General features: G+C 41.8%; 12 protein-coding genes, 1 long non-coding RNA gene and 1 other non-coding gene across 40 annotated transcripts in view; 7 read left to right on the forward strand and 7 right to left on the reverse strand.

Moving 5' to 3' along the window:
• Nucleotides 1-6,285: 6,285 nt before the first annotated feature.
• Nucleotides 6,286-32,817, reverse strand: LOC133482841 (uncharacterized). Its single transcript, XR_009789985.1, has 4 exons — nt 32,297-32,817; nt 25,607-25,684; nt 7,266-7,347; nt 6,286-7,126 (listed from the first exon to the last, which is right to left on the reverse strand). It is a non-coding gene; the product is annotated as an uncharacterized LOC133482841 (long non-coding RNA).
• Nucleotides 32,818-32,945: 128 nt separating this feature from the next.
• prdm16 (PR domain containing 16) lies at nt 32,946-273,417 on the forward strand. Of its 5 annotated transcripts, none has more exons than XM_061783389.1 (17): nt 32,946-33,245; nt 109,750-110,189; nt 160,633-160,680; nt 241,077-241,217; nt 249,517-249,619; nt 253,100-253,301; nt 253,392-253,539; nt 253,736-253,889; nt 254,286-255,927; nt 256,061-256,145; nt 258,259-258,431; nt 258,555-258,632; nt 260,622-260,791; nt 261,603-261,741; nt 265,718-265,969; nt 267,447-267,627; nt 270,561-273,417. In XM_061783389.1, exons 1-17 carry the CDS (start codon nt 33,209-33,211, stop codon nt 270,693-270,695), a joined length of 4,128 nt encoding a protein of 1,375 aa, XP_061639373.1. In that variant the 5' UTR covers nt 32,946-33,208; the 3' UTR covers nt 270,696-273,417. The 5 variants fall into 5 exon arrangements, with proteins under 5 accessions (XP_061639373.1, XP_061639352.1, XP_061639363.1 ...); XM_061783368.1 differs by having other exon boundaries at nt 32,947-33,245; nt 253,392-253,557; nt 256,058-256,145; nt 261,570-261,741; XM_061783379.1 differs by having other exon boundaries at nt 32,947-33,245; nt 256,058-256,145; nt 261,570-261,741.
• A 1,267-nt stretch (nt 273,418-274,684) lies between these two features.
• Nucleotides 274,685-285,969, forward strand: tprg1l (tumor protein p63 regulated 1-like). Of its 3 annotated transcripts, XM_061783399.1 has the most exons (7): nt 274,687-275,132; nt 276,031-276,122; nt 278,069-278,119; nt 281,070-281,195; nt 281,975-282,128; nt 284,116-284,246; nt 284,555-284,727. In XM_061783399.1, exons 1-7 carry the CDS (start codon nt 274,905-274,907, stop codon nt 284,589-284,591), a joined length of 819 nt encoding a protein of 272 aa, XP_061639383.1. In that variant the 5' UTR covers nt 274,687-274,904; the 3' UTR covers nt 284,592-284,727. The 3 variants fall into 3 exon arrangements, with proteins under 3 accessions (XP_061639380.1, XP_061639383.1, XP_061639382.1); XM_061783396.1 differs by lacking the exon at nt 284,555-284,727 and having other exon boundaries at nt 274,685-275,132; nt 284,116-284,398; XM_061783398.1 differs by lacking the exon at nt 284,116-284,246 and having other exon boundaries at nt 274,718-275,132; nt 284,555-285,969.
• Nucleotides 285,970-286,374: 405 nt separating this feature from the next.
• On the reverse strand, nt 286,375-300,414 carry wrap73 (WD repeat containing, antisense to TP73). 2 transcript variants are annotated; one of them, XM_061783394.1, is made up of 14 exons: nt 300,214-300,414; nt 299,622-299,702; nt 299,360-299,512; nt 298,156-298,272; nt 292,038-292,110; nt 291,432-291,535; nt 291,128-291,214; nt 290,295-290,384; nt 288,279-288,413; nt 288,116-288,193; nt 287,932-288,034; nt 287,677-287,802; nt 287,369-287,560; nt 286,375-286,674 (listed from the first exon to the last, which is right to left on the reverse strand). In XM_061783394.1, the coding sequence occupies exons 2-14, from the start codon at nt 299,688-299,690 to the stop codon at nt 286,562-286,564; spliced, it is 1,440 nt and encodes a 479-aa protein (XP_061639378.1). In that variant the 5' UTR covers nt 299,691-299,702; nt 300,214-300,414; the 3' UTR covers nt 286,375-286,561. The 2 variants fall into 2 exon arrangements, with proteins under 2 accessions (XP_061639378.1, XP_061639379.1); XM_061783395.1 differs by lacking the exon at nt 290,295-290,384 and having other exon boundaries at nt 300,214-300,412.
• Nucleotides 300,415-307,921: 7,507 nt separating this feature from the next.
• On the forward strand, nt 307,922-334,319 carry tp73 (tumor protein p73). Of its 2 annotated transcripts, XM_061783393.1 has the most exons (12): nt 307,922-308,174; nt 309,397-309,642; nt 317,709-317,895; nt 318,065-318,180; nt 326,465-326,574; nt 326,766-326,908; nt 327,008-327,096; nt 328,187-328,314; nt 328,450-328,598; nt 330,709-330,841; nt 331,733-331,826; nt 332,981-334,319. In XM_061783393.1, exons 1-12 carry the CDS (start codon nt 308,154-308,156, stop codon nt 333,380-333,382), a joined length of 1,818 nt encoding a protein of 605 aa, XP_061639377.1. In that variant the 5' UTR covers nt 307,922-308,153; the 3' UTR covers nt 333,383-334,319. The 2 variants fall into 2 exon arrangements, 1 of the variants encoding a protein (XP_061639377.1); XR_009789986.1 differs by lacking the exon at nt 330,709-330,841 and having other exon boundaries at nt 307,923-308,174; nt 332,981-333,007.
• Nucleotides 334,320-334,487: 168 nt separating this feature from the next.
• On the forward strand, nt 334,488-352,688 carry rer1 (retention in endoplasmic reticulum sorting receptor 1). Of its 3 annotated transcripts, XM_061783402.1 has the most exons (8): nt 334,488-334,609; nt 335,915-335,996; nt 337,640-337,744; nt 344,656-344,752; nt 344,990-345,068; nt 347,417-347,552; nt 351,145-351,199; nt 352,454-352,688. In XM_061783402.1, the coding sequence occupies exons 2-8, from the start codon at nt 335,916-335,918 to the stop codon at nt 352,462-352,464; spliced, it is 564 nt and encodes a 187-aa protein (XP_061639386.1). In that variant the 5' UTR covers nt 334,488-334,609; nt 335,915; the 3' UTR covers nt 352,465-352,688. The 3 variants fall into 3 exon arrangements, with proteins under 3 accessions (XP_061639386.1, XP_061639384.1, XP_061639385.1); XM_061783400.1 differs by having other exon boundaries at nt 351,145-352,688; XM_061783401.1 differs by lacking the exon at nt 334,488-334,609 and adding an exon at nt 334,866-335,094 and having other exon boundaries at nt 351,145-352,688.
• A 149-nt stretch (nt 352,689-352,837) lies between these two features.
• On the forward strand, nt 352,838-368,734 carry LOC133482852 (taste receptor type 1 member 1-like). 2 transcript variants are annotated; one of them, XM_061783392.1, is made up of 6 exons: nt 352,838-354,651; nt 354,781-355,087; nt 358,822-359,547; nt 359,867-360,073; nt 360,251-360,371; nt 368,034-368,734. In XM_061783392.1, exons 1-6 carry the CDS (start codon nt 354,482-354,484, stop codon nt 368,099-368,101), a joined length of 1,599 nt encoding a protein of 532 aa, XP_061639376.1. In that variant the 5' UTR covers nt 352,838-354,481; the 3' UTR covers nt 368,102-368,734. The 2 variants fall into 2 exon arrangements, with proteins under 2 accessions (XP_061639376.1, XP_061639375.1); XM_061783391.1 differs by lacking the exon at nt 368,034-368,734 and adding an exon at nt 361,266-362,792.
• A 299-nt stretch (nt 368,735-369,033) lies between these two features.
• On the forward strand, nt 369,034-373,200 carry her3 (hairy-related 3). Its single transcript, XM_061761998.1, has 4 exons — nt 369,034-371,721; nt 371,813-371,908; nt 372,493-372,574; nt 372,669-373,200. The coding sequence occupies exons 1-4, from the start codon at nt 371,668-371,670 to the stop codon at nt 373,106-373,108; spliced, it is 672 nt and encodes a 223-aa protein (XP_061617982.1). The 5' UTR covers nt 369,034-371,667; the 3' UTR covers nt 373,109-373,200.
• Nucleotides 373,201-374,225: 1,025 nt separating this feature from the next.
• trnam-cau (transfer RNA methionine (anticodon CAU)) lies at nt 374,226-374,297 on the reverse strand. The gene has a single exon. It is a non-coding gene; the product is annotated as a tRNA-Met (tRNA).
• A 6,961-nt stretch (nt 374,298-381,258) lies between these two features.
• LOC133482994 (probable G-protein coupled receptor 153) lies at nt 381,259-450,977 on the reverse strand. Of its 4 annotated transcripts, none has more exons than XM_061783418.1 (7): nt 450,897-450,977; nt 450,541-450,731; nt 430,235-430,851; nt 407,958-408,387; nt 395,291-395,480; nt 393,042-393,226; nt 381,259-386,403 (listed from the first exon to the last, which is right to left on the reverse strand). In XM_061783418.1, exons 3-7 carry the CDS (start codon nt 430,606-430,608, stop codon nt 385,636-385,638), a joined length of 1,947 nt encoding a protein of 648 aa, XP_061639402.1. In that variant the 5' UTR covers nt 430,609-430,851; nt 450,541-450,731; nt 450,897-450,977; the 3' UTR covers nt 381,259-385,635. The 4 variants fall into 4 exon arrangements, with proteins under 4 accessions (XP_061639402.1, XP_061639412.1, XP_061639420.1 ...); XM_061783428.1 differs by having other exon boundaries at nt 450,541-450,626; nt 450,702-450,959; XM_061783436.1 differs by having other exon boundaries at nt 407,958-408,152; nt 408,225-408,387; nt 450,541-450,959.
• An 8,991-nt stretch (nt 450,978-459,968) lies between these two features.
• On the reverse strand, nt 459,969-528,809 carry acot7 (acyl-CoA thioesterase 7). Of its 8 annotated transcripts, none has more exons than XM_061783505.1 (11): nt 528,656-528,809; nt 528,471-528,544; nt 522,508-522,625; nt 520,747-520,903; nt 506,184-506,275; nt 505,383-505,494; nt 505,274-505,288; nt 505,076-505,162; nt 485,601-485,717; nt 482,973-483,157; nt 459,969-460,340 (listed from the first exon to the last, which is right to left on the reverse strand). In XM_061783505.1, exons 2-11 carry the CDS (start codon nt 528,518-528,520, stop codon nt 460,242-460,244), a joined length of 1,032 nt encoding a protein of 343 aa, XP_061639489.1. In that variant the 5' UTR covers nt 528,521-528,544; nt 528,656-528,809; the 3' UTR covers nt 459,969-460,241. The 8 variants fall into 8 exon arrangements, with proteins under 8 accessions (XP_061639489.1, XP_061639462.1, XP_061639480.1 ...); XM_061783469.1 differs by lacking the exon at nt 459,969-460,340 and adding an exon at nt 471,865-472,020; XM_061783478.1 differs by lacking the exons at nt 528,471-528,544; nt 528,656-528,809 and adding an exon at nt 523,452-523,611.
• A 773-nt stretch (nt 528,810-529,582) lies between these two features.
• Nucleotides 529,583-530,781, reverse strand: LOC133483030 (transcription factor HES-2-like). Its single transcript, XM_061783530.1, has 4 exons — nt 530,653-530,781; nt 530,458-530,553; nt 530,252-530,339; nt 529,583-530,163 (listed from the first exon to the last, which is right to left on the reverse strand). Exons 1-4 carry the CDS (start codon nt 530,740-530,742, stop codon nt 529,850-529,852), a joined length of 588 nt encoding a protein of 195 aa, XP_061639514.1. The 5' UTR covers nt 530,743-530,781; the 3' UTR covers nt 529,583-529,849.
• An 8,694-nt stretch (nt 530,782-539,475) lies between these two features.
• On the reverse strand, nt 539,476-540,691 carry hes2.1 (hes family bHLH transcription factor 2, tandem duplicate 1). The gene is made up of 3 exons (XM_061763182.1): nt 540,558-540,691; nt 540,262-540,445; nt 539,476-540,152 (listed from the first exon to the last, which is right to left on the reverse strand). Exons 1-3 carry the CDS (start codon nt 540,645-540,647, stop codon nt 539,821-539,823), a joined length of 606 nt encoding a protein of 201 aa, XP_061619166.1. The 5' UTR covers nt 540,648-540,691; the 3' UTR covers nt 539,476-539,820.
• A 17,470-nt stretch (nt 540,692-558,161) lies between these two features.
• espn (espin) overlaps nt 558,162-576,716 on the forward strand; it is a 53,543-nt gene continuing 34,988 nt past the window's right edge. For all 6 annotated transcript variants that reach the window (XM_061783544.1, XM_061783563.1, XM_061783571.1 and 3 more), the window contains exons 1-5: nt 558,162-558,834; nt 559,661-559,854; nt 570,829-571,015; nt 574,679-574,861; nt 575,501-575,632. In XM_061783544.1, the coding sequence (XP_061639528.1) occupies nt 558,535-558,834; nt 559,661-559,854; nt 570,829-571,015; nt 574,679-574,861; nt 575,501-575,632 (996 nt within the window). In that variant the 5' untranslated portion in view covers nt 558,162-558,534. The remainder of the gene's footprint in view (nt 558,835-559,660; nt 559,855-570,828; nt 571,016-574,678; nt 574,862-575,500; nt 575,633-576,716) is intronic.

A 576,716-nucleotide genomic window follows, 5' to 3' on the forward strand; every position in this document is an offset into this window, starting at 1 on the left:
TGCGCACGCTGTAACTATTTCGTGCGCACGAAGTAGTTTGTGCATACAAATTAGTAGTTTGTGCGCACAAATTAGTAGTTCGTGCGCACAAACTAGTAGTTTTCTTTTTTTTACGTGTCATGTCTGGGGCTCCGTTGACCTTTGATGTATTGTGCTGGGAATTCGGTTTGATGGCACAGTTATTTTCCCGCAACATCAATATCATTTCACCTGGCAAAGCTTTGTGTCCACCCTCCAACTTAAATCATGCACTATTTTTTTCCTTGTAAAACACAATTGAAAAATAAGTCCCTTAATTTCTCATTTTGAGAACGATGATATTTTTATGTATGCCATTTATGCACTCATTTATTTCTTCACTTATGTAGCACTGATGCATTTGGAAAGTTGCTTTCATCAAATGTTTTGAAACCATGATTAATAAGCAGTCCTTTTTGGCTTCACTAAAGATGACTGTGCCTCGAGGGTTATATCCAAACTTATGATAAATGTTGCAAAGTGATGACACAACATAGCCGACCTAATCAGAGGTTAATATGTTGGTTTACATCAAGTTAATGATCTGTGGGCAACATAAAAATAAAGTGCTTCCTAATTAGTATGTTTATGAGCGCACTTTCATTTTGATAGACGACCTAGTGCCGCTAGCTATCACGGCAAGCCTCATGTAAACATCTCAGCGTCCAACGCTCACACCGACTGAACATCTTGTAAAAACATTTACAGGATTAAGAGACTGGTGCGAAGTGTGAACGCTTGTGAATATATGAGTGTGTTAATCATGCTCATGAAAACTAATGCTCTAAATATTAAAAAGCAGACATGTTTGTATTGTTTTTTTTTAGACAAGCTACAGAATTGACCTTTAATGTGCATAATTTTACCAGTCTATAAAGTTCTGCAATGGAATATCCAATTAAAAGATGTACATAGTAAAAGTCCCCAAAATGTATGAAATTAAAATATTTCACGACTTTTAGATTTTAATGCTCATTATGTATAATTTAAAGAATGAAGACCTTGACGTTCAGTAATGTTTTTAACCTGGTGCCCCTAATTAGTGTAACATTAGTAACTGCAATCAAACATGGCCTGTTTTGGAGTGTCATGAAGCCTAATATTTAGTTTGTGTAGCCCCGTTTGCACCATTAAAGCAGCTAAGAGCTAATAATTATACCCCGCTAGTTGATATTACAAAAGCATTTAAAAGCTTTGAGGCTGTTTCCCTACAAAGTTAGCTTGTGGTGTCATTTGGGCCCAATTCTACAATGGTGGCTTGAGATACGAGTGATCCGTCTTATGAGTTATTTGACATACTCATGTTCGGCTGATTGTTTTACTGTGACTTGCAAGCAAACATTCGTGATGCGAGCCCTGTATGGTGGCGGAGCTCAACTTAACACACATCACAAAAAGCAGCGGTTTGGCAGATAAAGAAAGTGAACAATTCTTCAGAAGGAGGCTTCAAGCTGTTTAATGCCACTCAAAGTTGAAGTCTGCTGTCAAATTAACATCAAACAAAGAGAATTCCACATGTATTTAACCAAACTACTTACAGGGTGAGGAAAAAGTATGTGAACCTTATGGAAAATGTCGTCTGATATTTAGCTAAATCACAAGAATAAACTGTCTGCTTAAACTAATAGCACACCAAAAACATTTCTTGTTTTTTTTTTCATAGAAAATAACGTAAACATTCACAGGACAGGAAGGAAAAATTAAGTGAACCTCTCGGCTACGGATCCTCCAAGAGCTACTCAGTCAGGTGTGTGCCAACCTGGAGTCCAATCAATGAGGCAAGGTTGGAGGTGTGGCTTAAAGTTGCTCTGGCCAGTAGAAAACACACACCAGGTTAGAATTGTCTCGTGTCAGGAAGAATTGCCTGATGTGTACCATATCTTGCTCAAAAGACCTCTCAGATCTACGATTAAGATTTGTTGTCAGCTAGAAAAGGTTGCAAAAGTGTCTCTAAAAGTCTTGATGTTCATCAGTCAACGGTCAGACAAATTGTCGATAAATGGAGAAAATTCAGCTTCTCTTCCAAGGCGTTGCCATCCTGTAAATATGACTGCAAGAGCACAGCGCAGAATGGTAAAAAAAACAAAGAACCCTCGAGTGTCAGATGAAGATTTACTAGAATAACTGGCCCATGCCAACATCTCTGTTGACAAATCTACCATAAGTAAAACATTACACGGTTCATGGGAGAACTGTAGTAAAAAAAAAACCCATTGCTGCGTGTTTGAAATTTTGGTAAAGAGCACTTGGGAATTCCACAGCCCTACTGGCAAAATATTCTGTGGCAAGATTAAACCAAAGTTCAAGTGTTTATGAGGAACACACAACGCCATGTGTGGAGGAAAAACAGCACAAAACACCAACATCAAAACCTTATTCCATCTGTGACGCATGGTGGAGAAAGCATTATGGTATGGGCGTGCTTTTCTACCTCAGGTATTGGACACCTTGCTATCATCAGTGGATAAATGAATTTACAAGTTTATCAAGGTATTTTGAGGAAGAACTTGAGGCCATCTGTACAACTATTGAAGGTCAAAATTGAATTAGTGTTGCGACAGGATAATGATTCGAAACACAGAAGCAAATCAACAACAGAATAGCTTCAGAAAAAGAAAATGTCTTCTGGAGTCACCCAGTCAAAGTCCTGAATTCAAACCGACTGAGATGCTACGGCATGACCTCAAGAGAGCTAATCATACCAGCTATTCCAGGAATCTTGAAGTGCACCATTTTTGTGAAGAGGAATGATCCAAAATTCAACCTGATCATTGTGCACGTCTGATCTGCAACTACAGGAAATGATTGGTTGAAGTTATTGCTGCTAAAGGAGGGTCAACCAGTTAATAAATCCAAGGGTGCACTTACTTTTTCCTCCATCTCCTGTGAATGTTTACAAATATAATTGTTTGTGAGGTATTTGTTTAAGCAGACAGTTTATTCTTGTGATTTAGCTAAATATCAGACCACATTTTCCATAAGGTTCACATACTTTTTCCTCCCCCTGTAAGTAGTTTGGTTAAATACATGTGGAATTATCTTTGTTTGATGTTAATTTGACAGCAGACTTCAACTTTGAGTGAAGACTACAGACTCTGTTTATTCTTGTGATTTACTGTAGCTGAAGATGAGACTACATTTTATGACAAATGTATGTATTTAATAAATTTCAAAGGGTTCACATACTTTTTCCTTCAACAGTAAATTTGTCTCATAAAAGTCAGCATGAATTAAAGTGGAGTTTGCAGTTTTCAAACAAATAGCATCGGTGTGGAACAACACATGTAGATAGACAATAAAACAATACTCACAGGCATATATTCTTTATACTCTGCGAAAAAACAACTAATAATTCCTGCACCTGACTGTTGAGTTGTAACCATCTCCAGTGTATCTATATTACACTGCCCGCTGGTGGCCAAGTCGCACACACCAGAAGGATCCACAATGACGTAATCATGATACACAAACTGTTTAGTCCTTGAAATTATATGTAATTATGTTATTACTATGTTTACGGTTACAGATCAAAATTTTTCTTTTTTTCTTTTTGTAGATTTTTTTAGGGGGGTGCGAGACTGAAACGGATTACTGGCATTTCCGTCCATTTCAATGGGGGAGGATTGTTTGAGAAACAAGTGTTTTGAGTTACGAGCATGGTCCCACAACAAATGTAACTAATCTCAAGGCACTGATGTATAAGATAAATATAAGGCTTGCATAGGAACTACAATATAATGGTCAGGTGCTGAATTCATCGAATTTTAACCTAGCTAAGAATATGATGTGTAAGATTCCTGCGACACAAGTTTTCCTTCTAGCATCATCCAATCGTACATTTCACACCTACTGAAACCTCGGCCAGCTTTGCCTGCTAAATGCTGCTTAGCATCACACCCCCTCGGCTGTTTTTATGACTGGCATTTTTTATGAGACCACAGTGGTCCTCGCAGCCCCGAGAGGTCAGACGGCCTGACAGGCAGCGGCCAGAATGAATAGCTCATTTCCGAGCTGTGGCGTGATGGAGAGGATACAGTGGCTCTAGCCTTTCCTCCAGGCTGTGAGTGACGGGGCCAAACAGACAGAGCAAATCAATAGTGTGTCGAATCACTGTCTGCCAGCACTGCTTCATGTACGCCACACCACTTGGGTCATTATGAGCTGCTTGGAGCGACTATCTAAGTCAAAGCTCCTTTAAATGGCTTTGTTCATTTGTAGGTGGAAGAGGTGGCTCGCATTCAGCCGCCCTCTGAAGATGTGGTTGATTTTATTTTATATGGAGTGAAACAATGTGTCCGGCTCCTGCTGAGCTCTGAGTCAAAATGGCAGCCATCCCATCTGGAGATGACTGAGTGGGATTTGTACAAGCCAGCCCTGGATATGCTCTCTGTGCTATGCTGAGTTGTTCATAAGGACAAAGAAGCAAAAGGTGGCTTGAGTGGCTCTGTAAAGCAGAGGAATTCTGCCTCTTAGCCGCGATGCATTTTATGAGAATTTGGAGTCGAGTCAAAGCTGGCCCCCGCGGCAACAACATCTCTCTGGTTTTCATCAGGATGAGACACTAGACACGCATGCACAACTATAAAGGAAAGGACAATTATTCACACGTGCCATCAAATGTTTGCAAACACACAAACAGGCTTCTGTGTTTTAAGCCTTAAGCAGGGCAGATATTCACACACACAAGCGCGCGCACGCACACACACACACACACACACACACACACACATCTATTGGTCTTCTCTGCATGTTAATCACTGTCAAATGAAACACACAACCCTTTCTCTCACACTGCAGTGTGGGTCTGTGAGCAATCAGAGCCGCACTACATAGCCCGTCTGAACCCTGTTTTCCTGTGCGTCTGCACCCATGCAGCAGTGATTTCTCCCCAGTGTGCTAATAAAACCTCACTAATGATGCCTCCCCTCACCCACAATCTGGCTCAGGCACTCGGCCTCGAGGTACACAAACCAAGGGGTGTTTTTTTTTTTTTTTTTTTTTATGAGGAAAACTGCCATTCTTCGCTGTGATGTCATACGCAGCGCCCGCTTTAATCCCGCCAATCCTCCTAAAAGCTGCCAAAGGAACACAGCTGCTATTTCTACCTCATTTCTCACCTCCATTCATTCCTTCTTTTCATGTGTTTGTTTGTTTTACTTTTCAGGCTGTAAATTTAAATTATGAGCGCCCCCCCACACGAGGAATCTGTGGGTGGATATTTTTTATAAAGGGCTTTCCCCAAAATATACTGCTTGTCCAATTACTGACACATTAACTGCCTCTCATCTGGCGCACCAAGCAACTAGTGGACATTAACTCAGTGTTTGCAGAATAACACCATTCCGGCCCAATCAAGGGATTATGCATTTCCTTCTGCAGAGCTTTCTGTGTCCAACTGGGAAGTAGGCTGACATGCACTTGATAAACCTCCTGCTTGTAAACTATCTCAGCCATCAGCAAATATTTCTTACTTCAGCTTTTCTTTGCCTTGTCACAATGTCAACATTTATATTTTTAACTGCAATGTCTTTCTTTATGAAGAAGTGTAAGGGCCACTGAAATAAAAGTGACAACAAAATATAAAATTAAACATCACAATCTCTGAACCAAACTGTCCAATATTTGTAATCCGGATTACTTTGTTTGCACTGTCCAATACCTCTGGAACCTGCAACACCTGAATAGTCCAATGTCTGCATCTTTGCACATTTTATATATATATATATATATATATATATATAATTATTTTGAATTGTTTAATTTAAAAAATATATATTATTTGGATAGGTGGAATAAGACTAGCAAAGTAAGAATTACATTGCTCAGTGCTACCATGAGGGGCTTGTCCACCAACCAGCTCAGGAACTTTGAGTTCCTGGTAGCAAAAGGTTCCTGTGACCCATGTGGTTTAAGTTTCCATTGCACTTATTAGTCCAGGGTTGCTTGAGCAAATGAGGCTGATGTTGCTCAATACTGACACCTACAGGATCGACAAAATGCTGGTATTTCAAGCTTTCAAATTAATATCTTAATCTAAAATTCAAATATTTCGATACCTTTCAAACCTAACTCTTTATCTAGGTGAGGCAATTGAGAACTGATTCTCATTTGCAATGCCAACCTGGCTGCAGACCGGCTTTGAGGTAGGGAGTTTTATTGTATACAGGTACATTTCAATAAATTTGAATATATTTATTGTATTTTATTGAGATGACATACATAAATTGTGCAACAGAAGCTTACAAATTACTAGAGATGTGATTTATCAGCTGGAAAATGCAATAGGGACTTGAGCCTGAAGCCTTACACAGTTCCACTACGAATTTCTATCCATCCATTTTCTTCCGCTTATCTGAGGTTGGATCGTAGGCGCACTAGCTTTAGCAGGGAAGCCCAGACTTCCCTCTCCCCAGGCACTTCCTCCGGCTCTTCCGAGGGGATCCCCAGGCGTTCCCAGGCAAGCCGAGAGACGTAGTCTCTCCAGCGTGTCCTGGGTCGTAACCGGGGTCTCCTCCCCATGTGACATGCCCGGAACACCTCACCAGGAAGGCGTACAGGAGGCATCCTAAAGAGATGCCCGAGCCACCTCATCCGGCTCCTCTCAATGCGGCGGAGCAGCGGCTCTACTCTGAGCCCCTCCCGGATGACCGAGCTTCTCACCCTATCTCTAAGGGAGAGCCCGGACACCCTGCGGAGGAAACTCATTTCATCCGCTTGTATCCGGGATCTTGTTCTTTCGGTCACGACCCACAGCTCGTGACGGTAGGAACGTAGATTGGCTGGTAAATAGAGAGCTTCGCCTTTCGGCAGAGCTCCTTCTTCACCAGAACGGACCGATACAAAGTCCACATCACGGCAGACGCTGCACCGATCCGGCTGTCGATCTCCCGTTCCATTCTTCCCTCACTCATGAACAAGACCCCAAGATATTTGAACTCTTCCACTTGGGGCAGGATCTCATCCCTGACTTGGACCCTTTTCCGACTGAGGACCATGGTCTCAGATTTGGAGGTGCTGATTCTCATCCCAGCCGCTTCACACTCAGCTGCGAACTGCTCCAGTGAGAGTTGGAGATCATGGCTTGATGAAGCCAACAGGACCACATCATCTGCAAAAAGCAAAGATGCATTACTGAGGAAACCAAACCGGACCCCCTCTACGTCTCGGCTGCGCCTAGAAATTCTGTCCATATAAGTTATGAACAGAATCTGTGACAAAGGGCAGCCTTGGCAGAGTCCAACCCTCACCAGAAACGAAACCCATGTCCATTTATTTTGTTCGTTATAGGGTTTTTTTGAGCTGTGCTTTGTCTGGTCCCTCACCTAGGACCTGTTTTGAAGAAGAAGAAGAAGAATCACCTTATTTGTCATGAACATGCATGCATGCACATGAAATTTGTTCTCTGCATTTTACCCATCACAGTGAACACATACACATGTTAGTGGAACACACTGGAGCAGGGGGCAGCTGAAGTGCCCGGGGAGCATTTCGGGCTATCAGTGTCTTGCTCAAGGACACCAGAGCCGTGAGTCTGGGGGATGTTGGCGGATGGTCCAGATCGAGGTCTTGAACCTAGGTCCACCATGGTGGAAGGCGATGATCTTAACCATTGGGCCACGGCTGCCCATTGCCATGGGTGACCCTACCAGAGGCGTGAAGCCCCAGACAACCTGACTCCAACATACATTAAGATGAGTGTTGAGTATCTTGTCCTCAACACTATGGGCTCTATTTTCATAGCTGGTGCATCTGCAGTGGAGCGCAAAAACTGGTGACTCTTGATTTATGAGCAAGCGTGAGGCCCGCTGCATGTATTTGCCAATTTGTCAGACTGGTCTGCGACAAGCTGAGCATACACTTGACATTTGCCCAGTAAAGTGAGAATTTGGTGGCAGAAAGTCGGTCTAAACTTATGCCTGCTGGGACCATGTCTAAATCCAGCTGAGTACTGTAGGTAGCCCGCTAGTAAAACACAATTTTGGTGAATTTGATCGGAGCACAGACAGACAGACATTTTGAGCTCTGTGGACGTGTGGTGGATGTCAGATGTAATCCATTCATAAATATGTGAACAGTGGGCATCAAACCCTCTAAATCATTGTAGGAATGGATTAATTAGTTTTTATTAGTATTTTTTTAATTTTCATCAGTTTCTTCCTCATGTCAAAGACTGCCAAAGCTCTTCTAGTGCGCCACATTCAAAGGGAATGAAAAGCGCAGCTTTGATTGGACAGGATTGAAGTCTGCTGTGACCACGCCTCAGCTGCGCAGATGTCCCTCTTTTAGATGCGCGAGGGTGCATTGGTCCACGAAATTAACACTGCCCCTGCGACCCGACCTTGGATAAGCAATAGAAAATGGATGGAAGTTATTTTATACGGATGAGAATCAGAATCCTCTTTATTTGCCAAGTATGTCCAAAACACACAAGGAATTTGTCTCCGGTAGTTGGAGCCGCTCTAGTACAACAGACAGTCAATTTACAGAACACTTTGGAGACAAAGACATTGACAAAAAAAAAATATATATATATGTATATATATATATGTCAATTTTCTAGGAACTTGCATTAAAATAACGTCCAACTTTATTCTCATGTCATTCTGAATATATTGTCATAACTTTATAGCTTTTTCTTATAGTTTTGTTTTTCATTGTGGCTCTTACACTGTATGTTTAATTGTGATCAAATCTAAAAAATAAAAACACATTCAAGTCCCAGCTGTTCATCCAAGACATTAGGATTTCATTCAGAAAGTCATTGTAAAACTGGCATTTGCGTTCCTTTGTTTTATTTAAAAATGAATGACTAATTAATTATCATTACTAACCAGGGGCTTCAGATATTAACAGCAAAAGATAGAATTTCAATTAAAAACTAGTTTTTTCAACAACCATCGAAACAACTATTACAATCCAAGTTATTTATCACACTTTTGGTGGAAAAAGGTTCTCTGCAGACATCCCCCTAAGTTGCTACTAATGTGGACATATGCATTTTTAAGGCATTTTTGTTTTGTTTTTTCTAAACATGTAAGCGCGTAACAAATGAGGAAGAAGCTGTCATTTCTCATCGCGCGTACACACACACAAACACGCATGCACTCACACAAACTAATTAAGAGGGGAAATTACCCTTTGCTCATTTGAAAGGTATCCAGACAAGCTCTTCCAACACCTCCTCAATTAGCTGCCATTTGTCTCCGGAAATGAATGACCTGTTCTTCATACAAACATTCCTTTTTTAGCAATTCAACTGGATCACAATGACAATCTTCATTTCCTAAATATGTGTATAAAGACCTAAATATTTATCTGTACATAAATGGAAATATACTGTGGATGGGGCAATGCACGATATACAGTATCTTTGTGGTTTTATTTGCTGCTCGTATCTAGCTCTTGGTACATTAAATTGTGAGACATTTGCTCGGCTGCACCAGTCTTGTTAAGTTGTTTGAAAATGATGGTTCATTGCCATGGTCTCCATGGTTCTTGACTTTGCGAGTTACATTGACAGCTGCTTTTTTGAGTGCGTGAGTGAGTGAGTCTTTAACGGCCCTAATTTTTACCTCTTAAATCACAAACCAAGAAAGAAAAAAAAAAAAACTCAACTAAAGAATCCAATAGTTGAATAGAGACCCAGAAAAAAGGAGGAGAGGAAATAATCCCCAGAGTAGCACACAATACCATAGCTGGGGTTAAGTGCTACGATTTCAGTCTGGGGGATTTGGGGTCCCTGCATCTTTAGACCTCTGTCCCTAAAACTGACCCTTCATCCACATCTCTTCGTCTTCTGCCAGCTCCGCCCTCTCCTTCCCTACAGGTTCCAGTCATCTGCTATAATAACAACGATGATGTACGGGCCCCATTAAAAGAGAGGGGCTGCTGACATGTGGGACAATAGCCCCTCACAGCAGGTCCAGGAAGCCTGCCCATCCAGGTGCACTCTCCCTTACAGACCAAGCCACTCTCTCTCCGACTCCTTGTCTGCCTTTCTCACCCTCTCTTCCCTGTGTGAGCCCATTTACAGGCAAGGTAGGGGGGAGGAGATAGGAAAAGGAGAGGAGCAAATGGGGAAGTGGAGGAGTTATTCAGCTTGGTAAAGGTGGATTTGCAACATGCATATTTAAGAGAGAAGTGTGGGGTAAGGGGAAAGGTCAGGTGCGTTGAAAAGAGTGGACATTTGAGCAGTGGGTGATGTGGAGGTAGTGAGCGCCAAAAAGTCTCCACTTTCATCCCTTTTGTGCCTCCCTTTCTCTCTTGGTTGCGCACCGTCTCTCCTCACCTGACCTACCGCAGCGCATCACGGCACACAAGAAGAGAGAGGGGAGCTAATGGGACATGACTGATGATGACAAGTACTAGGGAGTACATCACTGGTTGATCAGCAAGTCATTCATGCATGTAATTTAGACCAGTACTCGCGCTCATCTCATTATTTAATGAATGTTTATGTGCATGCGACACCGCTCCACAAGTGTCATATTTGTGATACAGTATGTGTCTTTATGTAATGCAGCATGGTGGCGTAGTGGTTAGCATGTTCTTCCTGTTGTTCGGTTAATGAATACTCGTCAGGTGTTCTAAAAAAAATTTGGGATTCAGGGACCCCTTGAAGGGGGCACATTTTTCCAAGGACCACTCATAATCTTAACACCAATTAAACAATTACCAGATACACCCATGTACATGCTATGGGAATTTTATTGTTAATGTTTTTACCTAAATATTCATAACATATTTAACAGAAAAGGACTGAAGCAAAGTCATTTGAATTAAAGTCAATATTACAATAGCTGTTGTGCACTGCTTTTACTAACAGCATGGTTGCGAACAGAGAGGCGCTATTATATAAAATTTGAATTCTACACTATATTCAGCGACTTTTCCAACCACTTTGTCGACTTTTTATTTTCATTCATTCATTCATTTTGCGTACTGCTTATCCTAGAAAAAAAAGGAGTGTCAGCGAGCTAGAAATGCCGTACGCATGCAGGGACGTAAGATTTTTGTGATACGTCACAATCATATCAGAGCTTTTAATTTGCCTAAAGCTAAGGTAGTGAGCAGTAACTGGTTTAGTATGTTTGTTTTATTGGCATGATGGTCTCCATATGTAGGTATGTACTTTTTTTAAAATCACACGACATGGACCCCTGAGCATACAGGAACCCCATTTTGAGAGCCACTGATCCACGTGTCAATAACTTCCATACACTGATAGAAATTGCCCAGAAGTAAGAATGTGAGTGTGAATTGATTAGTGATCAGTAGGATTGACATCGTTTGAATTTGAGTGATTCCGGTCCCGTTTCCAGTTCGTCATTTCGATTCTGTTTCCAAACGTTTCTCGATTCTGATTCTTTTTGGGGTTTAATTTTGAATTACATTTTATCATTAACAGTGGTTAGTCTTTTACTTAAGAATCAAGAGTGTTAAAAGAAATCAGATATATGAATTGTATCTGTGGCGGAAAGGTGGGCGCCTGGTTAGCACATATGCCTCACAGTTCTGAGGACCCGGGTTCAAATCCGGCCTCACCTGTGTGGATTTTGCTTGTTCTGCGTGGGTTTCCTCCCAGATTCCCAAAACAATGCATGGTAGGTTGATTGAAGACTAAATTCTCTGTTGGTGTGAATGTGAGTGCAAATGGTGGTTTGTTTATATGTGCCCTGTGATTGGGGGGTGTACCCCGCTTCTCACCCAGAGTCAGGTGGGATAGGCTCCAGCATGCCCACGACCCTAGTGAAGAGGTATGGAAAGTGAATGGATGGATGGATGGATGAGTTGCCTCTGCGAACCAACTCTCACATCACGTTTTGTTTTTAGTTACAGTGGTTAATTCTTTTTTTTTTTTTTTAAACATGTTAGCAGAGGAACATATTTTACAATCTCATGGTACATCACATTTTGGTAAAAAAAAAAAAAAAATGTCACAAAAGTGACAATTATGAAATAATGATCTCGTCTCAATATAGTCACAATCTCGTCTCAAGTTTGTCACAAATTTACTTGTGAAATCTGGGTCTGTTCAGTTGGACACAAAAGCTTTTATTATGTTGTTGTAAACATTACTGTGTTGCATATTTTTAATGCTCACGCAAGGTGACTTATTTTTTATTTTGTTGCCAAAGTTTTGTATAGATGAAAGGAACATACTGTATTTTAATTTTTCATTAGGATCCATCCATCCATTTTCCGTACCACATTATCCTCACAAGGGTCGCGGACGTGCTGGAGCCTATCCCAGCCATCTTCAGGCGAGAGCAGCGGGGTACACCCTGAACTGGTCGCCAGCCAATCGCAGGGCATTTTCATTAGGATATCCCAAATATTCTTTTTAAGATTTAGATCTGGTGGTCAATCCATTTGTAAAAATAATTACATAATTACTTTTGACTACTTGAGTCCCATTAATTCTGATATATGCATGCACCACCAGGAAAGAACAAATCAATTATTGGGAAAAAGCTGCTTCATCATTCTATTCAAGTAGTCAGGTGACCCTCAGACCCTAACCGACCACAATGCCCCCCCAGGCTTGCATGCTTGTTGCTCTAGAAGAGGATGACTCAGGATTCTTCAGACCATGTTAGCTTTTTTATTTCCAAGTATACTGAAGCCTTTTAAGTCTCTCGGTGAATAGTTTTCTTGAAGCCACAGAGCTGTTCCAGTCTATTAAGTTCTTTTTACATTGCGGGTGTGGAAATGATCTTGGCGTCTTTCTGAAACATAGTAGCTGTAAGCATTGCTCGTGATGTTTTACTCTTTAGTTACACCAGACGTTTAAAGTGATCCCTGATCAGAATGACTAAATTTTATTATAACCACATTGCTTCCTGGAAGCTGATGGTTCACCACTATCCTTCCAGGTTTTTATGATGTTGGATAGTTTTTAACCCAATACCAATAATAATCCCCTTTAATTTTTTGTTGTTGTTGTCGTTTGGCTTCATCCATCCATCCATCCATTTTCTGTACCACTTATCCTAACAAGGGTTGTGGGCGTGCTGGAGCCTATCTCAGTTATCTTCGGGTGAGAGGCGGAGTACACCCTGAACTGGTCGCCAGCCAATCGCAGGGCACATAGAAACAAACAACCATTCGCACTCACATTCACGCCTACGGGGAATTTTAGGGTCTTCAATCAACCTACCACGCATGTTTTGGGGATGTGGGAGGAACCCGAAATACCCAGAGAAAACCCACGCAGGCACGGGAGAAAAAGCAAACTCCACACAGGCGAGGCCCGGATTTGAACACCGGTCACTGAGTCACGTGTTTTCCATTACACGGAATAGGTGTTCCACCTTTTTTAAAGATTGTAATGCCTCTCAGTGGACTGCAGTTCAGATTAAAAAACTTTATGCCAGTGGAATTAATCATTAAAGTAATTATGCACTGGGGATGCTCTTAACTATTTGCTTCGTTAAAGCCAGGTGGTATCTTTTGCTTCCCCAACACAACGCTGACATTGGGTTATGATTAAATAGTACTGAAAAGCCTTTCAAAGTTGAGGCAGGCCTGCATACTGTAAATTTCGCTCTGCTTCAGTGAACCGAGGAGGCATGTGGTTCCTCCCTTTTCCATTGCTGTCACCCACGCTGAGGGCCACTACCAGATGCCACTGCACAAATCTCCTCTTCCTGTCATCCAGTGCACGCTGACTGGTGCGCTGTGTGGTCTAAATCCAGCATGCTAGACTAAAAGCGATCGCGTCTTGTCTTTATGATGACAAGAGGTGCAATTCACATGCCACTTATTTTTGGCTGAAAACAAAATGATTGATAATGATTTTTTTCCCCCCCTTTTTGCTGTCTTTTACTAATTTTATAACCACTTGACACTCATCAAAGAAGTATGCACAAATTGCCAAAACAGAAATGCAAACAAACAGTTTATACTTTTTTTAAAAAATGTTTGGTTTATACTATCATTTATATAATTCTGTATATATATTTTATGTACTATATATTGTATTATTTTATGTATTCTATTTTGATGGATTAGAGGTTCAGTCATGTCAAGTTAAAAGTTTTGCTTTGGTTTCTTTGGTCCCCTCCAACAAAATATTTTCAACCTCCTCTTGTAAGAATTTAGTACAATCATTTTATACGAAAATTACTGCACCTTCGTCACAAAGCATTATGGGGCCTTCACCATTCTTTAAAAAAAATGTTTTTTTTACTTATAGTTATGAAATTTTGCAATTTAGTCAAACCAAATTAAAATATGGTTTTAATTCAAAATATAGTAATCGCCGAGAAACTCAAGCTACAATGTCTGATTTAAAAAATTTTTTTTTTTAAATGAGTATCACCATACGCGATTGTGTGATAATCAATATCTTATTGTGTTTTCAGGCATATTAAAAAATCAAGAAATTCTAATAAAATAATTGAACACACAATACAGGTACTATATGTCTATTAAACCTTTTTTTACGAGTACCATAATTAAAATAAAATTAAAAACATGACAAATGACTGGTATTGTACCAAAAAATGTAAATCAAAATAATTTCAGAGTAATTATTGTGTGCGTTACATGTACTAATGTATTTTTTTTCTTTTCGAATTTTAAACGGACACGGCATAATAAATGTTGTCATTGTCCGATACGCAGTGTTTACAGCACATGTAGGACAATAAAAAGAATAGCACATATTGGTTTTCAGCGGGCAGTGACAATGCTGATAGGTTTCCAGTATACTGTCCTGTGAAAAATGACAATATGATACATCGCTATAGCAATATTTTGTCCCACCCCTATTTGCAATGAAGCATTTATGCAACATGTCCACCATTTTTGTGCAGTGTATCGAATCAAAACTCACACTTTTCTAAACCACCATACTGCTGAAAAATAGTTGTGCTTAACTTTTATTTTTCAGATTTCCTGCAAAATTCCCATGAGTACACCATTGATCTGTTTATTGCCGCTGTTTTGGATTCAATGCTTACATTCAGCTTAGAGCACACAAACAAATTCATATCCACACATACAGTGACACACATGCATATGCACTCGCAGAGTGAGATGGAATCAAGCCGACAGGCCGTCGAACCCTTTTTGGCCGACATTACCCGTAGCCAGTCTTGCAGAGAGCATTTGTCACGACCAATCAGAAGAGCCAGTGGAGTTTGTTATTGGAGCTCCGATTTTGGGTGCGGGGGTGGCAGTACGCTCAGCGGTAGGTCAGGTTGACAAAGTCCTGGCTTGTGTGTGCATCGTCGAGCAAGTGTGTGGCAAACTATTCATATTGGACCTCCATCCCTCATTCTCTTGAAAGAGAACAGATCCTCTGGATAAGCTCACACAGCAGTGGAGAATCATGCCCCGCCCCCTGAGTTATATACATACGCACATGCGCATTTATCACTATCCTCTCACTACTGCTTCCATCCCACCATTTCTCCTGTCTTGATCTAAAGTAGATTTCAATGCATAGTGCAAGAAAAGCAAGTTTTTTTTCCCCTCATGATTGCACCATTTCTTTCCACCACAAATGAATATCCTGTGTTTTTACTACCTGCTCTTGAAGCTGGAAGGAGGCATATTAATCTCATTAGTAATTGCACCAAAGAAATGGAACAGAGTAAGTATTTTTTATTAGTCTTGTGGACAGTAGTAGCAAACAACAATATCAAAATAATACAATTTTAATAATACGATATGTGGAAGTGAATGGACAACTGTACATAAAGAAATGGATACTATACAGTATATAGAGAACTGAATGTGAAGAGCAGCGGCAAGAGTCAGCAGCATTAATAAAACAAATAAATGTGTATCAATAGTCTCATATCGTTGATATATTGAAAGTATGTTGTTGAAAATGTAGAGTGTTAATGATCTCAAGTGGAGTGTCATATAGTCATAATCAACATAGAAATAATTTATACTATACTGTGCATACTATATACTTACATGAATATGTGGGAAAAACAGCAAGAATAGGCAGAGGCAATGTGGTGACCAGACATGGATCAACAATACCATACGTTGTTTTTTTTGTTTTTTTACAAACCTGAGAAACATACTTGGAGTAATTACTTTATATTACCTGTGCAATGGCATTAACTGGCAATTGGCATGACAATCAATTCTTCTTCTTCAATGAGCAATCATATCAATTTGGCGTGCATCAAAATTTGAGAGGCCTTTGCGTCTGAAACTATGAATATATTCTTGCACCCTTCAGATATTTTATTTATCCAGAGTTCTCACACTGCCTGAAATGTGTAAACAACTCCCTTCCCCAACCTGTCCCTTGATCACAAACATATTGCTACCACATATAAAAAAATCTGGTACCCTTATATGTTGTTGTGCTAAGTCTTTTTATTGAATAAAAATCAAAAGCCTTTTTTTCAAATAAACCCTAAAGGATGTCTGTTTTCTATTGGTTAGAATGTATTGCTTGTTTTTGGATGAAATCCTCCAACAATTCCTCTACGCTCTTATTGGTCTGACTAGGCTTCGAAAAGTGGTGAGGTACCACCATGACCCGAAGTTTACAGTTGCCCCTAAGCCCATTCTTCTACGACCTGAAGGTTTGGCAGCTGACTGGCTATAAGTGCCAGAGAATAAAGGAGAGCGTGTGGATATTTTGAGTCTGTCTCGTCCCGTTCACTTGACTGTACCTGGTGCGCTTTGTACATTGCTCGAGTGCATTTTGGTAAAAGCTTTGCTATTTCATCCATAGTTACACATGAAATGATACAAATAAATTAATTATTTTTGTAAAACACAATATGTGAACGGTTTATACTGTATTTGTATGGCTTGGCGGCAGACTGCTGGGTCTCGCTTGCTTAAAACCCAGAAATGATTAGTATTTTTTTTTTTTTTTTGCATGTGTGCATTTTGATTGGCTGTTATCTGCGACGTTGCTACACCATATAACAGCGTTTCAAATCAACCAGTGGCTGACATTTAGCCACTCATGAATACTTGTTGCCGACCCCCGCACACCGTGCGATAGTTCAGTGGCCACATCGCTCAGTGTGAGGTTGGTTTTACATACGTGTCTTGGGAATGTGGGAAAAATCTGGACTACCTGGAGAAAACCCACGAAAACAACACCGACAACATGCAAGCTCCACTTACTGAGGGAAAATAGAGTGCACTACCCACCTGCAACCAGCAGAGATGCTATTGATTTAGTCACAACAAGGGTCCAATCTGAATAACATAAGGATGTGACCTGTGCTTTAATGTTAAACTGTGAAAGCAATTATTGGGGAAATTATTAAAATTAAAATAGATGAGAAAAAGTTACGTTCCGCTGTACAGTATTTTACTTATAACAACTGATGAATTTAATCATTTTCTCCAGTGATGATCAAGAAAATTTAGTCAAATGCAATGGCAAATGCTTCTTTTTACACTAAAGACCTAATCTTACGAAAACCCATTTAGTCAAACCATACTGTGCAGCACAGTCCCCTACAACAGGCAGCAATCAGCAATAGTGTGATGGAATTCCTCATGCATCCTACAGAGTGACCCACTCCTTACATTTGCTCTCTTCCTCATCCGGACAAACATTGCTTCAAATCATCAGGTGCCTAGACACACCATGTTTTGACACATGGCTTTATTTTGGTTGTTTTTCCCTTGTGTGTTACATGCAGAAAGGAGGGCCAAGTGATAACAATTTAAACTCAATGAAGACTCCTTTGCGCTCAACTCCTTTCAGAACCAGAAGCCAAAATTGACTTCTTCCCCTCACACAAAGCCAGGTTAATCTGATTTTGGAGCCTCTACTTTCTCAGCTATTATCCATGCTGCTGGAGACAATCTTTGTATATCACATACAGATTATCAAGACCTCTGGCATCTTGCTGGTTGCAGGCATCCCATCATAGAAAAGAGGCCTTCTAAGGGAGGGAGGGAGGAAGGAAGGAAGAAGGGAAGGGAAGGGAAGGGAGGAAGGAAGGAAGGAAGGAGGGAGGGAAGGGAAGGGAAGGCTGAGTGTAAGCTTATTGTGCAACGTGTTTAGAGTATGTGTCGGACACAGGAGGGCAGTCTTTCAACGCTTGCCTCTGCCTGTGGAGCAGATCTCTGGTTAGGTGTACTGCTGCTGGAAGACCTTGTACAATGGCTAAGAGTATCAATTTATATATACTTCACAATTGCAAGAAAAGGTATGTGAACCATTTGGAATGACGTGGGATTCTGCATAAATTGGTTATAAAACGTGATCATATTGAACACAACATTTAAACATTTCCAGTGCAGGATGTAAAAAAATATTTGATCCTTTGGATTCAATCCTTTGGCAGCATTAGTGTCTCACAAAACTGAGTACACCCTGCACATTTTTGTAAATATTTTATTACTGTATATCTTTTAATGGGACAATACTGAAGAAATTTCACAATGCAACAATGCAAAGTAGTCAGTGTACAGCTTGAATAACACAGTAAATTTGCTGTCCTCCCAAAATACCTTAACACACAGCTATTAATGTCTAAACCGCTGGCAAAAAAACCGAGGACACCTCTTAATGTAAATGTCCAAACTGTGCCTATCAGCAGTTTGTGTGGTCACCTTTATTTTGTAGCACTGCCTTAACTTTTTGGGACATGCAGTTAAGCAGAGCTTCACAGGTTGCCACTCAATGAACTGTAGGAACCTGACCTGTTAAACTGCTCTACGGCCACTGTGCTGCTGTCATTCTTCTTGTTGCTGAGGCCATCTTTGTGTAAAGCAACAATTCTTTGTTTCAGATCCTCAGACAGTTCTTTGCTATGAGGTGCCATACTGAACTTCCAGTGACCAGTATACGTGTGAGACAGATGACACCAAATTTAGCACACCTGAGACTTTGTACTGTAACGCTAATGAGTCATGTGACACTGAGGAGGGACAATGGCCCAATTTAGACATTTTCACTGAGTGGTGTACTCACTCTTGTTGGCAGCGGTTTAGACATTAATGCTTCTGTGTTGAGTTATTATGAGGAAACGGCGCATTTACACCATTATACAAGTTTTATACTGACTGCTTTAGATTTGATAATTTCTTCTGTGTTGTCCTATAAAAAGATTTAATATATTCACAAAAATGTGAGGGGCGCACTCACTTTAGTGAGATACTGTAACCTCAGTCTGTCATGGGTGTGTGTTCCGGTTGTTGTTTTCCCCCTGTCTCGTACACACCTACTCCTGAGAGCATCTTCACCACCTGTGCCTCGTTCAACCTAATTACCCCTTGCATTTAACGTCGTGCCTCATTCTTTCTAGTCGCCAGTTCGTTGTACCTTGTCGTCGCGTTCCAGCATTCCTTGTTTCCACGTCACAGACTCACAGTAAGACTTGACCCTGTTCCGATATTCGACCTCGCCTTTTTGCTTCAGGTTTTTGGATACGGTTGCCTTTTTTGGATTGCCTGTCTGTGTACCGACCTCTACCCGTATATTAAACCTCTCTTTTTAAAACTGTCCATTTGTTTTGGAGTTGTGCATTTTTGGGTCCTATCCTCCGTTCATGACAGAATGAACTGGCCATAACATGGACCCAGCAGACTCAGACCCGGTCCGCAAAGCCCTTCAAGCGCAGGGTCAACACCTCTCGAAGCAGGATGATCAGCTTGCTGCCATCCACCTTCATCTAGAGGGACTGTCAGAGCATCAGGACAAAATGATGAGACAGGTGGCCTCACAGTTTGAAGTTCTTAAAAAAAGGATTCAGAAGAAGGAACCAGTTGGCACAACACACGTTTTCATGTGAAGCAGTTACCATGCAACCAACTGCCACCTCCGCTTCTGTCTGCCCACAGCTCTCTCAATCGGAGAGGTTCTCTGGAGATACTGGGAATATTAAGCCGTTCATCACTCAGTGCGAACTCCACTTTGAGCTGCAGGGAGCTGCCTTTCCCACCAAGCGGGCAAAAATCGCTTTCGTCATTTCCCACCTGACTGGTCCTGCGGAGGCGTGGGCTACTGTTGAATGGAGCCGCAATTCCACCGCGTGTCATTCGTGGGCTTTTTTCGTAAAGACTATGGAGCAAGGGCACGGGAGCGGTGAGTCTAAATTTCATTAAGGAAGATCCTACCCAGGTTCTTCCTAAAGTGACACTATGCTCTCCTGATCAAGAAATTCATACACCTGTATTAATTGACTCTGGTTCTGACGCAAACTTACTCAACTCCCTCCTCGTTAGACGGATGCACCTTAGAACCTTTCAAATAAAACACCACCGCAACACCTATGCTGCAGACGGCAGTTTTATGGGCAAGATCACTCACCGCAACCAAACACTCACATTGACATTTCCTGATTCCCACTCGGCATGCATTAGTTTTCATGTTTTTGACGCCATAAATCATGACCTTATTTTAGGGAACCCATGGTTGAAATTACATAACCCCCTAATTGACTGGTCCTCTGGGCAGGTTATGTCATGGGGCAGCAATTGCGCCCAGAACTGTTTCAAGCCTCCATGAGATGTTCAGGGCTATGTTTCAAATGACAATCCACAGACCCCATCTGGGGATCCTGACCTATCTCATGTGCCCATCTGTTACCAGGACATTAAAGATGTTTTTTCCAAGTCCAAGGCCAAATCCCTTACACCCCACAGACCTCATGACTGTGCAGTTGACTTGCTGCCTGCAACCACACCCCCACGAGGGAGGTTATTCTCTCTTTCAGGGCTGGAACTCAAGGCTATGAAGGAGTATGTGGATGAATCATTGGCAGCCAGGATTATTCGGCCATCTTCATCCCCTGCGGGAGCCGGATTTTTCTTTGTGGACAAGAAGGACAAGACTCTGCCACCCTGTATTGATTACCGGGGTCTCAACGACATAACTGTGAAAAACAGGTACCCTCTTCCTCTCATCTCCACCGCCTTTGAGTTCCTGGAGGGAGCCAAGGTTTTCACCAAACTAGACTTAAGAAATGCATATCGTCTAGTCAGGATAAGGGAAGGGGATGAATGGAAAACCGCATTCAACACACCGAGACATTACGAGTATTTGGTGATGCCTTTTGGACTAAACAGCTGTGTTCCAGAACTTTGTCAATGATGTAACATGTTGAATGTGTAGGTTTTTTTATATTTGGTTATATTATATTTGATGTGAGTCTCCCCGGATGAGGAGACTCACATCATTCATGTCTGCTCTGTGTTGCAGCAGTTATTGCAGAATGAACTATATGTCAAGGCTGAGAAATGTGAGTTCCACAAGGCGTCCGTTTCTTTTCTGGGGTTCGTGCTGGCTCCAGTTCAAATCAAAATGGACCCTTAGCAAAGTTGATGCCGTGACGAATTGGCCCACTCCCACGTCACGCAAAGATGTACAAAGGTTCTTAGGGTTTGCTAATTTCTACAGTAGGTTCATTAGAAATTCCAGTTCTGTAGCCTCGCCTTTGCATGATCTTACCTCACAACACAGACCTTTCGTATGGAACCCGCTTTGTCAGGCATCTTTTCAGAAACTTAAATCGAGCTTTACCTCCGCTCCCATCCTCACTTTGCCAGATCTCAAACAGCAGTTTGTGGTAGAAGTTGATGCGTCTGATGCCAGTATAGGAGCAGTGCTCTCCCAGAAATGTCACAAGCATGGTAAGTTACATCCTTGTGCTTATCTCTCCAAAAAACTGACCCCAGTCGAGAGAAATTATGACATTGGTGACCGTGAACTGCTGGCAGTCGAGGTGGCTTTGGTTTAGTGGAGGCACTGGCTAGAAGGGGGCACATACTCTGTTTTTAGTATGGACAGATCACAAGAACCTGGAATATCTTAAGTCTGCTAAGAGATTAAATGCGAGGCAGGCTAGATGGGCTCTGCTCTTCACTAGATTCAATTTCACGTTATCCTACCAACCTGGTTCTAAAAATGGTAAGCCAGATGCTTTATCGCGCATATTCTGCGCAGATAATTCTTTGTCTGACCCTAAAACCATTTTGCCCAAGTCATGTTTCATTTCTGCCTTTGTTTGGGACATTGAGACTGCGGTAAAGGAGGCTCTGAAGAACACTCTTAGCCCTGAAAATTGCCCTGAAAACAGGCTTTATGTGGTTATGACCTTAAGGGGAAGAGTCATCCTCTGGGCTCACACTAACCGGACTGTATGTCACCCAGGCTTTGCCAAGACTCAATCTGTGGTCGAACAGCGCTTTTGGTGGCCCAATGTTAGAAGGGATGTTAGCAATTCTGTCAATGCTTGCCAGGTATGTGCTGCTAACAAGTCCTCTCGTAAACGTCCTTCTGAGGAGTTGCGACCCCTGCCAATACCACAACGTCCTTGGTCAGACATCTCCGTAGACTTTGTGACGGGATTACCGGCCTCGAAAGGAAATACCACCATTCTCACAGTCGTGGACAGGTTCTCTAAGATGGCACACTTCATTCCACTCCCGAAACTCCCCTCAGCTGAAGACACTGCCGAGTTAATGATACACCAGGTATTCAAGTTCCATGGTTTCCCCAACAATGTGGTATCTGATAGGGGTCCCCAATTCATTTCATTTCACAATTTTGGAAGGAGCTTTGCAATCTCATAGGTGCTACCGTCGGTCTGTCATCTGGGTTTCACCATGAAACCAACGGACAAACCGAGAGGCTGAACCAGGACCTGGAGACTGGGCTCCGATGTCTCGCTTCACAGGAGCCACGATCCTGGTCTCAGAAACTGGTTTGGTTCGAATTCTCTCACAATTCCCTCCCCTCTGCATCCATTGGTCTATCGCCTTTTCACATTGTGCACGGTTACCAACCATCTCTATTTCCTGCCATAGCCCCAGAGTCCACAGTTCCAGTGGCATTGACCTTGGTGAGATGCTGCAGGAGGACCTGGGAGCGAGCCCGCCAGATGCTGCTGCGCCAGGGACGGTCCTACAAAACCGCTGCTGACCATCGGAGGACACCAGCCCAGAACTACAACATGGGTCAGCGAGTTTGGCTCTCTTCCAAACATATTCCACTCCGGGTCCCGCCTTCCAGGGTTAGGGTTGTTGTTTCCCCCCTGTCTCGTACACACCAGCTCCTGAGAGCATCTTCACCACCTGTACCTCGTTCACCCTAATTACCCCTTCCATTTAACCTTGCGTCTCATTCCTTCTAGTCGCCAGTTCGTTGTACCTTGTCGTCGCGTTACAGCATTCCTTGTTTCCACGTCACAGACTCACAGTAAGACTAGACCCTGTTCCGATATTCGACCTCGCCTTTTTGCGTCACGTTTTTGGATACTGTTGCCTTTTTGGATTGCCTGCCTGTGTACCGACCTCTGCCCGTATATTAAACCTCTCTTTTTGAAAGTGTCCATTTGTTTTGGAGTCGTGCATTTTTGGGTCCTATCCTCTGTTCCGTTCATGACACAATCAAACGTTCCCTTTAGTCACAGATCAGAGCTGAGGAATTTTGGGACCTGTCCTTTTTAGGAAACTGTTTCAGTTCAGCAATATTCTTGATGTTTGGTGTGAATCGCTCTCTTGAAGTCATGCCACAGCATCTCAATCAGGTTGTGTTCAGCACTCTAACAGGACCACTTAGAAGTTGTAGTTGCTCATTTACTTCAATGCTTTGGGTCACGTCCTGCTGCATCACCCATCCTCTGTGAGCTCCAGTTGGCAGGCAGGTGGTCACAAGTTCTCCTATAAAATGTCAAATGAACTTGGGAATTCATTTTTCTCGTCTCCACCACCATATTTCAAGGTTGGGATGAAGTTTTGATGGTGGTGTGCTGTTCATTGTTTCACCATACAATCACACACAGCATTTTGTGTTTCTTCCAAACAACTAAATTTTGGTTTCATCTTGTCAATAAAATGCCAATAGTGCTGTGGAATATCCAGGTGCTCTTTTGGAAATTTCAAAACTGCAGCAATGTTTTTATTTTTGTTTTGGACAGCAATAACTTCCTTCATCGTGGTGTCATGAACTTCGTTCTGGTTTAATGGTTTCCTTATTCTAGATTTGTCAACAGATGTTAGCATGTGTCAGAGAGTTTTTAGCTATATGATTATCCTCACTGAGCATTCTGCACTGGGGTCTTGTAGCCATCTTTACAAGATTGGGAGCATAGCAGGAGTGCTGAACTTTCTCCATTTACAGACAATCTGTCTTAGCTCCATTAAAGCTTTTGTGACCCTTTCGAGCTTCATTAAAATTACTAGACTGAATCTTTACATGGTGTGTCCAGGAAAAGAATGTGAAAACAACAATTGTTTGTGTGCTGTTAACAACAATTGTTTGTGTGGTGTTAGTTTAAGACTTTGTTTCTTGATTGTAACAAATTTTAGGACCAATTTATGCAGAAGAAGAAGAATTCTAAAGGGTTCACACACTCTTTCTTTGCACCTGTACATTGCACATCGCTCTGCCTCACCATTGTACCAAGTCTACTCCTTAAAAAACAACAACCTCAAAATTAGTGAAAACTGGTGCTGGGTCAATATTGAAGCAGGCTGTGCTATTTCAGCATTTACTGTGACATTCGTATGAGGCACACACGTTCCTTCCACCTTTCCTTTCATGCCCTGTGGAAGCAGCAAGGACACTACTTGTCTACGCAGATGGATGGATGGCAAACCCCTGGTAGCACTGCTGTTGTTGTTCAGTACCCCTCACCTCCACCCACCATCTCCATCAGAATCCCCACCCACACCTGGCTGGAGCTCCTATTAATCATCCTGTCAGTCCGGCAACAAACTCCGCAGACATGCCACCAGCTCAGCTATACACGGCGCAACAAAACGAATAAATAATGTAGCCACTCACTGACAGGCAACAGGAGCAGAAAAGGAGAAAATGAAAACGTAAAGCAGGGAAAGTGGCATTGTTTGTTTGTTTTCTACTTGCCTTAAGTGTTATGATACAGTACTTTATTTGTGTGTGTGTGTGTTTTGATGTTTCCAGTTTTACTTTGTTACCACCATAACTCAAAATGTTGTGAACAAATGAGTTCAGGGTGAATGGGATGATGGATTGAATTTATCATTATCCGGATTCAAAATTGTGGATAATCAACTCCATAGCTCCACCCTGGATCACCTGCATGTCTGGAGTCCGATAAATCATGCGCTCGAACTTATCGGTCATGTCGCGCACCTCAGTAACGACACTCCGGCCATGCAGGTGATCCAGGCAGCCTCCTAACCACCTCCTCCCGGCCTGCGACGTCCCTGGGGGCGTCGCAGGCTGAGTTGGAAAATTATGTTTTATATATACCAAATATTACTTCTATTAGTTTTATACAACCTTCACATGCTTTATTGTTACATTGTGACTAATAGCTGTTTTTCCAGCCATGCTGTGTGTACTACTTGTTCCTAGCTATGTTGTGACTACTAGCTGTTTTTCGATAAAGATTAAGTTGTGTGTAGCTGGACATAGATAATTGTTTGCTTTCCTTCTCTGTCTCTCTCACTTCGATATAACGAAGGGTTTTTTTGGTCTGGGGTTCAGTAAGGGGTGACAACTCATAAGGCTTGTACTGTTTCCTCTCTTTGCAAAGACTTTTCTTTTTTGTAATAAAAACCCACAAAGACAAGGTTGCTTCCTGACTTATTCTGTCAGAAAAAGATTTGCCAAAACAATATACATATATAAATATTATGTGTTACTTACCAACATATAAATGTACATCCATCCATCCATCCATTTTTTACAGCAATTGTCCTCATTAGGGTCATTGCAGAGCACATACTGTAGACATAGACAAACAGCCATTCACAATCACATTCACATCTATTGACAATTTTGACAGTAGCTCCTCTGTTTCTGTAATCCTGTAACAGCGCGAACATCAGGTCTCTTCCCACAGTGGGAGAAAAATATGTATGTAAACCCTTTGGAATTTATCAAATTTCGTCATGAATTGGTCATATAATGCAGTCTTATTTGCATCTAAATCACAAGAATAGACAAACAATAGTCTCCATAAAAAAATACCACACAAACAATTGTATTTTTTTCTTTTTTTTCTGGAGGGAGGAAAAGTAAGTGAACCCTTGGATTTAATAACTGGTCGAACCTCCTTTGGCAACAATAACGTCAATGAAACCTTTCCTGTAGTTGCAGATCAGATCTACAACGATCAGGATGAATTTTCGCCAATTTCTCTTTATAAAATGGTTGCAGTTCAGCAAGATTCCTGGGTTATGTGCTGTGATTAGCTCTCTTGAGGTCATGGCACAGCATCGAAATCGGGTTGAGGTCAGGACTTTGACTTGGCTACCGAAGAGTTCACATACTTTTTCCTCCCACTGTAAATGGCTATCGTCCCATTTCACGTCACAACAACTAAGTCCGAACTTCAGCCATCTTAGGTGATTATCAAATACCTAAAGATGTTAAATCGGATAAATATCGAACATGTTTAACAATTTTGATTGTCAGTCCCAACCATTTTCCGAGGAGATCGGGGAGAAAAATATCTTGCACACCCCACACCAAAGGATAATCGCTCAGAATAATCTTTAGAGACAGCCGATATCTGACTGCTGATTTGCTGACTTTGATCGATAATGGGGAATCGGGCTCCAAATTGGCCAAATTATATTTACTGGGCTTTATATTCATCTTGCTAACTAATCCAATTCAATATTAAGCATTGTAGTTTTTAACATTTTGCATTTTCAAGTGTTGAGAGTATTACTAAAAAGTAAGTAGCCATTCTCAGATTTCCCTGGTTGAGGTTAGTTTTTCTTGTTCTTGGAAGTCAATATGCAGATGATGGGGAAAAGAGTGACAAAAACATGCCATATCATTCAGTAGCGCAGTACTTTACTGGGTGTAACCATGCTGCCTGTATGAGGTTAAGTTGTAGTCATTTGTTGTGATTTGCAGAAATCCCTTTTTGGATTGAGCTTGTGCATACCTTTGCTGTGTAAGCACCAAGAATGGTCCCTTTAGGCTTGAGACTATTTAGGTTTAAGCTCATACCGCTTCTGCATCAACCAGCCCTCTGAATTGGAATAATATCAGAAATTGTCTTTAAAAGCAGTATTTGAGACGATCCTTACCATTCCTTTTGCTGAGTATTGTCATTGTTTCGTGTGTGTGTGTGGTGAGGGCGCGGGGGGGTGGAGGTCCTGTAGCTACACTTGCGTCACTCCCCCAACATGCGGTACAACGATCATGCCTGTTTCTGTTGACTGTGGGATCTTGAGCTCTTACACAATCTTCCTATGTTCAAGAAACACACTTCTTTTAAACCTTATAATATTTGAAGTGCCCTGATGTTTTATTTTATATTCAAAAAACAGAACTTCTGTTTATTTATTTATTTATTTATTTTTGTATAGGTAATGGATTATCTTTGCATTGTGCATTGGTGGCCCAGTAGCAGTGTGAATTTAGTCTCTGTAGGTGCAGAACCAAATCCCAGTTCTGATCTTTACAAGAGGTGAGAACACAAATCTCGTGTTGGACATTCAGGTGGGGGGAGAACCAGGAGATGGTGCATTGAAAAGCTGCTGCCCTCTCCAGTCTCTACCCGCTGCCATGCCAGGTGAAATGGATGCTTGTGAACTTGGCCCGTTCTACTGGATCTGTCCCCAGTTGTTAATGATAACACAGGTCAATAACCTGCGTCGCCACTCCATGCTGCCCACACGAGCCTCTTGTGGAGCCTGCCAAATTGTATGTGTGTGCACAAGTGTATACATCATCTTGGTGCTGAAACTCCTTATTGTGCATGTACAGGACGTAGTCTGCATGATGGCTCTCATTTGAGTCTCATTTCTAATTGTGTGATAATCACAGATTAGTCTTATTAAGTATGGTCATGGATGGCATTTTAACAAACTGGCTGAATAAAATGTATCTACAGTATTATTTTAACGCAACCATTTTAATTAGCTATATGATACTTGGATCTTCCCCAAAGAGGTTATGTTTTCATTGCTTTTTCAAAGATTTAATAATTATTATTGTAATGGTAGTTATGACATTATTATAATATACTAATACATTATATAAAATTAAAAATATCGTGTTAAATATTTTCTGTTATGATTATTATTAGTTACAGCAATTACTTTTAGATTTTAGAGCTTAAATGTCAGTAAAAGTCAGTATTCACCTAGAAAATTGAAGGTGGCCATTTTAATGCTGATCTAAATTATGAATATTCATATTTTTACCTGACTGTGTAATACCCTAATTCATTTATTCTTAATTGTGAGGTATTTAGCCAACTCATGAGGGGGGAAATATGATTCACAAAACTTTGGATTTGTATAGTTATATATTTTGTATATTAGAATGTATTAACGTAATGTCATTACGAACACAAAATTAACTTTTGGAGTGAATCTTTACTTTGCCTGATAAGTATTTAGTCTGAATGGTTGTTTTTATTTTATTTTTTTTAATCCTCCCCCCCCCCAAAAAAAAGGCCTTAGGCCATGTTGGCCTGTACAATTTCTGTATGCATTTGATCGAAATAATAATGTGACAGCGATTTTAAGCGTGCCGTGTGCACGCGTGTGTATTTGTACACGTTTTTGTGTGTACGTTTTGGCTGACTTGTAAAATATGACAGGCCATTTTCAAACTCAAAGATTAACATTATGATTCCCAGTGTCCCAGTAGACAGCGTGATTGATTACATCATATTATATTAAGGTCGTTTCGACATCAGGGTAATTTTCAACTGGAGCCTCGGGGCCATATTTTAATGTGCATTTGTTTGGCGCTGCTGCTGCTCGCTCGCTCGTCTGATCAACTGAGAAATAGATGGCGACATTAACGAGCAATTAATTAAAAACAACAACATTAATGATGATAGCACTGGCTGCTTTGCTTTTTGAAAAATAATATACGTGTTTCCCACTCGGAATTTACATTTAGGAACTTGGATTATCAATTGCGTTCATCATCATCATCATTATTGTTATTGTTGTTGTTGTTGTTGTCGTTATGTTAAATACCATATTGTGCACTCCACGAAATGCTCGTAAATTGTGTCAGTGGAATAATTTAAGTTACACCTTGACAATTTTGACTTTATTACGGTCTTTGTATTTTCCTTTATGCGGAGGTAATGCTATATTTAATTATCTACAGTATGTTTTACCATGTTTTGTAAATGCCCCTGTTGCAAGAGCGTGGGATTTTTCAACTTGCCAAAAACAACACACAATTAAATGAATAAGATAAAAAAAAAAATACAGGAAAACATTGTTCGATAAAATGTAAATTATTGGACAAAGAGAGATGAGATGCTTTAGATTGAAGTTTGAGCAGCAAATAATATAACACAATAACAGTGGTCAGAAACGAGTCGTTTATTTATCGTTTTTGCCTTTTATTGAGGTTAAAACAAGTGCAACTGGATGGATACAAAAAAAGAAACCGTACTGACTTGTTTTCGTCCGTTTTGTCATGCAGTGGAACTACAAGGCCCTGAACACAATGCAAGACTATAATAATTACTCAAAAGGCAACGACAAATGTGTGTGTGTGTGTGTGTGTTTGTGTGTGCCCGCGCGCGCGCGTTCCTGCGTGTGTTTACGCGCATGCGTGGGTGCATGCATTATGTTCCCTACAGTCTCCATATTTATAAATATGGAAACTAGGGAACATAATGTGAGGCGTGCGCACATACACGTGAGCTCGGCTCCAATGAGAGGCGCGCATTCTGACGCCGCTCGTGCGCGCGCCTCATGTGCACTCGGTCGTCTCACATGTCCAGTGTGCGCCGATGTTATCTGCGCTCAGTCTAATCCAGAAACCCGCAGCCTTTTCCACCGCGGATCAAGCTTTGGTTTCCCTGTGTGTGTGCGTGTGTGCGCGTGTGCGTGCGTGCGTTTGCGTGCGTGCGTTTGCGTGCGTGTCTTCAGCCACCACAGTCTTGACCACACCAATTCGCAGTGAAAATATTTTCTCCCCCGCCACTCCCTCCTCCTTCACCAACACGCACACGCTCGTTGATGTGTTGCTTATAATGATACTGCTATAACGCAGCGTTCTAATTTGGGCCCCAGCATTGATGGAGGTGCGAGGGCCCCTTGAAAGGTTTTCAATGCATTTTTGTTTTATTGTGACTACCAAAACGTTGCTAAACTTTGGAAACACGTACTTGCGAAAATGTATATATTTGACGTTCACCGCCCTCCCACCCCCAAAAAAAACCCAAACAAACAAACAAACAAACAAACAAACAAAAACGTGGAGTGTTAGAAAATACTTGCACCGCAGTATAATTCTGTAACCAATATGCCCATTAAGGAAAGAGGGGCCTGAGAAATTTTCGTTTTTAATTTACAGGATTGACGTGGAGTGGCTCAAAGGGAGATTTTTTTTTGTGTCCCCTATCAGCCTCCATTGTCTGTGAAACGCAGGTAGTCGGCCATTTTGTTTTGAAAGGTGCTATTTTGGGAGAATTTGGGACAATTTCTAAGGGTAACCAAACAAATAATAATGATCATAATGATAATTGTGATAATGAATACAATCATAGTCGTCCGCAGTCATTTATTATTATTATTATCATTAGACAAATATAATAAAATAATACAATATAAAATTTGATATTTTGTAGGGGCTTTATTTATTTATTTATTTATTTATTTATTTTTATTCGGTTGATCAGTTTTAGTCTCACCTCGGTACAATACCTGAGAGGAGAGTTTGGTTGGAGAAATACAATACAATACACTTGAAGAGGAGTGGGCAGTTCGTTTATATCTTGCAGTTAACATCGTAAAACTATAAAAAGCTTCCACAATAAGATGAGACACCCAAAACAAGACAAAATGTAACGTGTACATAATAATATTGACCTTGTGCAAGTGTTTTGACTTTTTATGAGACTCTAATGTGTCCCCTCTTCAGGCAAATTAGCGGGATGAAGAAGAGCAACAATGACTGACCACGACTCCTGTTTTCCGGGGACGAAGCCAGCTGACTCCTGCCTGCCTTCCTTCCTTTTTTCCAGCCAAAATAAAAGGACAGAGCAGCACTCGGTCCAGGCGAGTGTCGCAGTGGAGTGCGACCATTTTCTTGCCAGGGTAATTAACCGTTAATTAATCGTCATTTGTCCAAACTAATGCAATAGAAATATTATTTTGTTTTCACGGGCCTAGCCTGTAAATGTAATAACCATACACACACACACGTGCACACACACACACACACACATACACGCACACACTCTCTCTCTCGCTTCCTCTCTCTCTCTCTCTCTCTCTCTGTCTCTCTCTCACTCACTCACTTACTCACACACACTCTCTCTCTCTCTCTCTCACACACACACACACGAGTAAGTTCGTTTCTGCGGTTTTCTTCAATATTTGTCTGTGAGGCCGAGCTAATTGATCTTGAGCCAGTCGATCAAGACAATGACTAATTAACACTCCCACGCGATTTCCTCGCTCAAACAAAACCTTTGCACACCTTATCAATGAGTATTTGAGCTGAACGCTTTCTTTAGTTTTGCATTGTTCTTTATGTTGTGAACGCCCACACAGTACATATTGCCAAATGTGTAAAAAATATTTAAAAAAAAGCTGATGATTCAAATTGTTTAAATACATTTCTCATCGTCGTGTTAGTCAAAACTGAGTATCATCCTATTGACAGTAATTAATTTTAGATGTATGTGTATGTGTACCTAATATTGTGATCATATTTCTTGTGTGGACGTATACTTAAATTTTACAAAACAACAAGAACAAATAATCCCCCCACCAAGATTCCAAGACAAGCTCGCTATTGTATCCAGATAATACATGCTAATTGCTACTGATTATTATTATTGATTAATGATTACTGTCTGCATTTCACGTCCAGTCTTGAGGAAACATCCCAGGGCAATTTGTGTCCAATGTGCTTGAGACGTGTCTGCATGATGAGTTTGGGAGTGTGTTTAAAATCAATGAGTAATGTCAAGTTGTATTTTATATATATATATATATATATATTATTTGACCCTTCCTATACTACTACTAATAATAATAATTATTAGTATTCTTATAATTGCATATGCATTGGTTGCGTTGTGAATGGATGTGTGCGCCTTCCAGCAGAATGCAGTCGCTCCATCATCGCAGATCTTTAATAGGCTCCAACACAGAGCCGCCTTTATTTAGCCAAAACCAGACGGAAACCATTCCCATATGACATGTAGGCTACAGGCCCAGGAACCATGTAGAGCCCGGCCCACCACTCGGGTTCAAATGCACGCGGACACACTTATCTCAAATTATGCTACATGGAAAAAAAAAATATATATATAATAATAATAATTGCATTTGGGAAAAATTTGCATTATGCTCTACATATTTTCAGATTTGAAGTTATAAACATTACCTGCACTTGGGGAGCGAGTTGAGGCAATGCACCCAGGTTTCTTCATTCCTGTCTGCAGCACACAAACAGTAAACAAACAGACAGGTGCATGCTTACACAGCCTGCAGTCCATTTCAATTGCGTACATTTCTTTTTTTCTTCCTATTTTAACGTTGGATTATTTTATTATTATTATTATTATTAATAACTACGCCAAACGAACTTCTGTGAAGCCAACAGAATGTTTGGTTTGGAGGAGGGCGGGGGGGGGGGGGGGGGGGGCATGCATGCGTCAAACATCTGCTTGCTGCTGCATTGCTACGCACGCACACGAAATACCCCGTGAACCGTGCAATTAGCGGAGATCCATCCTATAACAAACTTTTTTTTCCTGCCTTGCTTGTCAACCAATCTGCAAAATAATGGAGACAAGCTCGTGTTAAAAAAAACCTATACATTACACAATAATAATAATAATAACAATAATAATTATAATAATAATAACAGACGTCTTACCTGGCCGCGTGCACCGGGCGGCTGCAGAGTAGCAGGTCGCCGCCTTGAGTTAAATGCAAGTGGGTGCTGGCAGGAGCGGAGCTGGGTGGGCTGGGAGCTGGGGCCGGAGGGGGGTGGGGGAGGGAGGGAGAGAAGGTGCGAGTGTGAGGAGAGAGCAGCATGTGGAGGAGGAGGTAGAGGAGGAGGAGGAGGAGGAGGGGAAGAGATAAGTGATCTAAAGGGGAGACGATAGGACAAAAAAAAGTGATGATGATGAATACATTGGAAAGTTTTTTGGCCCCGGCGAGGGTGTCAGATTGAATGGGCTGTGCGCATGTGCGAAGGTGTCCAAACTGACAATGCTGGTGAGATGAAGATAGTGTTGTTGCTGCTTCTGGGCTCACGGTGGACGACGAGAGGAATCTACAAGGCGACAAGATGAGATCCAAGGCGAGGGCGAGAAAACTGGCCAAAAGTAGGTCCCACATTTTTGGGTCTCTTCCTTCCCGGTTTGCAAAAAAAATAAAATAAAAAATAGCGCTTCTTGCGCGTCCCTGTCCGGACTCATGTAGCGCAGAGAAAGGGGACGACACTCTTTGGACGCACAGATCAACTTTTTTTGGGGGGCGCTACATTGCGGCTGCTCGGGCTAGTTTGTGTGCACTTTGCGGTGTTTACTTCCCTGCGCGAAACTTTGACACCGGTGCTTCATGCGCTCATGTGTGACTGCAGCGTTCGGATTCGCTTTTTCCTCTCGCTTGAGGTTTTGGTTTACTGGTTCCTGGAAGTTACGCGAAACTTGCCGAAATGCATGCGATTGTTGTTCTTCTCGTAAATTGAGCCGTTCCAAGTCTTGTGAAATCTGCAATATTCCCTTCTCGTGTAATAGTGGGCGCTGTGGTACTGTCCCACAACATTTTCCTCCCCGAGGCGTACATTTAATTTAATTTATGGGGGGTGGGGTGGGGGGGGCTCTAGGCGAAGAAAGAATAAATATTTTGTGCCTCGTTTGTTTTTCGACACACTCCATTTGCATGCATGCACATATACCCCCCCCCCCCCCAGGGAGTGTCAATCAATAAGTGCAGAGAGACTCAAACAATTCCAAATTCATGTTTTGATATTTGGGTTGCAGCTTGCCTTGCTTATTTGATTATTGTCAATGCTTTCTCGTGGCTTTGATATTTTATCCGCTTGTTTATCCCCGCACCTTTCGTGATCATTTGTTTATTCATTCGACACATAAAGAAGGTGATGACCTAATGATGATGATGATGATGATGATGATAATAAGTGGCCTAATTGTGTATAGGCCTGCTGGTCACCTTTCTGTATGTTTGTAAAATTCTATATTTCAAGGCACGCACAGCGAGCTTTCATGCACACGTCCCAAATTGAGCAAACATATTATTATGCAGCCTCGTATTTATTTCATTTTGGGTCAGTTATTTAAAGTGTTGCATTTGTTAATGATTCAAATTTTTGCAGGCCTTGAGAAGCTTTTATAACTTTTGCCAGACTGTTAACGACATTGAATTACCCCCGCCCCCGATGGTTTAATATTGCGGTACATTTTACACTTCATTTATTACTGTCAAATAATACCACAAATATGGACGTATTGTTAATTTATTAATTAATTTATTGTTTATTCTAACGGTTCACTCATAGACAGTGATAAAACATTATCCTTATTTTCGTAAGGCCACATTCTGCTGCCTTGTTCTATTATCAAGCCCATGTTCGCGTGGAGCCACTTTTTTTTAAAGTTTTAAGGCAAAAAGAAAAGGGAAACGTCTAATTGGGCTGCTTAGTATAATTGCTTAAACGTGTGGAGCAGACCTCTCCTTGCGAGCTTTGTGCACTTGGTCCTGATCTGCAAACAGCCCGAGTTGATAGTCTGTTGATCCTGGTGCTAATGAACACAAATACCTGGCTTTGAAGAGACCTCCTCGAACATACCCCAGATCACCGAGAGTGGACAGCGGGCACGGAACATAAAAAAGGCCATTTTCCTAAAACAAGGCGCGCAACTTTTGAATGGGACGTGTTGCGTAGTCAGTTGCAATGCGACCTCGTGTGCGTGTGTGTGAGTTCCGACATCGTTTTATTTTGCGGCAAGTTATTTTCTTTGAACCAACTCCATATACATCCTCGCCCAAAATAAAGGCCGTGTTCCCCCGGAAACCTGTGCCTCCACACAGCATATTTGCGCGCATGTGTGCGCGCGCGTTTGTGTGCGTGCGTGCGTGCGTGCATGCACGCGCGCGTGTTAATGGAGGCACGCACACTGATCCGCGTGCAGAGCCTTGTTTTTTTTTTTTTTTTTAACAATGCTTTCGTGTCCCGTGTGGATGACGAACTACAACTCTAAAAATATTTCCTTATTTCACTCCATTAAATTATAAATTGATTTCATTTATATATATATATATATATATATATATATATATATATATATATATATATATATATATATATATATATATATGGTGACATTTAAGAAATATACATGATATATATTTTTAATCCTCCATTCTGCTCTTTCATTATAAAAGAACTGAAATTATACACTGATGATATTCAAATGTTCTTATGTTATATTGTGGTGTTTTGTTTGAATATATGAAGACTTCCGGTTTCCAGTGTTGTCATTGTACACACTTAAAATAATATGAAGTACGCATGCGCGCGCGCACGCACGGACGCACGCACGCACACACACGTGCACACCCCAAAGTAAACATACAGGAAGGTGTTAGTTGTGGCCACAATTTAACATTAGTGATCAGCAATGTATGTTTTTGTTGCCGATCAAATTTTTTTGGGGATGACTTGTGTTGCCCCGCGCTTGGCTGGCGACCAATCCAGGGTGTAGCCTACTCCACCTCTCGCTTAAAGTCACCTGGGATCGGCTCCAGCACGCGCTTTAGAAAATGGATGTTTTCTGTGTGTGTGTGTGTGTGTGCGCGTGCGCGCAGGCTGAATGTGCACAAAACTACCCCATGCCCCTCATAATTTCTGACACGTTTTGCATGCGATGACCAGATTGTTTTACGTACAGTGGCGCTTATTAGTTGAACCTGCAGTCCTGAACTTGGCTTATTTGACGATTGTTTTGAGAGAAGTAAAAAAGGCATACCACTTTAAAATCCACTTTTGAACCCCTGGTTGAAGGCACCCATCTCTCACTTGTTCATGTGCGTCACTTCAAGTGACACACACACACACACACACACACGCACACACTCACCCGCGCGCACACGCAAACGCACACAGGTTTCACACGTTGTCAAGTTGAGGGATATTTGGCGTTTTGTGCCAGTAATGTTACAACTCACTTCTATTTGGACATGATATGATTTGATTTGATCAGCTTGTGGTCATCGTCATTATAGTGTTGGATTTCACTGGTTATAATGTCAAAATGAAAACCAAGAGTAATAAAATATGTTGCTGCATTCATGCTTGATGGCATGGTGTGTATACACTTTGTAAACATCAGAGTCATTGAGTTAGAAAAGGAGCAGCGTTTCCCAACCTTTATTGACCCAAGGCACTCGTTTTATATTAGAAAAATGTCACGCAACACTACCCCAAAAAAAAGTCTCAAAAAGTATGAATAGTAAAAATAATGAGGAGCTCACTCACAAATAAACTTAATATGAAATCTGTGCCTGTTTAGTTGAACACAAAGCTAATATACTCGCACAAAGTTATGACGGTGAAGTTAAACAGGTGGATACACAGCTTTATTGTACCTTCTTCCATCTAAATGATTTCATTGAATTCTTCTGCCTGTCACTATACATTGCCGGCATAGATAGATGAACAAAATTAATGATGAACAAAGATTTATTTTGCAATCAATAAATAATTAATCTACCAAGCAAACAGGTTTTCTGCAAAAGCAAGCATGTTCTTTCCATTTTTCCCTACAAGTGTGGCTTATCTTTGCATCAGTACTTGCTTGAGCTGTACTGCACTAAATATTTTATTTATTTATTTATTCATTCACTCAGAGGTGGTGCAGATTGTTCATTCTGTCACATCTGCTCATGTTATTTTGTGTTGAATGTGGATTTTGGGGCCTGAAGTCTACTTCCCAAATGTGTTTCCAAAGGATTTTTTTTGGGGGGGGGGAATTTGTCTTCGTGTGAAATCTCTTCTACCGCATGCTAAATTGTTTTATTCTGATCTGTGGGATCATTTTAAACCTCACAATGATTTTGCCACTTTGTAACTTGTCAAAGGGTAACTTTTTTTTTTCTTTTCTAAAATTTGAGTTAGGTTTTTTGTCACAGTTCCAATAAATCCAAAGTCAATCCGGTGTCTGGGTCTGTAGCATATGGTCTTCATTTGATACACATAAAATGATACAAATACAGATGAATTGCTTTATGTAACCATAACTTTAGATGGATTGAAAGAGCAGATTCTTCCCACTAAAATAAATGTGCAGGTCTCATTTATACTTACTCGTCTGTAAGCTTTTGTGGTCTCCTTCAATTTTGGCTAAATTACTACAGTGAACAAATATGAGAGAATGATGACTCACCTGCTCTCAATTCTGGCTATGCATTTATTAGAATATTATATTTTTAGTTGCTTTTACAACTGCTCTACTCTTACTCATACCCTAATTTTGTTTGTCTCCAGGAAAATACTTCCATGGTGATTCAGTCACTCTTCTCCTAATGGTGCTGCTGCTGCTTCGCCCATGACACATTTGTCACACATGTGCAATTAAATGTAATAAAAGCACTCGAGACAATTGAGTAATGTCTGAATGAGGTGCACATCTCCAAAATTTCAAGGGGCGAGATCCAATACCAAAATGCAGACATTAATTTAACAATACAGTTTTCTTATTGCTATGGTTAAAGTTTGCAGTGGTATAAGACTGCACTGCATCATTTTGAGGGCTGTTTCTAATACAGTGATGCCTTGAGATGTGAGTGACACAACTTGCAATTTTATTTAATTTAATTAATTTGTTGTCTTTTGGCTGTTTTTCTTTGCTTTGACTAGTTGTGAGCAAATATTTGAGAAATGAGGTAGTGTATGGTGGCAGTGAACTCAACTTATCTCGCTTCACAACAAGCAGCAGTTTGACAAATAGTGAACAATTCTTTAAAACGATGTTTTAAGCTTTTTAATCCCACTCCCAGTTGAGGTGTACTGTCAAACTAAACATAAAACAAAGGGAATGGCATGTGTTTTGAAAAAAAAACAAATAGCTTTGCCTTATAGGAAAGTCCACTCAGTTTAATGCTCATAATCAATGCAAAATGCCAAAGATGGGTTAATAAATAGCATCTATGTGGCAGTCTTCTAGCTGTGATTCTGATAAAATTACTCACAAGCAGAAAATCTTCATCCTAGGTGAAAAATGGCGAATATTACTGCAGCTTACTGAGTCACAGTGTTGAGTGAAACTCTTCTTTGGTTGTGTCTGCATGACTATTATACTGCTCCGCAGTGGCCAAGTCAAGCACACCTGAAGGCGGAGCAATGAATTAATCTTGAAGCACAAATTGTTTAAGTCTTTAGATTCTATTTAATTATGTTATCACTCTTTTTTATGAGTACAGTATTAAATAGTGGTATTTTCCTTATTAACACGATGCAAAATATTTTGTCGGGATTTTTGGGGAGGAAGGAATAGATTAATGGTTTTTGCTTTCATTTCAATTGGGGAAAGATGGTTTGAGATACGAGTGTTTGAAGTTACAAGCATGGTCATGGAGCTCGTATCTCATTTTGACTTTTCATTTAGTATTGGTAGTGTCTCTATGTTAGTTAAAGTATTGTTCACTGCTCATGTATTAGATACAGTATGTGCAGGTGTACCAAATGTTTTGGCATGGGTGTTTGTTAAATGCTTTTTATAAATTGTTCCTTGTCATGTATCATTAAGTGATTGGGATTCCAAAGTTTACTTTTTATCACCTGTGACTTACTGATGGTTTGAAAACATTCAGCGAACTCGTTCGCGGTGAGGTTTAATTGCACTTTTGACGTAATGTACCAAGTGAACGCACACACACAAACGCACACACACACACACACACACACACACAATTTAGAGGTGACAGATTTAGAGTCAATGATAGGATTTAACCTCAATCAATCACAAACGGGAAAGGTTGAGTGTAAATGCCATCCAAACAGCAGGAGTTGGCAATGTTGCTGGCTAAGTGTGTGTGTGTGTGTGTGTGTGTGTGTGTGTGTACAGTTGGTGGTGGTCCTGTCACTGCCCCGGCTGTTGTTGAGTGTGGCACAACGATGGGTGGGCACCTACTACGCATACACACGCTTCCTTGTGCAGGCTAAGTTGCATATTGAGTTGACATGCAAATACCATGAACCATTTAAGCTTTTGCACATGGCTCCAAATCCCATTCATTCCACTGATACGCTGACCTCACATTATCCAGTTGGCAAATATTCCTACTCCCCGCCTTGCTCCATGACCTCATCTGCCGTGTTTGTGAAAACATCATTTGGCAGTTTCAGATATATCCCTGATGTTTTCTTTTTTACTGCCCCCCTCCTCTTATTCCTCCTCCCCCCTTTAACCTTCAGTTTGGCAAATAGGGCAGAGTCTTTGTTAAAAATAGCGGAGGCGCATTGAGATAACACGACATGGTTATTCAAGAGAATGACAAGCAAATTCTCATGCATTTTCACTTGCGGCTGCCTGGCAGGTTACTGTCCACTATCTGGTATCTTTAGCCTAAGAATATACCACTTCTGTGGGTGTCATAACATTCCACACAAAATAGCTCATCTTCACTTCCAGGGCATGCTGTTGTTATCTCTCTCTCTCTCTCTCTCTCTCTCTCTCTCTCTGTCTCTCTCTCTCTCTCTCTCTCTCTCTCTCTCTCTCTCTCTCTCTCACCCTGTAAGTGTCTGGCATGGGTTTTGCACCACCCACTGTGAAGTGGTGCGCGCTGTTTGCCAGACGAGGGGCAAATGTGTGGAGTCCTAATGAGCTTGTTGTAGCAGCTCTCATGATTTCCTCCACGTCGCGGTGTCCTGGGGATTGCTCAGCATTGTGACTAGTCTTATCTGGGTCTAATCCCGATTTGTTTGGTCTTAGCCAGGTCACTTTCACCCTCTTTCTCCCACTTTCCTTTTTATTTCTTCATTTGTCTTGGCTCGGCTCTTTTCATTTGATCCTCAACCACGCTCTTTCTGTCTTAGAAATGTTTGTCTAGGTTGACAATGTAGAGACTTGTTTTTCCCTTGACAACTATGAAAAATGTAGCCTTTAATTAATTGATCATGCATGTTTTTGGAATGTCTTAGGATGCCGGAGTACCTAGAAAAACACACTCTAGCATGAGGAGAACATGCTCTTTACACACAGCTGAGATTCAAACCTCAAACATCTGAACTGTGGGGCTAACATGCTAACCACTCACAACGGTGCTGTCTTCCCACAAAATAGTTGAATAAATATTGATGTGGTTCTGGATAGTGGCTGTATGAATATTTATTATTTGTCACTGTGTATCAGAAGTTGTCAACTACTTTGAAATGCCCATTATCGCCACCTTCAGGACTAAAGTGGAGCGGCCACAATTTATGACTATTTTAATTTAAATCTGGGCCCAAGCCTGTCAATATGCTTTTGAGCAATATGATAAGTTTCCAATTGATAGAAGCATTTTGTCAGTATGCATCCCCCTCAAAACCTGCCCCCTTCTCCACTCTACAGTACTAACTCAGCTAAGCATGGCTTCACTTACAATTGATGCTTTTCCCTTTGGAAAACCTTATACGATTAGGTTGTATCTTGTGTAGTACCAGGGTTCCAGGCGAGCCAATGCGATACTATTTAAGTGATGTAAACCGATGGTTGCTCATCGTTTGAGGTGATTTGCCGTCGTTGCTTCTTTGTAATATTTCTAGTATTCGAGGAATTTTGTCAATACTCAGTATATCCAGGACATAAAGAAGAATCGAAATGCTCTTTCTCTTTCTCGAGTAGACAGAGAACAGACAAATATCCATCCATTCATTCTCTGTACTGCTTATCTTCATTAGGCTCGGGGTTATAATAGACTAATAAATATGAATAAAAAATATATACTGTATACAATTACAGAAATGAAAGAATAAATAAAAAAAAATAATTCAGTATTGTACTGTATAGCTTGTTGGGTGGAGTGCAATATATTTGCAGCATGCTTACAGTTAAACACAGCCAGATATGCAAATTGTATGAGCGTAAATTTAGATAGTGGTTGATGTCAAATATTGTGAATGTTCGGTGTCTTAAAGTCCTGTCGAAAACATTGCTAAAAATAGCTTCTGCTTTTGCCACTATACGCCACCGTATCCTCTTTTTATGCAGTTGCTAGTTTGTTTGCCACCCTCAGTCTACTGACAAATAAAAATTGTCTGTCTCCCTGAAGCCCGTTCCACAACGAGCGATGCTGCCGAATCTGTGCCATCGCAAAAAAAATGACAGCTTCGCCGCACACCAACCGATTGAGAACCATACATCATCTGGTGCGCTCCTCCTGAAAAACGGTGACGCTGTATCCAGTTTTGAGCCTTCAAATATAATATACTGTCCTCTGTTATTTTTTATTGAACCACAAAAACATGGTGTGATTGTCAAGGAAGAGGAGGATGGCCTCAAAGAGAGGAAACTGAGATAATGTTAATATTTTGGCAATGAGGGATTGGCCCATTCTTTGACTGCACCCATGAATTTCAGCAACAGAGAGTCTTCATGCATTTGCTTTCTAGCCAAAGGTACATATGAAAGTATAAATATAGTTTAGTGCGGTAGTTTTGTAAAACACAATCCAACAAACCAGCTGGGTCTTGTTTACATTTAAAACCAACACACCTATTTTTGTTTTCTGAAAACTCGTGCATTTTTGATTGGCTGTTACATCTGCGACTCTGTGATGCCGTTCACCGACGGTTCACATTTTGAACAGAGCCGGCGGTGGCTTATGGTCGGCCACTCATTAAAACTAAAGGCAGTACCCTGCACACAGCACAGCCGATCAGTCTGTTTAGGCCGCGTCGTTTGGTGTGCGGCGGGCGTGAGAAGTAAACACTCGGCATCATCGTTCTACTGCATTGTTTTTGTTTGTTAGCGTGTCTTGTTCAGACTTATACATTCAATGCACTTTCCTGTGGGACTGTTTTGAAGTGGAAAATCGAGGCGGATCGAGCTTGTAATTTGCAATATGCATTTATCTCCACTCGCTTCGTGGATGTTAGGATTCTGGCGATTGTATGTGTAACATGTTCAGTACCGCAATGTGTTAATTGAATTTGAATTTATTTTTATGCAGAGCTTTGTGTTGTTGTTGTCGTGGATGAAGATTTTCTCAAACTCCGCAGTCGGGAAAATGTGTTTTTCAAAATACCCATGTATGTGTGGACATGTCCTCAGTCACAGCCTGGCACTGATGATGATGCTCATCCTGTCCAGATATGATAAGCAGACAAACTGCTCTCCCCTGGGCTGTATGTCTGTCTGCCCCTTAAATAGCCCACAGTATGTGAAGGCAGCGTGACTCTCAACTCCCTCAGCCTCCATCCCCTTTCATCGAGCCGCCAGTTCAAAGCCTTGGCTCCATCTTCACTTCCATCTCTTCTGCTTTTCTTTTCCTCCCTCCTCGCTATCATTCTCACTGGGTTTTCCTCAAAGATGGGCTCGCTGTGTCTCATTAGAGCGGATTAGAGACATCTCCACGTCTCACAAGGGCCGAGCGGGACGTTTCTGTTCTCTGGTCACCCCCCCACCCCTCACAGATCAGGTTCTTTGGTTTGGTCAGATAAAGACCTCTTTCATGTCGGTGTGGACGGTTAGCGATTACACTGTCAGGCTCGTCGTTTTGGTGGATTTGACAAATTTACCGCTCAGGGTGGGTGGGGGATGGGGGGGTTTGTACCAGCCAGCCGGCAGACAAGAAGATTCACAGTAATTGAGCTGTCATTATCCAGTGACCCTGCCAGGCGCTAGAGCGGAGGCCTCAGCAGACCTCTTATTTGTTTAATACTTGGGATAACTTTCTTTGTGACTATGATGGACAGCAGAGAAAGGGGGGAGGGAGGGCTGGGGGAGGTTACGGAAGTGGGGTGTCAGCCCGCAGATGAATGCCTCTGCTTATTTGGGCACCTCTCTTCAGTGCCGCTCTCCACGAAAATTGCCTCTGCTTCATCACTGATGTAAGTTTCTTTTCTTAGCTCCTCCACGCTGCAGCATAATTAAGTCCATATAACTGGCTGCTATTTATTTATAAAAGAAAGCTTTTGGCATGTTGATTACAGAACTCCCCCAGAGAAAAGTTCCTTGACTAGTGTTTTTCAATTCAATTAGGTAGAATGTGACACACAGGATAAATGGACAGTATTAAGTATGCTATCTTAGTACTCACTACTTCTTCCATTAGTAGCATTAGAACAAATCTCCTGATAAGGTGAAAGGATGTCCACGGAATCATTTTCCAAAATGAAGGCCTTAACTATCCTTAAAGAAAAAGAAAATTATTCTGTAAATCTGTAATTCAAAGGTTTTGTAAATGCCATGGACAAAGAAAATAAATAAAATAAAAATGTCAAAATCTTTGTAAGAAATTGTACAAAATTATAACTAGTGTTTTTTTGCATAAGAGAGATGGATATGAGAGGAACCATTTTTGTTTTCAACGAACTTTACTGATTCAGTCTATTTTCATTTTAGTATAGTAGCAGTTTGCTTTAATAAATACTGCTACCTGCAGGTTGTATAAAGTAGTCTACCTGTATATACAAATATTGTGATACAGTTCTGAGACAATATTGGCTATTTAAATTGAATGATAGCTCTTAAATTTCATGGAAAGGGTCTTACAAATTCTAAACTTTGAATTCCTTAAACCTACAGATACTTTGGATGACACTCATACTTAAATGTTGTAAACTGTTAAAACTACCAAAAATGCATTTGTTTTTGTGCTCCTATGGCTCTCCCTGCAGGTGGGAAGTGCATACTAAAAGTAAACATTCATTAAACAACAACAACAACAAAAAACCCTAATGAACACATGGTCAGAAACTAGAAAATTACTCTTTTAGTGTCTAAGTATCCAATAGTTTAAAAAATGAGTTGTCTCAATTTTGATGTATAAATTAATGAAATGCTAAATGGATAGCCACAAATATACAATGGATATAAAAATTCTACCCACCACTGTTCAAATGCCAGTCTTTTTTCCACAAAAAGGAGAACTGATTGAGATTGAGCAAGAATGAGATTAATCATTTTAAAACATGTTTTCCCACCATAACTGTCATCGATAACTTGTACAACTCAACTGAAAATAAAAACAAAATCTTTTCAAGAGGGGAACAACTGAGATGATGTGGTTGCACTTGAAATGGGAGTTGGCACACACCTTGCCACTGTTAAAAGTGCTTCTGATGAATAAAGTTCATATGTTCTGGTTGTCTTTTCCTTGCATTTTATTTGCTTTCTAGCAGAAGCCTGAAGATTTTGTGCTCACACTAACTACTATTTCAAACTGTTCATAATTCCCTCCTTAACTAAGGCTCAAGTTCCAGCTCAAGGAAAAACAGCCTCAAAGCATGATGCTGCCACAACCATGCTCTCTTGGTGATAAGCAGTGTTGTGTTTGTGGCAAACATACCTTTTGGAATTTTAACCAACATTTTCAACCTTGGTTTAATGGAACCACAACAAATTTTCCAGCCATGTTTGGGACATTTCAAGTGTCCTTTGGCAAAATGTAGTCAGGCTTGAATGTTTGTCTTTGGCAGATAAGGCTTCTGTCCTGCACCGTGCCCCACAGCCCAGCCATACTGTATACTGAAGAGAAAGATTGTTGCCACATGTGCCTAAACAGCCAGTACTTGCCAGAAATCGCTGCAGCTCCCTCAGTGTTGCTGTTAGCCTCTTGGCCTCACTGACCAGTTTCCTTGTAGTCTTTTCATCAAGTTTGGAGGGACATCCAGTTCTTAATGTCACTGTTGTGCCATAAGTGCTCTCCACTGTGTTCTATGGTATTTTTAATTTTTTGTACCTCCTGATTGATACCTTTAAAAAAACGAGACCACTCTGATGCTGTGGAATCTCGCTGCGGACCATGGCTTGCGCTGTAATATATGAGCACACTAAATGTCAGGAAAAGCCGACTAGAACATCTGAACTTTACGAGGGGTCAATCAGAGGCACTTTAAATGATGGCAGGTGTGAGCTGACTCCCATTTGACATGAGTTTGAATGTGATTGGTTAATTCCTAGCATAGCCATTTACCACTTACAAGAAGGTATGCACACTTATGTTGTTTATTTTTTCATATTGCTTTTTTCAATTGAGTAATTGTACTTTAACAACAGCAATGTAGTCTGCCATTGTTTTTTTTTTACTTAATAAGAACGCCTGCAATTTTCACAGACATTTGTTTTCAAACTTCGTTTCGTGTGTTCAGGCTCCAAACCTCCTTTGAGGTGTAAAGAGACCCTGAAAGATGCTCCACAATCTGAGCGATGGTGATAGAGGAAAGCCTCTGTTCGGATAGAATGACAGTACTGGCCTAAAGGTTGTGATGGATGAAATAAGAGCCCGCCTCCCCTCATTAAGCCAAAGTCAGATTGGTTTTGAAGCGATGAGTTGGGTGGAATGTGTGTGATCATGAGTGTGCGCGCACTTGTTTGTGTGTGTAAATGTTGGAGGGGTCTCGACTAAAACATTTCAAGATGGCCCATTAGCTGCCGCAGACTTTTCCCCTTTTCCGACACTAGGATTCCTCTGTGCTGACCCTCTCCACCTCCCTTCTCCACCTCTCAGCCCCTCTGTCCCAGAGGCCCCCAGCCTCATCCTGCCAAGTGTACGGTTCCAAAGTAACGACGAAGCAGCCTGCGTGTGAAAATATTGAATTGCAAAAACATCCCTGGGTGAGAGGGTGTGTGAATGGAGCTTTCAGCACCGAGTCGGGCCCAGGCCCTGCGCTACTGACTGACGGACAACAAATGGCATTTTGTGTCCAGAGAGTGGGGATGGAGCAAAGAAAGGAAGAGGAGATGGAGGAGCTGGAGAGAAGCGGGAAGGGGGGTTGATCTTGAGGTTCTTCAAGCCTCGTCAGGAAGAGGCCCTAAATGTAGGTCTGAAATGCCTTATCACATGACCCGTCTGACCCTTGGCCTCCACTCAGCGCAGGCTGTCAGACTCCTCTCCAACTGGGGGCACAAAGCCCTGCAGCCTCAAAGGGCACCATTCAACCTTCCGTGCAGCCGTCTTCCCAAGGTAAATAGGTAAAAGTAATGTCACTGACCTCCACTTTCCCTCACTCGACACGAGGGCAAATCTCTTGAGATGCCCTGATTGTCAAAAGTGGAGGGTGGCCCTTATCAGCTTCTCATTTACCATTTTATCAATCAAACTTTTGTCACATTGTAATGCCTTGCAAACTGACTAACTGATGACAGATGACTGATTGAAATGCAGAAAGTAGGCACATGTTTGCTGCACTGGGAATGAAGTTGAGCAACTTTGTCTGTCCTGTCTGTGTGTGCAGGGTGAGTGGGGGCCTGGGGGGTGGACATGAGTGGATTTCTGATGCCTCGGAGGACTGACTGGGTCACAGCGTGACTGTAACCTCCCGTCTTGCTCCGCAACCCACACACTGGCACTCTCTCGCTCCTGATCAGTCCAAGGATTCTTTCTTCCCCTCTGTTTTTCTCCTCCTCTGAAACAGTGGAACTTCTCTCTCTCTCCGGCCTCCTTTGAAAAGATGCGGCGTCTTTGTCCGGCCTGATAAAGGATGCCATAGTTCCCCTTTTCCCCTTCTTTGTGTCTCAAGGCTGGCGGCTCCTGTAGAAGTGCAAATGGTATCCTCTCGGAGGGGCTATCCCTGCGGGCCCCAGAGGACCCTCTCTCTCTCACTCTCCCCTTCAGGCTTGGCTAATTACCATCCCGCTTCCCCCCCTACCCGCAGCCCCCACCAGCGCCCTGGTCTCTGCAACCATGGACGACATTCCCACAAACAGCACCTGGCCTTCTTTTCTCCTGGCCCGCTTTGATGGCTGACACCCCAGCTTGGCCCTCCCTCCTCTTCCTCATCTTCTTCTTCTCCCATTCCCTCTTCTCTTTCTTTCTCTCCATCCCTTCTCACTCCTCCCTTGCTTTGACTCTCATTAATAGAGGTTTTAAATTGCTTTCTGACCCCAACAAACTGCTCGTTAAAAACAGAGATGCTGACGAGGGAATGGAGCAGATGTGAGCAAGGAGCTGAAGTATCAAGCTGTATAGCATGCACAACATATGTCTGTAAATATTGAGGTAAACCTTTTAATCTATCTAACAATGAATTAATCATCCAGGGGGTTGTTTCTCCTAAATCATTCATCCAAGACATTTTGGACAACTGCGTAGTTGTAAGTTACTGTAGCTTTAATAACCATTTGTCATTACTGTTGATATCACCTCTAACTGTCATTTTTTGTCAGATGGTTCCTGAGCAGGAGGTATGGCCCTAACAGGATGTTAAAGATGCTTATATTAATTTCATATACAGAATTATGTTCTCCACATCTTGCAGAAAATGAGAAATTTATAAATGTGATGTGAATTTGACCACAGCCCCGAATGCAGATTGACTTAGTGTTGCTGCAGTGTTAATCCACTCACCCGTCGAAAGACAAATATCTAATTAATTGCATATTTGCTTTCTACCGCCTGCAGGCCAAATCAATAGGCTGCCCCAGAGGATTTGGCCAATTCATAGCTGGCCTTTGTGCCGTCTGGTGATCCCAGCGAGGGCGCTCGGACAGCTTTCAGAGGAAAACAAATAGCTCTATTACACTCTTGCATCTGCGTGAGCGAACGTTTCTCCTCTGGGACTCTGTGCATCAGTTATTAATCGGACCTTCTCTCCACATGCTGAACAGATTGTTTTTCAACGTAGGTTCACCTGACAAGGCCTAGTGTTCTGCAGATAGGCAAAGCTTCACTGAGAATTGCTTGTGACTATGAAGTATAGCAACATGCAAGTATTACTTTGATAAAAGAGATTTAAACCAAATATTATATCAAGTAGCTCTTTCACACTGTTGCCTTTGAACCCAGCGGCGTCAAACCCAAGAACCGTCAGCTCACTTTATGTTACGTGGAAAAGCTTGGAAATAATGGGAAGCAAGCCATATGCGCCATGGGCATGCTATGCATTTAAATACAAACGCAAGATAATGTAGCTTATCTCGAATTTACACGTTTTGGCAGATGTTAACATGGTCAATTAAAAAAAAATGCATAACAGAAACAAACAAGATATCTCTATCAGTTCATCAAAAGCAGGGACCTTTGTGTCGTTATATAAAGAAAAGTGCAGAAGTGGGTAGTAACATGCTACATTTTGTTCGTCGAGTAATTTTTTTTAGATGAATTGGACTTGTCAGAGTAGTTTTAATGTAAGAAGAAACGGTACTTTTATTGCTTTACAGTGAGCCACATTGCGCTCGCTACTTTTATTTTTACTACTACTACTGCTACTTTTTACCTTTACTTGAGCCATATTATTCTAACGTAACAATACTCTTACTTGAGTACAATTTTTGGCTACTCTACCCATTTCTGTATATATATATATATATATATATAGATTCACAGTTAAAATTGTCCCTCTGAGGGAAGTCAAAGAAACGTTGCAGCCTGTGATGAAAACAAGTTTGACACCCCTACCTTGACCCCACGAGTATTCCTCTCCAAAGTATAAATATGCTTGCCATATTTTATACCAGCAAAGACTTCACTTGGAATCGGATGAAATAATACAGAACTTATGAACAGTGTTTGGAAAGGTTGCCATCTTAAAACTGCTTACACCCTGTTACGAGTTCCCTTACTTGCTTGCATGTGCGGGAACATGTTGTATCACAAATGTATACAGCAGTGTGAAGAGAAAACTTCCCCTTGGTGATTCAAAATAGTCGTACAGAACAGAGAGTTATGTACCAATGAATGTGTTTGTCAGCGAGCGGGCCATTCTCATGCATTTCGAGTGACAGAATGAATGCTCAGCAAAGATGTGCCCGCTTGGTCTATGCTGACTGCAGCACAATGCAGGCCGCATTGGATGGTACATGCGCTGCACACACCTAGACCTGTTACACGCGTCTGGCAGATTTTGACTCAAAATGGGATTACCATGGTTAGTCGCAAGGTGAAATGGAAGACATTTGCTTTGTAAGTGGGTATATTTATAGGAACATAAAAAAAAAAACAGGCTGGTGTCAAGCTAAATGGTTAATGATGCCACCATTTCTCCGCAAGCATTGCTTGTTATGCAGCCCAGACATTGTTAGTATCTCTCTACTTGCTGCTTTTCCCCCCAGCTGCAGCTGCCCTGCCCCGTACATTTCACACATCATCACCTCCAGGACATATGATGATGTCATGAACTGGGCTGCTTGATTCCTCAGCCATTTCAGCTATAATGAGCATCAAACTAAATGTCATGCAGCGAGTCACACACAGAAAGATTTTAGTGGTTTTCCAGGAGACTTCATTTCTGCACTTTACATGTATTTTAATCAAAACTGGTGATGTGTTTGGTACGTTCAGCCATTCTAGCTATTATTATCGGGACAGTCAGAAGAGGTGTGTGTGTCTGTGTATGTCGCTCTTTACATCTCCCCTCATTCAAGTTTTGCCACATCTTCTCCTCCTCTCAAAAAACATGCAGGGTGAGCCACGTTGTAAATCGTGTTAAAAACAATCCACTTCTGCGGTTGGTCTGTCGCCAATGATGGTTTGATTTTTTTTTTTATCACTTAAAATGGTACTCCACCATCCGTGTGCGCTCTGGCACTTAAGAGGTCTTGCCTTTCAATGCTGTATCCTCACTTTACCATTATTTTTGGCTTCTTTGAGTACAGTCCTGGCAAATGTGTTTCTCTTCATTTTCCGGATGAGCACACACGTGTACTCACAGAGGCATTTTGTTTTTCACCAGCACTGAGAAGAGCAGTAAGTGCTTAAGAATGGCAAAGAAATAACAAAGCACACAAAAGAGGCAAATGGGTGAGATTTGTGAATTTTTTTTTCTTTTGCCCACTAATGTCCTGTTTTCCATTGATCAATTTCTGTAACACTCGAGTAATGTGAGATATGATCTACAGTAACTTAATGTGACAATCCAAGTGTAACTTTTGCTTTCAGTTCATCCCTCTGTCCCCTTTTAATGAAAACGTTTAGATTTATAATTGTTACTTTTGCCACCTCACAATATCTCAGGGCAGGACCTCCAGAAGAGAAGGGCACTTTTTTTTCATTTTCACAAAACAGCAGAGAACTTTGATTTGGAGTTCTTCTGCAGCACGAGGCGAGGGCCCGACCCAGCACATCTGAGAGTACTTTGGCGCAATAACAGCAAATGTTTGTCTTGTATTGTATGGCACGCTGCTGGAGGAGCGCTAAAGCCCCTTCTTCCACTGCCTAAAGCGCCTCTTAATAAAATAGTCAAGAATAACTCCCCAACCTTAATCTTCCCCTCAGATTACCGCACTCAGGGCGGGAAATTAGCAGCAGACCCACACGCTTCCCACTTTGCTTGTCTTTTTCCATTGACACAGTTATGGCTTTATTTACTCTCGCCGCTTCTTTTTCATGTGTATCACCGTATCATTTGCATCTTAATCGCTCTATCCTCCATCTGTGCGGGAGGCTGCATGAACTCTAGCGGGCAGGGAGAGGGTGGGTGTTGTTTTATTAAATCAGGATTAAAGGCAAAATGTTGGTGATAGGTGGCTGCATTTTTTTATGATCTGGCCTTCATCAGTGGAGAGGAGCAGTCTACACAATTAAACGTGGCTGCCGACAATTGAAATGAGGCCTTTTAAAGTGCCCCCAAACAGACCCCAATAAAATCTCTCGTAAATTTGACACATCACAGAAAAGAGTCTTGATAACAAGCCAAACAATAAATGAATGGATAAAAAATAAAATAAAATTGCAAAGTATGTGAAATCAGGCTTCAAAATGGTCAATAATTGAGACATTTTTCTCAGCTTCCAGACGTGGGCATGTCGCTAAATGCTATCAAAAATCCCCCTTCACCGGAACGTTCAGCTGTCAATCAAATACATGCCTCCTCTTCTCACGCCTCCTAAGCGGGGAGAGGAGAATTCCAAGCAACCCACATTGCACTGGCTCTCAGAGAAGTAACCTCTGAGCCAGCATAATGACCGTAAGTCACTCCGCCAGGACAATTTTCCCTCCTTTGAAATTCAGCGGGACAACGCGCTTCTGTGGCCGCCGAAGGGTGCGCCATGAGTGGCCACAGCTGCGTGACGCGCACCGGCAACTGTGAGGCTAACGGCCCTAACGCTGTAGTGCTGGACCTCTGGTGGCTTCTCTAACCGCTGTCGGGCTGGCAAGGGGGCGCAGAGCGGCGAATCCTGTCCGGTTCACCGCTGCCTCGCCACGCAACGCACGTGGTGCCAAACGGCAAGACACTGTAGCCCAAATAACAAGAAACACATTACATTTCAGGGAAGATGTATTTTTTCCGAGTTGTGGGCATAGTTTGATGGCCAGTTGCATGCTATACCGGTAGTAATGGGCTTGGTTTAAAGGACAGAGGAAGTGCTAATTCCGCTGAATGACCACTGCATGGAATAAGAGCCCTTGGTGTTTATATAGTGGGGAAGGGCTCTTGCTAGAAAGTATACGCCATACTACTTTCTAGCCCCACCCAAAAAATCTGGCCAAAACAGAAGAAGGAAAAGAGTCTTAAGCTACTATATATCTCGACAATTCAGTACTATATTTTTCTCGGTCTTTGCACGTTTCAGCACTTATCTTAAAACATATTTAATGTATTTAGAAACAAATCAAGGATATACATTTTAAGGGACTTTAAGTAGATTTGCTTAGAGGAAGGAGAGATTGATATAGTGTGTTAAAACCGTGTGTGTTTCCATGTTAATTAGGATGCTAACTGTAGCACCCACACCGGCACGGCATCCTTTGGTGTCATGTATATACGCCTTTACTGTATGTGTGTGTGTGTGTGTGTGTGCGCCCATGCGTGTCTGTGTGTGTGTGTGTGTCAGTAGTGTAACCCACACCTTGAGTACGGTCGAGGCGGTCGCTTTGACTGCAGTTCATCCCACCGTCTGACCCCCGAAACCAGAACTCTCCCTTAACGCTTCCTGTCCGCTTGACCCACCTTCCTGCTTGCCCGCCTGCCATCTGTGTCTGCCAAGGGACACATGCACACACACGCACACACACACACGCACACACTTGTACACTGGAAAAAAAGTACCTCATTTTCAGTTGCACATGATTAGAATGTGGTAAACTGACGTAATTTCCTGCTCTTTTCCTAAAAAAATAAAATTAAATAATCATCAAATGATACGTTAGTTTAACACATTTTAATCATGGGCAACCAATGTACATGTTAGAATTAAGTAAATTAAAAGGACTTAGTTTGGCTCATACAGTTTCTTGTGTCTTTGCTTGACTTCGATACAAAGATCACACGAAGAAGTTGAGATGGACTAGCCCATTCTCACAAGAACAAAAAATAATGCATTCTTTTTAGTCTTCAGATTTCTTACTATTACTACAATACTTCATCCATCCATGACCTTTCAATAGCGCTCGTCTTAATTAGGATCCTGGGGGAGCTGCAGCCTATCCCAGCTGACTTTAGGCAAGAGGCACAGTAAATCTTGGACTGGACGTCAGTCAACCCGCTATATGCGGAACGTCACGTGACCAAACTTGGAAAAGAGGTTCGCTGACTTTGCATGTCTACTGATGACACAATTGTTGGAAACCAAACCTGGTGAAAAAAAAAATAAAAAAATTCTTTATGGCTGGTGTCTCCGGACAAAAGTATATTCTTTATTTTTACAAATATGATATCATATACGTAACTAAAAACAAAGCCTACACATCAAATATTGTTATCTGTGATGGCTCTGTGGTGACGGACTTTGTTTTTCCATTCCGCCATTTACCCGTGCCGGGAGGAAGCGCTTTCACCTGTTTTGTCGAATGCAGACGTAGGTTGCAGCGCAGAAACTAGTTATACAAACATTCACACTCACACCTATTGACAATTTAGTCTTCAATGAACCTAACATGGGTGCTTTTGGAATGTGGGAGAAAGCTACGCGCATTAAGATTATGCAAGCCTTCACACACGTTCCAACGAAGATTTGGATGTGGATCTCCTGACTGTGAGGCAGATGTGCCAACCACTCACCCACTCCGCTGCCAACATTATTTAACATGTAATCATCATTATGAATACAGTATGTTAATCACTCAGTAAAAAAAATTAAAAAGTTTATATTTGGATATTAACAAATAAATATATTATTAAGTAAAGCAATACTACTTATGTTGCATTAGTACCAGTATGTTAATATTAATAATATTATAAATGCTGTTGTATACTGTGTAGCAGAGTATTGTAGTGGCCTTATTTTACAATCAATCTGGAATTACTCCAGAATATAGTTCATGCTTTGTTGTCTGTAATTATCATGTGAATTTAGCAGAATTCGAAGTTGTGCCCACAACTATATACAACGTAAATAAATGTTATTATTTTTATTTTACTATTATGTTTTAAAAAGGGGAAGAAATGGTGAATTGGTGTGTTATCCCGGTCAAACCTGATTAAGAGATTTGTGTATCTGCGGTAACGCATGATGAAATTGGATAAGCACAATTGTTTTCACAGGTTGCTCATGAGTAAATGAGGGTAGAAGTATAGTGAAATGAGGTTAAAAAAAAAAAACGCATCGTATTTATTTTGAGTGCTGCAGGTGCTCTCGCACAGCTTATTGGCTCTTTGGATGACTCTTTTACTCTAAAGAGGGCAATTTGTGTTCCTCACCCGTCCGTCTTTCTCCAGAGGCCTGAGCTGAAGTGGTCCACTTATTTGAGCAGGGTCTTGTGGTCATGACTTGTGGTGACATATTAATTGAGCGGTTCCTCCAAAGAAAAGAAAAGACCAATGTCACCAATGGTCCAAGTGTGTTTGTAGAGCCTGGGAAATTGGTTTTGTTTGGCTGGAAAGCTCTTCGGTGTTTATTTACACATTGGGCAGTGTCAAATAGCAGCTGCCTCTCAATTTCTGTCTGTATGTGTGTTTCCTGTCCTGTCCTGACCGCATGTTCCGTGCATACGTGTTTTCGCACTTGCAAACATGCCTATAGGGGAAAAGATATCCAGATGAGACGAAGAGAGGAGCACGGTTTCTCCTGCGTCTTGTGTTTTTCCACGTAGCATTTTGCTATCTTCTGCATCTATTATTGACCACGTTCATTCATGGCAGCCTGTTCAAATTCATTGCAAATCTGCCAAAAAGTCCCTTGGCCGCTGAGCTAAATGACATCCTTCCTGTTTTATTCTTGTAAGGAACAAGAACACCCTGAGAGAGTGCGGGCCGCTGCCATTGCTCAAATATTTGATATACTGACACCCATCTATCGTTTGTTACCTTTTGTTGGATTTATCTTACCCAACATTATAAAAAATAGACACAAAAGGAATGAAGACGCTGGTTTCTTTTTCTCATGAGGAGGGCGTATGGGAGATTGTTCAGATCACAGCCTCTCAACACGCTCTAAACAATCCCCCCCCTCGCTCCTGCATTTATTTGAAATAGGAGGGATTTACCAATCATAATGTTCTAAGCAATAAGACACAACACAAAATATTTGATAATAAGAGGGTTTTTCCCAGACATAGTATTCTAAACAATAAGACACGACACATAATATTTGATAATAAGAGGGTTTTTCCCAGACATAGTATTCTAAGCAATAAGACACAACACAAAATATTGGACCAACACTTGTCCCGACCCGACCACATCCGATCACGTCCTTGGTCCAGGCACCCTTCCATCGGATGATGCTGAGTCATCTTTTCGAAGGCGAGACATCTAAAATCGTCCATAATACTAATGCAAGCTAAGCAAATAAATGATAACTTCTAGAATATATTTAACATTTCCCTCCTGTTTATCATGTATTTGCACAAATTCTCATATCATCTTACAGTCACTTCATTTCGATTTTTAATTGTAGAATCATTTTTATGAAACAAATACATTTACACTCAGAGTAAACTTGTCATACATGAATGTTGTAGTTTAAACATCGTAATCACCTGGATCAGGAAACAAATCAGGTAAAACAACATCATCATCATCATCATTATTATTATCAACCTCCAATAAAGGATAAATCTGCTCCATACGGTTCCATGTGGGTTATGGCTGTGGTGATTAATTTACTGATTAATGCCCGAATGCATGGGATACAACAACATCCACACAATGTCAGAATGGCTGCAAAAACAGCAATTGATATCAATATTGGTGAAATTAGGGTTTTATATTTACCAAAAACGTCCATTCAGCTGTTTCACAAGGAGTGTTGATTGAGGGTCCGTAGACCATCGATGGCTCTGGTCAAGCTGCCATCTGAAGCAGTATTGTTTGTTCTCCAAACATACCGCAAACACCTCCCTCTCTTGCGAGGAGCATGTCGACAGCTATGCGGTCTTTGGAACGTCCTTGAGCTGCTCGTGCACAGCTTCCAACCCACTCTGAGTCCAATTTCCTAATCTCTGTACATTGAAGTGGATATAGTTTATCCCATCAACATTTTTATTAATCGTACACCAACAGCATATGAAGTATTCAAATCCTCCTGCAACTTGGTCAGCTAATTTGTATTGATTAGGAACCCCACAAGGAACACCATGTATGTTTTATGTTGGATAATTTTGCCTCTGCCAGGATAAATCTCTTTTTTGTCAAGTATGTCCAAAACACACAAGGAATTTGTCTCCGGTAGTTGGAGCCGCTCTAGTACAACAGACAGTCAATTTACAGAACACTTTGGAGAGATAAAGACATTGACAAAAAATAATTGTGCAAAAAGATGCAGTCCTCTAGCAGCAGTTTGAATGACTAATATCGCAATAGTCCGGTGCAAAGATCATTGTGCAAAGGGCGCTGAGACTTCAAGGAGTGTATGCGGTTTAAAGTGACGAGTAGTGCGATAATCTGGGACAATGGTTGTGCAAATGTTGCAGATGCTCCTCAATCAGTGTGCAAATGGAATAATACAATCTTGTGATAATTATGCCGGAACTATGCGCAACAAAGGCCTGGGACCCATGCAAACAACACAATCTTTTCTCGCTACATTTGCTGCTTGTTCCATCAATAGTAACCAATTGTTATTTTGTCCTGAAACTCCTGTGACAACTAGGAACCAATCATCAGTAGTTATGTTGTTAACCATTAAAATTTGTCTACCTTTCTTTGAAGTTTTCAATGGCATTTTTGGTTTAACACGGTTCCTATAACACAATACTACTTGGAAGTGGGGATCTTTTCCACCAGAATAGGCCCACAAGCTCACTATCAAACACATTGGGTGACTTGTATTTCAATATTAAACTATGGGCCGTTTTGCTTATGTTAAACTTCTTTCTTTGTTCTTTTGCTGTTCTTTTTGACCAACTGGACCAATCATAACCTGTTTCACCAATAAGGTGTTTCCATTCAAAACCTATAGTTGCATACCAGTCATATCTAAATCCCCAATTCTGCCCATTCTCTTGAGCATCATTGGTGAGAGCCGCATATGGAATTATGATTAAAGCAGCTTGATTTTGGGGGCACAAAATATTAAACCGTTTTGCTGCGTTTGGAGGCCATGCCCACAATTTTGATCATCAGCTGTACTCCTTTTGATACGAGTTAATGATTCAAAAAATTTTTTTTATTATTATTATTGGGTTTGTCATATTGGTCCAGTTGGTAGGTGATTTTCTATCTAAAAAATGGGTTTTATCATTGAGGGTGGGACGTCCCATGTACCACAAAAACAAAACCAACATCATAGTAGCCAAAGTTGCTACGTAACAACTTATCGAATCTCATAACCAACGTGGGTGTGCCTTTCTGCTGAGTTCTCACTAAAAGGGTTGGTGTCTTTTTTCTTCACTGACCAGCAAGCGTTATCAGACTTTTGCTCACCTTCCCTGTTTGAGTACTCAGCTGAAATGACTCTTACAGTGTGTTAAATGAACCCACGTATTTCTTTCTGCTATTTTTTAGGGCTGTAAAGTGTCAATCTATCTGTGCCACCATCCCTCCGGTTGAGACGTGACACAGCATGTCTCAATATAGCAGCCCATTTGAATAGTTTTTTTTTTTGTGTTTTTTTTTTCCTGTGCTAATGTAAATTTCATTTTGTAGTTTTGCACTTTGTTTTTCCCAATAATTGCGTTCTTGTTGTGGAATACTCATATTGGCTATCAGTATAGATTGTACCATCTTTATTTATCATTAGTTTGCATGCCTCGATTAATGCTACTAATTCAGCAGCTTGTTCAGCCAATTCCTGTCAATCATGCTGCGTGCCTTCATCATTAAGGGTGTTAGTGTGGCTGGATTTAAGGTTGTGCATCGCTCAACAGTCAAATGTGGTTCTGATAGCAAGATGGCAATGCAAGATAAATGTCTTGCAGGTGATTTGCAATAGGAGAGCAGACACTGTATGTGGGACCTTTAGGTCGTCCATAATACTAATGCAAGCTAAGCAAATAAATGATAACTTCTAGAATATATTTAACACCTTTTAACGCAGAAACCTGGCCTAATTTTAGTTTTTAGGATCCTAACTGCAGTCTGCAAAACAAAGTGCCCGCTCAAATGCAGTTTGAAATTCCACATTCCTGTTCAAAATGGTAGGAGATCTCACTGAGATTAATTGAAGTCCGCATTAAAGCACTTTATGATGCTGGATTATCTCTGAGAAAAAAAGTCTCAATGATGTACAGTAATAAAAGATTTTTTTAGCACTTAACATTTTAAATGACAAAAGAATAATTATTTCTGAGTCCAAGTGTATAGTATGTTATAAACTGTAGGAAACAAATGTGCACAACTACTGTAAAACCCACAGTGATATTTTTGTTTCTATCCTCTCATTTTATATACCACTTATCCTGTTCAAGGTCACGGGTGAGCTGGAGCCTGTCCCAGGTTACTTGGATGACAGGTGGACTATACCCTAGAATGGTCGCCAGTCAATCTCAGAGCACATGCAGTAGAGTAGAGATAGATCAGAATCGGTTTTCATTGCGATTGTCAATGAAAGGTACATTCATGGCGTGGAATTTTTCTTCGGTCCAGTAGTGCAACATGAGACAGATGGTAATAATAAAAAAAATTCATATTCACATTGCCACAGTCACTGATTGAGAAGTGAACCCACGGTGCCTGCACTGAAGTCAGGTGAGTGTACCACTACACTTTCAGTGACTCATGTCATGTGGGCATCGATGTATACCCTCCTTACTTGTAAATGCACATTTCCAGCTGTCCAATGTTTCAGTACTTTTTGCACAACTTCCTGTTTTCAAGAAGTAGCTGAATGACAATCAACAATTGTTTGATACATGAATCAACGATTAGAATTGGTATTTCAACAGTCCTCATCATCATGCTGTTCACATTCGACATCTTGAGACCGAGATGACGCCTAATAACCGATCAACAGTAGCTCGCCCTATGTGATTCAAACAAAATGCCTCTGAGCATAGAATGTCATCAGCAGCTTTCAACAGAGACACAGAGAGACTGGAAGAATCCCATAAAGGCATAGAAGTAGACTTTGTTTAAAATACACTGTATTGATCAATTCATGACTCAAACACCTGTTGAAAGTCTTGAACTGATAAATTTAGACCACAGACCACTAAAATATATGGATGATCTGGGATAAAAATGGCAGAGAAGCTGGACTCTCTATTGATAGGAAGTACAGTGGAACCTCGATAAAACGGACTAATAGGGGGCGGGGGGGTCATCTGTTATTGCCGATTGTCCAGTACATTGAAGCACTTTTTTTATTTGTATTTTTTTTGGGGGCCCATATGCGCCACTATTACTGTACAGTACAAAAATGAATCTTTTGTCCTTTTTGTGTGGCCTAAAACGCCCAGTATAGTGCAAAGTTTTTGTAAATAAATGTAAAAAAAAGCTTGAAAATGTTTGAAAAGTTTCAGAATTTATCCAAATTTACCACTGGTGTGCTTTATGTAGACAATGTTGACGTACTCGTCTTAGATAAGTCGCTTTCATGAGCCGCGAAGAATAAGTGCTCCCTATTTCCAAATCCTTTGCTATAGATTAACAGCCTGACAAAAAAAAAAAAAAAAAAAAAATATATATATATATATATATATATATATATATATATATAAATAAATGTTATTGTACCAAAAATAGCATGTTCCAGACTCCAGAGACTTGTGTTTCGTATTCCTCTTTGCGTTAACACCGCAGCCAGCCATCTGCGGCGCTACAATAATGGATAAAGTCCTGCCATCATGACAGCCATGTGGAAATGTTGCTACATGGCCACCACATAGGCACGTCTGTTCTTTGGATCTAGTCATTTTGGATACCTATGACCCAGAAACACGTGTCTCCCAGTCTGTGCCTATATTGCGTCACAGCGCCAGTAAATAACAGCGGCCAGTTCTGGAACTAACAGACTTTGTCAACGTCTGTTTAAGTGAAAAATGGAAACTATTTTCGGACACATTGTTTGTTCTCGACAGTCCTTTTTAATCTGATATCCGTTGTATCGCGATCGAGGTTCCACTGTGTATGCAACAATTATATGAAACCACAGGAAGTGCACATTATTCTCGCTCATGGCCCAGATTGCCATTATATACAATACATGAACGGTCATCTGACTGATTAGCTGTAAGTGGTCTCTGTTTTACAGTCGGGACGTTTTATGCAGGTTAGCTCATTGCATGCACCTCGTAACGCATGACTGTGAATTTGTAGTGGAGTGCCCAAAACTGGCAGCCAGCGAGTGACGGAATATAAGTGCTTCTCCATCCATTAGAGCACGGTTACCAAGACAGAGATTGTTTTAGCTGGCATCCTTGTGAAGAGAAACAATAAAATAACAACATGACGCCGCAGATAATTAGCCCCTTGGAAAGCTACAGAATGACACATTTGTTCTGTATTTGTTCTGGAGAGAGTACTTTGTCTTGGGAAGAAACAGATATGCATTTGCACCTTTTTGTTTTCCATATTTGGTACTGGAATTTTTAACAGGCTTCATGGGAGACATTTGATGGCGCAAACAGTGATGTTCTTTGTCTTTAGCCCCATTTCCACCTAACGTTCCAGGACCTTGTAGTTCTTGATACTTCCTGTAGACCATTGCGTTTACCGAAGTCCACGGAACATTTCCTGTATGTAAATCCAGCTCATCGCCTGCAATGTTGTATAAGGCGGTAGAAAGAAGACCAAGAAGCTCTCCAAAATAACCACAAAAAAAATAGTCAAAGCAGTTATAGAAGATACTGTACTATAAAAGTTGTGTGTGTGCAAACAGCTATTGACGCCAAATGTTATGCATTAAATACAAAAGCAAGTAGTTGTCCAATCAGATATGTTCAGCACTGCTGATCCCACCCTGAACAGAGAGAACTACCTCCCGAGCAGTCTCTTTTTTCGACCCCAATAAATAACCCCATAACTAAATTTAGGCCATCTAGCCCACAGGCCAAACCTGCAATGGCCCCACAAAAATGTCCTCGTTCTGGTGTAAAGTTCCTGCGGTCTCAATAATCAATTTCTTTTTTGGCTGTACTAAAGTATCAATAATAAGATATATCTGCCCCACTGCCCCCAAGAGCCTTGATTCGATTATTTCTCACTCTTCCTCTGACTCCTCCACGGTGGATCCGTTTCCAATTTAAGGCAGGTCATGCTTTGTGTTTCTCATTGTCATGACAAGGTTCCCCTCCGATGCGGCTTAATCAGATCTGGAGAGCAAGGAGGGTGAAAGGCAGTAGGGAATAAGTGAGGAGTGGAGTGGGGTGGGGGTTAAACAGGTAAAAGTGGGGTCAAAAGTAGTTTACCATCAACTCCTCATTGTCTGCATTTCCCTCTTTATAGGAAAATTAGATCTGCCTGCTCCTCATAACGTGTGTTTTTCATGTCCAATATGAAACCTTTGAAGTTCGTATAGTCCCTCATCCCCTAAACCACACGCACACAAGCACACGCACGCATGCACGCACACACAGGCAATCTCCCACCAATAGCCCTCTCTTATCTGGCCCCCACCACTTACTTCCAGACATTGCTCATTACCTGAGGCTGCATTGGAAGAAAGAGTGGTGGTTAATCAAATTGGCTCTGCAGGTTTTCTGCCATCAGAGGAAGCCCTGGCCGTTGAGAGGTCATCGGTTCAATTTTAGGCTTCAGGAAACCATCACCAAGTGAAAATGTTAGTTTATGCATGTTATGAATGGCTTTCAGGCAACATGTCATGTATATAGCTGGAAGTGGAGGAGGAACACATGGCACTGGTCAGTGTGGGCCAACAGATACATTTCAAGACCAAGATGTATGAAGAAAGCTGGAGTGGAATTTTGTATTATAGCGTGGTAAGATTCATTTGTCACGTTTCCAAAATGAAACAAAGCTGGCTTGCTTTGGGTTTGCAAAACCATACTGTAGTTTCCACAATGACACCACTTTTGCATGATATTTTCTCCCCATAAATTCCCAGTTAAAAATATAATCTGATCTTTTGACCCAAATATGAGGCATTCGATTAGATATAGTAAATACTGTAAACTCAAAGACAGACAACCAAATGGAGCAGAAGTGTTTCACTTATGCAAAAAAATTACAACGTGATCTCTGCATTGGGGACATATTGAAGTGATGTCAAAGGAGGAGTGAATGAAGGCTTTCTTCTGTTCAATGTACAATGGTCAAACATAATACAGTATGTTGTCAAATGTAAGGGCGCATATGTGCAAACAACCACCTAGCTTTACATTATTCTCGATTGCACATAAGAAAAGCAATCAAAGGTTTTAACGTGCAACTGTTTATAATTGTATGTTTACAGGGTTGGTTCATCGGAATTACGATGGCCTGTGTTGCCACGGGAGGAACATTGCGGCTCATTCACATAAAGATGACACAGAATTTGGGGGTTTGCTACCTTGCGCTCGTATCATTTGAGCATACTTTTGAGTCTGCAGTAGGTCTTAAACCTGTGATCCTTTGGTCCCAGAGCCAAGTCCTTTAGACCATTGGTTCTCAACTCTTGTCACCCTGGAACACACATTAGTGGAACACACTATTTATGCAAAGTCATGACCCACTTTTACAGAACGTTCTAACATAGCCTTGGAACACATGAAGATCATATTTTTAAACATAACCACTCATGCTTACATGTTTTAAGTGCCTTTCAAAGCACCTTTTTAAGAAACGGAGGATGAACATAGCTGCATTTCTAAAAATGAATGTCTTGTCACGGATTTCTTCATTTTAAGAAAGTGCAAGATCAATAGTTTTTCTTCTGTTTAGGACATGAAGGCTGCAGACCAAAGCAACTGTAACAGTTTTAACAGTCTGAATTATTATGCTATACATTTTTTACTACCTGTCCGCGACCCACCCCAAATGGCTGCATAGCCCACTTTAGAGTCATGACCCACCAGTGGAGAATCACTGCTTTATAGAATGAGCTCTTCTGCCCTGATATGTAGTTTTACATACACACCTCTGTCATATTGACACAATTTAACACACTGGTGGCCACTGTTGGATTTTTTTCCACCCACAATAATACAGCCTCTGTAAGGGATGTACATGATCCCCATAAATGTCATGATAGAGTCTTTGTGTGACAGCCATTAACAGTCTGATGTACAATCGCGTACACACATATGCATAACTGCTGGCATATTTATGACCGGTGTCATGACAACTGTAAAGTCGCCAATTGTTCCGTTCCATAGCCCAATCAGATACACTAAATGTTGTAGACCACCACTAGCTCAGTATATCTAACATTTTCACTGTTTTCTATGCACACAAAGCACACATCAGCCTGATGTTAGTTGCTCACAGTTGGCAGGGAGTCTTGAATGGGTAGAGGAGGGGCGAGCATAGCGAGTAGAGGCGAGTGGAGAGATACTGTCTAAGACCCCACTCCAATTCCGAAATTACTACTTCTATTATTCCTATTACAATGGTTTTTTTTGGGGGGGGGGGGATCTTTGCGTGCCCAAAATTGTTGAGACCTTGCTTGCTCTTCCATTCTAAGTAACTGTTTTACTTCAGTAGTTTTTGCCTAAACGTGCTGTCTAATTGCAGTAGCAAACAGAGATGAAGTCTCATGGTAGTAAATAGATTTATATGCTGTATATATTTTTACATTCCAGATCAATTTTGGCAGTTTTGGCTCCTCCAATCAGGTCCTCGCTACAGAAAGTCACTGGCATGATTGGTTTGGTGCAGTTTCAGTGTGATACCCTCCCTGACGCAACCCTCTCGTTTATCATGGGAGCGGCACTGGAGAGGTCCAGTGGCAGGGTGTTAGGGCACTGGCCTGGAGTCAAGCCCGCACTGTCTGCATAAAGGACAGCAGCGTGTACCACTACACCAACAGTGCAATTGTAGTGACTATAAGCATAGCAATTTTTATGGTCAAGGTCCTCAATAGACATTGCCATGTTTTAGATTAGCATAGAGCATCAGCAACAGATGTCAACTCACATTGGCACCCTTGCTCGCTGCGCTTTGACCTCTCACCCAAATGAAAGCTCTGCAGTTCCATCCTTCTTCCCGTCTCCTGCCTCGGCCTCCCTCGGCTGCCCGCTGCCAGCCACTTTTGTTTTCACATGGCCAGCTTCTCAGGGAACACGCTCATATTTGTGGCTTTTTGGGTTGGCGGCCGAGTGTGCTGCGCTCGTCAAATTTTTTTTCACTCTGACTTACCGAGCACACGAATTGAACTGTTTAGTCATTTCCTCCTTAACCATCTCTCGCTCCCATTTTGCAAATAATGTCAAATTTCATTGTCGGCCTTGGCAACGCATTGTCTGTTGTTTCCTTTGCGTTTTCAAGAGAGACTCGTGATATTGGAAAAAAAGGCTTTTAATTTTTTTAAAAATTGAAAGCCTCTTTAGATAAGATCCTAAAAAGCATCTCATGGTGCCTCCCAGCAAACTTGGGGCTCCAGAAAACCTTGTTTATTTCTAGACCCTACAAAGCAAATGCAAACATTTTGGTCACTTTGAGTGCCCACAAAAGTGTTAGCATGAGTGCATCTTCCACAAATAGGCAGGGCTCATCACTGGCCTGTCCCCGAATGAGAGAGGGGAAGAAGAGACATGTACACTGAAAAGAAATAGCAATGTGCAAGATGGTTATCTGAAGTGAGGTCAGAAATGAAACATGTCATAGCAAATTAGAACCATGTTGTTTGAATTACTCAGGCCTGCTCCTTAAAAAGAAGAGCTTGCCCATGGAAAAAAGGGAAATGGGGAGGGATCATCTATTGAGTACAAAAAGTGAGAGGCACAAAATGACAAGAAGAAAGCTCTGAGATGCTTTTTGCAGCCGGACCAAAAGAGGCATTGACACAACGATAAGAAAAGTAAGAATAACAGAGCGAGAGTCCGAGACGGGAGGCTTGACAGACAAGAAAATGTTTTCTCTGGAACAAATAATGTCACCCGGGCTGAGTCATGGGCCTACTGAGGAATGATGATGATGATGATGATGATGACGATGATGATAATGATGATGATGAGAAGAAAACTTGGACTCATTCCTACTCCAAGATTAGTTTGGGGCATCATTGACAGAACTACCAGAAAGGGGCCTCTGAATATGTGTGTGCGCAATAATAACCACATTCTCTCAGCATCTTCGGCCACCAGAGCCTGTTTTTATAGCTGGGAACAGGGATGGGCCCGCACTCATTATAAAGACTATTTTGGAAAATGGCAGGGAAAAGCTAAAAAAAAATGGATGACTTGAGGGGACAAAGATGACCAGAAGGAGGACAAAAAGCCTGCGGGCATGTTGAACGAGGGATGATCTAACAGTCTTACATTCTTAGGCTCTGGAGACGGACCAATCAAGATTTCATAACTCTCAGTTAAAACAAGTGCATGGAGCAGGTCATCACCGAGACGTTAAAAAAATATTTATTATTTTCTCTTGTCAGATATTCCCAATAATAGGTCTTTACCCATTTAGAATAGTATGCGCAGGGCTCAGAACAGGCCATTTGTCCCACCCTGATGTGACCCCAACATAATGACCTATATCACGTAATAGTGCCTATACTGTATTTGTCAACCGATATGTTACAAATAATGTTTTTCTTTTGTTCTTCTTTCTTGAGTTGTGGGCACTACAACGTATCATTCACTGTCTTGAGTAAATATATAACATCAAATTAGTTGAGTATGCCAACCTGACCACTTGCTGCTCCTTGTACATAGTCCAGTCAAAATGACGTAAGCATCGCACCCCTGTTTGCCCGCAGAGTCTTTGCACATTTTGTGTCAGAATCCAGAGATCTTAAAAAGATCAGTGCCTGACTGATTGACACTCAGGGCAAGAACGAGGACAGGCATTACATTTAACGCCTTCCTGCCTCCCTCATCCGGTGTGTTATGGTGTGATTCTAATGACCACAAAAGCTTGGTGTTAATTTGTATTTGTATTCCGTTTCCCATAACAAAGACCCTCAAACAATTGCTGATGATTCTCTCCCCCCCCCACACACACACACACACACACACACTCTATGCGCACTGGCAACTGATTATAACCATTCTGAGACTGCTAAAGCAAGTAAGCTTCAAAGCAAGTAATAAAATGCTTTGACCAGACCAGTCCCAGTAATTGCATTTATGGGATATATTTTTCTGGAGTTCAGACTATGACAGAGGTGTTGTCTCTGTGTTCAAACTTGAATATTTTTTTTTCAAATCCTTTGTACAAAAAGTAATTCTCTGTAATTAATTATTAGAATATTGACTTGAATTGAATACTTTACTTTGTATTTTGGAAAAATACAAAACTTACAGGCCATCATGTCTGCCTCAAGGTCTTTAGCATCATCTTAGGGCTTGTAGAGGGTAGCTGGAAAAGAAGTTCAGTTTCAACATGGCGTGTTAGAATGTTGTACATTTTCTTGTTAAATTTGTGTGGCAGCAGGACAGGATATCATATGAAGGCTTTATACATTCAGGGTTAAACAGGTAGCAAGTATGATTAAGGTTGTAGGTCATGGTAATCTTCTGCAGGAGAAAGCTCGTACCGACACAGACTAGAATCAATGGAGGCTAAACACATGCTCACACACAGTACTTTGAGAAATAGTACAAAACAAGTAGGGTTAAGCTGAGCTAGTAATCTTTTCTTCAACAAAGGAATGCATTTATGGGACGTGTTTGTCAGTCTTTGTGTGTCTCAGTCTCAGTTCATGTCATTTTGATTTGTATAACAGTCCCTGGTAGTACCAGTCATGGCCCCATAAACAGAAATCACACAACATTTTGAATAACAGCAATGTTTGTGTTGGTAGACAACATGCAGCAAATCCATCATACTCCCACTGACAGACCCAGGAAATATTTACTTCCTTAAATCATATCCAGAGATGCTCTTCTGTATTTGGTCTCTTTTCCTTTCATCCTCCTCTATCTTAAAATTTCCGCCCTTCTTCTTGGTCCAGCCCTTATCTGTCCTTCTCTAGTCTTTACCGATACATTGAAGTATGGAGTCTTCTCATTCTCTCCATCATGATCAATCGCCAAACACACAACAGAGCTCATGTAGACGTGGAATGCAGGTCATGTTTCTGAAAGACATACAAACACACGCACACTGTCAGACTAAGATATTCATCTGGGGTTTGTCATGTCAGACATGGCCAATGTCTCTCTCTTCTGTAATTATGGCAGTATTTATTTTTTCAGATTGTACCACTGAGTTAGGAGCACCCCGTGGTGTGGTTTGGACATGGAAACATGCTCTGCTCAAAACTTACAGCCGATCAGAAAAAAAAAGGGAGCACACTACATTGAACATAATTTGGTCATCCGTATTTCAGATGGTTAATGCAACGTGAGTGTAGCCCGTGTTTTGTTTGTTGTTTCCTTTATGGTGTGTGCAGAATTAAATCCAAGTCGGGTGGGTCGAGAATGAGACTTTTTGCAGTAGAGTAAACACACAACAGAATATCTCCATCTCATGTTTAGACAAAACTAGACTGTCTTGGGTACATTTTGAAGCATAAGGAACACAGAAAGCATGGGAACTGTATGATTGGTGTGATTGAGGTCTTTTAAATGTGTTCCTACATTAAAAAAATAAAAATTTAATTTTAAAAAGTTACAATTAATATAGTACTACACACTTTTGGGAATCAGGGAGTTTATTTTTTGTGGCATCATTTTTAGCATAGCATGTCCACATAGCTCAGTTTACAGTAGCTCAAGCAGACACAGTGACACTCACGTTCCTGGAAATAGTACAATTAAAACATAATATAATAATAAAAATTATAATAATAATAATAATAATATAATGCTTACCACAGGTTCGTGTGCTTATGTATGTTTGTAATTCATTTTGATTTGTCTGTGAAAAATTATTATTTATTTTTCCAAGCATTTACATTTTTTATACATTTTATCCTGCCAAGGCAATCCATTGGCTCAGTCTGATAATTTTTAACCACAGATAATAGTCTATAAAAATCTATCCATCCAGTTTCTACATTGCTTCCATCCATCCATCCATTTTCTACCGCTTATCCGAGGTCAGGTCGCGGGGGCAATAGCTTTAGCAGGGACGCCCAGACTTTCCTCTCCCCAGCCACTTCATCCAGCCCTTCCGGGGGGGTCCCGAGGCGTTCCCAGGCCAGCCGAAGGACGTAGTCTCTCCAGCGTGTCCTGGGTCGTCCCGGGGGGTGGGACGTGCACGGAACACCTTACCAGGGAGGCGTCCGGGAGGCATCCGAATCAGATGCCCCAGCCACCTCATCTGGCTCCTCTCGATGTGGACGAGCAGCGGCTCTACTCTGAGACCCTCCCGGATGACCGAGCTTCTCACCCTATCTCTAAGGGTGAGCCCGGACACCCTGCGGAGGAATCTCATTTCGGCCGCTTGTATCCGGGATCTTGTTCTTTCGGTCATGAGCTGTGGGTCGTCACTGAAAGAACAAGATCCCGGGTGAGGGTAGTAACGTAGATCGAACGGTAAATCGAGAGCTTCGCCTTTCGGCTTAGCTCCTTCTTTACCACAACGGATCGATACAAAGTCCGCATCACTGCAGACGCTGCACCGATCCAACTGTCGATATCTCGATCCATTCTTCCCTCACTCGTGAACAAGACCCCAAGATACTTGAACTCCTCCACTTGGGGCAGGATCTCATCCCCGACCTGGAGAGGGCACGCCACCCTTTTCCGAATGAGGACCATAGTCTCAGATTTGGAAGTGCTGATTCTCATCCCAGCTGCTTCACACTCGGCTGCGAACTGCTCCAGTGAGAGTTAGAGATCACGGCTTGATGAAGCCAACAGAACCACATCATCTGCAAAAAGCAGCGATGCAATACTGAGGCCACCAAACCGGACCCCCTCTACGCCTCGGCTGCGCCTTGAAATTCTGTCCATAAAAGTTCTGAACAGAATCGGTGACAACGGGCAGCCTTGGCGGACTCCAACCCTCACCGGAAACGAGTCCGACTTACTGCCGGATATGCGGACCAAACTCTGACTCCGTCGTACAGGGACCGAACAGCCCGTTTCTACTTTGCTTATAAGAGATTTTTTTTTTTATCTTATAAGAGATTTTTTTTATCCCAAAGTGCAATGTTATCCATGGTTTAGGACAGGTCTTTCTTTGAGTCACAATTCTGTTGAAACGATTTTAATGTTATTCTCATTGCACACATTTACTTGTTTACTTAGTCCTGACTAAGGAATCTGGAAATACTCTGAATCACAGACATTACTTGTCCTTAGGATAACTCTGGCCTGAGGGGCACAGCTCAACGTATTGCCGGTGTGTGTATGTCTGTCTCAACGAGATGACTCACTCCCTGTCTCTGGCACACTCAGTGAACTTGGCCTACCTATCTTCTTCTCCTTCTTCTTTTGCCTTGCAAAACTATTAGCCTATTGTTGTCATTTGAGCTCTTTCCTCCAAACGCTGTCAGCTTCTATGGAATTTAAATAACTGATAACACCCCATTCAAAAGAATCCCAACAATATAAAGATAATGGCTGATGTCCAATCAGCCTATAGTGCTAACAACTATCGTGGGAAAAGTGCACAAGGATGGAGGCAGTGGCGTTGGTAGAGTTGGTGGTAAGAGGAAAACCAGGCCAATTGTCCTGTGAAGATTAAAGTTCCCGAAAAGGCGGCATTGTCCATCGAAGGGGATAAATCTTCCTCCTCCCGTCACTCAGGGCCTGAATTCAATTCTCCTCAACCCGTCTTAAAAGAGAGGCTTATCTTCCACTCAATAGCTTGTTGCGCTACAAGCCAAGAAGGAATGCACTGGGTTGTATCCCTGACACCCGCTCACTGAGTTAAAAAGGAATTAGGGAAGAGAAAGCGAGATTTGGAGAAAGTGAGCGTCTGAATTGTGCTCTCTATTTTGCCAGAAGATGTGCACTGCGAGGCAGATTGAAGTGCTGATAGAAGGTGACACAAGGGGAGGGGATGGGAGAGTGGGATTGATTGACTGCTGCCTGGGGACTGAGGCCAGCGGAGAAGAATAGAGACCTGCCCGGGCTGTGAGCTGCATGCATGCCCAGTTGGAGGACAGACAGAGAAGCCACAGCGGAAGAAACTCGGGAACCCCTGGCATGCTGTCTGGATGCCACCACATAAATCCAACCCCTCTTTTCTTTTGTGCCCTTACCATCACTCCCTTTTGCTCAAGCAGCATCTCTCCAGTTCCAGTCCAGGGGGCATCGCCAGTTGCTAAGACGCGCTGCTTTACAACACGCACCCTCCACACTGATCCAATTCAAACACCCCAAGTCCCACAAGAAAGCAAAAGACACAGATGGGGAAAGGGTGGTTGGACTCAGGCCTTAGTCTGTTTGTCACAAGCCCTAAGTGCCCCTTTTTTTTTTTTTTTTTAACCTCTTTCTTCCTTTCTCTTTCAGTCTACTGCCATTGGCATGATCTCCATGCAGAGGCTCATAAAGAGCGTAGAGAGTTCAACAGAAATTGATCGTGAAAGAGATAGCGATGTAACATTCACTGGGTACCACGTCACTCAACTCCCTAAGGAATAAGTGAAAAGAATAAGTTCCCATTTCATCTTTTGGATGCCATTTCCCATGCATCTCTCATTCCTTTGTAAGAAAAACAGGATTTTTCCGCTTTGACACCTATTCCCCCATTTGTTGTTTATGCCCAGTCTTTCCCTGCTTTCACAATGTGCCCCTCTTCACTTCACCCCCATTTACTGTGACTTGGCTTCACTTAATGACAGAGCTTACACCTGCTTACAGGATTAAATTAATTAGTGTGAAACGGGGTTTTGGGGGAAGGGGGTGGGGTGGCTGGCAGTGGTGGCAAAGGGAGGAGAACAACAGGGGTCAGCAGAAGAGGGCACAATGAAGAATGGGCTCTATGGCTGGACTTGGGTTGATTGCTGGCGGGGTAGCCATTGTGAGAGGGGGGAGATGGTGTTTTTTCAGGGTAGGAAACAGAGTTGTCCAAGGTATCGGAAGACTTGGATGGTTGCTTGGTGTGTTTTGGGGACAAATGATCTCGAGAACAATGTTTGGGTATGTGGGGTCAGAGGTGATTGCCACTATTTTGGGGACAATCTACCCCACTTGGTGGTCTAATCCGTGGTCATTGTCGGTAGCTCCGTTTAACTGTCAAATTTAACCAGTTTTCCTACCAGGTTTGTAACAACATCAGTTTTGGATCAGAAAGAGTAGCCCAAAATGTCCAGTACAGCCAGAATTATATTACGAAATTACAAAATTGGGTCAGAAAAAATGAATGTCATTGTTTTCTGAATATCATTAGCCTAACAGCATCATTGCACAAGTCATTTTTAACTTACTTTCACAATATCAATTAAAAATACTATTTGTGTTTGCTAAAAATAGTGTGTTTTCTGTCAATATAGGTTCTCAGTCATTAAGGTCATGGTAATCCGCAAAGGTTGTATCAGGGCAACTGGACTCTTCTTGTTTGTTAAAATTCATTTGTTGTGTTTCTTTCTTGTTGTCCCAAAATGTTCAAAAATTACTTAGGCAATTATGCTATTAGGCTAATGTTATGTTAGACGATGCTTTTGACATAAGAATTTAAAAGCCTTGGCGATAAAAAAAATATTTTTCAAGTTATCTGGAGCTTGTGCAGGCACAGTGATGCTCCTGTCCCTGGAAAACAGTCCAAACTGAATATGATATATTTTGGTGAACTTTTCATACAGTTCCCTATTGATTCATCATTTATTAGCTCACATCTGTTTCAAACAATCATTCCCATTCCATAATCTCATGCACTTTGCATTTTGTCATGTGATTAGAGTAGGTTTTGTGTGTGTGTGTGGGGGGGGGGGGGGGGGGGGATTTCTAATACGTACGCACCTCAGTGTTTCCTGGTCTTCCGTCTATGGCCTTTCCTCTGTCATCTGTCTCTCTTCTCATGGTCTCAGTCTTGTCTCTGTCCTCTGTCCCTCCCCAGCCGCGCAATGTGTGGTTAGAGGGCTGTATTCCTCACGATAAGCATTAACAGATGGGCCTCTGCTTGCGCTGTTTGCTTGCCGCACTTGACCTGTTTCACTTCAAAAGTTTGGATTCTCTCAAAAGATGGGCTGAGCGCAGTTGCCCCTACCCTGAACCACTATCTGTGTAACCCCAATTTAAAGTTTGTCTTACATGTCACACACTGCAATATAATGATTGCATCATGGTAGGCCATTGCCCCAAAGTGAGTGTGCAAGATTTATCTCCACCACAACAAGGAGGACCTCATGGAACACAAACTGTGTATTATTTTTTAGAACAAGGCATATTCTAATCAAGCCTATCAATAGCAGACACACACACACACGCACGCATGCACGCATACACACAGACACACACACGCACGCACGCACACACACACACACACAGACAAAGGGATTTAGTTGGTGACAGATGTGTTGTGGTACAGCCCATTGCATGCCAATGGTCACCTCAATCCCTTCCATATGACAGTGATTAGGCAAGACACATAATGCTTGTAGATCCCTCATAGAATGCTCTGACATCTAACTCACACACGAGAAAACACAAACACTCACATAGACACAACGCTTGCACACACAAACACTTCCGACCTTCCAGCCTCTGGCTTAGCACATTCCGTACCTGTATTAGCCAACTGCTGTACTAATTGCTTTGCATTATTGGCACACAACAGAACAATTTCTTTGTGATATTTCTAGCAATCATTGCTGTATGAGGGGACAAGTCACAAACATACCATGTTTTTATTTAGTATTTGTTTATATTAGTGCAGTTTCTTGTGTTGGATTAACGGTTGTAAATGGGCTGTTTTAGGGTTGCGGAGCTGACAAGTATGTTATTCTGTGATCGTGTGAGAGTTCACAGCTGTGACAGCCTGTGACCTTGCCAATGAGGGCCTCATGCTGATAAGACACTGACAAGATACTGGCAGGCCGTGCTGGTGAATTGACATGACAGTTTATTGCATCAACAGGTAGAAACAACTACCAAAACCAGCTGCAAAGCTAAAATACATTTTTTAACTAACATTCTTTGTTATGGTGACCCGTATTGAAAATAATTAAACTCTTTGTTAGTTGCAGATATAGGTGATTGTTAAGACATTCAGTTGGTGAACACCAACATGCTTCATACACAAATATTCCAAACACAGGGTGTTTGCGGATCTTTATTAAGTCCAAAATTAAAGCCTTAATCATTAAATCTGTCAAAAATACACAATCAAGCAACCATACTAATTTTTGACTTTTTTTAACCGTACCAATTTTTTACTAACCGTAATTTTTTTGTGTTTTAGCATTACTGAAATCAGAATGAGCGGAGCTGCCAACTATCATTGGGACAGGGTGCTGATTGGTGTATCAAAAATATTGAATAAAGAATATTGCAGAATTTCTAGAAAAGGTTTTAAAAAGTCCAAAATCTGTCCTCGTAAAACCAGATACCAATCAAACATGCACATCTTATAGATCTTATACACAATGCCTTGTTCAAGGGCATCGCTTGGGATGCCGAGACTTCCATGTCTCTGGCTACTTTTTCTAGTTCCACCGGAGGGAAGGCGTTCCCAGGCTAGTTGTGAGACAAAGTCCCTCCAGCGTGTGCTAGCAGAGGTGGGAAGTAACAAAATACTTGACCTCGTTACTGTACATAAATAGATTTTTCAGGTTTCAGTACTTTACTTGAGTATTTTTTTTTCTGGAAACCTTTTACTTTTACTCCTTACTTTTTAAACACAAGTATCAGTACTTTCTACTCACATTTTAAAAATTAGCTCATTGCTTTTTAAAACCTTCAAAAATGAGCAGCGACGCGACATAAAAAGCAGAACGCAAAGAAACAAAAACTAAAACAAAGCAGAAGTCAGCGAGTCAAGCGCATTGATCTTAGACATCGTAGCTACGACAATCGTCTTTGTGCGGCGTGCCTATGGTGACGCTAAGCTCGTGGGGGCAAAGTGTTGGCACATAGCATGTTTGTGGACTGTACAGTCAGAAGCCAAAATAAGGACGCCTGCACATTGTGCTGCGTACGGTTACACACACGTTGTAGAATCACAACAAGGGAACTCCGAACAGGGAATAACCATTCATAGGTAAGAATATTTTTGGCTCTTTTTTCAAAAGTGCCTGCAATGAATGAACCGTGTTAGTTTTCCAGAAAGCTATCTTGTTTCACTCTGGCTCGCTGGCAGTAAATGATGTCACGTTTGAGCATTAACATATAATATTTCCAACATTTATTTGCCCACTGCCAAAATAGCCATAGTTTGCTTATTTTCGATTAGTTTTGCTGACATTGCACCGATTCATCTGGTGACCTTACAAACCATTCTTCATCCTTGACTGATAAGCTCTCAGTCATAGGATTGATACATGCTCACCATTCTCTCTCACGTTCACACTTTTTTCACAGTTAAGAGTTTTCAATCAACCGAGCTGGACTACCTGGCGAGAACCCACACATGGACAGGAGTATGTGAAAATGACACACAGAAAGGTCCAAGCTGAGGTTCAAACCGTATTGATGTGAGGCAGCAGCGCTAAACACTAGCTCGACTAGATGGCTTATTGCTTTTTTATTCTTGAACCCTCGGAAAATGCAATCAGCAAACACTACTTTCAGATTTTCTGCCTGTCTTTCCTCTGATTATATTCCAACTATCCTTTCTCTTGGACAATGGCCCCGCAACGATAAATGTCATCCTTAAAAATGGACTTCATCTTTACGCCTCTGCCCGTTTTCCTTTTGTACCACATCTTTCTAGACAATAAAAGTAAAAGTGTCTGTCTCCAGACATGCCACTTGCCCCAGCACCAACACAGGGGGCAAAACAGACAAAAGCCTGTGAGGGCCCAATGGCATCAAAGCGATTATTGCCCCAACCCCTTCCCCCAATGCTCTCCTCTTATCAGGCTAATTGAAGACAAGCTCTCGGGATGGATGCACAATAGGGGCAACACTATAGTGGCATTTGAGACTCGGCGGGTGGACCGCAGCAAGGGAGATGGCGAGTATTCTATAAGCCAAAACCCCCACCAACACCCCCTTCTCTAAATCCCTTATTCTGTCTTGCTTTTATCCCATGGCGTCTCATTCAGCTCGCTACTTGACATAGCTCGACCTCTGAGCCCAGAGTTTATGAACTGAAGCAACAGCTATTTATTTGCTGTGGGACAAATGTGCGGTAGTGCTATTGTACACAGATTTGGAACCATGTTAGCATTGTGTTTGACTTTGAGTCTGTATGCTTGGATAAGCTGGTGGTCAGTGGCGCTAAAACCACTTTCGAGGTGGCTGACAATTGAACTTGATGGAATTGTTGTCTGTTAGAAAACTCCTAAAATTTAAATGAAAAATTACAGGTCCAAATTATTTGACTAGAAAAGACACCAAAATTGGTATTTTCTTATCCCTATATCCTTTGAATTAAATGCAGAAACAAGTCTTGGTGTTGTATTTTTAGAGAAATGTCAGCGAGAAAAACACCTGCCTTTCCAAGAAAGCTTTGGACCATATTGTCTCGTTAAGGAAACGCGCACCTCCACCCACTGAGTAAACAACGGTAATCTTCAGAAAAAGATCAGTCGTCATTATTCATTGGTCAAAGGTGAGATTGTCAAGTTTTTCTCTGAACTAGTTGTCAAATAATCCCTTGCTGACAACACAAAATATGGACGCCTTTGTAACCAAAAATTAAGAAAACGATTGTAATGCATTTTCACACCCATTTTTGATTAACCCTTTGTAATTTCGTCAAACTCAGACTTTGTACCTTTTAAACATATCATTACGTAGTGTTGTTACGTTATAGATAAACAGGCCATTGCTTGCCATTGTGTTAGCAGTTTGTGTGTGCCCGCGTTTGTACGTGTGTGTGTGTGTTCAAGCCAGGTATAGGTTGGGTTTTGAAGCAGTTGTGTTGCATGGCGGTCTCTGTGGAGGACATGCAGTACCGAGCAAACACACATCTCTGCTTAAACAAACAAGGGAGGACAGCAGAGCAAGACTAATGATGGGATCTACACATCCTGAGCCCACGTGTATACACACACAAAAAACGATGCACGTACACACTCTTTAAAATTAACTCGAACAAAGACGAAAGGAATTTATCCCCGGAAGAGGAGTGGTTTGAAGATAAAAAGGAGAAAAAAGTAAGTAATGTAATGTAAACCTAACGTACTGGTCTTCCAATACATTCAAATGCAGAATCATAACAGTGAGGCCTTCAGCATATATTTCAAAATGGCCCGATTTGATTGGCATTTGACATAATTTCCTTGACAGACTGTGAAAATATATCACTCCATTAAGCAATTTTTGTTATTTTTCTAATTACTATTTTTCATTTATTCACTGCCAGGCGTTTTTAAAAGCAGAGTTCCCCAAATTGCCAACCACTTTAGAGCATTTTGACTGATCTTTCAAGACCCTCAGAATATTGTGTTCTATCACAATATAAGCACGGAACCGATGTCTAGCAGAACAATGACTTTGACATTAATATGTTTTTGCTTTTGTGACACCTCAAACTATAAAATAACAAAAGCAAGACTGAGAAAGGGCTTTTGGTGGCAAAATAAGAATTCATTTAAAACTATACAACTATGAAACGCGCCGTGAGTGACTGGCTCACTGCATGGCTGGAGTTGAAGGTCAGTGGCTTTTTTCATTGACGTTCCTCATTCACTCCAGGAACTGTCATTTTTTTCTGACGATCGTGACACACGCTTTCTATACACTATCACAACACACTCTGTTAATACTATACATTTACATGCACTGTTCGAGTTTGAGGTTCCTAAACTTGTTCAACTTCCAACGTGTTGGCATTTCCTTCCCTCATTATCGACGTGACTATCTGATGTTCACCCTCTAATCTTTACCATCTACTCAAAAACTGCAGATCTTAAATCCGAAGTGATGCAACACCGCCTACTACAGGGATTTGTTAGTCATTACAGTGGTTTACAAACCTGTTATTCCACAAACAAGCTTCAATGCCTACCCACTGAAAAACGTACTTGACTAATACACAGTGTATGGCCACTAATATATGTGGCAGTAAACTATTGGATTGAGGAATATAAACATCAGTGGCAGTGAATGAGTTAATGTAATGTGGGATGGTCTCTCTGGATGTTTAAAAGTTTGTTTGTTTTAAAGTATTCTCTTCAGCGGAACAATAGTGTCCAGAGAAGTAGTGCAATGGTGGATGTTGTATGGATGTCGCGCAATGATTTTGTTCTTGTTCAGCCCTAAACTAGTTGAGAGCAGGCAAACGCATTGGCTTGCTGGTTGCAGCCAATCAGTGCAACCAGTTTTGCCTCAAAAGCTTCGACACTATCGATCATCAATCAACAGCAAGCTATTGACAGAATATTTTGGGATCAATTAGCGTTTTATCGATTGTTATGCCCAACCCTACTTCCTCGCCCCAAGAAGAGCAATTTATACAGGAGGTGCAAGTCTACGAAACTCTATAGTCTGGTGCTGATCCAAATTAGGACCGTTGAGCCTTGGTGTAGCTCTGTGCTCTACTGAGTGCCATTCTAGTCAGTACTGCGATGTGATGCCATGTGGTTAGTAGTAGTCTGCGTGTGCATGCGTGTGCGCTTGTGCACGTGTCCACGGCTGTGTGAGTGCCGTGATGGCATTGTTCAGAGTCCTTGACAGAAGTGAATTAATCAGACCCCACTGGCCCATTTGTCTCTATTTGGAGGGGAGGGGGGGCTAATTGGAAAAGAAGCAGGTGTTAATAGAGAAGGGAGCGAGTCAAAGTGAGTAAGTGTGCGCTTGTGGATGTGTGTGTGAGTGTGTATGTAGGAGCACATGCGTGAAATAGAAGTCTCTGAGCTAAGTTAAGCAAACTTAATTAGGCTTGTTCAGGCTGCAGCCAACCTTGCATGTCTCTCTCTCTCCTCATCTGAGGTGAGTTAGACAAGGAGGGAGGAATAAAGGCTTGCCATCATGGGTCTATTGTTTTGGTTTTTTGCACGCCTGAAAACAAACATAAAACATGGAAAGGAAAAGCATGTACTCGCACGGATGTCAGCAGTAAACCCACTCAAGCGCGACCCAATGGGAGCTGTGATTGGAAAATGCTGCGAATGTGTGTGGCAGGCCTGTGTCATGTCCTGCAGGTAGCTCGCAATAAAGTTTGAACCTGTTTGGAAGCTTGTTAGTGCCCTGCATATTTAGTTGTCTCAATGATGTCAGCAAGTTTTAATGGATGGCACCTTTTGTCAATTACACAGGAGGAAGGCGAGTAAACTGTACCCAGTGCTGTGAGTGATTTTTTGATGTGGTATTTAGGCAGTTGAAAGCTGTCTTCTGTGTGGTCTCACCACAGGGTTTACTCCCTCCCAACCCGCCTCCTCCTGCCAGCCAGATCATACACACAAACACACACATGCTCACCTGATGCACTGTATATTTGCGTGTGCTCGTCCTCATGGAGACGAGTTGTGGTCACGCTTGACACGTCACCTGTTGTCACAAAATCCTCCCTAGCCATGTCCGGCGCACACGGGATCAAAGACACGGCTAGGCATACAGTTTCACGGCATAAACATACAAAAAAATCTTCCAAAATATTTAGACTAAACCCTGCACACACACACACACACACAGCAGACATGCACAAGGACATATTGTTCCTCTTTTCACGTAATGTCATAAATATTTTATTATACAAATGGTTTTTTTTATTTTTATTTGTTAATTCTATTAAGCCACAAAACTTGTAAAGATTGATCCATTCTTCAATCCATTTTCTATTGCACTTTTCCTCATTTGGGTAACAGCTGACCAGAGTTGTATCTGAACAAAAAAAATAAAAATATGAACTCATTCATATTTTGGACGAACATGAACTGAACGTCATGTATTTCTGCCTGATTATTCTGAACGCGCTGGCGTCTTTGAATGGTTTTTGAACGGCAGTTCTATTTTGTTTAATAGAGTGCCAGGTTTCCTGAGGCCTGGTTCACACATACAGATTTTTTCCACTCTTAAAATATATTTTTTATCTCCTACAGACCCCACACAAAGTAAAAAAATCAGACATTTAACAGTTTTGGTCATCATGTGTGTGGTGTGCTCCGAGAAGCTCAACATAGCACACCACACACATAAATATACTGTTCCATCGCCGATCTAGAAATGTCGCATGATCAAAAATGATCTAAAAAAAACCGAAGAATAAGAAAGAATGAACACACAACCCGAAGGTTGCCGGAGCCGAAAGCCTTGTAAAATTGCGATGTTCTCCAAAAAAAAAAAAAAAAAAAAAAAACTTGCTTTGGAAAATACTTCTTGCCATCTGTCGCCTACAAAAAAATGACATCGGGTGAGACGTGTTTGTTTTCATGTACGTTCCTTTCCGTGTTCGTCAGTCTTGGGTGCTTCTTTGATTGGCTACATCAGAATCAGAATCATCTTTATTTGCCAAGTATGTCCAAAAAACCCACAAGGAATTTGTTTCCAGTAGTTGGAGCTGCTCCAGTACGACAACAGACAGTTAATTGGCAGAGAGCACTTTTGAGACAAAGACATTGAGAAAAACAGAAAAACAACAGTCCTCTAGCACTTAGAGCAGTTTGAATGACTAATATTGCAATAGTCCGGTGCAATGACCATTATGCAAAGGGCGCCGAGACTTCAAGGAGTGTATGCAGTTTAAAGTGACTAGTAGCGCGATAATCTGGGACAATGTCGATTGTGAAAATGTTGCAGATACTCCTCAGTCAGTGTGCAAGTGGTGCAGATGCTACTCTGGCATGAGTGGCCAGTATTGGTCAACAACAGATATGCAAACGTTGTTACGTTGAACATTCTGTTCACAATTCTCGGCGTCAAGACTCGGTTGACGTGCTTGGTTGGGAAGGGACAAAATCGGCAAAAATCAGGCCGATTGTCTTTATGTATGTACCGGGCTTTAGACACTTGCAGGAGAAAACCCGGATAAACACACTGTAAACGAGTCTTCATATGTAGGGAGATACTGTAAACGCCTTATTTGCCAACCCCAGCCACCAACTGTCGTACGGTTGAATGTGTCATCGGAACATGATACATGCCTGCTTCACTGCTTCACCAGTTCTGGAACATTTCTGAAACATATCGTACAGTATAAACAAACAAGCATTCACAATTATGGACACTGTTTTTGTAATGTTTGAGGAAGCGGGAGTATCTGGACAAATCCCACTCATGCTGAGTCCATCCATCTATCCATTTTCCGTACCGCTTATCTTATCCTCAGTAGGGTCGCGGGCGTGCTGGAGCCTATCCCAGCTATCTTCGGGCGAGAGGCGGGGTACACCCTGAACTGGTCGCCAGCCTTATTAATTAGTATGTAAAAGCAGTGTGTAATTCTGCAGTTCTACTTGTTCATTTGATTATACTATAGAGGAGAAAGTGATAACATTCCTGAATAAATTCTAACTATAATGTGAAAAGGTTTATATTCTGAACATAAAGAAAGGGGCTGTAATATCTTGAGAATAGTTGTAACTTTGACATTGTAACGGGGGCTGTGGCATAGAGGCACGAATGCAAACACACAGGCGAGGTTGCTGTAGAAAATATCCAACAATTTTTTTCTATTTGAAAAGGAAACAAAAATCTGCATGCACTGATTAATGGGAAGAGCAAAGAAATACTTAATCCTTGCCCTTTTTATCTCCTTTTTTGGGTGCTTGAATCCCTTAATCAAATTCACCCCTGTTCAAAATTATCAAATATTCAATCATTTTCACTGTTTCATTTGATCCCTTTAAATGCCAAGGTAATTGTTTGAATTATTTTATATTGTAACAAAGAAAACAAAAAACACCAAAATAAAAAATAACTTCAGGCCGTATAATAAATAATAAATAGATGGGGCTTTGGTGGTGATTAGAGATTCGGATATGTCAAGATTAGCAACACTATTGATTTGATTTCATTATATCCATTATATAAGTGGCAAACCTACAATAATTTCTCGAGTCAGCCTTCTATGGGAATATAGTCAAATCTAATGGAAAACACTCAAAACTACTTTCTTCCAAATGAAATGCTGACAGAATGTTTTTTTATACTGTAATGGTAGAGAGATTCAATACTGTCAGTTTTATTCAGCTTTTGGTCACAGACATGTCCAGCGGGACTATTGAGAACTACATTAAAAAAAACACCAATGCAGTCAAATAATTTTGTTGCTAATCTTCAACATATTTATGACTCTGATCACCCCCAAAGCGCCATCACCTTACTATTTAATAAATGAACAATAATCCCCCACCCCCACCTTTATTTGTTTTGTTTTAATTAAAACTCAATTCGAAATGAGACTGGCATTTATGGAGTTAAAATTCTAAGAATGTTTAAATGTTTGGTAGTTTTGAGCAATTATGTTGTTGATTAAGTGATTTTAATAATAATTTAAAAAACCTGACGATTTAACGGCCGTGTTTTGTGCAAGTACATTTTTGCCCATAAAGATGTCCTGATGGTTTAAAATGTGTCACAGGAGCATAAAAGACATGTTTGACACTGGCTTTGAAAACATTCTGAACAATTCCTGCAAAACATCCATGCCACAAGCTGTAACACAGCCAAAATGATCTGCAACTCTAAAAACAAACAAACAAAAAGAGAGTAACACATACAAAAATGTCCAAGGAAAGCAGCACGGGAATAAAATGCAACCAACAATGAACCAAGGAAGACTTAACTCAAACACTAACGACTAACAACAGACAGGTGAGCTGGACAAGAGGCGGGAAAGAGCTGATTGGTTGACACGGGGAGGGAATGAGCTGATTGGCTTACACAGGAAGAGAAGACCTGACGAGATCAGGTGGAGACATTGACACAACGACTCAGGAAAACCAAACATTAAAACAATACAAGTTTTCTGATATTTTGAATTTATTCTTCAAGATTTTATCTTGCGGTGTCAAGCCTTTATTCTTTTAAGTTGTACTTTTTCTTTTTTCTTGGACTATTGGGACTCGTAATACTATTACTTTAGGTTGGTACTCATAGTACTACAATCATATTTTTCTTTTGTCTGGATACTTCTTTGTCCCAGGAGTCCATCATTGACTGAAAAAGAAATTAATAAAACACATTATGATTATTAATGCTCAGCTGTGTTCAGGATGAAGAAAGTTAGTTTAGATCAGAACTAAATGGCACATCTTCCTTCATTCAGTATAGATTGACAACGCCTAAATTAGCAGACTCATACTGTATATATTATTCATTGAGAAACTAAGGAAACTAAACGTAAGCGTGGAAAAGAAAATGCAGCTCACCACCTTTATCCTGATCTGAACCTAAATATGTTCTTACTTGGCCAAGCACTCCACAAAGGTTTGTGAAAACGGCTTCAGTTATTATTCGTGTACTTCCACTAACTAAATAACAAACAAACCAACAATTCCTTGGAGATGTAAATATCTGATGAAGGATCAAATGTTCAAAGCGTGCGCAGTGTGTGTTTGTGTGTGTTGGTGTGTTAATGTGCTGAAAATATGCATCTATGTGAACATTCTGCCCTCCTGAACCTGGGATGCCCCCTGACAAACACGCACACACACACACACACAAATACGCACGCCCACACACAAACGCACGCACGTGCACACACACGTGCACACACGCACACACACACACAGTCAGAGGTGGGATCGCCGCAGGCGAGGAGGCAGGTCGGCAGCGATTAGAGGGCCTGTGTGTGTAATGGTTGCCATGTGCGGACCCATCTCATCCACCATTACACATTCATACACACAAACGGCGCCCACCTCCCGAATCCCTCCAAGATACCGTACACTTTTAAAAACATTAGCCCCTAATGCTTTAATGCCCTCCCGTCAATGTGGGGTTTGACTGCAGCTAAAATGGCAGACAGCGGAATGCTACCTTGTGTTTGCTCAGTACACGAGGAAGGGCTCTACGTTGTGTATGATTTTAAAAAATAAATAAATAAATAGTGGCACCTCAGCCTTGCCATGTAACAGATCCCAATAAAACATTCATTTAACACTTTGCTACTGAATCTTTTCATCTTTTAATTCTCAAGCTATGTAACACTGACTGATTTGTTAGTCAGTGGTGACTTGCTAATGGAGAGCCAATGGTCAATCTCGGAAATAGTAAGTGTCACTGTTCATCGTGATATGCATCCGCAATGTCTGAAAACTTCAGCTGGACAGACAACATGTCTAGTGACATCACTTCAGAGCACATGAGATCCCAAAGAAAAACCCAAGCGAACAAACACTTTGGCCACAGATGCGGTGTAGAGCAGCATTCAGAAAACCGTACCGTGTCCAAGCATGAGTGAGCATGAGCAAAAGTCGAGATTGTTCGACTAATGTGAGCCCTCCATGCCATGTTCAAGCACGGTACACTTCTGTGACCCAAGCATGGGGCCCAATTATCTGTCCTTGGTCATCAAAGTGCCTTTGGTGCCCTCATCGGAATCACCCATTCAACATGCATCCATCCATCCATGCATTTCTAACAACATAACATCTACTTAATACATTTAATATGAAGTTCAATAGATAATCACAACTTTCTTGGGTGAAATTGTGACATCTCAGACACCTTATGGCAATAATGACTCGCTTGCTCATGCATGGATACATGCATAAGTACAAAATTCTTTTTACTATTCAATAATGATAACCGCCAGTGATGACAACCATATTGTTGACATACGTGATTACATTAAAACCTCCCTCTGCCTTGACTTCTCCTCTCATCTACACTGTACGCACATTTAGAAGTGTTGGCACTGGATACTGGATACGTCCTTGTCTATAAGATTCTTGAATGTAAATGCCACCGGAGAGGACTCGAAAACAAGCATGTTATTGCAAGGGAATCATTGTGTCAACATCTGAGCAACTAAGGTCCATAGTGGGAACAGTCTAGACTATTTACTGACAAAGCAAGCCGGATAAGAGCCTGTTATTTAATGTACACTTAACCTTTGCGTGCACCTTGTTAACCAAACATTTTTATCACGGAACAGATTTCTTACAGTGATGATACTGTGTCCAAGTATCACCTTCACAGGACAGGCATGAAAAAGTCATTGTTCACCCAAAGAGTTTATAGGGCAGGAAACTGACGTAGGAGACGGAGTCTTAATGCTGGCCCCTCTGAATATTGGCATTGATGTGTTAAAGCTTTCCAGGTGTCACCGACTCCAGCTGGTACACTGTCGGCCTGTCAGAAAGCAGCATGCCTTAGAACCTGAGGCTAACGTGCACTGTGACACACACACACACACACACACAATTTATTAATAAGTCTGGTTAGAAAATAGCTTCTTTATTCAGTCATTTTAGTGGATAGAGCAAATAATGTTTCTGTAAGGCCCTATTCATGTGTTTTGTTTTTTCTTCACTTAAAATCTGAAATGGTGGCAGGTGTGTGTGGACTCCCATCGAACATGTGTTTGAATGTGATCTGTTCCTTCTGAACACAGCCACACGCAAGTTATGAGGGAGTGCATCCTTGTGCAACCAGATTTATTTTTATTTATCTCTTTTGCAATGGTGACCTGGCCAAGAAGGCAACAAGTTAAACGTCAAGTCCAAGTCAATCACATTCAAGTTTATTTCAGTTGTTTATTTTTACCTCCCCTCTCAAAAAGATATATAAATAAATCAGTTGAGTTGTACAAATTCTAGGTCACATTTATGGTGGAAAAACTTTTAAAAGGATTTATCTTGGTCAAAAACACAAAAACCTGGCATTTGAACAGGGGTGGTAGACCTTTTATATCCACCACAGCCTTGTTCCTGTTTTTGTAATCTGGCTGGTGAGCCTACAATATCGTGCTGTTTAAGTAGAAACAATAACGTAAAAGACCATTTCTTGGAGCTGAATTTTCCTTAATTTGTTATTTGAAAAAGATTTTATTTCATACAATTATATTTAATGTTTTACATTAAGTGATATTGTTCGGCCATATCTGAATTTGCACATTCAAATTTTATGTAGTTATTTTTATTTTATTTGACATTGATGCTGATTTAAAAATTAGATGAGAAGTTACTCACTAGTGACTCAGTACTTGAGAGGTTTTTTCACTGAGTAGTTTCTTACTCTTACTCAAGTAATTATTTGGAGGACTACTTTTTACTTTTACTTGAGTCATATTCTTTAAAAGTAACAGTACTCTTACTTGAGTACAATATTTGGCTACTCTACCCACCTCTGGGATGAAGACGTTATGGCAATGTTACTTATAAGCAGATGGTGGGTAACTGAATGTGAATGATGAGGTGTACAATGACCCAAAGAAGGACCTTAATCTGTTACAGTATGTGCCATTCTAGTTTGTTCTTTGGCAGGATTATGCAACAACTAACCAGATTTTCACAAAACCTTGTGGAGGGATGAGGCATGGCTCAAGGAAGAACAAATAAATATTTGTGAAAATAAAGATGCAGGTGATTTGGATTGTTAAAAAAATTACAGCTTCTGGCAGCGAAAGGAAAAGGGTAGCTACCTAAACTAAACATATTGTTTGGCTTTGTTTTCAGGCTATGCAAATTCTCCAATCCAATCATCCAATTAGCTATCTATCTATTGAGCTATTCCATTTTTAATCAACTTCCAAGGTTTTATAGATAATGGATACTGTTAAAATACAACAGTGTGTCTAGCTAATAAAAGTCTATGGCAAGAGGCTGAGGCTATGCCACATCTATATTAACCTCCAGAAGGTTAATTTTTCACTCAAATGCCAAGTTGCCGACAGTCCCATTAACACAGTCTCCCCCTAATCACCAATCAAGAATCAAGAAGCAATTTATTCTCTCAGTTTGTGACAGTGAAAACATGCACTGCTGTTGGTCTTTGCCCACTTCTTACTCATTCTGCGTGTGTGTGTGGGGGGGAGTGCGTGTGTGTGTGAGTGAGAGAGAGAGCGCGCAGAGAGAGCGAGAGCGAGAGAGAAAAAAACATACCCCAAAATATGCATGTTTAACAGTTACCATATGCACAGCCAAAACAGCAACAAAAACATCTGCAAAATACCAAAAGGTGTTTTCTCAAGTTAGAAGTGGGATGAAATATGCACATTTTGACAGTGACAAAACTACGCTGCATGTTGTTTTTCGTAGTCCGTGATGGAAACACGAGTCGCGCGCGACTGTCACGACTAACTTTGATTGGCCTGCAAAGCCCATTAAAAGACTTTGTGTGCGGACATATGACTTTCTTGTGTCGTTTGATTGGTGCACTTGAACCAAACATCACTGTGGTAATTATGGTGGATTGAAGCAACGGTGCCCGACGCGGAAGTCGAAAGGAAAGTCTATAAATAGATCGTGTACGCAATTATTAACAAATGAAAGTAGTGAGCGGCATGTAAATTATTATAACAGAGTACAAGTACCGTATTTTCACGACCATAAGGCGCACCGCATTAAAAGGTGCAGTTTCAGTTATGGGGTCTATTTCTGTATTTAACACATACACAAGGTGCACCGTATTATTGGGCGCAGCCATGGTAAAACATACGCTAGCTTAAAACATGCGGTAGATATGCATGCACACTAAAACAATGTTTTTAAAAAGGCAGCAGGAGCAAAACTGAGTTCGGTTGTACTTTATTGAAGTATTTAACAATGCACTCACGTTATTTTTTGATCAATCCTCATCCACAAATCCATCAAAGTCCTCATCTTCTGTATCCGAAATGAACTGACGGCTTTTACGAAAGCTCGAACAACAGTGCAAGCAGACACGTTAGCCCAAGCATCCACAATCCATTCACAAATTGTGGCGTAACTCGCCCGGTGCTGCCTCCTCGTCTTAGTAAAGCTGTGTTCGCCATCTGTCATCCATCGCTCCCACACCGCTCGCAACTTCACTTTGAACGCCCTGTTTACACCGATGTCCAGCGGTTGGAGTTCCTTCGTCAAGCCTCCCGGAATGATGGCAAGCTCCGAGTTATTGCACTCAGTCGAATGGTGACTGTAGAGACGCTTCTCCCGGCTGTTTGCTCATTAATCCATTGCTCGAGTTGGTCTTCTAACTCGGGCTACCTCGCCTTGTTTCAGCGGAAACTCAGCTTCGTCTTCTTGACTTGGCGAAGCTCGTTTTCCTGCTTCCTCCACTTGCGAACCATGGATTAGTTGATCTTAAATTCTCTCGCGGCTGCTCGATTCCCATGTTCCTCCGCGTAACTAATAGCTTGCAGTTTAAACTGTGCTTCGTAAGCGTGTCTCTTCGTAGGTGCAATTTTCGGGGGTCCTTAGCCAAACCGATGTGTTTTTGCACAATGCACACCCCGGCACTATATACCTACTGGGGGCGTGAATTTAGCGTCCTCTGTCACGCGCACCCTTCCCCCTTTAACGTCCGCATGCTGTCCTCAGTCACGTCCGCCTTTCCTCTATATAAGCAGGGTGTCGGCAGGAAATGCTCCCAGTCAGCCAAGCGGAGTGTTCATCAAAGTCACACAACAACATTTACAGATTTTGGAACTCTGTGCGCGGCACGGTGGTTGACTGGTTAGAGCGTCAGCCTCACAGTTCTGAGGACCCGGGTTCAATCCCCGGCCCCGCCTGTGTGGAGTTTGCATGTTCTCCCCGTGCCTGCGTGGGTTTTCTCCGGGCACTCCGGTTTCCTCCCACATCCCCAAAACATGCATGAATTGGAGACTCTAAATTGCCCGTAGGCATGACTGTGAGTGTGAATGGTTGTTTGTTCCTATGTGCCCTGCGATTGGCTGGCAACCAGTTCAAGGTGTACCCCGCCTCCTGCCCGATGACAGCTGGGATAGGCTCCAGCACTCCCGCGACCCTAGTGAGGAGAAGCGGCTCAGAAAATGGATGGGTGGATGGAACTCGGTGCACACATAAGGCGCGCTGCATTATAAGGCGCCCCATCCATTTTGGAGAAAATTTAAGACTTTTAAGTGCGGCTTATGGTCATGAAAATACTGTACCAAGTACAAGTACCATTTCTTCCAAACATAAATACTTGAGTAATAGTTAAATAAATGCTTCATTAAAACTACTCTGATAAGTCCAATTCATCCGAAATGTAATGGCATAAATTAGTTAGTACCCACCTCTGTTCATCACTTTATCGAAAGTGTTCTTTTTCACCTGGGCAACCCGAGATGAAGAAAATTCTCAAAAGAGTCTTGGATTGTTGACAAAGAAAGATTTTTAATGGGATAGGTAAAAAATTTGGGCCCAGTTTTCTGCAAATGTGTTTTTGCGTAATCCTGCACACTCACAAACGTATGGTTGCAAAAGCAAAACAGTAGTTCGTCGTTGGAGATTGTCAGATGTTAGTAGTTTTGTTGAGAAGTTCTCACCTAGTCCTGCGTACCAACTACAATAGAATTCAGCCGAGCGTTGACTTCTGCAAGGCTATTCTAACCTAATTCGGATCAACACCACATTGTGCAACTTTAAACCTTCTGTATCATGTCTAGATTCTGTCATCAGGATTCATGACTGTTTTTTTTTTTTTTTTGTCAACGTCTTTATGTCTCAAAAGTGTTCTCTGTCATTTGACTGTCTGTTGTCGTACCAGAGCGGCTCCAACTACCGGAGACAAATTCCTTGTGTGTTTTTTGGACATACTTGGCAAATAAAGATGATTCTAATTCTGATTCTGATGTAACTATTTACTGAGAAATTAATACGCTGTATGTAATGGGTTCTCCCTTGGCCTGTGTCTCCATCCATCCATCCATTTTCTGAACCGCTTATCCTCACAAGGGTCGCGGGAGTGCTGGAGTCTATCCCAGCTATCATCGGGCAGGAGGCGGGGTACACCCTGAACTGGTTGCCAGCCAATCGTAGGGCACATACAAACAAACAAACATCCGCACTCACATTCACACTTACGGGCAATTTAGAGTCTCCAATTCATGCATGTTTTTGGGATGTGGGAGGAAACCGGAGTGCCCGGAGAAAACCCACGCAGGCACGGGGAGAACATGCAAACTCCACACAGGCGGGGCCGGGGATTGGACCCCGGTCCTCAGAATTGTGAGGCAGATGCTCTAACCAGTCGACCACTGTGCCGCCAGCCTGTGTCTCATCTGTTCACAAAGTTATGTGGAGACGTGTTAATGTAAAGTATATTTTAACAAAGAATGCATAAACGTAGTGGAAGTTTTCTCCAATTCTGGCTGTCAGAGGTCAGTAAAATAACTTTTAATAGACTAAGGGAATGAGCGTCCCACCTTGCCTTTGATCCCTGCTTTGGCTATCAACGTCCAACTTTTGCCTTTAAATATTGACCACATGGATCAATGTAGAAGCAGCCCTCGACTTCAGTCTCTCTCCTCAGTCCTTCTCCTTCACACTTGACTTGTCCCCTAGGTGCAGCTGATTAATAATGCTGGCTTATTTACCACTAAGTGGAATCCAGAAGGAGACTTGTATAGGGGTCCTTAATGAACTGGGCCGGTGTTGGCTTCAACACCTATTAACAAAGCTTTTAATTATGGCTGTAATCAGAGCTGTTGATGGCGAGAAGCCCCCTGCTATCCTCAATACGTAAGGGTCCCGCTGAGACATGCAGATGCACACAAACACACGACAAGGGCTCAATGAGAGAGGATGGAAGAACCCATTCTTCTCCGCTCTGCTTTCTTCATCTTTAGACCTGTGCGACCAACTAAGGATGGTTGACAACATATTTGGGCCCAAAATAGCCCAAACACTTTATTTGGAACCCGTACCAGTCCAAAGTACAAGCTCCCACCATCCAAAAACATGAAGCAAGAGGAAGAGAATGTCTGCTGCTGTGTTATGCCAACTTCTCAAGCTGGGGGAAACTTTTGCTTTTCTTTCTTCTTTCTTTTTTTTTCTTTTTTTTTAATGGGGAAAGGTGTTTAGCTAAAGACAAAAGAACCTCTCTGTTGAGATAGAAAAAGCAAACAAGTGGAAGTTTACTGATGTACAGTGTATAGGTTTCAAAATTGGAGAGATTCTTCTTCTAAACTATGTTATAGTTTGTCTGCAGCTGTTTCAGAAGCAGAACAGCTGCCACATACACACAACACAATAGCATTAGACCTAAAACATAGGAGAATATTTGCTGCTCTGGAATCAGTTTGACGTTCTGACTCAAACTTTCAGCAAGACTTGGACGAGTTTCGTTAACCGCACCGCCTTCAAATTATGTCAGTTTTGGCAAAGATAAGACAGAGTTGTAAGAGGCGCAAGTATGCATGTACTGTAACACCTTATCACACTGCACTTATAACTTGCTGCTATTTATAAAGACAACAAATATTTTTCTGTATTAAATTGTGTCATTTGAGGTCTCTGTTCAAAAGCTCTTGTACAACTTGCTGGAGAAAATATTAGTCTATCGAGCCTTTTTGCAGCAGAATTGAATGGGGTTTCATTTAGCAAGTGCAGGACCATTGATAGAGGAATTGTTCACATAGCTGACTTTTGTACAGCCGGTGTGGGATTAATTTCTGCTCAGTGCCCCATTGGCAGCAATTGACTAGTGATCGATCCAGCTTTCAGTGCATTTGCAGGGCCATTGGCAATATAATGGTTTACCTCGCTGGTATTTGTGCCGCTGGTGTGGGATTCATTTCTGCTAAATGCCCCATTCACTCTGATTGTAAAACAAAAAATGCCCTTAACTACTTTGAAATGATGGTATGCATATTTTTGTGGTAAAATGTTTTCAGGGCAGTGAGAAGTGGGCTGTTGCAGTACTCGCCAGCCTTTTGCACTGTGTCTCTGTGGGGCTATTGCAGGGACAGTTTTGCTCTCGTAGGAAAATAGTTATGGATTGGATGTGCAAAATGTTGCATGCATCTTGTGCACACACAAGAATGAAAACGGTCAAGTTCGACAGACAAAAACACAGATATTAAAATACAATACACAACACAGATTGAAGTCCACAACGTGATCTCCTTTAATAACAGACTCACAAACTTGTGAACACTTGGAGCTGGTATGGCGAACTCTCAGGAAACAGTCGTCTGTCTCTCTGCTCAAAAGGAACACTGTCATCTTCTTTTTCTGTCCTGCTTCCTTCTTTCCGATTCTCTTTGTCACTCTCCAACTTGTTTGCACTTCCTGTAACCCTGGTAGCCTTCTTTCCTTTGACTGGGAGAATTTGTTGTGGCAATGCAGTGCCCAGTGTTTTGTCACACTGAACTGGCTTCTTGTTTTCTTCAGCTACTTGAAATGCACCCTTTGCATTTGTCAATACTCTGTGTGTGTGTGTGTGTGTGTGTGTGTGTGTGTGTGCGTGCGCGCGCTTCTGTGTATTAAATGTTGATGCCGTAACATTGTTTACTGTACATCACACTCTCTGTCCTGGGATTTTGCTGCTTTTCAGTAGTATATAAACACTTTTGACTTTCATGTAGCTAATCGAGGAAACAAAAATATTAGGACAGCTCTCATTATGATGCAATAAAGTTTTACCCAATTGCACACTGTGACCACAACAATGTAGATCATCATTATTCAAGTCTTGTAATTTCATACTCAACTAAGTTAGCTGCTGTGATGAAGAGAATATATCTCAACAGATTTTTGTTGTTGTTTTGGTTCATTAATAGTGATATTTTAGTGGTCCTGATCTTCTCAACACCTGCTTTACTTTGTTATATCAACTTGAATGTCCACACACACAAACCTAACCTAATTAAAATGGTCAGGTTAAGCACCATGCGTCGCAGCCTAGCAGGGGTTAGTGTCAGGCATGTGGAGAAAGGAGGGGTGGTGGGTTTTGTCATGGGTGAGGGTGCAAATCTCATCTCACATAAACTGCAAAGAGATTAGAGAACTTTTGCAAGATATTAGCTGTTAAAAAATGAGAAAAATGTCTTAAGCCTCTTGTACAAGTGTTGGACCTGGTCAGACAATGCTGTCTTTTGTGTCACAGATAGAGAGAGGCATGGAGCATAGAGTCAAGGGGTGTGTGTGTGTGTGTGCGTGTGTGTGTCCGTGTGTGTGTGTGTGCGTGCGTGTGTGTGTGTGTGCGCGCGTGCGTGTGCGTGCGTGTGTCTGAGATGCTGGGGAATAGCCAGGCTGCAGCACTACTCGAGTTTTTGTAAGTCAGGTTAAAAAACTGAACTGAAAAACAAATTTAGAAAAAACTAGATCATTGTCATGTTAAATAGTAGCAGCAAATATAACATTGGCTACATTAAAAAGGTTGAAGTTCAGATAAGCACTGGGCATTTGATATTAAACAACCACGTAAACTCATCCTATGTTCCTTGGTTAAAGTTTGTTTTGTATAAGAATATAGTACTTGCAGTCTGGCAGTCACGTCTGAGTTTAGTCTGACAAGGCCTTCAGGGCAAAGATTCATAGGACTGTATTCACGATAACATTTAAAGATGGAGAACAGATGATCAACAATGTAGGATTTCTAAACAAAAAGATCTTCATTGAGTGATCTACCGTTAAACAAGTGCTGATTTTGATGATCTGTTTATTACATTGGAGAGCAAAATGTTCTGACGCAAGTGTCAGTGAACAATGTCAAATGGAGGATAAAGGTTTCATGCTGAGGTTCAGCAATATAGTCAGAAGACATACTAGTGATACATATTGTATCTTCATGCACAATCCAATAAAATGTAGTTTACACCAGTTAAAACCAACCACAATGCTGAACATATTGTTAAGTAAATACCTCTTCCATTGTAATCGGATATGTCTTCTAAAGAGAATGTTTTGTTAACAGAACATTGGTCACAGTTTATTTGGATCATGTTCAAATTTTGCATGTAAAACTACTTGACATCTCAATATCAAACTCAAGACGTCTTCTCGCAATGATCAGTTGAATTTGACATAGTTCACCATTTTCCTTTGCTTTTTGCTTTTGAATGTGGGAACACTTTTGCTCCTTAATATACAGTAGTTGTCCCCAATCGTCAGGCCATGTGGTGGTTCCCCATTCTTGTCTGCGTTAGCTTCCACCTTTGTCTTGTATGCTTTCATTTTGCCTAGCTGGATATAATGTAACCTTCAAAGGCACACTACAGTTGTATCAGAATTTGTTTGATTGAAGGGAGGAACAATGGCATGTAATGGTGTCCATTGCTGTGTTCTAAGCGTCACACTGTTGTGGCTAATATGCTTCCACTGCTCATCTAAACACACATTCTCATTGCTCCTGCAGTCTGACAGACAGTCAAAAAGAGAGAGTCCAGGCCATGTGAGTGTGTCATATGGAAGAGATTTAGTGCTAATGACACCCCCCCACCCACACACACATACACCAAAACACCCTTCTTCCCCACCACTTTCTACCCAGCCTCTGCCATTTATTCCTCAAGCCTCCACCCACATCATTCCATGGCTAGTATCATCACCTCGTAATCTTCTCACAATTCAGAGGATACTAAGAAGACACATCGTTTGTACCCCTGTGATGCACGTCAATGTATACTCCATCTACATTGTAATTTAAATTCCCATTACACACACACACGCTCAACTTTATGAGCGCGCTCAGTTCTCAGAGCAGCTGAGAGGTCAGAGCCTTGCTCAATGGCACCTCGTTTGTTCTCGGGAAGCAAATCAACCTTGGCACTTCTTGCAAACCTTGATTGTTTTTGTTCCGTGTTGTCCGTAGCCAGTATTGAAACCTCCCAAATTAAGTCCATGTTCTTGTTTAGGGTCACAGGGAAGCTGCAGTCTATCGAAGCCTATGAAAGGTGGCATACACCCTGGCCTGGTCACCTGCCAATCGCAGGAATGACACATGGAGATCAACAACTTTTCTCACCTCTGGCCAATTTAGCGTGTCCGTGAACCTGATATACTAGTGGGAGGAAGTCCGAACGTAGCCTCAGGATTCAGATTCAGACAGCGCCAATCATTAGTCCGCTGTGTGCTGGACTGAAGTATATTGAGTCAATGCTTTGGGTGTGTATGATGACACGCTGGAAAACTGGATCCCTGCACCTTACGCTTTTTGCCTCAGAGTTGCAAACTGCCTTGTACCTTTGTTGCACCGGCAAACCGCATGGTTGATAAGCAAAGGTATTTAGCTTCATGATGATGAGTGAAGACATTTGCAGCAAAATCAATGGCAGGAATCTACTGTATGTCTTAGTTGCCTAACATCAACATTAACATTCAAGCGAGTTTGATTGCTGTTTGATAGTTTAGGATTGATTTTAATAACACGTATGGAAGGGTGTCACATATGTCAAAGAAGAATCCAGTAAATTTCTGTATATATCTGAAAGAAATATGTTTAATGAGGAATTAATTTACGTTCCCCAACACTCCAAGAATACAAATAACAGAAACACAACTTTCATCATTCTTTATGCACCAAATAGTTGTCTACTAACTCCGGATGGACAGACAACTGAGTTTAATTCCAGTTGAGGCTCGTCAGAAAAAAATTATTTGCTTAACCTTGCTCACCTTTTCCATAATTTTAGTGACTATTAGTGTCCATGCTATCTGTTGACGACAAATGTAAAGGCTCTCATCACCCTCCAAATGTGTGGAACCATGTGTGTGTCCACTACTTTGGGACTCGACCTAAAAATTGACCTTAACCCGGCCTCTCGAGCTCCTCACACTTCTCCTATCTCTGTCACACTGACGCTGGCATTCTTTCACGTTAGCGCATCGCAGCGCTACAGATAGGCCTGCCAGACACCCCCTGTGCTTCATGGGTATCTCTAACACACCCACACGCGCACAGTTAATTGGTAACTAGAGTTTATGGGTAGCCTGGAACTCACAGTTGGACGATAGTGAGAAGTCGGCTTTTGGTGAGTTCTGATCCTGTGTATCGAGCATTGCGCTAAGTGAGATTATGTGCGTAACTTGTGCTGTTTTATCTTTTCGGTGCTGTTTTATCTTTTCGGTGTTCATGTTGTGACGTTTCTTTTTTTTGGGGGGGGGGGGGGGGGCAGATGGAGTTTGCTGAGCAGGTTAACCATCTTGCTTTTAATTGTTTAAAATTTTGAGAGCACAACATTTGCGTCCATCTTGTGACCTCACTTCGCCTAACACGGAAGTTGCGGTTTCGCTTTGTTCGTCGACATTTAAAACAATCACTTTTTTTTTTCGACTCTCCGGAGCGTAATCCATGTTTATTGCACAATAATTCAACATGTTTGCAAGAAGGGGAATTATTTTGTCCCTTTTGACTCGCCAATCAATATCAATAAAGCGGTCTAGTTATCTATTTGAACCTCCTCCAACAACCTCGAGATCAATACTCATCCGTCATGGCTTCACCTGCTGAATGTTATCGCTTTTGCTGGGATTAGTTTGCCTCGCATGCTATCCTGACATTTTCTCCTATCCTGAGATATGTAGGTTAGACAGAGAGGTGTCCCTGGGCCCACTTCACGCAATATTTGAAATCATTTTCATACGGAGAGCATTTGTTCTAACTCATTTCAGAAATGTTGAAAACTGTAAAAACATTGCTTTGATTTGTTTGGTATATTTTTGGAGGACAATTTTGCTTACACGTTGGCTCCCTCGTTACCTATGTTTCAGAGTTCTGCTGGTCTTTCCTCCCCTGCACCTCCAACTGTACAGAATTATTATTACACAATATATGTTTCCTTGTCACACTGGTGTGCAGGCTCATCCATATCCCACATTGTCCCAGTACCTAAGCAGGGTTATCCTTCAAGTGCTGACCACTCTCCTCCATCTGTCTGTCAGGCCAGGACTTGACCTCTCACCTCTACATGCCCGCCCACCTTGTTACCACTAACCCTCAGTTGATTGTGTTGCTTGAGTAGCTTTGAACACACAGCTCACAGAATATGCTAGAAAGCCCGCTGTCCTCCATCACAAGCCGTTCCCACACCTGCTTGTTTGTGGAGTAGTCATCCAAGTAGGTTATGCACATGAAACGTCATGGAGGGGAACATTCCCATATGGGAGTGCCACTAACACAAGTCCATTTGATATTATATAATGTCTGTTTTTTTCTTCTTTAAACTCTCTCTATCTCACTACGTATCTCTGTCATTCATTACTTGTCCTTGCACCTTCCTTTCCTACTTAATGCTCAAATTGATGAGCCACATTTGAACTGATTGTGCAATAGGCCCGCTTGATTAATGACTGGGTGAGCTTTGTTGCGTCCTTTTTCACACAATAGCTTTGTAATTGATGATGCAATTCTTACCATTTGCAAACCAAATGTGCACCTCTCTTTCCTTTTTTTAAACTTACCTACTTTCTGTCTTCTTCTCTTTCTTTCCACACCCACCTTTTCATTAGGCGACTGTCAACATGATATGAAGGCCAGGGCAGCCTTGTGACACGTTCACAAGGCAGTATAAATATTTGATTCGTCTTAATGGAAATCATCGGCACTTGCTAATTGCACGCACATATTATCTAAAGTGGGCTATCAAAAGCAGACATCAACTTTGATCCTCCCTCCACCGCCGCCTCTCCTCTTTTTTTAGTCCACCTCAGCCTCTCTCACTCTGTCTTGTTTATGCAGTTTATTTTGGGCCTTATGACTTTATCTTACCAGCCCCCCTCCTACCAACCCTTCGGCTTCCTGCCTTTTCTTTTTCAGTAGTGTTGTTGGTACACTGCATATGTGTGTTTTATGACCAATATATTGTGTTTTAGATCCTGTGGTGCACCACTTGCAAAATATTATTGTATATTTTTCATTTTTTTGAATCGTTATCCTCTAGCTGGAAATGACACAAGAACATTTCAAGAAGCTGTGTGTAACTTAACCTGATTTATTTATTGTTTTTTAATGATTTTATTTCAATCTTGTTTATTTTGTTGTTTCTTTTTGGGATGTCATGACATGTCTGAAGCTCTTCAAATTTGTGTTAGAGACTATGGAAGATATTGCATAAGGCATTTTGAAAATGATTAAAGGGGACATATTTTTTCAAACCAACTTTTTCTGGTATTTGGGAACTAATATTGTCTCTATAGTGCCTCAGTAAACATGTGAAACATAAATTAAAATCGTTCCCCCATTCCTGAGCCAAAAATGTTTTTCTACCGAGAGGCCTGAAATCAGGTCATTTGAATTTCTCGAGCTTATCTACGTCACTAGCGAAGATCTCCGCTTACCTCTCTGCTCCCAAGCCAGCGCTGTCAACATAACAAACAAACGTGTGCTCTCACAAGTGGGTCTTCTACACTGAGGCAACCAATCAGAGGAAAGGGGGGTTCTTAGCGTGCTTGCGAGGGTTTTCTCTAGGTAATCCATCTTCCTCCCACACTCCAAAATATGCATGTTAGGTTCATTGGAGACTCTAGATTATTCCTAAGTGTGAATGGCTGTTTGTCTATATGTGCCCTGCGATTGGCGGGCAACCATTCTGGAGTGTACACGGCCTCTCGCCTGAAGTCAGCTGCGATAGGCTCCAACACAACCGCAACCCAATAAGTAGTATAGAAGATGAATGGCTGGATATACCTGTATTGAGAAAGTATAATTTTGATTTGATTAACAATTTTTATATACAATTTCCCATTGTTTACTATTAATTTAACTTGGTCTTTAAAAAAAAAATATATATATTTGTTTTACTTTTCATTACACCATTGTTCCTTCTTTAAATGATCATTTCAATGTGTGCACAATCAGATTTGATCTCCACGAGGAACGTTCCACATGCGCTTCCTTAATCGTCATCCTGTTTTCTATTTGCTTGTTGTTATTTACGGAGCGTCTCTCTCCTATAGAGATCCGTGGCATTGTTTTGTGTCGCTTCTCTTTTCCTGCTCCCTCACCCTTTCTGGACATTCCCATTTAACCAAAGACAAAACAAGTTAATGAGATCGGAAGTGCAGGCCTATCAAAGGGGAATCAGTATTCAAATCAAGACCTTGTTGTTGGACACAAACAGCAGGAAGCCAAGCAAGAGGCTACTACTGCTGAATAGGAGGTCGGGATGGAGGAGGGAGAGGGATGGGGAGAGAGAGAGAGAGTGTTCAATATGGGATTCCTAATGGTCATTGTAAGGTGTTGGTAAATACGTTTTATGCATGATTTGTAACTTTTACGTTTGTTTAGTTTAAGTTTTTTCATTCTTAAAAGTTGCCTTTATGTATTGTGCTTCTCATTAGCCTTGTCCATTGTAAACTACAGGATATAGTACCCCTTCCAATGAACAATCCCATGACAAAATGCATTATAAAATGCAATTTGATTTCTGCTTTCCTCACCCTAGCCCAGCGGCCTCAGTCTGGTCACAAGCAAAATGAGCACAACATAGTCAAAATGTCTGAAACACTCAACCACTGTCTCCTTTCAGATTACCCTCAACTTGACAATGTGTACTTAAATGGCTCAATGCATTAACATGTTCCCAACACAACATGTCAAATAACAAGCTGAAGCAATAATGTTTCACTCCTGATATATTGATGTCACCAAATGATTAAAATGTCTTAAGGATAAAAGTACTTTGAATGAGGCATCCTAGAATGCCTTGAAATGGGGGAAAAAAAAAAAAACCTTAAAATTTTTTGGGGAAGTGTCATGTGGATTTTGTGTTACTGCATTGTTTCTTGATAAACTAAATGTGATCATTGTCCGACAAAAATCTGTCTTTCTACTTTATGATGTTTTGACATTTTTAGATGTACTGTCAGTCCTCCTAAACATTAGGAAAACAGAGACAGTAGTGAAAATAGATCATCTTAATAGATGTCGGATGCAAAAAGCACAATAAAATGAATGAGATAAAAATGTAATTACTCTCTAATTTCAATTACATAAATAGAGGTGATAAATATTTTGAGTAATAAAGTGTAGCGATAACGTTTAAGGTTCAAGTTTCTTTGCTACAGTGCATCATTTTGATACCTGGAAGGCCATTGCATCTGTTCTCTAGCATTTCTTCTGTTTTACTCTTTTGCTGCATACCTATTAGTCATCAATTGTTCCACCTTTGTTATCTGTAAAAAAATGTCATTAGGGTTAATATTTATGGCATGAAACTAGAATACACTCTATGGAGGCTGAAGAAAGGTAAGAGAGGGAGCACGGCAGATGAGCGATGCGGAAGGCAGGGGGGGGGGGATGTCGGTTGGGCATAAAGGTCCCATTATCTCGTGTAGAGGGCCACCTGAGCTAAAGACAGCCATTTGTTCCCAAATAGACCTGTCGACCCCCACCTAATTACCAGCCAATTATTTCCAAATGTCTTGCGTTCACCACACAGCCTGAACACTTAAGGGAGAAACAAAATCGCCTTCCTGCCCATCTTATTTGTTCTTCACGCTCCACTGCTAGTTTGTCTTTCTTTGGAGAATTATTTTATTTATTTAAAGAAAAACATATAAAAACAGTGGACCCCCTGTCACAAAAACAAGAAGACACAATCCAGCATCATGAAGCGCTTTACCGCAAACCCAATTATTTACTGTCATTTGGAATTTCAAAGTGAATTCACCATTTTATAGTTTCTTTTAAAGTTTTACTGTGAAAATGTTGGATTTTCAACAATAATGTTATTCTAGGCGAATGGTGGCCGACTGGTTAGAGCGTCTACCTCACAGTTCTGAGGAGCGGTTAGGGTCAATCCCCGGCCCCGCCTGTGTGGAGTTTGCATGTTCTCCCCGTGCCTGCGTGGGTTTTCTCCGGGCACTCCGCTTTCCTCCCACATCCCAAAAACATGCATGGTAGGTTTATTGACCACTCTAAATTGCCCGTAGGTGTGAATGTGAGTGCGAATGGTTGTTTGTTTGTATATGCCCTGCGATTGGCTCGCAACCAGTTCAGGGTGTACCTCGCCTCCTGCCCGATGATAGCTGGGATAGGCTCCGGCACTGCCGCGACCCTTGTGAGGATAAGTGGCTCAGAAAATGGATGGATTCTATCTTTATATTTATTCTAGCAACTATCATTTTTAGTTTGATAGGTTTTGACATACTGTTTTATGAACTATTGCAGAAACTTGAAAAATACATTTGGAAATTACTCAATGCTGTTATGTAGGGGAGTTGTGGGGGGAAAAATATTGGGTAGGGGTCTAAACATTTGTTAAGCACTGTATATATGAACATACTTATGCATAATACAAACTTCCTGATTGGTACAGCCTTCATATCCATTCCCAGATGATTGTGTAGTTATTTGCTTGATTATGAGTGGAAAACTGATCATACCTTACATTGAATATTTGTGTGCATGTGCATGCATGCATGCATGCGTGCGTGAAACGAGAGATTAAGAGCGCAATGGTGCCTCACATGCTGACATGTAGGCTGATGTACTGTAGCACAACAGGTGATGATGGTGTGTGTGCGTGTGTGTGTGTGTGTGTGTGTGTGTGTGTGATGTTCCAGCCCCCTTATAGCAACTTCATCTCTCGCTCTTTCTCTCTCTGGCACCGGTCTGTCTCAGCAGTCCGATGTGTATCGAGCCGACCCAAAGGAGAAGAAGGCTGTGCCCCTGTTCCCAGAATTCTTTGTGGCTGGCCTCTATTGTTCGCCGCCACTTGTATACAGTATTGTCTGGCTGATTGTGAGCCTCCGCTCTCTCTGGCCGCACGGCCGGCCACAGAGAGCGAGCAGGGCAGCGGTGGCCGAGAGGAGGAGGATGAGGAGGAGGGAAGAAGTCAGCATTGTGTCGCTCGCTCGCCATTGTCCTGCTTTCCCATCTGTTTCCTTCTCTTCCTTCCTTTTTCTGTGGGATAGCAAGCTGATTAGTAAGAACTTGGCTGCAGCTCCTAATAGGGGAAGTCATGGCTGGGAAATAAGATGGATCCGTCTGAGATATCATCTGGCTGAGTGGCGCAATAGTTTTGAACTCTGACACCTTGTTGCTAGCTGGAAGCTTTGATCAGGAGCAAGCAGGAATATACCATTTCAATGCATTTCCTTCACTTAACTCTACACTTGCCGTCATTCTTTTATTTGGTTTTAAAAATGTTATTTGAATCTACAATATTTTCCTTGATGACTGGAGGAGGAGGCTTTTTCCATGCAGTTTTTTAGCACCATTATGCAGTAGAAACTTATCTGAACCAATTAAGGAGTATATGTCTTTCTGTCTCTCTATCGCTCTATCTTTATGTCTATCTATCTGTTCATTTTTGTCTCCGTCTGTCTGTTATGCACCTCAATGAAAAATACAGGCCTTGTAACGGACGTTATAATATTGTACCTGACGATGTTTCATGTGAGCATGCATCCGACTAAATCCACAAGGGTCCGCTAATCCCTTTCTGTTCAGATAATATACACTGTATACTTTCATATTCTGTAAAATTCAGCGTTTGCTCGCTTTTGTGTCGAGCCTCAGTCCATGCAGCCGTGCGTGCGTGTGTGTGTGTGTGTGTCTGTGTGTGTGTGTTTCTCTCATTGTGGACCGAGCCAGGGACGCTTACCAGACTCCTGGCTGAGCTTGAAGCTAAGTGGATTAGCATATCTCCCATGTCAGTTGCATTTGCAGTGACAGCCTGATGACATGCGACTGCATGATGGCCGTGACCCACCTGGCTGGATGGGCTCAGGCCTCCTTGCAGGTGGTCTCCTTGTCAGGTAGGGAGGTGGAACTTTGATGACTGTGGATGAGTAAGAGTTAAGCTTATGGAGGCCAAACATCTTTTCTCTCCACTTCAAGATAATACAGTATGCAGTACATCTTACATTTAAATGTCTTTCTTTGCCTAGAGTTGTGTCATATCATAGTTGTAGGTACCATGTTGTGTCATGTATCATGTTACGTTGTATCATGTAGTTTTCAGTACTGAGTTGAGAATTGTGGCACTTAATAAGTCAATATTCTCATGAGATATAACAAGCATAGCATAAGCACATTTTATTATTTGTAGTAAATATACATCCTAAATAAATGGCATTACCAAAATGTATACATAATGTTATGTTCCACCTCTTCATAATGTGACCATAACGGGCATTTTGTGCATAAACCTGCAATGTTTGTTTTTTCATGAATAGGTTCTGTCCTTGAGTGCCCAGAAAGGAACCTACATTGTTTATCGTTCGTATTTTAAATTTGCCATGGAAATGCTATCTCTTGCGATGAAAATGATAAATGGTACAGTGACTACAAAGTGGTTTGGACATATTCTCAAAACAAGCATCAACATTTTTTGAATAAGGGCGATCAATACTACACCTACTACACTACAATGAATAATTGTTCTTATAGTGGATTCTTCTTGTGGTTTCTTGCACCACCTACAGTTTATGCCATCTTTGTGTTTCACTCCACTTCACTCTGCTGCAAGTCATTTTTTCTTCCACTTCTTTGCGACAGCGTGACTCACATGCTAACCAACAAACGCTCACTTTGGCCCATCCTGCACTCCCCTCCTCCTCCGTCTGCGTGCCGGCCTTGCGAGGCGATGCAAACACTTTTGTCAGGGTGATTAATAGCACGCTGGATTGCTGTTAATTCACTGGCTAATGACTGGAGGGGGAGGGGGCGAGGGGAAGAGAAGAGCAGAGCGGAGCGAGACTTGCGAGTAATAGACTGATGTATGGGTGGGGGCCGCTTGCAGTGGCAGAGGTGACTATGATCACCTCCAGAGCACCCTCCATCAACACCTGCCCTGCACGTGAGCCAACCTCACTGATGCAATCATGCAGCTTTAACACTCATGTGCAAAGGTGAGCATGAGAAGGCCACACGCTTACCTCTCTATTACCCAATTATGATAATATGCAACCATTTCTGATTAAATTAATTGGACAATATTGATAGACTATAATTAAACATGGTCTTTTGCGCTCTCATCACAACATTGTAGACTATGGTAGCGCAACTTTGCAATATTTTGATAATCTGTCTGTCATTACCAGTAGGCCTCATTAGGGTCTCAGTTTAGCTGAATGCTACCCCAGCTGATTTGAAGTGAGGTGTGCGGTATACACCCCAGGCTGGTCGTCAGCCAATCACAAGGCACATTTAAACAAACAACAATTTACACTCACATTCACACATACAAACAATTTAGAGTATTAAACCAAGGTTTTTGGAATATGAGGGCAAACTCCGCCGTGCTGCCCCACATGAAATATGAATTACATGAATTAATTTAATGTAAAAACTAACTTAATTGAAAGTCTCGTGTTTAATTATGTATTTTGAGCAAGAAAAAAAGATTCAGGAGAATCTTACGTAAAAACTCAACTTATTTGACATTATTATCTCAGTCATCACCGTATGCTGTTTGTTTTTTAAAATGTTTAAAATTAATGCGCTCAGGGAACGTACTCATTTTTATTTTGCTTAGCTTTTGATAATAGCAACATAAAATTAACTTATGATGTTACAACATTGATATATTGCCTTTATATTTGATTTTGATTGTTTATTATGGCAATTTTGGTTTGCGTGCATCAATCACTCTGTGACTCGGGTCAGTCAACATATAAGTTTATTGTCAATCATCTGTTCAAAGCATATGATTCATTTTCTAAAGTTGTCCACACTTGTTTTATTAACAAAGATAGTACATAGAGAAGAGCATCGGGTTTCACATCACAGTAAAAAGTCAAAGTGATCAGCACGGCACATGTTGGATGTCGGCCAACAAGAGTACACCTGATGTTTCCGTATCGATACTGTACCATGAGAGATTGTGATCAAATATATCAGTATATCGTCCCGTCCCTATTGTATAAACGGTGCAATTGTTGCCGTCTTATATGAAAGAAGTCCAATTATGGGAAAATCAAGTCATCCTAACTCAAAAACGGTGGGAGTACATCTCCCAGTGAGACAGAGCCAAACACGGGTTCTGTTAGGTTTGTTGCCTGTTGCTTTTAAAATGCGCAAGAAGAAAACCAAATGATCCATTTTCACGTTATCACGGATAACGGATCACATATAGAAGAGAAAAATGATAAGACTTTATTAGCTCAAGACAAACTGAAACAAAATACCTTGGTAGAGTAATCACGACACTTAGCCCCATTTAATAGCAATGGATGAGTTTGTTGTGTGCGCTGTCTATCTCTGTGCTCACTTTGCGGGCTCCCCAGTGCTAAATAAAGCTGCACCAGAAGTGGTTAGAACAATGCACACACGCACACAAGGTCTGTTGTGTTACAACTATTCATCTTAATATTGGAGGACATTTCTTATTTTATAGAGCCATCCTTGTAAATATGCCTCCCACCTTTGACGTGACAAGTTAAGATGTTGTCAAAATAAAATGATGCTGTTTTATTGATTGGCTTCTCTGACTAGCCACGCGATCCTCTTCCTCTGTCCCACAGTCCATGTGTTCATAAATCAGATTTTTCCACTTTAGTGAGCTGCTTTGCACTCTGTTAGAGAGGACTGGAACTATATATGTTTGATTTATGAAAGATTTTGCATGTCCATCGGTGCCGGTGCTCAGTACTTGCTGGACTGACTGAACTTTTTCTTTTCGCTCTCGTTTACTTTTATATGATTCACTGTTTCAGCTGTCAACGTTCACTCGCTGGCCGCAATTTTAGGTACACCTGCGCACCTGGACCAAGAGTTGTATTTACATTCTGCCTTTACAATTGTAACTAGCTGTCTAGATTATGTTAAGTGAAGACTTCTATGATGGTCGTCATTCCATTTTTGTATCTCAATTGGTTGCGCAAGTGTAACTAATGAATTGACCAGTGAGTGTAATTTGCCCTTCTCATCTTTTAACTTTACAGGCCCTTCCCCCAGAGTGATGTTTGCAACTCAATTTGGCAAATGTAACTCAATATTGATTATTATTAATATTTATAATGCCCGTGAACATGTTTTGCTCCAGTGCTATTAATCTCCCCGTTAATAAATGTCTGTGGCAATGTCCGGGGGCCCTCTTGGGATCGCAGAGCCACCATGCACAGCAGGGGGCTGCGTGCTGTCTTCAATTCGCCTGGAGGCTATCACGCCTTTTAGCGTAAAGACGCGCGCACACACACACACACTGCCGGATGCAATGCCTTGAGGACTTTTCAGCACAAATAACACGCCAATACATCAGCTGTGTTGTTTCTGTGCTGCACACAAACACAAACATGCAAGCTGGCGGTAAAAGCACACAAATGTTCCACTCGGCTTTCTTTCTTTCCATTTTTGCTGTATTTCATGTGTAAATATATATAACCCTTCTACTAAATGTAATACAGTATATACACACACGTGTTGTGTTGAAATAGTTATAGGCAGACTTTGTTTGGGCAGGGAACCGTATTTGCTTCGATAAGATACAAAAATTGACTATGTGGGAAATTGAGAATCAGTGTCGTAGCAATGAAATAGAAATTGTGACTAGCTTACTGTTCTCTAATTTATTCTGTACCCCATAAAAGGTTTGTCCTTGTTTGTGTATACCACTCTACAAAGGTCCACACTCCAATGACCATTGATAATTATTTCTCAGTCGCTTTATTAGATAAAACGCAATAACAGAAAATAAATTAGGATGGCTCAAGGGTCATGTATTTAGTGTGAGCTCCTCTTCACTACACTTTTATTTGTCACATGCACAGTTGTATAGCAGGCAGTGAACCAGTCCTAAAACTGTGCATGACAATCATTATTTAAAAAATTCATACACGTAATAACACAATTATGTCAAAGTATTTGCTGTGAAAAAAGAAAACTACTGGTGGCCTAATACTTTTGCACAGTACAGTGCTGTACATTTATAGGCAGCAGGCATATGCACCTCTGTAATGGAATCCATACAGACCTTTGGCGGCTGCGTTTTCTCACTCATCTCCTCCATTTGCGTCCTCCATATGCTCTCTTCATGCACTCATTCACTGTGAGGAAGACCAGTTTGAGCTGTGCATGTTGCTTGGAAATATTCCCTGGTGCTTTTACAAGGGGAAACAGTGTGGTGTTTTCATTCAGAGTGGCTTGCTGCTTTTGTAGCTGACTGTGCCCCCGTTGCACTCTCACTACTTCCATGTAAACACACACAAAACACACACCTTACCCAGAACCAGCCGTCTCCTTTTTAGTTATTTCTTTTTTTATGGACTGCCTGCTAACATGCTTCCATTTATACGTCATCTTGAATAAATGGCACCCCTCGGTGGAAAAATATGCCATACGGGTTTTCGGCTTTCAATCATGCACGCTTATAATTTGAATTTGTTGATTTCATTTTTACAGCTCCGTCTCTGCAGCTTGCAGAGTACCTGGTAGCAATATCACCTCATGGCCAAGTTCTGTAGTGCATTAATTCCAAACCAAAACTATACAATTTCACTTAAATAGACCGAAAATGAGTATTTATTTTATACAAATGATGTATATTTGTTCATCCGTCTATGCCAGTGACATATCGTGGCAGACAATGAAATGCTCTTCTATTAGATGGCAGAAGATATATAATTAACCTACACTTTTTCCTGACATTTTTATTTGCTGATTTGCCATGGTATTTTCCCAACGTAAATTAGGTGCCTTGGCTCAATAAAGATTGGGAAACATTTCTGTTTACTATTTCCAGTACCAGTTCCAGGCATGCCAGCTGATACCATATGCAAACAATACTGATTGTCACTCATTGGTCGAGCAGATTTGCCATTGCTGTGCCGTTACTAAGGAAATCATGTAAGAACATTACCAAAATGCAAGAACTCCCATGCTAATGCTATCTTAACTTGCTTTAAGTCTGAACGCTTCAGTATTATACTCCACAATCTCAAATTTGCTGCTGCCCTCAGTCTCTTCTTGAATATTTCTCTCTTCCACTGTTGCTGCGTGCTATCATGTCTCAATGCAATGTGAGGTGAATTTAGCAGTTTTTAAGCCGGAAAACAATTGGTATGGTGCGGTGGAAAATCAACATAAAGTGTGGGTTTGGCCGGTAGTTTGGGTGCTCCTCACTCTTTTGGGGGCACGTGTGCTCTTCAAAGTTTTTTGGTCAGGTATTGCTGAGTTCATTTTTCATGTCTGTCATAATCCACACTTTCTTGCCATTTCTCCCCATTTCACGAGCTGCTCCATATTTGGAGCCATGTGACGTTTTCTGCAGAGTTTGGACTTTTGCCTTGATACTGTCCTTTCACCAGTGGCTGCCGTTTGCATTTGAATTGAACCAGATCAGTTTACGGGCAGAGAAAGATACCGTGTGTGTGTGTGTGTGTGTGTGTGTGCGTGCGTGCGTGCGTGCTTGCGTGTGTGTGTATTGGACAGGGAAATAGAACGTGTGGACTTTATGATGGCCGTCACTGGCGCACACGTCTTATTACCAGCTCTGTTTTATTGTTATCAGAGCCACAACCATGCTGTATCAAAACATGTACCTGACTCTGAATGCTAAAACTATTGTTGACTTCCACTGAAGCTTGTGATCTGGAGAACTTTTTAATGTTTGTATGCCTGCCTGCCTGCCTGCCTGCCTGCAATTAGAAATGTTTATTTGATTACAATTTTCGTGAGATTCATTGGTATTTTTTTCCCCTCTGAACGAGTGCTTTGGGTCTCATTTAGAGATTTCTTATCAGATTTTAATCCGAGCAGTGAATTTTGTTCCTCATCCTGGGTTAACAGGACAACTTATTCTGCAGGCTACAAAGCACGTGTTTGTGTACGTCCAGGCAGACAGCAGAAAATGACGGCAGATCTGTATCTCTCTGCGTTTAAGTCTAGAGTGCTCTGATTAAACACAGCCACAAAACACTTTACCCGTTGTAAGACCCTATGATTAAACCGCAGATTTTCAGCTCCGTGTCAAGTTATTTTGCCATGGCAACACTGATTACGTTATCAGGATTGCAGACATTTTGCCTCTTTCCTTTGCATGTAACTATTTATTCATTGTGACGTATATTTATTCCATTTTCTGAATGCCGTTGTACAGCAGTTACATGATATCATCTTTACTTACAACACCATTTGATCTCACGTGTTTGAGAGAAGTAACAGCACCTTCAGATGCAAACAGATGTTTGTGTGGTCGCTTGCATCCATGCCCATACCTGCCCCTAAAATCTTTGTTTCAGCAAGCTAAGGGCTTTGTTTATGGTGTGCATTTTTAATTTATCAATTCAAATGGGATGCCTTCATGTGGCTTGCGCCTGGCTCTCAGGCAGAGCTTTCCGCTGGAATAACAGCCGCTGAACACAAGCAGGCCATTGTAGCCACAGCCAGCACTCAGACCCCCAAGGTGCGAATTAATGATTGACCCCTGATGTAATCAGGATAAATAGCTGCCCGTAAAAGAGAAGGAGATGGCGAGAGGAGCAGAGACAGAAAGAACAACATCGGGAGCCAGGGAGAGGAAGGCACTATCTGGCCGTGCTGTTTTTTAGAGGTCCTTTGGGAGGCGAAGCTAACATCTCTCCTTTGGCTGTCTGAGACCCAGAGCTAACATAGAGAAGTTTAAAATCAGCCCAGTCGTCACTTTTCTTCACCGCCTCCTCTTCCTTCTCTCTCTTTTAACTGCTGTTTTTTACAGTCTAGAACAGGGACTCTCAAGTGTTATATTAAAAGTGTAATAGTCGTCTGGTATAATAATTGACCATTTCATATCCCCCCCCCAAAGTATTATCTTTGCAAATTTTAGGGTTAAATATGAACATTTCCACTTTTTTTTTTTTAAACCTCCACTAGATCATATTTTTGTATTATTAAACACTGGCTATAAATGTTGTGTCCTTTTTGGAGGAGGAAGGTATGCGCTAACTTTTTTGGGATACTGCTGAAGGTGGTTTGTGGCTGAAAATGTTTGGGAAATCTTGTCTAGAACTCTCTTTCGCAAATGTTTGAGACACACACCCCAATTTGGTGCACCCCCCAAAAATGAAAAACAATCCAGGGTCATGTTTAGTCCAACTAACTTGAAAATTAGACAAATACACCATATCAAAGTTTATATCAGACTGCCATTAAACTTTTAATCTCTATGGCTTTGGGAATTGTTAATATATGATCAGTTTGTCCCGCTGTATAAAGCCTTCCCCTAGTGACATGTAATCCTCACTTGGCCAATTTCGGTTTTACTTTCATGCTTCAGGTGTGACAACAAAATATTTCATTATATTGAAATACATTTGAAAGCCTAAAATATGAATTTGTATTATGTGCAAAATACAATGTTGTTATTTTTTATTTTTGTGCAATTTAATGCAGTGCAGGGTGTACTTCAGTCAAATCATCGGTGCATTTTTATGTGCACAGAGGCTCTTAAAGCCAAATTTAATAGATTTTCCTAGGCTGTCTCTCTGCTTGTCAAAATTGCTCTCAGTGGATCAAGAGCTAGTGAGAGTAGAAAAGTGAAGGGATAGCGAAGGGAAAAAGTGTTTAACAACCTGAAAACACTTTTGATTGTACAGTGGGAGCTGTGCGCCTGAGCCGAACCCCTATGAAATGGTGATCATTAAAAAAAAAAAAAGTATTTTCCCGTCAGACTCGCAGGATGACGCAAAATTGGTCATAAAAGGCAAAATTTTACTGCTGTAACTTTATGAGATATGTCTCCTGGAGCTGCATGGATCGGCTTCAGCTTTGCCAAGCGTTGGACAGCCGCAGTCCCGTGCTTTCCTAGTTTTACGTTTCATATTAAAAACTTACATCTCAGTTAATTTAACAGCGTTCACAGGCCACATCAGTCACCGGGCAGGAGGCCAAATATTTAGCAAAGAACAAAAAGGGATGATCTCTGCTGTGAATGAGCTTCCATAATTCCTCAAGTGTTTGATTAGCTCATTCAATCCATCTCCAAGCACTTCCCGTACAACCTCATTACAATGACAGCAATGAAACATAACCTACGTACTGCACGTATGATTGATGCATTTCAAACATCACATGCTATTAAACTAAATAAATAGAAGTATAATAATAACTTGTTGGTGCTAACGACAACCTGGGAAGAGCTTGCAAAAGCTTGGAATGCTCCACTACATGCAGGGAGGGGAGTTGATTAAAAACACTGCTGATGTCATTTTGGGCCTAGTTAGCCAGATGTTTGCCAGTACACGTTCACAGAGGACCTTTTTAAAAAACAAAAAACAAAACAAAAACAAAAAATACTAGTACTACTACTACTAATAATTATAATAATACTTTTTTCATCATAGTTTTCTTAGTTTATATCAAGGTGCCAGATAAAGCTCAAGGACTGTCACATAATTCAATGTTACTCATGCATTAAAAACTGTCAAAGAATTTAGTTTAGTTGAATATAATTATTTTTTTAATGCCACGTAGCAAAGTTTACCTTGACCAGACACTTTTTGTAGAAACCTTCACCTTCAACCTTTACATTTTCCACAAAGGTCGAGGAAAGGGTGGTCCAAATGTTAGGAGATTTGACTTTCTGAAGAAGCTCTACATCGTTTTAACAGTCACGTGTCTTTTGTGTGTCAGATGACAGTGAGCCAGCGGACAGCATGTACGACACAGAGGCCGACCTCCCAGGCTTGGCGGCAGACGGCATTTGCGCTGACAGTCCTGAAGACGACGGAGACGACGGCGTCATCAACATGTCTCCCCTGCCCTCGCCGACTCCATCCCATCCAAACAACAACCACCACCTGCTGCTGCACCCACACATGTATAACACCCACCATCACCTCCACAATAACAACAGCAGCAGCAATGACCAGGACTTCACCACGCCCAAGGAAGGCTCGCCCTACGAGGCGCCCGTCTACATTCCCGACGACATTCCGATTCCCGGCGATCTGGAGCTGCGCGAGTCTTCGGTGCCAGGTGCCGGCTTGGGCGTTTGGGCCAAGACTCGCATCGGAGCTGGCGAGAGGTTCGGTCTGCACAGCACGGGCAAAAGCAGCTCCTTCGGATGGGAGGTAGGAACCAGCCCGGTTTCTTTGTGCTTTGTTTCTATGCTCTTCTTCATCTTCATAGTAACTGTCTATCGCCTTTGACCTCCTCAGTGTGATGGCACAAACAGGAATACAGTAAGTGCATATAATATTAACGGAAAGAGTAGTGACACAAAGGAGGGGCAAGTAATGCTGTGAGGAGGCTGATTGATGAATGAGTCACTCTGCATTCACGTTCACATTTCCAGCAATCACAGTTCATTCACAGGCATCTAGCTCATCATCATAGCAGGAGCCAGCTCCATTTGCATCCCCATCTCATGATTGGACCTCATCTTTGACTGCACAAGCATACACACGCACCCACACACACACGCACGCACACACGCTAAACACTCGTCTACATATCTAGTGGCACAGCAATGTCAGATGGAAAAATCTTGCTGATTAGTATCAGCTTTTCTGGGCGTCGGCCTTAGCGGGCAGGCTCATTTGGTCACGCCACCTGATATGGAAATGGAAGAAGCATGACCGAATGCCATGGCAGGATATTGCACTATTAATTTTCATTTTGACATGACATTAGGCGCTATTGAAGTTGCTACAGTAAGCTCATTAAGAAAAGAAAGTCAACTGGTCTCTGTCTGTTCCTTTCTCTCTCGTATGGCCAATCAGACATGAAATATTCTGGCCCGCTTCTCATTTCACTGATTCCATGTCAGACTGCTTATTCACTGCCGTGACGTGATTGTTACAGTGTAGTTAAATCTTGGGGCTGCTTAGTTGAGCACAGACCACCTATAGGCCCATCAATTTATTTTGCACAGTAAATAAACAATTTCTTAGATCCTTTCTGCATAAGCCTGAATTGTATCATTAGGATTTGTGCATTGTTTGCGCTGATACAGTATGAAAGGAAAAATATACAGCTTAGCCTACTTTTATTTGACACTGTCTCAAATATGAATGTGTTTCTTCCTGGCCCATGCCACACACCTTCATTAACTTACATGGAAATGAAAAATTAAAAAGTCTGGTGAAACCTCTGAGGTGGAACACAATCTTAAACCTATAGCTTTGTCCCTGGGAAATAATAGAAAGAGGAATAATCAGCTCCAGGGCCAAACTGTTATCATATAACCTTAATTAATTGCAAAGGCAATGTTTTAGGTCAGTGGTCCCCAGACTTTATTCCACCACGCAACCCCTCACTCCCCTGGTGGGAGTGCAGACAGGGACGATGGGTGACGTTGGCGACGGAGATTCCCAATCTGAAGCTAATCATAAGCGGGCAGGGGTGTGGGCTTCCTTGTCTCCTGCTTTGATAATAAATAAAACTTTTTTATTTTGTTTTTTTTCCAGTCTATCAATGTGGCCCAGTACCAAATGGCTGCTTGGGAACCACTGTTAGGTAACATATCAAAAATAATAATAATAATTACAAAAATATATATATTTTGAAACTGTGAGTGTGAAAAGTGACATTATTTGGAATAAAAACTGCACAACCCCACCCACAAAAACAAAAAGTTAATCCTTTGATGCTCACTGAAATGAGCTCTGGTGAGGTAGGCTGAGGTCTTGCGTGACCTCGGTGTCGCTTCCTAACACGTCCTTCATTCCATTAGAAGCAATTGTAGAATGTGTTGGTGATTAAAGCACACCGGTGCATACATGCTGTGCGGCAGTGCACATTTTCCTTTTTTAACATTCATATTATGCGTCCCCATTCAAGGTGCAAAGGGCACATCTCCAAAATTGACAAGCACTAAGTATTTTCTTTCTTTTCTCCCTCAACATCCAACAACTACATATTCATTGGCTAACGTTTAGCCAAAAGCTTAATTTCTAACAGACATCCACATATAGTACATTCAGCTGGGAAAAAAATAGCATATCCACGTTATGTAAAGAACCCACATTATGTAGTTCCGACTTTCAGTTTGACACATGTGGTGTCATTAATGTATTGTTATGTTACAAAGTAATCAACATTAGTGAGGATAAGTGGTTAAAAAAAAAGATGGATAGAGATTGTTCCCGCCAAGGTCCCTTCTGTTTCCGTTGAAGCTAAAACACGTGGTGTTTGCTCCCCAACCACAGATGACCGATTGATCCATCTCGGCTCCTCCTCCTCGACGCTCGTTGGAGGAATGACTGTGTCTCAGGACGTATTATTGCTTCACATATCCTGTCTACTTTGGCGCTGGAACCCTTCAGGGGCTATCCTCACCCAGACCCTTATCACAGGCAGTCAAAACAGTTGGCCTGTTGATAATCACCGACAGACTCCCTGAGGAGAGCTGCGCGCCCCTTTTCACCATCTACTCATCTAATGCCTCTGCTCTTAGACAAATAGATCGGCAGACCAGAGCGAGAAGTGCGGAAAAGTATGTGAGAAACGATGGTAGAAGACAGTCGAGGCTTGTTCTATTAGACATAAGAGAGAAAAGGCCCAATTGAAATTAAACGTAATGTGTGACCATCATCAGAGTGATCATTTACAGGCAAAATAATTGTAACTTAAAATTTTAAATATGTATATTTAATATAAAAATAATGGCATGGCTCACACTGGGCAATGTTAATTTGCTTCACAAGCCATTCACACTCACATTCATATCTATGGCCAATTTAGAGAGCTCTATTAACCTAACATGCATGTTTTTGTAATTTTAGAATGATATCAGTAGAGTAAAAAGTAAGTTAACAATACAACATGTCACCAATAGTGTAGTGGTTCACTTACCTGACTTCCCTCCAAGCAGCAATGGTTCAGTTGCCAATCAGTAATGATGTGAGTGTGAATGGTTCTCTTTATGTCTTCTCAGCGGTGCCTTGAGATGCACATTTCATTTGTTCTTGGACCACGCTCGTAACCTAAAACACTTTTTATCTCACACGTGCTATAATATAATACTTCCAGTAATAATAAAATATATTTAAAAGGTGTTGCACAGTTTTTATCACACTATTCAATTCAATGCACATTGTGCTGCTCATCGTTCTGCTGGGGGACTTCAATGCTCACGTGGGCAATGACAGTGAGACCTGGAAGGGCGTGATTGGGGACCGGAGGGTGTGTTCCAACTACAGGGGGATCACACTCCTCAGCCTCCCTGGTAAGGTCTATTCAGGGGTGCTGGAGAGGAGGGTCTGTCAGGAAGTCGAATCTCAGATTCAGGAGGATCAGCGTGGTTTTCGTCCTCGCCGTGGAACAGTGGACCAGCTCTGTGTGGTGTGTTTTGTGGACTTGGAGAAGGCGTTCGACCGTGTCCCTCGGGGGGGCCTGTGGGGGGTGCTTCGTGAGTATGGGGTACCGAACCCCCTGATACAGGCTGTTCGGTTCCTGTACGACCGGAGTCAGAGTTTGGTCCGCATATCCGGCAGTAAGTCGGACTCGTTTCCAGTGAGGGTTGGACTCCGCCAAGGCTGCCCTTTGTCACCGATTCTGTTCATAACTTTTATGGACAGAATTTCAAGGCGCAGCTGAGGCGCAGGGGGGGGGGGGGGGGGGGGGGGTTTGGTGGCCTGACATGTGTTGCTGTTTGTTTTGAAGATCCGTTGCTTGAAATGTTATAACACAGTCACCATGCTAACCATTGCCTATGTTAGAATTAGCCTTAATCTACCAGAGTAAACGTAAACATACAGTATGTGGTTGTTTACAAAACAACCTACAAAAAGTGTAGTTCTCTTTGGTTGATGTTTAGTTAGACAATAAATTTAAACTGAGAGTGGCAATAACAGCATGAAGCCTCTTTCTTTGAGGAATGTTTATTAATTCTATCTGACACTGCCAAAATAAAGCACTTGTACTTCAAGTTTGCGCTCGCAAGTCAAAGTAAAAAAATAAAATTGGCCAAACGATAGCTTGTATCTCGAAAAATTTGTAAGTCGGGTCACTTGTATCTCAAGGCACCACTGTATATGACTGGTGACCAGCCCATGGTGTACCCCAGCTCTCGCCCCAAGTCAGCTTTTATCTGCTGTCCTGGCAACCATCAACAGGTTGCATACAATACAATAAAATACATAGTAATCATCGTCGTCATCTAAATATGTACTATTGTTTTTCCTCTCATTTTGTTAATAAAAGTACATCCATTAAGATGACCTAAAATAAATCTCAAAGAAACTTAACTGATAGGAAATATGAAGTTTGAAAATGTGAAATGTGTTGCATATACGGTGTAATCTTCTGGATGTGTGAGTGTGAGTTCAGCATGTTGAAGAAGAGTGAATGGTATGAAAGAAGAGGAAGGCAGAGAGGAAGGACGCTATTGTCTGTCTTGGGGGATTGGGGGACCAGAAGAGGTGTTAATTCAGACTCGTTTTAGCGAGACGGACAGCTCAATCTAAGAGCTGCTTTGCTGCAGGCCATGGCCATTCTCTTCTGTCTCACACTGCCTCTTTGGGCCAGCACGGAGTCATCCATTTAAAAACCATTATGCTTTCCCTTTAGCGCAACATGATAGAACACCGGGCCCCAAGTCTACAGTATGTGAGTGTGCACGTGTGTGTAGGGACCGCCATCCCCTCAGGATAGAAAGGCTTGAGCAAGCAGAGGTAGCCGAAGCCCTCAGAGAGTTCCAGTGCAGGGATCTGCTGTCAGAGCGACTGCTGCTATTATCTGGCGTCTAAATTGGCCTGACTTGCCCTATTGATAGATATGTCATGATACAATGGCTGCAGCTATTGTGCTCTCTACTGAATTGACTCACCGATCTAACACCGTCTGTTCAGATGGAAGGGAAAAGACAACACGAGGATGTGTTTGGCAATGGCAGGGCACGACACTTGGGTACAAAAAAATTTACTGTTTTATAACCCTGAGAAGAAAGATGAAATTAATTACACTCACGCTTGTATATGGGATTTTTATCAGACTAGGGCTCAGAGATGGGAGACACAAGTCAAGTCATTGTTTTATGTTTTATGACTCGTGACTTGCTTGCCAAATATTTGACTTGACTTGACTTTAGACTTGGTGTCCAAGAGACTTTTTTTTTTTTTAAACCTGTCTTCTTCAGCTGCATGGCCATGCAAAATGGTGGAGCTATATGCCTTTTGTGCTGAAACAGTTTTGCTGTGCAACAGGGATGTTTGAAATACTCCCACTGCTTTTTTTTTATTTTAATTTTTTTAATTATTCTGATGTTTATTGAAAATGCAGCCGAACAGAAAAGTGTTTTAGGGGACAGACAGCGGGACAGAACGGACAAGGGGAATAGGGGGGCGAACCACAGCAGAACAATAGTTACAGAGTCTAGATATTTGACCACGTCCCCCCCACCACCACCACCGGGGGGGGGGCACCAATTGAGGAATTGCAACAACTAACCAATAGGATAAGATGAGAGAGGATAGAGAAGGGCAGAGCAGGACAGGATGTGGGAAATGAGCAAGGCAGTGCTACTGAAGAGTGGTGTAGTGGGATGCTTTGATAGTGTTTATATCTTAATATAACCTTATTGTTAGTGGTCCCAGCACAAGCAATTAAAACCTATGGTGTGTCTATGGAACTTATTAGTGACACATGCATGTCAGTCAACTGGTGTACAGAGTTGCTGAGCCGGCACATTGAGGAAGTGTGGGCCCAGCCCCCTCCATTTGCAAGTGGGGGCCAAGCCAGCGAGCCCATCCCGCGGGTGACCCAGCCATGGAGACGCCACCCAGTCCCCAGGAGCCAGGGCGGTCCCCCAGCCCAACCGAAACGCCACGAGCAGTCCCCAAGGGAGGGGCACAGGTACTGGACTACCACCCCTACGCCCAATCCCCCCCACTCCCCACCCGCTGCCACCACCCCCGGAAGTCATGGGGGGCCCCAACCACCAACAGGGCCCAATGCAGGAGCCAGCTGCCACCTGAAAATAGGTCACCACAGTCCACCAAATGCGAGCCCATGTTAAGCGCCTGCCGTGAGCAATGACGGGCGAGCGCACCAGGAGAGGGGAGAGGAAGACGGGAACCCAAAGGAGAACCAAGGGGGGCGGGGCGTGAGGGGACCCCCATCTGCCCGCGGCTGGACAAACAAAGGGGGAGGGGGGGCGGCGCAGGCCCCAGGAGTGAAGCCAAGAGAAATGTGAAGACCCACCACCCACCTTATTTCTATGGTTACCAGGTCCGACTGGCAACCATTATCCGTGTACCGTGATCGTGTGTGGTGGGGTGTCGTGCATTAAAATTGGGGAGACTGGTGGGGGTGGGGCGAGATGATCACAGGGCAATGATCCATGGGGCAATGGTGGCCAAGAGACTTGATTTGACTTTGACTTGAACTACATGACTTTGCAAGTCATCACGTTTCAAGTTGGAAATCTTTTAATGAAGGCAGTTTGTGAAAGAAAGAAAGAAAGAAAGAAAGACATTCTGGGGGGGGGGGGTCATTTGTGCCAACCCGGCAACATAGTCTGCAGTGTTGCACATTTGCCAGTGTGAAGTAGCCACCTGCATGAACTACGATGGAAGGAGCTCCAAAGATAATACAATTTGGGTTCAAGGATGATGTTGTCGATGAAGTTTGCAAATAGAGGATGGCAACCTGCAAGGTCGCGACCCTAGTGAGGAGAAGCGGCTCAGAAAATGGATGGATGGATGGAACCTGCAAGGTTTGTAACTAAGACACAACAACAATGACGTCAAACTTAATCCGTCACTACAAAACTCACAAAGACACGTAAACTAATTTAACAGTTTAGCTGGCTGGTCAAACATTGTTTCATAGATTGGTTTAGGACGATTAAAAATAAAAACGATGTGATTATGATCATTTTAGAACAGCTAAGTTATGTAACTCTGGTTAGGATGGTTTATGGTAATTGCTTGAAATTTAGTGGCGACTCGACCTGACTTGCATGATTTTTTTTTTTCTCCCCCCCACAGTTACTTGGGACTTGCATGAGACTTGAAGGTTATGACTTGAGACTTGCTTTTGACTTGCACATATGTGACTTACTTCCACATCTGCTAAGGCCTCTCAGCAGTGCTTAAATTGCTCTTTAGCTTTTATGTCACAGTGACCACTGCCTGTGTCCATGCAGCTCTCGATTGCCAAATCTCATTCCATTTTTGCGGTTCTTTTTAAGGTCAGTGCCCTTACGCATCGGTTTGCTTCAAATTGGCACTTCCCACAGTTTATTTTCACCTAAATTCCATACCACTTCAACTGAAAATTCTCCACTGGCATTCATCTGACAGTGAATTATTCATTAGCCACATCAAGTGTACACAAAACATCACCAGAAATTAGATAATGATGAATTCAGTATATATACAGTACCTTTACTGTGTATATACTGAATTCATCATTATCTAATTTCAATTTAATCACTCCGTGTGACCTCTGTGCCTGTTGCATGAATGGCAAGAGGTGGATGCACAGGTTCATTATACCTTCTGCCATCTAGTGGACAGACATTTAATTGTTTTGCCTGTCACTATATGTCGCTGGTATAGATAAATGAACAAAGACATGACATTTGTAGTGAATGTATAAAATTTTCGGTCCAATTAAGTGAAAATGGATCATTTCAGATGGCACACCTAATAATTACAGTAATTGTAAATTATTAATATAATCAAATCTAATGGGATTAAACGCATCTTCATGTATTTTCAGTACAGTATAAGCAGATGCCTTTAAAAAGATTCCTAAGACTACAGCAGTATCCATGTCACCATTACGGCTATATTTGTCTTTTGCCAGTGGGATGACTTTGTTGGAAAAGCAAACGGCTTTCTGCCCTTCTAACATTCTTTTTCTGTTTACCTTTTGTGGGGTGATTTTCCATATCAGTGCCATTCATCCAGTGATGTGTGGAAAGAGGGGGAAATATGCTAGCTCTTCTGTTTACCCTATTGTTGACATAGTGATAGGCCAAGATGTCTGGTGGGTATTCTTATATAAAGCCAAATTCCTACGTGACGTGTCGATCCAATAATGGCATTGTGCATCCACCTTACCCAGTAAATCTATTTTATTTTTTCCTTGACAGCTGACTTTTCTCACCTCTTGCTCACCTCTTTGTTTTTGTCTGTTTGAGACTGAGCTAAGCTAATGTTCATGTCTCTTTAGGGAGAAGTAGTCCTGGCGCACCCTAACTCTTATGTCTTGACCCACCTCTCGCCTCTCTTACTGTTTGCTTGCCTTTTGTGTTTTGCCTGTGGAGGGCGGATGACCGAGTTCTTATAATTCAAGGTGTCCCTGCAGGGCATTCAAGATGCAGCTTGAAACTTGTCTTGATTGTTTGCTTGCTACAAAATCCTGCTGTTTATATGACTTAAACTGCTAAAAGTGTTGGTACGCTGAATGGAAGAAAATGTGGAGTTGTTGCCCAGCAACAAAAGTGCCCTCTTAGTCAATTTTAGAAGATTTTGGCAGGTGTCTGTGGGACGTTTTTTTTCCCCATTAATTCAGAAGAACACGTGATCATCTCAAAATAAACTCACAATCTCAGCTGTTATTCCCCCCAAAGGTGTTCTTCCATGCCAAACTCATCCAAGCAATGTTTTAAAGGACCTTTCTTTGTGCACTTGGGCAGAGTAATGCTGGAACAGAAAATTGCATCTAACAAACTCTCCCCACAAAGTTGGAAGTATACAATGGTCCAACATTTTTATTTTTTAATCAGATGCAGAATTAAGTTAAAGGGAAACTAATAGGTCTAACCTCTGATTGATTTAGTGATTCTGTGTTTCTCGATGCTTTCGTCCATACAGTATATGCTTCCATTTGTAACAGGTGAAAAAGGACACAGATTTAGGCTTATCAATAATGAGAGGCTGGTAAATGCCATATATACAGTCAAAGCTGGCCTTACCCAATGTGGTGTCCAAAGCGAGATTTTATAATCCAACAATACACAATCACTCGTCTTGATTCAACCTTTGCGCATCATCTTGCTATATGTTAGCATAACAACTGTTAGCATATTAGCATTTGATCTAATCTCCTTAGTAAATAGTAAATAAAAGTTACTAGCCTCAACATGTTTACTATGGTAACACCATAGTAAAATGGTTCCCTACCAGAGGGCACAATGTAAAACTGTTATCAATCTTCCTTCATGCTTTCTGTAGTCAGACTGACATATTACTGTATGTTAGCATTGCAACCACGAGCTTGTGTAGCGTATATTGGTTGAATAAAAATGGAATTAATTTAGGAGAAAAGAATAAGCCGGAAGCGACGCCTGCGTTACTTCCGGTTTAGCGTAATTTTAAGTTTAATCGTTAAACTCAAACTAATCTGTCTCGTAAGGGGCACCACGTCACTTTTTATGTGGATAAAATTTAGGGAACGTGATGAGAAACCTTTTTATCAGTCTCGTAATCTGAAGGTTGCTACACTTTAAGTTTTGAATTCTAGATGAGAGAGCCTTACTTAAACTCAGAACACACACAAAATACAACCAAGAGTGGAATTTTAGAGAATATTTAATTACATCTACCAGGGATCTAGCGGGAAACACACAAAGGGGTCAAACTAAAGAAAGAAAATAACACTAATAATGGTAAAAAAAAAAGAAAATAGGCGTACGAAAAAGGAAATAGAACATTGTGTGTTGGACTAAAGTGGAAAACGTGAGCGTTTAACGGGTCCATTCCGGACATGAGAGTAACTGAAAGAGAGCGAGAACAAAGTTGAGATTTTATCTGAAGCTAGTAATTTCCCCGAAATTATGAGGCACTAATATTGTACAGTCTGGCAATCACTGCCGTGTCTACTCACGAGCGTAAATGAACTGGACTCTGGGAGTGGTCTCTCTCTGGGCGCGTCTCAGAAGCACGGACACAGGGTTGGTTGCAGAAAAAAAAGATACACAAAAATGAAACAAACAAAAGAGGCGGAAGAAGAAAAATTGTTGTACGTCACGCCTTGTTGGGAAAGTATGACCACCTCTCTCCCCGCCTTGGGCCCGGGGTCCGCTAGCACTTTCGGAAAACTCACGTTTGGCTGGGAGCGTATCTGGGTAGCTCAGCAGCCACTGTTCCAGAGGCTTAGCAGCAGCGGTCCACAAAGGCTAAGGAGCCGGGTCTCCATCCCCAAGGCCCATGGTTACCGAGCCGTGTGCCCGAACAAAGAAAGTACAGTGGGGGTAGGGGTGGCCGAGGCCAGCCCGTTGCCGGCTAGATGCCACCAAGCCAAGAAGCCAAAGGAGAGAAAAAGAGAGAGAGCAAAAACACGAGAGAGTCAGGGTTGAGTACCCCAGGGGCATGTCGAAGAGGGACGGCGAAGACCACACCCATCAGCTTGAATCTTGTCTACAAATTTGATAAAATGGGTTTAAAATCATATATTAATATAAAATAACCTCAACTTGGTACTCTCTTTACTCAGAGGTCAAGCATCTCAGACTGATTGTTTATACTTTTAGTTTTGGCCAATCAACTGCTCATCAAATGAGAGTCCCACTGGTTCGACTTTGCAGTTCCTCTCGACACCAGCGGGTGTCGCCTTGTCCTAGCAATAGTTCCTATTCACAGATAGGCGGTCCGGTGGCAACATCTGGGGGCCTTTGATGCTTGGGTGTTCAGACTTAAGAGTAGATGTTAATTAGTTTGGGGTCCACGAGGCGTCTCCTTGGGGCAGTCTCACAGCAGGGCCGCTTAGAAGAATGCAGTTCTCGCAACTGGGTCAGAGTCACTACACTTGTATTTGATCTAACAGTCCAAATTTCTCAAAATTAAGATATTTTTTCAAATCATTCAATCTTCAAATGGATCAACTCTTTCCAGCAATCTTCCCATTCCCAAAATTTTAAAATGACGCTTTCACAAATGCACCTTTCAGACTTGCAAGAGTCTTTAGGCCCATTCAAAATTTCCCATCATTTTCTAGATATTATTATTATTATTCATTTATTCATTCATTTTCCATACCGCTTATCCTCACTAGGGTCGGGGACATGCTGGAGCCTATCCCAGCTATCTTTGGGCGAGAGGGGGGTAACACCCTGAACTGGTCGCCAGCCAATTGCAGGGCACATATAAACAAACAACCATTCACACTCATATTCACACTTACGGTCAATTTAGAGTCTTCAGTTAACCTACCACGCATGTTTTTGGGATGTGGGAGGAAACCGGAGTACCTGGAGAAAATCCACGCAGGCACGAGGAGAAGATGCAAACTCCACACAGGCGAGGACGGATTTGAATCCGGGTCCTCAGAACTGTGAGGCAGATGCGTGAACCTGTCATCCACCATAACGCCACTATTATTATTATTATTATTGTTATTATTATTATTATTATTATAAGCATGTACTTTATCACTGATGTAAGGTTTGAAACAATTAACACACTGACTTGAGGTGGTTTAATCGCTACAAATGATCCATAAGCTTTAAGACCCCTCCTTGGCACCTACCTACAGAAATATAAAACTAGGTATCTACTGGTGCCCTGTGACTGGCGATTATTTCAGGGTGTAGTCCGCATTTCGCCCGAAGTCAGCTGGGAGAGGCTCCAGTGTCCCGTGACCCTAACCAGGATAAGCGGTGTTGACGATGGATTGATTATCTACTGATTAGCATAACATGTTGAGGGTAGTAACTTTTATTTATTTTGTTACTGTATCTTATTATTACTTAATTGTATTACTTATTGTTTTATTTGTTTTTGTCATTTGTATCAATATTAATTAGGCATTCTATTACATTCAAATTTATGTGAACTTTTCAATTTTAAGAGCTAATAGTAAGAACTATTTTTTATGTAATTGCAGTATATTGAAGGCAAAAAAATAAATAAAAACCAAATAAAAATCCCGATTTTACAGCACCTCCTGCAGGCATCAGCTTATATTGTCTAATGGGCAAGCTGGCTCTGCATATGGTATAAGTAAGCTTAAAAGGTCGCCCATTAGGCAGTTCACTGCATCCCTCAGGTAAATGCTACAGAAATCAATGTTCAGCACATCTTTGCCCGCATATAGTCTTAACATCATTCTATTTAACTTGAACCCCGTACTGTGCTCACGATTGTGTAGCAAGAGTGAAGCTCTCCACATAAATAGGGTCATTATCATGTCTTTTATTTATCAAATCAGAGCCATGCCCTGATGAACATGGCCTAAAGCTGAGAGCACTTCTCGTTTAAAGTCACTTAACAGTGAAAAAAACTACACCATCTCGGTCTCGTCTATGTACGGAGATTTAGTCTCATTGGATAGTGTATTTGGATATTAAAAGGTTACACTTATGTGTGTGTATGTTTGTATCTCTGTTTCCCTGTCCCTCTGTATGCATTTGCAGTATGTATAATTTATTTTTTAAATAACAGTATTATTGACCAACAGTTTGTGGTTTTCAGTTATCATTATTGGACTTTGACAAAAACCTCAAGTTTACACATGGTGCAAAATCACCACAGGGAGAATAAGCCCAAAAGTCCCCAGCTTGCGTACTGTAATATCTTCCACTCACGTTCATTTTATGTAGGTTTTAAACATGCCATTAGCCAATTTAATCCAATTTTCTCAGCTTTCAGAGCACTCCAGTGGAACAGATTCCATCTAATATTAAACATATGGTCACTGTTACCCCGAGAATCACTGCAGCAGCATTAGGCCTTTTTTTTTTTTTTTTTTTAAATATTTTTTTTTTTTACTTTAAGGAGCTGTTAAAGACAAGTTTCCTGTGGGTAAGCACGAACGGTTGTCAATTATTCTCAATGAACATGGTAGTAGATAATGAGGAAGTGGGTCAGCAAATTAATTGTCAGGTTTGATTAGAAGCCTGATGCCTTATCATTTGTTCATAACTCGTTACCACATCTGTTAATTAGTTCGTAAATGAATCAGATGAAAGTGGGGCGGGGTTCTGAGTAAATGCACGCAGCAAAGTCATCTATCTTTAGAGTGGAAATTGACAAATGTTGTCCCTAGGATTTAGGCTGTTATTACTAGGTCATTGATTTCAGACCACAACTCCAGCCAAGCATTTTCAATGGAACCTCTTGTTTGCTCGAGTAACACACACACACACACACACACACACACACACACACACACACACACACAGTCCCCTCACGCATGTCCCCCACAATGCTATCCTTTATTGCGCAAGGTTTCACTTTGCACATTGCTTTGAACATCCATTAAAACTCGCACATCGGCCCAGGTAACGGCTGTCCGACGGCTCCACCCCCTCCTCTTTATCTATATGTAGCTAGATAAAGTCCCATCGTTCATCACCGCCCTGATGAATAGGCCCATCAGTTGGAGAGCCTCAGGGCAGGAGCAGACAATGACAGCAGTCTTCACATTTATCAAATGCTGTTTATGTTTTTGATTACATTTATTTGCTCAAGTTACCCTTTTCCTCCCTCACAACTGTGATAGTATACAATATATTACTTTATTTTCTAAGTTGTCATTAAAGGTGACTCCACTCCAAATACACCAGCACTAACCACTTCTTTATGTCTACCTGCACAATCTAAAGAAATCTCCACTACAAGAAGAGTATTAAAATTCTGCCCTTAAAAGATAATAGTGCTCACTGAGATGTGAATAATGATCTTGATGGTAAGACTGTTTTTTCATTTGTATGCTAACTGAAAGTAACCTTTTAGGGCAAAATCTCTGTCCACGACACATGGGGGTTTTCTCCCCTTTTGTTTTGTGTTTTTTTTTTCCAGTTTTCCGCTCCTTTGTGAAATTGCAATACTGTTTGCAGCTTCACATTTCAGCATGAGGTGGTGACCATAATCATGTTCCCATTGCTATTGTGCTTAACATTCTCTTTAATCACATACACAACACAGCGGTGAGTGTTTCTATTCATTAAGTACTTACTGGTTTAGCTATTCATCAATGCATAGCACCATTTTCCAAACATACAAAGCTGTACTACTTTTTGTTGGATATGAAAACAGACTTTTTAGTGTAGCATGTGTAGGTGTCCTAATCAGTTACACAATCATTGTAGCAGAAACTATAAAGAGCCATCATTGGTACCCGTATAGTAATTTTGTTGAAAAGATCTAGACATGCAATATACACATAGTACATACGGGAACACTTGCAGGCATGTAACCTGTAAATCAGCAAACGCATGCATTCAGAACATATATAGCATTGCAAGATAACTTCAGATCTCAAAGGTATTGTTTGTTTCTAACACAGCAAAACAGCTTTACCCTGAGAAGTCTTCTCATTTTAGGTCATAGCTTCACACAAAGGCCCACTCTGTACACTTGTGTCTATTAATCGTTTTAGAGACTGAGCCGTGCTGCGCATAATCCCAAATCTGTCAGATTTCCTCTGCTAAATCAAGTTCTCACTGGAAGTTTGCCATAATAGCTTAATTTTATTTGAGTCAGCATTCCGATTAACAGATTAAACTAATCGATGTTGTTGCTTCTTTTCAACTCTACTTGTACAACATTTGATGATCAATGATGTTGGTCAGGAATGTGGTTATTTCCGTTTGAAGTTTACAATAAAACAACTCTTGGGTTTTATGTGCAAGGTAGTTGTATCCCCAACACAATTTGAAAGCTCCAAAGAGCGCAGACCTTTTTCAAGACCAAACAATCCTAAACGTTTTTCACTGTAAAACAGAGGACACTATCAAACAATGTGCTATCACACAGTGTTGGCACCAGTTCAAAAAGACATCCTTGGTCAAATCCTTTATCATGATTCAGACCAAAATTGAAGTGAATTTTCATTGGCCTATGCAACGCATCTTTACCAGGTTTTATGGAAATTGGTTCAATAGTTTTGTGTTACCCTAACTAACTGCTAAAACAGATTCGCCAAAGTAATATATCTGTATTAAAGCCAGAAATATCTTGCTTTTGAATAGTATGGCTGTGAATATTCTCATGTATCAAGGTTATTGTATTCTCGGGGCATTGAAGTGATCACAACTGGACTGTTGTAGTAGCCGCATCAGAGCAGGCCTTATCAGTTCATGCACAAAGGCTACAGTGGGAAGAAAAAGTATATCAACCCTTTGGAATTTCTGCATGAAACGGTCGTAAAATGCGTCCTGACCTTCATTAAAATCATAAGAATATACAAAAATGTCTGCTTAAACGAATACCACACGAACAATTATGTTTTCAGATTTTTATTGAAAATAACGTAAACAATCACATGACAGGGAAGAAAAACTATGTTAACCTCTAGGCTATGGATTATCCAAGGGTTAATCAGATTCAGGTGTGAGCTAACACGGAGTCCAATCAATGAGGCAAGATTGAAGGTGGTGTTTAAAGCTGCTCTGCCCACTAGAAAAGACACAACAGTTTAGAATTGTCTCTTTTCAAGAAGAATTACTTGATGTTTACCATGCCTCGCTAAAAAGAGCTCTCCGAAAAATGACAATTAAGAATTGTTGACTTGTATAAAGCTGGAAAAGGTTACAAAAGTATCTTTAAAGTGTTGATGTTCATCAGTCCACGATTAGACAGATTGTCTCTAAATGGAGAAAGTTTAGCACTGTTGCTTCTCTTCCAAATCAGTGGCCATCCTGTCAGGATGACTGCAAGAGCACAGCACAGAATGCTCAATGAGGTAAAAAAAAGAACCCTGAGTGTCACTGGCACATGCCAACATCTCTGTTGACAATCTACCATACGTCCAACATTAAACAAGTATGGGGTTCATGGGAGAACACAGAGGAGCAAGCCGTTGCTGTTTTTTTAAAAAAAAAAAGACATTGTTGCACATTTGAAGTTTGCTACAGAGCACTTGGATGTTCCACAGCACTACTGGCAAAATATTCTGTGGACAAATGAAACCAAAGTTGAATGTGTGGAGGAAAGATTCCACAGCACACCAATATCAAAACCTTATCCCAAAGTTTGCTACCTGGAGAGCTTGCAATCATTCACAAGTTTATCAATATATTTTGCAGGAGCGCCTGGAGCCATCTGTCTAGCAGTTGAAGCTCAAAAGAGAGTGGGCATTGCAACAGGGCAATAATCCAAAACACAGAAGCAAATCAACAACAGAATGGCTTCAGAAGAAGCAAATGCATTTTCTGGAATTCAAAGTCTTGACCTCAACCCGATTGATGGCTTTACCTCAAGAGAGCTATTCACATCAGACATCACAGCAATCGTTGATGATTGATCCAAAATTCATCCTGATCGTCGTGCACATCTGATCTGCGATGAGAGGAAATGTTTGGTTGAGGATATTGCTGCCAAAGGAGGGTCAACCAGTTATTAAATTAAGGGTTCACTTACTTTTTCATCCCTGTCCTGTGAATGTTTACATGTTATGCTAGAATATCAAAACATATAATTGTTCGTGTGGTATTAGAAAAAGCAGACTTTTTTTTTTTTTTTATTCTTGGGATTTAGATGATGATTAGTCTATATTTTATGACAAATTTGCAGAAATTTAAGAAATTCCAAAGGGTTCACATACTTTTTTCTCCCACTGTAGATAGGACAGCGTTGGTGTAGAAACCCAAGAAGGCTATTTAGCCTCTACTGTAAATTAAAGGCATGCCTCAACCAAGAATGAAATATAATGGAATAGATCTGGAAGTATAGTTTCTCTAATCCCAGATGGACAAACAATTGAGTAAAGCACGCTTGGTTTGTAAAAAAAAATCCAAATTTTGATCAGCACTAGATTGTCCACCCTCACAGATGCTCTAGTCCCACATATGCCTGAATTCATGCACTCCTTGAGCAATTGCACATACACAGTATTTTTCAAAAATGATTGCCATTTTAGCAAAACAAAGATTGTGCTTTGTGCCATTCTTCCTTTGGAGGGGGTGCAGTGGTGATGGTGAAGCTGTTACGCAGCGTGCCACCCGGTACCAATGCAAGAAAACCTTCTAAATACCACGCTGAGACTCTTAGGTCTAAACCATGTGATCATGTGATAAGCAAAGCTATGCCAAACAGCAGAAGAACAACACGTCCATATTGAGTGTGACCTGGGATAAGCAAAGATGACTACCATTACCTGAAAATATGATGTGCACATTAATATGTAAAAGTGTTGTTAAAGTTTATGTTATTTTGCATATTAGTCATCTCCTGGCTAAGATTTCCCAAGTTACTGACTTGTCTTAGGACAACTGTAGGGAAAAAAATTTCAAGCTCACTCGTACTTGAGATGAGCTCCACCCAACTAGTCATGTCACCCAACCGGTGAGGTCTCTTGCAACTCATCCCCCCCCCCCCCCCTTCATATTCCTCTTCTTTTTGTAGAACACAACACTTACCTTTTCACCACTTATACATGTTCACACGCTGTTCCAAAAGAATTCATGTGCACCGCAAATCGCCATCTCTTGATGATAGATGAACTCACGTTTTTATTGGTTTACCCCAACACATTCTGTTCCAGATCAGAGTGATCTTGTGGAAATGAAGCAGGATGTTATGAAAATCGCAATTCCATTCCACCAATCACTACTAAATTAAGGGGGAGAAAAATATTTTTGTGGCCTGAGATTATTTTCAACACAGTCAGTTTGTTAAATCTATTGTTATTGTACTGTTGTTTAGGTATAACAACTTAATGTCCAACAAACTTTGTGGAGGGAAGGGGCATGTTTTGTTTTTTTTCCACTGATGACTATAAAAGGAGCAGATCGGGGCACTTTTGTTAATACAATGTGTCAGAATTAAGGTCTTTATTAGCCTTTAAAATTCCTTAAACCCACCTATCAAACATTTTGCCACAATGTCCCATCCATCCATCCATCCATTTTCTTTACCGCTTATCCTCACTAGGGTTGCGGGCTGCTGGAGCCTATCCCAGCTATCTTCGGGCGGGAGGGGTGGTACACCCTGAACCGGTCACCAGCCAATCGCAGGGCACATAGAAACAAACAACCATTCACACTCACATTCACACCTACAGGTAATTTAAAGTCTTCAATCAACCTACCACGCATGTTTTTGGGATGTGGGAGGAAACCGCAGTGCCCGGAGAAAACCCACCCAGGCACGGGGAGAACATGCAAACTCCACACAGGCGGGGCCGGGATTTGAACCCCGGTCCCCAGAACTGTGAGGCAGATGTGCTAACCAGTCCCGCACCGTGCCGGCCCACAATGTCCCAAAAAATAAAAAAACAAAACAGAAATAATAAACAAACAAACCAATCCATTCATCCATCCATCCATCCATCCATCCATCAATGTTTCATTTTGTTTGGCAGATTTAGTTTGTTTGCATGACAAAAATACAATCTTAGTAAAAAAAAATAACATACATTTAGAAAATCTGACATAATATTGAGCCAATATCGCCCATTCTTTGTGGTCACATTAAATGAAGAAAAAGTCTTAAATTTTATCAAAGTATTCTTTAAAAAAAAAAGTCTTAAATTCATAAGATACTGCTTAGCTTTACTTTTTTGGATGATTTCCTACTATTTTGTTTTTGTTGTGTTAAGAGCTGGCAATTGTTCTATGCTGCTACAAGATGCATGACATGCTTTAAGTAGCTCCATATCACAACTCGGATTTTTAAATTTTTAACATATTGATCGTTCACTTCCCATTCTCAATCTTATGATGTCCCTCTCTTCTTTTTTACCCTGTCCTCCTCTTTTCCTGGCCTCCGGGGTCCTGGTGCTTCTAATTCAGTCTTATCAGTCAAGTGATTTAGCTGCCGCAGCTTGGGTTTCTGTTGCGCGGCGAGGGGCCTCATTGTCCTGCCCCGCTGTCGCCAAGATAAAACCTCAGATTGAACAAAGTCTGTGCTGACCTTTACAAACTTCTGAATCTTTCTCCGTACGCACCTCTGACAGAGAATCTGTATCCCTCGAGCTCTTTTCTCAAGAGGAGAGAGGTTCAGGCCTCATCGGGTGGGAGGGAGCAGGCGGATGAGTGCATGTGTGTGCGCGTGCATATGTGAAAGAGTGACAGTGTGTGGGGGGTCAGGATGAGATGGACAGGGATGAAGGATTAAGATGGCTGACTGAGCCTGTCTATATTTCCAATGGCACTTTGCTCTAAGTGGGAGGCCAAGGAAAGGGAAAAATGCAGCGCAAGCAAAGAATTGAAGTGTGTAGCTCTCTGTTTTCTTCTGACTACCAGGGAACCATTTGTGAGAGAAAATAATAAGAATGACATGAAGATCTCTGACAAAGACAGAGTTTGCGTCTTCATTCTGTATCAGCGCTGTGTAAAGTTGTTCATTCAGAGAGTCCTGACCAAAATAAGCCCAAGTTTTGCCTCTATCGAAGTCTGTCCATTCTTATCGAGGTTGATGCATTGACGAGCATAGTTAAATGACTCAGAAAGAAGGGGCTAGAGACGTTTGGGATACAATGCAACAGGAGAGCCCTCTCCAGTGTGAACGACTGTCTTCCTTTAGAAGGCCCTCCTTGCCACAAATCCACTCTACTCTTTATTCCGGCCTTCTGTCGGCCAGGCAGGGGAGCTAGTCAAAAGGCCTTGTTGTTGAGGATCGGGACAGAGTTGCTGCAGGGTGGCACGATGGTGGACGATGCGCCAAGGGAGAAAGACAGGGGCCCAAGTTTATAAATGGGGCCTTCAAAGTTAAGGGTGAGGAATTTCAGACTATCTGCACCACTCTATCCCTTGATCAGGGGGGCCTTGTGTTCATCCCACCCTCCATCCCTTCCTACAGCCCTCTGCCCCCACCTCCCTCAACCTCATCAGCCCACCGCCACCTGCCTGCAAGCCACCACAGTGTTCCCAGGGAGATGAGCGCAACGGAGAAGAAGGCCCACAAGGGATTAACTTTTCACATGGCTGGGAGTCCTCGTCTCAAAAGACCTGACAACCCCAGACGGCTTGATTAAAAAAGAAAAGAAGAGAAGAGGAAAGCAGGGAGGGTACGAGTGGAGGAGAAGAGGGGGAATTCTTCACATGATGGCCCTGAGAGAGGGATTTTGGATATTGGGTGTCTTTCTTCCCCCCTTCATCCAAAGTCCCCATGTCTTAGTTGAGAATGAGTAAATATTTCCTCTTGTTCTCTCTGTGGAACTGATGGCTTTTGATTCCATTTTCCAATATTCTGGAAGAACTGCAAACTTCTGACGTCAGTTATAAGGATCTGTTTGTGTCATTTGTGTATTCCTACTGACAAAAAGTGTGTTGCTGTGGATGTCAGCATTACATTACAGTCCAGGAAGACATGGGAGAGAATCGCCGAACCGTTGCCGGCTTAAAGTTCTAGTGTTCAAATGGCAAGGCGCCCTATTTCCCTTTACTCTATCCCCAGATAAACCCGGCCTCTCAGGTTTGTCGGTGAGAAAGAGAAGACCAAAATCACAACAAACTCCTCCACTGAAGTGAAGACGGGGTTTGCCTTTCCACTAAAGCTAGTAGATCAGCAACTCAACCTGGCAGGACAGTGGGCCACTTAATACCTCCCATCTTGTCTGTGTAACGGAGTGGCCCGACAGGCGGGTCAGCGAAGGTAGCAGAGTGTCATCTTACCATCACCTCTCGCTCTCTGACTTCCTCCACATGGCTCACTTACTCTTTTCTCATCTCCGCTGCAGGACTACTCTCACGTCTCTCTTCCTGCTCTCTTCTTGAGAAGTTTGATACTTTCTTTTTTTTTTTTTTTTTTAAACCAGAGCTCAAGTAGGTCTTCAGCAACGTTTGTTTAATTTTTTGCGGGGTTGCGCATTCACTTAAATAATTACCAATTAGTCCACTGGACAAGGATGATCACATTAATTTAAGTTGTGGATGCAAGTCAAATGCAACTGACAATACAATGTCAGTTGTATCCATACAATTGTATGTATACATACAATGGATTTAAGATTAGTGAATTTTTACTGTATACAACTGCTCTTAGTTCACTCAAATGATGATCAAAAGATGTGGTATGAGTCATCTCCTTTTCTTATGAAGTCCAGAATAGTACAATGGTCGAGCTGGTTAATGATTTGACATGCAAAGAAGATGAAACAACCATAAAGGAAACTATTGGCAGACACATACAGTCGCATCGATGACATGTGATTGACTGTCGACATGTTCAGGGTACCCCTCCTCTTACCCAAAGTCAGCTGGGATTGATTCCAGCTTCCTCATGACCCTCAACATGAAAAGCTGTATAAAATTGATGGATCTACTATATTAAGAACACATTTCTAAGTAATAAATTCCGATGTTGTTTAGTATTAACTACATGTGTATTACAGTAGTTTTATAATTTAGGCCTTCCCCTGAGACAATTATGAGAAGACCAACATTTCCTGAAGGGTATATGATGTATGCATTTATTTTGAAGGAGGATGTCATGTGAGAAACACAAATTTGTTCACAATATATATCACAATACAAGTGAGAAAGCAAATATGAAAGCATTATAAGGGCAAAGTCTGTCCGGTAACTTGTGCTGTCACATCCACGGGGTGACTAACACAGTCAATTAGCCCTAATATCAGCCTGGGTCTCTCATTAATCATAGTGCTTACCAGCCATATGGCCTCCGACTCCAAGGAGGCGCTGAACTACCGGTATATGCTGAGTACTTGACCTTGCTGCTGGACTCAGGGGGATACAACAGTGGAGCTCCAGTTATTCTATCGGCCTTTCGACACCTTACCTACCTTAAAAGGACAAGTCAATAGACAGATGATCAGCCTCATCGATAGATGATTTTTTAATCGTAAAATGACACCCAGGTGGTCTAACTAAGCAGTGAACGCTGTATCAGGTATCGCTGATACAATTAATAGCAATTTGTAGTTTTTGCTGTTCAATTGATTGTAATACGTAAAATTACTTCTGCATATACTTTGAAGTTAATTTTACCTAAATAATTATAAAACATACTTTTATAAACTGATGGCCTTTAACAGACAACCATGCAAAAACAACATGCACATGATAATAATCTGATGTACCTTTTCAGGAAATATATAGCCTTGGTTTGAAAGTCCCTATGCTTTGCTGTACTTTGCTGTAGCCCACTTCTATACTATGTATTGTGGTCAAATATGATTGATGGTTTTTGATTTTAAAATCCCAGAAATTATTTTTTTCTGTGCCAAACAGTGGTCATCGTCTGGGGATTAAAAGGTTAAAGTGCTTTAAAACTAGCTTTACTGAGATTGTAATTATTTCAGTAATATCTTAGATTGCTTTGCTATAGCAAAACGTGATAACTAATGCAATCATTTTATTCAAGTGTTACTCCCAATACTGTTGGCTGCAGAGCTAGATCAGGAAACAAAGTCATCATACCACCCAGCAGAAATCTTACTGCATATGATTTCCTGTACAATGTATTCAAAACATTCATTTAGTTTCTATGTTGCAGAAACCCTGGCTTGTGGTCCTGGACCAGCTAGGACACCGCTCGCTGAATCAGCACTGGTGCTAACAGTGCTGTGCAGGGTTGGACTTTTCTGCACCCTCAAATGCTAATACAATGTTCATTTCAAGACCCAGTGATATTACAAACTGTCCTTGGGACGCATACAGTATATCGCCATTGACCCCAACCTACGTCATTTTAACACATCAACCACACATTATTTACTGCAGTTGATTCACCCTGGTGGACTAAAAATACATTGACAACTGTAGGGGAAGCACAATAGCTAGAATATCTCTGAATCATTCATTGCCCTTTTAGCTCATACATTCTATGAGATATTGAGTGGGATCAATAGTGAATGTAGTTGTAAGAAACCTACATGATTTTTTTTTTGGGTCACGTATAAAGGTGGAGGTTTGCAGTTTGAAAATGCCAGGCTAAAGATGTGATCAAAAATGTAAAAGTGTAGTTTCACACGGACAGTGCATTGCAGCATGTGTTAATGTGACAACAAGTATGTAAAGTATGCGACCTCTAATGGTATCCACTCAGCACTTGGATCCCTGCTATTCCTGAAGTGACAAAAATGACAGAAGTGATACGATACACTGGCTCATTACTTGTGACCCTGACACCAAATTACTATCCAATCAGTATTTCTTTGTCTGAGCACTCCTTCCCTGCAGCACGGCTATCATTAAATGACTAATTTAAGCCGTCACAGGTAGGCCCACGTCACAAGCTTGCTGGTGGCTTTTGAATGGGGAGGGGAGCAGCATTCTTTCAACTGTAATGCATGCTGACGTAGCCAGGGCTAATGTGACCCCTATAGTTCTGGCACTGCATTAGTGCCAGAAGACTCAGCGGTGAGTCTTTAACCTGGGAGCGACAGGACCGTGATTATCTTCACCACAGTGTCGGCCTGAGGACGCACATGGGGCACAAAAAGGTAGATTTGTCTGACAGGGCACTATCGGAGTCATTTTATGTTGGAGTACTGAGAGTTGTTGCTGTTTTGCTTGTCTCACATGATTTACAGTCATGTGCTGTATCTAGACTAATGAATCCCCCCAGTTGACAAGTTTTTCCAGTTACGAGTCATTACTTGGTTGATTGTTTTGTTTTTGACAAATTTTTAGTGTAAAAAAAAAAAAAAAAAGAAAGAAAAGGAGAGCAACAGTCGCCGATGCACTTTCAGCCTTTAATTGAGCTGGACAAATAGAGAAATCCAAAATGAACACTGGCAGCATGGCAAACATATTCACATTGAACTAACGCCGTTGTAAATGACCAACCGGAGCTGGAGCCTCAGCTCCTGACGTCACTCTGTAGGCCACGTACTTTAAAGGCACACGCGAATACTACACGGTACACTGGGTGTGTGACTTTCAGTTTAAGTGCACTTCATAAAACTAGTTTATTTCTTTACATTCTCTTTAATATTGTTTTAGAATGTTTTATAATTAAATTGTAGAATTCAATGCTATTTTGTACTTTAAAAATGTAGAAAAAACGTGTGGTGTTTTTTGTGGGATGGAAGGCAGAACGGGCATTTCGAATGGGAAAACTGATTTTATATACAAGAAAATTGAGTTAGGAGCTTGGTCACATAATAGAAACTCATAAGTCAATGTATTAGGGGCCTTCAAGTTTGATTTCACAGCTAATAAAAAATATTCAAATACGATCTGCTGATTGTTTCCATTCTTCCAACATTATTTTGGTGGAAGCTCTGCACATCATGACGGCATTCAGAAAAAAATTATATACTGTTAGGGTTGGGCATCGTTTGAATTTGAGCCGATTCCGATTCCAAACGATACTCGCTTCCGATTCTTTCAGGGGGCTGGGTCAAAAAAGTTTGCATGGTTTAAATAAAGGGTGTCCAAATTATGAACATCCATTTTCTTAGCAGTCCGCAGCTACTGTCTCGACTCGACTCGAGGTTCTTTATAACCAGTATCAATATCAAACCTATGAACTAAAAGGCAAAGTGTGTGGAACTAACCCAATTGGCTTAATATTCATTAAGTAATCTTTCAGCTAAAAGTTAAATATAGCTACATAGCTGCCCCTGTATTCTGTTTCATCGTGTCAAATGGTTTATATGTGCAAGTTTTAACTTGACTCCTTGTTTTAAGCTTGCAGCCTTTTATTTTGAAAGGTATGCACTGAAACTCAGCATTTTGGCATGAATTACTTTTCACACGGCACCGGTGATTGTTTTTTATGTTTTTTTTTTTTTTTTGTAATTGCATGCTATAAAACGCTGATTGATTCCTTTCGCTGTCCACCGATGAGGCACACGGTTAGTGTTTGTGATACTGTGAGATAACGTTTATGGGAATTTTGTCCCAATTCATTGTAATGTAAAGTTGCTACGGTGAAGTTTTAGCCCAATGTTACGTTTTTGTTTTTTGTTCTTTTATTGTCATCGGGGCTTATGTTGGTTTGCAGACTAAAATAAATGCTAAAAACCATCGGTGCAAAAGTGCAAGCAACCGTTTACCTTGTTAGCGTTCTCAATGTTGGTATAGATGTATTTTATTGTTTCACTCACCCAGATGACTGAAGCTCTGCGCGGTGTACACTGAGGCTGGTTTGTTGGTTTACGCCGCTTCTTCGTTGCTTTTCGACACTTCTTCTTCACGGCTGGAGGACTAAGCATCAAAACTGGGGAGAAAAAAAGAACAAAGAAACTGGGAACCGGAATTTTAAATTTGAACGTTTCCGGGAGAACCGGAACGTTAGTCTTGGTTCCAATCGGTTCTCGATTCTCGATGCCCAACCCTATATACTGTCCCGTTACAGTGGAAGCCACTACGACACAGTACACACATACACATGCATAGAGATCCATACACACTAGATGGCACACCGTTGCATGTGGTCCCATCATTCAATTCCTCATTATGGGTTTTTTTGTTTTAACTATTTTCATTGAACCCATGGTCAGGTGAAATGACTTGATACTCCTCTCTTTTGTTTACAATGAAGAAGTTGGCAGCTTTCTTTTTCACCTTACACGCGTTGCGGATTGTAAGCGTAAAGTTGTGTTCGTTCCCCCATCCCTCTCTCTATTTGTCATTTCCTCTAGCTTTCATCTTCTTTCCCTTTGCATTATTCAAATCAGAATCCCCATGTGAGCACCTTGCTCTTGACCTAAGAAAGCTCCTGATTGCTTTAATAGCGGTCCTTGGACCTGCAAGGTAGGCAGTCGTCTTTAAAGGAACTTGCAGATGAGAGGGGTGTTCTTGCGTGAGTACAACCAAAGGGTGGTTGATTAGAAGTGACCTCAAGCAAAAGTGCAAATATGCATTGGGGAGGTGTGTGTGCTTGCATAATTGGAGCATCTTGGAGTGCAGCGAGGTTAAGTAGAATGAATGGTCAGCGGAGCGAAGTAAAAGTCTAAATAAAAATACACTAGCACTCTCCCTAACTATGGATTTTATTCAGGTGTACTTTGAGCTCGGAGCTATGAATGAAGCTGTGATTGGGAAACATTGCAGATTCTCCCAAAGGCTGAAAGGCGTGTTGAGTGAAAGTGAGTTTTTATGGTTTGTCAGTTACCTTTTTAGCAAAAAGATTATAAATACCAGTTGCAAACTCAGAAGGCATTGCTTGGTGCACTAAGTGTAATCAGGTTGCAATTTCCCTTTTGGACAACATCAGATGTGATGTTTTTCAAGAAAAAGTTGAAATACCATCCATCCATCCATTTTCTGAGCCGCTTATCCTCACAAGGGTCGCGGGCGTGCTGGAGCCTATCCCAGCGATCTTCAGGCAGGTGGCGGGGTACACCCTGAACTGGTTGCCAACCAATCGCACTCACATTCACACTTAAGGGCAATTTAGAGTCTTCAATTAACCTACCATGCATGATTTTGGGATGTGGGAGGAAACCGCAGTGCCCGGAGAAAACCCACGCAGGCACGAAGAGAACATGCAAAGTCCACACAGGTGGGGCCGGAATTTGAACCCCGGTCCTCAGAACTGCGAGGCACACGCTCTAACCACTCATTCACCGTGACGCCAAGTTGAAATACCAGCTAATGTAATTATACCATATTTCTCGAGAAATGAGGTTCATAGACTCAATGCTGCCTCTATATTGTGTTGGAAGTGCTGTATGCACATATGTGGCTATTTAAGGCTCCACATGGGCTGGAATTAAAAGTAATGAAACATTTCCCCACTGTGGGATTTAAAAAACATTCCACATTAAAATACATATACAGGCTGTCAAGTGCATGCCAAAGTAACAGGTGGTACAATAACCTCTAATCGTAAGGTCATTTTAGTCAATCAGAGGAGTGATGAAAGTCGCGTTCGATCGCTCATTAACAAATGGCTAATTGAAGAAAAGGGGAATTTAAAAAATGGATTTATGGTTACGTGGAGTGACTCTTGATATCACACTTGGTTATACTGGGCCCCATTGAGATGCTGTGTAAATGAGACAAATGAATGAAAAAAATACTGTTAATTGCATCTACACACACACATTTTGGAAAATCATGGTCAATTTTTCGGTAAAAGTTCAGTTTTCTTATTGACAGAAGGCCAAAACATGCAATGCATTTAAAAAAAAAAAAAACGTCTAAACATGGGCTCAGTGGATCTTTGTTTGCCAGATACAAGCTTGTGCACTGGGATCGTCCTTCTTAAAGTCAGGAGCCTCTAAGCTGGGTTGAGGCCTGGCATATTCAAAGATTGAGTCTGAATTTAGGCCTGCCATTCAAAACTGTTGAAAAGAGTTTCTGAGCCTCCTATTCTTTCCCAGCAAATTGGGAGGAAATCTGGCTATTGTACTGAGTTTTGAGGAGGCTGGTGGTGGGAAGGGGGCTGCCCACTGTGCTTACCTATAGATGCGAGTGGAGACAAAAGGGTTCAGGGACATCCAGGAAAGGCTTTGAAATCCCACTTGGCTGGAGACGGAGGTTGTTGGGAGCAGGTCCTCGAGTATAAGGTCAAAAGCAGCGACGCCGTAACACATGGGCATGAACAAGACACTGAATGGAGGAGACTGGCTTAAGAGTGCAGCCTGGACAATAAGAAATAGCAAATAGATCTGCTAGTTGCACAAAAATATTTCTACTTAAAAGGGAACACACAATCATAAAGCCTTTAAAGCAGGGGTGTCACACTTGTTATCGTGGGACACATCGCAGATACACGATGGTTGCCTTCGGAGAGCTGGTAATGACTGTGAAAGCATACACTAAAAATGTAGAATCACTTCATGATATTATTACATACAAACAGTTGCGGCGGCACGGTGACCGACTGGTTAGAGCGTCAGCCTCTCAGTTCTGAGGATCCGGGTTCAATCCCCGGCCCCGCCTGTGTGGAGTTTGCATGTTCTCCCCGTGCCTGCGTGGGTTTCCTCCCACATCCCAAAAACATGCATTAATTGGAGACTCTAAATTTGCCGTAGGTGTGAATGTGAGTGCGGATGGTTGTTTGTTTCTATGAGCCCTGCGATTGGCTGGCAACCAGTTCAGGGTGTACCCCGCCTCCTGCCCGATGACAGCTGGGATAGGCTCCAGCACGCCCGCGACCCTAGTGAGGAGAAGCGGCTCAGAAAATGGATGGATGGATACAAACAGTTGCCCCTGCATTTCACTATTACCCTTTTTTTAATCAACAAATATAAGGTTATGTTTTGAAATTAGATGTCAAGAAAAATAGTGGCAAGCAGAGATTCAGGTTTACAACTGTCATACTATTTAAACTAAAATGACAAACACAATAAAATAAAACACTGGTTATCTAGCATGAAATGATACTGAGGTAAAAGTGAAAAAAAAAATGGTAGTAACATTATAAGATAAAAGGCATCTAGCAAGAAAATGAACTTTCTTGTAGTGTTATTGACACACATTACTCTCGTGGACCAGATCGGAGTTCAACTCCCTTGCCTGAAGGGCCGTTTTAAAAAGTGTCTTTTGCTAACCATTTACATAGCAATAGAATTTTAGAGACCAATAACATTATTTTTTGGGTGGGGGGGTTAAAGACAGTGAATTTTACGGGTGACACAGCAGTAGTGGGACGCATCACCAACAACGATGAGTCCGAGTACAAAGAAGAGGTAGAACATCTGCTGGACTAGTGCTAAGGTAATCTTTTCATCAATGTTAAGAAGACCAAGGAGATGGTGGTGGACTTTAGGAGGGACAGAACAGCGGTGGAAGTGGTCTCCAGGTACAAGTACCTTGGAGTCCACCTTTACGAGGACCTCACCTGGAGCCAAAATACTTCCTGTCTGCTCACGAAGGGAGACCAACGTCTCTACTTCTCCCAGAAGCTGCGATGTGCTGACTAGGGAGCGGTGTTTTGAGGCGCTTCTACAGATGTGTGGTGGAGAGCGTCTTCAGCACCAGCATCACAGTGTGGCACAACGGCTGCTCGGATGCAGAGGAAGGCACTACAAAGGACAATAAAGGCTACTCAGAAGATTGTGGGGGGGCAGCCTCCCCAACATGACAGATACAGTATCTTCACCAGCTTGTGCAGAAAGAGTGCTCTCTGCATCATCAAAGACGCAACCCACATCACACACCCTCTCTCCCATCCGATCCCCTTGGGCAGGAGGCTACGAAGAATCCGTTGCAGGACCACAAGCCTGAGGCGCATTTTCTTTCCAGAAGCTGTTAAACTATTAAACTCGAGCAGAGCTCTGTAGCCCTGACATCAGACCCCCCCATGCCTATTCATCCCTGCGCAATGAACATTTTATTCTTTTCAAGTACAAAGGGACATGGAAATATTATGTAAATGTTACTGTGTGTGCAATTCTGGCATTTTGTATTTTTGCAGAATTCACAACTACAAATATTTTTTTTAATCTTGTCTTATTTTATTATATTTTCTATTTCTATTTTTATTTCACAAATTTCATTTCTATTTTTATTTCACAAATCTTGAGACTTATTGTGCTAATCTGGGTTCTTGGGTGTAAAACGTTCATGCCATATTATGTGTAAAAATGTGTGTTGTATAACAAATTCCTCGAGTCCTTGAATGCACAACGTGCACATTGAAACCAACAATGTTGAAAGACAGGGTTTATGTGTGCTGCTCAAGATAATGAGCTTGATAATATGTCACCAACAAAGTTTATACGGTATATAATGCGACCAGTGTCAGTAGTCTCATAAAACAAAATTATCAACTCGAAAATACGGAGAGTAAAGTAATAAAATTACACTTTTGGAAAAGAAGGATAAACAGTTGAAGTACTTCTTTGAGTTTTGAATTGAGAACAAGGATAATTTTGACAGTTTTATCATATTTTTCTTAAAAATTTAAAAAATGAAAAAAATATATTTTTTACTTAACCATTCTCATTCAAAGGTACCCTGAGTACACATTTTACCTAGATTTAGGTCATTTAAAAAAAAAAATGGTTTGTTAGTACGCTGGACTGCAGAAAAACTACATGAACAATTTAAAACTTTTTTAAGGCGAGTACATGGGCAAAAGATAATTTAGAAAGCCTTACTGTCCATCCAGGATTGTTTTGGATTTTGATAACATTCCTAAGGTTACATTTTCTTTCTCAGTTTCTCAGTGTATAATTCTTGAATATCTGCGCCATCTATGAAAATGTCCAAAAGTTTGGTGTGATAACTGGCAAATATTGCCAGTGTGTCCATCTGCTTAAAATAGTTCAATTTACCATTACCAATATGGAACATTCTGTCCTTGCTCTCCAATCCCAATATCAAAGAGTTGATCATGCTGACGTCTCATCTGCTCATCTCTTATTATAGCAGCAAGTATTCACAGCAAGTCAGTGCATGTCATACAGTACATGGTGACAGACTATTTAAAAGCACATTTAGTGCTCTGCTGACTTCTGCTGCCACCAAGCAGCTGAGCTTCTTAAGTGTGTGTAAAGAAGTGCCAAAAAAGCAACTCCTCACGATGACGATGATGATGATGACGGTGGCAGCTTTTAAAGGGCACTTTGATGGATGAGGATGGATGTGGCTCACGTTGAATTGTGCATCTTCATGGGCAGACAGTCCTTCAGGCCAAATCATCAGGGAAAAGTCACCATACGTGTGGACGGGCCGTACACCACCACAGCAAATATCTTCTTCTTCATCGTCAGTGCAGCCTAAGGCTCTTCCCGAGTCTCTCACCCTTAAGGAAGTCCAACTCCCCCCACCCCCTTGTCTAACATACCGAACCAGTGCCACCCCTCTCTCTTATTTTCTCCTCTCTCTATCTCATTAATCAATGTCAAGCTGTCCAACAACAAGGCCAGCATTCTTTCCTCGGATATGTCATTGTGCATAGACCCCACCCCGCCCCCCTCCACCAACTCAGTGGCCATCACCATCTTTTCTCATGGCCACAGAGCAAAATCCAGGCCCACGGCACCAACATGAAAGCTCATTCGGACGCAACACAAGGAACAGAAAAAAAGTTAGGAGGAGGCGTTTGCTCACTTTGCTTCATCCCTTTTCCTGTCTTCTTCCAGCCTGGGAAGAAGGGGAAGCTTTTGCCATTTACATAATTCATGGGAGTGAGAAGAAAACAGGCCTTTGACTCATAAAAAAAAAAAAAAAAAAAAAAAATGGGGATGGCGCGGGTTGAGGCATCTGTATGCCAGTCTTTGTGACCCCCGGACCCATCTTCCCACGTCCCTAATACTCGGGCATTGTCCCATGTTTGACTGTCCTGCTCCTATCGGGACCTATATTCATAGGATATACAGCATATTAAAAGGTTATAAATTGAACTTTACAAAATGACGGCCTTTCTTCAAGAATGACACATAGTCCTTAAAGCTGGCATTCAAAACTCTTAAAGATGGCTGTCACAATAAACAACGTTGTTATATTTTTTGTTGAAAACATTTGAAAGAATGTGATGAAATTTTAATTACTCTGAAATCACTATAGAGTACCATAGAAATGTGTGTATTTAGTATAAAAATATCAAATATGTCAAACTTGCAGTGTATATACTCAACATTTCCCAAAATATTGTGGTCATACCACTGAGCCCATGTCAACTCCTCTGTGGTCAGATTCAGTGAATGAGAGCTCTTAAATTCAATGGAAGTGGCCTTATAAAGAGCTTTAAAGTCTTCAATTTGGCTTCCTTAAACCTGCAAATACCTTTGTCCTAACATATGAAGGAAATTGACTATTTTTGCTTTTGCACATATTGTGATTGCAAAAGTCATTAAACTGAATATATTGTATGTAGTCATCAACATTTTCTTTTCTTTTTTCCTTCTTTTTTTTTGGATTAAATTAAAATAGATAATTGAGAGGCGATGCTGACATTTGCCATCAGGACAATATCTCAAACGTTCTCACACACACAAGACATGTAAATCAGCACATCCAGCATTTCTCTAGGTCCCGCTGGCATGTCGGTTTCTCATTACTCATTGATGTTTGCTTCAATGTTGCATGCTATTTACTCTCCTTTTTCCATACTGTATTGCAACTAGGAAGGAAAACCGCAGAGCGCTAATGTCCCCTTAAAATACTTAATTGTCCACGTTTACATTGAATAATGAGAACCCTTCTCGCATGAGCTACTCAGAATTGTGTTTGTTTACAAAGAAGCAGATTGACTCCAAATCATCAGTGATGTTTAACTGGAGAGGCTATGCTTCGAAATCCTCTCTCCCCTTCTTCCTGGAGCATCTGTATGTATTTGTTGTACTAATGAATGGAACAAAAGTTTCCGGGGGCCCTTTGGAAGGAAGCTGGTGAAGGAGAGAGCTGAAGTGGACTTTAGTAAGTGGTCAGTCGCCACGATGATGATGACAGCCCGAGATGAACAGACAGCAAGGGTGGGGCAGACTTAACCTCTGCAATCTATTTTCTGCTTTAATTTGACTTTTCCTCGAGCTCCTCCTTAGTCCTTCTCGCCAAATGATAGATGACCCTCCCTTTTACTCATGTCAAAAGCCCCCCACCTCCTGAGACACCCGCCGTTTGTCTGCACATGCACGTGCACCATGCATTCACACCATTTTGCAGCCATCTTGTTGATCTCCTCGTCAAATGCGAGACAATGTCCTTTTTATATGTGCCAGTGGTGAGCAGGACTCCAGCCTTTGAACGTGACGTGCACACCACATCTCACACACACACACACATTCAACATCACCTCCATGTAGCAGGTAGGCAGCATAAGGAGTTGGAAGCCAGTGAATGGATGGATAGATGAAGTAGTAGAAGGCCAAGGGAGTAAGGAAGAGAATGGACCCTGGGCAGTAAATTACTTTACCAATCAATCTTTCCCTTGGGCACTCTTGATGAAAGCTGTCAAAATTCCCCCCACTACTACTTTAAGTAAGCCCTCCTGCAGTTTGTCAGTGGAGGGCCGTGTTATAAGGTGGGAAAACAAGTTCCAAGATTAAATGTTGCTGGGAGGAGGGCAAACAGGAGCGTAAAAGGAAATAAGAGAGACACAGAGCAGACACTGTCTAAACAAGGCCTAATACTGGTTTGTTAAATTATATGAAAGTAGTACCTAACAGGTATGACAAGAAACTATTTCTAGTACCTGGTCAGCCATTACCAGGGGCGATTCTAGGATCAGAGGTTTAGGGGTGCTGGGATTCATTTTCGAAATGCCTATTCCAGTTAGTAAGCTATTCAGTAGCACCTTGGCTTTCGTTTCATCAGATGTATGAGAGTACACTGGTACTGTCTGACTACCTGAGTCGTTTCCTATAGCTAGAAAGAAAGGTCTGCTGACTAATACCTAACAACGTGAACAGTGATGTACAACTAAATGCAGTAAAAATGAGGACTGGTATTATGTGTAGTGTGTTGGTATTGAATGGTTGAAGTAAAGCGATATGGTTCAAGCCAGGCATTTACGCCATATCACTGAAAGACAGCATATTGCTCTGTGTAGGTAGAGCATGCAGAGCCCAGTTGGGTGGAGCAAACACTTTTGGAGGTGGGTGGGGGTGAGTGTGTGTTGTTGGTTGTTTGTTGTTAAAGTATTACAATACAACCAGGCACTGTGGTAATATCCTAGGAGTGGTGGGATTCATTTCAGGGGTGCAAAATGGGCTAGAAACAAATAAACACAAATGCTAATGTTAGTCGATCCTGTTGCTGTGCCTTATCAGCAGCAGCAGAGACTGCAGTATTACACCCCACAGTCTCCACTTTTCTGCAGTCGTCCATATTGTTTGCTGCCTTCAGTCTCCAATCAAATAAATAGCCTGTGAAATAAATACAGGAGACCCTTTTTCTCCTCTATTGCTGCTCTTTGTTTGCATCTCATTCCAAATTACGTTTTTTTGTTTAGTTTTTTTTCCCCCAGTTTTCTGAGGACACATTTTGAAGTGGAAAAGTAGAGCTGACACAGTACCTTGCAGTGGAAAAGCTGCAATATAGGCCCAGATACGATACACACACATTTTTGATCGTCTCTCATGAATGCTTGTTTTCTGGCCACTCTCAGAATGTTTATATCTACAGTAATTGCAATGTTCATTTGGTAATTTGTTGTTCAGTCAAAGAAGGGGAGGTTTTTGTACCGAGGGGCCGGTCAGGGAGATATTGTAATGGATAATGTTGGGGGACATGGGGCAGCTCAGTGATGCTGATGACTCCCGACCAAGTTATTTTTCTACGAGAGAATTGGGCTGAAATACCATGACAGTCGGAGAGCAAGAGGCACCCCATGCCCATAGAAGGAATTAAGATGTCCTATACATGACTGCCCTCCCCTCTTGCTTGTTCCCCATGTATCTCACTCTCACTCAGTCTCTCTCTTCCCTAATTCTGGGATGGTGGCCAAGTGCCACCAAGGACTCTAGGCTAATAAATCATCCTCGTTTCAGCATCTGCCCCGTCCCATAGGGCTGCCGTCCACTGTTACCCCAACCCATGTGAAGATGGTCCTTGGCTTTATTCCTCTTTCCATACTCACCCATTGACACCTCCACCCTGACTGACAAAACATCTATTGTCCCATGCCCAAGTGAAGAAGAGACCCTCTTTCTCTCTCTCTGACAAAAGCCGTCTGAAGCCAAGATGGGGTCTGCCAGCCGAGATGCCTGGGCCTCGGCAGGGGTGCCCCTCTCCCCCCTCGACTTTTTTTTACCGCCTTCTGGTTTGTCCATTTCTTGCTTTCGCTCTTCTTCTTTAATACTCCCCTCCTGCGGAGGTCTCTCACTTAGTTCACCCCCCTTTCCTTTTCATGGCAGTGAACTCTCAGGCCTGTATAAAGACATCAAGTGACAGCAGTGAGAGAAAACAGCCAGATTTGGCAGAAAGAGATATTCGACATGGCTGTCATCGGCCATTTTGCATGCCTTTTGTTCCCTTGGGTGTAGTTGAAATAGATAAATAAACAGTCATAGGCTGAAAAGCCGGGATCAGAAGCTTGTCACATGTATTTATATGGAGCAGAGAATGAAAAAGAGAGGCATAAACCTGCTGTCGCCAATTAAGAAGAATGAGACAAAACTCGGTTCACACTGCTCGGATTTGTTTTCACAGCTGAGGCAAAAAGTCATTGAGTGACTTTCTGCGGCTCGCTCTAAAGATGGCAGTAGGTCTATAGCATTGTGGGGTTCTCAGTGTGGCAGAGAAGATTTGGGAAGTTGTCTCGGGCATCATCAGTTAAGAAGCACGCTCTCCACGGTTACTCACAAGAGCTCATTTACGGTGAATGCGCCACACATTTTCCCAGCACCTCCAACTCGCCCCCGACAACGGGGAGCACCGCCCATAACTGTGCGCCCGCCAGACACTTTCTGCACTTTGTGCACATTCACAGTCTGTCGACTCTTCATAAAAAATAGTCACACTTTGACAAGATCTTTTCCAAGAGACATCAACTATTGCATTGATGTGCTTTGTTTACTACATCAACGGTGATGACGTCAAGCACTGATTGACGTCTATTAATCCTCCACTTGAGCCGAGATTCTTAAATGATTGTAATTGCATCAGCATTTTTCAGCAAATTCTACCTCAGTTGACTGTCAAATTTTGCAGCTTGATCTGCAGGTTTTTTTCCTCTGCTCAAAATATATGTAATTTTTTGTTGCCCATTTTCCTTAAGGCAATCTTGTAATCCAAAATGCCATGACATTGCTGGAAGATCATAGCTCTTATCACATGACTTGAGAATGTCCCCGATGCTATTCAGAGAAATGCATTTTATCAGCATTATAGTCTTCATTTTGTCTAGAGTGGAAGCTCAGTTCACGAAATACATTTGTCCCAGAACTGTATTCGTAAACTGTTTACGAAATGAAGCAATTTTACACGTTGGGCGCATGTGGGTGGGTCAGTCACACTTTTCACTTTCTTGGGAGCCATATTGAGGGCTAATTAAGAGCAAAGATGCATATCTGTTTGTGAAATATGTGATGCATGGTGCAAACAATATTCTCGCTACGTGAGAGAAAGCACAACAACATGCATGGACGATGTGACTGTTCGCAACTGAAGCATAGGTTGTGAACTGATGCAAAATTTATCCCCCAAAATTGTTCATAAATCAATTTGTTTGTGATTAGAGGCCTTCGTGAACCAAGGTTCCACTGTTTTTTGGGGGTATTGCAGCAGTTTTAAGAATAAATTTGTTGAAAAGGATGGAAGAATCTTCAGCTTCTCTTTCGATGCCTGTGTTGTATCAACCAGAATACTCATACTTTAAGGAGTTATCGTAGTGTGATTGTTCCGAAGCTCCTCATAGCTCATCATGTTGTTCTTCCTCAGACCAGTGACCAGACCAGATCGCTCCGAAAAAATATAAGAGTACCGGTAGATATATTTTTTTCCGTCTATCTGTGCGGCCAGGTATCAATATGGTGGTGGCTGTGGACCACTGCTTTAGACTGCAAATGAGTTGTGCCTGATTTAACCGCACCTCTGCTGGTTGCAACAATGTAGTGCACGCCATTGCTTGGAGACATGAATAATCAATCAATGTGACAAAATGTCCATAATTCTTAATTGATTGCTATGCTTATTCCATCTCCAAGCTGAAATGTGGGCACTTTTTTCAACAACTTTGCGATAAGATGAGATCAATTTAAACACTTATGTACCAGGCCGTACATTTGCAAGCTATAGCTCTATTACTGCAATATGTTTTGATTCGGCCTCAAAGTTTGCGTAGGGGTTTTCATTCCTTTAAAACTACTCAAGTGAGGAGGAACATTTACCAGCAAGGACCCATGATGAATGAGTCAATTAGTGTTGTTGGCATTTATTCCTTTCATATTTTAAAGGGGAATTATGTAGATCAAGGCACTTTAATGAATAGAATATGCAGGTGTGTAGGGCTACAAAGGTATTAACACTGTTTACTGCATTCCAGGATTCAGTCATTACGTTTTATTCTTTGCATTCTGCCTCTATGTAGTGACGATCAGACAAACCTGGAGAATGAATATCAGTAAGCAAACAAAATCTATAATCTAATTTTCTACTCCCAGCAAGACTGCGCTCCTTTGTCGCGCTTCTCTTGCTGTGCAAAACATTTAGATTTCAAATTAGCCCCTGTGTACAATGGCTAATTTACCACAGTGAGCAGGCGCCTGATGTCTCAATCTGCTGTGTGTCAGAGCTGAAAAGAGCTTCTTTCAAGTAGTCACACACACATTCACGCAAGCCCACTAAGAAAAAAAGTCTATTAAGCTACAGGGTGAGAACATATCATATCCCGGGCAGAAAGCAGAAGAAAAAGTCCTGACTTTAGAAAGAAAACATCATGAAAGACAAATAAAGAAGAACACTTGAAAAAATATATGACGGAGGGTTTTATTGAGCGGCAGGACAGGCAGCCGCTCAGCAGTGGCCCCGCATTGACTGTGCAGCCTGCAAGGGGACACCCAGCCAACTCATCCACACAACACCCACATTGTCCGCTGTTCCAACGAACCAGAGCAGCGTTCCACTCCTGTGGGGAGGCGAGTGGGGGGAGGAGGTTGCCTGAGATGAACACATTATAGATACATGTTAGCCTTGGCCGGACCTCCTTTACACTCTGTTGCGCTCTCAGCGAAAGGGACATATACTGTCGGAAAGAGTGAGAAAGATGAGAAATTAAACACACAAGCAGACAGGATGAGCTTCCCCAACAGCTTAACAATGCCAAAACAGACGAAAAGATTTGTATAAAGACATAATTGCCATGGCACTCTGTGTTGTTTCTAGGCAGGGGTGAGAAATATAACGCAATTGTATATTACCACATCTGCCTCACAGTTCTGGGGACCGGGGTTCAAATCCCGGCCCCGCCTGTGTGCAGTTTGCATTTTCTCCCCGTGGCCGCGTGGGTTTTCTCCCGGCACTCCGGTTTCCTCCCACATCCCAAAAACATGCATGATAGGTTGACTGAGGACTCCAAATTGCCCTTAGATGTGAATGTTTGCGCGAATGGTTGTTTGTTTATATGTGCCCTGCAATTGGTTGGCGACCAGTTCAGGGTGTACCCGCCTCTCGCCCGAAGTTAGCTGGGATAGGCTTCAGCACGCCCGCGACCCTTGTGAGGATAAAGCGATACAGAAGATGGATGTATATTAGGGAAATACTGAGAGAGGACCAGACGGGGGGTTAAAAGAAAACAAACAAAAAAACAGCCCAGGGCTTTTTCATGATTTACTGAACCTATTATTGCACCATTGTAACATATACAAAAACATCAACCCTTATTTCTTAAATTGAGTTGACTTATAGCTATAGATATGTTATAAATACAGACCATCCATTTTTGACCGCTTATACTGCTCATGGGTCATGGGTCATGTGTTAGCTGGAGCCTCTCCCAGCTGACTTTCGGTGAGAGGCAGGGTACACCTTAGACTGGTTGCCAGCCAATCACATGACGCATATAGACGTCTATGGAAAATGTACTATCTTCACTTAACGTAACATTCATGTGTTTTTGGAATGTTTGAGGAAGCCAGAGTACCTGGAGAAGGTCCAGGCAAGCGCAAGGACAACAAACACACTTCAGCACAGCTCGCTGCTGCAGCGGGCTAGCTCTCGTCATCTGCCACGTTCTAGTGGATCCGATCCTGCTCAACTTTCTCCCATCCATTCCGTCGTGGTTTCCATCCACCTTCAGCACTGGTTCCTTTCCGGCTTCTGCTGTGGTGCTACCATGAACATCTGTCCGGCTTCTCGGGTTTGGCTAATGGAAGCATCCGTCCGCGGAAATCATCGTCTCGGTGGAGAGCTCTGGATTTCATCGCCGTCCCCACTGCGTCCAGCGTTCAAGACTTAGTGTTTTTCTTATTAATCCTCCACTTGAGTCGAGATTCTAACCCAAAACCTTTGAATTGCGAGTCATATATGCAAGCCACATGTCCCCCTCCGTGCCACCTAGCGACACCTCAACATCTTGTAGAAAGCCTTCTCAGAGTTCAGTTCAGTTTATTTTTGAAAGGGGACAATGCAATTTCATAAAACACATGAAGTACACATGGTTAAAAAAGCCAGAATTAGCCAGAAGGCTAGTGGAGGCTGTTATAGCAAAGTAATTCTGTCAATATAGTTTTGAATTTTGTCTTACCAGCTACCTGTCAGTACAATATTACTAAATCTTTCTTTGCGCCTCACGAGGTCCTTGGCTTGTCATGGTGCAAACCTCAAGCCTGCGGCACTATCATGCTGTGTAATAGTCCCTCACATGTGGCCCGTGCCGCCCTTTGGACCCAGATATGGAGTGAACGATTCCTGTCTGGCCCCCAAAACCCAAACAGTGTGAGAGGTGCTGTCCTTTTTCTGCTGTTAAACACACATAGTTGTCTCCATAACACTGTTGTTTCAGCCTCTCTATCTCCACCGTCACTAAGCAGAGGCAGGTTGACCGACACCACCCCCTCTGTGCATGTGTCTGCAGCCAGCCTCTCAATCACAGAAGGCCCATCGGCGGCAACAGCCTTTATCTGGCCCAGAGCAGCCCTGTGATAACACTGTTAACAACACTAATGTGTGGCGTTTGGGAGCCACTGGAGCTGCCAGTGTCAGAGTGAATACATCAGGTCAACAGTTTTTAGCATCTTTTGATTCCATGCCAAATCATCTACTGCCATTCAACCTCCATGTTGTTAATTGTATTTCTACCACCCCTTCTGGTTTGCAACGCTGTTGCCGGAAAGGACTGAACGGGCCCCTCTTTCACGGTGTGCCTTTGGCAAAACACTGGTGTTATTTTAGAAATCACACTGTTAAAGATTAATGTGGACCTGCAGGAGTGTGTCATCGTTCCTTAACGACAGGTCTGAGACTCGGAATAAAGGCAGCACTGTGCTCTGTCCTTTCGCCCAAGGACAGATACGTTTCCTCTCAGCAAGCTCAGCACTCAAACCCCCTTTGTCCAATAACTTTCTCCCTAAGTCATCTATTCCTACTGCAGTGGTGAAAATGAGGAAAAAAAGAATAATAATTTCTTTCCTTTCAGACTGTTTGGTCTTGTCTAATGTTAGTGTTTATCTATCAAAACTGATAGAGGTGTGTGTGTGTGTGTGTGTGTGTGTGTGTGTGTATGCAAAGATTACCACATCTTTATCATTGCCGTTAAAATAACGTCAAAAAGGGTCAAGAGTGTTCGCAAACATTTTCCATTGTGATTGCTCCATTCGGATGACTAATGGAAAGTCCCAGCTTCAAATTGTGACCATTCAACTCCCCCCAATAAAGTCATCTGTCATCATCATACACCCGCCAGACAGACAGACAGCAATAACCCAGGGTTCAGAGACCACAACCAGAGCATCCTATTGCTTCATGGACACCTCCGTTATTCAACTGGCCAGGAGGATGCCAACATAAAAAAATAAATCCACTATCACTGACAGCTTTGAGGTGAACTATGATAAGAGCTTGAAACAGATGCAGATGGTGAGTCTGAAGAAGATTTGATATGTGCAAACAGGACTTATGGACAAATGTATTCTTACTGAAGGCTTTTGCTGATAATGAAAGGGTTTGTTTGATAAGCCGGGGAACATCAATCTTAGTGACAGAGATAGTCTCTCCTTCACATTAATAGGGTTGTAAAGGGCGTTCAGCTTATATGGCCCAGCTAATAAAGTCATTTGTGATGAGCCCGAAGGTCAACTGAATGGATATTTCATGTTCACCTGTGTTTTGTCTTTGATGATTAGTGTGCTGGTTTATGTGGGTGGTACCATTGGTTTTTGGTTCATAGTAGGACCTACTGAATCTGCCACTGAGCAACCTACGACAAAGTCCACTATTGGTGTCGTACCGTCCGTCACTGTTACAAATGTTACCTCGCCATCTTTGAGCGGATCAAAATTAGAGACTCCTGAATTTAGCTTGAGTTTTGTTTGCAAAAACGTCAGACAAAGGCCTTTATGCGAGGGAGTGGGACGGCTACATTATCTGCACTCACTTATATGTTCTTTTAAGCCCTCAAGGCCACACTGTTACTGATGACATTATCAAGCCACAGTTGACAGGTTGTCTCTCACCCAGTTTTTTTTCTACTCAACATCCTTAGAGAATATTATACACATCTTTGAGCCCGGGTTAGAAATGCAATGTGCGACACACCGTAGCCAACCTAATCAATTTCATTAGCTGCATAAATCATGACAGCTTGACATTTATTGTTGAGGCGATGGGTTGATCCTGTGGACTTGGAGACAGCTCCCATGGTGATAAATGTAGCTATCACTTTCGAGCAAGGATACAAGAAGTGCATGTACAGACAGAGAGAAGGGGGAGAGGCTGATGGGGCGAGGGCGCACTGTAAAAATAAATAAATACAATACAATACAATAAAACCTGCCGGCACGGTGGACGACTGTTTAGCACATCTGCCTCACAGTTCTGGGGACCGGGGTTCAAATCCCGTCCCCGCCTGTATGGAGTCTGCATGTTCTCCCTATGCCTGCGTGGGTTTTCTCCGGGCACTCTGGTTTCCTCCCACATCACAAAAACACGCGTGGTAGGTTGATTGAAGACTCTAAATTGCCCGTTGTTGTGAATGTGAGTGTGAATGGTTGTTTGTTTCTATGTGCCCTGCGATTGGCTGGCGACCGGTTCAGAGTGTATCCCGCCTCCCGCCCGAAGGTAGCTGGGTTAGGCTCCAGCAGCCCGTGACGCTAATGAGGGCAAGCGGTGAAGAAAATGGATGGATGGACAATAAAACCTATCAGTCATATAAGAGAACATGTCTGATTAAATAAAAGGGACATCTTTTCAACGACTGAGGGATTTTGTATCATACTTAGCTGTTGCCATTGTAGTAATTATTTTGTTCTTCCATTTCTTATGTATAGGATATGAATGTGTCAGACAAGAATGTATCATAATTTAAGTTATTTGCGTTTTTGCAATCATTTGTCCTCCTATCTTCGAACTACTTAAGCTGAGCTCCTCAATGGCCACCACAGTGAAAGACACCGTTTCTAGCCAACATCTTTTGGTGTGTGTGCGTGTGTGCGTGTGTGTGTGCGTGCAGTGAGAATACTTGCGTGAGTGTCTTTTAACCACTCACAAAATCAGATTGTACACCTAAAAAAATCACAAGGATAAAAAGTGCACTAGTTACAGTCCATTTGCAATGGACAAATCCTTTTTTGTGTTTATCTCCATATCGTTCTCCAAATTATACTCATTTTAATAGCAGCTATTACACCTATTAGGGTGCTCCTATTACTGCTGGTATGTGCGCACGTCATGTAGGCGCTTCTATCATTAGTAATAGGCCGTGAATTAAACCATTTTATAGATATATTTAGATTGAGACCTTTTAACATAAGCGGACGACAAGCATATACTCGCTGCAGTTGCAGGAAGGACAGTGTCATGTCTGTCAGATGCAATATTTAGTGTCTCGCTCATGTGAGTGAGTTGTTTGTCACACTTAATGAAACATATGAAGCAGAGTGTGTGTCCAAGTGTATTGGCGCAATAAACTAAGCAACTTAAAATCACAGACTAGCAGTCGAACAAAGACTGTCTTATGAACACACGGCGCTGTTTACCTTTTCCCCGGCACACACTATACCATTCAACTCTGTCCTGCTGATGACCTAACATCTAAGCTCGACGTCTTCCTTGTAAACACACAAGGGCGCACTTGTACAAAAAACCAATTGAGAGAATGAAGAAAGGCCAATGAACTAAGTGGATACTTAAGCGTATATAGAGGGGAGGACAGGCAAGTTGATATCCATAACTGTTGCAACTGTACTTCAATTTTCATGTCAATCTTTTGTTGTTCTTGACATGTCAGATTAATCTCGCTCAAAATAAACAAACACAAACTAGTCCACAGGTTGGCCCCTGTGGGTTTGGTCTTCTTAGGCATCATCCTCGTCAACATCTTGAGCAGCCCTTGAACTTTGTGTAAACCCCTAGGGCCGCAAAGAAAGGCTTGTCTATTTTGCATTGACCCACACACATGTACTTGTCATTAAACACTTTTTCCACTATATTTTCAGCACAAGATGTGTGTAAATGGCAGTGTGTGTGTGATCTAAAAAAAAAATACTGCTACCAGACAATGATCACATGACAATCTTTCCGTTTCAGTAACACTTAATATATTTATTTATTTAATGGATTATATTTATAATGCTCCCTTAAGGGAAATTTCAACTAACACAGTTTTGTACTTTCCGTGTTATTGTCACACCAAATTGTAATGAGCAGCCATGATACAGAAAGTTGACCACTTTTCAGCGCTCTGCCCCATCATTTTTCAGAATTTAGAATTTTATCATAATGGAACACGTACCTCTAGGGGAAATTCTACTCCAACTCTGATGTATACTTTTGTGTTGCACACCATACATTGAACCAGATCACACACATGCAGGCATGCAAGGAGAGATTCAAAGCGAAAGAAGTGTGTGTGCAACGAGTGCTACAACACTTGAGCTGGGGTGGTAGGAATGATGCTTTGCTCAAGAGCACTTTGACAGTAGCCAACAGGCAGAGTAACATTTCTCCAGCAACTAGCTGCCATTTTTATTTTTTTGTCTGTATTGGGACTCGCCCCGCACGGTGGTCCAGTGGTTATAGCGTCAGCCTCACAGTTCTGAGGACCCAGGTTCAATCCCTGGCCCCGCCTGTGTGGAGTTTGCATGTTCTCCCCGTGCCTGCGTGGGTTTTCTCCGGGCACTCCGGTTTCCTCCCACATCCCAAAAACATGCATTAATTGAAGACTCTAAATTGCCCATAGGTGTGACTGTGCGTGCGAATGGTTGTTAGTTTGTATGTGCCTTGCGATTGGCTGGCAACCAGTTCAGGGTGTACCCCGCCTCCTGCCCGATGATAGCTGGGATAGGCTCCAGCACGCCCGCGACCCTAGTGAGGAGAAGCGGCTCAGAAAATGGATGGATGGATGGGACTCGCCCCCGTCTCCCCCTTACTCCAAGCCCTTACAGGCTGATAGACTGCCGCTCCAATGTTTCATGTTTGAAGTTCCAGTTCTATAGTCATCAACACACTTTTCCTCTGTTTTCTCATTTGCTCAATAATGGTGTAATGGTAATGGTGGAGTACTTGAATATCATGTATACAGCGTGGGTTGAGTTCCCTCTCAATGACGGTGTGAATGTGAGCGGGAATGGTTGTCTGACCGTATAGTGCACCTTTTGCCTGAAGTCAGCTGGCAAAGGCTCCGGCCACACAATACACTGGCATCTCACTTGGTGACAGTTCAACCTTTGTGTTTTTGTACGACCTTACAGGCATATTTTTTATCCAAATTCTGGAGGATTTCCAACTTAAACTAACTTAAGGGAATTCACATTTTGACATTACATTGTTCATATCAAAAAGGCATTCTTAAAAATTAATTAAGACTGAACAAAATGAAATAACCTGAACTATGCATGCATCCATTTTTATCAGTGTTCTTACTTGCATACATTTAATCTACAAGAAGCCAGTTGTGATATGAGACTGCTGGGCTGAAAACACCAAACACGAAAACACGACATAGTGCATAGGTGTAAACAGTCGTACATGGCTTCACTGGCAGTCGCAGGATATGAAATGTAGTGCCATGACCTTTGATTTGATCTATATGTCCCCAAGTCAAGACCCTAAATCTTATTCCCATAAACCCTGCTTGCTACGAGGCAATATGTGTCATCGGAAGAATAGGAGATCGTTAGATTCAAGCCTATATTATTTTTCATCTTCCTTCTATGTATCGTTGAAGTGCAACCTTTATCAAAGTGAAGAAGGAGAATGTGATATATCATTATCTGAAAGTCAAGTCACAGCCTTTCTTGATGCTTTGCAGCCAATCCTCTTAGGGCAAAAGGCAGGTTATATATTGGTCCTTAACCCTTTAGCTGTCACTGTGTTTCCCAGCACAAGCTCTATCGGTGCACACTTATTCACTTATGATTATTACTGATCATCTGCCCAAATGACTTATCAATAAAGTGGAGGCCAAGCAGATAATTTATCTGTACAGCTCTGTCAATATCTAGTACAGTGGCGAAGGCCTTAAAAGGATGAAGGGCTTTGGACATCAGGTGATGGATGATCGTACATGGGCTCCTTGAAAATATGACCCTTTTAATATATTTGCTTCTTTCCACTGCCTTCATCTTCCTTGGAAAGCTTGCTTGATTCCCAAAGTTTGTCATCCCGTTCATGGCGGCAACATCATGTTTCAGAAAAACTGCTTTAAGCACTTCAACTGTCAGATGTGCAAACACAAATATTTGATTCATACCAAGTCTTCATGTCAATGCAAGATCTGTGAATCATACAAGACTTTGAAATTATGAGCAAAAAGCCTGTCCGAGGTCAATGAAAACCCTGGCAGCGTATTTCACTTTGGGATTTCTTTATAAATGAGACAAAGGCTCATGGGGCCATGCGGGGTCATTGCTCATTCTGTAAATACCAACCGTTTGTATTAGACAAGTGGCCGTGACTTTCCAGAGTCACACAATGCTTTGGAGTGTTTACCTTCCAAATCTAACCTTTGTGCACTAAGCTGTATCTCACCACTGTTCCGTCACAGGCCGCACCCTGCATAGCCCCATCTAGATGTTGGGTTGGGCGACTGTTAGCTTTAGCCTGATGCGATTAGTGTCAAGCTAATCGGATCCCTCCCGGTCTTTTAAACAGTGGCAACTAGGGTACTATTGCTTTTGGTAATGTTCTGTATATAATTGTCTCACATTTACCGTCACGGCAAGGTGGACGTGATGATCATGAATCAAACAGTGATTACTTGGAATCGCATTCTCAATCAACCAAGACGGACAAACGGGGAGCTGGAGAAGGAATGTTTCGTATCAGCACTCTCCTGTGTTTGCCTTGGCCAGCGCACCTCTGGTTCTCCACTTATTAAAGTCGTCATAAATATTTTCTATCTGATGGACGCCCAGCTTCCTCCTATTTAGCAGTGACCATTTTGGCCTTGTTTCCTACTCCCCTGCCTCACCACTTTAACTCTGTGGGCAACCTCATTGTTGAGGCATTTTCTTAAGAGGTCATAGCTCTGGTCTTGTTTTGGGTCATCTGTCAAGGCCCCTGTCTGTGGGAAGTCCCAAAATAGTCCAATTTTATACTGTTTCATAGGAGCAAATCCAGCGAAAGGATCTGAGACAGACTGTTGTTAAAAAGCAGACAGCATTCATGGTGTATCCTTATTCAAACAGGCATGAACTGATTCTTGCAGGAAAGTGTAAATGTTTTGTTATCTGGAGTGTTCAAATGATAGCAATGACCCTGTGAGAAAATACTACTCAAGACTTCATATTCCTAGTTTTCTTCCTTTTTGGGGTAGTTGGGTTCCTTTATTGATGTTAAACTTTCCAGTAAATTGGTAAAGGTGTATCAATAAAGCTGATTACTCTTTTTTTGTTTTGGCTCATTTAGTGGCATGGCAGAACCGTTCCCCTTTTCAGTACCCTTTTGATGGGTTGCCAGTCACAGTGGTACACTATGCTTGTGTAGAGCGGAGCTAGACACACTGCCGTCTGATGGATGGTTAACAAAGAGAAACGTCACTTTCATGTAATGGTGGAATTCTCTGAAAGGAATGGAAAGAAAGGAGAATGTCTTTTTTTAACGTTTGGGTCACTTTTGTCCTTTTTTTGTTATGTTCCTACAAATATGTCACACTACCACTTATAATCCTACACCGTCATTCAGCATGGCTTTTGACAAGATAATTAGCTAAAATATGCAGTGAGAGACTTGACCCTCGTTTCTTTTCCCATCGCTCCATCCTGAAGATCAATAATCTATCCACCAAAATAAGGTCCAATCTGCATGCCAAGAAGCTGCAAAAGATCCCAATAAATGTGAGCAAAACTTTCAATTTGTGGCTTTTTTGCTGTGGCTGTGTCCGACAGGGCCCTGGTTAAAAAAAAAAAAAAAAAAAAAAAACCCTGAGGTTTGTTTGCTGATGGTTCTTTTTGGAAACTTGCGGTTTTTGTGACATTCGTAGCCATCTATTGGGCCGTGCTGCCGTATTGCTTCTTATTATTCAGAGTTGAAGAGAATTGTTCTTGGCAACACAGAGCTAACATTTTCCTACAGCGCAAACCTCCAGTAGTCCTCTGAGGAGGATGATGAGCAAGCACACGTCAAACTCCTCCTGCTGTTGCTAAGGCCGTTAACATAGCCTTTGCATCTGTGACTTGTATAAATAGATTATTGTGTGTTATTCTGTTCTCGCAAGTCTTTTTTTTTTTTTTTTTTTTTTTTCGGCAGGTGGGTACAAACAACCATATGTGCATTGTGGGCCTTATACAAAAAACTAATAATCCCCTTGGGGCATTTCTGCTGGCTTTTCACATTAATTTAGTTCTGGAAATGAACGGTGCAGGATTTAACGCCGTCAAGTGTTTTAGACTATGACACGTCTTGTAAAAACAAAGGCTCTCAGTCACTTCGCACTTCTCTCTCCATGCTGTATTTTCTTTTCGTGTGCTTGGTCATCATGGCATGTCAATACGAATGGTGCTAAAGTGGCGTTGAAAGACTCCTGACTCTGTCCAATAACAAAAGCTGTGCATTGAAACTTTAATAATGGGAAGGAGTCGACCTCTCTCCCGCCTGAAGTGAAAGCAGCCAACGTGGACATGGTGAGATACATAAACACACATTGATGCATACTGCTAATGAGTGGAATGGTTGTGCAGGTGGCTGCACTTTCATCAAGCCATAACTGGATTTGTTTTTGGTTGAGGTCATACGGGCCAGGGTGAGAGCTACACACATACACATACTTTCTAATTACTCTCGTTGCAGTGTTTTCTCTTCTCCGTGAGACATATTGACATGTCAGCGCTCAGCAGGCTAGATACACAATAAATGGGCATTTTAGTTCTGTCTATGTAGTGTAAAATCTTTCCTTCTCAACATAAGCTAGCCTCTATTTGGACTTGTCTCACCAAGCCAGAGCAAAAGTCACTTTGAAATGACATGTGCAATAAATCAAAGCTGCGCCAGTCAGTGGCCAATCACATTTTCCCTCTTTAATTAAAATTGTATTTATTTGCATGGTTGGGTTCTGTTGGTGTTTCTGTCTGTCTGCATCTACATGTGTTTGGTTTGTATACAGTATGTGTCACTTTTTATGCATATTAAGTATTCGTGTGCATACTGTATGTCACTGTTGAAAGGGAATCTCTACTGCATTTTTCCTATCGCAATGAAGTTAAAATGTATGATTTTCACCATTTGTTAGTTTGAATTAAACAAACTGTCATCGTAGTTTTTTAACATATACTGTAGATATCGACTTTGTAATGTATTGCATTGTAATCTTGGTATACTATCACTGTCCAAGATATGTGCTGTTGTGACAAGTTCGAATGACATGAAATATCGACGTCACTATCATCAAATTGTTTATCACAGTACAGTATCGATACAACGGCATGCAATCACTTTTCAATGATTTCTTTATGTATACCTTTTGTTCAATCATACACTGCAGATATCGTGATGTAAACTAGGCTACTGTATAGCTGGGTTTTTCTCCACTCTGAATATCAATTATTGCATAATTGCTGAAAGAATGGATATACAGTATTATCGTAGTAGTATTAGTAACCATTTTTTTCAGACAACAAAAGTGAATTCAATTAAACAAGTCCATATGCAGTAGCTCTATATTTACAATTTCTTGATTGCCTTTTTGCTCAACCTCCCGCCCACCCACAACTAAAAGACAAAGCTTTCATGTCTACATGTGCTTTGAAAGCAAGGTGATGGCTACTATACTATATTTCTTTTTAAAAATCACCTATATTTACATTACCTTTTCTATTGAACGCCTGGTAGCATTTATGGACGAACTAATCAAGCTGCTGGTTTTGTAAACACCTGTAGCTGGTACATTACAAGAAAGGGGAAGTCCCCCATCACACACACAATGATTTCCCCTCATCTCCATTTATAACAATGAAGAATCTGAAGAAATGTTAACATTCCAAGTGGGGGAAAAAAAAAACAACTTGTTTTTTATCATATGTTTCATGTGGGAGCAATTTCATCGATGGTGAAAATCAAATGCAATTTGTTCCAGGATGCTCGTCAACTTCCAATTTGCTTGAGTTTTGAATATTTTTATCCATTGGAAGCAATAGAAATAAAAACGTTTAAACTAAAACCAAAAGACAAAAGCATGGATGCAGTATGACGAACATATGGAGGGACATTGGTGCATGTATCTGGGAGCTGAGTCATTTTACACTAACTGTAATTCACTTTCCACTGCACATTCTGTTCTTTTTATTTATTTATTTGTCATTTTGTCAATATTGTACTGAGCAGCCTGAACAGATTACATGTGTACCATGAAGTTCTATGATTTTTATTCATATTTCCTCTGCCTTCGCCTTCTGTGGCAGATTCTTGTGGAGTTATGTCATTTTTTGTGTAACATTCATTCCTTTTCTGTACCGCTTATCCTCACCAGGGTCGCGGGCGTGCTGGAGCCTATCCCAACTATCTTCGGGCGAGAGGTGGGGTACACCCTGAACTGGTCGCCAGCCAACTGCAGGGCACATATAAATAAACAGGCATTCTAGGGGCGATTTAGAGTCTTCAATTAACTTAGGATGCATGTTTTTGGGACGTGGGAGCAAACCGGAGTACCCGGAGAAAACCCACGCAGGCACAGGGAGAACATGCGAACTCCACACAGGCGAGGCCGGATTTAAACCCGGGTGTTTGTGTAACAATGTTTTTTAACACAAAATGTATGTGACTGTACCACTTTTGGGATGTATCAATTTTCTACTTTAGGAAAACAAGTTTATCAATGGAAATCAACTGAACAACTTGCAAGCCATGGTTTTAGCTCAAAGCTTGTTTCTTTATCAAAAGAAATAATTAGAGCACCTTTATGGGCGATTCGTGTGACTGGGCACATTTACATCATCCGTTATTTGCTGTACAATTTAGGACATGGTTGCCGAAAAGTGCATGAAAGAAGCAGCTGTATGGCAAAGAGTAACATCACAGATTCTGCATCAGATAAATGTCTCTTGCTCATTCCTAATGGACCGCAAACTTTTCCTGTCTACTCTACTGTGAGTAGCCAAACAGCAAAGCAGCTGTTAAAAAGGCAAATGGAAGCACGAAAACGGAGGCTACCTTGCCATGTGTCTGCACTTGAAGATGTTTTACAATAAATTCCCCCCAAAAAGTCACGCCATCTAAAACTACTCTGGAACCAGTCGGCACCTCCTTTTTGATCATCACTTGCCTTCGATGGGAGTCAGAGAGGGAGAGGAAGAGGACATCAAACGAGGCTCTGGTTTAGCATTTAATGTGAAGTACCTCTTATTGCAGCAGAGTAGCCTCATCACTTCATCATTCCCTCATTTCCTGTGCCAGACACTGGGGGCATTCTACTACCTATCTGCCCCCAGTAAATATTGCTTGAAGGCTTAATTATACACACACGCGTAGACACAGTCTCAGCTAAATTTCCTGCAACGCTGAAGCGGAGAATTAACGTCAAATCTGTGGGGTGTTCATTCATCAGGAGGGGCGTGCGCAGCGTTATATTTGCTTCTGTGTGTTTGTGTATGTTTTGGTGACCTCTCAGTCCATTATTATATCCCTCTGGTCACATTTGTTGCCCAAAGGGTATGTGGGATGTACTGTGAACACCCCGTGCTCATGTCACAACCCCTGCCACAACAGGGATCAATATTCTATTTCTATGCTTAAATTATTTCAATTGAGGTTCTCATAATCATAATTCTTTTTCTTCTCAGATGATGAATGACCAAGAAGAATCCTCTCCTGACAGCTGCGTCAAAAAGGTAGGACCTGTTCATACAAGTCTAGTCAGCTTTGTGTTGGTTTTGTGTCAAATGAGTCACCTGTGCACACGTGCTGTAAAGGTGATTGTCAATGCAACAATATGTCCGATTGTGTGGAAAGAGCAACAGGACGATGTCATAATGTACCCTAACATTAGCAGACCCAAGTTTTCTGTAAGTGTTGTCATTCAATAGCAGGAACCTGGCCTGTACAATACGTTACATTCTCCCACAAGATTTTAGGAGTGCTTGAAAATTCCCAATTTCAAATCGATTTCCAACGGCCTTCTTCTTTTGTGTGTGATTTCCTATTAAACACATATTCATATTTCATATTTGGAATGTACAGTATTGCTGACCAGTAAGACATCTCAGACTCTGAAACACCACTCTTCAAAAAAAGAAAACCTGCACTTTAGGAAACCTTCCAGCAAAAAAATACACTGACACTGGCACACAAGAGCGATACATCCCATTAGCCAGTCGATGACCACTTTATGAGGTGATGAATTTATTCAAGAGACTTGGCAGCTCGCCTTAACAGCTAGTGTCGCCAGGTCAGGACAGGCCAGTCCTGGGGTTCATGTCCATCTAATGGTCCATGAAAGAACAATGGCCCTAACCAAGTGGACACTCTCTGCGAGAGTCTCCATGAAGCCATGAAGGCATGGCGGCAGCTGAGGTCACTGGCAATGGGGGTCGCGGAGTGACATCAAAATGAGCGATGAGCAATAAATTATGTGAGGGTTTTAGGTTGACTAATGATGTTGGATTTTAGATGTTTGAGAAATCTGCTATTATAAACTATAATACAGTAAGTACAGTACCATAACTACCTGTGCAAAATACAAAGCACAGAGGTTTGAAATGGAAAAAAAGGAAGTGTAAAAAAGCAAGTGTAATACCATGTTGTGTCACAACATGCCGGGGAGCACTAAAGTCTACTGAAAGAGATGGCCCAAAATGAGGAAGAAGAAGACGACGACGACACCACTTCAGTGTGACACAGTACCACATTTTACTGTTTTAATATGCGTTGTTTCCACTGGACAAAGAGAATATACGCCTGTGAGCAGTGTTGGGAAAGTTCATTTCCCAAAATGAACTACTTCAGTTCATGATTCCAATTTTTGAACTAAATTCACTGTTGCAACTAGTTCATAGTTCTGTTTATGTTGCTCACAGGCTATTCCCCTCAAAATACTGACATTTCATTTTCCCATTGTTGCCACCCATTCAGTCCACACGAGTAGCCAGCTGCAGCTTTCACCCTACAAGCTCAAAAACCTGAGGAAAAACTTGTTGCTTGATTGGTTGATTTTTTTTAATGAGGAATTCAAACAAAAACAGGACTTTTGTCCCTAATGTGCCTACACAAAACACACAATACAGTATGACAGGAACGATGATGAAAGAACAATGATAACTTTGCATTCCTAGCAGCTCTGGCTGATTATATTAACAAAATATTTTATCTTATCTAATATTACAAAACAAAATAAATTCCATATTATGACAGCGTGATCATACCGAGCTTTAACTAAAGCATTGTGGTACAAATAATACTTTTCTTAGTTATCAATTTTTACAATTGTGTACCAAAGAATATACTCGCTCCCGTTTACACGGTGTCCCCGAACGCATTTCACTCGCACAGTTGCGATGTAAACTTGTTCAGGTACAACACTGCCTGTGAGTGCTGTTTTATGCTCTGTTTGTAGGACTTGTTGGAAGTTTTATAATCACATAACATATATGCTAATATATGCTAATATATGCTAATATATGCTTTATGTTAGTATTAAGATGGGAGACTTTCATTAGATACAGTTCCATGGTTTGGTTAAACATTTAGATGTTTAAATGGCCAATGTTCACTTCTATTTTGTTTTATGTGTTGGTTGTACAGTAAACTTCAACTGGGAGTGACAAAAAAAAAACAAAAAAAAAAACACACGCTTTGCTTCTTATTTGGGGAACTTTCCGAATCTTTTTTTTTTTTCGCTTCCTTGTAGTGATGCCATTTCTCCCTGTCTCCTATTTCTTGAGAGTGAGAAGAGGTACTACGGAATACTTTAAAATGTGTATTTTAATAAGCTTAAGTGTGTTTTAAGTGGGTGGGTGTGATAAATCTGGGTATTTTTTTTTTATTATTGAAATTATTAATTAATTTATTTATTTGGGACAGATAGAAAAAACATAGAGCTGAAAACAGGCATCTGATGCAAGTATCATAGTGTATATAGCGAATGTAAAGTAAAATAAAGGTACATATAACAGTGACAATGTTACAGATAATCAAACATGAGAGCAGCTCCGTTGCTGAAATACCCCGGATTTGGTAGTTTGCTTAGAAATAGTGACGTTTGTGATACAGTACATTTCCAATGGACAGGAATATTATTCCCGAATTTCGCCCCTTTTACAGAGAAGGCTGTCTGAGCAAATGATGTTTTGCAAAACAAAATGACACAGCTTCTGTTTGAGGCTACTCTAGTGGATCTGCCACATCTTGCAGTCCCGTCATATGTGTACAGAATGATGGCGTAGCTAGCTGCTAGCGCATTTATGGATATAAAAAAAAAACAGACTTTATATTGTGGAATTTAGCAGAATTACAAAAACTTAAGCTCCTGTATTTGTTTAAGACATGGTCATGATGGTGTATATTTATTATTATTTATTTTTTTCAAACAAGTATTTTATGTGGTCTCTCTATATCACAGATTTTCGCTTTTCCTGGGTGGGTTCGCGATGAACTCCCGTGATGAACGAGGGTTCACTGCATTAGATTTCTCAGCTTTCCAGTGTTCCCCCTTTTCCCAAGCAAATGCGTCTACATTATTTAAAATGTGAAATAATTGAAGATCCCTAATGCAACGTTTCCTAAACCCATCAATCATTATTCAAACAATATATTGATTTATTAATTTCAATTTAAAGTCAAAGGTTTTTTGCAGGCATGCAAGACACTGACTACTACATTTATTGTAATCCTGTTGTATTCCCAGAGATTATTTAAAAAATTGATCACAAGATGTTTAAACTGCTGCCCTTTTCCTACATTAGTACAATGTGGAGAAATTGTTTTCTAGAACCCCAACACACATGCGCGGAAACACACATCATATTAAATGCTGCAAAACCGTACAATTACCGGCAGAATATTAAATAAAAAACACACTGGCTCCTCACAGGTCATTATGCAGAGTGTGAGTCGCGGCAGGCCCTCACCGGGTGGCAGCAGGCCACATGCCTGTTATGAATATGAATGAAATTATGCATGAGCCATTTCTTATGACATGAGTCGTTCATCCACATGATACACACACACACATGCACACGCTCGTAAACAATGACTTCTCCTGCCTTCACCATCGTTATGCTTGATTAAGGCAAGGCTTGTTAATTGAGTTATAGCTTTGGAACACATTAAATAATTGTTATTGCATGCCTCTGTTCTTTACCAGTTTGTCATGTGGCATTTGCTAAAAGAGCTACAATGAGTGTGTGTAACTTTGTTGCTAATTACCGCTAAATTATGTAATCACTGCATATTCTAGTTGACCATTTAAAAAATACAAAGCACAAACTATACACAGTATACAGTATAAACTACACTGTGTATCTGTTTGTGTGAAAGAGGAGGTTTAAAGGTCTTGTCTTTTCAAGTCTTGTTGCTGTATCCTCAGTTTCCGAAAACGCGGATCGAGCCGTATTGAGAGCACACGTGAGAAAATGTGCATCCTCCCGTCTGCACGCAGACGGAAAATAAATAGATCTGCTATCTGAATCCCCTCTCTACTTACTACATTCATCCTCTGCTCATTCCTTGGCACTCTGGCTTGCTCCGTAGACAGGACGATGTTGTTCAAGCTATAGATGGCTATCAGAGGCCATTGGGGAAAGTATCAGGGATTGTTTGATTTGGTCTGGTCCGACCACACAAAACCTGACTATCCGTCTGTTTAGCTGTCTAGGCCCTGCTTACATGTATTCTCCCTTGCACACACCCAAGTCAGTGGAAGTTAATAGGGTGTCAGAAGGGCTGTTTCTTTTGTAGAGTCCATGGATTTAAAGGTGATATAAAGATGGGGGGTGGTGCTGAAGACAGTCTATGCTTTGTGTGTGTCTCTGTGCTAATCCTCATCTTCAGAAGCGCGCTGCTGTCCACCCTGATGTGTGTAAACACTCGCGCAGATCAGATGGCAGATAATGACTTCCAGATAGACACCCTTTCAGGCAGCAGAGAAAATCAATGAGCACTGATTGCTTTTTTCCCAAGACGATCATCTCACCCCAAAGGCTACTATCTTTCGCTCGATTCCTTTCTTGATTTCTCTTCCTGCGCTCTGTTCACTCAGCCTTCAGATTAAATCAGTTCATGTTGCTTTTCACGGGAGGTTAACTGCTAAAGTGAAAAAATGTCATTGAGATTTCTGTTACTCTGTCACACTTGGCCACTTATTTGGGTGCATGCTTGTCTTCAAAACTCCATGATGCTCTCCGCACAGTAATTAATGGATTGTCTGACAGATAAGCTCTCGCAGTAATTATTACTAGTCATTTCCAGATCAAAAGTATGTGTTAAATGTGTTTTGAATGGGTCGTGGGTCCTAAATGGGAGTATGACAGGGGTTGAGATGAACTGTAACCTTAGAGAAGATTTTCCCCACTCTGTGTTGAAAGACATTACAGCCAAATGGGATTCAGCTGCAGCTGTGGGCGTGCATGTGCATACACTCGAGTATGAATCTCATTTTTATTTTTTTTTGTTCTCCATATTATAAGCTAGAGAAAGGAGTTTCTAAATAGGATCGCTAAATGACCCGAAATGTATGAGGGCTATTATGTGGACAGAGGGAGGCTCATGGGTCACAAAAGTGATCTATGGCTTCAGGCCATAGTTTACCTCCTGCCAACTCCACCTCAATCCCCTATTCCTCCCTCTGAAATAGGCTCATGATTGATTGATAATTATGATAATTTGTTTGAAATGATTATCTGGATATTATAATCACTGCCACCCTGGTGTGCGACGGGACCAAGTCATTTTTCATAGTGCTGAACGTCACATATGCCCCACGGTAACAGGGATATGTAGCTGTGTGTGCCTGTGTGTGTGTGTGTTTGTGTGTGTGTGTGTGTGTGTGTGTATCTGTGTGTTGGGTGTGAATGCTCTGGGCTTGCTGCTTGGATCCCTTGGGCCGAAACTTGAAATGAAGACTGTGGAGGTATGATCCAAAGAAAAGAGAAGGGTCCAAACACTGGCAAAAAATAAAAAAAAACATATTGCACTAAAACGTTTTTGTTTTGTTAAGTTTTGACCGAGTTGTAGTAATTAATGCAGAAAATAATCCGCAAAACTGTACATACCAGTCTTGCCATAGAAAAGAAAACAAGTATTTTGCCTAAAGCTTCTTCCATTGGAGTTTTCCCATTTATTTATACTGTAAATGTGATTTTTGCATGGTTTTGAAACTTTGTAACATACTGTATGGTCAAATAAACAGAAGGCAGTACTTTTGGGGATGGATGGTTCGAGTATCAGAGGAGCATATAGTGGAAGGATAAATGGAGGTTGGTGAGGTAGAGGTGAAATCCAATTAATCCGCTCAGAGTCTGGAATGTAAATAGCCAAAAATATTAATTAATAGCTGTATTTTACATTCATAAAGCAGTTTGAAATGAATATCAATGACTGTTGAAGTAGACAAATGAACATTTAAAATACACTTTTACTTTTATTGAAGAATTGATGACAGATGGAAGACGATAAAGGGAGATGAAGGAGCCATTTTTCATACATTGTTACGAGTTATTTCTTCAATTCTATTGTGTTTCTCGCTTTCCTTTGCAAATATGTGGCATTTGGAACTTTCTGTCAAATTGTGTGATAAAGGGTTCACGAGACAGCAAAGCGTATGCCACAGTTCAATTGTTTACTAACAAGTCAAGCCAATAAAACCTCCAGATTTGTCTGCACCAAGTTGGGGTGCAGTCAGGCCTTTAAAATAAAAGCATACCAGTATAACAAAAGTTTTGCCACACTTCCTTTGGCCCCATGGCTGTCTTATTTAGCAGTCATACTCAAACTATTTTGTGATTGTTTATCTTGGGTTATTATATAGCTTGCTTTTATCTTGAAGGTCTGACTTTTTATCGGCTGGTGTTACGCCGATGGTGCTGAGCAGACGTGGGAGGGTTATTGCCTTGAATTGTTAATAAAGTACACCTTGCCGTCTGTTCAACCCTTTTTTACAACTTATGACATGCTTCTGATGAATGTGCATAGGTTGAGGGAATTGAACAGCAGAGTCACATTTTTTGTACAAAAAAAACGCATAGATGCACGAAAACTGGGACAAAACTGACGAAAAAGAAACAAATCGTAATAAAACTAGGGCATACAAAAACCAAGGTTCCACTGTACAGATGAATGGATTTTGGTAGATACAATAGGTAGATAAAATGGCAGGCCGGCAGGTATGTATGTTTGTTAGGTTTGGACTGTAAATAGCTGGAATAGATGGGTGTGCGTATTGATGAAGAACTGCATATAAGTGGTAGGTAGTGATGGATACATATAGTAGAGTGATGGATGTAGAGACATATAGGTGGAACACACAAAGATAATCCAGTCATGAATATATTGAATATGCTGTTGTCATTCTCCAACAGTAAGCAACTAAATCAAACGAAGGGGAGGAGTGTTATGTATTTCACGTTTGATTTGCGTGTGCGTGTATGTGTGTGGAAAGGGTGCAGGAATATTTGTGGTTTTCACTTTGCCCCAAGATGACTTAATGATGATATGGTTCTCTTTCTTCTGCTGGGCAGGGTTACGTTTTAATAGGGCCTGATTCACGTGTTTTTATATGGCTGCATAAGATGCAACCCCAAAAACACACACACACACAAATATTCCGAGATTGTGCTCACATGTTAAAAATCCTGCGTGTTGAAGAATGTTTGCTTCGTGGCACAGGATAATCTTTCAAATCATACGCTTGCCTCCTGACACTGTCTTGATCATACACAAATGAAGTTGAACGCATCTTAACTCAAGGAATGCTCACTTGTATATGCTATGTCATTTTCTGTATATATATGTATAGTCAAAAATAATATATGTTAATTAAAATGGTTGTGATGATAACCATCCAGGGCGGGAAAAATGTGTTACACATCTGTATCTAACCTCTCTGTATATTCCACTCTCAAAATCCAAAATATTGCCTTTGTGTTTCAACACTTGTCAGAAGTGTCTATCAAGTTTGCAATAATCACATCCGAGTATAGTATTTCTTTGATGGCTCTGTAGGCACCCTTGAGGACTGCCGTCCAATATTCTTGATTTTCAGAAGATCTAGTCAAAGTCAAAAGAGTATTTGAAAGGCATTTTGGAAATGGAAGACGGGTAAAGAAGGAATGAGAATTCGAACGGCCGTCGTGTCTGGCTTGTCTGTGGGAACTTTTACAGCAGTGGCTACTGCAGTATACTGTCATTATGCCTCAAAGGTCAGTGTGTGTGTGTGTGTGTGTGTGTGTGTGTGCGTGTGTGAGAGAGACAGAGCGAGAGAGTGTGTGTGTGTTTGTTTACTGAGAACCACTTTTAGCTTCCAATGGCCATTGTCTGTATGCGACTGACTGCACATCTCTGGTATTATTGCTGACACTGCTCTCCTCTTAGTCTCATTTATTCCATTTTTTAATTCATTTAAATTAGTTTTTCCTTCTCATGATTTTTTTTTCTTCCAATAATGTCTCTCCCTTTAGATGTCACACAGCAAAAAGAAGACACACTCACACACACACGCACACTCAAATAGGAATACTGTACATACAAGTTAAAGGTGGAGTATAGTGTGTGTTTTTACATGTATAAGCATTTTGTGTTGCTGTCAATAGTAGTTTAAGTCGATGGTCAATTAATGTAGAACTATCTGTGGTAAAATATTTTAGTACATTTTTGTCATTTCCCTTTAGTAGAATCTTCACACTCAATGATTGGCAGTATTCTTATTGTGAATGTTTTGCATATTTCTGCAATCGGCTGACGATCACTTCAGTGGTTACCCTGCCTCTCACCCAAAGTCAGCTGGGATAGGCTGAAGGTCAACCACCACCCTAATGAGGACAAGCAGTATAGAAATGGATGGATGGATGTTTTGCATACTGGAGGAAATATGAAAGCCAAAATGCGTCACTTACTCTGCAGCATGCCCTCTCTACTGTAGCGTGTGTGTTTGCACTTGTGCAGAGAGCTTCCACAGACACGGTGACTTGTTGCTGGAAACAAGTCCAATTTAAACATTATAAAGTGCAAAACTATTTCCTTCTAAATTCTCATCCGAACAAATTTCACTGAAGCTTACTGAATATTGTATAAGATGTTCTTGAAATACAGCACTCCTGGACTTTTTTAATGTAGGTGGATAATTAGTTTTTCTAATAATTTCCCAAAGTACTGACACTGCATGCGTGCACGCACACACACGCACACACACACACGCACGCACGCGCGCTGTCTTGTCTATCAAGGCAGCGGCAAGTCCATTAAAGCAGACAGAGTGAATGCAGAAGGCAGGCCTCGGTCAAGCCTTGGTGGTATAACTCGATGACCCACGAGGCGTTGCCACGGAGACCAGGCGGCCGCGTGAAGGCGGAGAACAGAGTTGTGTGGTCCTGCTTGTCAAAAATATTTCCACGTCAGACAAGAAAGATAAAAGGTTCATCTTAGTGTGAGAATGTCTGGGTGCATTTAAAAGCCCACTTCTACAAGGGGGCAGTACCGTTTTTGTGTGTTTTCTCTGTAACACTGCTTCACTGACTTACATTTTATAATTTGCTTGGGGTAGCTTATTCAATGTCATATTTAATATCCATCCATCTGTGCATTTTCCGTACCGCTTATCCTCACCAGGTTCGCAGGGGTGCTGAAGCCAATCCCAGCTATCTTCGGGGGAGAGGCGGTGTACACCATGATCTTGTCGCCGGCCAATCCCAGGGCACATAAACAAACAACCATTCGCCCTCAAATTCACACCTACGGGCAATTTAGAGTCTTCGATTAACCTACCATGCATGTTTTTGGGATGTGGGAGGAAACCGGAGTGCCTGGAGAAAACCCACGCAGGCACGGGGAGAACATGCAAACTCCACACAGGCAAGGCTGGATTGTAACCTGGGTCGTCTGAACTGTGAGGCAGATGTGCTAACCGGTCGCCCACTGTGCTGCCATATTAAATATGTGCTATGATTTTAAAGTTATGGGAATGGATGGCTTTGTCACTTCAAGACAAAAAGTACAAGGGCCATAGAGATGTCATCAGAGTTAGCTGCATGTTGGTAGAAAAATACCTATACCCACCCACCTAACAATCCATCTGAATCCATCCAATATGATGCGTCCATGTTTTAGCTGCCAGAAGTATGTAACATTTGCACCTGCATAAAAAAATAACCTTTAAAAGAAAAGCAGATTGATAGAAGTGAAGGATGAGACGGGAATGGGGAATGAGGTTAGTTCTCCTCGGGGAGTCGGGATAAAATTATAATTATAATTACAATTAAAATCAGAGGCATTATATGGGGACAAAGAGGAATGATTATTCAAAAGGTCATTTTAATAATATTCTGCTGTCAGGTCATAGAGACAGTTTCATTTTCGTTTTTTTTTTTTTTTAAGTTTTTAGTTTTTCAGACAAAGAAAGTGAGTGAGGAATGGAAACCTGCAGAGGACAAGAGGCAGCCGGAGACTGGAGACTGGAAGTGGGGGGAATTTGATGGGGAGGAATGCCAGAATGCCCAAGAGAGGCAAGACCTGGCAGCCAAGTTACAGACACGGTCTGTCTGGGGTGAGAGACAGCCAGGGTGGCCCCGCCAACACAAGGTCATGTAAAAAAAAAATAATAATAATAAAAAAAAAATCACCCTTTCTCTACCCACCCACCTAAACGTCCATCAAAATCTTTCCAATATGAAGCTTCCATGTTTTAGCTGCCAGAAGTATGTAACATTTGCACTGACATAAGAAAAAAAAATAAAAAATAAGAAAAGTAGATTGATGGAAGTGAAGGATGAGACGCAGTGGGTCTGGGCCGAACAACTCTTCGGGGAGCTTTCAGCCACAGAGTGCTAAGTGAAGCATAGCGTGTGTGTTGAGGCTGCTGTTCTCTGAGCACACAAGTGGTCTCCACAGCGACACAGGTGGGCACAAAATATAAAATGTGTGGGCAATGGAGATTGCATATAATTACTGAAAGATATATTGAAAAACACTTGTAAGTACATCACAGCGCATCATAACAAGCTCCACATATGAAGCAGATGCGCCCCCTAGAGGCTGTGAGCAGAATAAGAGCAATCTGATTGGACACTCAGTAAGTTTGTGAATACTGTGACATTACTGGTCTTCTTGTATAATAATTCCAATATTTTAGTGTTGGTTAATTTAAAGTTTTCAAAATGCTAGCATGTTATGTATCGAGCCACATTTCAGTCCCCGGTTAAATAATAAATAATAGTTAAATAATCCGGCCAATAAACTAATATTGTTTCCTTTTGTGCGAGGCTGCTGTGTCCCCCGTGAGGCTCGTGATGATGTGCACGAGCACATGATTGACAGCGCCTCTGTCTCGCCTCCTGTCTCTGCACCCACTGATTGGTTAGTTCTCCTCACACCGAGTCAGTCTAAAAGGATAATAATAATTCAAATGAAATTAGAGGCATTAGATCGGGCCATACAGGAAAGAGTTTTCGAAAGATAATTTGAATAAAATGATGCTGTCAGGTCATAGAGACAGTTTTAACCTATATGACAAAAAGTGTTTGTTCTTTTAAAACTGCAAACTTCAGCTTTAAGATGAGGATTCGTTGAAAAACGGTGCTGCTGCTAAGCAAGAAAAAATGCGGGGAACATTACAAACAATGATGAGGAAATCCATGTTTGAACTCCTAATTCTGAAGGTATTGCGGATTTATGTTTATACTCACGCCATGGTTTATCATTTGAATCCTTTATAGTGTAAAAACAGTGTCCCTGCCTCTGCCCTTGCTTTCTCTTCACTTACCTCTCCCTGCTCCACCTTCCACCCCCTCCCATCTATCCCTCCAATCGCCGCTGAACACTACACTCTTTGACTAAGTCTTAATCTTCATTACAGGGCATTAGTCCACTGGGGAGGCTCTGTCTCGTCTCCCCGCAGCGCAGCCTGGCACTATCCTGCAAAGGGACGTCCCGCCACGGCATAGCACAGACCTCCTGCCGGCTCCCCCCGCACCCCCCACCCCCACCCCCAACCCCACCACCGGCCCTCCACAACTCCCCTCCCACCACCTTCACCTTGCTCGGCCCTTTGCTCAAATGAACTGTTAAATAAACGGCTGGCCCTAATCCACATCAAGGAGGCGTAGGGGGGTTTAGGTGGCGGCGCTCGAAGGGAGAAACAATAGCAGCGGCCCTGGACGCCTCCATTTTAAAGCAACCATCAATCTTGCTCACCATGAGATGTCACTTTCTTTCTTTTTATAGCATAGACGTGATCATTAATGACTACATCTGCGGGAAATGAGACCAATAGTAATCTGAAGCATGTGGCCCGGCACCCAGCATTCATAGAAGGGAATGTTGGCATGTTTTGTTCTTACATAAAAAGACTCTTCATATAGAACCAATGTATATTTGCTCCCATTATAGGACTAATTCAAAATAAATATTTGAAGCCAAAGACAATATGTTAAGTCCAATATGTTACATTAATTTGTAGTTATTCAAACTTTTAGGGTGGGAAACAGTTTTAATCCCTCATGGTGCAGAGGTCCATTTTTTAACACAAAATTTGCTTTCCAAAAGTACACTAAGACTTGTCATCTCCCTCACCAATAATAGTAAACAAAAACACCACGCACACACACAGGGAATCATCTTTCCCTGAGCTAACAAGGACAGTTGACTGGCTTCCAATGGGGTAATTAAAAAAAAGGATGGCTAATTGAGTAAACATGTATCAAGGCCGTCACCCCTAATTAAGCCATTAGAGGAAGAGCACCCTCAGCCCGCTCGGTACTAATTAACACATACACGACAGCACGTAGAGACACCGACGAGGACATGGAGATTATCTGTTGGAGAAACAATGATTAGGCCGAGTGGGGGATCCCAGGAGAGGTGGGAGAATGACAGAGACTCGCACACACGCGCACTCACTGAGTGTGTGTCCAAGTACTAATTCATGGTGGATAATCCTTTTATTCACTTAGTTACATTGCAAGTGATGGTAACAGTTGACTGCGGTTCCCGGAGAGCGAGCCGTGTTGTGTTCATTCAAGCCTTCATAGACAGAAGCCGACATGGGCCGGCTCACTTTATACAATGCAACTCTGCTTTTTGTTCCTCCGTGCAGCTTATTGACTCAGGTAATAGACTCTCACAGAGAAAATTCAATAGGCAAATGTAATGATCCAGTCAAATCTTTATATACATTTACATATTTTGTTTGTGCTTCTTCACTCTGCTACATTAACGCCAAAAGCCATTTCGCTTTCCATATGCCATGGGAATAAACTTTATACAGGAACCGAAGAGTAATCTCAGCTGTGACATTTCAGATGGAGAAGCTCATATTTTCACAAAGAATACTTCCCTGGGGAGTATTATCCACAACATTAACCAGGAAGTCTACGTGATTAACCCCCCCCCCCACACACACACACACTTTTGGGAATATATTTGCGAGTATACGACGTGATTTATTCTAATACAAACCCATATCTAGTCAAATATTTAGTTGGATATTAATGGCTTTGCTCAATGAAAAGAAATTTTGCCATTAAAAAGGTCAGTCAGCAATTTACACTGGGAAACAAAATTGAATGCCGCTCAGTAGAGCCTGAATTTTAACATATGCATTACTCACTGAGAAATCTAGGAAATGTGTAAATAATGCAGTCTTGCAATAAAATGGGAGAATAATTTGAGAACATGGAGAAAATATATTTTTATTCTTCAAAATATTGAACTTGAAAAAAAAATCACACACTTATCTGGATCCGCACCAAAATTAGTCCATGGCCCACTCCTCTAAAAAAAAAAAAAATCCTGTCATCATTGAGTCAAGGTCATGAAAATTACTTCAAATGTTACATTTGATTTTACAGAAAATAAAAAAATCACATATTTTTAGACACAATCAGTTCCTCCCTATAAATAAAGCGGGTGGGCTTTATTTTTCCTGTGTGTACTGGATTTTCACAGCTGAGCACAAAAGCAGATTAGCCAGTCTTAAAGTAAAAAAAAAAAAAAAAAAGAAACGCATTAATTAAGTACCACTCCGGGGGGATTAAAATCTAATTATTTTCTGGAGCAGAAAGAAATATTTTTCCTTGTTAGGTCAGGATAACTGCGTGGTGTTATCTGTACCCAACCTTTCTTGTACCCCCTCCTCATGCACCATTGTGTGGCTGATTTAAGATCCCAAGCTAATGGGCATACCTGCCTGACAAACAGGCCTTCTTAACAGGTGACTGCTGTCAAGTATGTCTAAAATAACAGGTAAATAAATTAGCAATAAACTGGATTTAGGGGTAACAGGTAGGGGTGCCAAATTATTGCCGCTCCTAATCACTAAAGAGGTGCCATTCACTTGCCTTAAGAAGCCAGCATTTTTCACCACTTGCTGGCCACCGACCCCCTCAGCGCCACAACAAACTTGTAATGGAAGGCTCTCTGCTTGAGTTCCGAGCCTTTCTTTCACTCTCTTTCTCACCCCAAGCCTTTTCTCTCCCGTAAGATTATCAGTTTTGATTACCGCCGGCAACAGGCTTTTAGCAGCGGTCGGAAGCGGCGTCTCATAGACCTGAAAGGCCCACAGCAGGTCGCAAGAAGCTTTTGAAATTATGGGGCTTGGCTCAGAGAGAAAGTGCTCCGCGCGCCGCTTTAGGGGACATTTAATCAACTGCTGACTTTTGATAGTCAAATAACGGCTAATTACAGTAACAGCTGCTATGGGGTCAAAGGGTGGAACTGACTTAATGGCGCTATCAGAGGCAGAGACAAGAAAATTATTTTTTGGGGATGATCTTTATGTCTTACGGATTGGATAGAATAAATCTGTCGGGCTGTTCATAAGTGCTCCGAACACTGAGCATAATAAAATGTTTTCACATCCAATGTGTGACTGACAAGGATGGTGGGGTGCATGACACAAAACTGACTTTGATTAATGCTTTTGTAGTTAGACAGTATACCTGTATATACTCTTTTTTATTATTATTGTTATTATTATTATTATTATAGCACCCTCCTGTTCGCCGCAACATTGCTTTTACAATGACAGATTTTCTAGATCAGTTGTTTTCAAACTGGGGTCCGCCGACACCCAGGGGGACCAGGAGCCATAGCTTGGGGGTTTGTTTATTATGTGGCAGCATTTAAAAAAGTGAATACCTTTCTGTGGGGACTGGCAAGCCAGTAAAAGAAATATAATAAACAAGGACTCCTTTCGACCTTAGCTTCAGGCAAATTTACAGTTCTGATATGATTTTGACTGGTCATCACATAAATCTGACATCCCTGCATGGTCTTTTTTTCAAGAACAAAAGGTATATATATATTTTTTTTTTTTTTTTTTGGGGTCCTATATTTTAGAGAGTGAAATAATATTTTTCAGAATAAAAGATGTAACATTACGAGGATAAAGTTCTGAGTTTATGTTTGAAAAATATGATTTTTGATCCCAACAATACTTTGTTCTTGTAAAAGTAAATATCTCAAAAATATGAATTCATCCTAACATTATGACTTTTTGATGACAAATTTCTGAAACAATTTTTTAATTCCTATGGCATTTACACATAGTAGTCATGTTTAATTGATGTTAGGTTTATGGGTCCTTGGGAAAAAAAAATCTCCCCCATAAATGGTCCCTTAACTCAAAAATGAGAACCCCTCGAGACCACCTTTCCCCAACCTTATTAAGCTACACACCACTGCTACCTTGGACTGACCCTTAAAATATATATTTTTTTAAATATTAAAAAGGTGATCTAAACAAATGGCAATGCCCCAATGCTTAATCATTCTAATCAAATCAAAACACAGGATAAAATAAACACTCGATCTTTGATGCTATATTCAATTGGAAGAGCATTTTTCTGCCATTACTCTTGGTGCACCCCCTGGAGGGGCACTCCTGCAACCACAGTTTGGAAATCCCTGCTCTAGACATTTAAATATGATTTACTTACCTACTTGGCCAGAAATTGAGTTGAACAGCCACAAACAACAATGTGGTGGCACACACTTGAACCCAACTGTCACATTGTCACACACTGGCCATTTGAGGCGATTTGGAAGATGAGTAAAAGGTTAGTCAAAGTGATTAAGTTTCCGTCCTAGGTTGCACACACAGTTAACACACTTTCATCAAAGCATATTAAAAGCGACTTATACGTGTCAGTGTGTTGATCTCAGAGCAGGTGGTACCACTCTTGTGCTGCTACAAGCCCCCCTTCAACACCCCCCACGAGTGACAACTTAGTCCCCGCGTTCCATTGTTCAGGGACAAAGACTACGTAAAGATTCGTCAGCGATTACAAAGCTGCAATGCAGCGGCTCAATTACTCAAACGTCGTGTACCACTTTAAGATATATTTGTTTGTTCTCCCATGTGTGTGTGTGTGTGTGTGTGTGTGTGTGTGTGTGTATGTGTGTGTGTGTGTGGCCCCTGTGAGATATTAACAGGTTTGTGGCTGTGTCAGCACCGCTGCGCTACATTTTTAGTCTTTCATGTTCCATTTATTTGACCCCTGCCCCTCAAACATACGGCAGCTTCACTTTATACACAACTTGGCACCTTCACACACCCGCTCACATACACACATGCGCTTGGTTGCGTACACACACACACACACACACACACAAACACATCCGCGGCACTACAAACAAACCCACGCACCTCAACAGAGCAATCAATTCCTTTCTGTGACCCTCTCCCTCTTTGTGCTATCACAAACCATATTTGCCCCATCCAATCAGTTTGATTAATCATGCACCAGACTGCAGCTTTGCAATCAGATGACCAGAGCATCCCACCCACTTCCCCCACTTCTACAAACATACAAACACACACACACACACATACATACACACACATACACACACACGCACACACACCAGTGTTTGTGGCTATTTCCCCATAGACATCACGTGTGACAGCACCATAAACTGCCCATTTATCAAAGTGTCCCTCGTCTAAACACACGCGCGCACGCACACACACACAGACACACACACACACACACATGGATATTCCAAAATAATTGTCTTGGTGATAAAAACTAATCCACAGAATAATATATTTATTGCTTATGAACCATTGCAAATAAAGTTTATCAATAATATTTGTTATCGATATTCGGCGTGAATTTACTTGACTCAAACAAAAAATAAAATAATGTTCTAAGTGTAAATTATGTGTGCAGAGTTTTGGTTCAAAACAAGCATTCCGCATTTGATTCCTTTTACTGATTGGTGCAAATACGTCATAGATCTGTGGAAGTTTATTTTAATCAAGAGAGCAGTCAGATACAACAAACATAAACGCATATGTAACGTATATGTGTTAAGATGAAGTGTTGAAGATTTTGTCAAGGTACACTTTTAGTTTCACAAAATTTATTAAACAATGAAATATAGAATGCTTTGACACATCAGCAATGTTTTCAGTATGAGCAGTTCAGTGTGATTGTGTAAATGTTTGTGTCTATTCCTGAGAAGAAGCAAAAACACTGACTGTGTTTGTTCGATCATCAAGCAGAAGTGTTTTCAACAAATATTTAATATTACCAGATGAATATATGTCAGTTTGCCACAATGAGATGTACTTGTTAATGTTTCTGTAGGAAATTTGATATTTAATCATTAATCATTAGGAGAGGTTTTTTTTTTTTGTAATTGTATTTTCTTTTCGATGTGGCACTATTGCTTCTACATAAATATTGAACGTTTGCTCTCCTCGCAGCGAAAGCTTTGTTTGTTTGTGAGTTCACAAGCCGGTTGCCCTTCAGGAGTAGCTGCATAATTCGGGGAGGGCTTCATGCAGAGCTCATTCTTTATGGCCCAGGAGTCAATAGTAATAATGGAAGACATATTCATAGACGTGTGATGGCGGGGGTGGTCGGGGCTTGTTCTCAACCTGAAGTATCAGTTAAAGATTTACAATCCCTTTTTTGTTTTGTTTGTTTTACCCTTTCACGTGATTCAATTGTTTTTTGCGTGTCTCTCTCACATTTTCTTTTGTACATCTTACCTCCCCTTTCTCACCATCAATCTTTCAGACTGGAGCTTACAAACACATCTATGCTTTCCTGGCTGTGAAACAATCGCGACTAGTTGTTATTTGTATGTGAATGATTTAGTGGCATAATTGAAGATTTGAGCAAATAGTTCTATATGGCGTAAAATAAGTCAATATCTATGAAGCATCATACAAAGATTGTGCATACAGCAAAATGTGCCAACTGCCTGCACACAGCTCAAGTCTTTCTTCATGTGGTAACAGCTTCTGTCTGGAGCAGCCAGAAGCTCATTGAAGCCATTTTTATTGCTGGCCTATGTTCCAGAGGGCACACAGTGTCAGTAATCAGGATATGGGGGTTATCCTGGCTGACCCAGGTATTGAGCCTGCTAGTGAGGCCCTTTTTCTCCAAGTTAAAAGCATCGACTTTTACTGAGAAGGCAGCCAACGTGGATTTTACATTGTGTAACATTTCTCACAACCAATCCAAGCAGTTGGATTTTAAAAGAGATTTTCGTTCATCACAAAAGTCTTTCCCATTGGCAATGGATACTCAAAAATAGGCCCTTGACAGGAACGAAATAATGATCACTGAACATTTCTACCACCCTGAATTTTTATGACGTTAAATGCTTAAGAAAACACGATATTCCTCATTAAAATCGTTATTCCAGGTAGAAATGGTTAAAAATTCTCAAAATCAAACTATTCAACAGATTAAGATCTGTTAAGTGATATATACTGATCGTCATATTCAAAACAGCTTTTTCAACCAAATAAAATAACTCTACTTATCTTTGTTGAAAAATGTAAGCATGGAATCATGTAAAACCTCCTAAGAGGAATAATCAGTTGAGAATACTTGCTATGAAGCTACCAAAATTGTGTGCTAACTTAGCCAAACCTGGGAACCTCACTCCATTCACTTCCCACCAGTTTTGTAGGTACTGTTTATACAATATTGCAGTAACATTTCCGAGTTCCAAATGTCGCTCTGTTTTTATTTCACATTAGCATTAGAAGTTGGTGGAACCACAACAGAGCATGCACTATGTGTTATTCAGCAGCCTCTTTAGGCACCAACATTACAACAACTTGCGCCTTCTACCGGTTGCTGCCAAGTCGTAGTGAAATACAGTACATTATGCCTCCATTGAATGAAGCGAGAGCAAATTGCCAACTAAAATACACAAAAATCCTGCCCACCCCGTCCCTCTTAAAAACTGTATAACAAACAAATGACTCCTGCCTGAAAAGAGCTGGACAAGAACAAACGTGAAACAAGCAGTTCTGTCATATTCCAGTATTAAGTTTTTCTAAATGTCCATCAAGCAAAAAAAGGTCTTAACAGCTGCCAAGGGAGACTGCTGATTGTTTTTGCAAAGGAATTAGGTTGACCTGACCCTCTTGTGCCGAGCCATCTTTTGAATGGCTGATACTTTATTTGTTTTGTCCCTACAACAACAGAACTCTCGGGTGTGCCGTAAGCGCACGCTCAGCCCGGCATTGTCACAAACATCTAGACTCACTTTTCCTCTCCTTGTCTCTATGGCGTGGAAAAAAAAAAGAGCTCTATGGTTTCTACACAATCACAGGAGGCAACAGCGAGGTATGTGCGAGGCTGTGATAACACACAACGATGGGAGACAGATATGGGAAGGGGAGCAGTGGTCACGCATTCAAACACACACACTCATAGATCTCAGCACTTTGGCACTTTAAGGGCACAAAGCAGAGACAGGAAACTTCATGCTGAGGTTATTAGTGCTGAAACAGATGACTCAACTGCGATATTTTGGTGTCATTGTTTAAATATGAGCAATGGTAACACATTGTAAGATAGACATTGGACTCCTACGCAACTTTCTCTTTGCTCTGTGTGCTTGTGTGTTGACTGAGGGGCTTTAGCTGAGAGTCCAGCAGTGTTGCAGGCACCCCCTATGGCTTGTCACGTTTCACTTTTTCCCAGCATGGCAAGTGTGGGTAAAAATACACATGCAAACCAAGAGGGTCATAATTACATGTTGAAGCAATGTTGCATAAATCTGGTTTTACGCTGATCATGCGTGGATTCTAAAGGTAAACTGAATCCCGACTTTATACTGATAGAGACCCAAAGGTATTTGGCTGTCGGGCTCTACAGCTCCCACCCTTGTTCTCTAGCACACACACACGTACACACGCACACACGTGCATGCGCACGCGTACACTTCTCAGCCATCAATCCCACAGTGACCCTGTTTCAAATTCATTAACAAGACTGAAAAACTTGCAGACACAGCAATTGCCTCAAGCAAAATAAATCCCAGCGCCGGAGGAAAGATCAAGCCTGCACGTGCATGTGTGTGTGAGTGTGTGCGTGCATGTAAATTATAGCAGTGTAGTGTCGTCAACTGCAGAGCGGAGGGAGGAATCTGTTTGGACAACTGCTGAATGTTTTGGTTCTCCCACAGCGCCTTGGAAAGCCACGCAGCCACTGTATCTTTTACAAATTAGCCTGTGTCGTCTACCAAGCACTTTGTCTTAACCCTGGCCTAAGCTCTGTCTGCCCACTGGAAGGACAATCTTGGGTTGGTGCAATTAGGGTAGGTGGGGATTATAAAAAGAGAAGAGCCATCGTGGATCGTTGTGCCCACACTGGAGGTTTGAGAACAACAAATGTTAGTGGTTGACATTGACTGCTCACTTCTTACGTCTATTGCGTTAAATGTGTTTGTAGTTGGAAACCCTTACAACGTTATTAATGGATTCTTATTCTAAATGAGAAATACATTTGCAGTGGAACCTAAGAGTGGAGTCTGTGTTCGTTAAAGGAAGCAAGTTTTCCCATTGAAATGAATGGAAATAGAATTAATCTGTTCCAGGCCCCAGAACAAGTCGCCGGAACACCCGCATCACAGCTCCGGCAGCGGGCCACGGCTTCCCCAGCAGATGGACGTGCCCGGCCTCAGCAGCTCATCAGCTCATGAGACACCGCTGAAACCGCAACACTTTCCAGAGCTTCACTTGCACTTTTCACTTTCTTGGGAGCAATTCTGAGAGCACATTTAGAGCGAAAAACAAAAGGATATGTACTATATGTGAAATATGCGATGCATTGAGCGAACAACATTCCCAATGTGTGAGAGAAAGCACGAGTGAATGTTCTGTGTGGATGTTGTGACTCTTTGCGAACTGAAGTACAGTTCATAAACTCATTTACTCATCTATATTGAATACAGCGGGAAGTGCAGCAGACCACAGCTCACAATAGTAGAATACATAACTTGTATGATATGATGACGCCATGTATGATGATGGTTCAAACTCCAAAGTAAAGTTAATTTAACTCTCATGAAATGTGTGTTTTGTGAGGGAAAACACTGCTACAAATAAGATCTGAAACGGGAAGACTATTCATGTATGAATGAAAAGTCAACATTGTACGGAACATGTGGCATGGACGCTTGATACTGCACGTTGTGTGAAGTTTTCCATCTACTGTTGGCTGTAAATGTCCATCTGTGTCTGGTTAGCGTAACTGCTACAGTAGGCCAGTAGTGGAAGAAGGTCAAAGCGAGTCAGTGACAGCGAGAGCTTTATAGGCAAAGATAGTTTGACTGCATGAATGTCAAGGCATCCGCACAAGACAAAGATCGTGTTTTGATGGCATGATGACGATAAAGTGAGTTTTCCAATCGGTGGGTGATTGGCAACTTCTAATTTTGTGAGCCCATATAAAACAACATGGCATGCGCCTCACTTTCTCTTTTCCTCTTTTTTTATGTCTCCTATTTTTGAGATGTAAAATGTCATAGAATATTAGGTGTTCTAGCCTTGAGGAGGAAATCCTTTGGGCTGACTTGAGTCGCAGCTTAACAGTAAAGCCATTGTTCACAGTCTCAGACACCAACACCACTTTCCCCAAAGAATCTGAAAAGAAAAGTGGCCACCCTTCATTTCATGCCACAGTGGGAGTAAGTGAAGATACAGGAAGATGAACTGAACAGGAAACACCTCTGTCATCATGAATACATTTAGTAATGATACATTGTTGCAGTGCAGCACTGCTGACGTCCTTCCCAGCCCACACTTGGCTGTTCCTCACTTTTCAGGGGAGGGCAACATCCTGACAAATCCAATTACACAGCAGGGGATTGATTGTCTTCATTCTTTAAATAATATCGTCAGCACTTTTTGTATAATAAGCAAGTGTGAGTATTTATCTCACGCAAAAGGAGGTGGCGTACTTTCAAACATGACAGTTATATATGATGTCATCTTTGGCGATAAATGCCTCCACATCGCTCCCTGAACTAGAATGGCACCTGCAGACCTCGGCCGAAGTCAATCGATGCTATTGGATCAACAATACTCTTTCTTAGCACTTCCTTTCAATGTTAATAAAAGTGGAAAAGAAGTTCCTGGATCCTTACTTTTTATCTGGATCTGTAACAAAATGTTAGTGGTTCTTCCAGCGGCAGTGTGTGGGTTTCCAATGCCATGGCCCAACCAAATATTTGCGCCTGCTAATGTGTGGACCAGTTTTCCCAAATTTGCCTCAAATATCTGTAATGTACACCAGTTGAATCATTGGCAGACCATGCATACATTATTTGTGCAGTTGTCCTTTTCCGCAGATCTTTAGATAAGTGCTAAAGGCACGCGACAAATTGAGACACTGTTTATCTGTAGATGGTGGTTCAAATTCAGCTGGTGTCACTCATTTATTTCTATTTTTACACACGCTCATATTACATATTAAATAATGCTGGCATGACGTCATCCTAGTTTAGTCAATATTTTAAACAACTGTTGACTTTAATGTGCTATGGTGGTTTGTGGTGCTTTTTGTTGTTTAGCTTTTAATTTAAAAACTACATTCACAGCCCAGTTGTTTTCTTCAACACGTAACCGCTGGAATTTACCAGTTGGAGGGTAGTGTCTGAAATCATTCTTATTCGCTATTCAACATGACATTCGTTAGGCTCATCACTCTTCTGTGTGTCCTTTCCTGTGTACAGTATATTGTACGCATAATGTCAATCTCATTCTGCGTGGCAAATATTTGCGTGGTTGCGAAGTTTCTGGGACCCCAGGGTTACACCCCAATAAACAGGGACTCCAAAACAGGTGGGGGAGGGGGAGTGAGGCAAGCGACGTCAACGCACCAGTTACAACCATAAATTACTATTTTAAAGATGATGACCAACCACGATGGCCATTTTTCCCTAAATTGTCTTAAATTTTGATTGTACTCTTAGTCTGTGTTAAATGTTTCTTCAATGCTTGTAGTCATAGATATATGCTTGTGAGCTTTCCAATAATTGTAAGCAGCAGTTACAAGAAAACAACATAAAGCAGAAGGGAAGTCTGGTCGGTCGAGATTCATCCACTTCATTTTAAAGGGTCCTGATGAGTGGTTGTCAGGTCTTTGCCAACAACACACAGGCCATGTGTTGCCGGTTGTTATCAAAGGCACTGAGAGAATATTTGTGGGTACTGCTAAAATTTACCCGTAACTGTTATTAAATCTTGAGAAGCATAAACTCAGATGTGTGGGGTTTTTTTCCAACCATAGTAGAATATTGCCTCCATAAACAAAGTATTTTCTGTCATAATTTTACAAAGTAAAACCACTGAATACACCCACTTCTGAAGAACCACATTGCCCCGATTAATCAGGGCAGAGGGAAAAAGTAACAGGCTCATTTAAAGGAGCGAAATGTTGGAAAAAGCTGAAAAAAATTTTAAGTAAAGGTTAGTGGGTCATAGAGTGACCAGCCGACATGGCACTTTTCAAACATTTTGTACACTACAAATGCGCACATACAGGATGCACACCCGAGGGGCAATGTTCTCTCACAGTGGTGCTAGTAATTGAATCAAGCCAGAATCGAACACGGCACCCCCTTCTCTTTCCTATCCTCCATTTGCCTGCCCACTCGCTCGCCCCCGCCCTTGCCTCTGCTTTAAAAAGGTAAGCTTTGTGGTTAATGGGATGCAGATGTGAAGTGAGGCCTGCACGGTAAAGGTGCAGAGTCAGAGCCCCCACATGCACCCCTGGCCACGAATATATCTTCATTGCCCAGAATGCGGGTGTCCTTTTACATCTGCTCCAGCGCGTCAAATCACACTCATCTGTGTGTGTATTGTGTGTGTGCGCAAAGGTGTGCAACAAGGTGGACACTAATGTGTGTGTATGTGCATGTGTGTGTGTGTGTGTGTCTGCCTGTTGTGGAGCCCTGGGATGTGACTGACACGCATCCCTATCACCAGGTCCTGACAGCTCCACACGTCTGGCTCCAATATCCCCCCACTGTTTTTTCGGAAACACCATCCCATACAACCATTCGCCTTGTAATGACACTCGTTAGCTTGTGTGTATGTTGGGGTGTGTGGGTCTGTGCGCGTGTTTCAGCAAAAAGATTGAGTTACAACATGAAGCTCTGACTCCATGACATTACTGGATGTTTAAATATATGTCCTGCCTATGTTTAATTTTCCTTATTGCAATTTATTATTTATGATGAAACTCAATAAAAGTTGTTGTAAACCTTTTTTTTATGAGCTCACTGAGGTAAATATCCACATTAAACATGAAATGTCATACTCAAGCCCAATAATATTCTTCCCCAAAACTTTTACTAAAAATTAATTAGAAACTAATATCATGTGTAAAAATAAACCTTCAAATATTGATTTTTATTAAATGATAAAAATCCCCCTGCTTTGTACCACAAACTCTATCCAATTCGGGCTCTGTCCCCAGCAGCACTTTGTCCTAATTATGCTTTTTTACCAGGCCTTTTCTATTTCAGTCCATTATACTGCACACATGTAATTATGGTCTAAAGCACTATATGTTAGCCCTAAATCTGGCTTGTCACTTGAAAACCTCAGGATCGCTTTCCAAAACTTGACATAGCTGTAATGCTGTCCAGCTGTTGTTCAAAACATATGGAAGCAGGACACCATTTGATGCCAACATTATAGAGATACTCTATACATCCTGTATGATCACACAATAATCTTGTGCATGCAATTATTGGACATTATTTGTTTCACTTTTCATTAGCCAGGGTTATAATAGATTTGGATTTTTCATTAGTTACTTTTTTATTTCGTTTTCACTTTTGTTTTTCAAATTCAGTTGGCTTTAATTGTTTTTTTTAGAGCGGGTGTGTTAGTTTTTATTAGATGTAAAGGCACTTCCCGATGACGTCGCTTCTCGGCGACACACAGTAGGTGAACAACAATTCCCAAACGACTGTTCGGCCTTCCATGCTCCGTACAGCTGTCGTAAAAACCGGCCAAGCCGAAATAAATACATTAAAATAAACCCAGAGAGCTCATGGATGAAATTAATTGACAAAGACAAAAAAGTATAGTAAAATGCAATAAGTATAGTAAAATGTAGTTTAGGTTAGTTATTGTTTTTTTTTTAAATAATTTAAATTTTATTTCTTTACGAAAATGCTTCTTAAATGTTTGTATTCGTTGTGTCTTAATTTTTGTCATTGTGAATTGATTTAAAATGGATGCATTAGTACACATCAACATGCAAATAATGTTTCAAAAGGGTATGGTTTGGTCAGAAAGATTTATGTAGACAAATAAATAGTTACAATTTCAAGTACTCTATCCAAAATAAATAAGTTATAATATTGTAGAAATCTTCATTTATTTCAGTAGTTTAATTCAAAAATTGACATGCATATGGATTGACTTGACATAGTCTAATATGTCATGAGTTTATATCCATCCATCCATTTTCTGAGCCGCTTCTCCTCACTAGGGTCGCGGGCGTGCTGGAGCCTATCCCAGCTGTTATCGGGCAGGAGGCGCGGTACACCCTGAACTGGTTGCCAGCCAAAAGGAGGGCACATACAAACAAACAAACAACCATTCACACTCACATTCACACCTACGGGCAATTTAGAGTCTCCAATTCATGTATGTTTTTAGGATGTGGGAGGAAACCGGAGTGCCCGGAGAAAACCCACCACAGGCACGGGGAGAACATGCAAACTCCATACAGGCGGGACCGGGGATTGAACCCCGCTCCTCAGAACTGTGAGGCTGGCGCTCTAACCAGTCGGCCACCGTGCCGCATGAGTTTATATATTTTTTTAAAATAATTTTGATGATTATAGCTTAGATGTGACAAAACTAATTCACTGTCTCAACAAGTGTAAATATCACATAAGAAACAATCAAATGCCTTCTAAAATGCATTTTGCTTAATGAGTCTATGTAATGAGTTTCACTTTTTAAATTGAACTACTGAAAAAATGTACTTTTCTAATGTATTTGCTGAGCTGCAGCTGTAATGTGTAATTATCATACTCCGTTACTGACCCATTCAGACAGGCAGAATTGTTGGCATAAAAATATCTGTCTGCCCCGCATTTGCTGTCCAACCAGCCTTTGTCTCGTCCCATCCAGGGTTAGACACAACATGAATGATGCAAGTACCCTGTCCTTCATCACTCTCATCATGCTGCTTTACCTCAGAGGATTTGGCAGCCGCCACAAGCGAAAGGAATGAAAAATGTGTAATATTGTCATTTGTACAGTAAAGTGAAGTTTTGATGCGATCCCAAAGGAATTATCAAACCTATGAATGACAGCACAAATATTGTGTATTCTGCATATTTTGATAACGCCCTTAAGTTGATGTGCTCGCTCATATGCTAACTCTATTCTGTTTGCCCTGTCCCAGCAAGTTCTAAACATCATTTAAGTAATGGGACTGGTTTCCATTTTTATGTCTCATCTCAAATCTTTTAAAAGTGGAATTTTCAAAAGACACAAGCACATCCTTTAGTGATCACAAAAAAAGCATATGAAGAAAAATGTGAAATACAACCAGTGGAGAAAGCAAACATTAAGACTTTTCCATTAGGCCGTCAGGAGGAAGACAGGGAAAAAGAAAAGACACGCTTAGCCAAATGAGTGCAATGAATGTAAGGCAGCATCAAGGAAGGAAGCAGACAAGGATATGCAGAGGCAGCGCAAGAGGAGACATCCCTAGAGAGACGAGGGCCGTGTGAGTTAGCGAGTGAGCGGCCTATTGACACACACACCGAACCACAGATGAGTGAGGAAATCCCTTCTGTGCGCACCCTCCACAAAAAAAACCAGCTGCAGGCTGTTTGTGTGCTTGTGTGTATGATGAGTGAATTGAGGGGTGTATTTAGTTCATATCGTGTATTCTACCCTTATGACCCTCCGTCTGTATTGAGTCATTCAAAAGACCTTTACAAACATTTTGCAACACACACACACACACACACACACTAATATTAATTTGGCCCGTTCCTCTGCAGATGGCTGCTGACTGCTCTGTTAGTTTGCAAGTCTATTTGAAAATCTGGTGCAGTTCTTCACTGTAAAGTTCAATGTCACACACCCACACACAAACAAAACACATAATGCTATGACCCATGGATTACTGCTCTTCAGTTCAGGGGTTAACTTTGACTATTGTTTTGCACATCCGCTCGTGCAGTTTTCGAACTGAACTGGTTGGACAAGATGTTGGAATGTGAATAGTTTAAGTTTTGGAAAAAGTTTGTAAACTTACGTGTTGAGTCACCTGCATGCACACAAAACAGAAAACAAAAAGTACATCACTAAAATGTGTTTGTACAATGTCTTGTACTCTTTTTGTACCCCTTGATACTTAACTGCAGGGAACATACAGTAAATGTACCTTGCTGGCCTGAAAAAAAAGGAACAGAACAGAAACAGTTACTTGAGAGGCCTGTAACAGCTCTAAATTAACTCCTTCTATTGCCTTATTTCTAAGTGTAAGCACCTTTGGCCTATTGAATATCAAAAAATGCTCAGCTTATTTAATGTGGCGACAAGAGGCTCCTGCATCTCGCAATACATGACAGCTACTGTATGTTTCACAAATGGATGCACTAAATCTTATTGCAAGGGGGCCTTGAATGAGAAAAATATTCATATTGAAGTCTCTGTAAAGCGAAAATAAATGTCTTCTGAGTTTGAAACATGACAGAGTGTTGTTAACAACACGGACAAATTTGAATGATTAAAAAAAAAAAAAAAGTTTATAAAATGAGGCTTCAAAATCATGAAAAATCAGTCCCGTCTCCACTCTTAAACGCTGTGGGCGTGTCCGCTTAATGCACTAAAACCACACCCCACACAAGTGTCAACTGTCCATCAAACACCACCACTACGTCATCTGGCATCTTTCTTATGCGTAGACATAACTACATGCTTGAGCCCTGATATTCCCTTAAAGCAGTGGTGCCAAACTCAAATTCACGGTGGGCCAAAATTAAAAATTGGGACAACGTCGTGGGCCAAACTCAATATTTAATGAAAAATCACTGCAATGTGCATGTTTCCCTTCCAGAAATGTAGCACTAAAGTTCATCATATGACAACAAACTTAAATTTTGCTTAAACACTGAATCTGGAATAAACACACTTTAATATTATAAACACGAGAAATCAAATTTGCGATAAAAGACATCAGTGGTATTTGTTTGTTGTTTTGTATTTAAATAGATAACATAAATTCTTCTGTCTCTCCATCTTCTATGTATCTATCTCCAACTACCTTTCTTTTTTATGTAAATCTTTTTTCAAAGGCCAACAACAAAACAGCCCAAAAAAATAAGAATGTCCTTCAATAAAAAGCCAAACTTCAAACTAGTAACAGTCCCTGCCTAGGAGTTGATAAAGGGCATTAAAAAAAACATAAATTCAATTATGTCATATTTCTTGTTACAGCCACGTTGCTCCGCACACGACAAACTTTACTTTAGTGAACAGATAATCCGCCTCCCACCTGTCTTGGAAGTTAACCGTTTTCCATCTTTCGTTTGGCCATTTTTCGGGAAGGGGAAGTTTAAATTTGCTCGAGGAGACTGGTAGCATAATTGCTAACGACTGCAACAGAAAGCGAATGGGCGCTCGGCGGTCTAGACTGATGGGACAACACACTCGCAAAGCATTCTGGGATTTGTAATATTAGTGGCGCATGTGCTATAAACTGTGGGGCCAGCTCTAATACACATTTGATATGGTCTTGTGGGCCAAATTTGGCCCCCGGGCCTGAGTTTGACATGTATGCCTTAAAGCCTCTGGTTGCAGGGATACATTCCACTGGGTCATCTTCAGTGTTGCCACATTTACCTTGAAAATGTAACTTAGTTACTTTACTGATTACTTGAACTTAAAGGTAACTTAGTTACTTTACTGATTACTTGATTTAAAAAGTAACTAAGTCAGAAAAAAGTAACTTTTTAGTTACTTTCAGCAAATGTCAAGTGCCCGGAATATCACTTATCCACAGTCCAAAAAAAGCATTAACTTAACCGTACCCATTACTTGGTATGCCACACAAGTTACAAAAGATGTCATCAACGTGAAGCAACAACTTCAATATTAGTGTAGTTGAAGCCACATTAAATGAGCAACTTAGTGCAGACTTGACATGCCGACACAATACAATACGCGATGTCAGCCGTACTACTTCTTCCACGACCAACGATTTGGCCGTACGACGCCAAAATGAAAGGTCAAGCATGTTTGATTTTTTGGGATATCTTCCGTTTAGTGTGACATATCAAGGACAACTCTCCGACAGCGCACCTCCACGTCGACCAAAAGGATTGCATATTGCTTCGCCCCCCTTGCTCGCCGTTGTCAACATTTATTCATGCACACGAACCAATGTTTACCGAAGCTTTAGAGCCACCACATTTTCCTCTTTTTGTTCTTTTTTCCTTTTGCCCAACACAATACAATACATTGGTTCGATCCATTGTTATCGTCGCCATGGTAACGGGTGTATTCGGTCACGTTGACCGGTGACACGTTTTCTGGTTCCGCCTCTCCAACAGTGTTTGATTTGACAAGATAAAGCCCAGTGATCGTAATAGACGGGATACGGTGGTATCGGAATACATGTTGTGTAGTGTTGCCACTGTCTAACCGAGATACGGCAAGATTTTATGGCAGTAGTCTGACATTTGTGCAAGACCAAATTTGTCATGTGATCCAGGCATTAAGCGCCATATCAGCCCGAAGACCCTGTCTCCACGCTGGCTGTCAAGTCTGGCTTTTTTTTTTTTTTTTTTTTTTTTTTTTTTTTTTTTTTTAAACTCCCCCCTTCTCGGTTTTCTACCAGAGTGTGCGTGACGTATGCACACTCAAGGCCAACTACGAGGCACTCTAAAGCAGCGGACTATCCGAGGGGAAGATGCATTTTCGGGGTGTAGGCATAGCTAGGTAGGTAACTGCACATCACCATTGTGTCAGATAACCACAGATGCAAACTAAGTTCTTGTACGGTGGGGAAGGGCGACTCATGCCCTGTTTTAGCCACGCCCCCAAAAGGTCAGGAAAGCTGAAAATGTGAAAGACAATTTAACGCTATAGTGCCACAATTTCGTGCTGCATAGTTGTCAGTCTTTGCTGTTTTCAGCACTTATCTTCAAACATGTATAATGTATTTAGAAACAAATCTCTGAATCACTTTACAGAGTCTTTAATGTAACATGTCAGAATGTTGCCTTATAATAGCCTTCAAAATAATGTCTCATTTGAAGTAGAATAATGCCTCTGTCATTGCCTCAGTGATTTTGGATCACCTACTGTAGGTTCCTGTAATATTGCGGGACCAGCCAGGACAACTCAAGTATTGTTTGAGCTAGCATAGTTCCCAACTTTACTGTTTAGAGGTATGTTCTTTTAAATTTTGTGATCCGGAAATTATCAGACAATGTTTATTTAAACACATGATGATGTCCTAACACAGAGTTATTGCCTTTTTGTTTATTACTCCTGCCAAACAAGTGATCAAGAGGACAATGAGACATCGTAATACTGCCTTTATTTAACACAGCAAAAGAATAGGTAGAATGTTTTTGTTGTTTTTGTTGTGACCCACCTCAACCCCGCCAGCCCTATGTGGCCTCCCCTGAAGATAATACAGTACACCACTTAATTCTCCCTAATTACATTCTTTACTGACAGAAAGTTGGCCCCCACCTCTCCTGCCAAGGTGCCAAAACTTGCCATAGCAGGATATCAGAATGGAGGATCCATCCACGGTATGAGTGAAGAAGGCAGGGAGATAACTGTTGATGACATATTAATGAATGTGTGTGGATGACACACACATGCACGCACACACACATATTGGTGAGTGTCGCTACTGTGCACAGAGTGGAGTGAGCTCATGTGGATATGGCAGCCAGTGATGGATGGTGTTTAGTGTAAGTGGGGAAATGTAGGGGAAACCTGTCGCTCTGTCACCAGCATCTGCAGCATGTGTAAAAGCCTTCTTGAAGGCAATCGAGTCAGCATTACTCCACTGGCCTACGTCGTCGGTTCTTTTCATTATTTATTGATCGATACATGTGTATCATATTTAGACCATATTTGATGGCTGATGCTTTTGGTGTAGTGTAGATTCAAATCATTTGTGTTGTTTGGGAAGAATGCAGATACAGTACGTCTCTGATTGATGTAATTCGAAAACATCGGGCTCACATTGGTGGGGCATAGCTAATCTGTTTGTTTAAGCTACAGTTTCACTGTCAGATGTCCGATATGAGATTTTTATCCACATTTGTAAGAGGCCTGATTCCTATCTGATGAAATCCAATTTCACGCTTTTTTTTCCTTCTATGCTACCATGACGCAGATCCAAATTGCGCCACTTGGGAGCAAAAAAAATGGAATTGCGTCACTTGAATCTAGTGCTGTATGTTCAGCCTTAAGCACTGTATAATGAAAAGCATGCTTTTCCAGTTTTCTGTTTTGCATTTTTATTATTTAAAAAAAAAAAAGTCTGTGTTTTAAATGTTTTTCAAATTCTAAAAAAAATCACCATATTTGGAGATACATACTTTCCATTGGACATTGAAACTATTTGTATGTAAAATCATAAAAGTTTTTTTTTGTCAGGCCAGTTTGACTGAGCTGTATGAGTTTAGGTTACAGAAGTTAGCGTGCATTTGTCTTTACAATGTAATTATGGGATTTTGGGGGGCCTACAGCCTCTCAATGACAAAGTCCTCTTGCTTGGAGGAGTCCACGCTTGATGGGAAATCTATTAGAAAATCAATTTCAGAAAGCTAATACATGATGTTGGTACCTCACATGTTGAGCTTTTTGTTTTGCTGATGCACGAAGACCATTTCCACCAAGTGTGGAAGTCAGTTTTATTCAGTTTGGTATAATTTTATGTATTATGATTTTGTTACTTTTTTAAAAAGATTTAAGTGATTTAAATAACTGATCATTATTACACCCCTTGGCACCTCATCCCCGAATAAAAATATTGAGATTGCTGTATTATATCTAGATAGATTTTGCAGTCATTCCCCCCCCCCCCCCCCCCCCCCCCCCCCCCCCCCCCAAGATGGATGCAATCTGAATGTAATACAATTCAGGCTTAAATAGATGTGTCCTCAAGGTCCAAAACACAATGACAATTATGAAGACTACAGCTCTGTCTGTCTGTGGCTCCCTGTAGATTTCTGCGTCACCCGCATATTTCTGATGCTGTCGTTTCCACAGCAAGCAGTACAGAGCGCAACAAATCTATCTGATAATTTACAAAATACAGCACCCTCAGTTGAGCTTCAGGATCTGACAGGTTACAGCCATACCACATTGCTATGATGTCATACTATTTAGGTTGATGTCATAATTTGGGCACCACACCTCGGGTGTGTTAAATGGTTACAAACTGTACTTTGGAAAACCTGACTATACTGCTTGGTGGAACAATGGAACTTAGTGTACCCAAATTCATCTCAAAGTATTTAAGTCCCAGTTTCACCTCTGAAGAGGTAGTAGAACATCTGTGCATCCCAATGGTTATTACTGAGCCTCTGCTTAATACAGCAGTGTGGGACTTCATTTCATATTCCATAAACATAATGGTTTCATGTGACTGTGTGCAGATAAATATCACAGACCTAGCCTGGGGGAGAGAAACGGGGAAGAGGGGGATGATCCATTTTTTTTATATCACATAATACAGCTTTTGTGTTCCCACATAGTACAAGAGGGCTTTTTCTCTGCCCCCTCCGCTAAATCCCTCAGCTATCTTTCAAACTGCGATAGTTACGGAAATTAGCGGTGCAGAAATCCATAAGCGTCAATCATCAGGGGGCTTATTAGTGTCTTTGTGAGGTTACGAAGGGGCACCACCTTTACATAACACACACAGACATCAAGGACACAAAATCAGTCATATGCATCACAAATATTCAAAGATGGGGCTGGTTCTATCTGTATATACAGTATATCAAGAAGGTAAGACTTACAGAAGCATCTGTGTTGTGCTTCTTGTGATCCAAATTGTTCACCGTGAAACAAGTAACCATAACAATCTTTAAAAGTGAGAAGCCGTATTGATGTTGGTGCAGTTGTGCAGTTAAGCCACAAGGCCAGCAGAATTCTCATGCAATAGACCTTCCCAATAGTCTCTCTCCAGCTTGCATGTTGGTGTTCGTTGGGAGGGTGGTGGTGGTGGTGTGCGGGATAATAAATGGCGGCAGACATGGACATCGATTTCGGTAATAACACAGAGAACAGAACAGAGGCAGTGGCAGACGTCAGCCCGAGGTCCATCCATCTATGAAGCAGGACATGCCAGTAATAGGAAAACACCACACACCGTTATGGCCAGAGGCAAAGCACACAAGCAACTTATCACAGCACTGAACTTTGATGCTTCGCCGCATACTGGGGAGGGGGTGTATATATAATTCCATTATTTCTTCACAGATGATGAGACACAGCCTATTTGTTTGTATGTGACTGTGTAGTATATTGTGAAATGTTTGACCTTTGTGAACTTAAAGGTATCTTGTGCGAATGAACACTTTTTGCTGACTTTGTTGTTTGCAATCATGTTATTTATTGTACTATTATAATGCTACACATCTGTAATAAATATGTAGTTTAGTTTGTATGGCTACCTAAATGCATTTTTGAGGCCTCTTAAATGAATCACATTTGATCCAAAATACTAAGTTCACACCTGACATATATCTTACATACCCACCTACTTGATTAGTGGCTCTTTACAATCCGGTTTGGGCTGTTAGGATCCTAGCTTTCATAAATTGATCAAGAACCCACAAATTATTTTGGTTCGGATGACAGGTCAGTACACTATTACACCACCAGTTACTGCTGTAGAAGTGACAGCAAGCAAGTGGCATCATCAGTGCCACCCTTTTAAGAGTTCCTCATATACAGTGGGTACGGAAGGTATTCAGACCGCCTTAACTTTTTCACTCTTTGTTATATTGCAGCCATCTGCTAAAATAATTTAAGTTCATTTTTTTCCCTCATTAATTTACACAAAGCACCCATATTGACAGAAAAAAAAAAGAATTGTTGAAGTTTTTGCAGATTTATTAAAAAATAAAAACTGAAATATCACACAGCCATAAGTATTCCGACCCTTTGCTCAGTATTTAGTAGAAGCACCCTTTTGCGCTAATACAGCTAAGAGTCTTTTTGGGAATGATGCAACAAGTTTTTCACACCTGGATTTGGGGATCGTCTGCCATTCCTCCTTGCAGATCCATTCCAGTTCTGGCAGTTTGGATGTGAACGTTGGTGGGCAGCCATTTTCAGGTCTCTCCAGAGTTGCTCAATTGGGTTTAAGTCAGGGCTCTTTTTGGGCCATTCAAAAACAGTCACGGAGTTTTTCATTATTTTAGCTGTGTGCTTAGGATCATTGTCTTGTTGGAAGGTGAACCTTCGGCCCAGTCTGAGGTCCTGAGCACTCTGCAGAAGGTTTTCGTCCAGGATAGCCCTGTACTTGGCCGCATTCATCTCTCCTCCGATTGCAATCAGTCATCCTGTCCCTGCAGCTGAAAAACACCCCCACAGCATGATACTGCCACCACCAGGCTTCACTGTTGGGACTGTATTGCACAGGTGATGAGCAGTGCTTGGTTTTCCCCACATATACTGCTTAGAATTAAGGCCAAAAAGTTCTATTTTGGTCTCATCAGACCAGAGAATCTTATTTCTCACCATCTTGGAGTCCTTCAGGTGTTTTTTAGCAAACTCCTTGCGGGCTTTCATGTGTCTTGCAGTGACGAGAGGCTTCCGTCGGGTCACTCTGCCATAAAGCCCTGACTGGTGGAGGGCTGCAGTGATCATTAACTTTCTAGAACTTTCTCCCATCTCCTGACTGCATCGCTGGAGCTCAGCCACAGTGATCTTTGGGTTCTTCTTTACCACTCTCACCAAGGCTCTTCTCTCCCGATAACTCAGTTTGGCCGGACGGCCAGCTCTAGGAAGGGTTCTGGTCGTCCCAAACGTCTTCCATTTAAGGATTATGGAGGCCACTGTGCTCTTAGGAACCTTAAGTGCAGCAGAATCTTTTTTGTAACCATGGCCAGATCTGTGCCTTGCCATAATTCTGTCTCTGAGCTCTTCAGGCAGTTCCTTTGACCTCATGATTCTCATTTGCTCTGACATACACTGTGAGCTGTAAGGTCTTATATAGACTGGGGTGTGGCTTTTCCTTATCAAATCCAATCAATATAATCAAACACAGCTGGACTCCAATGAAGGTGTAGAACCATGTCAAGGATCAGAAGAAATGGACAGCACCCGAGTTAAATATGAGTGTCACAGCAAAGGGTCTGAATACTTATGGCTGTGTGATATTTCAGTTTTTCTTTTTTAATAAATCTGCAAAAATTTCAACAATTCCGTTTTTTTCTGTGAATATGGGGTGCTGTATGTACATTAATGAGGAAAAAAATTACTGAAATGATTTTAGTAAATGGCTACAATATAACAGAGTGAAACATTTAAGGGGGTCTGAAAACTTTCCGTAACCACTGTAAAATAGGATAGGACATAAGAGAGAGATTTCACTTGTGTATCGTTGCTGTTGGGGCGGAACCCTCCTATGTCCAAATATGGTCAATTTAAGATTTTTTTTCCAACTGTGTAGCTACAGTACTATGGGTCTGTTCCACACCATGTTTTTTTTTCACGCACTATTAGCCAATTTAAAGTGTTGAAACTTAAAACTTACCGGTAACTTTCTTGAACACTCAACTGTCTCAGTGTTGAAAAATTCCACCTCCCCCTCACTCTGCAGGAGCAATGTGGCATTAATTTGCCTCAAGATTGAAAGTCTGGATGTTTTTTAGAAAATAGCAAGTGAAAATAGACTAGATAATTTGAGTACGCCTGTTTTGTTTAAAAAAAAAAAAAAAGGATCACTTTATTGCTTTGGTGCAAATGGAACTGGTCAGCCATGAATATAAGTGAATGCAGATTAAATTCTATTAAACTGCATAGTCAGCTTATTATTTTATTTACTGCATCACTCATGGCGCTAAGACCTTTGATAAAGTGTTTGGGGAAGACTCTTTAACAACAGTTGTTTGCTTTTTGTCGGCGTGAGCACAGACTTGGATGTGGACGGCTGGCACTGCCGACATGACGACATGTCATACCACTTTAATCAATGACACCGTAATAAAAGTGCAATTTCTTAGCATTTGGAGTGGTGGTGTGTTGATGTTGCTGCGCAACACTATATGATACCAATATGAGGTTTAATACCAACTTTAATGATGCAGTGCTTGGTAACACAAGCAACATGTAGTTTTTTTTTATTTCCTGAAAAGTAGTTGAGATGCGAGGATCTCTCCCGACTGTGACGATATACATTGTATTTTGGTTGTTACATACATATTCGATATCCTGTGATGTTATTGTGGTAACAATTTCATCTAATCATCGCTATTTTCTTTTTCTTGGCTTTCTTGATGGGAAAAGCTGATGGCCAGAATTGTTTCTGTTATTATACTGTTACACAGTGCAGAATTCCCAGCAAGTGCGAATTCCCAGAAAACCACCAGCTGGTAAAATATGCAGACAATAATTTCAACGATGAAATTGTTCTTCATTCTAAAAATTTCAGTTTATTATTCCCATCTGACAGTGTGTTTCCCTCTATCTGTGTCCACTTGTCTCTCAGTCTGAGGAGAACTACATCACGCCCCTTTACATTGTGACTCTCATGTAAATGTGCCTCCTTTCCTAAACTAAGAGAGAGAAAAGAGGTGGGGTGGTGGCGAGGGGCTGTGGTTAATGGGGCCAAATGTTGAAAGTATTAACTGCCAATACTAATTGGAAGTGAGCCTAAAGAATCTAATCTTGTAGTGGGAACACTTGTACAACAATGTTTCTGGACAAGGGCCTGGAACGCACATGCACGCACGCACACACACACACACTCACACACACTCTGACCTCCTAACAAATGGGGAGATGCAAGGCCAGATGCTGAATGTTCCTGCAGAAGCGCTGGCCACTGCCTTCTCATCTTTGTGTTACAATGAATGAATCTGTTTGGCCAGGAACTCCTTATTGTCCATAGCACTTGCCAGAAGTGATTTGTAAATAACAAGTGTATGAGGAGGAAGCTGGTGGTTGGACCCGAAATTTCACCTCCAAGCCTGCCTTGGTTCCACTTGGCGCTTGTTTAAAGGTCCACCACAGAAATGCCAGTCCCTCTCGAAGTCTCACACACAGCTGTTGGACATGATACTCCAGTACTAATGCTATATTTTGGTGGCTGTTTTAAAGAGGGAAAAAATAAGGTTTTGCCTCGTGGCCAGAATAAAAGGTTTATCTTTGGCGCACTCGTATTTTCAGTCTGGGGGAGCAGGTACTGCAGCCGTTTTGTGGCTTTAACAACCGTGGCTGCAGGGAAGTGACTTTTTTTCTTCTACATATGTCGCCTGTGGGAATTTTAAGGAATTTTCTCTCCGAAGAATCTGTGGTTTCTGAGTTACTCCTATTTTAATCTGTGTTCTTGAGTCCACTAAGTTTGAAGCTACATTTTTTTCGTGTTCAATGGTCATTGAATTGGGCATTTTGAAAAGATGCACAACAGAATATCTAAAGTTGAAAGCCACCGAGGTTGTACTTTTTAAAATGTTATTTTATTTTGCCTTTATTTAACCAGGTCAGTCCCGCTGAAACACAAGAATCTCTTTTTCATGGGAAGCCTGCCTTGAGACAGCAGCTTAAAACACTGAGTTTCAACAAATGAAACTGAAAACATACACCCAGTAATGAAATAGGCTAAAAAAAAATACATAGTATTCAGGAGAAATACAGATAAATAATGTGACTCTCAATTAAAACGAGCAGAAGCGTTATGAAGTTGCTCACACTATTTTTGAAAGTTCCAAGCGAAACTAGTTCCTTCAGTTTTAATGTGCTCTGAAGTGAATTCCAAGCAGCGGGTGCATAAATTAATGCTTTCCTAATTCAGTGTAAACTTTTGGAACATGAAGCAACTAAACAATTTAGGAACGTCAAATGATAAGTATTCTGGCTTCTAATGGTGTAGCAACATATTGGGGAAGGACGAACCAAAATGGCTTTGTATATAGAAATGTGAGAAACGAAGTGTAGTCAAAGAAGGCCACTCAACTCTGCCGTAAAGGGTACAATAAAGTATTTGGAATACAACCAAATTTCTCAGAAAAATACACATCAAAAGTGACACTGAACTTAAGGGCTCCAGCCATCATGATATACATGACGTCACATGAGAATACATTGAGAGCTTTTCTTTGACTTGTTTGCAACAACAAGGGATTAGAAAATTAAGAGCAAATCAGAGGTCGACAAGCTTCCCTAAGCAGACTGTGCTTGACCCTAGCTCCAGGGTACGAGAAAATAGCTATCCACATGTGCATGTGTCGTTCGTATTGCGGAATAAGATGCAGATCTGGCTTATTCTGCTCTTTATCACCATAATTTCCCCAAATGAGGAGGCAGGGAGAGACCTCCCTCCTTTACGGCTGCCATTTGTAGGGCTCGTGTCACATGCTTCGCTCTGCACAAGCCAAAAGCACTTCATTTTTACACCACCCAGCCTTGACCCGTTTGGGAGGACGGATTTCTTCTGAGTTCCGAGACTGCAGTCGGAGTGAGCCCATTCTTGTTCAAGTGGGAGATGTTTATTGAATTAGCCTTCACCATGTTTTTACAAGCAAAAAGGGGCAGAGTAGCATAACAATAGAGAAAGGTTTGCATTATTTCTTTCCGTCTGCCGTAGTGCTCCAAAGTAACCCAGACACTAGTCTTTTCCCAAGAATCTGGAATTCCACCGCCATTTCCCACTTTTGCGAGCGCAACTCTAAACCTCCTCAAACACCTGCCGTTTATTTTCCTCTCGTGTTGTTTTCTCAACTCGTCCACACGCTCCCTCTCCTCACCACCTCTGAACCCAGTTGATTATTTTCTCCAATATCTCCCATGACACCTTGTTCCTCCTTTTTGGAGAATCTTGTCAGTGCTTGTATGTTTATGGGGATGGCGGCTTTCAATAAACCCAACCTCGCGTTCGCACCTCCTCGCACACAAACAGACATGCCAGCCCTGGTAATTAATCCAAACACACAACCACTCACGCGTGTTAGGCAGAAGTAACCTGTAGGAAAATAATCGAGTCTAGAGAATGCGCGTTTTAAGCAAAGTGCGAGGTTGCCACCGTGTACTCTGGGTGGGAAAAAGTTAGCAAAGCTAGTCGAGGACAAACACGCTATTCTGCAGACGGCAGCGGGTGTAAAGTGATAGCAGCCACCGAGTATCCCCTTACCTCACATGTTACCTCAGCAAACATGCACGAGGAGTATTGTGGAAGCGGTAGAAAGAAAGTTCATAGGTCACAAAAAAGAAAATCGATAAATAGTCCTCAATATTCTGCTTTTTTTTTTTTTTTTTTTTTTTTTTTTTAAACCCAGAATTACATATCATTCACAGGGAGGGAGGCTCATCAAAGGTTAAGGGGGCATCTTGATGAGGGAGCTCAGACTTCACACACACGCGAACACACACGAACACAGAAACAAGTATAGTCGGGGCAGAGAGGGACAGCAAGTAAGTTGAGCCAGTGGACCACACAGATAAGAGTGAGCTCTGTTCTTTTTTCCAAGGAGGAAAGTCCACCTCAGGGATTAAGGCTTGTGTTTCTATCATTTCGAGCTACCGATTCATCAGACAATATGAATCATCTTCTCCTCCTCTCATAGTATTGTTGGCTCATCATTGTAATTCCACTCACATGTATATTTTAGCACTAAGTTGTTGTTTACACTAAGTTTTGTCATCTATCATCATGTCATCATCAGTAGTGTGTATGTTTGGCTAAGCCGAAGCGTGAGTATTTTTATTTGCAAGTGCAATTTTGCTGGCCACTACACTCCACAAATGTGTTGTTTTAAAAGTTATTTCAAGAAACGGGCAGAAGATCCATGCATGCATACACACTCAAGATGATGCTCGACACCAGTGGCTCTCAGTAGAAGGCCTTATCAGGCACACCAACTGCCTATTTGTGTCTCCCCAACTGTTAAGGCCTTTTTACACTGTGACGCTGACCAACCCATGAATCATGTATGTGCTGCCGCGGCACAACAGCACAGCACCGTGCGGCTGAGTCTAGCACACACTCATACACACACGCACGAGGTAAGCGCCACAAAAACAGTGTGCAGTGTGTAAGTGCCTGTATTTCTTCATTATGTGTTTTGGTTGGGTCAGCACGTCGATGCTGTTGACTGACCCAGACAGCCTGTTGCTACATCACTAACAGTTCACTTACTCTGAGTACAATTTTTAACTTTCACTTTTGTTTTTGGAGCAGTTGGCAGATTATTGGCACTTTGCCAGCTGTAGAGGCCTCAGTTGCATGAAAATGGCGCTTCTAAAAGAAAAGTAGAGTGAAAATTGGAAATTCAAAGAAGAATGGAGTAAAAAATGTGCATTCATTGTGCCTCTAACCAGCTCAAGAGCCACATACCCCTAATTTCCATCCATCCATCCATTTTCTACCGCTTATCCGAGGTCGGGTCGCGGGGGCAGTAGCTTTAGCAGGGAAGCCCAGACTTCCCGCTCCCCAGCCACTTCATCCAGCTCTTCCGGGGGGATCCCGAGGTGTTCCGAGGCCAGCCGAAGGACATAGTCTCTTCAGCGTGTCCTGGGTCGTCCATGGGGTCTACGTCCATCGGGACGTGCCCGGAACACCTCACCAGGGAGGCGTCCAGGAGGCATCCGAATCAGATGCCCCAGCCACCTCATCTGGCTCCTCTCGATGTGGAGGAGCAGCGGCTCTACTCTGAGCCCCTCCCGATTGACCGAGCTTCTCACCTTATCTCTAAGGGAGAGCCCGGACACCCTGCGGATGAATCTCATTTCGGCCGCTTGTATCCGGGATCTTGTTCTTTCGGTGAGGGTAGGAACGTAGATTGACCGGTAAATCGAGAGCTTCCCCTTTTGGCTTAGCTCCTTCTTTACCACAACGATCCGCCTGTCGATCTCCCGTTCCATTCTTCCGTCACTTGTGAACAAGACCCCAAGATACTTGAACTCCTCCACTTGGGGCAGGACCTCATCCCCGACCTGGAGAGGGCACGCCACCCTTTTCCGACTGAGGACCATGATCTCAGATTTGGAGGTGCTGATTCTCATCCCAGCCGCTTCACACTCAGCTGCGAACTGCTCCAGTGAGAGTTGGAGGTCACGGCTTGATGAAGCCAACAGAACCACGTGATCTGCAAAAAGCAGAGATGCAATACTGAGGCCACCAAACTGGACCCCCTCTATACCTCGGCTGCGCCTTGAAATTCTGTCCATAAAAGTTATGAACAGAATCGGTGACAAAGGGCAGCCTTGGCGGAGTCCAACCCTCACCGGAAACGAGTCCGACTTACTGCCGGATATGTGGACCAAACAAGCACCCCCCCCACAGGACCCCCTGAGCGAAACAGTCGAACGCCTTCTCCAAGTCCACAAAACACATGTAGAGTGGTTGGGAGAAATCCCATGAACTCGAAGACCCTGCCGAGGGTGCTGGTCCACTGTTCCATGGCCAGGACGAAAACCACACGGCTCCTCCTGAATCTGAGATTCGACTTCCCGACGGACCCTCCTCTCCAGCACCCCTGAATAGACCTTACCAGGGAGGCTGAGGAGTGTGATACCCCTGTAGTTGGAACACACCCTGCGGTTCCCCTTCTTAAAAAGGGGGACCACCACCCCAGTCTGCCAATTCAGAGGCACTGTCCCCGATGTCCACGCGATGTTGCAGAGGCATGTCAACCAGGACAGCCCCACAACATCCAGAGCCTTTAGGAACTCCGGGCGAATCTCATCCACCCCCGGGGCCTTGCCACCGAGGAGCTTTTTAACCACCTCGGTGACCTCAACCCCAGAGATAGGAGAGCCCGCCTCAGAGAACCCAGACTCTGCTCCCTCAAGGCAAGGCGTGTCGGTGGAATTGAGGAGGTCTTCGAAGTATTCTCCCCACTGGCTCACAATGTCCCGAGTCAAGGTCAGCAGCGCCCCATCCCCACTATACACAGTGTTGATGGTGCACTGCTTCGCCGGATGGTGGACCAGAATTTCCTCGAAGCCGTCCGGAAGTCTTTCTCTATGGCCTCATTGAACTCCTCCCATACCCGAGTTTTTGCTTCAGCGACCACCAAAGCTGAATCACGCTTGGCCAACCGGTACCCATCAGCTACCTCAGGAGTCCCACAGGCCAAAAAGGTCCGATATGACTCCTTCTTCAGCTAACGGCATCCCTCACCGTTGGTGTCCACCAACGGGTTCGGGGATTGCCGCCACGACAGGCACCGACCACCTTACGGCCACAGCTCCGGTCGGCCGCCTCAGCAATGGAGGCGCAGAACATGGGCCACTGGGACTCGATGTCCCCCGCCTTCCCCAGAACATGAGCAAAGTTCTGTCGGAGGTGGGAGTTGAAACTCCTTCTGACAGTGGATTCTGCCAGACGTTCCCAGCAGACCCTCACAATACGTTTGGGCCTGCCACGTCAGACCGGCATCTTCCCCCACCATCGGAGCCAACTCACCACCAGGTGGTGATCATTTGACAGCTCCGCCCCTCTCTTCACCCGTGTCTCCAAGACATGCGGCCGCAAGTCCGATAACACGACCACAAAGTCGGTCATCGAACTGCGACCTAGGGTGTCCTGGTGCCAAGTGCATGTGTGGACACCCTTATGCTTGAACATGGTGTTCGTTATGGACAATCCGTGATGAACACAGAAGTCCAATAACAGAACACCGCTCGGGTTCTGATCGGGGGGGCCGTTCCTCCCAATCACGACCTTCCAGGTCTCACTGTCATTGCCCAGCGGGAGCGCTCTCCAGCAACCCCTCCAAGGGCTCCAAAAAGGGTGGGTACTCTGAACTGCCCTTTGGTGCATAGGCACAAACAACAGTCAGGACCCGTCCTCCCACACGAAGGCGGAGGGAGGCTACCCTCTCGTCCACCGGGGTGAACCTCAATGTACAGGCGCCCAGCCGGGGGGCAATACGTATACCCACATCGGCTCGGCGCCTCTCACCGTGGGCAACACCAGAGTGGAAGAGAGTCCAACCCCTCTCGAGAGGACTGGTACAGGAGCCCAAGCTGTGTGTGGCGGCGAGTCTGACAATATCTAGTCGGAACTTCTCGACCTCACACACTAGCTCGGGCTCCTTCCCTGCCAGAGAGGTGACATTCCACGTCCCTAGAGCCAGCTTCTGTAGCCGGGGATCGGATCGCCGATGTCCCTGCCTTCGGCCACCGCCCAGCTCGCACTGCACCCGACCCCTATGGCCCCTCCCACAGGTGGTGAGCCCATAGGAAGGGGGACCCATGTTACCCTTTCGGGCTGTGCCCGGCCGGGCCCCATGGGTCTAGGCCCGGCCACTAGGCGCTCGCCTTCGAGCCCTACCTCCAGGGCTGGCTCCAGCGGGGGGCCCCGGTGACCCGCGTCCGGGCAAGGGAAACCTAGCTACATTAATAGTTTTCATCATAGGGGTCTTTTAGCCATACTTTGTCTGGTCCCTCACCTAGGACCTGTTTGCCATGGGTGACCCTACCAGGAGCGTAAATCCCCAGACAACTTAGCTCCTAGGATCGTTGGGACACACAAACCCCTCCACCGCGATAAGGTGACAGCTTCCAGGAGGGGCCTGCTCTTCGCAATCACTGCAATTGCTGCGATATAAAAGTATACTCTCTGGAAGACTCAATATACAGCATGTGTCATGGTCTGTGTTTTGGTTTGGGTTGTGTTTAGTTTTGTTCAATGTTTTCCTGTGTTCCATGTTTGTCGTGTGCTCATTAGGTTGTTGTGTCCACCTGTTCTCGTCTACTTTGTGTTGACCAATCAGCTCTCTCTAGCCACTCGTCTTGTCCAGGTGTTCCTCGTTGTCTCGTCAATTTGTTTGTATTTAGTTCCCTGGTTTCTTTCAGTTCTCGTCGGTTCATTGTCGTTGTCACATGTCTTGCCATGTCATAGTCGCCAGTTGTTTTTGTCATAGTCGCCTGTTGTTTTTGTCATAGTCGCCAGTTGTTTTTGTCATAGTCGCCTGTTGTTTTATCATTGTGATTAAATATTATTATTTTGAGATTCCCGCACTCCTGCCTTGCCTCCCTGCTTCCCTGCAATTGGGTCCACCATGTTCTTGCCTTGCGTTCCTCGCCGTCGCCCTAACCATGTTCGTGACAGAATGAACCGACCAGAACAGGACCCAGCGGGAAGAACATGGCGTCACCCTGGACGCCACCAAACTGCCTCCCACCGTCCTCAGCCTGCCATCCATACCTACCCTCCTCCAGTAAGCCCTATCATTCAGTCTTTTCTGTCCTTTTCCTCGGGTCCCCCCACTTGTCCTAGTTATTCACCATGCCCTACTATTGTACATCCACATGTTTCTTTAGATTCAGATTTTTCTGATTGTGAAGATGGCCCTGATTTAGTTAACCTCCTGTCGGATTCTGACTCTGACACAGATTTAGATTTTTCTGGTTCCTTCCCTAGTTTATCCCGTCCTCGTCAGTTTTTGTCACGTTTCCACGTTTCCAACCCCAGTGAGTCCAAATCCTTTCCCTCTGACCTTTTCTTGGGCACCCGTTTGGCCATCTACCCGGGACCGCCGCGTGGTGGCCAACGGAGGCGCCCAAGTAAAGGTCAAATTTTGCCCCCTCGTTTTTTCCCCCCTGTTCACAAATCACTTGATTTTTCACCTGTTCCCACACGTTGTTCCACGGCTCCAATTAAGTCACGTCTAGTCAAACCTGCCCCCAAGCCATGTTCAGTACCAGCCATTTTTCCTAGTTCACCTTCCCGAGACCTTGTGCACTCTTCCACTCCCGTACCCTCTACTCCCACACCTCAATGGCGGCAGGCTGAGGAAGCGACTGCAGCTCCCGTTCCGGCTCCTCGGCAGCTGCGCCAGGCTCCCGCACCGGCGGCGCTCGTCCAGCGGCCGCCACCCATCCTTGCTCCGGCGGCGCTCGTCCAGAAGCCGCCACCCGTCCATGTTCCGGCGGCGCTTGTCCAGCGGCCGCCACCCGTCCTTGCTCCGGCGGCGCTCGTACAGCGGCCGCCACCTGACCATGTTCCGGCGGCACTCGTCCAGCGGCCGCCACCCGTCCTTGCTCCGGCGGCGCTCGTCCAGCGGCCGCCACCCGTCCTTGCTCCGGCGGCGCTCGTCCAGCGGCCGCCACCCGACCATGCTCCGGCGGCGCTCGTCCAGCGGCCGCCACCCGTCCTTGCTCCGGCGGCGCTCGTCCAGCGGCCGCCACCCGTCCTTGCTCCGGCGGCGCTCGTCCAGCGGCCGCCACCCGTCCTTGCTCCGGCGGCGCTCGTCCAGCGGCCGCCACCCGTCCTTGCTCCGGCGGCGCTCGTCCAGCGGCCGCCACCCGTCCTTGCTCCGGCGGCGCTCGTCCAGCGGCGGCCACCTGATCCTGCTCCGGCAGCGCTCGTCCAGCGGCCGCCACCCGACCCTGCTCCGGCGGCGCTCGTCCAGCGGCCGCCACCCGACCCTGCTCCGGCGCCGCTCGTCCAGCGGCCGCCACCCGACCCTGCTCCGGCGCCGCTCGTCCAGCGGCCGCCACCCGACCCTGCTCCGGCGGCGCTCGTCCAGCGGCCGCCACCCGTCCTTGCTCCGGCGGCGCTCGTCCAGCGGCCGCCACCCGTCCTTGCTCCGGCGGCGCTCGTCCAGCGGCCGCCACCTGACCCTGCTCCGGCGGCGCTCGTCCAGCGGCCGCCACCCGTCCTTGCTCCGGCGCCGCTCGTCCAGCGGCCGCCGCCCGTCCTTGTTCCGGCGGCGCTCGTCCAGCGGCCGCCATCCGGCCACGTTCCGGCGGCGCTCGTCCAGCGGCCGCCATCCGGCCACGTTCCGGTGGCGCTCGTCCAGCGGCCGCCACCCGACCACGCGCCCGCGGCGCTCGTCCAGCGGCCGCCACCCGACCACGCGCCGGCGGCGCTCGGCCAGCGGCCGCCGCCCGACCACGCTCCGGCGGCGCTCGTCCAGCGGCCGCCACCCAACCCTATTGCCTGGCCCCTGCATTACCATTGGGTTCGGCACCGTGGCCGTCCGCCTGAATGGCCCTGTAAAGACCCTGGTGCTTGGCGTCCTGGACGACCTCCTGAACCGCTCAGCCAAGCACCTCACCTCGGGTGGCCTGGATGGCCACCAGACTGACCTGAGGGGTGGACTCTGTACCCTCCTCCAGGCCCCCTTCCGCCCACCCTGGGTTGATGTCTTTTTGGTTGTTGTTTGGGGAACGTCTGGGATCCGTTCCTTTAGAGGGGGGGTACTGTCATGGTCTGTGTTTTGGTTTGGGTTGTGTTTAGTTTTGTTCAATGTTTTCCTGTGTTCCATGTTTGTCGTGTGCTCATTAGGTTGTTGTGTCCACCTGTTCTCGTCTACTTTGTGTTGACCAATCAGCTCTCTCTAGCCACTCGTCTTGTCCAGGTGTTCCTCGTTGTCTCGTCAATTTGTTTGTATTTAGTTCCCTGGTTTCTTTCAGTTCTCGTCGGTTCATTGTCGTTGTCACATGTCTTGCCATGTCATAGTCGCCAGTTGTTTTTGTCATAGTCGCCTGTTGTTTTTGTCATAGTCGCCAGTTGTTTTTGTCATAGTCGCCTGTTGTTTTATCATTGTGATTAAATATTATTATTTTGAGATTCCCGCACTCCTGCCTTGCCTCCCTGCTTCCCTGCAATTGGGTCCACCATGTTCTTGCCTTGCGTTCCTCGCCGTCGCACTAACCATGTTCGTGACAGCATGTACTGCTCTGTATGTGGCTGTGCTTTGTGGTTGTGTACTGTTGCAGTCTGGAGACAACCTAGTACGTCCAATTTATGACAATTTGGACGTTTTATGAGCACAAATGGTCAAAATCAGAATCATCTTTATTTGCATAGTATGTCCAAAAAACACACAAGGAATTTGTCTCCGGTAGTTGGAGCCGCTCTAGTACGACAACAGACAGTCAATTGACAGAGAACACTTTTGAGACATAAAGACATTGACAAAAAAAAAACAGTCATTGAGCAGTAAAGGGTTGCTAGTTATCTGGTAATGCCGGTCGGTACATATTATTATTTTTTTTTGACAATTGTGCAAAAAGATGCAGAGTCCTCTAGCACTTAGAGCAGTTCGAATGACTAATATTGCAATAGTCCGATGCAATGACCATTGTGCAAAGGGCGCCGAGACTTCAAGGCGTGTATGCGGTTTAAAGTGACGAGTAGTGCGATAATCTGGGACAATGTTGGTTGTGCACAATGTTGGAAGAGCTGGTGACCGGGATGCGGATGGTCCGAGAGGATTTTGCACGCTCTTGTCTTAGTTCTGGCAGCGTGCAAGCCCTCAAGGGTGGGTAGGGGGGGACCGACAATCCTTTCAGCAGTTTAAATTGTCCGTTGCAGTCGGAGTTTGTCCTTTTTTGTAGCAGCACCAAACCAGACTGTGATGGAAGAACACAGGACTGATTTGATGACCGGTGTGTAGAACTGCCTCAGCAGCTCTGGTGGCAGGCCGTGCTATTACTTAAGTAATTCCCAGGAACTTGAAGGTCTCGACGGTTGACACAAGGCAGCTGGACAACGTGAGGGGGAGCTGTGGCGAAGGATGCCTCCTGAAGTCCACGATCATCTCGACAGTCTTGAGAATGTTCAGGTTGTGTCGGCCGCACCACAGCTCCAGCCGCTCCGCTTCCTGTCGATAAACTGTAAATCCACTGGCAGATGTCAGGTGAGACGCTGAGCTGGAGAAGCTTGGATGAAAGGAGTTCAGGAATGATGGTGTTGAACGCTGAGCTGAAGTCCACGAACAGGATCCTCGCGGAGGTCCCTGCACTGTCGAGGTGTTCTAGGATGAAGTGCAGTCCCATGTTGACTGCATCATCCGCAGACCTGTTCGCTTGGTAGGCAAACTGCAGGGGGTCCAGCAGGGGACCTGTGACGCTCTTGAGGTGGTCCAGCAAGAGACGTTCAAAGGACTTCATGACCACAGATGTCAAGGCGACAGGCCTCTAGTCATTTAGACCCGAGATTGCAGGATTCTTGGGGACTGGAATGATGGTGGAGCGTTTGAAACAAGATGGTACTTCGCACAATTCCAGAGATCTATTGAAGATCTGTGTGAAGACTGGAGTGAGCTGGTCCACGCAGACTTTGAGGCAGGATGGGGGCACATAGTCTGGGCCTGCCGCTTTGTTAATCTTTTGTTGTTTGAAGATGCGTCTCACATCCTGTTCATGGATGGTTAACGCAGAAGTCAGAGGTGTGATTGTGGTCGTGTGTGCGGCCGGATGGGTGTGGGGTGTGAAAGTGTCCGTTTAAAATCTGCAGTAGAGGTATTCAAGTCGTTGGCTAGTGTGCTATTGTTCTCAGCTTGGGGGGATCGTCGCTTGTAATTGCTCAGCGATTGGAATGCATGCCAGACTGATTTAGAGTCGTTAGCACTAAACTTTTTTTCCAACTTTGCTGCATAGTTCCTCTTTGCAATGTTAATTTCTTTAGTCAGCTGGTTTCTAGCTCGATTATACAGGGCCCTGTCCCCGCTCTGATATGAAAGCTGATCGCACTTACTTTCTTTTAATATACCAAGTGCCAACACTCTTAGATTATGAATGTGAAATTTTAAGCAGATGAATGACAGTCTGGAGTCTGGTTGCTGCATCGTGGCTGAAAAAGCCAACTAGGAACTGGGATCCATCCATCCATCCATTTTCTGAGCCGCTTCTCCTCACTAGGGTCGCGGGCGTGATGGAGCCTATCCCAGCTATCATCGGGCAGGAGGCGGGGTACACCCTGAACTGGTTGCTAGCCAATCGCAGGGCACATACAAACAAACAACCATTCACACTCACATTCACACCTACGGGCAATTTAGAGTTGTCAATTAACCTACCATGCATGTTTTTGGGATGTGGAAGGAAAACGGCGTGCCCGGGGAGAACATGCAAACTCCACACAGGCGGGGCCGGGGATTGAACCCCGATCCTCAAAACTGTGAGGCAGACGCTGTAACCAGTCATACATCGTGCCTATAGGAACTGGGATTTCAATGTTAAAAAAAAAAAATCAATGCAATGCTATTTTGTACAATATTTTGCATGTGTTGTCCTTGCACAGTGTTCCATGTCTAGCCGTATACAGTCTTACAGCTAGACTTACTGAATGTTTCTCAAATGATCTCAGTATCTCCTACAGGAAAAGACATGTAAGAACATGTATGTTCACAGTGTATGATAATAAATATGGTAGCTTTATAATACAGTACATGCATTAATTCTCAATCTAAATTTTGACCACTGGCTGGACACATCTGTGGGGAAAACAGTTCCCCCTCCTTTAGTCACAGTGAAAAAAATGAATATGCTATTTTTAATTAATATCCTAATAATGCACTGCACAGGCTAAGAATCTCCTCCACCTTTTCTTCACCCTCCCTCCACACGTCCTCCCACCTCTCCTAAATGTGCGGCTTCCTTCCTGGCTGTGAGTGCTGCCAGGTTCACTCATGCAATATACGTATTGGTTGAACACCGGCCATGCAAGAGCGCTGTAAAGGTCTGCGTGTTTATATGTTTGTGCGAGGCATGCGAAGCAGGCCGCAAGGTGGGCTTTGCAGGAGACGATGTGGTGGTCCTACAACAAGTGCGGAAATGAATTAAGTGGACTTGGGAGGAAAAACTGTATGTAGGCAGCGACTGTGTTGGTGGGACTGCTAATTTTAACATGGAAAACAAATCATACCCAATGGATGGAAATATTGCTGCACAGGCTGCTTTCACAAAAATAAAGTAAAATGTAAAAAAAATAAATAAATAAATAAAACAAGTAAAAGTAAATTATCAAAAATATGTAGTATGATTAACATGAAAAATAATGCAGTATTTTACAGGTCACGGTTGTTATCATTTTTATTTACTTTATTTTGTTAGATTTTTCTGTGTTATATTTATGTAAAAAGCAACACCTATATATATATATATATATATATATTTTTTTTTTTATAACAATTATTTCTTGGATGTATATATATACACACAGACACACACTAGTCTGAGGGGCCTCCTGTTGTTTTTAACAAGGCCTTACTTACAGTATCAGCAGCCTGGTCTGTGTGGCACATTTAAGGGGTCGAGTAAATCTGTCATTTCAGCCTCTGAAGATTGGGTCTCTCTCTCTCTAATACACACGTACACACACACACACACACACCTACACACACATACACACGCACACGCACACACACACACACACACACACACAGGTGGAAGGAATTAGATTGTTTCTCTCCCCCCTACACCAAGGATGATAACCTCCACAGTGCGCCCTCCGTGATTGGAGAGCCATTTATTTTAGCCATTAACAGCATATCTTGTGGCCCCGGGGCTAATAGCTGGGGAGACTGAGAATGGTTAGTTTCGATGAAAGGGCAGACTTGTTTCTGTTCCCAGAATGTAGCTACTGTCGCCCACAATTGGATGTTCACTGTGTTTGAGTTTGCTTACCGATTAAACTAATGTAAACTCACTATGCACACTCTTAAGGCATCTTTTGGAGCCCCATTGCCCCTTTACAAACATGTCAGCATAATCAGTTGTGGTATCTCGGCTGGCTGACAGATCTGGATGCCGCGGTGACAAATTGGTTATCTGAGTGTCTAATTTGGTCAGACACACCTACCAGTCTGTATGTAAATGGTATATGGGATTTCACTTGTATAGCACTTTTCTACCTTCAAGGTACTCAAAGCGATTAAACACTGCCTCCTCATTCACCTACTGATGACACAGAATCGGGAGCAACTGGGGGTTTAGTATCTCTCTCAAGAACACGTCGATGTGGTCAAAAAGGCAATGGATCAAACTCAGAGCCTTGGGGTTGGGAAACGACCACTCTACCACCTGAGCTATGTCACCCTAATGTGACGCACTGAGGTGCTGTGCTCACGTGAATTTCAGGACGCAAAGACAGCGGGTTGAAGGGCATGCAAATAGGCATTGAATGGCACTAAGATGAGACTGTTGTGATTCATCCAAAAAGTGTTTGGTGGTGTTCTCGCACACAAATCTCATTCAAGCATGCCATTATTTACCTTTCTTTGTGCACTGGGACATTATCATGCTGGAACAGAAAAGGGCCTTACCCAAACCGTTAGAAGTCAGAAGCATAAAATTTTGCAAACTGTCTTGATAAGATAAAGTATTATTTGATTAAATCATTAAGGAATGTGTCTGCATGTAAAATGGCGAATTACGATTGGGGATACTGTGGTAAAAATGCATTGCTAGTTTAACGGATGCCAGATTGTGCTGTGCGAATATATTTTGGTAAAACCTCACTCCTCAGAGACTTCAAAAGAGGGTGCGGGCCGCTGAGTTAGTGGCTCGGGCTTTTAGCTCGGCCATCAGTGCACTCGACTTCCAACTAGCAGCGTGGGTTCAAAAAGGACAATGTGAACAGCAAGAAGGTCTCAGGCTCTAATTAATCCTTCTTGTGTGGAACTCTGAAGTGCTCTTGTCTCTGCATTTATTCTCTCTTCTATCGCATTTATTTCTTGGCTCCATCTTGGAGGGATATATACTGATTGTCCAAATATAAACTGAAAAGTAAAACCCCAGTTGATATCTTGCAGCCAGATAGTTACGTCTGCAACAATGAATCCATTACCATAATCAGCTTACAGACCCCGGCCTTGAATATCCAAAATGGGACAAATGAAGAGATGTTTTTGGGCCAAAAGTCATGTGTCGGTACCACTCGTTTTGATGTGATGTCATTCTTTCCTGTAACATAATAGCGTGCCTGCTGAATGATCATTTCTATAAATACTGTAAGCTCAGGATCAGCAACCCTGAGACAAGCCCTGTATGTCTGTCCATCTCAGCATTGTCTAATGTACAGTACCACCGTAAATGGACATGGTTAACTCAATTTCAGTTTGTCTCTTTACACACTTTTCTTACAAAAAATAGTTGATCCTAAATATTATATATAAAAAATAACCTACACACACACACAAACACCCTTCGGTCCACTTGTCCTTCACCCGAGGGACCTCTGTTGTCCTTTGCCTCCCAACGGCTGCTGCCATGACTGTGGGGTCGTGGGGTCTCCCAGATAAGAGCACAGCGTTTTCTAAAGGGAAGCTTGACTTTCTGAGCACAGGAAGGAGGTATGAATACCCATGGAGGAAAGGAGTATCGCAGGGAGCGAAGTCGATTTGAAACTCCAAACCATCTGTGCATCTGATAAGGCAGCCCACATTGAAGTGAGCGTAACAGAGAAGGTTAGCGGCCAGAGTGCCTGGAGATGTGGAGTGAGGGAGGGAAAGTTATGGGGGATTAAAATAAGCATAAAATTGCTCCTGCACACAGAATTTGCAAGTGTGTGAATTATCAACCATAGAAACAGCGCCACTTAAGACCCAAAAGATTGACTGAAATGTGTTGTGCCCATTGACATATCGACCGCTCATGACAGATGAAGTGTGCAAGACCTCAGGTAGCTCTGCGTGGAACCATTGATTTTCACTGTCCACACAATGCCGTTGATTGATAAGGTGGCAGCGCAGTCTTAGATATATTCTCAACTCGCAACACACGCTTAGAGGGGTATGGAGGGAAAGCAACAAAAGGAGGGAGGCAAGGGGAGTTCTCAGTGGGCTCTGAATATTGTCAAATTAAATAGCAATCATGGCTTAAAATTGTTATTTAGAATTCCATGCTGCCCCCTTCAGCCTGGTTAGGTCCCTTTGACCTCATGTCATAAGCTCTGTGTTAATGACACAGGAGCCAAAAAACTTGAAAATATGTTCACGAGGCCATTCGCCTTCCTTTTAGATCCTATTGAATGCGGCCATCTTAATGTTGCAGCAGTATCATGAAGGAAGTAAAGAGCTTTGTACAAAGTTTCTCCAGATATCCATCTATCTATCCATCCATCCATCCATCCATTTTCAGGTAATCTCAAGCCTACCCCAGCTGACTTTGAGTGAGAAGCAGGTTACACCATTGACTGATTGCCAGACAATGTCAGGGCACATACTGTATAGACAAACAACATTCACACTTACATTCTTGGACCATTTAGAGTCTTCAATGAACTTAACATGCATGTTTTTGGAAACCGGAGTACTCGGAGAAAACCCACGCATGCATGGGGGGAACATAAAAACACATAGGAAGGATGGAGCCAAGATTCGAACTGCAAATGTTAGAACTGTGAGGATATATGTGTGTGTGTGTGTGTGTACAGTATAATGTGATTTCATGATACACTGTACTTCTTCGGGATAAGGGAGCATTTGACTAAATGTCCTTGAGCTGCTATGAGTATAATTAACAATCAATTAATGGGAGAATTGCTTTGATTTTCAATATTTTATTGGAATAGGAGAATCTCTCTGAATTTTATGAACTCCCATTTCCATGCCAGTGTTGTATTAGGATAGAATAACGTCGCGTAGAGGAGTTGAGCCATCATGAAGGTCTGCGTGGATCTAGCGCGACTTCCCTTCGACCATGGCTTTTTTTAGAAAGCAAACTGGGTGAGACTGAAACAAAACTGATTCACTTTACCTCAAATGCGTCAAGAATTTATCAATCAACAAGCAAATTCACGCAATCCACATTTAAACAATCAGTTAATCGATTATTATAATTTTAGTTTTAGAGCCACAGTGAGTTTTATGGCAACTTCCTTAAATATAACAATGCGTACACGTGTTTAATTGAATCGAAATAAGATGTACTTGTGCAAGTGTTTAAATTTTTCATCAAATATTTTTTTTGTGTGTGACAAGTGGACCCAAAGGAGAGGATGTTGATATTTATTTAAATAATGACAGAGCTTGGGGTCCATTTGGCCACTCCGATGGAAAAAGTCGATTTTTGGGAAAGGATAAGTGAGAGCTTTTCCTCCAGGAGAGTGCTGTGATGATGTGCGCTGCAAATGAGCAAAATTTGTTGAAAGCGTTGAAAAGCACGGCAAAGCTGGAATGTTTGCTTTGTGAATGAGATGAGATTTCTGACTCCCATCACGCAGCCCAAACTTCTCCTTGGCCATGAGGCCACTCAATGTGTCTTTGTGCGTGTGCACACACTTTCATAAGGCACACACACGCACATAGTGCAGATGAGCTCTCATTTCACAAAGTTTGTGAACATCACTTACCTTGGCACTTACAGCCATCAGCTATTGGACTACTTTCTCCAAACACACACAGAAACACATTCAAACACACACAGAGCCATCATTCATCTATTTATTGCTATCTATTTTTTTTCTGGAGCCATGTCATCAAATGGAATTAAAGATCTTTTGGCTTTAAAATGGAAATACTTTGGATTTAGATGTTGAGGCTATGCATGAGTCAGTGTTTGACGTCGGTTAGGATCCACCAAAGGTGAAAGCATGCTCTGTAATGCCTCACTGAATTACTGAATTACGGTCTTGACCCAAGTCGAAGTCTGACCTTAAGGGGGAAAGTCGCTGTGTAGAAAAATATTAGAAAATATGACATCATCGGATAGACTGTAACTCTAACATCTTGTTTTACAAATGTGACATAGTCCAATGTGTGTGTTTTAATTCAGGAAGTGTTAGAGTATATGTTTATACAACAATAACCAAGTACAAATTTGAAAAATTTTGTCTTTGCATTTTTTTAAGCTCAGTACTAACGTCAAAACAATTTTGCATTCACACTCACATGCAAAACAATTGGAAACGCTATAATATGCATATCAGATCAGTAAATAGCGACGTCATTCTGTAAAGAAACACTTTCCAAACCAACTGCTCCTCCTCTCGAGCAAAACCACTCTTTGATTGCGCTACGTTTAAAATGTATAGGTGATAGGTGAATAAAACAGAAGCTAAACAGAAGCAATATATAGTAAAGCATTATATGCAGAAACACTGGTGGCCTCCAGCACTGTGTTCTTGCTCTTGCCCAGACTGAACATAGACTGAACATTTAATCCATACTTTGTCTCATGTTTTTAGAGTTTTACCACTTTTACCATTTAGATGGGAATTATACTGCCCTTAAAGTTAAAATCTTTAAGCTTTATCTTCGAATAAGTGGTCATACTGCCCCAATACATACACAAACACACACACACACACACAGGAACATCTCAGGTCATGATCCAAATTCCTTTTTGTCAGATCAGCGAGCCCGCACTTAAACGTTAGCCATTAAATTCGACATGTAACATCAATAATCTCATTTATGTGAGCACCCAACCAACCATTCTCACCTATACACAAACATACACGACAGTCCTCTCGCCACCATGTTCTTATCTGTGTCTTCAGGATATGTGAGGCATTCAATAAAAACAATTTTTCGCACCATTGATCCCACAGCAGCCGTTTTTCCTTGCTGCTTTTCTCTTCCTGGTCCACTTCAATGGAAAAAGGCATGTGTCGAGAGGCTTTATTGTTAAATGATAAAGTAAATGCTAGGAGAGGGTTTCGTTCTCCAAAGGGCAACAGGGCAATGACCGTGACGATGCATGCTGGGATGAAATGAATTGCCAGAGGGGGAAAAAACACCATCGACAGTGGAGAAAAGGCATCGCACACACATGTACGTATATTATTCAGCATGCATGTGAATTCATTAAAATGAGTGTGTGTGCATATCTGTTCATTTCCAAGCAAAACCACAGATGCTCAGTGGGTGCCACTCTCACATTGCTGCACTGTATTGCCATAGATCAATACAGCTTGTCAACCACCTCAAAAATACTCTGCCTCTGTAATCATTCTCACAGTCCCTCCGTCAGCCAACTTGTTGTTTATCCTGTAATAGCTTTAATTGCCGTGCTCATGGTAACCCTTCTTCAGGGTGCTACACCTTTTGCGCTAAGCTAATGGGTAATAGCACAGAGGGCCCATGCAACCGAGCTAATTTGTCACATGTGGACCTCTCAGTTTAGCATAAGGCCCATATCAATCATTTCTTGGTGTCATTTTCAATGTAGTTTTCCTTCTTTTAAACCTATTCAGCATTAGCACACACCACAACCATGTGGTTTCATTTAGACTGCAGCTAATGAGTTACCTCAGTACTTTCAATGCTATGGCTTTTTAATTAGCAGCGTGATGCTAAGTATCCCCTCATGGAGCGTTCGCTGCCTTGTCATCCATCACCCAATTCTTTTGTTTGCTTCCCATTTGCATATATGCACCACAACCCCAAATTAGCAACTCGCTCCCTAATTGCCATGTGTGGGCAAGTAAATGGATGGTGGCATGGCGGGGTGGAGGTGCAGTCAACATGTTTACCTCCTAAATACTGAGCTCCAGCACAAGGGGAGGTCATTGTGAATACGCCTCTTTGGGCTAAAAAGATTCATTGTGCTGTGAGCAGTAATTAGTATCACTAACAAGCTCACAAGTCCATGTTAAGACAGATACACTGATCAGGAAAACTCATAAAGAAGCTGTTACCATGAATGATTGTCATCATTTGGTGTAGTTATTGAGAGCTAAAATACTGTGTATCATTAAAATACGGCCAAAAACGAGACCTGCAAGGAAGCAGTTCAAAATTAAAAGTCCAAAATTATGCTACTGACTGCCAAGTGTTATAGTGATGAACTGCAGCAACATAAGTATCTTCAGCGCTATTGATCAGGCTCAGTCAGATTCCGTCGTCACATGTGATTTGATTCATTTTCCCAGTCCTAACATGGATTTTATTGAGTTTATTTTCAATCAAAGCAGCTTCCAGAAAAAAATTAATTGCATCATAATCTGTGAAAATGCTAAAGGTTCTTTTCAATCAGTAATTTCAAGTCAAAGAAGCAGATCAGTGTATATTTTTGTTCATGCTTTAAAACATTAAAAAAGTGTATTATTAGCTTGGCAGTGGAGTGAAATAATTTTTTTTTTAAACTTAGTGTCAATGCTTGTCGTTACTGTAGCCATCAGCCTCACAATATAACTATACTTCAGTAAAATTGCCGCCCGTGAATACCACAAGCCAAGTAGCAATTATTGCTGATTGAGTTCCTTCAGGGAAAGCTTCTCAATCAGTTGTAAGTCAGTCAAATACATTCAATTGTAATGTGACCACTGGGAGGATAAAACCACTCCAAAGTTTTTTTGTTTTTTTTGTTCCCTTTGGTTTTTACAAGGCCAAGAAGTAAGTTATAATGACAGACATTATTAGTCAAATTATAGTGCGAAAGTCATTGTTACTTACTGCTGTGTTTTTAATGGACCTTTGGACACTTAAAGCAGTTTGAAATTTAATGAAAGAAAGTATGGCTGTGCCTTTTGTCTGTTGTTTATTAACACCCTTATTGAGTCTATAGCACAGGTGTCAAACTCAAGGCCTGGTGGTCAGATCCGGCTCGCCACATGATTTTATGTGGCCCGCGAAGGCAAATCATGCGTGTCCATGATTCTTGTTAAAATCTGTACCAAGATTTCACATTGTCATATTTTGTAAATAACGTTGAGATATTGCAAGCATTTTTGTGTTACCAAATATGAACAATAGTTGAAAAACCCATTACCCTTGATTTCTGATTCCAAAACTAGTTTATAAATTTCGGGTGTAATAATATGATGAGGTGATTCGGCTGTTAGGCTGTTAGAGCCGAACAGGACAAAAAAAAATAAAAAATGATGAGGCCATGAAAGATTTTTATGGTTTCACAGTCATAACGGCCCTCTGAGGGAAATCGTAACTACAATGTGGCCCGTGACAAAAATGAATTTGTTGACACCTCTGGTCTATAGCAATGTTTTCAACAGGAGTTACAGTTCAATTCGTACCCCTCTTTCAATTGAAAAATTTTGGTCTGTGTTAACGTTTCCGCTGCTTGGTATGCTGGTGAGCTTTTTTCCTTTCCTATTGTCGCTAGTGACAAGTAAATAATTAATGACCAGCAGGCAACCTTACGCCAGGACTTAGATGTGGGTTGAGCGGGAGTAAATTTAGATTGCCTTTCTGCCACCAAATTGTCACTCCGTCAGGCATATCTCCAAGGACACTCCCTCTGCTGTGCCGGAACGCTCAGCTTGGCGCAGATCAGTCTGCCAAATTGGTATACACGCACAGCAAGCCCAGGGGAGCCTCCAAAAATTTTGGGGTGGGAGGCCAAAGGCATTCATCGATGGGTGGTGGGGTGGCCGCAACCAATAATCGATGGGGGGTGGGTGCTGATGGAGTTTTTGCCATGGAACCTATTACGTATTGTCAACAGGAGGGATCGAGTTTTTCTGCTGCCAAACCTATCGGCGACAGGGTAGGGGACTTTTTTTTATGCCGATTAATATAACTGACACTACAATCTACAATGTGTGACTGACTGGCGAGTGGGGTGGCCAACAAATTCATAGGGGTGGTGCCACCCAATGATAACGCCCCTGAGCGAGCCTTGCACTTGCATGGAAATCAGGATCCGCCAGCATTTGCATCCGTCGCAGATACGAAAATAGAGCCCATAATTATTTAATCAGATGACAAACATTTAACTTGCATACCGCAAACAATGATGGCTACAAAAAGTCTAATAAAAGTCGAGTGATGATTTTATGAAATAATTTGCTGTAGAATTGTTTTGAATTGCTCCCAAATGAAACTAAATTGTGGCATACAGTTGTCATCATACAGTCAGGATAATTAACATGCAGAACATTATTTATATTTCAGTAAAATTCGGCATGAATACCACAAGACAAGTAGCAAACTATTAATGTCCACAGTCTGTTGTGGCAACAACAGACAAGCGTGTGTGTGCGTGCATGTTTGTGCGTGAGAAAGAGATGAGCCGTGAAGAATCGGATGTTATCTGATAATGCTTGTCGCAGTAATAGGGCAATATGTTGTCACCCCTGAGTAATCCCCTTTCCCCATCATTTTGTGTGTGCTTGTGAGTGACAGGGAAGAGAGACAGAGAAAGAGAGAGAGAAGACCAATATGTGTGTGATTGATGATACGACTGTGTGTAAACACTAGCAGCCCAGTTATCTCTCACATGACACAGAGAAGGCTTGTGTCAACAGCTGCTCCTCCTCTCCATTTACCTCTCTCTGTCCTACATCCCCCCCACCCCACAAAATCCACCCTCCTACACATTTTTTTCCACCATGACTTTAGTGTTTGCTTATGACTGCAGATTAATTATTGATGAATGACTGATTGATCTTTTTTTTTTTTTTGTGAGAAACCTGAAAAGAATATTCGGGGTTTTTACTGTGGACCTGTTCACACAAAAGTTGTATAGCTTTAGTTGTTTGTGTACTTGTCAGTAGTTTTATGGGGAGCCATAAAAAGTTGGGAAAAAGCTGAAGGTTTGCCAGAAAAGGGGAGACACGCATCCAGACACACACATTTTCCCCAATTAACGGAACCTACGTGAACGGAATATACGTGTAATTAACGGAATATACGTGTAAGTTTAAAATAAAAAAAGGGAATTAAAACTTTTGCATGTCTGAATTTATAGTTGCACTCCTTCAGTGTAGTAACATGCAGGGATGTCAAGCTCTTTCCGGGTGGATCCCGAGACGTTTCTGAGCCAGCCGAGAGACGTCGTCACTCCAGCGTGTCCTGGGTCATCCCCGGAGTTTCCTCCTGGTGGGACATGCCCGGAACACCTCACCAGGGACGTATCCGCGAGGCATCCTAACCAGATGCCACCCTACCTGCCTCCTCTTTATGCGGAGTAGCAGTGGTTTGACTCTGAGCCCCTCCCGGATGACCGAACTTCTCACCCTATCTCTAAGGGAGAGCCCGGACACCCTGCGGAGGAAGCTCATTTCAGCCGCTTATATCCGCGATCTTGTTGTTTTGGTCACGACCCACAGCTCGTGACCATAAGTGAGGGTGGGAACGTAGATCAACCGTTAAATTGAGAGCTTTGCCTTTCGTCTCAGCTCCTTCTTCACCACGACAGACTGATACTGTACACACTCCGCATCACTGCAGACACTGCACTGATCCGCCTGTCGATCTCCCACTAAATTCTTCCCTCACTTGTGAACAAGACCCCGAGATACTTGAACTCCTCCACTTGGAGCAGGTTCTCCTGCCTGACCTGGAGAGGGCACTCCACCCTTTTCTGACTGAGGACCATGGCCTCAGGTTTGGAGGTGCTGATTTTCATCCCAGCCGCTTCACGTTCGGCTGCGACCTGTTCCAGTGAGAGTTAGAGATCAACGGCTTGATGAAGCCATCGGAACCACATCATCTGCAAAAAGCAGCAACGTGATACTGATGTCATCTCACCGGACCCCCTCCACACCTCAACTGCCTCTAGAAATTATGTCCATAAGGTAATGAATAGAATCAGTGACAAAGTGCAGCCTTGGTGGAGTCTAACACTCACTGGAAATGAATCTGATTTACTGTTGGCAATGCGGACCAAACTCTGACATTGGTCGTACAGGGACCGACCAGGCCATATCAGGCAGTCTGGTACCCCGTACTCCCGGAGCACCCCCCACAGGACTCCCGGGACATGGTCGAAGGCCTTCTCCAAGTCCACAAAACACATGTAGACTGGTTGGGTGAACACCCATGCACCGTCGAAAACCCTGCTGAGGATGTAGAGCTGGTCCACTGTTCCATGGCCAGGACAAAAACCACACTGCTCCTCCTGAATCTGAGATTCGACTTCCTGATGGAACCTCCTCTCCAGAACTCCTGAATAGACCTCACGAGGTTTACTAGAGCTTACTAGTTGGAACACACCCTCCTGTCCCCCTTCTTAAAACGGGGGACCACCATCCCGGTCTTCCAATCCAGAAGCACCGTCCCAGATATCCATTGTTGTCCCAGATATCCAATGTTGCAGAGGCATGTCAACCAGGAAATCAGGACAAATCTCATCCACCCCTGGGGCCCTGCCACCGAGGAGCTTTTTAACCATCTCGTTGAACTCAACGGCAGAGATAGAAGAACCCACCTCAGAAAGCCCATGGGAAGGTGTGTCGGTGGAATTTAGGAGGTCTTCAGCCACACCGACTCACAACGTCCCAAGTATATGTCAGCAGTGCACTGTCTCCACTATACAGTGTTGATGGTGCACTGCTTCCCCCTCCTGAGACGCCGGATGGTGGACCAAAATTTCCTGTAAGCTGTACGGAAGTCATTTTCCATGGCCTCACCAAGCTCCTCCCATGCTCGAGTTTTTGCCTCAGCGACCACCAAAGCTGCGTTCTGCTTGGCAGCCGGTACCCATCAGCTGCTTTCGCAGTCCCACAGACCAAAAAGGCATAATAGGACTCCTTCTTCAGCTTGACGGCATCCCTTACCGCTGGCGTCCACCAACAGGTTTGAGGATTGGCGCCACAACAGGCACCGACAACCTTACAGCCACAGCTCCGGTCGGCTGCCTCAACAATGGAGGCACGGAACATGGTCCACTGGGACTCAATGTCCCCCATCTTCTGTCGGAGGTGGGAGTTGAAGCTCCTTCTGACAGGGGCTCTGCCAGACGTTCCCAACAGACCCTCACAATACGTTTGGGTCTGCCATGTCGGACTGGCATCTCCGCATCTTTCCCCCACCAACGGAGCCAACTCACCACCAGGTGGTGATAGGTTGACAGCTCCGCCCCTCTCTTCACCCTAGTGTCCAAGACATGCGGCCGTAAGTCCGATGACACAACCACAAAGTCGATCATCAAACTGGGGCCTAGGGTGTCCTGGTGGCAAGTGCACATGTGGACACCCTTATGTCTCAACATGGTGTTCGTTATGAAGAATCCATGACAAGCACAGAAGTCCAATAATAGAACACCACTCAGGTTCTGGTCAGGGGGGCATTACTCCCAATCATGCTTGAGATGCTGGGGGATGCTGTTGAGACAGCTTCCAAAGAAACAAATGTTTAAATTGCTGTGAGCAAAGCAAAGCAAATGTATTTATACAGCGCATTTCATACACAAGGGAACTCAATGTGCTTTACGGGATTAAAAGCATTTTTAAAAAACAAAGAAAAACAACTGCTTATGAACATTTAAAACAAAGATAGAAAAAAAAGTACAATTTAAACAGCATACAATATAAGAAATATAGTTTAAAAGTGGAAATGCTCTAAAAAGCATGAGAAAAAAGAAGAGATTTTAACCTGGATTTAAAAACATTCACACTTGGGGCTGACGTCACTGTTGGCAACTTATTCCATTTGTGTGCAGCATAATAGCTAAATGCTGCTTCACCTTGTTTGCTTTGGACTTTGTGCTCCAATATTTGACCTGAGTCTGTCAATCTCAGAGCCCTACTGGGTTTATATTCCATTAGCATTTCTTTCATGTATTCAGGACCTACACCATTTAGTGATTTATAGACCAGTAGCAGAACTTTAAAATCTATTCTCAAGCTGACTGGGAGCCAGTGTAAAGACTTTAGACTTGGAGTAATATGCTATTGACCTCTTTAGTCAGTACTCGAGGTGCAGCATTGTGAATGAGTTGCAGCTGTTTAATGCTCTTTTTTAGGAGTCCAGTCAGAAGACCATTACAATAGTCCAGTCTACTTGAGATAAAAGCATGGATGAGCTTCTCCTGGTCTGCTTGGCACATGCAAGCCTTCACTCTGGATATGATGGTCGAAGGCATTTTTAGTAATTGATTTGATATGACTGTTGCAAGGTAGGTCAGAATCTATCAGTACACTAAGGTTTCGGACTTGGTCTTTGTTTTTTAAAGCGAGTGACTCCAGGTACTTACTAACAGCAATCCTCTTTTCTTTATTGCCAAAAACAATTATCTCAGTTTTGTTGTGGTTTAATTGAAGAACATTTTCGCTCATTCAGTTTTTCTGTTTTTAGACAGTGACACGACACCTCAATTGAACAGTAGTCATCTGGAGACACTGCTAGATATAACTGTGTGTCATCTGCATAGCTACGATAGTCAAAATTAAAGTTCTGAAGAATTTGACCCACGGGTAGCATATACAGGCTGAACAGGAGCGGTCCAAGAACTGACCCTTGAGGGACCCCATAGGTCATTGCCATTTGATGAGATTGAATACTATCAATGGTTACAAAATAACTCCTTTCCTCCAGGTAGGACCTGAACCATTTAAGGACTGTTCCATTTAGTCCTACACACGTTTCCAACCTATTCAGCAGTATATTATGATCTACCGTATTAAAAGCCGCACTGAGATCCAACAAGATCAGAATTGACACCCTTCTCGAGTCAGTATTTAACCTTATATCATTTAGCACTTTGATAAGAGCAGATTCTATACTGTGATGAGTTTGAAAACCTGCTTGAAATTTGTAAAAGTCAATTTAAGTTAAAAAAAAAATTGCTGAGTTGATTAAAAATAACTTTCTCAACAATTTTGGCTTTAAAAGGGAGATTTGAGATGCTCTATAGCTTGGTAACATGGAAGCGTTTTATTTTTTAGAAGAGGCTTAATGGCAGATTCTTTAAGAACTTTAGGAAACTCGCCTGACTGAAGTGAGCAATTGATTATTTGCTGCAAATCAGCTAGCACAGACTTCAAAATAGCTTTGAAAAAGTATTGAGTCAAGGTTTCAGCTGCTGAACCGTTTTCTCTACAGTTTTTTGGTCAAGTATCAAATTCTGACGTGGTAATAGAGTTTTTCGTGGGTGGCTTCAGATGTAGTATCATTTTATCATTTTGCAGATTTGTACTGATAGTTAACCTTATGGATTGTATTTTTTCACTAAAATAAGCAAATTCATTGCATTTATCTGCTGTTAGTAGTTCTGGAGCTATCTGATTCAGGAGGGGGAGGGGGGTGGGTTGTGAGCTTGTCAACCACAGCAAACAGAGTGCGAGTATTGTTGAGGTTCTTACTGATGATTTCAGAAAAGTGTTACTGTCTTGCCCTGACTAAATTACAAAGACTGTCTGTAGAGTTCATAGTCAATTTGGAGTTTATTTTTTCTCCACTTACGTTCTGCTTTCCTACACTTTGATTTAGAGCTCTTTACCATCATTGTGCTCCTCCACGATCGCCTTAAGATTGTCTTCGATTTAATAGGAGCGACAGCATTCATGACATTTTGACTGTACTCTTCTAGTAGTTGATAGATCACATCCCTAATCTCAAATACTGTTGCCGTCCCCCTAAAATCAGGCCTTTAAGCAGTTATTATTGTAACATAATATGTAAGGAAAAACAATTTAATGCACTCGTTTAGCCATTCGCTTTTCTTAGTGGGTTATCCATGCAGCCATGCCCCTATATACTGTATCCTGTCATCCATTAAAGGGTGGATTGATAGCCATCACCCAGGCCCTCCACCCACTGACACACTCTTAACATTGGTTCTAACACAAACCATATGGCTGAAGGGTTCTTCTACACACACTTTCTGATACTCCAAGTCTGTTCTACCATTTCCTCCCCCCTAACTTTGGGAAGAGGAGATGAGCGTTCTTAATTAAAGGTTGGCTGTGTGGGCCTCTACAGGCAGGTCATCAAAGCAGGATCCATTACCTGCCCATTGGGGCCCTCCAGAGTCTGACTTCGGGTGACAATTAAGATGAAGGGATGGGGCGCCTGTCAAAAAAAAAAAAAAAAAAAAAAAAAAAAGGCACAAAAATGAAGTATGGGACAGTAAAGAAATAAGCAGTTTTACACTGTCTAAAATCTTCACTTTGACCAAGAAGGTGTGAGCTGGGATCTCAATAGCTGTACTGTGTTCACACTTGAACACGGGCCAGAACCCACAGCAATAACAGAGTGGAGAAAGGGAGCGTGGAGAAGTGTGGAAATGAAACAATGGTTTACACAACAGTGAAATGGCCCGTTTCCTTCTCACCACCACTTGGGAATGAGAAAAGCTCTATTAGGCCTTCTGTCCTGGCTAGTCTCAGTCCCAGGTTGAGCTCAGGTACACGCAAGTAGACTGACGGACACAACACAAGAGAACACACACACATGAAATTATCCAAGTGGGGATGAGAATTGCCAGATATTTATGCAATCCCTTTGAAGGAGAGACACACGTCTCCTATAGCATCGTGTATGTCTCTTTGGCTGCAGCTAATGCTACTGGGCAGCAGCAGAACCAAATACACCCAAACTCACAAAATCTGGCTTCTCTCAACAGGTATGCAGACAGAGAGGCCGTTGAGGAAATTTACAGTCTTCACCATTTTGTCGGATTTCATACCAAAAAAACGTTATTTGGCATCTCACATTTTTTTAACCTAAAATAATTTGTTAGTCAAGTTTTGGAAAATATGACAAAATAAGGTGTTTTTGGAGCAAATGTTCAACATAGCGTGTACACCATGTGTGAAGTGTGTGTAGCAGCAAAACATGCTTTGCTGTGGGGGTTTGCGCATGCTTTGCCGTGATGCTTGTTTTGCGTCATATCTCACTAAAAATGCATTTTGTGACGTTCTAGCCGGAATTTTGAAGGACTTAATGCGATAAGTTACTGAAAGATGTGGGGTTGCTATCATAGTTACGTATAGTTATGTGAAAATTTCATTTGGGAAAACAGTTTTTCAATTAGTAAGAATTTTTTTATTCAGAACAGTATATATATCATGTTTAAGAAGTGTGTCATTAAGGGGTTGCACATGCACACAGAGCTTACTTAAGTACGTTGGCAATTTCAGCATGGTAGTGCTTTTTTATTTTTTAGCCAAAACACATGAACACATTGTTGTCACAAGATGTTTTAGATGTTTCACCCCTTCAATAGAAAAAAATGACAATAACATTATTAAAAATTTGGAGAAAGTGGCCCATTAAACACAACCCCTAATACATTTTAATAAACCATTTGAAATGTTCAATAATTTAACATCAATAAATTCAATAAATAAATAAAATAAAATCAATTGTGGGACAATTTGCAGCAAAGTTGAACCAGTGTGATGATACTTGTTGATGGTTTTGGCAAATTGTTTGGTTCAAATACAATAGTGCTTCAAATCTTCGTCCGATTTTGTATGAAAAGGTTTTTTGCATTGTGTGAGGATAAGCGGTTCAGACAAGGGATGGATGGATGGATGCAAGTTTGACTATGAGTCCTTTGCTCAAGTTGAATATGCTGTGCACCTCCTACAGTTTGTCTCATTTTGTCCCAGTTCTCTCCAAATGATATTTCAAGAAGATGAATGCTTTCTGTCACTCTCCTTTTCGGCAATCCAAGCAATGAGATACTTGAGCTTGTTAAGACCGTTTCGGGGTGATGCCAAACAGCAACTGACATGCAAATGGGAGGAAAAAAATAATAATACTCGTCTTGGAAACAACTTGTCTGCTTTGGATTTCAAGACTCGTGATGTCAAACTTTTTAGGACTCCCGGTCTCTTTTTTATTCTCTCCTCACCGTTGTCCATTGTCTCATGAAAGAAAATGTTATTGAAGGAAGTATTCCTTTATTCGGGTGTTAATAAATAATTGATAGCGTTACATGCTTTCAAATGTGTGGCCAGCACTACTTCCCTATTTGTGTTTGCCCAGTTCCAGGAATTGTCCTTATTTTATGTTTCACTTCCGATGTCAGTCGATAGAGTGCAGGTCAAGTTGTGTGACTGTTGAATGCAGGCTTCCTCCACTCATTATTATTTGACATTATTCTTGGCATGCACGTACTACCTTTGAGGGATTTACTTGCTCTGCTTGCGCTCAGGAAATTAATATTTAGTTTTCCCACTATCTGGATGAGAAAGTTGCAATGGATCTTTTTTTTTTTTTTTTTTTGCTGTAAAGATATGTTTATAAATTTATAAATATCTGCTAAAGTAATGCCAACCTTCAATAGCAAAAAAATCTACTCTTTAAGGCACACATGTAGTTTAACCTAAAAAGGCAAATAATTGAATTGAATAAAAGAATACGATATACAAATTAATAATAATAATAAACAACTATGTAGCAGGGTCACTGATGGTGTAGTGGTACACTCGCCTGACTTCGGTGTGGGCAGCATGGGTTCCGTTCCCACTTAGTGACGATGTGTATGTGAGTGCGAATGGTTGTCCGTGTCTATATGTGCGCTACGACTGACTTGTGACCAGCGCAGGGTGTGGTCCGCCTTTCGCCTGAAGTCAGCTGGGATAACCTCCAGCGCCCCGTGACCCTAACCAGGATAAGCGGTGTTGAAAATGGATGCAACTATGCAGTACTACTAACATATATGGAATTGATTAGAAAGAAAAGAAAGACCAGAATAGACAAATGCAATACTGATTAATACACCACATCGCAGCATATCATAGCAATTCAAGAAATCATGCAAGTATGACCTTGAGTGGTTCGGAGTAATCTAGTTCTATCACAGGCCAATCTGATGGGATGCTTGAGGTGGCACTGTGAACCCATTGCTGCATTGTTTTATTGTGTTTTTTTTATTTGACTGTTAATTTCATTTTTTATTTTTTTTTATTTGTATTATTAGATCAAGTAAAACGATATGCATGTATATATACATACATATAAAAACAAAACAAAAGGTATAGATAGATGAACAATATAATAAAAAATAAAAAATAACAATAGCATCGGACAATGTCTCATAATGTATACTTTTTCTACACTGCCTAACAAGGATTTTTTTTCTTACAATCTATGATCTTGTATTTGCTCTTTTTTGTCCCCGGAAGAACGGAACCACCGTGTTCTGAAACTCAGGAAGTGAATAACTCTCCTTTCTCAAAAGAGCCACACATTTCATTCTTTGCTGGAGTCCACTGAGTTATGGAGTGCTGTTTAGGGAGGTGGAAATAAATAATCTGTCCACTGCTTAAAACAAACACAACATCAAGCAGGTAACGCACTTATGAGAGACATAAAAGTCTTAGTTGTGCCAAACAAGCCTGCAAATGTAAGGAAAACACCATATTGTGGATATTCACTAGTATGGAAATAACCAGTTTTATAATAGTGGGGTTATACTTTTTTGTATGTGTGTGTGGACATGTAAACAAACTCAGCCGCATCGTCAAACTTTAGTTCCTGTCGCCCATAAACAGCTGTTTGCTAACTGTGTGTTTTCACCCAGCAATAAAGAGCTGTGTTTTTTCCTCCCAATATATATTGAAACATTTTCACTTACTTTGTTCTCCAGGGTCTGTTAACAATCATCATAAGTAATGCAGGTGCTGTACTGAATGTATATATGAAGGGTGGCGTATGTTAAAAAAAAGATTTTTTTAAAATAAAATAAAAGGGACACAGTGTGTATGACCCTGATGTACTGTTCATATATCTCCCCATTTAGCCAGCACCTGCTTGGCTGTAATGAGCCAATATATCTCCTCACTGATTGCCATAAATACATATAATAAAGCCGGGCCTGTAAAAAGGGTCCACAACAGTAAAACTGATGCATTTACTTTGAACGTGTCACCTGCACACAAAACATTTAGGGTGGAATACACACTAGCACACGCACGCACAGTCATTCTACACACATTCAGCCAGGCTTTTAATAAGAGGCTGTAAATAACAAAAGGCCATTTCATTAATGAGACCCCAGCCTGAAAACTCACTGCATGTCCCTTTTCACAGCTTGCGCGCTTCCTGTTTCAAGTTACTCGAACATGGCAAGACGTGTGCTGATTTGGCACACTTGCTGATTTAATTCTCTAAGCCCTTACTTTATTATTAGCACCACAGTTTTATGTGGATTTCAAAAGTAGGCCTCATCTGCTGCTACTGTAACAAGTATGATGAAATTCAGCTACTTGGTACCGTAACAATATCGATCCATCTTACATCATCACTAACTGGATATTGCATAAAAATAATGGGGTGACAGAGTTGTGCAACATATTGAAGTAGTTGATGCTAATTATGGCATTTTTTTAAACTAATTACACTTTGGAAAACTATAACATCAGGTAAACTTGCCCAATGCCAGTCCATTACAAAAGCTTTATCAAACTTCTGCCGTTCCAAAGATAATCTTGATTGACAGTGCCGTTGACTGACTATTATTTTTCTATAGTGTGGTAAGCTCTCAGGATCATGCAGTGCACTACTGCAAAGGACATCCAAAATAATACACATAATTTTAAATTAATACCTCTCTATATCACAATTCAGCATTATTCATTTTTAAAACACAATTATGCACGACCTGCAGCTGGGAGCTCCATTGGGCAGGAGAGCACAATGTTGTGAGCTTGTGACATCAACTATACACACATGCATGTGGTACACACACACACACACACACAAACACACACACATGCGTGCATGCACACCACAAACAATAGCAATGACTGCAGATGATTCTGATTTAAAGGAAGCCATTTGGATTATTAGTGAGCGTAGACACATTCTGACACTCACAATGTTTTCACACACACACACACGCACACACACACACACACACCTACACACACGCTGCCCAGATGGCTTTTACAAGGGCCCTGGCTGCCGGGTTTTTAATTATGTCACTATAGCTACACAGCCCAGATAAAATGGGTCACATTTAACACACTTTCATTCACCATCACACACATCACTCATACTGTACATTACACACAAATTTACACGTGTAAGCAAATAAACTAAACGACACCTTTAATTTGTATTTACAGTATACCTATTTAAGTATGTGTTTGTGTGTGCGTGTGTGTTACATGTGTGCGTGCGCGCGCGTGCACGTAATTCTTACATGTCTACCCTTTTTATATTGTTCACAAGTCCGTGTGCGGCTGTGGGGAACTTTCATTTCCAAGTCTGGTCTTTTATCTCGCATGTGAGGTCGCCCCCTAACTTCTTCAGGTGGAAGTGTATGCATTTTTCCTGTCTGTCTTTTGTACAGTTTTGACTCGTAAGGAGCAATTTGACTACATTTGAGGGTGATCACGATATAAAATTTGATCGCTGCTTATCGTCTTTAGATTTGTGGATAACAAGGTTTATCTTCCTGTCAACAGAGTCGTTTCCTTTATACTTTGGCTTCTTGGGAAGAGTGTAGCACAGACTGGTCATGTTTGCAGTGATTTTGAAATAGGGAAATATACACTCACAAGCCACAATATCAAGCACACTTGACCAAGCTACTGAGAGCCAATACAATGTATGTATCAAAATTGATAAAGATAATAATTCTTCATTATAAATGACACTTTAACATAGGTATTCATTTAACAAAATAGTCATTGTGGTGGTTGTAGTATGCAGTGGCACATAATTGCACTGTTTTGTGAAATATTTTGCTTACTTATTCACTGACATGAGATGGCCAAAATATTAGAAACGCCTCTCAGCATGAAGGAGCTCAATTCTACACCACTAGTGCAAACCACATTTATGAACTTACTGTTAAATGACTTCTTTAAAATGAATTTTGTATACAGCTGTTTGTTTTACTGTCGTTAGATTATGCAGGTGTACTTAATATTGTGCCCAGTGAGCATAAAGAAAACATCAATTTCTACTTGTTTAATTGTATTTAATTGTAGAATAAATGTGTCTGTATTAAATACAAGTAGACTGTGAACACAACCTAAACACTCTAACAAAGCAGTCTCGCATCTAAAGGACAATCACAGCTGAGCAGTGTTTCCATTTTGTGCCCTCACTCAAACTGAAAATAATATGCACCTTGTCGTCGGCAAGCAACTTTCCTTTTCTGATCCAGCCCCGCGCACCTCTCACATCCGTCACACGTAGCTGACGAAGGAGAGGGCATGTCGAGACATCCATTAAAGGTTCCGAGCTGTCAAAGGTTCCACTTTGTGAGGCAAGAAGCAAGAGGAGTGTCGTGCTCTTATCAGAGCTTCCTGTGGAGTTTTCTCTGCATCCTGTCCACTCCAAACGCTTCTCTTTTCACTCACAAGTACACTATATAAACTATGCTTTAACAGATTTTGGCATACATTTCTGGATTGTAAATGTTAGCATATAGAAGTCAATAGAAACATGAGTTTGTGTTCTCAGTGCTTTGATTGCCTCAAAAATTTTATCCATCCATCCATTTACTCCGCTTATCCGAGGTCAGGTCGCGGGGGCAGCAGCTTAAGCAGGGAAGACCAGACTTCTGTCTCCCCAGCCACTTCATCCAGCTCTTCCGGGGAGACCCAGAGGAATTCTTAGGCTAGTCGGGAGACATAGTTTCTCCAGCGTGTCCTGGGTCGTCCCCGGGGTCATGACTGGAACACCTCACCAGGGAGGCGTCCAGGAGGCATCCTAATCAAATGTCCAAGCCACCTCAACTGGCTCCTCTCAATGCACCAGAGCAGCGGCTCTACTCTGAGTCCCTCCCAAATGACCGAGCTTCTCACCCTATCTCTAAGGGAGATCCCGGACACCCTGCGGAGGAAACTCATTTGAGCCGCTTTTATCCGGGATCTTGTTCTTTCGGTCATGACCCACACCTCTTGACCAATTGAGAGCTTTGCCTTTCGGCTTGCAAAATTACAAAGTACAAAGTCTGCATCAGTTCAGAGGCTGCACTGTTCCGCCTGTCGATCTTCCGTTCCATTCTTCCCTCACTCGTGAACAAGATCCCAAGATACTTGAACCCCTCCACTTGGGGCTGGATCTCATTCCCAACCTGGAGAGGGCACGCCACACTTTTCCGACTGACGACCATGGTCTCTGATTTGGAGGTGCTGATTTTCATCCCAACCGCTTCACACTCGGCTCCAAACCGCTGCAGTGAGAGTCGGTGGTCACGGCTTGATGAAGCCAACATAACCACATCACCTCCAAAAAACAGAGATGCAATACTGAGGCCACCAAACCGGAACCCCTCAATGCCTCGGCTCCGGCTATAAATTCTGTCCATAAAAGTTATGAAGAGAATTGGTGACAAAGGCAAGCCTTGGCGGAGTCCAACCCTCACCGGAAATGAATCTGACTTACTGCCGGCAATGGGGACCAAACTCTGACACTGGTCGTACGGGGATCAAACAGCCCGTATAAGGGGGTTCGATACCCCATACTCCCGAAGTACCCCACACAGGACTCCCGGGGAACACGCTTCACATTTGGATGTGACCCGTTCCAGTGAGAGTTGGAGATCAACGGCTTGAAGAAGCCATCAGAACCACATCATCTGCAAAAAGCAGCAAGGTGATACTGATGTCATCAAACCGGACCCCCTCAGCACCTCAACTGCATCAATAAATTCTGTCCATAAAGGTAATGAACAGAATCAGTGACAAAGTCCACCCTTGGTGGAGTCTAACTCTCACTGGAAATTAATCTGATTTATTGTGGCCTAAACTCTGACATTGGTCATACAGGCACCGAACAGCCCATATCAGGCAGTCTGGTACCCCGTACTCCCGGAGCATTCCCCACAGGACTCCCTGAGGGACATGGTCGAATGCCTTCTCCAAGTCCACAAAACACATGTAGACTGGTTGGGCAAACTCCCATGCACCCTCAAGGACACTGCCATGTTATAGAGCTGGTCCACTGATCCACAGCCAGGACAAAAAACACAATGCTCCTCCTGAATCTGAGATACGACTTCCCGACGGACCCTCCTCTCCAGCACCCCTGAATAGACCTTACTAGGGAGGCTGAAGAGTGTGTTCCCCCTATAGTTGGAACACACCTTCCAGTCCCCCTTCTTAAAAAGGGGGAATACCACCCCAATCTGCCAATCCGGAGGTACTGTCCCCGATGTCCATGCAATGTTGCAGAGGCGTGTCATCCAGGACAGCCCCACAACATCCAGAGCCTTTAGGAACTCTGGGGGAATCTTGGGCCTTACCACCGATGAGATATTTAACCATCTTGGTGACTTCAGCCCCAGAGATAGAAGACCCCACATCAGAGACCGGAGACTCTGCTTCCTCATGGGAAGGCGTGTTGTTGGATTTGAGGAGATCTTCGAAGTATTCGCCCCAGCGACTCACAACGTCCCGAGTCGAGGTCAGCAACGCCCCATACCAACAATACACACTGTTGATGGTGCACTGCTTCCCCCTCCTGAGATGTCGGATGGTGGACCAGAAGTTCCTCGAAGCCGTCCTGAAGTTGTTCTCCATGGCCTGACCGAACTCCTCCCACGCCCGAGTTTTTGCCTCAGCGACCACCAAAACCGCATTCCGCTTGGTCACCCGGTACATATCAGCTGCCACAGGAGTCTCACAGGCCAAAAATGCCCAACATGACTTCTTCTTCACCTTGACGGCATCCGTCACCGCTGGTGTCCACCCACGGGTTCGGGGGTTGCCATCATGACAGGCACCGACCACCTTACGGCCACAGCTCTGGAGATGCGGAACATGGTCCACTCGGACTCAATGTCCCCCGCCTCCTTGGGAACGTGAGCAAAGTTCTGTCGGAGGTGGGAGTTGAAAATCCTTCTGACAGGGGATTCTGCCAGACGTTTGCAGCAGACCCTCACAATACGTTTGGGCCTCCAAAAAGGGTGGGTACTCTGAACTGCCGTTTGGTGCATAGGCACAAACAACAGTCAGAACCCGTCCCCCCACACGAAGGCGGAGGGAGGCTACCCTCTCCACCGGGGTGAACCCCAATGTACAGGCGCCAAGCTGGGGGGCAATAAGTACACCCACACCTGCTCACCGCCTCTCACCCTGGGCAACTCCAGAGTGGAAGAGAGTCCAACCCCTCTCGAAAGGACTGGTACCAGAGCCCAAGCTGTGTCTTTGGAGGTGAGCCCGAATATGTCTAGTCGGAACTTCTCATCCTCACACACTAGCTCGGGCTCCTTCCACGCCAGAGAGGTGATGTTCCACGTCCCTAGAGCCAGCCTCTGTAGCCAGGGATCGGACAACCAAGGTCCCTGACTTCGGTCACCGCCCAGCTCATTATGCACCGACCCCTATGTCCCCCCACATGGGAAGAGGGACCCACATTACGCTTTCGGGCTGTGCCCGCCTGGGCCCCTTCGGTGCAGACCTGGCCAGCAGGTCCTCGCCTGCAAGCCCAACCTCCAGGCCTGGCTCCAGAGGGGGGCCCGCTGACCCGCGTCCGGGCAAGGGAAAACGCGATTCCATCGATTTACCAATCGTAGGGAGTCTTTTAGCCATGCTTTGTCTGGTCCCTCACCTAGGACCTGTTTGCCAAAGGTGACCCTGCCAAGGGCATAAAGCCCCAGACAACTTTTCTCATAGGATCGCTGGGACACACAAACCCCTCAACCACGATAAGGTGATTGCTCAAGGAGGAGCGAAGATTTTAATACATTGAAAAATTTTACTAAAAAAAATTTATGACGAAATTTAATACATGATTGTCACAGTTATGGGTACCAATTTAAAAAGTCATTGGCTAATTTGTTGGATTTTATTCTTCCTTTTTCAACATTTACAAGACAATTTACAGGTCAATACTTGGGTACGGAAAAGAAATGCAATTCAGTTTTAATAAAATTACAGTGGAGCCATGAGATACAAGTGACCCAACTTCCAAGTTTTTCAAGATAGGAGTTGGCATTCGGCCAATTTGTTTTGCTTTTACTTGACCAACTTGAGGTACGAGCGCTGTATGATGGCAGTAAACTTAATTCAGCACAGCTCACTTCACAATAAGCATCAATTTGACAAATAGTAAACATTTAATCAAAAACAGGCTTCAAGCTGTTTAATGCCACTCCCAGTTGACGTTTCATGTCAAAGCAATGTTGCCTTAGCAACGGCCCGCTAACTTATTGCTAACATATAATAGTGCCATTGACGTGCTGAAGGTTAGCATCGATAGTTTAGGTTCAAAACCATTTAAGCATCGGATATTTGAACACAATCAAGCAACACATATTCTTATATTCTTTATATTCTACAAAAAATACTCATATTACAGCATCTTACAGAGTCACTTACAGTAATAGTGGAAGAAGTGCCATTCTTCTTTGTTTGTGTCTGCATATCTGGATTAAACTGCTTCCCGATGGCCAAAACGGGAAGAGCAGAAAGAGCAGCACAATGAATTGAAACATTAATGATGCACAAAGAGTTTGAGCCTTTACATTCTCTTTAATGGCATCATAGTTTTTATGAAGTACAACATTACAGAGTTCTTTTTTTCCTCATTAAAAAACAATCACAAAAATTTGAGGGTTTTGGGGGTGGTGAGAATGGATCAATGGCATTTCCATTCATTTCAATGGAGAAAGATTTATTTGAGATATGGGTGGTCACAGATAAATTTAACTTGTATCTGAAGACACCACTGTATGTACATTGTCTTTTAGCTGAAATGGAAAAGCCGTTATAGAAATTATGGCAGGCTGAAGATTCAGTTAGACGCATTCTCACAAGAATTAGTGGTTAGTAATTAATTTAAAAAATTAGAGGTTTACTCAAAATGCATAGTATTTTCTTTTTTCTTATTGTTAATGATTGTGAAAATAATATGTCTGTTCATAAATTTGCCAATTCCACCCACTTTGAAACTGAAATAAATTCAGAAAATTGTCCGCTTAAATGTGATATAGTGCTTACATGGAGCCAGGCCTTCTTCCCCAATAGGACATGTGAGGATGTGGGGAGGAAAAATGAAACGGAAAAGGTAAATAAACAAACAATCAGCTGTGGGCTTGTTCTGGCTCTCCCTCTCTGTTGCACCTCATTTGTAGCCTTATAAATCAGGCTTCCACCTGGAGACAGGGTGTTAGTAGGCCTCCTCAACAACATACGCACACATGTACACTTACAAAGACACACAGGTCTGCTGCTCATTAATCCACCATCAGACCCTCGGGTGCATAGTGAATTGTAGTGAGAGGGGTGGAAGTCATAAGTGTGTATGAACTGCAACATGCTCAGTGTGTAAGCATGTGAAAGTTCTGCTTGCCTGCCACCCTTGCCACGCCCTTTCACCCTAAAAAAGCAACAACAAAAAAGTGGTTCCACCTGTGTGCAAGTTTTTTTTTTCTCGTTGACCTCTAAACATGAGCAATACCAGTCATACTGTTAACTCTAGCTCTCTCTCTCTCGAGATCTCTCTATATATCTCTTTCTATGGCAAGTCCACTCTGACAGCCGTCTCAAAGAAACATATTAGGGAGAGAGTAATAGATGTTGGTGGGTGTGGATGACCTCCGTGGGTGGGAGACATAGCACTGTTTAGTTTTCAGTGACTGTTTTTTTACACACAAAGGCCTGGGCTCAATCAGGCAGTGTGTTTAACTCATAAAGTGGAAGCAAAAGACAACAGTAACTGTAAGGAGGGAATATGATTTCAGATTCGTATTCACATCGATTCAGTAAAAGTAGCAAATACTGTTTTTTTATTATTATCACGTTTTAGCACAAATGACAACACCTTTGTTCACATACACAAACAACAAAAAAATGTGTATGCCAGGCCAGTTGGTGGTATTGTCATTTTTAAAGCAACAATACATCCATCCATCCATCCATTTTCTGAACCGCTTCTCCTCACTAGGGTTGCGGGCGTGTTCGAGCCTATCCCAGCTATCATCGGGCACGAGGCGGGTACACCCTGAACTGGTTGCCAGGCAATCGCAGGGCACAAATAAACAAACAACCATTCGCACACACATTCAAACCTACGGGCAATTTAGAGTTTTGAATTAACCTACCTTGCATGTTTTTGGGATGTGGGAGGAAACCGGAGTGCCCGGAGAAAATCCACGCAGGCACGGGGAGAACATGCAAACTCCGCACAGGCGGGGCTGGGGATTGAACCCAGGTCCTCAGAACTGTGAGGCTGAAATACATACTATGTGCATATAGTCTACACTAAACACAACATACAGGTATTGTGTATTGACTACTCATTTTCATCTGAACATCAAAATATTCATGTGCAATGAGGCTAATGGATACTACCTTGCCAGAATGATTTAAATGCACTAGAACTATAATTTTCAGTATTATTATTATGATGCGCCAAAATGAAAATTGTTTCCCGAGATCAAAAACCGAAACCGAGGAACCCAAGGCCAGCAACCGAAACCCGCCGAAACACCAAAATATATTATCAATCAATCAATCAAACTTTATTTCTAGGCGCTTTTCATTAAAAAATGCAACACAAAGAGCTTTACTTAATTAAGTTATAAAAATAACTCAAACCTGCCAATTATTGAGTATAAAACTATGCCAATTATTAGTGAAATTGCATTTATGGCTCTGACTACAGAGCTGCCAACGTATAGAAATTAACTTCCATAACAATTTGTCTGAATTTCCATATTTTTAAAATTAGGTTAAGAACATTACCATGGGACAGTTATTGCAGTATATTATGTAATAGGATACACATTCGGCATACTTCTCAATTTCACAACATAATCATTGTTCTATAATTGTAATTGTTAATAAATTATGGCTAACCCAGCCACGACTGTGTGGAGTTTGCATGTTCTCCCCATGACTGCGTGGGTTTTCTCCGAGGACTCCAGTTTCCTCCCACGTCCTAAAATGGTAGGTTAATTGAAGACTCTAAAATTGCCCATAGGTGTGAATATACACTGAACAAAAATATAAACGCAACACTTTTATTTTTGCTCCCATTTTTTGTGAGCTGGACTCCAAGATCTAAAACATTTTCTACATACACAAAAGGCCATTTCCCTCAAATATTGTTCGCAAATCTGTTTAAATCTGTTTTAGTGAGCATTTCTTCTTTGTCAGCCACAATAAAAGGCCACTCTGAAATTTGCAGTGTTTATATTTTTGTTCAGTGTAATTGCGAATGGTTGTTCGTTTATTTGTTGCCTGGGATTAGCTGGCGACCAGTTCAGGGTGTACCCTGCCTCTCGCCCAAAGGCAGCTGGGATAGGCTCCAGCACACCCGTGACCCAAGTGAGGATGAGCGTTATGGAAAATGGATGGAAGATTTAATATATGAATGTACTTTTAAATGATAGGTTCATTTTCTCGAGTGACGTAGCAGCGGTGACATACTAATTCGTTTCCAGTTTCCGATCCCTGTTATGTCTGTCTCGCATCGTACTGTATATTACAGTATTCTCCTCTGTAAACATGTACTAATTTACCTGCTATTTTGCTTTACAGAGTTAGGTTATCTCCGCTATAACGCGGTTCCAGCCCGACCAATCTGACAAGTATACTGTGCTACCCAATCATTTTGGTGTTTTGCGACTTCATGTGATAGCTTAGTGATTAGCATGGCTGACAACAGACGCGACATTCCCTGCGTGGCTCGGCATCGTATTTAGTCACGTAAGATGTAGCTCGTAGGTAGCTGGGGTGGCACAAAATCCCATGCAACAAGCATTCCCCTTACTCGAACAGCGAAAAACAGCTACGTCGGGCGAAAATCGGGACACTCCGTTTGGGCCAGTAGCCACTAGCATGATGACGGAAAAGTCACGTGGTTCCCATAATTCATTGCGAGATGCAAATTTGAATTATTACAGTAAAAAGAGCAGCAATACAGAACAGCAGTACTCTATGGGGCATTCCGCTGGCAAAACTACACGACATCTATTACGATACCACTGAATCCCGTCGTTTACGATCACTGGCCTTTATCTTATTAAATCAAACACTGTCAAGGAGGAGGGACCAGGAAAAGTGTCACATGTCAACGTGAGCGGATACACTCGTTCCCTTGGGGACGATAATAACAATGGATCGCCCCAATGTATTGTGGTGAGGAAAAAAAATAACAAAAAAGAGAAAATATGTGGTGTCATCACCGGTGCTTGGGATTGGGCTGGCCACTCAAGAAGAGCTTGAGGTATGTTCACATACTTTTAATACGGCTCGCAAGCAGGTAATGTTATCTAGCCTAGCAAGCTAGTGCTAGCACTAATGTTTGTACGTAAACATGCCAGCGTTCTGTCGAATCATGCTCTAAAGCATTGGTTAAGCATTGTTTGGTATTGGTTCATGCACGTGAGTAAACAACGTCGCTCAAGTATGTTGACAATTACGCAATCCTATTGGTCAACGTCAAGGTGTGCTGTCAGAGCGATGTCGTTGACATGTCACACTACACGGAAGACAGCCAATAAAAATCTAACATACTAGACTTTTCATTTTGGCGTCGTAGAGCTATCGTCGGGCCAAATGGTTGGTTGTGGATTATGTCACACTGCAAGAAGTCTACTGCACTCGCATCGGATACATATCCGATTTATATCCACATATGAAAGACCCCTGGGTTGGATATGAAAAAATCGGAATTCTATTCTTCACATCGATGTGGAAATCTCTGATACAAGGCACATAAGACAAAAAAATCTGAATTAACCTGCAGTGTGAACATAGCCTTATTGGCACTCCAGCTACAAACAAATATATAAGGGGTGTCCTCACACCTCAGCTCTAAACCATGCACACATGTAATTGTGTGTATCTGGACAAGCACGCATGCACCAGTTCTTTCACACCTCTGACCAGACACTTTACATATTTACCCTCCAAAATCGACACCTGCACCCCCAGCCCATGAAAAAGCTTTCACCCACACAACAAGAACATGACCGTTCACACTTTACGAGCTGGAAGAAAAACATGACTTTGAAAACCGTTACCAGTTCTCCGAGTTCATGAACTGTGCACATCTAAAAACGTCAAGCAGCTTGTTGGTTCTTCTCCATTGCACCTTGAGTTCCTTGTGAATACCACGATTAGAAGGGTCACGCTCACTCGAGGCCATCGCTGAGTCAGTCAGATTGGGGGTTGTAATTAGCCCAGTAGCTCTGTGTCAGGCTAGTTTTCTCTGGAGGATACACACAGGCGTGGTGTAACATGTAGCATGGGGGTGAAATCAGAGCGTCCCACTTTTGTTTGGTAGAGCGGATGAGGTTGGAAATTTTAACGAAGTGAATGTTTTTTCCTTTTCATTTTTGACACATCTCATCTGCAGCTGACAATGTTGTCAAAACAATTTTCTTCACATTTCAAAAAGGACAGAATTAGTGTCATTAGTGCATGCCAGGAAAGGAGTTGGTAATGGTACTCTGTGAGGAAACACCACACGTGTACCAACTGCTTGTCCTGCCAGTTCTTATCTTAAAGCATTTTATTATCTGCAGTCATCTTAAATGTGAGATCATAATTTGATGTGAGATGAACAATAACTGCTCTGTGGTCGACCATTGTTGTTTTGTTTCCAAAGTACTAGTACACACTGGACACGAAACACACGTTCTCCATTTTCACAGACAACCATATTTTTTCCAGATAGTGTGGAAGTGAGATGATATTTCTACTTTGAGACATAGTTTCAAATGTGTGCATTTTCAGGATTTCAAACATGGACGATGGACCAAATTAAATGAAAAACTTTTTCAAACGTATATGTACCGTATATCATATAAATGGCCCCTAAAATCTCCTCTTACTGCAATCAAAAGGAGAGTTCACCGTTCAATGTTGTATTCGCATTTAAGCAACAATCCATTGTTAACGCCTTCCTTCCTCATGTTTTACTCTGCAACATCCACTCTTTTTTCCATCCACTTCCTCCCACATTGCTACTTCTATCTAAAGTCATTCTTGGTGAAAGCGGGTAACATGAATCCATCTCTCCTAGTCTCAGGGGGGAAGCAGGGGTTACAAAGGGTGATCAATATGTGCCAGAGATAGTCTTTTGACAAGTCAAAGAAGGCACAGTTAGTCAGCTCCCTCCTCCTTTCGCCACAATAGTCCCCTTCCTTACCTTTTGCTCCCATTTGTTGGGTCGACAAGGTTAGCTGGCCTATTGACCGCTATCAAATTCCTAGATGTCATCTACATTAGAATCTTTATCAACACTCTCCCAATTGAAGCAAACTATTAATTATTTGGTAGCTGAGTGAACTTTGCCGTGCATTGTCAATTTCTGCTTTTCTAAAATTGGACCTGTTGCTCCTGAACAGGTGGTGGACGACATAGGCAACATCAAGTTTTCTCTGGACACAGGCCCCGACACCCCCGGCAACAGCTGGCTCAAGTATGTCCGCTCCGCCCCTTCGTTTGAGGAGCAGAACCTAGCCGCCTGCCATCTCACTGGAGACCAGGTGAGTGTCCCGCTTGGATTTGGGGTCCACAAAAGAGACACATTGTTGTGTTGTCTTTCTCCCACTGCAGTGAATGCTGCTTTGCTTTCCTGTTTCCCATCCACTCAGAGTGATTAGTGGGTTCCTATATGTGTTGTGTGTTTACCATTGTGGCTGCAAAATATGTTTGTTGGTTTGTTAGAACCAAGGAATGGTTCTATTGTGTGGCTGTTGCTGGGCCAGTTGCCAGGGCTATTAGGAAGTGACACATGTAACGAAGCTGAAAGAACAGCCCAACACTCATCAGACTCATAAAACTATCACCCGAAGAAGTTGGACAATCCGTTTATCTGTTGTTTGCACCTTCTCCTTACTGGCAGAGAGATTTGGAAACACACTGAACTGTGGGGATTTGTCTCTTGAGCAAATAATAAATCAGTCAGACTTTGTGCTCGATGACATAGCTGCCCCTTATTCTTCGGAGTCCACACTTCAGTCTGTTTTAATCAAACTTCAGTTCATTTCCTTCCTTAGTGCAGTTTGTTTGGTCAGGTGTTACCACAGACATCAGAACTCAGGTGCAGACCAAACCAACCACACCTTAATTGGTGCAGATCATCTTTGACCTTAATCCGCTCCAACTTGCAAATGAACCAATCAGGTTTGACCATAAGCGGCTTAATGTGACATTAAGACATGTAGTAAACCCATGAAACCAGTGACTTACCGATAATTAGGGGTATCAATCAAAAATGTTCGATACTGGTACCAATACATATACTGATACGTTCACTTCAACACGGGTTTCTGAACGATACTTCTTTCTATACCAAATTCATGAAATCTATTGAAACAAGACAATTACATGACACATTGGTGTGCAAATCTTGAGTTTTATTTTTGAGCTTCTGTATTTTTTCCACTCCAATGAGTTTTCTTAGATCAAAAAATTTACATTTTCAAGTGTAAAAAATAACTGTTGCAAACAAGAGAGAGGGCACTGCCTAATGCTCACTGCTACATCTTGAGGACATATCTCAGCATATCTGCTTTCTCAGGACACAGACAATCTTGCTCCTGGATGATGGTGTCTCCAGCAGGAGAAAATGTACACTGTGAGGGTGTGGATGAGGCTTGCAAACAGCTACCTGGTAGCCAGGTTGCTAGCATTGGCGGAGTGTCCCTCGAATTCCACCACCAGCTCACTGGATTCACTGGGGTTCGGGTAGATGACAGACCTCTGTACCGCTGTGTCTCATCCTGAACATTCTCTGAGGTGCTGACAGTGTTATTTTAATTTTCATTTCCTCATCAGCAAATAGCTCATCAAGGGCAGAGAGATTAGTCTTCTTCTAGAAAGTAGAAGAAAAAAGAAAATCAGGGTAGATGCCAACACACTAATTGTGTTCTGAAAATGAAACGGGGGTGAGAACAGGATTTCTTAGTACTAGTACTTAGTACTCATTTTTATTTTACCAGTGTTGCTACTGTAGCTGTATGGAGTCCTCATCACCTGAAGCTAAGCTTTATCTGTTACTGTCAATGTTTAGTTAGCTTTTGATTTAGCTAGCTACATATCCATAAAATAAACAGACATAGTAATATCTTAAATTTGTCGTTACATAAATCCCAGGATAATTCACCGCTCAATGCACATAATACGTTGCAGTAATGTTAAGTTCACAAACATTAATTAGTTGGCCAGATTCCGCTGAACGTAAATTTACCTGTTGAAATTCCAGACAGTGCGGCATCCTCTGTAACCTACTCTCGGATGAACCGGAGTTCGTTGGTGGAGATTTTGAATCAGGCCACTCTAGCTCTGTATCATTCAAGGAGGTGGATGGCTGCTGTCTGCTTCCCTTTAAGTTGAACAGAAACACTTTATCAGAGCTGTCAAATGTTACGAAACAGCCGTTATTTTGTAGCCAAAACTGATTTTTCCGGATATTGGAAAAAATAAATCCAGCATCTGACATTACCGGCGCGTCTACATTGAACGGCTGCTTGGTGCAAACGCTATTAATTATGCCCCCCAGCTGCCAAGCCGCAGAGGCGAACGTTCTCTTTGCGTCTGGTGTCAATGCATTGTAAGTCACTGATCATCGCCTCCATGGTAGTGAATAAGCTACACTTCTTACCATGCGTTTTACAAGTGTCATGAAGCGAGGACGAGGAGTTGGATAAGCAAAGACATTGTCAAAGCCATGCTAATTGCTAAGCTATCGTTACATGCTGTCACAAAGCATCGTAATTAGTGATTTGGTTATACAGCACACCTGTCACATACGTCTGGCTGGAACTGCGTTTTCGCGGAGAGTAACTTTGAACAACAAAATAACAGGGCAATTCATACGTGTACAGAGATATGAATATAAAATAATACATATCCACACAGGATGCCATGTCTGAACTCGAAATTAATTAGTATGTCACTGTACATGTCACTTCAGAACGGGGGCAGGTTAAAAGTATATTATGATGATTAATAAATATTTGTAATATAAGATAACCTTTATTAGTCCCACAGTTCGTAAATTGGCATCATTTCCGTAGCAATTGTGGATATAGGAAATATTAATATATAATATAAAAAGCATGCAAGTCGTGTACAAGAAGTACATTGCACAAAATAGAAACCAAAACTATTGCCCATACATAAACTATCCAACTCAATTTATCAGCAATGTTTTTTATTCATTTATTTATTTTGTAAAATAGAGTGGGCGGCACGGTGGACGACTGGTTAGAGCGTCAGCCTCACAGTTCTGAGGACCCCGGTTCAATCCCCAGCCTCGCCTGTGTGGAGTTTGCATGTTCTCCCCGTGCCTGCGTGGGTTTTCTCCGGGCACTCCGGTTTCCTCCCACATCCCAAAAACATGCATTAATTGGAGACTCTAAATTGCCCGTAGGTGTGACTGAGTGCGAATGGTTGTTTGTTTGTATGTGCTCTGCGATTGGCTGGCAACCAGTTCAGGATGTACCCCGCCTCCTGCCCAATAATAGCTGGGATAGGCTCCAGCACGCCCGCGACCCTAGTGAAGAGAAGCGGCTCAGAAAATGGATGGATGGATAAAATAGAGTGCTGAGTTTTAATTTTGAAGTTTGAGATCTGATTAATCTGGTTTATTATACTTGGGTTTTTTTGTTCATTTGTTTTTTCAGAGTTGAAAACAGAATTGGCAAAGGCGAATAAATCCATAGACGCAGATATTTTTGATGATGGCATGTCGAAATCTCATATGCTGGTAATTTGATTCAGGCTGCAACTGCATCCACCATTGCAACGTTGATGTAATAAAAACATTAAAATGCCAAATATTGAAGCCATAATTTATTAATGATAATGATGATCATTGCCTCACTGTCATGTTCTTGACTAAAGGTTGAAAATGTGGAAATTCAGACAAATTTGGACAAATTGATGTGGAAGTGAATTTTTATAGGTTGGTAGCTCTGCTTTATGCTCCTAAATTGATTACATGCACGGTCAGGTGCGTCATCAAATTTGTTTTGCTGCTAGCCTTCGCAACAGTGTTTTTTTGCATTTATTGGCATCAACACTTACTCTATGTATGTCTTTTTCCTGGTTACCGCAACCATGTTTAACGTTACAGCCAATCATTTGCAGCATTTTCAGCTCATGTGCAAGTGATTAAGCTCTGGGTACTGAAACTTAGCACCGAAAGTCGAGGCACCAATACTCAGTACTACCGAAGCATTTCGGTGAGTGTCGTGTCATAAAAGAACTGTTCAATACCCAGCCCTACTTAATGAATCCGTCTTTTGTTTAGCATGTATGAGGCTACAATGTCCCATAGAAACTCTCTCAAATTCTTGTAAAAACCTTCCCAGACGTGAAAACTGTTTTATATAGAAAATGGATGGACTTACGTCATATTTTCTTCTCCAATATTAATTGGCCATGTGTTCAATGCTGTCAGCAATTTTACATTACCTTAGGGCTCGAACGTCTTCAATGTACTCAGCTATTTCTGGCTCTGTTACTTATATGGGCTACATTTCACTAGCCTCCGGGCTACAGTGCATTACAGAATGTTTGTGCCAAGCCAAAGAAAGGCTGCAGATCACAAGTGGAGTATGCATATACTGAATTTTTACCTTATCCGATTTAAAAAATGCAAGAAACCACACATGACAACAAAAAAATTACCGTGTTTTTGCTGTGAATATATTGTGGGGTTTACTCGACATGACCAGCACAACACGCCACACACATAACGAGATCTCCACATACAATTGTGAGTCTCCTCCACCAAACCAGGTGTCTTTCGTAGTACCAAGACTGACCTGTGAGAGGCAGTGTGGTGCCACAAGGAATCCAGACTGCCAGAAAATACAATGAAAAAGAAAGAGCAGTAGAAACAACCAGACGCAATCTGTGGATCGGCCAAACTTGTTGTTGACCACACACGTAAAGATTTTAAAGAATTATGGTAAATATTGAACAGGTTCAACATTTACGATTGTCTCCCCGATCATCGACTGTTTTTAGAGCAGGAGGAAACATCACTCTGAAAACACCCTAAACCTCGGGATAATAGCTCAGGATAATATTTTACATCCAAGACATCCAAGAATCGGATGGTGAATGCTCAAATTAGGCCCGATTGTCAGTATGTGTGTTAGTACTGGTAGTGTAGTGGTACATGCTGCTGCCTTTTGTGCTAAGAAAATGAGTGGTTTGTGACAGAAAGGGAAACCAGCGTAAAAACTGCACTAAACAAATCATGCAAGTACTTCGCTTTAGCGACCCCCGATGGGACAAATCGAATGTGGCATCGGTATATATGTACCCTGGTTTCGAGACAATAAAACTAGTTGTACAAACTGGTTAATGACTTATTGCTCGGAACAAAGCGTGGTGGACTCCTATCTGTTTTGCATCTGAATGAGCAAATGGAATGTAAGAGAAGTGAAACTTGCCCTTGAATGGTATAAGATGACATGACATGCGAGATGACAGTGGTACGACAGGAGCCAAATGCTTCCATATGACTCGCCTGTGTGTTTCAACATTCCTGTCACTCTACTCTTATTTGTTTCCTAATCCGTGCCTGCATAGCTGGGTCCGCCTTGTGCCTTGCCTCTCTTTTGTCTCCTTTCTCCATCCTCGAGTCTTGACCTGCCACCTGTCACTCTGTCACACGGAGGGGATGGGCCACCATGTCCATTTAAGCTTCAGACATTTCGAAAGAAAAAGGGAGACCGGCTTGGAGCAAATCAGAAGGAACACATGGGGCCTCTGAGATTGACAAGCACCAATTGGCTGGCGACACCAACCTGCCTAATCCTTTTAAGATTTTCACATCAGTGCCCCCTGCCACTGCCGTACAATGTCAAATGAAAGAATCAGCGCACCATCAAAAATTTGGCAGAATTAGTGGACCCAGCAAAGGTCAGGTGTTCTGTTGCTTTTTGATGCGTTTTGCAGTTTTTACGTGGCAAATGGCTTTGCTTTTGTTTTCCTTGCCACTAGTTTGTCACAGTTATGAGCCCATCATTTATTTACACAACATGTGGTCACTCACTGCTTAAATGTGTTTTTTAGGAGCGCATACAGTGATTTCCCCTCTCCAGTCTTTTACATGCACAATGCATGAGTTTATGGAAATGTGTGCACTGGAAATTCAAAGGCAGGCCTTGAAAGGAAAAAAAAACAAAAACAAGTGGGTTTGGGCTGTTTGTTTATTATTTTCTTACTGTTGTATGTTGTAAGCCGAAGATAAATGCAACATTGTTAATCATTAATTTTCCTGGTCATGGTTTAATTTGGCTCATGTATTTATATAGTTTAGCCTCGCTCATGGTTTTCCCACTTGTGAATGGTGGGCTGTCCTCCCACTGAAATATTCAAAGCGCTTCAATGATGGCCTCCCAATTGTTCTCCATCCAAAACTGTGGTGCACTCGTTCATTGGCTCTGAGGCAAAGTTGCATCTGGTGAGAGGGAAAAATACTGAGAGTGGTGCAATATGTGTGGTTGATGTGGGTTGATTTGACAGAGAACCTTTGCACTTCTATCCATTCCTTCATTACCTGTGTTGGGAAGTGTTGTGAACCCTGTTTTATCTGCCCTTCTACCCCCGGATGGATTTATCAATAGACACACACACACACACCCACACACAGGCTACAAAAACATTATTTTTCGCTTCAATTAATTTATTATGACAAGTTAAAAAAAAGAACTGATCAAATTTACAGACTGAAAAAAAAGTATTTTGAATTTGCCTAATTCAAGTATGTACATCAGCTGCACATTAAAATGAGTTAAACTAGCATATATTATTTGATTACATTTGAGGAAAACAGGGGGAAATTACATCAGTTTACTACATTTTAATCATGTGCAACAGACTGATTTCAGTGCAGTTGTGTAAAAGTGTGATGATTTTTCTATTCTGTATTGTTATTGGTTTAAGACACTAAACTTCAATCTTTTAAACTATCAACAACAACAAAAAATTCAGAATCAGAATCCTCTTTATTACCAAGTGTGTCAAAAACACGGGAATTTGTCTCCGGTATGATAGCTCTAGTATGATAATACCATTTCACTTTTTTTTAATTGCAATTACTTACAAAATCAAAGAAAAGCACGATGACAACTATTGAGTCCCTTGAAAATGATCCAAGCAATTATGAGCTTTATAAATAAACTCCCCAATTGTGCAAACCTAACATCGAATATTGACTATCAGTCGTATTCAGGATGAACTTTCTCTGCGTGTGTACATTATTTCGTGTTGTCAGTGGGCGTGACTGACGTGTGCGGCTCACTCGGGTTTGCTTTTATCAATTGCATTACTGACATCAATATTAGATGTATGCAGTTGATGGGGTGGGGTGCTGCATGGGGCGTGCGGGGTGGGGTCCTCGATCCGTGCTTTTGGCTGGAGATAAGAGGAGGAGGAGTGGCCGGCGGGGGGCAGAGAGAGAGAGCAGGGAGAGCGAATGAGAGAGAGAGAGAGAAAGAGAGAGAGAGAGAGCACCAGGGGCCGTTAGGAGGAACCACTAAAGAGAGAGAGAGAGAGAGAGAGAGAGAGAGAGACTCATCTTCATCATCATCTTTAGGGACGCTCCGTGACTAGATTAGAGAAAAGTCCGAGCAGCGGCAGTCCACCAGCTTGGAGGAGGCGACCTCGTCCAACTTGTTCACCGGGCGTACGCAAGACTCCGGGGCCGCTCCGCGAACTCCGACGCGCGGCCGGCTGCGTCCTCTCCATCGGCCCCGTTCCCGGCCGGGACTGGGAGTAGTGGTGAAGCGAGTATGGGTTGTGTGGCCAACTCCACCGGGACCGAAGTGCTAGTGCAGCTGCAGGCTCTCCGCACCGCCGCGCAACTTTCTCAACTATTCCGCCTCACGGAGAAAAGAAAGGTCAGGTCTCAGGCGGGGACGAGCTCCGGCACCACCAAGCAATAATTATAATAATAATAATCATAGTAATAATAACAATAATACGCTTCATTTGGCACATCAGCTTTGTCATACAACTTTTGGAAGTTAGTATATGCGTGTGTGAGAGCGTGTGTGTTTATGTACAATTGAGTTTGTGTGTGCGTGCGGCTGGCGACACGCCCTTCAATTGGTGGAGAGAGCCCCCATGTGTCCCGACTTCACATGGCAAGCTTTGTCCAGTTTGTCGCGCAGAGGAGATTCATGAATTCAAAAGCTACTTTGAATGGATTTGTTTGTTCGTGGCAATCAGGCTCCACGCGTTGGTGATTTAATGTTTAATGTGTGCTTGCGTACAGTAGATTTTTGTTTTGTTTGTTTGTTTTTTGGGGCTTTAGAAAATGTGTCTGAAGACGGGTTGTCCTCTGCCTTTTGAACGTCAATGTAATTGTGTTAAAAGTTCCATAAACAATCTTCAGTAATTTGAAATAAATTATCCACATCCTATGTTAATTGTGAAAATCTGACATTTACATTTTGTAGCAGCTCCAATTTAGATCAATTGAACATGACGTTTTCAGACGTGTTCTAAAATTATTCGTTGGGGTTATTTTCAAAATATGTTAATAGATGTGTAAGATACATCTGTGTACAATTATGAAAACTGTTTTTGTTTTGATTTCAGTAAAAAAAAAAAAAAGGTTTAAAACACATTCCTAATAATCCTAATTGATTCCACCATTATTTTTACAGTCGTTTAATCAGCAGGAAAACTAAACAGTCTTTTAATCTGAATCGGAATATTAGGCCCTTCTCTAATGAAATATAATAATTTGATGTTGTGATTTCTAATTATTTTGACCTTGTGAAGTATATTTTTTTCCTTTCTTTCTCTCCATAGATTTATTACAAAGCAGTCCGCGACATAGATGCAGGGGAGGAGCTTTTAGTTTATATGAAGGACGGCATTTTTCCGGAGGGTTCCATGGCACCCAATTTACAAGGTAAGAAGACAAATGCGCCTCATTAGAGCACATTTTAAACAAACTCCCAAACTGTTCTATTGTGGCGCCCAACACACGCCACTACTACACTAAAGAGACAGTCCCCCTTCTCCAACTATGTTTCGTCTATACATGTAAATTATTCCAATCGTATAAAAAACTAATTGACACTAAAACCCACATTATACTATTTAAAACGGACCTGCCAATAACTGCGAAGTGGATAAGTTTTATTTCACAGAAAGCCAACAAAAATAATTCGTTGGAACTTTAAAGTTGCAATTTATTGTCAGCCTCAGACTTCAAAACTGTCCACAGAAGTAGAATTCATCATCATCATCATCATTCATTAGAAACTATGCAGACACCTGTTCTAATATTTATGTTTTAATCCACTTGTGAGGATAAAGCGGTACAGACAATGGATGGATTTTATTTTTTATTTTTATTTGTTATTTTTTTTTTTTTTATTAATTTATTTGGGTGGGGGTATCCAAAACAGTTCATCTACCTTCAAGGGGAACTTTATTTTATTTATTTAAAACAAATCTTGTTGTTGCTATTTAAAAAAAAAATTGTCATTAGGTTTGCAACCCTTTTCCAATGAGAAACATATACACGTATAGGAAATGCAATTCACAGTTATTCCTTTACATGCAAGATTTATTAATGCAAATAAGTCAACGAGAAATCAATGCATGAGTGTTGAACAGTAGCAGTGACTGAGTGTAAATGATTTGTTCAATCCCTTTCAGTGTATGCATGTGCAACACCTGCCTCTGTGTGTGTGTGTGTGTGTGTGTGTCTGTGTGTGTGGGCACGTGCGCGCGTGTTTGTGTGCGTGCGCATGTGCATTAAATTGATAGAGTTAAATAAAGAGGAAACAAGCAAATACAAAATCTGCAATAAATAGTGATGTTTGTGAATGAGACTTAATGGAGTGCTGTAAACCAAGAAAAGTGCAATCTTCTTTAATATTTGTGTGTTTGTCTGAGTCCAAGCTCTGTGTGCTTTCTGTGTTGGCTTTATCGGAGCATGATGTGGGGTAAAGAACTTGAGGAGTCCCTTGAGACGTCACCCATGCTCCCAGATTAGCTGCTAAACTGCACATAATCGTGTTTCCAATCATCTCCCACAGAGTCATTAACCTCTTTAAAACCCACCACTGCCATCACCGAGATGTGCAAAAAGAATGCATTTGGTGCACTTAATTGCACCTTTGAACCTTTTAGAGCATTTATGAAATGCCTTCCTTTTTAAGTTCATAAATGCTATAAATGGTTTAAAATTGTTAGGCACACTTTCTTGCCAAGGTTGCATCAAAGTGCCAAGAAGAAACAAACACCGGTTGTAAGAGCTTTGCATGGAACATGTGAACGCTGGTGTCAAATTGTGCTATTTAGCATAAGCTTTAGAGGCCAGTGTAATGGCCCATTGACCAACAGGTAATTCATTCTCCTCACCTATGTGGAGAGATTTATCTCAAAATTATTTACACAATTATATCTGCGATTTACACGTGTTTTTTAATGATGTGTGGGCGTTCATCATGACTTATCATTTGTAAATATTCACTTCTGCTGGTGAATTGTTGAAGGTTCACAAGCATTTATTTTTGAGACAAACGTAACGCAGTTGTCAAGAAATTCACACACACACACAAGTTGAGAATATTCACACATGGGGGAAGGCCCGTCCCTCCACCCGCTAGGCAGCAGAGTTGCTGTCTCCATTAATGACTTGACTGTCATTTTTATGGGAATCCAACAGTCTATGGTCTGACCCTGCTGGAATCCCCAGTAAACCTCTGCGGTCAGGGGAACCCCCAGTTGGAAAGATGAAGTCAAGCCACCCGCCCCCGCCATTGTTTATACTAGGCATTACGGTAACACACCGCCAACGAGCTGCTTGGGCCGACTTCAAAATAAAAGCCTGACAACTAATATATAGACATCAATGCTTTGGATTTAAAGTAATGAAATGACGAGTCCACCACTGAGAGAAAGAACACTATACCAGGGTTTCATCCAGGAAGGTTCTGTAGTTGCATTACATAATAAAAGCAAATTTTAAACCTCCATATATGTCTGACATATGACAAATTAAAAATAAATAATCCCGTAGTTTTCCCAGAACCAAACCAGATCTAGGGGCCACTAGCCCACCCCAGGACTCCAACTAAAGCAGGTTCATAACAATCTGATGTGGCATTTCAAAATCGGTCCCATAAAAATGACTTGCAGTGAAGTCATCAGCAGAGACAGCAACACTGCCGCCTAGGATGGAGGTACGGGCCTTCCCACACATGTGAATATTCTCGACTTGTGTGTGTGTGTGTGTTTGTGAGTTACGTTTGTCTCAAAAATAAATGCGCGTGCTCGCTGATCCACAGACACACCTTCAACAATTCACAAGCAGAATTGTATATTTACAAATGATTAGTCATGATAAATGCACACACAACATTGAAAAAAAAAAACTTGTAAATCGCGGATATATTTGTGTATCTGAAAAACGTGTAAATCGAGGATATATTTGTGTCAATAATTTTGAGACAAATCTCTCTCCATACTCATCAAGGTTGGATGCATGCGTGTTGCTATGGTAATACTCTTTTAATGTGCCTGAGAAAGTTCAGCTTGATAAGCAGTCACAGTAGAATATGGGGTGACCCATGCATTGTATAAGTCACTGCCGATAAACCCATTGAAATGATGGATGGGTGTGTACGGTTTGGGATGGCAGGTGGGTGCCTTTGGCGCCACCGTGGCCCTGCTTAGCTCTGTTCCTCGACGCTTTTCTTTTTTTCCATGCCGTGCACAAAGAGTCTCCACTGGGCTTCCCCTCCCTAAGCTGTTGAACTTGGACTCAGACTCAGGAACTCACTATTGAAAGGATTGGCCTGAGTTTTTATGTGTTTGACCTTGTTGGTGAGAAGTATTGTAAAGGTTATCAACATGGAAGGGGCAGGCTGGTCCCTATTGTTTCCTGTCTACACATGCAGCCCCTGCAACACTTTACCTAACAAGTAATTAATAGTGTTAATGAAGGCTATGTTTCACAGCTAATTGATTTCCATTGTATGCAATTGTCGATGGCGGCGTTGTTGGTTTTACCACTTAAATGAGAGTCAATTTAGAAGTAACTAAACCAGAGAGCCATTTGATGACAATAAATATATACATTAACTGATACAAATTATATAAAAAGAAATATTAGGGAGCCATAGGTACAATTAAGCCTACAATTATTCAAACCCTTTCTCAATGCAGGCATATGAAATTATTCATCCAGGGTCATTTTGGGCAGCGATGCAATAATATAAAAGACAGATAAACATTTAGTAAATGTGTTGTGCTATAACGGAGAGTCAAAGACAATTTAGAAAAAGACAGCAATGACATTTGATTTATATGGTTTAAGATGATTGTCAAGGCTCTTGTTGTGACTTGGCAACTGTGTCTTGTTTTCTGCACGCAGACGAGCAGATGTACCGCTGTGAAGACTGTGACGAGCTGTTCTCGTCAACACTCGAGTTGCGGCGACACCAGAAATATTCCTGTTCCAGTGCGGGCTCCATATTTGACAGCCTGAGAGAAGACTTCAAACAGGAGCGGGAGGACAGCGACGAACCCGTCCACGAGTGTAAAGACTGTGAGAAGATCTTCCCAAATGAGTACAGGTGAACAAATTTGTGACAGCACCAGTAAGTTCACATAAAGAGTTGAAAATGTGCAGTCTGATTCATTGTGCTTGTTCTGTCCACATGAAGTCTGGGACAGCACATGATAGTCCACACAGAGGAGCGGGAGTACAAGTGCGACCAGTGTCCCAAAGCTTTCAACTGGAAGTCCAACCTCATTCGTCACCAGATGTCACATGACAGTGGCAAGCGCTTTGAGTGTGAAAATTGTGATAAGGTACAGCATACCCGGCACGTAAGTGGTGCACTGGACACACAGGCTTTACCTGAACAGAAATTCTGTTAGATTATAGATAGATTTCGGAGTAATGTATTTTGTGTGCAAAAATATAACGTAAAAATACGTCAAATGTGACACAGAAATATATACTGATACTATATACTTATATTTGTATCAATTTTGTTCATGACAGGTCTTCACAGATCCCAGCAATCTACAGCGTCACATCCGCTCCCAACATGTGGGGGCGCGAGCTCACACTTGTCCCGAGTGTGGCAAGACCTTTGCCACCTCATCAGGCCTCAAGCAGCATAAGCACATCCACAGCAGTGTCAAACCTTTTATCTGTAAGTGAGGGTCCTGCATGGTTTTACTTTTATGTCTATAGTCTGTGTACCTATTTCATGGTACCATGTACTTTTCCAGGAGTTTTTCATTTACAACTTTTTTCCATTTTGTATTAGTCTTCTGAACCAAACACGAGTCCAAAGTTCATATTTGTATGTATCTATGTTCTTTCAAAGGTAAAAAACAATATCATGATGGACTAAACGGCCTATTACAGACTTGTAATATTATGCTGTACCCATTGGCAGCAATTCTTTGCTTTGGGTTTTCAATCCAAATTTCCATTCCCATGTATTGTTTGTGTATGTTGTGGTTCATTTGGTTTACACAGTTAGAGACAGTGTTAAAAAGGGTTTAACCAGGCCCTGATGGGCTGCATCTTCTTGTACCCACAGGTGAGGTGTGCCACAAATCCTACACCCAGTTCTCCAACCTCTGCCGCCACAAGCGCATGCACGCCGACTGCCGCACTCAGATTAAGTGTAAGGACTGTGGCCAGTTGTTCAGCACTACCTCCTCCCTAAACAAGCACCGGCGCTTCTGCGAAGGCAAAAACCATTACGGCTCTCCAACAGGAATGTTCAATCCTGGCATCCCGATGAGCTCCAGTCCCATTATGGCCAAGGCCAAGTCCCACCATCCTCACCTTCAGGGTCTGAACCAGTCAGGTTTAGGCTTCACCGACTACTTTCCTTCCAGACCTCACCTTCATGCTGGCTTGCCTTTCTCCCCAGGACCCCATGGTTTTCCATCCCTCCCACACGGTTTCCCAGGCATCTTTCCTCCATCATTGTATCCACGACCACCGCTATTGCCAGCTAGTCCAGTGATGAAGACCCCTCTTGCAAACAACACTCAAGAAGTCAAGCTGCCTCAGAGTCCTCTAGATGGCGCTCCGTTGTCTTTAGTTAGCTCCACAAACAGTAATGGAGGCAACGGTTTAAGTCTGGCTGAGGACAAAGATAACGAGAGTAAACTGGATTTGTCCTCTGGTGGAGAGGTAAAGAATAAATCAAAGATTGCAGACATTTCAGATGGCAGTGACCTGGAAGATGTTAACACCACAAGCGGGACAGATTTGGACACCACGACTGGTACGGCCTCGGGTGATGGTTCTGACCTGGAGAGTGATGCCGATAGTGAACGTGAGCACAATGGCAAAAGAAGAAAGCCATCTGTGGTCCTATCAAACCAAGATGGTCACCACTTAGAGGACACAAAAAGTTCAGTGATGCCAGCTGTGTCTAATTCAGGGAACCTCTCAATTGACCGTCCTTTTTTGTCTCCAGTGTCAACACAGCACTCTTTCTTCCCTCCGCCAGATGAGCAAGCACTCCCACCCACCACCACAAATGCTAACGCAGCCACCACCGATTCCATCAAAGCAATTGCTTCTATTGCTGAGAAATATTTTGGTCCAGGTTTGATAGGTCTTCATCAAGAGAAGAAGATGGGTCCATTGCCCTACCACTCCATGTTTCCCTTTCAGTTCCTACCCAATTTCCACAACTCCCTGTACCCCTTTACCACTGATCGAGGTGCCCTCAACTCTGGCCTGTTCTTTAAGGGCGAGCCCAAGTCGCCTCGTGAGCAGCTACATAAGATGGTTTCTGGTGCACTTGGAGCTCCTCTTCTCCCTACTGGAGAATCACCATTTGATCTCAGTAGGAAGCCCAAGGAGACCAAGTCATCTCCTCCTACTCCAACTAACCTCTCAAACCCAAACACTAATACTGGGAGTAGCAGGGGCTCTTCATTAATATCTAGCGGTGAGGAACAACCATTAGACCTCAGTATTAACAACCGAAACCGAGGAGGTCACAATGGTATGGCAGCCGAAGCACAGAATCAAAAGAACCACATCTATGGAGTGGGAAAAGGTGTGTCCATCAAGGATGAATCTCTCAGCTTTCCAATTCCTCACTCCCAGTCACTGCTTCAATCCCCCATCACGCCACACCAGCAGCCCCAGCCACACCAACCACCTCCTCTGCACTATGCCAAACCCTCCGCCTTCTTCATGGACCCAATTTACAGGTATTTCTGCCCCGATTAGACCACAGAGTGTTACTTAAACGCCAGACATTAGCGGAGTACAGTAATGGATTAGATGTTGTAGAAGATCCTTGACCTTGGTACGTAACCCTCTGCCTTGTTGTTGGTCCAGCAGGGTGGAGAAGAGGAAGCTACTTGACCCTGTAGGAGCTCTGAAGGAGAAGTTCCTCAGGCCTTCACCACAGCTCTTCCATCCGCAGGTAGCCCTACATTAAACTTACATACATGTGCCAAGATAAGTATTCTAAATAGTGCAGGAGAGAGAGAGAGCTAGCAATAGGTATTGCTGATTATTACCTTATGACATCAAGTGTCATTATGTGCAACGTACATGATGTGAATATCCTTCTCTTCTCCCTCCCACGCTGCTCCAACCTGAATTGATAGGGCTCCATGCACCATCATTCCACACTGTTGATGTTATGTTCTCAAGGGCTGTATGACTTCTTCCTTTGTTTATCGAATGGCGCCTGTGTACTTCGTCACTTCTGCCTTTTTCAGAAGACGCAGCCTGTTGTTGCAGCCCCTTTGATAATCACTCACATTGTTCGACTGTCCCCAGACCCTCGCTGCCCCTACAAATCTTGATTGCAAAGAATGGTAGTATTAAGAATATATATTTTTAAATGAATAGTAAGAATTTTGAATGGTATTCTCGCTAATCGTAGCCATGGCATTGTTTCATGTACTAGGAGTCCACAGGCCAGCTCATACCTCAACCCCCTCCAAGTTGTTCTTTTTCTGTGTAGTGAACTGGCTGGCTAGATAATAGCACCGTGTCCATCAAGGACATCCTGTGTTTGTGTCCAGGAGAATGAGGGGCTCTTGTCGGGGAAACTGCTTAAAAATCTGACCTGGAAATCTGTGTCCTCTATCAACTGTGACTTTGCAATACACACATCTGCAGCTTATGCGGACAGATGGACTTGCACATTTGCATGTGGTCAAGTTATGCATCTGTACCATTATGGTTGGTTCTTGGTTGTATTAGTGGTAACAGAATTGAAATACTTTACATCAAAATATAGAATACCTCTAACATGTTAAGCAAAATAAAATATGATCTTACCTTTTTTTCCTAAACACCAGCAACTGCTGATACTGTAGATACGTAATTATGCAGATATTTCATAAAGATATCGACTTTGTAACCATGTCCGCTGAATTAATACTGTCAGAGATATTCATGTTAATCATGAGCTCCGTCAATTCATTTTCTTTAGTCAGGGGCTGACTATGAACGAGAAGCGGGGTACACCCTGGACTAGATCTATCACAGGGCACGAACATTCACACTCACATTCACACCTTTGGACAATTCAAAGCATTTGGAATGAAACACATAACTGACGCTTGGATCTGCAGGATGTGATTTACTGACCAGTGGGGTGGCCAGCTAATCCCTGGCCACCCCCTGATGGTGCCCCTGCCGAACATGTATGTTTTCGGAACATGGGAAGAAGCCAAAGTACTCGGAGAAAAACCCACGCTAGCATGAGGAGAACATGCAAACTCCACACAGAAAGTCCACAACTGAGATTTGAACCCTAAACTGTGAGGCAGAGGCTCTAACCACTTATAAGATAAAACGTCTTATTACTATAAATCAAAACTTTTCCTGCTTTTACATGTTGTTCTGTGATGTACTACCATTCTGTGATCCAAAATCAGTCTTCTTCATCATCCTAATGTACTTGGGCCGAGAAGTTTTCTCAGGACACTTCGTCAAACCTGAGTCATCCTATTGTGTCTCAGCTTCCAAACACAATGCCACCGCTAATTCAGTCTTATGACAAAATCCCCCCCAACCGCCCCACCTGCAATCTGCTCGTTCTCAGACTGCGAATAAACACATTGAGACGGCGTGTCTGTCCCTGTGTCTCTCCCTGTCCTGTATTCACTAAAAAAGGAAGGATGTACGCTGTTTGTGGCAAATAAACGCCTATATAACTACCTCCCACCCCCCACCTCCCCTTTGTTCACAAGCCTCTCAGGGGAAGGACGCAACTATCAGTTGGGGGTATCTCAAACTATATTGTGCTGCACCATACAGAACTTTTGAATGGCTCATTTAGCCAGCTTGCTGGCCTGGCAGCAGAAGTGAAGACGTGGAGAACAAAGCAGAAGCTAGAGGGAGAGGAGATGCTGGTTTTTGGGAGTAGGCAAAGAAAGTAATTTTACATTTGTCAACGTGCTATAAGTACATTTTGTCTGTGTTTTCATTCATTACATCTGTCTATCAACAAACACACATACATAGGCAATGGGATATATTCATCTTTATAATGATATCATCCATCCTCATCCCTCCAGATGTCTGCCATGGAGAACATGACAGAAAAACTGGAAAGCTTTGGTGCACTAAAACTGGACATGCCGCCCAATTCACTGCAACATTCAGCTCACCCACTGTTCAACTTCCGCTCACCTCCTCCTTCGCTCTCAGATGCCATCCTCCGCAAGGGCAAGGAGCGCTACGCCTGCAGGTCAGTGCCCTGTGATGACACACTTTTTCGCTTACCACATTTTTTGCAAAGGATGGAAAAATAAATATTTTTGTCTCTGTTACTCTTTCCCTTTCCTGCTTTTCTCTCCATTCTCCCATGAAGGTACTGTGGGAAAATCTTCCCCCGCTCGGCAAATCTCACGAGACACTTGCGAACACACACAGGCGAACAGCCTTACAGGTATTTTTGTACAGTATTATTATTTATGGTTACTCATGTTAAATGTGGAGAGGCTAAATGAGTTGCTCAGTCTAGAAAGTTTGGGGACTGAAAGGTTGAGTGTTCGAGACCCACTGTGGCTCACAATATTAGGTAGGAACCAGATACGAGGTCTCTCCCTGAGCACTACTGAGGTGCCATTGAGCAAGGCATACCCCTGCAACCAACTACTCAAAGGCATTGTAATGTATCTATGTGTCTAGTGGATTCTGCATTGCTGTTTGTTTCCTATTTTGTCCCTCATTTATTGTCTTTTCTGTCCCTCTTTATAACAAATTTGCATTACATTATTATTCTTTTTTAGAAAAGCCAGGGATATGTTTTTGTTTAATTTAAGAGAAAGAAATTGAAATTTATAGTAACCGAAATATAGTGGTGTCTTAAGATACCGGCGACCCAACTTGGGAATTTTTCGAGATACAAGCTGTCGTTCGGCTGATTTTATTTATTTAATTTTTTTCCTTGCAAAAATGTGAGATACAAGCACTGTATGGTGGCAGTGAACTCAATTCAAATCACTTTACAACAAGCAGCAGTTTGGCAGATAGTGAACAATTCTTCATAAAAGAGGCTTCAAACTGTTTATTGCCACTCCCGGTCAAAGTTTACTGACAAACTAAGCATAAAACAAAGAGAATTGGATTTACAACAACCACATCCAGTAGCTTTGCCTTAGAAAAGCCTGCTTAGCCTAATGCTAACAAACAATGCAAAAAGCCACAGACGGACGAACGAATACCTGACTAAGTGTCCTGGTGTTATAACCCTTTAAGCCAGGGGTGTCAAACTCAAATTCACGGTGGGCCAAAATTAAAAATTGGGACAACGTTGCGGGCCAAACTCAATATTGAATGGAAAATCACTGCGATGTGCAAGTTTCCCTTTTCTGCAGAAATGTAGCATTAAAGTTTATCATTGACAACAAACTGAAATTTTGCTGAAACACTGAATCTGGAATTAACAAACTTTAACATTATAAACACAAAAAATCTAATTTGCGATAAAAGACATCAGTGGTATTTGTTTGTTGTTTTGTATTTAAATATATAACATAAATTCTCTCTATCTTCTATTTATCTATCTCCAACTACCTTTCTTTTTTATGTAAATCTTTTTTCAAAGGCCAACAACAAAACAACCCAAAAAAATAAGAATGTCCTTCAATAAAAATCCAAACCTCAAACTATTACTATTGCCTCGGACTTGATAAAGGGCATTAAAAAAAACAATTCAATCATGTTATATTCTTTGTTACAGCCACGTTGCTCTGCACACGACAAACAGGTCTGTCTTTTACTTTAGTGAACAGATAATCTGCCTCCCACCTGTCTTGGAAGTTAACTGTTTTCCATCTTTCGTTTGGCTATTTTTGGGAAGGGGAAGTGTAAATTTGCTTGAGGAGACTGGTAGCATAGTCGCTAACGACTGCAACAGAAAGGGAAGGGGCGCTCGCCGGTCTAGACTGATGGGCCAACACACTAGCAAAGCATTCTCGGATTTGTAATAATAGTGGCGCATGTGCTATATACTGGCGGGCCAGCTCTAATACACATTTAATATGGTCTTGCGGGCCAAATATAATTACATCGTGGGCCAAATTTGGCCCCCGGGCCTGAGTTTGACTAAAATGCTTTTTTTTTTTTTTTGCGATAATATAACAATACTCACAGTCATATATTCTTTTTCCTCCGCAAATTATATATTTTAGGGGAGGCTGGAATGGATTAATGACATTTCCATTTATTTCAATGCGGAAAAATGACTTTGAAGATGAGAGTTTTGAGGTACAAGCATTGTCAAAGAACAAATTAAACTCTTATGTCACAGTATATTGTATAACTGAATAATGATTGGATTTTTACCCAGACTGTCCATGTTCCAAATGTGGAGATACTTTATAATGAACGGTGTTGTAGGTGCTCACCCTGGCTCGCCTATGTGCCCTGACAGGTGTAAATACTGTGACCGCTCATTCAGCATCTCGTCCAACCTGCAACGCCACGTTCGCAACATCCACAACAAAGAGAAACCCTTCAAGTGTCATCTTTGCAACCGCTGCTTCGGTCAGCAAACCAACCTCGACCGCCATCTCAAGAAGCACGAGCACGAGAACATTCCTGGTAGGACTCCTTCTTAATAGAGACTCCATTGGAGTTATTTAACATGTCTTGTTAATGGGCTGACTAATGAGCAGTACACATTACCCATTTGGAAAATATAAAATTTTGCCCTAAATAAAATGTTTAGTGAAGTGTGGCAAACAAACATAACACGCAAAAGTAGGAAAGCCACTTCATTCAAGAGTTCACACTTACTTCTCCGTCTGCTTTGCCAAAAACAGCCTCTCCACGCCCAATATGGAAGTCATCCACTGTGTCTATGGTTACCACTCAGATGACGTTTTAAAGTGAATTAGCCTTTGAACAGTTTTATTTAAAATGTCTGTACAGCACTGTTTGGTTAACATTTCAAAATGAGAGCACACATAATGACCATTTCTTGAGGCTGATACCTCAAGAAATGGTCATTATGTGTCATTTTATTCTTCACATTAAAATCTTGTAAACTGCTGTGACATCAACAGATGGATGTTTTTCACATACTTTTTGACGTTATGATTGTATTTAACATCCAAGTTATACAGAAATTATGCAGTGCTCCATGTTTGACCCGCACATTTTCAATATTTCATAATGGGATGGGAAGATGTGACTGCCTATAACAAACCTCTTTCTAACCCTCAAAATATTTGGTGTTCTCCCTACCTTGTTATGTACCATATGTCTGGTAATTATTAAACAAAACATACGGCGTCTACCTGTGTGCGTGCATACATTACATCGTTTGTGTGTGTATTAATGTGTGCGGATGTGTATGTCTGCACACTTTCCCCATTAGTGAGCCAACAGTCTGGGATGCTTTCCAACTTAGGAACCACCATTTCCTCGCCAAACTCCGAGCCTGACAATCATGCACTTTTAGATGAGAAAGAGGACTCGTACTTCTCAGAAATCCGAAACTTCATCTCCAACAGTGAGATGAACCAGGCCTCCAGCTCCACGGATAAGAGGTACAAAAAAAAAACACACGCAAACATAATAGTCATGCACATAATGTTGCATTGGGAAATTGTGCAACTTGTGTCAAACCATCAAGTCTTTCCTCAAACTGACCTGTAATCATCACTCCAATCCTATTATGCACCGACTGCCACAACATTATGATTGCTTGAAGAATCACACAAATGTAATAATTTTAAATCACAATGATTTATGCGTATGATTTATTTATTATTGTGGTTGTAACTGCAATATGTCTTAATGAGAGCGGTATCAGTATACTGTCATGCAGCGAAGTTCTACACCACTGAAAATGAAAACCACAATAATAAACTAGGTAGAAAAAAATATGACACACATCCGCACATATAAAATTATCTTTTTGAAGGCAGACTTTTACAATAGATACTTGTTTTGGTTTTCATCACATTGTAAAACTGTTCCTACTGTTGTGGCTGCTCGATGTGTAGAATGTAGAATATGTATGCTAAAAGAACCAGCTACACATACATTATACTTTTATAACAGTCATAACAGTTCCATGAGTCCATTCTTTTTATACCAGGACGCGTTCTTCCTCACTTTGATTCTTGTGGCCATTTCACTCACACATGCTGTGAGTGCTTGATGCACAGTGCCCTCTAGTGCGTCAAAGTTTAGTGGAAGGAAGAATAAGGGCACACAGTGCTATATATTTTACACACAACAGAAATGCAAACATTTCCAGAAAAGGTGTCATATTGTGGCGAGGTAAAATATTCGGTGATATATGGAGAAGTTAGATATTGAAAGGACTGAAGTTCCGAAAGATAGAGTGACCAAAATCGATCTATAGATAATATGTAATGTAAAGCAAAGCATCCTGCCTAGTGAGTCTGCCTTATTATAAGAATTGCTATGAGTTGGTTTCTGGCAATTGACAAGAAAAGTAATGTTTCGCCCATTCAACCTGGGCATGAAGGTGTGATTGTAGTGTTGTTTTTTACAATACAACTCATACTCTACAAATGTACTGGAAAAAACTGAAACTGGCTTGATTGATACAGTTTACACAAGACCAATTTTTAATTGAAAGCAGATAAAAAGACTGTCTTGTTGGTCTAAAAATTATAACGTGAAAACATTAAAAAAATGTAGGACATGTGCAGTCAAAACAGTAATGGCGGTACACAGTGCTGTAGTAGTATTTGGGCTAGTAACGCTTCTCCAGCAAAGTCTACATTTGCTGCATCGTGGTAATCATATTACTTGCTTCCTTATTCAGGGGGACAAGCAATTAGTGTGCACGCTCATAGTGTTTCTTCCACAAAGTGACATGCTAACTACTGGCCTGGATGCACATTACAGCGTTTTTAGTCCGTTTTCTAGGTCTATGAGTATGAGATCATTTAAACAACATTGTCAAGTTGAAACTTGTAACGTGAAACCTTTTTAATTCTCAATATACAAAAATGTTCCTGTTTTTACACAGTCTCACAGTCCATCCCTCCATCGTCATCCCTTTCCTCTTGTCAACACACTTTTTGGCCAGTAGACTCTGTGGTAGTTTAGCCTGGCTGCCATCTGGGATCAATACCGAGTCTCATCCACAACAAGGCAGCCTGACGTTTTAATATCAGTAATTCAGACTAAATGTTGTGCTTTCTGTTCACCCACCAGACAGCTCAGTGTTTATTCTCCCCTCTCAGTGACTGAAGCCGAGCTCCAAACACACGTTCATGCATGACTATCTATAATCACTCTTAACTGCCCTTGCAACCGAGCTTCAGTGCAGTTTTACAAGAAGTACTGTTCATGGCAGAACTTTAATTTTTTTTCACAAAAATGTGAACCACTTTCCCAAGCGGGCATGTTAGAGATGCTGTGGTACTCTCGGAGAGATAATTATTTGGATATTTGTATCCCTACAGTGTTGCGGTGGAATTAGAGTTACTTGGAAAGCTTTGAGCTGGTCCCTCATCTGGCATTTGGATACAATGTCTGGCAATTGGGACCTTAAGAGGGGGACTCAGGTTGAGGTATTTATCCAGGAGATCCACTGATGATGGAGCTCTTCAACCCCCCTATCCATCCCCTGTACGTATACCCCCCGCCCACTAACCCAAACAGCCCACTGACGTGTTTAGACTAAATGACAAAACCCAGGGCCCCCCTATGTCAGAGCTACGCTTCACTCCCTGGATGCAGGCATGGACTTTTTCCCAGCTAAACAGCCTGGCAATTTGATTATAGTGATATTTAATCTAGATTGAAAGAGGAGTCCATCTAGCCATGTTTACCCACCCGCAGTGTATGACCCAATCCTATCCCTGTGTACACCTCCCTCGAGGTAATCCTGTCTGGTTTGATAAATGTCCACTGTGTGGCAAAAAAAAAAAAAAGGAAGGTTTAACTTTGCTGTCCCTCGGGAAATGATATCATGAGCAATGTCATGTGGTCTGGGGCTGATGGAGGGGGCAGCTGGGGCTCTGGCTGGAGATTGTACAGATGGCAGGTCAGAATAGCACTGAGCTGATCTACTATAGTCTTCTTTTATTTGCATACAATATACTGCAACTAAAGAAAACAACACACTTCTTGACGTTCCTTTTCCAAGGGCGCGTCCGTCCAATTGATCACAAGGGCTGGGGTGGGGTGGGGGGCTGTTTGAAAAGTGCCCCCTGGCAGACTGTCAGCACCCATGTTGTTTGTGTGTTCACTGGAAAACACAATGTTCGTTTTTTCTTTCTCAATCTTGTAGGGGGGTTTGGTTACACCGAGCTACATGTATATACAAGACTATATCACTTCTGTACCACCTCATTATAATGGTGTCCTGTAAAATCATCAGTGAACAGTTCTACATGGCAGAGCACCATTTCCAATAACTATATATTTGTGTGTTAATTGTGTGTTAAAGTTGAGATTGATTCCCAGTTGTCGCTTCACCTTGACAGCATTCATAGCACACAATATTAGCGTAATATAACAAAAAAGGCTGTGCTATTAGGTGTGAGGAATCTCATGAAAAATAGAAATTGCAGTCCCCTTCTAAAATGCACTGGTGAGCGATCACCACACAGGAAAAAGTCAGTCGCAGGGCACACATACAACCGACAACCATTCGCACTCACACCGTCAATAAGTGGGAACTGAACCCATGCTGCCCGCACCAAAGGCAGGCGAGTGTACCACTACATCATCAGACACACACACACACACTCTCTCTCTCTCTCTCTCTCTTTCTCTCTCTCTCCCCCCCCCCCCCCCCCCCCCCCCCACAGGGAGAACATACAAAAACACAGGCAGGGCCGCGTCTTGGATCTAGGTCTTCAGAACTGTGAGGCAGACATGCTAACCAGTCGGCCCCCCCATTCCACCGGTCTAATAAATGGTGTAATAAATGTATTTATCACTGCATATTCTATTTCAGCCACCTGTTTTGAATAAGTTCAATCTGCTTACTTTGTTAAAACCCTTTCTCATTTCGTTAATTATAAAACGATGATGATAAAAGCAACCTTAGCACATTAGCCATGATGCACATCATCTGCATTAAGAACAGCAGCACACACAGAAGAAATAAAAATATACTTTTCTTGTACTAAAATCTTCCCCGCGGCACCGCGGCCGACTGGTTAGAGCGTCTGCCTCACAGTTCTGAGGACGTTGTTCAATCCCCGGACCCGCCTGTGTGGAGTTTGCATGTTCTCCCCGTGCCTGCGTGGGTTTTCTCTGGGCACTCCGGTTTCCTCCCACATCCCAAAAACATGCATGGTAGGTTAATTGGGGACTCTAAATTGCCCGTGGGTGTGGATGTGAGTGCGAATGGTTGTTTGTTTGTATGTGCCCTGCGATAGCCTGGTAACCAGTTCAGGGTCCAGTCCAGCCCGCGACCCTTGTGAGGAGAAGCGACTCAGAAAATGGATGGATGGATGCATAAAATGTTCCCAAATATGAGAGGAAAGCTGTACGGCAACATTTCCAACGCATTTTTGACGCATGCAGATCTGAACCGGCCAATGAGAAGCACCCGAGCGGCCCCAGGTTGTCCGACTCCAAGCTGTCCCTCCAGGGGCTGGAGGAGGAGGAAGAGGAAGCAGAGGGGGATGAGGAGGAGGAAGAGGAGGGCAGCCTGACAGAAAAGTCTCACGACGAGGCCCCGGAATCCCCGTCTCCAGTTACAACACATGTGTATGAGGAGGAGGAGGACGAGGAGGAGACAACTCCATTATCTATGAGCTATGAACACTCTCGCAGGTACCCATTTATTTTTACCAGCTACAGTGAACTGCTAGCTATAGTAACTAACCGCAGCTGCTCTACAGTTTTCTCTAATATAAATATTAATCAACAACACAGCAACATGATGATATAACACTGCCGAAACTAGGCTTTAAAAGACAAGAAAAAAGGAATGAAATTAGGAATATACTGTTATACCTAGTTTAAATTAAATATGACTTTTTGTCATATTGGTTCAAACTGTCATCTCTGGTCAATCTTATGCCGTATAAGTTTTTATTGTCAAAATGGGTGTCTATTGTCGTACTAGAGGAGCTCCAACTACCGGGGACAAATTCCTTGTCTGTTTCAATCAGATTCCGATTCTGATTCGACAAGAAACCACCACGCCCAATCAGACAACAACAAACAACCAATCAGGGACAGAAGGTGTGATTTACGAGGTGTCAATCATTTGTCGCGCACTTGCAGGCGCACTCCTGCGGCCTCGTAAAAGAAATCAAACTTTAAACTGATAACATAGTAACACAACATTACAAATAAGATGGTTTTCTGGGGTAATAAGGTCAGCGGGAGACAAAGAGTAACAAAGAGTGTTTTTGTTTTTAAATTGAAAACTCCTCTTTAAGCAAAATGATCTGCCAATAGAATAGGAAAATTAGACTTGACAAGAGTTCTTAAAGGAAGTCAACAACCCCACCGATGTCCTAAAAGTGTATTTATACTACCTACACCTATAGAATTATGGTATTTCTTATTTTAAGCTAAACTTCCTCATTACCAGTAATAAAATCTAAATTGAAGTTATAGCTAGTTGCAATTTTTAAGGGGAGAAATGCTTGAAACAAGCTAAATGCTTCCTTCACAAAAAGTGCCTGATAAGAGCAGGCAGACAAAAAAAAGAATCATATTCCGCGTTGATTGGAAATATTTAATCTTGATTAGATATTATTTTTTTGTCGTGATTTTGGCATGCATCTCTTCTCAACCAGTCAGATTGATATTGCTTGAAAAAATAGACCATAAATATTCTTCAGAAAATGGCAGCAGCAATTATCACCTCGCTAGTTGCATGTCTTTTTCAGCACCATAGGAACCACATTTGCAAATACTGTAATTGTAAGTTCACAATATGTGAAACCAAGGCTGAATAAACATGCTTTATTATACTGGATTGGTAAAGTTGCATGACATTCTTGTACTAAATGGATCACCCGGAAGTTCCACCGTAGAGTATGTGCGCCCTTCAAGTGCCTATCGCCTGGTCCAGTGTGTCTGGCCTCCCTCGAAAAAGCATGTGACTCATCTTCTTGTCTCCTTATTCTCCATTATGATTAATTAGTCATTCCTTTTTCTCTTCCCTTCATTCACGGAAATGTCTTCCATTTTCCTCCTTGCATCAATTTCCATTTCCCTTCCACTTGCCAATCCATTTACGGATCCCGTCCTGCCACCCATCCACATTCGGCCCACCACCTCCCCTGGTGTGCAGGTGTTTAGATGAGGAGGGCTCCCTCCTGGACCTTGAAGGTCTCTCCAGCTTTCCCAAGGGCTTGGATGGCTTACGTAAAGCAGCCAGTGATGAGCAACATTTTGACGTTAAAGACATATTTAACACATCTCTAGAGTCGGAGACCTTGAAAGAGACGTTGTACAGGCAGGCTAAAACCCAGGTATGTGACTGAATGAAACCATAACAGAGAAACTACAGTGGAACATCTAAGGTCGAACACAATCTTTTCCAGGATACTGGTCGAGCTTGATGTATTTAAATTCTTCTAGCAAATGGAATTGATCTGTTCCATGGTTGCTACTGAAAAATATTATTAACTATAAGGGCATTTTACAGGGGTGTCAAACTCAAATTCACAGTCAGCCAAAATAAAAAATTCGGGACAAATTCACGGGCCAAACTCAAAATTTATTGAAAATTGACTTTGGCTGTGCATGTTTTCCCTTCTCTCCAGAGATGTAATGGTAAACCTTATCATACTAAAAAAGAAAAAAAAAAAAACGTAACTGAATCTGGAATAAGCAAACATTACATTAACATTATAAACACGAGAAATCAAATGTGCAATAAAAGACATATCAGTGATATTTGTTTCTTATTTAAAAAGATACAATCTGTAGATATGAAATCTAAAACCTGTCGTGCAGATAATCTGCCTCCCACCTTTCTTGAAGGCTCCCCTTTTCCATCTTTCGTTTGGCCATTTTTGGGAAGGGGAGGTATAAATTTGCTTCCTCTTTCTTTATGTACCGCACTGTAGATTCATTCACGCTATAATGGCGTGCCACAGATGCATAACTTCTGCCCTCTTTGATCAAATCTAAAAGTTTCACTTTTTCGCTGATGGTCATCATCTTCTTCTTTCTCTTGGGCGCCCCGGAGGAAGCTTTCGCAGGAGCACAGCGCTTCGGCGGCATTGTAAGGGCTTGCATAAGTAAACAAAATAATTATCGCTTAAACAAAAAAACTTTATTGCGAACACAACAGCGTAGACGAGACTGGCGAGACACAACAAGGGAAGATGCTGGGTGAGGCTGCGATGATGTGCAGCCAATCAGCTCACAGGATAAATCCACTCGTGCTCTCATTGGTCAATGTCACGCCAGGAACCAATCACGCGCCTCGTATGAGTGCCCGTATAGTACAGGCATGTACAAAGCCTCTGAGTCAACTCATCTCTTTCATTGGCATGCAGGGAAACCTTCTCTTGCGCGCATCAACATGAAACAACGCGTCTTTCCGCAATATGGCTGCCGATATGGCTGTATTATTGTTATTATTATTATTTTTATTTTTAATGAATATTTTGGAAAAACCCGCGAAGCACTGAAACTGTCTGCAACAGAAAAGGAGGGGGCGCTTGCCGGTCTCGACTGACGCGCCAACAAACTAGCAAAGCATTCTGGGATTGTAGTATTAGTGGGGCAAGACCTACATACTGGTGGGCAACCTCTAATACGCATTTGATATGGTCTACGGGCCTGAGTTTGACATACAGTATGCAATAGTGCATAAACACAATATTTACTTTACAGAAGACATATTGTATTAAGCTTTTTAAAATTATTCTTCTGTCATACAAGAGAAGTTGACCATGCATTGTAACAATAAAACTTAATGAGTGGTGATGGGGTGGCAAATACAGAGGGAGATTACAGCTTGCGCTTGGGAGGTGATGCTCTTCACATAAAACCTGATTAAGTACAACTTGTCCTTCATTTCCTATTGCAGGAAGTCCTCGATTTTACGAACGGGTTCCGTTCCCACGCTGGCCGCGTAAGTCAGATCTCACCGTTAAAGTCGAAATTTACGGCGAAATACTTCTGTTACGGGTATTGTCCCACGTGACTGTGACAGCAAGCTCAGTGTGTGTGGGCGTGTGCGTCGATGTGTGAGTGAGACTCCTGCCGCACAAACACAGACAAGCACAATGCACTAGCTAAGCAGAAACACTTGTGCTGGGGACAAAATGGCGGACGAGGCACGGGCGTCGTAAAGTCGAAACGTCGTAGGTCGAGTGCGTCGTAACTCGAGGACTTCCTGTATTGTAGACATGCACTGAGAAGCCACAAGAGAGATTTACTCAATGTAGACTGCTTCCTCTGTCATAAGTTCAATTCCCAGTTGTACAATTGTCATTACATTTTTCTTTCTTTGCTATTAGTGCTTGCCTTCTTGGTGTCATTAAAAAAACAAATAAATACATTTAAAAAAGCAAAACAGGTGTACGGCATTAAACGTCTTGTTCGACCTCTGGATTTCTGGAGCCAGAATTTCAGTAACAATCGGGCTTCAGATATGCTGCTCGAGTGAAGTGAAAAAGAAATGAGAGCCACACTCATCAATTAATTTTTAGCAGTTGACTAAATGGAACAAAGAGTCTTCACAAAGTCTACACAAATACAAAATGAGAACAATCACGATCAGCTACAGTCGTGGCCCAAACTCACGTCCAGACGCTCACAAAGAGATGAACCACCCATGTTTCTGATGGCGCTTACTAGGCCACACCCTTTGAAGGCACACGAACAACACTCCAGAGACTCTTGGTTTGTCCCAATGTACAGTAATTACATTTTATAAAAGCAGTGTATTTCTCTATATCTTCTTTGAGGCTTCAAGCTGTTTAATGCCACGCCCAGTTCAAGTTTACTGTCAAACTAAACATAAAACAAATATGTCTGCAAATCAACCCCCCAACTTTGTCTTCCGCTAGCTAATACACAATGCAAAAGGCCATAGACGGGCTAATGAATAGCATCATTACTTTATCTTTTATAAAGTACAATCTTATAGAGTGTTACTTTCCTTAAAAACACATTACAAACATTTTTGTTCGTTTTTTTTAGGGAAGCTGGAATGGATTCATGGCATTTTGATTCATTTCAATGGGGAAAATACATCTGCTACACAAGTAAATTGAATCACAAGCTTGGTCACGGAACAAATTAAACTCGTAAATCAAGGTTCCACTGTATTATAACGATGAAAGAAATAGAAGAAACTCGAATAGAAAAGCAGTGTTGAAGCACAAATGAAAGGTCAATTTGCCCCAATTGAACTCTCTTGTAATATACTTGTGCTCTCTTGCAGGCTTATGCAATGATGCTGTCTCTCTCCGACAACAACCCTTTGCACACGTCCTCCCAGAACTCTCTGGACGCTTGGCTGGGCATGGGAGGCGGACCGTCTGAGACGAGCAGCTTTCACCCGCTCAACCACATCTAGACAAGAGAGAAAGAGAGAGAGAAACAGAGAGGAGGTTAGTGTAGTAGGAGGAGGGAGGAGAAGTACTTTGCATAGAGACACAAGTGGAGTGGACACAAGTCGGCATGAACGGAGAATTCAGTCTCACATGCATTCAGTGTGTGTGTGTGCGTGTGTGTGTGTGTGTGTGAGAGAGAGAGAGAGAGAGAGAGAGAGAGCGACAGACAGATAGAGGGAGGGGGTACACTCTGTAAGAAAGCACTGCTAAGCTCCTGTTGATGTGAAGGACATACATGATGAATGCTTCTCGACAGCATTGAAACTTTGCCGATGGTCCCCCAAGTGCACTCATTCTCGTCTGGCCGCAGCAGAGAGCTGACGTGACACTCTATAGACTCTTAAATGACTTGTATGTCACTAAAGGCGCTGTGTGTGATGTCTGGAAGAATAAGAAAAAACGCACTGCTGCATTACGCCTACATGTCCACAAGGGGTACTGTTTCTCACAAAGTGACACTTTGGGCTCCAGATGAAACTCCTCACGGATGAAATGTGTCACCGACTGCAGAATCAATGACAGCACCACACAAGATGTGAGTGTGGAAATGAACGATTAACACACACAAACTGATGTTTTAATGTGCACAGCAAATGGTGATTTTAGTGTTTATTTCCCAGCTTGATTCTGCTGGAAATTGTTTAAAATCACAAATGGAAATATATCATTTCATGTCACTCTTAATATCATTTGCTTACTTTCCTCTTAGCTATCACAGTATTGTTTTGTTGAAGGCACCACCGTGCTAAATTATTAATATAATTATTTTAGAGAAGGACCAAAATTGTATGATAATGTCACATGGTGTACAAAATAACGTAGATGTTCATAGTGAGGGTGACGCGTGCCAAATAACCCATAGAAAATGTTTTGTTCTCTGACAATCATTTCATTTCCATTTGCTCCAATATATTTGATTTCAGATGTGTGTGTGTGTATGTATTTATTTTTTGCTTGTTCACTCATTCTGTATGGGGTGGCGAGTGTGAGAATAAGGAAAAGTCCTTTCTCTTCTTTTTTCCTTTTGTTGCTGAAGGAATAAACACCGGTGAGAGATTGAGAATCTCCAGTTTTGGTGTGCCATAATGGAAAGAATCCATGAAATGTTGTTTTTATTTATAGTGGAAGATAGTTGTAGTTTTAGTGGCACTGTAATGTCCTGCCGTGTTTAGTTTTCCTCTGGCATCTGTCCCATTTCACCCGGTATAAGTATTATTAGGGGGGAAGCCTTCACCATCAATGTCACATTGTCACAAAATGACATTATTATAATAATTACACTACCACACAGTATATGAGTAGAATCTGGCAGGATTCGATCATAATGTGTAAATGTAGCCCAAAAGGCCTGAACCATTTGTACAGCCAAATTGGGGGGTGAGGACTCATCAAACCAAAAGAATCCTGTAAAGTACATTTACCGCTACGATGGGCATTAGAATTCTGCTGGTTGGTCCTTCATGCATACAAATTGTCTTGGAATCAATGGTGACCAGACTTTTCTTCTCGTGGCATCAAACTCATTCCATGTAATCTACAAAGTAGGAGGAGGGCAAGATTTCTTTTGGAGTGTAGATAGCTGTAGATAGACATCTCAGGAGGGGTTACTCATATCCTCCCTGTGTACTGAGAACTTGGCCTGATGCTGTATTTTTCAAGCTAGCACTTAATGAAACCACATGGGTCCAAGCCATACTTTGATCAGGCTTAGGTCTCGACAACTTACAACTCGACGACAAAACGGAAGGAACACTGTACTTTTCTTTGGCTACACGAGGACTGCTGCATCATCTCATTTTGCTAAAGACACAAATCTCTCTCTTGTTTGATGAATCTCTTCATTACTTATCTTTATGAAATGTAAAGATGTGGGTCGTCTCTATGTAGTGATTCATGTCATGTCATGGACTACTGTAATAAGAATGTGCTGTGTAAAGGCATTGAAGGCATTGAAGCATTCCATTGTGGCCACTTCAGAAAGTATTCTGGCAGATGGTCGTCAAGATATTAGAACATGGTTGCTGTTTCCCCCGCTCACTGTTACATGAGACAAAAAAAAATAGATATTGTTTCTTATTAAATGTATAGTATTTTAAAGATGGAAAAACAATGGTGCATTTGTCCGAAGGAAGAAAAAAAATAATGGGAAAATATGGGTTTAAATGGATGGTGCTTGTTTTGTTTGGATCTGAGTTGTATATCGCCTATGTTATGTTGATTGAAAACAACACAAAAAAAAAAAAAAAAAAAGATATTGTGCATGACGTGTTTAGCGGTCATAATTATGTCCATTTGTGAATTGTGTATCAAATCAAAAAAAAGAAGAAAAAAAATGAAATCCGTAGACGCACTTATTGTAAATGTGGGTAGGTTTAGCAGGTTTGACTTCCAAGTTCTTGACTGCCTTACTCGTAGGGGCAGGTGGCTCTTACAGACATAAAGGAAGACTTGTGGGAGAATACTTAATGAAAAAAACAATAAAGGATTGTAGAATAATATTGAACAATTCTGAAATTGCAGTTCTTTTGATGCTTGTGATCATTGAAGATATACTTTAGAGAAATTTCATTGAAAAGACATGACTGATGTTAATTCTGTAGAATAGCAATGTATACCAAATGTAATCTTTCCAATGCTATGAAGAATTTATACATGAAATTGATATGCAATAAAACCTGTGTGCTTTTTAAATGGAATTCTCACCACTTATTTTTTCCCAGGGATAATACAGGAAGAAGAATGTTGTTTGCAGCACTTCTATGTTGCTTGCTTCCCATCATATCTTGGACCATTTTTAATATAGGAAATTAAATGATCCGATATATGCACTACATCGCTGAAAAAACTAAACGATTTTTCAAGTGTGCATATTTTGACTCTTGCAGCATCAACTTTGACACATCTAACACTTTGTTGACAATGCATTCATAGTAAAAAATTATCTTCCCCTCACAGTCACTCTCATATCCCACTATGACATCATGATTATTATTTTTTTTAACAAGGACATTTATTATATCCTATTTTTATGCTGGCTAGTTACATCAAGACAAAAACAAATGCATGAAACAGTGTATGCAGCACCTATCTACCTATCTATCTATCTGTCTATCTGTCTGTCTGTCTGTCTGTCTATGTTGTGTAAGACCTGGAAAGGACAGGTAAGGTACGGTAATCATTTTAGCTGGGGGGAAAAACATTCATGATTACTACTGCATCATTGTATTATTGTCGGAGATGGGAGGTAGTACAATTCAAATACTTTATTATGGTACTTTGATTGATTGATTGAGATCTTGGCGACTTGTAACGTGGAAAAAAAACTGCATTATTTATGAACATTGTTTAATGTTGGCGGCCAGAAGAATTATTTGTGCTGTTTTGTTACCCCCAGCCAGTTTCTGGTATTTACATATTCTTTTTCTAATCACAAAAAGAGATCGGGCCCACTGGCAATGTGTATTTCTTTCAGTGGTTTGGTAATTTAGCATTTTTTTTTCTTCACTAACCGCAAAAAGATCAAGCCATGAAAGCATTTATTTACACCCTGTTGCATCATCCGCTAACCCCTTCAGTCTACTTTACAATAAGGTTTAAAGGCTCTTCCTGCATTGGGTTCTGCTGAAGGAGCTACATGACTGTCCCCCCCCCCCCCGCCCCCCCCCCCATTTCGTACTTTAGGAACAGACAATAAAAACAGGTATTGTGATTGAGTAACAACAAAGACAAAGTTGACAGTAAAAATTCCTTTTGACTTTTTTACTTTTGTAGTCCATTACCGAGTGTGTACTTTTTGTCTAGGATTTGAATCAGTACTACTTCTACTTTAACCAGTCTTTTTTACACAAGTATCTGAATTTGTACTTAAGTAGGGAGTGTGTGAGTAGTGTCATTCAACCGCATCATATTTTTGTTAGCATTAGCAACTGTGTGCATGTGTTATGCTGGAATCACACAGGCTAATGGCGTCTGTTTCCTTGAAGCGAGTGCACATTAGGGCAAGCGGCGCTGTCAACAATAGGCGACTGTCCCCGTAAGAGGGCGCTCAAAGGCGGAAGTGAAACAAGCACTTCCACAATCAAAACATTATTTTGGGTGCGCAATGGGGGAGCGTGCTTCCACTAAATAACATTTCCCACTTGTGCCGTCCGTCGAGGAGCTCCTAGCCCGCCATGCTTCAGCTAAACGACACGGTGGAGCCCGAGAGTCCCGGAGCCGCGGTGCTCCACCCGGTCGAAACCGAGGAAGGAGTGGAGGTCGCCTTCACGCCGCTGGAGGCCGGGCGCAGCCTGGGACGCGGAGCCACTGCAGCCTGCTGCGGGCCGCTGCAAACGCTGACGCCTTTTCACGTGCACAACCCCACCATGCAAGCCAAAGTCAAGGACTATTTTGTCTTCCGGGTACGACGTCCATGTCCTTTACTCTTGCATCCGTCAAGCTGAGAAAGTGTTGATGATGATTATTTAAAATCGTATAAGATGCGCATGGTAGAGAGTGGTTTGCACATCAGTCTCACAATTCTAAGGTTGGGGCTTCGAATCCAGGCTGTGAGCATGTTCTCTGTGGCTACTTCACACACACACACAGAAACATGTTAGGTCTGTTGAAGACTCTTAATTGTCCTTTGGTGGGAATGGTTGTCTATGTGTAATTTGCTGGCGACCAGTCCAATGCGAACCCTCGACCAAGATGGGATGGGCTCTGGCTGTCCTCTGACTCTGAGGATAACAGAAATTTAGCTGGGGGAAAAACAATATGCTTGATTATTATCCTTGTATTATCGTATTATGATGGGAAGTAACAGTAGAGTAACAATAATTACTGCTCTTAAAACTGTAGGGCATAACCTTTTGTTAAGTCATGTTCAGTGAAGCATCTACTAGAGGAGATGACAAAATCCTGATTAAGCCTATCAGCTCCTCTAACACCTTTCTGTACTTTTTTCAGTATTTGTTCTTTCATATTCCATGTCGACCGGTAATATTCCCGCCCTTCGCGCTTGGTGACGCACCAAAAGTGACGTAGCGGAAATGACGGAACAGAAATGGCACTTTTTACCTAGCAATGTATGTAAACAGCTAGCTAAACGTTTTGTGTTTTTGGAGTAGTAAATAATTATACAATAATTACCTTAATCATAATATTTTATTGCCCTACGCCACCTTCAAAACAATAAAAATGTGCAGAATTACACGGTGGGGAGGCCGCGGGAAGGAGAGGGAGTGTGCGGGTGATGATGATGATGATGATAACAACGATGATGAGGCTGACTCGCGATGTATTTCATGCTGATGTCAGCCAGGTACCATCGAGCAGGCGGTCAGCGACATCCGGACTGTGGCCCTTCCCTCTGAAGATGGAGAGGTTCTTAGCGTCTGGCTTCTGGCTTTGTAAGTTTAATTCTTATCATAAACGTAACATAAATGTTAATCATAAATAGCTCCTCAGGCGCCATTTGTTACATGCTAGGGGAGCTGATATGTCAAATATTTCCAGATAAAATACCAATGAATGCAGTTACTGACGAATGGGAAAATGAGGTTGACACGCTTTGGCCACTTCATTAGGTACACCTGCACTACACTAAATAAGTGATTCCCAAACACTGCTGCAACACATTATTGTATCATGAGCGATCATCAGGTGTGCAGCGAGAAATTACCCAAATGCACTGGTCCAAAAAGTTTTTATCGACTCCAAATAGTGTGTCTTTGTGCATCTAGCTACGCAGGCAACATACAGTGACAGGCTGAACAAGTAAATGCTCTTCTACTAGATGGAAGAAAGCACAGTTAAGCTCTGTATCCACCTCTTCTCATTTCTACTACAGAATAATAGCTTTGTGTTCAACTAAACAAGCTCAGATCTCACAATGAATAAGTCATTACTTAATAATCTTTACTCAAGTACTGTGGGTACAGAAATTATTCAGACCCCCTTCAATTTTTGACTCTTTGTTATATTGCAGCCATTTGCTAAAGTCATTTAAGTTCATGTACACACAACACCAGCCACACACCTGTCTAAATAAGACCTTACAGCTCACAGTGCACGTCAGAGATAATGAGAATCATGAGGTCAAAGGAACTGCCTGAAGAGCTCAGAGAGAGAATTGTGGCAAGGCACAGGTCTGGCCAAGGTTGCAAAAAAAAATCTGCTCCTCTAAAGGTTCCTAAGAGCACAGTGGCCTCCATAATCCTTAAATGGAAGAAGTTTGGGACGAACAGAACGCTTCCTAGAGCTGGCCATCCGGCCAAACTGAGCAATCGGGGGAGAAGAGCCTTGGTGAGAGAGGTAAAGGAGAACCCAAAGATCACTGTGGCTGACCTCCAGAGATGCAGTCGGGAGATGGGAGAAAGTTCTAGAAAGTCAACCATCACTGCAGCCCTCCACCAGTTGGGGCTTTATGGCAGAGTGCCCCGACGGAAGCCTCTCCTCAGTGCAATACACATGAAAGCCCGCGTGGAGTTTGCTAAAATAAAAATGTAAAAAACACCTGGACTCCAAGATGGTGAGAAATAAGATTCTGTGGTCTAATGAGACCAAGATAGAACTTTTTGGCCATAATCCTAAGCGGTATGTGTGGAGAAAACCAAGCACTGCTCACCACCTGTCCATGGTGGTGGCAGCATTATTCTGTGGGGGTGTTTTTCAGCTGCAGGGACAGGACGACTGGTTGCAATCGAATGAAGGATGAATACGGCCAAGTACAGGAATATCCTGGACGAAAACCTTCTCCAGAGTGCTCAGGACCTCAGACTAGGCCGAAGGTTCACCTTCCAACAAGACAATGACCCTAAGCACACAGCTGAAATAACGAAGGAGTGGCTGCAGAACCAGTCTGTGACTGTTCTTGAATGGCCCAGCCTGAGCCCTGACTTAAACCGTATTGAGCATCTCTGGAGAGACCTGAAAATGCCTGTCCACCAACGTTCACCAACCAACCTGACAGAACTGGAGAAGATCTGCAAGGAGGAATGGCAGAGGATCCCCAAATCCAGGTGTGAAAAAACTTGTTGCATCATTCCCAAAAAGATGAGCAAAGGCTCTGAATACTTATGGCTGTGTATTATTTCAGTTTTTATTTTTTAATAAATCTGCAAAAATTTCAACAGTTCCGTTTTTTCCTGTTAATATGGGGTGCTGTGTGTACATTAATGAGGGGGGGGGGAGTGAATAACTTTAATTATTTTAGCAAATGGCTACACTATAACAAAGAGTCAAAAATTGAAGGGGGTCTGAATACTTTCCATACCCACTGTGGGCAGTGATTGAGTTGTTAGCATATCACATGTTGCATTATCATGTCAAACTAAGCTGCCAATCATGCATGCAGGATTGACCACTGGAATAACGAAAAGGAGAGACTTGTCCTCATTACAGACAGGTAAGTCGAAAATCACACACGTCAGTGAGTTTTTACATCTCCTCTTAAAAGAGCCTTACATGTGCATTTGTTTTTCTCCCATGTGTCTTAATCACGTCTGTTACATGGTTTCATCAAAATGGCCCAAAGAATTGTACATATTTTTTACAGCATATTTCTTGCTGTGATAGCTGGGATAGGCTCCAGCACACCCGCGACCCTAGTGAAGATAAGCGGTACAGAAAATGGATGGATTTCTTGCTGTAATGAAATCAGTTTGTTTTCACGATGAATCTGTCTCATACAGTGAGCCCCGCCTCATCCCGCCCCGGCTTTTAGATTGACAACAGATGGGCAGTCTTTTGCAGCTTGTTCCTGCCAACATTTGGCCATCTATTCTACAGTGGTCGGCTGCCTGCTTCTGTTAGCATAAGCAGAACCCGGAATGTGGAAAACAAGTGAGCGCCCTGTGTTTAAAGGCAATGAAAGTTTTTGTGGCATGTGGGCCCTCCCAATACACACACACACCCGCCCCCACCGATGTCATTTATAAGAAGCTAATGTTGTTATCTCACTTAAAGCAATCGCCCGTTCTGTTGCATTATTACTGGTTGATGCAGTATTTCATCACCAATCATCCATCCATTTTCCATACCGCTTATCCTCACTAGGGTCGCTGACGTGCTGGAGCCTATCCCAGCTGACTGGGCGAGAGGTGGGGTACACCCTGAACTGGTCGCCAGCCAATCGCAGGGCACATATAAACAAACAACCATTCACACTCACATTCACACCTACGGGCAATTTAGAGTCTTCAGTCAACCTATCATGCATGTTTTTGGGATGTGGGAGGAAACCGGAGTACCCGGACAAAGCCCACGCATGCTCGTGGAGAACATGCAAACTCCACCCAGGCGAGGCCAGATTTGAACCCGGGTGCAGATGTGCTCACTCGTGGTCACCATGTTGCCTATCACCAATCACTGACTTGCAATTAAGTTACTGTCTGTAGGAGGAGGGTGACTCATCACCAAACACAAATACACCCCAGCCCCTTATCGACAAATGTCAAACTTTTGTACTGGTGCGACCCACTTTTTCAGTTGGTCGTATCAGCACGATTTGGTCACACCCCCTTTTTGAGGGAGGTACAGCATTACCATGCATGCTGATGAATAGTTGTCTTTATTGGCATGCCCTAGTTTAATGAAGATTGATAGTGACTCGAGGTAGGATATTTGCGAAATATATTCCTGGGAACAAAATGTTTTTTATAACAAGCAGTGGCTGACAACACAGGTCAATTATTTTATATACTGTGTGAATTCGTATTTGAAATCATGGCTAAACTATAATACAACTCCAATTCCAATGAAGTTGGGATGTTGTGTTAAACATAAATAAAAACAGAATACAATGATTTGCAAATCATGTTTAACCTATATTTAAGATATTTAATGTTCAGACTGATAAACTTTATTGTTTTGAGCAAATAATCATTAACTTAGAATTTTATGGCTGCAACACGTTCCAAAAAAGCTGGGACAGGTGGCAAAAAGACTGAGGAAGTTGAGGAATGCTCATCAAACACCTGTTTGGAACATCCCACAGGTGAAGAGGCTAATTGGGAACAGGTGGGTGCCATGATTGGGTATAAAAGGAGCTTCCCTGAATTGCTCAGTCATTCACAAGCAAAGATGGGGTGAGGTTCACCTCTTTGTGAACAAGTACGTGAGAAAATAGTCAAACAGTTTAAGGACAATGTTTCTCAACGTACAATTGCAAGGAATTTAGGGATTTCATCATCTACGGTTCATAATATCATCAAAAGGTTCAGAGAATCTGGAGAAATCACTGCATGTAAGCGGCAAGGCCGAAAACCAACATTGAATGCCTGTGACCTTCGATCCCTCAGACGGCACTGCATCAAAAACCGACATCAATGTGTGAAGGATATCACCACATGGGCTCAGGAACACTTCAGAAAACCATTATCAGTAAAAACAGTTCAGCGCTACATCCGTAAGTGCAACTTGAAACTCTACTATACAAACCAAAAGCCATTTATCAATAACACCCAGAAACGCCGCCGGCTTCTCTGGGTCCGAGATCATCTAAGATGGACTGATGCAAAGTGGAAAAGTGTTCTGTGGACCGACGAGTCCGCATTTCAAATTGTTTTGGGAAATTGTGGGCGTCATGTCCTCTGGGCCAAAGAGGAAAAGAACCATCCGGACTGGTTTGGACGCAAAGTTCAAAAGCCAGCATCTGTGATGGTATGAGGCTGTGTTAGTGCCAACAGCATGGGTAACTTACACATCTGTGAAGGCACCATTAATGCTGAAAGGTACATACAGGTTTTGGAGAAACATATGCTGCCATTCAAGCAACGTCTTTTTCATGGACGCCCCTGCTTATTTCCGTAAGACAATGCCAAACCACATTCTGCACGTGTTACAACAGCGTGGCTTAGTAGTAAAAGAGTGCGGGTACTAGACTCGCCTGCCTGCAGTCTAGACCAGTCTCCCATTTGAAAATGTGGGGCGCATTATGAAGCGTAAAATACGACAACGGAGACCCCGGACTGTTGAACCGCTGAAGCTGTACATCAAGCAAGAATGGGAAAGAATTCCACCTACAAAGCTTCAACAATTAGTGTCCTCAGTTCCCAAACGTTTATTGAATGTTGTTAAAAGAAAAAGTGATGTAACACAGTGGTAAACATATGACCCTGTCCCAGCTTTTTTGGAATGTGTTGCAGCCATAAAATTCAAAGTTAATGATTATTTGCTAAAAACAATAAAGCTGATCAGTTTGAACATTAAATATCTTGTCTTTGTAGTGTATTCAATTAAATATAGGTTGAAGATGATTTGCAAATCATTGTAGTCTGTTTTATATATATATATATATATATATATATATATATATATATATATTTCACAAAAGTTGATTTGATTTACATGTGCAGGTCCTTGCTGGTGTGCAAGTACGACTTCATCAACTTGCTGTGTCAGCAGGTCGTCAGAATCTCGCTCAACGCCGTCGACACCATCTCAGTGGGCGAGTTTGAGTTCCCGCCCAAATCCCTGAACAAGTACGTACATTTGAACTTTTGAATCCTACCAGTATGCATCGTAATTAGAGTTGTTTTGCTACAATTGCTGCAGAATATTATGCCAATTTAAGCTTTTAAACAACATACAGTTGTACCTTGACTTGCAAGTTTCGTTCCGTGACCAAACTTGTCTCTCAGTTTTTTCGTATATATCAAGTTTTCCTTTCGAAATACCTTTCATCCATTCCAGCCCCCATTTAAAAAAAAAATAATAATAAAAAAAATTAAAAAATGACATCTTTAATGAAGACTGTATTGTTAAACCGAATGTAAAGAAATGAGCTGGTTTAATAACGAGTAATTACTGTACATTGGGACAAGCTGAAAGTCTCAGCAATAGTTGTAGTGAGGTATGTGTGTCTTTGAGGGGTGTAGCCTAGACATCAGGAACTTAGCTTGTCGACGTATAAGCATTTGGGCGGGAGTTTTGGACTAACTAGAGCTTGCGAGTGCTCTCATTTTATTTAAAAAAATGTACATTGTACAGTATTACATTTTCAAGGAACTTCTGCCTGTAAAACAACTATATATTGTATATTTGAACGCTTGAATGCTACTATTGTCTATTATTGGAGAGGACTTTTAACTCTGCGCATTTAAGGAACAATATTAAAGAATGTTAACGGTGTATTACAATTTCCATCGAGTCAAAGTGGAGGTTAAAACAAAATAAATAGGTAGTTGTGGAGAATTATGTATTACAATTACAGTGTAACATGTTTGCACTACTTCTCAGATGCTGCTGTCTGTTCTTATAGGAGAGAGGGTGTCGGGGTTCGTGTCCAGTGGGACAAGCGTCCCCAGGCCTCCTTCTTGAACCGCTGGAACCCGTGGTCCACAGATATGCCCTACGCCACCTTCACTGAGCACCCTATGGCTCACGCAGACGAGAAGGTGGCCTCCCTCTGCCAGGTAATCCCTTTGGACTAGGTTTAACACGCATTCCGGAGTCCCACTCTGGTCATGAGATACAGTGGTACCTTAAAGTTTGACGACTATCCATTCGTGACGCTGGATTTGGTATGGACATTCTGTTTTGAAAGTTGACCAATTTTCTGTTGAGATCAATCCGGTATAGCTGCAACCTACTTCCACATTTGACAGAACAGGTCGAAGCACTTCATCTTCGGTTGGGTGGTTGGCGAAGGGGACTGTGACATAGCACCTGTTAGTTAGTTAGTTAGTGCTCTCAGTGCCATGAGGCACACATGGGCCGCAATTGGGGTTTCTAGAGTCCGTAGTTTTTTCACAGGAGCAGGTGATTGGCCTACTGCCCAACCCCAGCACCTGGTATTCCTTGGTCGTGTCCCATCCAAGTACTAACCAGGACCTGCTTGGCTTCCGAGATCGGACGAGATTGGGCAATCTCAGGGCACTGCGCGGGGCATAGCACCTGTAGGATCTTTAAATGTCTACAATGTATTTTCTTAGGTATCACCACAGAACCAACAAAGATGACAATGGCCGGTGTTTCGACTTCGTTCATGTTTACATATATCATTCATATAAATAAATGATATATACACTACATGTATTTAACTTTTCTCCCAAGACATAAGCCATAGTTTCTCCAGCAAGTTTGGGTTCATAACATCATGTCATCAATCTGTTGTTTTGCACGTTAGTCATTGCATACAAAGGAAGTCAGCTATCCAGTTTTCCAGGTTTGGTCAGGTGACATTCCGCATATAGCGGATTCTATTTGGAATAATTCATTCCGGTGTCCGGAGCACCATCTTAAAACCTTTATTTACTGTACAGTCAATGATTATAGCGATATTTTATTATGAATTGTTACACACGCATCGGAAGAATTATTAGTGTTTGGTGATAAGTCCACTGCATGGGCCACATGCACAGATTCGGCAGCTTGGTGATAAAACGCTACCTCCAAGAGGGAGAATATTATTTATGCTTTTGCTGTCTCAACGGAACACACTTTTTTTTCTCCAAACTTTGGGTTAGTAGTAGACACCTTGTTTCAACCCAGTAGTGCTGCCCTGGTTGTCATGGTAACAAAAGCCATACAAACAATCGCACAACCGATTTTGGATCATAGTTTGTGGTATAGTTATGGCTTAAACTATTAATATAGACAATTCAAAACTTGTTCTTTTGCTATTCGTGTTTCAAGTGGGTTTTTTTTTGTGCTATTCATGTTTCAAGTTTACTGTAAATCCTTTAATCTCTCATGGCAATAATATGACCTTACCTCTTACAGTGGGTACGGAAAGTTTTCAGACCCCCTTAAATTTTTCACTCTTTGTTATATTGCAGCCATTTGTTAAAATAAATTAAGTTCATTTTTTTCCTCATTAATGTACACACAGCACCCCATATTGACAGAAAAAAAATTTAACAGTTGAAATTTTTGCTGATTTATTAAAAAAGAAAAACTGAAATATCACACAGCCATAAGTATTCAGACCCTTTGCTGTGGCACTCATATATTTAACTCGGGTGCTGTTCATTTCTTCTGGTCATCCTTAAGATGGTTCTACACCTTCATTGGAGTCCAGCTGTGTTTGATTATACTGATTGGACTTGATTAGGAAAGCCACACCCCTGTCTATATAAGACCTTACAGCTCACAGTGCATGTCAGAGCAAATGAGAATCATGAGGTCAAAAGAACTGCCTGAAGAGCTCAGAGACATAATTGTGGCAAGGCACAGATCTGGCCAAGGTTACAAAAAAATTTGTGCTGCACTTAAGGTTCCTAAGAGCACAGTAGCCTCCATAATCCTGAAATGGAAGACGTTTGGGACGATCAGAACCCTTCCTAGAGCTGGCCGTCTTTTGAGTTCTTCAAAAAAGACAATGACCCTAAGCACACAGCTAAAATACCGAAGCAGTGGCTTCAGAACAACTCCGTGACTGTTTTTGAATGGCCCACACAGATCCCTGACTTAAATCCAATTGAGCATCTCTGGAAAGACCTGAAAATGGCTGCCCACCAACGTTCACCATCCAACCTGACAGAACTGGAGAGGATCTGCAAGGAGGAATGGCAGAGGATCCACAAATCCAGGTGTGAAGAATCTGCATCATTCCCAAAAAGACTCATGGCTGTATTCGCTCAAAAGGGTGCTTCTCCTAAATACTGAGCAAAGGGTCTGAATACTTATGGGTGTGTGATATTTCAGTTTTTCTTTTTTAATAAATCTGCAAATATTTCAACAATTCAGTTTTTTTTCTGTCAATATGGGGTGCTGTGTGTCCATTAATGTGGAAAAAAATGAACTAAAATTATTTTATAAAATGGCTGCAATATAAAAAAAAGTGAAACTTTTAAGGGGGTCTAAATACTTTCCGTACCCACTGTATGTACTTGTACAGCTGGACAACTTTCGGACCCAGCTGGTGCAGGCGGTGAAGAAAGCCCACAAGGAGCAACCCAACCCTAGTCGGGCCAACGGAGTCCTGATCCTGGAGAGACCCCTCCTCATTGAAACCTACCTGGGCATAATGTCCTTCATCAACAATGAGGCTAAATTGGGCTATTCCATGACCCGTGGCAAGATTGGTTTTTAGAGACAGCATCTCCAAACAGGACAGCAGCCTTGTTTGTCTTTTGTGTCCAGCACAGAGATAAAAGTAAAAGGGAAGACTTGCATGGACTGTCTACTGATTTGTGTTTAGCACCCCAATTAATCCCTTTTGTTCAAGAGCCGCCATACTTGCATGGGCCCCTCAACAAAAGTTGAGAAGAAAAATGACAGCATTTACATCTGCCTTTTTTCTTATATTCTGTATTTGTCCAAAACTGGATGTGTTGCATTCTTTTGCAACTTATTGAAGCATTAACTGTTAAAAGTGGCGTTTATTGCCGAAGATGTGGAGTGGCTTTGTGTCTGCACTGATGAGTATGTTCAAGAGAATGAAGCGGTCATGTGGCCACTGTACAATTTCTTTGAATGGGAACTATAGTTCTATGTGAAGTCACATGACTAAATGGAATAATCCTTGCTAATATGGAAATTGATCATGTTGTGCTCTGTCTTTCCAAACAACTTGGGTTGTTAACTGTGGAAAATAAGTATAATAAAGTATAGTATAAGTAAAATAATAATACTAATTATTCATACTGGAAACAATAAATGAGCCGATGTGACTTTTCTCTCTTTTGGGCCAATATTGGACACGCTGTTTACGTTTGCAACAACAACAATCTACAATAACAATATATCTACATATGAGAGCTGTGGTAACATTATGAGAGTTTTATTATAGCAAAAACATTTGTTTTATCATCCCACTTGTCCAGGGATGTTACCAAAGTTGTACAGTACGGTATTCTGATGTGATTACACATTTGGCAGACATTTTTACTTTCATTCATCTTCCGTTCCACTTATCCTCACTAGGGTCACAGGCGTGCTAGAGCCTATCCCAGCTATCTCTTTTAATATGGAAAATATCATGACGTTACACATGTACTGTATCTCTGTCAAATATCAGTAGTGTTGGAATCTGTTGTGAAAGACCTAAATATGCTTTCTTTGGATTCAGATGGAATTCTAGACCTGGATGAAACTTTATAGTAACTGGATCACCCATTTATAATTTGCTGGTGACAAATGTTTAACCATGCTGCTGCGTTTGTTTTCTGTTCTGTTTAACTTTTGTTTTGTGGGTACATAAAAAATGTTCATGGGTCAATGTGACCTGCTGCATGTCAGCTTACCGGTATTTGGGGGGGGAGAACAATCCATAGGCAATAGAAGGAAAATAAAAAAAATATAAGGAAGTTCTATCCTGAACCTTTTTTCCATTAAAGAAAATATATAGAGAGAGAGATTTTGCAACATAACCAACATGTAAAACCCTGGTGGAAGTTCTGTGCCTGTCTGTAGGAATCACTTTTAGCTGTTTTCATTCTTAAAATACTTTGCCCCACTTAAAATTCATAGAAACATGCTTTTATTTGCACACAATCTCCGCATATATATGATCTCTAACTAAAAATGTCTACTTGCTTGAATATGGTGAATTTTGTATACTAAATTATTTTTCTCCAGAGGAATATATGACTAAGATCTCCAACTCCTGTGATGGGGTTTTTTATGGTACTGTAAAGTATATGCCAAAACACCTGTCATCCACCTCTCACATTGGTTTTAAAATGAAATGGCAGATATTTACCAATGAAACACACACCAAATTGTCAAATTTTATTCAAAATTTACAAAATGTCATAGTAAAGTACAAATGCTAAGAAATACAAGGCAAGTTAAATCTCTGAGCCTAAGAGTCCCCCCAAAAAAGGAATGTCAGGTTTTCCAAAATGCTCAGTATGACATCAGTTTATTGGGGAAGTGTATTCCAATTGTGTGCGTGCTCGCATCACTTGTCCTCAGTGCCAGTGTTCGTGTAGCACAAACACAGCTGCTCCTTCCCGAGCAGAATGAGAGGATCTCCGTGGCAGTGCCAGGTCAGCGACTGGACCTGGAAACCACCTGGAAGGAGACAGACACAGACAGCTGTAGAAGTATCATCTGAGGAAATTAGAATTTGTTTTGACACTAGAACGCTCTTGTTGTCCTTTGTCACAATGTTTGTGGAAGTTGCGCTGCTGTTACTTTTTTTTGGCCACAAACACCAACACATCCTAAATATTGGGACTTTTTTTCCTCAAAATAAAAGGGTGAAATCATGGACAGAAAAGCAAGCACTAATGCATTGCTGGAAGATCACATGACTTACTAAGCATCAATCTGATTGGTCAGAGTACTTCATTATCTTGCTCACAGCCCCATACTGGGATTGCAATGATATGTAGTGATGTACTGTGTTAAATAGTCTTCAGATCATTACTTTGTGTGGACTTTCAAGTTGTTGACAGCATTTCTACACTTCCTATGATTCTGAGCTGTAGTATATTCAGATTCATGTAGATGCATTGTGGAAGTACTGTACTGTACCTTTGCATCCATTTAAATTGTTCGGTTGTCACCTATGCTCTCGTTATGATGAATTGTGATTTAATAACCAGACAATAGTCCATTGGCATTCGTGAACATGAACAATAGAATTTCTTAGCATTTGCACTCATTATTTGAGGGAATTAAATAGTGTTAGCAGCAGCTGGAGTTTTTTTTTTTTTATTATTATTATTTTAATCTGACAACATCCAATCAGTAATCATGTTACCATCCCCGGGGACTTGGACGGAAATGCATCCTGCCGGGGTCCACAGATAAACTTTGGTGTTGCCAGTACATATCGCCAGCCGCGAGCGTCTTGGGTCCCATTGGAAGCAACGCACGGGTGATGTCTGCTCCAGCACAGCCTCAAGACTCATCTTCTGCACGTCCCACACCCAGATGACACTGGCCATGTTATCTGCGGTCAAGAAGTGCAGATCCACAAGCATCTTGGAAGTGTTCTCTGGGCTGCAAAATGCTTAGTGCTGGTAATCAAATACATATGGTCAACATGAGGAGCACATGATGCCTGACCATTTTTGGTGGCTAAGTAGCGACTGTCTGAGCTGAAGGCCAAAGTAGACACACCAATCTTGGGGTTTGCTCTGTCTGGGTCTGGTCTGACCACAGGCATTTGAAATGGAGTTGGGTGGATCTCATCTGGAAGGGACGAGAAGAAAGCTGGTGATTACAGTGGAGAATGGCTTTTACTTAACCCCAGAAGTTGCTGTAGCCAAATGAGTAATATACAGGTTTTTTTTCTTCAATACAACGCAAACATTGACATACATTTGCTCTGACTGCTTAATAGTGTTGAGCCCATTCTTATGTTGTCTAGCGAGAGTTCGTCATTGCCAGCAGCTGACTTTTTCTCCACTTCCCTATACACAACCTAGCAACACAACAAGTAGCTTTGGTTATTATTAAGGTCCATGGCCTTATGGTATAACTGAGATGGCAAAAGAATACTTACAACTTTAGTGTTGTTGATGGTTGCTGGATGTTCAAACTGTGCAATCTTCCTCCATGTTATGTGGTTAAGGACACGTACCTGCGTTGCATTAACAGTCACTGACAATAGTGGTAGAATCTTTACAGGATCACTCTAAAGTGTGATTTTCTACGTGTGTCCCTACTTTTTCATCATAGCTGCCAATGGCCAGGAATTGACTGCTGGGGCTCCAGGCCACACATTTGACACCCAGCAACCACTCATAGGCGCTGTAGGTTGACAGTAACCGGCCATCCAGAGAATACAGCAACACCTTGTACTGCCAAGAGGACATGCAAGTGAAGCAATGTGCTTCCAACATTATTGGAAGGTTAAGTTCAACCTTTACATTTGTTCCTCTCAAGAATCCGGTATATAGGTGCTGGTCATATAATTACAATATCAAGAAAAAGTTTCTTTATTTCAGTAATTCCATTCAAAAAGTGAAACTTGTAAAATGTATATTTTTATTTCACACAGACTGACATATTTCAAGTGTTTATTTCTTTTAATGTTGATATTATAACTGACAACTAATGAAAATTTGAATATTGACACCTTGCACAAGGCGGCACAAAAGACACACAAGGTCATTGGTAAAGAGGCTGGCTATTCACAGAGCTCTATGTCCAAGCACATTAATAGAGAGGCGAAGGGGAGGAATAGATGTGGTAGAAAAAAGTGTTCAAGCAATAGGGATAACCGCACCCTGGAGTGGTTTGTGAAACAAAACCAATTCAAAAATGTGGGGGAGATTCACAAAGAGTGGACTGCAGCTGGAGTCAGTGCTTCAAGAACCACCACGCACTGACGTATGCAAGACATGGGTTTCAGCTGTCGCATTCCTTGTGTCAAGCCACTCTTGAACAAGAGGCAGCGTCAGAAGTGTCTCGCCTGGGCTAAAGACAAAAAGGACTGGATTGCTACTGAGTGGTCTAAAGGTATGTTCTCTGATGAAAGTAAATGTTGCATGTCCATTGGAAATCAAGGTCCCAGAGTCTGGAGGAAGAGAGGAGAGGCACATAATCCACGTTGCTTGAGGTCGAGTATAAAGTTTCCACAGTCAGTGATGCTTTGGGGTGTCATGATGTCCTGGTGTTGGTCCACTCTGTTTCCTTAGGTCCAAGGTCAACGCAGCTGTCTACCAGGAAGTTTTAACGCATTTCTTGCTTCCTGCTGCTGACCAACTTTATGGAGATGCAGATTCCATTTTCAAACAGGGCTTGGCACCTGCACACAACCTGGGGTCTTATAACCCCTGAGCAGTGCCACAGAGTGATCGACTCCATGCCACGGCGCATTGCTGCAGTAATTCAGGCAAAAGTATTGAGTGCTGTACATGCTCATACTTTTCATGGTCATACTTTTCCGTTGGCCAACATTTCTAGAAATATTTTTTTTTGTATCGGTCTTAAGTAATATTCAAATTTTCTGAGTTACTGAATTTGGGATTTTTATTAGTTGTCAGTTATAATCAAAATTAAAAGAAACATTTGACATTGTGTGTAATGAATAATATACAAGTTTCACTTTTTGAAAGGAATTACTGAAATAAACCAACTTTTTCATGATATTCTAATTATATGACCAGCACCTGTTTGCACAACCTACTTCTGTATTCGGCAAAACGGGTCAAAGCGCTTGAGTTTCTCGAGTAAATGGTGAAGGAGACCAGATCAAAGCAATCGTAGGAACTTTAAACATCTACAATGTTTTTTTTTGTTTTGTTTTTTTAAACATGTCACCACAGAGCAACTAAAGATTAAAATCATTGATGTTTAAGCTTTGTTCATGTTTACATATATCGTATCATATTTGTATAAATGAATGAATGATATACAGTATATATATGTAACTTTTGCCAGAAGACACCAGCCATAAAGAATTTCAACTCCAAACAAGCAATCCATAGTCATGCTCATTAGCGTGCCATACACAAGAGGTCAGCTTTCCCGTTTTCAGGGTTTGGTCACGTGACCTTCCGCTTATACCGGATTAAGCTATTTACAAGAACAGAAACGGAGGAACTAAAGAGATTATACAGTACAGTGTAAACACATGGTAGTACAGTGAACACCTGCATTTTTGCAGCTTAGCAGTTGTGAATTATTTACAGATATTTGGGGAGAACCTATCCTCCATTATTCACTGAAAAACTCACCTGTTCACTGTTTTTGTGATGAGGCCAAAGCCATGTCTTGTATAAAAATATTGCTTCGGCAGTATGTTGGTGCCAAGCACTTATGTTGAACTGAGGGGAGGAGTTTCATTCAGTCAGGCCATATCTTTATCTTATGTAACAAAAGGTGCTTTGCTACTTTCTTGCGGCATCTGTAGGCAATTACAAACCTTTTTGTACCACACGCACAACAAACCATGAAGCATTTTCGGTGGAGAGGTCAGCTGACCAAACAGTTTCAGCTGTCAATATGTTACAAGCTACTGGGATGCCATTTAACTACAATAGGGCCTGTCGTTAAAGGTGTGATAACCTTTGTGTAATAGATATTGTCAATAGTTCAGCGCGAGGACTTCTTTAGTTCGAAATCTCATCAAAGGTTTTTACTTTTCAATGACGAGATGATAGCTCCTCCAGCCAACACTGCGGTATGCCATTATGTTCACTGTCAACCTGGTTTTGAATTTTAACACGTTTCTCAAGTTGTCACTATGCATTTTCATGCTGATCAGAAGTTAACTTGCCACCTTACACCCAATGTAGAAGTGCTGCGTGCATAGAGTCCATGATTAGCGGATTTTCACTAGTCGCGGCAGGGCTCTGAACCCATTCCCCACGAATAGCGGGGTTAACTGTATACACAAAAAGCAAAAAAATAAAAATAAAGTCATCGACATCAAATTGAGGGTATGAACAAGAACAAAAAAAATCCTTAACTTTTTTGTACTATGATTTTACACTATCACTATCATATTATTAGCATGAGCTTAGCAAAAGAGCGACCTTGCTAAGTGTTAAGGCATTGAGGACTTTACCTCCAGACAGCTGTCCCACACAGCCAGGACGCAGCCATTGGGAGACCACTCTAACCCTGCGAGGTCCTGCGTCTCAGTCTCAAAATGCTGTAAAAGAAACTTATTATCACTACATATAGATACTTAAACAATCAAGACAGCAATACGGACTGAGAAAGCTAATAACTTACACATAATGCTAATCATTAAAATAGAACCGAAACCCCCGTTGGAAAAGTTTGACTACAGGATATCAGTTCATGTTACAGCTCAGATTAACTTGTTAAATGGAGGAAAAGGCGATGAAAACAAGTCTTCTACTTACCCTGAGCAAGTGCCAGTCATCGCACACAAATACACAAACATAGTCTTTGCAGTCACGACGTTCAGCCAAGGCCATGTAGCAGCCATCTCTGCTGAAATCAATACCTACGGGTAAAAGTGGGACAAAACTATAATTCCATAGCCGTTTAAAAATAAAAAAAACATTTTGAAAAAGGAACAAAAAGAAAAATCCTACTATGAATAGCCACAAGCAGGAATGCGACAAAGTTTTACTTTATGAAAATTTAATGGGTGACTTCCAATGTACTTTCTCAGGTGTTGCAACACATAAGAGTGGAGTATCACGGACTTATTTATGGCAGTTGAAGGGATGCAAGGGAACGAACGGAGACAGTCACAGACAATCATTTTTACCCAAGCTGCTGACAGGCCTGTAATGAAAAGCATGCCCCATTTACTGAAAGGGGCACAGGTGTCTGCAGCGACAAGTACAGTTTGCATACATAGCCCGGGAATGGCCACAAGGTAAAGAACAGCACGTGATTCATGGACTTACTGCTGAACCTGTCCTCGGCTGCTTATGGTAATACATAGACTCTCAAAAACCATAAGCAATTCATTAGAACAAAATTATTCTTATACTCACCCTTGAGACAAGCTTTGGGATTCTTGATGTAAGACACAGCTTTGGTGCACAGGGACCACACAGTGATTCTCAGCTGTCAAGACACCACAGCGAGGAGAAAATTAACAACTGTGGTTCATCTTAGCGAGTAAAAGTCATTTCTACACATGCAAAATGCCATAATTAATATTATTTCCAGCCCAATGTTGAGAAAAAAAAATCAAGTATGCCTTGTCAAGGAGTTCATAAGGCATTTATCAGTTTACAGAAATATTAAGATGAAATAAGAGCGTGCCCGATATTAAACATGAGAAATTATTAAACCATAGACAAAAAGTCACTACAAAACCTTCAGAAATATACATGGCAAAGAACATATAAGCCTGGCCAATACAAATAAACCAGTCATGCATTTTGCATTTGGGAATGTTTGGAGCTTTCTTCACAGCATCTAAACGGACATTTGAACTGTGACAGCGTCTGTCAGCTAAGTGGCCTGAAATGTCCACCCTGTTTGTTGACGACATCCAGCTCTGCAGAACCTCGAATATCACCTCACTGCACACATCCCGAACATCCCTTCAGACACTGTGCTGTGTCTGAACAACAATATTGGTCAAACATAAACATACTTGAATCCACCGCATACAACATTACAGATGTGTCCTAACGCGATAGTCCATGTTTTTGAATGCCGCTTTTGTGAGAGTTTGCTAAAAGGGTAATAAATAAATATTGTAAAGATAATGTCCTCAAAGCCAGTATTCATCCATCCATCTATCCATTTTCTTTACCGCTTATCCTCACTAGGGTTTGCTGGAGCCTATCCCAGCTATCGTCGGACAGGAGGCGGGGTACACCCTAAACCGGTAGCCAGCCAATCGCAGGGCACATACAAACAAACAACCATTCGCACTCACATTCACACCTACGGGCAATTTAGAGTACTCAATCAACCTACCACGCATGTTTTTGGGATGTGGGAGGAAACCGGAGTGCCCGGAGAAAACCCACCCAGCACGGGGAGAACATGCAAACTCCACACAGGCGGGTCCGGGATTTGAACCCCGGTCACCAGAACTGTGAGGCAGATGTGCTAAACAGTCGCTCACCGTGCCGGCTCATATTTAACAAATTAATCAACAAATAGGATGTATGGAATATTCTCATATCTCCACAGTACAATAACTCATGGGTAGAATTATTGAAGATGACTAGAAGAGCAGACTTAATGGTATCAACAGGAAATAAACCATGTCAGCAGTTACTGATTTGCGCCTGGTGAAGTGACTGAGAACGGGCAAGTGTATTTGCTGCCTTATAGTCCGATCTGTCAGCAGAGGATTCCACTGTAGGCATTCCACATAGGAAGCCTTCTCAAACCAATATAGCCCATTTCTCTTGTTACAGCATCATGATTCTATCAAAGAACTGGAGCCTCTTCAAGCCAACATATACACAAGGTATGCGTGAGCTTATTGTCATCATGTCCACGTCAACACTTTAGCCCGACGGCATCGGTGCCACGTTAAGAGGCTAGCATGGCTCCAGCCGTACTAAGAATGATAATCCAAACCCAATCATCTAAAAGCAATTACACGAGCAAAGCTCTATGACGACCATTGGCCACAGTTTGGCACCCCTCAGCAGGTAAAGGTGGACATGGGGATGGGTGATGATAATTTTACAGGACTCAGAGATAAATGTTCAGAATGCAATCCGAGATTATGTTTGTACAGTCTTGTAATACACAGGCTCAGGTCCAGCATGGTTAACTCTTTTCAAAGTAGGTACAATCATACATTTGAAAGCTGGTTTTTCCTGCCCTCCTCAAAAAATTAAGCCTTCAAGGGAAAGCTTTTGGCTTAGTTTCAATTGGTTTGATTAGCAGCGCTTAAACTATCTCAATGGCAGTTATGAGCTAACACTGAAGATATGCTTAGAAAATAACTCGGAAGGTACAGTTGTGCTTACATACCCTGGCAGAATTTGTAAGATGTGTACCATTCTTTAAGGAAAACATAAGTGGTCGGGCAAACCTATGTTTTATTTCTAATGGGACTGAAATTAAACTATAAAGCATTTCAGAATAGAAACAAAACATAGCAATAAAGAAAATTATTACATGGTCCCAGTTCAGTCGTCATATTTTTGCATAAGAATTGACAGGATTTCACAAATTCTCCCAGGATATGTAAACATATGAACATTGCTGTAATGGAAATGAAAAGACAGCCAGGTAAAACACACACGCGGCTAAGAGATTTACCGTCACATAGTCAGACAGACAAACGCATACAGAGGCACGATTCACACCACAGGCAGCTGTCCCTAAACAAGTTATTATAGCAGGCTGTTTATGAGTGGCGCTGAAACTCAAGCCTGACACGAACACCCATCTGGCACAGCCTGAATGAAACCTTGCTTTGGGGTGAAGGTAAGTTCAGCGGGCCCGTTGTCAAGGTAGTAGGCAAGTGCCATTTGGACTCCGTTAAATTCATTTGTCAACATCATTGCTCTGTAAAAAGTCAATAATCAGTCTGTTACTATTACTGTCCATACTAGCCAGTGATAGGACTGGCAGAGGGGGCATGAGTAAACGTCTGTGTAGAGGGCAAGAAATATTTGAATGTAACAGATTTCTGCTTTAATTTGGAAAAACATTTTTTAAAATAATTCACTGGACTTGAATTCATCTAATGAAGTATGCAGCCTATATATCTTCTAATAGTGGCTTCTGCTCTAAAAGACACCTTGTCCCAATACTGTAAGTCACAGCGCGCATTGCCCAATTAACTGCCTCTCCCCGGATGTACCCTCTTTTTTCCTCTCAGGAAAATAATGACAGGTGTGTGACGAAGTAGCTGCAATCAAACTCACTATAGTGGTCCAGTTTGGTTCACTTTACATGGCCCAGTTCAATAGGCTACACTCTCATTTGATTAGTGTTACCGCCACAAGTGTGTAGTTAATGCCAGATCATCAGCTATACAAGTGCACTTCCTTCAAATAAACACCCAATACTCACTGCCATTGAGGAAACACACTTGCACTTCTATTTGAGGAAATATGGATTTCATCAGACCGTACGGCATTTTCCAAAGAAAAATAGCATTCTTATCTACAATGTATACATCCAGTTTCTATTTGCTGCAGAATGTCTTTTTTTTTTTTTTTAATCGTCCATCTTGTTCTTATTATTTCACAGTTGTAAGATCCAGACAGACACGAAGCAGACATGCCACAGACACATGTACCCCTTGCACTCTTTAGCGCTCCAGACACAGTTGTGTTTCGGCCCATGACACCTGTCAAGTGATTCCCAGAGTCAGGTCTTCTTCATATGCCACACAAACCGAGGTGAGCAGCTCCAGTATAAGCTCTCATCATTCACAAAACATGTGACTACTATGGAGTGAACACGAAACAACCGTCAGGAGACACAGGTTAGAATGGTAATCATTTTTGGCACCTTCATTGTTGGTTAGCAAACTTAGCTGTAGCTTGACTTTATCAAATTTCAGGGCAAAACTGTTGTGTCTCTGGAATTATTATGTAGACTTTGGTAGCTCCCTAGAAGCGTTAGTGAAATGATTCTCCAAGTGTCGTCCAAGTAATACTGGTGGTATGCGGTCTCCTTCTCGTGGTACGCAAACGAATCCATGCCCGATCTGTGCCTGCCTGGGTTTTCTCTAGGTACTCCGGTTTCCTCCCACATTCCAAAAACATGCATGGCAGGTTAATTGACGACTCTAAATTGCCCATGTGTGTGAATGTGAGTGTGAATGGTTGTTTGTTTATATGTGCCCTGCGATTGGATGACGACTAGTTCAGGGTGTACCCTGCCTCTCGCCCAGAGTCAGCTGGCATAGAATATGACTGTTGGTATCGTATCTGTCTACGTTTTTCCCACTGTTTTTGTTGAATAACCGTTGATTTTAGGGTTATAATGCCACAAGACCAATGCTATTCGGTAGCCCGCCTATGGTGTTTTGCATTCTGATTCTGATTCTGATATGGAATGGCAATAAATCATTTGAAACCTCTTTTTTGAAGAATTGTTCACCAACTGCCAAACTGTTGCTTGTTGTTGAGTTGAGTTCAATACCACTATACAGCACTCGTATCAAATTTTTGCTCGTACGTCAAAGCAAAAAAAAAAAATGATAATAAAAAATAAAAAAAAATACAAAAAAGAACAATCAGCCGAACGACACCTCATACCGCAAAAAAATAAAGTAGATCACTCGTATCTCAAGGCACCACTGCATAGGAATAACTGCACAGTTGGGCCTACTACACTTATACTTACTACATTGTTTTTAATGTGAGCTAAGTATAACCCCAATTCCAAAGAAGTTGGGACATTGTGTTAAACAAATAAAAACAACAATGATTTTTAAATCACGTTCAACCTATATTTAATTGAATACACTATAAAGACATTTAATGTTCAAACTGATAAACTTTATTGTTTTTAGCAAATAATCATTAACTTGGAATTTTATGGCTGCAACACGTTCCAAAAAATCTGGGACAGGGTCATGTTTACCACTGTGTTAAATCACCTTTTCTTTTAACAACATTCAATAAATGTTTGGGAACTGAGGACACTAATTGTTGAAGCTTTGTAGGTGGAATTCCTTCCCATTCTTGCTTGATGTACAGCTTCAGCTGTTCAACAGTACGGGGTCTCCATTGTTGTATTTTACGCTTCATAATGCGCCACACATTTTCAATGGGAGACAGGTCTGGACTGCAGGCAGGCCAGTCTAGTACCCGCACTCTTTTACAACAAAGCCACGCTGTTGTAACACGTGCATAATGTGGTTTGGCATTGTCTTGCTGAAATAAGCAGGGGCGTCCATGAAAAAGACATTGCTTGGATGGCAGCATATGTTTCTCCAAAACCTGTATGTACCTTTCAGCATTAATGGTGCCTTCACAGATGTGTAAGTTACCCATGCCATTGGCACTAACACAGCTGCATACCATCACAGATGCTGGCTTTTGAACTTTGCGTCCATAAGACTCCGGATGGTTCTCTTTCTCTTTGGCCCCGAGAACACGACATCCACAATTTCCAAAAACAATTTGAAATGTGGACTTGTTGGACCACAGAACACTTTTCCACTTTGCATCAGTCCATCTTAGATGAGCTCGGGCCCAGAGAAGCCGGCGGCGTTTCTGCGTGTTGTTGATAAATGGCTTTTGCTTTGCATAGTTGAGTTTTAAACTGCACTTACGGATGTAGCGCCGAACTGTATTTACTGGTATTGGTTTTCTGAAGTGTTCCTGAGCCCATGTGGTGATATCCTTCGCACATTGATGTCGGTTTTTGATGCAGTGCCGCCTGAGGAATCGAAGGTCACGGGCATTCATTGTTGGTTTTCGGCCTTGCCGCTTACATTCAGTGATTTCTCCAGATTCTCTGAACCTTTGGATGATATTATGGACCGTAGATTATGAAATCGCTAAATTCCTTGCAATTGTACGTTGAGGAACATTGTCCTTAAACTGTTCGACTATTTTCTCACGCACTTGTTCACAGAGGGGTGAACCTCGCCCCATCTTTGCTTGTGAATGACTGAGCAATTCAGGCAAGCTTCTTTTATACCCAATCATGGCACCCACCTGTTCCCAATTAGCCTGTTCATCTGTGGGATGTTCCAAACAGGTGTTTGATAAGCATTCCTCAACTTTCTCCGTCTTTTTTGCCACCTGTGCCAGCTTTTTGGAATGTGTTACAGCCATAAAATTCTAAGTTTACGATTATTTGCTCAAAACAATAAAGTTTATCAGTTTGAACATTAAATATCTTGTCTTTGTAGTGTATTAAATTAAATATAGGTTGACATTTAGATTATGCCAGACCTACATGATGCAAAAATGTTTGTGGAGCAATAAGAGCAATGAATGACAGGATGCTAACAGGATTGCAGCTATGAAATCAGGCTGAATACATGCAGCAGGTGGGGGGGGGGGGTTATATGTGGTGGTAGGGCTCTGGTGTCTGGCTATTTTTAAGGCCCCCCTTCGTAGTGGGCCAGCAACAGTGGAAATCAGACAAGCATATGCATAAACACACTTGCGTGCGCAAGAATGCATACCCACTTGCACACACCAACTTCGCACTTACATGGAACTCGGTGGTGTTGAGAATGTGACGTCCGTCTGGACTCCAGCGAGAAGCGACCAGTCCAATTGAGCCCTCGTCGATTTTACAGTGCCAGTCCGGCTGGTCCAGCGACCACACCTGAGGAGGAAGAGGGACAGCAGGATAATCATCACTAATGACACCCATTACACACATACTGTCTCTTCCTTAACTTCAGTTTTGAGAGTAATAACCACTTGTGCAAGAGACCATGAAAGACTGGCGATGGATCCCCCTTCAGAGGTAAGGTCGCGTGCAATAACAATAAAATGCACCACTTCTTTTTCTTATTAGAAATACATTTCTTTTCATGATATCTTTACTTTCAATTTTTACAGTTCATGTTTCAAGCGTGGCGCTATCAAGTTGTTGAATTCAGAGTACGCGATTGATCAGAAAGTCAGCACAGCAAGACAGCCATCTTTATACGTCCCTCGAGATAAACAAGTAATTCATCATTATTGTACTGTTGGCAACAGCATAATTACTATCATCTATTTGCACACCAAACAGTTCGTTCTCCAAATAGCATAACTGCCCAAGTAATTTTTTAGTCAGTTTTTGGCAAAAAATGAAAAAAACAACAAATTCAACAAACAAGAAGAGTCCAGTTTCCTCCATTCAACCTTTGCAAATTACCATTACTTGGATGACTGAGAATCTACAGAGAAATAAAGGGAAAAAAGTTTTTTAGGAAGCACGTGTATTTTTTTTATATGATATGTGACAGTAAGTTAAAAATGACATGGGTAATTATGGTATTAGGGTTACGATTTATTTCATAGTTTGGTTCTACTCACTTAATAATTATGAAAAGATGCAACATTCAGGCATGTTTGTGTCAGGCACATTTGTCACCCAAATAACTGAACAAACATCAATTAAGTACTCATCCCTCAGTGTCAAATACAGAATACGAACATGGGGTGTGAATTAATTAAAAGATAATTGTTGCTCATGTGTAATTGATACTTCAAATATGACCGCTACTTGACTGAGAAGACAAAAACTGTCTTGAAAAAACGCTCTTCACAGCTGATGCTAAAACCAGAATAAACGCACCAGAAACATTAAAGCCAATGTCACATTTCTATCAAAATATAATTACATCAGTATGAAAATCCTTTGGATTGTGGATTGTTATGATTATTTTTACTAAAATCATTGGCATCTTCTCACAGCCTACCTGTACCAGTCCCCTCTTGTACATAGCACATAAGATGAACTGAGAGTCAGACGACCATTCCATGTGAGATATCTGGTCTAGACAGGTGTAGAGATGCAGGATCTGCAGCGTGCTCACATCCCGTACCACCAACCTGTACTGCACGCAGGTGGCCTGCAAAAACAATTAAAAAACAAAACAAATAAAAAAACAGTAGACAAATCGTTTAAAAAAAACTCACTTTCCAAATAATGACAATTAAATACAACGCATTAAAACTTACTAAATATATCCCATCTGGAGAGACTTTACAAAGTTGGTTGGATTGTTTGAAGACCTCAGAGAAATTCATGTTGAGGACTCACTGTTTCGAGACAAGAAATGTTCGATTATGGGCACACCTAAATGAATGAGTTACATCGAAGTAAGAATACCCTTCTCGTCTGGCGGGAGTAATTCCCAAATTAAACACGAGATGGGGACATGCGTCCAAGAAACAAGCACGCCTTTAACGTTACACACGAAGACATCACAATAATAACTCGATAATGCCAAAACAATCCTCATACAGTTCTTATTGTAAAAAACACATTAGGACATGACGTCACAGTTTAAAAATAAGAACAATAATCATTCGATACTAATCGAAAGAAAGATACAGGTTGCTAACTGACTCGCTACTTTGAAAAAGTTACCTACATTAGCTACAAATGAAATTTGAACGGCAACTTAATTTGACCTTCTGTCGATCTAGCCACTAAAACACTGGCAGATTAAGGGCAAACAAGCTAAAACGTCGCTAACGGTTACACGACTAATCACTAATCAACGTTAGCTTAACACGCTACTCGCGTCACCGAATGTAGTTTGCTAACCTTTGTTATTTTCAAAACCAGGGTCGGGAACATTGTCGATGTGAAAGGAGACAGCCAAGCTAAGCGTGTAGTTTACAAAAGTTAACCTTGTTGGCTGTCATTAACACACGCTGTGTAATAATCACATAAAATGGTTTGTTTGTATGAGTAGTAGACGACACAGAAGTGCTGGCCAATCAGCGTATCGATCTGCGTCGTTTGCATTCTGGGAAATGGAGTTTCTAACCCTAACCCTAACCCACACCCTCTTCTCTTTATTTTCTGCGTAAAACTGATATTACTTCTCATCCACTGACGTATCTACCAAATGTATAATGTTATACTTGTTTAAGTAAATCAGAGTGCTACTCAGGTATGTAAGATACCGATGCAAAAAAAATACTTTGTTTATTTGAATTGTGTGTTTTTACACTGCCTTACTTTATCATTAGATGTTACTATTTTTCCCTTATCGTGAAACTTTAATGTTGTTGATATAGCACTGGGAAGCCTATCATGACAAAAAAAATAACCAAAAATCATCCATCTGCGGAGATGCAGAAGGTTTCCCGCTTGTGTGCGCCCAAAACGCGCTGCCTCCCGCCTCCCTTCTTCCTTGCCCTCAGCAAAGCTCACACTTCCCAGGCAGCTTGCAACTTAGATTCCCTGTCCTTATCATTCTCGTCTTTTTTTTCTCCGAAAAGTCAATCTTTTGCATTCATATCAAAGACAGAGTTAGGTCGATTTTTTTTTTGTTTTGTTATCTTTTTGTTACTGTCCTTTATATGGAGGCTCAGTCTCTTGCCATGTTCAACAATAAACAGTTAGGCTCTGGACAGAACACAATTCCTTTTGGATTGGGATAATAACACACTTCAGGTAGGTCAATGTATCTATTTTTGTTTGGTTGTGATTTTAGCAGTATGACAAATTCTCCTTTTTATATTTTTCATTTTACAGTGCAGGCCTATAGGCTACAGGATTTGTCGGAGTCATTTTAACATAATCGTCTTGTTGATTAGAATGTCTCAGCTGTCAATGTATTTTTTTGTATTGGTTCCATTTTTTTGTCATAATTAATATGATTTTATTTCTCTGTACATTTTAATACGATAACGTGCACCACAAAATCTAAATGTTATTTATCATTTTAATCAACAGGATCATATTTTTGTTCTAATTCTTCACTTTTATCCCAAAAGGGCTAAATCACTGACCTCACTTTATTGTGCCCTCTTCATCATCTTATTTTAATGCGTCAGTGTTTCAATGAAATAAAAAAATACCGTCAAAAAATGAATTAGTCCACATGGTGGTTAAAGAGGATTGAATAAAAATGTATAATTAATTTCTTTACATTTGGGACTGTATACTTTTTCCCCATAAACTGACTCATGGGAAAGAAGTGTGTGCGCGTGTGTGCGTGTGCGTGTGTGTGTGCGTGTTATGTGAGCGTGTTATGTGAGTGTTGCCATGGGGGCCGTAACCCAGCAGTGGAGACAATTTGACACATCTATCTCTTTTGTGCAGCAAAGTTGTGCACTTTGTTAATTGTGGTCACAGAAATTAGTGTGCAGAAAAGAATACAAACAAAAAACGAATTCCAGACGGGTTTTATTTTATTTTATTCCACTGCGTTTAGACGTGAACATTGCACGCGCAGGCCTTCGCCTTAATTAGGACGTAAAGCGACGCCTTCCTATGTGCAACTGTTAGTTCTGCAAACATGACTGATTTTTTCCCCCCCTTGAAAATAAATAATAGGACATCCCACACTTATCTCACAATAAAGTTTTGAGCGCTTGAAGAATGTTAACAGTGATCCGGATATAAAATTAAATGCAAAATATTTGTTTCCCTGCCGCAAAAAAAACAACAACCTGTAAATATACTTTCATTTTTATATACAATTGATTGCTTTGGTAACTGATGCTGGAGCACCATGTATGGGTGTGAACCAGTTTGAAGGAGACAGTGATGCTGAGCTGCCTCTCACTGATGAGTTTGCAGGTCTGGGCACGCCCAGGCCCCCTGACACCCACAAACTGCATTGGTTCCATCACACCTATTTGCGCGTGTGTGTCTGTGTACGTGTGTGCGTGCGCGCGTGCGTGCGTGTCATGTCATATAATATGAAGTCTTAATATGTACAGTAGCCTATAAATAATAATTTGTGTGTCTTCACAGAGTGATCTGTCCTTCGCCAGACTGCCCAACCTCCAAAATGTCCCAGACCTCATTGAATGACGAAGGAGGCACCTTTGAGCACCTGTGGAGCTCTCTGTGAGTCTTAACTCAAACGGCTATAACATTTTAATTAGAATTCAGTGCGACGAAAAGACATTCGAACAAAAGGTGTCTTAAAATGTGAAATGAGATCTCATAATCCATGTGATCCGCATCCAGCATCATATCTGTTTGAGAATATTTCACTTATTTAAAACAAAGTTTGCAAAAATAAAAGAAATCCATTTTAAATATGATATTTACTCAAAGAAGAAATCGAGAAGTTTTGCATGAGCACACATTTTTTTTAGTTACACCTGCACAGTCCCTTGAGATCAATACAGAAGATATTGTCTTTACAAAGATGCTCAATTTTGATGCAGACTTTCATCAAGGTGTTATTTTATTATTTTTAACACATTATTACTGCTGTTTTTGTGTTGTTGTTTTTACAGAGTATTCCTTTCAGTGGTGTTGAACAGTTGTGCATTACACTAAGAGCTGTTATTTCTTTAAGTTTATGGTCCACCCTCTCTGGCTTTCTCTGCATATTTCAAGGTTTACATTTTTTTGCTGTTATTAACACCATAGATTTTGTGATAATAGTACAGTAATCATCTTTATCAAAGATTTGATGAACATTATTCTTATTGACACACTGTGCTTCAAAACCAGTTTATTACTGATTATAATTTCAATGAATGATGTATTATGCCTAGGGAGCCAGACAGTACCTATTATGAGCTCCCCCTAGGCAGCCAAGGAGGTGAGCGTCCAGTACCTTCTACAAGCACTTCGGGGAACCAGAGGAATACTGCTGAGGTTTCTATGGATGTCTACCAGATGAGGGAGATGAACGACAATGTGATGGTAGGAAAAAAATTCTCATATTGCATTCAGTTTGTTTCATTTGCAAGCAGAAGTCACCCCCCACGCACACACCACAATCACCACCAAACCACACCATTGTTATTTATCGATTCTTTCGCTTTTCCCTCCAGTGTTCCCTCCAAGATGCTTTCCCTCTCTTGTGCTGCCTTTTCCCTCTTTGTGTCCCCACTGAGATTCCTTAGGGATTTAGGAGTGGTTTTGTGTGTGTGTGTGTGTGTGTGTGCGTGTGTGTGTGTGTGTATGTGTGTGTGTGTGTGTGTGTGTGTGTTTGGACATGGCTAATTAAAGACCCAGCCAGGAACCCCTTGCTAAATCAGCGCAGAGCCATCTGTAGGCTTATGTGTGTTTACTCCAATGTCACAAACATGGGCCTAGTGAGTCATAGATTGCAGATTGACAGTGGCTGTGACATTGATGGATTGGCTTGATCATCAATTTCAATGCAAAACAAATATTATTGGTTGATAAGCATTACCACATTAGTATCTTGCTTTCCATATATACATTCATGCACATGTATTGGTCTGATCTAATCTTTTCGTAGGCAAGTCTGGGCCTGCCTGGCCAGTTAATGAATACTCATGACAGATTTTAAAAAAACAAAAACAAAGGGGTAGGGCTAGGATTTGTTGTTGCAAGGCTAGTTGAGGAGTCCACTCAGGTAAGAGATACAGGTGACGTTCTGCATCCTTCATCATGGCCTTGGCCATTAATGAGGCATATGGAACATCTCATCTGACTAAATTTACTTGACGACGGCACTATTTGTAAAGTTGTTATGGGAGCGGTAGCTGTGGGGTTTTGCTCACATTGGTCTTGTAGTAGACATTCTATCCTGTATGTTTTAGTGTAAGTCACTGATGGTGTAATGGTACACACGGTTGACTTGGGTGTGGGCAGCGTGGGTTCAGGTCCCACTCAGTGACGGTGTGAATGCGAGTGCGAATGGTTGTCCGTGTCTATATGTGCCCTGCGACTGTCTGGTGACCAGTTCAGGGTGTAGTCCGCCTTTTGCCCGAAGTCAGCTGGTATAGGCTCCAGCGCCCCACGACCCTAACCAGGATGAGCGGTGTTGAAATGGATGGATGGATGTTTTAGTGTTGCTCTGCTGTGAGTCCCTTTTCTCAACTATTAAGTCAATGAAAGAGCACTGAAGAGAACTTTGTAACTTGACACCTGTGTATTTTTGCACATATGCACGGGTTAACTGCTGATCGGAAGATCTGTATATAGGAAGGTCTGTATAGGAATACAATGGGGCAGCATGGTGAACAAGTGGTTAGCACATCCGCCTCACACTACTGAGGTTTGTGCATAAAAACTTTGAAATGATTGCATTCTGCCATTTTGAAGTTTAACTTGTTCAAAACTGTGTGGCAAAATTTCAGCCCTCTAACATTTGATTTTAACTGATTCGTCTTTGATGTAAAACATTAAATTACAAAAACAATTACAAAAAATGGACAAGGATGCATAAGAGCTGGTCTACAGTTCGTTCACATAAACCTCCAACATTCATTTTGAAACAGTGTTCTGTATCATATGTATTGTGTGCTGTTTTTCTACCCATAGGGCATGAAGGTCATTGCCTGGATGACATTATTTTTGGGGTAAAAAAACAAAAAGACGACAGAGTCACGTTGGTGTGATATGTTTCCCCAATACACTGTCCTTTCCTATGTTCAAAAGGAAGCACCTTTTTATCTATTTCTGACCATATGATGCATTCCACAATGGTTCAGGTAAGGTTGTATAAAGGTCAAAATGCTGTAACTGGTTAGAAGATTTGACTTTCCGGAGAGTCCCTATGTCAAATGATCAAAAACCAAGCCGCTGAATGGCCGAAGAGGAGATCTATCGCTGATCGATTGCTTTTCCTACAGTACCCAGATGTCTGTCACAGCTAATTTGACATTTAATTTGTCTAACTGAATGAAATGGGCGGCACATTGGGGGACTGGTTAGCACATCTGGCTCACAGTACTGAGGACCGGGGTTCAAATCCCGGCCCCGCCTGTGTGGAGTTTGCATGTTCTCCCTGTGCCTGCATGGGTTTTCTCCAGGTACTAAAACATGCAGGGCAGGTTAACTGAAGACTCTAAATTGCCCGTAGGTGTGAATGTGAGTGCGAATGGTTGTATGTTTATATGTACGATTGGCTGCATGGCGACCAATTCAGGGTGTACCCCGCCTCTCGCCCGAAGATAGCTGGGATAGGATCCAGCACACCTGCGACCCTAGTGAGGAGAAGCGGAACGGAAGATGAATGAATAAATGAATGAATATCTTCGAAAATCTATCCATACTAGTGACAGGCAGAACAATTCCATTCTCTCAGAAGGTATTCAATAAATGTGTATCCACCTGTTCCTGAATACCTCCAAACTCGAGCAATACATATTTTGTTTGTTTTATCAGGGCGAGATTTCACATTGAGTAAGTCAATACAGTATATAATACTCTTTTGTCTGCAGCCAGGTTGACATTGTGAAAATATCCATCCATCCATCCATTTTCTGAGCCGCTTCTCCTCACTAGGGTCGCGGGCGTGCTGGAGCCTATCCCAGCTGTCATCGGGCAGGAGGCGGGGTACACCCTGAACTGGTTGCCAGCCAATCGCAGGGCACATACAAACAAACAACATTCGCACTCACATTCACACCTCCGGGCAATTTAGAGTCTCCAATTTATGCATGTTTTTGGGATGTGGGAGGAAACCGGAGTGCCTGGAGAAAACCCACGCAGGCACGGGGAGAACATGCAAACTCCACACAGGCGGGACCGGGGATTGAACCCCACTCCTCATAACTGTGAGGCTGACGCTCTAACCAGTCGGCCACCGTGCCGCATTGTGAAAATAAACAAATAAATAAATAAATATGCTAGTAAATTGAGACAACAATTGTTTCAGTATTCATACTTTTTGTGACATTTTTGTTTGGTGTTGTGCCTCCAGATTTTCCTAATGTAAAAATGGGTGCCTTGGCTCGACAAAGGTTGAGAAACACCTTTAATTTTTATCTTTACCTAATATTTCCAACAGGGGGCAGAAGTATTCCCTCCTGCATGCCCTCATTTTCCTTGAGCTCTGATTCCATTCTTCTTTCATATCAGTTAGCCATGGATAGTTTCCATGAAATGCCACTCATCTCATTTATTTTTGCCACTTCATGTTGACTATGTTTATTTTCATAGCCAATTGCAGCAAGCAGGACTTCAGCAAGGGGTTAATGTCTTGATCCTCGTTATTTTATGTTTCACTCATCTTGACATGTGAGTGTTGCTGTGGATAGCCTATCTACATTTCAAGGTGTTTTCGGCCTTTTTAGGGTAATTTCTGAGTGGCAACGACCAAGATGACTGTCCATAGGGGACATCACATGTTGTTGAAGCTTGAACACACATGCACACACGCACGCGCGCACACACACACACACACACACAATGGCTTCAGAGGATGTGGCTCTGTTTCAACTTGTTGCAGATCGAGTGTGGTTACCAAGACCAAGCACACCTGTGCTTGTGTGAGATCTGTGCACGGTTGCATGTTCATGTTTTCACACATACACCTGGCTTACCTCATTGCCCTGGACCTCAATCGTGTATTTGAAAGGCAATAAACTATCAGATATTAGAGTGAGGACCACTGCTTGTATCACAACATTGTACATACAAATTTTCATTTATATATAGTATGATGTGATTCAAATACATTTTTTTAAATTGTTAAATAAATATCAATCTGATAGTGAAAAAACATCATGTATATATCTTTTAAAGGGCAGACCTTTTGACACTGGATCTCATAAGAGTTTGCCTGAATTGTGTGACTAGTTAGTGTAATTTGCACAGCTTGTCCTTATGTTTGAATCAATGTATAGATCATCTTATCCACGTGTGCATACACCCTCACATCTTACAGTTTGCATGAAGTCTGGAACATTGACCCGTGTCTTTCTCTTTGATCTGATAAACCACGGCAGGGCAACATAATGGACTTTACATATTACCTTATGCCTGTGTCTCAATTTTTGGCTTTGTCTAGTTCAAAACAATCAAACAAAGAAATTATCTCTGTTTTTCACTCTATAATGCTTTGTTAAATATTAGATTTGGATTTTGACCAAAGTGTCACAAAATTATAAACAAAACAATCCCCTCAGTTTATATCTGTTCATGAGTAAAGCTACTTTTTTAAATAACTGATACCTGTTTTTGTTATTATCTATTTTATTTAAAAAATTGCATATAGCAAACATTGTTTTATTTGATGTTTTTCCCTTACATGGGATGAAGGTTAATTTAGGTCTTAAAAATGTAAAAATGTGCTCATTCACGAATGTAATGATGAGTACCTGTCTACAGCATTTGTGTCATAATATCAAAATTCTTTCTCTCTCTTTACACACTCACACACACATGCCCAGACAGTGTTTACTTAGCGCAGGCCTTCACAAAGTGTTTTGTAGCATGTGTGTACATGCGCCCAGGCATTGCAGTCTATGTCCAGGCATGCCATAATTAGAATGCTGTACCATTTTTTTAGGTTCCCATCCCTTTTTCCCTCTCTTCTTTTCCTTCTCAGTCTGTGTCTCTCGTGCTCTACACACACCAATCTTCACCTTTGTCCTGCCTCTACATACTGTGTGTGTACATGAGTGTGTGTGTGTGTGTGTGTGTGTGTGTTTGTGAGCGAGATAGAGCGAGAAAGAGAGAGACAGAGAGACAGAGGGTGAGTGGTGTGTGCCCACCTCACTTGAACTCTGCAATTGTCCTGCAGTCAGTTTTCATTTTTTGGACATCTTTGGCTGAATTGTTAACACATGTGGCTAAAACTTTAGAGGATGTACTACGTGAAAAAGAAGGTAAATACTCTGGCAATGTTTTTTGTATGTATTGACAGAAGGTTGCATGTGACTGTATGTTTTTTCAATTATTTCAACATGCCCGTTGTTATAGACCCATTCAAAAATGCATGTTTGTATGGAATATGTTTATTATTGAAACAAAATATCAATTACTCCTTGCTTCTCTTGCTGATTCTAAGTAAACAGGTACCACTTTGAGTTTTTTTTAAATAGACAAATGGATTTGGATGAAAACAAGGTGGACTGATAGACTTGTTTTTTTTTAAAATTGACTTAAGATCAATCAATAAATATGGATCATGCCATTAATTAGAAAAGTTGTATGACTGTGTAGCTCTCGAAAAGGGGCCTGATGATGTGTGTTAACTTTGACAAGTGTGTCACCACACACGCGCCTCGGAGCAACAACTCTTCCTTCTCCTCAAACACAGCAAGGAGGACAAGAGGGGGGGTGGCAGCTAATTAGACTGCAGATTACACTGGTGTTTTACAAGTTAACCCACATAGCCCCTAGTGGCTGCTGTGTGGATCATTCTGTAACCACAACTGACACACACACACACACACACGCACACACACACGCACACACACACACACACACACACACACACACAATTATGTGCTCTTGCATGTATGATAGATTTATTGCCTATATCAGAATCAGCTTTGTTGGCCCAGTATGTTAAAACACACAAGAAATGTGTCTCTGGTAATTGGAGTCTCTTTAGTACGACAGCAAAAAAAAAAGAAAAAAAAAAACGCCTCTGAAACAAAATCTACATTTAAGACATGAATAATGATGTCCAAAGATCAGGGAGTCTTTAGGTAATATTAAATGTCCAGTAGATTATGTAAATTATGAAGATTAAAATCGCTTTAACGATTGTACTGGTATTTTAGTGGTCATTTTTAGTATGAAAGTATGAAATATGATAAATGTATCACTACCTGGGCACCGATCTCAGCAGTTGCACAATTTATAAAAGAGTAACGTCTTCAAGAAACAAGAAGAGTCCAGTTGCCTCGATTCAACCTTTGTGGATTCCCATGACCGGGATGAGTAGGAATCTACATACACAGACATATAGCATAATGTAACCCGAGATCCCTGTGTGACTCCAAGCTGCTGTCTCTCCAGCATCTTTACCTGTGTCCTGCCTCTGTCTCTCTCCTCCCTCTTCACCTCCCTCATTCTCTCCTCTGCTCTTCTCTCACCCAGTCCCAGTACAATTTGCTCAGCAGCAGCATGGAGAGTCTGGGGAGCAGTGCCAGGCCCGCCAGCCCCTACGGCTCCGCGAACGCCTCTTCGGCCGTGCCCACCCCCTCGCCCTACTCCCAGCCCAACTCCACCTTCGAGGGCCTCTCGCCTGCTCCGGCCATCCCCTCCAACACTGACTACCCAGGACCGCACGCCTTCCAGGTGTCCTTCCAGCAGTCTAGCACTGCCAAGTCGGCCACATGGACAGTAAGTACACGCATACTCGATAAGCCTTGGTCTGGCCTTTTATTTTTCCGTTCTGCTTTGCCACCATGCACCCACATACGCATGCACGCTAAGAGATCCGTACACAGTTGCAAACAGTTAAGCCAGCACATGTGCAGGCCTGTCCTGTGCAAGGAAAAGTAACGGATCACCCAATGATTCATCTTGCCTTCTATTCTCTTCTCCTGCAAGTCAAATCAAAAGTGACAAATTGGTTCTCAGAACGTCATATTCCATGAAGAACATGGTTAAAAGTCTTTTTTTTTCATACAACTTTTCTTTTTACACATCATTCATCTTCATTGTCATTCATGTTTGTGTTGTTTTACTTAAATTCAATAATTGTGATAACACATTGGGTCTAACCTCTCTCTCTCTCTCTCTCTCTCTCTCTCTCTCTCTCTCTCTATATATATATATATATATATATATATATATATATACACACACACGTTTACCAAAGTCAATTGCAGGCTTTGTTTTAGTTTATGACATGGATGTCTTAATGCAGGGGTGTAAAACATCATAGTTATGGTTTCCTTCAGAGGGCCATTATGACTGTGAAAATCATATAAAAGTATAATCACCTCATCATATTATATTTTCCCTACGTTTAATTTTTACTACATTTATTTAATAACAAATTGAATTTGACAGGATAAGTCATGGAAAACAGTAACAAGCAAATATAAATACTATTGTTCAATTCACGATATGTTAAGAAGGGATTTAGTGGGGGAAAAGATGCTTGTAATATCTGAAATAATTAATTGCAACTTTGGTACACATTTTTTGCCCAAATGAAAAGAACATATCCATTTAGCAAGAAACAAGAAGTAGACACATTTTCTTTGCTTTAGTGGGTCACCAAAAAATTATGTGGTGATCTGGCCCCAGGGCATTTTGTTTGACACTTGTGTCTTAATGACTCACCACGAACTGCAACAGTGGTACAGTTCTTCTAAAAAGACAAGAATGAAGTAGAAAAAGAAAAGAAGTAAGCACATATTTTGTGTGTAAAACCTGGCTCTTTGTCTCTCTGCTTTTTGTCCCTAAATGGGTAGCGGGGCCCCATTGGTGATGGTGTAAATAGATTCATAGCACCCACTGACATGCACACAGGCCCCTGCTCCCATGAACACCCGTGGAAAGGTGTCACCGCTGCCTGTCACACATTTAACCTTGTTAAAAAGAGAAACGGGATACAAACTACACTCCCATCACTATGCATCTGTTTGAATGTGTCTGTTTGAGGGGCTCCTCTGTGACTGTGTTTGCTGGAGGCAACCATGCATGGTGGGCTTCTTCACGCAGCTCTCAGTGATGTAAGAAGATCCCTCTGCCGACCTAAGAGCATGACCTTTAACCTGCTGCTTTTATTCTGCTGTTGCTTTTTTCCTATGGCCTTAACCTACTTAAACCTGTCAGCTCGAGTGCCTTGAGTTTCATTGTAGCCTATCCTGAAAAAAAAAACTATTTTCAGTTTTCCTCTGAACTTTATTGCCTGATGCGTCTTTCACAATCGCACTTTAATATATAGCGACATTTATGTTGTTTTTTTTGGGAGAAAATACTAAATATGAAAAAAAAATGCTAAAACTTATTTTTATGAGATGCTTTGTAATCTGTAATTTATATGAACTTCCTGTCATCTTTGACAGCTCCCAGTAATTTAAAAAAAATTGTAATCCATGAAGTGCAATAATCCTACAAAAAAAAGGAAAAATCTATCTGAATTGTTTCTTTTCTCTATTTCACTGATGTGCAACAAAATGATCTCAAATTATCAACTTTGGTTTGCAAATATTGTGTCCTGTGGACATTTTGACCATGTGTGAAGGTAATGATGTAGAGGCAGCAGAATGCAGGTAAAAAATGAAGAAACCTGTCATTAGTCAGATGCCACTGTGTCATTAAACATGGGGCGGGGGCGCTTTAACATAGTTGGCTGTAAAAACTAGTACGATGGAATTGCCACTGACCATATGACCTCTCAAAATAACAATAATTTGCTTACACTGTTGTTTAAACATGATATACTGTAGCTAAAGCGCATAAAAAAAAGTTTTTGTCTAACTTTGTCTAATGAAATACCTGTAATCACAACGCTTCTAAGGTTTTCCTCAGATTTGGCTGGTAGTTCCTCTGGTTCACATATACACAACTTTTATTGTTTCAATGGCCTTACTCCATGTTTTCATATATGTTTTGTTTACCCCAAATAAACTGCTCAGATAGGTGTCTAAGACAGTTGGGACTTTGGTTGCTTTTTCTTGGGAACACCTAGTTTTATCAAGAAGTGATTCAAGAAGCAATTTGTTTAAGGTTTGCATTGATTTTGGAGACTATGTATCCACTTTTCTTTACAGTCAGCTCAATGATTGATACAAGTCTTAGTTTGTGGCTGTCAGGAGAGGCCACCTTATGGTAGTTTACCATTCACACACAAAGTGGTTTTTTTGCAGCCTCCACTCCTCTATTATATAACAAGAAGAGGTCAGGAGCTCGGCCTCCTTTTTGACCCTTGGTGCCTGACTCCACATACAGTATCTTGCAAGTAACCAAGCACCACCACATCTGCAAATGATATCTAATTCCTGAAGTTTCCTATCATAATCTCTGTCTTTGTGTACAGTATGTGTGTGTGTGTGTGTGTGTGTGTGTGTGTGCGTGTGTGTGTGTGGGCGTGTTTTGGGTGGGTTGGGGGCACGGGGGGGCGTTTTGTGATGCGTTGAGAGGTACATGTTCCAGCATGTAGTGCAAAGCGGCCTGTCAGAAGTTGCTCTTCCCGGCTATTAGCTTCTCTCCGTTAGGACGCAGGTCCCAACACGCCCCTGCAATGCATCTCCCTCATTTTCCCGGCGTATCATCTGCAATCCAGTCATCAACGCTGATGCGCTCATAAACATCTAGAAAAAATAAGATTTTAATCCGTTTGGCTGTTCATCAACAATTGTGTTTGCATAAAACACAAATGAATCTGAAAGTTGCAAATCGTAACTTTTGGGCCCCAGAACTGTTAAATTGTTCAAGAGAAAGGTCAACATTAAGCAGTTTATCGATTTTCTGGGGTCATTTGAAATCATTAGTTTTTCTCAATTGCTACAAAAATGTTGTAACCCCCACCCATTTTCTCAATACCTTAAACACAAATCCAAACATTCAAGCTAAATTCACAAAACACCTAAATGTTATTACAAAACCTAACTATTTCCACAAAACAGTCCCCGAATCATTCAAAATGAAAAATGTCGTTGAACAGTCATTAAACACAACATAGAAAAAAGGAAAACAATGATCAGATTAGCGGCACAGTGACCAACTGGTTAGAGCGTCTGCCTCACAGTTCTGAGGGCCTAGGTTCAAATCCCGGCCCCACCTGTGTGGAGTTTGCATGTTCTCCCCGTGCCTGCGTGGGTTTTCTCCGGGCACTCCATTTTCCTCCCACATCCCAAAAACATACATGGTCGGTTCATTGAAGACTCTAAATTGCCCGTAGGTGTGAATGTGAGTGCAAATGGTTGTTTGTTTGTATGTATGTGCCCTGCGATTGGCTGGCAACCATTTCAGGGTAAGAAAATGGATGGATGGATGGATGGATGATCAGATCATAAAGTTGTAGGAAAATTCTTTCATTCATTCATTCATCTTCCGTTCCACTTATCCTCACGGGGGTCGCGGGCGTGCTGGAGACTATCCCAGCTATCTTCGGCCAAGAGACGGGGTACACCCTGAACTGGTACCCAACCAATCACACGGCACATAGAAACAAACAACCATTCACAGTCACACTTACACTTTCTCCTTGACCTTACGCTCTCTCTCTTACTTACTCTCTCTCTCTCTCTCTCTCTCTTTCTCTCTCTGTAACTGTTTTTTACCTTAGTGAAACGTTTACAACCAGTGCTCACTGTACTGGCTTATTTTGGTTTCATTCACATCATTAGCCACAGGTGTCATCAATTTTGAGTTGCTGTGTTTAAGTTGGGACACCTGTGCTTTATTTGAGGTTCACTTTTGCCACCTGTGCTTAGCATTATCAGAATCAGCATCATCTTCATTTGCCAAGTATGTCCAAAAAACAATTTGTCTCCGGTAGTTGGAGCCACTCTAGTACGACAAAAGACAGTCAATTGACAGAGAACACTTTTGAGACATAAAGACATTGACAAAAAACAGTCACTGAGCAATAAAGGGTTAAAAGTTATCTGGTAATGCCGGTACATATTATATTATTATTATTTTTTGACAATTGTGCAAAAGATTCAGAGTCCTCTAGCACTTAGAGCAGTTCGAATGACTAATATTGCAATAGTCCGGTGCAATGACCATTGTGCAAAGGGCGCCGAGACTTCAAGGAGTGTATGCGGTTTAAAGTGACGAGTAGTGCGATAATCTGGGACAATGTTGATTGTGCAAATGTTGCAGATACTCCTCAATCAGTGTGCAAATGGAGCAGATGCTTCTCTGGCATGAGTGGCCAGTATTGGTCAACAACAGATATGCAAATAGTGCAGCGTGGTGAGACAACTACAATGAGTGCACGAGTAATATATAATTGGCCCCACAGAAATGTGACAACGAACTCAAGTCAAAAAATTGCCAGCATGTTGTAATGGAATTGTAGGTTAGGTGTTTAAGAAGTTGATTGCAAGAGGGAAGAAGCTTTTGGAATGTCTGCTAGTTCTAGTTTGCATTGATCGGTAGCGCCTACCTGAGTGAAGGAGCTGGAAAAGCTGGTGACCGGGATGCGCAGGGTCCGAGAGGATTTTGCACGCTCTTGTCTTAGTTCTGGCAGCGTGCAAGTCCTCAAGGGTGGGTAGGGGGGTACCGACAATCTTTTCAGCAGTTTTGATTGTCCGTTGCAGTCGGAGTTTGTCCTTTTTTGTAGCAGCACCAAACCAGACTGTGATGGAAGAACACAGGACTGATTCGATGACCGCTGTGTAAAACTGCCTCAGCAGTTCAAATCCAACACAAATGTCTGAGAGTCCTAAATGTATTTTAGTGGATGAAAATATGTTGGCAAGTCATGTCTAACTAAATTAAAAGTGTTTAAGGTTCAACCAAAAGAGTGATTAATTAAATAAATGGGTTCAGGGTGGCGGCACGGTGGGCGACTGGTTAGAGCGTCAGACTCACAGTCCCCACAATCCCCGGCCCCGCCTGTGTGGAGTTTGCATGTTCTCCCCGTGCCTGCGTGGGTTTTCTCCGGTTTCCTCCCACATCCCAAAAACATGCATGAATTGGAGACTCTAAATTGCCCGTAGGTGTGAATGTAAGTGCGAATGGTTGTTCTTTTGTATGTGCCCTGCGATTGGCTGGCAACCAGTTCAGGGTGTACCCCGCCTCCTGCCCGATGACAGCTGGGATAGGCTCCAGCACGCCCGCAACCCTAGTGAGGAGAAGCGGCTCAGAAAATGGATGGATGGATGGATGGGTTCAGGGCACTGAGGATTTGGTTCAGACAATAGGGTTTTGTGTTTTAGCAATTGAGAAAAACTGTAACAAAATACTTGTTTACATGAGGAACCCTATTGGTCTTCACTAAGCAACTATGACGATAGAAATTTGGGGAATTGGGTGAATTTCTCACTGGGAAAGCTGTTTCTTGTGTTATGGATGGCGATCAAGCAATTCCTTCTTTCCAAAAGCCTGTCAGGACCTGCCTCCAGTGGACCACAGTCTGATGACATAGTGTATTGTAAAGATGGTTGGCTTCCAACTGTGAATTCAAAGGAAATTGACAGAAAATTTAATACAAATTTTGAGATAAATTACGAGATTATATTTATACACTACACATTTACACAACTTCTGAAGGTGCATTTTTACAAAACTCTTACTGCATGTTCTTTAGACAAACTCATCTTTTGTCTCAACAGGAAGTGGCTTTTATTAATGCTGCTCTTCACTTTGAACATTGATGCAGGCCATTTCATGTGTTGTCGGTGCTTGTGAACAGTCAGTATTGTGGACAAGTCGAGACATCTCCACTGGCATCTGAATTTTAGAAGATTGAGAGGAAAAAAGCACAGAACTGTTTCCTGCACTGAAAGATGTTCTATCAAAAGGTATATTCATATGGCCTGTTAATTTATTCGCAATAAATTATGATATCATGTCAACTCTTCAGAAGCAAGAAAAAAATTATAATCTCCTTGTTGTTACCACAGCATACAAATAACAATATTTTCATATGGCACATAGCATAATAATAATCCACCCATTATCAATTCCACTTATCCTGTTCTGCGTCACAGGGTGCTGGAGCCGAACCCAGCTAACTTTGGACGAAAGACAGACCACACCGTGAACTGGTCACCAGTCAGTTGCAGGGCACATTAAAGAGATGGACAACCATTTTCACTCACATTCACGCTGTCACCGAGTGGGAGCTGAACCCATGCTTCCTGCACCAATGGCAGACGAATGAACCACTTTACTATCAATGACTCTGAAGCCTATCCTAGTTTAAAAAATAAAAATTAAAATTAATAATAATCAGGGCGGCACAGTGGACATCTGGTTAGAGCGTCTGCTTCACAGTTCTGAGGACTGGGGTTCAATCCCCGGCCCCGCCTGTGTGGCGTTTGCATGTTCTCCCCGTGCCTGTGTGGGTTTTCTCCAAGCACTCCGGTTTCCTCCCACATTCCAAAAACATGCATGGTAGGTTAATTGAAAACTCTAAATTGCCCGTAGGTGTGAATGTGAGTGCGAATGGTTGTTTGTATGTATGTGCCCTGCAATTGGCTGGCAACCAGTTCAGGGTGTACCCCGCCTCCTGCTCAATGATAGCTGGGATAGGCTCCAGCATGCCCACGACCCGAGTGAGGAGAAGCGGCTGAGAAAATGGATGGATGGATAATAATCGACAGCATGGAGAACATGCAAACTCCCCAAAGGCAAGGCTGCATTTGAACCCAGGTCCTCAGAACTGTGAGGCGGACTTGCTAACCAGTCGTCCATCCTACTGCTGCCTCATAATAATCCATCCATTTTCTGTACCTCTTTATCCTCACAAGGGTGGGGTGCTGGAGCCTATCCCAGCTATCTTCGGGCGAGAGGCAGGGTACACCGTGAATCGGTCACCAGCCAATCGCAGGACACATAGAAACAAACAAGCATTCGCTCACACATTCACACCTAAGGGCAATTTAAAGTCTTCAATCAACCTACCATGCATATTTTGGGGATGTGGGAGGAAACCGGAGTGGCTGGAGAAAACCCACGCAGGCACAGGGAGAACATGCAAACACCACACAGGCGGGGCTGGGATTTAAACCCCGGTCCTCAGAACTGTGAGGTAGATGTGCTAACCAGTCGCCCACCCTACCGCCCGTCTAATAATAATAATAATAATAATAATAATAATAATAATAATAATAATAATAATAATAATAATAATAATAATTTGGGAAGGTGCGGTTGTTAAAACGTGTCCGAACAGGCTGGGGGCCTGTTGTGTAGTGCACAGGCATTTTCATTTCCCTTCGTGCTGATGGCTAAGTTTGTGGTTGTGTGCGCGTGTGTGTGTGTGTAAGTGTGCATGTGTGCGTGCATGCATGTTGTGAAAAAAAAAGAAAGGTAGGGGCGTCGCTGAGACTGTAGTGTGTGCATTTCTAAGCACTTAGTAAAGGTGTACCAACAAGCAAAATCATAATTTGCCAAGAAAGAAACAATTCTTCCCCAGCTGGACGCATCACAGCCTAGTTTGTATAATTTGGGGTAAAATACATTTTAGAAGTGATGCACACGCACTGATGAGTTGTGTTGTTTAATCAAAACAATCAAATTTTTAACCAATATTCGAGATTGAGATTGAGTGAAGGCATATTGGTTTTTTTTATTGTTTTTTTTTTTATCCAAGGTGTCATACCTTAGCAAACTTCTATGCCAGTGGCATCATCTTTGCATATTGTCACTGAACTATTTGAATCATCTCTACATTATTGCTGCTGCACATATTGTATGCATGCAACACATTCGTATAATCTCATTACAGTATTTGTTTGCCTCTCCCCATGTGCATGTTTTTCCTCCCCTAGTACTCCCCCCTGCTGAAGAAGCTCTACTGTCAGATTGCCAAGACGTGTCCCATCCAGATCAAGCTATCCTCATCCCCTCCCCATGGAAGCATTATCCGAGCGATGCCTGTCTACAAGAAGGCCGAGCATGTGACAGAAGTGGTCAAACGTTGCCCCAACCACAAGCTCGGCCGAGATTTTAATGATGGTACGGTCACCCAATCTTATTAACTGTACAATGGAATTTGCTGCCTTTAACAAAGTGTGTGCATAGTGATTTCAACATTAGCTGTTATTGACACAAGATGCAGTTTAAACACAGGGAACTGAATTCATTCATCACCGTGATATTAAAATTTTATTTGCTGTTTATTCAGGCCAAGCAGCCCCAGCCAGCCATCTCATCCGAGTGGAGGGGAACAACCTTTGCCAGTATGTGGATGATCCTGTAACAGCCCGCCAGAGTGTCTTTGTTTCCTATGAGACTCCACAGGTGGGTGCTTCTTCAACAAGCATGTATTTAGGTCCTTTTCATATAGTTCGATTAATATCGGTAAAGACTCTTGTTATTTTTTTTTCTAATTTAGCTATTATTTTATGCCACCTTGATTTTATATGGGTAAATGTATCCCATGCTGAAACAGCCATGCCTGCAGTCCTATTTTCAAAAAGTTATTGATAATTTTAGAAATTTTAGCGACCAACTGTGTTAACTGACACTGGTTTTCTGAAGTGTTACTGAGCCCACGTGGGAAAATCCTTTACACAATGATGCCGGTTTTTAATGCAGTGCTGCCTGAGGGATCGAAGGTCACGGGCATACAATGTTCGGCCTTGCCGCTTAAGTGCAGAGATTTCCCCCGATTCTCTGAATCTTTTGACGATATTATGGACCATAGATGATGAAATCCCTAAATTCCTTGCAATTGTACGTTGTGAAACGTTCTAAAAATTGGACTATTTGCATAAGCGGTTTTTCACAAAGTGGTGAACAACTGAGCCTTTCAGGGATGCTCCTTTTATACTTAATCATGACACTCACCTGTCTCCAATTAAACTATTCACCTGTGGAATGTTCCAAACAGGTGTGTTTTCAGCATTCCTCAACTTTCCCAGTCTTTTATTCCCCTTGCCCCAGCTTTTTGGGAACGTCTTGCAGACATCAAATTCAAAATGAAAGAATATTTGCAACAAAAAAAACAATAACCTTCACCAGTTTGAACATTAAATCGCTTGTCTTTGTAGTATATTCAAAGGAATATACTGTAGGTTAAACATTATTTGAAAATCATTTTATTCTGTTTTACAGAATGTCCCAACTTCACTGGAATAGGGGTTTGTAAATTTTAGGCAATAATAGTAAAGACAAACAAGAGATAAATACACAAATTCTAAGGCAGGCTAATGCAAATGTATTTTTGAACAACAAGATTTCCTAAACCTGCATGGGAAAAATCACAATTAATTATGAAGAACAACTTTATTTGATAATAAAAGAAAATTATCAGTAAACTTAAAGGCTGAACTTTACCTATTGGTGTTAAAACTTTATAGTACTATGCTTTTAAAAAACAGACAAAGAAATTGTGTAATTTAGCTATGCAAACTAGAAATAGGAGTAAATTGATAAAAGAACAATCATCCTTGAAAATGCATGAAGTTCTGCATCAATTTTATCCCGACTTAAATTCTGTCGTAGCTTTGTTAATAGAACCCATTGACAGAGCAAGTGGTGGTAGCCCACTGAAATACACTTTTTGCATAATGGTAAAGATAAAAGTGCATAACGGTAAAGACTTTGCAACCATGTCAGTTGCACAAACTGCAATTTGTTGCCCTTCAAACTCTGCGGATATAATTGCCTAAATGATCTTTACTACACATCAAACTCATTACACTCTTGTCTTTATACAGTGGAACCTCAATAAAACGGACCCCGATATAAGGGATATCGGATAAAACGGACCATCGGGACTGAACAGTGTGAAAATAGTTTCCATTTATCATTGAAAATGCCATTGACAAAGTTCCAGAATTGGCCACTGTTGTTTACTGGAGGTCACTAATGCAGCCCTATGGGGGGCACAAGCCAGTGCAAACTGTAGGCTGGTCCCAAGCCCGGATAAATGCAGAGGGTTGCGTCAGGAAGGGCATCCGGCTTAAAACTTTCGCCAAAGAAATATGAGCGTTCATCCAAAGAATTCCATACCGGATCGGTCGTGGCCCGGGTTAACAACGTCCGCCACCGGCACCGTCAACCTGCAGGGCGCCATTGGAAATCCAGCTACTGTGGGTCGAAGTCAAAGTCGAAGAAGAATAGGTGAAAAGCGGGTTCTTCGGCAGAAAGAGAAGAGGAAAGCACAGAGCCTAGAACTGAATGCGGGGACTTTGAATGTTGGGACTATGACAGGAAAATCTCGGGAGTTGGTTGACATGATGATGAGGAGAACGGTTGATATATTGTGTGCCCAGGAGAGCAGGCTAGAAGTTTAGGGGCAGGTTTTAAATTATTTTACCATGGTGTAGATGGGAAGAGAAATGGAGCTGGGGTTATTTTAAAAGAAGAGTTGGCTAAGAATGTCTTGGAGGTGAAAAGAGTATCAGATCGAGTGATGAGGCTGAACTTTAAATTGAGGGTGTTATGTACAATGTGATTAGTGGCTATGCCCCACAGGTAGGATGTGACCTAGAGGTGAAAGAGAAATTCTGGAAGGAGCTAGACGAAGTAGTTCTGAGCATTCCAGACAGAGAGAGAGAGTTGTGATTGGTGCAGATTGTAATGGACATGTTGGTGAAGGAAACAGGGGTGATGAATAAATGATGGATAAGTACGGCATCCAGGAAAGGAATTTGGAGGGACAGATGGTGGTAGACTTTGCAAAAAAGATGTAAATGGCTGTAGTGAACACTTTTTTCCAGAAGAGGCAGGAGCATAGAGTGACCTACAAGAGCGGAGGTAGAAGCACGCAGGTGGATTACATCTTGTGCAGACGATGTAATCTGAAGGAGGTTGCCAACTGTAAGGCAGTGGTAGGGGAGAGTGTGTCTAGACAGCATAGGATGGTGGTGTGTAAGATGACTCTGGTGGTGGGGAGGAAGATTAGGAAGACAAAGTCAGAGCAGAGAACCATGTGGTGGAAGTTGAGACAGGACGAGTGTTGTGCAGCTTTTCAGGAAGAGGTGAGACAGGCTCTCGGTGGACAGGAGGAGCTCCCAGAAGACTGGACCACTGCAGCCAAGGTGATCAGAGAGGCAGGCAGGAGAGTACTTGGTGTATCTTCTGGCAGGAAAGGAGAGAAGGAGACTTGGTGGTGGAACCTCACAGTACAGGAAATCATACAAGGAAAAAGGTTATCTAAGAAGAAGTGGGACACTGAGAGGAGCGAGGCGAGGCGAAAGGAATACATTGAGATGCGACACAGGGCAAAGGTAGAGATGGCAAAGCCCAAACGAGTCATATTATGACATGTATGGCAGGTTGGACACTAAAGAAGGAGAAAATGATCTATACAGGCTGGCCAGACAGAGGGATAGAGATGGGAAGGATGTGCAGCAGGTTAGGGTGGATCAAGATAGATAGATAGATAGATAGATAGATAGATAGATAGATAGATAGATAGATAGATAGATAGATAGATAGATAGATAGATAGATAGATAGATAGATAGATAGATAGATAGATAGATAGATAGATAGATAGATAGATAGATAGATAGATAGATGGAAATATGTTGACTGGTGCCAACAGTGTGCTAGCTAAATGGAAAGAATACTTCGAGGAGTTGATGAATGAGGAAAATGAGAGAGAAGGGAGAGTGGAAGAGGCAAGTGTGGTGGACCAGGAAGTGGCAATGATTAGTAAATGGAAAGTTAGAAAGGCATTAAAGAGGATTAAAAATGGAAAGGCAGTTGGTCCTGATGACATTCCTGTGGACGTATGGAAGCATCTAGGAGAGGTGGCTGTGGAGTTTTAGACCAGCTTGTTCAATAGAATTCTAGCGTGTGACAAGATGCCTGAGGAATGGAGGAAAAGTGTGCTGGTGCCCATTTTTAAGAACAAGGGTGATGTGCAGAGCTGTGGGAACTATAGAAGAATAAAGTTGATGAGCCACACAATGAAGTTATGGGAAAGACTAGTGGAGGCTAGACTCAGGACAGAAGTGAGTATTTGCGAGCAACAGTATGGTTTCATGCCTAGAAAGAGTACCACAGATGCATTATTTGCCTTGAGGATGTTGATGGAAAAGTACAGAGAAGGTCAGAAGGAGCTACATTGTGTCTTTGTAGATCTAGAGAAAGCCTATGACAGAGTACCCAGAGAGGAACTGTGGTACTGCATGCGGAAGTTTAGAGTGGCAGAGAAGTATGTTAGAATAATACAGGACATGTACGAGGGCAGCAGAGCAGTGAGGTGTGCTGTAGGTGTGACAGACAAATTTAAGGTGGAGGTGGGACTGCATCAGGGATCAACCCTGAGCCCCTTCCTGTTTGCAGTGGTGATGGATAGGCTGACAGATGAGGTTAGACTGGAATCCCCGTAGACCATGATGTTTGCAGGTGACATTGTGATCTCCAGTGAAAGGAGGGAGCAGGTGGAGGAAAAGTTAGAAAGATGGAGGCATGCACTGGAAAGCAGAGGAATGAAGATTAGCTGAAGTAAGATAGAATACATGTGCATGAATGAGAGGGGTGGAGGGGGAAGAATGAGGCTACAGGGAGAAGAGATAGCCAGGGTGGAGGACTTTAAATACTCGGGGTCAACCATCTGGAGCAATGGTGAGTGTGGTCAGGAAGTGAAGAAACGGGTCCAAGCAGGTTGGAACAGGTGGAGGAAGGTATCAAGTGTGTCATGTGACAGAAGAGTCTCTGCTAGGATGAAGGGCAAAGTTTATAAAACAGTGGTGAGCCCAGCCATGATGTACGGATTAGAGACAGTGGCACTGAAGAGAGAACAGGAAGGAGAGCTGAATGTGGCGGAAATGAAGATGTTGAGGTTAGCTCTCGGAGTGACCAGGTTGGATAAAATTAGAAATGAGCTCATCAGAGGGACAGCCAAGGTTCGATGGTTTGGAGACAAAGTTAGAGAGAGCAGACTCCGATGGTTTGGACACATCCAGGGCAGAAATAGTGAGTATATTGGTAGACGGATGATGAGGATGGAGCTGCCAGGCAAGAGAGCGAGAGGAAGATCAAAGAGAAGGTTGATGGATGTCGTGAGGTAAGACATGAGGGCAGTTGGTGTTCGAGAGGAGGATGGAGGAGATAGGCTTACATGGAAAAGGATGACGCGCTGGCGACCCCTAAAGGGACAAGCCGAAAGCAAAAGAAGAAGTTTACTGGAGGTCACTGATGGTGTAGTGGTACACTCGCCTGACTTTGATGCGGGCAGCGTGGGTTCAGTTCCCACTCAGTGACAGGTGTGAATGTGAGTGCGAATGGTTGTCCGTCTCTATATGTGCCCTGCGACTGACTGGAGACCAGTTCAGGGTGTAGTCCGCCTGTCGCTCGAAGTCAGCTGGGATAGGCTCCAGTGCCCCACAACTCCTAACCAGGATAAGCGGTGTTAAAAATGGATGGATGGATGGATGTTTACTGGCGTTGTGGCACAATGCAGGCAGAAAATGGGACTGACGTATTTCCTCGTCACAGATACACAACATTACTAGATCCAGTTCCAAATAAAGTGCCTCCCATGCCTAAGTGGTGGCCATGTTGAATGTGGGGCATCGATATGGCGGCTATGTAAAGATGGTTCTATTTAATGTTTATTGTACATAGAGCGCTCCACAGAGAGAGAGCGGCAATGCTCCGTTGTTAACTCTGGGAGTCTGGAATGTGCTATTTTAGGTACAGTAACATTTATTTATTTTTTTCGGTCAAACCGTTCGCCTTGACAACGGATTTGGAACTAGAACGCACACTAATTCCTCACGTCTCAAGAAAGCGACTCGCCTATGACGAGTACTGTACGTCAATAATGTCACCATGACCAAACACACTAGCGTGGTAAGTTTGGATAAAATGTGAAACTTTCACACATTTTCAAGCTTTTTTTATTTATTTTAAATAACTTTGTCCTGTACTCTGCATTTCACGCCACGAAAAAAAACTACAAAATAATATTTTTTTACTTTACAGTAATACGGGTGCATTTGGCCTAAAAAAAAAAAAAGTGCTTCAATGTAACAATCGGCTATAGCGGAACACCCCGCCACTATTACGCTCCGTTCACACTGCAGGACATGATGCTCAATTTAGATTTTTTGCTAAATCCCATCGTTTATGCAGTCCTTCACATTACAAAAACAAAGGCGGCTTCTACTGTGGACGGAACACGTCCTTGACGTCACATGCATGCGTACATCTGCGAGGCGAAGTGTTTACGGCTATAAATGTGGCTCCTTGTGGAGGGCTTGCCATGGCGCATTTGTGGCAGTTAGAAGGATTTTGTGCAACCAACATTGTCTTATATTTATCAGTTCTAAAGTACCTTCTTTTCACCACTGATTGTTTTCTACTGTTTCGTCCGCCGTTGCCGTTTTGTCTGTTTTGTAGAACAATTGCGACGTTTGTTGCCTTTTGATGATGTCCGCCCTGTGAGCGTCCACACTACACTCGCGTTGGATACATATCCGATTCATAACCATATATGAAAGAAGTCCTTGTTGGATATGAAGCAATCGGAATTGTACTGTTAACACTGACATGAAAAAATCAGATACATGTCACATTCGGCAAAATAATCGGAAATGATCTGCAGTTTGAAAGTCGCCTAAGTCCATTCTATTGAGGTTCCACTGTACATTCATAATAATGGGAAAAACATACAACTTTCACAAATTCATATATACCTCAGAAATAACATCTGTTTTGCTGTCTGCTATTGTGTGAATGCAAAATGGTTGCCACAATCTGTCATTCAGCTCACACAACATAACAAGGCCCCTTCCAGTGGCATTAACGTTAAAGACAACTTGAGTGACATAGAAGAACTAAAGAACCAAAGGAAAAGGAACCCTGAAGACACTAAGATGCATCAGTGTTAGTTTTCATGGAAAAGGCATATTGAGCAATATGAGACCAATCCTATACATCCATCCATCCATCCATTTTCTGAGCCGCTTCTCCTCACTAGTGTCACGGGCGTGCTGGAGCCTATCCCAGCTATCATCGGGCAGGAGGCGAGGTACACCCTGAACTGGTTGCCAGCCAATCGCAGGGCACATACAAACAAACAACCATTTGCACTCACATTCACACCTAAGGGCAATTTAGAGTCTCCAATTCATGCATGTTTTTGGAATGTGGGAGGAAACCGGAGTGCCCGGAGAAAACCCATGCAGGCACGGGGAGAACATGCAAACTTCACACAGGCGGGGCCAGGGATTGAACCCCAGTCCTCAGAACTGTGAGGTTGACGCTCTAACCAGTCGGCCACCGTGCCGCCCAATCTTATACAGTATATCCAAAAATGTTATTAGCATCTTCATAAAATATGTTGCAAACCATGAAATGTAATTCGGGATACATAATGGTTGAGACATTTTGGCATTAAAAGTGTGGAAAATATCACTTGAGAACATTTTTTTCTTCAAAACAGTTATTACCTTTTGAATGAAAACAACTACCCAATAATTCAAACATTCATGTCAGTAAAATGTATTGATTTTCAAAATGAAATTCAGAGGGGTACGTCTTTACCGTTATTGATCAAATTAGATGATTTCATCATTCATTTACACATAATGTATCATGAATAAAGTGTTTTTAGCCTCTGCAGAAGTCATTTGAGGATGCTATGCTAATTTATTGATATTGAAGATTATCTTATTTAAACATCTTATAATGTAAAACGGCGGCACGGTGGACAACTGGTTAGCACATCTGCCTCACAGTTCTGAGGACCGGGACTCAAATCCCCGCCCGCGTGTGTGGAGTTTGCATATTCTCCCCGTGCCTGCTTGGGGTTTCTCCGGGTACTCTGGTTTCCTCCCACATCCCAAAAACATGCATGGTAGGTTAATTGAAGACTCAAAATTGCCCTTAGGTGTGAATGTGAGTGCGAATGGTTGTTTGTTTGTACGTGTCCTGCTATTGGCTGGCGACCAGTTCAGGGTGTACCCTGCCTCTCTCCTTAAGATAGCTGGGATAGGCTCCAGCACGCCCGTGACCCTCGTGAGGAGAAGCGGCTCAGAAAATGGATGGATGGATAATGTAAAACATTTCCCTACATCATCCCATATGTTCGTGTACAATCCAACCTCAGGATAAGTCATATTTGGGTAAATTGGGGTTCGATTTCTGAGGTCCAAAGAACTAATCCAGATGTCTTCTTGAGAGTGATACCATGAAACCAAAACCAACTTCCCTGAAATAGAATTGCTCTCATGGTAGATTTATCACAATCTGGGGTTAAATGGGAATTTCATCCATCCATCCATTTTCTGAACCGCTTCTCAGGGTCGCGGGCGTGCTGGAGCCTATCCCAGCTATCATTGGGCAGGAGGCGGGGTACACCCTGAACTGGTTGCCAGCCAATCGCAGGGCACATACAAACAAACAACCATTCGCACTCACATTCACACCTATGGGCAATTTAGAGTGGTCAATTAACCTACCATGCATGTTTTTGGGATGTGGGAGGAAACCAGCGTGCCCAGAGAAAACTAAATGGGAATTTGACTTTGTCAAATAAATTGTTTGTGGATATAGAATTCTAATGCCGCCAGATATCAATGGTGTGCACAATAGTTTGATTTTTTTATGGCATGTTGCAGGTAGGGACAGAGTTTACCACCATCTTGTACAACTTCATGTGCAACAGCAGCTGTGTGGGCGGCATGAACAGGAGACCCATCCTTATCATTATCACTTTGGAATCGAGAGAGTGAGTTATCCTTTCATTAACGTCAGCAGCATTTCAATAGATTGTTTAATGACAATGAATTGATATTTGCAAGCAAGGATTTTTTAAATTTAATGTAATTTAATGTGATTTTTCAATTATAAATTAATAAATTATATTTTTAAAAATATTGATTTGTGTTTGCTATACTATATCTTCCAACAAACCTGTAGTGGACAAGTGTTAGGTCGAAGGTCATTTGAAGGCAGGATATGTGCTTGTCCTGGCCGAGATCGCAAAGCAGATGAGGACCACTTCAGGGAACAGCAAGCCCTGAATGATAGTGTGGCAAAGAATGGCAGCGCTAACAAGCACAGTAAGTTCATGTTATTATCATCCTGTTGTCATTGTTGGTTGTTGAACTAACGAAACTGTAGAATGTGTTAAAACTATTGTATGCATCTGGTGTCTACAGATTTCAAACAGAGCCCACCAAATATTTCCAGCCCAAATGTTAACATTAGGAAGCGGCGGCATGGAGATGAGGAGATTTACTATATTCCTGTAAGTGGCTTTTATCAAAATACGCAATCCCTGAAAGAAATGTGGCATGTTACAGTGACAATTGAAAAGCTGGAAACAAACAATACAAATGAAGAATCAAAACATTGCTCAAACTAAGGACAAATATCTGAATGTAAAAATAACTCCGCATTTCTGAGCATAAATGTCCATACAGCACCAAACTGTTTTCTGTACAGTAAGTACTTACTATAAACTATCATTTGGGTTTTGCAGGCAGAGTAGGTTTGTTTGGGTGTAAATTGAAGTGTGAATGTTTGTGGGTCACTGTATGTGCCCTGTGATTGATTGGCAACAAATCTGTCTTTCGATCGAAGTGAACTATGATAGGCTCCAGCAGCCTTACAGTGACCTCTAACAGGATAAACAATACTATATAGACAAGTGATTCCCAACCACTGTGCCGCAACACATTAGTGTGCCGTGAAATTATAATTTTTTCCATTGTTTCCATGTCCTTTTCACGAAACATATTATTTATTATTTCCCCTATCTTTGTTCATCAATCTATATCAGCGTCACTACTGTAGAACAATTAAAAATGCTCTTCTACTCGATGGCAGAAGGTACAGTTAACCTGTGTTTCCACCTGTTGCCATTCAGACAAAAATTATTGATAGCAGAGCGGCACGGTGACCGACTGGTTAACACATCTGCATCACAGTTCTGAGGACCGGGACTCAAATCCCGGCCCCGCCTGTGTGGAGTTTACATATTCTCCCTGTGCCTGCTTGGGTTTTCTCCGGGTACTCCGGTTTCCTCCCACATCCCAAAAACATGCATGGTAGGTTAATTGAAGACTCTAAATTTCCCCTTGGTGTGAATGTGGGTGCAAATGGTTGTTTGTCGATCTGTGCCCTGCGATTGGCTGGCGACTAGTTCAGGGTGTCGCCTTTCACCCAGAGTCAGCTGGGATAGGCTCCGGCTTGCCCATGACCCTACTGAGGATAAGCAGTGTGGAAAATGGATGAATGATTGATAGGTAATACTATTTTCATGACAAATATGTTTCATGCAGTACTTTGTGTGTGTGTGTGTGTGTGTGTGTGTGTGTGCGTGTGTGTGTGTACAGGTTCGTGGTCGGGACAATTTTGAGCTCCTGATGAAGATTAAAGACAGTTTGGAGCTGGTGGAGCTTGTCCCTCAGCCACTTGTGGACTCCTACAGGCAACAAACACAACAGCAGCTGCTACAGAGACCGTAAATCAGTCTGATGAGCACATGCTGTGTACAACACAGTTCACAAACACTAGCGTGCACACTACTGTGATGCGATGGCTTACTAATTTCAAAGCCACGTTGCTGTCATCCAATGATTATGTTTTTTTTCTCCAGGAGCCACATACCATCACCCTCCTCTCCACTGTCAAATATGAACAGGCTTCACTCTCATGGAGGCCTCAGTAAATCCCAAACAGCCAACCACCTGGCGGGGCAACAGCCCCAGCACCACCCCACTGCCCACACGCCTATGGCACATATGGGTGAGTATGATTCAGAATTAGCAGAGGTGGGTAGAGTAGCCATATACTTTACTCAAGTAAGAGTACTGTTACTTAAGAATAATATGACTCAAGTAAAAGTAAAAAGTAGTCATCCAAATATTTACCTGAGTAAGAGTAAGAAAGTACTCTATGAAAAAAACACTCAAGTTAAGAGTAACTTGTGAGTAACATCAGATGTTTTTATATTTTTTTAAATCAGAGCATGAACATCAAATAAAATAAAAAAGTAATAATATTTGGGAGTCGACACACACCTGCCACCATTTAAATTTTTAACTGCCCAAAAAACAACATATGCATTGGGCCCTACAGACACATTATTTGCTTTATTCACTTACTGTAATTGACTTCATGAAGAAGCTGTTTGCTGACCAGACTTAGTGATTGTGTGTAACACCACAGGATAGGTCTAATGTTGCCATATCCACTGCCAAAACAACAATAGAATCATCTGCAACTTACCGCAAGGTGTTTTCTCAAGTTAGAAGTGGGCTGAAATATCCAAGTTTAGGCAGTCATAATTTCAGATCTGCATGACAAAGCTGTTGTTTTTTGGAGTCTGTAAAGTAAACACACTCACGCGCCTGTTTTTTTGCCCTAAAATTTGTCATTTTGATTGCCTCGCGAAGGCTACGTGCGCGGTCATGTGACTACCTTGTGTTGTCTGATTGGTGAATTGGAGTCAAATGACATTAGTGATCATGTTACATTGACCCAACGGGCGCCCTATGCGGAAGTCGAAGATGGAGTCTAAAAATAGACGCGCACACGCAAGAATTGATAAATAAAAGTATCGAATGGCATGTCGATCATTGTAACGGAGTACAAGTATCGATCCTTCTTCACAAAAATACTTAAGTACAATTTATTGAAAATGTTACTTGAGTAAATGTAACGGAGTAAATGTAGCGCGTTACTACCCACCTCTGATAATTACATTTGATCATGATACACCAGTGGTTCTAAAACTTTTGCCACAAGTACCACCTCAAAAACTTCTAAGCCCTCCAAGCACCAACACCCTGAGCAACATTTAATACAATATCGTAGTAGGTCTTAGTGTTCATCATAAACAAGTCAGAAGCTTGATTCCTAAAAAGTATATTTAATATTGTAAGCCACTGTAACTTCATGCACAGTTTGATTATTAACACTGTGCTTAAATACTGTATTAAAAAAAATTACTGTTCTTAAATGATTCCGTTAAACAGTACATACTGTACATACAACGTGCATGTACATACAATTTGTAATTATAAGTTGAATACAAATTGTACCTAAATAAAAGTTTTTAAAAAAACTTCTTTTTTTTTCAAAACCTTTTTTGGGGGAAAGGACATTTTTCAGGAAAAGTAGAGTCATAGTCAGAATTGGGGGAAAAGGACAATCTTACAAGATGAAAAGTTGTTTTGTTTTTTATTACCAAGAAAAACCTGATGTAATGAGTAAAACAAATTCCATATTATTGCAGATTTATTTCAAGATAATAATTAAAAATATATATATTTTTTAGGGAAATAAACATAATCTTAAAACAAGGGAGTCTTATTTCTTCTTTTAATCTTAAATTCTGGGGAAAAGAAAAAAATTATGTCTATTTATGACAAAAAAGTTATGGTACTAGGTAAAATTAAAAATATATTTTGGGGGAAATATTTTTTTTTTAGAAAAAATATTGTCTTATGAGAAAGTTGTACTTTTGTGTACCTTTAGAGAGAACCCGTGTACCACTAGTGGCAATCATAACACACTTTATGAGAGTCACTGTGATACACTATATGGACAAAAGTGTTGGTAACAGCTTCCACACTTCTCGGGAGTGTGTCTGTGTCATGCCAAATGTGTTTATGACCCCAAACTCACTCAAGCATGACTTATTAGACCTTGCTTGCAACAAAAAAAGGGCCATGAAGAAAAAAAACCTGTCAAAATTGTCGTACTAACATCAGTAATTAAGGTTCTGGTTGGAACGAAGTGATCTACCCCAAGCTCTGATTAAGAGGCATCTAAATGCTTTTGTCCCTATGGTGTGCAATGATACTTTACTATTTATAATTTTTTTGATAATATGACTTGACTTTTCCTCTAGGCCACAACATGCTCAATAGCCACCACATGCAGTCTAATGGTGACATGAATGGTGGCCACAGCAGTCAGACATTAGTGTCTGCTTCACATTGCAGCCCACCCCCTCAATATAACCCTGACCCCAACTTTGTCAGGTACCTCACCCTCCAATGACACTTATCAATTTCTCTGTGTCAGACAATTGTAATGGTTTAACAATTAATCTGTGCCATACTTGTGGGTGTCTTCAAAACCCCTAATTTGCTAATCAATGTTTGTGCAAAGGTGATAAAATTGTTACTTTGATAGTTGGGTCCTGCAAATGCATTGTAGCACATCGTGACTACTTGTGTCATTAACAACTCACTGGAGAGTTGGACTGAGTTGGGAAAAAGACAATAGGTTAAACGAGTAAAGATGAGAGATTTGTACGGTGGACAATGGTATTGCCCTTTACAGTGTAAGTGTACGTTACACTAAAAACATCCACCTTTGTTGTTCTTAGCCATCCAAAAGACATTTACAAAGAAACTGTCAAGCCTTCTTTGAAATAGTTCAAATAGGATAAGTTGGTCATATTCTACCTGCAGCCAAGCTGCAAATTTCATGTCTAGCAGTTAATGCAATACAGAAGACAGAGCTCTGTTTTAGTCATTTTGTGTACTACTTGCAATTCACAGGAGAACATTTCATTTTTTTTATATGTTGTGAATTCTATTCTATTTATCACTTATGTTAATTTGTTTTCTGAAATTACATTTGAATGCACTCATTTTTATTACCATGGACTTTTTTTTATATTCTGTAATTTATAATGCACAAGATTTTTCCACCACTGTTTGTTGCCAATACTTTTATATTTTATGTATAATAAAGAGTCTTCACCAAAGCAAGAATTGCCTAATGAATCATTAATATTTAAGTGTGTTTTTGTGTTTGTTTGTTTTTTCACTTCTTCCATACTTGTCAATGTGTTTACTTAAGACTTGTTTTGTCTTGCTCACTATTAAGCAAATTAAACAGTGCTGCTCTTTATCCCCATACAGCTTTCTAACCAGCCTGGGCTGCCAAAACGTCATTGAATACTTCACCTCTCAAGGTCTTCAAACTATCTACCATCTCCAGACACTCTCTGTTGAGGTAACAATTCTGTGAAATCCATTTATTCCCTCTTTGGATTAATAAATTGTCTGAGTACAATACAGTGATGTTGTTTGTCCCAAACATGTCTCACAATTACACTGCTACAGTACTTCTTACTGGCAGACTTTGTGGGCCACAGGCATTTAAAAATGAAGAAAATAAGTCATAGCTCATGCTCACTCTGTTATTTCCTTCTGGTGATGTACTTAAACAGCAAAGGATGGGGAGAGTGGTCAGGAACACACAATAAAGACATGACTCTGCAAACAGCTCTTTAGAGCTGATGAAACAACAAACAATGATTTTATAGATCTACTCTTTAAGAAAAAAATTAAGATGTTACTTTACGCCGGCATGGTGGTCAACTGGTTTTCACATCTGCCTCACAGTTCTGGGGACTGAGGTACAAATCCCGGCCCCGCCTGTGTGGAGTTTGTTTGTTCTCCCCGTGCCTGGGTGGGTTTTCTCCGGGCACTCCGGTTTCCTCCCACATCCCAAACACATGCGTGGTAGTTTGATGAAGACTCTAAATTGCCCATAGGTGCGAATGGTTGTTTGTTTCTATGTGCCCTGCGATTGGCTGGCGACCGGTTCAGGGTGTAACCCGCCTCCCGCCGGAAGATAGCTGGGATAGGCTCCAGCAGCCCGCAACCCTAGTGAGGATAAGCAGTAAAGAAAATGGATGGATGGATGTTTCTTTACCAAAGCACCATCTGCACATCCATATCTGGTTGGACACATCCATCCATCCATCCATCCATTTTCTGAGCCGCTTCTCCTCACTAGGGTCGCGGGCGTGCTGGAGCCTATCCCAGCTGTCATCGGGCAGGCGGCGGGGTACACCTTGAACTGGTTGCCAGCCAATCGCAGGGCACATACAAACAAGCAACCATGTGCACTCACATTCACACCTACGGTCAAATTAGAGTCTCCAATTAATGCATGTTTTTGGGATGTGGGAGGAAACCGGAGTGCCCGGAGAAAGCCCACGCAGGCACGGGGAGAACATGCAAACTCCACACAGGCGGGGCCGGGGATTGAACCCGGGTCCACAGAACTCTGAGGCTGACGCTCTAACCAGTTGGCCACATATTGCACTTATTTTATTTTATTCTTTTGTCATATTTCTGCTCCCTACCTGCTTTCTCCAGGAATTAGGCGCACTGAAGATCCCAGACCAGACTCGCACTGCCATCTGGCGAGGTCTCCAGGACATGAAACAAGGTGCTTCGCTCCAGGTGCCTGCTTCCTCACACCACCATGACTACCACGGCCAACAGCTTCTACGCTCTAACAGCAACATGGCTGCCTCTGCCATGGCCACCATCGGGGCTGCTGGTGGGGAGCTGCAACGTCAACGCGTAATGGAGGCCGTGCACTTTCGCGTCCGCCACACCATTACCATACCCAACAGGTCGGCTGTTGTTGGGACAACGGGGATGGCGGCAGGGACTGACGAGTGGGCTGAATTTGGTTTTGACATGCCCGACTGCAAGGTGGCACGCAGTAAACACTCAATAAAGGAGGAGTTCATGGAAAGAGATGTTCACTGAGCCCACAAACCAGTCGTTGCTGTATTTTGCCAATATTATCAGCAACAGCGTATTCAAAGACTAGTACTACAGGATCTTTGAATATGCGATTACAGGTATCACTGTGTGTTAAATTATTAAATACGCATTGCTATTGATGTGTATTTGTAAACACCAATCAGAATCTCCATGCAGTAGAAAAAGTTGGGCACTGCATCCATTTTGTCAGCAATTTATTGTTGCACTGTGAAAATATTTGTTACTCTTATTGAAAAACATTGCATACCAATTAAGAACATGTTTAAACAGTATTATATCTGAACAGCAGATATGACATCTGAGTTACATGTAGTTAATCATGAATGACATCCCTGTTTACCATGACACCAGACAAGTAAGTAGCATTTTTCGCCTTCCTCTTGTGCAAAACTTTGCTGGTCAAGATCCTCATATGTTCATGCTTGAGGAGTGTCTTCTTAGTATCTTTATGGCACTTGTTTGTGAATATGAACAGCAACATTCCAGTTGTTTCATGACATCATGGACAAATGATGGTGCACTTGATAATATGAATATCAATATTTGTTTTTGTTTTGCATTTACTGTAACTCACCAACTGGTCAAAGGAGCACTTTAATGCTTTCAAAGTCAGACTTTTTAATTTTTTTGTTAAATGTGTGTGTGATCAGTATTATGATGTACATAGTAACTCTGTTTTGATATTCTCATTTCTATCAGTGTAAATATTACTCAAAGATGTACCCATCTACTGTATCTATTGTCGTTATCATTGTTCAATCTTGCTTAAGTTCAATGTTATTCTTGTAAGGAATAGATGTTGAAGTATTGTAATTGTCTCGGTGTAAAGTTTCTCACGACATAAGCAACTAGTTTTGTTTTTGAGTGCCATTAAAACTGGTCGTAGATAAAGGAGTCTTAATAAAGTAATTTAATTGTACACATTTAGTTGAAATTGACGAAGTCATTGATATTCCATTAGTGGTCCATGGATGTCTTCGTGGGGTACTTGTTGTCAAAAGTTTGAGACTTTGACTTTAAATGACAGTCATTCGCAAAATAAACCGATTGGATTTGAATCCGACTGCTCGTTGTTTTCGGCGTTCTCCTCGTCTGGTCTGCCGTAAGATCCAAACTTTGCAGATGCGGAAGTAGTGACGTGTTCGCAGTTTGGTTCCAGTGACTGTGTAGCTCAGGTAGAGCCGGGTAGTGACACAGCGGCTATATCAGGTAAGAAAATACTCTTTTTTACCGTTTGCTAGGACATTGTCATGGCGTGTATACAAACATATTATAACCACCAATTTATTTTAAACTACATTCATTCAAAAGTAAATAGTGTTGATACTATTCACTGTAGCAATTATATGTAGCTAACTAGCTACCACTGCAATAGCTTTGCGTTTTTCCGGAAGTGAGTTGTCACTTAGTCACGTTGGTGCTAGGATTTGTAGTTCAACATATTCCTTGTGCGCATGTATTGAAACTGGAGTGGTGTGTGTCGAGAACTACATTGTTACCGACCGGTTGCTAAGTGGGCAGTATGTGGGAAATGTAGTTATCATATGTATTCTAAAGCGCAAGCTGCCGATAAAGAAAGCGAAGTAGTTTTTTTTTAAAAACTACATCAACCATACAATCGTGAATATAGGCCGAAGGTCAATGTGCATTCTGATGGCTAGTTAGCTAGTTCCTGTGGTCATTTGCAATCTAATGTGAGTAACCCGACACATTACCTTTTTTAACATCAAATTGTTTATATTTGTATAATTCTTTCCTCTTGCTTTGGTACATTTGACTCGATAAAGTGGCTATCGCTTTCCTACAGGCCTGCCTTAACATGCTAGCTACAAATGCTACCTACGCAAACGTTAGCAGTTCACTGCAGCCTCTTTTCTGTCGGCTTTTTATTAGCTACAGTTACAATGTGCAACATCTATCGCTTGGTTATGATTTTGATGATGCGTTGAATTCAACAGAACAACAGACTGTAATTTTGTTGACGTCCTCTTTCCCGTCATAGTTTGCATGATGTGTATTACTTTACATTGAAGTGACATGGATACGTCACCACTAATTAGACTTGCTACGAAAAGTAACGTAAACGCAGCTTTTGCGAAATTTGTGAAGGATTCCTTATAGAGTAATCCACCTGAATATTTAGTATTCTGTTACAGCGTTAACGTTTCCAGCTAAATTACTCATGACCTAAGCTCAGGAATGTACCAATGTATGATTCATATTATCTGGCAGTATATTTCACTTGTACGAAAACGAACTAATGAGGTCGTTAGATTACTTTAACCCTTGATTATTTTCATCAAGACATCTCTGTTTGCATGATTGAAATTTTTTTTTACGAGCCTGGTGAGATCACTTCCAATTTTTATGAAAACTTCTTAACTCTTGGGAAAATAGTTCCATTGCACTTTGCACTGAGGTGGACCGGCTGTGTGTTCGAAACACTACCAGATGAGCCGACACTTGTTCATCTTTAAAACTAAAATTAATGATTGTTTTCATCTTTACGTACAGAATGTCAGAAGGGGACAGCATTGGGGAGTCAATCCATGGAAAGCCATCTGTAGTTGCTGCCTTTTTCACACGGGTTGGACAGGTAATGTGAGCATCTGTCATAGTCTTTGCTGCTAAATGTAGATGTGACAGTTAGACTGTACACGATCAGGATTTTTGGGGCCGATCAGCGAGTTTAAAAAAATTATAACCGATCACCGATCCAATCACAAGATGGAGGAATGTGTCTATTTAAATGACCTGTGCATTTACTGTATATACTTGTGTACTTAATCGCTCAAAAAATTATATTTACAATAAATAATGTATCTTTGTTACTCTATTTGTGCCAATGAGGCATAGTGACAGACAGAACAGATGAATCGTCTTCTATTAAATGGCAGGAAGTAAATACACTAATGTATCCACTTTTTGTGACATTTTTGTTTGTTGGTGTGCCGTGAGATTTTTCAATTGTAAAATGTTTCTTGGCTCCATAAAGGTTGGAAATCACTGCTCTAGTCAGATTGTGTATTCTAATCAGTCAGGTCAAACCAACATTTCATGACAGAAATAATGGGTGCTAAGTTACTGTAATTAAATTACTTTATTTTTAATTAAATTACTTCACCCACACCAAAACTTTAGAGCATGATTCGATAGAACGGCAGCATGTTTACGTCCAACCGTTTGTGCTACCGCTAGCTTGCTAGGCTACATAACATTTTATTGCCTGCTTGTGAGCTGTATCGTATTAAAAGTACTTGAACATACCTCAAGCAAGCCTTAAAGAAACGTCCTCTCCTGTCCTGGGCACCGGTGACCACCAACACACGTTTTCCCCCATTTTGTCCTTATAATACAGTCGGTGCGATCCACTCTTGTTGTCGTCGCCACGGTAACGAGTGTATCCGTTCGCATTTGAGTTGACAAGATAAAGCCCAATGATCGTAAAAAACGGGATGCGGTGGTATCGGAATACAAGATTTTATTGCAGTAGTCTGACAGTGCAATCGTGAAAGAGAAAATTTGTCTTGTAGTCTGATCGGGCATTACGTGTTGCCTGTCTCCGACGTGTTGTCTGTCCTACACCGCCGACGTTATTTTATTGGCCGTCAGATATTTACAGTACTACGTCAAAAGACACGCGACAAGGCTAAAAATAAACTAGCTATTGGATTCAAATATACTGTGGGCGCGGCGACGCGGGGTTAATGTCTTTTGCGGTTGATAGGATTGGCGAATTATGACATTAAAGCCGATCAGCATAAAATGCTAAATATCCGCCGATACCGATCAGCCTGATAAAATCGCTGTAAAGTCTAGTGACAGTTGTTAATCTAGTTTATTCACAAAAATAATGCAGACTGCACTTTTGCGTATTGCCCATCCTTAAACATTTTACCTACAAAAGGGTCACTCTTTGATTCATAGTTTACAAACACATCTGTTTTTTTTGCATCTTTGTGTTTGTCAAGTGGTTATAGACTTAACACGGCCAGTGTCACCATAATAGATTGATTCATTCATTAATTTGTAATTCATTTAGAGTAAAGTAATATTCTGGTTGATGCTCTGGAAATGTTTAGTAATTAATTTAGAGCAAAATAATATTCTGCTTGATGCTCTAGAACTGTAGTTTATACAAATAATATTGACACAATATGTTTTTCAGAGACACTGTGGTATCTTTTATCCAAAGTCTGATGGTAACATCCACTTCTTGTTTTGTTATACGTGCAACAGATCTATCAGTCCTGGCTAGACAAATCAACGCCATACTCTGCAGTGCGATGGGCCTCTACACTTCTACTTACTGGTCTATACATGATCAGAGTGTACATACTACAGGTAATGTTTCCTTCCCAACGTTTGTTTGCTAAAGGCAGAATACATTTGTGATGTGACTTGCTTCAACCAACTAACAAAAAAGTAATGCATCGTGACTTTGTTACACGACACGACACAACACTACAAAACACAATCACACTACATTTGTCGTTGACCTTGTTCTTTAACTCTCAATGTAAAAGCCAGTTTGTGCTGCTACATTTCATTTGATCTTCTTTTGTTTATTTCCTAGCTTTAGATGTGAGACTCATGTAATCCAGCTATTTCATATGCTTATGTTCACGTACCCTGAAATACTAAAAGGGTAGGCATGTACTGGACAAAGGCTGTCCTTGTCAACTGGCTATATCAGATGTACAACATGTACAAGACTAATATACTAAGTCCTCAAGTTTAAATCAGTCAAGAGCAGGGGAGTTTATGATGATGCAAGTATATTTCTCATCAAATAATTTGACTTTTTTAAAGTCACTTTCCTAAATTCACTAAATAACTTGTCTCATGACTGCATCCTACCTAGCAATTGGTGCATATCCAAACATATACCTCAAACACAACTCCACCTTCACAAAACGTTTACCATTTATAGCATTAATCACATGTAAAATGATTAACACTAGAATTCCTAGGATTTTCTGACCCCCTCAGCCGTAACAGAGCTGCATCAAATGATGGCTTGGTTTGAGACTAAAGGCTTCTTTATACTCGCGCGGACGGCGACCGTGCTGACGTCACTGACTGTCCCACATGCAGTTTGCCTTTATACTCGAGTGCAACCAACGAGCGCTGTTTTTAGTGTGCTGCAGTTCTCCAAGTCGGGGGTGTCGCTGTGGCTGGTATTGGCTAGGACGCCACAAGGTGGAGTTTCCTCTGCATTTTGTGGCCATTTCTGGTAGCCGTTTTTACTTTCCTTTCCGTAACAAGGAACAAAGCAACAGCAATGGCGACCGTGGAACAGAGTCTGCTAGAACAAATGGACCTAGATGACCAGATGTTACGTTTAAGTATGCTGCAAAATCGATCGAGAAGGCGGCGGCGTAGGTGCTATGTGGAACCAAGGTGCACGCTGAGTACATCATCAGAACATGTGACTAAAACGGACCAATCACGAGAGATGATCTCTGCGGCGTTCGACGCGCAGCAACTATTTTTGCCGTGTGCGCGTCAAGCTAGGCAGAGGGGCCGCGCAGGGCAATTTGTCGGTCACGTGATGCAATCCAGGCGTTGTCGGCCGTGGGAGTATAAAGAGGCCTTAACAACTTGATTACTGACAATTAGCTGCCTTTCATTTGTAAATGTTGTACCCTGCACAGATAATGGCCTATTGGAATGTGCTTGAGTGTGAGGTGTGAGGTATTCTCTGGTCATACTTTCTTCCACCTTTTTTTTAATGACAGTCCTTCATAGGAAAATGTAGAGGCACAAAACCGAGAAAACAATATTGTAGTTATTCCCATTTTTTTCTCCTGTTGTTTAGCAAACAAGGAAGGTGCTAAACTGCAAAACTATTTCCCTGATTATTCTTGTATTTTTTAGTAGGTGAACATGTAGATGCATCACGGCAAAAATTGCTTCCCTGCCGCCCATTTTAGCAGGAAAACGTCAATGTCCAAAACTAAGAAAAATATATTTTTTAAATATTCTATTTTTGCCTTTTTTCTTCTTCTATTGTTTAGGAGGCAAGCAAGGAGGTGCAAAACTAAGAAAAATACCAATTGTGAAACAATGTATTTTCTTCACTGTATCAGTATTGCACTGTTGCATTACTAATAATGCAAGTAATTTTAAGCTTCACTATATTTATTATTGAGCAAATTAAGAAAATTTACTAAAAATGAAATAAACTTTCAATTTGGTTTGGGAAATTAAAGAACATAGCATATAGGAAAAAAGTGGCATGAATTTGACTTAATTAAAGTACAGCTAATTACATGGCATTAAATGATTGGCCAGGCAACATATTTTCTGTGATTTGTGATAAGAAATAGAATTTTAATGCTATTGACTGCAGCACGATGCCCGACTGGTTAGCACATCTGCCTCACAGTTCTGAGGACCGGGATTCAAATCCAGTCTCGCCTGTGTCGCGTTTGCATGTTTTCCCCATGCCTGTGTGGGTTTTCTCCGCTACTCCAGTTTCCTCCGACATCCCAAAAGCATGCATGGTAGGTTAATTGAAGACTCTTAAATTGCCATAGGTGTAAATGTGAGTGTGAATGGTTGTTTGTCTATATGTGCTCTGCGATTGGCTGGCGACCAGTTCAAGGTGTAACCCACCTCTCCCCAGAGTCAGCTGGGATAGGCTCCAGCATGCCCACAACCCTAGTGAGGATAAGCAGCACAGAAAATGGATGGATGGATGCTATTGAGCTGCAGTTTACAAGTATTTCTTTTTTTAATTAAAATAAAAGCAGAGAGGATGCATATAGTTGTAGTTATTGAATGACAAGTTAGATAAAATTAACAACATTGCATAGCAGTTTATTTACAGTGTTGTAGATTCCTGCATATTTTATTATACCATGCCTTGATGAGTCTCGGTCACCCCTCTTCTCCTTTGAACAATAGGTACACTAAAGTTCACTTGTGTGTGTGTGTGGTGTGGGGCATGGTGGGCGCGGGTGTGAACTGTGAAGATGACCTAAACTTGGGTATGCAATGGATAGTTCCCAAACTACGTTTCACAGTACTAATACTCTTGCCAAGACAGGACAGAGATGCCTAGACAGTACACTGCTGCTGAAGGCTTCTTTATACTCGCGCGGGCGGTGATCGAGCTGACGTCACTGCTTCTATCCCGCGCGCAGTTTGCCTTTATACTCGAGTGTAACCCACGCGCGCAGTTTTGAAAATGTACTGCAGTACAACAATGGTGACCGTGGAACAGTGTCTGCTAGAACAAATGGACCCAGATGACCAGATGATACGTTTAATTATGCTGCAAAATCAAGCAAGGAGGCAGCGGTGCAGATGGTATGTACAACCAAGGGACACGCTGAGTACGTCATCACAGCATGTGACTAAAACGGACAAATCACGAGAGATGAGCTCCGCGGCATTCTACGCTCAGCAATAATTTTTGCCGTGTGCGCGTCAAGTGACGCATAGGGGCGGCGCGGGCCAATGCGTCGGTCACGTGATCCCGCGGGAGTATAAAGAGGCCTTGAGGCTTTTGCAATGCTGTAAAGTATGGACCCTTGTGACTCTAATGGAGGGGAGAGTTCGGACACTGAAATCTCTTCAGGTGATGAGATGTGTTCCCGATGGGAGAGCAAAACTCCTACGGTGAAGAAAGGTCGCCTGGAGACACAGTCCAGTGAAGAACGGTCGCCTGGAGATACAGTCCAGACCGAGAGACAGCGAAAGATGGCACATTGTGGTTGAAAAAGAAGAGGGGGTGACTGTGGAATGAATAATGTGTGCAATTGTAAAGTGTCTCTGCGTGTCTAGAAAAGCGCTATTAAAGTGTTAGGGCTGCACAATTATTCAAATTTTAATCGTGATCGTGTCTGCCACAATTAAGTGAGCCATTTAAAATGCGGGCACTGCTGCATATGAAACATGGTTCATTTGTAGCAGCACCCACAATGTAGATAGACAGCCAAGAGGGGGCCAACATGGTTAAGGCTTTATTCAGGGCTGGCACTATGCTCCATGGCCAATTTAAAAATTAAAGCTTAAAATGGCATTGATGTCCAGTGTAGTAATATATGAAGCTTTTCTTTTGAAGTTGGCCCTCTCATCACGTTGGCAGAGAGGCGATGTGTCATTTCGTTTTAAGACACATTTAACAATCATTGTAGCGACTGCCTTAAACTTTTCGGCTGGTCTGACGGCAATGAAAAAAATACAGAGGGAAATCACAACTTTCGAGTTCTTTACAGTTTGTGACCGTGCACGATTGACCAATCAAGCAGAACAATGGAGGCGTACCCTATTTGACAATTCACTATATTCACGACAGGGATTTTCAAATGAAAAGTCGGTACATATAGCCTAATTTTATTGTGTTTTATGCATTAACTGTCTTTATTTGCTTCCATTAAGTTGGAATTCGAGATTGCACTTTGTAATAGCATTTTTTTTGGGGGGGTACATTTATTTTGTTATTGCGTCATTCATTCTTATTTAAAGAATCATTTTGGACTGAAAACTTACATTTTGTTTGTTGAAAAGTAGTGCAATACAAATATTTGTTCCTACCATGAGGAATAATCGTGATTAATAATCATGATTACAATATTGATCAAAATAATCAGGATTATTATTTTGCCCATAATCATGCAGCCCTAAGAAGTGTAATGCATTATTATTATTAAGGGACTTCTTGCCAAATTGGCTGTTTAAAATAAAACGGTAATGTAAGGTCGCCTTCACTGCTATTTCATTACTGTTGTTTCATTTAAGAAGCACCTTCCATTTCAAATAGAACTGCTGTGACAAGTTATCTGTACAAGTATACAGTGGGGCAAAAACGTTTTTAGTCAGCCACCAATTGTGCAAGTTCTCCCACTTAAAAAGATGAGAGAGGGCGGTAATTTTCATCATAGGTATAGCTCACCTATGACAGACAAAATGAGGGGGAAAAAAATCAAGAAAATCACATTGTCTGATTTTTAGTGGTGGGCAAGTGAAGCGTCATGAAGCACTGAAGGCTTCTTTATATTCGCGCGGACGGTAACCACGCTGACGTCACTGCGGCACGTAGTTTGCCTTTATACTTGAGCGCAACCCACGCGCGCTGTTTTGAAAGTGTACTGCAGTTCTCCTCCAAGTCGGGGTGTCGCCAACGGCTGGTATTGGATAAGACACCACAGGGTGGAGTTTCGTCTGCATTTTTTTTTTTTTTGCCATTTCCGGTAGCCGTGTTTACTTTACTTTCTGTAACAAGGAAGCAATAACAATGGCGACTGCGCCAGAACAAATGGACCGAGATGACCAGATGATACGTTTAGTTATGCTGCAAAATCGATTGAGAAGGCGGCGACGTGGACGGTATGGAGAACCAAGGGGCACGCTGGTACGTCATCAAAGCATGTGACTAAAACGGACCAATCACGAGAGAGATGATCTTCGCGGCGTTCGACGCGCAGCAACTACTTTTGTCAGGTGCGCGGCAAGCTACGCAGAGGTGCTGCGCGGGGCAATTCGTCGGTTACATGATGCAATGCGGGCGTTGTCGACCGCGGGAGTAGAAAGAGGCCTTGCGGCTTTTCTAACAATTTGGCAAAAAAAGCTTCAAAGCTTCAAGGCTTCAGTGACTGTGACATCTGGTGGACAACTGAAGCTATAGCAACCTCTAAAGAGCACGACTGACTGAAGCACTGGCAATGTTTCCCATGACAGCAATAAAAGCTCAGAAAAGTCTGTATGGTCATTCAAGTGTTTAGTTCATTCATACCAAATAATGATTATATCGACATTACAATAAAATATGCAGACGCTCTCCCCCATACTCTAAAACACATTCCAGATTAACCCAAATAATAAATGAAACGCCATGAGCCAATGATACACACTGAAAGACTATTAGCCAATGAAAGCTTCGAAAAATTTTGAAGGAATGTAGGGCGAAGCGAAACAGCGATGATGTTTGAAGGTCACGTGACACTGGTGTTTTGAATCACTCCGCTTCAGGAAGAATGACAGAGGTCAACTTTGGGGGTGCGTATTATACCAGGGTGCGCATTATACACGAGAAATTACGGTAATTCTTTCTTTTACACGGATCAGTCGTCCTGGTCCCTTTGCAGAAAAACAGTCCCAAAGCATGATGTTTCCACCCCCATGCTTCACAGTAGGTATGGTGTTCTTTGGATGCAACTCAGCATTCTTTCTCCTCCAAACACAAGTTGAGTTTGTACCCAAAAGTTCTATTTTGGTTTTATCTGACCATATGATATTCTCCCAATCCTCTTCTAGATCATCCAAATGCTCTCGAGCAAACTTCAGACGGGCCTGGACATGTACTGGCTTAAGCAGGGGGACACGTCTGGCACTGCAGGATTTGAGTCTGTGGCGGCGTAGTGCGTTACTGATGGTAGTGTTTGTTACTTTTGTCCCAGCTCTCTGCAGGTCATTCACTAGGTCCCCCCATGTGGTTCTGGGATTTTTGCTCACCGTTCTTGTGAACATTTTGACCCCACGGGGTGAGATCTTGCGTAGAGCCCCAGATCGAGGGAGATTATCAGTGGTCTTGTATGTCTTCCATTTTCTAATAATTGCTCCCACAGTTGATTTCTTCACACCAAGCTGCTTACCTATTGTAGATTCAGTCTTCCCAGCCTGGTGCAGGTCTACAGTTTTGTTTCTGGTGTCCTTTGACAGCTCTTTGCTCTTGGCCATAGTGGAGTTTGGAGTGTGACTGTTTGAGGTTGTGGACAGGTGTCTTTTACACTGATAACGAGTTCAAAAAAGTACCATTAATACAGGTAACGAGTGAAGGACAGAGGAGCCTCTTAAAGAAGAAGTTACAGGTCTGAGAGAGCCAGAAACTTGCTTGTTTGTAGGTGACCAAATACTTATTTTCCACCATAATTTGCTAATAAATTCTTTAAAAATCAGACTGATTTTCTGGATTTTTTTTTTTCTCATTTTATCTGTAGTTGAGGTATACCTACGATGAAAATTACAGGCCTCTCATCTTTTTAAGTGGGAGAACTTACACAATTAGTGGCTGACTAAATAAGTTTTTGCCCTACTGTACAAGCCGGCAGTTTTGCTATCCTTTTCTTTTAAACCACGCTTGTCGCTTTCACCTCAAAGGACTCTAACCAACCATGAGTCTTGCAACTGCATCTCCCTTGCAATGTTAATGTTGCACTTGTCTGATGTTTAAATGTTCTTATTTATGGTGTAAACTACATGCTTTACGCATGAGCCTTTAATTTGATCTTGCACTTCCTTTGCAGGGATGGTATATAGTTACATATGCCTTGGGAATCTACCATCTGAACCTGTTCATTGCTTTTCTATCACCAAAAGTGGATCCTTCACTGCTTGACGAAGGCCAGTTTACTCAATTGTGCTTTTATTTAATTTTTTTCTTTTGTGATGTAGTGATTGTAACTGTCCTATTTCAATAGCAAGATGCTTCCTATTTCTAGAGTACCTTATGAATTGAAGTACTTATTTTTTATATTAATTCTTATTACCAGAGTTTATTTGTATAAGGTTGTACTTATGTGTTTATATCTGAAGTCACTTTCCGTTTATTAACCACTCATCACCCCACCTTCTCTATAGACGAGGGCCCGGCTCTTCCTACCAAGCAGAATGAAGAATTCCGTCCTTTCATAAGGAGGTTGCCGGAGTTCAAATTCTGGTGAGTGCTGCTCATAGTGGGGACATCTATCTCCTCCATTTACAGATTGTTAACCTGAATAAACTTCACTTTGGAATTTGAAAATGTACATATGTTATATTTATCAATGTTAGCTTTAGGTCTTGCAGTCTCTTTCGTGTTCCACTCATCTGCATTTGACTTAAAACCTTCCTCGCATGGCCATGTTTTGGTAATCAGCAGCTGTCCGACATTAACGGTGCCCCGGGGCCTCTACGCTGCTTTGTCGGGCCACCACCTACGTGTAGACACTGGCCTGTTTGGGCCAGTACAAATTTCGAAGTCACCGAAAATTTTCCCCTGCCGAAAAATGGCCCAAAACTGCATTTTTAGTGTTTGTCTGAAATTCTTTTATCACCAAAACCTCCCGTCCAAAACAGAACGTTGTGATGACGAAAAGAGGAACTGCGACCAGCACTGCCTGACTGGATAAATGGGCACGAATACGGTTTAGCCTCAAGACAATAACCAAAGCTAACGCAGCTAGCCTCATACAGCAGTCTGTACTTTGCAGCCTGTAGAATGTTAATCTGCCTTCACTGAGCATGCTTTAAGTTCTTTATTGACAGCCCAGTTTGAGTTTACTGTAAAACTCGTAACAAAAATAATTTCCCTCATTTTATGTTTACATACAAGACACATCGTTATAGAAATCGCCAGATTAATGCTAACAGTCAATGGAAAACCCAATTGATATGCTAGCTAATATTAGAATTTCGTCACGGGTGGGATTTACCTTCAAATAAATATTCACATACTAATGCCTTAGTAACCCATACAGACGGGTAATATAACAATACTCACAGGCATAGTCTTCCTAATCTGTAACAAATTAGTTTATCATCAAAGCGTGACTTTCTTCTTCTTCTTCTTCTCTCTATTTATTTATTTATTTGTTTGTTTGTTTAAGTTTACAGTAAATGAGTAGCCCCGTGCATGCATCGCACCACACTGCCCCTAAGAGGCCAAGATGCACACAGCAGAAAGAGCAGAAATAATAATAAATAAGAAATAATCCCCATAACAGCATATTATATTATGAATATACGGGGTCAGTACAGGTTCTCGCAGGGCCACCGCAAATTGGCTCATGGTGGCCTGACAGGGCCACCATGAGTCTTTAGAAGAGAAGCCTTTAACGTCAGACCCTGAACAGCAGATCACCGCTTATAGCCAAGCAGGAGCAGTGCTTTGCATCATACAAAATGCTAGAAAGGATCATCTTTGTCTCTGATTGTAAAATGCCCCAACAATTTAAAATAATGTATTGACAAACATAGTGGCAGAGCTTTAACATTTTTGCTCATATGAAAAAGTTCTACAAATGAAAACCTTTTAGTTCATTGTTGAGTTTGTTAATGTTCTACACCAAAAATGTCAAAATCAGGCCCGGGGGCCAAATTTTGCCCACAATGTAATTATATTTGGCCCGCAAGACCATATCAAATGTGTATTAGAGGTGGCCCACCAGTATATAGCAAATGCGCCACTAATATTACAAATCCCAGAATGCTTTGCTAGTGTCTTGTCCCATCAGTCTAGACCGGCGAGCGCCCCTTCCCTTTCTGTTGCAGTCGTTAGCAACTATGCTACCAGTCTCCTCGAGCAAATTTACACTTCCCCTTCCCAAAAATGGCCAAACGAAAGATGGAAAACGGTTAACTTCACTGACAGGTGGGAGGCAGATTGTCTGTTCCCTAAAGTAAAAGACAGACCTGTCTTTCGTGTGCGGAGTAACGTGGCTGTAACAAAGAATATAACATAATTGAATTAATGTTTTTTTAATGCCCTTCATCAACTCCTAGGCAGGGACTGTTAATAGTTTGGATTTTTATTGAAGGACATTCTTATTTTTTTGGGTTGTTTTGTTGAGGTAAGAAAGGTATTTGGAGATAGATAAATAGAAGATGGAGAGACAGAAGAATTCATGTTATCTATTTAAATACAAAACAACAAACAAATACCACTGATGTCTTTTATTGCAAATTTGATTTCTCGTGTTTATAATATTAAAGTTTGTTTGTACCAGATTCAGTGTTTAAGCAAAATTTAAGTGTGTTGTCATATGATAAACTTTAATGCAAAATTTCTGGAGAGAAGGGAAACATGCACATTGCAGTGATTTTTCATTAAATATTGAGTTTGGCCCATGACGTTGTCCCAATTTTTTATTTTGGCCCATCCTGAATTTGAATTTGACACCCCTGTAATCTACACTATCCAAACACTATTCGTGTGATTAACAATCTGTTTGGTTTAACAACATTCAGTATGTGAGTTAGAATTGGCCTGTCCGTACATTGTTTCTAAATGAATGCTTTTCTTGACAGGCATTCAGCCACAAAAGGCATCGTCATTGCCATGATTTGCACATTTTTTGAAGCCTTTAATGTGCCAGTGTTCTGGCCCATACTTGTAATGTACTTCATCATGCTCTTCTGCATCACCATGAAGAGGCAGATTAAGGTAAAGATACAACCACATGCTGACATACATGGTAAACACTTACACAACGCTGTGCCTGAAAGTAATGAAAAATGTTCAGTTTAGATTACAGAGGAACTGTATTGCTAGTTACCTTTACAAAAGCAGATACCGTAATTTTTTGTGTATAATACACTCGGAAGTATAATATTCACCCCCCAAATCAACCCCTCAAATAAGGAATTCCCTTCTATATATGTATATATATATATATATGTATATATATATATACATATATATATATAATACACGGCGGCACGGTGGCCGACTGGTTAGAGCGTCAGCCTCACAGTTCTGAGGTGCAGGGTTCAATCCCTGTCCCCGCCTGTGTGGAGTTTGCATGTTCTCCCCGTGCCTGCGTGGGTTTTCTCCGGGCACTCCGGTTTCCTCCCACATCCCAAAAACATGCATTAATTGGAGACTCTAAATTGCCCGTAGGCATGACTGGGAGTGCGAATGGTTGTTTGTTTCAATGTGCCCTGCGATTGGCTGGCAACCAGTTCAGGGTGTACCCCGCCTTCTGCCCGATGACAGCTGGGATAGGCTCCAGCACGCCCGCGACCCTAGTGAGGAGAAGCGGCTCAGATAATGGATGGATGGATGGATATATAATACACACCATCAATTTTGCTGGTAACTATGCTCAAAACATGAAGTATTGATCCGTGTTATACAAGTTTTTTTTAAAGAAATATTCTGCTGTGTACGTGTTTGTGTCGCTTCCTCACCATACATTTCTACTCGAGTTCTAATATTAGCAAAGAACAAAGACAAAAAATATGGGTAATTACATTTAAGTAACCCATAGACAATACCTTCTATGAAAGTGACTGCCTGTTGCAAAAGAACTGAAATGTAACAGAGGTCAGGAGTATGCAACGGTGCTGATTAGGGGTGGGCGATGTACAGTGCCACCAGAAAGTATTCACACCCCTTCACGTCTTCCACATTTTGCTGTTACAGACTTATTCTAAATCTGCTTTGAATATAGTTTTCAGCAAAAAAATCTATATAAAATATCCCATAATGACAAAGTAAATACATTTTTTCAGAAATTTGTGTAAATTTATAAAAAATGAAACATTCAAACATAATGGGTACATAAGTATTCGCACCCTTTGCTATGACACTCAAACTTGAGCTCAGGTGCATCTGATTTCCACTGATCATCCTTGAGATGCTTCTACAACTTGAATGGTGTCCACCGGTCGTAAATTTAGTTGATTGAACATGGTTTGGAATGCCAGACACCAGTCTATATAAAGTCTCATAGTTGGCAGTGCATATCTGAGCAGAAACTAAGCAATGAAGTCTAAGGAATTGTCTGCAGACCTCCGAGACTGGATTGTGTCAAGGCACAAATCTGGGGAAGGGAATTTCAGAATTTCAGCAGCATTGAAGATCCCGAAAACCACTGTGGTCTCGATTATTCGGAAATGGAAGAAGTTTGGAACAACCGGGACCCTTCCTAGATCTGGCCGCCAGACCAAGCTGAGTAACTAGGGAAGAAGGGCCTCGGTCAGAGAGGTGAACAAGAACACTATGGTCACTCAGGCGGAGCTCCAGTGTTCCCTTGCGGAGATAGGAAAACCATCCAGAAGGTCAGCCATTGCTAACGCACTCCACCAATCAGGCCTTTACGGCAGAGTGGCCAGATGGAAGCCATTGCTAACTAAAAGGCACATGACAGCCTGCTTGGAGGTTGCCAAAAGGCACCTTAAGGATTCCCAGACCTGCAGAAACAAAATTCTCTTTTTAGCCTGAATTACAAGCGTCATATCTGGAGAAGAAGAGGCACTGCTCATCACCTGGCTGACACCATCCCTACTCTGAAGCATGGTGGTGGAAGCATCATGCTGTGGGGCTGTTTTTCTGGTGCAGGAACTGGGCGACTAGTCCGCATAGAGGGTAAGATGACAGTTGCCAAATACGGGGAAATTCTTCGAGAACTTGCTCCACAGTGCTCTGAAACGCAGACTAGGGTGTTGATTCACCTTCCAACACGACAATGACCCAAAGCACACAGCCAAGATAACAAAGGAGTGGCTTCAGGAGCAGCCTGTGAATGTCTTAAAGTGGCCCAGCCAGAGCCCGGAGTTGAATCCAATCGAATATCTGGAAAGACCTAAAAATGGCTGTCCACCGATGCTGCCCATCCTGACTGACCATGTGAGCATCTGCAAAGAAGAATGGGAGACAATGCCCCAAAACAGGTGTGCCAAGCTCATAGAGACATACCCAAGACGACTTGAGGCTGTGATTGCTGCCAAAGGTGCTTCAACAAAATATTAAGCCAAGGGTGTTAATACTTATGTACCTATCATGTTTAATGTTTACATTTTCAATACATTTGCACAACTGTCTGAAAATGTTTTGACTGTGTCATTATGGGATAATTCATGCAGATTTTTTTTTAAACTGTACTCAAATCAGATTTAGAATAAATCTGTAACATAGCAAAATGTGGAAAAAGTGAATACTTTCTGGTGGCAACCCACATCATCACAAACACCATGTACATGAATACATAAAGTATTTCATAGCCATACGCCTTACGAGAGTGTTGAGTTTCGATTTTGACTTGCGAGATCTGCACAAAAATTACATTATATCTTATTCTACTTAGTTGGTGTTTTTTTGTTTTTTTTTAAATCAATCCAGCTTTGCTGAAGGCCCACACGACCTGATATTTCTTGTAATGTGTCATTCTGTAAATAAAATTGTCACTACATTATTGGATATTTAGCAATAAATATATTGTATATTTAGTGTTAGTGCCAACACATGATATTGAATAAATCCATCCATCCATTCTCAGTCAGTACCGCTTATCCTGGTTAGGGTCGCAGGGCGCTGGAGCCTATCCCAGGTGATTTTGGGTGAAAGGCAGACTACACCCTGAGCTGGTCGCCAGTCAGTCGCAGGGCACATATAGACACGAACAACCATTGACACTCACATTTACGCCGTCACTGAGTGGGAACTGAACCCGTGCTGCCCGCACTCAAGTCAGGCGAATGTACCACTACACCATCAGTGACTCATTGAATAAATCAAAACTGAAATTCAAAGTAATAAAATAAAATGAGATCGATATCACTCAAAATGATTCAAAGAAAGTAAATATTAGCATTGTTAGGAGTTTTTCTGGTTGTTTTTTGGCTGAGATGCAAATGTTCCTGGCAAACTATCCAGAATGCATCACTATGTTATGTATTCATTTGGTAGTTTAATGGTTTTCTTCAGACTGATTCCTAAACCTCAAAAACCTTTTAATTATTTTGTTGATACATTGCACCACACACACTGGCAGTTATAATGAACTACTCTACTTTGGAACAAATTAAAGACTAAATTATTGTATACTTTAAGTAATTTGACATCTAAATTAACAGTAAGTGCATATTAACATTAAGTGCATATTCTGTGTAGTTTGCTTATTGTATTGTTTTTTTTTTCAGAATATGTTTGGCCTTTAAGACTACTAGTATGCGTCTTTCATATGCTGCTGACTAACACTCACTCTCTACCCCCCCCCGACCCCCCCCCCCCCCCACACCCTTATTTTCTCCAGCATATGATCAAGTATAGATACCTGCCATTCACGCATGGGAAGAGGACATACAAAGGCAAGGAAGACACAGGGAAACCTTTTGCTAGTTAAAACTCCCGCTTTCCTTCCCCCTTGTTTGTCCATTGAGAAAGAGAGGGTCTTGGATAATTTTTTGTAAGGGGACAGTTACATGACAAGAATAGAAAAGACACGGTTTTTGATCCACGTTTCACAGTGTTGTAAGAGTATACTTACAACGCAGATCAAAGAAGTCTGAAAGTGTTGCCTTTGTCCGCTAGGGTTGGTGGAGCTTTCGAGGGCTCGAATCCTAATTTTAGATTTGGCCAACACTTGTTGAGTAGTTAGTGAGACTCGGTGCTGCATTTTGCCTTTTAAAGCCCACTTATGTACAAAGTCACCAAGAACCACAATGAAAAACATCTGCTACACTTTCAGATAATTTGAAAACAACTCCCCCCGTTTTAGTCATGTTTTTTTGAGTGATTTATCGTCAGCAACATGTTTATATCATGTGATAAGTCAGTAATGTCAATTATTACATGATTAGGTTAAAAGAGGAAACGTAAAGGCAACAAAACAATTTTTAGATTGAACAATTTCATCTCGTCTACTAAAATATTGTGCTCCTGCTCTGAAATTCATCAGCTGACTGTCCTTAGTGCTAAATTTGCATTCATGGCATTTAATTTGAATGCACATTCAAAATAGTTAAAAGTCAGACCTCTTTCATCTCTGCTGAAAATATTTCATTTGATTGATGGAAGTCTTCAATTGACTATTTTCATTTCAAAAAATGTATTGATTGTTATTGGATTTTCATTGCATGCACATGCAAGTGATACCAACACATTTAGTCCCCTCTAGCCACAATCACTTAAATGTGATAGTTTAGAGTGCATTTGGCTTGAAATGGTAAGTCCATGAATTTGCTTTACCTCAGATTTCCACGTGATCTATTGTCAGCAAACCTTGTGTTCAAAGGGTCACCCAAATGCCTTTTAAAATGGGCTCCATTCTGAGGTAGCTGTATTTGTGTTTAAGTCTATTTTGGATTAGTTTAAAAATAAATAAAACCGTTGTTGGTGTCAGCTCTGTGGGTTTCTGCCATGTTTTTTTTTTTTTTTTGGTTTTTTTTCCTCAGCACAGGGGAGTTTTGGGGAGAAGCAAAATTCACTCTTGGACTTGTTTCAAAGCCTGGGTGCCATTGATTAGATTAGCGTAGACTAGCTCTTGTGCTCATTATTAACGTGTTTGTTCTTCGTAAAAAGTGACAGTCATACCAAGCAAACTGTTGTTCTTTCTTTTGCAGAGGAAACATAAGAAAACTGAGATTGAGGGCTTTTATTATGTCAAATGGATGAAGTGGGTGGCGATCACACTTTTTTTTTTGTATCCCTGATGACTTGTTTTTTTTATATATATATATTTTGTTTTCTGAAATCCTGGAAACTCTTGCCTTTACTAGTGAACTCTGATCAGCACTGTTGTAAGGGAACAAAACATTTCCTGTAAAAAATAAAATTGAAAAAAAAAGTTGTTTTCAATGGGTTGTTGAAAAGATTTGTACATATAAATATATATCTTTAAATATGACATTTGAGATTTATTTTTGGTTTTTCCCTTCAACCATGATAGGAATTTGTTAGTGTTTAAAAACAATTTCCACTGAAATTCTTAAAAGCAGAACTGTTTAATTGGGTTCTTGATTTAATGCATTCAATGTTTCTTATGACTTGCATGTTATTGGTTTCTTGTGTAACTGTTCAAAACTTGGTTTTAATAACTTAAGTGTATTTTTTTTTTTTTTTTTTTTTGCCACTTCAAATGCTATTAAACAGGATATGTCCCTTGAAACAGTACAAAGATATTTGCTTCAATATTTTATCTGTGGTGTTTTTTGTCAGGGTGGATTTCAAATGGATGAATTGCACTAAACTAACAAGTATGTTATCTATCAATAGTGTTAGGTGATCATTTCGAGTGCAGTTAAGTTTTGGCAGATAGATGCATGTGCTCAGTCACTGTTCTTATGATTTCTGTACTCCTCCTACACAGTTTTAAAAGACAGAAAAAAATATTACAAATTTAATTTGAACCAAGGTTATTGTAGTAAACCAAGATGAACACAAACTAAAATTTATTTATTTTGGATAAATACATGAATACAGAACGGATACGGAAGGAAGGTCGAACAGCAGGTAAAAGCAAACTTACTTTCTAGCTATGTATCTTAACAGTCAAATCTGTAAGTCCACTTGAAGTTTGCAAACTAGCAACAAGGGAAAGAAAACATGCAAATGTAAACTTGATTTATTTTTTTTGTAAGTAAAACATATAAACACATTTTTAAAAAGGCCATACTAAAGCATGTGTCTCATGCACGGTTTTACTGAATGTTGTGATACATCTAATCTAACCTTAGAAGCAGTATTATGCACTGCACTTATTACATTTCAAATTCTGTGGACTGTTATACAGTTCCTGTATTTGATTTGTGCATGGTTCATCTATCAGAAAGTTAATTTGTTTTAAATGGTTGTTTTTGTTGCGTTTTGATTACACTATTTATTGGGGTATTTTCTTTCCTTTTTTTTTTTTTTATCTCACACTTGACAAAGACCCTGAATTTAAAAAAAACAGTAAAATTGTTCACACAACTGTTGTAATGTCCTATGATTCCATAGTCAGATGAAGAAACTGCATTGTGTTGGCACCAATTTGCTATTTATTTGGTCAGATAGGATAAGGGGCGCATTTCTGTGACTTGTACACTTACCTGTAAAACAGCTTCCTCTGAATTAAATGTTGTAGTACACACAGTAAGAGAATCTGTAGTGTTACCATGGGGGGGAAACTGCTTGCAAATCATTTGTGTTCGTACACAGCACATTTGTAAGTGGATGTGACATGGCTGACTGGTTGAATTCATGTATTTGCTTGTGACCTTGTCTTTATTTACATGATCTAGTTTCAGCTGCCACTGCTTTTTCAAGCCTAGTAAAATATTATGTTTGACTAAAAGCAAAAACATTTTGTTTTTTTTATTATACTGCAAGTACAATTTGGACCAGAATTCATTAATAACCTAGTTTGTTTTTGCTGAGATTGTTTTCACCATAGTCGCTGAGTCTTCACAGCCAGTCCTGATTCTCTTTGCATACTTATTTGTGAAACCCTCATCCTTTTCAGATACTAATGCTAATTCTAGTCATGCATTCCGGAGTGCATGGAAATGGTCACATGGGGTTTTGCCAATAGACGCATCATGTTACTTATTAAAAGCAGAGAAGTATCATACTGATAGGTTACACCAGCTTGGTCAAAGATAACGAAGAGAATGATGCATTTTCTTGTCTCTTTGTATTTGATGGGAAATGTTTTACACGCATGGACTCAATGCAACTCTCAGTTCAACCTGAATGGAGATTATTTGATAGGTGGACTTTTTGACATTCACACTAGTAGCTCTATTAGCTACGAGAGACCAGAAGCCATTCACTGCTCCAGGTAAGTCTGCGCAATTAATGTTTCATATTGTGCTTGTAGTGAGAAGGGGTGTGTAAGTGTACTGTGTCGTTGCCATCTGTTGTTTTTGATGATGAAAAGATGTCTAATCAAATTAACTTCTCCTTGCAGTCAAGCCTTCAGTCTGTCAAGTTATCGGAGGTTTCAGCTGATGAGATTCTCCGTGGAGCAGATCAATAACTCAACCCAACTCTTGCCCAATGTGTCTCTGGGCTACAAGATATTTGACCACTGCTCCATTTCGAAGAACTTCCCTGGTATTTTTGACCTCATTTCAGCCAACGGATTGATCCGACCTTGGGGTGCGGAACACCAGCATCTGTCTGCAACCTCCAAAGTCATAGGAGTGGTGGGCCCTTTTACAAGCACCGACACCCTGACTGTAGCGCCACTCTTCATGATGGATCTCATTCCACTGGTGACTCTCACAACAACTGTATTCATATAGTTTACAGTTTCTATTCAAACTAGAAAGTATGTACTCGCTATAACCGGCTCACTGATCAGCACTTTTAAGAAGTCTGTTCATTAATGCCCTGACAAGGAGATGTCCACATAATTTTTAGCCCTATTTTACACTCTACTGCAATGGTTCTCAAACTTTTCACATAAAGTACCACCTCAAAAAATACTCAACTCTCTTTTAAGTACCACCATAATCAAAAGCAACGCCCAGGTTTTAGTCCCAAAAACATTCATATTATTGTAATCCGCTGTAACATATGCACAGTTTTAACACTGCGTTTGAATAGTGGAAAATATATGCTTTTTAATGATAATTAAAATGTATTGCACATAAATGCAAATTTGGACCTAAATAAATGATACCACATTTCTAAAATGTTAAATGTGACTGTATTTTACTTAAGTTGAATTCAACTTAACTGTACAGAAATGTATTAACTGGATTTAAAAAAAGAAGAAATAAGAAAACTAAAGTTTAAGCCACTGTAGCATACACAGTTTGAGCATTAATTCATTTATTCTTCGCGTACCACCAGAGGGAGCCCGCATACCACTGGTGGTACTAGTACCATCCCTCCATCCAGTTTCTGAACCGCTTAACCTCACTCCACAACTCGTTTGGCAGGGTCTGTACCAGCCCAGCTTTAGCCATCTTCTGTCTCATTCAAAACTAATTATTTCTCTACAAAACTGAGTGTGAATGCTGAGAAGAGCAGTTGCCAAGCTGAAATTCCATAGGAAAAAAATCTATTACAGGCGATAATGCCGGTGAATACATCAAGGAATATCATAGCAATTAGAAATTTCCAATAAACATGCAAATATGCCCGCGACAGGCACTATCCGAATGACATATGAGCAAGCTCATTGGTTGCTGGCCATATATGCTTTGCTTTTCTCACTTAAGTCATTTTAGGGGAAGATAAGGGCTTAATATCTCACTCTGACTCCATTAAGACCTATTTTGTTTTTTGTGTTTGCATCGTTTGAGAAATAGCAATGTTAGTGATATACAGGATGTCTGAAAAGTCACAATATAGTTCATTTTCTTTTCAATTTCCTTTCAGGTATAATTGACATTGATGGACATGAGGCCAACAGTGTTTAACAGCTTAGGTTTGCAGTTTTTGTTGGCATATGCCCTTGACAATTGACCGCGTTGCAAAACTGCCGTCTGGCATTGTATAGCCGTCACACGCGTAGTACAATTTACGCTTTCCATGGCAAGTCTCTCGAAACAGGATCCGTTCTTAATAAACCACGCAGTGGACGGCCTGCTACTACCATGACTGATGAAAACTGAATTGCTAGACCAAGCCTTTGTGGAAAGTCTAGTCAGGGGGCTGCATTGAAACAAAGAATAAACAAAAGTTCGATTCAGCAGATACTTTGCAGAGTGATGAAGCTTTACCCTTACTGACTTCATGTTCAAAGACTTCAAGTGGAAGATTATGATGCGTAATAACCTGAAGTCGGTACAGGTAAAGCTTTATCACTCTATGAAGCAAACTGCCGCTGAACTGCAGACGGCGACAGAAAAATAATTCCTGCCAGGTGGCAATTTCGCAACACTGCTACAATGGCCAAGTTGGCCAGGCATGGGCAAGGGAATGAAAACTGCAAAGCCTAAGCTGTCAAATGGACTCATGTCTGTCCGAATGATACAGTACCTCAACCGAAATAGAGAAAAAGGAAGTGTATCGTGACTTTGGAGACACACAATAAATACCATAATTTTCCATCATTGGTGTGGATTCTTAACTCTCAACATTTGCAGCATAAATAGCTCCACTTTAACTTTTTGAGATTTTCAGCATTCATACAAATAATATGTGACATACAACAGTGATCCTGGGGAGAAGCTAGGACTACATGTTTCATGCCGAAAGTATTTGCTCACCTGCCTTGACTCATATGAATTTAAGTGACATCCCATTCTTAATCCATTTTATATGACATCGGTCCACCCTCTTCAAGTATAACATCTTAAACTCTTCTGGAAAGGCTTTACACAAGATTTAGGAGTGTGTTTATGGGAATTTATGACCATTTTTCCAGAAGCGCATTTGTGAGGATACACACTGATGTGGGACGAGAAGGCTTGACTCATTGTCCACTCGAAATCAACCCAAAGGTGTTCTATAGGGTTGAGGTCAGGATCCACATCAAACTCTCTCATCCGTGTCTTTGTCAACCTAGATTTGTGCACTGATGCACAGTCATGTTGGAACAGGAATGGGCCCCCTCCAAACTGTTCCCACAAAGTTGGAAATGTCCAAAATATTAGCCCCTGAGCTACAGTGAACGGAACTCTGAATGCTTCACCATACCAAGAGATTTTGGACAGTCACACAGTTCCTTCCCATTCCAACATGTCTATGCACCAGTGCACAAAGCAAGGTCCATATAGAACATGGATGAGAGAATTTTTGTATGGATGAACTTGACTGGTCTGCACAGAGTCCTGTCTTCAACCCGATCAGAATCAGAATCATCTTTATTTGTCAAGTATGTCCAAAAAAACACACAAGGAATTTGTCTCCGGTAGTTGGAGCCGCTCTAGTACGACAACAGACAGTCAATTGACAGAGAACACTTTTGAGACAGGCGGCACGGTGGCCGACTGGTTAGAGCGTCAGCCTCACAGTTCTGAGGACCCGGGTTCAATCCCCGGCCCCGCCTGTGTGGAGTTTGCATGTTCTCCCCGTGCCTGCGTGGGTTTTCTCCGGGCACTCCGGTTTCCTCCCACATCCCAAAAACATGCATTCATTGGAGACTTTAAATTGCCCGTAGGCATGACTGTGAGTGCGAATGGTTGTTTGTTCCTATGTGCCCTGCGATTGGCTGGCAACCAGTTCAGGGTGTACCCCGCCTCTTGCCCGATGATAGCTGGGATAGGCTCCAGCACGCCCGCGACCCTAGTGAGGAGAAGCGGCTCAGAAAATGGATGGATGGATGGACTTTTGAGACATAAAGACATTGACAAAAAAACAGTCGATAGAACACCTTTGGGTTGATTTCGAGTGGACAGTGAGCCAGGGCTTCTCGTCCAACATCAGTGTGTGACCTCACAAATATGTTCCTGGAACAATTGGCAAAAATTCCCATAAATTCATTCCTGAACCTTGTTGAAAGCCTTCCCACAAGACTTTATAGCTACAAAGGTTAGACCAGCATCATATCAAACCATATGTATTTAGAATGGGATCCATCCATCCATCCATTTTCTCCACCGCCTATCCTCACTAGGGTCGCAGGTATGCTGAAGCCTATCCCAGCTAACTGTAGGCAGGAGGCGGGGTACACTCTGAACTGGTTGCCAGCCAATCGCAGGGCACATAGAAACAAATGACCATTCAAAGTCACATTTATAACTACGGACAATTTAGTCTTCAATTAACCTACCATGCATGTTTTGGGGATGTGGGGGGAAATCTGAGTACCTGGAGAAAACTCACGCAGGCACGGGGGAACATGCAAACTCCACACAGGCGAGGCCAGATTTGAACCCGGGTCCTCAGAACTGTGAGGCGGATGTGCTAACCAGTTGTCCACCATGCCACCTAAAATCATATGTGAGTCAAGGCAGGTGAGCAAATACTTTTGGCAATACAACAAAAAAGTGAATGCCATTTGCTTGTTTATTGTTAATGAAAACTGACAACTCCTCTGTTATCCCTTTAACAGGTCAGCTACGGAGCTGCCAGCTCGGCCTTTTCAGAAAAAGCGAAATATTCATCTTTCCTGCGCACCGTTCATTCCAATAAAGACAGCGTCAAAGTGATTGTAGCCATCATGGAGCACTTCAAATGGCAATGGGTGGCCTTACTTTACAGCAATGATGCTTATGGCAATGACGGCCTGGCACTCTTCAGGAACTTGATTAAGGATACTGACATTTGTCTGGCCTTTGCCATGGACTTCAAACAAAGCTCAAATTACTCTGAAATGTTCCAACATATTGAGGCGCACAGAATAAAAACCATTGTTGTTTTTGCTCCCAAATTGTCAGTCGAGGCTCTCATTGAGTCAGCGATACAGGTGGGTGTCACAAACAAGGTGTGGCTAGCGGTCGAAACCTGGTCGTTAAATGAGAAGCTCCCAAAGATGAAAGGCATCCAAAAAATTGGAACAGTACTGGGAGTGTCTCAGCCTCTGTTGACTATTCCTGGTTTTAGTGAATTTCTCCTTGATTCCCAAAGCAAAGGCCCTTGTGAAGATGCAGAGGAGCTTCGTTTTTGCAATCAGATTTGCAACTGCTCGAATCTGAGTGCACAGGATATCATCTCCATGGACCCTACCTATTCGTTTTCTGTTTATTCGGCCGTATATTCCGTCGCTCACGCCTTACACAATGTCTTGCAATGTGAGAAACACACATGTCACAGAAATATTTCTGTGTTTCCACACAAGGTGAGTGGGTTTTTATTCAAACCGTTTGAACTATTCACATTCATAATAATACCAATATTATTTTTCATGTGAGTGTTCTTTGATATGACATAAAAGTGAAAGTTTAATGCGGATACCCAATGAGCAACTGCAGGATACTTTCTTGGTAAGAGGGAGAATAGCAAATCAGCAATGTAGCATATCCTCCTTTCTAGTATTAAGTAAGTAAGTATTATTGTTTTTCCACTATGATATTTTCAACAGTGGAATTAACAAGCATCAAAATCTTATTTGGAATGAAGTGCACGTGCTTTATGTGACCATGCGTTCCATCTTTTAGGTTCTGGTGGAGCTGAAGAAGTCAAACTTCACACTGCTGAACCAGAGCATTCAGTTTGATGAGCATGGGGACCCCAAATTTGGATCTTATTCTATCGTTTTCTGGAACAAGAGTGGTGAAATAGAGGAGATCGGATACTTTGAATTGCAGTCCTCAGTCAACATGGTCATTGATGAGACGAAAATTCAGTGGCATGGAAAGTGGAAGGTGGGCTATTTCTTTCTTATTTGTCGTCACATTTGATGCCGTTTTTTTTCGTCTCACCTGTTTTGTTTTTTATCATAGAGAATGAAGTTAGTATCAATCTCGCTTCGGAATGGGAATCACTGCATTGAACAAGTTTTCTTAAATTTATGAAACTGCTACACCCTTTGTCTTGTGCAGGTACCAACGTCACAATGCTCTCACAAATGTCCTGTTGGATTTGCAAAGAAGCAAGACGGAATTCACCACTGTTGCTTCACCTGTGAGGAATGTCCTGATGGAACCTATATCAACATCTCAGGTACAGTAAGTCTCAACAAAGGAACGAGTCATTTGATATTTAAAAGTCTGCACTGACTGGACGCTTACATCACTAGGTACACTCTAACAATATCTAATGAGAACCAGTCATATGATCAACATGTCTGCCTTTACAAAGATGAGTGTTCAGCTTAGCTAATTATGTTGATTTTTCCATTACATCACAGTAGCCTACTTTTCTCTGATTTTTTTTTTTCCAGGATATTGTTGCGATGCAGTATACAATTTAAATGTCATGATATTTCATATTTCATTTAGAATTATAATAATAACTGTTCCTACCTGATTAGCTGTAAGAAGTCACAGGGTTCTATTAGTGAGGCATCAAGGGTCCATTTAGAATGCCCCTTGAGCGTTTACTCATACAGTGGAACCTCAGCAGTCGAACACAATTTGTTCCGGGATGCTTGTCAACCAAAAATCTTCGTATACATTATTTTTTTTTTACAATATGAATTAAAGGAAATCTAAATAAAAATTGTTTCAGGGGCAAACTGTCACCATCATAAAACCTTTAAGTACATTTTTAACATTCTTAGCTGTCATAGTGTTAAAATAAGTCAGGCTCTGGTAAAAGTAAAGGCGGCTCATAAAATGGATGGATGGATGGATGGATGATTTTAGCAAATGGCTGCAATATAACAGAGTGAAAAATTTAAGGGGGTCTGAATACTTTCCGTACCCACTGTATGTGACCCCATGGGTCAAAATTCGTCCCCCACCTCTGCGCTGCTTTAGAGGTTCCACTGTACAGTATGTGGCCCCTTGCCCAATTAGCACTTAAATGTGCCCCAGTGCTTCTTTTTTTTTTTTTTCATTAAAAAACCCTTTAGTGCCAATGTGTACAAATGGCCTAATTTTGTGTGCACCACAGAGGATGCATACAAGTGTGTGGACTGTAAGGCGACAGAGTGGTCGTCAGAAGCCAGCACATCATGCACCCTGCGAAAAGTGGAGTACGTCTCATTTGAGGACAGCACCGCTATATTGATCATTGCGGCCACCTTGCTCTTGCTGGGCCTGGGGGTCGCCACGAGCGTTATCTTTGCCCTCAACTACAACACGCCAGTCGTCAGGTCCGCTGGCGGTCACATGTGCTTCCTCATTTTGGGCTGCCTCGGTCTGAGCAGTCTGAGTATCGGCTTCTTTTTTGGCAAGCCCTCCGTTTTGTCATGTGTCTTACGGTTCGTGCCGTTTTCATTGCTTTTCTCTATGTGCCTTGCATGTTTTGTGGTGCGCGCTTTTCAGATTGTTTGTATTTTTAAAATTGCCGCCAAGTTCCCCAAGCTCCACGGTTGGTGGATGAAATATCACGGACAGTGGCTCGTCGTCACGGTGATGTTTGTAACGCAATGCGTCCTCCATTTAAGTACCTTTTGGATCTCCACCCCCAAGCCATACAATGAGACGACATGGTCTCCAGACAAAATCATACTGAGCTGTGAAATCAGTGCTAAGGCGGCCACTGGTCCGATATTTTTGCTTGTGTGTTTATGCACCCTCTGCTTCATTTTTTCCTACATGGGAAAGGATCTCCCCAAAAATTACAACGAGGCCAAAGCGATAACCTTCTGCTTGCTCCTGCTGATCCTCACCTGGATCGTCTTTGTGACTATTTATATGCTTTACAGGGGTAAGTTCATCCCAAGCCTGAATGCTCTTGCAGTGCTCTCCAGCCTCTACTCCTTCCTCTTGTGGTATTTCCTCCCAAAATGTTACATCATCATATTTCAACCCCACAAAAACACACCACAGTACTTTCAAGGTATAATCCAGAATTACACCAAAACAATTAGCCAGTAGTAGCCTGCAGTGATTACCACCCTCATTTTAAACTACTAGGTCCAGAAGTATTTAGACACTAACACTAGGATTTTGGGCTCAATACACTTTCACAATGGCTTGGAAATAAAACAAACAAGATGTAACTCAAGTGTGGACTTTCATCTTTCATTTAAGAAGCTTCACTAAAATATGGTATTTGTCGTTCAGGTGGACAGCCATTTTGTGCACATTACTGACATTTCTATGAGACATCACACTGACATTAGGTTTTGGGATTTTGTGCCTCAAGTGGGAAAAAAATGTATGGACACCAAAACATGTACTGTATTGGTGCTGATAAGGATTCAATTGGAAAAATTAAATGGGTCTACAGACATTAAAAGATATAATATTTGATTGCGAGAATGTGGAATTTTTTCCAATGTCAATCTTTAGATTTCACTTTAATGTCCATCTCTTATAAGTGGTAGTGCATTTACTTCTCTTCAGTGTCATTATTTTTCAATTTCAATTGACTTGTTATGGTAATTGGAGTGCACTTACGTGCTGTGATAAAGTATTTGCCTCTTTCTCTGATTCTTTTTTATTTTTATTTTCTTTTTTTTCTTTTTTTGCATTTTCCCCCCTTTCATGTTTAAGATCATCAAACAAATGTAAATATCAGATATAACCCAAGTAAACATAAAATGCCATTTTTAAGAAGCGTTTCTATTTATGGAACAGTGGGCGACTGGTTAGCACATCTGCCCCACAATTCTGAGGACTCAAATCCGGCCTCGCCTGTGTGGAGTTTGCATGCTCTCCCCGTGCCTGTGTGGGTTTACTCCGGTTTTCTCCCACATTCCAAAAAAATGCATGGTTAATGCGTCAAATTAAGTCGCATTAACTGTCGCTAATCACTTTTTTTGAAAAGCTGATTTCATTTTCACTGCCCACAACCAAGCCTGATTACCTCCAGACCTTTTCAATCAGGACATCACTTAAAAGTCCTACCAAAGTCATCCCAAAAAATGTCTTGTAAATTCGACAGACCACAGAGACATGTAGTATTACCAAGCTGGCCAGAGGACCCCATTTTTTTATCCAAACTACCAAGGGTTTCAACCTCTTTCACGGTGACACCAAATGTGTGTAACCAAGAACAGCAAGAACCAGACGCTCTTGCTAGTTTCGGTAGTGTCAGCAATGGAAGATGCGATTAAAATGTAGACTTTCAGCTTTAATAACATTAAAGAGGTTTTGTGGCATTATTCTACATACAACCATAATTTTTAATACTGTACTTGGATGAAAATCCTTTCAGGCCTTCACTGTAGCCAACTTCCATTTTGTAGCATCCTCAAATAATTTTGTGCCTGTAAAAAAAAAAAAAAAAAATGTACGCATGGAAGCACAAGATTACTAATAAGTTTTGACACTGAAAATAAATATTGGCGCTGTAGAAAAATAGTATTCAAACTGAAACATATTGAATTGAAAAATAAAATAAGGTGGTTTTATAACTGTGTTTAAATTACACTTCATTGTTTCAATGTTTACTTTTATTTATAATAATGTTAATGTTAAAGATATGATATAATCGGAATACACGGTTACCTTAATAAGAGGTTTTTATTTCACTGATTGTTTCATGCTATAAGCGTTACTTTTGCTGACTTACATACAGGAGCAGATGATTTTGTTGTTGTTGTTATTTGTTCAAAACTAGATGCATAATTTCAAAAATATACTACAAGCTCACTTAAAACTTGAATTTGCCCATAGGAAACAGTGTATTTTTCCATAATTTCATAGTACTTGCACTATTGCATTTCATTGCAAAGCTCATCTTATTTTTTGTAAATCTGTGTTCTCATCTGCAGCTATGTTAATGATGAAGTATGTCCAAAAGTCATGCAACAAGACTTGTCTTTCGTCATCTTCAACATTAAAACGGGGGTAAAATCACCACATGGTGGCACTATTCAGCTATGACACGTTCCCTCAATTAGATTTAACAGATTTTAACGGTTACTTTGAAAAGGAACCCAAGCACGAATATTGGATTAGCCACCTAATCAAAGTTAACCATTTATCTCACCCAAATAACAACATGTGGGGTATGTGATCATTCCTGGGGCTCAATTGGCATTTTGTTGCGGCTATTCACTCACTGCTCCTGGACGACGGGGAGACTGGGAGGATGAACCGTGAAAGTGGGAACGAATTGCTCAATGGTGCCACTTAGGGCGGCATATGGCGCCGTGGGGGGAGCAGCTCAATGCTGACACCAACAAATTGACGATTTCATACCAATTTCAGACTTGCGTTCGCCGCACACGTTGCTTAACTCAGAAGGCGTGTTAATCAAAAATTTGTTTCGATTTGTCAACTATAATGCTGTGGGGTTAAAGGCCAACTCAAAAACACATTTCATCATCTGACCATGATATTTAGTTGACTTGAATTTCAGCTTGATCTGTGGAATACATGTTTTCTCATACATTTACCACTCAGCCTAATTCTCACATTATACGATTTTTATTGTATAATTACGCCATTCTTGACATTATTAAATAACTTCACATATTTAATGTAAATCCTCCATTTTTAGTTGTAAATTATCAACAATAATTATCGTTGGCAATAGGCCTACTTTAGAAAAGGTTTGATCCTCTTCTTTATTGTTTATTCATGTAATATTTCAAGTTTTGCTCAAATTGCAGCTTCTGTGCGAGCCATATTTTTTAATCTCACAATCTTACGACATTTCGTGAAATCTCGTACGAATTCTTGCCGTAATATTTTTTTCCTCGCGTGTAATTTGGAACATTCATTTTCTACCATTTACGCCATTTATTTGTTGTTGGGCGATATTTCAGAACATGCTTGCTCCTTTGGAATCAACTTTCTTCTTACAATATTTCGATTTGTCTTGTCAAATTACAATATTCTTGTTGTATTGTTGCAATTTTCTTATTCCAGCTTGGGAGCATTTATTAAGATTTTATCATATTTGGGTGACTCTTCTGCTTAAATATGCCTTACTCAGCACTGTGATTTTATTCACGTTTCATTATGTACTCTTTCCTGTAGAATGCACATTGCGATAACATTATTATTTTTTTATTTTATTTGTTTTGACCAGCTTGTTCACGATAAGGCATTTTGCTCAAGACGCAGTCATTCTGCTGCAGGGATACATTTGTGTGTGTGTGTGTGTCCCAAAAATAACATAGGGAGCGAGGAAAATCGCAGGAACGCCCCTGTATCTTTTCAGTTGTACCTTTCAATTTCCCCCTTTGGTTAGATAAAGGGGGGACCCTGGGAAATCCTTGGCTGGCAAATGGTCCCTAAACTAAACCAAAATCTACTTTAGGTCGCGTCCATGGGATTTGTGTGGCGAGAAAATGTCCATTAAATTCAAGCTCGATCCCAAGTGATGCTGATGTGAGTGAGATTGATGGACTTTTCGGGTGTGCTCTCCATCCCTTTAAAGCAATCACATCATGTTTCTCGGTTCATTTTTAGCCTGCGAATCGTTGTTTCAAACTAACTGGAGGGATTTAATCTACAGAACAGTCAATTATCTCTACTTTATGATCATACATCCATCACATTCAACATAAGCGAGGTAAAAGACGACCCGTATTTTCACGAAATAACGGCAGTAGTTTAGCGCGACAGCTGGTTGCGAATGTGGGTACATGTTGTTGTTTTTTTTGTTTGTTTCTGTTCACACATATCAAGCTAAAATGGAGTGATTTCGTCTCACTAAGTATTGTTTTACGAAGACATCGCACCAAAGGGCTGCTCCATGATTTAATTCAAATCCCGCTCAAGTGCTTCCAAGTAAATGGCAGATGTTTTGCAATTCAAGGCGCATCAATACCCATGCGCTTTAGTGTTTCACAATGGCACCCCTGCCTCTCCTTCTTTGCTCCCTCTTGTCTTTGACTTGAGGGACGGACAAAGGCTTCATCCTCCAGCGAGTTATAAAGTTACTTTGCAGTCAGTTCATTTGGGGCATTCACAGAACCTTAAGCGATGTTAATGTGCACCTCGGCTCCTTTCATGCGCTCACCCCTGCACACACGGGCGAACAGCGGCCATTGTGCGCCCTAAGCAAAAGAAGAACTATTTAAATAAACCGAGAAGCAGTCCATAGAAATTCATGATGCTCTTTCTATTTGATGTTTGATCAGAGCTGCTGTCGCGTGGCTTTGCCCCAAATCCCGTCTCTATATTTGTAATATATATATATATATATTTTTTTTTTTTTTTAAATCCCACTGCATGCACCTGTTAGTGTACCTGCTCTGTTTTGTGCACTTGTTGCACACAACAAAAGCGCTTTGGTCGCACCAGCGCAGACTCGAGTGCACCTGAATGGAAGGCGGCAAATCGATTTGATCCGCTCTCGCTGTGCCCAATAGAGGGCCTGCCCTCGTCTGCACGTTTTAACACACAGGCCACATATATGGGACACTGCGTGTACGCATGCGACCATGAGAAGAACTACGAAATCTTCATGACAATGGATTCACTGCATGTGGTGCTGCATGGTGCCAATGTCGTGGCCTCCCGGATGGGTGCGTATGTAACATATGCCAGCTTTCTAGTGCTGTGTGATCAAGACCTGTGCCTTAACAGCTCAACTGAACTCAATTTTATCAACTTTAAAAATAATTATAATTGTTTTTGTTTTTAAAAAGCAGTTGAAAGAAGTTTCTGTTCACGAATTAAATATGAGCATAAAACATTGGACAGTGGGACCAAACACCATGTGCTTTTAAGAGAAAGGCATCTTTCTTCTTTAAACGCAGATGACAGACAGACGGTACTTCAATAGATACACACACATTGTTAAACTGATCAACACATCCCATTGTTCGTCAACATACACAGATTTGTGACATATACAGTGGGAGGAAAAAGTATGTGAACTCTTTGGAATTTCTTAGATTTCTGCATAAATTAGTCAGAAAACGTAGTCTGATCTTCATCTAAATCACGAGAATAAACACCGTCTGCTTAGACTAATACCACGCAAGCATTTTTAAAAAAAAAATTATTTTAAATAACATGTATTATTATTATTAGTAGTAGTAGTATAAAAGGAAAAGGGAGGAACAAGTAAATGAACCTCTAGGCTACAGATTCTCCAAGCGCTAATCAGACCTCGGAATCCAGTGGATGTGACAAGATTGGAGGTGTGGCTTAAAGCTGCTCTGGACACTAGAAAACACACACCAGGTTAGAATTGTCTCCAGTCAAGAAGCATTGCCTGATGTCTACCATCCCTTACTCAAAAGAGCTTTCTGAAGACTTGTATAAAGCTGAAAAAGGTTCCAAAAGTATCTGCAAAAGTCTTGATTTTCATCAGTCCACGATTAGACAATTGCCTGTAAATGGAGGAAGTTCAGCACCATTCACACAGTGCAGAATGCTCATTGAGGTAAACAAAATAAATAAACAAATAACCCTAGTGTCAGCGGAAGACTTCACTGGTACTGCTGACAAATCTACCATACGTTAAAAATTGAACGAGAATGGGGTTCATGGGAGAACACCAACGAGGAAGCCATGTCTGCCGGAAAAACATTGCTGCATGTTTGAAATTTGGTCAAGTGCACTTGGATGTTACACAGCACTATTGTCAAATGATTCTGTTGACAGATGCAACCAAAGTTCAATTGTTTTGGAGGAACACGAGGAAAAATGGCACAGCACACCACCGTCAAAACCTTATTCCAACTGCGAAATATGGTCGTGGGTGGGAGCGTCGTGGTATGGCTGTGCTTATTTAGCACAGCCTGGAAGGCTTGCTACCATCAATGCAAAAACAAATTCACAAGTTTCGAACTATATTTTGCAGAAGAACTTGAGGCCATCTCTCCAGCAGTTGAAGCTCGAAAGAGGCTTGGTGTTGCACGAGGACAATGATCCAAAACAACAACAGTCAAAGAAGCCGACTGAGATGCTGCACGCGGCATGACCTCCAGCGAGCTGGTCACACCAGAGATCTCAGACCCCTGAACTGCAACAGTCTGATCCAAAATTCATCGTGGTCGTTGAGCACATCTGATCCGCAACTACAGAAAACGTTAGGTTAATGCCAGTTATTAATTCCGAGGGTTCACTTACTTTTCCTCCCTGTCCTGTAAATCTTTACACGTTACGCTCTATAAAAATATGAAAACATGCAATTGTTTTTGTGCTATTAGTTTACGTAGACTGTTTTTTTTTATGGTGTCTGAAGACACATACATTGATACATTGATACATTGATGCATACTAAATTAATACATCGATATTCATCAACATTGGGGGGGGGGGGGGAAATGATGAATTGAAAGTCTATATTGCGATATACTGATACATATCGTAACTATGAAATGAGAGGATTTTTCAAAGAGTATAATGGCATGCAGCGTTTATAGCCACTTTGCCGAACCATTGACTTGCAAATGCGTCCGTTTCTCTCACGACGAACACAGTTTATTGCAGCAATAGCATAATTGTCTCCCTAATTGTTGCTAACAAGTCTCCCAATCGTCCAATTATTACAGCAGCTTTGTCCGAGCCCCCCCCCCCCCCCCCCCCCCCCCCCCGTCTGCACGGCTCCATGACAAAGGGCCCCAAAGGGTTAATGAATGACCCGAGGCTCAAAGAGCGAAAGCGGCGCGAGAGCTGCGTCCTTTTTTGTTTTTATAAACATACACTTAACTTGTCGTTTAATGGCGCATGCATTCGCACTTCCAAATGGGACACACACAAAAAAGGGTTTCTCGTTGCGCCATTCTCATGGGTAGGTGATGACATGGAGACTTTGAATAGGGTGCCGGGGGGGGGGGGGGGGGGGGCACTTTGAAAGCTCTGCCTCCTTCCTTTCCCTCCCCTGCGTCCTATTTTATGTCGAAACAGAAACAAAAACAAAAACACAGCATTCTTCTTTGCTCCGCTCAAGGAGGAGAGGCAACGCTAATTGTAAATGATCGCGAACAATAAGCGAGGCGGCGTCTCCTCTGTGACTGCGGAGAACAAGACAGACGCCGCCACGGTGCCATGTCCAAAGCCAGCGTGAAAACTCAACTAATGTGACGTGGAAAAGAGGACAAAAGGCGCCACAGAGCCGCCTGGAGCGCAACACCTCTGCCAGATTTCATACCGATTACGCAGATCACTATTGCATTACATTTGGGTCCTGCAATTATTCGGTGGATTTTACGCAATTAGTGTTTTATTGTGGTGGGGGTTTTTTTTTTGTTACTCGACGTACGACACGCGCCATTTGAGTGGCCGTGACGTGAACGTGACAATGTCGTCATCCAAATGTGATAGGCGGGCATGCAGATTAGAAATTGCGAATAAAAACAAGCATCCTTTACTTTTGGAACACAACGTCATTTTTAATCTGACAAGAACAAAATGTTTATTCGAGCCGAGCAAGTAGAAAACAACCTTCTCTTTTTAGTGATGCTAAAATACACACTTATACATGAAATAAACATTTTGGGGCATTTTGTGGAAAATCGCATAGACTTTCCAAAAGAATATATGAAATGTTAAAGGTTTTTTACGAATAGTATCCTAAATATTTGAACCCTTTTGACACGAATAAAACACTGCGAATATGTTTCGGTTTGTAATATAAGTATATGTGGCCCATAATATAATAAAGGAAATGCCTAAAGAAAAAGAAATGACTTTTGGCTTTCCCCTGACCTATTTAGGCTAATGAATGTTAAATGTACCTTTGTAAGAGTCGCAAGTTATTTGTTTTTTTTTTTAAACAAATTCGAATATCTGAGAAAATAAATCAGCATCATACAGCATCTGAATGATATAATACTACAGTAAACGTCATAAATCGGATTTAAGGACACCTGGCCTCGACTTTTCTTCTAAGGACCAGAGAGTCACATAAGGCTGATAGTGGGGCAGGTTTTGGTCCATCTGTAATTGTACTCAATAAGGCAGGGTATGCAAAGAAAATAGTATGCACAAGTATCCCAATGGAGTCTCACCGGGATGTTCGTATACTGTATAAAATGAACTCGGCTCTCGGAAATGTCTACTTTCATGGACTGGTTTCTGCGGGCGATGTTGTTGAGTAAAGACGTCAGGAACGAAAGAAGCAAAGTGCGGTTCACACTGGAGAACGAGGCACTCTTTGATGGAGAGAAGAAGGAACAATGGATGCTGCCCCTTCTTTTTTTAAGCGCGCTCGGCCCCAGATTGAATGCAAATGTGCCCTCCTTTTACGCGGGGTCTTTTTCATACACAGCTGCAAAGTCTGCAACTGGAGTTTTCACTGACAGGTCGCGTGACCCTCATCAAGCGCCTTAAAAGCCCCCCGCCCCCTCATTGGCCTGAAATGTCTCCGTAGGAACCTTGTTCCAGGAAGGATGGTGTTGTGTCATTTATATTTTCAAATGCTCCTTTTTACGCGCGTCAAAGATGCGCGGTGGGCCGCAGTGAAGCCTTACTTTCCCAAGCCAGCTCTCCTTTCAGGGAGCACTGTGGAGAATTGCGAGGCGGGGGACCGGGGACAAGGGGCGGCCCACGATTCTCCTCGGTGCCCCGCCCCTTTCGCCCCCTCCGACCAGCCTGGTTCAATAGCCGAGGAATAGCCACGTTTGCTTCCTCAAACTTCCCTTGCTCGTTCGATAGTAAGACATAATAGATAATAAGAAATGAAAAAAAAATTCTACAATATAAGTATCTTCTAATGAATTTATTTTGTTTTTACCGGAAATGGGAAGAAGTTGAAACCTCTTTAAATCCTATAGCCCTTCACAATTCCACAGATATGATTTGATCCGAAAGACATGCACCATTTCCACAGACCTTGGAAATACCTATAAACATACACATAGCACATATAAACCCTCATACATTAATGCATACACCCCTCCACATACCCAATTGTTCATACACACAATTGTACATATATTCCCACTTCCCCCCCCCCCCCCCCCCCTCCCCCCCATCTACCCACCAGCATATTTGTATGGATTCTTTTAAACTGGTTTCGGTATGTTTGGACGTTGCTTTAATTCGTCAATCAAACTGTCCCACAATCTACACCACAAATTGACTCCAAAAAACACTTTTCGTGCATGCATGCTTGTGCTAGTGTAACGTTTGAAAGTTATGATGAAAGTTGTTCTTGCGGGGTTACGTCACGATTTCAATATTTTCTAACTCTATACAATCAGTAAGAAAATGAATTAGATGATATTTGAGTATTTGTTGTAGCCTATTCTATTTGTGTAGTTAATTGAACTGCGATATGAGCACAAATGTAGCTTCTGTGTGTTGATATGTTCTTGATTATGGTTGCCAAATGACAACAGTGCTTGGCCATGCGTTCTTGGGGCGGGTCTCGTTGCATTGACATGCTAAGTGGGTGTGTCTATATAAATCTGCGCGTGGTCAACTTTGTCATTTGTGCTGCGGGGAGGGAAATAGATTCACTTCAATAAAAACAGGGCAGGAAAAAAAGAATGGTGGCGACTACTGACTGTGTGAACAAGTCCTACTCAATCCCCGCAAAGAAGGTACGTCTGAGAAAAAGAAAAAAACACGTCGTCAATGTAATAAAGACTGAATTCAATGAAATGTGTTGATGACTTTATTTAAATTGTCCAGGTATCCAAACCTCTGATGGAGAAGAAACGAAGGGCTCGCATTAACAAGTGTTTGGACCAGTTGAAATGTCTTCTGGAGAGCCACTACAGCAGCACTGTAAGCAAAAAGGAAATCACTCCGCTCTCATTTAGCACACAAAGCTACTGTACACCCCCACGAGGTCAATACACATTCGAATCAGACATTTAACAAACGAATTTGGGAAAGGGTAAGTTTACTGATTGAGCGGGTAGCTCTTCAGCTAAATCAGCACGTTTTAAAGGGGTCCCAAAATAATAAGACGAAACATTTGACTCATTTTAAATGTTTAAGAGGTATTAAAGAAATTACTTTATGCTTCAATCAAATATGTGATTCACAACGTAATATATATCATTATTATTATATCATATTGCCTACAGTCATATATGCACAAGTCGATAACTGCACACATAGTTGAAGGCCACAATATAATTTTAGGTGTTGTTATCCAAGGCAATCTAAATTTATAGAACACATTTATAAACAACAGGGTCGACCAAAGTGCTGTACAAATCATTTCAAACGTACAGCATATAAAACTAAGTAACATGACAGAAGATAAAGGCAATAAAAGCACTTTCTTTGCAATCAAACACAATGCTGGCAACTAAGTTTATATTCACGACATTGAATTCCAATGACAGTTATTTTGCTCGCAGATTCGGAAGCGCAAACTGGAGAAGGCTGACATCTTGGAGCTCACCGTGAGACATTTGAAGCACCTTCAGAAATCTCAGGCCTGTAAGTCAGAACATGCAGCATCACAATATTAAATGCGAACATTTATTTCACGGTGTCCCGTGTAACCTCACTGACGCGTCATCCTTGTTTGCAGTTCCTTCCGTGCGTGGGGAGCTCTCCGACTACCACCAAGGCTTCCACAGCTGCCTGGCCAACTTCAACCACTACTTACTGATGGCTGACACAGTGACCGAGCGAGGACGCCTGAAGTTGGCATTGCTACGAGGAAAACTGGTGGAGATGTTCAGGACCACGGACAGCGGCCCAGCCCACGCTGAGACGCGAGAAACGGCGTGCAGAGGCGAGGACGACAACGCGACCTCTCAGAAGATCCACGGCGCTTCTCACTTTCGCCAGAGCGGTGAAAGTGAGACCGAGTGGCGGAGGCCCACGCAGCAGGTGTCCACACCGCGTGGGCTGGTCGCTGCCCCCACGATAAATGCTCGGGAAAAACGAGCCACTCAAAGGAAACGTCACTCCAGGAGTCTTGGTGAAGTGGGAAGCACCCATCCCATTATGTGGAGACCTTGGTAGAGACGCTGAACACTTTGCCATATTCATAGAAACGTTTATGATATGTTATTGCTTATATGTCATATACTTGTAGCTTCTATTTTCTGAATAAAAGTGACGAATGGACTGACTCTTCTTCCATATTTCAATATAGTCAGTGACAGCTTGATGCTTCTGTACAGCATCCTTCTTTATAGAGAGCTGTTGATATTTATATGTTTAGTAAATGTATCTTAAAATTGTGCATTGACAGACATTTAAAATTGAACATGAGAAAAGACAAAACCGCCTGTAACAATATTATTTAAATTATTTTATTTCAAAATCAAGACAAATATAGGAAAGTTGAAACAAAACCCCAAAATGTCCATTGTCTTAGGAATAAATCCAATTTTTGCTTTTGTATTCATGTTAAAAAAAAAATATTCCTAAGGCAAAAGTATGTCTGACTGACGGAAATGTAATCTTTGAGCTAAGTCATAAATACAACGTGAGACAAACGAATACATTAAGTTGTATAACAAATGAGATTTTTTTTTGGAAGTTGATCTAAAACATATATTTTTTTCTCAGTGCTGGTTCTGTCATGCAGCTATTTGTAATTATAATTATTAGAGACAGTATAGTGTCATTTGACAGTGCTGTTTGATTTGTTTACGTCACTCTACAGTACAATACCTCCCATCCATGTATTGTTTAAAATATTGATTTGGCGTGTTTAGTAAACATTTGAATGAAATACCAGTGTAAAATTTAGCCTTTATGAATACAGTTAGCAATGAAATGTATTAAATTAATCACAGAAGAAAGTGAAAAAAGGAAAACCAGTGACTGTCTTTCAGGCTGAATGTGCTTCGGCTTTCCATACCTTCTTTGTTCTTCGGCATTGTACGAGGGTTCTGTTCGGTTTGCTTCCGTAATAGTGTTACAAAGGGCATACGATGTTATTAACCAGACTGGACCCGTGAGCGCACGAGGACCGACAGAGAGTGCACAGAAACAAACTTGCGTACAAATTCTGCTCTGTCCGTGGCAAGTTATTATCAAGTAACAAAAGATCTAGTAATTATTTAAAGATAGTTCGTGATTAAATACAACTGCAAAAAACGCGACGTTTATAAAAATTAAAAAACATTCCTAGCAGAGGATGGTTTCGATCCATCGACCTCTGGGTTATGGGCCCAGCACGCTTCCGCTGCGCCACTCTGCTCTTAGGTAAGTGACCGACCTACATCCTCCATCTGTGGCTTTTACATGCGCATCCAGACAACCCATATACATTATTTATTAAAATTACAATTAGAAACCCTAACCCTAACCATTCAACCATTTTGAAACCATACTTTTAAACCTTTTTGAAATGCAACTTTAAAACCGTAACATTTTCTTTAAACCCATAATTTGAAACTCTAATTTAAAAAACTGAAACCCTCTTTAAACCATAATTTCAAACCTTAAACCTGCTTTGAAAACCGAAACCTTTTTCGGAAAACTAACCCTGTCTTGAAACCATAATTTGAAACCGTACGCCTGTTTTGAAGCCCTACTCTGAAACCATAAACCTGTTTTGAAACACTACTTTGAAACGCTAAAACGCTCGTTAAACCGTAATTTGAAAGACTAGCCCAATTTTGAAACCCAAATTTAAAACACTAACCCTGTTTTGAAACCCTAATTTTAAACCCTAACTGGAAACATTAACCTTGTTCATAAACCCTAATTTGAATTCCTAACTGTTGTTTTGAAACCCTAATCCTGTTTTGAAACCATAATTTGAAAACCTAACCCTATTTTGAAAACCTAAATTGAAACCTTTACCCCGTACAGAAACCACTTTGAAACCCCAACCCTGTTTTGAAACCCTATATTGAAACACTAAAACTCTCTTTAAAACTTCATTTGAAACACTAACCCTGGCTTGAAACACTAATTATAAACCCTAACCCTGTTTTGAAACCCTAATTTAAAAAGCATAACCCTATTTTGAAACCTAGCCCAATTATAAAATTCTAAATTGAAAAGATAATCCGGCGGCACGGTGTCCGACTGGTTAGAGCGTCAGCCTCACAGTTCTGAGGAACCGGGTTCAATCCCCGGCCCCGCCTGTGTGGAGTTTGCATGTTCTCCCCGTGCCTGCGTGGGTTTTCTCTGGGCACTCCGGTTTCCTCCCACATCCCAAAAACATGCATTAATTGGAGACTCTAAATTGCCCGTAGGCATGACTGTGAGTGCGAATGGTTGTTTGTTTCTCTGTGCCCTGCGATTGGCTGGCAACCAGTTCAGGGTGTACCCCGCCTCCTGCCCGATGACAGCTGGGATAGGCTCCAAGCACGCCCGCGACCCTAGTGAGGAGAAGCGGCTCGGAAAATGGATGGATGGATGGAAAAGATAATCCTTTTTTGGAACCCTAATTTGAAAACGTAACCCCGTTTTCAAACCCTGCTTTAAAAGATTAACCTGCTTTGAAACCCTATTTTGAAAACCGAACTGTTTTTAAACATAAATTTGGAAATGATAATGTGCGTTTTGAAACCATAATTTGAAAAGTTAACCCTGTTTTGAAACCCTACTTTAAAACATTAACCCCGTTTTGAAACCCTACTTTGAAAATTTAGTCCCGTTTTGAAACGCTACTTTGAAAGTTTCGTCCCGTTTCGAAACCCTAATTTGAAACCCGATCCGTTTTGAAACCCCAATTTTAAACGCTAACCCAATTTTGAAACCTTAATTTGAAACCATAATTTGAAAAGTTAACCCTGTTTTGAAACCCTACTTTGAAACGTTAACCCCGTTTTGAAACGCTACTTTGAAAGTTTAGTCCCGTTTTGAAACCCTAATTTGAAACCCGATCCCTGTTTTGAAACCCCAATTTTAAACGCTAACCCCTTTTGAAACCTTAATTTGAAACCCTAACCTCGTTTTGAAACCCTAACCCCGTTTTGAAACCCCAATTTGAAAGCCTAACCCTGTTTTGAAACACTACTTTGAAAGCATAATCCCGTTTTGAAGTATTAACCCTAATTTGAAACCCTACTTGAAAACCCTAAAAACGTTTTGAAACAGTACTTTGAAAATCAAACCTGTTTTGAAACCTTAATTTAAAACCCTAATCCCCGTTTTGAAACCATAATTTGAAACCCTAACAAAATTTGAAAACACTATTTTAAAACCCAAACCCTGTTTTGAAACCCTACTTTAAAATCCGAAATTGGAAATGCTAACCGCGTTTTGAAACCATAATTTAAAAAGCTAACGCTGTTTCGAAACCCTAATTTAAAACCCTAATCCCGTTTAGAAACCCTAATTTGAATAGCTACATCTGTTTTGACATCGCAATTTGAAACCCGAACCAAATTTTGAAAGCCTAATTTGAAAACCTAATCCTATTTTGAAACCCTAATTTAAAAAGCCTAACCATGCTTTGAAACCCTACTTTGAAAATTTAACCCTGTTTTGAAACCCTAATTTGAAACACTAACCCCGTTTTAAACCCTACTTTGAAACCCTAAACCCGTTTTGAAAACATAACCCTCTTTTGAAACGCTACTTTAAAACCCTAACCTTGTTTTGATACCCTAATTTGAAAGCTAAAGCCCAATTTGAAACCCTAACCCGTTTTGAAACCCAGCTTTGAAACCCAACCCCTGTTTTGAAAACCTAATTTGAAACGCTAACCCCATTTTGAAACCCTAATTTGAAACCCCAAACAATTTTTAAAACCCTAATTTGAAACCATAACCCGTTTTGATACCCTACATTGAAACCCTAACCCCGTTTTGAAACTCTACTTTAAAACCCTAACCTCGTTTTGATACCCTAATTTGAAACCATAATTACATTTTGAACCCCTAACTTGAAACCCTAACCCCTGTTTGAAACCTTACTTTGAAATCCTAACCCCGTTTTGAATCAATAACCCTGTTTTGAAACCCTAAAAAAAAAAAACATTGAAAGCCTAACCCTGATTTGAAACCCTACTTTAAAACCCTAAACTCGTTTTGAAACCCTAACTCCGTTTTGAAACCCTAATTTGAAATCCTAACCCCGTTTTGAAAACCTAATTTGAAACCCTAACCACATTTTGAAACCCTATTTTGAAAGGTTAAACCTGTTTTGAAACCCTAACCCCATTTTGAAACCCTAATTTGAAAACACACCCCCCTTTTGAAACCATAATTTGAAAGCCGAAGCCTGATGTGAAACCCTACTTTTAAATCCTAGCCCTGTTTTAAAACCCTAATTGGAAACCCTAACGCCGTTTTAAAACCTTAATTTGTAACCCTAGCCCCGTTTTGAAACCCTAACCCCATTTTGAAACCCTAATTTGAAACCCCAACCCCCTTTTGAAAGCCTAACTCTGTTTTGAAACCCTACTTTATAACCCAAACCTCGTTTTGAAACCCTAACTCTGTTTTAAAACCATAATTTGCAACCCTAACCCCGTTTTAAAATCCTAATTTGAAACCCTAACCCCATTTTGAAACCCTAATCCTGTTTTGAAACGCTACATTAAAACCCTAGCCCTGTTTTAAAACCCAAACACCGTTTTGAAACCCTAACTCCGTTTAGATACACTAATTTGAAACCCTACCCCTGGTTTGAAACCCTAACCCTATTTTGAAACCCTACTTTGAAACCATAACCCTGTTTTAAAACCCTAATCCTATTTTGAAAACCTAATTTGAAATCCTAACCCCGTTTTGAAACCCTACCCCTGTTTTGAAACCCTAACCCTGTTTTGAAACCCTACGTTGAAACCCTACCTCTGTTTTGAAACCCTAATTTGAAACCCGAACTCCGTTTTAAAACCCTAATTCTAAACCCTAACACCGTTTTGAAAAGCGAATTTGAAACCCTAACCAAATTTTGAAACCCTATTTTGAAAGACTAAACCTGTTTTGAAACCCTAATTTAACAATCTAACCCCATTTTGAGACCCTACTTTGAAACCCTAACCGGGTTTTGAAACCCTACTTTGAAACTCAAAACGCGTTTTGAAACCCTAACTCCGTTTTGATATCCTAATTTGAAACCTTAACTCTATTTTGAAACCAGAATTTGGAAGCCTAACCCCGTTTTGAAACCCTATTTTCAAAACCGACCCCTGTTTTGAAACCCTACTTTGGAACCCTAACCCTGTTTTAAAACCCTAACCCCATTTTGAAACCCTAATTTGAAACCCTAACCCCGTTTTGAAAACCTAATTTGAAACCCTAACCAAATTTTAAAACGCTATTTTGAAAACCTAAACCTGTTTTGAAACCCTAATTTGAAAGCTAACCCCAATTTTAAACCCTGATTTGAAACATGAACCCCGTTTTAAAACCCTACTTTGAAACCCTAACCCCGTTTTGAAACCCTAACCCTGTTTTGAAACCCTAACGCCGTTTTGGAACACTACTTTGAAACCCCAACAAAATTTTCAAACGCTATTTTGAAAGCCTAAACCTGTTTTGAAACCCTAATTTGAAAGCTAACCCCATTTTGAAACCCTAATTTGAAACCCTAAACCCGTTTTGAAAACCTAATTTGAAACCCTAACCAAATTTTGAAACCCTATTTTGAAAGCCTAACCCCATTTTGAAACCTTAGCCCTGTTTTAAAACCCTAATTTGAAACCTTAGCGCTGTTTTAAAATCCTAATTTGAAACCCTACACCCGATTTGATACCCCACTTTGAAACCCTAACCCCGTTTTGAAACCCTACTTTGAAACCCTACCCCCGTTTTGAAACCCTATTTTGAAACTCTAAACACATTTTGAAACCCTAACTCGGTTTTGATACCCTAATTTGAAACCTTTACTCTATTTTGAAACCAGAATTTGAAAGCCTAACCCCGTTTTGAAACCATACTTTGAAACCCTAACCCTGTTTTAAAACTCTAACCCCATTTTGAAACCCTAATTTGAAACCCTAACCCCGTTTTGAAACCCTAACCCTGTTTTGAAACCCTAACGCCGTTTTGGCGTTTTAAATTTTAAAACGCTATTTTGAAAGCCTAAACCTGTTTTGAAACCCTAATTTGAAAGCTCACCCCAATTTTAAACCCTGATTTGAAACCTGAACCCCGTTTTAAAACCCTACTTTGAAACCCTAACCCCGTTTTGAAACCCTAACCCTGTTTTGAAACCCTAACGCCGTTTTGGAACACTACTTTGAAACCCCAACAAAACCCCATCGTTTTGAAAACCTAATTTGAAACCCTAACCAAATTTTGAAATCCTATTTTGAAAGCCTAAACCTGTTTTGAAACCCTAATTTGAAAGCTAACCCTATTTTTAAAACCTAATTTGAAAACCTAACACCGTTTTGAAAACCTAATTTGAAACCCTCACCAAATTTTGAAATCCTATTTTGAAAACCTAAACCTGTTTTGAAACCCTAATTTGAAAGCTAACCCCATTTTGAAACCCTAATTTGAAACCCTAACCCCGTTTTATAACCCTACTTTGAAACCCTAACCCCGTTTTGAAACCCTAACCCTGTTTTGAAACCCTACTATGAAACCCTAACCCCGTTTTAAAACCCTCCTTTGAAACCCTAGCCCCGTTTAGAAACCCTAACTCCATTTTAAAACCCTAATTTGAAATTCTAACACTGTTTTGAAAACCTAATTTGAAACCCTAACCAAATTTTGTAATCCTTTTTTGAAAGCTTAAACCTGTTTTGAAACCCTAATTTGAAAGCTAACCCCATTTTGAAACCCTAATTTGAAACCCTAACCCCGTTTTAAAACCCTACTTTGAAACCCTAACCCCATTTTGAAAACCTAACCCTGTTTTGAAACCCTACTTTGAAACCCTACTTTGAAACCCTAACCCTGTTTTGAAACCGTACTTTATAACCCTAATCTCGTTTTGAAACCCTAACTCCATTTTGAAACCCTAATTTGAAACCCTAACCCTGTTTTGAAACCCTAGTTTGAAACCCCCCCACCTCTGGTTTGAAACCCAAACCCCATTTTGTAATTTGCTAATTTGAAAGCCTTACCCTGTTTTGAAACCGTAATTTGAAACCCAAACCCCGTTTTGTAACCCTAATTCGAAAGCCTTACCCTGTTTTGGAACCCTACTTTGAGACCCTAACCCTGCTTTGAAACCCTACCCCCGTTTTGAAACCCTAATTTTAAAAGCTAACCCATTTTGAAACCTTAATTTGAAACCCAAACCCCGTTTTGGAACACGACTTTGAAACCCCAACCAAATTTTCAAACTCTAATTTGACCGTAGGCTTGCTTTGAAACCCTACCCCTGTTTTGAAACCCTAATTTTAAAAGCTAACCCATTTTGAAACAGTAATTTGAAACGCTAACCCCATTTTGAAACCCTAATTTGAAACTCAAACCCCGTTTTGTAACCCTAAATTGAAAGCCTAAGCCTGTTTTGAAACCCTACTTTAAAACCCTAACCTCGTTTTGAAACCCTAACTCTGTTTTGAACCCCTAACCCCGTTTTGAAACCATACATACATTGATGCTGTGCTTCTCAGCACCTTTCAAAAAACACTGATTTATGTCCATCCATCCATCCATCGATTTTCTGAGCCACTTATCCCCACAAGGGTCGCGGGAGTGCTGGAGCCTATCTCAGCTATCATCGGGTAGGAGGAGGGGTACACCCAGACCTGGTTGCCAGCCAATCGTAGGGCACAACCATTCACACTCACATCCACACCTATGGGCTATTTAGAGTCGTCAATGAACCTACCATGCATGTTTTTGGGATGTGGGAGGAAACCGGAGTGCCCGGAGAAAACCCACGCAGGCACGGGGAGAACATGCAAACTCCACACAGGCGGGGACGGGGATTGAACCCCGGTCCCCAGAACTGTGAGGCAGATGTGCTAACCAGTCGTTCCCCGTGGCGCTGATTGGTGAGTCAATAGTTTCCATTTTCCATACTTTTCCATTGACGGAAGTTTTAATTTATGAAATCAAATTCCATACTTGAGCATATATTCCATATTTGTGTAGGAACCCTGCGACGCCCCATAAACTGTCGTCTCGCTGCGGGAACGTCAGGCGGCATCCGCTCAGGACCCTACATTGACCCCTCTCCACACTTTCATTCGTGAGGGGTGGCCTGCAAAGGGGTTGGAGGAGTTTACACCCATCCACAGGGTCAAGGGTGAGCTCTCAGAGTAACAAAGCAAGTAACAAACCACACTTGAATAATCTTAGGAATTTAATCATTCACATCCTTTTTCAAACAAAGTCGTCATCTAGGAACTCATAACAATTAAACATCATTCGTTGACTCACAGATCTTTGAATATGTTACAAAATTATATATTCAGATGGTGTATACAATAAAAAGTCAAAGTTCTACAAAAGGGGAATGTAATGTGTGATGTTTCAATGACAAACGTGCAGTAATACAAGTGACAACAAAACACTGGAGAAGAGAACTCAGAATTGAAGCAGGAGATGGAAAAAAAACATGTGCAACTCTTGGATAATGGTTTCACATGGTCATTTAACTCTTGATATCCATTTAGGTTTGCCTTCATTTTCGATGCCTTAACTATTCCCATCTTTTGTGGACTCAATTTAAACAATTGTATGAATGGCTTTTTACATAGTTTTCTCTTTTTGTCATCGATTGCAAGGTCGGAGCAATCTAAACATGAAAACGATGCTACATTTAGTCAGTCTTCCGGTTGTATTTCACCATCTTCCACATGGAAATAAATTATGGGTGCACTATAATCCCAAACTGGTTTGAAAGTTGGCTTGACCTTTGTCATAAGCAATTTGGGGCCCTTGCCTTTAATGTCAATCCACAGAAAAGTTTGGGACGACTACACTTATTTATCTTTAAAAATAGTGTTGTACAGTTTGGGAACAACAAGTTGTACATCATTATCAAAATAAATATGGAGATTGTATTATGTCCTGACTCATGAGCAGGAAAGAACCCGTCCGAAAACAAAAGCAGCTGTACAATAATATTATATACATACACACACATACACACACGCTAAACACGTTTTGTGAAATAAAATCCAGATTTTTCCAGCCTTTCAATGTTACTGTATAGCAATAGCAACAACTTCACAGCGCATGAAGAAAGATGTGAATATCATCTAGAAATAATTACTTTGTGTTAAGGTGCTGAAACAAATCATGTCCCCTCTGAATATTCTGGAATGTGAAAGGTGAAGAGCCATCTTTTCACAATGGAGGACGAGTACATACGTGAACGTGCAAGTTAACCCTCCTGTTATGTTTGTTTAAAACTATGGAGTTGATTTTAAAATAGAAAAAAATAGGATTAAAAATACTGTGCCGTTTCAATTTTGTTTGTTTTAAATATTAAACACTCATTTGCATTACATTTCATCTGTAACACATGCTTATACAGTACCTTACATGAGAGATTCTTAACCAGGATGCCATGAGTATGGTGGCCTGGAAGTGCAAAACAATATAACAAATTGTGAAACACTTTTACATTTCAGAAAAGGGTTAACCCGCATTAACAAAAGCAGAAACACTTCTAGAAAAGAACAAAAAAAAATTCAGGAAACAAATTAACACTTTTACAAAAGACGAAACAAATTACAAAGGGAACGTCCCATTTCACAGACATTCTTCGAAATTCCACGCCCTTTCTTGGCAAGACCCGCCCCGCCGCAACATGATTGGGTTCTGCATCGCGGGAAGGAGATGTCCATCCCAAATAGCGATTGTATATATGGACCCCCGGAACAGCGAGCCTGTACAGGCGTTTTATGCTATATATACAATATATTGTACTTGATCACATTTCTTAAACCACAAAAAGATAGATTAAGAGTGAAGGAAGAAGCAGGTTGTTAAAGAGAGAGGATGCTAGCGAGAATTAAAGGGGATTTGGGGCTAATTGAAAGGAAGCTGCCGGCTCCATTTATTTTGAAAGTCCACCGTGCATACATTCTGGTCACAAGCTATGCTTTTTCATCGACTGGCACATTATACATTGTGAATATAGTTTAGCATTGATGTTAAACAACATTTGATGCTTTACGTACTAATAATATGGCTTGAGCCGAGGCAACGCGGGAGCACGGCTCGCAAACCCGGAAATGTATTTTCACCGTAGGGGGATGCTTTTGTGCATTTTGATTGAATGTAAACTGGGACGTTAAGACGCCGTGCAACGGAGATTATAATTTTGAAGCGCGTCAAAACCAGTGGCCGACCGATCGGCTGCTCAATAAAACAGTTGCCAAACCACGCACACTTCGCCATAGGTCAGTCGGCTTTGGCGGCGGTGCTCGGTGTGTGTAAACCTTAACCACCATAATCCTAACCTTAACTCATCCTAGACTGCCTTAACACCAACCCTAGTCCTAAACCTAACCTTAATAAACTTTTTTTGTTTTTAAAAATTCTATTTGGAACGGACATCTCGTCACATCTGCGTGGCCTACCATTCCCGCGATGCAGGAGCCAATCATATTGAAGGGGGGCGGTCTTGCCAAGAAAGGGCGTTCTGATTTCGAAGAATGTCTGTGAAATGGGACGTTCCCTTTCCGAGCTTTATCAATAGTAATTTGTTTCGTCTTTTGTAAAAGTGTTTGTGCTTTTGTTAATTTGTTTTCTGAAATGTAAACACGTTTCCAAATTTGTTACATTGTTTTGCACTTCCAGGCCAGCGTACATGAGAGACCATCAGCGGTGCCGGGGCAAATGATCAAATTTCACTTGATTTGTCCGAAAAAATATCAATTACAAGAATATCTTTGTTAATCTATCTACGTGACCGACATACTGTATAGTGAAGGCAGAACAATTAAATGCTCTTCCATTGGATGCCAGAAGGTACAAAACCACCAATGTATCGATCAGTCATACAGCAAAATAAATCATGGCTTTGTGTAAGTAAATCAGCTTTGTGTTTAATAAAACAGGCCCAGATTTCACACTGAGTCAGTGACTAAAGTGAGATCATCATTATTTAATTAGTCATACTTTTTGTTTGGTGGTGTGCTGTGAGATTTTTCGAATGTAAATTTGGTGCCTTGGCTCAATGAAGGTTAAAAAACACTCGCTTTTGTAACCGCGAATTAACACACAAACGTGGCTTCATGTCCAATTTTCATGTGATCACCACATGGCACAGGTGTCAAAATCAAGGGCCGTGGGCCCTTCATGGACTTTTTTGTGGCCTGCTTACGCACACCACAATTTTTCTTTGACTTCTGTTCAAAAGTAATTATTCATCATACAACTATTCAAAGAGATGGACAATGATATGATGGGGAGAGGATTTGGGATCCTACACACAACGAATTAGGTAATGGGCAAGAAGTCGAACTGTCTCGCGCTCTGGCCACGCGCCTAATCTGTAAACAAATACAGTGCAGCTCAGCTTCTGGTTCACGGACATCATGGCGGGCAACATGCTTTTGGTGGAAAGTTAAACTTGGAAACTTATGTGAAATGGCATCACGCGAATCTGAATATCAGTGCGGCAGCAAAAAACATCATCAACAAACCGAACGGAATAGAAATTAAACATTCTCTTCAGATGGAGCCAAAGCAATCACAAATGCCCTGCTAGTGTTTTTACAGCATAATAATTATCTCTGGACAAAATATTACAGTTACACTTATCTGCATCTTCATTTCTTGAAAGGAAGGCTTAAAACTACTGATGTCACAGATTGAAAAGATTCAAGACACTGAGGTTCAATGTCATCAAATGTGTTTCCGTTTACACAAAACGTGAACTTTGTTTTGCCTTTTGCTCCCTTACTGCACCCAAACACATCGTGAACTTAAACTCAAGACGAACCCAACCCTGATTTTTGGCATACACTCCTAGCAATTGCACATCATAACCGGCCCCATAAGGGAAACCAGAACTACGATGTGGCCCACAATAAAAACACCCCTGCCTATGCAGAAAAAGCTTGTAATGGCAAAATAAAAAGTCAATGTGCACTTGTATTTTTATTGACAGACATGCTTCAATATAGACTATAAGAGGTACATACTTATTCTATATTGAAACTTCCTGCCTATAGAATACACATTCTATGTACATCTCGTTGGACCTTTAACATCCACAATGTCTTTTTTTAAACACACAAGATGTCATCACAGAGCCACCAAAGATGAACATATTCTTTGTTTAGGCTTTGTTTGCGTTTACATGATATGGTGTATGCCGTGAGATCTTTCCAAAGTAAAATGGGTGCATTGGCTCAGTAAAGGTCAGCAAATATTGGGTATGTAGCGCTTGTAGTCTACATTGAAACATGTTAATAAAAAATATAAGTGCACAGTGGCTTTCTGGACATAATGTTGAATATGATGTAAAACTCATTGATTTAATGGGAGCAAGAAAACTATTTTTATGTTCTTTTTTAATTGTATCGTTATGGTTGAACATGCATGCAGCAGGTCACCTTGACCAGTGAACATTTTTGGTGGACCAGAGAAATAAACATAACAGGAGGATTAAATATTGATTGCAAGAATTTAAAAAAAAGCAGGTAATGCTTAGTCCATGACGAAACAGTTAAGTATCACACTGTTGGGAAATTAGTTGTTGTTGTTTTAGGAAGCGGAGCCAACAGAATCCGAGTGAAAGGTAATATATCCCGAAGAGGATGCCAAGGATGTGCTTACAAAACTGTTCGTGTTTGCTTTACTATCCCCCTGGCTCGTCTGCTTGTGTTGGGCCCAGTCAGCTGCTGCACCCGCCCTGGACCTGCAAGCAGGTGGGGGAGTCCGTCGGCTGACCCCTGCAGGCGAGCCCACCTGCCGACCCCCTTTCCCGGGTGAGCTCCTCGTGCAGCTTTTGTGTTCAGAGAAGCACCTGAGCGCTTGAGGCTCGTGTTCAAAGTCTGTGAGCGCAAAGTGAGGCAGGGTGACGGCGTGACGCTCGTACACACCGGGGAGGAGGGCGAGGGTGCAGGACGCGCGCCGCGGGCTCTTCCTGGGGCTCGGCAGCGGCGTCTCGTCGATAAAGTTGATGACCTCGTCGCGGCTGAAGCAGCGCGGGTCGTCGTCACGGTAGTCGTGAGTGCCGCACGCCACGCGCGGCAGGTGCTTGAGGGATTGCGCGTCCTCAGAGCGCCGCCGCTTGCGATGGACCTGCGGCTGGTGGTAGTAGTGGTGATGTTGGTGATGATGATGGCGGCTCTCCTCGTGGTAGGAGACCAGGCTGTTCCTGCGCCTCTCGCGGCGCGGCAAGGTGGAGCTGTAGTGCCCACTCACTATCATGTCCTCGCTGGAGCCCCACCGGTGAAGGTAGGAGGGGGGGATCCGGTCGCTGGTCCACATGTCGGTTTCGTCGTGGGAGTATCTTCTTGTAGGGGGCACCTGGACGCAAAACATAAAAAAAAAAAACAAACAAACAAAAAAAAACAAGCAGCCCCACTTGTGAGTGCTTGGGTGCGGTCTGTCCACGTCGAGACACAACAATAAGACATTTGCTATGGAAAGACGTTGGAGCATTTATTCCACATCCTGGAGAGCCAATTTAAGGTCCGTGGACTGGTATGCGTTTTGTCCTCAAAAGAAGCGAGACAATTCAGCGCACAAGGAGAATGACTGTGTTTTACTAGTAAAAAAAAAAATTCCCACGACTATAGTGCCACTTTTGGCCTACAAGTATGACCTTAAGTTGCATATCAAGGATAATGAGCTGAGGGTCCATGTACTAGTATGCTCTTTGTCCTCACTTGGAAGACAAGTCTTCGAATTAGTAGAACAACTGGGGACAGTGTCTTACTTGTAAAGGTTTTGCCACCACTAGTGCCATTTTTGGTCTACAAGTACGACCATAAACTGGATAATCAAGGATATTAAATAAATGCATTTGTAGCTTTATAAATATTTGAGCATTTATTTGATATTCTTGATATCAAGCTTGACATCCGTGGACTAGTATACTCTTTGTCCTCACTAGTAAGATGATTCAGTTACGTAGTAGTAATGTTTTTCCACTACTGCCTTTCTTAACTGTATGACATTTCTGGCAACAAGCAGGACAACTTTGGTCTGCCAGTAGGACAACTGCATGTTACCAGTGAGGCCAAATTGTGCACTAGTTGACATCTCCAAACTGTGTGTACTACTAGTAAAGCGCTAAATCTTAACGAGCAGAAATGTATAATTTCAGTAAGTCTACTAGTAGCATGCAGTTGTCAAGTAGTGCAGTTTTGCCTTACAAGTAATACGTAGTTGTCCAACTAGTACATCAAAGTGTTCCTACTAGTGTGCAGAAATGTCATACAGTTGGGGGAAAAAAACTTTGCTAGTAAGACAGTCGTTTTACAAGTGTGCTGAATTGTCTTACTAGTGAGGCGACGAACATACTAGTGCATGAACCTTAATCTATATATCAAGGATATGAAATAAATGCTCAAACAGCTTTCTATACATTGCGGCATTGCGCATGGTTGCATCATAAGCTGTAAAACACCTTGTATTACTTATAAAACACATTATACACCTGTGTAAATATCACTAACACAATACTGACATTATTTTTCCCAACACCATCCAGAATGTACAAAGCAGAAAAGGGTTGAGATTTGTGATGTTATTTTTACTACTCACAAAAAGTTAGGGCTATTTGGCTTTCGGGTAACATTTCAGGATGAACCTAAAATGCACTATAACCTTTACAGATTAATTTCATTTGACATTCTTTTAACAATTAAACACATGTGCAACTGTTTCAGTACTTTTTGCACAACTTGCTGTTCTCTAACAAGTACACATCCATCCATTTTCAACACCACTCGCAGGGCACTGGAGCCTAACCCAGCTGACTTCGGGCGAAAGGCGGACTACACCCTGAACTTGTTGCCAGTCAGCCGCATGGCACATATAGACTTGGACAACCATTCGCACTCACATTCACACCATCACTGAGTAGGAACTGAACCCACGCTGCCCGCACTAAAGGCAGGCGAGTGTACCAATACACCATCAGTGACTCTAACAAGTACCTGAACAGCAAAATTCACAATACGTGTTTGATACATGAATCTACCAATACATTTTGGGGCTGAATTAAAATTGATATTTAAACAGTCTTCTTTCTGATACTGTTCACATTTTGACATCGTGAGATCGAGACGACACCTAACAATTGATGAACAGTATTCCGACAGGATGTTCTCAGAGGGAAGTGGCCACTGAGCTTAGAGTGTCATCAGCAGGTTGCAAGAGAGACTGGAAGACTCACAGAAAGGCATCAGAGTGGATATCCTTGAAGATTTCCATTGATCAAACACCTGTGTTTTGTCTTGTGACCTTTGTGTAGTGAAAATAAAATTAAATTAACCCAAAAGCTCAATAGCTCTAGTTTTCTGTGAGTAGTGTGTGATGCGCTGAGTTCATGGAAAATACTGCGTTGGTATTTTTACCACTGGAACATTAACACACTGTACATGTATATTATCTCCCAATTGTGTGAGGATTACATATACAATAAATATGAATACAACATAAATAAAGATTTAATCTAAATTAAATACCTAGCACCCGGCCACAATTGGATGAGCAATTACACACTCTAGCAGTTATTCCCAACCACTGCACTGCACATTACTGTGCCGTGAAAGATCATCCAATTTCACTTAATTGGTCTGACATATATCCTCTATCCATCCATTTCCCGTACCGTTTCTCCTCACTTGGGTCGCGGGCATATATCATCTATTTACTACAAATAATGTATCTTTATCTATGACAGAAACGTACAGTATAGTGACAGGCTGAACAATGACATGCTCTTCCACTAGATGGCAGCAAATGCAATAAACCTATTGACCTGTTGTTATCAACAACAGAATAATAGCTTTGTTTAACTGGCCCAGTTTTCACATCGAGTACATTTATAAGTAAACTGAGATGACATCAGCATTATTTCAGTATACAGTACATACTTGTAGCAAAATTTTTTGGGGTGGTGTTCCGTGAGATTTTTCTGATGTAAAATGTGAGCCTTGGTTCAATAAATGTTAATGTTGCTAAAACAGTCATGGCGATTTAATACAACATTCTGACTTTACAAAGATAATAATTCTTAGCTCATTCCACCAATATATTATATCCAGCACAATCTATAGTTAACATTGATATCAAAATGGCAGTATGGAAAAACAACAAATTTAATCAAGTAATATTTTTTCAAGAGTAAATTAATTCTTCTCTGAAAGTGAGCAACATTGTCAAGAACTATTGTTAGAGCTATTGCAATGGAGCTCATGAGATTGCATAAACGTTAGCTCGTATTGTGGCCAGTCAGTGTGCGCGCACGTGTGTGTGTATGCATATATGGGTGTTTATTTGATTACGGGCCTTTTTGTGTCCTTGATGTAAAATTTAAAGAAAAAATATATTTAAATCGATTTTTTCAATAACCAGCAGTGGGCATGCCTAATTATAAGTGTTGTCCAAAATTTCATGTTAATATTAGTATATTTTGACATTTTTTGAGTGGTTTTATGGTGGTATTTTACAGTTTTCACCCTGTCCCTAGCACAGGGTTTGGATATATGAAGCTCTATCTTTCTAACAAAAAAAATGCTAAAATGGTGTAACTTTTACCATAAATCCCTTAAAATATAATCGAGTTAATGATTTCTCATAATATATACAAAACATTTCAAATGTTCTTTACCGCCACATTGACCATTTTCAGATCAATAAAGTTTATTCAAAATCCGATTCTTGAATTCCCTGCGCCATTTTGTCTTGTCACTCAAGCACAGGCTAGGGCAGAGAGAAGTCAGACATTTTGATAACTGGAAGAAGATTTTTCCTCATTTGTACCCTTAAATCACATAATATTTTTATTGCATGTCATTACCAAACGACTTGTACTGTTAATATCTTTAAAGATTTTCCTGTAAAAACTTGATAAACATATAAAAATGTTGTACAGGACTAGCTAGCTAAAAGAAAACTTAAGCTAACTCTACCAGCATAGCAGTTAGCTAAAAACTTGGAAATGTCATTAAGTCACAAGATTAATCAATTTGAAATCAATATGCCAATGTGGCGGTAATGACATTTCTCTAGGGTATCTGACAAAAAGACAAAAAAATAAAATAAAACATTAAATCAATATATATGGCCATGGACAGATTCTGACAATGACAATTAAGGTAAGGTAGGTATATATAGTTTTTGTGACATTAAATTTTTGCGAAAAACGAAAATCAAAAGTGCCCGAAATCAAACAAAAAACACCCATATATGTCTGGCGACCAGTTCTATGTGTACCCCGCCTCTAGCCCGAAGATAGCTGGGTAGGCTCCAGCACGCCCGCGACCCGAGTGAGGATAAGCAGTACAGAAAATGGATGTGTGTGTGTATTTATATAAAAATTGTGTATTTTCTAACATAATGTACTCACATTCCATTGCGCCCTGACAACTTATGCAAGAGAAGGAAGGTGCTTGTCAAGCTGACGTCATATTCACAAGGCTCATGTCAGCCCGCACTCTTGTGGTGGCTTTTTGGTAGAATTCAGAGAAAAGGAGAGACAGCAGACGATACAGTAGCGGTGTGAAGGACTCCACAGCAGACGGCAGCACAAACATGAGAAGTGGCATGAAATGCAGGACACGTGAGCAAGGACGGATACGCACCAAATAAAAGACAACCAAAAAAATAAATGCATAAAATAAAAGTCACAGAGGCTTTATGGTATTATCAACAGATTAATATAAGTTTAACTTTAACAAAAGCAATATGAATGAATATGCTATTTAACTTCCTAATAATGACATCTTGCGGAAGTTGTGGCGCTACGCATTTATTTGTTTATCATCTAGAGTTTAATTTAATATTACAATGGGTGCGTTAAAACACAAACAATGGGTGAAGTATGGATGAAGTGATGGCTACTGTATACATCTCTGTTTCATTCAAAGAAGACATCAATTTATTCTGATATCCAATAACCAAATGACCCAAGTCAAAGTACATTGCTGGGACTGCAGACTGGAACCGAAGCCCCTGTCAAGTTAAATTGACAAAGATGGCACAGTGTTTAGATGGATTTGTAAAAATAACAAAGAAAATGGAAAAGAAAAAAATAAGAGGAACTTTTCTCTCAAGTTACATCGTCAGCAGTCTTCCAGGCCAGGCTCAGCAAGTGAATATCATCAGTTCTAGTGTGATCAACAGATCATATTTAAGCAACTGTAATGTATTATGGCAGGCAAAAATTACAAGTTTGCCTCAATTATTTCTTACAGGATTAAAAAAAAAATGATCAGGGGTTGATGAGTTGCCCTAGAAAGCTGCATGCCAGCAAGCCTCAGTCTGTGTCATCTGAAAAGAAGCGTTGATTGTTTTTGTCTTTATATGGCACCACAATTGATTTGAAATAAAACAATCAAGATATTACATGAATATGGGATTTCCCTTTCATGAATGATAGACAGTTTAGACACAACATGTCCATTTCCAGTGGTTCATAAGTATTTGGACGTTTCACCTATTCATAACTACACATTTTTTAATAACAACCAGCCTATTTTTGAGACTATGTCACCTTGTTGGTCAGACATTTTACAGCTCTACAGAGCGTTACAGTCTGTTGACGGCAGGAGATGGGCGAGTCGAAAGCTCTCTGTAAATTGGTCAATTGGAAGACGAGATGGCAAAAACATGAGATTAGCGATGAGTCAGCTTCAAGTGTTAAACGTCGATGCGGAGTAGTAGTATACTCGTCGACAAGTCGACTAATCAGTTCAAGCCTTAATATGGTGTTTTTTGGATCATGAGCTGTTCTGCTCCTTCTCCATACTTTTCTCTCCCCATCACAATGATGATGAATTTGAACTTGGTTTGATCTGTCCAAAGAACATGGGAGGCTTTTAAAAAAACAAAAAATTCTGGCAGCCTAAACCAGTTGTCCTGTTAAGGAACATCACCAGCAGTTGCATCAAGTTGAAACCCTGTGCATTTACATTCATGAAGGTGTCTGTTGATTAAAGTTTCTGATGATACTCGTCCCCTCCCTCAAAGTATATCCTCGACTTCAGTTCATGTTTTGAAGTGTCTGTCGTCTTCTCTCGTGGTAATCCAGGCCAAACTATTGATTTGCATTATTATGCATTGAGATCGGCGGCACGGTGGGCGACTGGTTAGAGCGTCAGCCTCACAGTTCTGAGGACCCGGCCCCGCCTGTGTGGAGTTTGCATGTTCTCCCCGTGCCTGCGTGGGTTTTCTCCGGGCACTCCGGTTTCCACCCACATCCCAAAAACATGCATTGATTGGAGACTCTAAATTGCCCGACTGTGACTGACTGTGAGTGCGAATGGTTGTTTGTTTCTATGTGCCCTGCGATTGGCTGGCAACCAGTTCAGGGTGTACCCCGCCTCCTGCCCGATAACAGCTGGGATAGGCTCCAGCACGCCCGCGACCCTAGTGAGGAGAAGCGGCTCAGAAAATGGATGGATGGATGGATGGATGCATTGAGATCTCCTGGGACTCCAGCTCCCAACTCAGTAATTAATTTAAAAAAATGTTATGTTTCCTTTAGCGTTAATAGCTGTACTGTACTTCCTTATCGGTGAATGTCATACTTTTGTGACACCTTTTCTAAAGCTGAAAGTCTATGCTTGAATCTCATCTTGATTGTTTTATTTCAAATCAATTGTCATGGTGCATTAAGGGAAAAATCATTGTCCAAAAACATCTGCACCTTCTTTAACTGTATATACAGTATGTCTTTACATAGTGTTGATGGGAGTCCCAATGGTCTTATTTATCAAACATTCGCCAGCCAGAATTTATTTCGGAATCAGGTAAGAAGCAAATAGACACAAACACACACAAAAATATCACATGGCATATCTGATAGCATCACAATGTCTGTTAAAGGCCCACAATGCCATTTGACCATGCACATTAGCAATGAAGTGTCATTCAAAAAAGGTCATGTGATCAAGTAAAAACAAATGAAGAAAATCAATAAAAGAATATACCTGCAAATACTGCATTTTATCTTCCTGCTGTTCCCTCACTGGATACCCTTGCGGGATCCCCCTTTCTAAGGTTGAGAACTCATACTTGGCATTACGGTCTACGGTCACGATTTCAGGCGCTGACCTATAGTCATATGGTCTGTCATATATTAAGTCGACATGAATTCCTCCATCTTGGCTGTTTTCTACAAAGTGCAGAAAAGCACGAGCGTCAGGGTTAGATAGCAACGGACTCACAAGACAGACAGACAGACAGACGAATAGACAATAGAGACAAGTTCAATTGCTTTCTGATTTGGTTTGCCTTTTGATTTTACTTTGTCCTGCGAGACTAAGTTTAAATCCAAATAGTTTCTCTTTAAATACTTTTTGAATGCAGAAATCAACAAAAATAAGTGAAAAAAAAATCAACAAAAATAAGTGAAAAATACCCCTCCATGGTCCCAATTAGAGAATTCAAGTTAATTTCGGATGTGTTGAGCTTGGCTGTAAAATGCTGCATTTGAGGAAAACTGTGCCAAAGGGATGAAACACAGCAGCTTTTTCTCTTGCACAGGCAGGTGGGCATGCAAGTCAGCAGCTTAGTAAAAAAAAAAAAAATAAAAAAATTAAACAGGAAACAGTCCTTATACATACAACTGTGATGAGTTATACATGGCAAGCCCTCTGAAAAAAGAAAGCAGAGAACTGGAGGTGTTATTATCACACAAAATATCGGCTACCCGGGGTTGGTGTTGTTATATGACCCCTCACTGGACAACATGCACTGCTCATGGAAGACACCAGGGGGCTCAAAATGTTTGAAAAGTGACAGGAATGAGGATGAGGGGAGGAGGGGTGTGGGGGTGTGGGACACACTTAAATCATCAGGAATAAAAAAAATACTGATATCCATACGTTGTTAGTGCACGTTGATCCATATCCAACTGCCTTTTTGTTATTATCATATGACCTTATAGCTTCGACCCGATTCTGTTACTCTGTCTGTCCAACTATAAGACAAAATTAGAATAAACGCCTTGATAATTCAGTGTTGTATCCAGAAAAACAAAATGGGGCATTTCTTTGTGACTTCTGGGTAATATGACCATGTTAATGGCATAAAAGTGCTTTTCTGTTTCCTGGTTTTTCAGTCCTTCCAAATAAATAGGAGCCATTTATTTTATCATCCTGTTGTTGTGGGGGCAAAATAGCCCATCTTAGACGCAATGGAGTGAATAAAGTGCTTTGAGGTAAATATGGCCTTTGTATAGCAATCACTCACTTTTTTTGACATGGTACTTATGTGCATCATGGCGAAGCAGAGCCCTTTATAGAAGTACTTACTGTACTAGCACATTCTGACCACAGATGCATAGTAAACAAACATCTGTAGGTCGCACGATAACATCTGACCATTGATTTCATGGAAAAATGCCATATTTTATTATTCCATCCATCCAGCCATCCATCCATTTTCATTATTCTCAGCCATACAATATGAGGTGATTTGATTGGCTCTTCACACATTGATGCATCTTCTCTCACCCTCTTCAGTCATGGGGAGTTCATCTACAGTACAGTGGTCTTTCAATTTAATAGGAACAACTATCACTGAGGTCTTGATTTTGGGATTCAATGCCGTGTTTTGGTTCCGTGGACAAAAGGGTGAAGGCTCTGCGTTAAGGTTCCCTAAAACTCCAACATTAGCTTGCTATTCACTTCCTTTTCTACAATACTACTACCATCATCAAACTCCACCGTATGCAAAAAAACAACACTATTTAAGATATTAACCAGTAAGAGATTCCAGAAGTGAAATTTACTTTTAATTCAATTTAAATTACAGCTATCATATTTACATGATTATTTCTGGGTTTTATAAATCCCCATCTACACATAAACAGGTGACACTATAACCCCTAACCTAACCAAACCAAGTTAGAGAGGAAAAGAGGAATTATACCCATTATCACACGGGAAAATAAACTTACTAAGACAAAACATTAGCAAAATGAAAATAAAACTGTGCCTGCAATAAACAGTTAAAAAAAAATCTTCTCCATGGCCGTGTTTGAAAAAAAAAAACATTGAAAATCAATTTCAGTGATCTGCAATTGAGACATTGGACATAGTCCTAGATTAGGGCCTTTCAGAAACATGAATCGTCCACCACATCGATATCTTTGGGTCCTGGGAAGGGAGTGAAAAAGGAGGCTGGGAAGGCTGGGGTGGTGGGTGGAAGGGACACCTGACTGTGGGGGGCTTACCCTCGTCCACCTCGTCATTGGACATGATGGCCACGCACTTGTCCCACACCATGCGGATATCCGCCCGATAGCGGTCACAGGCCCACAGGAACATGGGCAGCAAGATAGACTGCACAATGGAGCACCAGAGCACACACAGAACCATCCAGTTGTAAGATCGTTCGAACTTCAGACTGGCAAAGCTCACCACCTGTTAAGAACAAGACAACAACAAACACATACCTTATCCACATGACTATTGGAATGCATTAAAAATCCATCCTTAATATTCAAAATATTAGTATACTTGCATTGATTCAGCCATAGTCAAAGCAATCAATCCCTAAAAGCTACTGATCAATCGCTTGTGACTTAGGTAGATTCTCCAGCATCCTCAGACGCTCAAATAGACAGTTGAGAACAATTGTTTACATACAACATATAAAAAGACACATACGCTATTTTTCCCTCACTGTCTGACATGTAATCAGATGAAACCTTTCCGGTTTTAGGTCACTTAGGATTACCAAAATTATTTCAATTTGCTGAATGCCAAAATGAGAGAATGATTTTTTTGAAGACAGATTTTCATTACTTTCTTCAAAGTCTGAAGTTTATATACAGTAAAATTACTCTGCCTTTAACCAATTTGGGAAAACCCAGATGATGACATTGCTTTGAAAGCTTTTGATAAGTTCATTGACAACATTTGTGTTAATTAGAGACATAACTCTCAATGTATTTTAACTAGGCATACCTGAAACACACTGCTCCTTTGTGTAACATTATGGGAATTTCATAAGAAATCAACCAAGATATCAAGAAGAGACTTGTGGATTTGAACAAGTCTAGTTTATCCTTGGGTGCAATTTCCAGAAGCCTGAAGGTACAGAATTCCTCTGTTCAAACAATTACACGCAAGAATAAACACCATGAGAATGTCTAGCTGTCATACCACTCAGGAAAGAGATGGGTTTCACATGTACATGTGGTCACAGGTCCACAGGAACGTGGGCAGCATGTGCATATCAACCCAACAACAGAAGCAAAAGACCTTGTGAAGCTGTGTGGCGGAAGCTGGTAACAGTGCATCATTATCCAGAGTGAAATGAGTACTGTACCAACATGGGCTGAAAGGCCACTCTTCCAGGAAGAAGCTTTTACTCCAAAAGAAGGCCAGATTAGAGTTTGCAAATGCGCACAGGAACAAAGACCTTAATTTTTGGAGACATGTCCTGTGGTCTGACGAAACTATTGTTTGGCCACAATGAGCAGCATTACGTTTGGAGGAAGAAGGGGGAAGCCTGCAAAACCTGGGAACACCATCCCAATGTAGCGGACATGCACGCTGCAACTTTGAGGCGTCACAGAGACTCGCGACCACCTGAGAACTCCCACTCCTCCACGCTGCCCTACTGTGAGACATCGACTAGGACAGGGCCTAGTGCACGTCAAGTGGACCTTAACCTAATTAGCAGCTTCCCGTCAAATCTTGATTCCTGTCTTCAAAAGACCCTTTCCCGGACCAAATGGTTGGGGAAGACTATGTGGTTAATATCCACCGATACGCATGAGGCTCCACCCACTGGCGTTGAGAGGAACTGCAAACGCCAGAACTTGCGGACGTGCCTCTGATGTGTGTTAACAGAAGATAAAATGTCCGTTTTTATATCTTGAAAACTCTGTATAAATATTCCAAATGTACGCCAAATTGTCTGTGTCCCCATTTTCACTTTGACAGGTCCTGTGCATAATTTTGAAAGCTGTTCATGATTTGAAATCAAACGAAATGTTGTATTGAACAATAAGCAACCCATCTGGCACGACCAAAGTTTAAACAATGATCCTATGCGTCAGAATACAAAGTTGGGAGTGTTTTAGATTAATATTATTTTAAAGTCTATTTACTCAAATTTGTAGACAAGATTCAGGCTGATGGGTGTGGTCTTCTCCAAGTCTGCACTCCCTCTTCCTACGCCCCGCCCCTGGGGTATTTAACTCTAAACTCACACCTTTCTCAGGGAGTTGAGTTCAGGCTAGTCTTGTTTTTCCATTACTCGTACCTTGCGGGCAGGTCGCCAGCCGGGCTGGGCGTCGGCCACCCCTCCCCCGTTTCCCCTTTTGTGCGGCCACACGGCTTGGCAAACGCGAGCTGGGATCGAACGGACATGGCTTCCCAGCCTAAACGTGGGCCTCCGCTAAGCGATCAGAGCCGCTACTACGAAGGTACCGGGTCCGCTCCCAGCCAAGCGGGATCGCCGAGCCACGAAAGAGGCAGGGAGACATCCGGTTTTCCCAAGAAGGCGTGACGACCAGCGATTTTTCTTTCCCCGCCTCTCTTGTTCCCTTTGTTTTTATTTTTCTACATCTTTTTCGTCTGCAACCAAATCTGTCGCCTTTCTTCCGGAGCCGCTTCCAAAGGAAGACCAGCTGATCTGCATTAGTGAGTCGACACTGCAATCCTTACTATGATGTACAACATCAGTGCTTAATAATTGTAGGAAAATTACAAGCTTCATACGAAATCCCAACTTTGCCTTCTCACTCTCTGACTCAACGCATTAAACGCTCACACGCTCATTTAGTTTAGTTTAGTTTAGTCATTTAGACCACACACATGATGTCCTTTTTTCCATTTTCATACGCCTCATTTTCTTTCTTTCGTTTACCCTTAGTGTTATTTTTTCATTGTAGTTGTGTGTTTCATTAAATATACCATAAAATTCCACTCTTGGTCATATTTTGTGTGTGTTCTGAATTTAAGTAAACTTCTGTAACCTAGGACTCAAAATGTCGTAGAGTGCAGCAACCTCCAGATTCTAAGAGTGATGTAAAAAGGTTTGTCGTCATTTCGCCTGAAGTTAAACTTGAAAAATTTGACGTGGTGCCCTCTGAGACATTAGTTTGACTTAAACAATCAAATCGAATTTTGCAATAAACCGGAAGTAATGCAAATGTCGCTCCTGTCTTATTACTTTATCCTAAATTAATTACAATTCTTATTTCATACATAATCGCTATACCAACTTTGAAATATGGGGGTTGCAGCATCATGTTGTGGGGTTTCCTCCTTCCAGGAGGGACTGGTGCACTTCACAAAATAAATGACATTATGAGGAAATATTGAGCCAACATCTCAAGACATCAGCCAGGAAGTTAAAGCTTGGGCGCAAATGTGTCTTCCCGCTGGATAATGACCCAAAGCAGACTGCCAAACTGGTTACAAAGTGGCTTAAGGATAACAAAGTCAATGTTTTGGAGTGGCCATCGCAAAGCCCTGATTTCTATCCTCCTGAAAATGTATGCGCGCATCGCATTTGAAAAGGCACTTGGCTCAGTTACACCAGTTCTGTTTGGAGGAATGAGCCAGAATTGTGAAAAGCTTGTGGAAGGATATCTAAAAAGTTTGACCCAAGTCATACACTTTAAAGACCATGGTACCAAATACTAATGAAATGTATGTCAACTTCTGACTTTGTATAAATAAATGAAAAATCCCCCCCCTCAAAAAATATTATTATTCTGGCATTTAGCAAATAGAAATAATTTTGGTAATCCTAATTGACCTACAACTGGAAAACTGTCTGATTTCATGTCAGACAGTGAGAATTCTTTTTACACAGTGTATGTAAAATCTGGTTCAACTGTAAATCTTAAAGGGCCACAAAGATTTTTTTCAGTCTGTGTTCCATTTATTGACAGGCCACATGCAATAATACTGTAATATTCAAATAAAATTGCCCTTTTCATTAAAAAAAGGAAATAAAATGTAATTTCCATTTTGACATAAATAAAGGAAAATGTAACATATCACCAGTTGACAGACAGAAAGACAGACAGACTGACGATTGTGTGGGGGTCCATGAAGGCAACTGCGTGTGTGTGTGTGTGTGTGTACGTGCGCATAGTGTACAACGAACTTGGAGTCTGCAAACACACTCACGTGGCTGTTTTGGTTTTTTTCCCCCCCAAAATGAGTCATTTTAATTGGCTCGCGAAGGCGACATGCGCGGTCATGTGCCTACCTTTTGTCGTCTGATTGGTGAATTGGAGTCAAATGACACTAGCGATTCCATTTGATTGGCGCAACGGCCGCCCTATGCGGAAGTCAAAGATGGAATCTAAAAATAGACACGCACACGCATGAATGGATAAATAAAAGTAGCGAATGGCATGTCAATCATTGTAACGGAGTAAAAGTATCGATCCTTCTTCACATAAATACTCAAGTAAAAGTAAAAAGTATGGTGCATTTAAAGTACTCTGACAAGTACAGTTTATCGAAAATGCGACTTGAGTAAATGTAACGGACAAAATGTAACGCTACCCACCTCTGTCCTCTTTCGAGAAACTCGAAGTAGTGGCTGTATTTCCAGCTTGAGTATGCCAATCCCTCATCACCGTGCATTGTGTTTGCGCCACTGGCTGCTCAGGTGCACGTGAGTTCACTATGTGTGGAAAACGTGCAACACGTCACGGGACGTCATTGCCCCAGACGGCTCCGTTAATAAATATTTTGCCTTTTTTTCGATTTTGTAGTTAGTCATTATGTGCATTTTAGTTATGGATAGTTAAGAATATAGTGTGTTTTGTCTGTTTTATTAGTCATTACTAAAACAAAGGCTGAAAATTGGTCTACACTGAGGATATGCACCGTGACTGAATCAAGTGTCTTGGTTATTGACTTGCCTCATGTTCCCAAGCATAGTAGTTTGTTAATGATAAATGTCGGTTGCTTGAGCATGAATAGCATATTCTGTAAATTGACTGTCTGTTGTCGTACTAGAGCGGCTCCAACTACCGGAGACAAATTCATTGTGTGTTTTTTGGACATACTTGGCAAATAAAGATGATTCTGATGATTCTGATTCAAAAGCACGTTAAACTCTGCGTCTCGTGGGAAAAAAAGTAACTATTGGCAGTCAATCAAAGTAACTGTAATCCGACTACTCCAATATATAAAGTAACGTGTTAGATTACTTATGATGTCCCTGGACCACATTTTTTGAGTAACGCGTTACTTTGTAACACATTACCGGCATCACTGCATATCACAAATCCAAAACGTAACGCTACCCACCTCTGTCCTCTTTCGAGAAACTCAAAGTAGTGGCTGTATTTCCAGCTTGAGTATGCCAATCCCTCATCACTGTGCATTGTGTTTTGCGCCACTGGCTGCTCAGGTGCACGTGAGTTCACTATGTGCGGAAAACGTGCAACACGTCACGGGACGTCATTGCCCCAGACGGCAAAATACGTTCCCAACACAAATCTGTTGCGGAGTGAGTGAATTGCAAAGCATGAGCATCAAGTATGTGTGTTTGTGATTCCCATGCATTTAAATAGCTCATTACATTTGGTCAGGAGAGGTCTTTTGTTATTTCTGTCACGAAATATAGTCTTCAATCACTACGACCTGCTCTGTTTCGTACACATTATACAGTATAAACATTCACACACTCTGTGCATTAACAAAATAGCAAACCAGGAGAATTCATTTCAACTCACAAAAACGAACTTGCCAGTGTCCTGAATCTTTCTGAATGTTAAATAGCAACTGTTGGGCCCAAAGGCCTGTGAGATCATCACTTTGCTTTGAATAGCAGTGCTACAATAATGGAGCGTATTCATTGTCTCTACATCTTATATATATTCCACATTCATGTTTGGGCAGCACGGTGGATGACTGGTTAGAAACATCTGCCTCACAGTTCTGAGCACCCAGGTTGAAATCCACAATGCAATGTGGAGTTTGCATGTTCTCCCTGTGCATGCGTCGGTTTTCTCCCCACATCCCAAAAACATGCATGGTAGGTTAATTGGTGACTCTAAATTGTACGCAGGTGTGAATGTGAGTGCGAATGGTTGTTTGTGTATGTGCCCTGCGATTGGCTGGCGAATAGTTCAGGGTGTACCCCGCCTCTTGCCCAAAGATAGCTAGGATAGGCTCCTGGCCGCCCGTGACCCTAGTGAGTGGAAGCGGTACCAAAAATGGATGGCTGGATGGACATTTACGTTTGATAAAAATATAAATAAACCTATAGCATCCAACTTCAGCATGTGCATATAAAATGTCATATATCTTATCAAGTTAGGTCTGTTTAAAGCAGCAATATGTGGTTTAGAAAATCTAAACTATACCCAAGAGTGGAAAAAATTTAAACTCTTAAATATCCAAATAAATTTAAAAAATACAATAATACATGAATAAATAACCAGCTATCCATTTTCCTCCACTTATCCGATGTCAGGTCGCCGGGGCAGAGGATTAATCAGGGAAACCCAGACTTCCCTTTCCCCAGCCACTTCCTCCAGTTCTTCCAGGGGGATCCAGAGGCGTTCCCAGGCCAGCCGAGAGACATAGTCTCTCCAACGTGTCCTGGGTTATCCCTGGGGTCTCCTCTCGGTTGGACGTGCCCGGAACACCTCACTAGGGAGGTGTCCAGGAGACATCCTAACCAGATGCCCGAGCCACCTCATCTGGCTCCTCTCGATGCAGAGGAGCAGCGGCTCGACTCTGAGCTCATAACCAAGCCTGTCACCCTCTCTCTAATGCCTGTATCAGACTACAAGACAAATTTGGTCTTTCCCGATTGCACTTTGTCAGACTACTGGCATAAAATCTTGCTGTCTCTCGGTCAGACAGTGGCAACACTACACGACATGTATTCCGATACCACCGCATCCACGCTTTTACAATCACTGGCTTTATCTTGTCAAATCAAACACTGTCGGAGAAGCGGAACCAGAGAATGTGTCACAGGTCAACGCGACTGGATACATTCGTTGCCACGGCGACAACAACAATGCGCCGCGCCAATGTATTATGTGTGGTGGGGGGAGAACAAAATGAGGAAAAATGTTTGGTGGTCGTCACCGGTGCTCGGGAGAAGACGTTCATTCAAGGATTGTTTGTGGTACGTTCATGTACTTTTAATATGATACGGCTCGCAAGCAGGCAACAAAACTTTATGCAGCCTAGCAAGCTAGGGCTAGCACTAACAATTGTACGCAAACATGCCGACGTTCTGTCGCATCATGCTCTAAAGCTTCAGTAAAGATAGATTTGTGCGCATGAATAAATGTTGACAACGGTAAGCACGTGAGGCGAAGCGCCGGTCGCAATACGCAATCCTATTGGTCGACATCAAGGTGCGCTGTTGGAGAGTTGTCGTTGATATGTCACGCTACACGGAAGATATCCACAAAAAATTATATATATAACATGCTAGATTTTTCATTTTGGCGTCGTAGGGCTAACATAGGGCCAAATCATTGGTCATGGATTATGTCACACTACAAGAAGTTTTGTCGTTCCCAATTAAATATGTCAGGTCCGATCTGGGAAATCGGCCCCGATAGCTAATTGAGCCAATATCGGGGCTAAAATCATGTAGTCTGATCCAGGCATAACGGAGAGCCAGGACACTCTGTGGAGGAAACTCATATTGGCTGCTTGTATCTGCGAATCTGTTCCATTGGTTACGACCCACAACTCGTGAACCATAGGTGAGGGTAGAAACATAGATTGACCGGTAAATCGAAAGCTTTGCCTTTCGGCTCAGCTCCTTCTTCACCACGACAGACCGATAGAGAGTCCACATCAATGCAGACACTGCACCGATCCGCCTGTCGAGCTCCCGCTCCATTCTTCCCTCACTCATGAACAAGACCCCGAGATGCTTGAACTTCTCTACTTGGGGCAGGATCTCCTTCCTAAATCGGAGAGGGGACTCCACCCTTTTCTGACTGAGAACCACGGCCTCAGATTTGGAGGTGCTGATTTTCATCTCAGCCGCTTCACACTCGGCTGCGAACTGTTCCAGCAAGAGTCTGAGATCACGGCTTGATGAAGCCATCAGAACCATATTTTCTGCAAAAAGCAGCGACGTGATAACAGATGTCATCAAACCAGACCCACTCAACACCCTGGCTGCGCCTAGAATTTCTGTCCATAAAGGTAATGAACAGAATTAGTGACAAAGGGCATGAATAAATAATGAGCAATTAAAAATAAACATACATGTATTACAATCAAATCTTGTTTTTGTTAGAAGTTAAACAGTTACTTTTGTTTGTTCGTTTGTTTGTTTGTTTTGCTTCAAATACTGCAAAGTTAAAGCTAGTTAAGTTTCAATGAAAAGTGTGCACAGCAGTGAATTGGTCTGGTGATCCAATAAGAGAACGAGAGTGAATAAGTTTAGCTACTTGTAATGGAAGTTGGTTTCGCTCAACTCCCAGTGTGCAATTTTAGGCAGATAGCATGAGAGCCCACAGAAGCTGAGAAGTATAACTTGAGGGAATAATTAAAGGCTGCAAAGTGTTACAATTTCATTGCAGAACATTTGCTAATGCTTGTATGATTCTCGATGGGTGCTTTTTCAAGAAAATATAATATATAGCACAATATAATAGCAATTGATATTATATATAATACTGTCACTGGAATCTTGTGTTCTTGTGCCTTTTACCAATGTTTTAACATCATTAAGCTGTATTGTTTTTGCCCTATATGTAGGAGCACTACTCATCTAGTGAAGTCATGTTATTTTAACTTGCCTAAGGTGTACAATACTTGATTAGGAAAACATTTGTTCCGGTGACAAACGACTTTAAAAAGATGGCTGCACGCAGGACAATGTAACTGAGGTGATGCAGGAATCAGGTCATGATCTACACAGATGTGTCTCACCTAAACTACAACCCCAATGCCAATGAAGTTTGGATGTTGTGTTAAACATAAATAATAAAAACAGAATACAATGATTTACAAATCATGTTCAACCTATATTTAATTGAATACACTACAAAGACAAGATATTTAATGTTCAGACTGATAAACTTTATTGTTTTGAGCAAATAATCATTAACTTAGAATTTTATGGCTGCAACACATTCCAAAAAAGCTGGGACAGGTGGCAAAAAAGACTGAGAAAGTTGAGGAATGCTCATCAAACACCTGTTTGGAACATCCCACAGGTGAACAGGCTAATTGGGAACAGGTGGGTGCCATGATTGGGTATAAAAGGAGCTTCCCTGAATTGCTCAGTCATTCACAAGCAAAGATGGGGCGAGGTTCACCTCTTTGTGAACAAGTGCGTGAGAAAATAGTCCAACAGTTTAAGGACAATGAATTTTCTGGATTTCATTATCTACAGTCCATAATATCATCAAAAGGTTCAGAGAATCTGGAGAAATCACTACATGTAAGCGGCAAGGCCGAAAACCAGCATTGAATGCCTGTGACCTTCGATCCCTCAGACGGCACTGGATCAAAAACCAACATCAATGTGTCAAGGATATCACCACATGGGCTCAGGAACACTTCAGAAAACCAATGTCAGTAAATTAAGTTCGGCGCTACATCCGTAAGTGCAACTTGAAACTACTATACAAACCAAAAGCCATTTATCAACAACACCCAGAAACGCCGCCGGCTTCTCTGGGCCCGAGCTCATCTAAGTTGGACTGATGCAAAGTGGAAAAGTGTTCTGTGGTCCGACGAGTCCACATTTCAAATTGTTTTTGGAAATTCTGGACGTCGTGTCCTCCGGGCCAAAGAGGAAAAGAACCATCCGAACTGTTATGGACGCAAAGTTCAAAAGCCAGCATCTGTGATGGTATGGGGCTGTGTTAGTGCCTATAGCATGGGTAACTTACACATATGTGAAGGCACCATTAATGCTGATAGGTACATACAGGTTTTGGAGAAACATATGCTCCCATCCAAGCAATGTCTTTTTCATGGACGCCCCTGCTTCTTTCAGCAAGACAATGCCAAACCACATTCTGCACGTGTTACAACAGCGAAAGGTGATGTAACACAGTGGTAAACATGACCCTGTCCCAGCTTTTTTGGTACGTGTTGCAGCCATAAAATTATTTAATGATTATTTGCTAAATACAATAAAGTTTATAAGTTTGAACATTAAATAGCTTGTCTTTGTAGTGTATTCAATTAAATATAGGTTGAACATGATTTGCAAATCATTGTATTCTGTTTTTATTTATGTTTAACACAACGTCCCAACTTCATTGGAATTGGGGTTGTATATAACAATAGCACATTTGACAAGCAAATGGCTCAAACAAGACCAGGAACATTCTCCAAATACAGGTTTACTGGTCTGGCCTTTTGTATCAGATGTAAGTAGTCTTAAGCACGCTACACGCTCTCTGTTCTGCCTGGAAACGCACTGAATTGACTTGACTCGTAAAATGAATGAGGCCCCGAGGATGGAATCTGCAAGCCAGATGGTGACAGGCTGAAAAACGGCCTTTCTCCTTCATTTATTGATGATGAGCTTTAAGGACTCTTATTCCTGTCATGTCAATAGCACCTTTGGAAATATATTTAGTGAGAAAAATGGTGTTAAATACTTATTTCAGCCACTATTAATTTGCCTGCTATTTTGCTGTTCAAAGTTGATTACCCTCCGCTATAAAGTGGTTCCAGCCAGACCAACGTGTACTGTATCACCCAATCACTTACGTATTTAGTTGTTTTTGTGACTTCACATCACGATAGCTTACCAATTAGCATTGCTTCTTCCTCTTTTCTCATGTTAATTACTCTTCATCCTCCCTTCGTGATAGCGATACTTGGCACAAGTGTAGCTTATTCGCTGCCATGGAAGTGATGATTAATGACTTAAGCGGCGTTGACACCGGACACAAAATGAACCATCGCCACCACGGCTCAGCATCGTGTTTAGCTCCGTTAGCTGTGGCTCGTAGGTAGCTGGGGTGGCACAAAATAACATGCGCCAAGCATTCCCCGTTGTACCTGAACAGTGGAGAGCAGGGAGGTTGGGTGACTGTTCAATGTGGACACTAGTGTTGGAATCTCTGGCATGCGGTACAAATCTAGATACACATCTAGATACACAGGTTATGATTCAATACATAAACGATATCTTTAAGGGCGGAACGATATGGTTTGATTCAGTATAGGAGCGATATGATTCGATACGATTCGATTCGGTGTGGAAACAACACGATAGTTAAGAATTGTTGATGTAGAATTAGTCATAAAGAACTTTGATTTGACTTGACTTAACCCAATTCTATAATATGATGTCCCTATTTTCAAACATGTAAATGACCACTTATCTCTTAGAATTGTTGCTTTATGGCACTATATTTTCAAATATAAAATTAACTATTTAAGTAGACTACAACAATTTATTTTGTAGAGAAAATAATCTGCACAAACAAACAATAGTTAAGAACCAAGAGGGGTCTAGCACACAGTGCCATTCAAACTAGGACCGCCACTGTACACACGCAATGCTTGCTTTTTTTTTTCCTATTTATTCATTTTTTTAAACAATCGCACTGATTGCTGACTGACTTTTTGAACTTTAAGTCGTGATGACTAGCTTAGCTCCAGTACCTGGCTGTGTGTCCTCTCGGTAGTTTCTTTTTGGGTCGCAAAACAGACCCAGAGGAGAAATGTAGGTAAACTAATAGTGTCGCTAGTGCCCACCACTGCTCTTTTTAGTTGTAAGCATTATGTTACGTCCACGTCGCACAGTGGAAGAGCTCTCGTGCTTGATTTAAGAGATGAAAACTGTAAAGCCTCAGGCAACCAATTCCTAGCTTCCTGATCTCCAGCCCACAGTCCTGCAACTGATGTAGCTAAGGAATCGATTGAATCGATTGTGGAGCCTGCTACCGATACAGTGGTGGTATCTCTCGCCTTTACGAATGAATATCCAGTCGGATTGGTTTATCGCTCCCAACACTAGTGGATGCAATGGGGTTTTTTTTGGTTCAGTTTTTTTTTTTTTTTTACAATACGTGTACACAACCGCGCGCTGGCGCCGTTTTTTTTTTTTTTGCGTGCATCATAACATCCTGTTTCAGCCTCTTTTTTTTTTTTTTTTTTTTTTTACTTTTGGGCCATTTTCACCCAAAAGAATTGGTCCATCACTGATGTTTCCATCTGAATTTCTCAAAAAAATACCTATTTCTAATTTGGGTTTTGACCGGAAGAAAATGGAAACTCTGGTGAAATACTATGTACAAACTGCTGAGTTGTTAAACTGGAGTATATGAGTAAAATATAACCTTCGAAATTACATACCTTTATAGATCATCTTTAAATGGGCTTGTGTACATGGAAACGTAACGCCCTATGAAATATAGTGGTACCTAGGGATAGGACAACCTTGACTTACAAGTTTTACAAGATACGAGCCATCACTTGGCTGATTTTTTTGTCTTTTTTGCCAGCAAACTTCACAAAATCTGGCCACCATCAATTCACATTGGCTTCCTCGCGGTGGAAGGACAATACCAATTGGTTGTGGTAATGCACTGCAGACCCCACCAAAGTGGAACAGGGAAGGACAATACATTAGTGACAGTTATGTTTTGTGCTCTCATTTTCTGTGTTTGCAGCAAATGTTATTACTGTGTATTTTATACAGTACAGTACTGTTGGGTGCAATTCTTGTCATGAAAAAAACAAATTTTGTTGTTTGGGGGGCTGGAACAGACGAAATATATTTCCATTCATTTCAATGGGGAAAGAGGATTTGGGATACATGTTTTGAGATGAGCATGTTCAGCGACCAAATTAAACTCATATTTACAAGCACCACTGTACATCTCACAATCTTATGCAGAAGACCAAAAATGTGGTTTACAAGCAAATAACGGGCATGTTTAGGTGGTAACTCACGAGTATGGGGAAGCCGGTGAGAAAGTCATAGATGAAGACAATACCGCTGATCAGGTAAGTGATTTGCAGCGAAGTCTTGAGAGGTTCTGACCCATCAATGGAGGATCTGCGCTTGCCCTGAGCGTCCTCCACCACGATGGTGGGGACGTTGAACTTGTTCTTGTCCGCTTTGTGGCCTGCCTGAATGGAGAAGGTCTGGAAGAGAGCAATGCCGATGCAGATCACACCCATAGTCACGCTACCGCCAATCAAGAGCAGGAAGCAAACCCCAAACCCCAGGCCGATCTCTGTCACAATGAATCTGCAGTCGGAGGTGTAGAAGCGGTCTATGGTGTCGTGCCAGCCCACCGCTGGAAGCGTGGACAGGATGAAAGAGACCATCCAGATCCCCATCACTGTGTGCACCGCCTGCTTCTTGGTGTTGCTCAGCCTGGAAGCACAAACACACGTTTTAGTGTACAAAACAATTTAAAAGCTTGAAAGAACATTTTCACATTCAATTGCAGTGCCTTGCAAAAGTATTCACCCACTTGGCTTTTTAACCATTTTGATACATTACAACTTCTAATTCAAGCGATTTCTATATCTGAACATTATTTGATGGATCTGCACAAACTAGTCTAAGTTTTTAAGTGAAATAGAAAATATCTAAAAAAATATTTTTTTACAAAATAACAAAATTAAAATTGACATATGCATAACTTCAACTAAAGTATTTTGTCGAGCCACCTTTTGGTGCTATCACAGCCGCAAGTCATTTTTGACAAGTTTCTACGAGCTTGCCACATCATGCCACTGGGGTTTTTTCTCATCCCGCTAGGAAAAACTCCTGCTCCTGATGATCACTTAGACTGGTACAGGTTTTGCTCAAGAATAACACTGTATTTAGCACCAAGCATCTTTCCCTCGACTCGGACCAGTTTCCGAGTGACTGCTGTTGAAAAACATCTCCTCAGCATGATGACTCGCCATCACCATGTTTCACTGTGGGGATGGTGTTCATGGGTTGAGGACATGTGGTGAGTGCGCACCAGACATACACAATTTTCGTCTCATCTGACCAGATCACCTTCCTCCATACATTTTGGGAGTCTCCCACATGACTTTATGTAAACTCAAAACGTGCCCTTTTTTTTAGCTGAGAGTCACGGCATTCTTCTGGCCACATTTCATAAAGCCCAGCTCTCTGGAGTGCACAGCTTATTGTGGTCCTATGGGCAGATACGCCAGCCTCTGCTGTTGAAGTCTGCAGCTCTCCCAGTGTTACCTTATTATAATCTCTGTGCTGCCTCTCTGATTAATGCCCTCCTTTGCCTGGTCTGTAAGTTTTGGTGGGCATGTCTCTCTTGGCAGGTTTGTTATGGTGCCATATTATTTCCATTTGACGATGACGTTGCTCGCGGGGATGATCAAAGATTTTGATTTTTTTTTTTAAACTCAACCCTGACTTGTGCTTCTAAACAACTTTGTCCCTGACTTGTTTGGAGCGTTCCTTAGGCTTCATGGCTGTGCTCGTTTAGCTATGCCTCTTGCTTTGGTGATGCAGCTTCTGGGGCCTTTCAGAAAAGGTGTATACTGTACAGTATATACTGAAAGATTATGTAACACCTAGATTGCTCACAGGTGCAGTGTTTCCTCTACATAGGCCCACCCAAGTAAATTGAGAGCTCACCGAGAAGATGAAACTAAAATTCCCATCCCCGCCCCTCCAAAAGAAAAATAACACACATGTGCTCATAATGTACAGACACAGGGAAACCTCTACTCTGTCTGACTCACAGCTCTGGACTGTGATTAGCCAAGATAGCTAACTAGCTAGCTAGCATCACTAGTCACCAGATTGTCCAATGTCCAATAATGGATACAAAACAGCAGCGGGGCACACGATTGTGTCGTGCCAGCGCCATAGCTCTGGCTTAGCCAGGCTGGCTAGCTAGCGAGCATCACGAATCCAGCCGCAGAAATGCCAGAGCGGAGCTGACGTGACTTGTCACTGATCATCGCCTCCATGGCGGATTCGTTGCTATTATTCTGTCCAAGGTTCCGGTACATTTGCGATTTCAAAATTCTATACACTTTTTAGACTCCAATTTCCAGACTTTTCGGTAAACAATTCAAATAATTTGTGACATTTGAGTAAATAGATGATGATATATGTCATTTTTTAATGTTTTTGTAAAACAAGAAAAAACGAACAAAAAATTACTAAAAACTAGAAAAGTCCAGTTGCTTCAATTGAACCTTTGCATATTTCCATGATCTGGATGATTGAGAATCTACACATATATAAAGAAAAACATAACTTTTAGATGTTAAAAAGATGAAGTTTCATCTCGTCAGTCCATATAATATTCTCCCAAAAGTCTTGGGAATTATTCAGATGTTCTTTTGTCAAAGTAAGATAAGACTTTATGTTCTTTTTGGTCAGCAGTAGTTTTCCCCTTGGAACTCTGCCATGGATGCCATTTTTGGCCGGTCTCTTCCTTATTGTTGTGTCATGAACATTGACCTTAACTGAGACAAAAGAGGCCTGCAGTTCTTTAGAAGTTGTCCTGAGTTCCTTTGTGGGCTCCTGGATGAGTCATTGCTGTTCTCTTGGGGTAATCTTTGTAGACCGGCCACTCCTAGGAAGGTTCACTACTGTTTCATAATTTCTCCATTTGAGGATAATGGTTCCGTATGGTTTGCTGTAATTCTAAAGCTTTACAAATGGCTTTTGTAACCCTTTCCAGACTCATAGATGTCAATTACTTTCTTTCTCGACTGTTCTGGAAATTCTTTGGACCGCGTCATTTTGTTGCAGCTTTTTAAAATCTTTTTTCAGACTTGATTTTGTCAGGACAGATTTTGTTTAAGTGATTGAACAGGTCTGGAGGTAATCGGGCTTGGGTTTAATCAGTGAAAATTAATCAAAATATTGTGATTAGCCATAATGAATTCATTTGATTTAACAAGGGGGTAATTACTTTTTCATACAGGGCCAGGTAACTTTATTTATTTTTCCTTAATAAATGAAATTAACATTAAAAACAGCATTTTAGGTTCACTTTGGTCATATTTGTATGATAGTTACATTTGTTTGATGATCTTAAACTTTAAAGTGGGGAAACTATGCAAAAATATAAGAATTTGAGAAGGGGGCCAATTCTAAGTATAGTATACTGACTTTCTAAGTAATTTTCCACTATTATTTAGTGGAATTTACAATAAACAAAAACAGCATACAAAATGTTAAGCATTTTCAATGAACTGCACAAGCATGTGCAATTTCCAAAACACCTTTTTAAGTAACCCTATAACGTTTTCTATTTGTTATAGAATTTGTTAATGGCCCGCTTTTGCTCAGTGTGCCGGCACAGCAACTCCGTACACCAGTTGACTAACATGCATGTGATATGGTGTTTATTATTATCAAGTTCCATAGATACGTTCTACTTTTGTATTGCGTATACTGGGACAAGTAACAATAATACAGGTTGTATTAAAATATCACAGGTTCTTACAGGCGTTTAGACGCTATAAAAGCATTCCACCACACCACTCATCAGTAGCACTACCTTCCTCATTTCCCCACATCCAAATTTGTTAGTTTTCATGTAAAATCCTGCTAACGAAACATGACTCATAACCTAAGGCAGTGGTCCCCAAACTACGGCCTCCACATTTGGCCCGGCCCCCTGAACAATACCAGAGACGCATTATGATTTATTTTTTCAGTCTGGCCACGCGATTGAGACTAATACACGAATAGAACGTGACACTCTATTCTGCAGTCTGTGCCCCTATCTGAACCCCCCCAGAAAAACAAATCCTAGACTCGCCCCTATCAAATAGAACAGAATAATGGCGAAAAGTTTAGGAAAGAGAAAAATTGATTCAGAATGCAGGGTATTTAACCTGCAGTGGACAAACTATTATTTGTTCAATGCAAAGAAAAGGCTGTTTGTCTCATCTGTCGAGAGGTGGTGGCGGTATTCAAAGAATACAATCTGCGCCGACACTGTGAATCCCGTCACAAAGACAAGTATGATAGCTTGCAAGGCCAAATGCGAGCAGACAAACACTCAAAGCTAAAAGATGGACTGTTAGCTCAGCAGAATACATTTGTACGTATTTCCTGACTTTTTTTTTCTGTGACGATCCCGGAAAGGGTTATTAATATTTGGTTGTGTGTTGTTTTCTGGAAAACAATACATGTTTATGTTCAGGCACCCCTGCCATCGTCACACTTTTTCTGTAACAAATTGACCCCGGCCCCCTATCAGAGAAGGGAAAGGTTACGTGGCCCTCACAGGAAAAGGTTTGGGGACCCCTGACCTAAGGTATGAGGACGATCCAAATCTAGTACATCAAATGAGGTAAAACATTGTCAAGGAAATACAATGTCATCCTTGTAGTATGGAAAATAAGCTGAAAAAAAGCTCTATGCTGTACAGTCATCACTTAGATAAACTGGAATTGAATGCTGGAGCGAAGTAGGAGCTTTTTGCTCATGGTAAAAAAAATGTGTTTCACATCTTATTGTTGATTTGTCTTTTTGTTGTATATTTGTGCAGAGTGGTTTGGTTGTCCTCACATCTCCAAGTAATTGTTACAGTCGAACACTTCGCTAAATGTGTTTGTGTCCTTTGGCGATGGCCTCTTTCTCTCACGCACATACATTTGAAATACAACAGCCAGTGATGGATGTTTCCATTAAAACATTGTACCTGTTCTGGATAAACCAACCACAGGCTTCAGTAAGACAGGTCAGAGTAGTAGTAGGGGAGTCGTCATCACCATAAACGGTGCCTTCGAGACTTCCCATTTCACCCAAAAAGTGATTGTAGTGTATATGGGTTGAAATAAAAATGTAATTAATTTGAAAAAAAGATATGAAGGAAGGTAAACGCCTGCGTTCACTACCGGTTAGTCCAATTTATGCTTTTAACGTTAAAATCAAACTAATTTGTCTCCTAAAGGGGAGATGGACCGCCTCTTAATGTTACTTTTCCATTTTAGAATTATGTTGTGGTTTAAAACCATCCATCCATTTTCTGAGCCACTTATCCTCACAAGGGTCACGGAAGTGCTGGAGCCTATCCCAGCCATCATCGGGCAGGAGGCAGGGTACAGGAGGCAGGGTACACCCTGAACTGGTTGCCAGCCAATTGCAGGGTTTAAAACAAGTGGGATGAAATATTAATTTTTGGATTTAAGATAACAAGACCATTTTCCAGCCTTGCATTGTCACACGCACATCCTCTTTAATCCCTGTAACAAATGTTTCAATTGTATGTGATTGTTGAGAGCACTGTAATAGTTGCAATGTGGCATTTGTTTTGTGTGGTGGAAACATCTCATCCGGTTCAGTTGACAAACAGATTTGACATCAGACATTCAAATTTGCAGAAATACGATAACTCGTGGCGCTATTGCGATGGCAACACTGGTGGCGTTCATGCAACGTTCTTAAAACATTATATAACATTCAAGTCCAGTGAAGACTGATAAATTAATCCAGGGTTGCAGTAGCTTTCCACTACCTGTGGGTGTCGCTAGTCCTCGATCCATTGTCCCAGACAGAAGGAACAAATGTCACTGAAAACAGGGGGAAAAATAAGTCTTTTTTGGTGAGACTCTACAGGCTGGCTGGGCATGGAAGTTAATTAATTTAGCGTCCAGCTGAGAAACCAGCTGTCTGTGTCTCAGCTTTGATGAGCTACTTGGGACTGGCTGATAATTCATTTACCGTCCATGTGCGAAGTTAAACCTCCCGTGCTTCTTCTTTGATAAACAGACAAGGCTTTCCTTAGATGTCATGTGTACGCAGACTGACTCAGCGGGGCAGCCGCGGCAGGTATGCGGAACAGCATGAGACTTGGGGTGCAGGGTGTCATCTTTACTGGCGTGTCAGTTATATGATTTTCCATTGAACTTCATATTCATTGTATTAAGTAGATGTTACGCTGCATATTTGTCAAGACTAAAAACAGAATACAATGATTTGCGAATCTTTTTCAACTTATATTCCAATAAATACACTTCAAAGACAAGATATTTAATGTTCAAACTGATGAACGTTATTGTTTTTTTTGTGTGCAAGTATTTTGTTTTTATTTACATTTTACACACACACACACACACACGCACACACACACACGTACAGGTAGGTGCACAAAAATGAGCAGTGACGCATAAAGCATGGTGAATCTGCGGGCACTGACGCACAACATTGCTCACCTACGTATGTGTGCAAAGCTCGAATTAAGCGGTCTCGCATTACAGTTTACGGGTCAAAATTAGCATTTTGCAGAAAACAAAAACTGCAAATCAGGTTTACCGCGGATACGGTCGCGAAGACTGAAGACGGACGGCAGTGGCGTAGGTGACGCAAGGTGCTTAACGTCACCAATGCTTGGACGCGGACGTGAAGCGTTCGATTGAGGAGCAGGAACACAACGTTTGCAAAATGTGACGCTGAATTGAGAAGAGAGAAAGAAAAAAGGCAAATGGCGAAAGTGTGGTAGCATTTCAGAGTGAAATACAAGACGAGCACCCGTTCGTTGTAACACGGACCTTTCTCTCCCACGGACCCAAGAGACAGAAGTGAAGTTAACGTAGGGCAAATCAGTGAGCGCTGCGGGCTGCGGAGTGTCTCTTTTAATTATGAGAACCGTAGAATGTGTGGCTTTTTTTTTTTTTACTGAGAAGGACAGTATAACGCAACCGTAACGGTACATACAGCGTGCTTTTTGCTCATTGTAGTCACTGTGCGACATATGGCCAATCTGATGAGCAAAACTTTGAGTCAAGTAGGTGAAAAACGTCACAAATGTGATGTGGCCAGAGAGGAAAAAAAAGAGTAAAATCGATCATCATCATGTACCACAAGAGGGGAGGAGTTTGGTGAAGGGAGATGAAGGAAATACTTTTCTCTCAAGGTTTCTTCATTTTGTTTGAACAAATTTCACACTTCCAAAACTTGCAGTAGTACAAAGAATATTTGTCTTAGTCAGCTGGTCTAAGCTCATAAATGCACAGCCATGAACCTAATGTATTAATATGTCACAAAATGCTAAAATATTAACTGTTGACGTGAAGATGCAGAAAGGCTGTTAATAATAATTTTTAAAAAATGCCTCATCTTTTATGTACAATGTGAATTCAAGAAATAAAAAAACTTGGTTATATAAAAAAACTCAACCAATTACTCGTACATTATTAATATGAATATCTTATTTTCTTTATTGTATTCAAAATTGCTCTTTAAACAAGCAAAAATATACTTTATCCAAATAATCGATTGTTTGATCGAATTTACATTAGGATACCGGAGTACTAAAATATTCATTAGCTGCAGCCCTACATTCAACTCTCCCATTATATTGTCATATTTTTTATTGTTTCATAAAATACTTGCTTCAGGTCCCTGTGTGATTAAGCTGCAAAAAATTGCTCCTCAAAATTAGAAAGTTGGTCCTCAAATGAAGAAATGATTAGCAAAACTGCTCCTCAAAGAAAACAAATATTTTGAGCCTTGTGTGTGTGTGTGTGTGTGTGTTGCTGAAGTGCTTCAGCGAATCCAATAAAAGTACGAGTTCTGTCTTTGTCCTAGCCAATCAGAAGAACAGTAGGGCGGGTTATCGTTTCATATGTACAATGGACAAGAGACTTTTTTTCCGGGCTCGATAAATTTTACATTTGTATACGGTGCCTCCAAAACGCTATTATTGCTGCAGTAATAATGTGCTCTGCTCATAATAACAAAACTGTCCATTGAGAAATTGTATGGTTACTAATTTAGCAGTATTTATTGTCATATTATTTTAAATTTACAACATTATAAGTAGGATACTGCCTACTAACAGTGATTTATGTATTTGCTTGAGTCAAAGAATTCAAATCAGATCAGAAATGCAGGAACACTCTTAAAGGCAACACAGGTTTAGAAACACCCAATTAACAAGAAATAAAATAATCAAATGAAAAATAAGGCTGTATGCCTTTTGTGCTAGAACAGTTTTGCTGTGCAACAGGGGAGTTTGAAATACTGCCTCTGCTTAGTTATTTATTTTATAAAATTATTCTGATGTTTATTGAAAATGCAGCCCGACAGAAATGGGTTTTAGGGGACAGATAGAGGGACAGAACGGACAACCACAGCAGAACAATAGTTAGACAGTCTAGATATTTGACCACAACAGTCAAATCATGTTCTTATTTGTGGATGGAGGGGGGGCACACGGTGAGGACATGCAATAACTAACCAAGAGAAAAGATGAGAGAGGACAGAAAAGGACAGGACAGGATGTGGGAAATGAGCAAGCCAGTGCTACTGATGAATGCTTTTATAGTTTCGAAACACCTCTAAGAACCTGCGAGTTGATGTCCTAATATAATCTGTGTTATTGTTAGTTGTCCGAGCATAAGCAATTCAAGTCTATAGCGTGTCTATGGAACTTATGAGGGAATGAACAACATATCACATGCATGTTAGTCAACTGGTGTACGGAGTTGCTGAACCGGCCGGCAAAAGGGTGGGCCCGGACCCCTCCATCTGCAAGAGGGGGCCAAGCCAGCAAGCTCATCCCGAGGGAGACCCAGGCAGGGGGACGCCACCCACTCCCCAAGACCAAGGGTGGTCCCCCAGCCCAACCAAAGCGCCCCGACCAGTCCCAAAGGGAGGGGCACAGGTACCGTACCATCCGGAACCGTCACCCCCACCGAGGCCAACCAGCTCCCCAAAGGATGTGTGAATGTATGTAAAAATCTGCGGGGAAAAGGCATGGCGGGCCAAAGAGCAGGCCAGCGTGCCGGATTGCCCTCCCCCGATTTACAGGTGTATGTAGTATTCAAACTGGAGGACCGGCAGGGCAGAGAAGGGGAGCAACCAGACCGAAGACCAGCACAGATGTGCCAGGACCTGGCCCGGCATCCGCCCCATCATGCCTCGTGCCAGCCCCCCAGGGGACCCTGAATGAGATGTCAATGTGCCAAATGTCCCAAATATGTACAATGTGAGTAATAAAATGTGCTGAGTGTGTGAAGTAAGAGGCTAGACTCCTGCAGGACCAGCCCGGTCCGATTGGCTAGAAGACTACAGAGAAAAGAGGAGTAGCCCCTCCCCACCCCACAGATAATGGGTAAGCGTATTGAATTAGTATTTGAGATTAGTTTGTATACTTTTGAAAGGAGTTTTTTGTTTTGTATTTCCATTATTTTCTCAACAAAAATGGGTAGTTCTAAAGTATTCACGTGTGTTGAGAATCTTTTTAGGATTTTTGTTGACTTTATAGTTTTGAAGGAAGTTACCACCTCTAATTTGAAATGCTTGGAATAAGTTTTCACATGACATAAATGCATTATTTTTGAATAAGTGATGTTGTCAGTCAATTCCACTTTGTTCCCATGTGCTGCAGTGAAGGGGTATTTTGTTAATCTCAAAATTGGGATTGTGCCAGATCGGGGAGGAATAATAGGGTGCTGACTGAGATTGTGTGGCTTCTAGACTTTTCCACCAAGATGATAACGTGGCTGCAATAATTGTTTTCTTAAAACAATTATGGCGTTTAGGACTTGTGCTGATAAATGGGAAGTCTGAAAGTTTGGTGCTATTGCAGTCTATCTGTTCTAGTTCCAGCCAAGATTGTTGTTCAACATTTGGATATAACCATTTAATGAGGTACTGTTTTTGGCCAGCTCAGTAATAGTGTTTGACGTTGGGTGCGTCAAGTCCCCCTTCTATTTTACCTTTCTAAAGGGTAGCTTGGTTAATTCTATTTTTTGTTATTTTTAGAGTAAAATTTCAAAATGGCAGAGTCTAGGATTTGGAACCATTTTGATGTGGGTTTGAAAGGGATCATTGAAAATAAATAGTAATTTGTGGTAAACGTTTTCATTTTTACTGTAGCTATATGCCCTAAAGGTGAGCTAGGTAGGCTGCTCCAACGATTTAAATAATCCCAAAAATGTTTTCCATTAGAGGTACGTGATTTTAATTATTTAACTCTTAAGTTTTGCTGAGGTATTAATGCCTAGATATTTTATATTACCTGTCGGAATAGGAAAGTTTGTATTTTGGTCTGCAGGATTCCACGAGTTAGTCGTTATAGGGAGTATTGTTGATTTTGACCAATTGATAGCATATTCTGATAATAGTGAAAATGACTTAATGAGGTTGAAAACTGTTTGAAGTGATGACTTGGGTTCTTTTAAATAAAGAAGGATATCATCTGCATGTAGATTGATTTTGTGTTCTGACAAAGGAACGCAGATACCTTTAATACTAGTGTTCTGCCGTATCGCTATTGCCAGTCATTCGATAAATAGTGCGAATAGCAGGGGCGAGAGAGGACATCCTTGTCTAGTTCCTGTTTATAAAGTCAAACTTTGTGATGTGGACCCCATTTGTGGTTACAGTTGCTTTGGGTGAGTTGTATAACGTTGCGATCCATTGACCAGATGAATCACCCAAGTCAAATTTGTGAAGTACTGCAAAAAGAAAAGACAAGTTGACTTTGTCAAAAGCTTTATCTGCGTCTAGTGACAAAACAATTGCTTTTAGGTTATTACGCTGAGACATACATCTTAGGTTTATCAGTCGCCTGACATTGTTGGTAGAGCTCTGACCTTTAATAAAACCTGTTTGTTCATAATGTAATATCGACGGGAGAATTTTTTCTATTCTGTTGGCTGAAGCCTTAGAAATGATTTTGATGTCCGTATTGATTAGTGACAACGGTCGGTAATTAGCTGGATGAGTGGGGTCTTTCCCTGGTTTCAGTAGTTTTATTGTGGCTGTGTTCATATGGCTTCTAATTAGGCATTTATCTTTTATCTCTGTCACCGTTGTCATAGTGGTTCTAGTATAGAGCAGAAATGTTTATAAAACTCTGTGGAAAATCCATCATTGCCTGAAGCTCTACCTGTTGGTATATCATTTAAGGCCTTATGCAATTCAGCGAAGGTTAATAGTATTAATAATTTTCTTATTATTGTGCTCAAAATTATTGTATCTTAGCTGTTGTAGTAGGAACTCTGTTATTTTTGGATAATATGCTATCAGCTTGTTGTTAAGCATTATAAAGTTGGTTCATAAGTAGGTCTGTCGAATTTATTGCATATTCTTCTATAATTTGTTTGATTTTCATCTCCAATCCGCTTTCTAATCTTAGTTGTTGTTTTTTTCTTGTAGAAAGAGTATGAAATGATTTTGCGTCTAATGACAGCTTTCCCTGTTTCCCAAAGTAAGGATGGAGATATAGTTCTGGAATAATCCATATCAAGAAAATCTTTCCATTCCTTCCTTCCAAATATATCTGGATCTTTCAGTAGAGAAGTATTGAAGCGCCAGGTTGGAGAAGTTATTATGTTTGATTCAAGTTTGAGGCAGAGAGAAATTGGAGCATGATCGCTGATCATTATTGGATGTATTTTGGAAGTACTGTTTTGAGCATGCGGCACAGTGGCCGACTGGTGAGCACATTTCCCTCACAGTTCTGAGCACCGGTGTTCAAACAGCATCGCCTGTTTTGAGTTTGCATGTTCTCCCCGTGCCTGCGTGGGTTTCCTCCCACATCACAAAAACATGCGTGGTAGGTTGATTGAAGACTCTAAATTGCCCGTGTGAATGTGAGTGCGAATGGTTGTTTGTTTATATGCGCCCTGCGATTGGCTGGCGACCAGGGTGTACCCTGCCTCTCGCCCGAAGATAGCTGGGATAGTCTCCAGCACGCCCGTGACCCTTGTGAGGATAAGCTAGGGGTGGGCAAACCTTTTGGCTCAGGGGCCAAATTTACTTTTAAAATTTGACAGGCGGGCCAAGCCGGGACCAGATGCTTACATATCAAAAATAAAAAAAGGCATTGTAGTGTTAATACTTAGATTTACTTTTAATGAGTACATTGTTGTTTTGTTGATCCCCTTTTTTCGCCAGTACATCAAAGTCTGGTGTTAGTTTTCTTGTGGCAGTTCTCAGAACACATCTGAGGTGTTCATCACTCAGCTGGGATCTGTAGGATGTTTTGTTGGTGTTCATCACACTAAAAGTCTGTTCACACACATATGTAGAGCCATACATCACCAGCATCCCCTGTGCCATCTTCCGGATTTTTGGAAATTTGTCTGCGCTTAATGAAGCATAAAAGTCATCCAGTTTGATAGTAGAACTTTTCTTTTGAGAAGTATCACATTGGAGATCAATCAGTACCATCTGCAGCTCCCGTGGCGCTGTTTCAGGGTCTTGTGTGACTGCATCTTGGATGGCAGTTTATCAGATAAAGGTTTTTTGCTGAGCCTGCAAGCTTGATTTTAACCGCTGAGCTGTAGCCAGCAGTTCCTACTTTGATTGGCTGTTAGCATAATCAGCATGCTTGGTAGAAAAGTGACGGCTGATGTTATATTCCTCTAAAACCGCAATGGTTTCTTAACAAATTAGACATACAGCCTTTGACCGGACTTCAGTGAAAAAGTATTTAGTAGGCCATTCTATATTAAACTCACTGTCGACTTTTCTTTGGCCCATGGTTAAAGAAGGGTCCTGAGCAGTAGCAGAGTAAAAACAGAACAGTCAAAGTCAAGTCAATGTGTCACTGTACCTACTGCGCAACCTAGTGGAACCACTGGGCATTACAGGACAATGTGGTGGAATCACTCTGCATTACAGGACAAGTTTAAATGAATGCAGTCATGATTTTGATATGATTTGGATGATTCTGTAACAAATTTGAAATGGTCAACGGCCCGGATATAGTCCGCGGGCCTCTAGTTTGCCCACCACTGGGATAAGCGGTATGTAAAATGGTCGCTGTGGACAGTCTCAAAATGCCACTGTTTGTCGCCACAAAAGGGAGATGTGAAAGCAGACGAGTTTGTCTCGCTGACACAGCAGGTGATTGAACTACTGCAACAACAGGACATTTTCACAGCACGACTTCAGCAACAGCAGGAAAACTTGAAAAGCTTTGTCACAATAATCATGGATTCAAAAACAACAACAAAACAGACGGGATGCACTTTCAATGGAAATACAGCAACTTACTTTCTATCTGTCCATCTAACAGTCACAAATCTGAAAGTCCACTTCAGAAGTTTGCAATTTAGCCACAATGGAAGGAAAACATCCATGCATCCATCCATTTCCTTTTACCGCTTATACTCACATGGGTCGCGGGCGTGCTGGAGCCTATCCCAGCTATCTTCGGGCGAGAGGCGGGGTACAACCTGAACTGGTCGCCAGCCCATCGCAGGGCACACGAAACAAACAACCATTCGCACTCACAATCACACCTACGGGCAATTTAGAGTCTCCAATCAACCTACCATGCATGTTTTTGGGATGTGGGAGGAAACCGGAGTGCCCGGAGAAAACTCACATGGGCACGGGGAGAACATGCAAACTCCACACAGGCAGAGCCGGGATTTGAACCCCGGTACCCAGAACTGTGAGGTGGATGTGCTAACTAGTCGGTCACCGTGCCGGCGAAGGAAAACATGCAAATTAGAACTTGATTTTTTATTTATTTTTTTTTGCTCATTTTTGGAAGGCCATACTACAGCATGTGTCTGGTTTTACTGTACATAGTAATGCATCTAATCAAACCTTAGAAGCAGTATTATGCACTGCTGCACAAATTCTGTGGACTGTTATACACTACCTGTATTTGATTTGTGGATGGTTGTTCATCTGTTAGAAGTTAATCATTTGTTATTAAATGGTATTTTTTGTTGAGTCTTTAATTACACAATACTTGTGACTTTTTTTTTTAAATCTCCCACTTGAAAAATACCCCAAATAAATAAAAAAAACAATACTGAAACTAATAAAAACTCAACTAAAACAAAGCATTTTTGAAAAACTAACCGTAAATGAATTTGAAAAAGAAAAGTTAAAACGAAATAAAAACTAACTTTAATGGAAAATCTCAAACAATTATATCCTCAACCCTTCACCTGTCAATCAAATATACGCTGATGTTCGCTGTAGTCATCTACTGGTTAAATGGCTGAATAACGTGTGCCACAGAGCTTATGCTTAATAAACAGTTAACGTTCCCATGTTTGTGTTCACTGGGGACTAACACACACAACAACCCGGAGAGGCACTGACGTTCTAAATGACGTTGCCGTGGAGGAGTGAGGTGTTTAGCTCCTTAACTTGCTAGCTTGTTAACTCGCAGGCTAGCTCGTTAGCGCGTGGCCGGACGAGTGAACACAACCAACAGTTAACTTTCCCTGAAGTGTCTCTGTTGTGTAAATCTACTTGCTGCACATGGAGCAAGGCTGTGGAATATTAGACGGAGCCAACACCGGCAAGAGTGAGAGTGACTGTATGGTGGCAGTGAACTCAACTCAAGTCATTTTACAACAATCAGGAGTTTGGTAGATAGTGAATAAAAAATCTTCAAAAAAGAGGCTTCAAGCTGTATAATGCCAATTCCAGTGGAAGTTTCCTGTCAAACTAAACAGATAACAAGGAGAATTAGGAGAAAGTCCGCTTATCTTAATTTTAACCAAAAAAGCAAAACACATAGACTATAATAACAAATACCATCAGTGTTTTGATTTTATAACCCTTTGGCAAGAGATACATGAACACTAACGGTGGAGCCGCACATGTTGACAGACAAAACAACAATACCAGCATATATTCTTTATCCTCTGCGAAAAATGACTATGTATCACTACAATTTACTGAGGAGTTGTTACTTACGGAAGTGTCTTGCATTCACTTGGAAAAATAAAAAAACATCCAGTTTTCTGAGTAATTTATTTTTGGGGTTTGTTTTTTTGTGTAATTTATTTCCTGTTTTTCTGACGGGGAAAAAAATATTAGTCAGAAAAACAGAAAAAATACTCAAAAAAACAGAAAAATATATTTAAAAAAACAAAGCCCTCAGAAAAACAATCCAAGTGAATGCAATACGCTTCCGTAGTCGAGTGCTATTTCCTCACTCAAAAAACATTGCAAATATTTTTCCTGTCTTTTGGGGGGGATTTTCATTCATTTTATTGGGGAAAGACGATTTGAAAGACGAGTGTTTGGAGTTACAAGCCTGGTCACAGAACAAATTAAACTTGTACCTCAAGGCACCACTATTTATAAACAATATTCCAATGAACAGTATACAGTACCAGTAAAATGCAATTTTCTTTCCGTATATTTAGGTATTACATTTATACCACATTTATATCAAAAAACTTTTTTTTATTGATTTGCTGGGAGAAATTACATGGTGTACCTGCAGTCCATTTCGACTTAATTAACGAAATTACTAGATATGGTTCCCTGGCCCGATGGGCTACAAAGGTAATATGCAGAGAGATGTGGACCGAGCTGTTGAGGCTTTTATGATTTATAAATAGAGTTGACTGAACAAGTGTGCTGCATTATTACAGAAAATGCTTAATTCCTCCACCAGAACAGCAATAAATGTTAAATGTTAAAATTTCCTCTTGCCATTGCTCTGAAATAAATCAGCACAACATAAAATTGTACACAAAAAAAATCCCAATAATTTTCTGTGTGTGTCCTAATCTATTTTTAAAAGATTGCTTTACATACACAGTTGCAAAATGCAGGGCAGCAGTAGCTTCTGCTGCAAAGACAAGGAGGTCACTGTGAGCAATAACGCTAGCCTTTCCTCAATATGCCTCAAGTTCCTATAGCAGTGAGATCGCATCACTAAGCAGCTTGAATCTATTGCGTGAATGAGCATTGCAAAGGGGGGCGGACCCTGTGAGAGAGCAGCAGCACAACTACAAGGTTGAAATTCATTATTCAGGCTTTCAGTGTGTGTTAATGTCAGAGACAAGGCAGTCATGCTAACTCAGCAGGGCAATTATGGAGCCATTTTAATGAAAAACGAATAGCATTTACATTGCAATTTTGCTCTACAAAACTGTTGTTATGAGTAACTAAATATTGAAATGAACTGGCGAGTACAATGCCAATCCGAAGAGAAGTCAGACAGGTTATTGATAGGTGTGAATGGGACAAAAGCATACAATCTACAATACACCAGCTGGCCACAACATTACTCCCAAAATCTAATACAAGAGCTGGATCTATATGACATTATGCTCTCAATGTCCAATTTTGATTGACAGTCAGCAATTCATAATTAATTTAACAATGTATATTGTCGTGGTTCAGAGTGGTATAGAACAGGCCCCATAGAGTGAACTGTTTCTATTTTGATTGAACAAGGTAACCAACATACAGTATTTGACAGTCCAGTTGTACGCCAAAGCAAACTACAATTACAAAAATGTCTTCAAAATTTGACACACCACAGAGAAGAGTGTTGTTAACAACCCTGCAAAATTTGAATGATTAAACAAATCATTTTTCTTTTAATGAAATGAGGCTTCATAATTGTGAAAAATCAAGCCATTGTCTCTGCTTGTGGGTGTGTCCACACAATGCGTGAAACCACGCCCTGCTGGAAAATTAATGCTAATGCTTCTAGCATCTGTCTTATACCTAAACATCCCCTACGTTTGGGGCGTGAAAACATATCCGCTGAAAGCCTGCAGTGGTTGGAATATATTCCACAGAGTCATCGCGGGGCTTTCCACAGCATATGAGAGGTGCTAGCCACCAGCTAGCCCCCGAGCTAACAGGCTTCTGGGGCTCCTGTCAGCTGCCGGATGGGAGGTGGGCTACTTCACATGACGACACTGAGCTGTTCTGTCAATTGTGGCATACAGGGAAGATGAATTTTCCGGATGAAGACACAGCTAGCTACAGTCGGTAACTGCACACTGTAGTAGAAATGGGCCTCGTAACAAGGAACTCGCAATTGCGGCAAACATCCACTGATACGAATGAAGGCGCACAGTTCTTATATAGCAGGGGAGGAGGGACTCAAGCCGGACGCCCAAGTACGTCAATGGGCGCCGTTTTAGCCAAGCCCAGAAATTCTGGGAAACTAAAATGGTGAAAAACAATGCTATAGGTCCACAATACAGTAGTACATACAGTAGTTCCCCGTCATTGCACGTTTTCAGCAATTATCTTCAAACATGTATAGTATAATTAGAAACAAATTCACTTCACAGGTAAATTACTACCTCTGTACCAAAACAAATAGAACTGTTGTGCAGGGCTTGATTGACTGTGCAGGTACACCTAATGCTGTGGTCAGTCTGTGTCTATGAAATCAGTGTGTGAGTGTTAGAGATTACGAATTCGAGCATCTGTTTGCCAAATTGGCTGGACTAACTGTAAATGCGTTATGCCTCAGGAAGTACAATCATTATTTGTTCCTCAGCATCGGGGTAAGAGTGAGACGTCCCGATCATCACCACGTGTCACTTCACCACTTTTTGCACATCTCACTCAACAAACAACATGCTTGTAGTTCTGCAAAAATCAATCCAGAGTTCATAGGATCTGTGTTTGTTGGCTACTGTGTGCTCTTGTTGACTACAAAATAAAAATGTAAATCACCATCATTAACAGATGGTCTGCAGCATACGAAAGACCTTTAAGGAGTGCCTCAAGGCGAGCTGTGATGCAGCTGCACAAATGGTATATTAATAATTATATAAGAGCAAAATACTTCCATTGACGCAACCATCATGGCCACAACCTACCACAGCAGAAATTCAATGACAAACCATCTTAAGAAAACATTTACTGTAACACATACTGACACATTTGGCCCAATATAAATAAAATACATTCTTACTGTCTAAAAATGACCAACAAAATAAATCATGCATCCCTGACAAAAATAGCATCAAAATCCTATTGGAAAGCAAGCAGCTATGTGTGAACAGCAGATGTCTTGAGAGTATTACAAGGCCAAATTGTGTTACTGCAAGATCACGCTGTCTGGTAATATGAATCTCTATTATTCAGTGTCACTTGGCTAATATCACTTGTTGTCTGGAGCCAAATGTAGCTGAAGGCCAGAGCTAGCAGATGCTCCTTGTGGAATATTTTTCTGTGGTGGAAGCTCAAACAGGAGCATTGGCTGAAGAGAAGTGTCCCCTAATACAGACAATGTACTCATCTAAGTAGATTCATCATTGAGGGCTATATTCTCCCGTTGATGCGTGAGTCTTTTTTTACACAGCTGAGCAAACAGACTTCTCGTCTATGCTTATTCTTCCGTTCAGTCTTCTGACACACCCGCTAGCGGTGCATAACCAGGGAATGAGTGCACAGATACCATAGAGGCGTGATTTATTGATTCTATCTGAGCCTGGCTGTAAATCATGGAGCATGGAGTTTTCCTGAGAGTTGTAAATGCCACTGAAATCCATGACAGAAGTATAGCACACTTTAAATAGGAAAATACCTTGAGTAGCAGATGCGTCGTTGGCCAGTCTGACATGCACATCGCTCTGGCTTAACACACTAACACTTTGAAGGAGAGCATCTTTATTTTTTATTCTTTGGGAAATAAATCCAATAAAATTCATGTAATTGCAATATTTTGCTTATGATTGAATGCATGTTTGGAGGTCCATTAATAATAATGGTCGCACCCAACCTTGCTTAAATTGACAGCAGAATGCACGCAAAACCAGATTTGACAGGGAACATCCAGGTATTAGGGTTGCTCCAACCAGACTGCGTACCTAGCAAAGTGTGTAAATCACAGAATTAAGTGAACGGGAGAATCAACGCAGCCAGAAAAATACGTAGCTGCGTGGCTTCTTTGACTTAAGCACATAGGAGAGTGTCTATAAGTATCAATTAAAAATACATCTTCAAAATTGTTCACAGTTTAGTATTAAGGACAGAATGTCATGCCACTAAGAGCTCCACATGACCAAGGTGGTCTATAATATTGGTGGACCCCTTCTCATGTTGTGTTCACACTTGCCACAGTGCTAACGTTACTCTTCAGAATTGTCAGATTTTACGGAGCCCCAGACAGGACATAAGGGAAAAATTAACTAACGAACGATAATCAGGGGCTATAGGTCAATGAGGTCCGCAGACACATTTACTCTAAGTCATCAGTGATTTTTCACCAGCTCATTCTGTATTTAATAAGGGTATATAATGCAAACATTCAATGCTCCAGTCACGCATGTGTCGCTGAGTCCTCTTCCGCATATATGACATCACCATGCGAGACTATTTGTGCTGCTTTAAAGGGTGTGTAATAAAGCGCTTTGATTGGATACGATTGAAGCCGGCAAGTGGGAGGACAGATACATGAGCTTCACAGACATGTGGGGTGGATCAGATGTATTTCATTCATAATATGTGAACAGCAGACATCAAACGCTCTGAATCACTGCAGAAAGGAGTTTATCGAACGCGTCATCATGATTATCATCATTATTAGGGGTGGGTAAAAATATCGATTAATCAATGCATTTCAATTTTCTGCCCCACAATTCAATCTCGATTCAGCAAATCCTCCAAATTGATTCACATCCTGCCACTTTGTGTGTGATTTGCCCTTTATGGCTTTTGCTGCACTGAAATTGTGCCACTATGTGCTACTTCTGTGCCTCTGCTAATGATTGATACCACTGATTTCCTTTGTGATATGAGACTGTAAATACAGTTCCTCAAATGACTATCAACAAGTATCAACATTTATTTTGGAGGATCTCTCTTCTAGTATCAGAGGCATCGACATTTCAGACAGTGTTGATCCTCTCCCGCAGGCACGAGGAGAACATGCAAACTCCACACAGGCGGGGTCGGGGATTGAACCCCGGACCCCAGAACTGTGAGGCAGACGCTCTAACCAGTCGTCCACCGTGCCGCCGTTTTACACTTTATATAGAGACTTTTTAATTTATGTATTCACTTAAATGAGAGATTGTATTTTTGGTTGAAATGTTTAAATCTCGTGGCACGGTGGCCGACTGGTTAGAGCGTCAGCCTCACAGTTCTGAGGACCCGGGTTCAATCCCCGGCCCCGCCTGTGTGGAGTTTGCATGTTCTCCCCGTGCCTGCGTGGGTTCTCTCCGGGCACTCCGGTTTGGAGACTCTAAATTGCCCGTAGGTGTGACTGTGAGTGCGAATGGTTGTTTGTTTCTATGTGCCCTGCGATTGGCTGGCAACCAGTTCAGGGTGTACCCCGCCTCCTGCCCGATGATAGCTGGGATAGGCTCCAGCACGCCCGCGACCCTAGTGAGGAGTAGCGGCTCAGAAAATGGATGGATGGATGGATGTTTAAATCTATTTCCCAAGAGGAAATAAACATTCAGGTCTACATGCAGCGCCGACTGGTTAGCACATCCGCGTCACAGTTCTGGGGACCGGGGTTCAAATCCCGGCCCCGCCTGTGTGGAGTTTGCATGTTCTTCCCGTGCCTGCGTGGGTTTTCTCCGGGCACTCCGGTTTCCTCCCACATCCCAAAAACATGCATGGTAGGTTGATTGACGACTCTAAATTGCCCTTCGGTTTGAATGTGTGCGCGAATGGTTCTTTGTTTATATGTGCCATGCAATTGGCTGGCAACCAGTTCAGGGGTGTACCCTGCCCGTCGCCCGAAGATTGCTGGGATAGGCTCCAGCACGCCCGCGACCCTAGTGAGGATAAGTAGAACGGAAGATGAATGAATGATGCACTTCGTGACATAGGACACACAGTATGGTTTACATGGCATCAAAAATAAATATTTCAAAATCGTCCAAATTTACTCTTATTTGTGTATTTCTACTTCTTACTGAATCGATATCGGAGCATTTAAATCAACATCGAATCGAATTGCAACCCTAAAGAATCAATATCGAATCGAATTGCAACCTAAAAATTGAATCGAATCGTGAGGTTCTTAACAATACCCAGCCCTATTCATGATTAGCTCATTCTTGCTGGCCAGTGGGGTGGAGAAGGGGGGTGGGCAGAAGCGCAAACGATCGTGCATGGGTGGGGATAGATTCATGAGTTCCGCAGATCTAGTTAAGTCACCCGTGGTTATTACCAGCTCATCCTGTATTTAATCACGTTGTATTTGCAACATGTGACAATGCTCCAGTCACGCCCAGTCATGCACGGATCACTCTCTCCATGCATGCGAGACCGCCATTGTGCTTCACTAAAAGGGAATGAATGAATTAAGCTGCTTTGAGTGGCGGCTATGTTTAGGCCCACAGGTGCAGGGAGCCCCTTTTTCGAGATTACGACAACCCGGTAAACCCCCCCCCCCCCCCCCCCCCTCGCAGAGTTACACCACATGCCGCACCAGATTTCCGCTAGTCAGGAAAATAGCGCAAATTTCGGCCCCAGTCACAACACACCCATAGTTACCCTTATAGATTCTGGTGCAGACGACAACTTAATTCACGAAAGAATGGCACATCATCTCCAACTCCCTCTCCAACCACTCCCTCACCGAAGAAAGTCACAGCCCTGGATGGGCGAATCATTTCCCCTATCACCCACCAAACAGTTCCATTTACCCTGCTTGTCTCTGGAAATCACCTGAGGACATTCCTCTTTTTGTCATCCCTTCTGTCCTTAATGTGTCTTTTCTTATCTGTTCACCTTGCTTTGTACACTGGGGTACAGTCATGCTTGCCAAAAATGTTCCCACTAAGTTCGAACCATACTTCCTCCAAAACGTATTTTTAGGATGATGAGTTAAGTAGCTTAACAATTGATTGTTGAGGGGATGAAGTTTGTACCACAATGTTTTGTTAGACAAAACATTGTGGCAAATTTGCTTTCATAATCTAAAACCCACAATGAAAACAGTATCAATAATCTAGAGAATGCAATTTCTGTAGACATTGCGTGTAAATGTTAAAGCTGTCGCAGAACTGAAATGCTGCGGAATTAATTGAATTGCTGACACATTCAACGTGAGACTTGAGGTTGGAATGAATTGGTCAAGAAATGTGGAAGAATGAGTGTGAAAGTATCACTTAATTGGGGAATTTTATTGTGAAACTTTGGGAACATTGTCACAGCTCCATAACTACATGTCCTAAATAAGATGAACATGGTGGCTAATGTGGAATATTAAAAAAACATGGACATTTGGGGAATGTGAAAAATAGTTCACAAGATGTCCTGAATGAACTGAAAAGATTTAAGTTGGAATGTCAACGATGAGGATTTTATTTGTTGTTGAATGTCTCATTGACTTGATTTTAGTTTTTTCATGTGGAAAAATGTGCAACTGGGGGGAAACTAGAAATCTTTGGAATGTGGAAAATACTTCCCCTAATGTCATGAATTTTGTGAATTGATTGATTGGTTTGAAGGAGTAGAATGTTAAAAAAGACATTGTAATAATAATAAAAACGTTGGGTGCAGAATAACATGTGAATGTATACACTGTGACATAAAAAACCCAAAGGTGTCTTACCTGTAGTTGACAGGCCAGCGTACCATCCACATGCGGTGGTAAGAGAGTGATGTGACAGAGAAGCAGGTGACCAACGTGAGAGTGTAGAAGGTGGACACAAACACCTTGCACAAGCCCTCGTTCCACTCGTAGTTGGAATGCTGACGCCGCAGCGTTATGACGCAGTACATGGTGATGGGGATGGCCATGTTGAGGATGTGCGTTCCAGCCAGCGTGCAGATGAGGAACTCAAGCGGCTTCCACTTCTTCTGCTTGGCGCTGACGCTGAGGATGCTCCACGTGTTGGCCAGGATTGACACGCCCGAGCAGACCAGCCAAGCCAACGTGTTGGCGTTGATGACATCATCCTTCATGGTGGTTGCCTCATCCACCATGTTGGAGAGGGGCGGGGCACAGCCTTAGGGGCCGCAACGAACTGTTGGCAAGAGTGGGTGCGCGCGAGGAGAAGGAGGACTTGGTGGCGGGCAGGTGGGAATCCAGGGCGTCGGACGAGGTAGGCATCCTACACGGGTGGGTGTGCACTCTCCATGGGAAAGCCGTAGCAGAGGCGAGGACACGACAGTGGGGCAACAAGGTGGGAGGCTAGCGGGAGAGGGTGGCAGATCCGGGCCGGTTGCCTGGGGATCAGAAAGAGAGAGGGGGCGGTGATGTAATCAAATGCCATTAGTCAGTCCAATTGAAAATAATCCTTCATCAGCTATAATCCTTCTTCCCAGTGAACTAATTACATGAATCATCACACTTTATTACAGTTAATACAGAAAGTCATTTATTTGTCATGTTTCAGACACAACAGTGATCAGTCAGCAGGGCTATTTTGAAAAGAAGTGGAAGCAACATCCAAGCAATAAGCTGCCAATTCAAAGATTACTGTATACAGTACCTATATAAGTTAAATAAAAAATGATGAAACACACTAGTGAGTCCAAATTGGGTCATTCCCATGCATAGATCCATTTACAGTGGGTATAAAAGTCTACATACCCCTGGTCAAATGCCAAGTTTTTGTGATCTAAATAAATGAGACTAATTAATGTGAGCTATAACCTACAGTATATAACTCAATTTAAAAAAATAGTAAAAATAGCGAAAAACAACTGGGATAACGTGGTCGCACAAGTGAACATACTCTGTTATAAATGAGGATGTGGCTGTGTTCAGAATTAATCACATTCAAGCTCATGTTGAATGGGAGTCAGCACACACCTGCCAAAATTTAAAGAGCCTCTGATTAACCCAAATAAAGTTTAGCTGTTCTGGTAGTTTTTTCCTGACAGGTATTTTTTTGCTTTCTAGCAGAGGCCTGGAGGTTTAGTGCTGACACTGACTACTATTTAAAACTGTCTTTCATAACTGGGTAACATTTTTTTTTAAGACAGACAACGAAAGTGATTGGAGAAATAACAGAACCTGATGATTGAAAGTGCATCTCTATCCAGCAGGCAATAAAATATCTAAAAAAAAACAAAACATTTGATTGGTTTTAATATCACTGCAAATCAGTAAGCATATTGCCATTTCCATAATTTCTTTGCACATATTGTAGCCTGTTAAACCACAGCCAAATCACAGTTCGTAATGTGTGAATGAAAATAACTGAGCTGTGGGTGTGAGCTGGGCATAGCAAAACAGAATAAAATGTTGTCACAACAAGCTATAAAACATCATGCACATAAATATCACTGCTGGTGAGGGTCTACTTTTACAGACCTATTTACTGCACAAGATGAGCCAAAGCACCAGAAGATAAAGAATGATGTTCCCTCCCTCCCACGGTGGGGTGAAAAATGCTTGCCACAAAGCCAGGGCATGTTGTCACATTCATTCTCTGTCCAAACACTCATGTGCTGTGGGCTGTGGGCAGAAACCCTGAGAGGGGACACTGAAAATGACCTCATCAGCATCATCATCACCATCATCCCACGTTTGAAGATGAGAGTCACTGATGATGTAGTGGTTCATTCGCCACACTTCCGTTGCAGCCAGGCAGCGTGGGTTTAGTTCCAACACAGTGACCGTGTGAGTGTGAGCGTAAATGATTGTCTCTCTCTATGTGCCCTGTGATTGACTGGCAACCAGTCCAGTATGTAGTCTGTAAGTGGTATACAAAATGGAGGGCTGGATGGAAGTTTGCAGGAGAAAAAAATGGCACCACTAAGACTCTTACAGTTTGATGTGCTTTTTGAACAGACAACAAATAATGGCCGCATGTCACTAGGCAGAATAGTGACCTAAAAATTGGCTGGGGAGAGGGAAGTCTGGGCGTCCCTGCTGAAGCTACTGCCCCCGCGACCCGACCCGGATAAGCGGTAGAGAATGGATGGATGGATGGAGGCTCATTTACAGTATACCCCAAAGCCTAGTTAAAAAAAAAAAAAAAAGAGTCATATGGCAGTCACAGTCTGTATGGTTCCTTAAAAACAAGGAGAACCAAACAGCAGATAATAGACTGGGAGGGTTGACAGAAAAACATCAGATAGAAAACTTACAAAAGTAATGGCGAGTGACTACATTTTTTTTCTATTGATAACCTCCTGTTAAATTTACACAATACTAGTACACTTTGAGAAAACGTATCTGTTTTTTACAGCACTACCATCTGTGGAGCTAGTGGGGTCTCTACTTAAAACAACATGAACCTCCTGTCCAGTGCCAGTCATTCGGGACAGCAAATTGAGCATACTGTAATTGTGCAAATAATGAATTACATTTTGCTACTTCACGCTGCAGTGACAGTTTACACAACTACACACACCACAGCATCCACTTTTCTAATTTGCCCAAAAATAAATAAATGCAAGGCTCCAAATGGGAAGTCTTTTAAGAAAACGTGACATACCAGCAACACCTACAAGTTGAAATAATGTCCTAGTTATTTAAAAATGCAGCAGTTCCTTTTAGCAGTGGAGACAGCGCAAATGGAGACAGGTTTGAGCAGAGAAACATGGAACGTGAGATGGATCTTGAGGGATTGCGGGAGTTTTAATTGAACTGATGTGGGATTGATGATGACTCCGTCTGGAGTGGGAGGTCACGGGAGGAAAGCCAAATGGACTGACCCACCTTGTACTCATGAGAGCGACGGAGGCCGCAAGCTGTTTGTTCCTCTCTGCGGACTGGGTTAAGGCCGCCCTGACGTCTTTCCAAATGGCCTGGACCCTCTAAAGGTGATCCCTTACTGCGGGAACTGCCACCGCCTGCTTCTGTTCCCTAAATAATGAAGGTTGGAAACCGTAGCAAGCCATGAATGTAGACATACCAGTGGCAGAGCTGGTGAGTGAGTTGTGGGCATACTCAATCCATGGGAGGAATGAGCTCCAGGAGGTGGGGTTGCGTGCGGCAACGCAGCGAAGGGCCGCTTCCACCTGATTTGCCGGCTCCGTCTGGCCGTTGGTCTCTGGATGGTATCCCGAAGACAACCTGGCTGCTGCGCCCACCGCTTTACAGAACTCCTTCCAGACAAGGGAGGAGAACTGAGGACCTCGATCCGAGACGATATCAATAGGGATTCCGTGGAGTTTGAAGACATGTTGGACAAGGAGGTTCACAGTTTTAAAGGCAGAGGGTAGCTTGGGTAGGGGAATGTAATGGACGTACTTAGAAAACCGATCGATAATGGTGAAAATGACCAAGTTACATTCAGAGGAGGGTAGGCCTGTAACAAAGTCCGAGGCGAAGTGGGACCAAGGGCAGCTCGGGATAGGTAAGGGGCGCAGCAGACCAGCTGGGGGCAGGTGTGAAGTCTTCCTTCAGGCACAGATCCAGGATGGAAGGAGAGGCTGAAATTAAATCGGCTCAAGAAGAGGGCACAGCGAGCTTGTCGGCGGTTAAGGTGTTTGGCGGAATGGAGGTAGGAAAGTTTCTTATGATCAGTCCAGATGATAAACGGTAAATCAGTCCCCTCCAGCCAGTGCCTCCACTCCTCCAATGCCCAAATGATGGCCAACAGCTCTTGGTTGCCAATGTCGTAGTTCCGTTCAGCGGGGGATAGATGATGGGAAAAGAAAGCACAGGGATGACGTTTTTGGGAAGAGGGGTCCCGCTGTGAGAGAACCGCCCCTGCCCCAGTGTCCGAGGCGTCAATCTCCACCACGAACTGGAGGGAGGGGTTGGGGTGTTGTAGGATGGGAGCATAGTGAAAAGGGTCTTAAGTTGGTCAAAGGCTTGGGTCCACTGAAACGGAGAGCTGGTGGAGTGAGAGGAATTGCGACTTTACTATAATTGCGCATGAAGCGGTGGTAGAAGTTGGCGAATCAAAGGAAACGTTATAGTTCTTTGTGGTTGGTAGGAGTGGGCCAGTTAACAACTGCTTGGATATTGGCAGGGTCTGGTTGCAATTGTCCTTTGGCAATGTTGTAGCCTAGGAAGAGTACGGAGGTGAGGTGGAATTCACATTTTTCGGGTTTGACATACAGGCGGTTTTCAAGGAGGCGCTGGAGGACTTGGCATACATCTTCGGGGGAGCAGGAGAAAATGAGGATGTCGTCCAAGTAAACAAAACCAAACCGGTTCAACATATCGCGGAGGACGTCATTGATGAAGGTTTGAAAGACAGCAGGGGCTTTGGTTAATCCGAACGGCATGACCAGGTATTCTAAGTGTCCGACGGGGGTATTGAAAGCTTTTTTTCTTTCATCCCCCTCTCCGATACGGATGAGATGGTAGGCATTTCGTAGGTCCAATTTCGTGAATATCTTGGCGTCACAGGGGGGTTTAAATGAGGGGTCGATGAGGGGTAGTGGTGATTTATTTTTAACGGTGATGTCATTGAGTCCACGGTCATCGATGCAGGGGCGGCGAGTGGTAACTCTCTTCTTGACGAAGAAGAATCTGGCCCCTACTGGAGACGAGGAGGGTCAAACGAGTCCAGAAGCCAGAGAGTCACGGATGTAGTCCTCCATAGCCTTTTTCTCAGGGCGGGAAAGGTTGAAAAGATGGCCGGAGGGGAAGTGAGGCTCCCGGCAGAAGATTAATTGCGCAGTCATAAGGGCGGTGGGGGGGTAGAGAAATGGCCAGGTCTTTACTGGAAACAGGGGAGAGATCATGATATTCTTCAGGCACCCGGGAGAGGTCGACTGGTGTGGCAGGTGTTGGAGGTTTACTGGAGGGCGGCATGGCAGAAAGCAGGCAGTGCGAATGGCAGTGAGGGCTCCATCCAGTGAGTGATAAGTGAGTCCAGTCTATAGCGGGGTTATGCTTTTTGAGCCAGGGAATTCCAAGGACTAGTGGGGTCTGGTGAAGGGATGACAAAAAGAGGAATGTCCTCAGGTGATTTCCAGAGACAAGCAGGGTAAATGGAACTGTTTGGTGGGTGACAGGGGAAATGATTCGCCCATCCAAGGCTGTGACTTTCTTCGGTGAGGGAGTGGTTGGAGAGGGAGTTGGAGATGATGTGCCATTCCTTCGTGAATTAAGTTGTCGTCTGCACCAGAATCTATAAGGGTAACTATGGGTGTGTTGTGACTGGGGCCGAGATTGCAAGCGGGAACGGTCATACGGGAGGGAGAGCTTGGGGAAAAGGTGGTTTGGCTCACCACGGCGCTCTCGGGTCGTGGTGAGCCTGGCCTTTTGGTCGCAAAGGTCATGTGGCAATGAAGTGGCCTGATTTGCCGCAATAAATACACAGACGCTGGGTGAGACGGCACTGAGGTTCATGGGGGTCTAGTCTTGTGCTACCGAGTTGCATGGTTCATCTGGTGCAGTGGGGGGGTGACGCAGGGGCAGTCGGAGGTGCAGAAGACGGGTGAGGTGCTGACGGTGCAGTACCCACGGTGGAAATAATTTTACGCGCTCTAACCCCCCTCTCACGGGCTCTCTCCCGTAACCGGTTGTCAAGGCGGATGGATAGCGAAATGAGATCCTCGAGTCAGGAGGGCTCGTCCCAAGCAGCGAGCTCGTCCTTCAACTAATCTGAAAGAACTTTAAGGAAAATCCCCCTTAGCGCGGCGTCATCCCACCTGCATTCACCCACAAGTATTCGGAATTCAACTGAATAGGAGGCAACGGAACTAGTGCCCTGAGTGAGCGTAAGGAGGTGGCGAGTGGCTTCCCTGCCCTAAACGGGGTGATCAAAGACCTTCTTTGGTTCGGCAGAAAAGGAGTTAAATGACGTGAGTACTGGGGAAGAGTTGTGCCATAACGCAGTTCCCCATTTAGCTGCTTTACCGCGGAGGAGGTTAGTGACAAAAGCGACCTTGGATTGTTCGGTGGGATTGGAACACCTACGGGTTTGCTGGGTCCATGGGTGGCCAGAGTATTCTGTCACGATTTGATTTCAACTGGACCCAGAAGCAAGAGAGAGGGCGAGAGGGGCACAAAGCACCACCCAAGCTCCAACAACAGAACTGCAGGGACCATGATAGCACAGCAAATGCATTAAAATGTTAAAGAATCTACTATATGACCCTTTGTCTTAGCATGCATATACTGTACTTTGCATTTTTTGTCATCTTTTGTTGAAACTCCATATAACCAAAGTGGATCTACCAATATGCTCTTAATGCTGCAGCGAAGACTTACTGACGTCCACTGGGCGTATTGTATTCTTTTGGATTCTTTGCGACGTATGTGCTTATCCTCACTAGGTTCGCGGGCGTGCCAGAGCCTATGCCAGCTATTTTAAAGGCGAGGCTGGGTACAACCTGAACTGGTCGCCAGCCAATCGCAAGTGTAAATAATACGTGGCTTTAATTTAAAAAATATATACTCCAGGCTAGTGTTTGGTGAGCGACACAATGTTCTTTGCTGTGTAACCTTGGAGAGGCAGTTTGTATCGGTGAAATAAAAAAATATATTTTGGGATGTCACCATTTTCACGATATCACGGTATTACAAGAGCCTCAATATCATCATAGGCTTGTCTCAGCATAAAACAATTAGGCTTTGTGCTTAAAATTTTGTTTTTGGGTCAGCTATACGTAGGCATGTCCACAGCACGGTGCTTAGCCGACGAGGCCAAAATGCTGTATTTGGATGCAGAAGTAATGCGGACATAAATGTCCCTTCGCCAGATGTAACTGGGTTATATATGGGCCGTACATTAACCACCCGATAAAAAAATAAAAAATAAAAATTGCACTAATTTGAATTGCATGACATATTGACCAAAGACACTTGGATTGCATCTCGGGGCCCTGAGTCCCTTACGGGGCTACGGTGTAGCCGCTACGGCTTTCTGAGCATTGCTTCGCAATTGATCGGGCGAGAGGTATGCTTCGCAATGGCCTCTGTCCCCCCCAAGCGCGGACCCGACATGCCCTGTCGGACTGGGATCGGGTCTCATCACAATACCTCTGCCAATACCATTCCCTTACCATTGTCCCAAAAATGAAATAATAAAATAGGTCCACTCCATACAAATTTAGACTTCAATACAACAACAACAACAAAAAATGACATACTTAACTCTCTTCAACTGAAATATCAACATTTCAAATTAAAAGCTATTACTAATAATGGGTACAGAGACCCAGTATTAAACTGGCCCCTGGGCTAAATTTTTACACTACTTTTGGTGGGAAGCACATACAGTATACAGTACATACTGCTGTAATTCCTACACTGATCACTTGATTTGGACATAAATACTGTACCCTCAAATTAAAGCTAAAATTATGCAGTTAAACCACATCCTGTTCGCTTCATTTCAAATCCACTGCGGTGGTGTTTAAAGACAAAAGGATGAGAATTGTGTGCATGTCCCAATATTTATGGACCCAACTGTATATGGTGGAGCCAGATACAATGCACAGTGTTAACTGGTCAACCGAAAAATCATCACTTACATAGCACAATAGAATTTAAATGAGAAGAACACAAAATGTGACAACTCCTACAAAGCTTGTCTTCTGAAGAAACAACACAAATAGCTGGATGTTGAATTCATTAGTGACTAACATTGTGTATCGCTGCTATAGCATTACATGGGTAATGGTTGCTATTAGCATACTGTTTTTAGATAGCCAAACAACACTACCCAGAGTTTTCCATTCCAGACTGTACCATGGTTAGCTGAACTGAACTCCATGACTTGATGGAAACATGACTTAAAATTCCTCAGTATGTCAATGCAATGACTTAGTTTAGGATAAATTGTAAAGCGTACCAAGTATTATGGAAGGGTGGAGCCATTTGAGGCTGATAAATTATTATGGTTAAGTATCTGTATTAAGCTACTATGTTTGCTTTCCTGTGCATATTCTGGGAGACATTCATAAATGGTAACAGCAGTGGAGCTAGAAGCACAGCTTTAATTTAAAGTCTTGACTGATGGCCTCCTCACTATTTGAACCAACAGCTTGATCACCCACAATCCCCTGGGCCTCCAAACCAAATGTGTTGCCACCCGCAGGAAGGAGTACTGACAATTACAAGACTTTCTCTCTCCAACTTCAAGGTGCCAAAGGATAACATAAGACGCATGGAGTCACTGAGAACAGACAGTATTCACGAAAAATGACTTCAGAGCAAAGTCACTTTAAATAATTCATGTTTAGACCTGATGAAATATGCTCGAACAACCCACTTGTCAACATGGCCTATGGGGGTTTCTTTGAGATGTGGGGGCAGAACAAGTACATTTATTGAGATAACAATTATTCCTGCCAAAGAAAATATACAAAAATGTTTGTTGCTCTGGAATCAAAGATATTAATTCTCGAAAAGGCTGACTGACAATGCATATGACAAGCCACACCAGCAGGCATTTTCTGTATTTTATCCAGTAGTGGTCTCAGAAAGGCAGTGGCTCGAGGTAAAAATAACATGAATTCCTGCCCACAGATATTCAATACGAATTGAAGCGCCTTGAGTGGGATATGCACATACCAATAATCAGTCTGAATTTGCGCATTTTTTCCAAATTTTTTCTTATTATCCTGAGCGATTATCCGGTGGTGTGGGGTGTGTTAAAAGTGACATTTTCTTCCTTCAACAATTGTAAATGTTAAACCTGTTCAGTATTTACGATCGTGTGGTAAACACGCCGTGATTGTGTTGTGAAATGGAACAATAGCTACCACAATAAAAAATGACAGTTTATGTTTGACGCTTATCCTCACATGGGTCGCGGGCGTGCTGGTGCCTATCCCAGCTATCGCAACTGCTATGTACTTACCAGTAAGCTAATAGACTACTTCTTCTTCTACTACTACAACTGCTATGACTACTACTACTACTACTTCTACTACTACCTCATTTTTCTTTTTTATAATTTCATGCAGTCTGGATGCCGGTGGCGCCATGCTGACTCTCACAGGTCAGTCTTGGTACTACAACAGACATCTGATTTGGGGGAGGAGACTCACGATTATTGATGGAGATATCATTATGTGTGTGACGTGCTTTGTTGGTCATCTCAAGTACAACACACACTATTAGAGCAGTAAGCACACACGTGCTGCTTTTTATTCGTCATGTGTGGGGTCACTCACATTTTAAAAATTGGTTAAAATGGTAAAAATCGGCATGTGTGTACCAGATTTATAGAGCCTGCTCAAGATGGGGGGGGGGGGGGGGGGGGATGTGGGGGATGTGCAAAAAATGACACATTTTTGCCACCAATGAGATGTTTTTTTACTACGGTTTTATAGACTGTAAAATGTTACATTGTGCTGACAGCTGTAGGAAGATGAATTACCAGAGGCATTGCTGTGGAGGGGATAATTACCAACTATTTAAGAGTATACTACAATGCTACTTCTACAGCTAAGAAGAAGGGTGGGATTGCAGGTTTTCATGTGGTGCACAGTGTCACCAACAGACACAGGAGAAAGGATTAGGTCGGCCCTCGGAGGTCACCACACTATTTTTGTGTGGTGACTAGTGCTCATTAGTTTGTTATCAGAGTCCAGCAGAGGTGCCTTCATGCATAACCAATCATGTGCAGGACCTGTTTGTTAACCTACTGTGCTGCTAAAAGACTAACAGGGGCTGAGGGGCATAATTTTTGGAGGGTTTCTGCAACTGTTGTTCCCTATGGTTTGCACGAAATGGTATTTCAACCGCTCCATAACTAAGACCATTTTAAGTGGTCACATTTCTCCCATGGCCTGAATTAGTCTCACATGTGATTAAGTTTCATTAGGATTCTTTTTAACTGCAACGGTATCACCTCTTTGAGGTTTCAAACGAAGAAAAAATGTCACAATCATCCAAATGGTCCACTTCTTTTCATTTACACAAGTGACCTGGTTATATAACGCACTTCAAAAACCACATACCTTAATTATTATTATTCTTTAGCAGCTGGAGACACTTGTTTGAGTCCCCTGGGCAAAATGCTGTCATTATTGGTGTGTATTTCTCCATGATGTCATCATGTTATTTAGAGTAAAGGGCATCATGTTTTCCCACACTTGAGTAAGGACAAAACACATGCTTGGTTTGCCGTGTTATCCTTTTCACTGGCGTTTACAGCACAACGTGATCATAGGAAACAGGAGAATGTTGCTTGTTTTCAGTGCCTGCTTTTTTTCCTCATTGTTACCATAACCATCAAGCCATCATGTTTCCACCATAACAACATTTTTGCCCCACTAAACCTGACAATATGGTTATCAAATACGTCCATCCATCCATCCATTTTATTCCGCTTATAAGAGGTTGAAGCAGTAGCTTTAGCAGGGAAGCCCAGACATCCCTTTCCCTAGCCACTTCATTCAGCTCTTCCGGGGGGGATCCCGAGGCGTTCCCAGGCCAGCCGGGAGACACACTCTTTCCAGCCTGTCCTGGGTCATCCATGGGGTCTCCTCCTGGTGGGACATGCCCGGAAGACCTCACCAGGGAGGCGTCCAGGAGGCATCCTAAACAGATGCCCGAGCCACCTCATCTGGCTCCTCTCGATGTTGAGGAGCAGCGGCTCTACTCTGAGCCCCTCGCGGATGACCGAGCTTCTCACCCTCTCTCTAAAGGGAGAGCCCGGACACCCTGCGGAGGAAACTCATTTCGGCCGCTTGTATCCGGGATCTTGTTCTTTCGGTCACGACCCACAGCTCGTGACCATAGGTGAGGGTAGGAACGTAGATCGACCGGTAAATTGAGAGCTTCGCCTTTCGGCTTAGCTCCTTCTCCACCACAACGGACCGATACAAAGTCCGCATCATTGCAGACGCTGCACCGATCCGCCTGTTGAGCTCCTGTTCCATTCTTCCCTCACTCATGAAAAAGACCCCAAAATACTTGAATTCCTCCATTTGGGGCAGAATTTCATCCCCGACCTGGAGAAGGCACGCCATCCTTTTCCGACTGAGGACCATGGTCTCAGATTTGGAGGTGCTGATTTACCGCTCCATTGAAAGTTGTAGATTACGGCTTGAGGAAGCCAACAGAACAACATCATCTCCAAAAAGCAGAGATGCAATACTGAGGCAACCAAACTGGACCCCCTCTACGCCTCGGCGGCACCTAGACATTCTGTCCATAAAAGTTATGAACAGAATCGGTGACAAAGGGCAGCCTTGGCGGAGTCCAACCCTCACCGGGAACGAGACCGACTAACTGCCAGCTATCAACCAGGACAGCCCTACAACATCCAGAGCCTTTAGGAACTCCGGGCGAATCTCATCCACCCCTGGGGCCTTGCCACTGAGGAGCTTTTTAACCTCCTCAGTGACCTCAACCCCAGAGATAGGAGAGCCTGCCTCAGAGACCCCAGACTCTGCTTCCTCATGGGAAGGCGTGTCGGTGAAATTGAGGAGGTCTTCGAAGTATTCTCCCCACTGACTCAACGTCCCGAGTCCAGGTCAGCAGTGCCCCATCCCCACAATGCACAGTGTTGATGGTGCACTGCTTTCCCCTCCTGAGACGCCGAATGGTGGACAAGAATTTCCTCAAAGCCGTCCTGAAGTCGTTCTTTTTGCCTCAGCGACCAGCAAAGCTGCATTCCGTTTGAACAGGCGGTACCCATCAGCTGCCTCAGGAGTCCCACAGGCCAAAAAGGCCCGATAGGACTCCTCCTTTAGCTTGACGGCATCCCTCACAACTGGTGTCCACCAACGGATTTGAGGATTACCGCCACGACAGGCACGGACCACCTTACGGCCGCAGCTCTGTCGGGCGCCTCAGCAATGGAGGCACGGAACGTGGTCCACTTTGAATAAATGTTCCCTGCCTCGCCCGGGACATGGGTGAAGTTCTGCCGGAGGTGGGAGTTGAATCTCCTTCTGACAGGGGATTCTGCCAGACGTTCCCAGCAGACCCTCATGATACGTTTGGGCGTACCTCACAATCAGGCCCTTCCAGGTCTCACTGTCATTGCCCACATGAGCATTGAAGTCCCCCACCAGAACGATGGCGTCCCCAGCGGGAGCACTCTCCAGCACACCCTCCAAGGACCCGTCCCCCACCCGAAGGCGGAGGGAGGCTGAACCCCAATGTACAGGCGCCGAGCCGGGGGGCAATAACTATACCCACACCTTCTTGGCGCCTCTCACCGTGAGCAACTCCAGAGTGGAAGAGAGTCCAACCTCTCTCAAGAGGACCTGTACCAGAGCCAAAGCCGTGTGTGGAGGCGAGCCCGACTATATCTAGTTAGAACTTCTCGACCTCGCACACCAGCTCGGGCTGCTTCCCTGCCAGAGAGGTGACATTCCACGTCCCTAGAGACAGCTTTTGTAGCTGGGGAGCGGATCGCCAAGATCCCCACCTCCGGCCAACACCCAGCTCACATTGCACCCGACCCCTATGGCCCCTCCCATAGGTGGTGAGCCAATGGGAAGGGGGACCCACGTTACCCTTTCGGGCTGTGCCCAGCCACTAGGCGCTCGCCTTCAAGCCCCACCTCCCGGCCTGGCTCCAGAGGGGGGGCCCGGTGACCCGCGTCCGGGCAGGGGAAAACGTCTTCCTGAATTTTTTAACATCATAGGGGTTTTTGGAGCTGTGCTTTGTCTGGTCCTTCACCTCGGACCTGTTGGCCATGGGTGACCCTGCCAGGGGCATAAAGCCCCAGACAGCTTATCTCCTAGGATCATTGGGACACACAAACCCCTCCACCACGATAAGGTGAGACAGCTCAAGGAGGGGTATGAAATACGTTTGGTGTGAAAATTCACTTCAGTAATTAATTACTCTGCCCTGCGATTGGCTGGCAACCAGTTCAGGGTGTACCCCGCCTCCTGCCCGATGACAGCTGGGATAGGCTCCAGCACGCCCGCGACCCTAGTGAGGAGAAGCGGCTCAGAAAATGGATGGATGGATGGATGGAATTAATTACTCAGCTTATGCAACAACCCATGACACTGATTCAATCACTCCAAAAGCATGCATACTATAGACTGTCATGAAATACCAAACTCTCACACCGCGGTAGCTGTAAACGACCACAGTGAAGGACCATTGCATTTTTACAAGGCTTTAAGTTTATGCTTAATTTTTATTTCACTTTAAAGCCCAAATGTAAAAAAATAAATAATTGTGAAATATAACATTAGGTACTTCTAATGAGATACAACACAAAAAAATTGCCATTACAAAGACAACAAAGCTCATTAGATAGACATTGTCAGAGAGGCGCTAATGTATCCATGTGTTTATTTTTGTGGTAGCTCCCTTCACTATCTGCTCACCATGCAAACCACACCCACACTCTGCAACAGTTCCAACAGTTTTATGAACCTTTTTGTTCCCAAAGTTCGCACCACTTTCGATCGATCGTTACGATTTTCAGCCCCAAACAACTGGAACACTGTAGAAAATAATAAAACTCACCTCATTTGTGCACTTGCTTTTAGCCTTTTTACAACCTCTTTTTCACCATATGCTATGGTGTAATGTAATCTCACACTGTCCAGTTTGTTGTCTTAAGTATTTTTATTTGCTTTTATTTAGCTTTGTTTTACTCTGCTGTGAGGTCAGCATTGTAAATGAGAATCTGTACTCAATTCCCCTACCTGGATAAATAAAGGATAAACACATTTTTTTAAAATATATATTTTCACCCTCTCATTTAGTTAGACAAGGGAAGACCTCAGTATTTCGCAGTGCATTTCTATGCCCTAATTAGTTACCACTTACTGTAATCAATAAGCCAAAGGGGACTGACACTTGGGCAAATTAATCCCCCAAGAAGCAAATGTGAAAATACTACAATGATAATAATATTTAAATAGTGTTAAATATATATATATATATATATATATATATATATATATATATATATAAAAAATTATGTTTCATACATTTGTGAAGTGAATCAGTATCAGGGATGGAACTTTATTTCCAAATCTCGTGGTGTATTAAAAATGGACCTTACACGCCTAGTTCACCAAGCCAATGAGGAAAGAGAAATAATAATAATAATAATGATAAAAAGCATAAAATAAAACAGCCTTTTTAAATGATGGTAATAATTAGACTTGGTCATGCTAATTGATTCAACAATTAATGGAACTGTGTGTAGAATATTTTGTTGATTAATTGAGTCTTGAAGCAATGGAGGCAAAATGCAGTTGGTGACTTGGCTGCAAACAGCTAAGGTGACATTGACACAGTCTCAACTAGTTTGCTCCCTAAAGATGAGAAAAACAACCCCATCTCAAGGAAGCTGTTCTACTTCCATGCATACCTTCAGTGTGGTATAACTTTGGCTTTGAAAAAGGTGCTCAGAACATTCAGATGGCTTTGACATGGTCCAAAGAACTAGCCAAATCAGTCAAGTGAATTAATGTACACGCTAAACAATTACAAAACTCAATCAGGGCAAGAACATCATGTGTTGCTTTAAGTCTGCTGCTCATACTTATTTATTTGGCACATTTTTTAATACGTAGGTTAGATATAAAATAGAGACGGGTATGTGAAAGCTTAAACATAACCCCGACTTTGTCCCATTTTGCACATGAGACAAGATTCAGGTCATAAACACATATTTTCAGCTAATGAATCAGACATGACACTGGATGATCCAATTCTGTAAACATTTGATTACAGTCCAAATTAAATGATCCAGAATAATTTGCAAGTATTGTACACAGAGGTGTTTTAATTTAATGGCCTCTGCTAGAGTTTACTCTCTGCAATGAACATAATGTCCTCAGGACTGTTTGCAACTTCATTTAGTCTTTTATTGAGTTGGGTTATGAGACCAGTTAACAAGCAACCACTTTGAATAATCTGCTTGTGTGCATCTTACATCATTTGTATTTGTTTTTTTAAGATGCTATTTTCCAAATTCCTTTGCAGTTTTTGATGTGTAAGTAACACAAACGTGCACGATGAAAATCTACTAATAATGATCTATAAAAGACGCATGCCAGAATACAATATGGTGCTCGCTATCCCTGTGGGACAATGTAAACACTTTGTTAGAGTCACCAGCTTCTCAGAGGAAGTCGTTGAATTTTCCATCATGTAACCCGAGGCTTTCTTCCTGTTTATGGAAAGCTACCTCCAGCTAAGAGTGAGGCTGAATCACTGTGAGCCATATGGCACGGGGTTTTTGTCTCAACACACACTGACCATTCCAAGCATTTGAGTCTGTTATTTATAAAAAACATGCACTGTGCTTATTGCCTTATCATCATCATCATCATCCCCACCACGACGGGTTAGGCAACCAGAACAGCACTCAGTTGAGCACAGACCTCCAACTGGGCTGGAAAATCTGAATTTGAGTCAGCAACAGAATGTGCATTTTCATAGGTACACACCTCCTGCAGATGTTTGAATTAGTAACTGAGAAATTAAGGAAAATGTGGAGATATTTTAGGGTCCGAACTAAAATAAAACCTCATGTGCCCTTGCTTGGCCCTTACACAATGCTGTTGGAAATATATGTGTCACAACAACTAAGGGTACATTTACATGCTTTGTTACTTTGAAGGGGGGGTTTGAAGTGTTTCTTTTGTGACACCAGTCATAGATTTTTTCTGATACACCTAGTACAACAGTGATGCAGTTTCAGGATTTTTTTTTCCTTTTTGGTTTGCTTTTGTGAGGGAGCGATGTTACTTGATAAAGAAACAATATGTCTTATCCAAAACCATATTTTCAAAACACATTGATTGCGTGTGAGTGGATTTAAATTCTGACACACAGAAGCATTAACAGTGTCATTTTCAAGAACCTCCACTTTGTTTTTGTTTTAGAGCATTTTGACTGATCTTTTAAGACCCACAGAATTTTGTGTTCTGTGACAATGTAAACAGCGGACCTACCAAAAGTAATAGGAGATGCTTCTTTCACCAGAAAAAAAGGTTTGTTTCTGTTTTTCCATCTTTTAGTAATCAGCAGTAGAACATGGGTTGGGAACACCAGTTTCTCACCAAGAAGCAGAGAAAACAAGCAAAACATTTTGCTCATATTTTTTTTGCTTTTGTGGCACCTCAAAACTTTAAGACAACAAAAACAAAACTGAGACTGGGCTTTTGATGGCAAAGTAATTATTCATACTTGTACAACTAAGAAACAAGCCGAGCCTGTCTTATTGTGCGACGATCCTGTTCGTGGACTTCAGCTCAGTGTTCAACACCATCATCCCTGAACTCCTTTCATCCAAGCTTCTCCAGCTCAGCGTCTCGCCTGCCATCTGCCAGTGGATTTACAGGTTCCTTACGGGCAGGACACAACAGGTGAGGCTGGGGGAGGCCACCTCATCCACACGCAGCATCAGCACTGGGGCCCCCCAAGGTTGTGTCCTCTCTCCGCTGCTCTTCTCTCTCTACACTAACGACTGCACCTCAACGCACCCGACTGTCAAACTCCTGAAGTTTGCAGATGACACCACTGTCATCGGCCTCATCAAGTACGGTGACGAGTCTGCAAATCGACAGGAAGCGGAGCGGCTGGACCTGTGGTGCCGCCGACACAACAATCGTGGACTTCAGGAGGGATCCTTCGCCACAGCTGCCCCTTACGCTGTCCAGCTGCCTTGTGTCAACCGACTCTTGTAGAGTCCTCTAGCACTTAGAGCAGTTCGAAAGACGAATATTGCAAGAGTCCGGTGCAATGACCACTGTGCAAAGGGCGCCGAGACTTCAAGCGAGTAGTACGATAATCTGGGACAATGTTGATTGTGCAAATGTTGCAGATACTCCTCAGTCAGTGTGCAAATGGAGCAGATGCTACTTTGGCATGAGCGGCCAGTATTGGTCAACAACAGAGACTACTACAGTGAGTGCACGAGTAATGTATAATTGGCCCCACAGAAATGTGACAACAAACTCAAGTCAAAATATTGCCAGCATGTTGTAATGGAATTACATAAATGGAATTTATGAGGAGTATATCAATGGTGCACACATTACAAAGCTTGCTCGCAAGTACAGTAAAGTACAGTATGGAAGAAACAAGTCAACAATTGCCCCTATTTTGGGGGGGGGGATATTTTTGTTGCTGCTGACATGGCCAAGACAGTAAGTATCTTCAAAAGGACAGAGACAAACTTGGGGACCAAGTCGAAAACCTGTTGCTAGTTTGGATAAATGGAAAAACAGCTATCGAGTGATAGCATTTCCGAGACTATCATTTGCGAGAAGGCGAGGCACTTCATGTCGACTTGTTGACAAGAAGAAGCTGCAAGCCAGGAAGTCAAGGAAAAATGTATTAAATATTTTATTCTTCATAATTGTAGCAACCTGGTTGTTAAAGTTAAAGGGTTTTGTAATTTCCGACTGACTGTGAACACCCCAGATGGACTCGTGACAGGACACTGTTTGGGTGTGTGTCGGCAGGGGAGATGGATATGAATGAAGAGGACAGTTTCGCTTGTTGTTGTTAACTTGGTTAACTTGTTTTTTGATCGATTACCCCTTGTCATGTTTGATACACAGTACAAACCTTTACTAAAATAGGGACTTTTGTCGAGGCTGCATGCAACCAATTATTGTTTACTTTTATTTTACATTTTCTTTGTTGACAACAGTGTCATGCATACAACCTCTAACAAAGAAAACCTAACCTTTCAGGCACAGGTAAACAAGCAGTAGTGATAACAACCTTCTTGGAGCAAGCAAACACCGTGTAAATTGTGGTCTACATGTTGTGTGGACAAGTGGAGGAAAGCACAGTGTGAACACAAAATGACAGACGCAAACGTGTGACACACAAAATGTCCCACATGCCCCGTGAAACAGTGAGCTTGCTGGTGGAGGCTCCTGTGTCACGTGATCGCTAGCTTGCATGGCCGCATGACATCTACTCCATCTGCATCGCACTAATAGCCTCTGCATTGACATGAATGTCTCTTTGCTGTGGTTGTTGACATGTCAACGCGTTTACATTTTCATAGAGTTCTTTGTTGAGAAGACTATTAAAGGCCGAGAAATAACTCCTTTGGATCACTTGGCAGGCCTAAATGATTTAACATTGTGTGTTGTGTTGTTCTTGACAGTGACAATGCATACAGTATTAATGAACATTTGTATGGAATACAATTCTTGATAGTGTCAGAGTTAGCCTGATTTAAGATACGTAGACAATCAGGTTACTCTAACTCTCAGTCAAGCCTGCAAATGCGATGAGCTGCTGAGGCAAGAGTAAGTTACAATATTTTGCACACCAGTTTTGATACATGAGCCACATAATATACAAACCCCAATTCCAATGAAGTTCGGACATTGTGTAAAAATACTCCGCTAGGCTGGGCGAAGATCCGCTGCTGGATTACACAGGAGCGCTTGTCATATTAAAGCCGCAATTTAAGAGCAGCAGCAGTGTAAGCATAAATTAGGGTCAGCTAACAGTGTTACCTGCGGTCGTTTCGGATAACCTGCACATACTGAAATGTTGTCGATGTGGGGGCAGGAGATGTGTCCGCTGCATGCATCACATGCACCGATCCGCTACACTAATTGCCAAAGTGTAATTTGGCGGCTTGCTACCTCCACAACTGAAAATACAAACAAAGCTTTTTGGGCGCTCGTTTAATGTGAGGATATGTTTAAGTTAGTCAGTGGTGGCTTTGTACAAGCAATATTCATTTGCAGTCTGGACACGGGTAAACATCTGCTCGGGAGTGAGTCTCAAAGACTCCAAAAGTCTCCAATCCCACCATGAAAAGTCGCTAGATCTTTGGTAGGTGCTTGAAAAACTTTTTCACTTGCAGGGTTGGAAAAGTTGCTTAATGGTTATAATTAAAAGTTAGCAACACTGAGTTACCGCCACTTCATTGCCCTAACTCTGCCCCCAGTCGTCATAGTAATGAAAGCCATACTCATCATTTGCATGAGGCAACCACCCCCACGAAAACGAGTGATTTCAACCAAAGTGTGATGTTAAATTGAAGTAGATGTTGAGTGCAATGTATTTCTTTATCCTTTGTGTCCTTTGACAGAAGAATGACAGACCTATTATTTTGATAGTAAAACCCCTGGGAACTGTTTTAAATTGCAAAAAAAAAAATTGACGTATGCTTGAAAATTACTGTAGGTTCGCTGTCGGTGTACTTTTTTGTATTTATCTTACTGGACTTACACTATAGTTCAAGTGGCACGATAGCCACAGACTATAGTAGTGTAAAGAGAGTGGGGGAAACGCAGAGAATCAAATATCTTCATACCAGAATCCGACGAAACAATATGTAAGTGCCCAATGTGCATTTTGTTAAAAATATAGAAGTGATATCAGCATAGGGGTTTCCAGAAAATACACAAAAGTGGCGCTAAATCAGCACTTGCACCTGGAGTGGCGATGCACTGATGCTTATGGATTATTTGTCTCAAGTAGTTTGTGGTAAATTGGTAACAACAGTTGAATATTCCCTCTCAGGTTCATATAAAATTGTTCTTATTGTAGTCATGAAAGGTGTCATTACCTAAACACAAAACGTACACAGCAGTGTGCAGATGCTTACATGTTGACTCTTGAAAAGCAACCTCTCAGACTTCAAATGGAAACATTTTAAACCTCGCTTGAAACAGCATATGAAATGAATCCATTCGTATATGAGAGCTTTACATTTGCAGCACATTTCTTGTCGAGGGAGCAGCTATCTGATGCAAGCTTACTGTTTGGGTTATTTGTTGCAGATGGAGTGCTTCCCCACCAATGGCAGATGATCGTCCTGGACCCAGCACGTTACTGCTGACTGTAACGGATGCTGTGCTGCCCATCAATGTGTTATTTCACCTCTCAACTGGGTCATTTTTCATCTTGCATGCGACAAAATTCGATTTGAATGCAATTGGCAAAATAGGTCAGATTAGCTCAGTGTATGGCGGAATGCTGCGTTCACGTGTCTTTCACATCAGACGCAGGACACCACCTGTTTGGACTATTGCTCTGATTCTCTCATAATAATAATAATAATAATAATAATAATAGCCTTTTATCACTCAACTAACATAAGTGGCAGTACTGTCTTTGTTTCTTACCTTGGACGACACGCTCCGTGCTTCCTTCCAGCCGTTTACTCTCCGCACGAGGTGGTCCTACTCTCACAAAAAGTGGCTCCCGGCATCTGTCCAACAGTCCAAAGTGAGCAAAAGCGGTCAGCCACTGTAAGATTGATGACGGAGCCCTGGCGACAACGCACATCACCTCCGCCGGACTCCCCTTTGTCTTCCTAAACGAAGGAGAAGGCCGTCTGCTGTTGGATTATCGATGAGTAGCGATCAAACGATCAGAGTCGCCGACCCCGCGAGGCCGACAGCGAGCAACCGAGGATGCCCAAGTGGCGCAAATGGCAAATGAAAGATGCATCGTCCTCGCCTGTTCGCTCCCCCCTCACCTCAGTCACTCCGCGGCGCTCTGGCTGCTGGCTGCTGGATGGCTGCGCGCTCCCGCGCTCCACACAGGCGCGTGCGCGAACCAAGACGCCCCGTGTTATTGGCGGTGGGAGTGGACCGCCAGACCGCAATGGGAGTGGGGGAATCATTCATGGAGGGGAGGGGGTGCACATACGCTCAAGCATCGATCTATCTACAGATTGAGCAATCGATGCTTTTGCTTTTGTTTGACAAAATGCTTTATCTGTCCATGGATATTACATTACCTGGTTAATACAACCCCAATTCCAATGAAGTTGGGACGTTGTGTTAAACAAATAAAAACAGAATACAATGATTTGCAAATCATTTTCAACCTATAGTTAATTGAATACACTACAAAGACAAGATATTTAATGTTCAAACTGATAAACTTTATTGTTTTTAGCAAATAATCATTAATTTAGAATTTTATGGCTTCAACACGTTCCAAAAAAGCTGGGACAGGGTCATGTTTGCCACTGTGTTACATCTCCTTTTCTTTTAACAACATTCAATAACCGTTTGGGAACTGATGACACTAATTGTTGAAGCTTTGTAGGTGGAATTCTTTCCCATTCTTGCTTGATGTACAGCTTCAGCGGTTCAACAGTCCGGGGTCTCCGTTGTCATATTTTACGCTTCATAATGCGCCACACATTTTCAATGGGAGACAGGTCTGGACTGCAGGCAGGTCTATCTAGTACCCGCACTCTTTTACTACGAAGCCATGCTATCATAACACGTGCAGAATGTGGTTTGGCATTGTCTTGCTGAAATAAGCAGGGGCGTCCATGAAAAAGACGTTTCTTGGATGGCAGCATATATTTCTCCAAAACCTGTATGTACCTATCAGCATTAATGGTGCCTTCACAGATGTGTAAGTTACCCATGCCAAGTTAACAACAACAAGCGAAACTGTCCTCTTCATTCATATCCATCTCCCTCTGCCGACACACACCCAAACAGTGTCCTGTCACGAGTCCATCTGGGGTGTTCACAGCCAGTCGGAAATTACAAAACCCTTTAACTTTAACAACCAGGTTGCTACAATTATGAAGAATAAAATATTTAATACATTTTTAACACAGCCCCATACCTTCACAGATGCTGGCTTTTGAACTTTGCGTCCATAACAGTCCGGATGGTTCTTTTCCTCTTTGGCCCGGAGGATACGACGTCCACACTTTCCAAAAACAATTTGAAATGTGGACTCGTCGGACCACAGAACACTTTTCCACTTTGCATCAGTCCATCTTAGATTAGCTCGGGCCCAGAGAAGCCGGCGGCGTTGTATGTACGGATGTAGCGCCGAACTGTATTCACTGACATTGGGTTTCTGAAGTGTATCACACCACCGACTTCTGCGTTAACCATCCGCGAACAGGATGTGAGACGCATCTTCAAACAACAAAAGATTAACAAAGTGGCTGGCCCGGACCTTGTGTCCCCATCCTGCCTCAAAGTCTGCGCGGACCAGCTCGCTCCAGTCTTCACACAGCTCTTCAATAGATCTCTGGAACTGTGCGAAGTTCCATCCTGTTTCAAACGCTCCACCATAATTCCAGTCCCCAAGAAACGTGCAATCTCGGGTCTAAATGACTACAGGCGTGTCGCCTTGACATCTGGTCATGAAATCCTTTGAACGTCTCATGCTGGACCACCTCAAGAGTGTCACAGGCCCCCTGCTGGACCTCCTGCCGTTTGCCTACCGAGCAAACAGGTCTGCGGATGATGCAGTCAACATGGGACTGCACTCCATCCTAGAACACCTACGCGAGGATCCTGTTTGTGGACTTCAGCTCAGCGTTCAACACCATCATCCCTGAACTCCTTTCATCCAAGCTTCTCCAGCTCAGCATCTCACCTGCCATCTGCCAGTGGATTTACAGCTTCCTGACGGGCAGGACACAGCAGGTGAGGCTGGGGGAGGCCACCTCATCCACACGCAGCATCAGCACTGGGGCACCCCAAGGTTGTGTCCTCTCTCCGCTGCTCTTCTCTCTCTACACAAACGACTGCACCTCAACGCACCCGGCTGTCTAGCAACAGGAAGTGGAGCGGCTGGAGCTGTGGTGCGGCCGATACAACCTGGAGCTGAACACGCTCAAGACTGTAGAGATGATCGTGGATTTCAGGAGGCATCCTTTGCCACAGCTGGCCCTCACGCTGTCCAGCTGCCTTGTGTCAACCGCCGAGACCATCAAGTTACTGGGAATTACAGTCTCTCATGACCTGAAGTGGGAGCTCAACATCAACTCCATCCTCAAAAAGGCCCAACAGAGGATGTACTTCCTGCGGCTTCTGAGAAAGTACGGCTTGCCACGGGAGCTGCTGAGGCAGTTCTACACAGCAGTCATTGAATCAGTCCTGTGTTCTTCCATCACAGTCTGGTTTAGTGCTGCGACAAAAAAAAGGACAAACTGAGACTGCAACGGACAATCAAAACTGCTGAAAGGATTGTTGATAGCCCCTACCCACCCTTGAGGACTTGAACGCTGCCAGAACTAAGACAAGCGTGCAAAATCCTCTCGGACCCTCCACATCCCGGTCACCGGCTCTCCTTCCCTCAGGTAGGCGCTACCGATCAATGCAAACTAGAACTAGCAGACATTCTAACAGCTTCTTCCCTCTTGCAATCAACTTCTTAAACACCTAACCTACATTTCCATTACAACATGCTGGCAATTTTTTGTCTTTATGTCTTGAGTTCGTTGTCACATTTCTGTCGGGCCAATTATATATTACCCGTGCACTCACTGTAGTAGTCTCGCCACGTTGCACTATTTGCATATCTGTTGTTGACCAATACTGGGCACTCATGGCAGAGTAGCATCTGCTCCATTTGCACACTGACTGAGGAGTATCTGCAACATTTGCACAATCAACATTGTCCCAGATTATCGTACTACTCGCTTCAAGTCTTGGCGCCCTTTGCACGATGGTCATTGCACCGGACTATTGCAATATTAGTCATTCGAACTGCTCTAAGTGCTAGAAGAGTCTGCATCCTTTTGCACAATTGTCAAAAAAAATAATTAAATGTACCGTCGTTACCGGATAAATAGTAACCCTTTATTGCTCAGTGACTGTTTTTCTAAATGTCTCAAAAGTGTTCTCTGTCAATTGACTGTCTGTTGTCGTACTAGAGCGGCTCCAACTACCGGAGACAAATTCCTTGTGTGTTTTTTGGACATACTTGGCAAATAAAGATGATTCTGATTCTGATTGATGTCGGTTTTTGATGCAGTGCCGCCTGAGGGATCGAAGGTCACAGGCATTCAATGTTGGTTTTCGGCCTTGCCCCTTACATGCAGTGATTTCTCCAGATTCTCTGAACCTTTTGATGATATTATGGACTGTAGATGATGAAGTCCCTAAATTCCTTGCAATTGTAAGTTGAGGAACATTGTCCTTAAACTGTTCAACTAGTTTCTCACGCACTTGTTCACAGAGGGGTAAACCTCACCCCATCTTTGCTTGTGAATGATTGAGCAATTGAGGGAAGCTCCTTTTATACCCAATCATAGCACCCACCTGTTCCCAATTAGCCTGTTCACCTGTGGGATGTTCCAAACAGGTGTTTAATGAGGATTCCTCAACTTTCTCAGTCTTTTTTGCCACTTGTCCCAGCTTTTTTGGAACGTGTTGCAGCCATAAAATTCCAAGTTAATGATTATTTGCTAAAAACAATAATGTTTATCAGTTTGAACATTAAATAGCTTGTCTTTGTAGTGTATTCAAATAAATATAGTTTGAACATGATTTGCAAATCACTGTATTCTGTTTTTATTATGTTTAACACAACGTCCCAACTTCATTGGAATTGGGGTTTTAGATTAAAAGGAATTGCTCTAGCGTTTGCCTGACTGGATGATTTATATAGTATATCTATAGTGTGTAGTGGTAGTAATATATGTAGTGTATATCTATAGTGTCTCTACTGTATCTGTTAAAATGAAAATATCTGTATATTGTATAAATATATGTATGTATTCAATTAAAAAAGCTCAGCAATCTGTTATATAATTTAGTGGTCTCGAACTGCACTACATACTGAAAGCTGTCGTGTTTAAATTTAGATTATATTATAAGCTTTAGTTTTGTTGTATGTTTTCCTGTGTCCAATGTTGTCTTGTCTTGCTCGTTAGGTTTTTGTTTGCACCTGTTCTCGTCAGTCCAGTCACTTGTGTCCACCAATCAGCTCCATCCAGCCACTTGTGTCTCATCAATTTGCTTGTATTTATTTTGCTGCTTTCTTTCAGTCTGGGTTGGTTCATTGCACTTCAGTTGTCATGTTTCTTTTGTGCTGTTGTGTTTCTCGGTGAGTTATGCCGAGTATTTGTTAGTTTGAATTTTATTTTTGTTTAACTTTGTAAATTATTTGCATTTGCATGATCCTTGTTTGCCTTTGTTTTTTAAATTAAATCCCATTTTGAGTTTCCTGCTCTCCTGCCTTTCCTCCCTTCTTCCTTACACTTGAGTCCACCAGTTGCCTACAACCTGTGAACTTGACAAGCTGTTTGTAATAATTTGATTACCTTGGTTACCTACATGAGGGTTAAAATCTAAGTAAAAGCTCTTAGCTCATAACCACAAAAATAGCCTATTGTTCATTAAATGTGTTACATGCTGCAAAACCATTGCTCTGTCAAGGTGAAAAAAAAAATCAACATAGTTTTATACCCACCCCTCTGACAGTGGTCACTGCGGCTATTGTTAAAACCAAACTGTGTCAAAGTGTGCCTAACTTTGTGACTACACTGGACCGTTGCACGAAGCTCACATACAGTATGAATCACGTTGCATCAAGTTATTCATGCTCCTTTGAAATGAGCAGTTTTCATTGACATTATACGAGTGCTTATGTAAGACTCCTCCCTTGGACGCTCCCTTCAGAGTAGTGTTCTTCCCTCGGGGCTCACATTGTCCCCAGTGAGAAAACTAATAGACCCTGCATGATGCGAGAGCTCCCCGGTGTCTGTAACACAGACTATGTTCACATATTTGTCGGATGCACCTGCCTCCCATTCATTCCCAAATACACCTTCCAGCTGCACATCCTGGGAGGTGTGTCAAAAAATGCCTTTTGATTTTGAAACAGCAAGAGGGGATTTTGGAGGGTGGGGGTGGGGGTGGGAGACTATTTCCCCAGATTTTAGGTGATCCAGTCAATAAAAGCTGCGGCGTGCTCCCTCAGTTGCATTTCAAACGACATCTGTAATTGGACTGCAACAAAAATCACCATAATCTGCATAGATTTGCTGTGTTTGCCTAGAAGTAGGCCAACAAAACAACAGCAATTACAAGTCAAAATGCTCCTTTTGTCAATGATTTCATTGGAAGAGTCTTTAAAAATTGTCATATACTCTAACTCCGATAAGGTCCACATTTTTCGATAATCAGACCTAAAGAAATCTGAGGATCTGACAAAAAAAATCAACATGAAGATGGCCTAAGATGTAAGATTGCCAAAACCGTGAAATAAGCTGCCGCACGGTGGCCAAGACCATATATAGGGGTGAAACAGGAGCTTATGTCATAGTTTTGCCAATCTTACATTTTAGGTCATCTTCATGTAGATTTTTGTTCATCAGATCCTCAGAGAGTTCTTTAGGTCTGATTATCGAAAAATTTGGACCTTACTGGAGTAGGGTATATGACAATCTTTACAGACGCTTCCAAAGAAGTGATATTAAGTGACCTGGAAGTAAAAAGTAACAGAAGGCATTTTCGCCCACTGGGTCCTCTGGCACCAGGCTGCCCCCACTCTCTCTGTCAGCACCACACCATCACCCACCCACCCACACATACAAGCTTTAATACCCAACACTGTTTGAAGGTGTTTCTGGTGGTGCATGCTCCCTCACAAATGTAGCGTAACCTCGCAGGATAGCCACACCTCTTTGGGCAGGAGCTTGGTCATCTTACAGCCGAAGGGGAGTTTAATATTACCTGGCAACAAGGTCTCCTAGTGGATGGAAAAGGGGACTAGGGTGAGGGGGTTCCAGACTCAGATAACAGTGGCGAGCTGGATGAAGGACTCTGCTCTGAGAATGTGTTCCCTGTCCTCCTCTTGTCTGTGTAATGGCCAGGTGTCCCAATATTTTTGACCATATCGTGAACAAAAGATGGAGGAATATCAAACCACGTGTGAGGCAGGTGTCAGCAAACTTACGTTGCCTTACGGAATCCATGGCTCTTATTCTTCTTCGTGTGACCTTGACGTAGGATGTTGAAAGGTTTCTGTTTAAAAAATAAAAATAAAAAAAATGAAATAAAATAAAATAAACTGCTTGGCTTGTCCAAAAAAAATGAACAAAAAGATCAATGATGAAGCTTAAGAAATACAAAGCACTCACTCTGCAATGAAAGCTGAGAGTTCTTATATCCAGTGCCTGCTCACTTCATTTTTATTCCACCCTTATGAGCCCTTAATGGTTTCCCTCTTGCTCTAGGCCATTGTTCATTCTGTATAAGTGGCCTTGTCACTCTCTCCGCTCTGTGCTATATCATTGCGCTCATTCAGATGACATGGCACGTGCTTATGGGCTTTATTTCTTGTTCCCGATTTGTTTGATGTACAGCTTCCTCAGGTTTCTTGAATGATGTCCAATCTTGCTTGTTCTGTTTTATATCCATGTTCTCCCTGTTCTAGTGTGGGTTTTTCTCTGGCTTCCTCCCACTTTCCAAAAACTTGCATGTTAGGTTGACTAAACATTCTCGATTGTCCCAATGTGTGAATGGTTGTCTAAATGTCTAAATGATTGACTGGCAATCAATCCAGGGTGTAGCCTGCGTGGGTTAGGGTCCAGCTCAACCGTGACAGAATAAGCAGTAGACAATGGAAAGAAATGATGCATCAAGGGAAATTATGTCAGTTTAGGCATAGGACACAAGGGATTCAGGACAAGCCTGATCCAGCCCTAAGTATAGGCTTGATCAATATAAAGCTTGTCGTAGAAATACTAATAATAGCACTAATTGTAGTGGTCCTAGCAAAGACACTCGTAGGACTCCGGCTCACGTTTGCATGCAAGAGCTTTCATTATTTAGACAGACAGTCAAAATACTTTTTTCATCCCGTGCGGGAAATTGCATTAAAATTAATTTGTAAGTTTAAGCAATTAGCTTTGACCCGATAAGTAATTAAAATGACTTCAGGGAGCTCCTTTCGTGTCAATTAAATGTTCCAGTCTCTGTAATAGGATGTGATGGTCTATGACGCTGAACTCATCCGTTTCTGGACGTTTACGGATCAATTGCCAAGACTTCATTATACAACACTGTATTACTGAGAAGTTCCGGACTATTATTATAACATTAATATTACCATTATTATTGTCAATAATAAAATTGGGAGGAGTGATGTCATAGATTATACAACACATCTACATATTTTCTAAATATACTTGAGTACAATACTTGGAACTCACACTCGTCACACAATGCAGATTTTTCAACCATGGTCGAGTGCGCGCTTCGATCAAGCAATGCCAATGCGAAGACGTGTTGATCAATCAAAATCCTGACTTATTCGGTTGATTCTAAAATTTAACAGTGTAATTTGGAGCCAATTTTTTACCATAAGTTCCTAATAGTATTGCATCCATTTCAAAACTGCTCTATGCCACGTACCATAGTTACAGTACCATATTGTGGCTTCTTGTGTGACAGCCAGTCACAACCAGCCAAAAGGAAATGGCTGAAAACAGTGGTGAAAATTGACGCATGTGGTGACGTGATGTTTTAGAGCAGTGCACACTGTATAATTGCATTTCAATAAGTAGCGATCATATTTAGCTTTCTGAGATGGATTGCATTCTCTTTTCCCCTCAAGATGCTTCAACCTCACTAGGGTTAAAAATAGATTAAAACCCCCTAGTGGAAGCTTGAGCCTAACTTCATTTTCATGGGGGAATGAAAAGCGAGCATGCAGTGCTTGGAGTGACACTGGGGACAAACAAACCTTGAAGATCCAATGAAAAATCATTGTGTGGCTGCGTAAGCTAACACGGTGTGTGGAGGAAGAACAAAAAAGATGCTTTGCTGCCGTGATCTTTACACCATCTCTCTCACTCTGACACACCTCATTATAGTGCACCTTTTCATCTCATTACAAAACTTGCCATCTGTTACGTGGAAAGCAAATGTATTACTTTTTTTTTTTTTTTTTTTTTTTTTTTACAATTTGCTGTTCTCTAACAAGGAGCTGAACGGCACAATTCACAACAGGTGTTTGATACATGAATCGGCCAAAAAAAAAAAAAAAAGGCCTGGTTCTATTAGAATTTGTACAAACAGTCATTCTCATCATGCTGTTCAAATTTTGACAGCATGAGATGAAGATGACACCTAACAATTGCTCAACAGTACCTCACCATTGCGCTTGCCACACAGAGCTTAAGAGTATCATCAGCAGGTTGCAACAGAGATGCAGAGATTGGAAGAAAGGGATCACCTGTTGTGAATTTTACCGTTCAGTTGTTAAAGAACAGAACAGCCTCCCAGAGCAGATTGGTGCAATTCCGAGGGTGCAATGCATGTTTCAAACACGGCGCCACAAAAACAAAAAAGCGCTCGTAATTTAGCACTATATGCTGTGAATTCCACTGAATTTGTATTTGTATTTGGTTGTTCTGATAGGGATGTGATAAGCCTTAGCCTGTTCATGTGGAAGACAAAGCTGGCCGACTCACAAAAAGAGTAAAAGCAAGGAGTAGTAAGGAAGTGACAAAGCAACAGAATGGAGAATCATTGCGCCCGTCGGCTTCACAGGAGGAAGGAAAACAGAGCAGTGAGGCGCAGTGTGACAACACAGGAGGAAAGCAAGGGTGAGGCGGGGTGACTTTGGGGTTGTATGACGGCGTGGGAGAGATGCGAGTTGAGTCAAAAGCCCCCCCAAGCCACCTGCGCCTCCCCCTTGATTTCTCCGAGAACGACAGTGGTGAAAAGAAGTATAGCGTGTGTCCTCTCTGCCAAGGCATGCCCAAGACAATGACATCATCATCATCATCATCATCAAACGCACAAGGACATGAGGCAAGAGCTCAGACTTACCCTCAGATAGTTATTTATTATTTTATTATTCATTCACGTTTTTTCATCTTGCACTCGCATATTACCCTGTACAGTTCATCAAGTCCTTTAAAAAGCTATAATGAAAGTCTAGTGACAATTTAAATATTTCTCTCACTTAGTTTTGCAGTTCTTTATATATGTGAACGCTTTGGTGGGTTAAACAGATCAAGGTTCGGGAGGAAGCTACAATTACAGAAGAAGAGGAAGAGAAAAGGGACTTTATCCTTTGGTGTTGTCTTGCAGCCGTGTCAATGCTTGGCTTCCTTCTCTGCAAGTCTCTTGGCTTTATTGAAGAGGTAACGGGCTTGGCCTTCATCATAACGCCTCTGCTCCTCCTCCCCGTGAACCTGAGTAGAAATAAAAGAAACAGATGTTGTTCCTCTGCAAGTATAATCTCAAAATTGAAATGTAGAAAGCAGAGTATAATGTTCATCCACTCATTTTTCGAGAGCACATGAGGGTCGCAGGTGAGATGGAGCCTATCCCAGCTGGCTTTGAGCAAGAGCCGAGATTAATGCTGGACTGGTTGCCACTCAATTCTGGGACCCAGTGGCGCAGTTAGGCTTATTTTAACATTTTAGGGGGGCTTCTGCCCCCCTAAAATGTTCTTAAGCCCCTTTAAAGGATTTGGTTGTTCATTTCTTCAATTATACATTTTTTATAATTTTCTTAACACCCAAAAATTCTTTAATAAGCAGGGATAAACCACCAATAAGCCTTTTGAGGATTGGTCCCCTCCCCAAAAAAGAAAAAAGAAATAAATAAATAAAAAATATATATATTTTTTAAATCCATGCATAGATGAATCCGGAGATGACAAACCACAAGTATGTGGGAGTCCACTCTAATTGAAAATATACTTAGTTTAAGACCCGCCTCTATCCCTAAAACCAAGTGACGCCCCTGCCATAGATAACCATTCACACCCACATTTACAACTATGGACAATTTAGAGTCTTCAGTGAACCTAACTACCCTACATAACTAACACTTGACATGCTCTAAGAGGTGTTACTTTAACAATACCGTATCTTTATTACTGTGGCTGTTGTTGCACTGCATCATACCGAGAGCTGTTTCTAATAGTGTTTCCCTGCTATATTGCGGTTCATCATTTCAACCTCCGCTTTGTTGCAGATTTTCTAAGCGATCATTTAAGGCAGGGGTGTCAAACTCATTTTTGTCTCGGACCGCATTGTAGTTATGATTTCCCGCAGAGGGCCGTTAGAACAGTGAAACCATAGAAATGTTTTATCACCAAATCATATTATTACCATTACACAACAAACTGAGGGATAACTACTTTTGAAATCAGAAGACAAGGGTAATAGTTTGATCAAGTATTGTTTAAGTTACTGTAGAAGAAGGGTTTGGTAAAAGAAAAATGCAATATCTCAACATTGTTGTTTATTATTATGAAAATTTGGAATTTGAGTACAGATTTTAGCAAAAATCCCGGAAGTTGTTCCGGGCCACATAAAATAATGTGGCATGCCGCATCTGGCCCCCGGGCCTTGAGTTTGACACCAGTGATTTAAGGGGTTTTATTTACTACTGTAATACCCTCACATGTGGGAAAGGGGAGCCACAATCGCTAGTGCACTTTTCAGCCATTTATTGAATGCCAGGTAAGGAGTAAAACACAAACAATGAGCACATTCACACAGGAGCTGCTGTCGGCCACAGCTCACACTCCAAGCCCCGCTTCTTCAAAGCACATGCTGTATCTAACACAGAGACACTACAAAAAGTACAGTATTTTCTATACATTCTATGCCTGCAATTTTGTGTGTTCAAAGACATTTACAATTCGCTTAAAGAGTGTTTTAACAAATGTAAGTATATTTCAAGAACTTTAAAGCTATGGGAGATTTAAAGCTAGACAAAATAAATATTTTTTTATATGGTCTCTTTAGAATCCAGATTTGCACCAATTGCAGGTAGGTCAGGAAAATCTGTGATAAACATCGTCCATGATAAACAAGGATTCACTGTATTTTAGATATCTTACTTAGCTGCATGGAAGGGGTCAAATATTAGAAAAATTTCACATAAGGAACATTAATATCTCACTGACAGCTAAAAACAAAATTGAGCAATGTTATCTTTGCAAAGACATGGATTTCATTAGCTTGTAAAGAGGCATCTGATGAAGTGGGCACGGGCACAGCAGACATTTTTAAAGCGATAGCGACATCGCTGCTAGGATTCAACGTCACACTGTTGACTATGAAGTCGAAAACTCCTTTTTCTCCTCCACTTAACTCAGTCTGGCTTTAGATTCACAGGGCACATGCTATGCTGCAGTTTAATTAGACTGCCTGCCAACCTCGCGACTGAAAACAGCATGGCCACCCACAGCAACCACATCCACTGTAACTTTTACAGCGCAGTCTGCACCCTTCCTTGTCTACCTAACTAGACAGGGGAGCTCACGTGTGTCTGTTTATTTTTAAATACACTCTCCAAGTGAATATCAGTATTCATGGCTTATTCAGAAAGAGCCTCGTCAATCTGCTCACACGAGGGGGTTGGCACATTCAAGAGCACCTGTCACTCCGCAGTGCTCCCAGCGCTGAGCTGACAGATGGCACTTTAACTTTATGGAGGGAGCAAGGTGGCAACACATGACAAAATGTCATGGTGGGGACAGCAGCAGGGGTCACCTCCCGAATGGGATGGCAATTTAACATAGTGATGCAGAGCCACGAATGCACGACAGAGAAGTAGATCCTCCATGTAAAGACAAGCTCATGCACATGTGTGGAGAAATTTGCACATAACCCTGACATGTACCTCTTTCAACATCTTTGGGGTGAACTCGAACAGACCTGGTGAGCCAATGTGTGGTCACAAAAGTTCCACAGATAGAGTACACGCCAACATATTGTAGAAAGTCTTCCCAGTAGAGTGGAAGTTGTTTTAATTGCAAAGTGGGTACCAACCAGATCTATTAATACAGTTCACTTCATGTAGGTGCAGTAGCTATGCTATGGTATGCTAGTAGTGTATTGGATGGTGGAGGCACAAGTTTGTTTGTGCCCTCACTTTTATCTGACTTGGAATGATGTGAAAATATGTGATATTCAAGTTGCAGCCATCTGCCCAGGCATTAAAAAAAACTGGATTTAGGTTGGTGGTAGCAAATCTCGCTAGCTGTTAAAAGAAATGCCACAGTGAGGGTTTGCACAAGCTAAAAACTTTTTGGAAACTTAACCAGTTTAAACATCCTAGAGCACTTACGTTTTTATCAAATTTCGTTGGTCTGTTGGACGCAATACGTAGCAGTCTATTTAGCAATCATCTGAAACCACTACAAGTAGATAATTGGTATACTATGGAAAAAAACATCCATCCATTTTCAGTAACGCTCATCTTCTCTAGGGTCGCGGGCGTGCTGGAGCCTATCCCAGCTGACTCTGGGTGAGAGGCGGGTTACACCCTGAACTGGTCGCCAGCCAATCGCATACACATAGACTCAAACAACCATTCGCACCCACATTCACACCTATGGGCAATTTAGAGTCTTCATTGAACCTACCATGCATGTTTTTGGGTTGTGGGAGGAAACCGGAGTCCCCGGAGAAAGCCCACGCATGCACAGGGAGAACATGCAAACTCCACACAGGTGAGGCCGGATTTGAACCCGGGTCCTCAGAACTGTGAGGCAGATGTGCTAACCGGTCAGATGGAGAGAGAGAGAGAGAGAAAAAAAGTCTTATCGTCTATTTTATATTTTGAACTATGACATTATGTCTCCACCTAATTCTAAGGAGGCAGAAGAAAAAAAAACATGGCACTAAAGGCAGGTTAGCTTTGTTTAAGTACTGACAGTGCTCTGGAATGTAAGGTAAAACTGTGTGTGTTATCCCATAACACTAATTTTCAACAACAGGCAACACAAAATGAAATAAATTATTTTAAAACGAATAAAAATACCACTGGTCGGAAATTTATGGAAGAGAAAACAATAATTAATTGCTTTGTCAATTTACATTATATGGACTGAGAGGGAAAGGAATATTATGAGACCCCAGTAGAAAGGATATATTGTGTTCCCGTGAAAGTTATTCACGTAGCTGCTGCAGATTAATAACAATGATTATCCTACCGCTAATGACTACCAGCTCTCCTAAAGCAGTATTAAGTGTTTCATTGTGTTTAACATTTTAGCTCAACACCAAATGTCAGTGTCTCGAAAAAGACAGTAAAAGTCGATTGTACACAAATCCAAATGTCAATTCAGAAAACATGAATATATACTGTTGACTACTCCAAACTTGCTTTCCTAGTTGTTTTTAACAATAATTCCACTATAATATAATTTACACGTCAGGAATTTCAAACATTACATCTATGCTTCTTTATGTGAGGAAATGCACATTGGAATGCGGTGATGTGCCTCAGACCGGCACAAACACGAATATCTCAACTCTCACACTTGTCGCCATTAACCCGTTGACTATTGAGTTGAAGGCTTGGCATCTAAAAATAAACACTGCGTTACTTGGACTACAGGAGGTTGCCATGACAACCAGGCTTGTTTTCATGTAAAGGGATGCCAGCTGAGTCTCTGCCACTAAGGAAGGAGGCACGGAGGCAGTCTCCATGGAAGGGGAAGGAAGTGATGAGGAAAAGAAGGAACTATGTAAGGGAGGTTGAAATTATAGAACTAATTATAGAACTAAGGAAGGAAGGAAAGAAGAGAACAAATGCAGAGGAAAAGGGGGAGAGAGTTGGTGAACAATAATGATGGAAAGGAGAGAGACAAATGAGGATGAAGCATGAAGGGAGTTACAAAAGAAGGAATGCTGGTGGACTTGGTGATATCAATGATGGAAGAAGGGAGAAAAGTGCTGGGGATGGAGATGCAATTTGGGAAAAGAAGACGCTGATTTGGATGAGAAGGAGGGTGGAAGGAAGACACGATGAGAAAGAAGAGTGGAGGGACTAGGGACTCACAACAAGTGTTGTGAGTGTGGCCTAACTCTCACAATACAAGGATGCATGCAGGAGCAGTGCACATTAACAGCATCCAAAGTGATGACCCTTCTGATAACAAAGTAGATTTTCTACGCTCATACTGAATATACATGTGATATATAGGAATCTTCATTTTCCTCATTTTCTTTTCTGTGGCTCAACACAAAAATGGACCTTCTCGTGGGAAGTACCACCAGCCATGCTTCCCCCACCCCATGCTGTCCTCCTACCCCAATTTATATGACACTCCCCTCCATACACGCACAAGAATCCTATCACCCTGCCGAGCTAAAATGGCAAATTCTATGAATAGAAACAGAGAGAGCTCAGTGGGGAGGAAGCCTGGTTGAGAGAATGGGCTGGTGGGGTGGGGGAAACACCTGCAGTCAAAAATAGCAGCATCCGTCTTTCACCCGGACTATTTATAGAGCACAACGGGACCTGAATATGTCCCAATGTCATGAAATATTAACTGGTGAAGCTGCTACCTTTTCATTGTGTCGCTGTCCATTCGAAGATCATGTCTGATGACTTGAATATAAATGTATATACGCAGTTCGCTATTTGCAAATTCACCTATTCAGAGGTTTTTGGGGGAAACTTACAGTGTCCTCCATTATTCGCTGAAAACCCCACCTTTGTGCTGTTTTTGTGTTTGGGCTAAAGCACTGACTAAGATAAAAGTTGTGCTTTGCCAACATCTTTGGGCCTTTATGGGCAATTATAATTCCTGAGTGGGGGCATAAATTACCCACGGATTTTCGCTTTTCGTGTCAGGACTCGGTCTTTCATACACTGTATACAGCTGTACCTTGAGATTCAGGTTTTATTCATTCGTGACCTTGCTTATAACTTGAAAGAGTTGTATCTCAAATCATCTTTCCAATAGGGGATTTTTTGTTTTGTAATGTTCTATTTAATAAGGAAAAGACTACTCTAATATTGGACTTCATAGAAGCATACAGTAACGACATAATTAAATAGATTGTAAAGAATTTAACAGTTCTTGACGTTTTGCTTCAATTTTTTTTGGAATATATACCAACAATTAAAGATATGAATCTCCTACCCCTAATTTTGAGTACGGATTTAACTAATAATAATGAAATACGAAGCTATACATATACAATATAATCTATGTATTTAAAAAAATAACCGGTCCATGTAAGGAAATAACAACAGTGAAGCTAACAAGCCAACAGCTTCATCATCATCAAAGTTTTTGTTTATTACTGATTTGTATATGTTTTTATCACGCTTGTTTTAAAACATCCTTTTAAACAGAGTAAGGGAGTTACACATTTTCAGTTCATTCTCATAGTCACTCCAATGTTTGTTTTGTTTTTTTCTTTTAACCTGTCCTGTTCAGCTGCATGGCCATGCAGAAAGGTGGTGGATCTGTCTGCCTTTTATGCTGGAACAGTTTTGTTGTGCAACAGGGGAGTTTGAAATACTCCCTCTGCCTATTTTTTCTTTTTTAATTATTCTGATGTTTACTGAAAATGGAGCCGGAGAGAAAAGGGTTTTAGGGAATAGAGAGAGGGACAGAACGGTTAAGGGGATTAGGGGTGCAAACCACAGCAGAACAATAGTTAGTCTAGATATTTGACTATAAGCAATGTTACAAAGTCAAATCGCGTTTTTTTAATCTTTTTCTTTTTTTTGGCACCCGTTGAGGAAATGCAACAACTAACCAATAGGACAAGATGCGAGAGGATAGAAAAGGGCAGGATGAGGGAAATGAGCAAGGTAGTGCTACTGATGATTGGTGTGGTGAAATACTTTTATCGTGTCGAAACGCGTGTAAGAACCTGTGAGTTGATATCCTAATACAACTTGTGTTATTGTTAGTGGTCCCAGCACAAACAATTAAAGCCTATAGCGTGTCTATGGAACTTATTAGTGAATGAACACCACATCACATGCATGTTAGACAACTGGTGTAAGGGGTTGCTGAGCCGACACAATGATGAGGGGCGGACCCGGCCCCCTCCACCCGCAAGGTGGGGCCGAGCCAGCGCACCCCTCCAGTGGGGGACCCAGTCAGTAATTTTCATCATCGGTATACCTCACCTATGAGAGACAAAATGAGAAAATCCAGAAAATCACATCTGATTTTTAAAGAATTTATCATGGTGGAAAATAAGTATTTGGTCACCTACAAACAAGCAAGATTTCTGGCTCTCACAGCCCTGTAACTTCTTCTTTAGGAGGCTCCTCTGTCCTTCATTTGTTACCTGTATTAATGGAACCTGTTTGAACTCAATATCAGTATTAAAGACACCCATCCACAACCTCAAACAGTCACACTCCAAACTCCACTATGACCAAAGAGCAGTCAGAAACAAAATTGTAGACCTGCAACAGGCTGGGAAGACTATATCTGCAATAGGTAAGCAGCTTGGTGTGATGAAATCAACTGTGGGAACAATTATTAGAAAATGAAAGACAACCAAGACCACTGATAATCTCCCTTGATCTGGGGCTCCACGCAAAATCGCACCCGTGGGGTCAAAATTATCACAAGAACGGTGAGAAAAAAATCCCAGAACCACACGGGGGGGGGGGGGGACCTAGTGAATGACCTGCAGAGAGCTGGGACCAAAGTAACAAAGGCTACCATCAGTAACACACTACGCAGCCAGGGACACAAAATCCTGCAGTCAAGACGTGTCCCCCTGCTTAAGCCAGTACATGTCCAGGCCCGTCTGAAGTTTGCTAGAGAGCATTTGAATGATCCAGTAGAGGATTAAGAGAATGCCATGTGGTCAGATGAAACCAAAACAGAACCTTTTTGTAAGAACTCAACTTGTCGTGCTTGGAGGAGAAAGAATGCTGAGTTGCATCCAAAGAACACCATAACTGACCACTGCTATACTACGCTAAATAACGCATACCGTGCCATACCTCGTGCATCTCTGGGCTCGTCTGATCACTGCTTAATTCACTTAATACCAACATACAGGCAAGAACTTAAATGCGCGAAGCCTAAGGTGAAAACAGTGAAAAAGTGGACCAACGAAGCAAAGATAGAACTTCAAAGCTGTCTAGACTGCACAGACTGGAGTGTCTTTGAAAATTCAGCTGGCAGCCTGGATACCTGTATCAGTTTCTAATTTCGCACGTTCAATAACAACAAACCGTGGTTCACTGCCAAACTTAAGCAATTTAAGAATATCAAACTGGGGATAGGGCTCTGTATAATCGAATAATAATAATAGAAACCAGCTGCCTAAAGAAATTAACATTGCACAGAGAAACTATGCAGTAAAGTTAGAAAAACAGTTTACCGCTAACGACTCTAAATCAGTCTGGCATGCATTACAATCGCTAACCAATTACAAGCGACCAACCCCCCAAGCTGAGAACAATAAAAGACTAGCCGACGACTTCAACACCTTCTACTGCAGATTTGAAAAGGACACTTAAACACCCCACACCCATCCAGCCGCACCACCATCACACAAATTTCTCGTGTGTTTTTTACGTACTTGGAAAATAAAGATGATTCTGATTCTGACCTACTGTGAAGCATAGGGGGTGGAAACATCATACTTTGGGGCTGTTTTTCTGCAAAGGGACCAGGACGACTGATCCGTGTAAAGGAAAGAATGAATGGGGCCATGTATCGTGAGATTTTGAGTGAAAACCTCCTTCCATCAGCAAGGACATTGAAGATGAAACGTGGCTGGGTCTTTCAGCATGACAGTGATCTCAAACACACCACCCAGGCAACGAAGGAGTGGCTTCGTAAGAAGGTCCTGGAATGGCCTAGCCAGTCACCAGATCTCAACCCCATAGAAATTCTTTGGAGGGAGTTGAAAGTCTGTGTTGCCCAGCACCAGCCCCAAAACATCACTGCTCTAGAGGAGATCTGCAGGGAGGAATGGGCCAAAATACCAGCAACAGTGTGTGAAAACCTTGTGACGACTTACAGAAACCATTTGACTTCTGTGATTGCCTACAAAGGGTATATAACAAAGTATTGAGATGAACTTTCGTTATTGAACAAATACTTATTTTCCACCATAATATGCTAATATTTTATTTATTTATTTCAGAAAGTAAAAACGGTTATCGGAATTGGCCATAAAATGCAGAGGAAACTCCACCCTGTGGTGTCCTAACCAATACCAACCGTAGCGACACCCCCGACTTGGAGGAGAACAGCAGCATATTTCAAAATAGCGCTTGAGTATAAAGGCAAACTGCGCGCGGGACAGCCGCGCGTTCAATGCTATTCGTTATCCTGTCTGTGGGATGTTTGTTTGCTAGCATGAAGCCAAACAGACTTGTCTCACATAAACCTATGTCGTTGTTTGAAATACACAACGTGTAATAGTCTGTTTAATGTTTATGACATTTAACTTCAACTGGGAGGGGCAATAAACAGCTTGAAGTCTCTTATGAAGAATTGTTCACGATCTGCCAAACTGCCGTTTGTTGTGAAGTGAATTGAGTTCACTGCCATCAGACAGCGCTCTTATCTCAAACTGTTGCTCGCAAGTCAAAGCAAAAAAATAATCCGAATGACTGCTCATGTCTCGAAAAACTCGTAGGTCAGTTCACTCATATCTCAAGGCACTAAATAGACAGAGTTTGAAAGAAATTGGAGCATCAGGAGTTTAGGTATTGCATCTCTCCATTTCTGCCAGTAGGGGCATCAAGTAATCTCTTGTGGGTGGGACTTTCGTCACAGACAAGCTTTGCTCAAGATCTGACCTTGTGGAAATAGTTGACTTATTACAGTTTTGTGTTTTATAGCAACTCATCAAACTTTCCTGCCATCGCCGCTCACACTCCATGACAAAAACTAACATGTTTCAAAACTTATTTTGAATTCATTTGTCTTTTTGGAAGCCACGATCACACCCCTACCAAATATACATTCGCCAGGATTAACATACCTGCAAAATTTGGTGAGTTTTTGAGAAAGGTAAGGCTATCCAAATGGCGATTTCGCCTGAGAATAAGGACGAAGAAATGCTCCTAATGAGTTATTATGCACTTACAAATTGGTAACATTAATGGTAAGTCAACTAGCAATGTACAGAGCCCCACAGTCAGAAGCAGTAACATGATTGTTGATTGCAAATGTTGCACAAAAAGCACAAACATAAATTTGCCATGTGAGGATATTAATAATCAGCATTTTGCGTTCCTTTCACATTTTCTCTCAATTAAACGATGGTTGATCAACAGAACGTGGTCACCAAGGTAATGGAATTCCATGTTTGTTTCTTAAAAAAAAAAATAAAATAAATGAAATTCTATGGGCTGTGCCTTTTTTCTGTAGAACAGTGTGAGAGTCTCTGTTGGTATTAAAGATGCACTGTGAGGTCATAGTTTGACTTCTTAAATTAGAGTGTCAAAATCTTCACAGCTGAAGACCTACAGGTATTAAAGCAGAACTAAAATTCCTCCCAGAATAAAAAATATTTTGTAAACGTGACAGATCAAAGTACAGAAGTTGCTTCTCCTTTGAAGGATCCCGTGCAGCTTTGGGCTCGTCTGATCACTGTTTAATTCACTTAATATCAACATAAAGGCACAAACTTAAATGTGTGAAGCCTGTAGTGAAAAAAAGTTAAGCAGTGGACAAATTAATCTAAAATGGAACTTCAAGACTGTTTAGACTGCACAGATTAGAGCGTCTTTGAAACTACAACTGGCTGCTTGGATGAATATGTGGACAATGTTACATCCTACATCAGTTTCTGTGAAGACTTGTGAGTACAAACTAAGACCTTTTGCACGTTCAAAAAAAATAAGCTGTGGTCTTCCTCTAGCTCTCTTGCCTGGCAGCTCCATCCTCATCATCCTTCTACCAATATACTGACTCTCTCTCCTGTGGACGTGTCCAAACCATCAAAGTCTGCTCTTTCTAACTTTGTCTCCAAAACATCGAACCTTGGCTGACCCTCTGATGAGCTCACCCTATGTTCGTGCCTCTTCTGGAAAAAAAGTGTTCACTACAGCCATTTGCAACCTTTTTCCAAAGTCTACCACCATCTGTCCCTCCAAGTTTCTTTCCTGGATGCCGTACTTACCCATCACTTCTTCATCAACCCTATTTCCTTCACCAACATGTCCATTACAATCTCCACCAGTCACGACTCTCTCTCTCTGTCTGGGATGCTCAGAACTACTTCGTCTAGCTCCTTCCAGAATTTCTCTTTCACCTTGAGGTCACATCCTATCTGTGGGGCATAGCCAATAATCACATTATACATAACACCCTCAATTTCAAGTTTCAGCCTCATCACTCGATCTGATACTTTTTTCACCTCCAAGACATTCTGAGCCAACTCTTCTTTTAAAATAACCCCGACTCCATTTCTCTTCCCATCTACACCATGGTAAAATAATTTAAACCCTGCCCCTAAACTTCTAGCCTTACTGCCTTTCCACCTGGTCTCCTGGACACACAATATATCAACCTTTCTCCTAATCATCATGTCAACCAACTCCCGAGATTTTCCTGTCATAGTCCCAACATTCAAAGTCCCCACATCCAGTTCTAGGCTCTGTGCTTTCCTCTTCTCTTTCTGCCGAAGAACCCGCTTTCCACCTCTTCTTCTTCGACTTTGACCCACAGTAGCTGAATTTCCAACGCCGCCGGTGGCGGACGTTGTTAACCCGGGCCACGACAGATCCGGTATGGAATTCTTTGGATGAACGCTCATATTTGTTTGGCAAAGTTTTAAGCCGGATGCTCTTCCTGACGCAACCCTCTGCATTTATCCGGGCTTGGGACGGGCCTACAGTTTGCATTGGGTTGTGCCCCCCATAGGGCTGCATTTTCTTGTGTGTATCCAGTACCAGGGGATTAATCAATTTGTCTTAAGCATAAATGTTTCTCAAAATTATGGAGAATATGGGTATAAATTTAGCAAAACGAGGTCACACCACTGTATACTTGCCGTCATCTAGCTCGCACAGCAAATTGATGTCGTTGTCGCATTTCCATCCATCCAATTTCCCATCAGTATCGTTATGATTATCATCAGGTGTTAATTGGATTGATGTGTTCCATCTCATTTCCTGCCCATGATAATGCACAGAGGGACAGCCATTAGGTGTGGAGACAGGAATGGAGTTCACATGCATTCCCCCTAATTCTGATCTTGTTTGTTTCCTTGTTTAAATGAAGCCAGCAGGAAGACTGAAATAGTAAAACTGAGCCTCATGTGCCTCTTTCTCATAAATGAACATGCTCAGTGATGTCTTCAAGATACTGCACATCTACATGCACGCACGCACACACGCACGCACGCACGCACACACACACACACACACATACAGAGAAAAAAACATGTAGGAGCCTTCTCCTTCAAACAAAGATGTCAATCCTTTCTATCTGTATTTATGTCCAACTTCATTTGGCATGATACACCTGAATTGTGCAGGTTCCATTTACAGAGCCGGGGAAGAATGATTAAAATCATTCATTTGTGTTGTTTTGCTTCTCTTTTCATCAAATCGAGGCATACAGATACATTACAGCAAGGGCTATCATGGCTGCAGTTCTGTGCCATTAAAACAAAAGACAGGAGCAGCTCATTGGAGATGGAAAACTGGCTGTAATGAAAGCGTGGACGCAGGCACACAAAAGGCGAAGCAAACAAGCTTGTGTCAAATGGAAATGGGGACAGTGGCAGGCGCTTTTGAAAATGCAGACTGGCAAAAGAGGTGGATTGGATTAAAATGTCTGTATGGCACCAGCAAAAGCAAACTGGTGTGTTTCTAACCTCACCCTTACACACACACGCACGCACGCACGCACGCGCGCACACACACACACACACACACACGTTAAATCCACCACCATAAACACTTCATGTTCTTTGAGGGGGTGTCCGGTTGAAGGATGTGTTTATATTGTCTGCCTCATAGTCAACAGGATCCAGGTAGGAATCTGGACTCTGGCTTTTCTGTATGGCGTTTGCATGTTTTGCCAATGCTTCCATGGGTATTCTCCAGAGGTGGCAGTAGGCAGTACTCACACTCGATACTTAAGTAGAAGACTGGTAAAAATAGAAGTACTGATTCAACTCCCAAAAGTAAAAAAGTACAGAGTCTGAAATGTAATTTAACTACAGAAGTAAAATGTAAAAATACATTTTTACTGTCAGTTATATACAAAGTAGTGGCCGACCAAGAATCACCGTGCGCTTGCTTCAAACTGCTTAGTGACACTTCCGTGTGAAGTTTACAGTAACTCTAACACAAGATAAAGAAAATTACACATGTATATTTAATCAAACACAAAGCTTGAGCTTTCAGTAATCCACTATCTTAATGCTAACACATAATGCGAAACACTATAGCTGGGGTAACGACTATCATCAATGTCACAGTATAAACCTTTAAACAACAAATATTCACACACAGCGCAGCAACATGTTTAGAAAGATGATATAACAATACTCTGAAGCATATAAAGTATTTATTCTACTTCGAAAATATATATATATAATTGCAGCTTTGATGCAACATTCTTCTTTGTGTCTTTTCATCAAATCTATGTCTAAATCTAAATCTGTCAAATCTGTTTCATCAAATCTATCAGTTATCTGCATGTGTGCACCATACTGCCCCCTGGAGGTCAAAGTGCACACAACAGAAGCAGCACATAAAGAGCAAGTGGAATTGGATATGGATGTGTATGAGAAGTGTTATATTTAAGTGAAATGTATTTTATGTTCAATTAAGTTTGTGTTTTTGAACATTATTTGATTAAAATGAAACATTTTCATCAAAATTACAAGACCTCATGTCATCAAGTATCAGTGCCCAGTTTCGGTGATCGGTGAATATTCAAATGTAAGTACTAGTACTTGTACTCTTAAAAAGGACTCATAATCAAAAGCATGGATAAAGTGATCTGCGGCATCATTCAATCACTCAGCTTACGTGGTGAAATAACACCATCACAGCGTTTCCATCCATCCAGGTCCCACGAGGGAGTTCAGATTAAAATTGGACTGATGTGTGAAACCTTATCTGCATGTGATCTGCTGAGCGAGACAGCAAAGCAAATGGTCTCTTGACCAAATTCATCGATCTATCCATTTTCTGGAGAGATTTATCCTCCCTTGGGTTGCGGGTGTGCTGGCGCCCATCCCAGCTGAGTTCAAGCGAGACGCGGGGTACACTCTGAACGGGTCGCCAGCCAATTTTAGGGCACAAAGACAAACGACCATTCACACTCACGGACCATTTAGTCTCCAATTAACCTACCATGCATGTTTTTGGAATGTGGGAGGAAACCGGAGTACCTTCAGAAAACCCACGCAGGCATGGGGAGAACATGCAAACTCCACACAGGAAGGACCGGATTTGACAGGACTTCAGAACTGTGAGGCAGATGTGCTAACCAGTCATTCACCGTGCTGCCACCAAATTCATTCAATGAATGCTAAATAATTAATGATGCGAATAATATCCATCCATTTTCTTCCGCTTAATCGAGGTCGGGTCGCAGGGGCAGCAGCTTTAGCAGGGAAGTCCAGACTTCCCTATCCCAGCCACTTCCTCCAGCCCTACCGAGGGGATCCCGAGGCGTTCCCAGGCCAGCCGAGAGACTTAGTCTCTCTAGCGTGTCCTGGGTCGTCCCTGGGTTCTCCTCCCAGTGGGACGTGCCCGGAACACCTCACCAGGGAGGTGTCCAAGAGCCATTCTAAACAGATGCCCGAGCCACCTCATCTGGCTGCTCTCAATGCGGAGGAGCAGCGGCTCTACTCTGAGCCCCTCCCGGATGACCGAGCTTCTCACCCTATCTCTAAGGGAGAGCCCGGACACCCTGCAGAGGAAACTCTTTTCGGCCGCCTGTATCCGGGATCTTGTTCTTTCGGTCACAACCCACAGCTCGTGACCATAGGTGAGGGTAGGAATCTAGATCGACCGGTAAATAGAGAGCTTCGCCTTTTGGCTTAGCTCCTTGTACATCACAACGGACCGATATAAAGTCCGCATCACTCCAATCCAACTGTCGTTCCATTCTTCCCTCACTTGTGAACAAGACCCCATGATACTTGAACTTCTCCACTTGGGGCAGGATCTCATCCCCGACCCGGAGAGGGCACTCCACCCTTTTCCGACTGAGGACCATAGTCTCAGATTTGGAGGTACTGATTCTCATCCCAGCAGCTTCACACTCATCTACGAACCGCTCCAGTGAGAGTTGGAGATCACGGCTTGATGAGGCCAACAGAACCACATAATCTGCAAAAAGCAAAGATGCAATACTGAGGCCACCAAACCAGACCCCCTCTACGCCTTGCTGCGCCTAGAAATTCTATCCATAAATGTTATGAACAGAATTGGTGACAAAGGGGAGCCTTGGCGGAGTCCAACCCTCACCAGAAACGAGTCTGACTTACTGCCAGCAATGTGGACCAAACACTGACACTGGTCGTACAGGGACCGAACACCCTGTATCAGGGGCTTCAGCATCCCATACTCCCGAAGCACCCCCCACAGGACACCCCGAGGGAGACGGTCGAACGCCTTCTACATGTCCACAAAACATGTAGAATGGTTGGTCGAACTCCCATGCACCCTCGAGGACCCTGCCGAGGGTGTAGAGCTGCTCCACTATTCCACGGCCAGGACGAAAGCCACGCTGCTCCTCCTGAATCTGAGATTCGACTTCCCGACCCACCCTCCTCTCCAGCACCTTCTAAGTTAATGATTACTTCCTAAAACCAATGAAGTTTATCAGTTTGAACATTAAATATCTCGTCTATTCAATTAAATATAGGTTGAACATGATTTGCAAATCATTGTATTCTGTTTTTATTTAATGTTTAACACAACGTCCCAACTTCATTGGAATTGGGGTTGTAATGGGGGGGGGCGCGTTCCTCCCAATCACACCCTTCCAGGTCTCACCGTCATTTCCCACGTGAGCATTGAAGTCCCCTAGCAGAACGATGGAGTCCCCAGTGGGAGCACTCTCCAGCCCCCCCTCCAAGGACTCAAAAAAGGGTTGGTACTCTGAACTGCTGCTTGGTGCATAGGCACAAACAACAGTCAGGACCCGTCCCCCCACCCAAAGGTGGAAGGAGGCTACCCTCTAGTCCACCGGGGTGAACACCAATGTACGTGCACCGAGCCAGGGGGGCAATAAGTATACCCACACCTGCTCACCGTGGGCAACTCCAGAGTGGAAGAGAATCCAACCCCTCTCAAGAGGACTGGTACCAGAGCCCAAGCCGTGCATGGAGGTGAGCCCGACTATATCTCGTCGTAACTTCTCGACCTCACACACCAGCTCGGGCTCCTTCCCTGCCACAGAGGTGACATTCCACATACCTAGAGCCAGCTTCTGTAGCCGGGGATCGGATCGCCATGGTCCCCACCTTCGGCCACCGCCCAGCTCACACTGCACCCGACCCCTATGGCCCCTCCCACAGGTGGTGTGCCCATGGGAAGGGTGACCCAAGTTACCCTTTCGGGCTGTGCCCGGCCGCCCCATGGGTGCAGGCCTGGCCACCAGGCACTCGCCTTTGAGCCCCACCTCCAAGACTGGCTCCAGAGGGGGGCCCGGTGACCCGTGTCCGAGCAAGGGAAACTTACATCCATTTGTTTTATTCATCATAGGGGGTTTTGGAGACGTGGTTTGTTTGGTCCCTCACCTAGGACCTGTTTGCCATGGGTCACCCTCCCAGGGGCGTGAAGCCCCAGGCAACTTAGCTCCTAGGATCATTGGGACACACAAACCCCTCCACCGCGATAAGGTGACGGCTCAAGGAGGGGATACTAATAATAATTACTTCAAATTAAAATTACTAAATTAATACTAATGCAATATTTAAATTAAATTAACTTATTTTGTATTTTAGTCTTTATTTTTATCATTTTATTATTATTAATTATTATTGTATTTAATTTATTTATTTAATATAATTTTAATTCACACATTAAATTGATTTAAAGAACAATAATTAATTAAGAATGACAACTCGCATATATTGTTGAAATATTGTTGGTATATTGGTAAATGGGCGGCACGGTAGATGACTGGTTAGCACAGCTCCGAGGACAAATCCGGCCTCACCTGTGTGGAGTTTACATGTTCTCCCCGTGCCTCCGTGGTTTTCTCCGGGCACTCCGGTTTCCTCCCACATCCCAAAAACATGCATGGTAGGTTCATTGAAGACTCTAAATTGTCCATAGATGTGAATGTGAGTGTGAATGTTTGTTTGTTTATATGTGCCCTGTGATTGGCTGGCGACCAGTTCAGGGTGTACCCCGTCTCTCACCCAGAGTCAGCTGGGATAGGCGCCAGCACGCCCGCGACCCTAGTGAGGATAAACAGTATGGACAATGGATGGATGAATATTTGTCATGGAAAGGAGATTAAAGGGGTAGGAACTAATAAGTTTATGCTTCTTCCTACTCCCTTTCGAACATGTATGCGTAAGCGAGTAATTTATTACCAATAATTGGGTTGACCACTGTTTTATTTACTCGTTTGCTTTTTGTTTGTATGCATATTTGTTCTGTCCTTTTCTGTAAACTGTACTTATAATAACTTCCTTTATTTTCATTCATTCATTCATCTTCCGTTCCGCTTATCCTCACTAGGGTCGCAGGCGTGCTGGAGCCTATCCCAGCTATCTTCGGGCGAGAGACGGGGTACACCTTGAACTGGTCGCCAGCCAATCGCAGGGCACATATAAACAAACAACCATTCGCACTCACATTCACACCTACGGACAATTTAGATCATCTAAATTGAAAATTTTAAATCATAATCACCACATTATAACCCTTAAAGTGCAACCAACAGCTTCTCCAACGTAACAATCCTCGTCCGATGTGTTAGTTTTTATGTCTGATGTGTTAGTTTTTACTTACTACTTTTTATCAGGTCACAAGTAATTTTAGGTCTGTCTCTTAAAATGTGATTTTAAACCATGTTAAAATAATGCCCTGCAAAAGAATAGCTTGCATTTTTTTGTCATTATTATTATTATAATTATTTTTTATGTGTAATCTGCCTGTATATGGTGCTTAAAAAACATACCAGTAATAGTCTACATTTTATTTTTAATGCTCAAATAATTTGTTGTTTAACATATCAAATTATTAGTGTTGGGCATCGAGAATCAAGAACCGATTGGAATCGGGACTAATGTCCCCGGTTCTTCCGGAATCGTTCAAAAATTTACAAATTTCGGTTCCCAGTTTTGATGCCTACAATCTGCCAACCCCAAACAAGAGTGGCGAAAACCAATGAAAAAGAAGGCGCACAAAGACGTGCTTGTGCCCAACCGCGACAGCGAACAAAAGTGTGTCTTGACTTTGGTAAAAATAATGACCACTCAACTTAGTGCAACACTTGGAATAAGATTACATTGTGCAAAGGAGGCTTTCACGATGTCTAGAAGTCTGACACGCTCCGAGCCTCAGCCTACACCGCACGGAAGCACTGACGACTCATCCAAAAACAGTTTAGACTCTCAGTCAATTGGGTGAGTGAAACAATACAATGTCTATGCCAACATTGAGGCAACTGTTGGTTGCACTTTTGCACTGATGGTTCTTAGCGTTTATTTCAGTCTTCAAACCAACGCAAGAGCCGATGACAGAAAAGAAGCTTCACATTGAGCTAAAACTTCAAAAGGTCAAACTAGCAACTTTACATCACAATGAATTGGGACAAAATTCACAAACGTTCTCTCACAGTGTCACAAACACTAATCTTGGGCCTCATCGGTGGGTACGGCAAGGAATCAACATTTTATAGCATTTGGTTACATTACTTTCCTTTTCAAAATTCACTGGTGTCGTGTGAAGTTACTTTTCGTTCCGAAAGTTCCGGTGGGTACCCTTCAAAATAAAAGGCTACAAGCTTCAAACAGGAAGTCAAGATAAAACTTGCACATATAAACCATTTGACGTGATAAAACAGTCCCAAATAACTATTTGAACAATGCTATATTTAACTTTTAGCGGAAACATTAATTAATGAATATTAAGTCAATTGGGTTAGTGCCACACACATTGCCTTTTAGTTCATAGGTTTGATCTTGATACTGGTTATAAAGAACCCCCTAGTCAAATGTTCCTTTTAATCTATGCTGCGGGCCAACCCTACAAATTACAATTACCGTATTTTCACGACCATAAGGCGCACTTAAAATCTCAAAATTTCTGCAAAATGGACTGGGCGCCACATAAGGCGCGCCGAGTTCCAAAATCTATAAATGTTGTTTTGTGATGAGCGCTCCGCTTGACTGACTGGGAGCATTTCCTGCCGACATGCTGCTTATACAGAGGAAAAGTGGACGTGGCTGAGGACAGTATGCGGGCGTTAAAGGGGGAAGGCTGCGCTGAAGGCTGCGCCCCCAGTAGGTATATAGCGCCGGTATGTGCATTGTGCAAAACAACATCGGTTTGGCTAAGGACCCCCGAAAATGACTGCGGTCAAGCCAGGCTCCGCTCCTAAAGCAGCAATCAAGCCAGCCGGCCCTAATTTTGTTCATACTCGGCATTGTGGTAATAAGTTCCCAACTCGCAGTAAATGCCACCTTCAAAATAAAAGCTTCCCAATAGTACGGACGTCAATGCTCTTCGGTTAAGGAATGCAACCAGCAAGGTTAATTTGAATCTTGAGAGGCATTAAAAAATGTAGTTTATTTGATATCTTATGAAAAATAAATGGTAATTGGACTGTACTTATATAGCACTTTATCTACACCATCACAGTGCCCAAAGCGCATGGCAGCAGTCGCCCATTGGTTTATGAATGTGTGTGTGAATGTGAGGCTTTGTAAAGCGCTTTGGGCACTGTGATGATGTAGATAAAGTGCTGTATAAGTGCTGTCCATTTACCATTTATTTTTCCTAAGATATCAAATAAACTACATTTTTTAACGTATCTCAAGATTCAAATTAACTTTGCTAGTTGCATTCCTTAACCGAAGAACACTGATGTCCGTATTATTTTGAAGGTGGCTTTCACCGCGAGTTGGCGACCTATTACCGTAATGCCTAGTATGAACAAAATTAGGGGGGGGCTGTCTTGACTGCTACTTTACGAGTGGAGGCTGGCTTGACCGCAGTCGAAAACTGCACCTACGAAGAGACACACTTACGAAGCACAGTTTAAACTGCAAGCTATCAGTTACGCGGAGTAACATGGGAATCGAGCCGCCGCGAGAGAATTCAAGATCAACGAATCCATGGAAAACGAGCTTCGCCAAGTCAAGAAGACGAAGCTGAGTTTCCGCGGAAACAAGGCGAGGTGGCCCGAGTTGGAAGACCAACTCGAGCAATGGATTAATGAACTCCCACCGCTGGACATCGATGTAAACCGGGCGTTCAAAGTGAAGTTGTGAGCGGCGTGGGAGCGATGAATGAGAGATGGCGAACACAGCTTTACTAAGACTTGGAGGCAGCGCCGGGAGAGTTACGCCACAATTTGTGAATGGATTGTGGATGCTTGGGCTAACGTGTCTGCTTGCACTCTTGTTCGAGCTTTCGTAAAAGCCGGCATCATTTGTGAGGAGCCGCACGGCAACAAGACTGACTCCGACAATGACGAGAGGGAACCTGCTGTGTTTGATGGAGAACTTGCCCAGCTGTTCATTTCGGATACAGAAGATGAGGATTGATCAAAAAATAACGTGAGTATATTGATTGTTAAACACTTCAATAAAGTACAACCAAACTCAGTTTTGCTCCCGCTGCCTTTTTAAAAACATTGTTTTAGCGTGCATGCATGCTACCGTATGTTTTACCATGCCTGCGCCTTTTAATACGGTGCGCCTTATGGTCGTGAAAATACGGTACTTACTTCCATTCCGGTGTTTGTTATAGTGGTTAAATGTTATGCTTTATGAAGACTGGTAAAGCGGCTCAAATTTGAGTATTAGAAAGGTATTTTTCTTGTAATTAAAAATTTCCGCATTAAAGCGCTTCATGATGCAAGATGATTCCTGCATAACTTTTTTTTTTTTTTTTTTTTTTTTTTTTTTTTTAAATGGACAATTAGTTAATTGGTCAAAAAATGCCTATGAAATGTGTTCTATATGGATGTAGAGGCTATAGTACCAGGTTACATGCAATGTTAATTTAAAATCCTACTTAAGTTCACACAATGATCACGTAATTTGTTGCTTATTTTTGAGAATTTTCATGTATTTTTTGTTCCCAGAAATGCTCGTTTTTATAAAAAATACAGTGGTATTTAAGCAACGCCACAAAAGATGTGTACAATTTGGGTACAATAAAGGTTTTATGAGAAACTAAATATCCATCCATCCATCCATCCATTTTCATTTTTTTTTTTTTTTTTTTTTTTTTTTTTTTTTTAAAATGGACAATTAGTTAATTGGTCAAAAAATGCCTATGAAATGTGTTCTATATGGATGTAGAGGCTATAGTACCAGGTTACATGCAATGTTAATTTAAAATCCTACTTAAGTTCACACAATGATCACGTAATTTGTTGCTTATTTTTGAGAATTTTCATGTATTTTTTGTTCCCAGAAATGCTCGTTTTTATAAAAAATACAGTGGTATTTAAGCAACGCCACAAAAGATGTGTACAATTTGGGTACAATAAAGGTTTTATGAGAAACTAAATATCCATCCATCCATCCATTTTCTGAGCCGCTTCTCCTCACTAGGGTCGCGGGCGTGCTGGAGCCTATCCCAGCTATCATCGGGCAGGAGGCGGGGTACACCCTGAACTGGTTGCCAGCCAATCGCAGGGCACATAGAAACAAACAACCATTCGCACTCACAGTCATGCCTACGGGCAATTTAGAGTCTCCAATTAATGCATGTTTTTGGGATGTGGGAGGAAACCGGAGTGCCCGGAGAAAACCCACGCAGGCACGGGGAGAACATGCAAACTCCACACAGGCGGGGCCGGGGATTGAACCCGGGTCCTCAGAACTGTGAGGCTGACGCTCTAACCAGTCGCCCACCGTGCCGCTGCAACTAAATATAAATATACTAAATATAATATAAATATATAGTGCGGTGGCTGACAGGGGAAAATGTGCCGCAAACAGATAGCAGAAATGATGCAGGACAAAAAAAACACAGAAGCACATAAAACTGCAAAAAAATAAAAAAAATAAAAAAATAAATGCAAGATGAAAAATAATGCTGCAATCAAAGACATCAGCAAAAGAAAAATGCTGCAAGATAAACAGGCTGGAATCACAAAAAAACAGCAAAAGAATAATGCTGCAAGATGAAAATGTTGCAATCACAGAAAAGTACAAAAGGAAAACAACAAAACACACGCAAATCCCCCAAAAACTTGCTCATTTCTCAACTGATTCACATGAGCGTTACTGTTTTGTCAACGCCAAAGCATATGCTATCAATACGCAGCGTTTGATGAAAGCAAAAAATAAAAACAAATTGAATGCGAAATGGACTTCCAATTCCCTTGTCGTAATTGTACAGCGTTCAACCGTAAGCAGCACAATGTGCCAGCATCCTTGGTCTTTTGGTTTTCTCGCCATCCAGACACTTGGAATGCACTGACGAATTTGACCTCCCTAGTTTAGCGTCAACGTTGGCATGGAGCTCAAAATGCGCGTGTCGTATCTACCTATACATACCTGTGATGCATTTGGTCTTACAGGACTGGTCCGTCCCGTAGGTCGTGCCCCCTAGTGGCCTAATGAACTTCCGTTGTGTGGCGTGAACTTGCAGCATTTCTCTCGCAGTTTTGGGGGGATTTGTGTGCATTTTTTTGTGTTTGCAGCATTTTTCCTTTGTGTGTTTTTTGTTTTGTGTCATTCCTGGGTTTGCAGCATAAGACCATTTGCAACGCATTTGCCCCTGTCAGCCACCATATAATACCACTGTACTAATCACTGAATGTACATCAAATCTACAAAAAAAAAATAATTCACTCTATAAGGTGTCTGACTTCATTGGACAAATAAGGTGATATGTTATAACAGGGCCGGAGACATTTGAGGTTCATACTTCAGAGTCTGCAAGATGTCACCAACCTTAAGAGGAGGGACGGGCTGAGCTTTGCCGTACTTGTCCAGCGAGATGAAGGTGAAGAAGGCAGAGACTGCACGATAGCTAACTTTCTCCGTGTCGACCAGCGAACAGGCATCTACCACCACCTCTATCTCCATGGACTTGTTGCTGGCGAATGTCAGACGGCCCGCTACAGTCACCACACAGCCTTAACAAGGGGAGGAAAAAAATGTGATTCAACTGTTTTCAAAGGTTAAAAAGTAAAACATTGCTTGCCAAATCAAAATGACAGAGACCTCAAATAGATCTTTATGATATTTAAGGAGTTCCTGGTAACAAGCCAGGCAGGTGAAACCAATCATGCAATGGACTTCCCCCCCCATAATTTAATGCTTGGTGGGCCGGATTATAAAGAAAGCAGGTTGTATGTGGCCCTCGGTGCATACTTCGCCCACCCCTGGTCTAGATGCAGTGGATATAAAAAGGTCAACAAACCCCTGTTCAAATGCCAGGCTTTTGTCAGATAAAAATGAGCCCAAGATAAATCATTTCAAACCTGTTAAAGCATTAATGTAACCTACAGCATAATCTGTAAAACCCATTTGAAAAAAATATATTATTATTTTTGAGAGGAGGAGGAAAAATAAACAACCAAGATAATATGGTTACATGTGCACACACCCTCTCATAACTGGAGATGTGGCTGTGTTCAGAATTTCCCAATCACATTAAATGCACCACCATTTAGAGTGCTTCTGGTAAACCCCAAATAAATGACTGCGCGCACGCGCGACTATCTAGAAAACTGCGTTAACGTTTGTCTCAAAAATAAAAGTGCATGCCCGCTGATCCACAAACGCACTAACAATTCACAAGCAAAAGAATTGAATATTTACAAATGATAAGTCATGATCAATGCTCACACAACAACAACAAAAAAGAACACGTAAATCGCGACTATATTTGTTGGATTTGACAAAAGTGTAAATCGCGGATATATTTGTGCATCTGAAAAATGTTTAAACCGCAGATATATTTGTGGATTGGAAAAACGTGTAAATCGCAGATATTTAATAATTTTGAGACAAATCCTTCCTCATACCAGTAGGCCCCTCCCTGAGCCGTCACCTTATCGTGGTGGAGGGGTCTGTTTGTCCCAATGATCCCAGGAGTTAAGTTGTCCAGGGCTTTATCCCCCTGGTAGGGTCACCCATGGCAAACAGGTCCTATGTGAGGGACCAGACAAAACTTGGTTTAAAAAACCCAAATGAAAAATACGAATTTTGGATTGCGCTTTCACCGCGGCCCTCCTTTGGAGCCAGGCCTAGAAGAGGGGCTCATGGGTCTCCCTTCCCATGGGCTAACCATGTGTAGGTGGGGCCATAGGGGTCAGGTGTAGTGTGAGCTGGGCGGCGGCTGAAGGAGGGAACCTTGGCGGTTCGATCCCCAGCTGCAGAAGCTAGCTCTAGGGACGTGAAACGTCACCTCACTGGCAGGGAAAGAGCCTGTGCAGGTGTACGATGTCGAGAAATTCTAATTAGATATAGTCGGGCTCGCCTCAACACACCGGGCTCCGGTACAAGTCTTCTTGAGAGGGATTGGACTCTCTTCCACTCTGGACTGAGGCCATACTTATTGCACCACGACAGTGCCTGTATGTTGGGGTCCACCCCAGTAGATGAGAGAGTAGCCTCCCTCCGGCCTTCGGGTAGGCGGATGGGTCCTGACTGTTGTTTGTGCCTATGCACCAAAGAGAAGTTCAGTACCCATGCTTTTGGAAGTCCTTGGAGTGGGTGGTGAAGAGCACCCCTGCTAGAGACTCCATTGTTCTGCTGGGGGACTTCAATGCTCACGTAGGCATGACTGAGACCTGGAAGGAAATGTTTGGGAGGAAAGAAGGAGTTTCAACTCTCACCTCACTACGAGGGACATTGAGACAGAGTGGATCATGTTACCGGATGCGGACTCTGTATCGATCGGTCTTGGTGAAGAAGGAGCTGAGCCAAAAAGCAAAGTCGATCTACGTTCCTACCCTCACCTATGGTGACGAGCCGTGACCGAAAACAACAAGATCACCGATACAAGCGGGCTACATGAGTTTTCTCCGCAGGGTGTCCAGGCTCTCCCTTAGAGATAGGGTGAGAAACTTGATCATCCGCATGGCGCTCAGATTAGAGCTGCAGATGAGGTGGCTCGGGCATCTGGTTAGGATGCCCCCTGGGTGCCTCCCTGGTGAGGTGTTAGGGGCTCATCCCACCGGGAGGAGGCCCCGGGGACGACCAGGACACACTGAGGAGACTACATCTCTCGGGCAGCTTGTGAATATACATGGCATCCCCCCGGAAGAGCTGGATGAAATGGCTGGGGAGAGGGAAGTCTGGACTTCCCTACCAAAGAAAAATGGAAGGATGGGATGGATGGTTGGATGTTCTAGTAGGCTTTTTTCTGACATATTTTGCTCTCTAGCCGAAGCCTGAAGGTTTTGTACTAATATTAACTGGCATTTCGAAGTGTTCATAATTCCCTCCACCTTGACTCAGTCCCCGGTTCCAACTGAAGAAAAACCCAAAATGTGTTGCTGCCGCTGCCACGCTTTACTGTAACTATGGTGCTATTTTGGTGATGAGCAGTGTTGTCATCACAATGGTCACCTTTCTTAATCTTGCGATGAAAGTTGATGGCATCCACAGAGGCAGTGACAATGTTGGTGTTGCAGTGGCGTGCTGCCACAATGCCCGCAACCTCGTCCATCAGCTTCATGGTCACTCCTGTTCAACACAAAAACAGGCATACTTCGGTCACATGGAACGTAATCCCTGCGATAAATGAGGGATTACTGTACTTCTTTGTAGGCTAAAATTGTTGTACAGTATTCTAACTGAACTGCAAACAAAGAAACAGACAATTTAGAGTGTTCCGTGAACCTAATGTACGTTTTTGGTGAATAGGAGGACGCTAGAATACCCACAGAAAACAGACACAAGCAGAGGGAGTATATACAGCATTTAAAATTGTTTCAAATTCCTTGTTTCCCTGAGACCTTCTTGCTCTGAGATGATAGTGCCATCGTGCTTCCCACGCCAGCATATTTGGTACTGGGAAAAAAAGGGTGATATTTATTTTCAGTGATTTTTCACTTTTAAAGACCATGTCAAATAATTCAAAAAGCTTACAGGGCACTTTGCCAGATGTCACATTAAAAGTTGATGAATTTTTAAAGAGGTACAAAGTAACCCAGTGAGAGAACAATGAAAAGTGCAGATTGCAATATAAAGAAGCACAAATGGAGATGCAATGAAATTATAGCTTTATGATTTGTCTGTGCATTTGTGCTAGAAATGAAGGAAACTTCTTGCGGGTTTCAAATGGAAGCGCCATCATTCTAAAAATGTGGAAATTGCAGATCATTTGGAGGGGCTGTTAAAACACTGGACTTTTTTTTTTTTAACAAATTATTTGTACATTATGTACTGTATTTCTGTTGAAGTCCTGCTGTCCAGTTTTTCAGTCAATGTCCCGTGTACAATGTGTACCATTCATTGTGGTTTTCCTTATTTTTTCCAAGTCTATTTACATTTTCGATGGAAAATGCCCAACTCACAGCCATATGCGCTGATGTATTCAGCAGGGTGAGTTTTTTCATTTGATTTCATTGCCAGTTTGTCTCAGTGATGATATCTATCAACATCCACATGCCATTTCTGAAAGAACTGCAATTTCTAGTAATAAAGTGTAGCTGCCAGATTTATTCCCCCTGAGTCTCACATGCAACATAAAATCAATAAGTCTGCTTGGGATGGCGTTTTTAGCTCTGACCATCTGCACGGTGCAGGGAGCCTGATATGTGGGAGTACAAACAAGAATGTGCTGCCTGCTGTATTCACATAAAAGACAGCCTGTTTGGGTGATTCAAAATAAAGTTGGTTATTACTCCAAAATCTTGTTCTCCTAAATCCATGAAAATTCCACTGTAATTTTATTAACAAGACACATAACGCTTTGGTAAAAGTTTAATTCGGAACATAGTGCGTCTTAATGATGCTGCTCCGTGACTTTCCATTTCCCATGCTGTCAAAAACATGTTCATTCACGAATCTGATGTCACTTCTTAATGTCCAGTCATCTCCTCTGAGCTCATCAAGCTCTGCCAGATGCCCTTTAAATATCAGGCCAATGCTGATATTCTACATGTACGATTGTGCAACACAGCTAATCCCTATCACGGACACTGAACAAAACAACACCGTCTAGTCTCAGATATTATACTGTACATCATGGATCTTTACAGGCAGCTTCTATACTTCTAAGCTGGTCACTCTTGAAGACCCATCTGGACACTAGATCAGTAACTTGCAAAGTGTTTACGTTCCTCTAGTGGTATGCAAAAGAATCAGTGAATTATATTTTCAAACTCTGCATTGTTACAGATTGTTAAGTACAGTTCAGTTGTATTTAATTTTGAGTACAATAGATTTGCATTTATTCTTTTAGAACATTTTGTCCAAACATTTATTCAGCTGCAATTTTAAACTTATGTGCAATAAATTTGAATTGAATAATTCAATTAGTGTTTTATTATCCTAAAAAAATTAAGTGTTACTGTTCACAAACTGTGCATTATGTTAGAGTGGCTTACAATTATATAAATAATTTAAAAAATACTTTTTAGAGACCAAACCGCTGCCTCATTATTGATGAACACTTAGGCCTTCTGCGCTACTATATTATGTTTATCATGATGTTTGTACTTGGAGAGGTAGTAATTTGTTGAGGTAGTACTTGGCATAAAAGGTTTGAGAACCACTGGTCCAGATAACTTGTAATCCTAAATAATTAGTACGAACCATTCAATGAATTGACTAGACCGCTTAGTGCTTAATTATTCATCGAACCAAGACATCATGGACAATTCTATGTTCCCAACCTTGTGGGAACAGTTTTAGTAAGCATGTTAATTCCAACAGACACACAATCAAACTTTTATCCACAGACAGGCTTTTCCTACTCTTAAAGCCTTTAAACATCTACAACATATTTTATAACATCGGACTGTTTTCCATGTGTACTGCATCGTGCAAAAACAATATTTGTCTGTATTAATCAGTAATCACTGTGGTCGGTGGATCTGTGAAAGCTACCGACTGGGGGGAAAAAAAAAAACATCCCATATGTAGCAGAATTTCTAATGTTAAGAAATTACTACTTTAGGAAAGAGTTTGTCTTCCATTGTCGTTACTTTAGGAGCAAAGATAAAAGATAAAAACTGTTATACATAACTTGGTGTCACACAATTTCAGATATTCATGCATGTGATGTAAATGCTGTGCGACAAATTAAATATACTGTATGTGTATTGCATAATATTAAGGGAATGTAAAACATAATTACATTTATGTGAGTCGAAACAGTCATTATTAAAGCTTGTTTTTCTTTTTTGCTTCATAGCAGAAGCCTGCAAGTTTTGCGCTGACACGGACTAGTATTTTAAACTGTTCATAATTCCCTCCATGTTGTCTAAGGCCTCAGTTCCAGCCACGGGTGGACTGGCCTTCGGACATACCTGGCAAATGCCCAGTGGGCCGGCAGTCCTTTGGGGGTGATTTTTTTCCCCCTCTTTTTCTTTTTAAGAGACGGGCGCAAAATTTAGAGGGGGCAGCCAATTGGTTTATCTTTACTGTAGACAGCGGATTAAACCAATCAGAATATAGTACGAAATCGACCTAACCTCTTCGAGGAATGAAGAAGGGCAGCCCATTGGTCCTTCTTCAATAAAGAAGGTGGACTGAACCAATCAGGATATAGGACGAAGCAGCCCCACCCCTTTCCTACGGGGTCCATTTGTCACGCTGTGTGACTCACGCTGCTTGTTTCCAAGTAGTGTACAGAGTGTGTTGCAATGTGAAAAAACAAAAATAAATGGCGTGAAATGTAAGAATCTCATCTTAGATGCTGTGTAAATGTGTAAAAATCATAGATATGTTCGCTTGAGGAACTGTTCTAACATCCACGTCTGTGACAGCTTTGCACCAACAGCAGGTGGAACAAATTGAAGACAGCAGCCACAAAATCAGACTTTTGAAACCAGAGGTCAGCATGAGCGACGTGTGACTGCCAGTAAGCAGGTTGGAACGTTTAACGTTAAAAAGATTTGTATACGGTCTCTCTGTTTCACAGATTTTCACCTATCATGGTGGGTCTGGAACATATTCCCTGCGATAAACGGGGCTTCTGTCTATAGTAAACAACAGAATTCCCATTACACCATGTAAAACAGACATAAAAGGTTGATGTGAGACTGAAAACGAGGACAAGCAAGGCCAAGACAGCCCAAGGGCCGCCGTTACACATTCACAGGGTGACATGGCACACTATGACTCCCTTTGCCGTAGGGCGGGAACAAGCCAGGGGGTGGATGGGGAAGGAGGGTTGGGGTGTGATGGCGTTGCTGTGTGTGAAAAGGAAAGAGAGCTCATTCAGAAAGGGGGGGTGGGGATCCAATTAGTAAGCCAGTCCCCAGTGCAGCCCAGTTTGCCAGAGGGCAGAATACCTCAGTGATCACACTCCTTGCCGCCACCACCACCCCAAATCTTCATGTACATTGTGCTCCAATGGCAACACGACAGTAGGTCTGTCTTCAAGGCAGGCTTCATAGCACATCAACATTTCATATGAGCCCAGTCAGACGTTACACGAGGGTCATGCTGATGTAAATGGGAGGGAGTGAAAAAGAGCGAGGTCTGCGTGACCTCTCACAGTCTTGCCACCAAGCATACTGTATGGGCCCCTTGACTTGATTATTGAATAATCCAGTCTGCCATATTGTAAAAAAAAAGAAACCTTCGGTATGTATGTGGAGGTGATTCTCTAGATAACTCAGTGATTAATCTTGAGATGCATCACAATGAAATACTGCAGAGCAGTGGCAACCGGTCAATAAGGACGGTAGGGGCACTGCCCCACTGCTCAGCAGTCACTCTGAATAAGAGTATAAAAAGTTAATGAAAATTAAATATTCTAATAAAAATATAAGATATGTGTATATATTTTTACATTAGTAGGATTAAAAAGTATTCTGTGAACGGTGAGTAAAATTGATTTGTTTATCGCCATTTCATGATGTCGCTTCCAGTTTGGGCGCTCAGCCACCGTACTGAGACGTTTACTGTCTCGTTAAATTAGGACACGCGGGGCGGGGTCATGTACAATGCAGAAGATATAGCCGAGGTGGGGCGTCAGATTCCAGCGGCCACAGCCGATAACAAAGTTACCAATTACGAATAACCGTTAACCCCTCCCACCCCCGTGGTATCAGCCGTGTCTGGCGACGTCCTCAGACGATCAGCAGCAAAAATGGCGGGATTCAAAGATTGGAATAACTATTTATTGATTTCTAAGCAATTTCCAAGACACGTTTTTTGAAACTTTGCTGTACTAGCTGCACTCGCTTTTTGGCTGGCTTAAGAATGGTTTGGCCTCTGGTTGACAACTGTGGCTATATGGCTGAGTGCATTGCCACTGGCATTAATGGTGGCTGGTTGGTTGGTTAATGAGGATTTTTTATGCGCGAGTTCGACCCTTGCTGAACTACCGTGTTTACATTTGGCTTTTTAAAAAAAAAAAATATAATTCTAATTTTGTTGAAACTCACCTCAACTTTATTCATATAGCACTAACAACAACCCCAGCTTTCACAAAGTGCTGGACAGATTAATGAACATAAAACCTAAGACACTTTGATGTATTAACCAGCGTAAGTCCTCAATTCATTTCGTTCACATGCAATTTCTATGGGAATTGCAATTCCTTGTTGTGGTGTTTACATCCCAGGAGGGCATCATGATTTGTTCAAAATGACCCCTCAACCTCTATGTTCATTTTAATCCAATTCTATTCTTGATTTGCTGGATTTTGGTAAAAGCAATCATTACACTGATGTCCCATCTGGTCCATCGGTAAACTGGTAACTACTGTAGGTCCTTTTATCACTTCTTAAACTCCCTTCATTGGCCTCTGCTCACCTTATCCACTCCCCTGCAAGTGCTTTGATCGTGGACAGCATCAGATTGCTCAAACTGCCTCCTAATGAGTTGTAACTATGGAAACGGCTCCTGTTGATGCCTCCCAGAAATCCACCCACATCACTGCGGAAACCGCCATAAACGGTTGTTTATTCTCCTTTAGGCTTTACTAAGCATACTGCTTACAAAATTACAGAGAAGTGCTGACTGTGTTATGGTGCACACTCAGCAACAGGCAAAGCAACAGATAAGAGTATCTTTAATGGAAACGTTAGATTTCAAAATTAGATGTTTATCATTGTGCTTGTAGTTTGCAGTGATACAGAAATGCACTGCATCATGCTGGAAGCAGTTTCTAATAGTTTGCCATACTTTGTGTATATAAATTAGGTAACCCAGAGACTTTTCAGCTACCATTTTCTGACTCTCCTCAAAACGCTCCTATTTATTGTGTTTCTTTCATTTTTGGGGAAGGGAAAATAAGTATATTTGACATGATAGCAAAGGTCAGCGCATGCCTGCCGTCTATGCTCTACCGTAATTTTCAATCGATATAGTCAAGCTATCAGAGATTATTGTAGTGTAGCAGTGCTTAACAAACATATGAGACCACCTATCATAAACACAAAGTGTTTGAATTCAGACCTTTTAAGTTTCAATGAGTGTTCAACGTTTTGTTTTTGGGCACATCGCTCATTTTAAGGTTTAATGGTGTGAATTTAGCAGAGAAATAACTAAATGAAAAAGTATCTGTTTTCAGTGCACTTATTCTAATTAGACCAAGCTGTGGTCCACCTGTGGAAATAAACCTCTGTTTCCATGGAAAAAGTTGATACACTTCCTTAGAACATGGACTAAGAATGGTGGGGGGCAAAATGAATGAGGAGAAGTAGGCAGATGCTTGTGAACATGCAGCAAAGAAAAGGAGTGTACAAGTTTGGGTTTGAGTGAATGTTGAGTTAAAGACATCAGGACGTCGCAGTCTCTTGTCTGGTCTTTAAAAACATTTAGAACATTGGCTCAGGACATCGTCACAAACCCTGCCTTTGCATTTAGGGCTTGATTCTTTCCTTTTTTTAAACAGCTGCACATTTTATTCACGCGGAGTCTCCCATCTATACTTCTGACACACCCACTGCGTGCAAATTGTGATTGAGGGCACTCTTACCAAAGAGGCGTGATTCACTGACAGTGGAGGCTGTCGCGAAATCTTTGATCGTGGAGTTTTGTATAGCTTTCTGGAAGTCTCTTTTACATTATAATTAGTACGTGTGATGTAAATTGTAACTGCATCTAAAATTCAAGAGAACATGTACATTCCTTGTGTATTGTCTCTTTGTTCCTTATTTTCCCAATTGACTATCTGGTTGATATGTTTTGTTTTGTATATGTTCAATAAAGATGAGGGGGGGGAAAAAACTCCAAATCTCCAAAGGAAAAAAAATTACTGGTAGCAGGGACATCAGTAATTTACAGTAATTTTACAGTGCATTTACTGTAATGATGTGATTGTAACATTACGGTACTGTAATTATCTACCATAATTTATTTTAACAGTACTGTATATTACCGTATTATGGCTTACAGTATGTTACCTTAATTTAACGGTGCGAGCTGGTAATTTATTTTGACTGTATGTCACTGTATTTTTAATAAATTAAACTATACTATATAAACTTTTTTTGTCGCAAACACATACTCACTAGAGTTTTTTCCTCCACATTTAACCCATCACAGTTGTGTACAGGTGTGAGGTTGGATGGTCCATTATTTTTGCTTTAAATTTCTGTAAATCCATCCAGCCATCAATTTTCTTCCGCTTATCTGAGGTCGGGTCGCGGTAGCTTTAGGAGGGAAGCCCAGACTTCCCTCTCCCCAGCATCTTCATCCAGCTCTTCCGGGGAGATCCCGAAGTGCTCCCAGACCAGCCGGGAGACATAGTTTCTCCAGCATGTCCTGGGTTGTCCCCGGGGTCTTCTACCGGTGGGACATGCCCGGAACATAAAACTTATGAACAGAATCGGTGACAAAGTGAAGCCTTGGCGGAATCCAACTTTCACCGGAAACAAATCCAACTTACTGCCAGCAATGTGGACCAAACTCTGACACTGGTCGTACAGGGACCGAACATCCCGTACCAGTGGGTTCGGTACCCCATACTCCTGAAGCACCCCCCACAGTACTCCCCGAGGGACACGGTCGAACGCCTTCTCCAAGTCCACAAAACACTAGCTGGGCGAACTCCCATGCACCTTCGAGGACCCTGCAGAGGGTGTAGAGCTGGTCCACTGTTCCACGGCCAGGACGAAAACCACACTGCTCCTACTCAGGGATTCGACTTCCCGACGCACCCTCTTCTCAAGCACCCCTGAATAGACCTTACCAGGTAGGCTGCAGTTGGAAAACCCTCCAATCCTTCTTAAAAAGGGGGACTACCACATCCAGAGCCTTTAGGAACTCTGGGCGAATCTCATCCACCCCCGGGGCCTTTCTTCCGAGGAGCTTTTTAAGCACCTTGGTGACCGCAACCCCAGAGATAGGAGAACCCGCCTCAGAGACCCCAGACTCTGCTTCCTCATGGGAAGGCGTGTCGGTGGAATTGAGGAGGTCTTCGAAGTATTTCCCCACCGACTCACAATGTTCCGAGTCAAGGTCAGCAACGCCCGATCCTCACTATACACAGTGTTGAGGGTGCACCGCTTCCCCCTCCTGAGACACCGGATAGTGGACCAGAATTTCCTCGAAGCTGTCAGGAAGCCATTCTCCATGACCTCAACAAACTCCTCCCATGCCAGAGTTTCTGCCTCAGTAGCCACCAAAGCTGCATTCCCCTTTGACCAGTGTCCGAGCAAGGGAAACTGATAAAACTGACATTGAAGCAATTCATTATAAGGGTTCATTTGAGCTGTGCTTTGTCTGGTCCCTCACCTAGGACCTGTTTGCCATGGGTGACCCTGCCAGGGGCATAAAGCCCCAGACAACTTAGCTCCTAGGATCATTGGGACACACAAACCCCTCCACCACGATAAGGTGACGCCACGAATAAAAGAAACTGTTACAGGGCTTTTTATTCGAGACTGAATGGCATATCAATCTGGAGCCAGTTTGTACGTTAAACATGAAAGCCAGATACTAACGAACAGTCCTGTGAGAGTTCTTCTGGTTGGAATGATGAGCAGGCTTTGCTGTCCAAAGTTAAGATATTCATGTCTTCTCACTCCAAAATGAGTAACGTCAAAAGTTTGACTAATTACGAAGTGTTGTCACCAAAATTGAAACATAAACCCTCACTCATCAGCAAGATGCTGGCGTGGGCATGTGAAGGGAAGATGGTGCGCATATTTCCATCACTTTGGGGTGAGTTACCAAAGAGTTGGTGGTTTCAATCCCAGTTTTGACTGTCTACTGTTGGAGTGTCCTTGGGCAAGACACTGAACCCTAATTATTAAAAAATACTGTAAGGTATTGTCATCCACCGTGAATTTAGATAATACTGTTTTATGCTGTTAAAATGATTTATTTATTGTAATTTTTAAATTACTAATTTAACTGTTAATTCACCTGCAAGGATGACTAACAATATTTTACAATTATTTAAAATACAGTACGATACAATTGTAATCCACCATTAATTTGCAGCTATTCATTAAAAATTCTGCTTTATTATGTTAAATTAGTTATTTACCGTTATTGTTAAATGACTAATTTAACTGTTGATTTACCTGCAAGGGATGACTAACAGTATTTTACAGTTATTATGAAATACAGTAACATATTGTTCTAAATTCACTGTAAATTAACAGCATTTCATTACAGTGTAATGGTTCACCATGGCGGAGTGCTCGACTAAATACAGCATCTGAAGCATGTATGAGGAAGAGCACAAGTCGATGGGAGAATACGCAGAAGGCCAAATTTAATTGGGAATGCCTACATTTGGGGTTGTTCCGCCCAGAGCACGTTTCTGGCATGAAGGTGCGTCGATGATCGACTTAAGTCAAAACAAGAATCCGCACTAAAAGAGAATCAGCTCAAAAAAAAAACAAAAAAAAAAAATGTGCATTGTATGGACGGAAGCCAAACAATGGCTACTCAAGCAAACAGTGGCTGCAGCAGCAGCGTGAAGCGAGCAACTTCGACTTTATGTGACATTTGGGGTCATTTTGGATTCCCCTGTAAATCCAGAACACAGAAATGGACAAAAGACACCAACCACAATCCGCAATTCCAACACAAAAACACACTAGAAGTCGCTGTCCCGGAACTGTACAAAGAGTTAAGACCACGCTTTGGGAGTCATTGAAGTCGACAGAAAGAGCGACTGACCCCTACATACTACGTAACTATCACTTCTCATTTAATTTCTAACGAGTGGGAATTCGTGTCAAATGTTCTGAAGACAAGAGCCCCCTACACAGAAGCTACACAGGAGGGAGTAAAACAGCAAACTTGTTGACAGACGCAATAAATGAATGGGGTTTGACGAAGAAAGTACCGGTCCTGGCTTGTCTCACAATGCTGCAAACATGCTATATCATTAGGTATTACTTAAATACCCTGTGAATAATAATAGTACCCCTGATAAGTAAAGAACCATTGTTTAAGTAGACATGCACATTACTTTTTCAAGACAGAGCTGTCATCATGTTTTAACTTTTGTATTTCATATGAACAAATAAGTTGTTATTGTGCAATTTCTAAAAGGAAATAAACATATTAAGTTTACATGCACTTTACCTTTTCAGTGTATATACACAACTGCCATATTTTTTTTTACTTTTGTACTCCATATGTACAGTGGGTACAGAAAGTATTCAGACCCCTTAAAATTTTCACTCTTCTATTGCAGCCAATTGCAAAAATCCTTTTAAATGTTTTTCCTCATTGATGTACACACAGCACCCCATATTGACAGAATATTTTTGTTGTTTTTTTAATATTTGCAGATTTATTAGAAAAAGAAAAACTGAAATATCACACAGTCATAAGTATTCAGACCCTTTGCTCAGTATTTAGTAAAAGCATCCTTTTGAGCCAATACAGCCATGAGTCTTTCTGGGAATGATGCAACAAGTTTTTCACACCTGGATTTGGGGATCCTCTGCCATTCCTCCTTGCAGATCCTCTCTAGTTCCGTCAGGTTGGATGGTGAATGTTGGTGGACAGCCATTTTCAGGTCTCTTCAGAGATGCTCAATTGGGTTTAGGTCAGGGCACTGATTGGGCCATTCAAGAACAGTCACTGAGTTGTTCTGAAGCAACTCCATTATTTTAGCTGTGAGCTTCGGGTCATTGTCTTGATGGAAGGTGAACCTTCGGCCCAGTCTGAGGTCCTGAGCACTCTGGAGGTTTTTGTTCAGGATATCCCTCTACTTGGCTGCATTCATCTTTCCTTCTATTGCAACCAGTCGTCCTGTCCCTGCAGCTGAAAAACACCCCCAAAGCATGATGATGCCACCAACATGCTTCACTGTTGGGACCGTATTGGACAGGTGATGAGCAGTACCTGGTTTTCCCCACATATACCACTTAGAATTAAGGCCAAAAAGTTCTATCTTGGTCTCATAAGACCAGAGAATCACCATATTGGAGTCCTTCGGGTGTTTTTTTACAAACTCCATGCGGGCTTTCATGTGTCTTGCACTGAGGAGAGGCTCCCGTCGGGCCACTCTGCCATATAACCCCGAATGGTGGAGGGCTGCAGTGATGGTTGATTTTCTAGAACTTTCTCCCATCTCCTGACTGCATCTCAGCCACAGTGATCTTTGGGTTCTTCTTTACCTCTCTCACCAACGCTCTTCTGCCCTGATTGCTCAGGTTGCCCGATTTTCAACAATTTCCTCATCAAGTCCAATCAGTATAATCAAACAGAGCTGGACTCCAATGAAGGTGTAGAACCATCTCAAGGATGATTAGAAGAAATGGACAGCACCCGAGTTAAATATATGAGTGGCACAGCAAAGGGTCTGAATACTTTGTGTGATATTTCAGTTTTTCTTTTTCAATAAATCTGCAAAAATGTCAACAATTCGTTTTTTTCTGTCAATATGGGGTGCTGTGTGCACATTAATGAATGGAAAAAATTAAATTAAATGATTTTAGCAAATGGCTGCAATATAACAAAGAGTGAAAAATTTAAGGGGGTCTGAATACTTTCCGTACCCACTGTATATAAATTTTTACTTTTAGATGTTTTATTGCTTAAAAAATGTGATGTGACATTAAGACATATTTTTACAAGGCCTCAAAAATAATTACAATTTTGCCAAATTTACACATTATGTATTTTTACTTCTTACTGAATCGATAGAAACATTTAAATCAATCGAATCAAATTGAATTGCAACCCGAAAGAATCAAATCGAATCGCAAACTTAAGAATCGAAATCGAATCAAATCCTGAGGTTCTTAACAACGCCCAGCCCTATTCAGTGTTGTGTAAGTGCATGGTGAATAAATGAAGAGCTGTAACCAAGTTATAGTTTAAAAGGATTCATTCGCACTTTTGTGTTGACTTTTTACTTTGCATACTGAAGTAGAATAATAATTGTGCCACATTTACAGTACCTCTTAAAACGCACTAAACAACTTGGCTTTTGGTTTCAACTCTCCACTGGTAAACTCTTCCTGCAGTATAAATGAAATACATAATAAATAATGTACAATAGATACATTATGCAGGTCCATATCTATTGCACTCATTATAAACATTACTGGAACAGTGAATCCCCCATTTATCGCAGGTGGTACTTCCAAGCAGGAAACCCACAATAGGTGAAAATCTGTGATAGAGAATATATATTTTAAAAAACTATTATATAGCTATAACCCTCCCATACAGTTCAAAAACACTTATTAAAACACAAACTTATTAAAACACACCTTTTAAAACATTGTACATGTATTTGAACACAAAAATAATTGTATAAAATGTATCAAAAATACTGTACGGATTGTAGTGTCTATATACATGCATGTGCCAGCACGCCCGCCACCCCAGTGAGGATAAGTGGAACAGAAAATGGATGGATGTATAAAAAAAATGCAATATAGTGGGAAAACATTGGAAAATACTATATTATACATTTCATATTGCCTGTAAACACACTTAACTTTAGGTTAATTCTGATGATTACGACTGTGGTTCTTCCGCCCCCCCACCCTCGTCACTTATTCCTCTGTTGCTTTATTCAATAACAGGACTCCTCAAAATGTCTTGTTTTAGCAGCAGGGTGCTCTGGTGTTCCTGTGTTTGTGCGTGTGCTTTACGTCTCCTTAGGCTTCAGCTAACTAGGTCACATTTCCACAGAGCGGAGAGGGAACATAATTATTAGTTTGTATTCTCAAATAGAAGTCACTTCTCTCAAGCAAGAGATGGAGAGAACAGAAGAGGAGGAAAAGGGAGGTTTGCCTGACCTCACTCTTGCTTATGTAAACAAAATAACTGTAGTGCAAGCAGCAGCAGCGAGCAACGGGGAACATTGCCCTAATGAGAAATTGCATGTATAAAGATCGTGTGGGGGGAGGGATGCTTGTTCCATTTGATTGTTAATTGGACAGATGTCTCAGCAAGCACTCCAAAGTAAAAAGCCAAGCGTGACATGTGCAACATTTATCTGTCCCACCCTGCTCGCAGCGATCTTTCGTCCTGCCCTCCATGCGCTCTCTCCTGTTCATCTTGCTCACATCTCTCTCGTTGTTCTCTCTCTTTACACTCATGACATTGGCAGAAATGGCAGCAGAACCAAAGCAATATACACTATACAGTGAGGACAGAGGTATTTGGAAACACCTCTAAAGCAATTTGCATCCCACTGGTATGTACTGTATTTCATGCAAAGACATTCGCTTGTGGCGGCACGGTGGCCGACTGGTTAGAGCGTCTGGCTCACAGTTCTGAGGAGCGGGGTTCAATCCCCGGCCCCGCCTGTGTGGAGTTTGCATGTTCTCCGCGTGCCTGCGTGGGTTTTCTCCGGGCACTCTGGTTTCCTCCCACATCCCAAAAACATGCATGGTAGGTTGATTGACAACTCTAAATTGCCCGTAGGTGTGAATGGTTGATAAACGAACAACCATTCAGCCCTGCGATTGGCTGGCAACAGGTTCAGGGTGTACCCCGCCTCCTGCCTGATGATAGCTGGGAAAGGCTCCAGCACGCCCGCGACCCGAGTGAGGAGAAGCGGCTCAGTAAATGGATGGATCGATGGACATCCGCTTTCTATCTGTATGCAGTTTTATTTGAAATATGTTTATATTTAATAGCTCAAAACAAAGGTTTTAGTCAAATGTTGACTAAATCATATTCCTCCAACAGTTAACATGACTCCACTCTACAGTGCTGTGCTGTACACGTGGAAGTACTCATCCACGAGGGCAGTGATTACTGTCCCACAGCATTAGTGTGCCGTAAGAAATCATCAGGTGTGCTGTGGGAAATTATCCAATTCCACTTCATGAGTCTGTAAATTACCATTTAAGATCCCATGTGTCTTTCTTAGATTCCTGCAAGTATATCAGCTTTGTGTTCAATTAAACGGGCCCAGATTTCACACTGAGTAAGTCAATTCCTGAGTAAATCTAGACAAGATCCTCAGTATTTGAATTTATACTGTAACTGTATTTTTGGTGAGATGTTCATCTTAGACATTTTTGGTCAATCGTATGTTCCCATCTAGTGGGAACCGTTTGAGCAGTCTGCTACAGCATGACTATGGCCCAGAGCAAGGTCATAGGCAAACTTGGATTGGTTTGGTGTCAAGGAACTTCATCTCAACCCCACAAAGCAATTTTGGATTAACTAAAACGGAGCTGGTGAGCCAGGCTCTCTCTTTCGGATTAAACATCAGTGATCTCACAAATGGACAAAAATTCTGACAGACACGCACAAAAATCTAGTAAAGAGTCCTTCCATAAGAGTGGAAACTGTTAGAGCAGCAAAGTGAAACGCTTACTTCTTCTATAGTCAAGTATCTTGGTCATTCACCACAGTAGAATGGGGGAACAGGTTGTAAAACAGCTTGACACTAATTCCGTTTAGTTATTCTTAAAGCCCCAGTTACTTTTACTTTTTATGACTTTGTAGACATTACTGTGAACACAAACTCCATCACAGTGCACGACAACTTTGCACTATTTGAATATTATCTTCTGTACAGGACCTCCTCTACCACTTTGTAGGTCCATCCATCAATTTTCTACCGCTTAAGATACTTGAACTCCTCCACTTGGGGCACTCTCTCATCCCCGACCTGGAGAGGGCATGACCTGGAGAGGGCACGCCACCCTTTTCCGACTGAGGACCATGGTCTCAGATTTGGAGGTGCAGATTCTCATCCCAGCCGCTTCACGCTCTGCTGAGAACCGCTCCAGTGAGAATTGGAGATCATGGCTTGATGAAGCCAACAGAACCACATTATCTGCAAAAAGCAGAGATGCAATACTGATGCCACCAAACCGGACCCCCTCTATGCCTCGGCTGCGCCTAGAAATTCTGTCCATAAAAGTTATGAACAGAATCGGTGACAAAGGGCAGCCTTGGCGGAGTCCAACCCTCACCGGAAACTAGTCCAACTTACTGCCGGCAAGGTGGACCAAACTCTGACACCAGTCGTACAGGGACCGAACAGCCCGTATCAGGGTGTTCGGTACCCCATACTCCCGAAGCACCTGCTACAGGACTCCCCGAGGGACAGAGACGAACGCCTTCTCCAAGTCCACAAACCATGTAAACTGCCGAGGATGTAGAGGTGGTCCACTGTTCCACGGCCAGGACGAAAACCACGCTGCTCCTCCTGAATCTGAGATTCGACTCCCAGACGGACCCTCCTCTCCAGTACTCCCGAATAGACCTTACAAAGGAGCCTGAGGAGGGTGATCCCCCTGTACTTGGAACATACCCTCCAGTCCCCTTTCTTAAAAAGGGGGACCACCACCCCAGTCTGCCAATCCAGAGACACTGTCCCCGATGTCCATGCGATGTTGCAGAGGCGTGTCAACCAGGAAAGCCCCACAACATCCAGAGCCTTTAGGAACTCCGGGCGAATCTCATCCGCCCCCGGGGCCTTGCCACCAAGGAACTTTTTAACCACCTCGGTGACCTTAACCCCAGAGATAGGAGAGCCCGCATCAGAGAACCCAGACTCTGCTTCCTCATTGTAAGGCGTGTCGGTGGAGTTGAGGAGGTCTTCGAAGTATTCTCCCCACCGACTCACAACATCCCGAGTCGAGGTCAGCAGCACCCCATCCCCACTATACACAGTGTATAGTATATATATATATATATATATATATATATATATATATATATATATATATATATATATATATATATATATATATATGTATGTATGTATGTATGTATGTATGTATGTATGTATGTATGTATGTATGTATGTATGTATACTGCTTCCCCCTCCTGAGACGCCGGATGGCGGGCCTGAATTTCCTCAAAGCCGTCTGGAAGTCTTTCTCCATGGCCTCAACGAACTCCTCCCATGCCCGAGTTTTTGTTTCAACGACCACCAAAGCTGCATTCCGCTTGGCCAGCCGGTACCAATCAGCTGCCTCAGGAGTCCCACAGGTCAAAAAGGCCCGATAGAACTCCTTCAGCTTGATGGCATCCCTCACCGTTGGTGTCCACCAATGGGTGCGGGGATTGCCACCACAAAAAGCACTGACCACCTTACGGCCACAGCTCTGGTCGGCCGCCTCAGCAATGGAGGCGCGGAACATGATCCACTTGGACTCGATGTCCCCCGCCTCCCCCGGAACAAGGGGAGGCGGGGGACATCTGTCAGAGGTGGGAGTTCCTTCTGACAGGAGATTCTGCCAGACGTTCCCAGCAGACACTCACGATACGCTTGGACCTGCCACGTCGGGCCGGCATCTTCCCCACCATCGGAGCCAACTCACCGACAGGTGGTGATCAGTTGACAGCTCCACCCCTCTCTTCACCAGAGTGTCCAAGACATGCGGCCGCAAGTCCGATAACACGACCACAAAGTCGATCATCGAACTGCGACCTAGGGTGTCCTGGTGCCAAGTGCACATGTGGACACCCTTATGTTTGAACATGGTGTTTCGTTATGGACAATCTGTGATGAGCACAGAAGTCCAATAACAGAACACCACTCAGGTTCTGATCGGGGGGGCCGTTCGTCCCAATCATGGCCTTCCATGTCTCACTGTCATTGCACACATGTGCATTGAAGTCCCCCAGCAGAATGATGGAGTCCCCAGCGGGAGCACTCTCCAGCACCCCCTTCAAGGACTCCAAAAAGGATGGGTAATCTGAACTGCTGTTTGTTGCATAGACTACCCATAGGGAGGCTACCCTTTAGTCCACCGGGGTGAACCCCAATGTACAGGCGCCGAGCCGGGGGGAAATAAGTATACCCACACCTGCTTGGCGCCCCTCACCGTGGGCAACTCCAGAGTGGAAGAGAGTCCAACCCCTCTTGAGAGGACTGGTACCAGAGCCCAAGTCGTGTGTGGAGGCGAGCCCGACTATATCTAGTCGGAACCTCTCGACCTCACACACCAGCCCTGGCTCCTTCCCTGCCAGAGAGGTGATATTCCACGTCGCCAGAGCCAGCTTCTGTAGCCGGGGATCGGATCGCCAAGGTCCCTGCTTTCGGCCACCGCCCAGCTCACACTTCACCCGACCCCTATGACCCCTCCCACAGGTGGTGAGCCCATGGGAAGGGGGACCCACATTGCCCTTTCGGGCTGTGTCCGGCCGGGCCCCATGGGCCACAGGCGCTCGCCTTCGAGCCCCACCTCCAGACCTGGCTCTAGAGGGGGGCCCCGGTGAACCGCGCCCGAGCAAGGGAAAACGTCTTCCTGGATTGTTTGTCAGCAAAGGGGTTTTTGGAGCTGTGCTTTGTCTGGTCCCTCACCTAGGACCTGTTTGCCATGGGTGACCCTGCCAGGGGCATAAAGCCCCAGACAATTTAGCTCCTAGGATCATTGGGACACACAAACCCCTCCACCACAATAAGGTGGCAGCTCAAGAAGGGGCGCTTTGAAGGCTCATAAACCTAATCATAAGAATCACAAAAATAAACTGATAAGTGATTTAGACACTTTCATTGTTTTGTTTTTTTCCATTGATTTAATTTTCCCTCTTCTGCATCCTTTGTGATTAATCCCAATTCCCTTTTGTCTCTTCTCTTCTGTGGGAGTCTCGGCTTCATCCTCCACCTGAGGGGTATCCACACATCACCATAAGGCCATGGGTTCTCTCTGCTCCAGTGTTGAAACCCAAACACAGAGATGCTACTTCCTCCTGTATTGCTTAGTATTACTTACCTTTGAGACTGAGGAACAAACTGTAGCAAATGCATATTCTGGAGTTTGTGAACCAATCCAACGATTAATATTTGACTGCATTGGATGTACTGCTGGGACAGTATTTGTTGAAAAGAGGGCTTGTATACAAGGTATGGAATGTCAAAGGGCTGCTTCTGCTGTCTGCATATCAACATGAGAACAAATGGGTGAATGAGGTGACAAAAATACACCCTGCATGACATTTTGTAGACTGGTGCTATATCTTCCAAATGTTTAATTACGGCTATAACTTTATTGATCGCCAAAGGGACTGTGAATCCATAAATTAAGATGAAAAAAAGACCCAGTATGCGCATTTCAGGTCTTAAATTCACCAAGTCCTGACAGACTAAAATACTGCCATCCCAAAAGGCATCAGTCACGGTTTTGTGTCAGCATCTTCAAGCAGCCCAAGCAACTGTGAGTGTAAAAGCAACAAAGTGTAGAAACAGCTATGCAATAAATATAAAGCATTAAGCCCTCTTTGGGGAGTGACTGTAAAAGTGTCAGAAAAGAATTTGGACCAATAAGTCACAAGGCAACTAAAGTGCAAACTATAAGTGATTAAAACGTATTGCTGTGTGTGCAATATGCTATAAGAGCAAAACTTGTTTTCCTCATTATGTACACAGCACCCCATATTGACAGAAAAAAAACCAGAATTGTTGAAATTTTTTCTGATTTATGAAAAAAGAAAAACTGAACTATCACACAGCCATAAGTATTGCTGTGACATATTTAACTCAGGTGCTGTCCATTTCTTCTGATCATCCTTGAAATGGTTGTACACCTTCATTGGAGTCCAGCTGTGTTTAATTATACTGTTTTGACTTGATTAGGAAAGTCACACACCTGTCTATATAAGAGCTTACAGCTCACGGTGCATGTCAGATCAAATGAGAATCATGAGGTCAAAGGAACTGCCTGAAGAGCTCAGAGACAGAATTGTGGCAAGGCACAGATCTGGCCAAGGTTAAAAAAAAAAACATTTTGCTGCACTTACGGTCCCTAAGAGCACAGTGGCCTCCATAATCCTTACATGGAAAACATTTGGGACAACCACAACCCTTCTTAGAGCTGGCCGTCTGAGCAATCGGGGGAGAAGAGCCTTGGTGAGAGAGGTAGAGAAGAACCCAAAGATCACTGTGGCTGAGCTCCAGAGATGCAGTCGGGAGATGGGAGACTGCAGTCCTCCACCAGTCGGGGCCCGACGGAAGCCTCTCCAGAATGCTCAGGACCTCAGACTGGGCTGAAGGGTCACCTTCCAACAAATCAATGACCCTAAGCACACAGCTAAAATAACAAAGGAGTGGCTTCAGAACAACTCCGTGACTGTTCTTCTTCTGTTCTGGCCCAGCCAGAGCCCTGACTTAAACCCAATTGAGCATCTTGGACAGACCTGAAAATGCCTGTCCACCAATATTAACCATCCAACCTGACAGAACTGGAGACGATCTGCAAGGAGGAATGGCAGAGGATCCCCAAATCCAGATGTGAAAAACTGGTTGCATCATTCCCCAAAAGATTCATGGCTGTATTAGCTCAAAAGGGTGCATCTACTAAATACTGAACAAAGGGTCTGAATAGTTATGGCTCTGTAATATTTCAGTTTTTCTTTTTTAATAAATCTGCAAAAATTTCAACAATTACGTTTTTTTTCTGTCAATATGGGTTGCTGTGTGCTTTTAGTCGTTCAACCCCTTGTAGCTAGCTAGCATCTTTTTACATCCTAGTCTATTTCAGCCAGTTTGGATGATTGAGGCAAGCCAATGAACTCACCTCCGTGAACGTAATCGTGTAGTGTGCAGTCAGATGGACCCACCAGATGGATCAGACTGGACTGGCTGAAGCCAACTGTGTACTTTTCTGCGATGCAAAAGAACAATGCATTACATGTGTACATTTTGCCCTATATGCTGCAACTAGCAAAACTGCATATGTGCTCATGACAGCACACAAAGAAAGACAATGCTGTACCTTTTGGCGCATCCTCTGTTTGAATGACCATAATGACATTTAAGGAACAGTTAAGTGTACATACTTTCTTCTTCTTCTACAGTATGTTCCTTCAAAGTGAGTCTGTTACCTGGCTTGGTAGGCGGTGGCACAACTTCATCAACCACTTCTTTGGTTTTCAGTCTCGCAGTCTTCTGAGCCTCGTAGCGCTTCAGACCCTCTTCCTCTTGTTCTGCGTCAAACTATACATACATTTATAATGGAAAATTGTTACCACCTGATGTTTTTTGCGACACTATAATCTCATAATTGAAACCTTTTTCCATCTGTCCTTCAGATATGAAACTGCAATCTATCCTTTACCTTGCATGTGGTGTCAAGATAGCTCAGTGCTCAAGTAGGTGGTCTTATCATGTTTCTGAGAATGATCTATTTTTTGCTCTTCTTGGCATCTTGATGAGAGAGGGAACTTCTTGTACATTAGCAGAATGTTGTGATGTAGAGCAACGATGGGGGAGATCGATGTTTTTTCACAGCACTCAATGTTAACGCGTTTGTCTTTAAGTACTCAATCCATCCATTTTCCTTACTGCTTATCCTCACTAGGGTCGTGGGTAAAATGACCTATCCCAGCTGACTTTGGGTGAGAGACTGGTTTCTCTGAATACTCAGATAATAGATATTAAAGACGTATTTTAAATGTACAGTAGGAACATAAGCATTGCATTGGCGCACAAAAGCCCTACACCACTTTATGGAGTCCCATAAACTAGGATTTCTCAAAATGGCATTCAAGCAAGATGAGTAAAATGGGCATTTCACCAGGCTGACAAACTATTACTTGATCAGATGGCCTCTTTCCGTGACAGGAACCTGAAAAATGCCAAACTTTGGTTGATTAAGGTCAGCGCAGCAGACATTTTTCACGTACCTTGATGGGCGGCACCTCCATGATCTTGTCGACATTCTGCAGAGAGCAGGGTACGTACCACAGTACGGCCCTGTTGACCAGCTTTTTGGCACCTGCAGGCAAGGAGAAAAGGTCAATGTCTTCTACCTATGGAAAATGTCACAAGGACTCAGGAAGCTTTCTGCTTCCAGTAAATTTTGCAACTGTGAAACATGATGCGGGCAGCCTATGCAAAGCAATCATTGATTCGCAGTGAAAGAAATCTTTTGGCCGCTGTAACATGTAGAAAGTTGATGATAACAAATTGACACACTCTTCCTATGACACAAATAAATAATGTCTTTTAAGAGAGTACCGTAGGTTGAGAACTGTGCAAAACACACTGCGGAGTATGAATACATTAAATATAGGGCTGCAGCTATCAAATATTTTTAGAATCCGATTAGCCCATTGATCACTCAAGTCTTCTTCTTTTCCTTTTGGCTTGTCCCGTTAGGGGTCGCCACAGCGCGTCATCCTTTTCCATGTAAGCCTATCTCCTGCATCCTCCTCTCGAACACCAACTGCCCTCATGTCTTCCCTCACGACATCCATCAACCTTGTCTTTGGTCTTCCTCTAGCTCTCTTGCCTTGCAGCTCAATCCTCATCATCCTTCTACCAATATACTCACTATTTCTCCTCTGGACGTGTCCAAACCATCGAAGTCTGCGCTCTCTAACTTTGTCTCCAAAACATCGAACCTTGGCTGTCCCTCTGATTCTTTGGATGAACGCTCATATTTGTTTGGCAAAGTTTTAAGCCGGATGCCCTTCCTGACTCAACCCTCTGCATTTACCCGGGCTTGGGACCGGCCTACAGTTTGCACTGACTTGTGCCCCCCCATAGGGCTCCATTCCATTGATCACTCAAGTAATCTGATAAAATTGGTTTTGCATTACTGAACAACAAAGTGTGTGTGTGAGGTGCAGGTATTATTGTGTTCCACTTGGGGTATCCATCCTCACATTCCACACTTTATATCTGTGACTTTAAGTGTGTGCAGCTTTAAAAGACGTGGTCAAGCTTGGTGAGTGATGTGGGAGTCAGTAAATGAGAATGGAGAGTTGGCTGTTGAGAGCTCAGGTTAGTGGCTAGTTGTTAACTGGTTAACTGTGCATCAGTTGTGGCCATAGCCACAATACAAATGCATTTAATACATCAGAATCAGCTTTATTGGCCAAGTATGTTAAAACCACAACAATTGGTCATGTTTATTTCGTTACCGTTTGTTCAAAAAAGCAATTAAAATTGCACCCATCTATATCCCTAACCACTTATGGGGGCATTATGATACATCCTGACTATAGCGGGGGTAGATGGTATTTAGTCAACAAGTTGCAGTCACCGTGTTTTTGGGTGCCAAATGCATTTAAAAGAAAAATACAATTAAAGAGAGAATGCTCTTTAATTGTGCAACCTTGTCATAGTTCTTAAAATAGATTTTTATGGGTTTGCTCCTCTCGGCTTGTCTCGGTCTAGGGCTTGACTCGATCTCGACTCCCAAAAGTATTGGTCTTGTCGTGGTCTCGGTGAATTCTGGTCTCGGGCAAGTCTTGGTCTCAGCTCAGATGTCTGAAAAGTGATGTGGAATTGGCTACAGTTCAGCATGATAGGTAAGTGTATCAACTCTTGATTTTTAATTGATTGTACATTCCCAAAAATACCTTCAAACCAATAACATTGAGTGTTAAAGTAACACTACAGTACAAAGTCATACCAACATGGCATCTGTGACAGCCAGTCCTTTATTGTTGGGGGGGGATTAATCGCTTGTAATTGGTTAGCGATTGTAATCCTTGACTAACGCAGGGGCCTCGCTAGGCCTATAAAAACCTTTCAAACCCACTCAAAATGATTTGGTAGTATATGTTTATGACAGAGTTTTGCTGCATTACTCCCCTTAAAACCTATGTTCAGCCCCCCGAATATCAAATTTGTTTTCCCAAAATTACTTAAGGGAATACACCATTTCACGTTTGGAAATCCCCCCCCCCCCAATCGACGATTACGGATTGGCCGTCAATGATGATGGTTTTGGGTAAAAAATATTTTCATCAGCACCCCCCACCACACCGGAAAAATTATTTTGGGGGACTTTGAAAGGTTGTCTGTATGTTTTTTCTGTAACTTTACCAGGACTGCACACTCAGGATGGGACAGTGCTAAGTGTTCCATACGTTCTGCCCACAAAAATAAGCCGTTACAGAACAGGTGTCAAACTCAAGGCCGGGTGGCCACATCCGGCCCGCCACATCGTTTTATGTGGCCCGCAAAAGCAAATCATTTAGGTCAGCTTCCATGATTCTTGCTAAAATCTGTATCGAAATTTCAAAAAGTCATATGTAATAAATAAATAAAAACAATATTGTAAGCCTTTTTTGTAACCAAACCCCTTTTTACTGTAACTAAGTCAACAAGTTACTATCCATGACTTTAAAATTACATCAATTTGTTGCATATATGTTATACTACGATGAGGCGATGTCATTACGGCCCTCTGAGGGAAACTGTACCTACAATGTGGCCCGCGACAAAAATAAGTTTGACACCCGTGTCTTAAGGCATCAAAGTGACATGCGGATAAAACGTAAAACCACTTGCACGAGTGGAGAATTGAAATTATTACAATTAGAAGGAAAAAAATATCTGGTGTAGATTAATATTGGTTTGACAACGCCTGCATGGCATAATTTCAATATCAGGGCTCGGTACATTTGCAAGGCAGCGGGGTAATTAGTAAGTAAGGCTACATTCAAATCTTGCTAGCAGCTGGAAAACTGTATACCCCACATTTACATAAAATTCCCAAAAGTAATAACAATTGGTTGAAATCATTTGCATCCGTAATATGCAACCACCAATCAGTTGTCTTGGACAAATTACATTGCTTGTCAATTGCAGAATGGGGCCACATTTTTTGTTGTCTTTTGCTAAACTATTTGGAGCAAAAGGCCAAACAGACCTATTGCCAAAATTAAATTAATACAAGCTCACATTAACTCATATTTCTGCATAGTTCCAGTATAAGTTAACATTTAAGAGGGCTGGAACGTTTCAGCTTCCTTGTCGCACCAAGAAGCAGAAGATCACACAACCTTGTAGAAATCACATCTCATAGCAATCAGGCAGAGAGGTTGTCATGGTGATATCTGCTCTATTCTGCCAACACATTGTCACTTAATTCGCTAACTGAGAGAACTGGAGGCTATTTTGGTGCATTTGGGCACATCGACAAGAGGAACGCACAAGGCTTACTCATGGCAACAGCATCTAATGGAGTCTCATTTTGGGAGAAGACATTTGTATTTATCTGATGAAAATTTCAAAAATGTTGAAAGTCCTCCTGCTAACATGTAACAAGATTTAACAAAAATGAAAATGGGCTGCTGTTACATAAGGTGAGTGCATTGTGACAATACGTGACAACAATAGCAGGCTTAAAGTAGACTTCTCTTCGGGATTAGCATTTGCATCTTACACCAGAGTTAGAACTGCACTGGCAGCCGGGCAGCGTTGCCATGCAGACCATGCTTTTCTCCGCCTCCTTTCATTGGCTCCCGCCCTTGTCAGCAACCAGGAAGTTGCCCACAGGAGAAAGAGAGCCATATTTACATATCCTTAACTCTACCAAGACTGTGCGATCCAGTCTATTATTAGCCACTGCTGGACCTTGGAAGTGAACTACGTTTAGGATGGAGTGGGGATGAGGAGGAAGCGAGAGTGGAGGTGGCTGTTGAGAACCATTCCCAGATGACCTTTTTACCAGAATCTAATCAGGGAGCTGGTTTTCAATTTCAACTCCCCCCGCATTAATGACGATCATGTCAATGTCTGACCATGTCGTCCTTTCAACAGCAACCCTCCCTTTTCACTGAAGTAGCATCATGGCCTCATTAAGGTTACAGTTCATGCACACTGTTAAATAAATATTCTGCATCTGGGAATTCATTCAGATACACCTTTTTGAGGACGTGCCTCACAATCTCTGTTGTAGTTCATCCCAAAGATGACTGATGGGGTTCTTCCACACCCAGCTAATCGAAGAATAACCTTCTGGGCCTTACTTTGTGCGTTGGCAAATGATCATGCTGGACCACAAAACTGCTTTCTCCAAACACCAAACTGTTTCCACTTAGAAGGATGCAGTTGTGTTTGACGTATTCAAGTGGTTAATAATTAAAGAGGAGTTTACAGGGTTGTTGTTTTTTTTGTTAAATAAACCACCTTTCTAGAGGAAGAACAACCTATCAGTGACAGAAGGCATGACTGGCAAGGTGTCAATAACTGGTCTTATACTCTCTGGTACACTCCGGACACTGTCATACACCGCAGGCTCGCGCTGACCTGTTAGCCCGGCTTCAGGAGCTTTGAAATAATCACCAACCCTCATTTGCTAACAATCTGCGCCCAAGACGATCAAACAGAAGCAGAGCGAAGGGACCTCAGGCATCTGAGAGGATTCAGAAGCCATGTGGAATTAGCGACATTTCTGCGTGACAAGTATGTGTATCTCCTCTTTTTAAAAATATTGAGTGTATATTCCCAAAAATTTTAAAACAATAAATTTAGTGTTATAGTAACACTCTATTACGAAACAGTCATGACACCAATGTAGCAGCTGTGGCTAACGTCGGCTTGTTTACTGTGCTAATGCTAGCTTAGTATTGCTAGCACTGCTATTTTATTGAAGCTGGACAAACAAACTCCCCTTTCAGGAGGTCTGCTTCGATAATTCTATGTATTTTAAATATTCCTGCACCAAAACAAAATTCTCTTGCTCTTATATCGGATATAATTATATTGTGCAACTGTTTCTAATTTTGAGACTAGTCAGGATATTGTAAGTGTTTTTGTGGGCCACTGATTGAAGTTTATCTAGTTAAAATTTCATCCATCCATTTTCTGAGCCGCTTCTCCTCACTCGGGTCGCGGGCGTGCTGGAGCCTATCCCAGCTATCATCGGGCAGCAGGCGGGGTACACCCTGAACTGGTTGCCAGCCAATCACAGGGCACATACAAACAAACAAGCATTCACACTCACATTCACACCTACGGACAATTTAGAGTTGTCAATCCACCTACCATGCATGTTTTTGGGGAAATGGGAGGAAACCGGAGTGCCCGGAGAAAACCCATGCAGGCACGGCGAGAACATGCAAACTCCACACAGGCAGGGCCGGGGATTGAACCGGTCCTCAGAACTGTAAGGCAGACGCTCTAACCAGTCGGTCACCGTGCCGCCGTTTAAATTTCAATATAATATTATTGTTTAATTATTGGAATTATTGTTTTCATTTTTTACGATAACCATTTGGGGGCACTAGAGCATAGATGGTGCCCCATGGCTTAATCAGTGGAAGCCTGTGCATTAATCCAGACGCACTCATGAAAGCATTACCTCCTGCTTGTGCTTGGTGTTAGTAATTAGGGGATTGTAATTATTGCCTTTATGCAGATATGCCCCTCCAGTGCTGTTCTTACATAATTCAATCACCATCCAATTTAAAGGCATTAGTCACTATTTCAGTGATGTGTTGGACACATTCCAAATGCTTCTTTTTCTACCTCAGTGTTTAAATGGCTAATAGCAGAAGTCACTATGATCTTCAAACTGCCATGTTGCTGCTCTCTCCCTCTCCAAAATCAGCCCCTCCCCTGTTTTGCCCACTTCAATGCAGTTTTGTCAATTGAGTTATTGCTATCTGTAACTCTGTCACCCCTCTATTCGCTGCTTTGTCTCTTACGCAGAAACTTTCAAGCCCTCTGAGCAAATAAAAAAATGGTTACCTTTTCTACCTCCTGCACACCGTGTTCCAGACTGAGGAATCAAGATGCAGATTTGTCCATTGCGCTGTGCCAAGGCTAAATTACTTTTAACTGAAACAAACTCTGGCCTGATGGGACAAGATGATTTCAAGTCAGACGTTTTTGACATTATTACATTGAACTATTAGGTGTTCAAGTTTTCATACCTGACATGTCACGACAATATTAAAGCATGTAATGCATTTAGTAAATGTGCCTTTGTAGGCTCACAAGGCTAACATTCAGAGTGTGCAGTTGAATGACCCATCATGTCATGCTTATTTTAAGCCTCACCCATAATGCATTGCTCTCAGCTGTGTCTATGCATGTGTATGTGTGCGTGTGTGCTGCACATGGGGGTGGGTACGATTTGTGTATACTGTGTTTATGCAAATGTGTGCCCAAGTGTGCATGTGATGCAAGCATTATTACCTACGTGTGTGTGGGCACGTGTGTGTGTGTATGTGAATGCATGTAAAGACAACACTTGTTGTATTAGTGTGTAACTCTGAATGTGAGACTTTGTGGTTTTACAGAGTACACACCTTTACTGTACATGGGCATTTGCAAATCTGTGCACGTGTGTGCGGCTGCACATCGGTGTATAGTGCGCATGAGGGTTTTGCACAGTGGGGACAATCATCACAGCTTGTGCCCACAGTAGGCAGGCTCCCCCTGGGGGGCCGTGACTGAGGCCTGCCTGATGAGATGCTGCCTGACTGACTGTGGAACCTGGATGCCTGCCTGCCTCCACCAACACACACACGAAAGACACATAAATGCATGGAACCATAACCACCCCACAGTTATGCATATTAGTATGCAGGCAATCAGATTTACATTCAAGCTAACTAGGCAATAAAAGGAAAAAGAGACTATACATTTAAACAAATATTTTCTGTCAAAACCATGTTCCAACATAGAGACAGGAATGTGAAAGGTCCTCCTTCATGAGGTAAGACCTCTTTTTGAGAGAACGCAAGTGTGTGCGTTTATGGTGTGTGGGTGCAAAAGAGTGTAGGAGCGTGGCTTTGTCTATGTACGTGTCAGTACACACATGTCAGCCCTACACCGAGCATGTGTGTGTATGAGACATGTTCAGGTACACCCACTTGGCATCCATGTGTGACTGGACCACAGTGTGTGGGGCCTGATGCTAAGCCGACATGACAGAAGCAAATAATGTCTGCTCCCGTTATCTTCTCTTCCCCCTCAGCCCCGAAGGAACCTTTTAAAAGGGCCAAACACTGACATGCAGATATGTACAGTATGCCATACGCATGCACACTCCAATATATTGAATTGTATACATACTGCACACACAAAATGTATCACTGCACAAAGAGATACACAATTACACGTTACACACTGAGTTCCACAGTCCAAAATTCTCCGAAGGAAGACAGCGTTCTGGTTTTGTCACACTAAAACTACCTGAATAAAAGATGACAATCCAGTATATGCACAAACTACTTCTGCATTCGGCAAAACAGATTGAAGCACTTTCTCCCGGTTTGGGTGAATGGTGAAGGGGGCCGTGACAAAGCAACAATAGGAACTTTAAACGTCTATGTTTAGGCTTTGTTTATGTTTACATATAGCATTTCATATTTATATAAATACATGATATACAGCGCATTGTGGGAATCGCGGGGCTTGACGTCATGTATGCTTGTTTTTGTTAGCATTAGCAGCTAGCTTTAAGAGAGATCATGCAAATAATTATGCAGCGGGCCGGCTGTGCACTGTCTGGGCTTCCTTTATATTACAGTCTGGTTTAGTCAGTGTAGTGTGCTCAAGAATCAGTCGTTTCTTTTTTTATTTACTTTACAGCGGCTGAAATAAGTATTTAACACACCACCATTTTTCTCACTAAATATACTTTCAAAGGTGCTATTGACCTGAAGATTTCACCAGATGTTGGGAACAACCCAAGCAATCTATAAATACAAAGAAAGAAGAACAAATAAGCTAAGAAATTAAGTTGTGGAAAAATGTGAAATGACACAGGGAAAAAGTATTGAACACATGAAGAAAGGGAGGTGCAAAAAGGCATGGAAAGCCAAGACAATGCCTAAAATCTATCAATAATCAAACAGCAATCCAGCCCCTTGTCAGTGCAAATGAATATCAGCTCGTTCAGTCCTAATTGATGGCCTATATAAAAGGTCTCATTGCCAAGGTGTGAGTCAAGACACATCTCATGATTGGTAAGAGCAGAGAGCTGTCTCAAGACCATCGCAAACCAATTGTTGCAAAACATAACGATGGCATTGGTTAGAGGCGCATATCCAAGCTTCTGAATGTTCCAGTGAGCACGGGTTGGGGCCATAATGATACCACCATAAATTTGCCTCGATCAGGTGCTCCTTGCAAGATTTCTGACAGAGGAGTGCAAAGAATAATCAGAAGAGTTGTTCAAGAGCCAAGGACCACCTGTGGAGAGCTTCAAAAAGACCTGGAATTAGCAGGTACTGTTGTCACAAGGAAAACAGTGAGTAATGCACTCCACCGCCATGGCCTGTATGCATGCTCACCACGCAAGACTCCATTGCTGAAATAAATTGCATCCATCCATCCATCCATTTTCAACACCGCTTATCCTGGTTAGGGTCACGGGACGCTGGAGCCTATCCCAGCTGACTTCGGGCGAAAGGCGGACTACACCCTGAACTGGTCGCCAGTCAGTCGCAGAAATAAATTGCATGTCAAAGCTCATTTAAAGTTTGCTGAACAACATTTGGACAAGCTAGTTACTGGTAGACTATAGTCTGGTCAGGTGAGAGCAAAATGTAACTGTTTGGATGCCATAATGCACAGCACCCTAAAAACACCATACCAACATCAAAGTTCGGAGGTGGGAACATGATGATGTGGGGCTGCTTTTCAGAAACTAGTAATGGCAAACTTCACATTATTGAAGGAAGGATGAATGGGCAAATGTACCGAGACATTATTGACAAAAAATCTGCTGCCATCTACGAGGGTGATGCAAATTAAACGAGGGTGGACATTTCATCAGGATAATGATTCAAAACATACTGCCAAGGAATCTCCCAATTGTTTTCAAAGAAAAAATAAATAAAGCTGCTAGAATGCCCCAGCCAATCACCTGACCTGAATGCAATCAAAAATCTATGGACCAAATGGACCAAAATCACACCAGAGCAATGCATGCGACTAGTTTCTCCATATAGGCGGCGTCTTGAAACTGTCATTGCAAACAAAGGCTTTTGTATACACCGTATTAAATAAATACCAATTGGCGTGTTCAATTCTGTTTCCCTGGGTCATTTCAAATTATTACATAGAACTTAATTTCTGATCTTATTTGTTCTGCTTACTTTGTATGTATGGATTATTTGGGTTGTTCCCAACATCTGGTGAAATTATCATGTCACTAGCACCTTTGGAAATATATTTAATGAGGAAAATGGTGACGTGTTAAATACTTATTACAGCCGGTGTACATGTAACTTTTGGCTGAAGACACCAGCCATAAAGAAAATGAAAATTTTAGCAAGTTGGGCTTCAAACCGTAATCATGCTCGTTAGCATAGCATATTCAGGAAGTCAGGGTGACCTGTCTCCCGGGTTTGGTCACATGACATCCCGCATTTAGCAGATTTTTTGAAATACTGAAATAAACTAATTTACTTGTTTTGGGGACAAATGGTGCATTCAAGACTGAAAAATTTAGGTCAGAGCAAACAAGGAATGAAGCATTCCAGTCAATGTGGGCTGCAATTTGTTTGCCTGGTTTGTGAATACATACCGTATTTCCACAACCATAAGGCGCACTTAAAAGTCTTAAATTTTCTACAAAATGGACGGGGCGCCTTATAATGCGGCGCGCCTTATGTGTGCACAGAGTTCCAACATCTATAAATGTTGTTGTGTGATGAACGCGCCGGTTGACTTTATTATATATATATTTTTTTTAGCATTTCCTGCCGACATGCTGCTTACACAGAGGAAAAGCGGATGTGGTTGAGGACAGGGGAAGGGTGCGTGAAGTAGGACGCTAAAGTCACACCCCCACAGTAGGTATATAGCGCCTGGGTGTTTTTTTTTGTTGGTTTTTTTACCGCTTGACTGACTGGGAGCATTTCGGGGGTGTGCATTGTGCAAAACAACATCGGTTTGGCTAAGGACCTCCGAAAATGTCACCTACGAAGAAACACGCTTACAAAGCACAGTTTAAACTGCAAGCTATCAGTTATGCGGAGGAAAATAGGAATCAAGCAGCCGCGAGAGAATTCAAGCTCAACGAATCCATGGTTCGCAAGTGGAGGAAGCAGGAAAACGAGCTTCGCCAAGTCAAGAAGACGAAGCTGAGTTTCCGCTGGAAAAAAAAAAAGAAAAAACGTGAAAACAAGGCGAGGTGGCCCGAGTTGGAAGACCAACTCGAGCAATGGATTAATGAGCAAAGAACAGCCGGGAGAAGCGCCTCTACAGTCACCATTCGACTGAGTGCAATAACCCGGGGCTTGCCATCATTCCGGAAGGCTTGACGAACTGCTGGACATCCGTGTAAACAGGGCCTTCAAAGTGAAGTGAGCAGCGTGGGAGCCATGGATGACACATGGCGAACACTGCTTTACTAAGACGTGCACGTGTGGTTTAGGTACATGTAAAACTGAAAACTTCAGTGAAATGTCTTTTTTTTCCCCCCCCCAAGAATTATTACAACTGAGTCAGCATAAGGTGCCTTTAAGACTTCCCAGTTTCACCTCAATAAGTTTAGATTTTCCATTGAACTTCATATTTCTTTGAGTAATTCGATCCTACGGTGTTACAAATGCATATTGGTCACTCGCTCATGTTTTTTCGTAAATTAACTGTAAGCAGACAATTTACTTGCTAGCTTCCAGACAGGTTGGACAATGACAGGGTGGACATTTTTGGCTAATATTAGCATTTAATGTGCACATATCTGTTCCAGCCTCCCAAAATAAATAAGTTTTTGTAACTTTTTTTTTTATATAAACTAGCACTCTATAATATTAAATGTTCTACAAACATGGAGTAATAACATAATTAAGTAGAATTTATATAATTAAAAAACATCGTGCATCGTGTTTTAATGCTTCAGTTCAATTAATTGTGTTGCTCCTTCTGTTGTGCTTGTCTTGGCCACCAGGGCAAAAGTATAATACAGACAACCAAAGAAGCTCTGACTGACTCAATAAGGTGCAATATTAGTAATTTTTTTTCACAGAGGAAAAAGACTATGCATGTCAGTATTGTGATAGTCTGTCTATATGCTGCTTCACCGTTTGTGTTTAAATATCCATTGCCTAAAGGATTATAATAACACAGCAACTATCAATGCTAATAGTGAGCATGTCTAAGGCGTTTTGTATTATGTGGTAGCATTAACCTAGCAGGGGCATTCTTAAGGCAAAGTTGTTTAATTGTTTGAAATACACAAATTGTAATATTCTTTGTTGTGTGTTTAGTTTGACAGTAAACTTCATTTTGGAGTCGCGTCAGACAGCTTGAAGCCTTTTGAAGTCTCGTATCTGGGGCACCAGACGCAACCCTGTATTAAAAAGGGTGCTGCGCCATTTTTTCTTACCTGAATGGCTCAATACAAGTTGGGAAACTGCTGTATCAGATGTACTGTATAAACTGTATATTCAGAAAATAGTAATCATTGTACTTTAGAGGCTTTCCACTGGGATGGTACTCTTAAAGGTAGTGTACTACTTTGCTTTTGTACTTTGGAGTCAAATAATGCAAATAATAGATTGTACTTTGGTGGGCATAAATGGATTCTACCACAAACCTGTTGGCTGCAAGTACTGAATGTCTGCTGTTCTCCACTTGTCATGTCATATCTCCGATGCACGTCTGTCAACCTGCTTCCAACCCAGCAACCAGCCAACCAACCAGTACAAGCCTGTTGCTAGGGCAACAGCTGTCTAGGGGATACTTCTTTTGTTTTTCACACCTCCTTCAGACTTCTCTCCATATTCTTCTCTCATACGAAACATAATAGGTGACGTGTACACTGGTAATTTGGCCGTACTCTTTTTTTTTTTTTTTTTTTTTTTTGCTCTTTCCATTTTCCAATACCCGTTAGAAGCGCTGCTCTTTTTTCCACAATATTCGAACGTCTTCGAAATTGTTGGGGACCTAAACCCTAATATCTGAACTCCAACCGGGAGAGCTTTAACCTAGACTTTAACTAAACTCTTTAACCTAGATTTTAAATTTTAACTAACATCCAGAGCCCCAGCAGCAACCCCCCCCCGTCCTTAATTCTTTGGGTAGAGGCAGGACTCGTGTGTTGGTGCTGGATGATCAATCACTCCCGGGGTCCCCTGGACCAATCCTAGGATCCCACTTCTGACACCAACTGTTTTGGCAAATCTTTTTCTGACAGAATAAGTGAGGAAGCAATCTTGTCTTTGTGGGTTTTTATTACAAAAAAGAAAGAAAAGTCTTTGCCAAGAGAGGAAAAGGTACAAGTCTTACGAGTTGTCACGCCTTACTGAAGTCGAAGCAAAACAATTATCTTTGTCTAGCTGCACTCAACTTATCTTTATCGAAAAACGCTAGTAGTCACAACATGGCTGCGAACAACCAGGACGCACAAAACAGCCAGCAGTCACAACATGGAACAATAAAGCATGTGAAGTTTGTTTAAAACTAATAGAAGTAATATTTGATGTATATAAAACATACATTTTCCAACTCACTTCCCTCCTTTTCCCACCCTCAATCACGCTTCTTTCTTTCAGTCTACAGTCCTGGCATTCATCAATGCAGCCGTCTGTCATTGTGTTTGTCTTTTCTCCCCTTCATGCTCATCTCGGATCATTAAAAGTAAGACGGACAGGTTGCTGTGATGCTGCAGCACCTTCTACACTGCTATTATTTCTAAATGATCAAATGATTCACAAATAGGGTATTGCTAAATTTAATAGACGGGAGGCATGTGTGGTGCGTGCGTGCGCGTTTTCTGTGCATAAACAATCCCCATGCCAGATGTTACGTTGTGTGTGCTGCTCTCTACTGATCAAACAGCAGAAGTGTAACACGAGACTTCACAGTTCAGTACTGTATTTGCCTTATTCTGTTTGTAGTTCAACTTTTAAATCACAGTATTTATGATTAAGCAGACACTAAATTACCCTGTTTTATTTATTTCTAATGTGTATTTACATTTAATAAAATGTATTCAGTTTTTGGGATGAATAAAGGTTATCTTAGTTGCAAAATGAATGTTTATAAATGAACTTGTTTGATAATCCTTATTTCATTCTGCTCCTCTGAGCTCTCAGTCCAGCGAGGAGGACTGTCAAGCCTTATGTTCGCCATTCAGATGCCTGAGTGGGCACATTCAATGGCAGTGATTCTCAGAGTGTAGTACGAGTATCACTGGTTGTACACAGGCTCCCTCTACTCAGTTAAATTGTATTTCACTTTTAAATTCAATACATTTGCATTTAATCTTTGTTTGTTTTCAAACATTTATTAGGTACAGCTTGTATTTAACTTTTGTGTGCATCCATCCATCCATTTTCTGTACCGCTTCTCCTCACTAGGGTCGCAGGTGTGCTGAAGCCTATCCCAGCTATCTTCGGGCGAGAGGCAGAGTACACCCTGAACTGGTCGCCAGCCAATCGCAAAGCACATATATACAAACCACCATTCGGACTCACATTCACACCTACGGGCAATTTAGAGTCTTCAATCAACCCACCACACGTTTTTGGGATGTGGGAGGAAATCGGAGTACTCTGAGAAGACCCACGCAGGCACGGGGAGAACATGCAAACTCCACACAGGCGGCGCCGGGATTTGAACCCTAGTCCTCAGAACTGTGAGGCAGATGTGCTAACCAGTCGACCACCATGCCGCCCTTTTGTGTGCAATACATTTTAATTGAATCATTATTGAAGTACAGTTTTTTTCCCCCTTCATTTAAGCAGTGTGTTAATGTCCGAACTGTGCGTACTGCTATACAGTAGCTTACACTAATATTAAATATAAATTTTCAAAATACAACCTCTGCCTTGTTTTCGATTAACACCATTGCTTTGTACTAGGTTCTAGTATGCCATTTTGTATTTTAATGTTGGTCATTATGATAGTACTTGGGAGAGCTGAGTATTTTTTAGCTGGTACTTGGTTTAAAAAGTTTGGAGAACCACTGGCCTATGGGACAGGAATGATTGTGCGCTACAAGTTGCGCCTAGTAAGAAGTGACTGTGTGATGAGACCAAGAAAAGAAAAGAAAAAAAATCTGATTGGATTGCTTTGACTGTGAGATCAAGTTTACTGCAATTCTAAATATTTATCATGAACCAAAAATTGTTAAACATTGCTTTTGATAGCGAAACTGGATTATAGAAAAGATACAAAAACTAATGTGGTTGGTGGCCCATCATATATATAAAAAAAAAAAAAAAAAAAAACATTTGTGCAATATATGAACCGCAGATTTGAATAAATGTGAACACACACTAGACGCTGTCACCAATTTGGACGTGTGTGTGTACATGTAGATGTGTTTGAATTGTGCTTGTGATCAGTGAATTCCTTCACACATGAATGGCTGTCATTCTTTGTATTCTAGCAGGGACGTAGGGAGTGGGGAGGGGGCGGAGAATGAGGCAAAAGGTTAACAATGGTGAGTGATGGCAAGTTAACAAAAGTCCTGATTTTCCCGGAGGACTAGACGTGAATGATGCAGTCTGATCAAACTTTGATGTCTTGACAAGTTACCTGTGAGGATGTTCTCGCCCATGACTTTGACCTGCACTTCCAGCGAGTGCGGTGAGGTATACGTGATCTCAGCCGTAGCGTGGGCGACCTCCCCGATGAACAAGGGGTACAAGAACTCAGTCTTCTCAACCCGAACCAAAGCTGCCAAGCAGCGGTCCTGGAGGAGACGGTACAAGACAATGTTGTCATACATGAGGTATTACTATTGACTAACACTAAAAGGAAAGCAAGCATAGTTAAGAACTGACGTCTGATTTGACAAGGTAGTGATGAAGATGAAGTCTGAAGATGTATTGTGTGATACTTCTTGTTTAGAGACCTCACAGCATTGTAGATGCTCTTTTTAAAACATACCTTTCCACAATATGAAGACATTTACTTCATGAGTAAAACTACTGTACATTTTTAACTATAGTGAACAGAGTCATATGTGTGCAGTATAGGAATTGAGTTCGACATACAGAGATGAACTAATTTATTTGACCACCTGTCACAAAGATACCATCCAGCATCATGAAGTGCTTTAATACGCACTTTTTAAAATAAACCTGACAAAGGGGAGTGGTCTAATACATTCGTTAAACACTGTATATATTCAAATACTGAATGTCGCAATTCACATCTGAAAGGAGACAAAAGTGTAAGACATCATCAGAATGTTGTTGAAGGCAAGACAAGAATCAAATGATGTGACAAAGCAGAATTTGTTAAATGGGTGAAAGGTAAAGCAAACCAAAATCTTCAAACCAATGTTTACATTTTGATAGCCATCCATCCATCCATTTTCTGAACCGCTTCTCCTCACTAGGGTCACGGGCGTACTGGAGCCTATGCCAGCTCTCTTCGGGCGAGAGGCGGGGTACACCCTGAACTGGTCACCAGCCAATCGCAGGGCACATATAAAAAAACAACCCTCTGCACTCACATGCACACCTATGGGCAATTTAGAGTCTTCAGTCAACCTACCATGCATGTTGTTTTTGGGATGTGGGAGGACACCGGAGTACCTGGAGAAAACCCACGCAGGCACGGGGAGAACAGGTGAGGCCAGATTTGAACCCAGGTCCTCAGAACTGTGAGGCAGATGTGCTAACCACTCGTGCACCGTGTCGCCTCTTGATATCATTTTCTAAATTCATTTTTTTACATTAAAAATGGGGAGAAAAGAATGCTTATGGTGGAAATTAAGGTGTGGAAAAAAACAAATGCAAAATGGGATGGGATGTGTGTGAAGATCATTCTTTAGTTCAGCATTCTGAAAGAATGAAATCAGAATGTGATGGACCAGGAGGGAACGTATTGGCATCTGCGGCAGACCACAGGCCGAAACATAGTGTGCCTTTAAGCGTCCAGGGCTCAGCAGCCCCATCCCCCAAAGGCCCATCACAGACACTGTGATAGAACAGGAAAAAGATTTGCAAGACTTGAATGCGGAGGGGGAAAATGCAAACAGGGCTGCCGTGACCGCCGATAACAAGTCACAATTGAAACTCATCTTCAAAATAGTAGGATTTATGTTTTTACTCAGAGTAGCCCAACATAGTTTATGAAACCTAATTCAATTTGAAATAGCTAAAGTAGTGCACTACATATACAGTTTTAATTCCACAAAATTTTCTGAAATTCTTGATCTTTGCAATAACCAAGATGCATGTATTTTTTACATTCTGTACATAACAGGAGGATAGTTTTGTGACGTTTACATTCTCCTGCAGTAAAAGGAGAACATTTAGTCCAATCAACAGGGTTGTAACCTCTCACCTCATTCTGTGTGTTACAGTGTCGCGTGCTGATAATGCATCCGGCTTCCTCGATCATCTTCAGGATGTTGCCACCGTGCACGTTACCGACAATGTTGGCATCATCGGGCCGCATGATCCTGCAGGAAGAGATGGAGTTAGTGCAGGTGGTGTGCAGTGTGGATTCTTCTCTGTGGCAGGTTAAATAGGAAAAAATGACGCCCAGGTAAGAATGTAATGTTGATTTTTTTTTTTTTAAAGAACAAAGTCACAAGAAAAACGATATGCGTTGAATGTGACGCTGATAGAAAAACCAAAGTCTGCTGAATACTGTTGGAGGCTATCAGTGAATATACCCGATATGATATGTAATGTGGTGCATTGTGTCTTGCACAATCTATAAGTATGGCATCATTATCTTTACAGCACTTTTAGTTAATGTAAGTAGATTGTAGTCAAAATCGGAAACAAAGTAATCAAAATGCAATAAATAAAAAAGGGTATGGCAAGGTATTGTAATTTGAATGCCCTTTAAATGGTTAAATCGTGTTCAATGTCTACAAGTTTCTGTCATTACTTTTTCCCGTTTGAGGCGTTTCCCAGTTTATGACTCATCTTCTTCCCAAATGTCAAACCACATGTCCTGGCCTTCTAACAGGTCATAAAAAACAGGAAAATCCACATCTTGATACCATAAGGTGGCAAATGAGTCACGTTTACCATCTGACTGACTGGTCCTTGTTTTATGAATGACTGAAGACAAAATGACTCATTGTTAGTCACAGCAACAAAGTTGGCATAACTATGCACCACCGTCGAGAACCGAGCAGCTTGTCACAATGTTGACATTTCTATGGTATGTCCTTTAATTGTGAAAAGATGCTTTCAAAATATGCTCCCTTGTATCATATGACAGTCACACTGCAATCAAATACACTATCATAAATGAAGTATTTTGTAAACTACCTGCAGAGCTCATATTTCAAGTCTGATGTCTTCTCCGCGTCATAGGGTAGAAACTTTCTCGGGGGCCTGAAGCAGCGCATCTTCCAAAACTGACCTTCTCTCTCTGTCTTTCACCAAGCAACTTACTTGCCTTCTGGATGCCTTCTGCGTCCACATCTGATATTTGAGGTTGTGATGTCGCTATGGTCTCCATCACGACAGGTCAGACTGGATTAGAACACGCCCGCTGATGCAGCGATAAGACACCAAGCTGACAATAACTGTGACTTACAGTCAGTGTCGTGTGCCGTGGCTGACAAGGCAATCCTAGGAACTTCTGTTACTTCTGTCAAGGAGCTAATGTCTCCGTAGTACAAGTGAGAACTGATTATGCAAAACCCACTTTAAACCACTTAAATATTGTTTTTTAATTCATAACAGCAATGATATTCTATGCATTCATGTTTTTTATTTTGTGAAATACCCTAAGATTCCACAAGATGCCGCCAAAGCTGTGTGTAATAGGAAAGTAGTTCAACAATGGGTGTCAAGGATCTATATTAAAGCAAAAAATCATGTCTGGGAACCGTGTACGTCGGGGAAGAGCTAAATTAGCCTGGGTTGTTTAGGGAATACGTTACAAGAGAGTATCACCACATGTGCATGTACAGCATTCGGATCATTTATAGGCATAGAAAGCAAACTATTTTGTGACTTCATTAATGAGACGGGTAGCAGATCTGCCTTAAAGTCTGAGGTTCCAGGTTGGAATCTCATCTTGAGCCCTCCTGTGTGGAGTTTGCGTGTTCTCCCAGTGCTGGGTTTTCTGTGGGTACTCCGGCATCCTCTCGGATTCCCAAAACATGCCTCTTAGGTGAGTTGAAGACTACATTTTATATTATGTTAATGTGAGTGGCGGCACGTTGACCGACTGGTTAGCACATCTGCCTCACAGTTTTGAGGACCCGGGTTCAACTCCGGCCTCACCTGCGTGGCGTTTGCATGTTCTCCCTGTCCCTGTGTGGGTTTTCTCCAGGTACTCTGGTTTCCTCCCACATCCCCAAAACCTGCGGTTGGTTAATTGAAGGCTCTAAATTTCCCGTAGGTGTGAATGTGAGTGCGAATGGTTCTTTGTTTATACAGTGGGTACGGAAAGTATTCAGACCACCTTAAACTTTTAACTCTTTGTTATATTGCAGCCATTTGCTAAAATCATTTAAGTTCTTTTTTTTTCCTCATTAATGCACACACAGCACCCCATTTTGACAGAAAAAAAAAAGAATTGTTGACATTTTTGCAGATTTATTGAAAAAGAAAAACTGAAATATCACACAAAGTATTCAGACCCTTTGCTGTGCCACTCATATATTTAACTCGGGTGGTGTCCATTTCTTCTAATCATCCTTGAGATGGTTCTACACCTTCATTGGAGTCCAGCTGTGTTTGATTATACTGATTGGACTTGATTAGGAAAGCCACACCCCTGTCTATATAAGACCTTACAGCTCACAGTGTATGTCAGAGCAAATGACAATCATGAGGTCAAAGGAACTGCCTGAAGAGTTAAGAGACAGAATTGTGGCAAGGGACCGATCTGGCCAAGGTTAGAAGAAAAAGATTCTGCTGCACTTTAGGTTCCCAAGAAGGCCACAGTGGCCTCCATAATCCTTAAATGGAAGACGTTTGGGACGACCAGAACCCTTCCTAGAGCTGGCCGTCTGGCCAAATTGAGCAATCGGGGGAGAAGAGCCTTGGTGAGAGGTAAAGAACCCAAAGATCACTGTGGCTGAGCTCCAGAGATGCAGTCGTGAGATGGAAGAAAGTTCCAGAAAGTCAACCATCACTGCAGCCCTCCACCAGTTGGGGCTTTATGGCAGAGTGGCAAGAAATCGCACATGGAGTTTGCTAAAAAACACCTGAAGGACTCCAAGATGGTAAGAAATAAGATTCTCTGGTCTGATGAGACCAAGATAGAACTTTTTAGCCTTAATTCTAAGCAGTATGTGTGGAGAAAACCAGGCACTGTTCATCACCTGTCCAATACAGTCCCAACAGTGGATCATGGTGGTGGCAGCATCATGCTGTGGGTGTGTTTTTCAGCTGCAGGCACAGGACGACAGGTTGCAATCAAAGAAAAGATTAACGCGGCCAAGTACAGGAATATCCTGGACGAAAACCTTCTCCAGAGTGCTCTGGACCTCTGACTGGGCCGAAGGTTCACCTTCCAACAAGACAATGACCCTAAGCACACAGCTAAAATAACAAAGGAGTGGCTTCAGAACAACCCCGTGACTGTTCTTGAATGGCCCAGCCTGACTTAAACCCAATTGAGCATCTCTGGAGAGACCTGAACATGCCTGCCACCAACATTCACCATCCAACCTGACAGAACTGGAGAGGATCTGCAAGGAGGAATGGCAGAGGATCCCCAAATCCAGCTGTGAAGAACCTGCCTCATTCCCAAAAAGACTCATGGCTGTATTCGCTCAAAAGGGTGCTTCTACTAAACACCGAGCAAAGGGTCTGTATACTTACGGCTGTGTGATAGTTCAGTTTTTCTTTTTTAATAAATCTGCAAAAATTTCAACAATTGTTTTTTTTTTTTCCTGTCAATATGGGTTATTGTGTGTACATTAGTGAGTGGAAAATGAACTTAAATGATTTTAGTAAATGGCTCCAATATAGAGAGTGAAAAATTTAGGGGGGGTCTGAATATTTTCCTTCCCCATTGTGTGTGCCCTGCGATTGGCTGGCGACCAATTCAGTGGACCCCGCCTCTCGCCCAGAGCCAGCTGCATGCCACGACCCTAGTGAGGATAAGCTGTATGGGAAATGGGTGGATGGATGTTCATGTGAGTGCAAATAGAACTTTTAGTTTTAAAATGTGAACACAGGTGGGTAGAGTAGCCAAATATTATACTCAAAGAGTACTGTTACTTGAGAACAATATGACTCCAGCAAAAGTAAGAAATGGTCCGCTAAATAATTACCTTGGTACGAGTAAGAAAGTACTCAGTGGAAAAAAAGCTACAAATGAGTAACTAGTAACTTCTGATGTATTTTCTTTTTTTAATCACAACCATGAACGTCGAATAAAATAACTAAAAATATGAATGTGCAAATAGATATTCAGATATAGCTGAACAATATCACTATCTAAAACAAAGTATTTGTAAAATAACAAATTAAGGCAAATTTAGCTCCAAGAAACGGTCTTAAACGATATTGTTTCCACTTGTGAAACAGCACAACAGTGTAGGCTCACAGGCAGATAACAAAAACATGAACAAGGCTGCTGAGGATATATATCCAGTTGTAAAAGAATTTTGACCAAGATAAATCACTTTAAAAGTTTTTGCACCATTAATGTGACCATGAATTTGAACAACTCAACTGATTTACTTTTGTATCTTTTTGAGAGCAGAGGTAAAAATGAACATCTGAAATGAACTTTAATGTGATTGACTTGGACTTGACGTTTAACTTGTTGCCTTCTTGGCCGGGTCACCATTGCAAAAGAGATGTTCTGTTATAACTGTTTTTTTTTTACCTGGTTAAATAAAGTTTAAAAATACAATAAATAAAAACAAATCTGGTTGCACTCTCTCTTATAACTGGCATGTGGCTGTGTTCAGAAGTAACAGATCACATTCAAACTCATGTTTAATGGGAGTCCACACACACCTGCCACCATTTCATTTTTTAAGTGAAAAAACAACATGCATAGGGCCTTACAGAAACATGATTTGCTTTATCCACTAAAATGACTGAATGAAGAAGCCGTTTGCTGACCAGATTAATTGATAAAGTGCGAGAGAGAAGAGAACAAGATGCATGTTTTACAGTTACTTGTCACCATAAAATAGGGCTTATGTTGCAATATGCACAACCACAACAACAGCAAAAACATCTCCAACTTACCGCATGGGGTTTTCTCAAGTGAGCAGTGGCCTGAAATATCCAAGATTGGCCAGTGATTAAACTACGCTGCATTTTAAAGCAGTTGTTTTTCGTAGTCTGTAATGTCAACACGAGTCGCGCGCGGCTGTCACGACTCACTTTGATTGGCCCGGACATGTGACTTCCTTGTGTCGTTTGATTGGTGAATTTGAGTCCTACGTCACGGTGGTAATCACAGTGGATTGGAGCAACGGCGCCCGATGCGGAAGTCGAAAACGAAAGTCTAAAAATAGATCGAAATGAAAGTTGCAAACTGTATGTAGATTATTGTAACGGAGCAAACGTATCACTTCTTCTTAACGTAAAAACTCGAGTAAAAAGTAAAAAGAACCGCTCTCCTACCCACCTCTAAATGTTATTATACATTTTGAGTCTTGTGTTGCACTCTGCTGGACATATACGTCAGGGGAAAAAAACATATATATATATATATATATATATATCTCTTGAGATGACACAAAACTCAAATATGGGGACAATAATTGATTGTCTCATTTGACTCGTGTTTGCCCAGCAACGTCTTGTCCTGTGCTTAACACGGATGTGTGCGTGTGACAAAGGTTGGCGCCTTCTGCCGGTGAACATGAGTACCACAACGCAACACAAAGTCACGCCGCTGAGACAGGAAGCCCTTTCATAAATGAAATTCGGTTACAGGTTTTTCCGTGAATCTATTTTCACATTCAATCAAAACGTCACCGGCACGCTTACATGGTGTCGCCATCTTGTACGTGGTTAATGTGTAATTTGTATGTCCCGGTGTCGTGCGACACGAGTGACTAAGATAAGATCGAAAGAAAAATGCTTTATCATTCAAAAACTCATCCTGTTAACATCTTCGACATAGTGACAAAAGAAAAAAACACACACACACAAAACCGATAACGTGGATGGAAATGGAATGCTCGTAAAACAGATAAAGCAGATTAAGCCGGCGAGTGACCTAAAGTCTCGCGACGGACGGACGCCGGCATACGTGAGTTCCGCGTATATGTTGTTCGTGTGTCACACGTCTGTCAAATCGCGAAGAAAAGTAAGAACACATCGTAATAAACATAACTAACAAAGCATCCGACCTACCTGCATAGCTGAAGGGATGATGCTTCGTCTGGAGCCTTCATCGCGGACATGATGCCGCTGAGGATGTCCTCTTCCTGATGGAGAAAAGGACATTGGTAACCAGGCGCAGATATGCAGTCACCACGAAAACGTGACGAAACTGATTTTGAAAAAAAAACATATATATAGCATTAAAGGTTTCTCACGAGTGGAAGGAAACACAATGTAGCGGACAAGCGATTCCGTCAAACGTATTGCGGTGTTTAGTTAGGAAATGTCACGCCAACAGCCATTTTGCTTGCATCGCTCGGCTTCTTTTTGAACGAGGCAACTGTGAGCACCTGGAACGCAACCCGCCGTGCCAATAGCGGCCACGAGAGGGCAGCAGATACCAAGGCAAAAAAGGACAGGCGTCAGGTCACGTGGAGAATCCTTCCTTGCCTGTAGGGGACACCGACAGCCAAACAAAACATTGACTCACTGAATTCATTTAAACAAACGAATTAATGAGGGGGGGGGGGCATTTTTTGCGTGAAATATTTGTGCTTTGGAGACATACCCAGCGCAAGAGACTTTATAGATAATCATATAATTAAAAATAATAATAATAATACACCAATGGCAGTGTCCAAGAGCGTGAGAAATGTGTTAGAAATTCATGGTAACCACACGACCTATAATAAAAATACTTAGAGGTGTCCTCCCTTTTGTTAACCAGCAGGTTATAGAGATTAATGGCTGTGTTTTTGAGGAAACAGTAGCCGACATTTACACTGTCGTACAAGCTGTACACGGTAACAAAGTGTCATTTCTTCAGTGTTGTGCCATGAAAAGTCAAGTTTTTACTGTACAAACAAAATTCCACAGCATGTAAACAAAGGGACAAACGAAGAATATTATACCACGACTTCGCAGTTTTATTGTTTTTTTATATATATATATATATATTTACATGATATAAATACAGACTTTGCTGCAAATAGCAAAAATAAACAAATCCCAACAGAGATACATGCAGTGACACACAATGTGTCCACAAAATCAATCTGCACAGATTCAGAACACTGAAGTCATACAGTGCAAATTCAATAATAGTGACCCTTGGGGTCTTACAGGGCTGTTTCAATAGCCCTTAATCATTCAGTCCTCAAAGCAGACCAAATTATTGAACGTAAAACATACATGCGGAGTTTGAAAAAAAATACGACAGTCTAGATTTGTCAACTTATACAGGACAACCGACGCGTACGCAAACGGGAAAGTATACAATACTCAGCTAAGTCGATTTAACGGATAAATCTTAAATGTATACAAGTCATGCTATATCATTCAACATGTACATGTATATCACATGCTCTAGTCGCCCCGAGGTTGGCAGGCGTTGGAACCGCTGGAATGATCTACCAGGGTCTCCACACGGTGGCGCTGTCGTGCTGCGGAGCTGACCGAGCTCTGATGGGCGACATTTCGCCTTCGGGTTTGTGGCCCCAACTGGATTTGAGGCTCAGGAGCCTCTGCTGGATGTGCGGGAAAGCCGCGGAGCTCTGTGTGCAGCACTTGAGGCACTGCCGGGCGACCGCGGAGGCCACGGACCGCTGGAGGAAGTCGGTCACCTGCCGGGACGCGTCCCGCTCCTGCAGGCTGCTTTTGGGAAGGAGCGCAGAGACGCGCTGGAGGCAAGTTTTGTAGCCCTCTTGGTAACTGCCCGTGGAATCTGAAATGAAAACGGCGGCGTGGGTCCGTTAGTGTCAGTGACTGTAATTGTAATCGAACTTTTTTTGTGAGTAGTGTATTTGACTTACTTTTATTTTGGACAGGCCGGGTGTCACTGAGGAACCTCACAGTCATCTCCAGGATGTCTGCTTTCTCCAACTTGGAGTAACGAGTCTTCTGCAGATGGTAAAATAGCAAATGTTACAACAAATGACAGAACCCCTTACTTTGATTATTTGACATCTAAAATTGTGATCTTTATTCATCTGACATTAAAAAAAAAAGAAGTACTTACATCTCTGCCGGTGAAAGGAAGAATCAGCTCTTTCAAGTGGTTCAGGCTGTCGTTAATACGAGCGCGCCTTCTTTTTTCCAGCAAAGGTTTCATAGTCTGAAAACAACAAACCTAGTTACAATCAAGCACATCTATTTGTGTGAAGGAAGAAAATAATAATAATAATAATGATAATAAAATCAGGCCTCAACTCACCTTTCTGAGCTCAAGGGCTTCTTTCTTTTTGGCCGCGTTGGGCCTCTGAGAAAAGGATGCCAGGGCATCACAAGTCGTGTTTGGAGACATGTTCTTCGTCCTTTTTAGTTCTCGAGATGTGTCCCCGACAGATACCGAAGGAGATGTGTCTCTAACGGTCAGGAGCTGCGGTTTATATCCACGTCCACGGCGTCGGTACCCGTGCGTCACGGCTACGCCCCCAAGCCAACGACAAACGACGTGACTGGCCGCTCATTCGAAGACAACAACGGGGGGGGGGGGGGGAGAAAGCATCACGTTTATTAATGTTCTACCATCTGTCTTCTACTCAAATCCAAGCGTGACAACTCCATTGTGTGTCTGCATAATGATAAGCAAAAATATATACATAATCCACATCCAGACGCCGCGCGTAAAACTCGTTGGCTCGCACACAAACACAAACGCTGCAAAAGGTTTAAACAGCCGTATAGCCATTTTTAAATAGTTTCATACGTAGAACATGTAATATATGACTTTATTTGTCGTAGAAAAACATTAACATGGATTGTTAGTAGTGCGTAATTGCGCATAAACCTCTTGGTCTTGTTGCGTAATTGCGCGGAGTTTAAAGACTTTCTAAAAATTAAAACAAAGCCTATCGAATGCTCATGAATATGTTGAGGTTAAACAATTGTTTTGATTATATTTCATGTTGTAAAATTAATGAATTATATACAATACTGTTTGTTACTTGTGTTAATAATGATATAGTTGAGTTGATGTTGACGTGTGCTCTATAATTGTATGGATGTTTGATCATTTACATATTTTTTAACGGGTACATATATTTAATGACTAAATACGTAAAATAAAAAGGTGTAGCTGTCTGGTATAGAGTGAAGCTTGGGTGCGTGCAAAAGGGGTCCACAGACAGCCAGTCTCCTGCTCCAATCCAATCCACGCTACACCAAGTAAACCCAAGCCACGCTACTTCCAAATAACATCTGCTAGTCAATTTTGACAACAATAGTTTTACATATGAGGTTTATGCAGTTCGAGCCGGAGGGGGCGAGATCTCAATACCTGTGGCGTGTTTTCTTGCGTCCTGCTGCCAACGCTGAGCTTCAACCGCGAGAGGGGGCGGTGACTAAATGTACACAAAGAAGACTGCGCCACATAAATACATTTTTTTTTTTTTAAATAAAGAAGCTCGAAATAAAAGACTGCGCCTTTGATGCGTTTCTGTTAGGTATTGGCTCCTTCATTATTAAGTATTTATGCGTCGTGCATTACAAAGTATGCGTGCATATACTTAAGTTTCAACTTATGATAGTATCAAACCATAACTGAAGATGTATGACAAGCCATCAGATGCCACTGCACTCAAGGGACCCACGCGTGCAGCACGCGCCACGGTGACCAGATGGCTCTCTGCCCTCTTCTAATCAAACGTCTTTCTCCCTCCTCCTCCCCATGCATGCAGGCTCCATCCAGCCAGTCAACCCATCCTGCAGCAGCACCAACATCCCACACTGTACAGCCGCCATCCATTCGTTTCTGAGCCACAATACGGGCACGCACGCACACACACACACACACACACACATGCACACAATAGGCATTGCATTCCGTCTTTCATTTCTTGACGCGCATGACACATGATCCCCAAGCACTTTTAGCGTGGCTACCTCATCTGCATGTTTCGAATATTGTGTAACTGAAATGAATCGCTAATACCCCCGCGCCCCCTGTTTGGAGGCTCTGTGTTGCAATTGTCTTCTAGTGGTTGACTCTTAGCTATTTTGGCATCCAGGCATTTGAGGGATGCCTGTTTTTGCATGTATTGAACACTGGCATGGGAAAGCACAAAAAGCTCAATCTGGTAGAGGGCATGAAATGTGTTTTGTCTGGAGGAGAAAGAAAGAAACCACGAGGCAAGCAGTTTGGTATACCTATTGCAAGGTAAAAGATAAGTTGTCCTGCACACACAAATGACACATCATTAGCCCAATGGCAAAATTCCCCGTCATTTTTAATTAATGAAGTTCACAATATCAACAAAAAATACCGATGTGCTTGCTAAAAATTGTGGTTTTTCTTTCTTTGTGTCTGTGTAGATTGTTAGTTATTCAGGTCACGGTAATCGGCAAAGGTTGAATCGAGGCAAGTGGAGCCTGTATGTGTATTATTTTTTGGTTTGTTTGTTTTCTACTTGTTTTCCGAAAATGTTCAAAAAGGACATGTAAGGAAAAATCTGTGCAGTCAAGTCAGTATTTGTTTTGGTCCAATAAAATGTCAGAAAATGGTAACTGTAACGACTGGTTAGCACATCTGCCTCACAGTTCTGAGGACCCGGGTTCAAATCTGGCACCTGCCTGTGTGGCGTTTGCATGTTCTCCCTGTGCCTGCGTGGGTTTTCTCCGGTTTCCTCTCACATTCCAAAAACATGCATGGTAGGTGGACTGAAGACTCTAAATTGCCCATAGGAGTGAGTGTGAATGGTTGTTAGTTTATATGTGCCCTGCGATTGGCTGGCGACCAGTTCAGGGTGTACGCTGCCTCCCGCCCGAAGATAGCTGGGATAGGCTCCAGCACGCCCACGACCCGTGTGATGATAAGTGCAATCAAAAAGTGGCTGGTATTATTTGATTCACTTCCACAGTACTGTTTTGTCACGTTTTTCCTAGTATGACATGAAGCCATTAGATGTTTTTTTTAAGTGTATAACCAATTATTTCATTCATTTTGTTGCGTTTCTGAGAAGGTCCCATCACCACGATGCAAAGACAAGCGCTTTGAGAGGCACACTTGCTGCACGCGCCCCTCACACTCCCGCTGGGATAGAGAAATTAATGGAGGGGAAGGGACTCGAGGGGGGTTGGGATTTTGAGGAGGGGAATGGTACTACCTCTCCTCCCATTCTCCGCCGTCGGTTAGAGTCCCCTTTTGTCTTTTCAAGTAAATTGGGCGTCTGTAACCCATCTGTGCAGGCCAGATAACAGGAAGCTTTTGTCTCTCAAAGTCCCAACACTTCACAGGAATTAAGATTCACATACATGCTGCAGGTTTTGGGATAAAGGAGGGGGCGAGGGAAACAGGAGTAAAACGCCACCTGACTTTGTCAAAGTGTTGATGTGAGTTGGTGATTTTGTGTCCCTCGTATCATCTCCAAAACTGTAACCAGCTGTTACAGAATGGGTGAGGAATACATTGAGACTAAACTGTTGAATTGCTGATATAACTAAATAAGAACAGCTCAGTGTGGAACAATCATCTTTTTTGGATTATTAATATTTTCATGTACCTGAAAAAAGCGTTGCATGTAAATGCATGTAAGTTACAGCCTAGTTTGAATGACAGGTTGAATAAAAAATAAAAAAAATGTGAATGTATTGTAATTGCAGACCAGAATGAAAAAGACCCGGTGCCATTTATAGCACCAGTTAAACAACACATACTTCTTTAATTATTCAGAAAAATCCACAAGGATTGAAAAATAAGGACATTTGGTGATGATCACATTTGTGTGTACAGTAGGTGTTCAATGACTAAAGATTTTTTTTTGATGGGCCATATATAATGTGATGAAAGTCACAGTCAATTAATCGATGTGTTCATTGATATTTTTCAGCACAATACAGTGGCCAGCAACCTTTTTTGCATTTGGACCGCTTTCACATAAGGACTTCTTTTGATGCAGCGTCATAGAAACATTTATAGTTATTGTAATTAGTGGGAGCCCTCCACTTTTATCTAATCATGTGTTCCATAGCATCGTGTGTTGTAAGACAAGACATTGTAGCGATGCTCCCAAAAATTTTCAAGTTCAAGTTTCAATTTGGTGCTTTTATTGTATTTGAGGACAGCATATTTTGCAAGTGACCACGCTACCAGTCTCATTTTTCCACACGCTTATAGTACATGGCACAATGTTGTAAAGCGACACAAGTGTCGTGATATTGGTGCATGTTGTGACTTGAATAAAGTTCTCGTTATCATACAGTTGTTGCCGGCATATTCATAGATATAACATATGTCGTCATTCCTCATCGCCAGGGCCTTGGTCCTACTGGTGAATATTTTAAGACTAGCAGGGAAAAGAATAGCCATAGCAAAACTCACTGCTATTTTCATCCACCACCATCTTGTTTTTGTACTCTTGGACCTGCAGTCTACAACTCTCACTGGAGCGGTTCGCTGCCGAGTATGACGCGGTTGGAATGAAAATCAGTACCTCCAAATCTGAGACCTTGGTCCTTAGTCGGAAAAGGGTGGAGTGCCCTCTCCAGGTTGGGAATGAGATCCTGCCCCGAGTGGAGAAGTTCAAGTATCTTTGGGTCTTGTTCACGAGTGAGAGAAGAATGGAGCGGGAGATCGACAGACGGATCGGTGTAGCATCTGCAGTGATGCGGACTCTGTATCCGTCTGTCGTAGTAAAGAGGGAGCTGAGCTGAAAGACAAAGCTCTCGATTTACCAATCTATCTACGTTCCTACCCTCGCCTATTGTCACAAGCTGTGAGTCATGGCCGAAAAAGCAAGATTGTAGATACAAGCGCCTAAAATGAGTTTCCTCCGCAGGGTGTCCTGGGTCTCTCTTAGAGATTGGGTTCAGTCATCCAGGAGGGGCTCAGAGTAGCGAGGTTTCTCATCCACATCAAGAGAAGCCAGATGAGGAGGCTCGAGCATCTCTGGTGAAGTGTTCTGGGCGCGTCCCACTGGGAAGATGACCCCGGGGATGACCCGGGACACGCTGGAGAGACTATGTCTCTCGGTTGGCTTGGGAATTCCTCAGGATCCCCCTAGAAGAGCTGGACGAAATGGCTGGGCAAAGGGAAGTCTGGGCTTCCCTGCTAAAGCAGCTACCCCCATGACCTAACCTTGGATCAGCGGAAATAGATGGATGGATGGACCTGCACAGATGTATGAAGACTGTGCCATCTTGTTGGCCGGACATATTTCTTCTCCACAGAGCATTACAGCCCAGTGACGGCATCAGACAAACAATTTGAAAGTCTTCTGCAAATTGGCTGATTGGAAGATGAGATGCCAAAAACATGTGATTAGTGTTTCGTCCACTTCAAGCTTGAAACGTTGATGCAGAGTATTACATTGATTCTAGTGTGCCGTAGCAAATGATCTGGCCAATAGTAGCAACTAGATTGCCAATTTGGATTTTGTACAAACTCCAATTCTAATGAAGTTGGGACATTGTGTAAAATGTAAATAAAACCAGAATACAATGATTTGCAAATCATTCTTCAACCTACTGTATATTCAATTGAATACACTATAAAGACAAGATACTGTATTTAATGTTCAAACCGATAAACTTTTATTGTTTTTTTTTTTGCAAAAATTCTCTCATGTTGAATTTAATGCGTGCAGAATGGGACAAGGGCATGTTTACCACTGTGTTACATCATCTTTCCTTTTAAGAGCACTCGTTAAGCGTTTGGGAACTGACGACACATTGTTCAAGCTTTGTTGATGGGATTCTTTCCCATTCTTGCATGATGTACAACTTCAGTTGTTCAATTCTCTGGGGTCTCCTTTGTCATAGTTTGCGCTTCAGATTGCGCCATGCATTTTCAATGGCAGACAAGTCTGGACTGCTGGCTGACCAGTCTAGTACTCAAAATTTTTACTACAAAGCTACACTGTTGTAACATAACGTGTATAATGTGGCTAGGTATTGTCTTGCTGAAATAGACAGGGACGTCCCTGAAAAAGATGTTGCTTGGAAGGCACCATGTGCTGATCCAAAACCTGTATATACATTTCAGCATCAATGGTGCCTTTACAGATGTGCAAGTTAGCCATGCCATGGACACTAACACACCCCTGTACCATCACAGATGCTGGCTTTTGAAATTTGCGCTGGTCCTTGGCCTCTTTGGCCCAGAGAATACAACACTGATGATTTCCCAAAACAATTTGAAATGCGGACTCTTTATACCACAGCACACTTTTTCACTTTGCGTTAGTCCATCTCAGATGAGCTCGAGCCCAGAGAAGCCAGCAGCCTTTCTGGAAATTGTTGATATCTGGCATTCACTTTGCATGGTAGAGTTTTAACTTGCTTTTGGAGCTGTAGCGACGAACTGTGATAACTGACAATGTTTTTGTGACGTGTTCCTGAGCTCATCATTTACACAGTGATGCCGCTTTTTAATGCAGTGCCACCTGAGGGATCGAAGGTAACGGGCATTAAGTGTTGGTTTTCAGCCTTGCTGCTTAAGTGCAGATTTCTCCGGATTTGCTGAATCTTTTGATGATGTTATGGATCATGGATGATGAAATCCCTAAATTCCTTGCAATTGTACTTTGAGGAACAATGTTCTTAAACTCTTTGTCTATTTTCTCACGCAGTTGTTCACAAAGTGGTCAACCTCATCCCATGCTTGCTTGTGAACAACTGAGCCTTTCGGGGATGCTCCTTTTATAGCCAATCATAACACCTGTTTCCAATTAACCTGTTCACCTGTGGAATGTTCCAAGCAGGTGTTGCGCATTCATCAACTTTCCCAGTCTTTTGTTGCCCCTGTCCCAGTTTTTTGGAATGTGTTGCAGGGATGAAATTCAAAACGAGACAATATTTGCAAAAAACAACAAATGTTTGAACATTAAATATCTTGTCTTGTACACAATTAAACATAGTTTGAAAAGTATTTGCAAATCATTGTACTGTATTCTGTTTTTTATTTACATTTTGCACAACATCACAACTTGATTGGAATTGGGGTTGGTACTTCTGTGCTTTGGGTTGTTGTTCTGCTGCATCACCCATCCATCCATCCATTTTCCGAGCCGCTTCTCCTCACTAGGGTCGCGGGCGTGCTGGAGCCTATCCCAGCTGTCATCGGGCAGGAGGCGGGGTACACCCTGAACTGGTTGCCAGCCAATCGCAGGGCACATCGAAACAAACAACCATTCGCACTCACAGTCATGCCTACGGGCAATTTAGAGTCTCCAATTAATGCATGTTTTTGGGATGTGGGAGGAAACCGGAGTGCCCGGAGAAAACCCACGCAGGCACGGGGAGAACATGCAAACTCCACACAGGCGGGGCCGGGGATTGAACCCGGGTCCTCAGAACTGTGAGGCTGACGCTCTAACCAGTCGGCCACCGTGCCGCCGCTGCATCACCCATCTTCTGTTAAGCTTCAATTTGTAGACAGACGGTCTTAAGTTCCATCCATCCATCCATTTTCTGAGCCGCTTCTCCTCACAAGGGTCGCGGGCGTGCTGGAGGCGATAAACTAGGGAAATCATTTTTCCGTAAATGATCGCAATGTATGTAGGCCCGCAGGTAGCAAACCAGTTCCCAACCATGACGCTCCTCCCACACAGCTGGGATAAGTTTGGTGGTGGTGTGGTGTGACTTTTTTTCTCCACAGACAGCATTATGTGTTACTTCCAAACAACTCAACTGTGGTTTCATCTGTCCACACAATAGTTTGCCAGTAGCGCTGTGGAACATCAATGTCCTCTTTTGCAAACTTCAAACTTGTAAAAGTGGTTCTTGGAAAGCAAGTGTCGCTTCAAAAAAAGTATATAAAGTAGTGGCTTCCTCGGTGTACTCCAATGACATCCAATATTGTGTAATGTTTTCCTTATTTGTCAACAAAGATGTTAGCTTGTGCCAGAAATTTCTGTAACCCTTGAGCCAACACTTGGATTTTTTGCACCTCACTGAGCTTTCTGCACTGTGCTCTCGCAGTCACTTTTATAGGAAAGCCACTCCTAGGAAAGGCTCTCCATTTATGGACATATATTGTATGTCTTACCACGGACTGATGAGTATTAAGGCTTTTAGAAATACTTTTGTGACTCTGTCTAGCTTCATGGAAGTGAACAATTCTTAATTGCAGGAATTCTGAGAGCTCTTCTTGCAAGACATGGTTCATATTGGTAAAATGTAATTGAGATTAGAAAATTCCAAAGTGGTTAATGTTTTTTTTTATACAGTAGGGCAGCTATAAGCAGCACCTCCAGTCTCGTCCCATTTATTAGCTCTTGAAGAAGTCAACTTAGTCAAGGAATTCACATCTACAGTACATTTTCCACTCTGTCCTCTGAATGTTCACTTGGTGTGCCCAATACAGACAACATGGAGATACCGTATAGCATTGTTTGTGTGGAATTTTTTTCAAGTAGACTGGTGTTTTATTTTAATTTCGTGACTTAGATGAAGATCAGATCACGTTGTACTGTATGACCAATTTATGCAGAAGTCCTAGTAATTACTAGTCTAGACTATACTTTCGTGCAACTGCATAAGGATTAATAATGTTGTCTGTCTAAAAAGACTTAGTTTTTGCACATTTGTCAAATTGTAGCCAAATTATTGTTTTAAAACGGGGGTGGTGTAATTACAGTTGTTCCATAGCTGACAGCTTAATATAATATTAACAATATTAACAAAATAGTATTAGTATTAGTAATATTATTTGTTGTTGTTTTCATTTGAGTGTGTAAACACTTTGACATAGAAATATCACAAGCATTTAAAGTGGCACTTTATGACAAGTGTTTTGGGGCTGTGCTCGCCCAGCCATGCAGTGATCTCAGCATTCTTCCCACCGATTTGGCGGCAAGCCGCGAGGCGCCTCATGTAGCGAACAATAGAGCAGCTGCTCTCAGCATCAATGGGCTCATGCAGGATGACCTGTGGCTTTATGCATTTGCCGCCTTTTCCCAACCCCACCACATACCTCATTACCTGCTCTTAATGACATCATAAAACACAAATTCCACAAAACATGATTTGTTTTGAATGAACATTTATTGAGTCCCCCCACCCAGTGATATAACATCTCATACATCACATTTGCGTTGCTTTCGTCATATTTATTTAACACACAGTGTTTACAGACTATTCTTTTGCACAGACCAAAATACTTTTAAGTCCATCGTGCAAACCTCAAACTGAGTAACCCTTGGGGTTTTACAAAAGTGTTGTCAACAACCCGTGCCTTTGAAACCCCAAAGAGGATTGCAATAATAAAACGCAATAGACTATACTGCTTCTTTGGGATCTGTGCTCAATTTCTAGGCAAAATGAAGCAATTGCTGAATTACATTAATTATACAGCAACTCCCAAAATCCCTCCTATTCAATGCGTGTGTAAAGTGGATCATCACTTTAAATAAATAAATAAATAAGACATCAAATAAGTGTCCGTCTACCAGGGCCTCCACATGTCAGCGCTGACAGTAGGCGGGACCTGTTGCGCTGCACAGGGGCCCGGGGCCACCGGCTGAGACTGAGGCTGGCTGTCGCCCCTGGAGCTGAAGGCGGACTTGAGGCTAAGGAGCCTCTGCTGGATGTGCGGAAAGGCTCTGGAGGTTTGCGCGCAACAGTTGAGGCAAGACGGGGTGACTGCGGCGGACATGGAGCGCTGCACAAAATCACTGACCCGCTTACACGCGCCCTGGTCGAGGCTGGTTTGAGGAAGCAGAGCCGAGACCCGCTGGAGGCACGCTTTGTAGCCTTCTCTGTAACTTTCTGTGGGATCTGGATCGGGGGGGAAATACAATCATACAAGATAAGATACAAGGGCTGAGCGCAAGTCACGCAAACTATAACTATCAGCCTACTATTCCAGATGCAGTTCATCGCTCACCTTTTGTGGGAGAGGATGGAAGGTCCCTGAGGAAGCGGACAGTCATTTCCAGAATGTCGGCTTTCTCCAGCTTGGAGTAGCGCGCGTTATCTTTGCCAACCAGGGGCAGAATGAGACTCTTCAAATGGCTCAGGCTGTCGTTAATACGAGCACGCCTTCTCTTCTCCAACAGCGGCTTGAGAGTCTGGAAGAAGCGATGATGGAAACGTGTTCCTCAATTGCACTGTTTGCACAAGTCAAGCTACAAAAAAACAAAGGACGTGGGAACACGAGCGAAATGTTTTTCTTGTTCTTACCTTTCTAAGCTCGTGGGCTTGCTTCCTCTGGGCCACAGTGGACCTGACAGCGAGAGGCTGGCTGGCCTCGGAAGTAACGCTAGGACTCATATTTTGTGGGGGGTGCTGGGGGGCTTGTGCTTGTGAGAGGTGTTCGAATTCGGAGCTGATGTGCGCTGCAGAGCTGTGCGCTCTCCTATTTATGTGGCCCCGTCGCGTCACAGGGGCGGGGACACAAGCCGCTGCGGGGTTGGATTCGGGAGGTGGGGACTGAGGGTTCAAGCCATTTGGGAAATGAATTCATGACATGCGCTCCTCTCTGGACCATCTGTCCGTGGCGAGTCCTACATGCAGTCGAGCGCTGGTATGTCGAGATCGTCCGGGGAGTCGCTGCACATGGCTGATTTGATTCAAAATAACAAAACTGCAGTCGACTGGACAAGAAAATACATTTGTGGTGCCGAAGATTGCCCCTATTTTCATTTGCCTGTGTGGCCAATGCATGCTCTCTGGTAATGAGCAATTTCACACAAACTTGTTTATTGTTCTTCTGCTATACATACATTGCAAATGCATATTACAATTTCATAAGGCTTCACAAAATTTAAATATTCTTTGTTATGCTCCATTGGTCTACTGCCACAACAACACACGCGCGCGCACACATTTGATGTTTGTTTTTTAAGATGGCAGGACTTTCCTAAAATGCAAAAAACCCACGCCACGCCATCGAGCATCTGCTTGGAAACCTGCACAGAAGCTCGTTGCCAATGCCAACAACACAATGTTTACCTGCATGGATGCTGCTGCTTATAGTGACGTGGACATCATAGTGACGCCGTGTCACACACACACAAACACGCACAGATTCATGACTGCGGTGGGGGGTGGGAGGGCTATATGCCCTTATTTGCATAACCCTAAAATATAGGTAAACAGTGGTGGGAATGGAGTAGGTATTCGTTACTGTACTTTAAGATTTTTACTTGTGTATTTTTGACGACCTTTTACTCCCTACATTTGACACACTGTACAAAATAATCATAATAAAATGTTTAAAAAGACGTAAATTGAGAGATATAAGTCACAGTCTAGCAACACTACGGAAAGACACTGCTTTAAAAGTATAAAAGTCGAGCCAACGCTTAGCTTTTTACTTCATATGTTTGTAATTATAAGTACATGTCAAAGAATGTATACTTTTTAACATTTACTTTCTGAACTTTAAGTATACAGAGCGTGAGTACTTTTTCCACCTTTGACTGTAGCTGTATGTATATTAAATCTAATCATTGTAATATAAACCGTGAATGATTGTACAACCCCAATTCCAATGAAGTTGGGACATTGTGTTAAAAGAGAAATAAAAACAGAATACAATGATTTGCAAATCATGTTCACCCTATATTTAATTGAATACACTACAAACACAAGATATTTAATGTTCAAACTGATAAACGTTATTGTTTTTAGCAAATAATCATGAACTTAGAATTTTATGGCTGCAACACGCTCCAAAACAACTGGGACAGGGTCATGTTTACCACTGTGTTACATCACCTTTTCTTTTAACAACATTCAATAAATGTTTGGGAACTGAGGACACTAATTGTTGAAGCTTTGTAGGTGGAATTCTTTCCCATTCTTGCTTGATGTACAGCTTCAGCTGTTCAACAGTCCGGGGTCTCCGTTGTCGTATTTTACACTTCATAATGCGCCACACATTTTCAATGGGATACAGGTCTGGACTGCAGGCAGGCCAATCTAGTACCCGTACTCTTTTACTACGAAGCCACGCACTTGTAACACGTTTAGAATTGGTTTGGCATTGTCTTTCTGAAATAAGCAGGGGCGTCCATGAAGAAGACATTGCTTGGATGGCAGCATATGTTTCTCCAAAACCTGTATGTACCTTTCAGAATTAATGGTGCCTTCACAGATGTATAAGTTACCCATGCCATTAGCACTAACACAGCCCCATACCATCACAGATGCTGGCTTTTGAGATTTGCGTCCATAACAGTCCGGATGGTTCTTTTCCTCTTTGGCCCGGAGGACACGACCTCTACACTTTCCAAAAACAATTTGAAATGTGGACTCGTCGGACCACAGAACACTTTTCCACTTTGCATCAGTCCATCTTAGATGAGCTCGAGCCCAGAGAAGCCGGTGGGGTTTCTGGGTGTTGTTGATAAATGGCTTTTGCTTTGCATAGTAGAGTTTCAAGTTGCACTTACGGATGTAGCGCCGAACTGTATTTACTGACATTGGTTTTCTGAAGTATTCCTGAGGTCATGTGGTGATATCCTTTACACATCGATGTTGGTTTTAGATGCAGTGCCGCCTGAGGGATCGAAGGTCACGGGCATTCAATGTTGTTTTTCGGACTTGCCGCTCACATTCAGTGATTTCTCCAGATTCTTTGAACCTTTTGATGATATTATGGACCGTAGATGATGAAATCCCTAAATTCCTTGCAATTGTACGTTGAGGAACATTGTCCTTAAACTGTTCGACTATTTTCTCACGTACTTGTTCACAAAGAGGTGAACCTCGCCCCATCTTTGCTTGTGAATGACTGAGCAATTCAGGGAAGCTCCTTTTATACCCAATCACGGCACCCACCTGTTCCCAATTAGCCTGTTCACCTGTGGGATGTTCCAAACAGGTGTTTGATGAGCATTCCTCAACGTTCTCAGTCTTTTTTGCCACCTGTCCCAGCTTTTTTGGAACGTGTTGCAGCCATGAAATTCTCAGTTAATAATTATTTGCTAAAAACAACCAAGTTTATCAGTTTGAACATTAAATGTCTTGTCTTTGTAGTGTATTCAATTAAATATAGTTCGAACATAATTCGCAAATCATTATAGTCTGTTTTTATTGGGGTTAGATGTACATGTATTATCATCACAGCAAACAGTGCAGTGTGCTGCCAGTGGGACTCACGCGCTTGGCACGCGCCAAAACCACGCAACAGATGGGACCTTGCAACTGTTCCAATCAGCCACCGCCCCCTGCGTTCCCTCCTCCGGCAAAGCCCCCACCCCGCAGGACGTCTCTACTATGTGGCTCTAGTCCTTCGAACCTTAAGGGTAATATTATTAGACATGCTTTAAGAAGGCATGACTAAATGTTGCAACAAACCTAACAGCCTGATGAATGGTATCATCGTGGCACGAGTTTACGCACACAATTCAGATCAACTATACGTTTTTTCCTGAATGCCCTGCACAATAAAAAGGACAACTATAAGATGTGACGACAAAATATGAAAACAAAAACATACATTACGTGAAGCTGAATGTCGCTTAAAATGTATATAATCTTATGCATTTAGACTATTGTGAGCACACATTTACGCACGACAATATCCCAAATTTTTCACGCTATATAAAATAAGTGTATGCTGCACGAAGTGCGTCAAGAAGTAACTAAAGCTGAAACGACATCAGACGTCATTTTCTACATTTCACTTACGCACCAGTCGTTGATTTTACGCATCACGTTTAAGCGTGATGATCTTGCAAAAGCCCGACAATCATACATTAGAAATATTAAGCTCGGAGAGGACACATCGCGCCGTAGCTCGGCTGCAAGCTGTCTTGGCCGCATTGGCATGAACAGCACCGTTTTGCACGCGTCCCGTCCCGTGGGGCCCCAAATAACTGCCATGTCCTCTCTGCATGGGAACGGGTCCCTTTCGGTGGAGCAACATTAACAAAAAAAAAAAAAAAAAAAAAAAAGGAGAGGGGCTTCGGTTAGGGCTTTTTTTGTCCCAGTTTCCGCGTGGGTATCCATCTGTGCAAGCCGAGACCACAGTGATCTTTTGTTGAACGACATGCTAAGAAGTTGATTTATGAAAGGGCTTCCGGGGAGGGGATTGTTGCCGGTATCTTTAAATATATTTTTTAAACCAAAGAGTAGTTATTGTAGGTTTATTCCACAGCAAATGGCAAAACAGTATTCACAGAAATTAATCATATGACTTTTTAAGCATTTAAAATGATCCCAATATGCATAGGAGAGGTCTAAAATATTAATACATCGTTTGAAAATAAGATTTCTGCGATCAAAAAAGGCTAATCAGTACAGTGTATACTGTATGTTTGTCTATGCAACCTGTTGATCTTGAGAACATGTGAGTGTTTTGGTCTTATGAGTGGCTTGAGACTGACACGAGCCAGGGCCCTGCAGGCTCCATCTGGAGCCCCTCGTGATAATGAATTGAGGCGTGAAACAAAAGAAAGAATGGGAAACGTCTGAGCCATTCTATTTCCATCATGGCTGCATGGAGGCTTCCAAAGCCTATATGCCTCAAAAAGATTCATAAAAAAACAAAACAAAAAAAGCATGTCATCCATAGCCAAATGCTATGTCAGCAATGGCATCATCTATTTCTATTTAATATAAATGTATAATAAAGATTATGGATATGTAAACCTCAAAAATGTCATTACTAGAAAAAGCAAACCATCTTTTCATGTTTAATGCCATTTTCTTTTCTTTACTTCCAACTAATCAATGTGTATATTGATAATCAGTATTTCTCAGCCAACTGCAAGAATATACACTGACCAGTCTAATGAGATCCAATAAAAGAGCTGCAAGAGTCTAAAGGTCGACTCTTGCAAAGACAATGTTCAGTTTGAGTGGCACTATCACACAATTATTCATTTACCATTGTAGTTTGTACAACTACACAGCTAAATAAGGTAGCCGAAATATAAGCGCATTGTTTTATAATGGCCCAATGGCGGGGTACACATTTTGAATCTTTCAACGTTGTGCTATAGGTTTATTCCAGGGAAATTAAATGTAGAACAATAAATAACTTACTTATGTAAAGTAAATGAGAACAAATTCTTATTTGCAATCCAGACCTGCTGCAGACAGCAGAGTAAACCAAAGCAAAAGATAGCTGCAGTACGTCCTGTACTTATGTGCCCTGTGATTGACTGGCAGCCAGTCCAGGGCGTATAGTTTGCCTATTACCTGAAGTCAGCTCCCCGCAAGGATGGAAAATTAACTGACTTCAACAGTCAAATTCAACATCAGTCAAAACCTTAATCTCACTATTGAACCGATCATTCTCTTGCCATATCAATATGCATCCATCCATCCATGCATCAGTTTTCTCCCACTTTTCCTGTTCAGGGTCACGTGTGATCTGGAGCCTATCCCAGCTGACTTTCAGCAGCACAGGCTACTGGTCGAAACATCGAAAGGTCAGAGTCAAGATTTTAACCCTCAATTTTGGTTTTGAGGCAGACGCACTAGACACCACCACCACCATCATCTCTGGACTCGCCCTCTCACCATGGTGCCTGGTTACAGGAAAATAGACATCTATATTCTTATAAAATAGCATAATAAACAGATCCCGTCATTTAACTATTTGATATGGTTTCATCCCCAACGCAACTGTGTTATCCACAAATAACTCACACTTACATTAAATAAAAACAAAATGAGGACTTTGCACATGGAGAGAGAGTATTGTCGTGCCTCCATTATGAAGATATAGTAACTGTTGATGATGCGCCACAAAACAGTTGACAAGTTACTTAAAATATGCCAACTGGTCACAACATTACGACAAGCTAACAAGAGCCACTAGAAATGTACTGTACCTTATGTCTGGATCAGGTGAAAAAAGAACAAAATGAGGAAACCACGTGTGGTGGTCATCACCAGTGCTCGGGAGAGGACTTTCATTCAAGGACTGCTTGAGGTATGGTCACGTACGTTTAATACGATACGGCTCGCAAGCAGGCAACAAAACGTTATGTAGCCTAGGAAGCTCGTGCTAGCACTAATGGTTGTATGTAAACATGCCAGCGTTCTGTCAAATCATGCTCTAAAGCTTCGGTAAACATTGGTTCGTGTGCGTGAATAAATGTTGACCAAGAATGTTGACAGCGGCGAGCACGGGAGACGATGCGCCGATCACAATACGCAATCCTATTGTTCGACGTAATTCAAATCCATTCATAAAATATACTCAAATCCTTTCACGTTTCCATCTCAAATGCTCGCATATATACTTGTGGGAAAAAAAACAATCTTGGGAGATTTATTTTAAGATAGATAGCTAGATCGATCTATCTATCTATCTGTGTTTATCTATAGTTATCAGTCTATAACTACTTGTCAAAATGTATCTATCGATCTATAATATATCTATCTATCTATCTATCTATCTGTGTAGATCTAGATTTGTCTCGATCTGTAGTTGTCTAAATGTATCTATTGTTACAAGGCTAACTATTTGTCCAAATCTATTTATCTATAGTTATAAGTCTATAACTATTTGTCAAAATGTATCTATCGATCTATAATCTATCTATCTGTGTAGATCTATATTTGTCTCGATCTGTAGTTGTCTAAATGTATCTATTTATCTATATGTGTTTATCTATAGTTATAAGTCTATAAGTATTTGTCAAAAGGTATCTATAATCTATCTAGCTATGTTTATCTATAGTTGTGTTTATGTGTTTATCTATAGTTATGTTATTTGTCAAAATGTATCTATCTATCTTAAAATAAATCTCCCAAGATTTTTATTTTCCACAAGTATGTATGCGATGGAAATGTGAAAGGATTTGAGTATAGTTTATGAATAGATTTGACATGTTTATGCGAGTGTGTTTGAAGTCTATGTGTGCAAACATTTGACATGTTTATGTGGGCGTGTATTTATATGAGTTGAAATGGAAGTGGTTTCGAAATGAAATATGGCATTGACCAACAGGTATAAAGTACAATAGTAAGCCTAACTTAAGTAGTAGCATTACATAGCATTATACTGTATAGTACATACATACATATATGTAGTATACTTGTTGATTATTGTGTTACAATAATGGTTTTCCTCATTGGACGTCGTGTCCTCCGAGCCAAAGAGGAAAAGAACTATCCAGACTGTTATGGACGCAATGTTCAAAAGCCAGCATCTGTGATGGTATGGGGCTGTGTTAGTGCCAATGGCATTGGTCACTTACACATCCGTGAAGGCACCAGTCATGCTGAAAGGTAAATACAGGTTTTGGAGAAACATATGCTGCCAGTCAAGCAACGTCTTTGTCATGGACGCCCCTGCTTATTTCAGCAAGACAATGCCAAACTACATTCTGCACGTGTTACAACAGCGTGGCTTCGTAGTAAAAGAGTGCGGGTACGAGACTGGCCTGCCTGCAGTCCAGACCTGTCTCCCATTGAAACTGTGTGGCGCACTATGAAGCGTAAAATACGACAACGGAGACCGAGGACTGTTGAACAGCTGAAGCTGTACATCAAGCAAGAATGGGAAAGAATTCCACCTACAAAGCTGCAACAATTAGTGTCCCCGGTTCCCAAATGTTTATTGAATGTTGTTAAAAGCAAAGGTGATGTAACACAGTGGTAAACATGACCCTGGCCCAGCTGTTTTGGAACGTGTTGCAGCCATAAAATTCAAAGTTAATGATTATTTGCTAAAAACAATCAAGTTTATCAGTTTGAACGTTAAATATCTTGTCTTTGTAGTGTATTCAATTAAATATAGGTCGAACATGATTTTAAAATCATTGTATTCTGTTTTTATGTATGTTTAACACAACGTCCCAACTTCATTGGAATTGGGGTTGTACAATAGAGGCCAGAATGATGTTGGATGCTCGCTGTGAGTCTACACGTACAGCAGATGTTTCAGGCATGCAAAAAGTATTTTCAACACATTTGACGTTTAATTCTCCTCAAATCCTGCAGTGCCCGACGTGTCCCCCTGCTTAAGCCAGTACAGTACTTAAGTCTGTGTGGCCCAGCGACAGCCCCAAAACATCACTGCTCTAGAGGAGATCTGAATGGGCCAAAATACAAGCAACAGTGTGTGAAAACCTTGTGAAGACTGACAGAAAACGTTTGACCTGTAATGCCAACAAAGGGTATATAACCAAGTATTGATATGAACTTTTGTTACTGACCAAATACTTATTTTCCACCATAATTTGCTAATAAATTCTTTAAAAATCAGACAATGTGATTTTCTGGATTTTTCCCCTCATTTTGTCTCTCATAGGTGAGGTATACCTATGATGAAAATTACAGGCCTCTCTCATCTTTTTAAGTGGTGAACTTGCACAATTGGTGGCTGACTAAATACTTTTTTGCCCCACTGCATGTGTATATATGTACATATGTATGTGTGGATAGATATCCAATAACATATATTGACTTGTCAGACTTGTCGATGTCACTGCTTATACTAAAGAAAATTGAAATGGAAACGTTTTAACTACAATACAGAAATAAGAACCACATCTTATGAGCTCACCGACATAATGAACAGATTACAACAAAGCACTTAAAATACATTACATTAATTTACATCAAGGACTCCGATGCTGTTAATTGTTATTCCATCTTTCCTTGTAATGCTGCAGAGACCCTATCAAATTGTACCAAAGAGCTTCCCAAGCCTAAAGCAACGCCATTTGCACTAAACATCTGCTGCACAACTTTTGCGTCATGCATGCACAAGGTGGACCACAGACGTCCCAGTCTGCATCCTGCATGCAGGGCACGCATAATGGTGCAAAACAATGGCTGCTTTGTACGACAACTTCCCCTGAACATGAAAAGAGGTTATGAATAAACAAAGTTAAAAATCTGCCAAATATTGTGCTGAAGCTGAGTGTTATTTGTCCTTTTTTAATCATGCATGGGTTATTTCTTTTTGTCTTTTTTTCAGGGGGCATTGTTTTTTTGTATGCAATAAAAAACCAATTTCATAAAAGAATGGGCTTGCAAATGTATGAGAGTCCACACAAAAAAAATCGCTGTTTAGTCAGCTTTCCAAAACAAATCCAACGACTTACAGTAAGCACAAAATGAAAAATGAAATATGTAGGTTTTATTCGAACTCGTTTGTATATAGACGTTTAAATGTAAAATACTCTAGAAAATACCCTCAGGCGTCAGGTTGTAATTTGGTTGGGAACTATAATAATTTTTGGCTCTCATTAAACTTTATAAGCTATATTCGCTTCAACGAGTCAGTGGTTTGCAGTCGACGAAGGCTGAAATCTGCGTGCACTGAATGCCTCAATTTCATTATAATAATACTTTTAAAAAAATACTGCTTATCTGCGCAAAATTGATTCAAACAAGTCAAAGAAATGTTTAAGAGCGAGAAGAGCAGATTAATGTCTGCACAGAATTAATGTTGAACCATGCAGCAAATTGCGTGACCGTCGAGAGCGGGTGGAGATGCCCTGCAGACACAATGAGAAGCATCACGGGTGGCGTGGGTTGCGTGGTGGTCACGGAAACACATTCATGGTATAGTTAGGCATTAGTGGGATCGAGGGAGGGTCCAGACAGGATTTTGAATCTCTCAAAAGATGGCTCGCCAAGCCAAAAGCCAAGCTGCGTGACGCAACTAACATCTGGTGGTGGTGTGAGAAGTTGACGCAAGTAAAGAAGGAGAGGAGCCAGTCTGCAACTTGAAAGCACAAATACGCTTGCTTTTCGTTTGTTTCGTTACAAAAATTGTAATTGGACATGTTTTTTTGTTTGTTTTTTGAGAGGTGGGTGAATATTGGCTTCCCCTCCATTATGCAGCACTATGAGGAGCACGAGGACAGCACGAGCCATGCAAACAAAAGGCGGCAGATTTTTTCCTACCACTAAGTTATACGGTGGAGATTAAGAGCTGCCCGGTGGGACATTAACAAGTGCATGAAATATACAGGTCAGGTATTCTACTATAATTTAAAAAAAAAAACTTACAGTAAATCCACCAAGACCTAGCTAATGTAAACCTACTGGCCACAACTTTAGGTACACGTGCACAACCGAGTGTTAATGCAAGAATGTTTACTAATGGTGCAGTGCTTTGCAGTGGTGTTCACCTGTACTGCATCCCTGAGATATTTATAAAATGTCTTACCTATTTAGCTACATGAGAGGCAAAATATTGCTGTCAGTCTGATGCAGTGCCGGACACCACTGAAAACTCCAAGACCATATTGCTACATTAATACGTTGAAAAACTAATCATATTGTCTTTGGAAAAGCAGATTTTTAACACATTGTATTCGCTCATATAATACGGACAAAAATGATTTCAAATGTAACATCGGCCTTAAAATAGTAATTTAGAGTGAAGCTCAGTCATACGATTTCAAAGTATTTACTATGATCTGACCTCGAGCCAGTGCAGGAGCAAATTCACATTTTAAAATAAATCTTAAACTATAGCGCATAGTATTTTTTCTATCGTTGCATCGTGGAATTGCAGAGTCCCCCGGGCTGTGATTTGAGCAGAGTCGTGAGAGGGCGTGGCCTCCGTGGAGGTGTCCGCCCCCAGCGTGAACACCAGAATCTTGGAGGGGGCAAAAGGGCGCTCAATACGAGTGCAGCCTTCAACATGTGACGACTGGCATGCATGGAAACGCTCTGCTGTGCGGCCACGCTGCACGAGGTAAGTTGCTTTTAGACCTTTTATACAGATTTGGCTATTGTACACTATATATATGCATAGTCGTTAAAATTGCATAGATATTATAGCGTGTTGAGTGAGATATAGACCTTTTAATGATAACTCATTTCAATTCGAATGAAAGTCACGCGTGTTCATTTAGAAAATACGAATTCAGCAGCCTGAGGCTCAACATCAGCCACGTGGCGTGATGTTTGTATTTGTTGACAGACACACACACTTAATCCATGATTGGAAATCCACGATGCGAAAATGAATTGAAATAAGACAACTGTAATGTGTGTGTGTGCGCGTGTGCTCAGCGAGTGCGCGTGAGTGTGAGAAAGTCTGACCGTGGCAATTCTCACTGCAGATCACGGATGGCTGGCTCGCTGCTGAGTGATGACACGTCACGCCTGCGTGGGGACGTCAAGAAGGGACCCTTCAAGATTGTGACGGAACTGCCCGGTACTGTATTTAAAAGATTTCATTTATATTTAAGAAAGATAAGATATTGCGTGGTGTGGCAAATTTCACTGAAAAGTGAGTGCGTTTCAGTGATATGATTACACACACACAGAGAAAAAAATATATATCTATATCCTCTTTATGCCTTTAAAGAATTTTTCGAATCAAGCTGAAGGATCAGATACTATCAGCACGTGATATACTGTACGTAAATGTCTGCACAAATTAGGCGTTGCAATATCGACTTCTGCTTGCCTCAACACACAAGAAACTATATTATTACAGCAAAGTCACTCAAAGGATTATAATTGATATATAAATCATGAGCAAAACCATACAAATAAGGTTTACTTTTAACATATATGATGGAGAAATAAAGAAGGAGAATTTAGACAAAGTGGGCAAGGGGAATGGGGATGCAAGATAACAGGATTGAATAAAATATTTTTTTTCTCTGCGTGTCATTGTGTTGTTTCTTTTTTTTGAATAAATCTTATGTGGTCTGTCTCTTTTTTTAAGTTCCAGTAAACTCATGTATAACAGTGATAACTCACGCTATTTGTTGTATGATAAGACTAGTAATAATAATCACAATGCTTTGCACAACTCTTGATATTAATTAAAGGGCAGACTGGATGTCTATTGTGCGTCTGGGCTCGTCGTGCACGCGCCCAGGTGGACGCACGCAAGGGCAACAATGGAGGAGAGCGTGGCACGCGCCAAGCAGCTGCACGCTACAGACGGACAAGATGATTATAACCATCAGAATATACAGCGCTCTCACAAAATATTAATTCATCACTCATGGCTGCCATATTCCACACTGAAATTTGAACTCGGAACTACAGTGCACTTTGATTGGTGAGAGATAGCCACAACTCAAACGGTCCATTTTGAAAGACAACCGACCGAATTTAGGAGGTCTCTGTATACGCTGCTCACTGGTCAAAGTGCTTCGAGCACATTGTGGGCCCATGCATGGCAGAAGCGGAGCGAATTTCAGCCTGGTGGCCCGGTTTGAATGTTCCCGCGTATGCAGCAGCAGATGCGAGCGCACAAAAGAAAATGGGGGGGGGGGGGGGGGGGGGGGGGGCATACGCGCCTCGAATAATTAAGTGCAATTTGAATAACTGTCGCGCGCCCGACGCGTGCAAGACATATCCCGGCGTTCCCAGGCCGGGCAGGAAAACCGTTGGCTTTCCCAGTTTGGATGCTGCCTGCTTCAAGAAGTGGGGGCGGGGGGACTCGAAACTTGATTAAACCACTTCCTCTTGGTCAGTGGTGCATTACCCGTGCTGTGAGCGCTCTTCAGGTGGGCCGTGGGAAATATCCAAATTTGACTTCGTTGCTCCAAAAATTATTTCCAAGAAATAAGGTATCTTTATTCTTCTATTTATGCCAGTGAGGCAAAGTGACAGACAGAACAAATAAATGCTCTTCTATTAGATGGCAGGCAGTACATACAGTAATTAACGTGGCCACTTTTTGGAACATTTTTGTTTGTTGGTGTGCCGTGAGATTTTTCAATTGTAAAATATGTGCCTTGGCTCCATAAAGGTTGGACATCACTGCTCTAGGTGCTCTGTCCGCACCTCAGTAATGTAATATAATATGATATGGTAAACTATATGCAGTATAATACATGCTATAATACAATATCATCAAATGTAAAAAAAAAAATGGCCTACTCTTTGACATCCCATTATTCATAGGTGTTTATCGCCATACATAGTGCGCTAAAACAATACATTTAAGATAATGGCATAAAAGAAAACATTGGCCAAATAGAGTATAGCCTACATTTTTAATGATCAAGAAGGTATACTCTATATTAAGTAACAAGATAGTGACATCCGAGGTATGGCAGACATGAAGTGACGCACCACGTTTGAAAACAAAATGTATATATATATATAAAATCACAGTCCAGTACTTTTCCCAGTGTTGGATAAAAGCCTTAAATAAATAAATACATATAGAAAGAAAGAATGAAAGAAAGAAAACGAGAAGAAAGAAAGAAAGAAAAAAGAAAGAACGAAAAAGTGAGAAAGAAAGAAAGAAAGAAATATAAATGACGCACACTAGTACTATTTTACCATTAATGCAGACCAACATTGCAGTGTGTGAGTACTATTTCTGGTGTAAGATATTTTCCCTACATATCAAATATACATTTTTGACGTCAACAATTTCAATGTGAAGCAACAAATATGTAGGCTACCCACGAATACTATTTCCGGTGTAAGATAATAGCTGTAAACAGCAACTCTCTGCACCACTGATGACGTGTGCTTGTGAATCCCCCCAGGGAGTCCTTATTGTCCATTTTCTTGTGCAATTAGTCAAGACACACACACACACACACACACCCGCGCACAAATCCCAGCGCAAGGTGTAAATGACAGTTGAGCCCGTGTGACAGATGGTGCGGCGAGGCACGCGTCGGGCACGAGTCCGACATAATTAACCCCCCAACCCGACTTCGACCACACCCGAACACATGTTTACACGCCCCCCACCCCGCATCACGAGGAGGCAGATGTGAACTGATGATTGATTGAACATCTATCGTGTTACCAAAATATGTCAACTAAAATGATAGTTAAATAATGCACTTAAACTTCGTAGCCTTTACATCGGATATTTTAAAAGTAGACATTATATAAACCAGCAGTACAAAACAGTTACATTTGCTTCTATTTTGTAGCTGACATATATGTACTGTATATTTGGACAGACAGTATTGATAAGTAGTTTGATCATTGTAATAAAAAAGAAAAAGAAAATGAAGCCAGTCAATGCCCACGGGTGGTAACCTCTCATTGGAAGAACACAGTATGACGCATGTTTCTGACTTTTAAACTTTCCTGCCACCGCTTGGTGATGCAAAGAATTACATTGGCTTTATGAACTCGGAGCAGCTGTTCAGGCTGCCAGCATTGTTCAAATGTTTCTATGTACTCACAACGGGGTCTAACTAAGCATTTTTGGACCACATATGTTAAAATAAATGCACTGCTACACGAGGTACACAAAAAGACATCAATCTTTGGACATAGGTTGCATCTAAATGTCCAAAAGAATCAATTCAAAACTTTTGTACTTTACAATTTCCAATTTAGTCTACATATGTATGTTTTCTTCAGTCAATATTTATTCCGTTGATCATATGATGAAGGTTTATTATACTAAATTGTACAAGCACGTGCCAATCTGGGGGGATCACTAGTCTACAACTACTAGTGTGTTTAACTGCTTGCGTGTAAAAGAGGTTATTTGCATATTCATGTATTACCCTTAACTTAAATGTTGTACAATTTCCATACTTTGGAAACTGTATAACATTACAGTTAAGAGGCCTTTTTTAAAATCCCATACAGCATCAAAGTATGGAAAATGTAATGTATTGCAAATCTACACACATTATTGCCACTTTTATGTGATCTAAATTCTGCCTTTGTGTTATTAACACTCGTTATGGTCACGGGTCAACTGGAACCTCGATCATAGCTGAGGCTAGAGGTGAGATTCGAACCCGGAACCTCAGGAGGGTGAAGAAGACATGCTAACCATAATAGCCTCGCTCTTCCCTGTAGAGAAGCTTTAATGTAACATTATGTTTATCATTGTGGTGTGAGTTTTGTACTCAGACTGCAGGATTGACAATATATCAGACAGCTATACCTTTATGCGTTTATCAGGTTGGCGGTGCCATTTAGTAGTTTGCGGTGGAGTACAACTGTACTCCAAACTGCTACGACTGTAATAAACAAAATGATTATGCATCAAGGGGTGGCGTGGTGGACAACTAATTATGAATTTGTCTAAATTTACTCACAAATTTACTTAACCAGTGTGAAATCTGGGCCTGTTCAGTAGTGGAGCACAAAGCTAATATACTTGCAGGAGGACAAGACTTCTTATGTTGTATGAATGGCAACGGGTTTATTGTGCCTTCTGCCATCCAATGGAAGAGCATTTAATTGTTCTGCCTGGGACTAAGTTATATATTTGTAAATAATAAATAATAATTTTCTGACAAACTAAGTGGAATTGAATAATTATCCGCTGCAGGGAACACTAGTGTACCATGGCACCTTGGTTGGGAATCACTGATTTATAACGAGTTGCATGACGTAGAGTGTAATATGTTTGAATTGTTTCTTTTGGACATTGAGAACGAACCTAGGTTCACTATTTATTATTTATAATTATAATTGTTTTGCACCTCTTACAGCAGTGCTACATTTGTTTTAACATATGTGGTCCTGAAATGCTTAGTTTGGTCATCTAAAGGGGAAATAGCATTGTAAGGCTTGGGTCAAAAGAATGCACACACTCTGTCTCTATGAAATATTGTACGGTACAGAATTATGAGATTCCAGTGAAACAGTAAGCCACTAGGTGGCCATCTCCTGTGCACTATAGTGACCTTGTTGCCACAGACATATAATCAGTGTTGGGAGTAAATAATTACATGCAACTAGATTAAGTAATTTGATTACAAAATTTATGTAATTGTAATCCATTACATTAATGGGAGAAAATGTGTCACTAAATTACAATTGGCATTGAAAATTTCCACGCTTACGAATTTAGTTACATTTGAAAAAAATTAATTTTTGCCTTATCACTTCCTTCTAAAGTCGACGCTTGTGATTGGCTTTCTCAAGTCATCTCCCACTCTGCCTTGTCTCAAACATTACATATTTTTTCCAAATATGAACTTGAAGCACTACCCTGCGGTGCAATTTATTAGTTTGAAATTAGGAAAACGTTAGACTCAGAGTTACACTTTTAAACACACATAAAAAAACATTGATTTTGAACAGTTTCATCTTTATTTAATTTTTAAAAAAACATTTGTGTGCTAACCAGTCGACCACCCTGCCGCCGTGTAAAGAACAAACGTGATTAATTCCAAAATAATGAGCTATGGTTTTAATCCACTTTTTTTTTTAAGAGGAAACATCCATGCATTCATTCAAAATTCAGAAAAGCTATTTGTGGGGTATAGGGACCGGGCCTGTTGCAAATAGCGAAAATCCACGAATAAATGACTCCTATCAAGTCAAGTATATTTGTATAGCCCTTAATTGCAGCATCTCAAAGGGCTTCACAGGCCCACAGTTGACAAAGATTGACAAAATCCCCTGAACCAATACCCCCCCACCCCCCTCGCCCAAGGAAAAACTCAAAACCCCATTTGGGGAGAAGGGAAGCAACCTTGAGAAGGGACCACAGATGGCGGGATCCCCTTTTCATAATGACCAGGCTGCAATGGATGTCAAGTGGGCAACATTTATCACATTGTATGGTGTTGTACAATGTTCAATAAGATGGTATAAGAGTCCATTTAAAGAGTTGAAGTGCCCCAGGTAAATGCCTCAAGAAAACAATTCTGCCTCAGGACCTGGCCCAGTCAGTTGGGTGGAGCAGAATCTTCCACAACAAAGCCTCTGGGGAAGTGGTCTACCTCAGATGTTTTCCCAGTTGGTCGGTGCAGAATCCAAACTGCAACAGCCTCAAATTCGGGCAGTGTCACCGAGACCCTTCTCCGAGCAGGAGACGAAGGGGGAGGAGAGAGGAGAAGCGGCAGTAAAACAGGCCTGCTTGTATTTTAACTAATGCCGAAGTGCAAAAATCAGCCTTAAATTGGTGTGGTGCAGAGGGTAAGCATACTTGCAACCGGAGGGTCGCTGGTGCGCATCCCCGCCGAGCAAATGTTGTCGTTGTGCAAGACACTTAACCCACATTGGCTATGAATGAAGGTGGTTGGATGTTTAGTGGCGATCGGAGGGGCCGTAGGCACAGAATGGCAGCCACGCCCTCTGTCAGACTGCCCCAGGGCAGCTGTGGTTACACATGTACCTTACCACCACTAGGGTGTGATTGTGGAGTGAAAGAATAATGTATTCAATTGTAAATCGTCGTTGAGCGCCATGAAACCCGCGATATACTGAAGGTGGTATGCATTATTATTAGGTTAGGATTTAAACCTTTCTACTGAAGTAGCAGGTCTTATAGCCGCGGGTAGGGCATTCGAGAGTACTGGAGCCTGAATAGAGAATGCTCTAATGCCTGCAGACTTATTTTTGGGTCTTGGAATCACCAAAAGACCAGCTAACGTAGGTTTCGGGACGGAATATACGGTACCACATAGTCAACTGTTAGGAGGGTGCTAAGTAAGTAACAAAACCTTAAAATTGCATCTGAACTCGACCGGGAAAGGTAAACAGGGATTGTCCCCCTCCAAAAAAAAAAATAGAAAAAAAAAAAAAAAGGAAAAAAATACATAAATCCATGGACAGTTGCATCCGCGGGTCACGAACCGCTAGACTGCGGGGATCCACTATAGTTACATTGCTTTGAGAAAGTAATTAAAACAGTTACCGGTACACTACTACTATTACATTTCAACAGAGTAACTTGTAATTGTAACCAACTACATTTCCAAAGCAATCTACCCAACATTGCATATAATGTTACATGATTTTTTTTAAATTGTTTGTTCTCCAAACGAGTCGAAAGTTTGGTGTAACAACACGAGGCTGGTTTGTGAGCATATAGTTGAGTTTGCAGGGCTTTTCAGCGCAACAATGTTCGCACTGGCCCTTTAACTTGTGAGCCGATTTTCAGAAAGCAGCCACCTATAACAGGCTCAGCGATCCTCCCCCTGATGGATTATTTACCAGGCTCTCAGTCCCATGTCGCCATCTGCCAGAAGAGGAAAAATACTCTCTGAAGCACATGCTACGACTTAGTTGTTGGAAAACAAACTGGCTGGAGGAATCAATGATATTCAAATAGTATCGTGCGCAACAGGTGCGCTCCCATCCTGCAGGAAGACGCGCGCAAGAGAGCAGGTCACTTTGTAATTTGCCACCGCTTCTAATCGTGGACTGACTTGAATGGCTCCAGAGAGAAATTGAATGCTAAATGTGATGAAGGGTTTGCAAACGCCGAGGTTGTCCTCGCGGTAAGCCGTCGTACTCAAGTGTGACGGAGGAAGGAAGGAAGGAAGGGGTCAGGAGGGGGGCGGTGGTCGTCGTGCAGCTTGCAGCAGACATGGTGGTCGAGGGGGAGCGGACGCTGCTGGCCGCAAGACAGGGAGACGTGCAAACACTCAAAGCGCAGTTAGCGTCAAAGGCGCTCGCCAGAGACGTGAAGGATGCACTGGGGGCTTCCGCGGTCCACCACGCGGCCCGGGCGGGCAAACTGGCTTGCTTGCGCTTCCTGGTGGAGGAGGCCGGGCTGCCGGGCCACTGTCTGGCCCACAACGGAGCGAGCCCGGCGCACGATGCCGCAGCTACCGGCAACCTGGCGTGTTTACAGTGGCTGCTGACCCAGGGTGGATGTCGGCCAGAGGTGAGTAGGTGGCGACTGGAAGCAATGAGGGCTCCTCTGTCATCTTTACGATCGTTGCGTAAAACCATACTGAGATCATCAACTTTCAATGCAGTGCCGTCATGGCAACCTTTAGTGGGGACTGATTGGAGTTAGAATCTTATCCCACCCTACCCATGTATTCTGCCCCAGCTAACAAAATAGGCTCAACAAGTAGACTGCCTCACCACTGACCCTCTAATCCATTGATTTTTAACATTTTATTTTTATTTTTTTAAACCCACGAAACATCAGACTTTTCTCATATATATATATATATTTTGAAAGCATTTAAAGCCTCCATAGCCGCACATTTCCATTTCCATGCACGGTGATATACATAGTTGGAATGGCAAAACCCACCAGTATAGTTTAATATTTAATTATTGTTGGATAATAATTAATGGTAACATGCTTGTAAATCAGATGTGAATTACATCCAAGTGTAATTTAGTCATTTTAGTTGTGTTCATGTTGTCTTCATATTAAAAGTATACTCATTCTTGCAGAGCCCATTATGACAAAGCATCAATTTCTACATAGTAGTTCTGATGTATTTAGATATTGCACCTGTTGCATTATCTGAAGTGCATTTTCATTTACAGTGTGTGTGCATCGAGCAAAACATTTTTATTCTGTGATTGCCTCAAGGGAATGACGACTTATCATGGTGGAGTTTTAGCATTAATGTCTCTGACTTGTCGTCATTTTACTGTCATTATTCAAGGGGCCTCTTTGCAGTGATTGCACATTTGGATGCTTGGAATGTTGAGGACACACTAGTGCTGCCACTGTGTTTCGGTTCCAGGACAAAGACAGTTCTGGCGCCACCGTTCTCCACCTGGCCTCCCGCTTCAGTCATCATGAGATCACAGACTGGCTCCTCAAGAGCGGGGAGGTGGACCCCGGGACCGCCACTGACACAGGCGCCCTACCTGTCCACTACGCTGCTGCCAAGGGAGACCTGTCCTCGCTCCGACTGTTACTGGGGCACAGCCCAAAGTAAGAACAACAAGACAGTTGTATCTCTGCAGGGGGTGGTAAGTCCTCTTGTGAGTCTTATCAAAACAGGTGTGGTCATTGTGACTTTGTTGGATAGTTTCTTCTTCTGTCTCATGTCCTACAGGAATTCTTATGCAGGATTTCTTTTGATTACAAATCACTTAAGCAGCTTTTCCAAAAGAAGATAAAAGCCACATCTAAAAATGAAAATCTATTATGTGTAATGAGCATTTTCAGACTGAGATGATGCATTGTTTTAACATGACAAAAGTGTTCACATTTGGAGATCCGGGTAATGGTTTTTTTGTTTTTGTTTTTTGTTTTTTCAGAAGAATCCAAATGGCTTTATAGCATTTGGAAATTATCACTTCATTCAAAAGGCACAGTATTATATTCAGACTACTCTAACAGGTCTATATCTACAGTGGGAGGAACAAAGTATGTGAACCCTTTTCTTAAATTCTTAAATTTCTGCATAACTTGGTCTTAAAATGTGGTCTGATCTTTATGTAAATCACAAGAATAAGCAAACAGTCTGTTTAAATATCACACAAACAATTATATGTTTTCATCTTTTTAACCCTTTCTAACCCTGTGAAAATAACATCAACATTCACAGGACGGGGCGGTAATCAGAGGTAATAAGTCAGGTGTTAGACAACCTGGAGTCCAATCAATAAGTCAAGATTGGAGGTGCTGCTCTGAAGCTGCTAAAGGTGCTCTGGCCGCTAGAAATCACACATCAGTTTAAGATTGTCTCTTGTCAAGAGTCATTGTCTGATGTGTACCACACCTACCTCAAAAGAGCTTGCAGAAGACCTACGATCAAGAATTGTTCACTTGTATAAAGCTGGAAAAGGTTACAGAAGTATCTCTAAAAGTCTTGATGTTCATCAGTCAATGGTGAGACGCATTGTCTCTAAATGAAGAAAGTTTAGCACTGTTGCTTTTCTTACAAGGAATGGCCATCCCATAAAAATGACCACAAGACAGCAGCGCAAAATGCTCAATGAGGTAAAAAAGAACCCTAGAGTGTCAGCTGTGTCAACATCTCTGTTGACAAATCTACATTACGTAAAACATTCAACCAAAATGGGGTTTATGGGAGAACACCAAGGAGGAAGGCGTTACTGTCTTTAAAAAAAACATTGCTGCATGTTTGAAGTTTGCTAAAGAGCAACTGAATGTTCCATAGCACTACTGGCAAAATATTTTGTGGACAGATGAAAGCAAAGTTGAATAGTTTGGGAGGAACACACAATGCCATGTCTGGAGGAAAAATGGCACAGCACACCAACATCAAAACCTTATTCCAACTGTGAAGTATGGTGGAGGGAGCATCATGGTATGGGCATGCTTTGCTGCCTCAGGACGGCTTGCGATCAATAATGTAAACAATGAATTCACAAGTGTATCAAGATATTTTGCAGAACTTGAGGCCATTTGTCCAACAGTTGAAGGTCAGAAGAGGATGGGTTTTGCAAGAGGATATTGGGCCTCATTCACTAACCGTGCGTACGCACAGATTTGTGCTTAAATCGTGCATACGCACGTTTGACGCAAAAGTCTGTTATTCATCAATTTGTTCCTGTCCTGTGAATGTTTACGTTATGCTCTATAGAAATATGAAAACATGTGATTGTTTGTGTGGTCATAGTTTAAGCAGACTATATTCATTGTTGTGATTTAGAATAAAGATCAGACTACATTTTCGACCATGTTATTCAGCAGAAATGTAAGAAATTCCAAAGGGTTCTCATCCTCTTTCCTCCCACTGTAAGTATAAAGTGGCACCTCTAAAATCCAAGTACTTCGTTACTGTACTGAAGTAGATTTTCAGGTATCTGTACTTTACTTGAGTATTTATGTTTCTGGCAGCTTTTTATTTTCACTGCTTACTTTTTAACACAAATATCTGTACTTTCTACTCTTTACATTTTAAAATTGAGCTCGTTACATTTAAAAACTTCTAAGGTTAGCGACGACACCGCGTAAAAGACGGCGGGGTGGTAAAACAGCAGACTTGTTCCATATATATATATATATATAACTGAACTGAGAAAAGAGAGTTTTTAAAATTTATTGATGGACCAGTACTTTCCTATTCTTCCAGAAGCCAGCTCAAAACCATTGTGTCTCATATGTTGCAAGACCGTTGCTTTATAAACACTAACCCGCTCCTCCATATGAAAGAGGCATCCTTCAACCAAACATATCCAATGAACCTGGTGGCGAGAACTCTGAATAGCAAATTAATGTTCCTTCCATATAGGGTGGATTTTGGGGCAATGACGAGCATTTAGGAATAGGAACGTTTGAGTTGTAAAGGAATGTGTCAATGCACCTGCCGAGACTACTTGAACTTAGTACGTTTTTTTTGTTTGTTTGTTTTTGTTTTAAGAAAGCTAGGATGTTAAAAGTCTGGCTCGCTGGCAGTAAATTATGTCACGTTTGAGCATTAACAATATTGCAAAAACAAATTATTCTGTGGGAAAATAAATGTGTTTGAAACAAATCTAGCTTTTTATTTATAACTAATTCTGTTGTATATAACTTTATTTCAATAATAAAAATAAATGCTAATATTTTTTATTTAAACCTGTTTCATTTTTGTTTTGTCCATTGTTGCAGGTCAATCATCTAGAGCAGGGGTGGCCAACTAGTCAGAGACTAAGAGCCACTTTTTTTTCTGTGTTACTGCAAAGAGCCACATACACGGGTACACATGAACATCATCTTTTAATCATGTATGCACGCATACACAGACCTCTGCTCAGCCAGATCTAATGAAAATAACCACACCAACATGATAATATCAGTAATTTTCAACAGTTAACATTGTGTACACTGTCTCACACACACAAACTCTCAGTTCAAGCAAGTCCACAAACAATAATAGAATAATTTTCAATAACATCTTTCTCTTACTATGCTGCTTAGTGAGACTTCTGGCATTCCTTATCTTGAACAATCTTCTTCAAATCTGGCTTGTATTCTGTTGTTGCCACTCTAAGCAATTCTTTCAAATGAGTGTCAGTCAGAACAGATCGATGCTTTGATTTCACGTTTCAGGGTAGAAAACACAGACTCGCAGACGTACGTTGACCCAAACATGGACAGTATCTTAAGCGCAGCTCGTTTGATGTTGGGGTATTTTTCAATTGGCACACTTTTCCAGAACTCAACGGTCCCTTCCCTTAAAACAGCTTTCAGTTGATCCTCCTCACAAAGGTCGATCATCTCCAACTCAGCCGCAGCCTCATCTGTGACGAGCGGGGCTTTCAAACAGTCTGGCTTCCAAGCCAGCTGATATGATGCAAGCGTTACGGTCTCCCGAGTGTTTTGTAAATTTTTTGCAAAACTGCACCTGCTTTTCTGCCGTGCTTTTCAAAGCGACCAACTTGTTCTTGCGAAGTTCAGTCCCTTTTGGAAATTCCTGTTCGATGTTAGGGTGGAGTGAGCTTAAGTGACGCTGAAGATTTGAAGCTTTGAAATGCGCTAATGCTGCGTGACATATAAGGCAGATCGGCTTGCCATTACGTTTAACAAAAAAATATAATCTCTCCCACTCTGGCAAAAACGTCCTGTGTTCTTCTTCATATTTTCGTTTGGCTGTGCTTTTTTTCCCTGCCATTTCAAGAGGTAACTTGACGGAAATTGTTTACAACACAAATGATGTCACACCAACGATTCTCTCGTCGCTCGTTTGACGTCACTCAAACAGGCTTACGTGGTCAGTGTGCCATCTAGCTGTAGGGGGAGTGAATGACAGCGCCAGCCAAGCATTTTTGACGCATGTCATGTGACAGCTCCTGAAGAGCCGCATGAAACTAGTTAAAGAGCCGCATGAGGCTCGCGAGCCGCGGGTTGGCCAGGCCAGATCTAGAGAGATACAAAAATCACCCTATGTATTTTAATATTGAGCTGGAAATAATTGACTTTTTGCTCTTTTTTACTTAAGTACATTTTATAAGTGTGTACTTTTGTACGTTTACTTAAGGGAGTGGCTCCAACACTTTTACCAGAGTAGTTTTTTTTCAGTACTTTTACTGAAGTATTGAATGACACTTTACTTTTGACACTGCAAATAGTAAAGCGTAGTATGCCGTCGAACCCATCCATTGTCTATGTGCTGCTACGACACCAACAGAACATCGTATCGCGCCGGATGGCGGCACGGGGGCAGGGGTTTGCTTCGGTGTTGTAGGCTACAGTGGAAAAAAGCATGGAGAAACTTGGAAGAAGCCTGAGGTACATCTTGAAGCGTTCTTCAAGTATGTGTAGCTTAGCAAATCGATAAATATAGCAAGCTTGAGCCTGGCTGCCTTCTGACTCCGTGGTGAATGCAGCACAAAACAAGTGCGGTGAGAAAGCCCCTTAACATTTACACTACACATAAAACAAGAAATCATTGTAAATGATTGATGATTTTGCATCTCAGATAAGCCTCATGTATCTCACTTTTTAACATTATTGCTTCAGACATAATACAAGTGTAAAATATATAAAATGCAAAAAAACAACAAAAAAAACACTCTGCCTTAACTTTGATAACATATGACTGTGTGTATGGTGATGCTTGAATGAGTCCACTTAAGTCACGTAATGTCCTGTGTATATTCTACTCTTCTCACATTTTTCTTGCTTTAAACCCGAAACATATACCCATATTAAATTTTTATATTCTCGCTGGATATTCTCTGTTGAGAGATATGTTGCGGTCAAGCCTGGGGCTATCTACCTTTGGAATAAGTGGTTTAAAAAAGGCCAAAGAAAAACAAAACACGGTTGAAAAAGGAAAACATGGCCAAAGTTAGGTTGATATTCGCTAAATGTCGGTCTTGTATGCATGCTGAGGACCTACGAAATACGTTGCTCTCCCTCATGATGCTGGTTTAAGTTCCAAAGTTTTGTGTAAATTTAAAGGCTTATTTATCCTGAAAAGTATGGGCCATTCCACTTTAGAGGTTACGCTATGAAGTGGTTCTCAACCATGGTGGCATGGGAGTCTGAAAATTATTTATCAGAATCCGAATTTTCCAAGTATGTCCAAAAAACACACATAATTCATTATTAATTAGTAATATGTCTTTGTTTATCTATCTATGCCAGCTGTGACTGGCAGAACAACTATAGTAAATGCTCCTCATTAGATGGCAGAAGGTGCAATAAAGTTGTGTATCCACTGTTACCATTCAGAGAACAGAATGAGTCATGGCTTCCTGCGCGTCTATTAGCTTTGTATTCAGTTAAGGAGATCCAGATTTCATCCTGAGTCAGTAAATTCGTGAGTAAACTGAGTCAAGATCATCATTATTTCAGTATAAATACTTTTTGAGACATTTTTGCTTGGTGGTGTGCCGTGAGATTTTTCAAATGTAAAATTGGTGCCTTGGCTCAACAAAGATTGGGAAACACTGGTCTTTAGGGTCCAATGAAGAGTAATATTTGCAATGGGGTGGATGCTGTCTCCATCAGTGCATGGTGTGTTAACGCTATTCAGCACCAATTATTTGCTCGTGTCATTGGTTCAAAATGAGGTGCATTTTAAAATTGAGATTGAAAAAAATTGTGCTACACACATGACTGGAGTCACTATATGTTGACTTCATTAGAAAAGAAAAAACTCACACCCTCACAAAACTCGCTCAAAGGAGAAAGCGAAAGAGTGTCTTTAAAGTAGTAACGGTTACATTGCATCGATGCTCAAGGACAAAGCTAAACTTATGTGTTGTGCTAAGACTCGACTGCTGTAATTAGTAAACAAGTCAGGGCTGTTGCAAAAACACCAGAGTGAATAAGCTCTGGGGCTCACGCTGTCAAATGTACTTTATAGTCTGGCACTGGTCAGGCACAAGCTGAACTTTGCTTTTTAGATTCCAGTTTTGCAATCTAAATACTAAAATCTTGTTAAGGGATATAATACCGCCTCGGAGGTTTACTTCTGTAAAAACACTGCAACTTCCATGTGCTGCTTATGTAACTAATATATCCAGAAATATTTTCACAGGCACAATATGTTAAGAGTTGACGTGAGGTTCTAGATTTTAGATGAGACGGCCTTGCTCACAATTTCTGTTCTAGTTGAAGTTGAAGTTCTACAGCGGCAAATCCAACCTTGTCTGTATGGACCAATACATTTGTCCATATAGTGTACAGTATGTGCATTGTATCTAAATTACTTTATCAGTCTGCACTGTGTATAATTAAAATCAGAACGTGGCTGTGTCGTCGTTGAGCGATTGCCACTTGATGACTACTGTCCCTAATCAGTGCATAGTCAGACCTGATCATGGTTTCCAGAGATAACACAGAACTGAATGATTGCCATGGACACGGCTGCCACATTAGGGAGGCTGAGTTGTCCGTTATAACGAACAAAACTCAGCACACAGAGAGTTCGAATCACCGAAAAAAAATCACAATTCACATAGTTAACTTACCCCAATCAGTGGTCAGGTCATTTGCTGTTCAGCAGGATTCGAGTCGTGACACAGACACGCCCATTTTAGTCAGCTTATTACAAAAGATCAGAGCCTTTTGATTTTGGCAAGAGAGAGGTGATTTGGAAAAGAAACAAAGCCCCTGTATTTGCATTGTTGATACAAAGACTGAACAAATAGCACAGAAAGGGCTACTGATACATTAGCAATTATCTGTGGATTTGAGGTATACAGTGTTGGAGTATGAATCTATGATAAGGTATTGTAAATGTCAGTGACATACTAGAAGTTAGAATCAGGAGGTCATTAAATGTTTCATGAAACACCTGTGCGAATCAGAATCTTAAAGCAATCAAGGAAGCATGGCAATAACTGCTGCATAATCTGCATGTAAGCTTTGTTGACTTCTCCGAGAGTGCATATCAGTGATGAGTTGCTACTACCAATATACAGAAATAGGAATTTGATGACACAGCACACTTTCTTGAACTGATTCAGCTTTGTATGTCTTATGCATTGTATGTTGTGCATGCTTAAAATGGAGCAGTTCCATTTTCAAATGGCACAGCTAGGTAGGTGCGTAGCTGCTGAAAACTTAATGAGCCCCACGGACACATAGCTCCCTGATAGCCGGGGCCCCATTCACTCTTCTCCCCCACCCCCACTTGCTGTTTGTCACCATCTCCACAGTGACACACAGTAGCGCCAACCAGCGATAAGCTAATGAGGAAAACAAATACGTTTGAATAGCCAAAGCTCCACTGGCCAATAGCATTGTTTGCGATGGAACTTTGCAGAAGAGAGATAAGCATTTTTGTTTCAGGATTTATTACAAGCACCAAATTTGTATCCATGAGTTTTAAGAGGCAATTGGATGGGTCAGGTTGGTTCTAGCTGAGAAATTGCAAGGATATCATGACCCCTGCGTTACATCATCAGTTTAGTCCCTGGCAGCGTAATGACAGAATAACAAATCGCTGTGTAGAGCTAATAGTGCATACCTTTTTGTTAAAGTTCCCGTTTCGTTTCCTCGTGGTAGAATTTGACATTGAGTTTCATTGAAAGAGAGCCAGATGATCATTGGCTTGCTTTATATTTTGAGCACAATACCAACAACCAAACGTGTCAGACTCCACACTTTAACCCAATGGATGACAACATTATCATAAAGTAGGTCCATCTAAAGTAAAGGGAAGAAAAACACAAACCATTGCTTCATCCCAGAATTTTGCAGCCTGCCAAAATTATCATGTTGATCTATTATTAGTCATTTCAAGCTTTTGTTCTCTTTAAGGAAATAGCCTCATCTGTTAGTAATTTAGTAATGCACAATCCTCCCTACTCACTATTTTAATGATTGCCTGCAAGGGTAACCGCACCTAAGACTGCAAGTAAAAATCATTCTTCTTTTTTAAGTGCTGTTTTTTGCTTCCTCAACACACCTCATCCCTTTTTATATCCCAAGTGGGACAACAGCCATTCTGTAAGTAAGGAAGTTTGATGTAATTCAGTGAACTGAGGCACGCTAAGCACCCGTTGCTGAATTGTTTGACCTGTGTTTGTAGTATGTTGCGAGCGCACAAAGTTTTAACCATTTCAGGAATAGTTTTGTTACCAGCCAAGTGCAAAGATAAGATGCATTGTTTTGACTGCCAATTGCTGGATGGATGGTTTGTTAGCGGAATTACATTGGGGGGGGAAAATACACAACCAACGTGAAGTGATGGTTAAATTTGGGTGCAAATCCGGGTAGAAATGTTCACTTTTTGCCATTTGAGTTGTTCTCCATGGCTCAGAATCTACGCTCATGGTATTAAACTATTTATTACATTTCTTTTTCTATGAACTTGAAAGGAGGCCGCTAACTAAGGAAAGAACAAACCAACACAAATCCAGCACAAATCCAGCACACATTCGATGTATTTTTCTATAAACCAGAAAGTATCCTGTCTACTAACGGATGGACAAACCAACGCAAAGAAAGTCTCAAGTCAAATAACTTATTTTCTCTTTTTGCCTTTTGGATCACAATGGAACCACCCTACCTTGCGTCGTCCTCTGTGAACCAGGAAATGGGCCACAAATCTGCCGCACGATTTGTTTCCCACCTAGCTAAGTTTTAACTGTTGACATAAGTCTGCGTGTGACAAAGTGATGTTCCAGTTTATGACCCAGGCTGCACATCCATTATAGTTGTAGCATGTGTACAAGGTTTACAACACTCAACGTCAAATGTCATGCGTTTTGGTGAGGGAATTCTGTTTGTCAATCGAACAGGCTTTCACAGCACTATTGCTCTGAGGTATTTTGACAGAAAGTGGAAGAATAAGATTCCAGATATAATTTATACAATAATTCCTTGATATGTTCGTTTGGACGTCTGGTCCTACACTGAAAATTTTAAATTAGTGAAGAGCGGAAGAGTGAGTTTCATAGTGACATTTTGTAGCTCATGTAGCTTTTGGAGCAGATGCTAGTATCTACTTGTATCTACTGTATGTATAACACTCAAATGATTACAAAGTAGACTTCAAATTAATCAGTCAGTCTTTTTGTAGCCCTGGGGTAGAACAGATGTGACACCGAATTCAATTGGTGTCTTGTTCACCTTTCAACCCTCATGAATTAAAGCCAGCAGGCTCACAGGCTGTGAGGCTACTGATAGCCTTTGTGCACAAAAGCGATAGGTAGTGTAATCTGTCTTGGGTTGAGGCACAATGTAGAAAGTCTCCAAAGGTAGAGCTTTACCTACATAAATTGCGTAATTTCCATGTTCGGATATGCAATACAAGTCAAATGTATTTGCTCTTATTAAATACGTTAACTACAGCATTTGATGTTGTTTTCCAACAACATGCTCTACTATTTAGACAGCTAAAGCCGTTCAGTAAGCAAAGAGCATTAGTACGACATCGGTTTCTAAGAAAATCACCAAGATAAATTACTCAGTACCACTTCAGTGTTGACATATCTGCTTCAGAGTGTCTTTTTCCCTTTTGGGTTGCCCTTGTGGGCTGTCGTCACACAAGGCTAGCTTCTTCCTCAGCACTTTGAAATCCACACCTGCTCAAAAGCACTTCCTTGGTGGTGAGCGTTAAAATCATTGCAATATTGAGTAAAAGGTAGCCAATGTCTTATTAGAATATTTCCAATCATACTCACTATGTAAATCCCTTTCATAATAATTTACAGATACAGATTTGTACGCTTATCCATATGTAGCTTTAATGCAGTGTCTTTAGGCAGTGGTGCATTATATCCTCTAAAGAGAAAGCTTGGCTGGGTCAGGTTTGTCTCGACAGGATTTCATTTTTTTTCACCTTGTCTGCAGCTAGTTATCATATACTCGGGCCACCGTCACCAGTGGTAAACCTTCATTAAGCACAAAGCCAGTCTGGCAAAGCCACTGGAGTGGTAATCTTCTTAGGAGACTCATTGCTCATTTGTCAGTCTCCAGATAAAGCACAACTTTATAGGATTTAGTGGGGAAGTTCCTGGTCACTCCCTGACCTCTCAGTGCGGGACAAGGAGAGATAGATAAATGGTATGGGATTTTTCCTGGAATGGCTGGCTAGGGGCAGGACTTGAAGCATCACTGATAGCTGCTTCAAAATACTGTAGATTTGGCCATTGGCCCATTTCCCTGACATAAGAAGCTCACACTTTATTGGTGAGTGCAGTGAAGGCATCAGTTTGAAAATGTTTAAATGTAGAATTGTGGATGTATGAAAAGTTCACTCATGTTGGGTGATTATGACTATGTATCTCAAGAGGGTCACTGTAAAATCTCATCAAATTAATGTGGTATCAGTTCAACATTGATGACTTCAGCAACTCAAGTGTTCTACGCACTCACACAAGTTTCCAGCTGTTTGTTTTCAGAGGCTCTGTTGAAAAGTTTTGCATTGTCATTTGAATACCAAACCCTTCACTGATGCTTGGTAGGCCTTAAGATGATTGCTGACATAAGATATCAAAAGCTGCCATATGCCTGGAGGTAAAATGACATCCTCACGTTGTGCATTATATGCACATTCGTTGTTGGGTGAGCTGGGTGTTGTCTCAAATCAAACAAAACCATTGAGTACTTTGTGTTTACAATGATGGCAACATTAGACCGTGATCAATAGGAAGCTTTAGCATTTTGACAAACGTATAAGGGACCCTAGTGATAACGAACCACTATGTGGTGGTGCAAAAGTACTTGACTTTACATGACTTGCATTATTATGATGTGTCTGAAAAGAAATAGTACAAACCTCTTATTGTTAAAACTGGGTCAGAAAGACAATCACTGTTGAAGCTGCCCACCAGTCCGGTTCCCTTAGTAGAATGGCAGATCTACTTTATTAAAGTGTGTGGTCAAATAGGTTAAATAGCTTAATGAAACAGTTAAGCCTGTATTAAAATAACCTTTGTTTCTGTCCAACGAAAAAGAGAACAGGCTGCAACATACTTTATATCCGCAAGCTTTACTATCTGGCCTGCATAAATCTTTATTTAACTTCCTCTTTCTCTGTTCCCACGACAGTTTTATCAACTCCCAAACTAAAAATGGTGCCACACCACTGTACCTGGCTTGCCAGGAGGGCCATTTGGAGGTCATCCAGTACCTGGTCAAGGACTGTGGAGCTGATCCACTCATCAGGGCCAATGATGGGATGACACCCCTGCATGCTGCTTCTCAAATGGGCCACAATACTGTCATTGTCTGGCTGGTATGCAAGGATAGAATTATCTTGTAAACAAACCAAGATATTTATATACTGTACTCTGCGTGACAAATTATGATGCAAATGATATTTTTCTCTGATTTTCCTAACTCGTCAATGCAAGTGAAAGTCGGCATAATTTTCAAGTTATCACGTGTTAGAGCATAATTGGAATGGTTTTGAACAAACCTCCCAATGATAGCATCAGTTTAAAAAAAAAAAGAAAATTAAATGCACTGCTCCAAATTATTACATACAACAGAGTTTCAAAACTTTTTTTATAGGTTTTGAAGAGCTGAAAAGAATCATCTGTTGAATTTGCAGCATTTACTGAAATCAAAAGCTATTTCAATCAAAGTGGTTAGAGCGTTTGCATGTTCTCCCTGTGCCTGCGTGAGTTTTCTCCGGGCACTCCGGTTTCCTCCCACATCCCAAAAACATGCATGATAGGTTAATTGCCAACTATAAATTGCCCGTAGGTGTGAATGTGAGTGCAAATGGTTGTTTGTTTGTATGTGCCCTGCGATTGGCCGGCGACCAGTTCAGGGTGTACCCCGCCTCCTGCCCGATGATAGTTGGGATAGGCTCCAGCACGCCCGCGACCCTAGTGAGGAGAAGCGGCTCAGAGAAGAAAAAAAGATATTTTAACAGAGGACGCCTGATTTATTTTTTATTTTTTTTCTGCTTGAATTTCTTTGCAGATGTTAGAATAACCTCCCAAAGCTGCTACTTGGATGTGAACTACTTTCCACCCTCATAAATATTTTGCTTGAGGATGCTCAAAAGCTTCTCAACAGGGTTAAAGTCAGGGAAGGAGAGGCCCACACCTTGAGTTTCTCTCCTTTTATGCATATTACAGCCAATGACGCAGAGGTATCCCTTGCAGTATGAGATGGTACATTGTCATGCATGAAGATAATTTTGTTACAGATAGCATGATTAGTATGGAAAGTATGGAATTTGATTTCATAAATTTCCAGGTCTGGAAAAGTATGGAGAATGGAAACTATGGTATGGAAAAGTGTTTCCAAAAATGTTACAACATCTCTATTTTCTAAAACAACAAATTATGAATATCTAAAATATATATATACTGACCAGCCGACTGGTTAGAGCATCTGCCTCACAGTTCTGAGGACCGGGGTTCAATCCCCAGCCCCGCCTGTGTGGAGTTTGCATGTTCTCCCCGTGCCTGCGTGGGTTTTCTCCAGGCACTCCCGTTTCCTCCCACATCCCAAAAACATGCATGCTAGGTTCATTGACGACTCTAAATTGCCTGTAGGTGTGAATGTGAGTTTGTTTATTTGTGCCCTGCGATTGGCTGGCAACCAGTTCAGGGTGTACCCCGCCTCCTGCCCGATGACAGCTGGAATAGGCTCCAGCACACCCGCGACCCTAGTGAGGAGTAGCGGCTCAGAAAATGGATGGATGGATATATATATATATAGATCGATCCGTGCGTGTGTTTTTTTCTTTCTTTTCTTCTGTAGGCGTTTCGAAGCACATCTACAATGTTTGCCTGAGATCACACAGTATTATAGTATGGTCTTGGTGTATAATCGATTCTGATTGGCTGAGAAAATTCCTCCCAACGTTTCAAGAGACAATGTTGATGTTTTGAATGATACCTTGCGACAATTTCATGCCACCGTCCAGTCAACGATGACCAACAGACAGTACAGCATTGCCAGCCAGAGAGCTTCATATATCCCTTTTCTGTACTGTTTATCCTCACTAAGGTCACAGGCGTGATGGCGCCTATCCCAGCCATCTTCGGGCGAGAGGCGGGGCGCACCCTGAACTGGTCACCAGGCAATCGCAGGGAACATACAGACAAACAACCATTCACACTCACACCAATGGGCAATTTAGAGTCTTCAATTAACCTAGCATGCATGTTTTGAGATATGGGAGGAAACCGGAGTACCTGGCGAAAACCTACGCAGGGAGGGGAGAACCTGCAAACTCCACACAGGCAAGGCTGGATTTGAACCCGGGTCCTCAGAACTGTGAGGCAGACGTGCTAACCAGTCGCCCACCTTACCGCCACGTCACACATAATATACCAAATTTATGTGTAATAATACAAACTGATTTTATCATCATACCTATGGTTGTTATTTAACACTGTCAAACTAGAAAATATTTTTGCTGGAATACTAAATAGCCTTTACATTCCTTTAGAAAGTTATGAGTTTGGAATGATTCTTCAGAGTCAAGTCTTCAGGTGTTGCAAAGGAAAATAAATTGTTGAAGTAAATCTTTCTACAACCCCAATTCCAATGAAGTTGGGACGTTGTGTTAAACATTAATAAAAACAGAATACAATAATTTGCAAATCTTGTTCAACCTATATTTAATTGAATACACTACAAAGACAAGATATTTAATGTTCAAACTGATGAACTTTATTAAAATAATCATTTACTTAGAATTTTATGGCTGCAACACGTTCCAAAAAAGCTGGGACAGGTGGCAAAAAAGATGCTCATTTGTAGTGTATTCAATTAAATATAGGTTGAACATGATTTGCGAAATCATTGTATTCTGTTTTTATTTATGTTGAACACAACATCCCAACTTCATTTCAATTGGGGTTGTATTTTGACTACAATTATGAATTGGTAGTTTCATTAATTATTTTCATTGACAAGTAACCATGGTATAAGCGGGTTAATGCCCTTTGAGGTGTACAATTATCAGGGATTAATGGTTTAGTGGAGGCAACCATCCTCCGCTACACGTCGGTTTATTATTTGGCGAGATAATGGCATATGAAGAATCAGAATGATCCACATCTATTTACTCAAATGTCACAGATTATTTGAATGTTTTACTGAGAAGTCTGGATATTAGGGTCTGGAAAAAGTATGGAATTTTAAAATCTCAATTGTGTAGGAACCCTGGATGTCGCAGCCTCGTTGGGACATAGTGACCATCCACAACTCCATCCGTCTGGACCATCCACGGTTACACGGCACTCAACAGTGAACAATCTCATGCTGCTAGAAATCCCTCTGCTTCATTCGTTGCTATGGCATAAAGGAGACAAACTCATAGTGTGGCCGACATCCTCCCCTGACCTCAACCCTTTTGAGAACCTTTGAGGCATCCTCAAGCAAAAGCTTTATGAGAATGGGAGCCATTTGACATCCAAACAGCAGCTCTGGGAGGCCATTCTGACAAAGAAATTAAAGCAGACACTGACAAGCTTAATGGATGTCAGAATTGTGAAGCTGCTATCAAATAAGGGTTCTTATGTTAAATTGTAACGATTTTTGTTTGAGCTAGCTTAAAATTTCATTAAATATGGCTCAAATGTGTTGAAACTCTTGTATGTAATAATTTGGAACAGTGCATTTTATTTGTTTATTATTGGGAGGGTTTTTTTTTTTTTTATCATTGGGAGGTTTGTTCAAAAACATTCCAGTTATGTTCTCACAGTGGATAACTTGAAAATTATGCTGATTGTCATTTGCGTTGACTAGTTAGGAACATTTGAGAAAAATATCGTTTGCATAATCATTTGGAGCGCAATGTATTGCTAAATCCACATCTCAATTTCACTCATAGTTCTATGAGAAAATCTAGTCAGGAGCTTCATGTCTCTTTCTTAAGCAACTTAAAATTGTTGACATTTTGAAAACATGACTACAAGTGTTTCTACAGATGAGTTTCACAGAGATTAGCCTGATGGACAAGGACGGCGACGGAGCCACAGCTATGCACTTTGCAGCCAGTCGCGGTCATGCAAAGGTTCTCAGCTGGTTACTGCTGCACGGTGGTGAGATAGTCACCGACAACTGGGGAGGGACGCCTCTTCATGACGCTGCAGAGACCGGTGAACTTGAGGTGAGCAGTTCTGTGTTACTTTTCCTCATGCAATAAAATGGTGTGGAAATAAAGACTTACGTCCTTCCTTCACAATTACTGTATGATTTAAAAAGAGCTAAAAACAAGGCCAGATTTCTGGTGATCACTCCATTTCACTTTGCTTTTTCACGCATTACCTCCTTCTTTGACTAATACTTGGGAACTTCCTACTTGGTATCCCCATGTCTGGTCAGTTAGCTGTATTATCACTTGCATGATGTATTTAACTTTTTTTTATTTTGTATTTATTTATTTTGTATTTATTTTATATTTATTTTTTAAACAGTGAAACCTCTGAGGTTGAGCACGGTCAGTTCTTGAATGTTGTAATCCAATTTGATTGTATTTAGAAACAATTTCAATGGAAAATCATGGACATTTTAATTAATAAATTCCAGTGTCAAACTGTTGCCGTTTGACAATCTTTATTAACTTTAGAGGCAACAAATGTTTCAGTAAATATTTTTTAGCATACAATGTAAAAGAAATACTGTCTTGCTGTAATAAAACTGCTCACACTGATGATGTGTAATTGGAATGTCACACTTCAGTGGATTGATGAAGGATTGCTGAGGGCAGGTTAACCTCATATGTTGGACGCTTTTTATCCCTCCTCAGTGCTGTCAGATTCTGGTAGTCAATGGGGTGGATCTGGGCATCAGGGACCAGGATGGTTTCACAGGAGCTGACCTGGCTGAATACAACGGACACTTCCAGTGTGCCAAGTATTTGCGGACTGTCGAAAACATGGTGAGGACTAACCTTTTTGTGACTTTGGGATCAAAGAATGGAAAATATCCTGTGTGATTTAACCTGCTGCTTTGAATGATATGTTATATAAACAGTTAATCATTTGTATATATTTGATGATGTTTTATATAGTTTACATATCGTATTATTATCACAGAAAAGTTAAAGCTATGTGGATTTCACCCCCCACCCCAGGATAATACATCCTATATGCAAGGAGGAATGCTATCTATTTTAAGTACTATCTGATTCAAGATGGCCTAAGGACAAAGTTCAGGATAGATAACCAATATTCATACTGTATTACTGTAGATAGGGGCTCTATGTTAAAGCTAAAAGTCTACTTATTTGATGTGCACATACGGTATTATCTGAAGCCTATGGCCTAAGCCGACAGTGGGTACGGAAAGTATTCAGACCCCGTTAAATTTTTCACTCTTTGTTACATTGCAGCCATTTGTTAAAATCATTTAAGTTCATTTTTTTCCTCATTAATGTTCACACAGCACCCCATAATGACAGGAAAAAAACAGAGTTGTTGAAAGTTTTACAGATTTATTAAAAAAGAAAAACTGAAATATCACACAGCCAAGTATTCTTTGCTGTGACACTCCTATATTTAACTCGGGTGCTGTCCATTTCTTCTAATCATCCTTGCGATGGTTCTACACCTTCATTGGAGTCCAGCTATGTTTGATTATACTGATGGGACTTGATTAGGAAAGCCACACCCCTGTCTGTATAAGACCTTGCAGCTCACAGTGCATGTCAGAGCAAAGGACAATCATGAGGTCAAAGGAACTGCCTGAAAAAACTCAGAGACAGAATTGTGGCAAGGCACAGTAATGGCCAAGGTTACAAAAACATTTCTGCTGCACTTAAGGTTCCTCAGAGCACAGTGGCCTCCATAACCTTAAAATGGACAACATTTGGGACAACCAGAACCCTTCCTAGAGCTGGCCGTCTGGCCAAACTGACCAATCGGGGGAGAAGAGCCTTGGTGAGAGAGGTAAAGAAGAACCCAAAGATCACTGTGGTTGAGCTCCAGAGATGCAGTCGGGAGATGGGAGAAAGTTCTAGAAAG

The sequence above is a fragment of the Phyllopteryx taeniolatus genome, chromosome 1 (genome assembly GCF_024500385.1).
Source record: "Phyllopteryx taeniolatus isolate TA_2022b chromosome 1, UOR_Ptae_1.2, whole genome shotgun sequence".
Taxonomy (NCBI): Eukaryota; Metazoa; Chordata; class Actinopteri; order Syngnathiformes; family Syngnathidae; genus Phyllopteryx; species Phyllopteryx taeniolatus.

What these genes read in the sequence shown, in the direction of transcription:
- prdm16 (XM_061783368.1), top strand. Translation starts at nt 33,209, where the DNA reads ATGAGATCCAAGGCGAGGGCGAGAAAACTGGCCAAAA. An exon ending in CATGGCACCCAATTTACAAG is followed by an intron (nt 249,620 to 253,099) that starts GTAAGAAGACAA and finishes TTCTGCACGCAG; the next exon opens with ACGAGCAGATGTACCGCTGT. An exon ending in ATCTTCCCAAATGAGTACAG is followed by an intron (nt 253,302 to 253,391) that starts GTGAACAAATTT and finishes GTCCACATGAAG; the next exon opens with TCTGGGACAGCACATGATAG.
- tprg1l (XM_061783396.1), top strand. Translation starts at nt 274,905, where the DNA reads ATGCTTCAGCTAAACGACACGGTGGAGCCCGAGAGTCCCGGAGCCGCG. An exon ending in AGGACTATTTTGTCTTCCGG is followed by an intron (nt 275,133 to 276,030) that starts GTACGACGTCCA and finishes TGCTGATGTCAG; the next exon opens with CCAGGTACCATCGAGCAGGC. An exon ending in CCGCCCAAATCCCTGAACAA is followed by an intron (nt 281,196 to 281,974) that starts GTACGTACATTT and finishes CTGTTCTTATAG; the next exon opens with GAGAGAGGGTGTCGGGGTTC.
- wrap73 (XM_061783394.1), bottom strand. Translation starts at nt 299,690, where the DNA reads ATGAATTTCTCTGAGGTCTTCAAACAATCCAACCAACTTTGTAAAGTC. An exon ending in ATCACAAAAACAGTGAACAG is followed by an intron (nt 288,414 to 290,294) that starts GTGAGTTTTTCA and finishes TCCTCTTGGCAG; the next exon opens with TACAAGGTGTTGCTGTATTC. An exon ending in ATTAAGCAGTCAGAGCAAAT is followed by an intron (nt 287,803 to 287,931) that starts GTATGTCAATGT and finishes CGTCCCTTCCAG; the next exon opens with ATGAGATCCACCCAACTCCA.
- tp73 (XM_061783393.1), top strand. Translation starts at nt 308,154, where the DNA reads ATGTACTACGTGAAAAAGAAG. An exon ending in ATCACTTTGGAATCGAGAGA is followed by an intron (nt 326,575 to 326,765) that starts GTGAGTTATCCT and finishes ACAAACCTGTAG; the next exon opens with TGGACAAGTGTTAGGTCGAA. An exon ending in TGGCAGCGCTAACAAGCACA is followed by an intron (nt 326,909 to 327,007) that starts GTAAGTTCATGT and finishes TGGTGTCTACAG; the next exon opens with ATTTCAAACAGAGCCCACCA.
- rer1 (XM_061783400.1), top strand. Translation starts at nt 335,916, where the DNA reads ATGTCAGAAGGGGACAGCATTGGGGAGTCAATCCATGGAAAGCCATCT. An exon ending in TTTTCACACGGGTTGGACAG is followed by an intron (nt 335,997 to 337,639) that starts GTAATGTGAGCA and finishes TACGTGCAACAG; the next exon opens with ATCTATCAGTCCTGGCTAGA. An exon ending in TCCTTCACTGCTTGACGAAG is followed by an intron (nt 344,753 to 344,989) that starts GCCAGTTTACTC and finishes CCTTCTCTATAG; the next exon opens with ACGAGGGCCCGGCTCTTCCT.
- LOC133482852 (XM_061783391.1), top strand. Translation starts at nt 354,482, where the DNA reads ATGATGCATTTTCTTGTCTCTTTGTATTTGATGGGAAATGTTTTACAC. An exon ending in GAAGCCATTCACTGCTCCAG is followed by an intron (nt 354,652 to 354,780) that starts GTAAGTCTGCGC and finishes TTCTCCTTGCAG; the next exon opens with TCAAGCCTTCAGTCTGTCAA. An exon ending in AACCTATATCAACATCTCAG is followed by an intron (nt 360,372 to 361,265) that starts GTACAGTAAGTC and finishes TGTGCACCACAG; the next exon opens with AGGATGCATACAAGTGTGTG.
- her3 (XM_061761998.1), top strand. Translation starts at nt 371,668, where the DNA reads ATGGTGGCGACTACTGACTGTGTGAACAAGTCCTACTCAATCCCCGCA. An exon ending in AGAGCCACTACAGCAGCACT is followed by an intron (nt 371,909 to 372,492) that starts GTAAGCAAAAAG and finishes TTTTGCTCGCAG; the next exon opens with ATTCGGAAGCGCAAACTGGA. An exon ending in CCTTCAGAAATCTCAGGCCT is followed by an intron (nt 372,575 to 372,668) that starts GTAAGTCAGAAC and finishes CCTTGTTTGCAG; the next exon opens with TTCCTTCCGTGCGTGGGGAG.
- LOC133482994 (XM_061783418.1), bottom strand. Translation starts at nt 430,608, where the DNA reads ATGGTGGATGAGGCAACCACCATGAAGGATGATGTCATCAACGCCAAC. An exon ending in CGCTGGCCTGTCAACTACAG is followed by an intron (nt 408,388 to 430,234) that starts GTAAGACACCTT and finishes TTGTGCTTCCAG; the next exon opens with GCTGAGCAACACCAAGAAGC. An exon ending in ATAAAATGCAGTATTTGCAG is followed by an intron (nt 386,404 to 393,041) that starts GTATATTCTTTT and finishes TTTTGCGTCCAG; the next exon opens with GTGCCCCCTACAAGAAGATA.
- acot7 (XM_061783451.1), bottom strand. Translation starts at nt 523,531, where the DNA reads ATGCGCTGCTTCAGGCCCCCGAGAAAGTTTCTACCCTATGACGCGGAG. An exon ending in ACTGTAACACACAGAATGAG is followed by an intron (nt 520,904 to 522,507) that starts GTGAGAGGTTAC and finishes CGTCTCCTCCAG; the next exon opens with GACCGCTGCTTGGCAGCTTT. An exon ending in GGGCGAGAACATCCTCACAG is followed by an intron (nt 506,276 to 520,746) that starts GTAACTTGTCAA and finishes CCTTGCCTGCAG; the next exon opens with GTGCCAAAAAGCTGGTCAAC.
- LOC133483030 (XM_061783530.1), bottom strand. Translation starts at nt 530,742, where the DNA reads ATGTCTCCAAACACGACTTGTGATGCCCTGGCATCCTTTTCTCAGAGG. An exon ending in TTCCTTTCACCGGCAGAGAT is followed by an intron (nt 530,340 to 530,457) that starts GTAAGTACTTCT and finishes TACCATCTGCAG; the next exon opens with AAGACTCGTTACTCCAAGTT. An exon ending in CCGGCCTGTCCAAAATAAAA is followed by an intron (nt 530,164 to 530,251) that starts GTAAGTCAAATA and finishes TTTTCATTTCAG; the next exon opens with ATTCCACGGGCAGTTACCAA.
- hes2.1 (XM_061763182.1), bottom strand. Translation starts at nt 540,647, where the DNA reads ATGAGTCCTAGCGTTACTTCCGAGGCCAGCCAGCCTCTCGCTGTCAGG. An exon ending in AAGCCCACGAGCTTAGAAAG is followed by an intron (nt 540,446 to 540,557) that starts GTAAGAACAAGA and finishes CGCTTCTTCCAG; the next exon opens with ACTCTCAAGCCGCTGTTGGA. An exon ending in TCCATCCTCTCCCACAAAAG is followed by an intron (nt 540,153 to 540,261) that starts GTGAGCGATGAA and finishes CCCCCGATCCAG; the next exon opens with ATCCCACAGAAAGTTACAGA.